A 576,716-nucleotide genomic window follows, 5' to 3' on the forward strand; every position below is an offset into this window, starting at 1 on the left:
CCCAAAAACAAGGTTTGGCCACCTATCTTTAGTGCCTCTGTATAACTAAGCTTTAAGTAAGTCTGCACTTTGTAGGCGAGAGTGTGCAGAAGTCAGCAAGTGGCACTTAAAAAGCTCAGCATCAGTTGGCAGTACTCAGCAAATAGCCATGGTTTCTGTGGTGGTTATAAGGAATTCACCTTTGAATCTGCATTAAATAGCCAAATTTTCTACATCCTCTTTGATGCATTTTGAAAACATCTGTTTTGATTAACTGGAAATCGGCGCAGTACGTTAACATCTCAGAGGAAATCAGGCTCGTTTAATATGGATTTTAAGGCTGTGTTTCCCTTGCTCTAGTGGCATCGGAAAAGGCTTTATATTTAGAATTTGTCCTTCTGCAGTGCCCAGCGACGGTGGAAAATGGGTTCTCCGAGCACAGGGTAAGATACATTGAGACAAGATATGCCTTGATTTACTTCCATGGGTGGTGGGTAACAATTCAAGGGAGAAATTGGCCAGATGAGAGTTAAATTCTGTGAAATCCAGATTCTAAATGGGATCCTAAGTCACGTAGTTCCACCTTTCCTGGGTTCCCTTACAAAGACAGAAAACAGGAACCTCCACAAGCTGATCTTGGTTTCAGAGACTCAAGGAAAGCGGGGGAAACAGAAAATTCTGAGAAGAAAAGGGAACAAATTGAAGCTGCCACCCCTTGGGAGAATCACTCCCAGACTAAAACAGCTCTCCAAATGTGTCTGTTGGGGTGCAGCAAGCTGAACAATGAGCTTTTCTTCTGGAGATGACAAAAATAAAAGCCAGCCGTAAACCCATTTGAAAATGCCCCTCCAGTACTACAGGTGCAGTAAAGAACAGCAGGAGCAGCTGTGGAATCTTCAAGTGTGGTTCACTGTGGACATTGGGTTAGGCAAGAACCCACACGGGCATTGAAACAGGCTTTTGGGGTACTTAAGCAGGTTAGTACAACCAAAATAATACAGAAGTACCAGTGTTAACATCTACGGAAAACCTTCAGAAGGCTGTGACTAAAATAGAATTTCTGACTCCTGCAGCTGAGATTTTCAAAAGATTGTGAATGAGTTTCAAGAAAGTTTGGGTGACAAAGCTCCCCGAGGCTGACTTGAGAAGGTCTCTTGTGCCTATTCAGCCTTCTGAGATGAGGACTAATCGATCCTGTATTTCTTCAGACAGGGTCCCTTTCAGCTTCAACTGGGAGGTTGTATGTGTTGCTGTAGAAATGACGATTAGTCGAGGGCCTCTGAAGAAGCTTAGCAGTCGGTGAAGTTTTCAGGTTTTAAGCTTCTTACTATGGTAATCATAGTAAGGAAATTTTGCAGACCTTAGTTTCGTATTTCCCCTCTCTTTTCAAAAACCCATCTAGTTTTCAACACAGCTCTAATGATAAGTTCACAAAACTCTGTGGTTTTGCTTTGTAGATCATTGAAGTATTTTGTCTCAAGTCGCTCCACAGCTCTAGTGTGTCAGCTCCAAATGAATCAAAGAAATCGCAGAGCAAAAGATGTTTGAAACTGGCAATATTCTTCTGGGTTCTCAGTGGAACCACCAATTTTGCCTGATGAGGTTCACTTGAAAGACTTCATTGACTTAAGCAAATCTTTCAACATACATGGCAGGAGTTTAAAGTTTCTAATGAACCATGAAACCAGGCAAGTTTCATAGGAGCTTTTTGAGAATGCTTTTCTTAAATCCAGCTCTACATCACCTAACAATTTTGCCACCAATCTCATGATGCACAAGACCCATGGGGAGAGTTGTACAAGCTGTTGAGGAAAGCTATGACAAGTGTATTAGAATATACAGCCGGCCCGCGGAGACCAGAAGTTATTCACCATCTTGTAGGCCAGAGCTCCAAGAGAGCAACTTAAGTATTGTTCAAAGCAACATTGATTTCCTATAACAACTAAGAACTAGATTTTTAAAAATTTTTTAAATGGGGTTTTGTTGTAAAATGCCAATTCATCAATATTAACAATGACGCACGTGGATCCAGGATACGCTTTCTGGATGGCAAGAGTGACTCCGAATTGCAATGTGTTCTCTGGCGCACTCCTGAAGCGGCTTTTAAGATCACAGCATTTTTTAGAAAGATTTAAAGCCACTGAAAACAATTCAGCCGCTGAAATCCAGGATCAGTCTTTTGCTCTGACAGTTTTCCTACACAAGTTAGTTTCTCTGTGCTTTAGCTCCTCACTTTCCAAGCAACTGAGACATCCTACCTCATGGAAGTCATGTAAAAAAAGCAGCTTTAAATACTTTTAGCTGTAATAGGATCAGGAACATTAATACTTCATGTGCCTTACCAAGAAGGTATAATTTTTTAATTATAGAAGGAATAATATATATATATGTAAAGAACGAATAATTTTTATATATATATATGTATATATAAAAATGAGGAATAATTTTATAAATCACAATTAGTCTCACCAATGCCATCAAAACATACTATGGGCCGCTGGTCAACACAGGCGTTTTGAGTGAAGTTGGAGGCTTGACCAATTTGAAGCCAGGTTTTAGTTTAGGCCTGTGCTCCAGCCTAGAAGGATGCTCAGCATAAGCAGAGTGATCATAGTTTCATGTTCATTTTGAAATCCAGAATGTGCACCAGCATATGGCAGTTACCTCTGAGCAATGAAAGAACAATCATTTTGATTTCCAACTGAACTGGAGAATTCACATTCTTCCATGGCAGAGCTCGGAGAGGTCTGTGGAACAGCAAACCTGCAAAAGATCTGCTCAGTTCCAACTGCCCAGTGTTCACGTACAAATTTGCTTTTCTAATCCCTTTTACTTCAGTTTAAACATTGTAATCTGTATTTTCTTGTTTCTCAAAATTCTGTATCTTCATAAGAAAAGATACAGGAGAGAGAGAAGCCTTGCGTTCTTTTAAATATACTCACTTAAAGAACAAAGATTAGAAAGCTCTTGGTCACACAGACTGGAGTCAATTAAGACAAAATATTCCGTGTGCATACTCTCCTCAAGGCAATATCTGCAGCTAGTGTGTAATGCAAACCATGTTAAGCAGCGACGTCCAGCCCGATTTCTGTCCAGCTACCAAGGTTTCTGACTGAATTTCACCAGACAGAAATGTGCAATTTTTTTGTCAGTAGAGAGCACCCAGGGAAGCAGCACAACAAAATGCTTCCTGCTGCTGTTGAATGCAGGAAGCTGCGATTTCGGCTCAGTCATCTGCTCTCGCATTGAGTAATCCACAAATATTTGAGCTTTCTGGCAGCATAAACCCCCCCACAGTAGTGGAGTCTCTCTAAATGGTCCGAGACATTTCCATGTTTGCCTTCTCAGGCTATTGATAGTAAACTGCTTAATAGGAGAGGGCATCTGTGATGCTTTTCCTGATTATCCATAACATCTAGAAGGCTTAAACATGGCCCTTCCTGCTTCAGTTTTTAAGGGAGGCTAACTGAGATCAGATACTTAAAGCTGAACTTAATAGCAACACAGTAAGTGCATAGTTCAGATTATGGAAAAAATAATTAAAAAATATTTGGAATAGTTAAATATATCCAGATTGGCCACATATGGCAACTTCAGAGCACTTAGGAAGGACTTTAAGCCACTGCTGGTTATCCGCGGCCTACTCACTGAAAATACTTATGGAACACCAAGAGACCAGAAAGCAGAATTTTACTGATTTTAAGAGATATGGAAGAGTTTGGGAACATTTAGCCCAGTCTATATAACCGATTATAACCCCTACCACACAAAGAAAACAGGAAGAAATACCTTGCAGAACAAATGACAATTTCTCCCTCTACATAAGACCTGGCCTATAGCACATAAAACTTGATACCAAGGCTTGGAGTGGAGCTCTCAACACAGCTCCTCACAGAAAACAAGGAAAAACATGTTCTTTGTGAAATGATTGCTAAACAAGTGGTTGAGAAGTTGTGTTTAATGAGTCCTTAACCATTCCCTGGGAGATAGAGAATGTATTCACTAGAATCTTCATCTTACGCACACCCATCACGATGCAATTGTATTATTCAGAAGTCTTTAAGTGCTTTTGAGAGATACTTTTTCAAAAACCCTGGAAGATACCGAGCCAGGAGAGAGCACAAATAATTTGGAGGGCAGAATGAGAATGTAAGTTACATTGGTCAGCTGAAAAAGCCAGCAGAAAGAAAGAAAAAAAAAAATCAGAGACTTGTTAGACACCTCTGGAACAGTAAATAACAGGAGTAACAGCAAATTTTAGCAAATCAGAAGATTTAAAGAGTAGGGAGAAGGAAAAGAAGGGGTGGGAGGCACCTTATAGGACACCAAATTGGGTTGGGGAGTCAATGATTTGTTCTCTTCCTCCCCTATAGACAGGACAAGAGTGAAGGGCTAAAGTTGAAAAACAAAAGATATCCAGCTGAGAGGTCAAAAGATTTTGTAAAGTTAAGTAACAGTTACTTGGAGACATTGTGAAATCACCTGTCAGATTTCTAGGCCATTTGTCAGGGTGGTTTAAGCTCATTTTTTACTTTATTACGGGTACACCTTCCAGCCCCCAGCACCTCCTCTTGCCCCCCTTTCTCCCCGAGACCCCATTTCTTTTCTCTTTGCCTCACGATCTCTTCCTTGAACCACTTCTTCCCCTCTCCCCCCAGCGACAGCAAGAAGGAAATCAAACTGTAAAGAATTCTGCCTCAAATGACTAACAAATTAAATTAGAATTAGTGTTACTAATAAGAACATTTTCCAGCATTTGTTAGACCAGTGGCTACAGTAACCTCTCATGCTCAGGGTTACACAGTTGCTACCATCCCAGCATCCCCATTTTCAAGACTCATAAATAACTCAAAACCACGCATATTTTGGCTGAAATTTTCTAGTTATGAGGTAGAATTCATAGGGATATCAATGACTCCTGCACTGTGCAGCTTCCAAGTTTTTTTCTTATGTCGCTGGAGAAATAACCTGTGATCCTATAGTTAAATATATATTATAACGATGTATGTGCACGAGGCAAAAAATTACAACTATATGCCTGACTGCGGCATTTCTTACCTCTGAGAGCTTAACTGTACAATTCTAATGCTGTATTACCATCAGCTCTTTCTATGGGATCTATTTTACAATGAACTTACAAATGGCATGTGTAACAGATGATATCTATTGCATTTTATTATTCATCTTTTTCCACATATTGACATTCGAGATGTAACCAGGGACTTTGCACAGAACACGTCTGGCAGAAGTGGTGTGCGCTGATTAATGTCCTTTCGGTGCTGATATGAAACACATGGGTTATATTAGCAAAGCGACGTATGAAATGATACGTTGGAAATTACTTACCTATTCCATGAACATGACTTACCAAAGTCAGGAATGTTCTAGCGATTAACTCTTACGAATGCAGGCGAATTAAACCGCTTTTTTCTGGGGAAGGGGCAGCATTATCTACCAATACACTGTAACGGGTCAACCCTAAAATCTTCTCAAGTAAATGACTTTGACAGTACAGTAGCTCAATTATATATTCAGACAACTTGTAAGTTAAAAACAAAGGGGTATTATTATTCCTGTTCGCTTTGACAATTTGAAGTCGTTTCTTCTTCAAGTTTAGGCCACAATTGAAAAAATAATTCCTATAAAAGTCCTCAGGCATGTGCTTAGCTCCTATTAAAATCAACATCCCACCGACATCGTTAAAGTTAAGCGTGTGCTTAAATGTTTTCCTGAATCTAGTCAGCAGGTACCTCCTTGCCAAAGTTTTATTTTCTTTATTGATATAATATTAACTCAAAAATGATGTGGACACATAAATATTAGCCAAAATTATTAACTTTTGCTGGATCTCCTGGCCTTTTAAAAACTCTGGTCTGGCTAGAAGACTTGCCTTATCATTAAACCAACATATTAAATTTCTCTGACAGTAAAGTCTATCTATAGACATACAGTAACAACAAATTAACCTCAATCTGACATGAATGAAAACAGCTTCTAAGTGGTTATAGTTCCTCAAACAGAATCTATATGCAATAAATATAATTATTTCACCGAAATTGTTAGCACATGTTTTTCTTCGGCAACAGACATGTTCACCGTACCATCTTTGTTGTATTGATATGTTCTTTAGTAGCCCATTCTGGGCCTTCATCCTTGATTTAAATTTATCATGACACATTCTTAAACAATAGCAGGAAACCTCACTTATGACTTTAATTATAAAATGGTGTTATAAAATTATATCCACATTTTACTTTTGGCAGTTGGCAATCCTCATTTAACATAAATAACCCTTCTTGGCCTCAGCAGTTCTCTTCGGTTGATTTCAATGCTTACTGTATGTAATTGATATAAAAACACAAGGTTTAGGAAGCAGTTATTGGAACTTGTTAAAAGAAGCAGTCAAGTTCATAAACGCAGTCATTTTGCTACGTTACATGCCAAGAGAATTAATAATGTACGTTGGGGAATAAGGGAGAAATTCTGGCTTTTTAAAGCAAGACTGATGTAACTACAGTATTCCACTCCTATGTTAATTGTTTGGCTCACAAACCCATGGCTTTGTTTCTCTTCCACCCACAGCTGCTTCCAATAATCTTCTAAAAACTGACACATACACAACACACACATATCCACGTTATATGCAAACATCCATTTTTAACTACACTCATACACTAATACCAAAATAATTCTGTTGTTCTACATTAAAGAACAAGAGAAAATATGTTAACCTTGCTGTATAAATAAAAGACAATCGCATGAGAACAGGCTGTTGTCAGAAGACTGAAGTTTAACAATATTAGAGATGAAGCTACTGCAAGTCCTTCCCAAAGCAAATTCCTAAGTGAAGGGGCTGATTTTCAACTGAAGACCCCCAAATTTGCACAAAATCATCGTTGTCTGGATTACTTTTCCACAGATGGCGCTGGTACAGGAATGTGCAAGAGTTACTTATCTGCATCAGCAATTGAGTAACTCCAAAACTGAATCCTCTGATGCACAGTGGTCACACAGGCATATAAACTCACCTTGTACATAGTGCAGATAGACAGTCATTCGAAAAACTGAAGCTTAATATTAAAATGAAATTAAAATTAAAAAAATATATATTTTTAAAAAAAAAACCTTCTTGTGTTTGACTATCCACAGGATTAAAGATAAGCATGTGCTTAAAAGACGGATGAATTGGAGACAAAACCCAGCCAAATTCTCAACAGCACTGAGCCCTCCACAACCTGCACAGAGCTGATGGGAGCTACTAATCATCCTTCGCTTTTGAAACAAATCACCCAGGTTAGACCCCACTTAAAGTCTTTCCATCTGCCATTCTAAGGCCCCAACTTGCTAATTTATGAGAAACAACTCAAAAATACTGAGAATGTTCTTTTTAATCTTCCATTTGGCCGATTTATGTCATAGCTTAAATAAAAAATCAGTTTAAAATGCAAGATGGGAACTTTGTGCTTTTTGCCCCAGGATCCACCAGCTCAGATGATGAGAGGGACATGTCCTACAAGCCAAGTCACACAACAGGACACGGCCATGGCACGAGACTGGGATGCCATCAATCATCACTAACAAATGCCAGATGTGGGTGGGTGGCAGCAGAAGCAGCCGGGGAATTCAGAAAAGAGCTGAGATGCTTGAAATGTACGTGCTGGCAGGAGTAGGATGGGAGAGCAGGACAGAGGGGCCAGATGTGCAAATCTTGCTTGCAAAGAGACTGGACAGACCTGCAAGACAAAGCTAAATGAAGTGATTAAGTAAATGAACGTTTTATTTATGGGTCATTACCATGGGATAAAGACTCAGCTTTAGGAATATGGACAAATACTTCTCCTTCCTCTTCTGACACATCGACACTGTTGGTTGGTTTTACACATCCAAAGTGTACTGTAGAAGGTATTTGCTTAGTCAAGGGCATAAGTACCTATTCTGTCATAAATAAACCGGTTTCTTAAGCTTGATCAGGTACCAAAGCGCCTCCTATTCCTTTCCTGTGAAGAGAGAGAACACACCAATACCATCAATCCTTACAAGAAAAGTCTCTCATCTGTAACTTGCCACCGCTGGAAGAAAGAGCCACAGCCAGTGCCTTTGGCCTCGCATTAAACCACATGAGGACGCCGGCATTTCGAAAACTTCTTGCGTCCTCCCTTCTTAACCATGGACACAACCCAGCCTCCACGACATGATAAAGTTCGCTAAGCAAATCAGCCTTACGAGTTTTAATTCCTCTCCATCACTGAACTATAGCATCCATTCCAGCCTCTCAAGACTCACCCCTGGTCAGCTGGGACCTACTAACTTAAACCAGGGATCAGCCCCGCTCCGTGTAGAACACAAGAGGTCCCAAAGCCGGTGACTTTGTCTAAGTGTTACAAGCAAACCTGAAAAAACAGCGTTAGGGAACACGTCACTTTTTCCCCAACTACCAGGCCACACATACGAGTGTGTCTTTCTCCCACAGATGTTATGATGTTTCTGAATAAATATGAAGCTGACTACCTAGCAGGGCAAGAAATTACTTCAGAGGATGCCGAGACTCGTGGGACTTTCATATTTCACAATATAAACTTTGATTTTGCTATTTTTACTGCAAATGGGGTGTTCAGCAAAGGGGGCGGTGCTTCCTCCTCACACTTCCTATTGCTATACGTTGTATTAATACTTTAACCTTCTAATTAGGGATGGTCATATTTTGTGGAACCTGAGGTTTCACAGACCTCTTGAACTTCTTGGGGGGGGGAGTAGGAAAGGAAAGTTACAAGGCATGAAGCTCACCACATCTTTCCTTAGAAGCCTACGATTTTCCCTTCCCCTGTGAAAGGAAAGTCAGGTTTTTTCTTTTTAGCCATCGTACTTTTCTGCTTCAAGACCAATCTGCAGTGCTTGGTCTGGATATACTTTTGAGGTCATTCCCTAAATTACAGCAAACTGTCAGTGTTCCTGATATTGGTCTATACCAGCAATCAGCCCCAGTGTGCCCATCAGGGTAAGGGGAAGATCAGTCTCCACCAAGGAATTCACCCATTATTCTGCAGATATCAACCACTATTGCTTAAAAAATAATCTTTTTAAAAAAATTGGCTTTGGCAGCATTCAGGAGGCATCTGGCCACAAAATCCCAAAAGACAGCTAATCCATCGGAAGGGCGACATTCAGTCAATTATACTACTCATTTAAAAGTAGATTCCATAAAAAATAAAAAGGCATCCTAGCTGAGGAATTTAAGTTTCCTGACTTAACCAGCAACTGAAATCAAAACCCAAAGCCACATCCTCAGTTAATATAAACACAGTGCAAGTGAAGTTGATAGAGCAAAGCCTGTCAAACACATCCCCATCCTGCTGTAATCCTTTTTAACAGCGCCGAGGCAAAATAACTTTCTTAACAAACGAGAGAAGAGAACATAGCCTGTTTGCACACTTAGGAGGCCAGAGTTTGGGGCTTGGAGTGGTATCGGGGTGTCTTCATTCAAGTACTCATTAAAAATAAAGCAACAGTGAGCACTGGAAGTGCTGAAGGAGAAAGAGGACGAAGAGTCTGTTCATTGACTCACTATCACAGTGTTGAATCCTCCTGTGGGCCCAGTCTCAGAAGTCAAAAAACATTTCACCTCAAGTTGGCTTTTATTACTTTTATTTAGCAAGTAATTCAAAGAAATTGAGGTGAATTCTCAACAACAACAAAAAATTTGCTAAATCTCTATTTTCACCCTCAGACAGGGGTGGGATTTTTTGGGTTGGCCCTTCAAGAGTCATCTAAATTATGGAGTCCCTCTCCTACAGAAGACACTTGAGGGGACGTAGGCTCTCAGCTAATTACACATAGCCCGGGATTGCTTTCCAGGTCCATCAACACCTCTGAGCACCTACATGACTCAAGGCTGCTCTGCGTCTGCAGGGACTCCCAGTTCTCTTGTTAGCCCAATAAAGATTCCTTTATATAAACAGGATGATTTTATTTAACTGTCCCCCAGCTCCCAGTTCCACACTGGCCATCAGGGAATGGCTGAATAAACACAATTTTTTTTCCTCTGACCTTTCTGTGGCAGCATCAACCCCCTTCTGCTATCGAGATGTGCCCTTGCACAAGGCACATACAAATTCACTTTTCTCAAAGCCATCAGTTTTAAATCCCTCCTTAATTTCAACTTCTGCCATGAAACCCGCTCATCCCTCGTGCGGGTGAAAGTTTTGCTAAAAATAGGTGCATAAAGTCTCCCTAGATTTCAATTCCTTTTTTGTAAGTGTAACAACTTGTTCAAGTATATCAGAACTCTATAAAACATCAGGCTAAGGATCCACAGCTAATACCAAAAGGCATAATCTTGGGGAAATTTATTGAACAACAATGTCCTCTGCTGGCAAGAATGAGACTCAACTTGTAAGGCTGAACTGAGATTCTGGGGATGTCATCCTGAGTACGTCATCAAATGGTCTGAACAAAAAGCCAAGAATAGGACAAAATCAACACTATGATAAAGTGCTTTTTGGATAGTCTTGTCTGGTTTAGCCCAGATGAGGACAGAGGTCAAGGTGTATTCGATGCATAAACCTCTGATGACAGGAAATAAATCTGAATATGATTCAAGATTAGCGCATGTGACTTCAAGCCCAGAGCAGCAACATGGAAATGGAATCCAGATTCTCCTCCCAGCCTTACTGTTTGTCTTCCACGTGTCTTCAGGTAAATCAGGTCTCTTCCATCCATTTAGATTTTGAAAGCCATCAGAACACTATTTATCCAAGTAGACCTTACCACAAAAAAGAGCTGAGGCACGTTCAAGAGCACACGAATGACATGGGATCCTGGGATTTATTTACAAGTCTAAAGACTAGATTTGCAGGGCATCCATGTTACAAACAAGGCGTACAGGCCCTTACCTGACCGGGGTGCTCCCAGGAACTCCGGTTCCCATTAATCCTCTTTAAACGCAGCGGAGTTGACAGCTGCTTTGGTGGGTTCCTCCGTGTCTCTAAGTGTTGATTCTGAAGAGCTTATGTTTGGGTAACACTTCCCTAAATACCTGCTCCAGTTCTCAAAATAAAAACCAGGGTAACTGAAACCCAAGTTTAGCCCTACCGCACCAGATTGCATCTGGAAACGGAGAAAAAAAGCAGCTAAAGGGAGATTCTCCATGTGGACTCTTGGCAGGCAGCTGTCTGGTGTTCCTCAGAGCCCTCCCATGTCTCAGGGGGGCATTTGCACAATCATACATGAAACAAAGCTCATGACTTCCAATTATAATAAAAAAGCATTGATATAGTTCTAGTTAGTTCTAGTATCTAACCATAATCTTAAAAACAGATAGAGACACACTTTTCCCATCCACTGAGCTTGACAACTCTGTTGAAATTCAGGAAGGTAAACAAGAATTTATCCATCATATTTAGAAAGACAAAAACTTTTCAGCTCAGATCCTTCAAGGTTGTGAGCTTGTTTGCTCTTTCCAGCTACACAAGCCGACCTACGAAAAGCCTTCACCTCTCCCAATAAACTTTGTTTCCCTGATATTCTTAGAGTCCTGCAGCTACACCACCACTACAACAAGAATTTCTCTTTCTTTAGCTGCCAAGAGAAGGAGACAGTGGAAGAAACCTCCAACACCTCCAAAATGACTACAGTGCTGCTTAAGGAAGCAGAAGCTGGACTTGGGATAAGAGGATTGTGAATCAGCACAATGGCTCAGAATTGGCAGATTTTAAGTGCCACAATGACGGTATTTTGGCGAGGAACAGTGAAAATGTAAGGTTGTATGAGACAAGATGATCAAAATTACGTGTGCAAATTTAATCACAGAAAAAAACAGTGGAACTACTTCTAATGATCCTTTAGCTTAGTCACCCATTCTATTTATATGTTTTAAGGGACCATAAATATTTTTATCTGCGCTCAGGGCACAAAGAGATTTCTCCAGTTTCTATACAAAGAAGTCATTTTGGACAGATCAAACCAATAAAGGCGCGGGACTCCTGCATGACAGATGCCAGGATGTTTGTAACCATCAATGGTTTTCAAATACGGCCCCACCACCATCCCCCACAGTAGCCCTTTCAAGTGGGAATTACAAATTGCTTACTCGGAGAGGAAATTTCAAACAGGCCACTTATCAAAAAGTGCCAAATAAACCTGTCATTGGGATAGAAGTTACAAACCATTCCTAAACTCTGCAGACATTTCCTGAGCCTGTGAACTCTGATCTTGGCTTCTAATAAACATGACATCAGCTCCCCGGCCCTGCAGACACAAGACACATGACCCACCACCACGTTAGCGCTTCCCCTCCAGTTTCTCCGTGGAGCTGTTCAAAAGCACAACATCAATGGAAGACTTTCCGCTTACTGCAAAATTGGGTCTGGATCATGTCCTTACGGGGCGGTCAGAACAAGTAGAGCGTGGTATTGGTGTGCGAGCGACAAATATTATTGCGAGTACCCACTTAAAAGCAATCCCAAATCTGAGAGCTTTGAGGGGTTTTCCAGGTATTGAATTAGTCATTGGGTTAAGACGAGACTTCTGTTGCTGTCAAAGACTCAGTAACTGCCAACCTCTCATCCTAGAAATGTAACTGAGACTTTAAAAACTCTGATTAAATGTATATATACCAAGTGACTACTGAACAACCTCTCAAAACATGTTAAGAATTATTACAATACACTAGAAGACTTCAAACACTGGAATGACAGTCACCTTCACTTCCAGAGAAATTCTAGGGAAGGATTAAGAGCTAAAGCTCTATGCTTTACTTGTTCCTTGTAAATACTTCCTTTGAAGCTAAGTTTTTTGTTTTGAAACTAAAGTTGGAAAAGCATATTTAAAAGAGAAGTTCCCACTTGTCTCTTTATAAATATATAAAGGATGAGTGTCACGAGGATGGAGCCAGGCTCTTCTTGGTGACAACTAATGGTAATGGGTTCAAACTGGAACACAAGAGGTTCCACTTAAATTTGAGAAGAAACTTCTTCTCAGTGAGGGTGATGGAGCCTGGCCCAGGCTGCCCAGGGAGGTTGTGGAGTCTCCTTCTCTGCAGACATTCCAACCCGCCTGGACACCTTCCTGTGTAACCTCATCTGGGTGTTCCTGCTCCGGTGGGGGGATTGGACTGGATGAGCTTCCGAGGTCCCTTCCAATCCCTGACATTCTGTGATTCTGTGAAACTGGGGTTAGTCAGAACAGCCGGGCAGAGCTGTGCCTTCACTAAGGGAGCCAAGCAATCCTTAACGAGCAGGAAGAACTCTGTGCTTTGGGTTTAATGACTCATGGAGTGGCGCAGTCCCCTCCTACCAACGTGCTGTGGCATCCGTCCCCAGAAGGAAGTGTGTCAGCTCCTGAGTCACGCAGCCCCACGGATCAGCCGCCGCCAGTTTAAACACAAACCCAGCCCTGCTTGGTCCTGACATTACCGTAGCCCAAGGTTAAGCTCATCTCCCGAGAGCTTCTTAAAATAAAAACCTTTCTGGTATACAAACAAAACAGCAATTTCCCCGCACACACGTTTAACATCAAAACGCCTGCAATACAACCTGCCTGGGGGGACAGGAAGCAAAACTGACAGGTCACTTAGGACCAAACTTTAATACAGGAGTGGGACTTGTGTTTTTACACTACTGACCTACATTTGCCAATCCCTAGAGGTAATTTTGTCCCGCCTATAAAAAGGAAGAGCTCTAAAGGCAGCTATATTAAGTTGTTATGCAATAGGAAGCACAGCCGTGGTGAACAAAAACAGCCTACGACAAGAGGAGCAAACAAAAGCCATGAAGTTCTGCATAGGAAAAACTAATACTTTTCAGCTAACAAAAGAAGAGACTTTTAATTAACTTGTTCTCATTGAGTGCAGAGATAATTAAATTACAGAAACAACCACATCAGTGTAATCAGTTTAGAAGAACACACACACAAAGGGTTTTTTCAAGATCCATCCATAAAAGAAAAGAAGCTCCATTCAAACTGCTTTCACTCTTCCTTTGTTACATGCATTCATGTGCTTTCTTTTAGAGGAAAAAAGATTCTGACTCTAGTTTAATCAAATCCTTGAAAGACTATCACAACTTGTGCTACAATTCTTCAGATATTCTGCATTTTTAAAATTATTTCCTTTCTTCTAATAGTGCAATCTCACCTTTCACTTCATCAAGGTACATCTCCCTTCCAGCTGCCAAGTAAAGACAACATGACAACATGACTTGCATGCATTACAGGGGCTCAAAATGACAAATAAAACCCAAAGTGACAAATAAAATACTGAAACTGGACAGAGCTAGTTTAATAAAGCCAAAATATTGGGGTGGGCTTTAATTTTCATGAAGATACAGCTCATTACTTGAGACCTTCAAGGCTTAATTGCTTCAAAAGGGGGTGTATTTGTTAGGATGAGTGTATCTGTATCAAATCATGAGGTATCTGCACTGCTTGAACTGCAGTATTCTTGAGCCAAATTGATATCTCACCATTTCCCTTGTCCACCACTATAAAAGTCACTCATGGTTTGGCCCATGAAGGTCCAGGCCGAAGTACAGAGGATCATCTTCAACAGGAGCATTCGCGGCCTCAAGTGAAGCATCTGTTGAAGTGCTTTGCAGAACTGATCCAGAATATATAATCTTACCCTCAGGAAAAAGAGCTCAGGTTTGGAAAAGAGAATCCAGTGATGCTGTGCTCAAGGCCTACCCAAACATGCTAAAAATAAAATAATAAAATAAAACAAAATAGCCCCAAAGAGGTGGCTCACACTATTTCACAAACATGCAGCAGTCGGTGTTTATCAAATAGTGAACGTGAAGCCAAGAATTAATCGCGCGGACATATATATAAAGGTGTTCTACCCCGAGCCTTTCCTGTGCACCTCCAGCATCAGGTGCTGTGGCACTTGCTGCCATCAGCCCACACAGTGACAAGGCCATCAGGTGTCCCCTGCCCAGCCTGCAGTCGTAGTTAATTAAACCCACATTGCAGCGGCCGCTGTTAATAAGGCTGCAGTGGCATCTGCTGGTCAGAGCCCAGGGAGGCAGGCTGGATTTTTGTCAGCTTCGAGAGTTTCTTGCATCACAGAAGAGCTTTTCAGGCTTCTTGCACATTTTTTTTTTCTCCACTGCTATTCCTTATTGCTGTCACTTATTGTTGCTGCTAAGTTGCTTTGGAGATGTTTAAGCAAGGGGTATTACAGCTGATCGTCACCAATGAAGAGAGAGGTAAAAACCTCAAGATATTAATTTATCACTCCAAGCAGCTCCCAGTTAGTTTGTGTCCTACCACTAGTACAACAATAGTCAGTGTCATTTTATGCCTGGACTAACTCGGCTTCTGAGCAGGTCTACAAGGCCAATTATTTCCAGGGACTGAGCTGGGACATTTGGACCTCCCTTGGTATTTGTTTACCACACACAGCAATATTCATATCTCCTTAGGTACTCAGAAGGATCTGCATGGGTGAGAGGGAAAAAAGCTGAACTCAGCTGGCACAAAAGATTAAACGAGGCTTGTATACCTGTGTGTTAGTGAAGAGGGCGGTTTGCCATTAGGGAGTTTCTCTTTTATCAGTGCTCAGTTTTAACTGCAAAGCAAAACTAAAGGAGGGCCAACTTTGGAGCGGGCAGTTCAACACCATAGTATAGCTCTCAGCTTGTGGACATTCAAGTATCCAACAAACTATCTCACAAGGAAATGAGAGTTTTCTTCTGTCACTGGGAATACAATATTATTAAGAACTTGTCCAACCTCAAGTGCAAGCACAGGCAAGAAGCCCAACGTTGGGTGACAATGCTGGTTTAGTCATCTATCGTGACAAATGCTGGTTTAGTTATCTTCAAATATGACTCCTTTCTAAATAAATCTTTACAGCACTCCAAGGCTTGAAAACTTTGCCAGTTTTTAGAGAGCCATGACCTGATGAGATTTTTTTTTTGTCTTAAATAAGTTTTTCAATAAGCAATACAATATTTGCTCTTTGGTTTGGAGCACACTTAAATCATCTTTTCAATTTTTCATGACTGTTCTCAACACCTCACCTTGCTCTCTGAGGTGGAGCTCTCAGAAACATGAATTAACGTGACCGTAACAAGAAAATCATAAAAGTTGGTAAACACAGTACTGTTAGGCACAGAAATCCATGGCATGATTTTTCAGAGCGTTAACTGCGCTACAGATTTCAATGATCAGTCGCAATCCTCAAAGGGAACTCCAAGTGCTGCTCAGCCCTTTGTAAAGTGCTGACACCAACCTCGGTGCCAGAATAGAAGCAGAAAAGTCATATTTAAAGCCTCTGTTTTTAAAATGCTGTGTCTAGCATTAAAAAGAAAAAAAAAATAATTGCATGTTTGGGCGGCAGAACCAAGTTCCGATGAGAGCAATGCAAATGCTATGTTGCTGAACTCATTCAGGAGAGTTGCACAACCCACTTTTAAAGAAACGTCATTTCAAAGAAGTTTGATGCTGCACAGCTTCACAGACAGACGCAGCCTTCGATTTTAAACTGAAAAAGTCAAACAAAGGTGAGTCTATTTATCTTAAAAGTATCCAAATAGCCCCGATCCACCTTCAGATAATATCTCAGACCATCACTCCAACTGAGAAATAGTATCCTAAGGAAAACAGCTACAATAACAGCACATAATCAAACAATTATTTTGAACCCAGTCTTTCGCATTCTAATTTTGGAAGGAATAGTACCAAATCCTGAATTTGCCTTCGGGACTTCTTCACCTGTTCCGACAGCTAAGAGTACGACTGCAAGACACCCCCATCAGCCACCATCCAGTACCTTAATAATAGACACAGTCCAACACAGGATAATACTGGATAGTTTTCCTCACCCCAAGATCTCAGAATAAATTACTGAAAGGCTATTACAAGCAACAGACGCTCAAGCATTAGTTTCACATACAAGAAGTACGATGTGCGTGGCCTTCAAGCTAAAGCTGCAGACTTGACATCTGGATTTTAGCCTTAGTTCCATCCTCTGAAACCTGCAGCTGCTCCAGTTCTCAAGTTTCCTACTTGGAGAATGAGAACTGCTAATTCTTCTCTCACACTGGCAACAAAGCTGTCATGAACATGTTAAAATTTGACTTGGGATCTACAAGAAACACAACCGGAGTGCAGACTAAATCCACTGACCAATATTTTATATGATGCTATATCTTGCAGCCTGTAACTTTTATGTACACAGTCAGGCACAATAACTTTTAACCCATAGCTTTTACAACTCCACAGCAGTTGTTTCTATGCTAAGGGTGGAGAAGGAAGAGGTACTTGTTTTAATTAACCACAGAGATACCTACTTAAGTGCAGAATTTTCAAAACTGGCCAACATTCACTTGGTACCACCTCCTTGTAGCCCTGACTTGACAGGAGCACTGAAAAGGTAACATCAAGAATTTCTGGAAGTCTTACACCATCTAACACATTTGATGACCAAGTCACTAATTCTTTTTTTTTAAAGCCTGAAAGACAGTCCAAGGCACCATTTTTTGCTCAGTGTTGCAATTGCTGGACTGAAGGAAGGTCAAAGGCTGGATGGTAGGATGAGTTCACCCTCAGTCATGAAACAGCAGTTCTACTTGCAACTAAAGCTTTGCAGAGCTTCATTGCTTCAGCTGAAAGTGGTGTGACAGAGGCCCACGTCATTAAACCAGCTGTCTGGGGAAAACACACGTTGTTATGGTCTGGTTCAGGCATTATTCTCCTTGGCTTCTTCTGTGTAGCAAGACCCATCCCACTCATCCTTCTCCGTTCCTCATATCGAAGGGGTTTCCAATAACGCTGTTAAATGACTCAGACTTTGTGCCAGACGTGTCGGCGTTTCACCATGAGCTGTTTTTCAAGCATGTGACAGGCAGAGACAGACGGTCAACTTTCAAAATCCTTCAGAAGCACCTGCAGCCGGAGGGCAGAGAGGCTCTGGTGCCTTGACTCATGATGGATCATCGCCATCTGCTCCACACCCACGGAAACCCCGTCACGCCAACCTCGGGGCCACGTTCGGGTCTGCAGCAGAAGCTCAAAACTCTTTTAAACCAAGAGTAAGAAACAAACATTTATTTATTGTTCCTCTTAATCTGAGTACTGCTTACGGGATTTATCTTCGGACCTGAATTTTTCCAGAGTTTCGGATATTCAGACCATGGCTCCTGGTTTCATCAACTGGCAGTATGGGAAACTGATACCAAAAGTTAAAGTACTACCACTTCTCATCCTGGCCATTTATCACAGAGCGATTTTAAACATGGAGGCCTACAGATCCACTGTGGTAAAGGTCAGCTTTTCCCAACAGTTTGGTCACTATTGCTGGCACTAATTCCAGGGTCTACACGGATTTCTTTTTTTTTGGTCAGTAACAGTGAGGGTTAGACAAGATACATACGTTACTTCTCCACCTAGAGCACATTAAAAATATTTTTATTTAATTCAACAAAATTCATCTGCCTGCCTAGTGTGTCTTAAAGGCAGATATCAGAAATTAAATAAGAAAACAACACAAATACTCTACGGGGAGAGAGTGCACCACACTTTTACATCTCTGTGGTTTTTATACTGTTACATGAAGAACAGGTCTCCAATGACCAGGGGGACATGACAGTGACATTCTCTCCTCGTTTTTTTCAGTCTTCACCTGGAATCTGAGCCAAGATACTCAGCAACAAGAGCTTCTTACCTTCAAGGCTTTAGTAAATTCAGAGGTGCCAGATACTTAAAAGAGCACCTGTAAGTTTAATACCAAGCAAATCTTACCAGTGGTTAAGGTAAGATCATGGTTAATATCCAGAAGCCCCAAAGAAAAGACACTTATTCCACACCTTGTGTTTGTCAATAAGAGCATAAACACAGGAAACAATACAGTCAGTCCTACACGCCCACTTGCTGATCACTTAAAGCAGCAGCCTAAAAAACATACCGAGGAGCTATAAAAAGTGTACGGCAAGAAGAAATACACCCTTTACGAAAATTTGAATATTTTTTACGTTATATTCCCATGGTTGCAAAATATACATTTGTCTATTAAGAGACACTTAGCTATAGGCATTTAGTAGACCCTATATGAGAAGGAATCAAATTAAACAGATAATGTTGAGTCTTAGCTGACTAACTCCAAGCACAAAGCCTGTGATTCTGTGACTTGGACCAACCTGCAGATGAAAGTCAATGTTTATTAGTACTTCTGGCCTGGTGACCACCTTTGCTTATATCTGTTATCTCCACAGCATCTTTTTTGTCCAATTTAATCAATGGCCTACAGTTTTGCCTATAGGAGGATCCTTTATTTGTTTAAATAACAAAACACAAGGATTTGTTTCTGAGCAGAGCAGCAGCAGACTTGGCTGTTTACAAGCTTCCCTGGACACGTGCATCACATCGCCGCTTAAGCTGAATAGAAAACCAGGAAAAGCTTCTTAGTTTTGTGTCCCAGCCACGTACAAAACAAGCTCACATAGCCAGAAGGAGCACACCGGAATATTCTTGTCCAAGAACAAATGTTTTAAAGATTTTCTAATTGCTTTTCCAACTATTGAAAGTAACTCAGACCTGAATTTCACATTACCCTGTGGCCTTCTCCATAAAATTTATTTGCTCATCTGCATATGTAACTGTATTTAAAAACAAAAATAACAGATAGCTTACCAAAGTGTCCTATGAAGATCTAAAAGCTGCTGAGTCAAGATGCTGCCAAGAATCAGCAAAAGCAGAGTTGCTGCACATAGAAGGACGAACGAGAACCAAAGGGTGAGAGCCTTTTTGTGCTCTCATCAACCAGGGCACACAAAACATCACCCTGAGCTTAACTAGAGCATTTGGAACTGGTCCCAGGTGAGTCTGGTTGGGGCAACTAAAGGCCAATCCATGCACTGGGGTGACTGAGAGCCCTGAAAGGAATGAGCTCTCAAGTTCCTTCTTCAAAGGATGTCTGATGCCTCCACAACCTTGATGTATGCACAATCTGAAGAGTATGACCAGAGCAGCTCAGTGACTGAGTGCAGGACAGCAATAAGGGGCCAAATATCCTGTGAATTTATCTGCAGTTCAGCAGTTTCACATCTGCTTTGTGCTACTGAAAGTAACAGCCCATGGAATGTTAAAGATGCATCCTTTATAGCTCTACAGCCCCTGGAGGCTCTTTTTCCAGGATGAGTTTACCGAAAGAACATTTTCCCTCATTTCTCAAGTTTTTCCTTTTCTGTTTTATTGTTCTTCCCCCCCCCCCCCCGCTGTGTTTTATCTAGTCACTATACCACCAAGCCAAATTGAAAGTTTAATTAAAGAAAGGCTTTCTGTAGGAATCCACCTCTTGCAGAAGCACTCTCCCAGTTCCAATCAACTCACCCTTTTGTCCCACCCATTGTAACACACCCTACATCACAAATACACCTTTTTTTGCCATTGCACCCTCAGAACTTAACAGATTTCTCCCACCAGCCTCCAATCTCTCAACAACTGCAGCCTAAATGCAACAACCCCTTGTACACCTGATGTGGCTCAATGGCCTTGGAGTTTTGGTGTTGCAGTGAAACATACATGAAGTGAGGTCCCCCAACAAGCTCCTTGCTCCAGCATGTCTGAGTTGGGCTCTAGGAGGCTTTTCACTGTCACTTCTGTCAGTTTCACACCCAAAATCCAATGCCAGACAGGAAAGCCTTCAGGACAGGAAGAAATCTTTCAGCCATGGTCACTACAGAGTGACTTACAGCTACCTAGCTGCATTTAACACTTATCAGTCTTAAAGTAGCCTCACAAACATTTCCCTAAAGTTAATATTTAGCTTGTTTTATTTCTGGGAACTTCGCACCAGTTCTCACTTCCTGAAAGGGAGATATGGGAGTATTTCAGATATGCCTTTGCCACTCTTTGTTCCTGAGGGCAGCTATCAACTTCTCTCAGCAGCCTTCACCAGAAGGAGCTTTTCACCGGCTGCCCCAGCCCTGCGATGGCTTAATAGCGAGTCAGCACTACCCGGCTTTGTCCCACCTGCTGCACAGCAGCCCTGGGGAACCACATGGTAGAGGCTGCGCAAAGGCCGGGTTCCCCCGGGTGGAGGGAGGGGAAGGGAAGGAAGGGAAAAGAAGGGCCGCCTCCCCGAGGTGCCGCTCCTCCCCACCGCGTCCGGCAGACGCCAGGTGCAGGCGGAGGCAGCGGGACCGAGGGACGGCGCGGGCAGTGGAGACCGGCAGTGAGTGCGGGACGGCGGGCGGGGAAGGGCCGTTCGGAACCCGGGGCGGTGCGGGAACCCGTGTTCCCCTGGCGCTGCTCCCCGCGGAGGGGCCGGGTGAAGAGGGCGGTACAACCACGTTATTTTATTTAGTTTTAATTTTCGAGCGCTGCGGTTTGATCCGATCCGGGCATCTCCTCCCGGGGTCACTGCGGTACTTCCTCAAGAGCTGCGCTGGGGGGAGCACGGAGCGGTGCCCATGAACCCCCCGCCTCCAGCAGCCACCTTCCCAAAGACGCCAGGGCACTACCCGCCTTAGAAATACACAAGGAAACATCATACTCTGTTTTCTCCTCCGCCCTTTACCTTAAAGTCCATCTTTTTCTGCTCTAGTACAACTAACACCCTCCTGGGTTTGCACACAGAGTTTGAAGTTGAGAGCCGCAATTTGCTGGATTTGTAGAGTCATTGCTGCTTTTATACGGCAGCGTTGGCTAAAACGCTTGTGCAGAAGCACTGACTGGAGTCAGCAATGGCCTCAAGAGATGTTTCTGGCCACTTTGCTCTCCTACAACTGCACCCCAGTGGGGTGGAACTGGGGTGTGTTCCCCCAGCACACCCAGTCGTACCCCGGAGGCTTTAAGATGTGGAGCACGCACAGCCTGGCTTGCTTTGGGTTTTATTACACAGCACTTAGTCATCCTTGTTGCTCAGTTTGCCTCTTTCTTCCAGACTAGGCTTTGTGCTGTGTACTATGATGGATTTACTGGTGTTTGTGTTTTATTATCATCAAACTAAACCCTTCTGGTTTGATGAGGGAGCGGGGAAGAAAGCACCTTGAGGGGATAACGAGGAGTGCCAGGATTAGCTGCGCTGAGGCCATGCTTTTCCATGAAAGAAAGAGTTTCACCCACCCCTTGGGCTGCTCATTTTAACCCGTGTCAGCACAAGCATTTGTATGCAGAATTAGACTGGGAAGCGAAACCAAATTTAAAAAAGTCCAGATTGGCATCTCAGGAGCTGTGTCTGGACACTGGACCCTCTCCTCGTGTACCCCCCAGTCCAACACATACCTGAGCCAGTATATCCATCTGGCACACAGCAGTGCAAATCAAAAATCCCAGTTCTATCCTAAAGGCAGGAGAGAGGGAGTGTTTTCCAGTGTCCAACCCAATGTCTTCATTTACCAAGGAAAAACAAACTTCTTGGATAGGTATCAACCTTTGTTGGTTTAGTGACTTTCTGGTGAAAAGGTGTAGGCTGGCACATCCAGGAACCTAATTAACAATAGCATTTGTTCCGTGGTGTAAATTAGCCTCTTGGAGTCTGATTCTAAAGTTGCGTTTTTCTGGTTTAGGGCTGTCTATAAGTCATTGTGATTTTAGAATTTTAGGGCAAAATCACCTTGCCAAGGAGTTTCACTACAGCAACTCCTTGGCAAGGTGATTTTCCCCCCAAAAGATGGGTTTGTGCTGGACAGATTGTTTTGTTTATATTGTTATTCATTTAGAAGGACATCAATCTAATATTTAACAGATACACTTTTGGAATCACTTTTCTGTATTAGTAGAATTTGTCGTTACCACCACATTTCTATTATTCCTTTGATAGCGAATTTTCTATGAGTAGGTGTGACTCCAAGCATGGCCTAGGCCCAAAGGAGTTTAAGAAATCAAAGTCATCTGTTTCAGTGAACTTACCTTAAAACCTGTTCTCAGAATGCTAATGTTGTAAACTTGGTTCATGTTGTACTCCATCATACAAAGACTGCATGATATGTCATTTACCAAAATATCTAAAGTCTTCCTGTTGAAATTCTTAAATCGTAACAGGTTAAGAAACATGAAGAACACCAGGAGGTCTGGGAGGGAACCTCAGGGTGAACACTGAACTGGGCTCTGCCCTGGTGTAGTATCTTTGGGCACTAAAAACCTCTTTTATTATCTAATCCCTAGCATAAAGCTTTGTTATTATACATTGGGTAAATAGGTGAACTTAAATTTTCATCCTGCTTCTAGTCATGCTATATTTAATCTTTAGATTAATTTTACGAGCGTAACCTAAGCTAGTCTGATCTTGTCCTGCAGTCAGTCGTGGAAAAAGTCATTCCTTCTCTCACTCCTCACCTGTGACAACTGTCCTTAATTTTTCTGATTCTGACCCAACTTTTAGGCTAAAGTTTTAAACGACTAAATACTTATTTTTAAAGTATCTACAAAAGTCTGTTACCATTGTTATATCCCCTCTAACCTTTTTCATAAACAACTCCTGGTTATTTTTTGTCTTTGAAGCTGTCTGTGTATGGCACCTTTGACAGAGTCTCCATGATTTGTGTTCTCAGAATTGCTGATAGTCTGCAATAAATGGAAATAATCCACTTTACTGCCTAAACTTCAGCTGCAAGGGCTTGTTTCTTAGTTAGACAGGATGCTGAGGACTAATCTGGTATCTTCTCTCACTGGTTACTTATTACAAATACTTCCTGCAGCATCAGTCCCCTACACCTACAAGCTCTTTCTTCAATAATTAGCAGAACTCTGCTGATGATAACCAAAGCTTCCACATCGAGCATCTTTCTCTGGTTTGGCTTGGCATGGTTATTACTGTTTACCTGTCCTGGCAGGAGCCTGCTGAGATCTCAGAGGATTCACCTACATCTCTGCAAGCAGAAAATCAGCAGAAACTACATTTCCATGCACATTGCCAAAAGAGATCCCACACACACAACTGCTTTACAGTGTCACATTAGCATTGGATAGTGGTGAAACCCAGGTCAAACTGGTCTCTCTGTACCCAGCTGGAGACACTTGAGTAGGGACAGGGGAATCAGAATAAAAGCAAAAAATCCCACAAGTCTATCTTGCCAGAATAATCATAAGAGCAGAGTCTAGTTCAGAGGTAACAAGATAAGGCGTCTGAAGTTCCAGCCAAGGCCGCTGTGAAGTCTTGGCAGCTTGGAGGTATTTAGAGACTGCAGAGAGACGCGTTTGTTTCGGAGAGAGGTGGAAAAAATATCCCTTTTGCTTGTTTGTTTTGTTTTTTGCAGAGCTTACATTACATAGACTTTTCCAAAATGATTTCCTCAAATGAATATGGGTCTCACTCCTGGGAGCTCTTGGTGACAGTTGATCATCAGCATGAAGAGGTACAAAAGGAATTTTTACTACGGGTCACAGGGGACCTTCATATTGGAGGAGTGATGCTGAAATTAGTAGAACAAATCAGTGAGTAAAGACCTGTTTAATTTACGTAGTGTTATTAAAATAATATGTACAGCTTTCCCTTTACAAAAAGAAGCTCCTGTGCATTTTGACATGGCATTGCCTTACTTCTTTGTACCAGTACGAAGATTTTGTAGGATATAAATTCTCCTGTTTGCAGAGCGCTGTTTCCAAACTATTCTTTTATATATTAGCTCTATAGTTTATTAATAACCATTTTGTATTTTCCTAGAAATACCACAAGATTGGTCAGACTATGCTCTTTGGTGGGAGCAAAAAAAATGTTGGCTTCTGAAAACGCACTGGACGCTGGATAAATGCGGGGTGCAGGCAGATGCTAAGCTGTTCTTCACTACTCAGCACAAAATGCTGCGGCTCCGCTTGCCAAACATGAAGACCGTGAGACTGAAAGTCAGCTTCTCTTCTATGGTGTTCAGAGCTGTCAGCGACATCTGCAAAATTATCAGTGAGTAAAGCTAAATCCCCTCTGGCAACTAAGCTGGAGCATTTTATTAGGTGGTTGTTTTGATGTGAAGTCCTTACTCGAGAAACTGTTTTGCTCAAGGAGGAATTTGATTGAGTTGACCCAAGATCAAAAGACAGATCTTTTGGTTTTTAGTATGCAGTGCATGTCAGTTTGTGATAACTGATGCAGACGGTGTCAGAAACGTGTCCCATGAGTTGCAGGAGTACTGGATAATCCAAGTCCTGTTCGTGGTTTTGTAAGGATCCTTGTCCTCCTTGAGCGGGACTCAGTCCTGCTTATTCTAAGCCATTGACTAAGAGTTTGGGCTTATCCATCTCCTACACCAGCCTTCACCGCCGGTGATTTTACTGGTGTCAACTGATTTATCACCTATTTTCAGTACCATGCATGATATTCAACTCAGCCTATTGATTACATGTGTTCATTTCAGAAGCAGCATGTTTTAAATGTTCAAAACTTTTATTCTTCCAAACTTCTTCAAGTCAGGACATACCTAACTGCTGCATGTGAGTGCCCACGTCTCTACTCCTTCCAGAAACAGAGACACCTCCAAGTAGAGATGAGGTTTTGGAGCTTGCCAGACCTATGTGCCCACGATCAATAGCAATAAGTCTGCCAACAGTCTTTGTAATCCCTTAGTTTTCGGGTAAAGTGGGGATTAAAATCCTCCTTTTAATTCAGAACTTCAAAGCTTAGCCTGTTAACACCTTCATCTTCAGTAGGAATTTAGCGCCTCATATTGACTACAGTGCAGCTTTCAATTTCACCTTCTAGCAGTGGATTGTCACAGGTATAATATGTCTTTATTATACCTAACAGCTCTGAGAAAGTGATGCCAAAATAGTTCAACTGACATAGGGGTGAATTAAATATTTCTACCCACGTTTTTCTTCCAGGCTGAGTCAGTACAGGAACCCTGTAACTTTTCTCATGAGTAAATATTGTCCAAAAATGTGTTTTTCAGAAACAAAGTGCCAGGTTTGCAACTGACAATACACATCTAAATCAGGAGTATATTAGGGAATAGTGTATAGCCAAGACAGAATGTTGTACATGAAATATAGTGAATAATAAAAGGTGTGAACTTCAAATATAGCGGTTCCTTTTCTCTTCTTGCTTATTCATAAGTCAGACATTTCACTGAGGTTATTATGCTCAAAGGTGACTGCAGAACACAACGTAACAGTTACAATTGCTACAAAAGCAGGCTTAAATCCTGTCAAAATTCATTCTCACAGCCCAAAATCTCTGGCCTTGTTACTGAATTACTGGATTTTCCACAGCCACTGCTTTCAACCTGCTAAAAATAAGAATCAGATTGCAACATGGAGCTTCCCCAAATGCTGTTACCAACCATGGGGTTTTTTGGGATGTAATCTGCTAAGCTTCAAATGTTTCGTCTTGCTTCACTTCCCAAATTGCCATTGTAGATATTAGACGGTCGGAAGAACTCTCTTTGTTGAAGCAATCGGAAGACACGCTCAAAAAGAAAAAGAAAAAAGACAAGAATAGCAAAGAACCAGTTACAGAAGATATTTTAAACCTGTGTGACTCTCCAGTGAGTTCTGGATTATCAGGTAATGAAAAGCCAATATGATTTTATTCTTCTGACTGAAAGCCAAAAAGAGGAAGAAATTCTTTGTTACACAATTAAAACCAGGGAGACCAGTTTAATGTAGGATGGTAGTCAGAGAGACACAGTTGGGCTTGAAATTAGGGGCTTTGGGAAGTTACTGAAACCTCAAATATATCAGTATTTTTCTGTTGTATTGTTAAATGTTTTCCTTTCCATTGCTATGAGAAAACAGGTGATCACTTGTGGCACCTGTGCTGCTGCTCTTTGAAAACCTGAGACCACTCTTAAAACATTCAACAATTTTGGCAGCCTGCAAGGAGAACGAGAAATAAAGTGCGTGTTTCCTATCTCCAACACAAGCAAGATACTGCCTTGGGAAAAAAGGGTCCGTCTTTTACTATGGAAAGTGGTTGACTACCTAAATCTGGAGCTGGTTTTCCTTGGAATAATAAATCACTCTTAACCTGCAGGAAGTCCAGGTTTATATAGTAAAACCATGACGCCCGTTTATGATCCCATCAGTGGGACGCCGGCTTCTTCTACCATTACGTGGTTCAGCGACAGTCCCTTGACGGAGCAGAACTGCAGCGTCCTCGCCTCCAGTCACCCTGGCTGCTCTCCAGAGACACTCGCAGAGATGTACCAGCCTCGCTCTCTGGCTGACAAAGCCAAACTCAATGCAGGGTAAGATGCTTCTCTTTGAGATCTTCAGATAGCGAACCCTAAAGGCTTTAAATGGATGATAATAAATAGGTGACTTGCTGGATGATGCACAAGCAAATGTTGCTTGTTGAAGAGAACACAGAGCACTGGGGGGGTTTAGTGGTGCAAGAGTTAGAGGAGCATCATCTCTAGCATTGAAATATGGGTTTGCATGTTTGGATCTGTGGAACGTTTTTGTTATTTTCCTTAGATTTCACTGGAGAACAGAAGTAGCTAGAATTACAAAACAGCAAACACTGCAGTGGAAAGTGGGAGTTGTAAATATACAGGTACACTTTTGCCCTGCGTTAAATGAACCTCCCATTTCGAGAGATCAAGAAGAAATAATCTTATTGGCATAGGTTACCCCATAACTTACTGAATGGTTTCTGGCATCCACCCCTGATGTTTTGAATAGTGTCAGAGTAAAAATAGGAAGATTTTGGGTATCACGTTTATACAATGACAGCTGGAAATCCATATGAACGTTCCACCTTCTCAAGTGCTGTGAATTTTCCCCAGACTTGCAGGAATTAGAGCTGTGTGTTCCCCGTTTTGTTTCACAAGTACATTGGAGCTCTGCAGGTGTGATAGTTTTTCCAGTTCAGATGAATCTGTGGGTTGTTTTCTTCCGCAGCTGGCTAGATTCATCACGATCACTTATGGAACAAGGCATTCTGGAGGACGATCAACTTCTTTTACGCTTTAAATATTACACTTTCTTTGATTTGAATCCAAAAGTAAGAGCTTTGTTTTTCTTGTTATTCATTGTTTGCCTGCTTTCATGTCAAAGAGCTATAGCACAAGGATACCAAATTTTAGCTACAATTTGTTCAGAGATCAAATTCAACTTCTTCCCCTCAGCTACATCTGCACTTTTCCCCTCTGGACACTGAATCACTGTTCCTCACCTGAGATAAGATCTTAAGGATAAAGATGAGATCTGAAGAGCACCAGAAACAGAATCCAGATTTCCAGAGGGGCTGGTTTGCTTCCTGCCTCTCTTTTAACAAGATAAATTAAGGGGAAAACTAAACCAATAGTATCCTGAATCATGTAAAGGTATAAGCCCTATTTTTTAGAATGGATTGAAAAATAACATTTATGTCAAGACTTAGAAAAACATTCAAGTGATTTTGAAAGCTAAAGTTGCCTCTTGTTTGCCTTTATTTCCACTAAAAGTCAGTCACAGTGGTTGTGTTAAGCCCATGTTTTTACAGCTTGGGTGATACATTTAGTGAAATTAAAGCACGATCATTGATCAGTGTGAATAAATAAGCATTCAAATGTGAATTTTTGAGGATTTGGCCTTCGCGTTGGTATTTTCTGTAAATTCCGTAGAACTCTCTCATTTTAGGCACCTCACATAAACAGAAGGCCACTTTCTAGTTCAGGTGGCATGTTTTGGGGTGAAATGCCATCCCCACTAAAACTCAAGCACATGCCTTAACATCAGCAGCCCAAACATTTCCCTTTTTTTGGCCCAGCCAGTCATGGAGCCATAGGATGAAATAACCCAAAACAGCTTGAGGCTACTAACAGCTTGCAATTACTGGGAGAGGTCACTCCCCATGGCTTACCCTCCCATCACGTGCTTTTCATCAGCTCTAGGGCTTGAATATTTATTTGAGTCACTTCAGATAATTAACCAATTAGATAATAAGAAACAATCACCATCTGAAAAATGGATGGTGAATTAAAGCATTCACAGCAGGGTCTAACACATACTGAACCAGAACTGAAAAAGCCAAGAGCAGAAGAGGGGAAGTAAGGAATAAGAGTTTGTGTTTTAGCAGTAGCAAACTCTTGAACATCACGTTCCTATCAGCCCTGTCACGTTATTTTCACTCTCATGGTGTGGTTTCACGTTTCCGTTGAGCCAGCCCAAGGCCTCCTACCACAAAGGGGGTGTCTTCACCTCCCCTTCTGCTTCAGCCAGGGACTCCTGGCTCATTTTGTGCTAGGTCAGCAAGCCACCGTCACCTTACGCACAACCACATGAGCTATAATAGCATGAGAGAAGGATGGGAACGTAGAGCTGGAGGGAGGATGGGAACAAATGGCTTCAGCACAATGTTAGATCAGCTGCAGTCAATCGTTCATCTATATCTTGCTGGTCACTAATGACCCCCCCGTTGTTCTTTTTTGCTCCAGTATGATGCAGTGCGAATAAACCAAATATACGAACAAGCCCGCTGGGCCATCCTGTTAGAAGAAATTGACTGCACGGAGGAAGAAATGCTGATCTTTGCCGCGCTACAGGCACGTACTTGATCCAAGCTGCAAAACCTGTTTCCTCCAGAGGCGGGCACAGGCTAGGACAAGACTAAAATAGAGTCCAGGCCGACAGCTCTGCTTGGATTGGGGGTCTGCTGTTTGAGCGAGCAACAATCATCAATTAAACCAACTAAATTCAGTAGCAGCACATCATTTTTCAAACTGACACATGCAATTATGGAAGCGCTGACTAACATTATCTAAAGCAAACCATACCCAGGGTGTAACGTTGATATTAGTCTGTTCTGAAGGGGATTACCACGACACATTGCTTACTGTACCAGCTACCGCCTTTTCACATATTCTTCCTGAAAATTTCTCTAATACATAAACAAATACATTCACAACAGACCAAAAAAAAAAAAAACTACAGCACAATGTGAAGAGAGGGACGCTACGGTGTACATAGAAATTTAACATGATGCAGCGTGGCTTAGTCCCTGACTGTAGGTAGTAAGGCACAAATGTTTACCAATAATAAATTGTTTCCTCATAACCTTGCAGAACAGGGACTGTTGTACAGTGAAGGAATACAAACAGTGGCAATTAAACCAGGAAACTGTAATCAGTAATTGCACTGGAAATCAGAGTGGACATACTTGTTTCCTTGTGGAAAAAAAAGTCTTGTACTGTAGAACTTCAGGCAGTTGTCCAAATTGCAGAAGACCAAATGGCCTATTCTCATATTGATATTCTCTAATTGATATATTGACTATTTGATGTTTTCCTTTAGTATCATGTAAGCAAGTTATCATTATCGTCAGAGGCACAAGATTTCACCTGTGAATCAGAGGTAGATGAAGTAGAAGCTGCACTTTCTAACCTGGAAGTGACACTGGAAGGTGGCAACACAAATAACATTTTGGTATGTCCTTTTGGATCCCAGAATTGCTTTCACTGTCTCAAGTGCGTTGACTCTGAGCCTACCTGGTTCCTGATCTTTTAACAGTTACCAGATGATTATAAAGTGCATTGTACTAAAATTATTCCTAATTATTCCTGATAGGAGGACATCACAGACATCCCGAAACTTGCTGATAATCTCAGGCTAGTTAGGTGAGTCGTTAAAACTAATAATAAAACATACGAAACAAAAAGCTTAACCATACAAGAGAACTCTTGAGTTTTCCTTTCTAATGTAATGGTAGATTCTGATAGGTCTGAGTGGCCTAATATCATCCTCTTTAAATCTTTGCTCCTGAGCCAGATGCTCAGCAAATCTTTCCAGCTCTTGGGCTATACTTATACAAGAGTTTACAGTTTTGTTTTCAATCCCATTTTACTGTTTTGTGCCAATGAAAAACTAGAAAAAAAAACATTTCAGCTCTCCCTGAGAATAATTTCTGAAAGCAACACTGGGGAATTTTTTTTAACAAGAAAACCAAATTACCCCTTTTTTCTTTGAATATCAAAATGATTTTCTGTGATCCCACTGAAATATCTTGATTTATGGCCTATTTAAATGTCTGCCGTGACCCCAAGTCTGTAATGCCGTTTATCAAACAACAGTCTTCGTGTTCTAGAAAGATAACAATTCCTACTGCACAAATATTCATCAGATTCATTCTGTTGACAAATCACATTGTAGTCGGTGAACTGAAAACTGCACTTGAAAATGTTTAACTGTTGTTAACAGTTAAGAATTGTTAATTATTAATGTCCAATTGGGAATTTATTTGACGTTCAAACTACTAAGGTGGCTTAAGATGAAAGGGAATTGAAGCCTTTTAAGTCCTGTCAGCCGCCTGTAACAATGGATTATTTTTCCCCAGCAGCAGAGCAGTTTGCTTTTAAAAGCATTCAGCAGTTATTTTTCATTGTGAAAATTTCCTATATACAAGACAAATCGCTTACTAAACCACTGTAGGAACTGGGTAAGGGGTTAAACATTTATTATAGGAACAACAACATTTTGTTGCTATAATTACTTGCTTAATTATTAACCTGAAATGCAAAGCTCTGCATGTCATAGTGCTGACTCTATTTATATAGTGAACTTTTATTCACATTTATTCACAGTATGCACCACATGAGCACACTAGTAAATCCTGCTTTCGGGCGGGTGACAATATTGTGGAGAATAAGTTTGTTAGTCTAAAAAAATTATAGTCACTTATTTTTGAAGAATGTCGCTATATTGGAAAATTAAATATTTGGCAGTTTTGAAAATACAAGTTAGTTCTTAATTTAAACATAAAACCCCACTCTTTTCTAGAATGGATTCTGAACTAGGATTTCTAACAAGGCTCTGGAGAAGGCAGGAATGGGTATAATAAATCACTGTTTTCCAACTCGCTGTATACTCTTTGTACCATCATCTTAGATTTAAAGGTAGTACTAAATACACAGTAGAAATGTGGGTTATTTTTTCTTCTTTCTAACTTCATCGTTGACCTTCGTAGCTTGTTCTTAAGTATTTCTCTGCTAAAATAGTCCTAATACCTCTGGTTTTCTCTCCTGAAATGTATTGAACCTGGGCTAACAAACCTCATGGCTTTGTTAGTGTATTTTTAGTAAAATTAATTATGCTTTTCATGTCTTACTGAAGAGAGATGAGGCTGGCACAATGTTTATGTTTGACCATTAGTATCCATCAGTTCATTCTCAGTTCCAACGCAGATATTTTAAAATTTATTCTATGATTAAAAATCAGTTTCCATTAGCAAAATATTGAAGTAAAATAATTAAAATGAGGATTACACACATCTATCTACATGTGTGACGAGCTGGAATAACCCTGCCCTAGTGGAACAAGATGGTTTGAACTATCACCTTGTCTGGGAGTGCTACAGAACCTACTTAGGGAAGGAATAGAATGTTGTTGCGTTAGATACTATTCAGATAAAGCCAAAAATGTGGTCTCTACTCCTGTATAGTTTAATGATAAGTTAGTTTTATGAATGCAAATCTAGATAAGGAGCTATGAAAAACTGAAGTGAATCCTAGTGCGTGTGAACACACTAGTGGGTTACACGAGTATTGCTGAGTTCATGTGAAAAAAGAACAACAAACCAAAATTAGTCTTTGTTAGGGGATGGCTTTGATGAGACATGGAAGAAAAAGAGAAAACCCACATGTGTGAGCCCAAAGCAGCTTGAGTTCCACAGCGGTTTTGTGAGTGACTTAGCAATCTGTCCCTTTCAATAGAAACAACGGTGATTTCTTTTTTCCTTTCAGGCCCAGGAAGCTGTCACTCAAAACTATCAAGCCATATTGGTTCGTCTTTAAAGACACTTCAGTATCTTATTTTAAAAACAAAGAATCCGCACAGGGAGAACCTATTGAGAAACTAAACCTAAAAGGTACGAATTTTCCTTTCATTCCTTTTTTCTAATTTCTTAAAGAAAAATGACCTTTAAGTACTGCTCTTTAGAATTAATCGGTACTTAGTGACGTAGTAATGAAATAAATCCATTTCTACCTGATTTTCTGTGATCCAGGCTGTGAAGTTGTACCAGATGTAAATGTTGCAGCGAAGAAGTTTGGAATCAAATTGCTAATTCCTGTTGCTGATGGCATGAATGAAGTATATTTAAGATGCGAAAATGTGAGTAACAAGACAAGGGAAAGTTTGTATTTGAGATTTATTGGCAGATTGTCTAGAAGATGATTGTCTTGTTCTAGAATTGGTATAGGAAAATAAGGATGTTGCAGAGAGTTTATTATCTACATGTTTACTAAAATTTAGGAATGATGTGTTGGTCTGACAAACACTTTATGGTTGAGGGGACCAAAGGACAGTAATTCTCTGTTTATCATCAGTTTCCAAGTAAAGCTGCTGGAAATGAAGGAAAAAATAAGAACACACTATCAAAAAAGTAAAGAGAAATTACAATATTTTGCTGCTACAGTGTTTTCAGTGGGCTGGGAATTGAGTTTTGTTCTATTTTTTTCTTAATTAGAACTCCCCCTATTCAGAAGAGAGTAATGGGATCATGCTCTTACATTTGTTTTAAATTTCAATCCATTCTTTTCTATTGAAATCTATGAATCCAGACTGCGTCAAAATGTTCATTAGGTGGAAAATAGTCATGCAATAAAACTTGCGAGACGATCTATTCCAAAGTACATGATTCCTTTGAAAATTTAAAACCTAACTATTCTGCAAAGTCAGTTCTGTTGGTGGAACAAGCCCAACCAGGGAAGAACAACAGAATTATAGTAACTATAGAGCCACACAATGAAGTCCAGTAACACCAGAGGGGCTTTCATCACACAGTGGAAGATTTTCATAACCAGTTTCTCCAGAAATCTCAAACAATTGTCTTTGCAGGAGAATCAATACGCCCGGTGGATGGCTGCTTGTGTTTTGGCCTCCAAAGGCAAAACAATGGCCGACAGCTCTTACCACCCTGAGGTCCACAAGATCCTCTCGTTTCTAAAGATGAAGAACTGGACCATGTCTCCCCAGGCTGTCTCTGATCCAGAAAGCATAGATATGAAACCAGAATGCTTCGTCTCCCCACGCTATACCAAAAAATACAAGTCCAAGCAGGTATCCTGCGCATGGCTTGATGGTTGGGGATGGTGGTTGCAATGGTTGCTGAGGGTGGATCGAAGCAACGTTTGGAAACCATACAATAGAATCGTCTTGCAATGGGGACCAATCAGTGTCTAAACATGGCACTGAAGCTAACAATGTTTGATTTGGTGAAATCGAGGGTATTTTTGTTCTCCAGTCAACAGCAACCTTTCTCTCCTCCTGTGTTTCCCAGCTGGCCACTCGTATTCTGGAAGCCCACCAAAACGTCTCCCAGATGACGCTGGTGGAGGCCAAGCTGCGCTTTATCCAAGCATGGCAGTCCCTCCCCGAGTTTGGCTTATCCTACTACATCGTAAGGTAATTGCGCTCTTACAGCAAAGCCAAGATGCTCTAACAGGTTCACAGGCAGCGATTTGCAGGGAGTTCTTTGACACCCTGTTCTAGAAACGTTATTTTTCCCCCCCCACTTCCATACCGCTGTTTTTCCTATAGCAGTAGCACTTGGTAGATCCATTCCTGGAGTGAGACTCCCCATTCCATCTGCCTTCACTGACACCTGGCGGGTTTTGCACAGGATTAAACTCTCATTGACATGAACTCACTAAAACGTAAAAAAATGCATTACTCTGTGTTCTCAGGTTTGCGGTGTATTTGTTTGCTCCAACTCTCACTCACTGGAATATGATAAAATGCTAATTTCTTTGGCATTTCATTAAGAAAACAGCAAATCTTCGCTTTTTTAGGTTAATACGGAAGGGCAATCAGCACCAGAAAGGTCCTGTTGCATTCACAGCAGTTTCCTGCACACTTAACCTCGAACAGTGTTCTGACCTGCATTCGTTTCTCTTCACAAACCACCAAAAAACTGAAAAGCACCGACAAAACCGCACTTGGAAGCACCTTCTTTAATTGTGCCTAACAGCTCTTCCAGGGCTACATATGGGGTGTAACCCTACCTGCGTTTTGTAGCATTAAGCAAAACATCTGGTGGTGAATTTCTACAAACTGATAATCAGAAGAAATCCGAGATGTTACAGTGGCTCTGTATTTTTGTAGTGTAATTTATATTCAAAAACATGCATATATTGCTAACAGAGTTGTTTCAATAAATTAATGGCGATATATAAAATATCAAATATATTTTGATACACTTCTGTGATTTAGGTGAATATAGAACTAGAAGAATGTATTTCAACATCAGTGAAATGAAGCAACGAAAATTATTGTTGACACTTGTCCAGTAAAAATATTATCAGATTCACACCTTTTGGCAGAAGGGTCTTTTTTAGCAGAAAACAATGAATTGGAAAGATTTCAGCCAGATCTACCTGCCTGATTATTTTCTGTCTTATACCATGGTTCACCAGCCTCCATTTTTGCTTTATACCAAATACTATTCCAAAGAAGGGTCCTAGTTCTCCTCAATCCCAGGCTGTTGTGACTTTTCCCTCATTTTTTGCATTTTCAGAGGAGCGCAGGTGAAGTGTTTCTCTGGACATAAGTCATTGCAAACCAGAGCTGCTCAAAGGTTTGGGTTTTTTCTTTATTTTTCAGGTTTAAAGGAAGCAAGAAGGATGATGTACTTGGGGTGTCCTATAACAGGCTGATCCGAATAGACATGGCCACAGGAGATCCCATCACAACGTGGAGGTTTTCCAACATGAAGCAGTGGAATGTGAACTGGGAAATCCGCCAGGTAAAACTTCAGAAAAATCTTTGTAAACTTCAGAGCGAAAAGACTTTGAACATGCTGTGACACGTTTTTAAAGAATCTGTCTACATTTTTTTCTTAATAGAGTCTCTAGTCAGAATTCCGAAACTAAAAGATCTCCAGTTTAAAAGGTTCTTACCGAGCTTATTCTTTATAAACTGCCCTTGATTTTGGTGGGGTGACATACAGAGACTCAGAAGTAAATTCCAACCCTTTATGTTTACTGCTCTGTCACAGTAAAAATCTCATTTTAGCTCTCTGTATAGTCTAGCTCATGTGTCATCCTCTAAATTGTGGTGATTCAGTCTCTGTTACGGACTGAGGATACAGGATCTCAGATTTTTGGGGTGGAACTAGTGTGACTTGATGTAAATTCAAGCAGCCTGGAAACTGTTCCTGCTTATAGAGTTTTCCACATCCATCTGCAGGAGGGATCAGACATGATCCCTAATACTCTCCTGTACCACTGGGTGAAGCTACTGGGTTTGCTTTAAATCCCTCTCAAAAAAAGGCAGAATCCACAGTTAGTGACTAACCTCAGTTTGCTGGGTTTTAGAACTGACAGCAGCTGGAAATCAAAACCTGGCCCCCAAAAGCTAATCTAAAATCAGCACATAACAATGGACAGTATTAAACATTATTGGTTCAAGTATACTGAGTGCCATTCCCGCTCTTCTCAGCATTCGCTTAATATGCCATTAGGAAAATATCTAATTAAAAACATGGTTTTGTTGCCTGCCTGAACAAGCAACAAGATTTTTGACCACCAGAGGGACCTGCCGTAGCAGAAAATTAAGAAACAAGCAGGCAAACAGCCTCAACATCCAGCAGACACAGAAATCTTGGTTAGGAGAGACAGGTCCTGCTTTATCACAGTATTTGTGGTCCGGCTGCTCTCACACTTGCTCTTTTTTCCCAGATGCTGCTTATTTCTGTTCCTGATTTTACCGTACATATTCTCCTTAGGTTGCAATTGAGTTTGATCAGAATGTCTTTATCGCTTTCACGTGTCTGAGCGCAGACTGCAAAATCATCCATGAGTATATTGGGGGCTACATCTTCTTGTCAACGCGTTCCAAAGACCAGAATGAAACACTGGACGAAGATCTGTTTCATAAATTAACGGGAGGTCAGGAATGAGATGAAGGAAACTCTCTTCCCTCTCCCCACAGCTAAGAAGACCAAAGATCAAATGAAAAATCAACTGCTGGCTAATAAATATTGTACATGGTTAATTCATCTTGTAATATGACTGGACTCTTTACAGTTTTTGTTAAATATTGAAGCCAAAGTCACTGGATGCAGTATGGCAAGTCCATCAACATTCTGAAAATTAAATCAGCTTTGTTTGCCTTTTGTACAGCTGGAAGTTTTTAAATAAACAGTGTCTAGCCATTGAGCATTTTTTAATCTAGTATTTTTAATTGCAACAATCTCTTTAAGCATCCAGAACAGGTATCCTGAGGATATTGTACAGCAAATTTTCTTCTGTTACAGCCATGCAACCCCCACCGTTAAACTAGCCATTGCTAGAAGGCCAGCATTTAACAGAACTAGAGCTGAATAAATACATATTTTAAAGCTACATGACTTGTGCAACACTTGAATAGGGAACAGAAAACACTCCATCGGTGTTCCAAATTCCTGCAGACTGAGCTACCACGATCCAAGTAGTGATTACACAATTGTTCAGAAATGTAGCACCCCTGTCTACCTTCCTCCACTTAAAAATGTTTTAGGTACTATTTTAAATTATTTGCTTGTTAAGAAGGCCTCTGATACAGGCCTATTTTCTGTCCCTATTACTGTTTCACTGTGGCATCTGACCCTAAACTTGTTCCTAAGTTGAGTAAGGAGCTGAAATGCCTATAGAAATGAACTTACGTATGTAATGCAGAATGCAAAGAGATCACTCAGTGATCCTGTGCTGGAAGAACCAGATGTGCAGCAGCCACCAAATTTGGTTCCACCCTGCAACGCACAGCAATCAGGAAAGCAGGGAAAGAATGAAGCTAGGAGGATTTGTGAAGCTGCTGGACAAACCAAAACTGGTTTCAGATATCTAAAGCAATGAAACAGAGAGGTGTTGTCATATCCCCAAGAGATGTTGCAGAAATCACTGCAGAATTCCTAACGGTCACAGGGACTGGGCAGTCCTGATTTTTCTGTCATGTTCTCTGCTTTTCTCTGAGGCAACAGTGGAATCGCTCCCAATTTGTGCCAGTTTAAACAAACTATAGCTTTACACTTTGCAAAAGAAAGAGCCGATAACAGCCTGCATCCCAGCCCTCTGTGCTTCCCTCTCCTCAGCGCTTTATACATGGGGGCTGAGGAACCCTCCGGTTTTCCTTCAGCAGAGGATTTACTCATTTCTCGCTTGCTTGACACAGGCCAAGGATTTTCCTCAGAGTGTGAGAACCACCTATAGTCCAAGTCCAAACACTTGCGGTATTTAAGCCCTACCCAAGGGTATTTAAACCCTGCTCTCCCAGCTGTGGGAGAGCTGAATGCACATCTTGGGGCCAGCACTTCTCCCATGGGTAGCCCCCTCCCAAACTGCACCTCCGCTATGGCTACAGAGTTGCTGTCAGGATTGTGACTGTGCCTGTATTTGGGTCCTTCATTTGGCAAGGACAGATTCCCATAAATTGTTCACTGGGAAGCACAACCCCGTGCTTGCCGCCCTCGGAGCAGAATCTGTCACATAATTCTTGTGTGTAAGCTCTATAGCTGCCACCTGTTGTCTGCACGATCCAAACACACAAATGCAGAGATACGGGACTATCAAATGCAGTGCTTGTTAGCACAGCTCATTTTACCGCCCAGACGCCTACTTGCAGTCCAAGCTGTCCGTGCTGGGATTTCAGAGAAACTACGAAATATTTCCGTTTTCTTTCCTGCCTCTCCCTCAGCCTTGCTCTGTGTCACCGCCTTGCTGCTCCACGAGCAGAAGCTCTGCCAGCAAACCCTGAGAGCTGCACACCCCACCCGTGGTGTTTTAGCTCCCAGGGAACAAGCCCTTTCTGCTGTCCCCCCTCCATGTTTCTCTAGATCTATCTTCCTCCTTGCTCCCCTCACCCTGCAAAGGTTTTCCACAACAGGTACGGAACACTTAGGAAAGGGATCTGTTTTTACAAGGCAGTGATTGTAGCTCTGCTTCCTGGAGAGGTGGGAGTGGGAAGGCCGGACCCAGGGCGCTCCTGCACCTCCAAATTCCAAGCTGGATACGGTCCGCAGCTCCTGAGATAGGTTCTGCACCAGCCCAGTTTGGGGGAAGCCACAGCACCCAGTCATCCTCCATCCCTCCCCACAACACCCAGTGCATCCCAGACAGACTCCAGACCTTCCCCTAAATGCGCAGGGGGTACCGCACCCTCCCTTACTCATGCAACAGCCTGATTAAACTCGGCTTTCGCTTCTGACTTACACATAGGGTAAGAGACCAGAGAGTCAGTGGGCTGTAGTAATGAAGTTATTAATTGCACGGTGCGAGATGCGTGAGATGTTTTACAGAGAGAGTGAAAGCAGGACAAGGGCGTCTGCCCTGAAATTTTGCAACACAGAGGCAAAATCCTGGACAGGAATTTTGTTTAGATGAAAACAAAAACCTTCAGGAAACTAATACCTGGGCTACATTGCAAGCCTGTTCTGTCCATCGTGCTTAATTAAACTGAAGTCAGGTCAGGGTAAAACACTACCAATGTCAGATAGCTGCTGGCTGTTCTTGTAACAAATTCTGCGGGAGATTTCACTGCTGCCCTGAGCCACATGTTACTGCAGCAACAACACACACACCCCGTGGTTTTCTGAAACCTCAGGCTAAATAATCCTGTTCTTGCATTCTCTCCCTGTTCTCTGTAGGAAAACGTCTTGCTTGTGCTTGCTCTGTGAACCGATCTGCAAAATTCTTCTTTAGTCGGCCTCAAAAGCCATTCTCCAGATCTTTCTTTTTCAGGATAGTTTCTTTCTTAACCATCACTTGGATCGTGGCCAGTGAGAAACATTCATCTCTCAAACTTTACAGCCTGGTACCATCCTCGCCTACTGCTCTGCCCGTGTTTCTGCTTATCTGGGTGTCACTCAGGAATGCAAGACTCACCCCCAGCATTCCTGCAGGCAGGAGGGTTTTGTGCAGCTCTGAATCAGCCCCGGTGAGGGGGCGTCTGGTTCAGCTCTTTGTGCATCACCCATGTGAAAAGGCTGACAAAAATGCCTGCCTTTACCAAACATTCCCCCAGGTTGCCACTGAATCTCTTAGAAAAGTAGAAAAAAAAGGAACAATAACTTGAAAAAAATACAGTGACGTGTGAACAGATGGAAGAGACTCTCAAAGGGGAAATCTCTGCCTGCTGCTACCTGATGTTTTCAAATAAACTGGTGAGAGATGGGTTGCTGTCTGCCCTGGGAAACCTTCACTAATACACGGGCAGCTGTTTGAGATGTAGAACTAAGGCAGCAATATTCCAGATGATTAGTTTGCAGCTAGGAAAAGAGCTGGAAAAATAACAATACCTGCCTCAAAAAAATGGGCATCCAAAAAGCAGAAAGGAAGGTGGAAAATAATGAAAACGAAAGCTCATTTTCCAAGGGTGCTTGTGCTTCTTGCAAGAGGTTCTTTCTGCCTATCGCTCTAAAATCAAGCGCCTCTGGGCAAAGACTCCACCTGCCAGTGAAATGAGTCTCCCACTCGCTTTTCCAGTCTTACAAGGCTGCTCGTCTCAAGCCCCCAAAATGAAGTCAGGTTGAACACAGGCAGAAGTTGGCTCTCCAGGTTTCCCAGAGTAGTATTTTTGAGAGATTAAAAGCAATAAAATAACCAATGAAAAGTCACTGTCTGCAAATAGTGAGCAAACAGCAGCAAACACAACACAGGTACTTAATATCCCAAGGTAAAGCAAGGCCACCCCTCTGCTCCCCGGCTTCTCAAAGAGAAGCTTTGCAGCCAGCAGGTCTGCAAAGCCAGAGAGGGAAAACAGGGTTTCCACTGGCCTGGCTGGAGCTGAACTCTCCTCCTGTTATACCAAATTCTTCAGATGTTTTTAACCTGCTCCAATCTGCCCCTTGAACCTACCAGAGTGCAGCTCTCCCAAGGTACCTGTGGGTGCGGACGTGCTTGGCCCACACGTTGCCCTAAGCTCAGGCCTGGGAGCTGCTCCATCAGGGCTCATCTGGGGGATTAGCCCCTCATTTAGGAAACTATTTGTCTTGCCTTAGAGCCATTCCACAGGGGAACAACACGTTCCATCCAAGGGAACCGCAATGGCTCCAGGGAGTCCTGCTAAAACCACGTATCTTGTTCTGTGGATGTTCTGGTGTTTTTCAAGGCTCTCTCCCCACACAGATAATGAATGACACGGTCAATAGATAAGGTCTCCTCAATAGATAAGGTCTGCGTACATGCAGACTCAAGGTTTTTGGGAAAGCGAGACCTTAATCTGCACTTTAGCACCAAAGCATCCAGGTCTGTGTTGCCTTTGTGTCATGGATGTGTTTTGTTGTCCTGACAAATGAAAAGCACTTGACTACTGTTCTCCCTGGAAATGTTAATCATTAATTGTCTTACAGTAGCAACTGAAAAAAACACACTTTTTTACTTTGGAACAAACTTCACCAATTTATCCCTTTCCAGTTCCTGGCTTTATTCTTAGCCCTTGAGCAGCCTAATAATTATTTCAATTGTGGGAATGCTGAGAAACCCAGCTCAGGGCAGGTCCCTTGGCAGGAGATGTTTTACATTAGTCTTATTTATCCAGCAAAGGATGCGAGGAGCTGAATGGGAACTCTCCCAACAGCAGATGCAGAACAGAGAACACAACCCACGCACAGCGGGACTGGAGAGGCTTCCCAAACACATCACGTGTGGCGCGAGGTGCCCCCTCCATCGGCTGAAAGAATTCATCTCTGAAGGGCGGCAGGTGAGAGCTTCGCTTTCCACATTTCCCAAGGGCCTCCTTAGAAAAGTCATTTGTCCCGCGTGAATATTTCTAGGACTTATTCCCAAGTGCAAGGGTGTTACAGAGAAATAAAAACACTTGAAGCGTTTTACTGGCACCTACAGAGCAACACAAGCCCATGTCAGGCAGAGAGAGCCTTGACTTCACATCATCCTGACCTGTCAGCAAAGAAACACAATAATTCCTCTCCCTTCCCCCCTGTCAGCGCAAGATGTGAGAGCTGGGACTCCAGAAGCCAGTCTTTTCCCTTTAGCCCCCTTCCGCTTAAACAAAGACAGAGCAGCCCTGTATGAGTGTTGGGAAACCAGAGCCCTCCCACCCACCTCCTGCAAGGGCCAAGGGAGCCGGGAAAGCTGCCGGGAGCCACCCCCTCGCCGGGCAGGGAAAGCTGGATGCGGGGGAGCGAGCCTGGAACAAACCTCTCGCCTGCGCTGGTGGGCAGAGCCGGCAGCAGGGAAAGCTGGGAACAGAGAAGAGGCATTTCACGCTCTGGGCTGAGTCACCCAAGTGTATAAAATCAAGGCCAGGCAAGCGGAGCCACGCAGAGCAGAGGCACGAGGCATCGGGGCTCCTGGACAGGTATGTGCAAGCGGGTGCAGTTTAGAGCCAGGGACTAAGATTAAATCTAAGATGGGGATCCAGCGGTCCAATTCCTCCCACCTTCTCCATGCCATGTGCTGGGAATCCAGCAGCTCCGGAGACCAGGAAGCCCTGAGGCTGCTTGGCTTTTGCCCACCTCCAGATGACAAAAAGGACATGGGCAACCAAATTATACCATTTTGCTGGTTTATATTTAAAACCTGGGATGACAGCAAGAGCTGATGGTCTGGGCAAGACCTGGCACCATTCGGGGAACAGCGAGTGGCCCTAAGGTTTGGAATAAGTCTGAGATATTTCATATTAGCTGGGGCTTCAGTCACCTCACTACACTGTAATATATTTTTGGAGGAGGAATGATCATCATGATGTCTGGTAGCCCAAAAGACAGCTCAGTAAGAAAAGCACTAGTTTGGGGCTGTGCTTAAATGCTTCCTCTCACACCAAAAACCTGCACAGCCTCAAACAAGTCATTTAGGACATATTTTTTTTGTTTTAATGACAAAGACAAAACTGAGGTGGGACAGGGAAGAAGCGCAGAGGGAGCTGTAACACTGAATAACAGGCCTTGAGACACTGATCCAGGAGCACGCTCTGAGTTTCTGACCGCTTTCACTCTCTCCATTTCTGACTGTTTTCACTGAAATGTGGTTCAGGAGCTGCATTTTCAGCACATCCTTCCCCCAAGAGTGCATACCGTGCTTGTGGCACTCACCTGTGGCAGGTCCCCAGCCTGGCAGACAGGCTCCAGGGCATTGCCAGTCAGTGAGGAGCGGAGGAAGAGGTGAATCTCAAAAGCGCAGCTCACCAGCTTGTCCTGTGCGGGAGGAACTGGTATTTTTATACTGGAGTAGCACTGGCACTCCCTCGTACCCCTGTACTGCACAGAGGCAGCCAAGCAGGGAACCCACCTTTGCTGCTGGTCTTTGGGGTGCCAGACTGGTGCCACTGGTACTGGTGCGGGAACCAGACACACGATAAAAATTCTGATACAAATTGTTTGCTTTCTGCACGAAAAATTGTAGGTATGCTCAGACTAAGATCGCATGATACTCCTGTCCCCAAGGGCTAATGTTTACTTAGGCTTAATTACAGAAGAGACATTAATTATCACTTCCGCTGTCTGGATGCAATAGGAAAGGACTTACTAATGTTTCGCTTTTCAATAGCTTGTAGGTACCTGGAAGGATTTTAATTTAGTTCTTAATGCTGGTGTTTTGCTTTCCCCTCCCTGAAACAAAAACAGATCTTGCAAGTTAATTGCAAGCTACTCAGGAGAAGGATGTTTTCACGCTTGGTCATCCTCTCTCTGCTGATGGGGAACACGGCTTCGCAGCCAGTGAGCAGAGCAGAGCCTGCAGCATCCAGGGACGTCACCACCTTTTTCCAGCTGGCTCAGGAAGACTCTTGGGAGAACGTTAATCTCACCAGCATGTCCTGCGAGGATCGGAAGAACAGGACCTGGGTGACCCTGCAGCTGACCAACAGCAGCCTGACGGCGTTCCCCACCTGCCTTCCCGAGGCCTTGGAGACCTTGGATCTCAGCAACAACCTCTTACAAGAGGTGAACGGCACGGAGATAGCAAATCTCCCACGGCTGCGCGTCCTCTCACTGCGGCAGAACCATCTCTGGTCAGTTAGATGGCGATCTGAAGCCCTCGGCAGTCTCCACTCTCTGGACTTAAGCTTTAACAAGCTGTCGTCTGTGCCATCATGCCACAGCTCTGCCCTGCCTAACTTGAGGTGGTTGTCCCTGGCTGGAAATCCACTGATGGAAATCCAGCCACTGGCTTTTTCCTGTTACCCTCAGCTACAGTTCCTGAACCTCTCGGCAACGCTGCTGGGGCAGGACAACAGCAGAGGAATCAGGGAGTCTGCTTTTGCCATCAGTGCATCTCCCAGCGAGGCCACAAACACGCCTGGAAACACTATCAGCATGCTTGATCTGAGCGGGACCTTTCTTGAGAAAAGTAAGTTTCTGGATTTCCCGCTGTAAACACAGGGCTTGGTCGGGCTGGGGGAGCAGAAGCCTGGCTGGGACCTGGCTGGGTGGAGGGGGAACACCCCACACCCAAAGCTGCAAACAGCTGGTCATGGGGAAAACCCTCAGACAGACCAGCCTCCCGAAGGAAGAGCAGAGAAAGGACACCACCAAATATGTCCCACTGCAGTCCCCCAGCTCCACCGTAATTCCACTGTCTGCTACCGACAGTCATCCCGCTGTCAGCCCTGGGATTAGCTCTGGGACACGCAGGAGGAAACTCATTTCACTTTGCAGACATGCTGCTGAAATCTTTCTTTGTTTACCCCCCCAGTCACCCTCAGCTTTACACTGCTGTATTGAAGCAGCACAGAGAGAGGCTTTTTGTGTCGACCACAACTGGCCAAACACTTCCGCACAGCGAGACAGCCCATGCCCTGAGCAATTTTCAGCATGATTTTTTCTTTTGTCTGCCTTTCCTGCCAGCCTTAGCATACAACTGAGGTGCCGAGGCAGAGAGATGTTGGCCGCCTTGCCCAGCCACGACCTGTCCCTGTCCCGTCCCCACAGGCTCTCAGCCATGCCACAACTCTTCCTGCCCCATCTATGTCACCTTATGTGTATTTTTGCCTCATTTCGTACCAGTTCTATTCATACAACGGGGTTGCTGTGAGGTTTCAGTTGTTAACACCGACACAAGAACCACAGTGGGGTCAGGGCGGAGATTCCCCTGGGACAGTGTCCTCCTCCCTTAAGCACTCAACATGGCACTTCTCACCAAGAGAAGAAAGGAAGAAAGAGAAGCACAGAGGGATTTTTTTTCCCATGTGTACGTGCCCCAGCTCCAGTAACCACCAGCTCAGTGACTCCCTCAGCTTGATGTTTCACTTCAACTCCGATTCAACAGATGCACCAGCAAATTCCCCCCATGAATTTGCCTCATCCCTCTTGTGGTGATGAGTTATACAATTCAGTCATGGGATAGAAAGGCGCTTTTGTATAATACCTATTCTTTCAGTTTCATGCCTCTCCTCTCTTTTTCCTGTGCCAGGAGAAAAAAAAAACAAGTGATTTGCCTTTCTCACACCATTCGGGACTTTGTAGACCTCTCTAATCCCCCCAGCAGTTCCCTGAGCAGAGAAATCCTCATTCATTTAATCTCACCTAACAGTAAAGCTGTTCCTTATCTCTGATCAGCTTTGCTATCTTCTTTTCCTCTGCCCTGCAACAGCATGACCAGGCCTGCAGGTGATATTAAAAAAATGTGATTGTATGGGTGTTTATACACCGGTATATTGATTTTTGTTCAAATCTTTTCCCAAAGAGAACAGCTGCACAAGACCAGAGATACTTTACATCTCTATGAATTAAAAACTTTGTTCTAGGTAGCAATCCACAGGAATGCTCTGTTTAGGCAACAAGCATCAATCTTTTTTTTCTGCTTCAGTCCAACCAGAGTGGATCAGAGATTTGCCCAACCTCAGATCGCTTCACCTGACAAGGATGCCACAATTAAGAAGCCTCAATGCTGACTTCTTCAAGTCCACGCCTGATCTCCGAGAGCTGAACTGTCGAGACTCCCGCTCGCTGGGTTTTGTGGGGACCGAGATGTTTGTCAGTGCTCCTCACCTGAGCCATCTCTCCTTTGAGAAGTCAGTGGGTTTTATTTCTTCTTCCACACATAATGTTGCCTTTGCCACACAGCTGCCTGGGAGCTAATTTTTAAATGCAAAGTAGGAGCTTATTTTTATGCAAAGTTTGCTTGTTATCAAATGTTTAGGAAGGAAACATGGGCATGCATGCTGTCTTACACTCAGATATGCCACCTAAAGCCTGTGGTGTAGATCTAATACAGCAGAAAAACTGATATAGCTCAAAAAGGTGTCAGTCAAAAATCCTCTCCCACTTTGGGTGTGAGAAATTAACATAGGTCATTATTCAGCATTAGTAAAAGCCCTTATTCTAGAGGTGACACCTCAGTGTGATTCAGTTAGTATGTCACACACCTGTTGAAATACTAAGGGAAACAAAACAAAAGTCTGAAAGTGATTTACCTAAATAAGAGTAGGTCAACTGCACACAGAAGAATTAGCATAAAGAAAAATATTTGGATAACACCTTAAACTATTTCTATAATATAGGCCCAGATTACAAACATATCAAAAAACAAATACTAGAGTACCGGCTGTGCTCTAGGAACCAGTTTCAGGGAAATAAAACCATTTAAGCAATACAATAAAAAGTATTCCACCCCTTATTAGATTGCCTCACTGAGTTTACACAGCATTTTACAATACCTGCAGGGATAACAGTTCAAAGTGCTAAAAACCATGAACCAAACTGAAAAGACAAAGCTGTAGCGGTTAAAGCCATAGAAAAAAAGAGCATTTTCTGAGCACTCCAGCCCCATTTTCAGGCTCTTTCTGCAGCTAGGACAGGTTAATAAAGGCAAGGAAGGTCTTCCTATATGAGTCATTTGACTTGAGCAGGTGAGAAAATATGTCATGAGAGGGGCAATTAACATGAGGAGGATGACTGGCATAGAGAAAGTCATGCCATGACAAGCACACGGAGAAAGAAGCTAGAAAAAGGGTGCAGTATAAAAGAGAAGTGTAGCTGAATGCATGAAGGCACAGATGAGATCACTTTTCACAGAAGAAAAGTGTATTAATGTTAGTCTGGACTTTGACGTTCAGAATATTGATAACTGGCTGCTTCCAAGGGAACTGGGAATACTGCTTTGTGTCTTACACGGGCTGGGATACTAAGCACGTTCCAGCCCTCAGAAAGTAGCTTAGCATTTACTAATTATTGCATTTGTTTTCTTGTAGCTGTAACCTGAGCTCCTTTAATCCTTGGAATATCAATTCATCGGACAGCATCACCATCAACTTGTACGGAAATCGTCTGCTATGCAACTGCCAGCTCTCCTGGCTGCTCTCCAAGCCCAAGAAAGTTGTGCTGCAAAAGTAAGTGAGTTTAAGGAGATAAAGTAACGCTCTTCAGGCACGACTTAAATGTTTAAGTTATTTAGGGACCATTCTTTCACTGTAATCGAAGTTATTCACATTCCTTGCATGCTCTTCCCTTCCATAAGAGGTAGAAATGCAAAACAGAGTCCACTTCAGGGATAAAGTGTGGCTGAATTATACTTGAATGCGGACAAATGTGATTGGCATGTGCAGAACAGTATAAAGTGTGGATAGCTTATTTTTTTCAATTTCGATTCATATCTATCAGCTGCAGATAAAAAAAATGAGCTGGCTTGGTGGTCTTAACAGGCCACCACTGACAGCAGGAACTGGAAGACTTTGCTGGATACTTAGCAAATTATTTCCTCTTTGTCCTTGCATTCCCAAAGCCCAGATCAGCACAGGCAGTCAAACCCCTTGCAAATAGCCCTGTTTGTCACCTATTGTTGCCATGCTCTCCTGCAGTTTTACAGATGAATTACAATGAGCGGTAGTTAAAAGAAGTGCTTTGCATATTTATGATCTCTCCTCCTTTTGAAAGGCCACTAAGATTGGTCATTCTTAGAGAGAGCAGGGAAGTAGATTGTTAAAATTAGGTTGTTTCTCATCAGGATGGACTTAGTTGCATTGTTTACAAAAACATCCAATGTCTGAGTAAAGAAGCTGGAGCTTAGTCATTTACAAGTACATCCTGTGTCATCACAGCTCCAGCTGCTACACCAGCTGGCTTAAAGATCCTGGACCCTGTTACATCTCCCTGCATGAGATCCTCTCCTAGTGTGACATTACAGTCTGACCCTTTATGACAGCCTTGAACCCCGATATTTGCTGAGGTTTACAGTCCTTACACCAGAGGATGTATTCCTGAACCTCATAAAATGAAAAAGCCGGTCAGTTCCAAGGTCTAGATTTCGTGTCTTCTTTATATTAAAGATGCTTTGTGGACAGCAGGTTGCCAATTCCAATGCAAGCAACCTTACAGGAAATTGTAATGTTCTTGTGGATTTTGCCTATTCTAACTTGTCCCCTCTGCAGGGCTTCAGAGACTTTTTGCCACACATCCCGGGAGGATTCGGACAGACCTTCAATGCCTGTTTCACTGCAAGAGCTCTATGACAAATGCCAGTCTGAGAGAAACATCACGCTGCCAGATTCAACCACAGCCTCTCCTGAACGTGATGCTTTTAGCCTCAGCAGTTACGATGCCACTGCTGTATTAACAACAGACTCTGCTCCACTAACCAACGACACTTACAGCAGCTCCCTAATTCAGGTGGATGTAATGAGCACAACAGGAGCCAACCCAACTGAGATGATGCTCACAAAGGCCCACAGTTCCTCCCACGAGGAGGTGGTTTCCGAATTCACGAGCCATCCTCCTTCGTTCATGTCCGTAACCACCTCCCCAGGTTTGCTCGGAGAGCTCTACAGTCACTCCTCAGATTATTTTCTCCAAGAGCTCTATAGTCGCCCCTCAGATTACGGCTCCACGAGTCAAACTGAAACAGATCAGGTAAAGGGAGAGCTCAGAACAACCGATGAGCCGCTTCCCCAGGAAGGCCCATTCACCCAGCCCACTAGCCATTATCCTACAAGAGCAACAGAAAAGCCTGATGCCACTGACCATTATATCCGCGCCTTTGCCACCCGTGCTGGGGAAGGTACGACACAAACGAGCCAAACGAGCCCCCCCCAGCTGAACTCCACAAGAAGCAGTGCACACACCAGGTCACTGATACACTACATAGATGACTACGATTATGATGAACACTCGACACAAACCCCAGTACAACTGGTGTACACCTCCTGCGACTACAACCCCTGCAGACACCTCCAGAAGCCATGCAGTGAACTTCAGAGCATATCCCGATGTCTGTGTCCTGGCCTGTCGAGGGAAGATGAGATTCCAGACCCACCGAGGCTCAGGGAGGTGGCTGAAGTTACAGACAGCTCTGCACAGATACGCTGGTGCGCCCCAAATTCCGTTGTTCACACCTACAAGCTGATGCTTTATGCCCAAGACAAGGAGGACAGACAGTTTGTCCTGGACAATATATATTCCACAGCAAGGCAGCACACTCTGTATAATCTATTACCATACACCACTTACCACATTTGTGTGACTGCTTCGAACAAGGCAGGGTCCAGCCAGACCGCAAGTCAGGGAATTCCAGGTTCTTCGTGCACCAGATTTAAAACAAAACCCAGCTACAAGTTTGTCTTTGCTGCTCTGTCTGCAGCAAGCGGACTCTTTCTCATTTCCACGATCATTTTGTCTGTATGTCTGTGTAAGGCACGTAAAAAGCCCCAGAGTGAGCAATATGGTACACACTTAGTCTCTTATAAGAACCCGGCGTTCGATTATCCGTTAAAACTACAAACTACTAATTAGCTCTAAGGGATTGTTCTACACATTCCAAGCTCACTGTCTTTGTCAAATTGGGGTGTTTTCCTGAGACTCTCAGAATGTCCATCAGCAAAACAAAGAAACATCAGACTTCATAGCCCTTACGTTTGTAAGGGGGGAAAATAATAATAATAATAATGAAAGTAGCCAAACAGAAAAACAAAGCCTTTGGACTCTTCTTCATGTGCTAAGCAGCAGCAAACCTGGACACTAACCTTGAGAAGTTGTTTTTATAATTACAAATATACCTCTCATGGATATGGCCGCCGAGAGCCACTACCCACGATGCATCCAGCTAAACAAGACAGACTCTGCTTTAATTCACATCAGTGAAGCTGGGTTTTCAATTTCTTCTTATGTCTTTATATATAAAGGTAATATCCAAAAAGGGCATATTAACAGCAAGAGTGAGAGAAAGGTCTCCTTGGACTCAATGGTGAGGTGCTGTGCTCATCTAACTCCAGTAAATAGCTCCGGTGATTGCAACTGCTCAGCACAACTTCAGATCAGGAAAAAGAAACATGAAGATTAATTGTAAAAAAAGGACAGCGCAGGATCCTTAGGGCGGGGATCGTTGTTTTGTTCTGACTTTGTGTAATATTTTCCACGACTGAGGCTCCCAAATGTTACCACACCACCAATTACAGGCAGTGAGGAATTTGCAGTTCACAGGAACCCACACCAGCATTTGCTTTGCGTTTCGTTTTAAGCAGAGATGACTGCTCAGTCCCATCTCCAGATTTAGCAGGCTGCTGATTTACCTCATACAGAGGCAAAGAGCCAAGTAATGAAACCATTTAATGCGTATGTTGCTGAGACTTGAAAAACTGAAACCCCATCCACCAGCAGCAGTCATGCAGACCTTTTTTCAGATGCACTTTGGGGTGCTAATTCATGCTATAAAATAATAAGAGATGCTGAGAATCTCAGTCCTTCAGCAGCTTTGAGCTTGCCATTAAAATTCAATTAGATGTTTTTGTAAGGGGTGGTGTTTGTCCCAAATATTTCCTATTCACAGACCCATAGGTTTATGTTCCATTAGCTGGGGTGTTTCTGCTGCTGTATCCTGCTGTACAGATACAACATATGAAATCTCAGATCTCAGAGAATGAGAGATACTGCACAGTGTAAAAGAGTCTCTGTTCTGTCCAATTTTTTGATGCTTCCAGTGTTAATGGAAATAAATCCTACAGATTTTAATTCTGGTTCTTTTTTAACAACCTAGATCTTTGTGTTGTCTTTACCATCTACAACATTTAGCCCAATAAATTAACGCAAACATTTTGTTGTTTTGGAACAAACTTTCTGCATATAGTAATGTTTTTATGATGGTAAATTTATGTTGTCTGATGTCACAAGAGATTTCACTTTGTATACGCACAAGGTGGTCTGTGCGATCCTCAGCACTACAGGTTTGCAGCTTTTTCCTGGAAGTTTGTCCTTTCCCTACACCAGTGCTGGGAACGTCATCGGAGAGATGCTCATCGCAAATTCCTGCCAGAGCCTGACTGAGCCTCATGACTCAGAACTCACAATAGAGGCGAACTGCAAATGAAAAAGCTGGGATGGCATCACCTTTCACTTTGAAAATCTCTTTTCTTTTCACATCCTGGTAGTTCAGACCTTTCTTTGTTTGGACTTTGTTTTTCATATTTATTTCTGGCCTTTTTTCCTGCATTTTCTGGAAGGCTTAGTGAACAGGCACAGATGATAATTTACCTTCATTTGAAGTGAGCAGGAACCTTCAGCCTTTGACTCACATTATTCCAAACTGGGGCAGGGATCATATACTCCCTTGTGTTTGTTCAACATAGCTCTAGGAGACCTTGACTGGGGTCCTTTGGTATTACCAGAAACAGAAACAACGTGGAGCAAAGTAAGAGATTTGAGAATAGCCATTTACATAGTCTTGAAGATTAGCTCTAGAGGCAGAGGACAAAAAAGAGATAATGCAATAGAAAATAAAGATTATTCCAGCTTAACTATGAGCGAGTCCAAACCAACAAGACACCATTTAAAACTGAGATTTTGAGAGGATATGTCTAAGTGCGTGCCCTTTACAACATTCCAACTCATCGTCACTGCAACACCTAAGTAGAAAGCCACAAAGCTCAGGAGATCTGCCAGTAACAGAACTTGGCTTCCCTGAGGGTCAATGTCAGAACCCGACACCACCAGAAGCACAACCGCAGATCAGCCTCAATCTCCCAACTCCCCACTGAGAGACTTCCCATTGACTTCTTCAGGCAATTCTCACTCCAGCCTCTCCTGACTTCTCACAGGTCTTCACTGCCCTCCAGCCAAGGCAATGCCCAGAGCCTCCCATTCTTTAAAAGTGTCCTTCCTGGGAGCCAAACAAATACACAAGTCCCACTTGCTCCAACTTAAAATAACCCTCAACAGCCCAGTTTCATCTGGGCTGATGAACCACCCCAGCAGTGCCACTTTTGACCCATCACACTCTTACCATTTCACAAACCGGATACAAGAGATTTAGCAGCAGGGTTCAAAACGCAGGATTTTTATTTAGCAACACCTATGGTAAATATCAGTGCTTCAGGTGCAGAAGTTCTTCCCCTCCCTCCACCCCCCCCCCAACTATTTTCACCGGAGTTTATTTTAGTAACGACCAACTTTACTCTATTGTCTTTTTTTCTCTATTTGAATGAATGCTTCTCTTACTTTACCTTTTCCTGTTAGTTAATTGTGCTAAACTACAACCACTCTTGCTCAAATACATTCTACAGACACACTCAAATACTTTCCACGTTATAAAAACTAATGGTTTTATTCTGCCGTGCTACAAAAATCCCATCTTAGATTAAAAACTCCTCCCACCCAGAATTTGTATGTCTTGTAAACAGCTGCTACAGCCCAAGAACAGGTAAAATTACAACTATACACAAGGGCAACTTCCATTTGAGTAACTCACAATATTTTCAAAGTGTTCAGGTATAAAACCATGGTGCTCCTTGGGACTGGCATGGTGAGGAGAGCAACAGGGAGCTAACGGGGAACTTCCCGACCCACATGTAAAGCCACCTTAGAAACCTACTCAGCTCTGCTCGGTCTGGTTGCTCCTCCCCATCATCCTGCTTGCACCCAAGAGCAAATCCTGTTTCTACCTCCAGCTCCAAAGACATAAACCATTGGCAGCGTGACTGGGATACCCACACACCTCAGAAACAATTTTAAAAGCTAACAAAAGCCAACTCATTAAAAAAATAATATAACTAGTAATCCACTTACGGTTCAACTGCTCATCTTGTCCTGTTTCTCTGCGAGGGGAAGATGACTCGGGGATGTGCAGACAGCATTTAAGCATGCTTTTTAAAGAGCATGTGCAACATCTTTCTTGTCTTCCTGAGAAGAAATTATCAGCATTTCCAAGAACCTTCTCCATTCACCTCTCAATGCTTTTCTTCTTTCTACAGGACCAAGTTCAAGCAAAGGAAGCACAAAATAGCCAGTGGTGCACGTGGGTGCATTCCCCGGGTGTCATGGCAGAGATGCCTGCTTCTCTGCATTTGAAAATCAGTCACTGAGTCACATGGAGTCTCTCAGGATGCAGAAACACTCTGGGAAAAGGTGATACTTGAAAAGGCCTCCAAACAGGACAAAAAGCACTTCTCCAAGGGCCAAAGTGCACACAGGCAAAAGTGTTGCTGGCTGTGAGGGAACAGAGAGGGATCGCCTTGTCTTTGGTACAACAAATGTTATGTAGAAAAGCAGCCACCAAGAGCCCCATCCTGGGTGGCAGAATGGAGCTGTCCCTGGCCACAGGCTTGAGATGAATTGAACAGGCCGGCTGGGAGACGATGCAGCCCAAGGCATGGAGCTTACGTTGTATCAGAGGCTTTATCAGCCTTGTCTGGGAAGACACAAAAATCAAAGCACCGTGCTCATCCATCTGCACTGGCTGCACTGGCACAGACGGGCTCTTCTGCAGACACCTCCGGAAAAACACCTTCATGTGGTGTTCGGAACAAGGATGCCTCTGAGGGTTCAGGATCTTGCTTGTCTGGAAGAATCCAATTCGCACTTTACCTGTGAAATACAGAAATATTTATTACAGGTGCGAACATGTTTCATGTTTGCAAGAACATATTCATAAAAGAACATGTTCAAACTCCTGGTGCTTTTTCTTTTTATCAGCTGTCCAAAGAATGCAGAGTTTGTTCTGAAGCAGGGCAATATATTACAACAGCAATTCCAGCCTCTTTAAGAAGTAACCAAGCAGGATAACGAATAACTACACTATTTTTAAATCCATTCAGGCTACAATCCCTTACAGCGAGGCTGGTGTTCTGCTGTCATCTAGAGGGAGAGGCTGGAATCATCTCCCCAGGTATTCTCATTTCCTCATGGAAATATTAAGTTTTTTCATCAAAGAACTTCAGCCTGCACCCCACGGACAAAGCTCACTAATTCACACTGCCCATGTGCATCTGTGTACCTTTACCTATTAACATTAGAAGAAAAAGAAAGCAGAAGCACTAAGAATTAACAGTAGCAACAGTCCTAGTCCCACAGACTGACATTCAGAAGCTTATCTGTCCCTGTCTCTAATTCGATTTGTAGCATTATGATCAGAAATTTCTCTGCCAACTTGACACTGATAAGGAAGAGCAAGGAGGGGGTTACCACATGGGAAAAATAAAACCGGTAAATCAGTCTTACAAGTCCAGTAAGGTTTTTTAAATATTGTAGATTTTGGAAACAGATCAGATCACATTGGTTGCACTTACAGGAAAAAACAAACAAACAAAAACCAAAGGCAAGAATTGGTTGTTTTTTTGATTCAGCACAGATGAAGATCAATAACTGTTAGGTATGTCTATGTTATCTGACATTTTGAATTTCAATTTTCATGTAATATTACTGTAAAATATTACAATAAATGGATGGGGATCTTCTAAGCAACCCTGACCTGCTCCAAAACACACTGATGATGCACCAATCTCAAAAAAAAAAGTCTGAATCCATAGGAATCCCTTACAGTAAATTCCTCACAGGACTAGCAATGTTTGCTTTAGTGTCTTAGAATAAAATCACCATGAACAGGGTATTTTTCTTCTCTTCCAGACCACAGCGCAGCATTGTGCTTTGTGCTGCCACCTAATCCTTGATGACATTACCCATGAGTCCATGTAGGATGATAATACGTGCATTTTGTGTATTTCCTGATGTACTACCGCAGCAAATATCCTCATTTTTACAACAGGTGAGCAGCCTTCTAACTGCTTATATATATATATATTAAAAGGAACATAAGGGAGAAAGAAATACTAACAAGAAATGGAGGGAGTGTGAGAAAAGAGACAAAAGATCTTCAAAATACATAGTCCATTGGATAGACCCAGAGCAGGAAAGATAAAAAAAGAGGGAAAACAAAATAATAATCACACTCAGCACTAGGCAGAGACTTTTTTCTTTGAAAAACAAAAATCTACTTGCTGCGCAAAATATTTTGTTCTGGGAAGGCATGGGCATTGCATTTATTAAATGTTTAGGAGCTATTTGCTCTTATCAGAGCATGATTAAGTAATGGTACTTAATAACTTATCTAAGGCCATGAGGTGAAATGATGTCAGCCTCTCTTGGGCAATCGTTGGTTATGCTGTCATCACTTGAGATGCCTTGAGAACACTCAGCAAATTATCTTCATGACACTAATGTTTGTATCCTACCTGACGTAAGTGCAGTAAGTAGTAAGATACACATCCCAGGTATTTCTCGCCTTCTAAAAAGGACAGAGATGCAAACATTCCCAGAAGCTGCATTTTGTCCTAATCACTGATGGTATTTATGTTGTGAAGGTTGTTTGCGCTGCTCATCTTGGAGCAGGACAAGCAGGGCCCACTTGGTATTAGGATCTAGCCAGAAAACACAAGAGTTTCTAGCACATTTAGTCCAAATTGGCTATAAATCCAAGTCCTATTTGAAGGACAGAGTACTAGCACACAAATCGCATTTTTTCAATAAATGAAGCTAAAAAGTATTACCCCCCAGGATCACATGTGTGGGTGTTTTCTGTATAATTTGTTATCGTCTCACTGCTCCTTGAAAATGCTGGAAAAGGTCAGAACAGCCAGAAATGATGATAAGAGGATAAGAAAAACATTATAATAAACAGGCAACTCTGAGTCTAAGCTCAGGTCTAAAACAAGCCTGGAAGTTTTCTGCGAGTGCTGGCTCTAAACTTAACCTAACAACACATTTGGTCCTTTGGGTGTGAAACCTCAACCTTCACCCTGACGTGACGCTGAACTTCAACAGCAAGTCTGACTGACTTTCACCCATCTCAGATACACCTCCCACAAGCAGCATGAAACTATAAATACGCAAGAAATGTCTCCCCACAGGCCTCTGCCTGGATCAACATTAACCACTGACACACAGGTCAATGGGACATTGCAAGGGAAGCCTCACCGTAAGGCTGCCCCTAAGTACGCACTAGTAAAAGGAACAAAATCATCTCTGTTTCATGTAGAATGAAGCATAAAACTTCAACACAAGATCAAACCAAGCTCTGCCCAAGGGGTTTGTTTGACACAGAAAGAGGTGGCAGGGGATGACAAGCTTTAAATAAGTCAGACAACTTCTTTTACATCCAGCGCAAACCTGATCACACAAACTCACGTTTACAAAACCCTTAATCCTAAGCCTGCCCTGAAGGCCCAGCTCTAGAGAATCAACCCTGCCAGACCAAAATTATTCAAAAGAAAGTAGCTGCTAACCACAGCAGGCCCAACCTTAGCTCAGCAGCTTGTTGTTACACACCAAGTTAAAAACAAATCTCCACCCAGCAATGGAACAAACTCCAACCCCAAATGATTCTTAACACTAGCAGGGCTGTTTTTGCCAGACAAGGAGCGATGTGTAACCACGTGGCTGCGACAGCATCAGTTCTGACCTTCATTTCCTTCAAAAATCCTGACAAAACCTCAGTGATGGTCACAGCACACGATCTGTGTTTTCCTGCAGGAAAACTAGGTCCTTGGTGCCACTCTCTGGCATAACCAAAGCCCAGTTCAGCACCAGAGAACATTTGCCACTGCTGAAATGGACACAAAAATGGAGCTATACCACTTATATACATCCAGGAGAAACCAAGGAACCTCCCGTGATACCACAACAAACTCTAATAAACATAAATGTACTTCAACAGCTCTTTTAAAAGCTCAGCTCTATACTGAGTCTAGCTGTAACGTTGCGTTAAATGTCGAGGATTTAGTACTTTTGCCATCGCTGCTCGATGTACTTTAAGATCAGGGTCAGAGACCCCAAGGAACTCTGATATTTAGGATGTGTTTCTGATGATTTTGAAGGTGATATAAACGCAGGTCGAGACTCTGGCTAGTCGACCTTTCCCCTATGACCCGGTTGTATCTCCAACTTCATCCTGAAAACTCGTTTCTTTTCTGCTTGCTAAAAATTGAATACAAAAAGGCAAAGACCATTCACTTCCAAAACCTTCTCTCTACGACAGTTTCCAGCAGACAAAGAGCAGCTATCAGCGCTTCAATAGTGCATAAATCCAGCAAAAATAATTCAAAAGCAACTGTTAGAAATGGTTGAGAGATGACGAAAACATGTAACTATTGCATCTTTTTTCCTATTTTTCTCTGACAACCAAATGCTTGGTTTTTACATAGCGCCACACAAAGCTGCTGCTGGCACTAATTGCTCACCGTGAGGACACGTTTCACTTGCAACGAGAGATAAATGCACATACTTGGAAACAAGCTCAAGAGCTCACATCCTCTGCCTGTTTCTTACAATGTGTGTTACACCAGCAGCACCTGACTAGTGCAGGGACACATTTCTTGTACAACTGTACGCAGGAGCACTTTACTGGTGCTGCCGTATTATAAATCCTGACTTCTCACACCCACTCAGGAAATAAATCTGGTTTAGATACAACTTGGTTGTTCTTCTCTTAGTCAGAGCTCCTTCGAGCTGCTGCGCCCTCCTTTGCGTCTTACTTTGAACACAGTACAGGATTAATTCACTCTGTGAATTCAACTCTGTGCTTTCAACTTAAACCATATTACATGTGCATTCTGCTCAAGGTAAATAAAATAAATTAAATATTTGGAAATCCCAAAAACCAAAAGCATACAGAAGCTGCTTATATTGATACAGTAACCAACGCAAGATCATCCCAAGAGGTATGAGCTGCCTTTCAATTCCGGCATTATTTTTATTGATGATAAAGCATAGCTTTTTACAATGGCCATCCCAGCTGAGACGAGTCTCTCAGGTGTGGAGATTGGGGTGTTGGAAGAAAACACACATCGCTTCTATTATTTTATTGTAATTCAAGTCTAACTCCACTGGCAATAAAACAACTCAAAACCCTTTTTGATAACAGGTTCTGCAAAAGACTAGAAAACAGGTGCTAAAAACCTACTGGGATGGCACAGCAGGTCTTGGCCTTAGCAGGAAAAAGCTGCAAGACAGCATAATAAATAAAGGCATAATAAAGTCTCGGATGGCCTAATCCTGGGTACAGCTGCATTCCCACCCCCCACAAGCCGCTTATGTGTCGCTAATACTCTAAAAATCACCTGAACTCGTTTCTGAGGTGGCAGTGGCGCCGGGTTTCACACAGGAACGGGTGAGAACGGCCGCGGATCTCCCGGCTGTGCCACAGGCGGGTTCACCCGCCTCACACTCCCTGAGGAAACACCGTCCCTCAGAGAGCTCGGCCGGCTAGCGGGACCCATCCCCAGCCGCTGAGTGGGTGAACAACCCCACATACCCCCCAGGGCTCCGCACCCAGCGGGGCCGAGACCGTGAGGGGACCCGCTGCCATTTGAACGCCCCGCCCGCCCCGCCCCTGCGCCCCTCAGCGGCGGCGCGTGCCCAGCCCCGCTATTGGCGCAGCGCCTCCCTCGGCGGGAAACCGCCCGAGGCCCCCGCGCGGCTCATTCTAGAAGCGGCTCGCGCTCCTTTTAGGTGTCCGCGCTATTCGCCGGCAAGCGGGGGGGTGGTGCCTCTTTTCAGCTACCAGAACGCAGGCGCGCAAAGGGGCAGCTTCTACGTGACATCACGCGCGGCGCCGGCCAGAAGGACCCTGGCGCGTCCCGCTGGTGGCGGCGGCGGCTTCTGGAAGGATCCGGGCGCGGCGGTCGGTACCGCGGGCCCATCCGCGTCCATCGGGGCCCGTCCGCGTCCATCGGGGCCCGTCCGCGTCCATCGGGGCCCGTCCGCGCCCAGCGGGGCCCATCCGCGTCCAGCGGGGCCCATCCGCGTCCAGCGGGGCCCGTCCGCGTCCAGCGCCGCCATGCCGGAGAGCACCGGGGCCAAGGCCCACGGCGGGGCCGGGAACCGCGCTAAGAGCACCTACCAGGACCGGGACAAGCCCTCGCAGATCCGCTTTAGCAACATCTCGGCCGGCAAAGGTGAGGTGAGGCCTGGGCGGGGGGGGGATGTGTGATTTCTAATGCTGTATTTGGCATTTGACACAAGCCTTGGTCGGATTACTTGGTATCTAACACCTCTGTATTGTTACACGAGTAATCAAGCGATCGGATGTTAATTGTTTAAATAAAGAGCTGCGGAGATCTGTCCTGATGTTGCAGCCGTTCATGATAACGGTGAGCTGTGTAATGCTGGGGGATGCTTTGTCTCCAGGGGAAACGTTCGGGATGACGGAGCGAGAGCTGGTAGTTCTTTAGATCCACTTGCAAATGTATTTTTTCTTCTTTTTCTAGCTGTTGCCGATGCAATTAGAACAAGCCTTGGGCCAAAGGGAATGGATAAAATGGTAAATCTTACACTTATATCGATTTAAATCATCAAAGCTTACTGGGAATACTGTGAAGCCAACATATTTTATCTTTTGCCTTGAAATGCTTTTCCAAGTTTCATTCATTTAAGGGGAAGTGTGAACTAAATGCCACTTTGAGAAGTAATATTGTCAGGAAAAAACATTTTGCGTTCAGCATGACATAAAGATCTGTAGTTAGTGATGAGCCCTGCGTTCTCCTTCCCTTCTCAGATCCAGGATGCTAAAGGAGATGTGACAATCACAAACGATGGTGCTACTATTCTGAAACAAATGCAGGTTCTGCACCCTGCAGCCAAAATGGTAGGTGGGTTTTATTTATTGCTTAGATGACATTATGTGTCCGAGCTTAATTTCTGTGACCAAGAAAAAGAGATAAATGTAGCGACAGGGCAAGAAATTTTGTGATCAGTTTTAAGCTTGCAGGTGTGTGTTAAGTAGCACTAAAGATAAACTGTCACAATTTGTCATTTAGTTGGTAGAGCTCTCCAAAGCACAAGACATTGAAGCTGGGGATGGCACTACGTCTGTTGTCGTCATTGCTGGAGCTCTTCTGGATGCCTGTTCCAGACTTCTTCAGAAAGGTAAATAATATATATTACTTCATATAAAACAAGACATAGTTAAGTCCTCTGTCTGCTTGCATATGTGTAACAAAGCTTAAATTAGCTGTTTCCAGTTGAAAAGTGAAAGGCAACCCAAGTCTTCACATTCACGTTTCGCTTTTGATTAAAAATCTGTTTAGCTTTTTATTTTTAATGGAATGCATTACTATTGATAGAGGAAACAGGCTAGATGATGTGATGAATGTTGCCGTGTAAAAACTCCCCTCAATTATACTGGTACTTCTCATATGGACAAAGAGCATAAGAAGGTATAAGTTAAGTTTGGGACCAGTGATTCTACAGGGGCTTTTTATATTTGGCAAATTCATCACCTCTTATCACTTACAATTTAGGGACCTTGAGAAATTTGGTCAGGAAAAGACGCAATTCCAGAGGGTAGGAGCGTTTTTACCTGTCCAGCCAGATAACAAGTGACTTTCTTTGTGCCATGGAAGAACAGTGAGAGTGATTGGACCCACAGCGTTATTTTTTGACTCGAATTTGGACTTTATAGCAATTTCCTTACACCAGCCTTATGTCAATACACACCGGTTTGCTTGTTGTTCTCTTTCTGGCCCATGACAACAGTCTGTCTGTGTTCCCCTTCTCTCCCAGTACTGGTGGTGCTGCTGGAAAGAGAGGGTGAGGAAGAAAACACCTTTTTATGCTCTCCGCAGGAATTCACCCCACCATCATTTCTGAGTCATTCCAGAAAGCTTTGGATAAAGGTATTGAAGTGTTGACCAACATGGCGCAGCCGGTGGAGCTGAGTGACAGAGAGACCTTGCTGAACAGCGCGACCACTTCCCTGAACTCCAAGGTACCACTGATATTTGAACCTGGTACCTCTGAGTTTTGCCCAGTTCGTGCTGCTGTTCGCTTCCTAAGAACCCCCTGCCCATCGCACATCTGGTTGGTTTTGGCTACCTGACTTTTCTCTGAAAAAGCCACAGCTGATTGAGAATTTCCCTGAATTTCGGTCTGAAATACTTTGTCATCTTAGATGTAGAATGTAAATGTAAGAATGAGCCTTCACCCGAAACAGACCAGAAAACTCAGGTGGGATCTGAGCGCTTTTGCCAACAGTCCGGGTAAGCAGTTGTTCATGCGGCACAGACTCCTAAGCCAGCATCAGAATCCAGAGAACCGTGCTGGTCTCCCTTCGGCAGAACAATCTGGGAAGCTCTAAAGTCCTGTCTTAAGAGTCTAAGAAAGATAAATCACATTTTCTTCCCCAAGTCCTTAAGTGTGGGTTTTCCCACCAGCTGCGCTTTGCTTTCAATGGAGCAGCCATTAAGAAGACACATTAAGATATCAGGTTAATGGTCAGGGAGGGAAAATGAGCATTGTTTCAAAATTTAGAAGTCAAGACACTGAAATATGATGACATCATTTTGAAATTACTGTTTAAGAGTGTTAAATCTCTCATTCTTTTTTTTTTTTCACTATTAAATGCCCTAGGTTGTGTGTCAGTATTCTAGTTTACTTTCTCCAATGAGCGTGGATGCTGTGATGAAGGTGATTGACCCAAGTACAGCTAATAGTGTGGACCTCAGAGATATTAAAATTGTTAAGAAGTTGGGGTAAGAAACGTTTTTTAACCAGACTAACTTTGTCTCTCTGAAATCAGCTTCCCAAAGAGCTAAAGACACTTTTTGTTTCCAGAGGCACAATTGACGATTGCGAACTGGTTGAAGGACTCGTCCTGACTCAGAAGGTGGCAAATACTGGTGTAACCAGAGTGGAAAAAGCCAAAATTGGCCTCATTCAGTTCTGCTTGTCGGCTCCAAAGACAGATGTAAGTTAAGCTGGGACTGGAGCGAAACCTTTTGCTGTCGTACCTGGTAGACACAAATGTAACAATAGCGCATCTTTTTCAAGATGTTGTAATGTCAACTCTATGCCGCAACTGTAATGAAAGTCTGCAGGGTATTGCGTACATACTTAAGAACTTGGAGTTGGTATAAGAAGGAAAATACCACAGAAATTCAGTACTTATAATAATTTAAACAGTCTCTAAAAGACATTTTATTGTCATGCTTGTTTGTGTTGAATCACACGCTATAATGTTAAAGAATGTGGAACATCCTGACAGTTGCTTTTAAAGTTCATAACGCTCGTTTTTCTCTTTTTTTCTTTCTAATAGATGGACAACCAAATAGTTGTTTCGGATTATGCTCAAATGGACAGAGTGTTGCGTGAAGAGAGAGCCTATATTCTGAATTTAGTGAAGCAAATTAAGAAGGCTGGATGCAACGTGTTGCTGATTCAGAAGTCTATTCTGCGGTATGTGAATACCAATTTACTGGCTTTTTGGGTGTGTTTGGGGCAACAATTGTTTGGAATACCCGGAAAATGGAAGCCAAATCTTAACAGTCTTGGTAGAGTGTGAGACTGGCTGTAACAGTGACCACACTTTTAGAAAGCACAAGTGGTGGTTGTATTTTGAGTTGATTGACATCCCTCCTCTGTAGGCTGAAGAATTTCAGCACTGCTAGTAAGAATGTTGCAGTTTATGACCTGGTTACTAAAAACAACCCTGTGGAGTCACTGCTTCCCTCTTGTTTTTAGGGATGCTCTGAGTGACCTCGCCCTCCATTTCCTGAACAAAATGAAGATCATGGTGGTTAAAGACATTGAAAGAGATGACATTGAGTTTATCTGCAAGGTAATGCGAGCTATAGAAATGGTGGTTTAAGCAGCAGCGGTGTTTAAAGTCTGCCCTGTAACTAAGTACCCCACCAATGCCAGGAGGTTCCTTATTTTTTACCCGTTCTTTTTTCAGACCATTGGGACTAAGCCTGTTGCTCACATTGACCAGTTTACCCCGGATATGCTGGGCTCTGCGGAGCTGGCAGAGGAGGTCAACCTGAACGGTTCTGGGAAACTAATCAAGGTGAGTGACAAAAGATTAACACCCACTTAACATCTACCAATTATTTTAATAACTAATGATTTTTACTAGTGAAGTTATTACATTTAAGTACCTCCTTCTAATCCAAGCACCCACTGACCTGAGAAGTGCAACAGTTTTGCTTCACCAGATGTCAGTACTGCTATAGAACTCGCAAATACAACTGAAGTCTTTGTCCAAACTGTGTTCTTCAGTCTTATTATTTGGTTTTGTGTTTCAGATTACGGGCTGTACAAACCCTGGAAAAACCGTAACCATTGTGGTACGTGGATCCAACAAACTTGTTCTAGAAGAAGCTGAGCGTTCAATTCACGATGCCCTGTGTGTCATAAGGTGCTTAGTTAAGAAAAGGTAATGTCTCACGTATTACGTTAATAATCCAGAAAGCCAATCATTTATGCGCTTATGTAAAACGAGTTTTTAATTTCTGTCCTCAGAGCTTTAATTGCAGGAGGCGGAGCACCGGAGATCGAGTTGGCGCTGCGCTTGAACGAGTACGCTCGCACTCTGAAGGGCATGGACTCGTACTGCGTCCGCGCGTACGGGGACGCGCTGGAAGTCATACCGTCCACGCTGGCTGAAAACGCGGGGCTCAACCCCATTTCAACCGTCACGGAGCTGAGAAACAGGCACGCTCAAGGAGAGAAGACAGCCGGCATTAATGTCAGAAAGGTAACGAGGAAGCGCGGGAGCATAGCTTAAAAAAATACTTGGGTGTTAAAATGCTGAGCGTTAGGGCTGTGGGTAATATAATATTCCTGTTGGGGACGGAACAGTTCAAGCACTTTGTCAAATTCAGAGCTGACTGTCCTGAGGATTCTGCTTAAAACTTGCTAAATCTGGTTGGCACAAAGTAAAAGCTGCTTGTTCTCCCAGGGTGGCATTTCCAACATCCTGGAGGAGCTGGTTGTGCAGCCGCTGCTCGTGTCTCTGAGCGCCTTGACTCTCGCAACAGAAACCGTGCGCAGCATTCTGAAGATTGATGATGTGGTGAGTAGTGTTTGCATCCCATTTTATTTAGATATTGTCTTCTAATTTGTGTGGTGTTCCTGTGCTACTTTGACCAAGTGGTTTTCTTATAACTGCAATTAAACCAAAATAAAATGCATCATAATTGCTGCACCTTGAGTTCAAGGGACTGAAATAGCAGGATCTTTAAGCGGAGAAATAGCAAGTGTTACGTGTCCTGTGGATTTCTTATCCCTGATCCTCTGAACTCTCTTTGCAGGTGAACACTCGGTAAGCTGAACAAAGAGAATGGGGACTGTGCCCTAGAGCTCCTGCCCTGGACTCTGCAAGATGGTTTCGTCACCAAAAACGCCTGCGGGAATTGTCTTAAAGTCCACAAAGGCTTCTGTACTTTTATCACGTTAATTTAAAAAAAAAGTCTGGTTTGAAAAAGGAAATGCTGTTTATCAATAAACATGCAGTAGTCTACTTGAGTGTTTGCTTTATCATTTTGCTAGAAATAAGGTAAAGTTTTTGTTACGTCTGGTTTTCTGTGCTACATGCCCCTACTTAGCTCTGGAAAGGTTAACAGCAAATAATTAGCTCTTATATTCTAAAAATAACAGGGTAGTGGGTGCATCTCACTGAAACAGTTGAAACTTTCATTGGGCTCATGTTCAACTCCCCGTTCCTTTCAGGAAAACCCCAGGAGTGAAACTTTTGGATGGTTTAAGTTATCCACACACACCCCATCCCCCCCAATCAGGTGGTTTTCCTAGAACTGCCTGAGAAGCTTTATAATAATGTAAATCACACTTTTCTAAAACATATCATACATGAAATGTACATGAAAATCTAATAGCTGAAGGCAATGGGTGCCCCTTGTGTTGCTGCATCTCAGTGCGTTAGTTGCAGTTCATTTGTTACAACATTACCTTCAATACTTCAGAATAAACATTTTTCAACTTTTAATTCTTAGCCTGAAGTTTTGAATTGACTCTTTTTATCCTTTTTATTGCTGTACCGCAAGGACCTGATTCCTCTTTAGGAAGAAGAAAAGTATTTGTGTTTCTATTTACAAACAGAGCTGTAGCTTTTGCATAAACATCCACCACTTTGTTGACCAGTTATTGTTGAAATACTTTCCTATCACGTTAATTTTATTACATTAATTTTTAAAAAAATCTGGTTTGAAAAAGGAAATGCTGTTTATCAATAAACACGCAGTAGTTGAGTGTTTGTTTTATTTTGCTAGAAAAAAGGTAAAATTCTTGTTTCATTTGGTTGTCTGTGCTACATGCCCCCACTTAGAGCAGTCAGAATAACTGAATTATTAAAGAAATAATTGATACAGGCATTCAAGCTCTCCACACATTATTTATTGGCTGTTCAAAATTACAAACGATTCCTTACCCCACAGGGTGACATCCAGCAATGGTCTTTCTTAGTTTAGGCGTTAACCTCCATTAAAGCTTCACGAACTTCTTGAGGCGACTTAGAGCTGTCGTGTGTGATTTCACCCGTTTCTTTACATAGAATATTTGTGATTTCATTGCAATAAGCGGCTCCACAATTATTTCTGCGGACCCCGCTTTACCTTTACTCCGCAACAGCTTTTCCCGAGCGCACACTGTAGAGATTGACTAACCCGAGGGGTTGGTCCAAGAGCGGGTTCCCGCCCCTTCCGGAGGCTCCGCTCCGCCCCCCCGGCCATGGCCGCGCTCGGAGCCGCTTCCCGCCCGCGGCCCCGCGCTCCCGCCGCGCAGGTACCGCGGGTGTCGGGGGCGGGACGCGCTGGGGAAGAACCGGGGGACGCGGGAGGCCCGGGGCCGGGTGACCAAACCCACCTTTGTGCTGCGCGGCGACGCGTGGGGACAAAGAGCTGTAGGAAAACCTGGCAGCTGGTCCTGCCGCCCCGATCCCTTAATGAGCTTGTTGAGCCGCGGAGGTCCAGGAGCCGATCTAAGAACTGGATGGTTCTGCGGAGCCAGCACTGAAAGGGGCGGCTGGTGCACAAAGGCAGAGCAGCAGGTGGATGGATGGTGCCTTTTGCCGGGCGTTCTGCGGCGGCTTCTTTGAATTCGCTTCTCTGATCGTGTGATTCATTTTGTCTCGGGTGACTACGCTTCAGAAAAAATCAGATTTTTGCAGTGAAAACCCAACAAGGCTTTTTGTTGGAACGTTAAACCTTATTAAAACACCTCTGCGTGGGAAAGAATTATTCTATTTTTTGGATAAAGACACTAATCCTGTTATTTTTTTTAAGCACAGTGCTTAAAATAACATAAAGGAAGCCTTTGTAACGCTGACTAACCTGGTTTTAATAACTTCTTTAAGCTCAAAGTGTTTAGAGAACGTGTGTACCTGCACACAGCTGCAAACTGCCCAACAGTATTGGGAATATAAGCAGTGCAGAATCCCTGTCATTTCACAGTAAGGTATGGAAATGGGAATAAACATTTGTACACAAAGTAATATTTTTAATATCTTATTTTTAGAATGCTTATGGAAAGGGAAGGCAGGTAAGGCTTTGTTTATATTTTTACATAAAGGCTTTTTTAGAGCTGTGTAATAATCAAGGAAAAATCACACCTTTGGTATCATTTAAACTGTTTTCCTTTCGATAAATCCTTTAGATCATCTTTCCTGGTATAAGTATATTGATTGCAGGGACAGACTGAGGAATTTTACGTGCTTCTATTAGACCCTTAGGATCTAAATTATTATGCAGTATGATTATTCCGTGTAACCCCACATTAACATTTTTATACACTATCTCTGTTTGCTGTTACTGTACCATTTATTACACTAAGTATTAGGAACCTTGTTCCCCTTTCTTCTACCAGTCAGAACATTTTAAACATCTCTTCTAGGATGGTTTTGCTTTGGATTCAGATACCGGCAGAGAAGAGACCGTCTCTCAGAACGCAGACTCTGACAAGGGGATAGACTTTTCCAAGATGTGTGATTCAAATCAAGAATATTACTTGAAGCTGGAAGAGCTGAAGAATGCCCACCTGGAGACCATGGCAAAATTAGAGAGTATGTATCGGAATAAACTGTATTTAAAAGGAGTACAACCCTCGAAGAAGAAAAATGCCGCTTCTCCTACGAGTTGTAGGTAAGTTTGGTGGTATCTTGATCTGAAGACAGTGGTGATACAGGGGGTGTTTTTCTTTCTGCCTGTTTCCTGTAAGCAGATAACCACGGAAAAGTTAGTTTTAATCATAAAAATGCTTATTCAGCTTGCTAGCGGATTGTGGGAGTTGCTGGTTTTGCATCAGTGTTGGACTGGGCTCAAACCAACTCTTTTTTCCCTTTTTTAAAGGCCAACTTGGAAGAAGAGCTCATATGAGCCTCTAAATCTGCACAAATCCTTTTCAGACTCTGACTTAAGCGATGCCTTAGGCTCAAGTATATCTGATGGATCTGACAGGGAATTAGCGTTTGAAGAAAACGGGAGTGAAACTGGATCATCTGCATTTGCTAAGGAACGGATTGAGAAAATGTGGGACGGCTTCTCAGTGGAAGATTACATCTCCCGCGCCGAACACCGCGTACCCAGCTCTCCGGCCTTCAGAACGATACGGAGGAAACAGAAAGCGTGGTCGCCAAAAGTTACTGTGCCCAAGCCTTTCCAGATGACTATCAGAGAAGCCAGAAAAAGAGAACAGAACATCAAATCCAAGTCGCAGGTTGAAATGGAAAATCACTTATTGAAGAAGCAGCTAGAGGAGGAAGCGGAGTGTCAGAAGCAATTCCGAGCCAATCCAGTGCCTGCCGCTGTTTTCCTTCCGCTCTACCACGAAATCGTGCAGCGAAACGAGGAACGCAGGAGGTCTGTGAAAGAGAGGAGCAAAGTCAAGCTCTTGGCTTCTCAGAAGCCGTTTAAATTCATCGAACGGGAGAAGCAAAGGAATGAAATGAGGAAAATGCAATTAAGAGACCTTTCCGCACCGGAAAAGAAAACCAAACTGTTCAAAGCAAAACCAGTTCCGAGATGTGTTTATAGTCCGGCTGTTAACGACAAGCTCAAGGAGGAAGAGCTCTACAGAGAAATCAGGATCAGAATGAGGGCTGAAGAGCTGCTGCGCAATTCATCCCTCCCCAACAGCAGACTGGCTCTAGCAAATACCAAGAGAAAGAAGAAACACAAGTGCATCGAACCAAAGGAAACAGAAAATAAACCCAAAATCAAATCAAGTGTTCCAGATTTTCAACAGCTACACAAGAAGTTTCAGAAACGGCTCCTGCAGCAGAAACAAGTGAAACACCTCACGGTCTGCGAACCTTTCCATCTTCGTACTCCGTCTATTCCCTCGAACAAGGGGAAGATTTTGCAGGACATTCAAGAGGATGAAGAGAAGCGGAAGGAAACACGCTGGCCGTACGCCTCTCCGAGACGGGAACCTCGAATGAGAAATTCAAGTGCAAATTCACATCTCTCAGGACTTGGAGAAACCAAATCGCCAAAAATCACAGAATCTACAAGACAGCGGCTACAAGTCATCAGGTGACTCCTTTAGCGGTGCTCTACATTTCATATATACTTTAAGAGCAGACTTCTTTTGTATTTCTACACAGTTATTCAATTCTTACTTGCAGTGAATACAGGACTTAATGATATAAGGGCTTAACTATAATATAAAATGGAAAACATGTAAATATATGACTTAATTAGCATTTGATTGTTAAGAAACATAGTGCATTTTTCTCAGGACATCCATAGGAAAGGCACAAATGCCAGTGGTTTCACAGGGTGTACCTGAATCCCTGGGAATGGCCCACACCTTCTGTCCTCTTATGCCAACCCTATTTTCACCCTGCTTTTCTCTCTTGAATCTCCTTTGCGGAAGCTTCCTTTGAAGTGTTGCTCTTGATTTCAAATTAATTCAGCCTTTTCCACCCAGGAATTCACTTGAGGAAAAGAGAAAGCTGGAAGAACAACAAAAAAGGAACAGGACAAAGCAGAAACAAAGAATGAAAAAGCTCCAGAAAATTGTAACAGCTCGGGCTGAGGCCAATGACCCACATCAGAGCCTAGCTCAGGTGTCTAAATCCAAATTAAAAACATTCAGGTATTTTGTTGCGTTCCCCTGAATCCTGAACCTCTCCTTTTACGTTGTATGTTAAACATACAACGTAAAAAATAGTCTAGTCTAAGTTTACATAATTACACATTTGATAAGTTATATACTATGCAAGCAGCTAGTAAAGTGGATAAATTTAGGATTTCAACTGGGAAATTGTTGCCTGTTGTGACGATTTTTGATCTGTATGTTCTACCTTATAGCATTATACAGGATGCTTCAAAAAGACCCAATTTCAAAGCAGTAGTGATTTCAAATTGGGTCCGTCTTTGTGAAACACCCTGTAGAACAGCTAACAGGAGACTCCTGTGTTTTCTCAACTCTTTATCAACTAAAGAGGAAATATTTCTTAAAAATCCAAAGGAGCAGTGTAGTTACAGAATATCCTTGCGCTGCTGGATTCACGGCTTTTGGTACAACTCTTGTGCTAATTGTCTCCTCAAGTAGCAAACTTCTCACTTCTTTATCCCAACAGGTCCCCACTTAAGAGGGAAAATTACAGCAGGGATATTTTTAACTTAGCATGTGTATCAGCAGCTAAACAGGAAGCTGCTGGTGCTTATGAGGAATGGGATCTAAAGTTACCTTATATACATTCAAAGACTCTTTTTGCATGACTGAGGGAAGTGCACAGGGCAAACCATCAGGGCCTTCTCAGGTGGTTCCAGCTCTGCTGCTGATCTCACTCTCAAGCTGCTGCTTGACCTTGTGTTTCTGGCTGATTTAACCATTTCTGCGTCTTGTTCTTTTCCATCCTAGGGAAAAAAACACAAAACAAACTATCATCAATGTGCTTGATGACAAAATTCATAGCTTGGACTAACAACTTTTAAGTTACCGTAGTAAACTTGGAGCAAGGTGTTCAGAATATGGTTCAGGAGAGAAATCTTTCTATTTGAAGGTGGGGCTGGGAGTTAAAAGATAACAAATAAGGTTTCGTCCTTCTTTTTTGCTTTACATGGGTCTCTTTCTTTATAATTTAAGTGTCCTCAGGCAGATGATCTGCTGACTCTAGGACAAAAGCAGAAAACAATTTGAGTTCCAGTAGCAGGGTGGAGAATTAAGAGAGACAGTGGGTGTCTTCACAGATTTGATTTGAGTTCATTCAGCGGCGAATTTCACATTACAGTATTTAGCTTAATCAGATTTCAGGAGTATTGTAAAACACTCACGCTTAATTCTTGTCTGCACATAAAGTTATGCTGTTATAAAGCAAGATTACTTCTCCCTGGTGCTGATGCATTAAGGCTGGTACAAGCGCTTAACTTGATAATGCTTATTTCAGCATAGGCTGGGTAATAAGGTACATTAATGTAAGTGCTCTTCTAACAGATAATTAGGTTTGTAGGAAGCTGCCAGAGAGCAAAGCGAGTAGGAACAATGAAGTTCACTCATTGGAAATAGTGAATAACTTGCATTAACACACAGCACTATTACAGAAATTCGGAGGATTGGAAGGGAAAGAGGCAGGAGGGTGCAGAAGTGGAAAATGCCACCCTGAAGTGTCTAAGTGACACCAGAGCCAGCCCAGCATAGAGGCAACATCCCAAAGAAGTGTCTTTGTCACACACCAAGGGTTACAGCCCATGCTGCCTGTGTTATCTAGTGCTTGCTGTCACCTAAGATATCATTTCAGTCTGTGAATCAACAGTGTCATCATCCCGCTATATTGATGGGGCCCTTGACAAACCAACTGGGAAAATAAACAGTGTACTGTGGTCCAGAATGTGGCCACCCATCTTGTGACATAGACTGGGAAAGCAGCAAGATTCTTATCAAACTTGTCCTTAAAGTACTGACTTTTATGATATTTGTTTCCTGTGGTGTACTCTGATTTTTACCAGTCCTTTCAAACTGTTTAATTTCGCATCGAACAACTGGAATATCGGTATGAAACCAGCATTTAAAAAAACCCTAAGTATCTAAACTTTAAAAAGACCCCAAAACCTAAGAATTCAGCCAAATTTTATCCAAAGTGATGACTTCAAATGTGGGTTTGTTCCGTATTTCCACAGGCAAGCAATTGCTGTGAAAATGAGACAACATATCTCAGACCCTGAGACACCACCACAAAATAATTTACCATTTATGTGTCTTTAAGTAGGACAATATTTAGCTTGTTAGGAGTAATTTAGCTGCTGTAGAAAATTACTTCTTGTATTCTGAATTAATCATAACTTCTCTTTCCCTCAGGAATGATGAGAAGCAGAGAATGCGAGAATATTTGCAAGAGTTGCAAGAAATGGAAGAACGAGTAAAACAAATGCCATTGCTTTTGGAAAGAGTCACTCAGGTTGTCTTGCTTCTGTATTATTTCTTACTCTTTAAATACCGCGTCAGACATTTGCAGTCAAACATTTTTAGAAGATACCTGAAAAATACTTTTGAGACGGGTATTCGTCCATTTTAATCTCCGTTGCCATATAAATAGTACTAATTTTTGTGATGCTTGCACAGGGAACAGTGACGGCTGTTGTAAACGTGTTGTCCAATTTAGCTACAACATGAGTAACTATAAACGCAACAAAAAAAATCACAGCAAAAAATATGAGAGCGTAAAGCGTTCAAGTATTGTTTTGCTGGTCTTACCTGCAGTGAATAACTGTTCAACTTGTCAGATGCAATTAAAGAAACAGCATTAATATAAATAAATAAAAGTATCAAGAGACAGGTGTTGAATGCATTTAGGTAACACAAAACCACTGTGGTTTTCCTACAGAAAAACGCCAGGATAGCTGCAGAAAAGCATTATTCAAGCAGACTGCGAGCGCTGGGGATATGCCCAGAGTTTGTTTCAAAGAAAGGACAAACAACTAAATTACTACAACGCTCCAGTGCTGAAGCCTTTAATAGCTCCATTGATGCCAGAGAAAGGTAGAGATTACTGAAGGCTTCTTTTTTTACCCCACTACATGCCTAGTCATTAGAAAGTATTTTTTGATGTGTAGGTTTGGGAGGGATTTAAAATCACTTGTAATATTTCCCAGGTAAATATTTGACTATGTAGTTAGCTTTACTAATGTACGCATTAGTATGTATTTTTAATTGTTCTTCCTGAACTAAGTATTATTTCATAAACCAGAGAAAAGTACTGGATATGTTATATAATGTACTTCAAAGATGTAACATACTTATTTGATCCTTGTCTGGCAGGTTGCTAAAAGTCACTTCATACTGCGCTACTTTTATTGAATGTTTAGAAACCTTATAAAAATACAATATCCATTAGGTGTTATGATTTAGAAGGAAGCAGAAACAAAAGAAATTGAAATATATAAGCAATACTGTTGAGTTACTTTCTAGCATAAAAGGAGTGTGTCCCCCTCCTTTTCCTTCCCCCATTCCACCCCAGTTCCAAGCCTACCAGGACTTGTTCTAGATGACTTTAAGGTAGTTTAAACCCTGCAAAGGATCTTACCTGAAAATCAAATCCCACATGCAAATTGTCTTTTCAGAGTCATGAGGGATAAGGTGAAAGAAAGGGAATCCTTTGAGGAAGCAGCTGATGGTGCCCGGTCTGAGCCGTCCTGGGACGAGGAGGAAGGAGAGAAGAGAAAAGGCATCAGAACCTCCCCCCAGGATGGTCAGTCCAGTGAGGAGGAGGAGGAGGAGGAAGAAGCCATTGCAGGGGAGGTTGGGTCCAGCCCCAGCTCTGACCAGCACAGTGATGAAGAGGAGGATGAGGAGGAAGCAAAGGCAGGCCTGTCACTTGGCCATTCCCAGGAGGAGGAAGATGGGGACCATCAGTCCAGACCCAGCTCTCGGTCTGACCAGTCCCCTGAGTGCGAAGAGGAAGGTCAGTCTGATACCGAAGCTGAGGGTGCCGTCAGATACGAGGATGAGGAACATGAAGATGAAGATGATGAGTCAGAAGAGAAGCCCAGCGATGATGAAGCTGGCTGAGTGGAAGGCACAATGGCCTGGGGCTCAGGAGCTTGTTTCATTGCTGGCAGTGAGGCAAACACCAAAGAAAAACTTGGCACTTTGCTACTGATACAGAATTCTGTGAATTTAAACCTCTTTGCTTCATAGCCTTTCTAGCACAGAAATTTTATCTATTTTCCAGTAAGATGAAGTTACTAATTTGTCCAGAATACACTGAGAGGAGCCACTGAAACTTTCACAGAGATTTTGAACACTTACAGACAAGTAAGGCAGAAGAGTAAGCAGAATAACACGTTGTGCTGCTCATCTCGTGTTACTGTCTAACCGAGGCCCAGAACTACTTACAACTCTCTTTTGTCTTGAAGAACTCTTGCCATGATCACGCAGAATCATTCTTCATAGCGTAATAACAAACGGTGACATTAATCTTCATATTCATTGAGACAGTAAACATACACTGTAAAGACAGAATCTTATACATCAGATAAAAATGTAGCTCAGCAACTCTAGTTGCATTGAAAGTGTGGAAGGAAGCACTTTAGTACCTTTTTTTTTATTTACACACTTGCTACTCAGGATTCAGCAACTACACAACAAAGATTAGAAATGGAAGGTTTAGAGTTATTTTTTGGGGTGGTTTGGGGTTTTTTTTTGTTTGGTTGGTTTGGTTATTTGGTTTTGTTTTTCCTCCTTTCTCTTCCTATCAGCAGCTTTCTTGCTAACCTGCTGTCAAGGGTTTTAATTGTGGGGTGACAATAAAACCCTGGCAGATGTATTGTTGACCTCCTCTCCCTCCCCTTTCCCTTGTTGCCCCTCCCTCTCCCCCTTCCCGCTAAGGACAGAGAGAAGAGAGCTGGAAAAACTAAAAATGTTTTACTAATGCTACTAATAAGAAAATAATACAAAATATACAAAACCAATCTTGAAAGTCCCAGCAACTGCAGAGCCGGCACCCGAAGTCCTGGACTGGATCCTCCAGACAACCGGAGCTGGATTCAGTCTCTCGCTAGGCCTCGGTTCGCGGGGACGACTAGCAAGGTCCTCTCCTAATGTTGGCCATAAGGAAAAGGGAAAAATGGATGAGATCCTCATGATCTCCCACTTTTATATGAAGTATTCACGTGAATGGAATGTTATACAGAGTTGGTCAGTTTCTTGGTCACCTGTTTCTCGTTGCCCCCCGCAGGAGATGTGAATCTGTGCTTATCAATGATTTCACATTCCATTGCTATGTTTACCAAAACATGTATCTGGTTCTCCAGGAGAATGCAGCTCATATGAAGGTTTTAGCTGCCAGGCAAATTCACCAAAAGAGAAACTTGTTTTTTAACAAAACCAGGACAGCTGCCCTGTGCAGTATAAGCAAAGAACATCCACGCAATGACAGACCACGAACACGAACATCAAACAGGCTTTTGTCAGGACAGAGGATAACGTGACATTGCACAGGTGCTCAAAACACCTTCATTGAATAGTAAATGCATTTATTAAAACTACCAGGTTTGCAAAAACATGACTAACAATACAGATTTTTATTTTGTTACCATTTCCTTCCATGCCGCATGCAAGAGCAATTAATAAATCTCTTATTATTTCTTCTGACTGAGAAACTGTGCAACAATGTTTAGAAGATTTTTCTCATGATTACTTCTATTTATTTTTCAAGTGTGAGCATAACTTATATGAATTTGAACCTTATTTTTTTTTAGTTCAATAAACAATCCATTGTATATGTGTCATACATGAAAATATTAATCATTTCTTCACAAGGGAGATCAGTTTACAATCTCTAGTTCCACCTGACAGCCCCACAATACAAACTTGAGTCGGGTTTGCTTGTGCTTGTCAGTATTTTGTAATTCTGAAGAGCTGTACAACGTGTTATTGAGTTTTTAGTCACGTATTACTCATTTGTCTCTTTAGTAAACCAGGGGTTTTGAAAGAAGACAGAGGAGCTCTAAAAGAACAATAATATCTAATTGTTGAACTGTTAAGACACAGTAAAAATATTACGAAAACTACTTTAAACTAAAAGGTCTCAAAACCAACGCTTTTGTTTTAGGTTTTAGAAGGAGTTGACCACCTGTGTAAAACTTCGATTGAGCTTTTGCTATATTAACCTTAATAAGAACAGAATTAATGAACACACAAATAAATGGGATATAACAAGGAAGAGTTAGTACAGCTTTTGGCCTTTTTTAGCGTTTCTGAAAAAGTCAAGCAGAATCCCGTGGATTAAGGGGATCCAGTTAATAAGGTTCACATAGAGTTTCAGGAAGCATTTGACAATTTGCTATCAAAGGATCTCAAATCAAATCTTACCGTAGGAGAATAAAGGTCTTAATGAATTAGTAACCAATTAAACGTTGAGGGAAGAAAAGGTCAATTCTCACAGTATAAATGTAGTTTTTGGCAGATGTTCAATGAGATTCAGATTCCAGAGTTTGCCGAGGCCACAGTTATTCAGTGCTGTGAAAAAACCATGAAATTTGACTGCAAAGAACATGCTGATCTTACGACACTGAATAATAGAACCAGTTTCAGTATTAATAAGTGCAAATAAATGCATGTGAGGGGAAAAAATACTCCTAAATTATACAATACTGTGCACTGGAAAAAAAGGAATTCCATCTTGAATACTATATGCAGTCCTGGTCCTCCCATCTGAAAAGGGATTTATTATGTAATGGGAAGAAGGCAATAAGAATGATCAAAGATAAAGAATGGTTTTCATATTACGAGAAGGTAGTTTGGTTTTCATATAACAATATATACTGAGATTCTTTAATTTGGAAAAGATATGAGAGATCGAACTTTGAGATATTAAAGGAACCATTTTATGGAAATTGCATTGAGCAGCACAGATTTTCGAAGCGGAAGAAGAGTGAAGTTTAAATCAAAACTATGTTCAGAGATTGCATTGCAAACAAGAGGGGGATTAGCGTTCCAATAAGGAATTAAAAAGGAAAGAAATAGCAAAGAAAAAAATCACAGATGATGGAAAAATTAGCAAGAGATGGGTCAGGATGAATTAAACCTCATGAAGCAAAGTGCAGCAGTGAAAAGTTCTTCAAAGAAAGAATGAGAGGCACAAACACCATGAGATGAACAATAGGCTGGCCTAAAAACCATGGCATGATTTGACTTCTTTTGTTTGTTTTGCTCAGGAGGATGACTAAAAATGTAGACAAAACAGGAAGAAACTAATAGGATGATGGCAAAGCAATGAAAATACTGTATATAAAGAAAAAAAGCCAATAGCCTCAACATGAAAATCCAAATCCAGGTGAAAGGTTTTGGTAAATTACCAAGATGCAGATTAGTACCACAGGAAAGGAGAATATCTAGTACTGTGAACTCAAGACATTTTGATTTGATTAACATACAGGGGAAAAAATGTACTTTGATTCACAAAAGATGATATCATAGAAGCATTTTAAGGTCAGAAGCTCATAAAAGGAGAAGTGATCATCAGTTGTGCCTTCAGGGAAACTGTCCTCACAGGAGGGAGAGGAATTGGAAAGTTTCTCACAGATCATTGAGTATTCTATCTTTAATATTTTAATTAACAGCCAAAACACTAAAGTAGAAACGTGTGAAAATTTGCAAAGAAAATAAGAAAGGTGTATCCAAGAAAAGGATTAAAAATAGCACATGGGAAGAAGAGAATAACTGTGTATATAGACTGTAGCATTAAATAAAAAGTGCAAGGATAATGTTTCTTTAATGGGAATTCATCCCATGAAGCTGTAAGGAGAAAGACCCAGATGACTTGTTGAGCGACAGATATTGTACAACAAAATGTGGTCATAAAAAAGGTGATGGATTCGAACAATATTTCCAGCGGGATGGGAAGAACGATACTTCTAAGTCTACAAACATCACAGATCCCATTTTTAGGTTTATAAGCAACTCTCATGGTACTGAATGTGAGCAGTAGCCTTAGTTAGAAATTTCATATTAAACATCAGAAATTTTACATTTTTAGCAGTAGCAAACTGCAGAGGAAAAATGAATATCATGGCCAAGTAGAGCAAATAGGGGTTCGCTGCTCTGCCCCCTTGCCAGCCATGCTTGTGCCATCACAAGGGAGAAAGGAGAATGAAGGCAAGGAGGAAAAAACCCACCTCTTTGAGCAGGGATACCGGCCTGGTGTGGTGGGAACGTGCAGTCATGGGGTCTGTGTGGGTCCAGGAGAGCAGAACTGAGCAAAACAGGAAACCTGGCAACCAATCAACACCAAAAAGCAAAAAATATTACCAGTGGCAAACTTTCTTTTATGTCTTTTAGCAATCAAAAATCATTACCCTCGATTCCGGAGCAAATCTGATTTTCCAAAAAGTATCCCTTTAAAAAAAATAATCAGTATAGATACAAAAGCTACATTCCAAAGGATATAATAGTTTTCCACATGGGAACTATGACAGTCTTCTAGGCTTTTTGTATTTTTGTTTTGTTTGGGTTTTGGGTTTTTTTGGGTTGCGTGGGAGGGGATTGTGTGGGGTTTTGTCAGAACTTCCTGCAGCACAAGCTCTTTGGACTCTGCATCTCAGTCAACTTATGTCCCAAACACACAAAGAACAATCATAACAAGAAGTATTGTACTCTGTACTATAAACACTGAAATAGAAAGATTAAGGAAAAAATAATTAAAAATAGAACTACTTTCTTTCCAAAGGAAATAACATGATTTTTACCCCAGTGTCTTTTGTCTTTGTTACAACAATGGTTCATTTCAGGCCATATCTCACTGCACTTAGAATCAGGAAACCCTGGTACAAATGTACTAAGGCAAATTGTGGTTTGTTTGCAAAATCTGCAGGAAAATCTGTGGCACCGCAGATTTCAAGGGACTTGCTGGAAGTTAACATAGCTAGTTTGGGGGAGTTGTTTTCTTGGAGCACAACTCTGACAATACGGGAGAGCTCTGCAGGTTATGAATGTGACTTGTTGGAACATCTCAGCGCTCTAAATGAAGTCACACATCATATAATGGGGCAGGTTCAGCCACCAACTGCTGATCCAGCCCAGATCCCAGCTCGATAAGAGAGGGATACATGGCAGAGAAGCACTCCGCAGCACGTTTCCACACGCTATTATTCCCAGCAAGACCCCTACTTTTGACTTTAAAAGAACTGCAAGAATTCAGTTCTCAGGATTTGACTTGTTAGAGGAGAAATTTTATCCCGCTTCCCTTGGGAGCAGCGTTTCGACCTGCAAACTCAGAGCTCTGGAGAGCATAGAATTGTTACCATGTCTGAAATGCTTCCCCCAGTGTTTTGCCAGGATGATACATCTTCACTACCAACAACAACGTAGCGTTTCTCTTTCTGCTGTAGCAACTACAACATTCCCATTGCGGGGTTTGCTTCTCATAAGAGGAACACCAAAAGATCACATTATTTTTCACTGACAAAGCTGAAAAGCTGTTCTCTATTCAATACCAATGAACACTAAGGGAAACCTCCCAACCCCCATAAGTTCAATGGTACAAAACCTGCCTCCTCTTCTTTTTTCATCTCAATACAGTAAACAAGCAGCAACCTTTCTTCTATATATTTCAAAAGTTTAAACACTTCAGAGTAAGCATAAGAACTGGAAAGCAAACTGCTGTACACTGCCTTACAGACATCAATACATCAACATTTTTTCTGATAAGCACCTTTCTCATTTCCAGAATCAAGATTTTTTCCTTTTCATTTGTCCTTTTAAGCTTGGAGTTTAACTGTTCCTTTAAAAAGCAAAAACATTTTGCTGTGCTTCATGTTGGTCCCCTGGGTTTGCTCTGCCCCTCCATGCTGAGTTCCTTCCAGACAGGTTCGAGTCCTCCGTTTTAATTAACAAGCTGCCCTGGGTAGGGAGAAAAGACACCACATCCTCCACGTTAATTCTGAACAACAGATTTGAAATTATCTTCAAACCTCTGAATTTCTTTAAAATAAAAAGTCGTCAGCTTTTTTAAAAAAGTCAAGACTGACTTTAGACTTGCTCAAACCACTCCCTTAAGGAGCAACATAAAGAGTTCACCTGCACCTGAATTTCTCCCAGCTGCTTAATTTCTCCCAGCTGGCAAATGGTTCCTAGACAAGGGGAGCCTGGAGTTCAATCTGCTGCGTGGGTCACCACAAAGACATAGAGCTCATCAGCTTTCGAACAAATTAAATTGGTGGTCAGAGACAAAAATAACATTGGTGAGTATCCAAGGCAGACTTCATCCTCATATTTGGCCCATGGCAAAAAACAGAATATGGAGTGGTGTGCTATTTAAGCAAAGAGGTATCAGGGAACTTTTAGGATGTGGAAAACAACGGGTTGTAAGCAGCAATGTGCAGTGTCTGTTCACTGACAGCACTGTGAACAAAACAGTTTTCTTCATCCCATCTATCAAAGATGTAAAGTCATATGTCAGTCACCTTAGGAGGTGCAGGACAGTAGATGCATTAGCAGAGGAAGGAATCAATTCAGTCAATAAAGGAATTGATACCTGTCTATAGTTAGAAAACGCCTTTTACAGAACAAGTCGTTCTTCTGGATCATTAAGAAATAAGAATTTTATTGAGTTTCTAAACACACAGATGCATGTATAATTAATATTGTCGAAGTGCCAGACATTAAGAGTGTTTTAGGATTTTAAACATTCTCTTCTTTTTTCTTTCCTTCTCAAGAGTGCATCTAACAGCTATGGGGAAAAGAACAGACATTTAAAAGTTATGAATTCTCTGTATAATAAGCAGGGGGCTGGTACATAATGCTTAAAGTAGCCAACACAGAGACTGCTCACAGCATCTACTGAACAGGAAAACAGGATTCAGCCTTCTCTTTCTGACCCCCTGAAGGGTGGCAAGACAGTGACTTTCTGGCTTGAAACACAGGCAGGACAAACATCAGGTTGTTGTACTGGGAGTTCCCCACACCCACTAATGGAAATGAAGGTAGAGCCTCCCAGTACAGATGGGGACGCTGGGGAGGGCACCCAGCAGGTGGCAATCTGCTGATGGCAGTGACAGCAGAGAGCAAGCAGGAGGTCCTGCGTCTCCAGAGGGCTCCAGGACAAGAATGGGGAAAGAGAAAGACTTAGTGTTATGGATAAAATATTTTCTTAATGGTGTAAAAGCAAACAATCATTCCACAAAGGAATATCTAACTGTCGCTTCACCTATTCCTTGGAAAAATGTTTTATTAAGATGGTGTTTACAGCATGTGACAAACTTAGTGGTATTATTCCAAGGAATCAGTTTTGTCAGCAGACCAAACAAATAACCAGTCATGAGTCTTGTGTTACCACTGATGTCATCAAGAACTGTTGACAAACACCCATGTTTCATTCTTTGAAATACCCATTAAAAAGCAAACTAAAATACCCAGCAGACATAATCCATCCTATCAATACTACAGGTTCTTACCCCTGCACTTGCCTCAGAAATAATTAGAAAAGATGTGGTTGTTATAGACAGGAGGTAGATGTGACTCCATATAGAAGGGACACATTTCTGTGTAAAATTCCCTCTGTCACAAAAAACACTCTAATGTACACAGACAACAAGCACAGCAAATGAAAAAGAAAAGTCACAATCCTCTAAAGCTGAAGGGAAGAAGACTTACCTTAGGAAAGTAGACCTCTTCATCCTCTTGGTCTGGAGGTGGCTCGTGGTTGCACCTTTTCAGTTCAGCTTCCAGCTCCACAATCCTTTTCTGCAAGGCCTCTTTGTCTCTTTTGGACTGCAAAACACATTTCTCATACTTGTTCCAGACCCTTCTATCCCTCTGAACAATCTGAACCTTCAAGTGTTTCAGCTGTGGATCTTTCTGAGGGGATCTCTGAAGTGAGCAACTAACTTGGATTTGTTTTCCAGTTTACTCTCTCTAGTATTATCAAAAGTAAAACTTCTAAACACTGAATTTTACCAATATTCACCTAGGCAGTAAACCTGTTTCTCTAAGAAGCATTGACAGAGTAACAAAGAGAAAAAAACAATCTTTTTTTCCCTTCTATATATAGGGAAACAGACTTGGAAAGCTGCATGGCTTCTGTGGTCTATAGATTCACAACCTGTATGTCAAATCCATAGCTTAAGCAGGAATAAAAGTCACGGGCAGAGTTTTTAAAGCACTTAGAAGGCTTGTAGTCTGCAATCACCTATATGCTTTTGAAAACGCCTCTCCATTCAGCCTTCCTAACCTTGCACTAACAACTGTTCACCCAGGAGTTGATTTGTGTGCTACTTTCCTCATTACAGCACAGCCCCAACATGAGCCCCGCACCATCGCACTATGAGGAGTATCCCTTCTCAGTTCTTGGAATATAAAATGCAATAATCTAATGGTCCACTTGGCAGGGAGTAAATTCTCTCCTCCAGGCAACTCAAGTGTTCAAAATGCCTCCCTTATGACTGGACGTTACTTACAGCCACATATGTGCAAATGCCTATTTATTGCAAAAAGCGTTGGAGAATACGGCCAGAGGTCTCCTGAAACTAATCCACACATAAAACAGAGTTCAAGGTACAGGCTTCTCTCTTTACTTCTCCACCTGGTAGTCTCTCTATCGACTGTTCTCATCTCCAGAGAAATCAGCATCTTCTACATCACCAGATAAAAGCAAAAAAAGGAAAACTAACTCTTATTTTTGAAGCTGATGGAAACACTAGGATTTTTGTAACAGATTAAGATAGCCTACAGGAGGAAAACAAAACAAAATTAAACACCACCAACTGAATCAAGCTAATTTTTGTATACAGTCTTGTTGCTCATGACTAACAAACAGCCTCAATTTTACCTTGCTCTTATGGAGCTTTTATACATTTCAGTTTGTACTGAAAAGTCAGAAGTAGCAGTCTGAAATGAACAGAATTACACTCTCCAAACGCAGCACAAACAGCATGCCCGTGCACGTCCCTGCTTGCTGTTTCTTAGAAGAACACAAAGCCAACCGCAGTTCGATTACAATTAGTCTAATGGCTCAAATGTTGGCTTTACCTTTCTTACATCTGGATTTTCAAATAACCCTTTTACTTTTTTTCCCCCCCTTGGATTCTTGTAAACAGAAAGTGCACAGTTTGTCTTCAATTAAAACAGAAATAGCAGAAGATCAATAAAGATTTTAATCATCATCATCATAAAATCCAATATGTCTCATGGAACCATAATTTATACTTTCCACAGAGGTGATTTGCTACTGGTCAAGCCAGTAAAACACTTTCTTCATAAATAACTTCCAGTTGCAACGTCAGATACAGCTTCATGAAAGCATCTCTCTGTAGAATTAGCCACATAATAAAGACTGAGTGACACTAGAGAAGTATCACCCATTAGACAGCAAGAGTTTTTGTCAAAGCTTCACATCTGCTACTGAACTACAATGAATTTAACCTATAAAAAAGGTAGCCTACTATTATTTTCATACATGCTGTCATATGATTATCAGAATCAAGGAGTCTCCAGAGTAAAACCACAGCATTGCAGCCATGTTTTGACTTCTAAATCCCCATTTAAGGGCTTTAACTGATATTTAATGTTCAGTCTCCAACCCACGGTGAGAAATACTCAACGTTACTTCCATTTTCTGTCTTCAATCTAGTCACACGTCTTGCAACATCCAGGGGCAGGACAGCATGTTATATCCAGTTCAGTATTATGCAATTACAATAAACTTTCATCTCCAAACCCATAAATGGTAAACTATTACTTACCAGCTATGGGCCAACTGAGAGATGAGATTGGGAAAAAGCATTGTCTTCAAATAACACTTCGGTGAGAAACCAAACTCCACACAGCTGTAGAGAAAAGGAAGGATGCCAGAGTCCTTCTAACACACCAATTTTTGCCTTCCTGGTAGTTCTATCCATTTTTTAACTCAATGGTAAGTTAAAACAAACTCCTCTAGAATGGATGATTTCCCATGGAACAGTGTAAGAAGGCTCTGATTTTATCTGACCTATATTTTACCTGATAAGCACTGCCTTGCATTGGAGACGTCTTCACAGTTTGATATTTGATCCATCTCACTTCACAGACACAGCTTCATACTCAAAAGCAGCGAGGAAAAGCAGTTTCCAGGGGAGCTGAAAAAAATAAAAGATGTAAGTTTTGATACTAGCAAAGGCTGTTCAATCGTTTTAGGAAGAAGCAGCAAGGTGTCGAGGCACTTGCAGTCTTTTCACAGCCCTTCCAAGGGTTTGTCTTATAAATTTACCCATATTAAAAAAGCAGCAGCAGCAGTAATGCTCATGACAGAAATGGTGGGATTAACACACCAGGGAAAGCATTTTGGAGTTAAGAATGCTGAAGTGGAGAAATACATATTGTATTATTATTTCTAAAGCGCTTACTTGGAAATTACTAGCTAGCATGAGGAAAGGAGTGCTTCTGAAGAGAAGAAAACAAGTGTTGTCTTCAGGGGATCATCACCCAAGGACCATGTTCTGCTTTCTTCAATAAAATAGCCCAAAACATTTTGTATTTCTGCTCCTGACAGTACCCAGAGTTGGACTGGGCTCCTGTTCACTTCTGTCCGGAAAAGATCCCAAATGAAATGATGTTTCTGGAATCTTAACCCAAATTTTCATTACTGGATGGCAAAGGTTGGCATACGACAAAATAGTCAGGATTAACTGCATCTACATAGTAGAAGTACTTCATGACCACTGAGTCCAGAGCTGTGCTAGGAACTACATCATGTAAAAATAGTTCCCAAGCATTTACAATCTAATGAAGGCAGAAAATGCTATGCTCTTATTACAAATAAGCCTTACAGGCACAGTATAATGTATTTTAATAAGGACTTATCTGTGATTCCAAACTGATTTTATCAGTGCTTTTACCTTTTAATCCAAAAAAACACACTGCAGTGTGACTAATTCCTCCCAGGGAAGAAGAAAAGGAATTAAGAACAGTGCCTCTTAATATGAACAGTCCTTCTTAATCAATGCTTTACTATTTTATTAAAATTCCTGCTATTAGGCAAATGCCCAAGTCCAGATTCAAAACATACCTGCAGGTCTCCTTACTGCAATATGATTTTCAATACACAAATACGCATTTTCAAGGCTTCTTTTAATACATTAAAATATATACACCTTTTACGCCGGCAGTATCCTATATCAAACGCTGAAGGGGACACTTCTGTGCTTGTAAAACTGCATCAGTAATATTCTGTCCAGCTGTCTTCAAAGACCTATGTGCAATTTTGGCCTTCAATGCGAAATTAAGGACTGTGAATAGATAAAATGAAGGATACATTCCATAAAGTTCTGCAATCCAGGAGGAAATCGATGCACCTGATGTTTATAATATAAGGTAAAGAATTTCTACAGTCAGAAGTGAAAAGCTTGGAATTTCCTTGAATGAAGATTCGTATCTCAAGCTTATATCTTCAACAAGAAGAGAATAAAAATGTAGCAACATGTTAAGACCAATGGGGATAAATAACCACAGTGAAAATACTAAATATTAGTATTCAGAAGGCACGAAAACATACTGACCATAAACTGATCAGTTTAGGTTAGCTTTTAAAATGATAAGGAAGTACAATAATAAAAGACCTCCAAGTAGTAAAGATGCATTAGATCTTGCAAAGCACATTAAAAAGGACAGAAATAAGTTCTTCATGCTTTTAACAGGCCAACACAAGGAAAGTAGAATTGAAACTGGGGTTTAGGGGGAAATAAAGCCAGGGAGAGATCAAAGATAAGCAATGAAAACAAACAGGTTTCAAAATTAAGGTAAAACCTTGAAATCCCACATGACCATCTGTATGGATAATGGTGGTATGCAGGACAAAGGCCAGAGCGGGAACATATACAGAGATTACTGCTTCCAGATAGAGGCAAAACCTAAAGATCTTAACGCTTTTAAAAAGAAGTGCTAGGCAACCTCCGTCCCAGGCTTCTAGAACTGCCATAGCAAGTTACAGATCCAGGAGTACACAGTGAAAATAATTTGGGGGTAGTATCACATGATGAGAGTTGCAAATATTGCATCTATATTAAATAAGTGAAGGGAAACGTGAGAGTCAGCCATGGATCTGTCAGCCCAGCCCTGATGGCATGCCAAGTTTAAAGACTAGATACTCGTGTAAAAACAAAGATATAAGTTTAGTATGAAAAATGAGATATAACGCAACATAAATTTGTAAAAGACCAGTTCTCCACTAAGCCAGGCGTTTGTCTTATATTAGACCTACTTCACTACCTGTATTTAGAAGAATCACTTTTCTTGTCAGTCTGGACTTGAGAAAAGCTCTTCAGATACACAGAGTATAACCTTTCACAGAGCAGCTATGGGGCCAACACTCCCATTTACTCTGTGAAAGCAGACATTTAAATAGCCACAAATATGCCTTACAGGTCACTAGTTATTAGGAGGTAGGAGTATTTCCTCTCTTTTTCATGTACTGAATCTAAACACATGGGAGCTTGAAAGCCAGCATTCCTGGACACTACCATGAAATAACTAAATAAGTAAAATAAGTCAAAATCCTGCCCCTAGAAATAAAATAGAAATCAGGTTTCTGAAGTCCTATCCAGATTCCACTCTATAGGCAGAGCTGAATTACATAACCAAAGAGTTCTGTTCAACAGCTGATATTCCTGATTTAAACAGCACCACAGATAAAATAAGATTTCAGTATTAATAGCAATTTCTGCTTTTTTTGGACTGATAAAGTGTTAAGACACACACACACAAACTAAACTAACATCGTGAAGTGCCTTGAGAAGAGATGACATCATTACTACAGACCATCTGCTAGGAAGAACATGGAGCAACAGATGATGAGCCAAAAATCACTTCTGGCACAAAAGGGGAGAGTTCCACTGACTTCAGGAAATTCATCCCAATGTTTCTGTGTGTTACACGTGAATAAGATGGCACACATTGCAGAGGTGAAACAAGGTTAAAACCACAAAGATTGATGCAGCGTACTCATTTAGAGTAATTTTTTCTTTTCACCACAAATATATTTATAGATGCTAAAAAAATCAAGATTGTGACAGCTACTCACATAAGTCAATACGCTAAAAAATAGGATATTTCTCCAGAGATAAGAAGGAACATATGGTCCTTATTGCCAGCTAAGGGTCCCTTTTAAAACAATTTTCCTCAATCTGATTTGCTTTACAATTGTACTAAATCCTGCCATGATTGCTCTCATAGAGCACTTGCAGAATTTGGCTTCCCTTGAAGATGTATTTTTTCCTTCCCCTAGTTACCACCTTTATTATTGATTTTTAGATAATCCCTGCAGTTACTAGAGAAAGGTCTTGGCAAGTTTGCCTAGAGGCCTGTGGATGCCTATTACCCTTATCAACAGAGCATCCTTTCAGCCCCTTTGCTGCCATCCTCCATCACTCGCTGCTTGACTATGCACGGATTCTGTTCAGGGACCAGCAGGGAGAACATTTAATATCCTCTCGCTACCAAACAAGAAAGGCAACAGCTGCCGGGCTCAGCAGATGCTCTGCTCAGGGAACCTGGCCCAGAGAGGCGCCTGGCTGGACCCCGCTGCAGAGAACTAAGCAATTCCCCCCACCACACCATGGCAAAATGTGCTATGAGAAATTTGGCCCATTTTGCCCTCTCCTTATTGGAAGGAGATTACACTATTTGAAAAACCCGTTTAAGCAAAGCAGAAGAACTGTAATCAGGAAAGGGCTTTAATTAACATCTCTGACACACAGAGGTCATATCAAAGACTGGGAAGGGGGGTGGTTCTTTTGTCAGAGAAATAACAGACTAAATATTCTGTTAACAAATAGAAATCACACCCCCGAAGACAGGGCTGCTAGAAGGTAAACCGCTTTCTGAGAACTAATTAATTGGCTAAACTGAAAAGAAAAGCTCGAATAAACTTTTTTTAGCTATTAGTGTAAAATTCAGAATTAATACCAGCCTGTGTTATACAGGACTCGAACACGGCTGCTGCTCCAGCAACAGGATTAACCGCAGAGGCTGCTTACTACAGGGGGTTGCTACGTGACTGTCACTGCCAGCTTTGTTAGGTGAACCACTAAGGTTAAATTACTTTTGTTTGCTTTTAAATTGAGAAAACCATCAACTATGGATTTTTTCTTCCCTTTTTTTTAAGAAGAATTGGATTATAGTCCCAAAATTTATCTCCAAGTAAATGCCAAAACTCAAAAATCACAAAGCAAATACAAGGATGCCAAGGCCATAATTAAAACATTTTTCTTGATTTGGGATTGGCAATCCTGTTCAGAAGATGGGGCATTTACACTTCCAAATGGAGACAGGGAGAGAAGAAAGGAGATGTGCTTTATCTCCAAAAACAGGTAACAGGCTCCTTTAAAAGAAGCTGTACTCTCCTCCAATTGCTCCAACTCCCACTCCAGAACTGGAACAGAAATGCTCAGGGTTAAAAGCTTTTCCCCCTCCCTCTCTCCCTCCATGGCAGGAGATGAGATGACAAACTCAAACCCTGGCCCCAAGCCAGTGCCGTAAAAGGCAGCCAGAAGTGTTGAAGGAGGAAGATGGCTGGTGCCGGGACCTGGCTGCTGCCCAGCTTGTTCTGACAGCAGCGCTGTGATCCCAGGGCTGCAGAAACCGCTCAGCACCGCGGGGAAAAGGGAGTGTCGGCCGCTCTCATCTGGGGCGGATTTAACATCTTTATCAGTAATTTTGCTGGCTCTGTTCTTGCCCCGGCTTGCTCAGCTTCAGCAAGGCTGGTACAGAGCTGGATTGCGAGTTGAGCAAACACCCTTGCAATTCAGAGCTCCTGCTTTTGTTCTGAGATGAGGAAAACCGCGAGTTTTCCCCTAGCATGAGTACAGCCAAGTGCGGGCTGCAATCTGACAATGAGTGATTAAAGTTTAGTGTCATGGAAAGTAGAGGCCTTTTGTTTTGGGGCTTGATTTAGGTCCATTAAATAGGTGCTACGACTTCTAGGTGCCAGTCACAAGCCCAGATTTTGCTCCTTTACTGCCACAGTAGCCCAGTGTACAACAAATATTCACATTACTTGTTACCACAACAGCATGGAGTTACCTGGCAATGGTACGTGCAAGTGGCCAAGAACCTGAACTCGCTGGTCACTGAAAAGCTGTTACTGGGGACTGAGCCAGCTGACAAGATCAGTGGAATTCCTACTGCTGCTTCTCTGTGGATTCACATGAAAAAGGAAAAACAGACCAAACAACTCAAACTGAAGCCACAAAAAGAAAACCAAACAGTCCAGGAGATCAAACAGGCATTTTTTTCCTCCCCACAGTAAAAGTCTTTGTTAAATTATAAAAAAGAATTTAAGCATTTGACAAGACAAAACAATCACTGGTGCATGGAGATGTTTTTGACTAAATCGAGTGGAGTTTTGTTTTCTACCCAATATATAAACCTCTGTCACTCTGGGGAATAGAAACAGAAAGGCTGACAGATTTAACTCTTGCAGCACAAGGGCTTTCACTATAACATGATACCAAGACAATAAGACTGAAACCTGATCCCAGTGTGACCTTCCTCCATTAGAATGTGAATCCTGTCACACTCTAAACACCAATAGTTAAAGTGACAATTCATTTCTACAGTATATCTGTTATAATAAAAAAGACTAATCTGAGAAGAGACTCTGGGTTTATTTATAGGCAAAACAGCTGTTTTCTGCATTCCATGACCCAGGCTGAGGTCTGCTCCAAGTCCTGCATGTACCAGACAGCCTGAGCGCAGAGTTACCTTGTGTGGAAGCGAAACGCAGAGTCCCTCACCAAGGCATTGAATGGTGCCTTGTCCACTGTGTGCTGATGCCTCCTGTGGAACACAGATTTACTGGTGATTTTCTTTAATCACAAGAAAAAGGCTGCTACTTTGGTGATGGAGGCAGACTAACCCGTGTTAACTTGTGTTGGTTCATTTTGGAAAACAGAAAGTAAACAGAGACTTTCCACAGTTGCCTTCCTCTCGATTTCCTTCCTGACACACACATTAAATGTAAAACAAGAGCAATTAATAGCCTCCAGCCAAATTAGTCCATTCATCCAGATAAGATGAAGATATGTTGTTCATCTTAACACCAATATCTATGTAAAATGATTCTGCTTATAGCACCCCTGTACCCAGATGCAGTAATTTTATACTACTGCTCACTGTCATCTATCCTACTACATCGCTACATGCAGCGCATCCCACTGTGCATCTGCCACTTTGAACCTGAAGTATAAAATATTAGGTATTTTTGTTAGTTAATATTGGGTACATTAATGTGCATTAGTACAAACAGGCAAAAACCACATTGTTGCATATACAAGTGTCTCCTGTGTAAAGATCCACAAGTGATGAGTGCTGGCTTAAATACTTTTTCCATATTATCTTTATTTGTTCTTAAGCAATTATATTCAGTACAGCTGGAAGTTCCTTGCTCTGTCCAAACATTTATTCTTAAAAGGATTTGCACTCTTAAATCTTAGCATTGAGCTAGTCTACACTTCTCCTCTTTTATATTTTTAAATTAATAACCTTTTAGAGGAGTTTTGCACCGTTTATTTAGATTCATTATTGCTTTTCTCTCTTGAAATCCACTTCCAGTCTAGTATCTTCGCCTGGATTTCAAAGGCCAAATGTAAATCAAGAAAGACTCAAAGATCAAGACAGAGAGTAAGTCTTACTACTACTTACAGTTTCAAACCGAACCTCTACACCATCACGAATAAACCCAAATGAACTGCCAACACAATACATCTTCTCAAAACAGAATATTTGAACACATATTAAGTAAAAGAACATGGAAGATTGGTTGCTGGCTGTCATACTTTGGACTCTTCAAATCAATCTGGCAATATTCATCCATCCAGTTACATCTGCTCAGTAGTTTACAGGGCCACACAAAACTCATACAAAGCAGCACAAAATGATACATGTGCACACTGAGGTATTAACACTGATTTAAATTATCAGTTTAAATAAACCAGGGAAGTTTAAGCACAGACAAGCCCTGCAGTGTATTTTTACTGAACACGTATTAAAAATACATTGCGGGGGGAAACCTCTAAGTTTTAACTCTTTCCCCCGCCCCGCCCCTTCATTGCCCAACCATACTCATCCTGTGGCTCAGATAGCGTGCACACTTTGAGCTGAGCCATTCAGATACCGCAAAGTAGCTACTGGATGAGTTTTCTGTAAGCATTTTCCTACGAGGTGTAGCATCTTCCTACAGGTAGCCAGCACAGCCTTCACTACTGCCCACTGCCTTCTTGCTTTGACAGCCAGCAGGTGCTTTAGGTACTGCCTGGGCTAAGCCTGGACTAAAGTGAACAGCAGATTGAAGCGGTTCCCAGCTGGCTGCAGGATGGGTACAGCAGGAAAGACTGACAGGCAACTTTTCCCAGCCCTCCCCTCATGTTCTGAGCGTCACTTTGCTCAGCACAAGCCGTGCAAAGTGTAGGATGTGGCCCCAAGGTTTGTAAACCTCATTCCAATCATAGAGACGATATCCAAACAGGAGCTCTGTCTGGCTTTTTCTTCTCTTTGTTTTCTCTGCTTTCTCAAAAGCTGAAACCAACTCCTTGGCTCTTTTTTCGTGCAAGGCTGCCAGCTTCTATAAACGGATCCAAAACCTGGCAATCAGCACGCGGAATTCTGGTTGCAGTATCCCTGCTTTGCTGTCTATTTTTGTAGCCACTTATTTCAAATGCTTGCAAGCCAAGGGTATTTTCTTTAGGTTACTCCATCCTAAACAGCAGATAAGATAAACTCCTTCCAAAAAGATTCCAACTATCCCTCAGGTGATTTGTGCTACACGAAAGAGACTTAAAAAGAGAGTTTTTCCTCTCTGTCATTGCCAGATCTGCACACAAAACCCATGCTAATTTATTGAGTTCCCTTATCTTCCTCCTTTCTCTCTCTCTCAGCCAATCCAAGGCATGCCAAGTTCACAGTGCTTCCCCAATGCTGCCCTGCTGTTCACTTAACTCTTCCAAAGGGAACATTCTCTGCATCTATTTAACAAGATGGCTTTTAAAAATAGGAACGCAAAATCCAGTGCTGCGTTCGAGATAAGCATGGGAGATACAGCAGGTGCAAGTATTCTCTTACATGGCATTTTCTGATGATATGACAAAGAAAAGCTTTGCAAGTAAAGGGCTTAGAGGGACTTTAGCCCTTTCATACCAGCCTTTGTGCTGCTCACCTGATATCCCTCCAGGGAGCCAGTTCAGGAAGCCAAATGATCAGAAACAAATCCCACAACAACTTTTCTGCCAGTGAACTTGCTAAACTGTCCTATCCGTCGTCCAGAGCTGGTGCGAGCCAGGGGATGAGCCGCCTCAGGGGCAGTTTGCCATCCACATACCCATCTAGAGCTGCAATGCAAAATTTCCTCTCCTAATGTGCAAGCATTCATACCTTGGAGCACCCTTCAAAAGGCAATACACCAGCAAAAGTCACCTTTGGAATTCTCTCACCTGCGTCTTACTTTTGTCCTGACTTGGTGGGCACCACAGAGAACACCAGCACTGAAAATATTTGCGTGTGCTTCAGATGTGCTATTGAATTCGTTACGCTGTTCAAAAGGCTCACAGAGAGCAATAAGCAGCAAAAGGTTCCTGGTTGAAAAAAGAAATGCGGGAAAGGGAAAAATAATTGCCTGCTGAAGTATAAAAGATTTTTACTATAAAATAATAAAGGTATCATTTTCAAATAACATAATAGCACCTCAGAATATAATATAAATGCTATAAAAGACTACTTGAAAAAGATACAAGTTTTCCCAAGCGTCAGCAGTGAATAGAAGTCATTCACACAGTTTTTCCTTATAACCTCTCCCTTACGGTTTTGTTTTCAAAGACCTCAGAAACCTCCTTGCTTCAACATTTTGGGAACAGGCTTCTCATCTCTCACAGCACAATAAAACACCAAATCTAAATGAAGCTCAGCTCCATTTATTTTACTATTGGGGAAGACAATGCTGCAAGCTAACAATTTAGAAGCGAGTTTTGGAAACAAGACAATGTCTATTTGTAAACAATTATTAAATATAGACTGATTATGTAATTGTTTCCAGTTTTCTAGAATGCAATTTGTCTTCCTAGATTCCCCCCCACAAACTGTATCAAGTACCAGGAAGTTCTTAGTGTCATCTTTCAAGCTTAACAAAATGTACCAAAATGGGCTGAAACTACAGATTTATCTTTCTTAATAACAGAATGATGTAGGCACATCAGTGATTTTCTAATTCCTTGTGCCTAAAACATTGTTGAACTACCCAGAATTCAAAAAGTTTCAGAGATGCTGTATTTACTAATGCTGACACAAAGGCAAAAAGCCAAAGCTGCCTCCTCTAGTCTTCTGAAGGTCAAACAAGAATAAATGCAGTCAAAAATTAGCCCAGAAATTTGGAACTAGAAGATGTGCATTCACATTTTAGTCTCATTATAGTCGTAACAACAAAACTCCCATTGAATGTCTTCAGCAGGTACCGGGGGTTCATCTTTCCTCCAAAACCATCCTGCTTCAGGCACTAAACACTCACATTTCTAGTGCTGTGAAGCACTGGATCTCAGATCCAGCAAAGCAAATTACTGAATACTTTTGCAGGACTGCTCTGCTTAGTGTTGGCAGCAGCATGCCTGGAGTATCAGACATTTCTCACTCTCCTTCCTTTCCTTATTTGACTTTGCTGACCCCATTTGTGACACGGGGAATCACATCCTGTCCTCGGGCACTCCAGTTCTACCCAGTCCTTACTCCCGCAAACATCCCCACTGAGCCTGGGGGATTTATTTAGAGGCACAAGGCTTCAAAGAGGTTTTGCACCTTTCTAATCAAAAGAGATTCACTGTAACCTGCATGTCGTCTCTGATCAGTGAGACAATTCTCTTAAAGTTCCTCCTGGTCGGCTTCAGAGACTCCTCATGCTGTGAACTTAATTGATCATTTTGTTGGCAACCTGAAAAGTTTATTTAACTAGCAGTTCTGCTCAGCTATTAAGACAGAACTGACCTGTAGAACACCTGAGTCCAGTTTCAACAGAGCTCACAATTGTTACTGCCGGTCCATCAACAAATAAAGAATATGAATTTAACATGCATGTTATTGAAATAACCTGTTAGGCATTAGGATACAGGCAGTAAGCAGTGGCTTGAGTGATATTTTCTCCTTCTAACACATCTAGTGGAAGCCTGAAATTATTTTGCTAGTGAGACAGAGGCCTCTTCTGTATGTAAAAAGAGCTGTACAAGAAAAATACTTTGATTCCTCAACACTAAGTGCTTATGGTTGTTTATAAATAATTGATAAAGCCTAGCAATCCAGTACAATACCTTTTATTTCCAAGCAGGTAATGCCAACACTTGCAGAAGCAGCTTATATTTTAGTACATTTTTTTCATCCAGCTTTTAGAATCCATTGTTGTTACTTGTTCTAGACGTTTAAACAGCAGTGACCTGTATGCAAGAAAGATTAGCTGGGTAAGTTTAGGTGTTCAAAGTGAGGGGATCGCTCTGAAGTTTTGGATGCAAAGTACCAGCACTTTAAAACAACTTATTATTCTGCTCCTCTATTCTACAGTGCTGACTACCACATAAACACTCAAAATAACTGACAGTATAAAGTATTTCCCAAAACAGGTGTTATTTCAACTGTTCAGAATTCCTTTAAAGGCTTTAAAGTGCAACTCTCCACTTTAAAACAAACAAAAAATTGTTTTTCAGAAGTGCTCAAGTTGACAACAGGACAGTGACGTCCCTCCAAAGGGGATTCGGCCTTTCAGCAGATGGTGTTTAGTTAAAACACAGCAGGAAGGACAATACATGTAATCATCTTCACTTTGTTGCACTTTTCTTCTTACAAAATACTGGTCCTATCTAAAAGGGAACAGTCAGATTTGCACAAAAGGCTTAATAGCTCACATTAAACTAGGATCAATTATAGTGCCTGCAAGCAGGCACAGACAAAAGAAGTTTGTGCAACGGATATCACCAAACGAAACCAAAAGGGTGTGCGGTGGAATTGCTGCCCCTGTTTGGGAAGGGAGAGCAGTTGGGGGGCAGTTTCCCCAAACTTTCAGCAGGGGCCCAGTGCAAAACACGCCAAGGCCACGGGAAAGGATCCTGAGGCTTTGGGGGCTCAGATCAACCCTGTGAGACTCAACCATGCAGGAGCTGTTGGACCATGGCTTGGGTTAAACACCAGGGATGGGTAAGTGCTCCCAGGCCGTTGTGGCGACTCCTCACCTGCAAAAAGCTCTGCCAGCACAGCCACACCACATTCGAGGGGGAATCCCTGTGCCTGCAGAGATGTCCTTGTAGCCTGTCCCAGCGCTCAGTTAAACAGCAAACACACCTTATTTATTATATTATTCAGAAACAAAATTACAACATTCACGCAGCCTAAACCAGAGCAACATCTGTAATTCGTGGCATTTGACCACACTGTACCTGTAGCCAGGTTCAAAGGCAGGGAGCAGAAGTGGAGCATCCCTGTCATTCCGAGTACAGAACCATGGGGAAAGAAATCCATGCAGGGCATCCATGTCTGTCTATGCCAGAGGTACTGGGAGAGAGAGAGGGAAGAATTTTCCTTCCCAGGGTGGTTCAGGGGAAAAAAAAAGGGTAACTCAAAAGCAGAGAGAGATTAAACAACTTGTTTGTGACCTGACAACTCAGAGCAGCCAGACCAACACCATACCCACTACCCTACTGCGCCGCAACATCTGCTTGTGACAAGAAGATATATATTGCGTGATATGACGTTTGCATTATCCTTGCCAAATTAAAAAAAAAAGGGACAGACCAAAGCAAGTTATCCCTGATAAGAAAAATAAATCTCCTAAAGATGGACATTTCAAGGCCCGCATTGTCAGATCATGACCCAGGTGTCTGGAATAAATATCATGATGTAGCAAAACAGCATTTCCTTGAGTTGCTGCACCAGCAGTCGCCAGCACATCCAGCATGTGAATCGTGGGACTCTGAGAAAGGGGAGGTACAGCAGGCAGAAGACAGTGCACACAATTTTGTGTAGGACACTAATAAACAATAGCTGCTCACATCTTTGTTATGAAGCAGACAGGATCCTGAATTGCACGTGTCCTCAGAGTATATTTGCTCTTGAGCTCCAACAAAGAAAGCACCAATATATATGATTGTCAGCAGCTCTAAGTTAACATGACTTGAGAATGTTATGAACAACTAAATCAGATGATACAGAATTACAACAAATATATGAAAATATGGACACTCTACCAGTGATTTAAATCTCCACATGGAGATCTTGCTTTACCAGAGTAAAGCCTAATGGCTAGTAATGAACCAAAAATATTTCAAGGTTTCCTCCTCCCAACTGTTGCTTTAACAGTGGTAGGCAAACATTCACTTAAGTTATACTGCTGGCAAATACATTTTCTCCAGATGCTTTTATTTTTTGAATAACCTCTTAAAAACAAAGAGAAAGGACTACATTTTAAGGATGAAAAAATAAGCTATTGTTATTATTATGATACAGTGTTCTTATATCCCACTGATGTGAGTAAAAGTCAAATTTCCATGAAGGAGGAAGGGAACTAATAACACACTTTCCAGCACTTCCCATAAACATAATTTTTATAGTAGTGATGGAGAAAAGCAGCAGATTGCAGAGTGCACAACAGGAGGTGATTTTAAGAAGGGATGATGTCCACCCATAGTTGTATTCGCAAGCCCTCCCACGCTAGCATCAAGTCACCGCACTCCAAAAAGCAGATCCACTTCCCTGGATCATCTTAATGGCGTTTTCATGTACTCGCTCGCCAAAGGCTCAATCTTTCCACTGGGTGTAGAGTTGCAAGTGATAGATATTTGTCTGATCTGTCCTAGGTTCATGATGAAATTCAAGTAAGAATTTTTGGAACAATCTCTTTGCAAAGCCACACAAAAGGGATATTCTCATTTGCTTTCAGATTTAACCACGGATCTAAGTAGAGCAAAGGTAATTTTCAAAGACTATCCCTGTTGTCACAGAGGAAGAAAATGGACTGACTTTCACCCTGCAATTCAGATGCTACAAAGCCGAGCAATAGGAACAGGAGCAGTGTATCTGCAGGAAGAGCCAGAGGCCAGGTGTAACTAAAACTAGTTCTAACCCATCCATTCCTCCCACAATTTCATGGAATGTCCTGTGGAACAAGGAAGAAGACAACACAAAAAAAAGAGATGTGAAGAAAATCACGACATAGAGACATATTCTTAGTTTTGACGCAACCTAGCACACAACATACCTAAAAATGTACCTCACCCCCACTGCAGCTCTTCCTACCAAATGCAATCACAAGTCTTTTACCTTCACAAAGATTAATTGTGCAGCACAGCTGGAGTCTGAACTCACAGCAATCTCAACAGCTACAGCAACTTCTTCTTAAAAATCTGAAACTGATCCGTGATCATGCACAATTCAAAAATTAAAGCAACTCTGAACTAATTTCCAATTTTCTCAGCAGTTTCTGTTACAGTAGTATCCATGATAACTGTGAGTGTTTGGAAAATGAAAATCACACAACTTGAATAAAATTCCTACGCATGGGTACTCACAAGGGGACAATGAGAAGTACTTGGACAGCACAGGGTCTGTCTTCTAACAGACCTATTCAAATAAGGACATCAGTTGATCAAAAAATATTCATCCCTCACTGGAACAGGCATTTCTGCAAAATCAAAAGAGTGAGCGCCATAAAGCAAACAAGGAACTGAGGGGAGAGGGGAAAAACAGGAGGACGAGTGAAAATGCCGAGTCTGGGAAAGGCCAAAGCACCACAAAATGAAGCCGCAGGTCAGAGAACAGAGAAAGAACAGACACAGGAGGTCATGGTTTTGTTCAAATGTTACTGAAACTTTGGGGTTCTACAATGACCTTGATCATCGGCTGGTTTAGTTGCTTTAGAGAAACAAAAATAAAACAGGAAATTCCACAGTTGCCTGAATGAAAAAATGTACAGAAGAGAAGGGAAGTCACAAACATTTGAACGATTTTTGGCAGAAACGCAAGTGGAAAAACTGAGGCCAGTTGCCATTTTCATTTTTAGGAACAATGATTCTCTTTTAAAATTATCTTTGAGAGATTTTTGTTATTGATGCTTTATTTCAATTGTTTGTTGGGAGAACATCTTGCATTGACGTATTTGATCACAACACTGAGCTTCTTATCACTTAAAACACCTGTTAATACTGTAATAACAGTTGTGTTTCAGTATTAGGTAACTTAAAACTTAATCTCAATTAACTCCATCCACATTGAATGCATGATAGCACCTGTCAACCTGAATTAATTTAGAACAAGGCAACACTGACTTAAAGTTTATGCACAGGGCAGGGTAAACACCCAGGCAAACAGCATCGATGCTTTCATATATATTTGACTGTTCAAACACATAAACTACCAAGAACATTACAATATATATGTTTTTCTGAACTACAGTGCTATCTTTCACAACTGCTAGCATCATTTTTATGTAAATATTGTAATAATTTCCCTGTGTGATCATACTGATCACAACATGCTAGCAAATGCACTGAACAGTATCAAAGTAAAAGTAATTAACTCTTAATAACGAGGTCTCATCCCATCACCAACTGATGTTTCCTTGAGGACTGGGCAGGTGGAAGGTTAATTTGGTTACATCACCTTGGAGGCTGCATTTTTCATGCGCTAAGAGCACCAATTGACTTCAAATAGGAACAACAAGAGCTAAAACGGGGCCTAAAACATGGAGAAAACAACACACAGTCAGTCAATTTAACTACAACAATCAAGCACAACGCTTGATGACTGGCAAGAGAGAAAATACAACCATACAAGCATCCTGTATTTCTCCTTGGTGTGTAAACTCTTTGGTGCTTTAAGCACAACCCTGAAGAAAATGATGAGCTATGGATCCCTGCTCACATACGTGTCTTAACACACTCATTGTAGGGTTGGCTTCACATACAGCAAGTCAAAAAATGTTACATGGGACTTTCAAAAGACATATTTCACAAGTATTATTTCTTAAAGCTTGGGTGATTATCAGTCTCGCATACTGTGACCCCAGTACTAGGGAACTGTGGCTTTTTTATTCTTGCCAATAGGTATGCAAGAGAAAACAGAAAATGCTTCTCTGTATATAAAGTAAATAACAGCTCTAAAATATGGCAAAACATCAAAATCCTATCTGCAGCTAGAATAGGAGAGAAAGTAAACAGCAAAAAAAAACAAAAGCAGAAGAAATGTAAATCTTCATATTTGAACAAGCAATCATGTCTCTACTTTTCACCTGCCAACTCCAGCTGTGCACAGCAATTAAACATCCCAAACTCACAGGCTGGCACTATTGTCTTGAGGGATTTTTGTTTAGTCTGTGGTAGATGGCTGCATTTTCAAATCATAATAAAAGAGAAGTTTTTATTATCAGAACTCATGCCAAGCAACTATAAAGAATTTTGATGGCTCTTTGATTTCACATGGGGCTCTAATCTACAACAATTCCCTTCTTCCAGCATGTGTGTGTTGCCTTTCTGTGACTGACAGCGAATGTAAAAGCCAGGATAACTGATATTGGCTACGAGCCACTTGCATGTGACCTTTCCACTTCACTATTTAAAGCACTGGCCACTCCTGAGGTTTAATCCTCAGCTCCTCGCTTGGACAGAACGCTTATAGATCTGGGATTTTTTTCTACAAAAGATTAATTGACCCATTTATTTCTGCTCCCTTGATTTCCTAGACAATACGATCACAGCAGCAGTTGTGTCGTTCATGAGATCAATAAAAATAGTGAGAGATACAGGGTTTTTTTATATATTACTTTCCCTTCACAACCTATATCAGGTACAATGTAACATCTGGAACAGGAATTAACGTGCTCCAAATAATGCAGGATTCTTTGCAAAAGTATTCCTGCTATAAAATAAGTCGTCCCTGTTTCTGTCCACCACCAGACTCACTACTGAAGTTATTATTTTAACAAGATGCCATTGTATTTATTGTGGTGTTAGTACTTCTCAGAGGTTTAGACTCTTATTATTTAAAAATTACATAGATTAGAATAAAAGGAAAAACATTTTACTGAGACAATGCTGAGCTCACTAAATCAAAGTAAATATTCAAGAATCACTACTGTGCACCATTTTCAGTTTACAACTGATTTGTGGGGTTTGTACCTCTTATTCAAATGATCTTAGATACTCTTGGCTTCTGAGGAAGCTGGAAAGCACAGAATTATTCCAAAGATGGCAGCGATTCTTTCAAATCCAAGACTGCAAACAAAGCTCTCAGATCCAACCCTGGAAGTTCACATACCAGTACTTTGTAGCAGCTCCTGCAAACACAAATCCCAGACGATTGCAGATGTAAGCAATGCCACAGCAAAACTCCAGTTGATGGGTTTGTATATTACTAACAAAGCTCCACAATGAACTGAAAAAAAAAAAATCCTAAACAACCAAGCATTGCTCTCACTCAAAATCACCATTGGGGGAAAAAACAGGCAAAAAAAACCCAAATGAAATGTTAGAAAATAGTTTAATCTAAACACGTCTACAAGTGAACAAAAACCTTTCATTGAAGCTGAGACAGATCATCCTAGAGCAACACTCTCTTCCAGGAAACGTACAACTACATGATCCGTTCTGTTCTGCAGATCTTTTCCAGATGACTGCGCTGAAAGTAATTTTCCATGCAGTTTGAAGACTGCAATTACTGACATTGCTGCTGCAAGCAACCGAGGTGAAAGTGAAGTGTTAGTTTGTAAGATGTGCTAAGCCATTAACACAATTGCGTTTGTGTAAAGGCACAAATCTCCAGTCAGCAGCGAGGTAACTCGGTTAAGTTTTGCTCATCAACTGAAGTTACAATAACTAGGTACATCACTCTTTTTAAATATTAAAATATAAAGCAGGATATTTGAGATATTTTCTTCCTATATAAAACTTCTATAACTTAAATAGATGCCTGTCTTTACCAGAGCTATTCCTCAGCTACGACCAGCACGTAGTGTGGTAGAAAAAAGCCAGCAGGATCAGTTCAGGGTACAATTATTTAGTTCTTCAGATTTAAAAATGACTGAAACAATCATCAGCAGAATAATTGTCAAAGTTTAATTTTATCACTGTCAATTTAGTAAGTTCCACTGCAATGAGGTGAAAAGGGACTGTTAGCGGCTACCTCAGAGCTGCTGCTTGTTTGTCCCATTCTTGACTCTCGAGGAAATCCTTTCTCTGTTACGGAGACTAGAAGTTCTTTAGTGAGGCTCTCACGGCTTTTCTGAAAAGCTTAAATAGTAAAAGCATGTAAGAGAAGATTTCTGAAAGCTCAGAAGTGATTTCAGTGGAATTTGTGTTTCTGAATCACAGAGGGATCTTAAAAAACTTCCACAGGAGCTACAGGGGAATTTTTTGCTGTCTTACTGGCTCAGTGTCATTTTCGATAGGAAAACCGTTCTAATTACAAGTCAGGTTTACAGATTCCAAACACTCCTCAGTGTGACATCACCCAACTTCACAGCAGCTGTTACAACCTTAAACCTCTGGAGGCACTCAAATCTGTTTGAACTCCTACAGTCCACTGAAGGTGGCAGCTTCGCACAAAGGCTTTACCACACCATACTAATACAATTAAGCCTTAAAGCCCAAATCCTTTAAATTCTTTCAGATGGACAGGCTGTCAGTCTGCACAAACGTCTGTCACAAGGGCCCTCGACACTGCAAGGTCTTAATGACAAAAACCAGCTTATGGGATTGGAGCCAACCTTTGTATTGTAGCAAGTAAATACTTCGGATGTTTTACACATAACAAAACATTCGTGGCCTAATTGCTGAGCAATTATTTATCCAAATTTGCATCTTGGAATTGCTCAAAACTCCTGTCTTCTGATGGTTTTCTGTTGTCACTATGAGGGAAAAAGAACAACTATGCCACAAATTCTTCGTTACCTTTTTAATCAACCACTCCCTCAAATTAATGATGGTACTAAACGGGCCATTTGTAGATAGTTCTCATCTTTCAAACAGGATTCTGTGAGCTACTGCCAAATTTATTTTAGCATTGCCTTAGAAAAAGAGTTGGGAGGCTGAAAACACTTTGTGAATTATTGATAGTGCACATTTTTGTACAGATACATTATTGTTTACAAGTATTGTCAATATAAAAGGGGGAGATGTATTTCTTAACGCACCAGTTCCTATCTCCTAGGTGGTCTACAAGCCACATGAAAGGAGCAAGTTGGAGTCAATTAGCAGATAACTCAGGATGCTTTATAAAACAGAACACTTACAGAATAGCCCATTTTATCTGCTGTGTTTTTAGAAGCTGAAATAACACTTATGAGTTTGAACATACCTAATTTTGTTTGTGTTATTATAGTTATGGGCCTAGAGAGCTTTAACTTGAACTCTTAATATTGTTAGCCTAATAAAAATTAAAACCCTCATAAAACTTGGTAATACTTATCAAGACTTACCAGCTGTGGTCACACTAGAATTCATCAAAACTCTGTAATTAATAATTTTGATGGATAGGAAAATGGCAAATGTGCATCATTGTCAGACGCACTCACATACACAGTGTAAGGAAACCTGCCAGTATTTTCTTTACTTGTACAAACAATCATTTAAAGTGTTTAGCTTATTTGGCTTGCAAATGTAAGATACTGTAGTAATGTAGCAGCAAGCAAATTAATACTGTTAATCAAAGCCTTCAGTTTTTCTCATCAGCAATAAGCTGCATTGCTCATGCAATGGGAAACCTGAAATGTCATGTTCTAAAAGATCTGTCAAATATTGAAATTAAGTAAACATGATCTGTACAGTGAATCAATTTACCTCTCAATTCTAAACATAATACAGTGGAAGACCTCAAGTTCACAATTATCACAGACAAATGTCATTTTTTCTGCAACTAATTTATTTTGATGCTTAGAAAATCCAAGTGTAACTAAATAAACGCAGGGAGTATCCCTGCATGGCAGCTTAAATTAATTTGAGAGCTTCTCCGTGACCTAAATAGCAGTTTTCCTGCCAGTCTTGCTAAAAAGAGTAGGACTACGAAGTGGTACTCAAATTACAAACATTATCTACTTCCTCTCTGATCCTAGAGACATGGGGAAGAAAACTATGAATCACCGAGCTGAAATTGAGAACAACTTTCAACAGTCTCGCACACTTGAGCTAAATGTCTGCTCAAGATTGAGAAAGTCACTGGTATAAAGCACTTGAATCCATCTGCTCTTTTCTCTCAGCAGGGGTTGTTTTATGTGGCAGAGCAAAGAGACCTGGATGTGGGAAAACATCGTATTCTAAATCCTAAGCACTTCTGAAAACTGTCTGAGGTGGCTTTCTGTGCCTAAATACATCTCAAAATGTGACCACTGAATGCTGCTTTTAATTGGGCCTTTGACAAAATAAAACAGGAGAAAAAAGGATTTTTTAAAAAGGGATATGAAATCCAGAGTTACACACAATAGGTATTTAAAGATTTAAGCACAGAAAAAGACCACAGAAATGTCCTGCTACTCTCTTTGTCTGGGAGTCACTATAAGATTCCATGGTGACCATATACAACTCTAAAATAGTCCCCTAATTCTAAATTGTAGCATTACATTGTAATGTACTTTGCTGCATATTAAGTAATATACTTTTTTTTTTTTTTTTTGCAAACATGTTACATAAAATCTCTTGCTGGTATTTTTTTGCAAATGAATAATGGTTTTCCTGCAAATCCAGCAGTCACAAAGAAGGGTGAGCCTGGCTGGGAGCCACACGAGATGCTCAGTGACTTCTCAGTTGCTGGGGCGCCTATGTGAACTGGGATTCAGGCAAGAGAACTGGGGGGTTTTCCCAAATGAGAGCAGTGCTCATCGAGCCTCTGCTCCTGTAAGGTTATATCGGCTTCATGGAGAAACAAGGATGCTCAGCACCACAGTGAGGGACTCAGTACCCCACACAGAAGGCCCCAAGCTCTCGGTAATCATTCAAACAAACATCCTTACTTCAATGTGCAGCCTCTGCAATGCCAGGGGAACTTCTGGTGTGAATACATTCCTTTAACGGGTGTTTAACTAAAAGATAAGAAGAATGGGAAACACATTAAAAAAATTGAAACCCAGTTCTGGTCACAGTAAAAAGCGCTGATGTTGAAAACAGTGAGTATTTTTTCAAGAGCAATGCCCTGTATATAACGATCACAAATACGCAACACTGGGTGTGACTGCTTTACTTCTTTTGTTTCGATTTGTCCTTGACTGTCTGGGAAAAAACACTCTGGTATTCTGTGCCCTTAGTCAGCTCAGAAGTGACGTACGTGTTACTATAAGAAAACCTTAAGTCATGCAGAAACTACTACTAGTACAAAGGCCCAGAGTGAACCTATAGTTCATGTTATGAAATATGTTTATAAACTACATGTGCTTCAGCTCTCAATGTGAAAGTAAATTTCTCATTAGGTTTGCAGTCCAACTTTCAAAAACAAACCACAGAAAAGGTAAACCATTAAGCAGTTAACACAGTCATCTATACATATAATGCATACCTCCTGCCATCAGTATATTTTTTCCTCCATTGAACTTTATTCTCTTTTATCTTTTTGCCTACTGTTTGAAAAGAACTAAAATATAATAGAAGGATTTAGAGTTGACGTGCACAGAAACTCATTCTTTTACCATAGGCTTGTGCATAAATGAAGAGCTAGCAACAGACAAAAATAATGGCATTTTTCCTATGTTTATAATAATTCAATTGCCAGAAGTCTCAAAAACTGTAACTCACACCTACAACACGCAGACATTTTCAAGTGCTTGATGTGGCCTCTAGTGCAGGTGGAAATTCTGCAATTATATCCTCACCACAAGTGCAATTCTTTCCCTGTGCCATCACCGCTCCTGTGCATATCAGCAATCCTACTTGCAACACCCTATTTACAAGTTAAACCCAAAAACAACCAAAAAACAACCTGTGCTTGTTCCCCTCCCAGCAGGCAGAACAGATGACCGGTAACACGGAGCAGAATTGCCCTTATTGCCTGCAAAGGGATTTGTGAGGGGCTGAGTTCAGATTTGTACGAACTAATGTGCTAGTTGGCGACATCTGAAAATACTTGTTTCTTGCCTTGGCTGAGATGCAACCGATTGTGTCAGAACTATGCAGCAGTCAAGCAAAAGAGCAAGATAAATTAATTGCAGGATAATGTGAACAAGCAGTAACATTTAAAGCCGGGTGGCATAATCACTATAGCACTATAACCAACCACAACAGTTATTGCCCATCTATATTCTCAATGCTCCACAAGACCCCAACTTTATAAGGGAATTTAGCAAAGCAGGAAGACCCAAGCAGTTGATTGTTCTAAGTGCAACCATTCCACAAGAAATACATGGAATCACGTAATCACCTCAAAACCCACTTTTCTCAATAGGTCCTGACATAATTTTGATGTTTAAGTGTCAGACAATGCCCTGAACTACTTTGAAAGCACCTAGTGGAGTATATGTTCCAGTTCTACACGGAGTAGAAGGAAATCAGAGATCTGCTTTACCCGAGGGAATGGATGTGGTTGAAGGCAGCACAGGGCAAGAGGTGAAAATCACACAGTATGTTTGGGATTGGAAGGGACCTCAAAAGATCATCTAGTCCAATCCCCCTGCTGGAGCAGGAACGCCTAAGTGAGGTTGCAGGAACGCCTAGGTGAGGTCGCACATCTTTCATTCTCCAGGAGCATTCGTGTAACCATAGCTCCAGCTGCCTATACATACGCTGCTCACCTTCCTTGCTACTGCAGAAAAGGTGCTTTTTGGAATATTTTTGAAGCCAGGCGAAAAGGCAGAAGATCCTCAGGACTCTGGATTCTCATCTGCTTCCCACTCCTGACTCAAAGCTGGTGCTAACGGCTCCTTTCTGAGCAGTGAATGCAACATCATCACACCCATCTCTCAGCAAAAACAAATCTCCTCAGGATTTGGAGCCCTGAGGCCTAAGGGGAAGATGTTGAAAATTTTATTGTGGTTTGTTTCTTTCTGTGTTAACAGGCCTCAACCTCCCAGTCATTTTTCCCTGAAGGGTGAATCCAGCAGCACGTAATAATTTAAGGTTTAACACCAGCGATGGCTCTCAGGTCCTAGGTCAGATGTAGGCACATTTCAATTTGGTCAGCACTTTCCACAGCAAATTTGATAGAAGTTTGCCTCATGCTGAAAAACAAGAAATCTATTCTTTCCAGTAATATCCACAACACGCAAAGCAGTTTCCAACCACCCTGTTCTTGCCTTGAAAAGTTCACAATGCGTGCAACAAAAGGCCATGGGACAGGCACACCCGCACCACCGGCCTACACAATGAACACAAGCAGTTTGTCTGGATCTTGCAGAATTCTTTTCTACCACATGGAGCAGTACCACTGTTGTACCCCGCACCTCTAAGCAGAATGATTCTCATCTCGTGCAGATGCTGAAATAAGATGGAACAATCCTGTTGTGACAAACTTTAACAAGGATGATAATTATTCACGAGTTTCAGTCATCATGAGTCACATCCCTCACCATCTATAACTCCACTAAAATATTCTGCATGTTGCTCTATTGTCCAAAGAAATTAAAAGAGACAAAAAAGCTTAATCAAATAATGCAACACAATGTGAAGTATTAATAGTGAGTACTCACACCAGTCATCAACTAGAAATAGTGCTATCTTCCACTTCATCTCTTCAAGATGAAATTAATGTTGTTCTGACCGCCCCCCTACTCCAAATATGATTGATGTTTGTGTTGAACTAAATTAAAATGTCTGTCACTCATCTAAGGTACAAAAACAAATCCTTTCACTAAACCAGCTTAAATATATGACCTGAAATTTGTAACGTAAACCAACCTTTCCCAGACAAAAATAAACATAATTCCGACACAAACCCTTCCTCTCCAAAAGCACAGGTAAGCTTATGCAGTGAATTGAAACTGATCTGCAGCCTTGTAGTAATTCCTTCATCATTCATGGCAGTTCATAACGAAAGAAGATAAGAAATTTACCAAGAAAAATGGTCTTAGCACTTTGGAGATGATAGGAAATGTTATTTGTTTATCCAAATAAAACAGAACCTCTGAGCCTTTAGAAAGAGGTTTCTTGCTAGTGAAGTATTAATGCTGAAATAGAGGATCAAAAAGCTGTCCAAATAACCATATCAAGATGTATTCGCATTTACTTACACAGCACAAAAGTCTGAATCAAAGCACCTGTCATAAATCTCTCCTATGCAGGTAATAAAATATGTTCTAATGTCAGTTCTAATCACATTATCACATGAAAAGGGAAAGTTTTAAGGCAAATTACACTGTTGAATCTCTATTCCCCTTTCAGAATTCTGTTAGGATTTGATTCTAGGAGCAAAGGCGAGATCCACGACAATCCCAGACACTCAAGTTGTCTAGAAGCAGCCCCAAGAGTTTAATGGTAAAATGCTGATGGTTTCTTCATCCATTTGAATGAAAGTGGTGGATCACAATGTGACTTCATCAGAAACTGTCAGGTGACTTTAGGCCAAGAATAACAATTTGTTTTATGGAAATTATTTTCCTTAAGAGGAAAAATGCATCAAATGACAACAGCAGGGCAGAGCTAGGACTTGGCTGCCTTCTGGCAGAGACATCACAGCTGGAACTAAAGGGAAAGTCACCTTGAAGTGTAATGCAATTCCCAGACCATTCAAGGTCCAGAAGAAATCCATTTACAGCTAAGAACTATATAAATATCACATGCAAGAGAAGGCCAGGACAGTGATGAGAAGGTGAGGAAGGAAAACAGACTATTAATAGAAGGGAAATGAGGAAATACAGCTCAGGGATTCTTCAGTTCAAAGGAAAAGAAGTCATGAATGAAGCCTGATGGGGGGCACTGTGTTTTGAGATGTTCCTCAGAGGCCCAGGGAAGACACAGCAGTGTTGTCCAAAACCAAAAAGAGATCTTCTTGCTTTTGATTCTTCATGATTTCAAATGGAAGCTGGATCTAGTAGAAAATATAGTAAATGTAATCTTTAAAAAAGGACTCTGTGTGGAAGATTAGAAGAGGTGGTATAAATGAGAACACAAGTTTTTCTTCAATAACTAGACATTTATCTGGATCACCCCTGAGGATTCCTCAAATCCCAGGTAAATTCTTGCCTTGCCATAATCAGAGTACCCTGCTACTACTTTTTCCAGAAGTGGATGACAACTTAGATGTCAGCTGAGACCTGCACGTGTACAGCAACCCCCAAAACTAGACTACGCAAAAGACATCCTCCAAAGTCAAGGCAGAGCGGTGTTATCAAGAGCTGTCGTATGGCGGGGCACCTCCTAACAGAGCCCACACCACGAGCCACTTCGAAACCCGTGTGTGGGCATTTCTGACTCTGTGGTTCTCCTGTGCCAACATCTCTGGTTGCTCCAGGGCAAAAGCAATGTGAGACAGTCAAGCACCTTCATTTGCAACATATAAGAAAAATCCCTGACTACACTGACTTTACTCACTCATACTCTCTCAGAGTATTTTATGTTTCCAGTTCCCCATCTTCTTGGCACCTTCTCCTTAGTTTCTTTTCTTCATTTGAATGAAATCACACATTTGGCATCCTGTAGCCATTAGGATACCTTTCCTTTTAACCCTTGTTCTACTGTTTGCTTTGGAGCCACCACAAATACTTCTTTTTTCACCCCTACACTGGTCTTAATATATCTCTATATATTTTTATCTTAAACAAATAGGTACGTGTTAAGTTCCAGAAACAATTCTAGTACTACAGCTACAAGCATTTGTAGCTACAATTAGAAATTAGGATATACAAAAATCAGGAACTACATTCTTAATGTGCTATTTGTCATGTGATCACAAAAAGCACCAAACTGTTCCTTGTTCAACAAAAAAAAAAGAAAATAAATAGGAAAATAATAAGAAGAAATCTTATCTGCTAAAGACATTTGTCCCTTGGAACAACTGTGGACAGGTAACATTGTGCATGAACAGTATCTACCAAGGCTGACCCCAGTTTGTCTGAGTGTTCTACTGACCATCAATTGGCAAAACAAGAGATCCTCAATTTCTTATTAGCAGAAAAAAGTCAATTTTGTTTAAAGAATGCACTTCTACACAAATTATTTTAGCAAAACTATAGATAAAGTGCATGGCATCTGCATAACAGAGCATTTAATCCATTTGCTTAGTCCAGTTCTTTGTTTTGGTGGAAAGAACTAGAAATTAATCCATTCTATAAATGGAATAAATCCATAACAGCTCTTAAATCACACCAGGAGAGCCAGGAGACAGCAAGGTACACAAGAGCACCAACACTGTCCCTGAGAGGACACCTGACATGCAGATTAGTCACAACAGGCATGTTTTATTGATTATAGCCTGTCATATGACAGTCCCTCTGCTATTTATGTACAATTAGCATCAACTTTCATCTTGGGTGGCTGCCACTTGGATTTAATTTTACTCAGACCTGACTACACACAAATACATCTTCTACAGTTGTGTTCCTGGGTGTGAGAGCTGTTTTCCCTTGAAATTGATGGGATGCATTTTCAACAGGGGCAAAAAAATGTTGCAGTTCATAATTTGTACCTTGAATCCACTGCCTTCAAGCTGCACACCTGGCGAGTCGCAGGCTCAACAACATTTCAGGCAAGGACAGAGACATGAACTCAGATTCAAGTTTTCTTTCGCTTTTCACCCACAAAACGAGTTGAAGTTAATACTTGACAGTGTTAATTTGCACCTGTGTTACGGCCAGCTCAGGAGAAAGGTGGGCTTTGCTAGGAGCATGAGCAACCTCAATAGAAAATTATGTGGGTGGGTCAGGCAGCTCTCTAGAAAAAGGCAGGGAACAAGGCCCTGGACTATTAAACCACTTTCTCAAATGATGTCGCATTACTCAATGCCTCAAAACACTTGAGAACTGCAGAATGCCAGCCCTGTGCTGAAAAGAAAGGGGCAGCGAAGCCACTCACGTAGCTGTTTGGATTTCTCCAGAATTTGAAAAACAATATTTTGTGTGCTCTTTAACAAGAGAAATACAAAAATTCGCGTTACTCCTATGTGACTGTGTTTTGATTCAGCCATTTTAGACTTTGCTAAAAGTAGCATGCAATACAGCTAAACATCAAACACCATAGATACACCAAACACTACAGTGAATACAGAAGTTTAAACTGGTCCTAACAGGTAAAAAGGAGACACAAACCCAAATGAAGCCCAGCCCAGACCCAACATAGTGCCATGTAGAGTCAACCAAGCTACTTTGAGATACAATCTCTTCCATCTAGGCTTTGTGTTGGGTTTATCAATGCAGAACACGTCCGAGCTTGTTCTTTTTTCCTTCACTGCCCTGCGATCACCACAGTGCTGAGTTCAAGGGCATTTGGAACATTATGGGAAACACTGTGATACAAAAGGTCCAGGATACCACATTGCAATATAATAATACACCAGTATGCTAGCAGTATAGGGTACTAATCTTCTGTATTTCTACAGGACACACAAACAGTATGAACCAACTTTGAATTTCAGGGTCTTTTACATCACTGTGACGAAATCCCTAAGGAGCTTGACAAGTGTAGGTAGGGAAGAAGATAAACCTGAAATGTGAACACACAGGAAGAAATCTACATTGGTCTGTAAGTTTCCTGGCTTCAAAGTACACATATACTAACTGTTTGTTTGTTAAAAATATACCCTAGAGTTAAGATATTCATTCTGGACTCAAATGAAATCACAGAGTTATCAGTTCTTGATACAGTAAAAGGTAAGAAAATAGAAAAGTTTGGGTTTTCTTGGGGCGGGGGTCCAGATTAAGAGAATTAAAATCATCCATCCAACTGCATGTAGTTTTTACTTTGAGACAATCTGCTACCCTAAGCAAGATTTCTTCCCAGATGACGGGCTGACTACCAAGAGAAATTCAAACCAACTTTTACAGTCTCCGGCTGAGAACTGATAGCAGCTCCCTTCTACCTCTCCCAAGCAGGTCCTAGAGTATTTCTAATCAGCACCAGCCTGTTATTCTTTTCATCTGCAGCCACTTACTGACCAGGAATGGATTTTAAGTAAAATCCATAGCCAAAACGGTGTTGTGAACTGCAACAAGCTGTGCTACTGCTAGAGATGACCTTCTGCAATCTCAAGGAAAGCTAAACAAACAAACCAACTCCTGCAGTCACTACCCTTTGCCAGGCTCACACTAAACAACCCCACATACATACAGAGTATCCAAGTTACTCCGAGGGCAGCCTGTGCTAATATTGGCAACTGAAACTCCATTGAAACGCTGTCACGACAGAAATCACAAATCATCCCTGGCAGCACACAGAGGGTCTGTTCAGAGCTGGAAAAGTAATGCTGCTGCTTGTTTCTTGCTTTGTCTTGAAGGTATTTAGCACCGTTTAAGCTTAGAGAAAAAGAAACAGATTTTTCCTTTCAAATGTTTTCGGAGCTTGCCCAAGGTATTCTAAAATGCAACGAAAGATCATCTGCCTGTTGACCTTTCTTAATTGAGCTACGTATTCAGCTAAGCAGCATGTTTCAACACCACCTCGAAGAGTGTTCTATGCTGCAAGTCTGATTTCTCTTTCTACAGTCAGTCAGTACTACAATAAATTTTGGTTTGATGCTACCAAGTGCAGCCAGAACTGAGAACTAGCTTTGCAAATTGAACAATAATTTGTATCTAGGGCCCACAAAGAGAACAATGAAGAGGAAGGAGAGTCTTCTCTTTACATTTTAGCCATCTGGTTGCTGGACAAAAGTTATCTTTCCACACAATGTAACTATTTGGTCTGTTAGAGAATGGGATCCCCCACACAGCGAGGCAACTCCTAGAGAAGTTAAACAGCATCATTTGTGCCTGGAATTCCGGTTTTGCCCCGTGGGTTTCTCAGAAAGCACATTTCCTTGCATGTACTGAGACTTTACAAGTGTCAAATGTCATCTATACTTGAGTCTTCATGGAAAAGACTGAAGAGGTATTTACCTAAGTAAAAGGGGACAAAAATTCAGTTCAGAATATTATTTTTATCCCTGTTTCACTGACATGGGAATAGAGCTCCTGAAAAGCAGTCAGCATCCATGCCAATGGTCAGAAAAAAAGAGTAGAAGGTAGGTCTCAGCCCTTTTTCCATGTGGTCACCCATGGACCGCACCACTATGGCATTTTATGGAGTGGCTCATGGGGAAGGCCTAAGGCTGAGAATCTCATGGGTAGTGCAGATCACAAACAGCATAGAGGTTTGGAGCTCAACCGATGCCTAGGAGTTCTCTTATTCCCTTCACCACAAGGCTGGGTAGCCATTTAAATTAGCTTAAACTAGCCTGCCTAAAGCTTTCTTTCTGACTAAACAACAGATTAGAAGCATTGAATAAAAGCACTAAAGTAAAATTTGAAATGCACTTACTGCATAAGGCTGTCATTAGCGAGTTGAGTAATTCTTCCCCAGACTCAGTGTTAACACACAACCTCTCACAAGCATTGGTGTGCAAAATAGTAGCAAGTGATAAATATGACTTCTCAGTAGTTTGCAAGATATTTGTGGAATATATTCCCAAAGCTTGTCTATATGATTTAATTTTAATGTCTGCTTGTACTCACCAGTACTGTAAATCACATCTGTAGTGATAATCTAGACTATCAGTATTTTGAATTGTCTCTGCTGCATCAGAGTATCAGACTTCAGTCATCAGTTAGCGATACACTTCACAATGCTGATTAAAAGTCACTTGGTATGTCTGTTCACTAGTTCCTCATCCCCTCAAAATGAGAAAAAGGACATCATTAATTTAAACTACACACTTTCTGTGGCAAGAATAATAATGTCATAGTATGTCTGTCAAAGGCCAACGCCTGTTAGAATGAGAGTTGAGACTTAAAGCACTATTTAAATACAAGCAACAACAGTCAGTTCACAATAAGGAGAAACTCATCTTTTCCAAATAGCCAGACCCAAACCAGGCTGCACGACCCACAGCTCCAGCTACAACTGTAACACGCAGTTCACAAAGTTTTCTTTCTATACTTCCTTTTCATTTTGGATATTCCCACTAGTTAATGAAACTTCTTTGTATCTGTAGCACATTCATTCAGCAAGCATTGGGGAATTATTACCTCATGCTGGTCTAACAATTCACTTATTTGTTTACAGAAAAACTGTGCTAAATAGCTGGACTGTTGTCATGACCCTTCACCCAGATCTTTTGATAGTGGTTACTAGAATGTCATGTAAAAATAAACAGCATCGAACGAGTTCCTGCTAAAAGCATTTAGTGTAAGTGGAAAGATAAATTTCATATTATGTGTAGTAAATCAAGTTCTTTGACAAACAGCTCTTTCTTGTGGATGAATGATAGTTTTAGACTAGTATTTACCACCGATTACCATTTGGTATCCCTATGAAACGCAAATAGCTACAAGCAAATATTATTGCATAACTGCCTATGTCTGCTCTGACAATACACACGGAAGGACTGAAGAATCTGCAGCCAAATTCTTAATGAACCCCATTGCTACTTCTGTAGATTGCTTTTCTCATACTGAGTCATGCTCGCTAGCATGACTCTCTGCAGAATTATCATGCTTAAGATCACACTAGTTTTTGCTAAACAAAAACTGATAAAACACAAATATCTGCAGAAACTGATACTATAAATAACAATTTTTTTTTATTGCAAGTATGTGATAGATAACCCCACACTCTCCTCCTCTCATCAAATGAAAACAGACCTTTGCAACACCGCTTTCAAGAGCACTCTATCTTTTCTACACTGAATCTCTTCAGTGGGTATCACATTTCCAAAGGAGCGGAGCAGTTCTTGCAGGAGAAGCAATCTGCAGCCTGGCTGAGCGCTGGAACTTTCCACTGCCCAGTCTGCTCCTCACCCTGCACTGCCGGGCTGGCCTGACCTCCCAGCACCACAGCCACCTCGCTTTCGGACAGGTTTCTGGGCATTCCAGCAGCCCCAACACTCCCTGAGCAAGGTTCAAACCAGGGGGAGACAAGGAAGAAGAACGTCGGTGAGACAAAAAGTGAAAGAATTTAAAAAGGAGATGAAATCTGGAGGCGAGATGTGCGACACAGTTCCTGCTGCAATAAGAGACCGATCCAGTTTCCAGTCAAGTTTGTGTTGCAGTTACTATAAAGCAAGGAGAATCTGGCTCTTGGCCAGCTATTTTGTCACGACCACAGAACACAATGAGAACTTGCATCTTGAGTCGGCACATGCAGTCCTGCAACTGATTTTGCAAATTCAGGGCCTCAATACAGAGCCCTCTCCAGAGGGGAGCAGAAATGTTTTAAACCCACATGGTTACACATTTTGCTTTCCCACCTTGTCCTACCACCAAAGTTTCTCTTTTGGTATGTGAAAAATCCAGCTCCTGCTCCCCTCCTGTACTACGCAGAGCACTTTGCTCTCAAGTCAAGATCAAGAGAGTCACATGTCTGCTTTGAACAAATGCTCACTCCTTTGTTATCCTTTACTTTTCTTCTCTTACTTTCTAACATAACAAGCCTTCCTCAAAGGGCTGGACTCTGTGCTAAGCTCCTTTTAGCTCCCAGATCAAGGTTTTAAATTGCAGGAGCAGAGAGATGCCTGACTCGGAGTGTTCTGGGCTTGAAAAGCCAGCTGCCTGCTCCCTGTTGTCCTGGAACAGGGCAAGGGGGTGATGGTGCCATAGCAGACGTGTGGAAGAGCCGGCTGCATAAGCAGTAACAGAAGCCATATGAGGTCAAGGGCAGAGTTTGGGATCACTTTTCTGGACTGATGCTAAAAGCAGCACTGAACAGTCCGTACAGAGGGCGGCAAAACACACAAAATCAAAGTTTCACTTGGAGATAGGGAAGTTTGCCTCCTAATGTGCACAGTGTCAGGGAAGACATCAAGACAGAGGAAGGTCTGCTGCAAGATCTGGAGAGGCTGTCCCTAGCTTGTTAGGCCCAGAGACTCAGCCTCTGCAAAACTTAGTTGTAATGACAGTAGAAACTAAGACATGATACTTTATTGCCTTACCATGTCCAGTGTTCCGCCTTTGCTGTGTTTTCAGGTATAAAACATAATCCAGAGTGAGTAACTTAGTTTAATTTTAGTTACAGCAGTGAATGTTTTACTCACAGGGAACAGCATCAGACTCCTTGCAGTCCGAGGCTCTACCACCTTTTCTCTGGTCAGAGTTCCCTCAGGATGAACGACACCTGCCAAAGCCCAGAGTTATGTTCGTGGTGGAACCATTGATGCTAGAACAACTTTGCTTATTATTAATGATCCACAAAAATGAACTCTTTTTCCCAAAATAAATTATTCCCATAAAGCCTAGAACTACTCTCTCCTCTAATGAGAATATATAAAAAAAAACCCCAGACCTCCTAGCAAATTCTAGCAGTCTTTGAAAGGAAAATACATAAAGAAAAGTTAAGAGCAGCTATACACAGGAACAAGATTGTTGGAACCCGACTGACTTCAAACAAGTTACATGGACAATTATATACTTCACTTGCATGAGTCACTGCTCTGATCATAGCAGCTATAATGTCACAATAATTAACTGTTTCCCCCCCCCCCCATCAAAATTCAGGTGAACTGTGCACTTACTGCATTTCATATTCCCAGGTGTACCAATCAGTCACAAAGAAGCAAAAATGACTGGTTTGGGCTTTTACCTGCAAAAAAGAAAATAATTGAAAACCTCATTATTTTAGTACCTTTCTATATCATTGCATTTAATCCACCTTTTCATACTTAGATAAAATCCTGCCCTTCTGAAATCAATACTGTTTTTGCTTAAATTGGTATTTATGCTTTAAAGTGCTATCTAACATCAACTAATTTACTGATTTTTGTACCCATGTTTGTAGTGGGTAACACACATACATATTAATACGTACATATGTATTTAGAGAATTCCAAACTAACCAGAACTTAAAGGATTTGAATATACTGCCCCTCCAACTTTTAAAATTATATACCAGCAGATCAACTATAATATCAAAACCAGCTAAGAATTATGTTATTAGCTGTTCAGACAGCTAATTTTTAATCAACAAATGCAAAAGCCCTTTGCAGATGAGGTAAATACTAACACTTTCTTGGATTTAGCTCCTTTGTGTAGAACAACTATAACTAGGAGGGACATTGGACCATTTGTGGATCCGCTGTTTATGCCCTTGAGAGAGAAATTAGTCAAAAGCAACAATGAAAGGAAACAAAGCTCATTGCAGGATAATATTTATAACCAGAATGTACACAAAATGCATTAATCACATCAGTGACAACACCAGTGATACTGAAGCAACTAGGAATTGTACATGAAATCTGAGCTTTATAAAAAACACAGAAAATACAACAGCCTATTATCGGGCTGTAGGATACAAAGACGTTTCAGCTAAAAGGCCTTATGTAACATCGCACTGGGCTGTACTGAACTTCCCTCCATACAGCAGCTTTATTACTCCAGGCTTAACACAGAAATAAACATCAGAGAAAAACCATAGAATGTGGAGTGTTTTAATACTCTATTATAAGTAAAAGTGACAATGGGATAGATTGTAATTATGAATTATTATAGAACAGTATGACTCCTCTAACATGTCTAGACAAATCATGTTCACATTCACAGCAGAGTCGACACCATCGACTTTGACTGCTAAATTCTCTTAAAACATGACTGACCTACCTGTAAGAAATGTTTCCAGGCCCTATTAAAATTAGGATAAAGAAGCTGTAGGGCATGGTTGGGAAGGCAGGGTAGGAAAAGTGTGAATGCACTAGTTTGCACTTTGAATTAGCACATGTTTAACATTAGTTTGCAATTAATTCAGAGAAGACATAGTAAAAAAAGAAGTCCTGGTTATTTATGGTGAGCTTCCTTCTTTTCCCACACTACACACTTCAGTTAAAGTTACAATTCAGCCTCTGAACTGAAATGCAGATCCTGTCCAGACCGGTAGATGGCACAAACCATTTATTTCACTATATTTATCACAATATCTATTGCAATGTCACAGAATCCAAGAATCACCTACTATCTTCAAAATAGTGTTATTAGACACCCCTCTAACCTAAGAGCAGTCAATCCTAAAACATTGGTATCTTTAAATGAACTAAAAACTCATTCTAAAAACACTTAACATAATACATATAGCACTGAACAAAAATTCTATTATATACATGTCAAGAGCAAATAATCCTGCCATGAAGTTCCACGTTTGAAGCTTGTTGCATATATTGTAACAATTGGTAATAATATCAAATATCAAGAAAGAACTTGTTCAACACCATAAAAATGAATTTAACAAGAAAAGGCCCTGCAGTGGTAGGTGTGCAAGAGATAAATATGTTGGTGAAACTTTTAACTTGACCAGGTAAATCTCTAATGAAAAAGTGACTATAGATGACAATGACAAATGCCAGGAAACAATCACAGCAGTTGCTAAAATATGTTGTTTCTTAAAAAGAAGAAAAAAACCAAACAAAACACCTAAAACTTTAGAAGGGTAGAGGTAATACAAATCAAGTTAAACTCACAATGAGGGGGAAAAGTAACCCTTTATTTTAGAACTAGGTAAAAAGTTAAAAGAAATAGCAAATAATTGTACCTTTAAGAAACTCTAAGAAAATTTGACAAGGAAAGCGCTCTAAATATTCGCCTAAGACAAAAAAAAAACCAAACTAATAGCTTATAAGCAAGCATACAATAGCATCTATGAAATCCACATCACTCCAGTGCCAAGTCAAACAGAGTTATTATCCAGTGTACAAGAGAATCCGTAGGTTTTAAATGCAAAAAAAAAAAGCCTAAATATTTGCAGCTGAATCAGTTCATCTACAGGCATATTTCTGAGCATCCTTCTGCATAAATCATTCATGACAGTCATGGGTTATCGGGTTCTACAAAAATAGACACTAGAATATAGATAGATTTGGTTTATTATTTCAAAAAGAATCCACACTCCTGAAACCTACCAGTTGTTTGCTTTGCTGTTACAAACATGTTGGAAAACATTAGTTCTTGGAAAGAAAAGAGAACAAAAGAAGAGAATTACACTGAAATCCAGGGCTGGAGAAGTATCTCTCGTGTTCTGCAAAGCATGACGCTTGTTCTTGTACAATTCTGACAGAATTCTTGGAATGCTGCAGAAAGAAGAATCAGACTATCTGACTCCATTTTCTAAGTTGCAAAGATAACCTATAGCTACATAATTATAGGATTTAATGATACTTAATTTTATATTTTCAAAGAAATATTATGACATCATGTCACTTCACAGGGCAAACCACTTAGCTTTATAGCCGTTATTCACTGCAGAAGCACATATTAAAAGCTATGCAATCACAGGGTAAATTATGCTTATATCTGTTGGTTAAATTACAGCTTAATACCATGAGAAAAACTGTAAATAATGTGAAGATTCATGGTTTAATTATTTTAATAGCAAGTAATTTATCAAATAATTATGAAAAAGAAAGCAGCAGCCAGGCTGGAATGTACAAGCAGGAGTGTTTTTCTGCACTAAGAGCTCCTGAACTAAAACATTAATAGCAAGATCATCTTGATTTGTTCCTCTAATCCTGCACAACCGCAGGTAGCGCTTGGCCCTCTCACCTCTCATCAGATCCAGAGATCAACAGCCTGAGCCGAAAGGAAAACTTTGGTCATGACAGATTTATTCTCTGCTGAACTGATCCACTTTGTGCCACATGTTTGCCAGATCCAGTGTAAGAGGAGAACAGGGAATAAGAAGCCAGCAGTGGAAGGTGCTTTTCCACACCAAACCCCAGTTAGACCAGATTAGTTGTAAAGCCCAGCTAATGGTTCTGATTAAAAAGTGGGACAATTTAGTCTGGGACATTTTACAAGAGAATATTTTGATTGAAACACCGACAATTTTACAACTGAAACCAGAAATAACAGACAGTTGCTCACTGCTGCAAACAAATCACATTAGCACAACTAAATGGCTTAATGAACTTCAGTGCAATGTTTCCAAAGCGATATTATGACACCACCATTTTGCAGGGTAAATACTCTAGTTTCATGGCAGGGATGGACAGCTGGGCTGTTTGCCTTAATTCCTGAACAGCTCAGACATCCACAAAGCATTTCCAGGTTGGAGTGCAGTAACGTGGTCAAAAACCATCAGAGAAATTTTCCCACTTGTCACTCGCAGCCATCAGGCCAAGGTTGTAAATTCACTGATCCCGGCTTACCTGGCAGCGTGTATTTTACCCTCACGGGTACGACTACTCCTGTTGCATTAGCCTGGCCATGCGATGTGGTGTTGCTGCCTGCTGCAGGAAGACACGCTATGCCTGGTTCAGCATAGCAAATTTTTAGTAATACATTTGATCTGGCAGAGTGAACTTGAATAAAGCAGCGCTTAGCATCATGAGACTGCTCTTTGACTCAGTCCTAGGTGCACTAAAACAGATTTATTGTCCTGTAAAGCCGTGGTTCATCCAAATTCCCCTCTCACAGCAGGCTGCAGGCAAGCACACGTTGCTTGGCAGTGCCTTTGAGTGTCATACACCTTCAAACTGACTGATCAGAATATCTCATGTCATGTAATGATCCTGAGTGACAGTATTCCAGAGGATTTAATTTACTCACTGGTGTAGCTTTTGAGAACCTGCTACCCTTGCTCTTGGCTCAGCTGATTTCTGAAAACACACTATGTCCCCCCTTTATCTTCTGTATCCTTCTGGAAGCAGAGCTTGATGCTTTGTTGCTGTCAGAGCCTAGAGAATCAGTGGTGGCAACAAATAGCACAGATATATCCTTTGTACACAGAGCTTTTTACCTCCTTGTCACCTTCTCACTGCATATCATCTTTGAAAGGTGTTTAGAAGAGGTCCTTAGGGATGTGGTTTAGTGCTAGAGTTAGGTTAGGTTATGGTTGGACTCGATCCTGAGTGTCTCTTCCAACTGAAATGATTTTATGATTCTAAGTGAAAACTCAAACTGGAGGAGGCACAGACTCACCAAGATGCAACTGCTGCCCCTCCGAAGAGCTGGTATGCTGAGGAAGGCAATGATGGCAGCCTTCACAATCCTGATCACCCCACAAAGCGCTGAGAAGGGAACTGGAGACACCAGAAAGTTAACAGAAGCTGAGGCAAACGTCTGTCCCTCTGGAGGACGTGTGAATTCACTCCTGACTGCAGCTGTCCCAGCAGAAGGGGCTATTCTGTCTCTCTACTTAACCCACACAATTTTTCTGCAAAACATTTCTGCTAAAGAGAGCTGCACTGGTGTATACCTGCAACAAGAGTTGTTTATAGTAACCCACCTCATTTTGATTTAAATGGATTAGAGAATGATCATAGAAATAGCTGAGTTGGCAGTTCTGAAAAAAGTAGTCACAGGGATTAGTAATGTCTTTAACTGACATGTAACAGTACTGAGAGTCCTTTGTGGTGGAAACAGACAACAGTCACTGTACTTGCCCTCAAGATAAGATAAATTTGCTTCCAGACTGAGTAAATTGTCAGTGTTCCACTCTAAAGAAGCACAATAATTATCCAGTGTCAGGGTTTTTCTTCTAACAAGGCAATCTGTCGGGGATGATTTCCTGATTTTGACAGAAAGCAGAGCACAAACAACAACAAAAAATACAAACTAGATAACATCAGGAGTCAACTAAAAGATAAGTGGTAGCATTGGACACTTCTGCATCAAAAGAATATCCTTGTATCTCATGAAGGATGCCCATATAAGCACAGAAAGGGATTGAAGCATGGACAAACTTGTCACAGCTACTGAGAGAAATCCTGGTGCAAAAGCAGCTGGTGGAAAACAGTTTTTCAAGCTCTGGTAGTATCAGCATCACTTCCTTTGTGACAGTAGATATCATTCTTTTAGATTAAGATTTTAGACCTCACTCTCACCAGATTACTTCTCACCTAATCTTCTCTCCCTCCAGCTTCTGGGACAAGAAGATTCAGTGGATTTCTCCTTAATTTAAACCCTTAGGATATAGTAATGCTTTTGCTAAGCCTACACTGCAATTATAAACCCAAATTTACAGGACAGGCTTGCAATTTCACGGCACAGGACCCTAACGCCGGTGACAGAGTCCTGAACTGTAAAATGGCAACATATGTGACACTAGTGTACAAATACTGACCTTTTACTTCAAAGAGCAATTTGCAGTTTTGCATCAGGAGTAATCTAAGGGTAGGTCCACCTCCACAAGCCAGAAATTTGGGGGTTTTTTAACAACACAAGGAGGGAAATGGGAAGAGATTTGTTCAAAGTTGAAATCCCGCGGTCTCTAAAGAAGGAGGAAAGCGCTGGATCAGAAAGCGGCCAAGAAGACTACCTCAGCAGGAGACAGGAGGAGGATCAACAAGTGAAATTGCTCTTTGACAATGAGTATTGCTGAGATGGAAAGCACAAAGCACTGGCTGACAAAAAGAAAAATGATGATTAGAGGCACATGTGTTTTAGATACAAGATGATGGAGCAGACTGATTTATCCCAGCTGAACAGTAAAATAGCCTTGTTATTGGCTGTTTCCTTATAAACCTGGCTGAACAGCCCCCTCCAGGCTACAAAGATGCTATATATTAACGTTTGTTGGAAAGTTTCCTTCCAGCACAAGTACTGTAACTACTATCCTCCCAAAACTTCAGTAAAAATCTCTATATTAACAAAGGAAATATGAACAGCATTACAAAGATAAGCTAGTAAAAAAAGCTATTTTAGGTGACCACATCAGTGTGGGTCTCTGAGAAGACTTTAGAGGGATATTGAGTTTGCAGATTGGTCAGCAGCAAGTTCCAAGAACTTTCCAAAGTCCTCAACTTTATTTTCTAAAGGGACAAAAGACACAGCATTTATTGTTGCTGAAAGTAGCTTCCCTGAGTCAGGGACTACTATTCAAAGAGTGATTGTAAACTAGAGGGGTTTTTCTCTTGTCAAGGAAGGGAAACAATACTTAAGTGTTTTAGCAACTCCTGCCACAGAGACAAATATTGTCTCAGAACAATGAGCAGAAATACAAAACTATTTAACTCAATTGATAAATGTTAGCTATAATATCCAAAAAAGCAAAACAAAAAAATGAATAAAACCTGCTCTTTTGGAGCCTTGGCAGCTTGTCTCTGAATATTATGGTGATATGCTGATTTTCAAGCCTTCCCATCATAGTAAAAAAATACAAATAAAAATTATAGCTCATTGGTAGAAAGACTTTTTTTTCTTTTCCTCTTGTGGGTAGCTATTGCAAAACTACAATTAACCTCAATTAATAGAAAGAGTACACTTTATACAAAGATATGCTGTTCAGGTGTTCTTAATGAGAGCAGCAATCAGTACTGTTTAATGTCTAACAGGGAGCTCTTCTGAGGTGAAAATTAAAATGGCTAAAAATTAATCCAAGAGGGAGGTAGGATTTTTCCCCCTTATACAGAAAGCAACTCCTCTAATAAAAGCTACCTAGAAAAGTCTGTTTGGACCCTGAGTATATCAATAGGCATTAATTGCCTTAAACAGCCTTATTTGAGACCCCCATCCCATGTTCTGCCCATCGGCCCATTTAAGCTTAGGTTGAAGCCATTAGTCCTATTCTGAGCTGCAGGTAAGTCTGAGCTCAGCCCTGGCCCCTGCTGTGCCTGCCTGGAGCAGAGTCCCTGGATCCCTGACCTGCAGCCTGCCTTAGCACCACACGTTTGTGTCATTTCTCACACAGTCATCACATTTCTGATGATCACTGGGCTGCACCCACAATCTGTTAGTTGTCCAGCTACTGGAAAGCCAATTTTCTGCAATCGTGTAGTAATTAAGATCTTTTCCATTGCTCTCCCTTTTCCTTCCTCTTATTACAATATGAAATACTTGAAGTGCCAACTTACACTCTACCTGCAAGATTGGTGGAACTGACAAAAAAAAAAAAAAGATCAGTTTCGCTAAGGATAAAAATAGGAGAAAATTACTAAATCCTGTACAGAACTGTCCCCTTCACAGTCTCTAATGTATTAAGATTCACATTTTCAAGTAATGAAGTTTCCCCTCACATACCTTGAGATACATTTTATATTCTATACACAAGAACTATTTCCTATTGGCCTTCTTAGTGCTATCACTGTTCTAGTCACCCCTTGTGGACTACACAAACAAAACCAGCACTCCATGGCTGGTATCTGTACCAATTATATAATTATCCCATAGACCAGCAATATTAACCTATATGGTTTAATCTTTATGCCATCAATCCAGGCTCCTAATAATTTTCATTTACTGATGAATTTTTAAATGATAGTGCTGCCCAAAGTAGAATATATCAGACAATGCATTGTAGAAATAAAAAATTACTTCCCTTGAAGTCAAATGATTTGAACCTTAACTTCAATTTTTATTTTAATTGAAAACTCCTTGTGCGTTTGAAACTACTTTATTTGTATGTAACTTGGCTTTTCAGTTGCATACTTTTGAGAGGAATTACATTGTATTAAATTTGAGACATACAATTAGGTCAGTATGAAACATCACTACCTGATCAGATGGATGTCAACCTCAGAAGGTCCTCATGTAACCCCAACAGGCAGGTACGGCAGAAAATCTAAGTGTCTGGGTAAAGTAAGAGCTGGAGTAAGATAAAAAGCTTCACAACCAAGAGGATACATTTCGTTGTCTTATTTCCCCCTTAATTTTTTATAGTCTTGAGTTATGGTTTTATATATACTTGACATCAGTATAAACCTGTACTGCTACTGAAAGACAAAGTTCTGGCACCTTCCCTTCCCACTTAGTCCCAGCTACGAACCCATTCCTACTGGGAAAAAAAAGGTATTTTTCTTTACAGCCACAGTAATCCATATCCAGGTTAAAACTAATCACTTTGTCAGGTTAGATTTCAATGCTGTCTTAAAGCATATGTGAAACTGGCCTCATTAATCAGCAAATTTTACCTAATTACCAGAAGTCACAAGGGATGACCCTGCTACTGTAACATTTCACAGCTTTCGTTCCCAAACCATATGGGTTGTGTTCTCCCCTTTCATCAAGCTTGTGACCCAAATACTAGCACATACAGAAATTCTTATCACCCCTGAGACCCAGTTTGTACCTGCAGTGGTCCCTGGCTCAGAAATTACTGCTGTGCTGCACAGCGAAAAGTTCTTAATAGAAATTTCTCACCTGATTCTGCAGAGTTTGCCTTACATGCACCTTATTTCACATGAGGTCAGGAGGCAGAGGAAGATGTAGTGTCAGGCTGGGAGGATTCAAACAAATTCTCCCTCCAGGCCCCTTTTGTAAGGGTCAGCCTGGGAGATGTCTTGGTTTCCCACTTGGAAAATCTGTTCCACTCAGGATTTCAGAAAATAGACTCATTTTGTTGCAGATAAACAGGATAGCTTGGTTTGTGCTTCTGAGACAAACTATTTATCTACGTCACATAGGACAAGCACACACACTAGAGAGAAGAAAAGCTTCGCTTCTGGACTACTTATGAAATAACACAGGGCTTTTACAAGCTCTTATCACTAACCCAACAGAGTGGGGCTAACAATAGAACATTTTCCTCTAGAACAATTTACCGTATCCATTTTTTTTCCAAGAAAGCAACTGAACTATTCTGAAAAGTTATAGATTATAATACCAATTTAAAATAGATGAAATATTTTAGTCATTCCATTATCTATTTCCATGAGAAAATCTCCACGATTTCCCTTGAGTGCCCCTTTTGTGTGTAGTCTAGACTATCATAATAGATTTGACAATTATTTTTATTACATAACTTTGAAAAACAGATTCTCATAGAATTTGCTGGTTAGAAAAATTCTGCTCTGAATAAGATAGGACAATGTGTGGCTTTTTAAAAAAATATCATGAATTCCTCCATTGTTGGTTTGCTTTCAAAGTTAATTTCTCAGTCTAGAAAAGCTAAAGCCATTAAGTATCTTTTAGATTATGCCAAACCCAGCAATATCTACAAAGAAATTTCCTTTTCCTATGCTTCCCCCTGTGCATAAAGAAGTAGTGCAACCCCTCATACCAGTAAAAATAGAATTTGGCTTTAAATCACTATTCCAAATGGTAGTAAAGTGATCATCCCAAACTAACACTGAATAAAACTTGTAGTCACCAATTCACAAAGTTATCTGATTAAAAAGAGCCTCACCAAAGCTGTATGTTCTGCTAGTCACTCTCAGTTAAAAATTCTGAAGTACTTTTTATATTATTTCTCATTATGTAGTCCTACAGGAAGGATCCATTTCATAATGTCCAGGGGAATTAGGTGTGATAAATATTTACAAAGAAATTTTGCTGTATTCACGGCCCTGATACTACACTATTTACTGAGGGAGTGTTCCTTGCTGTGCTTCTGAACTAGACAGGAGAGACAGGCAGGATTACGTGACATAATATATTTTTGTATTAAAAATAAATTTGCTTTAGATGTGGTTTCTGCTAAGTACCTCTCTATTAAACTATTTTTGGTGCTATGTTGGCCTCCTCCACAATTTAACCTTCTGGACTACTTCTCTGTATCGTTTCACAGCTGGAAAGGATAAAAAAACTTGTTAGTGGTAAGTGCTACATGCAACAGAGATTCCTGCTAATGGATTATTGATCATACTTGAGTGATCTATTTAGTATCACAAGCAGATTGCTTTTGTAGCCTTCAGGTTTAAGAATCTAATATATTAAAAACATCAACATTACATGCAAATTATTTTCATGAGGGAAATGATTAAGCTGGGATGTAGATCTCTGCTGCAAGAGGAGGTGGTATCTTTATTTTCTAATCACAGATTTTAGGGATTATTTTATCAAACTCATATAACTCCTTTATAAAAAAATCAGTATAGAAGTTCTTTGTTACTCTGCCATAACCACAAGCTTGTTCATCTGAAACATTTCACATAAAATAACTTTCTAGCTCTCTGCAATCTTAAAGCAAGCAATTTGAAACAAAGAAAGAGTGAAAGACTTAGCAGATGAAAGTGTAATTTTATTTCATGTACATTGTCCTAGAAATCTTTTTTCAGTTTTGTAGGTTGTATGCTGACATGCGACTTGATACTAAGATTCAGAACCCAAAGTCCTTTCCATCTGCAATCTAGGATTTATTGGATAAATTTGAGTTTAAAACTAATTGCTGTTAGGTAAAACTTAGCTGAATCATATTGTATTTCCTTCCTATAACTGGAGTCAGAAATGGCAGTACTTTAGTTTTACTTTAGAAATAGTCACTCTACAGAAATAACTTGCAAACCAGTTGGTCAGGAAAAGTAATCTTCATATAAAATCCTGGGAGGGGAAACAAGAATCAACCTACAAACCCTATGAACACAAAAATCTTCAACAAAGTTTGTAATGAGATTAAAATGGTTTGAGGCACACCAGGTTTACATCTGTACCCCACCGTCACACTGTGTTAATCTAGGCTTTCATTCTGATCCAGACAGTTCACTGGAACATCTACAGGAGAACACATGCTTCTAATTACCACTCTTCCCTGTGCAAGCAGCTCTTAAGACATTTCCCAAAGTATTGAAATCTAATTCCCTGGTAAGAAAACACATCCAGACATCTTTCTCACAGTCCCATAAAAAAGATGAAATTATAAAAGGCCTGTCCATCAACATGGACAAGTTGCCCATCTATACTATCTATATTTTGACACAATGCTTTCTTACAGGGACGAGCGAAGCTAACAACTTTTGACACTGAGTTGTCACTGACACCCCCCTTGGAAGCGTGGCGATCTCTGTCACAAAAGGAATGCGTGGCACTTTCTGTTGTAGTATCGCTAACCACACGCAGCACAAGCTTCACACAGTGTCTCCTTCTAATTTATTCTTTGAAGGACATGAACTCTCCACAGATTACCCTAAACCAATGGCAAGCTTTTGCTTGCCAAACTTCATGTCTTTTCCTTCTTGCAGAGATGTACCTGGTCATTAGATATTACCACAGGTAATTGTTCACCGACTGGGGCACTGACACCCTACAACCTGCTGTTCATTTAGAGCAGGAAATTTCCAGCAGTCTCAGACCCACACCACTTCCACTTGCTTTGCAGTAGGATGATCTTGCTCTGTCTCTTTTTTAGTCTGGGATGACAAATTCCTCACTCTATTAAGCCTGCAAAATAAATTGCTTATTGGTACAAATAGAAACACATAGAAACACATAGAAACAGAGATTGCAGGGATACTCCTAAAAGCTGTCCAGATGATTCTCACAAGGAAAGAAGGATCAAGATTGCTTAAACATTAATCATTTACAGCAGGTATACTTAGGAAGCCACAAGCTGATCTTCAAAGAACTTGTGAAGAATGTCGGAGCTTTCACTTCAGCACAGTATTATTTGCCTAAAACTGAAAGCTGCACTTTCCTGCAATTTTTTCTTAGTATCCTGTCTCTAAGAAGAGCCTAAATAGCAATTCAGTTTCTACTTCTTTCCTCTTTCTACTCCTTTTTCAACATTAAAAAAAAAAAATCACTGTCTTGATTTCCACAATGAGCAAGCTCAAGAAACTGGTTTTGGAACTATAGTCCTGGGGAACATAATTTCACAGGCTATTCAATATAGAACGGGAAAGCATCCTGACATAAGGATAGCCAAGTTGTATGTATGACAGTATGGAAGGTAAAGATAATGCGTTAAAAACACGTGGAACTGCCTAGGGGCAGTTTAGAATTTAGGCTCAGTTACAATGCAATGACTGGACTGAGATAAATCAAAGTTAAATAGCAGTCTCACTTGGAGATATAACCTGTATTTTATCCTGATGCTGACACGTTTATGAATTTTGCAGTCACAAAATCTATGGATTATTATTAAAGCAACATTTACCACAGTTGCATTATTATTCCCACATTCATGTTTTGTGATCCACAATCCCAGTTACAGAAGAATGCAAGAGACTGACTGTTGTTCCAGAAGGGGTGTTACTGTTATCTGTGGATATAAAGTGGTTTTTTTTGAGATATCCCTTCCTCTCCATGGGGAATTTAAATCGGATTAATGACCAAAAGACATGTATGGTGAAATTGAAGAAGTAGAGATAACTGCAAAAAAGATTAGCCTAGATGTAAATCAGTACTATGCAGCCTTCAAGCATTGAAAAAAAAACAGTGTAAAGCTCTGTAGTTTCCAAGCAAAGGTTGGCAAAGTTATCATATATCCACTGAAATCATAGAGAGGACATAGAGCTTCACCGGTCTTGTAAATATTACTACCAAGAATTTATTGAAGACACAACAATCATCTTTGGTATATCTTTTCATAAATTGCAATCTGAAGTTATTTTAGTTGTTAAGAGAGAAAAGATTATTGTCTCAAAAGTTAAAAATACGATACAAGAGCAGGTGACACCCCAAACCAATATGTTATCACATTTAAGTATTAGCAGTTGCACTTTACATAGAAAGTGGACTTAAGTAACAATTTTAATATTGTGAAAAGTTTATTGAGTGGAATCAATAGTCTAAGCCAATGACATTGAGCACTGAACACTATGGACTATTTTATCCCAGATTCCTGAACCACCTTTACAGTTTGATTTTTATTTTAGAATGCAAACCCTATTAACTTTCTGTAAACCTTAAGGTGCTTTAAAAGTTGCAATAGGTTAGACCAAAAAAACAAGGTTAAGAAATAATATCAAAAGCGGATAAGCAAAAAAAACCCCGCTTTTAGAACTAGTGCATGTTTCCAAGCTTACCAGATCTGATTTAACAGAAAGGTGAAAACTTTGGGTTCACCTCCCCGCAAGAAATTATAACATGGCTTTTATTACAGTTTAGTAGTTCTTGAATAACTTAGATGATTGAGATAAAGATTTATTTAAGTTAGTATTATTATATATATTCCTTTTGCACTCTACCTCACTCTGTTCACTCATGTATTCACATACTGAGCTCCATTTGAAAGGTTTTCAGTAAAAATTTTGTAGACTCTCTTATTTGAAGGACTTGACTGTGGGAAGGGGGTAAAGTTTCTTATCATTCCCTTTGCCTTCTGACCACATTCTCACATCAGCACTATTCACACAAATATGGCAAGAAAGATTTGGCTAGCCAAAGAATTCCATTATCAGTGAAACACCGCAGAGATGTTATCTTAAAAAGACTGCAGATGGAGAATTTCTTCCTTGTGATATATATACAGCATTTTTTCTTAGCATTTTGTTTGGTTAGTTCTCAGAATCTATTTCTCATGGATTTCTACATACTGTGAAAAGTTACATTACAGTTTTAAGTTTAATTCACAGCTATTTTAATGATCTTCAAATCTTTACCAATAACATTTACAGTTCACAGCTTTAGGAAGTTTATTGATGAATATGTCCCCATCTGTTTTTTCCTCAGCCATAATATAGATATTTTATACCTTTACTCTCTCTTCCTAAGTGTTAATTACTGATCATCTGCGAAATTGTGCCCATCTGTTTACAACATACTGATAACAATATACCCAGGCTTAGGTACAATATTCTATGAGTGGTCTCAAATCACTCTAAGGCAGCCACTACCCTGCTGCTATTCAAAGTGATGCCCACAGATACTCCCTTATTACATTGTCCTTTCCTTTGGCCTGTTGCTGAGCAAAGGTATATCTAATTTACTCTCGGCTTTCTCCCTCAGCTATTACTATTTTCCAAGTTCTCCCTTGTACTGAGCTTCTATTTTTTTCCAGGGACACATCAGTTTACATTTTTCCTCTCCAGTTATATTCAATTTCCTGTTTCCAAGATTTTTAGATTATGTTGTATTTTCTTCCTACTCGGTGTTTGTAACACCTAACTCAAGACCATCTGCAAATGCTGTTAATATTCTCACTACAGCCTCTCTGAAATCATTGATCTGGGACATTCATCAAAACAGAGGAGTTCCTTTCTTCTGTACAAGAATTAAACTACATGCAAAGTTAGTTTGGCCAAACTCAGACAGTAAAGGTACAGTCAAACAAAAGTCACTGAAGAATACATATGTACATTAGAAGCTCTGCTCAATGAGAAAAGGGATGCTTGGGCAGGATTAGTTCTGCCATTTCTAGAATCACATGAAATAAGAGTGTAAGGACAGAACAAGCTCTCTACATTCCTTTCACTAGCCAAACATATTTTCTGGCCCTATCACGTCAATAATCCTAGACCTAAGCTGGACAGCTGCATGAGAAAGTGGCAACTACAAGGCATCCTTCCCTGCTTTCAGGAGGAAGCTTTTGCAACAGACACTGCACAGTAAAGTAAAAACTCTGCAGTCATTGCACACGCCCCACAAATGAATGGTTTGAGGAAAGGACCTTCACTGGAGAATGCAGCAGAGGCTGAAGCTGCTTACAATGACACTCCTGACGTTAACAGATTGGTTTAGTTGTGTGTTGCCCAGACATCCTTGGAAATTTACAGCTGGCAATTTCCTCTGAATGCTTCATTCCCTTCATTTCAGCCTCACTCAACACCTGCCTCCTCTTTGCCTTATTTCCCTTAGCTGTATTTTTCTCCCTTCCCCAGTCTTTCTGTTTACTAATCCTACTTCATCCAGTAAAGAAATTACAACAACAACTTGATGTTTTTCTCTTATTTATATGACGACTCCTGCTTTCAGAACATCAGCTTTCCTAGGTGCACACCTACACCACTGAAGGAAATGGTCCAGCTTCTGAAAAGCCGACGGAGACAAGTTAACCATGGCTAAAGAAGATATGCTAAACTGCTACAGAAAGTTGGCAGAATGGGTGCTTAAAAATCAAAAAAAAGCCTTCAATAGTGAAAAAACTTATTTGCATAAAAGATAAAAGGAAGGAAGAGCACTACACAGCTCTCTAGCTTCAGGGTGAAAGCTGCTAAACACCACTTGCCCATCCACATAATCTTTATTTTGTGACAATCTCAGACTACAGTGGCCCATCCCATGATCCATGAACAGTACATGCAGGGATTAGATAAGCATTCAAAATAGAATAACTAGCACAAGATGTAGGGCCCTTGTGAAGAACAGACGACAAACAACATTTTCTTAATTCTGCCATATACTTTACACTCATCGCTTGGGTTCACGGTTTTCATGGAAAGCTAAGATTTCCTCAGAAAAGGTAGAAAAGAGCTGCCTGAAGTCTCTAAAGAGATGGTTGTAGGATATCACGTGGGATTCTGTCCACACACTTTTCAGTTTTCCTTTTGCAACTACAGCTAAATACACTTATTAATTTCCAGCTTCATTTTATGTTATATACTTCTTCCTCTGCCTAAGGAGTAGTGTCAGTGATACTGGCATACATTCATACACACTTCAAAAAATAATCAGCTCAGAGCACCCAAATCTCAGAGACTAAAAAGTAACAAAGGTTTGACTGAATGTGAAAGATCAATATATTAGATGTGTAAATACTCCTCCAATACGGCTCCATCATATAATATGTAGTAGTGGGGTACAAGACAACTCATCCTTTCAGCCTGTATTTCATAGGCCACATAATATTCCTGACAGTACTTATTAAAATAAAAATTAGTGATGGATATCAAAAAAGAACAAGTTGATCACATTAGGAGTTAAACTGTGTTCAAAGGGACCAGAAGTAAGCAACATTTTCACATACAAAAACATTAATGAAAAAATATATACACTACTACAGAATTTCAAGTTTTTTTTCGAACCACTCAGGCCAGAAGGGACCTTAGGAAATCTCTGGTCCAATCTCCCACTCAACATAGGATCAACACCAAATTCAGATCAAGTTGCTTGTGGCACCGTTGTGCTTAATTGCATTCACAGTGAAAAATAGCCTCCTTATCTCCAGTGGGAGCCTCCCACTTCCATTTATGCCTATGGTCTCTTGTTGTCCTGCCCTGCTCCCAATAAGGCTCACTCCTGTAAACTCAATTTAGGTACTGGGGGCTGCTAGTAGGTCGCCCCTCACCCCTCTCTTTTCTCGGCTGAAAAAGCCCATCCCGGTAGCTGCCCTTGCACAGTTTTCCATCTCTTTCTTGTACTGATGGACCAAAAACTAGGCATAGTGTTCCTCATGCAGCAAATGAGCATCAAGTAGAGACAAATAATCACTTCACTTGATCTCCTGGTTACGCTCCTGTTGATATAGCCTAGTGTGCAGTTAGCTTTATCACAACCAGGGCACACTGCTGACCTGAAACCCAAGCAAATTTTCCTATTGATTTCAGCAAGGCCTAAATACCACACTGAACATCTAATAAAGGAGACAACAGAGAGAGAACAGCAGTAACAAAACAGCAAGCGTAAGCTTACAACAACTACTGATAGTATGCGTGTCAGAAGAGTTGAGATCTGGATACACTCATCCTGTTAAAACAGCTGTTTTTTACATGACTGCCCTCAGATTCTGAACCAGCCTTTACTCAACTCCTTACAGGAGACTGATGAGACAAGTATTCTGTTTTCTCACACTACAGCACGTTCAGCCACAACTTGCATAAAGATAGGAAGGTCATTTCTAAATAAGATTAAAGTATGTTAACTGAGATAAGCAGAGCTAGCGATCCTGCTTCCTACTACAGGAGAGCTAGGAACTATCCCCCTACTCAAGCACAGGACTTAGTAAAATAACTTGAAAAACTAAGCCCTGTTGTGTTTGTTACTATTGCAATTTATTAAAAGCAGATTTCATTCTGGTGCATTACTAACAGGTAATGAAAATAAGAAAAGCTGCATCTACTCTTCTGTTTTAAACAGGCATATTTAACATTCCATTTAACAAAACAGTTTCAAGGATTTTAACACTTGCCTCCTGTTCTCCCTCCCGCCCCCCAAAAAAGGCAAAACAAAAAACCAGAAATGAACCTTCAGCACAAGCTGAAGGAGTTAAAAAAGAATCTGACTTTTTGGTCTCTTACATGGTTTGTTTTGAACACCAGGGCTAGCTAGAACATCAAAACATACATAGAGAGACTGTTTATTCTAAGTGCTAGAGTTACAGCCCTGTTTTTAACCCATCAACAGCTTGCTATGTGTATCCATGCTATTTGAATCACTTTCTAATTAAATCCCATCAACTACAATGCTATTTTCAATTATAAGTCACAGTGCAAAAACTACAGATCCATTAATTCTTACAGAAGCCAACCCATCAGAGCAAGATAAACAAGACGAGTTAAACAAAGCACTTTGTTACCATCGTGACAGAGATGTTACAGGATGCAGTTATTTTTATGCATGACAAAAAAGCAAGTGTTCATATTCCAGCTCTTCAAATCCTTAAATGCTGCAAAAATTTCCCCAAGAGATTTGACCTGTGAATTAAGTACAGGAAATAAAAAAAAAGAAAGAAAAAACCAACACAAACAAGCAGCCCCCTGTTGTGACGGCTTTAAGACAACCATTGCTTGTAAGAAACAAAAAAAAGAAGTATCACAGTTCCCATTTATAAAGAGCAAAATAATTCACAATTTGTGAACTTACTAACTACAGAGACACCAGGATTAGTTCTGCCATTTTGACATGGGTCACAAAACAACTACAAACACCTTCTTGACCTAAGGTGAGCTCGGATGATACACAACTTTCCATCACACCTCCTCTTGCCCCCACCCCTCCAGCTGACCTGGGACTATCCTGGTGGCGTGGCTACATGGCCATTTCTCCAGTAACACATCACGCAGGACCTGATTTGGTACCACAGTCTTGCACCTCCTCAGCTTCTGCCTGAAACAGAAACGTGTATTTGAATATAAGCGTTATTTCCCCAGCCACCCCAGAACTGTATGTAAAGAAACCACATAAGACAAACCCACAAAATGAAGATCGAGGAACTGGAATCCCCACTGCACTTTTAGAACTCATAAGGCAGTCAAGAACTATAGTTATGAGAAGAGGGTAAGTACATGTAATTATTTATTGAAGTATGTAATGATTTGCATGCTGCTAGAAATCTTCTAGTGATCGGTACAGAAATTTAACCTTAAAATGTTACATTTCACAGAAGGAATGGATGACAAAAATCACAGGGAGAAATACAGATTTTGGGAACAATCCAGTAGTTTCAGAGCTGAACGCACACTATCTGGAAAGGTGGAAAGCTAACAAAAGACTTGAAAAATATACAATTATATTTCCTTCCTATGATTTAGTAGGAACAGCACAGTCCCTGACTGTCAAATTCCTTTCTGCTAAGATACAAGCTTCACCCCAATAGTAACTTAGCAGTGATCTTTATTTATAATTAGCTGAGACTTTCTGTGTGATCATGCCCTATGTCCTACAGTATTAATATCAGGGAAAGCAGCTCTACTGAAGCTAATTTTCCTATATAGAAGGAGCCCGACGTTTTAAACATCCATTTATTGATTTAGACAGACCTTCTCTTTGGTGACTCTATACCGGTGGGGAAGTGCCTGTTAACACAGGAACACATCACTGCTCAATATCTAGTATTTATTATCTAAAATGTCCTCCTTTTTTGGGCTGTGATCTCAAAAGCAGCCTCAGCTAAAGAAACAAATAGACTGCGGAAAAATAACCTTCTGAGAGGGTTTCATTCTTCAGATCAATTCTGAACTACTGCATGTACTTTGCAATGTCAATTTCAGGGAGTATAGTAGAGCTGGTAGCTTAGCCCATTTAACATGATGGAGCAAGCTCCCAGTGTGAATAAACCTGTTGAATGAGTTTGCTTCCACTCCAACCTACCAACACCCTAAACTCTTCTGTAGAAGCTAATTGATTTTTAAAGAAGCATGATGCTTTATTTAAAGGTAAGCTTTAAGCTATTGCCAGCAAGTACTCAAAATATTATATACATAGCTATCACCTAGAATGAAATGAAAGTTACTCCAGCTGTAGAGAATAAATTGTTCTGATAAGGTTACCAATGTTCTCTGATAAAACTTCAACACTCATGTAGAAAAACTCGAGAGAAAAAAACCTTAAAGAATAATAAGAAAGTAGAAAAATAAGGAAGATTTACGCAGCTTGAACTAATAATTCTAATGTTAATGAAAACTATATGCCAGCATTCATAGCTTCTACAATGATTCCAAATCCCTTTTCCAGATTATTTTTTTCTCCCTCCCAAATGGTGTCTCACACTGGTCATTATTATCCCAAGCATGCCATGGCACAGTATTTCTTTCTATACTCACTCCATTCAGTTCTGCTACAAATTTTTAACAAAGCCATGGAGAAGTCATCCCAGTAAGTTCAAGAAAAAGTTTCTTAGAGCCTCCAGATGAAAAACAGTAATTGAGAGGCTTATATTTCACATGCCGGGAGCTCAGACAACTACCAGGGCAGGCCACTTATAACCATAACTGATAAAGAAATTATACATGTCAATAGAGGAACACAGATCTTACTTTCCATCTCCATTTTCCAATTCATTTTTGTGACTTTCATTTTAAATAACTCAGTCAGGATTCAAAGGGATCGTTTTTGTTAAACTAGTATATTATTTTATGTGAGTGCCATTTTATTTTACAGGTTGCTGTAGTTTACAGTGTAAGTAGTTTGGCCAACAATACTGATATAAAGAAATTAACCTCTATGGATCCCACTGAATACTCTCAAGTAGTTTGCAGGACCTTTCCAGAAGACCAGTACTAGGATTTGCAGATCTTGACTGTTCTTCCACTCCGAAACCAAAAACCTCAGAACACCCAAACAACACCCTCCCCTCTTAAAAATCCCAGAAAAGTGAACATTTTGCCCAAAATAACTAAAAAATAACTCTCAAAAATAACTGGAGGCTTAGTTTTTCAGTTCAGGCAAGAGATTAGGACAATGTAAAAAGGCTTTGATTTTGTGACTGAAAGCCAGCATTTCTGAAAGGACACACTGGCTTTTGAAGTCTCAAGGTGGACACACACACAAAAGCACTTTTTTTTCCGTCTTTAACTGTGCAAAAGGGCTTAAGCATAAGCATCCCTCCCATACACACAGGTGAACACCACCTCACAGTGCTACAGAGCAAGATTCCTTTGGGTACCGCCAAGAGCACACGGTGTTCTGCAAAACAAAAGTATCCTTTCTATAACACATTTCAATGACAGTGTATCACTGCCACAAAACTATAATCAACAGGAAACTTTTACTTCACGCTAGGTAGTGAAAACTGCAAACTTTGTTGTAAAAAGATACTTAAACGCTTCATAGCATTATCATCCTCACAGAAGTTAATGATTTTTATAAGTTTTCTATGGCTGTATTTCAAAGCGGAGACAAGGTTTTGAAGAAATCCACACGCAGGTACTGAGTTACCTTCACTGCATAAGAGTTTTGCTGTATGCAAAATGGTAAGCATATCCTTCTGCTCCTCCAGTTAGAGATGAGACACACAACCATAACCTGTTGGGTTCGCGTCACCACCGACGTGCCTGTCAGATCACCCTAGGCTCATCCCCATTCACATCTGGTAGGCGAGCATTCCTCGCACAACTCAAGATTTCTCTTATCTGTGGGCAAACCAGCCTTGTCTGAAACACACCTTGGAAGGCAGCTGTGAGAGACTGAGGAACACAGCTGCTGCAGCAACCTGGATAGCCCATGGATATAGGGACCATCGAGGAGGGGGACACACATCACCCGTCCAGCCTCCACAGGCCTTGGTGGAGGGAAGCAAACCACCTGGGTAAGGGGCACCACTGCTCACCATTGCTCCTCTTACCCACTCTTTACAGCACAGCATTGAGCCTCGGGACACCAAACCAGCGCCTTATCCATGCGCTCAGCACTCACCTCACTGACCACCCCTGAGCACGCCCGTAAGGTAAGGCCGCCATTATCACACAGCCCCCTCACACACGGCCGCCTCGACTACTCCCCCACCACCTCATTGCTGCACCCCCACGGAGACAACACCTCAGGGGGCACGGGACACCGCTAGGAGAGCACCTCAAGCCCTCCCAAGCGGGCGAACCGTCCTTGGCCTCACAACCAGCTCCCGCCCGCCATTCCCCTTCAGGCACGAGCCCCCGGCTCCCAACGGCCGCTGCCGCCCGCGCGCCGCCACAGCCCCGCCCCTGCGCGCGCTCAGGCACGCGCGTCACGCCGAGTCGCCAGCCAACCAAAGCGCGGCAGCACCTACGCCCGCGGTTTGCGAACTGAGGGCGGGCCCACCTTTGAGTGACAGTTCGGCTCAGCCTATCAGACAGTAGCGGCCCGCCCCGCGCCGCACGCAAAACGCTGCGGGAGAGGAGGCGGATCCCCTCTATCTTATCCCCCCCCCCGCGGCCGCTCGGTGCCTCCGCCCCTCCGAGGCGCGGGGCTGATGGACAGTCCCCCCAGCCAATAAGCGCGGAGGCCACTTGCGCGGCGGCATGGCTCGGGACCAATGGGAGCGGCGGCTGGGCGGAGGCCCGAGGTTTCCAAACGCTCCGCGGCGCCATGGGCTGAAAACTAAACCGAGATGGAATCTCCCAGTCTGAACCGGTTTGAGCCGGTTCCGAGTCTGTGGCATTAGGAGGGGGAGACGCGCCGCGCTCAGTCCCCGCCGCCACCGCTGCCTCCGCCGCCGTGTGCGCGACCTGCTCGCAGGGGAGCCCGCGGGGGGAGCCGCCGGCGCAGCTGAGGGGGCAAAGTTTAGTGCGAGCCTCGGGGGGGGGTGGGAATGGGGATGAACTGAGCGCCCGCCAGGCCGAGGGAAGGGCGGCAGCAACGGGAGTAGCGAGAGACCCACCCGCACGGGCCCGGGCCTGGGCACTCAGCGACGCGGCAGAGACAGCCAGGGCCCCGCCGAGGCGGCGCCGGGGCAGCAGGGCCACGAGGAAGGTAGAAGTTTCCCCCCCGCGCCGCTACCGAGAGCCTGGGGAGGCCGGAGCCCCGCGCCGTTCCCCGTTCCCCCCACAGGCGAGAGGCGGGAAGCGCGGCCCGTCCCCGCGGGCTGAGGGGAAGGAAGGCGCGGAGCCGTTGCGCCGAGGGGAGCGCCCGCCCGCGGGCCGCAGGCTCCAGCCGGGTGCGGTGAGGCCGGGGCACGCTTGCCAGGGGACAGTGCGGGCAGCGGAGCAGCGGTCGCACGTACCCGACAGGGAGGGGGCTGCGCCAGACTTTTCCCCCCCTTCGGGTGTTTTCTTTTTGAGGGGGGAGGGTTATTTTTGGTGGCTTTTTTTATTATTATTTTTTTTTTTGGCGTGTGGTTAGAAACTTCGCTCACCCGCTCCTACTTTTTGAAGGAAGAAGCTGTAAGAAACACCCAGGTGAGTGTGACCTCCGGGGTTTGTCGCCATGAGGGGGGCAAAGGGGGAGCGCTCGGGAGGTGCGTGGGGGATACGGCCGAGGGCGCCGAGTCTTGGCTGTGGAAGGAGAAGCGTGATGGGCTCCGGGGAGGAACCCCCGGGGCGGGGGGGCGTGTTGCAGTCGGGTTCGGGGTGCGGGCATCCTGGGCCTGGCTGGAGCCCGCCGCGGATGCTGCGGGGAAGGGGGCCCGGGGAGCCGCCGCTGGGCCTGCCCCTCGTTGGGAGGCTGAGGGGGAAGGGGGGGTGCGGGATCGGGCACGGGCAAAAACTAGGGACATAATCTGTAAATTATTAGGAGTGGAAGTTTCCAGAAATATTTTCTGTGTGTCTGTGCAGCAGTATTGAAACGTCCGCCTGGATCACGTGGGGGGCCCCTGTATAGAGCGCAGGGCTGGAGCCCAGCGAGGGAGGGAGGAGGAGGGAGGGGCTGCGCCGCCGCGGGGCCGCCGCGCTCCGCAGGGCCCCGGCCGCCCCCCGCCCCCCGCTCTCCCTTCCCGAGCCCCGGCGGGGGAAGCAGCGGCCTTGCGGCGGGAGCGCGGGAAAGGCCTCAGCGCTGGGTGGGTGTGAGTTATTCTGGGGGAAAAGGCTCCGTGTCGGGCGCGGCCGTGCCGAAAAAGACCGCTCCGAGGGTGCCGGGCCGATGTTTGTGTTATTTAATCTTGTCCGCAGGCACACGTGTGGAAAGGAGCGAGGGGAGGGGATGGTTTCATTGCGAATTTGCGATGCGCTCCGTTTCATGTCGTGCAGCTGGAGGAATTTACAAGTGATGCAACTAATTCGCTGGCAGAGGGTAGCGGGGCGGCAATTCACTTGCGTTCGGTAGCGGAATTGCATGCTTAGGAATGGGGCAGAGCCGCCCTCCCAGGGTGGGCTTTTATTTTTCAGTCGTTGACCCCAGTGAGCTCTAACTAGCCGGGATAAAGCTGCTCTAGGGTTCACCGAATACTCAACATGTCCTACAAATAAAATTTGTTACTCCCGTGCGCTACGTGCTTAAATGAATCGAGTATATCATCCTACACTGACTGTTGTGTTAAAACTGAAAGGTCTAGGGTCATCAGGAGTTGGGATAACTATGTAAACAGTGCTGTAAATGCAGTTCTTTTGACCTTCGGTAGATGTCAGATTCTTGCTATGTTGTAGTTAAGATTTTCATTTTTAAACTTTTTCTCTTGTATTGTTTTTATTTCCCCGCTTATTGGCAGCGTTGAAGAATTAATTACCGATGGTTCTTGCAGCTGAAGTTTAAACCTGTTGTGGGGTTCAGGCGTGATGCAGGGAAAAAGTATGGGAGTATCATAAACCAAATATTGTAAGCTTCGTGTGGGTTCATTGTTAGTGGTAGGAAATCGCGTTGGTATTGACCACAAAGCCGCCATTTCTGTATTTCAGTTTGCGAGTGGGTAGGTCATTTTGAAGATAATGCTGGGAGTGGCAAAGGGCCCTATTCAAAACATTTCCTTTCTGCTTCCATGTGGTTAATAACTTCTCGTGGTCACGTGGCTCCTCGTTTGTGCTGATAGGGCTGCGTAAAAACCACCGAAAGAGGCTTATATCTGAAATGAATGGCCCTACCTGAGGAACAACTGATTTGCCCTGTATAGTGTAGTTTGAAAACCGCTTTCCCAGCTCGCAGTTGAGCCGCAGAGGCCAGATGTGAACAAAAAGGGGTGTGCCTGGGAGCATTTGCCGCTCTGTGCTGTGGAGCGTATTAATTGGTGCAATTTCCTTCTAGTAGCGCTGCCCCTCTGTGAGGTGAAATTTCAAGTGTCCTCCTGAGCCAAAATAATGAAATCAGGCATCCCTGCTGTTTTTTCCTCTTGCTTCCATACTTAACATTGCAATTTTGAAAACTTTAGGAGTTGGGGAGGGAAAGGACAGGTGTGGATAGTTGGTGCTAATTTATTTTGGTTTCTACTTGATAGTTATTTCCTTCTGTTTTTCCAGGTAGATGTTGTACAAAGGCTGATTGAATGTTGAGATGAAGCCCTCAAAATTATTACGTTAGTGTAGTAGTACTACGTGAGGTTTTAAACTTCAAAATACAATTAAAAAGGTTGAGTTTTGAAGTTAATATTTTCTGCGTAGAGGTAAAAGAAATTCTTGACGCTACTTGCAGATACGCATTTCTAAACAAAAGATTATCCTTGTCTGCATTCTGCTATAGGACTTTCACTTAGTAATTACTTGGGTTGAGGCACAGGTTTGTCTTGCTCTTTTGAGCATGACTTAAATACGTAAGGCATAAAAGAAATTCTTACTTGCACATTAAGTTATTCAGTAAGAGCAGGTCTGATTTCTAGCTAACTCTAAAGAAGAGGTTGGCTGGGCATGTGGGGGCTGTTTCTGGAAGAGTTTCAGGTTTTGTCTTTCTGAGTATGCTAGTAGCTTTAGTGTAACTTTTTGAGTGCTCTCGCAGTTGTCCACGCTTCTGGCTATTTCTCAAGTGGGCAGTTTCATGTGGAATTTGTAGCTTTACAGAAGAGTCTGAAAAGGAAGGTGAATGGCAGAGAGCTGCTGTAGAGGGGGGGGTAGGAAACGTTTGTTACTGTTGCCAGTGACAGTGAAAAGAGGGCAAAAAACTCCATGAGATGCTTCCAACATTGGGGTGGTGTGAAAAGGGTGGAGTGTGATTTACTATCCACAGTTCTGTGCCTCCTGGCTTATTTTCTTGCTTTTTGTGGTTGCCTTTGTCCTGTAGCAGTCTCTGGCTGGTAAGCATCTTACACCCACAGTCACACACACCCCACCTGACTTCCTTTGCATAATATCGAGGCTGCTGTGTCCAGGACAAACAGTTAATGCACGTGTTTCTGGGTTTATGGGACCTCAGACCTCCAGTACAATTCCATTTCAGTTTGAAGTCATCTGATGTAGTACATGAAGTTATCTCCTGACTTAACTGCCCCTTTATTTCATCCTCTCAAAGTGCCTTCAGACAGTCAACATTCTTACTTTCAGTGGTAATTTTTTACCTGTATGAACTTAACTTGTAAGTTTTTGTTTCCCAAGTATTTGAAAAAAAGCCCTCTGGCTAGTTTCTTAGCATGTACGCAGATCACATTTCACTTCCATAACCAATTGTTTAAAAGCTTTTAGACCTGTTCTTCTAAATGTTCACGTTGGCCTCAGAAACCCAAAATTCAACTGAGATTGCTAGTATGGATTGCTAGTATGGTTGTTATTGTACCAGGTCTTTCTACCAACTTTCAAGCAAACTTTAGTGGTTTACACATGTTTGGAGTCTGGTAGGGGTTGATACCTGATTTGCAATAAGTTTTAGCTTGCTGAATAATACAGCCCATTGACTAGTCAGGCTGTTATTGTGTGTTACGCCTGCTGAAGACCCTGGAAATGTATTTAATTGGGGTAGTGATGTGTGAATTTTTCGGGAAGAGTTTGTCCTGCTACTTGTTCAACAATTGAAGGACTGTTGTATGCAGTGTCATCTGGTACTGCCAACATAGCTCATCTTATTCAAGTGAGATGGTTAAGTTGGAGCACTTGCTTTGCAACTATATCTAATAGTAATTTTTTATTAATTTAATTTTTTAATTTATTTTGCAGTAATCTATGCCAGCAATTATGACAATGTTAGCAGACCATGCAGCTCGTCAGCTGCTGGATTTTAACCAGAAACTGGATATCAATCTCTTGGACAATGTGGTGAACTGCTTGTACCATGGAGAAGGAGCTCAGGTAATATGGACATATAATGTACGTTTATTGACCATGTTTAACCTTAAATCAGTTGAACAAACGTAATTCACTTGAATAAACATCAGTAATATTAGTGAATTTACTGTGCTAGTCACTGGGATGTTACTGGTAATTCACGTGCTGTGGTTTGAAGGCAGATTAATGTAATGAACATGGAAATGACATTTAGAAAACTATTAGTTTAGTGTGTGCTCATTTCTAGCATGCCTTCTGCTGGTGGAAGATGTGAGCAAGTACAGTTTGGTAAGGAGGGCACTTGTGCTTACAGCTTGCCTTCTCTGACTTAGCTCTTCAGGAAGGTCCGAGTTACCTGTTATTTGTTATCACGAGCAGGATTGTGAAGCTGTAAATTTAACGTTGGCTTCACTGAAGGACTATTTAAAAAGAAAAATCCTAATTATGTTATGACTGTATTTGTACTTACAAAGAAGCATATAGCACATACTTAAGAGAAGAGTTTGACCTTTCCTGTGTCTGGTGTTTTTTCACTGTTACTGTTGGTCTGCACAGGTTATTGGGGCTCTTTTCTATGGACTTAGTGCAAATTGTGAAGTCTGAAGTTTAAATTTGGGGAATATGTGTATTTGTGTGTTTGCCTATATTGTCTTGAAAGTGAATCTTGTATTGCTTTTATCTAGTTCTTGAGCTACTTTGGAAATAAGACATGTTGAAAGCAAGTCTTGCTAGAAGGGTGTTGGCATAGTTCCTCTTCTGGCAAATTTTAATTGTTCGTGCTTAATACATTGGGAGTTTGTGTCAGGCATCTCTTACTAAGATATTCTTGCACAACAATAAGAAATGAATTAAAATGAAACAAAGTAGCTGATGCTTTTCTGTTCCTTCCAACTGTTCTAGTATATTTTCATATACTGGTTTTCTGTATCTATCTTAAAAAAGAAAGCTTTTATAAGGCTTACTAATGTGAATTCCCACAGGTTCTGAAATAGCTTGCTGGTTTTTTGAAATATTTGCGTTTTGAGTTTCCTAAATTCTAATAGTTACTAGCTGTAGTTTTTTGCATGATTATATTACAGAAGACTGCTTGTAGCTTCTGCCTTAAAAGTATGCACTTCTGAGTGCTTGTTTTATAAGTGATATGTTTGTTTACGGTTCTGTCTTGCAAAATAGGCTGTGCTTATAGTATTGTCTGGTTTGCAGGGAGTTTAAAAAGTTGGGAAGGTTTATAGGGAGACTAGAGGATTAACATTAAGTACAGTGATCAAATTGCCATTGTTCTGGTATTGTGAGAAGTTGCTTCACTTAAGCCAGCTGCATATAGTCTCTGGTATTCAGAAAACTATTGCAATAAGAAGGTAAAATTCAAGAGGTGGTGCTTAACTGGCAAAAGTGAATTATGATATAAACCTATTATAAACGCATGGACTAATATGTGTCACTGTAATGAAAATTCGGCTTGCTGTTTTATGACGTTTCCAAAGGTGGAGATACATTTCAGTGAGTCTGCGAGCTCTTACCCCTTCTAAGGAGTTCAGAAGATCCCACGGGAAAAAAAGCTTCTCTGTGGAGTCTGACAGCTCAAATAACGATTTAAAGGGTGACAGGAATAATAGAAGCTGAGGAAACCAAATATTAAAATTTGGAGAATAACAGTGGTTTGCCTGGGAGATTAACACTGGCTTTGCCTGGTATAGATGAGGATAATGTGGAGAAAAAAAGTGTAGAATGTGGCCTGGATGGCCCATGCTGAACTTGTCTTCAGATTCACCTGTCCCTTCCTTCTGCTTAATTCTTATCTCTGTTTGCAAAACTCTTATTTGCTGATCTATATTAGGCAAGAAAGAAGCTCTCTTCTGTCCTAGACTTCTACTTTGTTGTTGTGGTGTGGTGGGTTTTGTTTGTTTTTCTGGTATACTTCTCTGAAAAGAAGGAATACCCCCAAACCCACCTCGGTCCAATGAGACTAAGGAGACTTCAGACAACTCGTAGATGTTTACTTGTACTCATCCCAGACTCTTAATTCCATTGGCATGTTAGACCTTCACATGTTCAGAAGGGTTATATGTACCTGATTTTCTTTTTGGTAGTAACAACCTAGTGAGGCTTCAATCTTGATTAAGCATTACCATTAAATTTATACTGTTTCTATGGAACGACGGGAGTTGATATTTAGAAAAGGAGGTATTGTGTATGACAGCAAGCTTTTCAGTGCTTGGGAAAGGCTATTTTGTTGGTGTTGAGATTTGATCCTGTAATGTCACCAGTATTAGAAGCACTGAGGCAGCCTGTATAAAAACATAGCTAGGTTGAACCTGGAAGTAATACAGCTTTTCTTTCCTGCTTGAACTAAACTGTATCAAAACTGCTGTTGGTGGTTGGTTTGTGGGTTTTGTTCTGTGTTTTTCTTTTGTTTGTTTGTGGGTTGGTTTTTGTTGTTGTTGTTGTTGTTTTCCCCCCCCCCGTCCCCCATCTCTGAGGTCATGAGGATATGGTTGTACTGCCTTTGGACATAAAAGGAGTATTTGTGCGGTACTGCTCCATACCAAATCTACAGAGACTTACTTGCTAGTCCCAGTCAGTATCAGACTGGGAATTGCTCCACTATGCTGAACTACATTAAGTGGAAATCTCAGTATTTTACAGATATTTTAGACATCCTTGCTTTATAGTGCTTTAGCTTTCCATTTTAGTTTAGTAAATCCCATACCCAATGTATCTGTTTCTTGCATTTTATTTATATATATAAATATATTACATGGTTTCTTATACCAGCTGATGATCAGTTCAAGTGTGTGCTTCTAGCAGACTAGAGATCTGCATGGCTGTAGTAAGTTCTAACTGTTGAAGTTAATCCAATAGTAAAACTCCAGAGGCTTTGTAATTCCATTGAATTGGTTCTACTGTGCAGTGAAAGCATTAACTGAGCTCTATTAATTGTGATATAAAATGTTCATCTTGTTGGTAAGATGGTGTCTGATGCTTGTAGGTGATATAACTTGCAGCAAGATTTGTCACTGCATTTTTAAAAATAGCTAACATCTTTTGGCTCCCTAAAAAACTGCTTATGGACATCCAGGCTTTTGAAAAGGATAGCAAAAATGAATTCAGTGTGCAATTGCTTCAGATGAGGTTTTGCAAGTTGCTGAAACCATAGTATCTAGTACAATAAGTGGTAATGCCAGTGCCAAGGAAGAACAAACCATTAGCATGACCAACTCCCTTCCTCCCCCCTCAATCAGTTTTTATTGTTGTTTTGCAAGCTGTTAGATATCTCCAGGGATTCCCCAGGAGGAGGGATTTTAGACCTCTAGTGCTCTGCTCCATGCTGCTTCAAAGTAAAATCAACAGTTCCTACCTCAAAGACTTTGCAGCATGATATATTTCTCCTTAAAGCTGGTGTTTTAGATGGATGCTTCCAGTAGAACTAGAAAGTTTGGGTGCCCTTGAATAAAATTTTATCTAGATGAGTTTCCTGGATGGGATAAAATGTCATTCCCTGCTATGTTTTTCCTATACTCTGTGCTGTTCTTGCACGTTCTCTGCTGGTCTAGATGAATCATGCAGTATGCAAGAGTGGAGGTAAGTAAATGATTGTATTGCATCAAATGCTTTTTTTGAGTTCGGGTTGTTACTGAACTTTAACTCTCACACAGAAGGAGACTTTGGGACTTGTTGCTCCTAATTGAGCTCTGGCTAATTCTTGGATAAGTGATTAAAAGACATTACATATTAATATCTTCACTGACTGTGTATGCTTTCTTAAATAATCTAATACTAATACTTTATTTTGTCAAACTTGCTTTTAGCAAAGAATGGCACAGGAAGTCTTGACCCACTTAAAAGAACATCCTGATGCGTGGACAAGAGTTGATACTATTTTGGAGTTCTCTCAGAACATGAATACCAAAGTAAGCAAATTAACTTTTACTTATTTGGTTTTCCTCTTTCTTCCATTCATAAACTTTGAGGAAGGTATCTCATTTTTAGCCATAGACTTTCTTGAATCAAACCACTTTTTTTTTTAATTGTCCTGTTCCAAAAGCTGGCTTTAAACAAGAACTGTAAATGGAGAAGATATTTAAACCTCCTTTTACATTGACAAGAGTTTCTTTATCCTTAAAAAAAAAAAAGGGAGAACTAAACTGGAAATACAGGGCTTTTTCTTCAAGATACATACAAACATAATGTCAGTTCCTGAGATTGGTGTGTGTCTGTAGACAGAATCTGAGTAATGAAAAGTCTCCTAGAGCCACATTTTGTCCTTGGGTAAGTGCTTGGCTGTTTTTGATCATAATAAGAGCCATGCGCACGTAACTGAGGAGAGAATTTGTCCCTAGGTGTATTACAGATGAAATAGAAACCTTATTAGGCCAAGATTTTGAGCAATCAATGAAAGTTAAGCACCCCAAACTCCTTATAGTATGAGATTAGTCTTTACTAATATGCAGAACTCATTTGCTTTGTACTGCTGTTTTAAAGCCATCCATCATAGTTAGAGACGAAAAGGGGCAGCATTCAGATTTTTCTACAATTTTAAATGCTTTACCTAAGACTTCTGAAGTTTGAGCCTAAAAGTTCATCGAAATGTGTATTCACTGTCTTAAGTTTGATTATTATCCCAAATAACCGACATGCATGTTTTTCTGCTTGATACACGCTGTGTTCGAACAGAAAATAATCGTGTTTGGACAGTTTCTGAAATCAGGTGGTATTCGTGAAACAGTTCTATTTTTTTTTCGCTGCTCTCTGAAGTTTAGGGGAAAATGGTTTAAAGAACTTCCTCAAAGTGCTAACCTTTAAGTAACAGTGTTTGCCTGTTTGCTTGCCTGGTAAACTTTGCTTTTTATACTGACAGACGTTACTAATGTTTAAGTTGATTTATCAACAGTATTTTTAAAAACTCAAATTTGTCTTGTGAAAAATGAGATGATTAGAGGAACAGAAAGAAAGCAACAGGTAAAGAATTCTTCAATTTACATAAATTGCAAATGATTTGGTGCTAAATTTATGCCCTATGACATTTGGCTTTTATGCAATCATATTTTTTCTTTAATTAAAGCTGTTAACACTACCTGATATTAATCATAATGTTCCATTATGTTGATTGCTTGTAATAGGAAGAAAAGGGGTGTCTTCCTGTGCAACTGACACAGCTAGGCTTTGACGGCAGGCCTCCACAAGGTCTACCCTTTTGATTCCCTTTAACTGAATTCTGTTCATCAATTGTTTTTGTTTCTTGGGAGGTGGGAGGGAAAGGGATTCGGTGCATAGAATTAAGTGATAAGGGTTCCATAGAAATTTCTACCATAGGGATCATTTCATGCTTTTTTTTTTTCCCCCCAGTCTTTGCTGTTACCTGTCCCTCATCTTCATAACTGGCCAGTGAATTAGACAATTAGAAATAAGCAAACCGAAAGCAAATGAATTTTGAAAGATTTCTATTTTAAACGCAGTTTAAATGTGTTCCGTGTACTGTTGCAATAGTTGATTGAAGTGTACACTTCTAATAGTTTAAGTGGTAAAACTCGTAACAGTGACTTTTTTGGGGGCTTGGTGTATCTTGTCAGGGAAATACCAAAACTTAGGACCATCAAATCAAATGAAGCTTATAAACAAAATAAAAACCACAAAAAGCCCCTTGCATAGTATTTAGTCAGGGTGATGAAGCCTTCAGACATGGAATGGCAAGTAGGATGTATAGGTGAAGATTGTATACAGTTATTCTATTACTGCTGCCATTTCATTTCATGTGTGAGCGTTAGGAAAGAAGTGGATATTGTTACGACTGAGGAAGAGGTGAACAAGATGATAGCAGAGGGCGGAATTGAAGTCACATAGGTATGAAAGATTGAGTATAAACCTAGGCAGCATGAACCTCTTTGCAGTTTAAGGTATGTGAATCTGAAGTAGATATTTGAGCAGATAATGAGGGATAGGTGTGGTAGATTGCTAGAGGTGACTGTCCTTTTCTTTGACTCAGAGGAAAGCCTATGTGGGGGGGGATCAGGATTTTAATTTAAGTTTTGTGTGGTCATCTAGTGCTTTTGTAAAAGGAAGCTAGGCTTGGCGTTCTGGTCTTAAAAGCTAAAGAAGTTGACTTTAGGAAAAAGTTTGGAAGGAAAACAGACACTTTTAGTTAGCTGTTATCTGAAAGGGCTATCAATACATGTGCCTGTAGAATCTAGAAATTTAACTAGAGTTTAGATCTGCATCAGCAAAGTTAGCACTGTCTGGTGTCAGTGTTCATGCCTCAAAACGTTGTTAGAAGCTTTTGTTAAGGATGTTTTGTACTGGGAGCCTGGATCAGTTGCAGACGGTGTCTCTAAATCTATAGCAGTGGCTGAAATAACTTCCTGTGAGGTGAAGCCTTTTGCTTAAGAAGGTTTTCATACATTTTCCTTCATGAATGTTCCCTTGATTTCATTTAGCTTTTATGTTAAATAATTGAGTAAAGTTACAGATTAGGATCTAGTTGATAAACTTTTGCTGCTGACCATGGAGAAAATAATACCCTGCCAACTTTTCTGTTAATGCATAATTTTTCTTGGTACCCAAGATTTTGGAAGGTGACAGAATATTTTGCAAATGCAGGATGTACATGTGAAGATGGTGGGAACTCAGATTGGATAGAGAAGCAAAAGGATGTAGGTTATGTTAAGATGAGAACAGCAAAAATCATATTTTAATACAATGTAGTTTGGGACAGTCTACATTGTGTTTTTTAATTAAACCGAAGTTTATATGATCCCTTTGGTCGAAATGCTAATGATCCTACTTTGTGTAACAACTAACCATTTTAAAGAGGAACTCTTATTCTCAGCCAAACTTTTAACTGTGAAAACTTGGGTTTACCTTTCAGGCATTGATGTGATATTTTTTTTCCTTCCTAATCCACTGCAGATAAAGTAAACACAAAACTCCTTGTCCTCTTTTCTCTGCTGTCTATTCATGCTAATGGGGTTTTACGTATTAAAGTTCTTCAGTTGTATCACCACAAACTTCTTTCCCTGTTACTGTGAGTTGACAGTAGGGACAAATGGGCAGGGGGACGGGCTTTACCGATTACTTTGCAAGTGTTACAGTTTTGCGTGAGAACATAGGAAGTAATTCCTGAAAGGTAAAAGGGTTTCCAAGAGCTTATTCACATTTTTATTATTCTTTGACTGAGCACAAAAGTTCATCTTTAAATAGTAGAAATAGCTGCCATATTGGGGTGGGTATTGAAATTAAATAAACCTGTGGGTTGTCTTGCTGTTCCTAAAGTAACACACCAGTGAAGGTTGGGAAATACTTTCCTTAGAAAGTGTCAGTGTCAGGACATGTGATGCTAAGACAATTTTTTTTCAGCTCTTAGAGGAACGATAGGAAGCTTGAGACCATCCAAGCTGCTAAATATTTTAGGAGCCTGGTTGTGTTAATACTTGAACGTATGAGCAGTCATTTATGATGCAAATTCATATCTGGCTGCTACTTTCTCTTCTCCAAATAGCCAAAATTGTCTGCCAGAGGGCTTTTCATTGTTATTTTTTCTTTTTCCCCTCCTGGTGTGAGCATGATCAAACAGCAGGACTTAGTATAGTGAAGAATAAAACAAGGAAAAAAATGCATGAAACCTCAGTAAATGGGTGAATAGACATATTTTAAAAAGTTGTTAGTTTAATAATCTTGAAGTCTTAGATGTTAAGTGTGAATGTCTGTTTGAATGAGATTCCTGCAATTTAGATAGTCCTGCAGTAACATACTCACATTTTGTTCTTCTCCAATTTCAGTATTATGGACTGCAAATCTTGGAAAATGTGATAAAAACAAGATGGAAGATTCTTCCAAGGAACCAGTGTGAAGGTAGGGAGGGATTTTTGTCTTCTCCTAACTTTGTGTATTACCTGAGGTTTAGACTGTCATTCCCCATGTAAGTAATTTTCAGCTTCGAATACAATCAGGCTAGTAACTTTCTGTCATCTGGTAAGACCATCTGGACTTTTCTGGATGATGAAACCCTGTCTTTCCCTTTTGTGATAGCCACGGTGAGCACCTGAGATTCTGTAAATGTCACGGGAAGGTCGAAGGTGTGAAACATCATCACTTAAGCATTGTACTGACTTACAGACCAAGCTTATCTGAAGAGGTCTAACCCTAGGCAGGTTCTGAAGGTACCTCCTGGCTTTGAGGTGGTTTTGATGCTCTATACTTGGCACAGGAGGCTCTTTTCAGCCTGTCTGAACTGCTTATGTAGCCCCACCAGTATGCTGTCCATTTTCTGGTAAGCTCTGGTCCATCTGTTAGCACATATAGATCTCTGTGACTTTCTTCGAAATTGTAAGCAGCGATAACTACTTCAAAGTAGAAACACTAAATAAATGCGTAGTCTTACCTATTAATGGTCATTGATTCTTTTAGGCAGTGAGATATTATAAAGTCTGCTTTTAATTTATGTAAGTGTATATGCAGCCAGATTGCTGTAACTGGAAGTGCAGTGTAGGGCAAACCGCAGTCTTTTGTCATTGCAAAGAATCTGGAAATACTTAAAGAAAAGCTGTGTTCTGGTTTTGTTTCTTTTCCCCTCCCTTACAGCTTGTGATGTGTGTTGAATTGTAGACGTTGGCTATAGTATATGGAGATACCTTTGTGGTACAGGATTAGTGCTCTCTGTCAAGCCATGATAACTTGAACTTTAAGACATTAATTACAACTACTATAAATTCTTGACAGTGGATGTTGTCACCATTCTATACTTGGCTTTTTACTAAAAGCTGGTTTTAGAACTCATTAAAGTTATTCCAGATTTCTGTGTTCTGCTGTGAGCTTTTATTAGCAGTGCTAAGATGTGCTTTAAATTTTTACTGCCAGTGCTCAGGTTCTGAAACTGTATTAATTAAAACGTAATTGTAAACGGTGATGGAAACAAATGTGTAGAGGGAGACTTCCACATTTTTGTGATAATTTTGATCACCTTTTACTCCTACTCTTTCCACTTACAGACTGACAGATAAAGCATAGCTATTCTTGAAAGTGGAAGTGAGGTTTCACGTTCATTCTGTTGGGAACAGAGTTGCAGGCTTCTAAAGGAAGAGCTTCAACTAAGGCTTAAACACAATCCTGTCATTTAAAGAAAAGGAAGCACCTTTCTGTGTGCTTTTAAGAATTAGTGTATCTCAACATAGGTCTTGTTACATTCCTTACTATGAGCAGTTAGTTGCAGCGTTGTGAAGTTGTTCTTCTAAAGTTTTTGGCTGTAGGAGCAAATCGGGAAGAAAGGAGTCAGCAGTTTTAAGTAGTTACTTGGCTTAGTACTGCCCACTGGTAAGTGAGGTGTAGCAGAATAGGTGGTGTCACAGCTGACATCATAGTTTGGAACTGAAAAGTGTAAAATACAGAATAATTCAGTAATTATAAGTCTTAAAAATACATTCTTAATACATAGAATAGATAAGGAACGGTGGTAGGATGCTAGTTGTGCTTGGGTCGTGGTATCTCATCCGTTCTTGAGATGCCAAGACAATGCTGAATACACGACTTAAATGAATTGTGGAACTGATGTATCCAAGTTGGTGTTGCAGATTTTTGTTACTTGGCTGTTTGCAGGCACCGTAGTGCTGTTTGACTGATTGCTGGGACAATAACTGCAGCTCAATACATTACAATGCAAAATAAAGTTACCGTCTGTACTTGTGCTATCAACTAAATATTCTCATTTTTACTGACACTTGTACTTCTGAAGACTCCAGAGGAAAAGAAAAAATCCTTCATCTTAACAAACACGTATCTTTAGTTCAACCTTTTGAAATATTTTCCTTTTCACAGAGCCAAACTGAAACTGTAAAATTGACTTTTATCCTCACAGTTCAGGGGAATTGAGTCAGTTGGCTTTTACGCATCAGGTTTCTCCTGTACATCAATAGAAGAGAAGCCAAATATGTTTAGGGTACCATGGTGTTTCATCCATCTTGGCCTCAGTGGTGTGCGAGAGACAATGAGTGCTTCATGTCTAATCCACTTCCATCTGCTCTGTGGTTCTGGTGGGTTTTTTGGGTTTGGTTTTGTTTTGTTTTTGGCTGATGAGACTGGCTGGTACGAAAGAACTTCTCCAGGGCTCAGTCAGGTGGTTTGATGACCTGGGAGATAAGAAGACTGGTTAAATTGAGGCTCCCTTGGTTCTGACTGCAGTCATCCCTTCAGCTGAGAGGATTTTCCTGTTTGAAGTGTAACTCCTACAATAGGGGTGCAGGAAACTGAAACTCAATACAAAGTAATGATTAGTAACAAAGCAGTTCAGGCAGGTTATAAATCAGTAATTATATCTTGAGTCTTCATAACACGTAATGTTTCTAACTTGGTAACACTTGATGTGTCTAACTTGATTTACGTAGTAAGTACAGCTGACAAAACTTTTGCTTAAGATGAAACTAAATCAGTTTGAGAAAATACTGTTTTCCTTGTGTAGCAGTGCTTAAGAGTTGAAATGAAGAGCGGACCTGAATTGATCTGTCAGTGAAATTATAGGTTTTTGAAACAATTTTCCTGAAAATTCTTGGAGAAATAAAACAGTGTCATTAATTGCAAAGCCTGAACTGCAACCCCCTTCTTTTCTTTTTTCTTCCTGCCTTTACCTCCATTTGTACATCAGAATGACTTGTTGGGCCTTGAGGTTAGCCAGGGGTTTGTTATTCCTTCTGTCTGAATGCTGGGAGGTTTTAGCTTCCACCTTAGAATTCCAAATGCAAGTAGGAAAAAGTTTCCTTCCGATGTGTTCTTTGGACTTGAAACTCCATTCTTAAGTTTGCTTTTGTTTTAAAATAGTTTTTAGTCTTGAGCTTTTCTGGCCCTGGTGCCTCTTAACTTGCAAAAAGTTTTTCTGCTCTTCAGTTGTCACTGATTTTGAAGGTTGAGAATTTAAGCACTTTTGGAGAGTTCATCTGTATCTTCCCATAACTCTAAACCAGGAATTGGGCAAAGCAATTTATGTTTCTAAAATACTTGTGTGATTGTTCTGCTTTTTCTTGTTCTTGATTTGTTAGTTTTTGGAGTTAGCAGTTTGAACCAATTGCTGACCTGGCTATCTAGACATAAGTTCAGCCTTCAGACGTGTTTAGTGTCTACACCATAGCAATGGGTTATAATGTATTTGGCTTTTAAGAGAATGCTTTGTTTGCTCATATACATACACAAGTGATGTGGCTTTCATTCAAACTTCACAGGGGCAGCTTTAGTGAAAAGCAGATGGGCGTATTCCAGAACATCCCATACAGTACTGAACGTGGCTTATTTCCAGAGGGTTGTGCTGTCATTCTCAAGTAAAAACAAAAAAATCTGAGTTTGTTGAGGTGGTGCTAAATTGCTTTCAACTCTGATACTCTGTAGAGCTGATTGTTTAATAACACGTATAAAGAATGTCATTTGAATGAAGTGTTGTGCTCTCTGTAGTATTTTCTTTTAGTGTGAAAACCTGCCTGGAAATAAAGGCTTCTTGGCCTTCCCGTTCAGTGATACGTTTCATTAATCCTGCAATGCGAAATGAAATTCTGTTCCTGTGAACAGAGTGAGCTTGTCTGGAGTGTTTTGAGTTGGAATGGATAAGCGCTTCTTCATTATGCGGCCTGAATTGCTTGGACAACTTTTCTCATTTAGAAATGGAAAGAAAAAAGTGTTCAGACAGAGATGCAGTTTAGTGGCTCACAGGAAGGTCCTGGAGTTAAGTAGAAAGCTTTGATGTATTGGAAGCTGCTGTAGAAGAGGCGTTTCTGTGCAGTGATTAGATATTTTAATGGAAGTTTCTGGCCTGCTTCATGAAGATGCGTTTTTTGATTCTCTGTGTGATAAAAGGGGAATGAGCTGCATGTGGCTTCTGTAGCGGGTGGGTGGGGAAGAAAAGCTGTTACTTACACCTTCTTCAAGAATTTTAATGATATTTTTTTCTCTTGAGAAGCAAATGGGTAATGGATTGATCAAGTTTACCACTAGTAGGGAAAGATGATTTGTAGGACAATACGGAAACACATTGTTTCTTAAGACTAGAAATAAGATGGTATTTTCACCACATTTTGGGACTACTTAAACAATATAGTATACGTGTGTATGCATACAAACATCCCTGGGTGCGACAACTCAGCTTTAGGATGATAAATTCTAATTTTGGTTGCAAAATAGTAGTAATTTGCTGAGTTACATTGCCCACCTGCTTTATTTATTCTGCTTATTCTTTAATGTCAGTGGAGACTCTTTTGATTTTAGTAAGCTAGTGTAAACTCATGTCTGCAGCACCAGGTGGAACAATTTCCAGCACTTGTTAAATGTTTGCTCTGTAATTGCATAAAAGGATGTGCTTTTATGTCTTAAGTACAAGAAGTGGTTTTGTCTGCAGGTGTGTACTCGCTGACTGTGTGTATTTGTGGTAACGTGCTGTGTTTGGTCACGATAGGAATTCCTCTGAGCTCAGGTCACACAGACTACGTGAGATGTATTTGCTTCTAAAAGCACATCCAAAGATTAAATTGTAGGATATTTCATACTTCTGAAGTCCAGACTGCAGAGTTTACTTAGGTTGGATAACGTGACGTTCCTCACTGTCCCGTTCAGCTCTGACCACCCTATAGTTGTGTTACCTGTCCAGAAAGCGTTTCAGTTTTGCATCTCTACAGGAGCAACTTTCACAAAGGGCTACAATATCTACTCTTGATCCACAAACTTCCTAAAATGCCTCAAATTAATGTCCTTGCTCTACCCTCTTTTTTTAATTACTTTGTACAGAAGTACTTTTTGTACTTTGCTTACCAGAAAATGCTAACAGTTGTACTAGTCCAAGCCTTCTGACAAAGGCAGTGTCCAGCCTTTCTGATAATTAGAACACAGCTTGATGGGTGAGCTGGGCTGATCTGCTACTGAACTGCCGTGGATAACGATATTCCTCATCTGTGCACTTTTTGATATCTTTGAGCCAGCACTGGTGCTTCTCTGCTCCTTCAGGGAGCTAAGCTGGCAGAGGAAAGCTTCAAACCAGTTTGAAAACCATTGCACTTTTTTGGTAGCTCTGTTTTTCTGCTGGATCAGCCTCTGAACAAGTTCTTGAGCAGGTGCTGGGACTGTCAGTGCTGTGTCAATGAGTTTTGGAATGGACAACAGGGTCTGCTCTCTTTTGTCGCCGGTTGTCATGAGATCAGCATAGTTGTGATGTTGGATGGTGTCCTGAATATTGCGTTGTGTGGGTTGTGGGGTTTTTTGTTTTATTGGAAGGTGTGTTTTCCAGGAATGTCTGTCTCATGACGTTTGGCTCGCTGAAGGGTCTGAACTAGGCAGTTGTGGTGTTGCCGTCTTCAAGACTTGTTCAGCAGCTTCTGTGACGGAAGGAGGTCACCTAAGCACTGGTTGTGTGGCTTTTGCTTGTTGTGTGCCCCAATTCTTAAAGTAACGCTTCCTTCTAAGTTCTCAAAACACACCAATTTTAGCAAATCCAGTGGACTACCACCCTTGGACATGTTCTGCTGAAAAACAGTAACTAGCCTATGTGTTGATTCTGTCAGAGTATAAAGTTGAATTATCCTTGTTCTGCTGGGAATTATCTTTCCTATGGAAAGAAATGAGCTATTAAATATGGAGCAGAAACCACAATACTTCAGTTTAAAGAAATCGGTGCAAAATTGGCTAGCTGCTGCTTTTAAGGGATTAAGAATATGACCTTGTTCTCTGGCTGGGAGGCCTTAGGAGCCTGGAACATGACATGTCTGAACTAGAAAACTCAGGTTGTCTTTTGAGCTGTGATCACTTTTTTTTTAATGGAGCAGAGCAGCTGTTTTCATCTGCTGATCTCAAGGCCACATTGATGGTAGCGTAGCATTGAACTTGTAACTAAACAGCATAATACTATTGATTCAGCAACATGGAAAATATGTAGCTTTGGAGTCGGAAGTCTGAGAGAAATCCTCACATTCTAATTCCTTTTTTAAAAGCAGAGTTGCAACAGTAGGTTTCCCATAGTGGTTTGGCAGGCAGTTAAAATAGTTGAGTTTCTGGCACTGCGGACCAATTTCCTTACTATTTTGGGGGCTTTCATATCTTGTTTGTGAATTACTGTAAAGCTTCAGCAAAGTGTGTGAGTTTTTAAGCTTTAAAATACTAGGACATGCCTATGGTGTCAGACTAACGCTATTGCTTGGGAATAACTCTTTCCCAGTGACTGACAGTGATACTTATTTTGTTAACGACCCATTCTTCTGCAGTAGCGCGGGTTGGTCCCAGTTGATAATGATGAATATTTTCATTTGTAATTGGAATTACCTGTAGAACAGCTCCTGCCTATTATGTATCTAATGGCTCAAAGTCTAGACCTAGTTTTTCCAGATTTCACAACAATGTAATTACCAGACTGTTTCTTCTAATCCTGTTGCTCAGGCCTGAAATGCAAAAAACTAATTCTGGTAGAGTCTTAAAAACATTTTAAAGTTTAAAATAGTGACATGGGGAAAACTAAATGTCTTCAACATAAGGCATTGTTCTTGGTAAAGTGGCAGCTTCTAAAATCTTCAATGGATGCATTTGGTCTGCATGAGTCAGTTGACTTTCTTCTTGAAGAAATGATTGAAACCAGATTTAGGGTACAGGAGGGTGAGTAGCAAAACATACACCTATTCTAAAACTTCCCTATGACAAGAAAACACTCAGGCAGTTTGAAGCATTTAATCCCTGATGTACTCAGATCGATCATTGTATCAAAGGTATGTTGAAGTAGAATTATTAGTAATGTTCATCTAGTTCACAACTCCAGATCCTCTGTTCATGCTGCTTCTTGGAGCTTGATGTTTTTGGTTTTTATATGGAATGTTTGTAGATATGTGTGTTGCGATTAAAAGTCACTTGGAAAGCCATTGTTTCCATGTCTTCAGTAACTGACAGGTTAATGGTGAAGAGGAGCTGAGGATTAGGTGGCAAAATGAACCTTTAGGCAGTGTGGCTTGCTACAGTGTGGGTTGTGTGGTGGCTGCTTGTTGTTTTTGTGGTGGAGCTGAAAACTCTGAAGTCAAGCGTTTGTGAAAGAAACACAACAAAATGAGGGATTCGTATACAGTCTGTGCCCCTAATTGACAAACTTCATGTAAGAAAAAGAAAAAAGGCAAGAGCAATTAAAAAAAAAAAAAGAAAGGCCAAAACAATAAACCAGAGTTCTGTAACCTGTAGCATCCGTGTGTGCCAGAAAAGCACAGTAGTTCAAATCCAAGTGTATTGTATTGTGTTGGCGAATAAAGTTTTAAGTTTTATTCTTGTAAGATTGTGCAGGGAGAACTTTGCTAAGCTCCAGCGTGATGTTTCACTTTTTAAATGCCGTGCGTAGGAATTGTGGTGTTTAAAGTGGATCACCAAAGTAAACTGGAGCATCTCTGAACTTTTCCATACAGTGAAGGTGATGTATCAAAGGTCTCTGTGCAACTCTAGCTAACTTGGCATTAAACCTGGAGTCGTGTTTAGAAAACTCTACTTATTCTTGCGGTTCACTTTTGATGAATAAAGCATTAGTCAAAGAATCCTTACTCTGTTTTCCTTTTGTTTGATTGAAATAGCTTAAGTGTAAAGCCATTTCGTACATCTGAAATAGCTTCTTGCGGAATCAATGCAGAGGTGGATTTTTCCCATAGAGCACAGAAGAGGGTTGCTCACTGCCACGTGCATCTATGTTCCTTGAAAGTGTTTCTTTTTAAAAATGTGTGAAGAATCTGAATTCAAAAGTATTTATTAGTACATTCATGTTACCTGGCATAGTTGAAAATAAATTCCTAACTTTTCTGCAGGTATTAAAAAATATGTTGTTGGCCTAATTATCAAGACCTCATCTGATCCAACGTGTGTAGAAGTAAGTGAATGCTTTTCAGAGGGGGAAGAAGGAGGGGAATATTTTGCATAACCTGACTTTCTCTTCTCTTTTTTCTTCAGAAAGAGAAAGTGTATATTGGGAAACTGAATATGATTCTTGTCCAGGTAAGCTAGAGTTCATAAAGTTTTAAGTCTTGTTATAAAGTGTTTGGCTTTGCGTATGTATCTAACATATGGATGCTTTGCTTTTCAGATACTAAAGCAGGAATGGCCGAAGCACTGGCCAACTTTTATAAGTGACATTGTGGGAGCAAGCAGGACGAGCGAAAGCCTTTGTCAGAACAATATGGTGATCCTGAAACTGTTGAGTGAAGAAGTGTTTGATTTTTCCAGCGGCCAGATTACTCAAGTAAAAGCCAAGCATTTGAAAGACAGGCAAGTATACATAATTAAATCTTAATAAATAGGGTAGACTTCATGCTTTCTGCTAAATAGTTGATCTCACTTGGAGTATTTGAATGAACACCTACAGCTGTCTCATTTTATTTCTGAGCCTGAGTGGGTTAGTGATTTTTCTTTAAAGCACTTAGTGTGAGGTGATACCAAACTCACTTTGTACACACAGATATTTCTGCCTTACTGCAAGTAACATCGGTTGCCTCATGACTTTTTAACAGAACTTGGGAGCATTGCTTGTGTTTCTAGGCACAGCCTTTAAGCTATTTCAGAATATGCTTTGTTACTGTAGAAACTGTTAAGAGCTGGGTGGCTTGTGAATGCTTCTATGGCCAGAGGTCTTCAGGACCTGTTCTGTGAGCATAGACATTTGGATTAAAGTAGATAGGATTGTTTATGAAACGTGGAAATGATTCCATTTTATTTGGTTTTTTTAACAGCATGTGCAATGAGTTCTCTCAGATATTTCAGCTGTGTCAGTTTGTGATGGTAAGTCTTATTTCTTTAATGATATCTTAAAAAATTCCTCTCCCCCCATCATGTCTAACAATATCATAAACACTGATTGTTTCCAGGAAAACTCCCAAAATGCTCCCTTAGTTCATGCAACTTTGGAGACTTTGCTACGCTTTCTGAACTGGATTCCTTTGGGATATATATTTGAGACCAAGTTAATCAGCACACTAATATACAAGGTACTCATGCAAAAATTGACAGCTCTTAAATTTAAGTTGCAAAAAGCTTGCAACACTCTTGTAATGTTGTTTTTTTCCTTCTCTCAACAGTTCTTAAATGTTCCCATGTTTCGAAATGTCTCTTTGAAGTGCCTCACAGAGATTGCAGGTGTCAGTGTAAGCCAGTATGAAGAACAGTTTGTAACACTTTTTACGTTGACCATGATGCAGTTGAAACAGGTAACGTTTTTGATAAATCTGTCTCTCGACTGCTTCATTTTGCAGAATCGATTTCTGTAGAACCCAGTTCAGTTTACAAATTTATATTCATTATATAAGACAAATAATATTCTTCAGTGGAATTTACGACTCGATCAGAAGATGCTGAGTGTATTTTTCTGACTCTAGATCACAGCTGTATTTCTGCTGCATTGATTTGTTTTGATTAATTTAAGAGGCGTTTTGAGCGCTTGGGCTGTCTGATGGGGAAGGTTGAGAGAGATGCAGCAAAACGTGTACTGCATGACTCGTAAGGCCTAAACTGACCTGTGCAAGTTGCTGTCTAATTTTTGAAACCAATGGAAACATTTGTTATTATAAAGCCATGCTTTAAATTGAATATAATTTGATGATTCCCCTCTGAGCAGTTCAGGTTCAGGTTTGTAGCTATTCTCGTTGTATTTGTATCTTAAGCAAACATTTTCAAGGGGGTTTTTTGTAAATTTTTTCCAGTGTTGGTCCATCATAGTTCTTTAGAACAGGCAGGCTTCTTTTAAAAACACCATTCCCCTCAGCTTCAAGTGGAGTTAGAGGCTTTTTATTGAGTTATAGTTAAATTTAGAGGCAGGTTTTGCAAACACTGAAGTTATTTTGTGTGTTAGGCAGCTGGGTGTTACTTCCTCAGTTTTCACAGATGATGCTCTTGATTCTAAATGCCAAAATATGTGGCCTAAGGTTTCCTTCAAAACATCAGTTGAATGCCAAGTTGGGTATTTGGCATGTTTTGCGACCTGCAGGTTTTTAGTATGACTGTTGCGGATGAATTTGATGCGAACTGTTGCATTTCTTGTTAATATATGGCTCTCTTAACCTTGTACGTGTCTTATAGTTGCACAGCTATCAAAACCACACAAGCTGGGAGCAACAAAAATGTTAAATTTTGTTCCCTCTGTTCTGTAGCTTAATAGCATTGACTTCAAATAATATAGTTCACTACTTGATGACGGTGTTGAAAATGCTTTATTTGTATAATGATAGAATTTTAAAGCTAACACATTTCTTCTTATTAGATGCTTCCTTTAAATACCAATATCCGACTTGCGTACTCGAATGGAAAAGATGATGAACAGAACTTCATTCAGAATCTCAGTTTGTTTCTCTGCACGTTCCTCAAGGAACATGGTCAACTTATAGAAAAAAGATTAAATCTGAGGGAGACGCTAATGGAGGTAAGTTGCTCGGTTTATCTAGTCTAGAAATGTAGCATGTCCTCGTACTCAAAGGATGTGATTCTGATAAAATCTCTAGATCGTTGCACCTATTCACAAAATTAGTAAATCACATGAATACAAAAAGCCTTTGAAAACTTGTTTCCTGATATGTTTCAATAGCACTCTATTTTCAGTGATCCCATCCTAAGAGAACATTCAAAGACCATAGGTGTCTTTCTCCCTCTTCTTGTTCCTCCCTAAAGGTGTAAAATACCGCTTTAAAATAAATAAATGTATTCTTTTTCCATGGGTCTTTACAGACTCTTATTTTCTGTAAAACTCTCGCATAGAGGTGGTGTTGCTATGACTTTGATCGGTCTGTGTGAAGCAGCTCAGTGATGTTTTTATTCAGCATCCCAAGCTGATTTCTGGGGTACAGCACATGCTGGGGTTCAGTGGTTCCATCCTGGTGCAGCTTCTTGCGTAATTTGCCGTTCCCGAAGTTGAACTGAAAGGCTTTAAATACAGTCCTCAAGGATCATGGTCTGTTTCTATATAATAAAGACAGTGTGCCAATAATGCTTAATGGCAGAGCTCTACCAAATGACCATGTATGCTTTATTTTGTAATATTACTGGTCTTGGAGGAGTTATCAGATGTCTTAGAGCAGTTGCTGAGAATCAGGTTCACAGTTGTCCTTCCTCTGTGCTTCTTCCCTTCTGTTCTTGAAGACTGTTGCGTTCTTTTCAATTTTGACAGTCAAGTGCAACTTCATTGTCAAAATTACTGGCATCTGTAGTAACGCAGATAGGAATGAAGGGTTGGAAAGGCTTAAATTCTAGGTGACTACTAAACACGTAAGGCGCTACCTCCTACTGTAGTGGAGCTAGACAAAGTTAGGGTGGTTTTAGTTGTGTTTTCGTACATTGTGAGTAAAAGTTTTGTTTGCTGGCTTCCTCACACCGCTGAGCTCCAAGGGGCTGAGACTGGCTCCATGGCACCTTGAAGCACTTTCCTGTGCCCAGAACCGAGCCCTGTGCAGGTACGGAGGCGGTAGGGTGAGGAGCTGCCCTGACCGATGAGGTATAAGAACAACATCACATCTTAAACGTGGAGGCCAGGTTCCATCGGGAGGGGGAAAGACATCTTGCAGGTGGATTAGCTGTAATCCAACGTGTCCATCCGAGTTCTAGTCCTTTTTCCAACTACTGTTGTTCTCAGTGCACTTCCGGAATTAGCCCTCTAAAAAAATGTACATTAAGAAGTTAGTTGCAAATACTAAATTATAGCTAATTTAGAAGATGGACTAAGAGGAATATCACTTTATTTTAAAAAGAACAACTATCAACAGTTCCCTAATAATTCCTGAATTAGCTTTCAAAATAAACTGTGGGGGTGCGGCTCAAGTTCCTACCTATGTTGAGGCTTTATTAGGAAGGCGTGTAAAAGGCTGAAGCTGTTGTACGTCCTGTGCAATTGTGTGTGAGTTGGAGTGCAGTTCTTAGGTATTGGCTTCTTGTCCCACATAAATAAGCTAAATTATTTGTTAAAGCCGATATTTATGAAAGTCAATCTTGAATGACTTGCAGTCTTGTGTAGGATGATGAAACCTTTAAGGAAGTTCTTAGGCTGGCCTAAAATAGTTGCACTTCTGTAAGTTGCAGTGTAACAAAACCTAGTTACACAGTTACTTCTAAAAATTCTGTGTCATTCTAACCTGTTGGTTCCTGCACTTTGGATGTGTCCGATCTTCTGAAATTGTTCTGTGGATTTATTGGAGCCGTGCAGGCAGTGAAGGGAGCTACATAAGTTATTGCAAGTGAATTTACCAAGAAAAATAGACTGAAGACTAATGTGTAGTTGTTTTGAATCCCTCTTTTGATATTGTAGATACAAGTGCTGAATCAGGTCATTACCATCTAAAATGCTTTGAGTTGCTGTAGTATCAAAGCCATGAAAAGGTCTTCACTTCAGATGTCATCGTTACGTTCTGTTTGCTCACTGGTGGGCTGTTGCTTTATCTTTCACAAAAGAAGTTTGGCTGTGTAGTTCTCGTTTCTGAGGGTTGGTATCTCAGTGTGTCAGAATTGCATCCTCGGTCTGCTGCGTCTGTTCTGTCAGTAAAGAAATGGAAAATGGTTGGGTAGGTGACTTGTGTGGAACACAAGCCAGCAGCGTGGCTTCCATGATTCCTTTTGGTTCTTTGGATCCAGAACAAAGCAGCATTAATAGTCTTGAGATGAACAGTCCTTCACACTAGCTGGTGAGGGGTTCTTGAGGTTCTAACATAACACAAAATGCCTTGCAGAAGCTCCAGAGGCTGGAGTTGGGATAATTTACAAGCAGACTGACTTAGCTATGGCCTTAAGATATCTTTAGACTGCTTTAGATTGAAGAACCGCAACACACTTTGAAAACAACAGTAATTGACAAAGCATTTTGGTTTTGAGTTGCTCTACCAGTCAGACCTCTGACTTTTAAGTAACGTCATTGCGGTGTTAATGCTCCTTGTTCCTGAGTTTAATGTTAATTTGGCATTTTATCAGTATTTGAATAGCTGAAATTGAAGCAGTGTGGTTTTATCTGCAGAAATAATTAGTAATCAGATGTTTAAACCTCACTTTTCCAGGCTCTTCATTATATGTTGTTGGTATCAGAAGTTGAAGAAACTGAAATTTTCAAGATCTGTCTCGAATATTGGAATCATTTAGCTGCTGAGCTCTACAGGGAGAGTCCGTTTTCGACATCCGCTTCTCCATTGCTTTCGGGAAGTCAACACTTCGATGTTCCTCCAAGGAGACAGCTTTATTTGCCTGTATTGTCCAAGGTAATCCATGCCTAAGTAAAGGTACTGGAAACATTTAGATACTGTTCCTGAAGAAGAGATTTTGCATAATGTAAGGAGTGATGTAAGAAAACTTGCTTTGAGTAGTTGGTAATTGATTCAACTCTAGTTAGTTAATGTGCTGTAATTGCAAAAATACTCTGACACCAATACATGGCAGGAGTATTAATACGGTGTGTCATTTTTATTATTAAGATACTTATTACAAATGTAAGACTTATGCTTTAAAAAATAAACCTGTATTAAACTGTTTCTTTAAATAGATGAGCTGTTGGAGGAAAAAAAAGAAGTGTGTGCATGGAAAAAATATCGTCTTTAAAAGATCCCTAGTATTATGTATGCATTTTGAAGCAAGGTTGGGGTTGTTTGGTTTTTTTTAACTACTCAGCTTGTTCATGGAGAGAGAGAGAAATCAGTAAGCTCTGTTCTTAATGGCTTTTTAGTAAAGATATGTATGTGGAATCTTAATGTGAACTCACCTTGTGAAGTGCTGGATATACCCTTTGTATGGGTCAGGTTGCCTGCCCGGAGTGCTCCAGAAACACCCGTGGAGGAGCCGTGTGTGTGTTTCCATGTTACACTTTCATCCCGTTTAAACTCTCCTATGTGACACGCAGGTTCGATTGCTCATGGTGAGCCGGATGGCTAAACCTGAAGAAGTCCTAGTTGTGGAAAATGATCAAGGGGAAGTAGTACGAGAATTCATGAAGGATACAGATTCCATAAACCTGTATAAAAATATGAGAGAAACGTTGGGTAAGTACCAGCTGGTATTTTTGTGCTGTAGATCTGTGCAGCTGCATCAGCAGAATGTACATTAACGGCGTCAGCTTGTAATCTGAATTATTATGTGTGTAAAATGATGATTAGTAAGGAGCAGCTCACACTTGTTGGTCTGAAGTTCTGAACACCAGAATCAGTCTTCCTATAGAGTTTAATGTAGCCAATATATTTTATTTTTAGTGTGTGTATACTAATATCCTGCTATCTTTGGAAGTCTCATGTTTAATTGTGACCATTTTATCAGTGAATTGATAGTTCCTATGTATTGTAGGGATAACTTATGGTTTTTTTGAGGCAAGAAAAAAGGTTTGAGTCCTAACTGCAACCTGAGGGCTCGGGGGGGTTAGAATTGTCACATATTTAGGACATCAAACCTTCAATTCTACTTATTTTTGTGTCAAATGCTTTAAGGGAACACTGTTTAATAACAGGTTTATGAAGTAGGAGTGGGGGGGAAAAGCTGCGTGATGCAAAGTATTTGTGGAGTGTTTTATTCTCAGCCTTGTACTTGTGATGTAGATACTGTAGGGTTAGATGAGTTGTTCTAATATCTTCTTATATGGAACATGGATTAAAAAATGGTTTGATTTGTTGTATTAAATGTTTAATTTATTGTATTAACATTATTACTGTATGTCCTGAGCCTTAGTCATATTTCCAGATACAGGGTTATTTATGTGGAAATGCAGATTTAGTTCGATTTCGGGTGTTAACTGTTGCTTATAATGTATCTTTTAAGATTCACTAAAAAAGAAGGAAGGGCAGAATGTGGTGGAAGCTGTATTCTATGACACAGTAAATACCTATTTCTAGTTCTGGCCTTAAATTGCTCTTGACTTGCTGGGGTTTAGAAGATACAGTTTTAACAAATTTGTGTTTAGAAAGCAGCATTGCACTTACCTAACAATTGAGTTGTATTTTTCTGATATTTATCTTTGCATACGGAATTGTGGTCCAGGTTGTCGCTTTAAAACGCGCCTGTTCGATGTCGATGTCTTTCAGTTTATCTTACACATCTGGATTATGCAGACACGGAACGAATTATGACTGAAAAACTTCACAACCAAGTGAATGGAACAGAATGGTCGTGGAAAAATTTGAATACTTTGTGTTGGGCGATCGGCTCAATCAGTGGCGCGATGCATGAAGAAGATGAAAAAAGATTCCTTGTTACAGTAATTAAGGTATTGTGGTGCAAAACTAACAGCTTTGGCACGCTTAGTTTGTGCTCAAAATATTAAAGTTACAAAAATACTGCTGTATGTTCTTGGTAAGCTACCTCGTACGGCAAGCAAGATGATAAGAGTAATTAATTTAATGGTTAATCTTATATCCTGAATTTAAGGCTGTTAAGTTATTTAGCCATGAGCAATGCGTTAATCCAAATGGCATTTCGCAGTGAAAATTTCAGGGATCAAATTTTAGTTGATGATAAAGTGTTTTTCTTTGGAAAGAGCTTGCTGATAAAATAAGGAGGATGGTAACGTAACCCACATGTTCAACTTGCGGGCACGCTCCTTTTTTGCTGTTTTCCAAATATTGAGTGATCAAAATGCGTTTTTGGGAAAGATGTGCATGGAAAGAGTGCAGGAACAAAAGAGTAATGGGCCTTTAACAAGTCATATAAATTCATACAGAAAACTTAGTTTAGTTCGTTTTATTTGATGTGAATCTGTTGATATCAGCTACTTGCTCGCTGTTCAGCACTGTGCGGCTTGTTGAAGAAATCTTCAGTGTTACTTAAAATGGAGATACCATAGTTGAAAACGTGGTGTTCCTGGTTTGGTTGAAACTGAAATGATTGCATCACCCCAATCTTAACCCACTTGTGCTTGGTTTGATTTTTTTATTTGGACTTTGAACTTGATTATTGTAACCATTTTATTTTAATACACGTCCTTGTAGGATTTTTATGCTTTGTCTTGTAGTGCTTTTCATTAAAAACTGGACAAACTTGGAAGGGAAACTAAAAATACATTATGTTGTAGGATCTCCTCGGACTCTGTGAACAAAAGCGAGGAAAAGACAATAAAGCCATTATTGCATCAAATATAATGTATATAGTAGGTCAATACCCGCGGTTTTTGAGAGCTCACTGGAAATTTTTGAAGACAGTCGTCAACAAGCTGTTTGAATTTATGCATGGTAATTATCCTTCTTTAATTTGCTGTTTTAATTATTAAAAAAATAAAGCTGACCATATGTGCACATGTATGGGGGGGGAAATATAAAATACAAAGCAGTAACTGACGTGATTGAATTTAGAAACCCATGATGGCGTCCAGGATATGGCGTGTGATACCTTCATAAAAATAGCACAGAAATGCCGTCGACATTTTGTTCAGGTTCAAGTGGGAGAGGTCATGCCGTTTATCGACGAGATCTTGAACAATATTAATACAATCATCTGTGACCTTCAGCCACAACAGGTATGTTTAATTCAGGGCTGTGAATAATTCTTAATCAAAAGTCACTTCATGTTGAAGTGTAGTAGGGGTTTTCAAGGCTTGAATTATATTCCTTTTCTGTTAGTGACAGTGTTATGGTATCAAAAGTGCAATCGGGTTGCATTATGGAGACCTCACTTAGAACGCTTGAAAGGAGAATTAAAGTGCATTTAGTAAGAATTTTGATTTCTGGAGTGTTTTAGCAAGTAAATAAGATGCTGAATATAATTTTGTGGTTCTAATTCAGGAGAGGGTGATATAAAAACTATACACATGCTGTTATAGTGGGATATTATGAAGGGTGGCGTCTAGGAAGGGCACAGTAATTCAGTCCGCAGTTTAAACACGTCTGGTGAGATTGAAGAGCTAAAGGGTGTACATCTGAGCAGCCTCACTTGGGGATATGATGGAAAAAAGTACTTTAAGACAGTGAGATCCTTTTTCAGCCTTCATTATGTTAGTTCAGAACAGCGTAAAATTTTCATCGCTCCTTTCGAAGCTTCCTGCTCTGATTTCTTGTTGCTCCCATCAGGTGCACACATTCTATGAAGCGGTGGGGTACATGATTGGGGCGCAGACAGACCAGACCGTGCAGGAGCATCTGATAGAAAAATACATGTTGCTACCCAATCAAGTATGGGACAGCATAATTCAGCAGGCAACAAAAGTAAGCTCATACATTTTAAGTGTATTCTGTGTTCAGGTAAAGAAAACCTGCTAAATGTTTGTCGTACCCTGGGTTTATTGTCTATGTGGTATGAAATGAAGTGTACGTAGCTGGGGTGGACTTTATTATACTAACTGATGACTAACGCAGTGATTGGCATGACAGTAAAAGTGTTGTTTTGAGAGAGTGGACTTAAATGACAAAATAAATACTGGGTTTAATGTGATTTAAAGGACTGTTTTCTGTTACAGAACACGCTTCAGTAGTTTATTTCCAAGACTTCCTTTCACCTGCTTTAGAAGTGGGTTTTCTTTCTGAATAACAGAAAAGTGAAAATGCTAAAAATACTGCTCATTGTTCCTCCTTTCTCTTCCCTCATTCTCTTAAAGTACATCCGTATTTCTTACTTACAAGAGTTCTGCACTGCACAAGACATCAATCCATTTGGAATTAATCGAATTAAGATTCTGAAACTTAAGCAAGCTTGAGTTATCTTTCTTACCCTGGTAACTCCTAGAACAAGAACATCTATTGCCTTTCCTCTGGACCACTTCTGTTTTCACCTCCTTAATCTCTTCTCCTTCGTTCGTTTCTTTCTTCAACCAGAGTGATGCTTGTACCACTGTGGTAAAAATACTTCTGCAGAAGCCTAGAATTAAATCAATTGAAGTTGTGTCCTGACACTCAAGTGCCAGGAAGTAAACAGCAGTATATATAAAGCCTGTAAATTACAGTGATAAGTTCCTTAACACAGTGTGTAAGATACATTATTTAAAGTTGCGCTTTTATAATGAAAGCTAAAGAGTGCTTTTATTCACTAAAGATAACAGACTCTGCTTTTCTTTTTCCCAACAGAATGTTGATATTCTAAAGGATCCTGAAACAGTGAAGCAGCTTGGTAGCATTCTTAAAACCAATGTGAGAGCATGTAAAGCAGTTGGCCACCCCTTTGTGATTCAGCTTGGAAGAATTTATTTAGATATGCTGAATGTCTACAAGTGCCTAAGTGAAAATATTTCTGCAGCTATTCAGGCTAATGGTAAGAAAAGAAATTCCATGTTCTTGCTGAAAATGGGGGTCGGTAGTGTACGTCACCACGTTTCAAAGTACATTCCAAGTAGGCTCATTTTACTGTGTTCATTTTATTGTTTGGGGAAGCGGAGAGTGATGGCAAGTGCTTGTTCAGATTTTGTTGGTGTTATTTTTAATATTAAAATATCTTTGAGTATATGCTAATCTATTTTTTTTTCTGCCAAAGGATGTTGGTAGGGTTTTTGGTCTGATACTGTGCTACTAAATAGCTTTATTATGGAAATGTAACTATAGTGAAGATGCCCAGAAGTCAGGATAAACCAGGCTTGCAGCCATTGAGAAGGAATTGCCAATTACCTAACCTATTTTTACTAGATAAATCAGGGCCTATGGTATCTCAGAAGAATGTGCTGCTGTAGTAGTTCATTACAAGATTAAACGAGTCAGTTTTTGGATTCTTATTATGACCAGTTTTTTGCCAGTGCATATGATGATATTTAGAAATGCAAATGTTAAATTAAATGAAACTTTGTAAGTGAGCAGCTGGTTTACCCTGAAGTGGCTGCTCAGAATTCAGAATAAAACTGGCTGGGAAATCGATACCTTTTGATTCTGCAGCTCTAATGGCCGCAGTTTGTCCTCATCAGAAACAGTGAAGTTGAGGAAGCATTTGCTGGGCCTATGGTCCTGATCTGCTACTTAATCAGCAACTGTGATCGCAGTTGCTTCAGAGGATGTTTTTACAACAGGCTCTTTCTTGCCCTAAATGGCTCAAGTGCCAACACAAGCAACCCGACCCTTCTTTTCCTGGCTGAACCCTTGAGGTTTTTGCCGTGCATGTACTGTAGTGTTAATTAGATCAGGTCCTGCTGATGAGACTACGTTGATTTGGGGGTAAGAAACTGAACTAAGGATAAGGCACCTGAAGTGTGGACTTGACACACAAAAACAAATGGATTATTTCTCTTGGATAAAATCAGGAACCTTATTGTTCTGCCCCATCACTTAATGAGAACCCAATGTAAGCTCAGTCCACGTAGTTAAGTTGCAGCGTGTATTTTGAACTCTGTAAGTAGGGTACTTTCAGTAGTAACTTTGTAACATAAATAACAGCTTGGACCTATGGAGCTAGAATGGGGAGCCAGTTGTTTTTATTTGCACAAGTTCTTAACAACCTTTATAGTTTGGACATAAAAATCAAATGTTTTCTGTTTTGTAATACCAATTTAAGCTGATCTTTTTCTTTTTTATACCCTAACCAATTAACCGAAGCTTAAAAACTTTTCAGGTGAAATGGTAACAAAGCAGCCCTTGATTAGAAGTATGAGGACTGTAAAAAGGGAAACTTTAAAACTAATTTCTGGCTGGGTGAGCAGGTCCAACGATCCTCAGATGGTAAGTTGATTCTGTTACACGAATAACTCCTAAGGCAGAATTAGGAAGAACTCCTTATTTTTTTGTTCTGTTCTTGACTGAATTGGTCGGTCATGGGAACTTAATTTAAGAAGTCTGTAAAATATAAAGTATGATCATACAGAGATAAGCCTGAACTACATTTGAGAGACATCAGTTAATTTTAGCTGAGAGAGAATCCAGGAGGTTTAAGACAACCCTGTTGGAAGCTCTGCTGGATGGTGGGGAGTTTATGGAAGGGGGAGACATATTCCACCTTCCTTAGGAAAAGCATCTCCTGTGACTAAACAACAAACTTGGGTATAAACTGTATGACTTTGTTTGTATTCCTTGGTATAACCACGGTTTCCTCTTTCAATTAGGTAGCTGAAAACTTCGTCCCTCCCTTGTTGGATGCTGTTCTCATTGACTACCAGAGGAACGTTCCGGCCGCCAGAGAACCCGAAGTTCTGAGCACTATGGCGATCATCGTCAACAAGCTGGGCGGACACATTACTGCTGAAATACCTCAGATATTTGACGCTGTTTTTGAATGCACGTTAAATATGATCAACAAGGTATTTAAACTTGGGATAAGGTATCTTCCTGGTGACTGAAGACAAAAGAAACAGGGATTTGTAAGAGTCTTGGCTGTTGGTACATCTCTAAGTGAAAGATTGCCTTTTCGTGTAGAGAAGGGAGGCAGTTTGTAGTGAATTTAGAGTTATTACACAGCTTTCATCTTATAGAAACAAAGTGAGGGTTCATGCTTTGTTTCTGTGAATACCATTGCTGTATGTGGTATCTTGTGGATGGATATCCCTGTTTTTTTGCAGTCACAAAGTGCATTTGTGGCACTTGAAGTAATTTGTGCTCAAGCAAACACACTGTTTTGAAATCTGGCTGTCTACTTGGATGTCTTCATCTCACCACCTAAAATTTCTCTGTTTAATTCTGGAGTTAGGTCATTAGTAATTTTTCTGTTCAGGGGACTTGCAAGTGTGCTTCAGTCACATGTCAGTGTAGGACTAACTGCTAAAATTCATAAATATTTAAAAGTTTTGGAATTAGAAGCACTTGATCAGTCATTTTGAGTATTGCTTCTCTAATGCAGTTCTTATGCTATAGTGTGTAATGCATATTTGCATCACACTTGTGCACTGCCAGGTGAATTAGTGCTGCTTTGCAATCGGGTGCAACCAGAAACTGTAACTCTGTTAATCTGTGCACCAAGTCGTGATTCAGGTGGTTTAGTGACAAAATCTGGCTCGGCCTGTTAGTGGTGTGTAGCTGCAAGATGGTCTTAGCAAGTTTTGGTGGGGAAAACTTCACTAAGAAATGTAACCTTTGACTTGCGTTTAAGGTTGTTTTAAACCTGGGGTCTAAATGCTGTTTCATGACAGCTACTGACTCACTCTACTTAATGGAAGACCTTATGATGGACCTTTAGGAAACTTAACTTGTTTCCCCCTCCCTTTCCTTCTAGGACTTTGAAGAATATCCTGAACATAGAACAAACTTCTTCTTGCTACTCCAGGCTGTAAATTCTCATTGCTTCCCAGCGTTCCTGGCCATTCCACCTGCACAGTTCAAACTTGTTCTGGATTCTATTATTTGGGCTTTCAAACATACAATGAGAAACGTTGCAGACACAGGTAAATGGAAGTGTTTAATATGCAGGCTTTGTTTGCACTATCAGATATTTTCTGGGCTGAAACACTTGGATGCCGTTTGACTCCCGCGGCTGTTGGAGAGCGCTGTCGCGGTTTCTGCACTGCTGCAGTTTCAGCTCACTTAGTGAAGCCACTTAGTTTTTAGCCAGTTGTCTTGTATTAGTGTTTGCAAGGCATGAGGATAAAAGATACCCTTTAGTTGCACTTCACCTACTTAAATAACTTAAGTTTTCATGTAATTCCAGAAAATTAAACACCTTCTGAAATTAGCAAGCACTTCCTTTAGTAGATTGTTGCTTTCACCTTTGTTAGTACCAAGAAAGTGATGTGATTGGTTCTTTCTGCTTCTGTCATCTAATAATTCAAATGAAATCAGTGTAGCATGTAAAGGTGGCTGTAGCCCCCTAGTGCCTACTGGAGGAAGCGCCTGAGAAAAATCTTAGAGAGGTAATGCCTTGTCTTTTTGGTGCCTAGCAGAATTTCTTGGGTAATTCATATTGTTTTGGAAAAAGCAAAAATATGCACAGAGCTTTTAATATTTTTCTGTTGATAACTTAAGTTTTTAATGCCTATTTTCCAGGACTTCAGATACTTTATACTCTACTACAGAATGTTGCACAAGAAGAGACTGCTGCCCAGAGTTTCTATCAGACGTATTTCTGTGATATCCTTCAGCACATTTTTTCAGTTGTAACAGACACCTCACACACCGCTGGTAAGAATCCACATCTGTGAGCCCATCGATGAAAAACAATCCTTTTCAACATCAAAACCTTGTTCGGAATAATAACCGCATGTGTGTAACTCTGATCTGTGCAGGTTTGACAATGCATGCGTCAATCCTCGCGTACATGTTCAACTTAGTAGAAGAGGGAAAAATAACTACTCCGTTAAATCCTGGAAGTCCAGTGAACAACCAGATGTTTATTCAGGAGTATGTTGCGAATCTTCTCAAATCTGCATTTCCTCACCTGCAAGAGTAAGTGTGCTGTGATTCTTTAATACTTTTAAGTGGCTTCTTATGTCTTGAAATACTAACTGATGTGCTTGCTGTTAGTGCCCAGGTTAAGCTGTTTGTAACAGGACTCTTCAGTTTAAATCAGGATATTCCTGCCTTCAAGGAACACTTAAGGGATTTCCTGGTCCAGATCAAGGTATGTTTGGTGTATTATTTTTCCAATAAATGAAAAACGATTATCCAGTGGGATAATATTGTTGGAAAATACTTGGACAGTGTTTAACTTATGTGTCCTAAACACACGCTGAATATTTTGCAGCTGTTCAAAATGTAATGAGAGCTTGTGTGACTCTTTATCATCTATTTCAGTGTGGTTTTAATTTTATAAATTGGGCTTACACATCATCACTTGTGCTTTGTGCTGTGCACACAATTGATGTGTCTGAGTGGCTGTAAAACTTACTCTAGTGGGAAACAAAGTTGGTTTCTAACCAGGTTTTAGTTCAGTTCTGCTTGGGATTGGGACATGGTTTGAAACTTGCTATACTTTTATTTTTCTAAAGATGGTAGAATTCAGGAAGACTGTAGGAAAGAGTTTGTTAAATGAGTTTTGAGACTGCAATCGCCAGGTATTTCAAAATTGTAATGATGCTGCTTTAATAGCAATATGTTCCAAATGCTGCCGTAGCATCCTGTTCTGTAACACAGTGAAAAGCTTGAAATATTTGACATTCCTTTCTATTAATTCTGACCTTAGGAACAGAAAGCAAACCAAGCAACTAGTCTGGTAGGGAATGTGAAGGGAAGATGTTTTCTGTATTTCCTGGATTTGGGAAGCATATTGCTCTGCCTAAAGCATTTGACAAGAAACTAATGATTTTACGTGAATTATCCAGGAATTTGCAGGTGAAGACACATCAGACTTATTCTTGGAGGAAAGAGAAACAGCCCTGCGGCAGGCTCAAGAGGAGAAGCATAAACTTCAGATGTCTGTACCTGGCATCCTTAATCCACATGAAATTCCTGAGGAGATGTGTGATTAAAAAACAATAAAATAAAGCAAGTTTTGCAGTTTTCTTTCTGTACAGCTATTTTGTTGTGATAGAAGAAAACAGCACTTGGATATTTGTTGACCAAAACGATGCCAATTTGTAAATTAAAATGTCACCTAGTGGCCCTTTTTCTTATGTGTTTTTTGTATAAGAATTTTTCTGTGAAATATCCTTCCATTGTTTAAGCTTTTGTTTGGTCATCTTTATTTAGATTTGCATGAAGTTGAAAATTAAGGCATTTTCAAAGTAATTACTTCATGCCCATTTTGTGGCTAAGGGGAAAATAGGCAAAACATAACTTGTAAAAGACTATATTGCAAAATAGTACGATTTCCTGTAAAAGTATCGATTTTTAATTCGGGATCATTTTCTTTCTAGTCTGTCCTGCAGTCTAGGAGAAAAGGTAATGAGTAAACCAGATGGAATTAATTGTTGAGCAGAGGATTCTAGCGCTGCGTTTGTTTGGATCAGTTAGCAGCTTTTTGGACTGAGTGGTAAGGCTATAGGCTACGTGTATTTGCAAATTGTACGGCAAGTTTGCAGCAAGATCATGTGCATATCATCCCATTGTAAAGCAACTTCGGAAGAGTATGGGAACACAGTACAGTTAGTTATTTTTACACAGTTCTTTTGTTTTTGTGTGTGTGCTGTCGCTTTGTCGACAACAGCTTTTTGTTTTCCTCAATGAGGAGTGTTGCTCATTTGTGAGCCTTCATTAACTCGAAGTGAAATGGTTAAAATATTTATCCTGTTAGAATAGGCTGCATCTTTTTAACAACTCATTAAATAAAAAACAACTCTGGCTTTTGAGATGACTTATACTAATTTACATTGTTTACCATGCTGTAGTGCTTAAAGAACACTACTTAAAAGCAAAATAAACTTGGTTTACATTTATTTTTCTTTCTTTGGCTTATTCTTTTATTGGATGAAAATGCTGTGATCGTTGTATCCTGAAGGCGTAGGAAGAGTTCCTTGAGGTCTAGATAACTGTTGCTTCTGGCTTGCCCTCATCTCAAGGACTTTGTGCTTGAAGTTAACGCGAACTAAGTTGGCTTCCGTTTGGAAGTACAGTAGCTATTGGGACTTACCTCCATCCATAAATATTCCATACTATGTTGCTACCAAATGCCAGGATTAAGGTATTCTTGCTCCCCTCTCTCTCTGGGCTCTTAGCAATTTATTTCAAAGAGGTATTGCACTGTATCTTGGCTAAACAATTGATACTAATACATGTTAATAACATGTGTAGATGAGATCTACAGCTATTTTTCTACCTGAAGTTTTGTAGTTAAATGATTTTCACAGATTTATGAAGTATGGATACGAAAAGCAGTATGAACACTAAGATTGTGTACAGTCTTGGCTTCCCCATTTTTGTAACGTCTTGTCTCTGTTTTCTAACGGTCCACGTGAAGCTCTCCCAAAGTTTTCCCATTTGTTTGGTCTCTAATCTTAAAATGGTTACTATGATACAAAGTACAGCCGTTCATGCAGAGCTGTACAACGAGGTTTAGACAGTTGTGGAGGTGTTTTCTGTAAGTTTGGGTACTGTAGTTAACTTTGTGCTGTAGGTTCCTTTTAAAGTAGAAGTGCATGAGTTAGCAGCGTTCACGTAGAATTTGGCTGTGGCCGCAATGTTTCCAGTCTTGAGTACTGGCCCCTTTCTGTTGGTGGATGTTTCTCCATTTGTTTAGACGTAGTTTCTCCAAACTACGTAAAGTTTGCCCTAAAAAAGCATCGCTGCCTCTGCCTGAAGGTCATTTGGCAAGGAAAATGTTGTGAGCTGGCAGTTGCCAATCTTTGGAGAGAAGGTTCGTCAAACCTGTTATGGCTGGGACTTAGAGCACAGCCTATGAAACGTAATGATTTTCATAGTTAAAAACCCACTTTGTTCTCTCCTTTAAAGCTCATGATTTAAGCTTTTCCGTGTCTTCCTCTCAATGAACAGCTTTCTGTCCCGCTCTGTGAAAGCGGGATCACCTTTAATAGGCAGTTTAAAGTAGAATATTTGAAGGACATGTCTGGAATGGCTTGTGACTGGGCTGAGTCGTGGCATTACAGAGCTATAGATTATCAAAAGCTGGCCAGAGAAGTAAGAAGATCTGAGCAAAATGGAAATGAATACCACCGATAGCGTGATGTCAGAATGCCCATGTCCCATGAGTCACAGAACTAAATGCTAAATTGGTTCTGACATGGAATGGCGTTAACAGTGCATTGAAAATAGTTTTGAACAAGAAAATGCACATATGCTTTGTGTGTTAGTTCTTTCCGTATTTAAGATTCAAGTTAGTCTGAGGCTCATGGTCTGGTTGTTTACTGAGAGTTAAATCTGACCTAAACTCTCAAACAACAAATCTGAAATGTATTTTTGAAGTTGATTCAGAGTTGTTTTGTTATTTTGGTACCTTTTAGATTATCTAGCAACGAAATCTTAGCTTTTTTTTCTTCCCTTTTAGATCTAAGAACTTAACTGTGGTCTTGTTATCTTAAACATCGGTGCCTTTCCCTGATCTCTGCGCATGCTATAAAAAATGCAGCTTATGCAGAGTTCTGGATACCATTAAAGATTTGACTTGTATGTGTGCATATTTGTAGTGCAGTTATCCTGAATGTGGACAGAATAATTACAATGTACATCTAAGGAAGTTTTAGTTCTAATGCACACTCTGTAAATTAAAATATATGGATATAAAGCATGAACCATCATATAAACATCTACGTAACTTTGTAATTATATGTAAACAAATGTTTTGTGCATATTTCTTTACAGATTTTTTTTTTTTTTTCAAAAAAACCTCAATTCTGTGACTCCAGGTACATTGATAAATACGATTCTTACAGGGTGTTTTATGTGTTTACATGAATTGAATGCCTGTTAGCTGATGAAGACACCACCAAGAACTTGTTTCAGGTTACCCTGATGTGTTTGCTACTGTAACTGAAGCAGATTATTTTCCAAAGCATTTTAGGTTAGTGTTTTCTTTTGGTATTTTTTTTTAACTAGAACAATTTGGTGTGTGTTAATCTGATTGGTTAAGTGAACTATTTTCCAATAAAGCTAATATTTATGCAAAAAAAAAGCTCATCTCTCAAGGAAGCTTTAAGAGTTACTTCTACTAGCACTGGAAAGGCAGTAAGACTTCAGCTGTGGGTTTCTTAATGGAAAAAATTAGAAGACACTGAAAATAATGCATTAAAATGTTGAGAGGCTGCCTGAAGCAAGGACCTTGTGTTGTAATGAGAGCAGGGGCCAGTCTGTCCCATAGTCCATTTATCTGTGCAGAAATGATCATTGCTGGCCCAAGATTCCTGGGGTACTGTTTGGATTTGCTGGAAGATAAGTCTGACTTTTTCTCCCCAATTACTTGGTTTGTCTCCAAAACCAAAACACCAAACTGAAGCCAAGCCCACAAACACCCACAACAAACAAAAACTGCCACACACAATCAGCCAAACAAACCAACAACAAGAAACCCAAACGAAATAAGACCCAAACAAGCAACATTTGATACCAAAAAATGAGTAAAAAGAATGAATGTTATCTCTCTGCCCTTCATGAATGCACCTCTACACTTGATTTATTGAGACTGAATTTATTTTTAGACTTTCAGATTTAGGATATTCTTGCTGGATGGTTGAAGGTTGATGATGGGCAGCTATGTTCCCTTGTGGAAAGGCTCAGCTATTCCAGTTGAGGGATCATCTGTTGGGTTCATGTACAATGCACCCTAATTACTTAAAGTACATCAGGTCACTATCATATATACATACCTGCCTTATGTAATGCTATTGGTTTCTGTACATGTTTCCCACTACCTGTGAGTGCCTGTTTGTGCTGTAGGTGGGTACCAAAAAATAGAGGACTAAGAAAAGGTGGGGTTGAGGAGGAATGGGTTTGGAAGTTAGGAGTATGGATGAGAACAACAGGAGTTAAAGATGAAAACAAGGCATTTACATTTCACTTTGATTTACCACTTGTAAGTTTGAAGTTAAACAGCGCTTTTTCCTAGGTAATGCATCCGGTAGTCTCTTCAAAGTTCCCCATCAAAATACATCAAGGGGTCTGTTTTTTTTTTTTTTTATTGTGAACATTTTAAAATCTTAACTATTGTCTCAGGTGTTAGAAAAGTCTTGAAAAGTCTGTAGTCTTTCATGCATTTTTTAATTTCAGCAAAGATTATCAGGAAGAACTGGCTAATTCAGGTTGGAGAATGAGGGGAGGAGTTAAAATTGTCTTATCTGATGTGCCTATATAACAAGGTGAAGTGTGTATGTGTGCGGCAAAGAGCTGACTGAAGCCCGCTTATTACTACTGCTGGTTATTTTAACATATGTATTGATAACCAGGTGTTAATGACCATTTTCCCTCTTGGCATCTTTTTAGCATTAGATCTAGCTTAAAAATTTTCACATTAACCTTCATAACTGGTTTTGTGAACTTCTCTAAGCTTTGCAATGAGCTTGTGAATTCTCCCCATAGCGGTTTGCTTTCAGGATTAACTTGAAACTTGCAACTGTGCAATCGTAAAAGTTCTCAACAGAAGCGTTATAAACACGTTCTTTACCAGTAAAAAGTCCAAAAGTAAAATAAATAAAAATGTGGCTGTCGCCTTGCTTTCAAACCAAAGGGATGAGATGACCAGTCATCTGACAAATACTTGTATAGGCTGAAATAATACAAAAAAAGGTTAAAACACACTGTGAGGGATATTATCCCAAAAGGACACTGAAAAGGTGGGTATAATCCTCAGGCTGGAGAAAGGAGTGGTTAGACCAGTAGCACTGAATCTTAAGCTAGTGCAGTCCACATCCCCACCAGACCTTTGTGGGTGCAGAAACAGTCAAATAAAAAATGTTCAACTGAGTTACTAAGCAAGATTACAATTTAACAAACAGGCTCTAAGATGCAGTCGGAAACCACTCCAAAGTTTGGGCTTGTCTGGTGTGATTCTTACCATACCCCAAAGCTGGGAGTTTATTAGAATGCAGACTGTTTTCACATTAAAATGCTGAGCAGCTAGTTAGACAGCTGATTTTGGAGAAAACTGTTGAACGTAGTGGTGTAGTGAGCATTATCTACAACTTGCATGACATGTTTTTGGCCTAATAGGGCTAGGACTTCTTTTGAGTGTATTCTTTAATATCCAGGGTAAGTCAAACTAATAACATTTGTCTTCAGAGGATGCTGTGATACCAAAGCTGAGTTAGACAGGAACCTCATTAAAAACTTTAAAATGCCAGTAGACCAATGGAAGTCAAGTGCTGAAACTTAAAAAGTATAAATTTAAACTGATTCTGTTACACTTCAGCCAAGTTTTACTGGTAAGTTCACATTATGCAGGCAGAGACTTATTTCCTTTAGTGAAATTAAGGATTTCCTAGACAATGGATTCCAACCATTCCAGACTAGAGGGGCAGTGACCAGTCTTAACACATCAAACGCTACTCCACCTCAGGCTTCTTGGGTTGGCTTTGGTTTGATTTTCTCGTAGTGAGCGCTTAACTCCATCTTTACCTTAAAGAAAAACAGGACTACAATATTAGTTTAGTGTTGGCACACAGTGACACATTAATTTTGAAACGTATATGTATATATGTTTCCAAACTCTTCATAAATTTGTTTTTGTTAACATTGCTAACCTTGTTAATGCTAACAAAGTGCCTGTGTACTGCAACGCAAGCACTGCAGGGCCCAGTCCTTGCTGGAGGATCCACGAGCCTGCTGGTTTTGCCTGTATTTCAAGGATTCCAGCAGTTTTCCACTGTGCTTTGATCTTTCTCGTAGCAAAGCAGGAATCTCAAGCATATTCAATAAGGTGCCTTTTGTGTTTCTCACAGGCCTGTGTTCTCTAGACACTCATCAAACACATAAGGCCAAAAAACGGTGATGTATCTTCTTTTCTATACCCCAGCTGCAGCCACTTGAGTGTATTTACACTTCTCCTCACCAGCCTTCCATTATATTCGCACACTTTGGATGAAGAATTTTAGTTTTGCTCACGTCTTGCATTTATCTAGGCTCCTGCTCTAGAAGAACCGTGCTGGCAGTTTGCCAGAGCAAATGTTTCCAGATGAGGAGCATCACAGTCGAGGGAAGGAAAAAGGGCCTCCTGGGGATCAAACAACCTTGAAGGGTGGCATGTGAAAATAAAATAACGGTCAAGAGGGAAAAAAAAGCAATGCAAAGAAGAGCAGGAGGCTGATGATCACTGTAACCAGGCCAGTTACAGCTCTTGTTGTCTTCTGCTTGGAAGCACTTAATTTTATATATATATATATATATATATATATATATGCAATTTCATCTCTATTAAAAAAAAAGCTCTTGTGCGCAGTAAAAAGAATTTGGCTGGCAATACTCCAGCCTGCACTAGAGCAGGAGTGACTCAAGGTCACCCACACTCTTCTGTTGTATTCATTGAACTTGGCATGCGATACTGCGCCTCAAAAGGCTCTTCCTTGTGCTGACTCTGGTGTTTATGTGGCACTGCAATCACATCAAAGAGCTGATTTGTCAGGAAAAACAATCTTTTGAGATCTTTCGGCAGCTAATTTTGGTTCTGTTACAAAATTTACTGCAAGGTCTGTATGTGGAAGGAAGAGGGGAAAGAAAAGCGCAAATTCAAATCAGCTCATGCAGATTGTAGAACTACACTTTCTGTCAAAAACTATGGGCTCCTTCCAGACACACACAACTCACTTGTATCCTATAGCCAGTGATTCATTCCACGCTGGCAGGAATACCTGCACAATTTGATGTTAAAGGCTGAGAAAGTGAATAAGCGTGACTTCTTGGAGATACAGGGTTTATATTCTTCTGGTATGACAAAGTTCAGGTGCTTTCTAAGCTTTGCTTTGTACAGCTCTGGCTTCCAACATCAGTAACTTCAATTTTGATAACAAAACCAGTGTGTGGCATATTGTAAAGACAAGTCATGAAAGCCATGGAAAAAAGACATGCAAAAGAAAGATAATTTAAATCATCTCAGACACATTATCAAGTGAAAAATGACACAACATAAAAGCCTCTGATTTACCTTTGACAGACCTCAAGCTTTGAGAGTGGTGCTGTAGAAGACAAAGGTGGCTTGGGCCCTTAATTCAGGCATGAGCAGAATGTGACAATTGTAACATTATCTATTATACAAGTTTTCAGGCTGTCTCAAAGAGATTACACAACCAAAAAAGGCCACATGCATATCATTTTAATAACTAAACCACCACATTGGTGTGGTGGTTTAGTTATTAAAAGTGAGTTTAATAACTAACTAGTTAGTCATGGTTAGGTATCTGTCTATCAATAGAAAATATATTCTTTAGAAAAGATTATGACTGTCGGGAATTAAAACATCTCTAAGTTACACATAACAAGAAATATCAGTAAAGTTTCAGGGAAGATTTTTGTTTATTAACTCACAGTTCTTCTCTTGTCTCGTTTATTGGTTTCCTTTGTTATTCTCAGAAATCCTGTTTGAAAGATACTTGCATTAACACATGACTTGAATTAAAGTGATAGAGAATCTGTGTCACATGTAGACTCTCAAAGACATTTTTCTGTATTAGTTCAATTTAGTAAACGGCAATTTCAGCAGGGAATATTTACAAATAGCTCCTCTTGCTGATAAGCCTAACTTGGAAAGTATTTCAAAAACACATAGTGAGAAGAAGTCTGGGTGAGATATCATTCCAGTATATTCCTGACTTCCACAGCAGTTGTAGCTGAGATCTTTTTATTACAATAACTTGTCTTTTAAACAGTAGCCAAGTTCTTTCATCTTAGCTTAACAAACTGATGCCTTGAGGTCTGTCAGGAGAACATTCTGTGTGCTTGAGTGGGCGGTTATGTATAGAACCCCCAATGCTGTTATCAGCCTGTATAAATACGCTTATGGACACAAAAAACAGAACTGCATTTCCACAGTGACACCAGCCATGTATTTTATATTTAACAACAGCTATTCCATTTCAGTCAGCCACTGAAGAACTCAATTTTTTTTTTCCTATTTTGGCAATTTTACTTTCTACTAAACTATATTGCATCTGCATTGCGGCTATTAATAGATTTGTTTCCTTAATCCTATGTACGAGTCAGTAAACTAGAAGCATTGGGAGTAATACACTAACTCCCCGCTGGGTGGTACTACAGAAATAAAAACCACTACACCACACCAGTAAAGTGCCTATTTTGGGGAGGAAAAAAACCCCAAGACAAATAATGTGGTCCATATTCCAATTACACGTACCTGGGGCAGGGAGCGTGTGAGTGTGCAAGATTAATAAATGGCAAAAAAAGGGCTTTTTTTTTGTATGGAAAACTGCTGCTTGCTTGAAAACTCATCTTCTAGGGGTCTGAATTCGTACGCACACTTTAAACAAGATTTAACTGAAGTGGTTGTTTCAATCAGCATAAATTACATAACTTTAAGAGAAGCCCTTTCGTTTATTTTTTTTAAGCGACAGACCGTGTCTCGTCACGAAAACGCGGTATTTTCAACAATCCGCAGACGCCGTACTTACCATTAGACATTTATTATGCAGAATAAATCACTGTCCAAAGTGGGGGAGGAGGGAAGGGAAGGCAAGCAGGGTCGAAAACCGTATGAGGTAAAAAACAATGTAATTATTTGCATAAAACGCTACCGTAGTATTTATTTTGGAAGCGCCTGTCCTCGAGCCCGGCCCAGCTCCCCTCAGCCGGCGCTGGGCGGGAAGGAGACGGAAAACGGCAATAACCATCGAAAGACTAAATAAATAAAAAATATGATAATAATAAAAAGAAGACATGAAAGCCCGCCTTAAGAAATAAAAAGCTTCCTCGCTACGCAGCGTGCCCGCCGGAGCTGGGCACCAAGCGCTCCCTTCAGGCCGGAGGTCCCACAGAGAAACGGCTCCATCATGGTGAGGCGGGAGCAACCGGGGGAGCCCTCAGCGGAGAGCCGGGGGAAGGCTAAACCCGCCGGCTGCTCACCTCCCGGGTAAAGGGGAGTCCTCCCTCCTCCTTTAAGCAGGAGAGGCCGCTCCTCTGTCCCTGTCACCACAGCGTTATTGGCGGAGATCAGCCGCCCGCCGCCCCCCCCCCCCCCCCGCTCCCCTCACGGGAGGCGGGAAAGGGGCAGGGAAACGCGCTTCCCGCCCAAGCCAGGCGCGCGCGGAGCCGCAACGGCCGCCGCCGCCATTTTACCCTCCCGGCCCCGGCTGCCGGCCCGCCCCCTTCCTCCTCCTCCCCGCTCGCCAGCCCGCCGCTCGGCCCGGGGTGGGGAAGGCGGAGCCGAAAGGAAAAGGGAGGAGGGACTCGGCCACCTTCGTCTTCTGCCTGGTCGGAAACTGCCGAGCTGAGCCCGAGCGCCCTGTCCCCCCCCCCCCGCTCCCTCCTCCTTCCCCCTCAGCAAAATGGCGGCGCGTGGAGTCACTGGAACCAGTGAGTGACTCGGCTTCTCCTCCCCGCCGCTACCGCCGCCGCCACAGGCTCATTTGCATTGATCAACCGCCCCATCCCCCCCCCTCCTCCTCCCCCGGATCCCAGACCGGCCCCTGCCTCTCCCCCCCCTCCTTCTCTTCCTATTCCTTCCCGCCCCCTCCTTCCCCTCCCCCCCGGACTGACCCCCGCCCCGGCCCCCATCAATCATCAATCAGCAGCACCGAGTGGATCAATCAATGGTCGGGAGGAGGCGGCGGCGGCGGCTGCTGCTGTTAATGAACAATGTGTGAGAGCTGCGCCGAGCTGCTGGAGGTGTTAAATGAGAGTAAGTGCGGCCGCCCTCCCCCCGCTACCCTCCCCCCAACACTCCGGGCCGGGACCCCACGTACCCTCCTCGACACGGGCTGGGTTATAACCCCGCTCCATCTCCTTCCGTACCCCCCCCACCCCTTCCCTTTCCCCGCCTCGGGCCTCCTGGGCGCGGGGTTACCTCTGTCTCCCTGCGGGGTGGCCATAGAGGGAGATCCTGCCCCGCTCCGCGCCTTCCTTCTCCCTTCCCCTCCTCTCCTACTCGCGGCCTGGAGGGGCCGTCCCCTGCCGGGCCTTCCGCAGAGCCCCCCCCGCCTTTCCCGCCTGCCCCTCGGGTGTCTGCGTGTGGGGCCGGGCGGGGACGTGAGCCGGGCGGTGGCGTGAGGAGCCCCCCGCTCCCAGCCCGGCATCCCCGGGAGCCGCAGCGGGGCCTGGCCGGGCTGAGGAGCTGCCGCTCCGCCGGCTGCCGAGCAGCTGGAGGCCGGGCCTGGGCTGGGTCGCTTTTAAGCAGCAGAACAAGGCGGCTCTGAGTGATCCGGCCTCCCCCTCGCCGGGTGGTGGGGGGGACAAGGGAGGTGGTTTTCGGGCACTTACATATATATATATATTTTTTTTTAATCGGAAGCGACTGTTTGGCTGTGAGGGAACCGGCGCCTGAAGGAGCCGAGTTCGGCTTTGCAAGGGCCGGGCTTGGGGGGTGGGAAGGAGCTCATGGGTGTTTCGCATCGGGGGTTGTCTCTTGTTTCCTTGCGAAGTTTCCCTCTTTACAGGTGTTCCCTAAACAGCCGGGAGGGTTAATACAGGAGGTAGTCCCCCCGGCGTTGCTGAAATCCGATTGGATTTTGGGCACGAAATTCCCTTTCCCCTTATGCAGCAGGCCTCGTGTGTCCCTTGGAACCTGCTCTCAGTTCTCCGTGGCAGGCAAGATACCTTCCCCGCTTCCCAGAACCTTGTCTCTGTGCACTGCTTCATGAACAAAGGCTAAAAAACATGATTTTCAGAGATGCTGAGGAATTCGACAAACATCAGTTGAGGTTTGTGATTAGAGGGAAGTTTAGGTATCTCAGATCTTCAAACATAAATATTTTTCCTGGTTGCACACTGCAATCTGCTTAGAGGCAAGTCCTGTTCCAATAAAGTGAAGCATGGAATACTTTCTAGAACAGGATTTGGGTAGAGTTTTCTTTTTCGTAACTCTTGTGGGGCCCAATTGTATATGATGTTTGTTCTTTCATAAGATATAGAAGTAGATACTATGGTAGTTGCATGTTGGCCTCTTTCTTGCTGGAGAAATATGATATGCAGTGATGGCCAGTGTTTTATTTGAAAAGTGAAAATGTGTGTGTAAAGCTAACTTTCGGGAGAGCCCAGAGGCTGGAATAGATCAGATTAAAAGGTTAACATCAGAGAACTGTTGGGTTGTTGAAATTGTTTGCCAAGTTTGGCTAAGCTTGTAATTCCAATATCTCGTTTTGAACAATCGTTGTGATGTTTACTTAATTTAGCATGCATATCTTATCCTTCTCAACTGGAGAGGTGGGGAATATGTTGGTATTATAGACTGCTTATTTAAACAGTAGGTTCAAAATAAGACTGAACTACCAATGGTACGCTGATGACAGCCATTTGTTGGAAGAGATAACTTCGCTTGGTTTTGATGGATTGATAAATAAGCGTTGTTTAAACTTGGCTGAGATTGCTAAGATCAAACAGAAAAATTGATATTTCAAGAAATCTCTGAAATTCCACTATGGATTTATTTTTAGAACCATTTTAAGGTAATTGGGATTTAGGCAGCTATATCTTTCCCTTAAAGCAATATCTTAAATCACTTCAACTTTTTAAATATATATAACTAGGGTGTGGATAATTTAATGGTTCTGTATAATTTAAGATATAAACCTGATACTTATGAAGGGGAAATTTTTTTTTTTTTTGAGTTAAATTTATTTGGGAAATTATGCGCCACTGTTGATATATAATTAACTTCCAAAAATGCTGGTCAAATAACATTAAGTTTGGTCTTCCATTCAAAGAAAGAAGCACACTTTAAATAAAAATACCTATTTTGTGTGTGTGTGTTTGGATGCAAAGGCTTATATGATGGTGCATTGTGTGTATCACCTGCCTTCTCTCTACATGCAAATTAGTTGTAAGGGAGGTGTACTTTCTTTTACAACTTCAAGTTGTGTTCTTTGCATTTCTTAAGTAATAATTAAAGGTAACGTGTAAAAATGATGTCAAGCCTTGTTTTTTAAAACACTGCAGCAAAAATGAAAAGTGGTAGTAAAGAATGAGGTCATGCCCAAAATGTGTGAGCCAGAGACTGCCAGCAGTTTCCTTTTCTGCCTGCTGAGCATTTGGGATCGCCTCTTCACTGAAACTACTGAAACACTGTGTTGAAAGAGGTCCAGGAAACATAATGTAGTTTGTTTTAGAAATATCTGGCTAAACTAAACATTTTTACACAGAACACATATTGCCCCTTGTTATCTTTTACCCTGATGTTTACAAAATAATTAGTTGGTATCAAATGTAGGACAGGTCACTTAGAAAGTGAATTGACTCACAGCTCCTCATGTATTGTTTTGAAAAGAAGACGTGGGAAGCTACAGTTTTCTTCAGAAGTTACCAATATATGGGTGACAGGAGGATGGAATTTAACAGTTCTGGAAACAACCAGGCATGTTTTTATTATAAGCATATTAGCTCCACTGTAAACTACTACAATATTAACCCACACCCTATAACAATGCGCAGAGCTGGGATTTCTTCTGACAGTGATCATGTGTAGGCCCAGGGTTATGTCTTGTTTAGAGCTCATTACAAGGCTCCACGTCCTTAGGCCTGATTTTGTGACAGGTAGTCCTTGGGCCCAAGGACTTGTGGAGCTAGCAAACCTATAGTTTGAAAAACTTATTTTTGATCAAAGGTCCATATGTAAGTGTATATACCTATTTAACGCAAAACCTTGTGGTTGTGTGTACACATGAGAAGCAGGCGATGTTTTATGGACAGAAGCAACGATGTTGGTGTTTTGGTTTTCCTCGTGCAGCATCTTTATTTTCAGCATTTAAACTAAGCACGAAACCGAGTAAATTCCCTGATCTTGAAGTTATTTCCTGAGAAGCAGTAGTAGTTTCAAGTTACGATTTGATCTAGGAACTCAGTAAAACAAAAGTTCCTCTGCAAAATGCCCAGTCTTTAAAGAAATTGTTGCATTGCAAGACAATCTGATGTTCGCTCAGAGTAAACGGTGTAATTTCTCATCGAGTGCTCCAGGTACATTAGCATCACTTCTTGTTTTCCCAGGCAGGGGTTTAACAGAAGTCTATTAAAAGTCTGGTCTGATATCTGAATTAATCTTCTACAACATAAACATTTTTAGTAGCCTTAAATAGAAAGAAAAAGAAGAAGGCACAGTTGTTTACTTTCTACGATAAGGGCACTCATTTACAAAAGACTTAAGAACAGATTCTCATGACATTAATTATAGAGGCTCATGTAAATGTATATACTTTCTACAGGAAAAATGCTTGGAGGACATTATACGCTTTTATGTTAACTTGCAGTATTCTGTGTCCCAAAATGAACCCTGATATCGACACACTGTACATTCCTTGGTTTCTTTGGATGCCATTTCTTGTCAGTCTAGGAGGGATTATATTGAATTTCATTTGTTCTTTAGTAATATTTACATTACTGTGCTGTCCAGAGGCCCTGATCAGGATAGTTCTGTTTTGCTAGGCACTGCACGGTTATCCAGATAGTCTTAACCCTAAAGTAAGTCAGAAAATACAAAAATGTAACAATAAACATGCATTTTTCTGTCTTGGGTCATTTACAGCACAGTTTTGCAGGTTGCTGTGTCACACATGAAGGCACAGTAATAGTTTGAGCTACCTATGGAACTGTGCTACCGTTGGACACTTACACAGGCTTCACTTGAAAGTACATGATGCTCTGTGATAAGTGTTGGTTGAGTGTACGATTGTCGCTGTGCGCCTGAGAGTGCTGCATTTTGCTTAGAGCGGAAATGTAGTTCTCAGGCTGGTCCTGACTCAGTTGTGCTGGTAGTCCTGGCTCTGGCGTGTCCCAGGGAGCCTGGCTGGGCTTGGTTGCCTTCCCTTTGGGGCTGCAGCTGGTGGTGATCTCTGTTGACTTAAAAATCCGTAGGTGGTTTCGGTTTGTTTCGGTTTGGTTTGGTTGTGTTTTTATAAAAATTAGAAAAAATAAATTACAACGTGGAAAAATAGGTTTTATTATACAGCGGCAGTCGTAGGTTTAGATACCTTTGGTAGGCTTAGGTTATTCCCACTTTGTGCTGTCTGGGAACTAAGTTTTTCTTCCCAGCATTCTGCTTCACTTTCTTCAGTGATTACTTCTTTAATCCATTTTTTTTTCCTAGCAGCTCTGAAACCTTATAAAGTCATTTCACACTGAGTAGATGCTTCTAGGTATTATTCTATTACACAAGCTTGCAAGCGGATTTTCTCACTATGTTTTCTCTTAAACCTTTAGTAACACGTTAAAAAAAAAAAGAAGAAAAAAACCCCACAAAACCAAAGCAAAACCCCACCCACACCACCCCAAAAAACCCTCAGAGTGTACTCATGCACAAGAGGTGGATGTAGCTAATATCATAGTTTTCTGTCTGTTACCACTGTCAGCTGGCCTGCAGAACTGCTCCCTATATGATCAAGTCCATAAAATGTTTGAGATGCCAGGGTGTTTTGCTGTTTGTATAGTTTTGGGATAGCCCTGAATTTGGATGCTGAACATGCTTGGCTTGACTTCTTGTCATGTAATTCTGGCATTTCGGAAGTACCAAGAGTAGACTTAGAGGTTGAGTGAGGCCATGTTTACCTTGAGGTAGGTAAGAAAGTGAAGTATTCCAAAACATTGCAGCATTCAGTTTGCTCTTTGGGATCTGGAGAGGGTGAATATTTTATGCTGTGTATTGTTTTAGATAATGTTATTACAAATATTGGATAATAAACATCACTTGGTCTACAAGACCTGCTGTCACTTTTTCAGTGGTTGCCTGTAAGCTTCAGTATTGATTATTTGACTACCCCAGTGTTTTGTGGAGATCTAGTGTTTTGTTTGACTGACAATTCCTCATGTGCAAAACTGTAAAACAGTTCTCTCTGTTGCATGACTCTTTTTTTTTTTTTTTTTTCCTTTTTTAAAGACTCATGTTTTCTTTCCGCTGACATGATATTTCCGTATTCAAAACTTCTGCAGAAACTCTGTGGAGGAGTTATTGGGGTGACTGCCCAACTTTATTACACTAACCTAAATCTATACTGTCTCCTGTTGAAGAAAAGAAGCTCAGTGGTTTATAAAACCTGAATTGAGTAATTGATTACTTTTGTCTTTGAGTCTTTTTAAGGGGATGAGCAGGAAAGGAAAACAAAAATAACTTTTCCTTTATTGCCAAGCTGCAATTATTAGGGACTGTAGTGAAATGCTACTACAAATGAATCAAGAGTAACCAGAGGAAAAAAATAGGACAGTAACTTGTATCCTTTGTAATTGTGAACTTCCTAAAGCAAAAGGGAAGGTGACACTAAGATAGTTTTAACTAGTTGGTTTTGATTGTAAAGCGGTTGAAGGAAAACCTCTGAGACTTTAATAGCTAAAAGACTTCTATTTTTAGAAAGGTATTTCAGCTTTTGTTCTGTACAATGATTTTGGTTCATGTCATTTGATGTGATCAAAAATGATTTTGTCCTGAAACTTTTCCTGTTCAGGCTGCTGAAGACTGGTTCTTTCTCATTGCTCAAGCCACTTGAGCACTGATGCTGGAGATTAGTTATGTAAATCCCATTCTGTTGAGTTTTGTAGTGAGTTATGGACTGTTGACATGTTTTTACGGAGATCTTTCTCTTTGTATATAAGGGAAATCTTATGTTGGATAAGTACTTGTTACAGTGCCCTTAAAGCTTAAGGAAACCATGGTAGCTGACATTGTTGCATTAATTACCACAGGCAATATTAAGGAAATTCATTCCTTTATTTATAGTAGAGATTCTCAAATTTCATGCTGTAGATGTCCTTCTAGTAAGGGGCCTGCGTAGACTCTGCAGTTGTATTAGTTATGTGAATAACTTCAGTGAAATTCAAGAAAGAAAGAAAAACATCACTTGCTTTATTTGATTTTTTAAAAAGATATGTGGCTAGTGTAGAACTTGAAGTAATCTCATTCCCTGTGTAGGAAAACTTCATGTTAAATTATTTTTTCATACCTTTTCTAGATGTATGGCTTTTCCTCTGTAAGGGTAGTTTTCAAGTTACGGGAGTCCCGAGCAATTCCAGAGATGTGTCCCAGAAGACGTGGTTTAGGCGATTGTAGATGTCGGTGGTGGTTCCTGGGAGAGCCCAGCTGTTGTGACTGTTGTGAGATGCTCAGGTGATGGGGGGGTGTGAGGAGCGTTGTCAGTGCGAGGGTGCTTGGGCTGCAAATGAGGAGCGGCGGGTGAAGGGGCAGGACCTTGGAGAGCAGACTCTGGCCCTGGATCCTTCCGCCTGCCTGGGAGGTGACGCCTTGGCTTTTGGGGGGCCAACCATTTTGTTTTCTGTGGGGTAACTTGCATGGCTTCAGGCGATTATGAGACTTACTCTTTCTTTTAACTTGTAGAATTCCCTTTTACTTATTTTTCTTCTATGTTCAACAGTAAAATATATCTCTTCATTGTGAACACCGGCTTTTTGCTTTGTGACTTTTAATTCCTTGCTACTTGATTTGTTAGTGTCACTGCAGTTGCTTCTGTCTTCCTGTGTTCAAGTAACATTGAGTCAGAAAAGCAGATCTTGCTTCCTGGAATAATGTTCTGGGGACAAGTGACGAGCAGACTGCAATTAGCCATTTTAGAGATTGGAGGGGAAAGCAATGTTTACTATTTGGTTCCCATTATTTCTTGCATTTCCTTGAGTATTTAGTTTCGTCTAAATACTTGGTCATATTCATACTCTATCCTGCACCTCATCTTTGTTGCAACTCTTCTGTTAACTCTCAAAGTTGTTATTTTTCTGCGCTCATGATTTTTTCCATTTTTCGGTTTCCATTCTGCTTACTTGAATTCTCTCTCTGCTCTTCCCTCTCTCCTCCACCCTGCTTAATTCTTCAGTGTTGCTGTATGTATAGTTCTGTGTATTCGTATTACTATTTCATTTAACAGGCTGACATGATACATGTCTGGTATTCTCTTGATGGCTGTTCAGGTCTAATTCAGGAGAGGTGAGAAATATCAATCAGAAGTTGCCTGTGGATCATGGCAGTGCTACCTTGGTGTCTTGGTGTTTCCAACAAGTCTTGTTCAGTCTCCCACTGTACAGAAGAGAGTTTCATACTCAGTAAAGAAAGATTCTCTGTATAGAATGGCTTTTATGATGTACTTTTTAATTCTTTTTTTTATTTTTTTAATGTAGCTTATCTCTTAGTTTCACCAAGTAAGGATTTTTGCAGGCTAAGCTATGCATTTATAGTTGTCAGGATGCTGGGACAACCTGAAGAATAATCTTACCATCTTCAGGAGCAAGTGGCGGGGAAGGTTACTGAACGCTACTTATAGGATGCTGCAATTAAGCATAGTTGTAGACATTTAATTTCTCTGTTTAAGCATACATTGTGGTAATTTATCTTTTTTCATTCTGTGTAGCAAATGGGCAGTTTTTAGAATCTAATCTGTGAAGAGGTGAGAAGCCATTCTTTTTCTGCCTTTCTCTGTATGAGAACTGGTATACAGTCTGTATGCAAAACACAGACATATAACTTTGAGGATCTCTGTGGTTTTCTTAACAGTTGGTTAAAATACCCAGCTTATGGGTAGTTTTACTTTCGGGATTTTCCACATCTGGCATGTATGGTGAAAGGTGAGCTTCGGGAGGAAATTTGGTGCAAATACATTTCAGTTATTTTCAGGTAATATTAGAAGAGGAAATAATTGCCCTGTTTATCCGTATGTACTTGTGTGCATGTGTAGAACTCCTCCGGGAGATCTAGTGCTGGAGCAACTGGTTGAAGATGGAACTCATCGGAAAAAATCCTTGTGGAAAAAAACGCCTTTGGGTGTTGACCTTTATTAAGCTAATTTGTAGAAGTTCGGTAAATAAGGCTTCAAAACCACATAACAGTTGAGGCACGATTTCTAGATCAGCATCCATGCAGAACGTGAGTTCATATCTCAGAAGCATGTGGAAAAACTCTTTTCACACTGGATTGATGAAGCCTCTTACATTCTAGGCTAATAGGCATCAGTTGATAGAAGAGTGTGAACAACTTTATTTTTCTTTCTTTTGTTTGGAACTAGTATAGGATAGCACTGGGGAAAGTGAGCTCAAAAGCTATAAAAAGGAGGTTCTTTTGCTTGGTTTAAGGATGGTTAGTGCAGTTAATTCTTTGCCTCGTTGGCCAGTTATTATTAGTTTACTTATGGTTGAACTAGTATTTTTTTTTTCTTTGAGCTACTTTTTTTTTCTTAATCTTTGAAATAAAACTTTTCCCAGAAACCATTTCAATTTTGAAGTCTTGATGCTTTATCTGCTGATGTGATATTTAAAGTAGATACAGTTTGGTCAAGTTGATCACATTTGAGATCAGTTTTAATCTCCAACTTGAAGCTCACTAAGTCTTAACAACAGTGCCGGTTTGAATCCTTCCAAAGTGAGTTGGCTTTGTACGTTGTGTTTAGCCATAGTTACAGATATGTGCACTTGCTGATATCTGACTTGCAAAATATTTGTTTATATTGAAATGGCATCTGTAAATATGTTTTCTGATTGGAGGTAATGCTTGTCATGAGACTTCACTGCAGTCTTGGAGATACTTGCATAGACCACAGACATTGCCTTCAGCAATCTCTCATTTCTTTCTGTCTACTAGCTCTCAGAAAAAAAAAAATCCAGCATTATGCACTAGCCACTAGATTACTGAATACACTGTGTGTTTAAGGGAATTATTAAATACAGATTATCTGGCAGAAGTCAGTGCAAAATTTGAGCATATGTTTGAAAGTTGAGAGAGAATGCAGCTTCGCTGCTTGCCCATCCTTTATCAATATTTTATTCTTATTGTTCAATGGGCATTGCTTGTGTCTGAGTTGATGAAAATAAATAATGCCTTGGAGTTCAAATGCTCTGCAAGCTCTTCTTGGGCTTTCAACGAACTGCCTGAAGCTCCATTTAGTGTAATGACCCATCATCCATTTATCTATCTTATCTCCTTGTTTAAGCAGGCTGAAATATACTTTGTAAGAAGTAAATTAATAATATTTGCCTCTCACAGATTTTGTCCCTAAAACCTGGAGCCACAGTCATTAGGTGCTTTTGTTTTAAGTCTGCTGGTAATCTGTTACTTCTTACTGGCTGTGGTGGCTCAGTCGTGGGCCTTTTCTTTCTGGTTGTGGGGAAAAAGCTGTTGTTTTCTGTAGCTGATTCATAGTGTGCCAAGTAGTACAGCTGAACTAATTTGCAAGCTTCTCTCTTGAAAATAGAGTGCTTCCTGGAGTACATATTTTAATTTTTGCGTTCCTTGCAACTCTTAATTAAGACCAATCGGAAACCTCCTTAGCTTTTGGAACCTTGTTCGTGCTATTAAATCTTTGTTCTACTTAAAAAATAGTATGATAAACTTCGACTTCTGTGTTTTCACCTTGAAGTAGTTTTTTTAAAAATTTCAGAGCTGAAGTATTTAAAGACAAATCTTTCAAAGCCAGAGTCATTCAAGTAGTGTTATATTATTTTTGAAGTTAATATGTTTTTAAAAGGAAAGAACGCAAGTAAGTATTCTATTTTAAACTCAAGGTAAGCAGTCCTGTATGAGAGCAGTAATTTCAGCATCAGCAGTGTCAGCCCTAGCTTTGAAATTTACCTTGGGAGTAGTTAGTGATACGCTAGGAAATTCTGATTTTATGCAGAACTTGTCCAATCCTGCTTTGATTCTTTAATGAACTTGTAGTGGCCAGGGTCAAAATATTATGATGAGCAGCCTGACTCTTTATGTCTAGTGTATGTTTTGGTGATGTCAAGCAGACTTGGTTGTGTGGGGATGCTACTTAAATTGAGATGGATTTTTTAATGAAGAACTGTACCAACTTTAATATAAAGATGAAAACAATGCTGAGACTCTTGATGTGTCTTGTTGGGCCAGCAAAGCCAGAGCAATGTGCAGGTTGGCCCATTTTGGATTCCATTCACATCCCCGTCATCCACAAGTTGATCTTAGATCAAAAAAAGCCATTCCCGCTTTACGCAGTATTGAACTGATGCAAGCTTATTCTGCTCCTTAAATTTTTGATGCAGCACTCCACGCTGGATGTGCTACTGCTGCCTCTCCCATTATTGGCATAACCCAACCTGAATGGTGTATTTCACACTCCCTTATAGTCCGGATCAAATTTCTACTGCTAAATAGTACTGCATGGATTCAGTTATTTGTGAACTTTGAACTCTGGCTAACTCTCTGGGAACAGTGCAGGTTCGCGCAACATGATAACTTAGGCTTTACTTTGTCTGAAAATTGCAGTGCTGCTTCTGAACCTGAACTGGCAGCACGCTTGTGTTTAGTTATAATTCATCTGGGCAGTTTTGAGTAAATTATCAGCTGATAATTGAATAATTGACTGCATTTCAAATAATTTGTATGGAACTCTTCTCCTTGGAAGTGGTTGCTGTGGCATGTTGTCTTTGGGAAGGTGAAAATCCTAAGGTGCTCTTAATAAGGACGATTGTTGGGTTAGTTAAATGTCTATGACCATACTAAAGGGTGCATTTTAACCCAAGGCAGTCGTGACCTAGCATGCTGAAAACTTTAGGATGGCATCACTTTTGAAAGATGACAACTTTAAATTTCAAGCAGCTTTTCAGAGTCAGCCTCTGCTCCATGCTGCCGTAGCATATTACAGTAAAAGGAAAATAGGGTTTTGCTGGAGAAGATGAGGAAGATAGGATGGAAAGGGAAATACATGTTAAGAGAATGAGATTCAAAGAGAGAGGACTTAGTGGTGTTTGCAGGGCAACAGAGAGATAATATAAAGGCAGCAATTACAAAAGATGAGCTGATTTGCCTGTTCTGGTGAAGTTACATCTCATAAGTGCTGTCTATCTGATGAACAGAGCAAGGCTTGTGCTACTGTGGTGTAGCTATGCTGTACAATGGGATACTGAATTGGAACTCTTCAGGCCTCTCTGATCTCATGGTGGCTACGAGGAATTCTGCAGGTGCTGAATAACCAGCATATAACTGATTTTGACGGTAATTGGGGGACCCGTTGTGCTTTTTCCTTACTCTTTTGAGTAGCTTTATTTCCATTCATAAGAAGACAGTATTGTTTAGACTTGCAAACCTTTGCCAGTTTTGTTGAAATTACTTTTATGTTCAAAAGTTTGTGTCTGGCAGAGGCCAGTAATTTTATCAGTTTGTTTTCCTAAGGAACTGAGTCTTTAAAAGGGTTACTAATTGCTGTCTTTAAGCTACTATATTGTATCTGTAATATTTGCTTTGTAATCTCTGTATACTTTGTAATAAAAAGTTTACAGGTAAGAAATAAATCTCTGAAGTTGGAGCGTTTATAAATATAAGAAACTTAAAGATCCGTGTAGACTTAAAATGAATTCAAGATGGAAGTGGGTATGGTTATCTGTAGTGCTGTGGTGGTTTGATGAGACTGTGCATTGACAACTCAGTATCATAAAGATATTGTAAAGGCACTTGGAAGCATCTTAACCATATGGTTATAGAATTTTATTACTGCAATATCTCGGGTGACAGGTCTGATTTTTTTTCCTGTGTTAACCTGACATTCACACAGCGTTTCTAATACTGAAGAATTAACTTGCTTTTTTTTATTTGATAGTAAATTCTGTGTTTTGGCACTTGTTGGTTATGTGTATCTAGTCAGTATTGTGGGGCACTTTTGTTTTATGGAGACTGAAGAGTGGAAAGGAGACTTTTTCCTCCTCACTGACAAGTTGTAGAAAAGCTTGGGTAGTTAAACTGTCGCCACTGAAGTTCAAGTTGGCACTGTCCTTTTAGATACCTGTCAAAGATAGCTTTGTAAAGGTCTGGAAGAACTCTGGTAAATAAATGTAAGGCAACCACGAATTCTTTGTAATAAAAATGGAGTAATTCTTATAGGTGAAAGTAGAAAGGGAATGGGAGACACTAAACTCTGTAGTTTCCAGCTCATTTAATATTGATCGTAAACAAAAAGGCTCTCCCTACAAATAACAGAAAACATGTCAGGGCATATATATATATAAATTAAAGTGCTAGTTTTCTGTGTGAACAGTGGCATTATACAGAAAATCACGTATATATTTCTTTCAAGAGTAGTGTTATAGTCCCTACTACTGTTTCATTTAGTGTATGGCTCTTTTTTCCTCCATTTAGTCTGTGTCAGGGAACAATTTCTGAGAATAATGTTCATTTTGAAAGTGATCCAGTCTTTCCCATGAGAAGCTGGTATCAGATGTGGCTTGGGGGAAGAGGGGGAGGGAGCAGAATCTCTATGCAACTGCACCTTCTTATAGTTTTCAATATGTAGAAATTACAGGTAACATACAGTAAAGAACTTTCTGTGGTTTACTTTTTAGTGTTTTGTGTTTCTGCAAGCAGATAAAGTATACTTTAAAAAAATTTTTATTTTCACTTGCCATTTGATTTTGTACTTAATGTGATAAGTGACCTTTGGATATAAGATATTCCTCGCAAGTCTAGCATGATAGCTGTCCTTGAGGTCTAATTACAGTCTGTTCCTCTAGCTCTGGAGTTCTTGCTAAAAATGCACTTACAATCTGAGCTTTGTTTTTTAAGAGTTGAAATTATATTGCCCGCTTCTTTGCAGCTGATTTATCTTTTTTTTTTTTGTCTTCTGTAGTTTTCTTGGTTTAGTAGCTTTCTTAAGAGTTTTTTTTTTTCTTAGCTTAGGAGATCATGTTGCTTCTAGTACTGTAATATACTTTTAGCAAATCACCCTTTTGTGGAAGACTTAAAGCTAGCCAAGTAAACTGGGAGACTTTATTTTTTCTGAAATGTTTAAAAGTTTTACCTTAGTGTGTTTTGGCTTCTTGTCAGCCACTTGAATAAACAATTACATTTTAAGTATGTCTGATTCTTTTTTTAAAAGAACATCTGAAAACTCACACGTGAGAAGATATTAAGATAATCAAGCAATTATTACTTTGTGTTAGTTAAGCAGCTCAGCTCTCTCTTTTATGGTATTACTGTGACAAAAAGATCTCTGTGCCATCGCGTTGTAATGGTTTGGTGAAATGAGACATTATAAGTATGCAGAAAGACCCCATTTCCTATGTTATATTTGTAGAATATATTTAGTTGGAATTTACCTGCATACTAGTCTTTCTTCTTTCTTCTGGTTAGTTTTGTCTTGCGTTGTCTGTTTAAGGCCTTCACCGTTCTGTTTTTTCCACACTCTGTTAGTAATAGTGCCTTCAGTTTCTTTGCCTACAGATGATCAGTGTTAGGGTGAAGTTACTCCAGATGAGTGGGCAGTTTTACATCTGCAGTCACTACAAAGGTGTTTACTTCTCTCAAGCTCACATTCATACTTGTCTTCCCAGCCCCCCCTGCTTACATATATGCCACCTGAGTATTCAGTGGCTTACAAAGCCAACAAAGAAGGGGGTAGTTTTTTGTTAGATAGGTAAGTTGAATTTGCTCGGTTCCCAGTCTGGCTCTCTGGATTCCTAATGATTGTTTAGGAGTAGTTGAAATGCACGGCTACGGATGCTGTTAGTAGTGTGGACTTGGACTGGGTTATGTTGATCTTGAAACTGGATCTAGCTCAGGGAAAAGATGTTCGTGTGCATGGAAAGTAAGAGGGAAAAGGGAGGACTGGAGGGTGGACAAGGTCTAGGAGGTTTTAACTGAGAAGAAAAAAATGCTGGAGCAAATCTAAGGAAGTAGAAGAAAACTGAGCCCAGAGAACTCAGGAGTAAACTAGGGAAGGCATCTCTAACAAACATTGCCAGCTTGTGAGTGCCTGGAGAAAGAAGGAGCCACTGGAAACAGGGATGAAGGAGCTGAGTCTGGGATTGGAGTGTCACTGCTGAGAGAGATCATGGAACGACTGGCTCTAAAGCTCTGGAGCACATATTGTCAATTCTTATTGATGAGAGCACGCGAGCTGCCGCTTGGACGTGCTTCAGATGCTCTCACAGCATGGAAGTGTGCCTTAGCACATCCTGTGGGAATCACTGCCTTGGGTATGAAACAAGGAAGGGCTTATCCACCACACCAATTTGCAAGAAAGGGGCTTGTCACACTAAAAGTTTTTTCAAAAGTTTGACACGGTTGTTACTGCTGCGTTCAAAGTACTGAACTTGTGGGAGGCTGGGGAGACAGCAGGCCAAGGAGGATTTGGGGCACGCAGGATGCTTGAACATGGGAGAGAATAAAAGGCTGTGCTGAATTTACAAGTGAATGAGCCTGTTTTAACTTCTGGTGCATTTAGGGTAGAAGAAAACCATTTTGGAGAGAGAGAGACATCATCAATTGGAAGAGAAGTTGAAATCATGTGCAGCAAGGAAGCCCTTACAGAGTTGACTGATATCAACAAATGTGGAGAAATGATGCATGCAGTTGTTCCTATTGCTTTTCTGTCTGTAGTTTTTTTCAATTAAAAAAAATTAGGAAAGCTTCATAACCAATTGTTGCTGTACTTCCAGCTGCATGCGTCCTTGAAGAGAGGTGCTATAAATCAAGAGTATCCACAAAGTTTACATTTGTAATAAGACAGGAAGTTGAAAGCCTAAGATTTAAATGTTGTTTCTGAGGATGTAAATTAGCTGAGCTGAAAAATATAATTTCTACCAAGAAGCAAAAGAGTTTCAGTGAAGGTCCAGTAGGAGAAGCCCTGCCAGATGTGTCACTGCTCCTTTTGGTAGTGACACAGTCTCAGATCAACTCAGTGGAAAACTGCAGCTTCAGTGTGGTTGTTCCTGTTTTGAGCTTCCCGAGTATTTTTAGGAACAAGAACAATATTATTTCTAGGTACAGAGAATGAAGGGGAGATTGTGTATGTAGCCACTACATTAATTAGCAGTGATTAGTAAATAAGACCAGTTGAAGTTGGTCTACGTGCGAGATGTAGAATGCACAAACAGGAAAATAACAGGTTTCTTTGACTAGTGTGTATCCCTATTTTTTTGACCTGGTCCATAAGCTTCAGTATTTCCATAACTTCTACGTTCTCTATGCTTTACGTGGCAATTGCATCTTTTAAGGGACAGGTTTGCTTTCAGATTTTTTTGATCTCATAGAGAGAAGTTCAGGAGTGTTTCGAAGAGGCTGCTCTGGAAATTAGGAGTTACTGTGCTACTTGTTAGAGGGTGTGTTTTTTAAGTAGGGTGATGTGGGGATGAGGGAAGTCTTATAAATGCATAAACGTTTATGTAAACCCATACAAGTTAGAATTAGGTTTGTTCCTACTAAATTGTTAACAATTTTTGCCTCAAGTTTGAACAAATTAATCTTAACAATGCTCACAAAAATGGGAAAACAAAGTTTTTGTGAATCTTTTATTCAGGGCAAGACTTTTTGTGAGACTATCTATAGTTAAGGATCTGTGTTTTGTGGTAAGCTTGACCTAAATTGTTTGTCAGAGTTGTTGGTTTCTTCAGCGCTGTGCTTTGGCCTTAGAGAGTCAAGTGTCATGGTAATTTGTGGTGTTTAAAATAAAAAGTAGTAACAAGTGATACCTGTCTTTTAGTCTGCTTGTTGATTTTGAACTTTGTCTGGTGTTACATAGTGCTCTTTGAAGCCTTCTAGGAGTGAGATGTTTAATGCTATACTATTGAGAGACTGGGTTTTTTGTGTATTGTAATAAATGTGGTAAATGTTTATCATTTTGCCAGTTAGTGATTCATTATGGCTATATGTCAGTATATACACATCTATATTTGAAAATAATAATTATCAGCTTAGCTAGTCTGAAATAACTTTATACGTACACTGCATATTGTTCTTGGTAGTTTTGTTGTGGTGGGTGTGGGTTGTTTTTTTTTTCTCTCAGTCTTTATCTGGCACAGAAAGGGAACCTAAGGTCTCATTGTCATCACAAGATGCAGACTTAAAATCTGAAGAAAAAACAAAACTGATTAATGAGTAAAATTGTTGAAGGTGGTTCATATCTGAAAGTGCGCATCAATGAGTAGTTGCCCGTGAAGTTTATGAAGAGTATTTCCTAAGAAGAGGATTAGAAGAAAGGGCTGCTATCAATCACAGATTTTTTCACAGCAGCATTCAAGAATACTGTTCAGTTTCTGTTTTCCAGTTAGTTGCATCTAAACCTTATTTCTGTTTACTGAAGCAAAAAATATGTAGATCTGGTTGAGGAGTTCAGTTTCTAGGCTGAAAAGATGATTTATTTGGATATTATGCATTTTCATGCTGAAAAACCTTTCATATAAAGTTACTGTGACTTGATTTCTGGTGTTTATTTTTACAAAATACATTGTTTATTTTTCATGCTATCAAAGGTAATTTATAATAAAAATAGATTGCTCTTTTTTTTTTTCTTTTGCTACTAATACATTTATGTTTTTGTTTTCTTTAGTATCAGTCATTGAAGGTGCTGATGGGTTGCAGCTCAGAAAAGAACATGCCCTCAAGATATTTGCTTACATCAATTCCTGGACACAAAGGTAACTGTGGAATGAATTTGAGTGTTGATGATTCTGGATCTCAAGAGTAGGTTTCCCTTCTTAAAAGATACAGTAGAGTGAATTAAAATGGGCAAGTTATTAATGTGTAGCTAAGTGATACTTCTACTACTTGTAAAAATGAACGTGTTACCCAGTGCATTTTGGGCAGCACATGATTTGAATCTGATTGGCATTCTGGATGCTGTAATAATTGTTTAACAGTAAATAGCTATATTGCAATGACAAATGTTGTATGTTGCTGCTTTAATGTGAAATTTCCTACCTCCCGTGGGGGCAGGATAGGGTAAGGAAAATTTAAGAAAAGATCATTCTGAATGGGACCATCAGGTTTAATTTTTTTTTTTGCATGTCCTAATACTGTGAGTCAAGATGATGAACGATTGCAGCCAATAGCTACTACGCTGATAAAGAAAATCCTTTGCACATGGTTGTAGTAAATCAGCTAGATTATTCCTTTAAATCTGTTGTTTAAATTACTGTGTTTTGTTTGGGTTTTTTGTTGTTGTTTTTAAGTAGTTACATCAACTAAGGATGTTTGGAATTCAGTGCTCAGCAGTGGTTACAAGACCAAACCAAATAGTAAGAAATATTGGGAAAAGCAGAGAGGATAAATTGGGAAACATTCTTCTGATATTTAGAAGGCTCAAAAAGAAAAAAAGGAGCGCCACATTTTGGCTACCTGTGAAAGTGGAATCCTCTTCTTCCTCGTTCTGCTCAAAGAAGGCATTCAAAGTAAATTCATTATCTTCTGCAATATGCTGTGAGACACAGAGAAGGAATTTTAAATCAAAATAAACAGCAGCACCAGAAACCAGAGTGCTGTCATTTCTTGACAGCTCCTAGATCACAGGTTTATCTGAGAACAATTGCAACCTAGTCATTTTCCAGGTCAGAGTCTGTTCAGAGGTTTGTTCTGTTGAACAACTATAGCATGACAAATCCAACATGAAGAAAAAATAAAGACTGGGTAATATTTAACTCTTTATTTTCTTTTGGTTTCTTTTTACCTTCTGTATGTGTGGTTTCGTACTATAAAAGAGTAAGGAAGACAGTCCTTAACCTGTTCAAAGCAGAATCTAGCAAAACAGACACAGGAAGGAGTTTTACTTTACATTTTAATTTCATGTCTCATTTCTGTTTTGCGATATGGGCTTTGGAGGGATCTGCTTACTGCTTTGTGCTTGATGCCTTCCTTAACAACTACTTTTTATATTGTTACCTGTAGTTTAAATCTCCGCTTTCCTTCAGAAGATCAGTTGGCAACTCAGCCTGAAGAACACCTGTTTCTTCATCTGCATGTAGTGTTTCCAGTTCAGTTTTCTTCTGGAAATGGTGGTGTTCAAACAAGTCATATTTGTAGTGTACTCACTTTTTCATAGGTCTTTAATTTTTGGTGGAGCTTTTCAGATACATGAAGACTTAGAAGTTTTGCACATACCTCTATCTCAAAAAATGTGCTTTTGCCCAGTAGGGAATTCTTCAATATGGGTTGGCATTCAAATACAGATATGTGAGAAGTAATCGCCAGGCTTTGTTTTCATTATTTGTGAGAATAATTTGTTACAGCCAGGTGTGGTAGTAATTTGTAAGTATAAGTGATGAAGCTATTTCACATAGTTTCCCCAGGGATAAATGCCTGAGGATGCACTTGGTTTTGCCTGCCATTTGTTGTTAACATTTGTTAATATGAAAATACATCTACAAGCAAGTCACAAAGTCAGTTTTTCAAATGGGTGAAGACATTCCACTTACACAATATTAGAAGGATTTTTCTTCCTGGATAGATGGAACAAAAGGGTTTAGATGCTTCTGTCACTGTATCTCTGCTGAAATTAGAGAAAACTGAATGTTATGTTTATGTCTAACCCAGTGAAAAAAAAAATCTGTGTTCAGAATGTGTATGTTTTAAGAGCAGTAGCTCAAGGGTGTGTTTTTATTCCCTCAAGAGACGCAGCACCCTCTACCCATCACAGTTCTGGGTTCTCTGTAATTTTTTTTTTTTCCTTAAAAATGATAATTTATTACCCCCAGTTTCTAGATTAAATGCTATGCTTTGCAGAAAGATCTTTTTTATCACTTCTTATTGATGACTTCTTGCCCTACCTTTTGCCTGCTAATTTCTTTCAGAAATGGTACGTGTCATTTTTGTATTACTCTAGTATCTGATGACTCCAGTCACAGGCTGGAGTCCGTTGTGTCCCAAAGAGCCGCAGAAAGGTCTCTCCTGCAAGGCACCTTCCAGTTTATACAACAGTTATGTCGTTTAGTAGAGTTTGAGAAAGAGCTGAGTCTTATTTCAAGGATTGTTACGAGCATGTAGCCTTTCATTTTAGTCTTCCATGAAGCATCCTTGCTTATTGCTTGCTTTCTTTTCTATGTTATCCAGCATTTAGATCCTTTTAGGGGAATATCCTCAACCTCTTGTTCAGAATGAGGAGGTTTCTTGCTTGGATGGATTCTAGAGTATCTAACTTGCGGGAGTTTATGCACCCAGGATCTCTTTGACATACATAGTTATCCTCACCCACAGCTAGAGCTGTGTTTCCTGACTTGATGATTTGATTGATTTTCTTATTATGTCAATAAAGGGATGGTGTATAGTGTTACCCCTTATTCTATCTAGCTTATAGTGTATCGGTGGGTATTCAGAGAAATGATCTCTGAGCCTACACAGTGAAGAAAGTAATAAAGATACTTGATATTGCTTAGTAGCGAGTACCAGTGTGCATGGGGTTTCTGTCCAAGTGCAGATAAAGGAAGTCAGCTTAAGTACTAAATGAAAATGAAAATTATTTTGCAAGCCTGTTGATTTAAAAATAACAATGATTAGTTCTTACCCAGATGACAAGCATATCAGGTGGTCTGTTGCAATAAATACCGATAGAGAAAAGCAGATGAAGAAACGGATTCAGGAACGTACTGAAGAACACAGCTGCTTTCTTAGTACGGTGACCTTGTCCCTAAGATTTCTTTTGTATATTTTACAGTGGCAGCTACTAAACAATAACAGGGACTTCATTTGGTGAGCATTTGGAAAAAGTGGGATGTTCACAGGGTTTAAGGAAGGTTTCGTGACTCCCACTTGCTGCTGGGTAGAGTCTGTTTCATTTGGATTTCCTCACTTTTACGGGTCTGTCAAATATTTTGGTGTCTAAAATGTTTTAATGTAAAGAGTCCTTTTGGTCAGTTACCTGTTCTGATTTCAGCTGCTTCAGGAATTTTTATTTCTGTTTTTTTTTTTTCTGTTTTCTTACAGACAATGTCTGTGCTGTTTCAAGGAATATAAACATTTGGAGATCTTTAACCAAGTAGTATGTGCGCTTATTAACTTAGTGATTGCCCAAGTTCAAGCTCTGCGGGACCAGCTCTGTAAACATTGCACTATTAATATAGATTCAACGTGGCAAGATCAGAGTAATCATGCCGACGAACCCCTGAATGTAGAAAGAGAGTCTCATGAAGAAGAAAATGGAGAACGGCAAAAATCTATAGAGAAAAAATTAGATTCTGCAAGAACTTGTATCCTGGCAGAGGAGGAGTCTGCAAAGAACACTGATGCTTTTAGTTTATGGAGCACTGATGAGAAGGAAAAGTTGTTGCTGTGTGTGGCAAAAATCTTTCAGATTCAGTTTCCTCTGTACACTGCTTATAAGCATAATACTCATCCCACAATAGAGGTATATCTTATCTTTATGTGTATATTTAATTGTTTTGTAGAAGTTTATTTGCTCTCAATAATGAGTAGACTGTGTGTGTTTGGTGATAGTTGCTTTCACACAGGATGGGCAAATTCAGCTCTCCTGTTGACTTCAGTAGAACTTTTCAGAGAAGCTTTTTAAATGGCACATACTCTTACACTTTCTTTAAAATATGCTTAATTGTTATAGGTAATATAATGATAAGTGTTGGATGGAACTGTACATTGAATTATTGTACTGTTTAAATAACAGGAAGGCAAAAAGGGGACTATAGCGAAGCCTTGCTTCCAGAAGGTAACCCGCTAAGAGTTTACTAATTTCTTTTCATTACAGTCTGTGGTTCTAGAAGCAAGACCAAACTTACTTATTAGAACACCTCTTTAATTGACTGGAGTAACTGAGCTCTACTCAGGTAGCTTTGTTCAATGGTGCTGCTTTTTTTCTGTGGTATTTGTTATGGCTACCATTCACATTTTCCACATTTTCATCTGAAAAAAGCCACCAAATGAAGGATTTTCAAAAATCCTGCAATGTTTAATTCACGATTTCTGAAATAAATATGATGTTGTTAGCATTTCCTAATTGCAACAATATACTTCATGGAAAGGTTGGGGTTTGATCCACCTTGTGGTAGTCTAATAACAAATAAGCAGTTCTTTTACAATATTGGTATGCAAAGAAGATGTATATTTTAGCTAAATGAAAAAACTTCTATCCAACAAACTTTTGAGAAAGTGAAAATGGAGAATTATATTACAGTTAACCCATTCTTAATTTTTTTATATAGAGAGTTTTGGGGGTTCTGTTGAAGCTCTGAGTGGTTAAATTTGCTTTTTAAACTTCAGTCCAAAATGAGATTATACCAAGCATATATAATTTTTGGTTATGTATGCTAGAGTGATCACGAGATATAATCAATTCTTATTGAATGAATCCTGCCATATCTGACAGTAAATACAGTCAAAACCCGCAACACAGTGCGTTTTCTGGGTGGGCTGGATTTTGGTTTCTTGTCTTATTCCAAAACATATGGCGTAAGTTAACAGAGCATGTTTCATGAATAGAAGTGTATAGAAAAATCTGGCAAAGTCAGGATTTGTAGATTTCAGGTTTCCCATCATTTGTTTTGTCCTGCCTTTTAAACTTTCACCATACATACAGAAATCTGTAGTTCAGCCTCTGCAAGTAGGAACTGTAGAGGGTAGATCTATCTTGTCAGTTAAAAAAAAATCAATGACTACTTAAGTGATTTATGTTCTGTACTCCTGTGGGACGCCTGCTGAAACTGGCTTCGTAGGAATATGCAATGAACAACTCTGGAACAGCTTCTCTATGTATAAGCACACTTGCTGCTTTTAAATGACAATTTCATGTATTTCTTTTTCTACTCTTTCAATTTTATGTCCAAATGATAAAAAGAAAATCTCAAAGTGCCTGGTGGGATTTCTTTTTCACTTTATGTGCAGCCATAAAGTGATTTGGACACAGATGTGCTGTAGATTGCTGTACTGTGACTGGCTATCTCTCTAGACATACTAATATATATCATACTAGGAAATATCATTTGAATTATTGAATACATTCATTAGCTATCCTAAAAACAGCTTATGGGGAAGCTGAGATTGCAAAACACTTTTCTGATGTATAGACAAGTGAGGGAAAGGTTTTTTACTTTTCTGCTAGACGGTTTGAGTCTAGGTCTAGGTTTAGGTTTGAGTCCAGGTATGGAGGTATGTTAACCTGCTTTCCTGCTTTCTTTTTTTTTGTGGAGATCTTTTTGTTTTCATTTAAAAGCTCCTAGCATCAATCACTTTTTCACAAACCGAGATTTTCTATATTTAGGAAGCACTTCTGAAGTAGTGCTGTTAGCTATTTTAGTGACAAAACTTTCTGCTACCATGAGTAACTCATTTATTGAGGTTTCGTAATTCTGGATTTCAGTCTAGAGCATATCTTCTTTGAATTGAGTCATTAGTTCTGGTAATGAGAGAACTTCTTGTTTTAGATCAGGCTTGGACTCAACTATCAATGGATCATAAAATGAAAGTCCCTGTTTTAAGTGTGTCATCTATACTTGTAATCTAAAGGGATTCCTGAACTGACCAGAACTGCCAAGAATGTGTTGGGAGAAGCTCTTGTGGCTCTCCCTCTAAGCATTTCTTTTGCCGTGGAAAAAGGGAAATTTTGGAATGCAAAAGAAACTCCAATCTCCACTCTCACTGACTTCAGAAATTCCTTGTTCCAGATTCTTGAGATGAATTTACACGACTTCATTGAGTCATCCCATCCTGTAAGGCTTCGCTTGGCCTAGAAGTGACCAATTAGGCCGTCATTTAAAAATTTCCAATGTGAAGCTTTCACAGGGTGTTATTACCTTCTGGTACCGATTAGCAGCCAATGTTAGTGTTAGTCTTTGCTGTGAATGCACCTCCAAGATCTTTGTTCTTCATGACAGCAGACAGAAGGCAAATCCTGAGCTCTGGTGCTCTTCCCAGGCGCTCGCCCGAGCCATATTACACTTGACCATCTAGTGGAGAAATTAGGAGTAGTTCAGGAGTTCTAACTGGATGAAAATAAACAGCAAAGCAAGATTTGTTGGTAGTCAAAAGGGTGTCGCCTTAAATTATATGGGCTAAGGATGATTATTATTTTTGTCCTTTCTGACATTTCTAAAGTGAGGGAAGGAAGCCCATGGAAGCCTGACTGGTAGCTGTGTACCCAACAGCAGAATCCACCTTGAGCAAGTGGCCTTGCAGAGGTGTCACAGAAATATGCTGCATATGAGGACAGCAAAACTACAGCACATGGAAGTAAATCAAGCATATTGACAAGTGTATAGTCTTGACCTGTGTAGAATGTGTATGAGTCTGGATAGACAGAATGTTTGCCTCAACTTTCTTAAACTGGTGAATAGCCTAATGAAAAATGGCTTTCTACTAAGTCTGGATTTCTAAAGCAGCACAATTAATTGCAGTCAGTTAGAGGTCAACTGAGTTCAGGACATGAACACTGAAAAACAAAAATCTGTAAAAATAACATCTGGAAACATAGCATTTGCTTCTGTTGAAATCTACCAGGATTTTTGGTACCCAGAGAGAGAGGCCTTTGTGTCTGTTTTTCATCCTAAACAAAATGAACTCAAAATACAGGGTGTTTCAAAAAAAGTGGACCAAAATGCCTCTCAGAGTGATTTCTAATTGGGGCCATCTTTTTGAAACACCCTGTATTTTTACAAATATAGTTATCTTTTTTTTTTTTTTTGAGAAGTGTTCATACTTCAGAATTTAGGTATGAAATATCTTTTAAGAGATCTTGCATCCAGGCCATGTGCCTTATTCTTTTTTTCATACCTGCTTTGTGCAGCAAGTGTAATATGTAGAATGGACACTTCAGAGGGAAAAAAATAGCCTAGAAACTAGAGGCTTTAAAAATCCTGTAGAGAAAGAAGCAATGATGTAAAGCAGACTCCTGAACTTTGCACTGTCTCAGAACGCACAATGAATCTGAAGGGAGCTACCCAACCATTTAGCAATTCTTGAGAGAGGAAAAGAAAAACCAGTTGTTGTGGTGTCTGCAGCTGTAGTCCCTGGTTCTTTGGGGTCTTGCTCGCTCTACTTCTACTTTTCAAGTATTAATAAATATTTTATTGGAAGATATCCCTAATTAAGTGCCTTCCACTGAGACTGGCCATGTCAGACCCCAGCTAGTACATTTTATCTGAAGTGATGGTATTTTTCATGCTGTATTAGATTCCCATGAGGAGTTATTTTATTTCCTTGTAAACTTGATCATGAGGAATTCTCTGTTCTGTTTCACATCTGCAAGAACAGAAGTCACATTTCCAGACTGAGTCTCTCAACCGCAACAGTTTTAGTAAGGTTTGCAGGACTCGTGCAACAGACCTCCACAAGATTTTGATTTCTGTATTTTAGGAGCTATAGTTCACTTGACAACAAGTCTCTATTTTATTCAAGAAAACTAATGACATTTCTCACACTGTTTCTGCAGTTTTCATGAGCAGAGCGCTGAACACCTTTTCTTGCTGCTTGAAGACATACCACCTACTGGCTTCAAAGCTGTTTTAAAAATAACTGTTAAGAGTATCACGAGTTCAGGCATGACTTAGAGTTCAGCAGAATAAAAAAAAAAGGAAAATAAATGCTTAGATATAATATGAGCATATTGAATAATTCAAAATGTTTGTATCACACTTAATCCATCCAAAATTGCTTGCCTCCAGCATCCTCTGGTAGTTTTAAGAAGCTTACTCCTACATGGCTATTTGAAATAGGAAACTTAATTTGAAAACTTAACTTTATGTTAAACTTACATTTGATTTGTGAATACGAGAACTGGGTGTTTGGCACGGAGAGATGAGAAGGGGAAACGTGCTGGAACTACCTGCAAGTATCCATGGTGATGTTGTGGTTTTACAGCCATGTTTTATGTTTTCTTTGGTGCCCTTTTGCCCCCAGCCATATGTGAGTTACACGCAATATGTGTAACAGCCCTAATAAAGAAAATTCCTGCTTTATACTGCCCAACATGTGGGTGTTGTGAGCATTCAAAAGAAAAGCTGTTTTTCAAAACCCATTTCAGTTTAGTACTTTCGGAAAAATAGATTTCTTGTTGCAGCAAATAGCTAACAGATTGATAGGGTGATACAGTTCCTTCCTCCTTTTTAGTTAGCTTAATCCTGTAAAGAGTATTAGATGCTTATTTTATATGACGCATTTTGTTATATACAAAATAATACAGTAGTTGAAGAATTTTAATATTTGGATGGGAATGAATAATTTGACAGTTTAGCCCCTTAAGTCATTAAGTGTTGGATTGTAGAACATCCCACGTTTCATCTAAATTCAGATGTTTGGATATATGCCTCATCTTTGTGCAAAAATTGCATTCAAAACTACCTTGGTTGGTTTGTTCTGTAATTTGAGGCTGGTGTGCAGCCCGTGTGCCACAATATCCGCATCGCAGTATTCCTGATGAAAAAATATTGATGATCTGAAGGGGGGTGGGACTGAAGAATAATCTGTTAATCCAACCATTGAGAGCCACCGCTGAGATGTTATCCTAAGTGTATATTTATGTATTTATAAATACGCCTTGACAAAGGTAAAACGGTGAACTGGAAAAGTATGTTTTGCAGTGTGGAAGTGGAGCAAACCTTGAGCTTCTGTCTTCCTCTAAATAAGGGTTTTATTGTGTTGAATGTGATGTCTGTTAGTGGTCAGTTGCTTTTTGTTCTATGAATGTCTTTTTATTGCTCCAGTTAATTTTATTTTTTTTTCTTTTTGAACAGGATATTTCTGCTCAAGAAAGCAATATATTAGGGGCGTTCTGTGATATGAATGTAAGTTGTCCATTTTTAAATAGGTGCCCATTTCCTAGAAATATAAAATAGCCATGTTCACTCCTCTGTTTAGATCTGTGTTATACTAATGTAGCTTTCGAATTTCCTGTATATCTGAATGGATCTAGTGTTGATTGTTCAAATTCTTGTATTTTTTTTTTCCATATTTCTAGGATGTAGAAGTACCGTTGCACTTACTTCGTTATGTTTGTCTGTTTTGTGGAAAAAATGGCCTTTCCCTCATGAAGGATTGTTTTGAATATGGAACCCCTGAGACACTGCCGTTTCTTATAGCACATGCATTTATCACAGTGGTATCTAATGTAAGTATTGTCTTTAGATTGTTTAATGTTAAACACAAAAAGTGGAAGGACTGAATTTTGGGAGAATTCTGTAGGACCAGGGAGGGAGAAAAACACTCTAAGATTTGTTAGGGATGTGAAGTTTGCTGGTCCACTGGGTGTTTCTTCATCCAAACCCTGTGTATCTCCTGGAAGCACACAAGCAGTTTTGCAAGTTTGTACCTAGATATCAAGATTGTAACAGCCCTGGAAAATACTTCTCAGAACTTTGTCAGACGTCATTTCTGTCCCTGAAATTGTGTCATGGAAGTTTTTTAGGCTTCTTCAGGCTATGTTAACTTTTTAACCTATTTCCTCTGAGGCACAAAAAACAGCCTATGGATTCCTTCTCAGCTTACTCTGATTTTATATCAGTATACACATTTGCAGCGTAGAGGTAACTGTCTTTTAGTTGCACTAGTTTTGGAATACGTATCCATCATAACTTTTCCAGTTTGAAATAATACCCATTTTTAACTAGCAGAATTATGAGTTGATTTTAGTGGAGATTTGAAGGAGATTGATGGTAGAAATAAAAGCCTATGTCTCTGAAGGACATAGGAAGACTTAGTGTAATGTGAGAATGTGAAGTCATGACCTGTCTTGTGGATGTTATATCTGGACAAAAAGGAAAACAATAGTTTATTACGCCTTGTATGAAGTGAGTTTAACGTAATTTTGACATTGTGATTTTAGGTGTTTAAAATCAGATCCTTCCACACATCTTTCCTCCTTCCTCTTTGCTGTTACTGACCAGCCAGGATGTTCTAAATAAGTATTGGAAATGTTTGCATAGAGGGAACCAGCATCTGAAATAAAGCCAGGGTTGCTGATCTGTGTCACTTGTTCCTGATCCTTTTAGGGTTATGGTTCTTGTAGATCAGAGAACAAATGAGTAAGGCCGTGATCATCTCTGTTCCTGTAAGCTTGTGCAGGAGGACTGATGCAGGACCTCTGCATGTTAAACTGTGGAGATCTGTTCTCTTCTGGCCCTTTCTGTATGATCTGATGAGTTTTCAGGTAATAATCTGAGTTCTTCATCTCTGGATGTTGTCGGTGCAGCCTGCAGTCTTCAGCAAGCCATCTGCAGAAAATGTGTGGTCTTGTAGGTTTTTCTGGTTTAGAACTAAATTGTGGTCATGGAACCAAACATTCTTGCAGGGCTAATTTTTGTTTTATTTTTGTGAGAATGGGCAAAATTGTTCTGAACAATGAGTGGCAGCTCCCTATCAGGCCAGCATTTTTATTCTTCAACAAATATTCTGACTGCAGATCCCATTTCCTAGCTACCCCATACCAGTGCATGTTTATAAACTGTATCTACCTTCCTCCTTTGTCCTTTTTTGAAGTCTTTCTTTTTCTCCACAGAAACTGTTTATTTTCTTTATTCTTAGTGATGTGCTCTAACCCAAAACACTTCTCTGCAAAGTTTCTCCTTTCAGATAATTACTTAGCAACTTTGCATTTATCTTTTGTTCTAGAGGGTATTACATTTAGCTATCTCTTGTGGCTATTTTAGATGAACGCAACAGTTAAACCTGCCAGATAAAATGAAATTCAACCCAAGCCATGACTAATACAAGTGCTGTTTCTTCAGCCTCTTTCAGCAATGTATCTTCTACCATTCAACTAGAATCTTTCTTTTGAACTCTCTCTGGCTTTGCTGGAAAATCTGTGTGAGTTATAGGAAAACTGCTTTACAGAAATTTTTATCCTTAGATTTTATCTGTTACTTCACTACAGAAAGTATAAGAAAAGGTTTTATGTGTAATGCGCTTTATTCATACACTTCCTGCATTTTCGTGTCACTCAGTGTACTTGTCAGCAGTGCTTCTGACTTTCAAATACCATATGTTTATTAATTCCAAATGAGGCAGCTAATTTTTTGGACAAAATACTTTTTACCCTGCCGACACTGAAAAGAAAAGAAAAGTTCTCAACCTCTACAGTGGTGCGTAAGCATCTAATTTTGATGCAATGTTTCTCTTTCCCTGTTTCTTTTTATATCATCTCACTATGTAATTCATATAACTTAGGTAAATATAAATAATTTAATACATGCTTCTGATGATCTATGAAATGATAGACCGAACTCCAATAAAACAATTAGAAGCATTCACAAAACTGTATTTTTTGTAAGCAAAATGTTGGTAATCTCACTAAGAGCTCTACTAGGTTGCTTTTGGTTTTCTCCCAATGCATTTCAGTTTATAGGATGTATAGATAGTGGGAGATTGATGAATGACCCTGTTGGTAGTAGCCCAGTGAACAGCTCTGCAATGTCAACTGTTAACAGGTTCACAACCTGTAAAGCCAGAACCAGAGTGTATAATAGCTGTTAAATACATGTTCACAGTTGCACTAACTCTGGAGAATGGCAGGCAAGGAGCCTTTATTCTAAAGAAATGTCCACGCTGGAATTTATTTTAAAGTCTGGGAGATGAATGAGTTGTTTAACAACTTGCTTAAATGTTTCAAAAATATTTTCAGAAAGATTGTAGTGTTAATGAGCCAATCAATTTCTCATCCAAAAGTCCAACTCAGTAGTAAGCTCCAGGAAGTAGAACAGCTGAAGCTGGAAATAATAAACCGAAATCAAAGAAATCGTTTGCTAACAACCAGTAACATTCAGCTTTTAATAGACAAGGCTGCGTGGTGGCTTGGAAAGCATTTGCACTGCTTCTTCCACAAAGGAAGGAGAATATCTCATCAAGTGCACTCTACAGGTGCGTGTAAGATAAGACCATCACCACAAATTAGCAAGGTCTGTGGGGAATTGAGCTACTTGTTTGTGATTACTGGTGTCTCCTTTATGTAGAGGACATGAAAATCACCGAGAAGATGTTTCCTTGGATTTTTTTTATCCTGCAGATCTGGTTTGAGTGAATGTCTTTGTCAGAAAAGCTTTCTGTGATAAGAAAGACAGCAAATGTTGTGTGTCATTGCAGTTTTGTGGATGTTGCGGAGGAATAACTGCCCTCTCAGTGGGCATGAATTAATTGAGATGATGCTGACGGTTTCCAAGATGTTGGCTTAATTTTACTGTATGAACCTTCAGAAATTAAGTCAGGAGTGAAAACTGTTAAAATACACTCTACTTTATAGAGATTAATTACATCTGATAAAGAGCAAACTAAAAAAAACTAACACAAAAAACCACCTTTGAATCCTGAGAATAGAACAGATGCAGCAAATACTTTATCTTAAAAGCAGGTGGAAGCAAAAAAAAAAGCATGACGAAAGCTGTGGATTTTTAATGTGATTTTGTATATGTTATTTTGTGTCACTTTATTTAAATAATTTAATATGTTTAGATTTGAGTCCATATTGAAAATGATATTTATGATATGTAAAATTATCTATTAATTCAATTCTGCGGATGCAAGTTGTATGTAATGCAAGTACACAGATGAATGAAATGGCTTCCGAAGTTTGAATTAATATAGACTGAAAATTACTTTGAACAATGAAAGCTATAAAGCCAAATTATAAAAACACGTCCTATTCTTATTCTTTGACATCCTTGCAATTCCTTGTCAAAATGTTTAATTCCTGTTTCTAGAACATGCAGCTGCTGGTTACACTCTCTGTCTTTGTGATGTTAGCATTCTTTTCTTCTGGAGACTGCCATAGCTTATTCCAAATATGATCTTTTTTTGCAATGTGAAGATTTGGCGGGTTTGTCTTGTGAAGTAGGTTAGTATTGTTACTGTGTAGTGGTAGTTGCATTGTAAAAAGTAAGTCTGAAAGTATTCTTTTTCAGAACTGACTCACAAAGTTGCTTGGCTAGTTCCAGAAATGTTTAAAATAAATACTAGTGATACAGTTTTTCTGGATGCAGAATTTTCCTGGTGAGAATTTAACCCTTAGTCAAAATTTATTGCATCAGTTGCAAAGATTAAACATTCTTTTAAGACCGAACATGGAGATGTAGATTGACATGGCAGCTTTGAGTGACTGACAGCACTGGCTATTCCCCAGATTTGTGTGCACACGTGATTAAAATGATGTGAGTAGCAGCAACGGCTGCTGATGTTTCACCTGTGCTCCATCCCTTACCTGGCACAGAGTTGTCTTTCTGTAACAGGTTTAACAGGCTCAGCATTCCTTTTTGAAATGCAGACAGAACTCCTAACTTTGCTTGTGTAAGTAGTTTGGTCGGTCCTCTTTTCCTCGCAGCACTGGTAAATAGCTGTTTCAGGGTTTTTTTTTCTCTGTACGCATTTTCTTCCTGCATACAGTGGTAAAGGCAGGATGGTAAATATAGGAATTCGAATATGGTAGTAAAAAAACTGTGCTTAATCACCGGTTATGAAACATAGTTCTATTTTATAGAATATTATAAGGCCTACGAAGCAAAGCATCAACACAACTCAAATAATTCTACTTGATTTAGCAGAGATTTGCAAGGAAAAGAAAGCATGGAATAATTTTCCTGTAGACATTAGAGGAAGAAGAAAATCCACAAGGCTGAGTAGCAGTTTTTCCTACAAGAAACTGCAGAAAATTCAGAAATGAGACATGTGGGCAATATGATACTATTTGTACAAAGTTTATGTTTTCCAGTCACTAGAAGAAAAGGTGCAACTCCTGTTCGTAAGTCACAGAAATATTCCTCAGATAACAGCTTTGAAAATTAGAAAATTAAGAAGTTGAAAGAATTGAAGTTGAATGAAAAACAACAACAAAGCCTTTTTTTTACAGTGGGGTTGCATGTGTAAATGTACCAGCAATATTTCATTTTTTTACCATTCTCATTAAATGTCATTAATGAAATTTTTATCTATTTATGTTTTTGCATTATAGATCAGAATATGGCTTCACATCCCTGCTGTCATGCAGCACATTATACCCTTTAGGACTTATGTTATCAGGTAATTTTTTTTAATTTAAGAATTTTTCTGGTGGGACTTTTTGACAGCACCTATTTCTAATGTCAGCTGATACACTTTTAATTGTTCAAGTTGTTGCTCTGACTGTATAATTTCAGCAAGGGGAGTGAAGGTAATGTTTAGAGTTAGTTTGGGCAGCTCTTTACATCTCTCTGATTTCAGTATCAACCTGATCAGTCTCGTTAATGGCATTTTTAGTGTGACATCCAGCCCCATTCTGACATGTCGTGTCAGGTTCAAGTGTAATACAGTTCCACGTACCGCAATATCTTGATAAAAGTTCATGTAAAAATTGCAACGAGACAATGTAAGAAGAAGAGCAATATGTAGTCATTGAGATTTCATATACTGAGTTTTAACACTGCTTCCCATTTCGATGTTCTGTATTTCCAGCTGGCAGGAGCCGAAGTGTGATCAAAAGTCTACTCACACTTCTATGTGTCTAAATATATCCAGCCCCAAAGATTTTCTTTATATCAAGCTGCCTATCGTGAAAAACACTTCAAAATTAAAATACTTACAAGGACATTTAATTATACAGGCAGTTTGATTTTTATTTGCTTTCTCAGGACAATAGAAAAATATCCAATGAGCTACTGATGAAATTATCTTGCATATGTGTATCTGGAGATGGAGGGTGCTCACAGTTGATTCTCCTCCCAGTGACCCAACGTTAAACTCCTGGTGCAGACAACTCAAAGGCCACTGCCCTCGCATGGCCCCACAGCTCCTCCAAGGCTCTGGATTTTCTATAAGCGTCATGTTAATGTGTTCTGGTTTTAACTGTAGAGAGTTTTGACTGCAAAAATTTCAGTAGTGGCTTGGCTATCGATCTATCTTGTTATAACATGGTTTCTACCCAGATGATATCAGCAAAGTGAAGGTATTCTGATCTTTTATTAAAACGAATCACAGCTGTGTGCACTCCTTTCATGCTGATATGTTATCTTCGAAATCTTATAAATGTAATTATCAATCATGAAGCAGTCTAGGAAGGACAGGCAGAGGCTCTCCAGGTTCTTGTCTCTGTACATATTCCATTAGTGGTTGTTCGTGTATCCGGGAATTTGGTCCATGAGTCTTGCGTATCTTCTTCCAGTGTATGGAAATTATAAAGAACATTGAAGGATCAACAGTTAGAGAGAGGCTGATAAGAAGGAACTTGAGTGAGACAAAATAATGCAGCCAGCACTTGTTTGTCATCCTGTAATTCTTAAAGCATTTTCTGGTTTTTAACTGCACGTGTAATTAGGGTCACTGGAACGAACAGAAGGTTTTTCCCTGTGTTCTCATCTCTTCTCCTTTACTTTATTAATAGAATATTTGCATCTGGTTTAAAAAGTGATTTATGCAGCAGCTTCTTGCCATAAATCATGCCCTTGATGTCTGTTCTGAGCATTCACAATACGTTCATGTGAATCTGAATGGGAATATTGATACAGGATATACCTGTGGAAAACACCTATTTAGAGAAGTAAGGGAATGTTCTCCTAGTTTCCTTTTCTCACCACCTAATCCTGATGGGAAATCTGGGATTTCTCAACATCATGAAATCCAAAGCTTGCTTTGGGAAGATGCACTTACAGAGTGGGACGTAAAGCTTGGAGGCCATCGAAGAAGAATAATCCCTAGTGCCATCCCTTTATATGGAACAGAAGTTAACACAGATGCCTTTGGTAAAAAATGACTTTCTTGATATATGCAGCTCACCTCATGTGGTTGTCAAGCTTAGAGATCTTGTCTTGGCAGTTGGGTCTCTAGGTCTCCATCTGCTTCTTACTGTACTAAAAAAAAGGCAAATATAATCTGGGGCAGAGTAGCACAGCACCTTTGAAACAAATCCTGCTTGAAACAAATAGCTTCTGCTGCTATGTCAAGTAAGAAAGTGTGCTTGGAGAGGGTGTTAGTGTAGAATGAGCTCTTGGGGCTCTAACTGACTGTTAGTTCGAGTCGCTGCTCATGTCGGCTCCTTGCAAGAATTGCTTTTTGGAGTGCTGATTAGCATAAGCAGAAAGGGATCACCTGACTGGCATCTTAGCAGCATCTTTAATCAGATGAGGTTAACCTTTATGTTCTTGTTCTGTGGTTATTTCTACTAGGAGTGGATGAAATGAATAGCAAAGTGTATATTTGTGTAGAGGAGACTGCTGGAATTTGTAGAGATCACCGACACAATATGTTGTTACTGCTGCTGCCAAGAAAAAAGACCAATAAATGTTATTTTCTGCCTGGGGAATGGAGCACTAGCAATCGTATCTTGTCTCTGAAGGGCGTATGTTTTTAGACAAGGTTCTCAGAGACGTGGTTTAATGATAGAGTTAGGTCAGGTTATGGTTGGACTCGATGATCCTGAGGGTCTCTTCCAACCAAAATGATTATATGATTCTCAGCAGTTTAGGAAAGAAATAAAGGACGTGTTCAGTAAAGAAGCAAAGTAATTTTGACCTCTTCAGCAAGAAGCTTTTACTGATCCTAATACCCTAGAATTCTGCATTTAAAATTTCAAAATTCTCATGAAATAAGAGACTTGCTGACAAAGCGAGTCAAGAATAGAAGTCATAGCTTATTGCAGTTGTAAATGAGAGTAAGTTGTTGATGATGTCTCTTCATAAAAAACATTGGTTCCAGCTGATTTCCACCTGGAGGTCAGAGATGAGGGATGCTCTCCGTGGTTGCAGATATCGAATGCCTCAAGAGAGCAGGAGCTGGAAACAGCGGTGTTTTGAGGACAGTGTTTTCTCAGTGGCAAGATGTCGATTAAAAGTGTCATGAATAGTTCTGTCCTTTTAGAAAGTGACTAGCAATGAAGTCCAGTTTTACGAGAAGAGATAAAGTCGTATGTCTGGTATTGTAAGTGCCTCTATAAACCACCAAAAAGTGCTGGATAGTGTGAAGGAAAAGACCTAAAACTCTTCTTTCTCTAACATCACAGTTGATATCACCTGCTTAATGTTCCTTTGGTAACACCTGAGCTATGTGTAGCATTAGTGCTGACCAGTATTGTATTTAACCCCTTTTCCTTGCCTCCCTTTTTCCTCTCTTCCGCTTCAAGATGGATCTTGAGAGATTTTTTATGAAGGATTTGTGTCTCTGCCCCAGTTTGGGAGAAAGAGAATGTTCCGTGCTCAGGCACATTGAGGGGAAATTGCCGGTGGCGGCTGCTGATGTGTCGACTGTGCAGTCTTGGCACAGGGCACACACACGGCACTGGGATACGCAGAGGAACTGGAAGTTCCAAACAGACTGTTGATCTGTGGTGCTTCCTGTGGAACACAGGGAGAAAGAGAATGCAGCTGGAAGAATTCAAATTATTCTGCTTAAAAAGATTTTTCTTACAAATTTGGGGTTTATGGGAGTGCCCAAGACCACTCCTTGCTACTAAATGTCATGAAACATTCTTGTAATAAGCCTTGGAGTTTTCCATTGCAAAAAATACTTCACTCCTCCAAAAAGCTGCAAATTGATGCTGTAGGTGCAAAGGATGGGCAAGTCAGGAGACAATAGCCGGACACTTAAGTGAATTCTTCATATCACTGGGGGGCTCTGACTCATTCTGCCTCATGTCCCTTTTGCAGCTGTGGTCCAAAGGAGCCATATTAAGGGAAAAAAGATTATTTCACAGCTGAGTAGCTTCAGTCTTGAGGCATAAGATGTGACTGTAAGCGTTACGTTAACATGGAACTGCACGTTTAAAGCTGAACTCTCTCTGTCCCCAAATAGAGCAAATTTAAATAGTTTCACTAGACTAAAACTGATTTATTTTAAATTAATGTGTATGTTTGCTTAAATGTATATAATATATACTTACTGATGAAGTATGCCTGGCAGGCAGGACAGATTCTATGTGTATATATATAGACTATCCCTTATGCATATGTATATTTCTTTCCAAAAGTCTTGTTTAGGCAAAAATGTCAGATTTACTAGATCGCACAGATCCTGAAGTATTGTTCATATGTTCTTCTAAGACTTAATGCTCATCAGAATCAAAATGACAAGAATTTAGGAATTAAAAGAAATAATGAAGGGTAGAATGGAAGCCATTAGTAAGCCATTATGTTGAATCAGTCACATACTCACATTTATATACTAAATACAGTTCAGATGGTTCCATCTCACAGAGATAATAACAGAACTACCTAGGTGATAGGAAGGGTGATGAAGAAGGTAGGAGGTAAAAAATGATGTTGATAGGATGAGAGATATAGTCTGGGATTCTTTTTTGACAGGGAAGTGGCTGTTATACAAGCGATACCAGGACAAGCAGGGAATGATAATGATATTTTGGGCTAAACAGACCTTTTGCCTTGCTCCAGTATCATTGTTCTTATGTAAGGCAATGCAGCAAGTGTACAGTTATTCAGTGTAAAGAAAGGTGTGTGTTAATTGCCAGAGTTAGCTAAAGGTGTCTTGTTTGTTAATAATAACAACGTTCTACTGGTAAAAGCATAAAATGAACCTAGTTTGGTGATACAGATGGGCTTAGGCTGCTGTATTCACAATAAAAATGAGGCTTGGCTTACTCGGCAAGTTTCTATAGTTTTAATCCTGGATGCAAAGCTATGATCGTATTTGATTTATGACCAGTGTAGTAGGGCCAGTAAATTTTCTGGTGTAAATGGAGTTATAAACACAAGTTTGCTGCCTTCTACATTTGTGCCTGGTTAGAATAACCCAGGTGCATTAAAAAAACCTACAATGCAGGTTAACGAGTAAAAAGGGGTCTTTTCTCTATAGCTTTCTTTAGGGCCTTGGCAGAACAGATAATCCTGTTGAAATATGTCTGTAGCTGTGAAAATGCAACTACACGGCAGTTTCAGTTATTATAAAGTGGGATTTTTTTTTTTTTAAAACGCTGTCTCTTAATGAAACTATAATACAGAAAACATTACACGAGTCTGATTCACGTTTGGACTAAATACAGTAAGCATGCTGAAAGAACCTTAAAAATGTTGTTGTGGTGTGAATTCTATGAATGAAAGTAGGTTTATACTGATACTGTTGCAATAAAATAAAAAACGTTTTGTTATGTAAACTTGATTAGTATAGTTGCTTCTCCAAACTTTCTAGTGTGAGGAAGATTCCAGGCAAAAGTCCTGTTACAGAAATTGAGTGACACCACAAAATCACCCTTCTTTCTCTATAGGTAGATCTATGTCCGTTCCCACCTGTCTGTCGCATACAAGCACTCGTTGTCTGTCATATGTAGAATGAGAAAATTCATATCATTTATTTTAACACCTTGAGACCTTTAGAAATGCGTCACAAAACAGTTGAGTATGACTTGATGTGCATTATGAACACTGAAGAGCTTTGGGAACTAGGGCTGAGTATAGTTTGCCTATGAAAATGAGGAGATAAAAACTGGTCTGAGGTTGCTGATCATTATATTGAGACTATTATGTTTTAACATGGACCACTGCATTTTTTTATCAGAGTGTAACTCCTCTCACCTGTCTGTAGGTTAAAGGTAGGTCGTTGTTCTGCTTTGCTCCTGAACATTTTCAAATGGATATTCTCTTCTTGATGCTACTTTTGTTTAGAATTCATAGCACAGACACATGACGTTCTTCCCATGATCCGATTTCTGGTGCTCCGCATGACCGCAGAAAATTCACAATGAATAACAGTGAAGGATTTGGTCCTTCTTTTGTCCTACCCTTACTTATCTGTGATTTCTATCATAGATCTACAGTCTCTGTGATTGTTTGCACTGAAGTCTCTTTTCTGTGTTTGACAATGTTAAGTGTTGTCTAAGTGTGTTTATTTTAAGGCCTCTACACAAGAGCTGTGAAAAAGGGCCTCAATCTAAATAAAAGTCAGGGCCTGTATTTTTGCTCTTAAAAAAAAAATTACTAATGTTTATATGACGTAAATGCAAAGGAATGCTGCATAAATCAAGTTAAGTGTAGTTTAATATCTCTTGTGTTTAAAAGATTCGTGCATCTATTTGGCCAGTCTCCAAGGACAGATCCAAGCTTAGGCTGTCAAACAAATGGATTTTTAATGCATTTTGGTGTAGTTAAATATGGCTTGGATGTAGTTGAAACTTCAAAATGCTGAAGTACAGCAGAAAAAAAATAATGATGCTAAACTTGTGTGTGTGTACCTTTTCCTGTGTAATCTTTAACTGCTTGATTATTTTCAAGCTTGTTTCTTAAACATTTTTCTCTTAGGTATTCAGTTTAGAAGACATTCTCAACTGTGTCTGTGTTTTATGTGTGAACTTTACAGGCATTTCAGTGCAGGTTTTCTTGGTACATCTTGATGTTGTAGTTTCTTAGGTAAGGCTGAGGTTGCGCTGGCTTCTGTCAATTAGTTCTTACAAATGATTATTTCTTCAGCCTCCCATTTGCAGAGAACATCTGTATTAAGACTTATTGTGCACAATTAGATGACCCTTTACCTAAGGTGTCTGCAGTAAGAAGAACATAGCAGTTTAAAATTCTTTAGCATTATTGGTTGCTCTAGAAGCTTCCTTGGTGATGCTTCTCCTGCGTCCTTAAGGATCAGAATTACAGTCAAGCGGAGAAAGAATTTGGGCATGTGTTCATGTACGAACCTGTTGCGAAATCAGTGGCACAGGGAGTGCTGATGTACAGCACAGATTGCATATGCCGATGGCAGAAATGTGCACGCACCACGTTTACTCCAATTGTATCAGAATGCGATTGCGCAATTCGAAGTTTTTTCTGTTCTGTGACTGAAACCACAAACAAGGATACATTAATCTTCAGGGTATTCTCACTGTCAGAGCGAACTATTTGTCATCCACTGATGCTCTTTCCAGAAGTTCAATTTGAAAGTATATTAGTATGCTAAGTGGATTGTGACACTTCAGTTTTAAATAAGTAAATGAACGTGATGCAGCTGTCCGGGGAGAGGGCGCCTTCCCGTGGAACAGATCTGAGCTTTAGGCTTCTAACCTACATTTCTGAAGAACTCCATGGTTTTCCTGTCATTTTGTGGAATTAAAGAAATTTGAAGAGGTTTAAAATAAGAAATTTATTTACATTTTAAAATACTATGCGCGATTCTGTTTTTCCTTGGTGTTTTCTTTTAAATGTTGCCCGCTTTTGATACTGGTGTTTAAAAGCTTAGTACTCTTAGAGGATTGGAAATATATGTTTGCTATAATCAAGATGGTGTTCCAAGAATGTTCCATTTTGAATGATACCTTTTTTTCTTCCATTTGTAATTTATTCTAGGTATTTATGTAAACTTTCAGACCAGGAGTTGCGACAGAGTGCAGCCCGGAACATGGCAGATTTAATGTGGAGCACAGTTAAAGAGCCATTGGATACAGCCTTGTGTTTTGATAAAGAAAGTCTTGATCTTGCGTTTAAATACTTTATGTCTCCAACTCTAACCATGAGATTGGCTGGCCTGAGTCAAATAACAGTAAGAACTTTTTTAAAATATAAATATTATTTAGAAGAAATGCTTCTTTTTGTGTTTCATGAGTTATAGACTTGTTTTCAGGGGGGCTTTTTTAATGTGGGAAAACAGCAGAATCCTTTTAGATGCAGTCTTAGGAAATTAAAGTGATGAGTGTGAATAGAGGGTTCACTGAGAGATAAGTGCAAATGACAGCTATGTTTGCAGCATATGGAACTGTAACACATTCCCCGAACAATTTACCATGCTAAACAAAACTCTTATAACCAGTTTTTGTGACAGCTGTGTTGGAAGTTAGTCCCATGACATGGCTACATTTGTTTTCAACCTGTTTGCATTTTTACCTTTACAGTGTCTTGGTTCTGCTGTAATTAGTTGATTTTCGTATTGTACACACCTCTTTTTCCTGTTTATTTAGTATAGTCTGTTGCTCGAGCGCATTTCCACATTCATTAGCAGAGGACTGGAACCATTTTAATTGCCAGGTCTGTGCAACTTTGGATGTGAAATCTGAACCAAAAGTGACAGAAACTTTACCTGCCTCTGCACTGAACTTTTCTGGCCTCTTTGTAAATAAAATGTCACGTAGTTCAGCTTCTTTAGTATATTCACACAACCTTCTGTGTTACAGATGTACCTTCATGGCTACTTCTTGAAAGTTTCTTTTCTCTACATATGTCTTTGGCTAGAATTTGTCAAAGTAAATTCATCAAAATGTTCTTTCCAACCAACACAATTTCAGGTTCCTGTTTTGTATTCAAGACTTCAGAACCACGATACCTGTAACTGCAAAATGTTTTTCTTCCCTGGACTTTCATTTGCCTAAAGTGAAGCATTTAGCCTTGAAGCAATTCTTCATTTCATTTTGCAAATACATGTGAAGATTCAAAGGAAACTTTTAGCAAGTTTATTTTCAGGTGTGAACATTTCAAAATAGACTTTATTTCAAAGAAAAGTTTCTTCTGAAAATTCACATGAAAAGTTGACTCAGATGCGGATTCTAATTTCAGCTCACAAGATGAAGATTAAAATAGAGTTTGTAGAATAATTTGTATGGCTTGCATGATTGTTCCTTTTGCAAGATAAATGTACGTTTGCTGTCATTGTGGAGACTGAAATCTTTGACCAAAAATATCAGTGAATGCAAACAGATGAATGTCTTCTAGCACAGAGGTGTTGATTTGTGTCTACCAAGAGATTTTATTATTATTATATTTTTCTCCAGTCTGACAGCTATTATGACCAGCCCTAAAATTAAACCTTTCAGTTTCATGGAGCTTCTTGAGACTCACAGACTACATGCTGTATGGCATCCAGAGATGATATTTGCTTACCACCAAATATAGACTTGTCTTCCTTGACGAGCAGCATATACATAATGTGTCAGATCAGCTGACCTAAAGTTCTTATTTACAAAACAAGGTTGAAGACAGACACATGAAAGTTAATTTTAGCAAAGTGGGAGCTTGAGTAACTGAATCTGAAGTTGGAAATAGCTACAGAAAAAAACAGCAAAATATAAACCAGATATACCTGAAGCTTTATTTTTGTTGTTACTTTGCTTCATTTTGATTTCATCTCCCATTCATCTGTTGAGGTTGTTCAGCTCCGAAATACCCTTTCCCTCTACTATTCCTTTCCTGGCCTTCCAGGTACAGATGAACTTAAATATGTGAAAATGAATGCTCAAAACCGATCTGGCCAACCTTCCTTCTTCATTTTTCAACTCCTTTTGAGTTGGTTCTGTGAATCAGTGAAAATGCAAATGCAACATTGTTAGAGTTTTCCCAAACAAAGCCAGTGTAATACTTGAACAGTGTGGATTTCTTCTTCTTGCATTGGTTTCCTACGTAGAAAGTTGAGTCACCTTGAGACAAGACAAACTATAGAGATGCCGTTTTATTTTCAGCTTTCTTTGCTGAAGACTTTAAACCTGTGCTGTGCTTCTTAACTAACACATTTGTGTTACATTAATCGAGGCCTCTTTAGCTTCTTCCAATGTTTCATATATGGTTAAAAAGAAAAGGTACTTTATTTCTTCTGTCATTTCATGGTAGCAGAACATGAAGTGAGAAAAATGTTAGGAGTTGAGTGAGAATAAGGTCATGTAACACTGTGCTGTTGTGGCCAGGAAGGCCAGTGGTACCTGGCGTGGATTAGAAGGGGGGTGCTCAGTAGGTCAGAGAGGTTCTCCTGCCCCTCTGCTCTGCCCTGGTGAGACCGCATCTGGAATATTGTGTCCAGTTGTGGCCCCTCAGTTCCAGCAGGACAGGGAACTGCTGGAGAGAGTCCAGCGCAGGGCAACTAAGATGCTGAAGTGAGTGGAGCATCTCCCGTGTGAGGAAAGGCTGAGGGAGCTGGGGCTCTTGAGCTTGGAGAAGAGGAGACTGAGGGGTGACCTCATTAATGTTTACAGACGTATAAAGGGTGAGTGTCACGAGGATGGAGCCAGGCTCTTCTCGGTGACAACCAATGGTAGGACAAGGGGTGATGGGTTTGAACTGGAACACAAGAGGTTCCACTTAAATTTGAGAAGACACTTCTTCTCAGTAAGGGTGACAGAACACTGGCCCAGGCTGCCCAGGGAGGTTGTGGAGTCTCCTTCTCTGCAGACATTCAAACCCGCCTGGACACCTTCCTGTGTAACCTCATCTGGGTGTTCCTGCTCCATGGGGGGATTGCACTGGATGAGCTTTTGAGGTCCCTTCCAACCCCTGACATTCTGTGATTCTGTATGGTGCTGTTGTGTCGGAATTCTGAGACTTTAGTTGAAATTAGTGGAATTTTCAAACAATTTTTACGACATGAAAAAGAACACCTCTGGTCAGAATTCCTTTGGATAAGGATTTTGTATGGGAAATGTGGATCAACATGTGACCATGGATTTCAAAGTGATGATTGTGACAGTTCAGTACACTTTCACTCTTTGATCCCTTTCAAAACATTTTTGGTTAGGGGGTAAGTTTTCCAAAAAGCCAGTGAACTTTCCCTTCTGTGTTTGACCCAATTCTAATTGCTCATAACAACTTCTTAGAGATGTTCTCTTCACATGTTTTTCCACTACTAAATATGTTACATTTCAAAGTATCTATTAATAACGTACCTATTAATAATTGTGTAATCAGGCTCTCGTGTCTCACTAATTTTTGTGCATATTTTCAATTTTGTTTCTTAAAAACATTTCTTCCCATGCAAGTTGTTGAGATTAGACACAAATCTTTGTGTAAAGACTGCAGGACATTGGGTGTCACCCGAATTACAGAGTGCATGGACCAAACTTGTTTCAAGAAAGAGAAACGTAATTATTTTGATGAAATTATGCGACAAGTTAAATTTGAATTTGAAAAATTCAGATTACTGTGGCTTTAATTTTTTTGAAAACAAGATGACAAATTAATTTAATTACATAATTTAAAATATTTTTAAAATATTATGAACATGTAAGGAATTGGATACAGAGCCATCTCTGTATCTGGAAATATGATGTTGATGGAAAGCGTGGAAAAGAGACGTAAACCTTTAAAAGGCTTTTTTTTGCTGGCATATCTTGAATTTATCAGTTCAGATACTTTTCAAAGCCTCGTTTCCTATAAAAAGATGTAATTTTCACTCTCCAACTTTGTCAACTTTCAACACTGATAATGTGACAAAATAAATCTTTCCTGTTATAGAAAGTGTTACAATAATGGGGAAACTCACCCTAAACCAAAGTATGTGGTTTATATCTTGTGAAAACCTGTGTGCAAATTGATGGCTACTACACTTGGGTTTGATTTCTGGAGTGGGTGGAGTTTTGTAGCATCATTTCATTGCTTTAGTGAAAGAAAGGTTGAATTAAAAAGATAATTGATCCGTCTTGACTACCAGAATGCCTGTTAAAGTTTTTGTGACAGCAATTTGTTTAAAAGCATTTGAAATAATAGAAAAAAAAAGTTTACTGTTGCTAATACTATTTTTAGATGTCAAACTACCTCACAAAATATTTAGATACATTTTTAATTTCTTTCTTCCTTTTTCTAACTATAGAACCAACTTCATACCTTCAATGATGTGTGTAATAATGAGTCGTTAGTTTCAGACACAGAAACGTAAGTAGGAACATTATTCTGAATATTTTAAGTGTGCTATATGATTGCAGTTCTTCTGTATTGTTATGGATTATACACAGTGGGGAGTACTGATAATCCAAGGCGTTTATTAGACATATTCTAATCAGGGGGTTAATAAGTGGTTTTAAAAGATGACTTTAAACATATTTCTAAATGTTTCTGGGTTTTTTTTTTTTGCTGTCTTAAGAGTCAAGGTAACCTTTAGAAAAATGTAGATGCTGAAGTAATAAATACCTATAACCAGCCATTATCTCCACTGTGATGTATAAATAAGAACCAGCTAATTCATATCCGAGTAGTATTTTTGTCGTCTTCTCATTTCTCTTGATTATTTAATTAACTAAGACTCGTTGTGCCATCACGAGTCTATGAGGTTATGCTTGTAGAACTATTGATTGTGTTTCTTCAAAGTCCTTATTTGTATAATTCAGGCGTGTTTAACAAGTTTAAAGGAGATTCCCGTAAATCTTCATGAAGGTTGATACGTGGGGTTGTATTCTAGTGAGGAAATGTATTGATTTTTGTTGGAACTCTAAACTTAATGTTAGAAGCGCCTAGGATTTAGGTGAAACTGTCTTTCGGTCGTTGAAATAACTGTGCTTTTTTTAATAATTGGCAAAGTATGCAAAATCTAGGATTCTAGTGTTTCAGAAAGATGGACCCAATTTGCAACCACAAACCGCCTACGAATTAAACTTCGGAGCAAAAAGGTTACTAACACTTTGACTCATTAAACCATTTGTAAATTCTTCTGTAATTGTAACATGTTAGGTCCATCCTTTTGAAACGCTCTGTACTCTTTACATTTATCTTGGGGTGTGATATACTCTTGCTGTTTGTCTTGGGGGTTGTATCTGTCCCACTCTCCGTTATCTTTTGTTCGTTAATGAGAAGTTTGTCACAGCAGCAGTTTGGGGTAGTTTTATTATAGATGCTTTTATTTTAACACCTACTTATTGAAAACTGGCAGCAGTCAAAACCAGAATATTGTAGATTTCAGGTATATAACAACTCAGTTATTTGAAGTGAAATTCATGTTAATAGTTTGGTATTTTAAAGGATCAGAATGTAGGGCAGTTTTGCTTCCATAACAGTATGAAAATACCTTGAGGATACAAAACAAATAACCACTTGTGATCAACTTTTTCCAGTCCTTCATCGCCAAATCAGTAGGTGAACGTGAATCCGTGCTATCCATTTATTTCAAAGTAAATTTTGATACATAGTGTCAGAAAATTAAAGAATTCTTGTCAGGTATGACAGAAATATCTTACTGTGATCTGATGAAACCTGAATGTGTAATGTCATTAAGCTCACGTACATTTTTAAAAGTTGCACATCATAATAAATGTAAACACAAATTTATTACTTAGAGTTAAAATGATATTAATATAATACACATTTATTGATTTGTTTGTTTATTTATTGCCTAGGGAGATGCTGTTTGGTTTTGGTTTTTTGTTTCCAGAGCCTCTAGTTCTGTAGCAATAGGAGTAGATACTACAGGACCATAACACGTTGAGTATATTTGTGGCTTGGTTGGTTGGGTTATTTTCAATATTGCACTGCCAATGATGGTGTATTGTTACACTGAGCCTGTCAAACTTCAGTTTTAGCCATTTCTTCTCCTTCTTCCTTCATGTTGAAAACCTTAAACTGGGCTGTTTCTTGTTCAGTTGATCTTCTTGTGAATGAAATAGTTTTTAACTAGTAGTAACTAATTAAGGAACACTAACAAGAAGTTATTCTGCCAGTTAAAGCTGATAAAAAGCTGTTTGGTTTTCTGTGTCAAATGTGAAAAAGGAAAGTCATCAGCAGGGGAAAAAGAGAAGGGGCTTGAATTTCCCTGCGGAAGAGCAGATGTGCTATGCAAGAACATCAGAGTTATTTTAAAGCTGAAGGAAGTTGTCAAATTCTCAATTGGGATATTACTTTCTTGGCAAGGGCATCTGTAAACAGCCTGTCATTGGAAAGGAATACAGCAGGAACAGGAGACCTTCTTTGCCACTTTTGTAGTATGTGATTTTTTAAAAAAATCTGAATTCCAGTCATTTTGGTGTTTTACCTGAAAAGCTGGGTACAAATCAGCATCAAGTATTGCTGCTCATCTTCAGCTCTCTTTTGAAATCATTGATTTCTTTCAGCCAAATAATCACAAGAGGCTGGTGCAGAAGGATGGGGAAAGAGTCTCACTTGGACAGTTTGCTCAGTACAAAGCTTCCCTCTCATCAGAGACCCTGTTCATGAGAAGTTTTTGGATGAGAAGGCGCTTACGGAGTTGGCAGTGATTAAATGAGCAGCGAAAGGAAAGCTTTTCATTCCTATTTTCTTTTCCTTAGTGGAGAAAGGAAGTCTAAGATTTATTTTGTACCTTTGTAGCCCCTGCAGATCTATCAAAGGAAGATGTCTGGTCATCCCCATTGTGTCTTTTGACTTTTCCAGATGCGTTTGGAACTGTCAGCTTTTGGGATTTCTCCTTCTGTGTCTTGATAAGGTGGGTTTGCGGGAGGTATCTCATTTTTTAAAAAAGAGCTGTCAGTAGGTCCTGGCTCTTCCCTTTTGTTTGGAAGTATCATCAGGAATTTTTAGCAAATATTTTGCAACAGTAGCTTCCTTCCTTTATCTGCATGGTTGCAAATTTTCCCGCGGTACGGCAAGCTAAAGCATCTTCTGTGTAGGAAAACACAGGATTTCACAACCTGTGCTTGAAAAGCTGCGACAGGGAAATCTGTTTTCTAGCTGGAGATATTTGTGTGTCTGTTTAGATTTAGTTTACTCAACTGTCTTCTCTAGGGTTGAGGGTTTGTGGTGACTGAATATGTTTATCGTCCAGATATGTGCGATGTCTCAGTGACTCAACTTCATAATATCCCTCAGAGATATACTTTCAATTTAGCTATTCTCGGGTCTTAAGATAGAATCAAAATCTTTGCAGTCTAAGGTACTGAAGAGTATGAAATCTATTAAAGCTAAAAATAACAAGACTGAACAGAAGAGTCTTCAAGTCTTTGAATAGTGATTACTAAAACTATTCTGCTGATGTCGGTTAGTGAAAATGATCATGCCTTTCAGGGAGGGAAAGATTATTTTTCGGTGCTGTTTGGCCCACAAGAGGAAAAAGTGGTAGTTTTCCCCTTAATGAGGACACTGTCCGCTTCTAGAAATAACATGTGTAAAGAGATACTTTGTTTTGCTCTTCACTCGGCAGGCAGCCAAGAATTGGAGTTGCAGGTTGATGCTGAGGGGACCTCCTGCTTCATTTAAACACTTGATTAGCCTCACTTGAAAAGCTTCCTACAGAGTAATTTCACGTGTCCAAAATTTCTTTCACCAGTGAACAGAAAGATCTGGACTATTTCTTCTCCTTTCTTTTCCCTCTCTTTATTTATTGGGATATTAAACTGCAAGTTTCGTATTGCTTTTTCCCTCACCACTGTTCTCTTAGCTTGTGTTAACTCTTGCTTTCTCAGTTTTGGTCCAAGCTCTCCAGCTGAATTTACCACAGCATCATTTAAAAGCCTCTTCCCCTCTCTCTGTTACACATTCCATGGATCTTTTCAGATTTTCTCAGCTCAGTAATGCTTCTTTCTAGTGGTGTACACCTTTCTAGTGGCATACACTGTAATTTAATGAATATTCAAGTCAGAGCCGTGGGCTTGGAGCATGTAAGAAGAAAATATGTGCTCATAAACAAAAACACGTTCTCGAATGTGTGTTGGGAAGGTGCCTGCTGTTTCTGATCCCGACTAGCTGAGATCAGTGTTTCCCATCCATTGTTAGGTTGTAGATCCTATTTGAGTGATTTTGTTAAGAAACGTTAGTCTTCATCCTTTGCAAACTGCTCGTTTTATTGCTACATTTTTTTGCTTCCGAGTTACGTTTTTCAGTCATGTTGCTGTTGTATTTCACCCAGTACTGAGCTGGTGTGTTTTTGTAGCTGCGTGAATTGTGTTGATGATTCACAGATTGGATAAATAATGTTTTCTTGGGGGGGTGGGGGGGCAGTATTTTGCTGTGGGATTTGTTCCTGGATCTGGGTCATCATGTGGCTACCAAGTATTGCACCACAGCCTTAGATTAAAATGTTTCTGGGACTTTAATCCAGTCCTCTTATAGAGAGGCATTCATTGACCTACCGGGAAAATATGTAGTTTTCCTCCAGATGGTTTTATTTACAATAGTCAACAAAATTCAAGCTCTAGTACTCGGCTTTCCTAAGTACAGTTCACAAACATCAGGTTATATCAGAAACTGTGAAGCTTCCACTCTTCCCTGCAGGTTGATGGAATGCCTGGGGAAACTAACGTCTAAAGTGCTTGAATTCCATTTATTGGAAGTAAAACAGTTATTTTCCACAGACATGAATTGACGGTGACTGACTATGAATTAAAAGTCTAGAGGTCATGTAGCCCAATATGTTGTGTAGATTTCTAGTGCGAGAAAGATTTAGAGACAATTAAACCGAGTAGCTGCTACCTTTAGTTCTTCACTCTCCTCCCACACCGACAACACACGCTCATAGAGAGTATCAAGTTCTTTAAAAGACTTTTCCTCTTGCTGTCCTGTGGCAGATGAATGATTTAGACTCCTGCTTGCCACAGAGCAGTGTTTAGATCACTTAAAGAAAAGTGCAACTTAACAGAATTTGATGGCAAGGATCACTCTGTTACTTAGTGCGTGGAGGAAATACGCCAAGCAGGATGGGCTGTGAGTTGGTTTAGAGTGATTTCTATGGGGACAGGTTGCACACAGTGGGCAAGGGCTGCGTGAAACTCATTGTACCCAACCTATCAGTGTTCAGTTGCTGTTCTGCTTCCTCAAGGGTTTCCCAAAGGAGTTCTTGGCCCGGCTGCAGCTCAGGCTTTTCCCTCCTCTGGAGCCTGGACCAAACTGCTGCTGGTTTGGTTGGGGGGTGTCGAGTGTGTCCATCACATTCCAAATGACTAAATCCATGGAAAATAGCTACTATGTGTTATCACCAAGGTGAATGTTTTTACTAAGGTCTGGCTGGCTTAGATATATAACCTGTAAGGCTGTTCTTTGTACTGCTGCCTTTGTGTTAGAGGAAAAAGCATATCTATTCTTCAATCATAATGCGTGTTTTTCACTCTCGCTATTTCCTTCAGGTTGAAGGAAGGAAATTTTTCTATAGCCTTTTGAAAAACTTCTTCTAAAAGAAAACTTGAGCATATTTTTACTGAAAATGGAGTTCTTGCTAAGTTGGCCTGAATTATAGCGGTATTGTATAGTAATAGTCATATAATAATTTGCAAATTGTTCTATGAAAAAGTGCTTTCAAATGACAAAAAATACAGACTATATGACAGAGATTTTAACATAACTAAAAACTGAAATTAAACAGCATTGAAATACGTTGAAAATTTTACTTTAAATCTTTTAATAAAAAGTTATTGTAGATTGCTGTGCTTTTTGGGGCAACCTGGAACTCATAGAGTTTTGATGAACTTGGGTGTATCTGAAATGTCTCTGGGCTATAGACCTTCTGATAATTATTAAAGTAAAAATGGGATAAGTGACAATACACAAACTGAAATCAGAGGTTAATTTCTTCATAGGCTGGCAGTTTATTATTTTTCCTATTAAGTTCTGGAATTGTGAGTGAAGATGTTCACTCTATTTGAAAGTGAGGAAGCTTATCAAGGAGCTGGAAAACTGCTGGACCAAAAACCCTTTTCCCGAAGTAGAGGTGTTCAGGGAGTAATTCGGACATCATTTACACCGAAATCAGCTTTCTTTGGTGAACCCTTGAATTGACTGTCATATTTTTTAGTGTTTCAGAGAACAAAATACTTAGTGCTGGTAATAACTTCATCATTTTGAAAGGCAGTTTATCTAGTGATTGGTATGTCCTCAGCAGAGTTTTGTAGGAGGAGCAGTTCTCTCTGGGAAACACAAGGGCTGCATTCTGCCTTTCACAAGGATCCTCTTGTTTTTGGTCATCCTCAGCAAATCCATATCAAATGAATGTTTACCTTCAGAAATCCGAGATGTCATTTTATCACGGTTGAGCTCACCAGTCGGTTGAAGAGTTTTTTACTGCTGAGAATACATCTATTAAAAAAAGGCATTCCTTCGAAAAAATAATCCATTCTTTCTCAGAAGAAAACTGTTGCAGACTAGAGATAGAGAACTGCCACAGTCATTTAACAAAATGTGAAGGAACTCTATAAGAGAGTTTTTGTTCTTTCCTTTGGAGTAGCTAAAATGCAACATATGACTCTGGATACAACGTCAAATGGACGTTGTGCCACTAGCAGAAGTATTTAAAGAGGCACACAGCAGTATGCCCTTTCTATTAACATCGCTTTGTGAATCTAGCAGTGTTGAACTGGGGTTCATTCTGAAAGCTACAGGTTTAGAAATTCAGATCCAAGAAGAAAATAAGTTGTCCTGGAACAAAATTACCCTCATTGACTTATGAGTCAGGTGTTGAGGCTGCCAGAGTACCATATGCAGTGCTGGTTTTCACATTTCATAACTAGAAGAGCATCCATTCAGGTCTCCTGCATCTGGTGGGTGTGTGTTCACTCACATGGCCAGATCTGTCTACCTTTTATGTGAGCAAATTGCAAACTATGAGGTTTCCTGCGTATATTTTGCTCACGCAGCAGCGCCGGGGGAGCAACATAAAACCATCATGAGGAGCTGGGGGCGAACACGCCATAAGTTCAAGGAACTTTTTGTCAGGTTGCATTCAGTTTTCAGAGTGTGGCTTGGGCACTTGTGATTTAAGATGAATCTGCAATACCAAGTTTACTGGCTGGCTGACAAAATGCAAAGTGATGGAGCTGTAGTCTCTTGAGCCAGATGGACAATGCAACTACGGTCACTCGTGCTTGTCAGCATGGAGACAGGTGGAGAAGAGCAGTTTTCAGAACTATGTTTGTTGGTAAAGGAGACCCCTAGCATATATCCACATGAAGAATAGGTTCCTTTAGCTGTAAAGTCTGCAGAATCACAGCTCACATCTGAAGAGGTCTTACTTCAGGTTTTATTAGATGGAAATCCAAGCCCTGAATGAGCTTGTAACGTGCGTGCTCCAGAGTTTGGTTAATATTAGGCATCTTTGGGGTGCTGGGTGTCATCATTGGGCTTTGGTTTTGGTTTTAAATGAAGCTCTAGGAAGTTCAGTAGATTTGGATTTCATGGAGCTGACCTGGCTTAGTCTTTTTTATCCCTCTTTGAGCAAACGGCTGGTTAATATGGTTAATAAACCATAAATGATACTGTTGGTAAGCTGTTGTACCTTGCAAGCTGGTTATTACTTAAATATAAGGGGACATATTTTTTTTCCAACAATATAAAAATATTTGATTCACTGTGTCCTGGAATGAGGCTGGAAGAGGACAGTATAGGAATGGTGTGTGTCAAGTAATAGGAGCTATGCTGAGTACATCCATAGGGATCAGGCAATTCAAAACAGTTGAAGAACTGGCAACATGCCCCGGAAAAGCGAATCCTGTTTGGAAAACCTACAAAGGTAGTCTCCTTCTTGTGATAAAAACTGGCAATCCTGGAAGCTTGATAGTGACCGTGAATGTGATATGCATAGCAGTGGTAAAAATAATCCTTCTCTAAGACACCCACTCCATCCCATCCTCTCGCCCTTGTGAAACAGAGCGCTTTTATTCCAGGGCCATTTAAACTACTGTGATATCTTCTAATTGCTTCTGGTGCCAAAATCTGGGTAAACAAACGTTTGCTTGAAAGGAAGGAATAAAAAGGAGCTTGTGCACTGGTTTGCAGGCAGGGCAGTCCTGTCTGCATGTTCAAATTCACTTTCCTTGTCCTGTTCTGCTTACGGATTGGCGGTGGGTAAAGTTCCCTGTTGTTAGAGATGGAATGAAATGACAAGTTTGAAGTATCTGTGTGCTACACGTGTGTAAATACAACCATGTAAAACATGGGTTTTTAAAGCTGCATGAGTTGCTATTTATGCAAGAGAATCTAATAATTATTTAAATGGTTGTCTTTAATAATCCTTTCTATCACTCCTACGTTTAGATCCATTTGTGAACTCAATAATTCTGGAATTTCACAATAAGCCTGGGTTAAATAGCAGTGTTTATAGATATGTTACCTTTGAGGTCTTTGCAAGTGGTTTGTTGAGCTTGATTAACTAATAAAATTGACAGAGTTGTTGGTTACATGTTTGTTAATGATCTAGAGCGGTGAGTGGGAAATGTTGCTATTTGCCATTAGTCTTCCAGCTGAAGAAAAAAATACAGAAATCATTTGCTTCCCACCTGGATGAATGAATGTTGAGTGTGGTTTGCATTCTAAAAAGCTTTTGTATGCCTGCTACAATTACAGGTATTAATTTGAAAGGTATGCTGTGCTAGGGAAAAGCACAGTGTATGTATTATGGGCAGAGAATTCTACATATGTTCCCACTCTTTGTCATCTCTAGGTCAATTGCAAAAGAGCTTGCGGACTGGCTTATCAGCAACAATGTCGTTGAGCACATTTTTGGACCAAATTTACATATTGAGGTTTGTATTAAATTCTTGTTGGTTTTTAGTACAGACATGGAGGAATAACTTCTTGTTCCAGTAAAGCTTTCTTCAATATGTTCTCACTTTGCAGATCATCAAACAGTGCCAAGTGATTCTGAATTTTCTTGCAGCTGAGGGGAGACTTAGTACTCAACATATAGACTGTATATGGGCCGCAGCACAGGTATATATACCGTTTTTCTAATTGCGGGAGTGATAAAAAGAAACAAACAACAAAAAACCAACCAAACACAAAAAAGCAAACAAGAACCAGAAAACGACAAGTTGATTTTGGTTTATATTAGTAAATATAGCTGAATTTATTAGTTTTTCTTGCCTGTCTTGAGTATTTCGCTGACCAAAATGTTAAGTTAGGTGACCGCTCCAATTACTGTTTTTTCATTAGATGCAAGAATTCAGCCAGGCTACTTCTACACAGGAAAACAAAATGAAGTTGCAATGCAAACCTTTTCACTACGAATGGGAATGAAGATCGTAGGGTGGATGTAATATTTTACTATCATGCTAAACTGCCTTCTTCCTGTGTATTGTAGCTTCCGTTTCTGTTACTCCTAGTTGGAACAATCAGGTGAAAATTGTGGCAGTGAAGTTTACAGCTGTGCTACAGGGCTGGTGTTAAAATCTCCATAAGGCACCGAGATTTTATTCTTTGCTTGATGAACCTAGAAACCCTGATAGGCTTTTTTCCTGCAGAAAGATATATTTGTTTGCTACTTTTAATGCTTTGCTATACTTTTAGGTTGTGATTTTTTTTTTTATTTAGGGGATTTGAATGCAGTAGGCGTTTTGATTTCCCGTTGTGGAAAATGGTTTTTTCCATCGTTTCAGTCAGAGAGAAAAACAAAAACAAAGCCACAAACAAACAAAAACAACCTGAAAAAAAAAACCTCAAAAAAAGTCAAGATTTCCGTGACAATTTTTCTGAAAAATCAAAATGAAGGTCAGAGAAATGTTGTTTGAAAGGCTGACACCTTTAGACTGAACGAATAGGAAGCTTTAGTGTATTTTTCACTTTTTAAACTAATTTCTTGACTAAGAATTATCTTGTCTGAGTTGAAGCAGGTGTCTCAAGACGCTTAAATGCATCCTTGGGTAGAACCCACGTGATTTGATTCCAGTTTGCATCCTGTACTCTACAAACTGCCGCCATGGATATTTTCTATTCCAGGAAGACAAAATAAAATAAATAAAGAAAAAAAAACCCTTTTGAGGTGCATATGTGGTAACCAACATTAAAAATGCTTTTTTTTAGAAGCTTCCCATAACCAGTATTTTATTTTTTTGAATATCTGCACCCCTACAAACATAATGAAACCCTTTGAGTGACTATGAAAAGCAGCATTTAACCTAAGAGGAAACATCTAGGAGCACTGTCACTTTAATGTGTAAATAGAACAGTGAGCTAAACACATTGTCGTATTTTTTGACATCCATTACTGGAAAGACAAAAGAGCTATAAATAATTCTCACACAGTCTCTTCTCTCGATCTCATTAGCCTGTAATGTCTTTATTTGTATTTATCACGACCTTATTAGGTAATCATCGCAAATATTGTTTCCCTCTGGATTTAGCATATACACTAATATTTTGGAAATTATATTTAAGCTAAAATTAAAAAAAACCTTCCAGTTCTTCTTTTCACCAAGTCTCTTAGAACTGGAACTAAGGAAGATATTGTTACATTTGATTTTACTAAGCTTTACATGGTTTACAGTATAAAAATGAAGTTTAGTCAAAATTGCAAGTCTGGTGTAGTTTGGAATTACTAGGGAACTTCCTGAGAATTTGTGCAAAGATGTTGTTTAATTGCTGCAATTTTATCGATCTTTGAATTATTTCGAGTTTATTTTGTTGCCTCTTTTATCTTCTCTGTTTGTACTTTGTAGCTGAAGCATTGCAGTCGTTACATACACGACTTGTTTCCTTCGTTGATCAAAAACTTGGACCCTGTCCCACTTCGCCATCTTCTCAACCTCGTCTCAACGCTTCATCCGAGTGCTCACACTGAACAGGTAACGACAAGGCAAACAAAGGCACTTTAACCACAAAAGAAATTATGGTATTATGTTAAAAAGCATTATTGATTTGTCTTTGCCTTTCCAAAGCAACGCGTGTAGAAGTAACATTTACTAATGCATAAGGAAGGAAACTATGAGTAAAGTTGTCATGTTTCTTCAAGTGGACCTTGTCTGGCTTCTGAATTATAATAGTGTGCAGGGATTTTTGAAGACAGCATGACCACTGATAAAAGATTTTAACTTCACGTCCCAAGTTAAAAAGTGCTTTGCACAATGTTATTATGCTCATTCATTCTGATGAGTTTATTTTGGTGAACTGTAGTATTGGCATCTAGAAAGGTTAACAAGTGGAGCTTTACATACAAAACCTTCTGCTTCTTAATGGCACCGTTATCTGGTTTTGTTTCTAGACCTTGTATCTGGCATCAATGCTCATAAAAGCACTGTGGAATAATGCACTAGCAGCTAAGGCTCAGCTGTCAAAACAAAGCTCTTTTGCATCTTTACTAAGCACCAATCTACCCATGGGAAACAAAAAAGGTATGTGGTTTTCCAATAAATCTGGTAGTTAAACATTTAATTTTCATAGTCTCCTTGTTGACTTTGGACAAAATGATGTCTAGAACTTTTTACTTGAAGTATTTTTTTAAGATGTCATGCTGGCTTATTTTTCAAGCAGAAGTTGAGGCTAAAGACGAAAGCATTAAAACTTTGCGAGCGCATTTGGAAAGCTTATTATTTCAGATCAGTTCTGGTTATATATGTAAAGTAGTATGTATTTTTCTATTTTGTCTTTTTTAATTCAGAGGATGGTCCATAAGTCATCAGTTAACTATTCTTGTTCTGCTAAACATCTGTAACTTACGTAGCTACATAAAATTTTACAAAAACTAATTTTTACCTGGTTTTTGATATTACATGCTATTGCTTTTCTATTTTTTTTACTTGACTGTGTATTTCCCCACAGTCATTACTAAAGGTGCTGCCAAGCCATTTTACTGTCATTTCCCTTTCTTTTCCTACTGCTGATTTTTATGAATCATGGACAACTATATGCTGGACAAAAAGATTTTTAGTCACTTATTTTTCCATCCTGCTTTTTTCCTTCAGAAGAAGAGGAGCTCAGAAGAGCAGCCCCTTCACCTTGTAAGTATAGTTTGAGAAGTACAGCACAACCTGATACATTCGATACTACGGTGTTTTTCTACAACTATGGAATTTGAATGGACGAACTAGTACAAGTTGAAATTATGTTTTTATGAGGAGTCAAATGAAAATTCTCTTTTGTATAAAATCTAGGAAATTCATATAGCTGTGCTATATACCAGCAAGAAGAGACATCGGTACAAAATTTGTAGTGAAATGCACAGCGTTCTAAAAATAATTTGTAGTGTTTAGGTACGCACATTGTTTGAGTTATGTCCTTTGTTTAACTGTTTGCAGGAAGAATGCTCTTGAGTTCAACATTTGAGACAGATCTATGTAATGTAAATATTCCAATTAATATATATCACCAAGTAACTGGGAAATGTGGTTTTGAACTAGGGTCACCAGCAGCAAGCCCTCAAAGTAGTGACAACAGTGACACCCATCAGAGTGGAGGCAGTGATATTGAAATGGAGGAGCAGCTCATTAATAGAACAAAACATGTACAGCAGCGACTTTCAGATACAGAGGTAAGAGTGTAAATCTTAATCTGTGAATTTTGTTCCTCAGTTACCTATTATTAGCCATGGAAAAAATGTTTTTTCTGTAATCGTTTCAAAATCTGAACAGATACATAACATGCGTGCTTATCTGCAGCAGGATAGCAGAGAGCTAGAATCTTATGTTCCGTGCAACTTATGTAGAACATATTGTGCCTTCCCCCATGAGCAAATGCACTTCAAAAAACCACCTCAAACGAACACATTCCTGCATTTAAATTGTAAGGGATTGCATGACATATTGTTGATGTGTCACAGTGTCACTCTGTGTGCAAAGCCTGCACATGTAGACTGCTACAAATAAAGTAATGCAAAAATTAAATTATTCAATCTGAATCTTGCTCAGAGCATCTTGTCATTGGCAACCAAACTGAGCAATTATGAATGGAGACCTGTAGATTTGACACATTTCCTTAAAAATGAAGAACGGCGTTTGAACGATGATGATGTCGATTATATATTTTCAGTGGTGTTTTATTTTTCCGCCCATCTTAAAACAAAAACTACCGCTAATTTCAGGAATCCCTGCAAGGAAGCTCTGACGAGACAGCCAACAGTGGTGAGGACGGCAGTAGCGGTCCTGGCAGCAGCAGCGGCCACAGTGATGGATCCAGTAACGAGGCCAACTCCAGTCACGCCAGCCAGTCTGCTGGGAGCCCCGGCAGCGAGGTGCAGTCTGAAGACATTGCAGATATTGAAGCTCTCAAAGAAGAAGATGATGAAGAGGAAGAAGACAGGAGTCATAATCCCCAGAAAAGCAGTCGGAGCACAGACCTACAAAACAGGAAACTGGAATCACAAACAGGCATTTGTCTGGGAGATTCGCAAGGGGCGGCGGAGAGGAGCGGTGCAAATAACGGAGCGGGAAAGGACCATGTTTTTAACACGGACTCGGTGACACCAGTGGATAATCGAATTAGGATGCTGGATGCTTGTTCTCACGCTGAGGATGCAGAGCATGATATGACGGGGGAAATGAGCAGCGCTCACATTTCACAGGGTTCTCAAGATTCTTGTATAACTCATACGGGGGACTTCCTTGGGGAAACTATTGGAAATGAATTATTTAACTGTCGCCAATTCATTGGGCCGCAGCATCACCACCACCACCACCACCATCACCATGATGGGTAGGTAGCTTGACATTTCTTCTGATTCCTTCTATAACAGAAATAAAAGCGGTAGCAAAACACTCCGTTTGGGCAGAAATTTGTATGGCCATTTTGCTATAGTTCAGGATAATTTTGTCTAACAGAGATGACAGTTATCACACGTAGTTACACAGTAATCTGTTTTGTCAACATCTGATTAAAGCGTTTTGGAAACTTTTTTATTGAATAAATAAGACAACATTTAAGAAGATGCTGAAATTGTTCTGGAAAATGCTGTATTAAGTTAACATTAAAGAAGTCAACACAACCATCATGATAGTGGGACCTTCAATTTAGCTGTAACTGGTTTTAAATTCATATGAGGGTCTGTTCAGACAGGTGATTCTTTGTGACTTTAGCTTTAGGGAGATGTCTACTCACTTGTAGTCTGCTGTAAACAACTATCTCTTAGATATCATCCATTCTAATGTTCTTCTTTTACAGGCACATGGTTGATGATATGCTGAGTGCCGATGATGTCAGTTGCAGTAGTTCCCAAGTCAGTGCAAAATCAGAGAAAAATATGGCTGATTTTGATGGGGAAGAGTCTGGCTGTGAAGAAGAGCTTGTACAGATCAATTCACACGCTGAGCTCACATCTCATCTCCAGCAGCACCTTCCCAACCTCGCCTCTATCTATCATGAACATCTTAGTCAAGGTACGAGTCATAAAATAGAAAAACATTGTACTTTTAACTCAGTTTTATATGATTTTGAATTAGTCGCTAATAATTAAAATAATCAAATTATTTTAATCATGTGTCTGTACTTGCCCAAAGAAACCACAGTGACTACTGGGATTTTAGTGCTTCTTCCGAGAGATTCATTTTTGTATCACTGCAGATGTAGCTGTATTTACCTTTTCAGAATTTTTTCCCCTCCATTTCTACTGGAGCTCTTACAGCAAGTCAAACAGAAGCACCAAAGAGCCTACCAAATATTTTGTTCCGATCAGTTCTTAAAGTAAAAAGAAAGGTGGTGCTGAAATGCGAGATTTTATTTTTCCTCTCTCTGAAACTTTATGTGATTTTTCTTCTGGTGGGTGGATCTTATTGTGATTCTCTACATGTGTCATCTTAAATGAATTACCCATAATGGGCTATGCAGAGGATCATTTTGGAAAAATGAGTTAAAATATAACTTGATATCTTGGGGAGCTTGAAGGGCGTTTTATGCTGTTTCATCTTACACTCCTAAATTTTCTAGTTTACTTCAGGGTGCAATTTAAGATGCTACTAAAACACTTCTCAAGAATTATATCATCTTTCCATATGCTATTGTGGCAGTTTTATTTTCTGTTTTATCCTCCTTTTAAATATAATGGAGGGGCTATGCTTAGTGAAGGTGCGTCATTTTTCTTCTCTATTCAGGCAGATCCAAGCTTGCTATCTTCCAACAGACAGTAAACCCAGTACTATTTATATCTATTCCAGAAGCACAATTGAATAAGAAGTCAGCATTTATTTCCCACTATTTTCCATAGATATGACACATCTTTCTGAAGATCCATATTATTGTTTAAACATGAGGCCTTCAGTGCAGCTTATTTTTGACACCTCTTGTTTTGCACGTGCAAATAATTACAGCGTTGTGCTCGCCGTCTAAGTTTTCTCCTTGACTTTGCTGTTCCATGAAAATAGTATCAGATAGTAGAGAAATGAATGGTACCAGCTGTGGCCACATAGAAGAAGGAAAATATCTATCAGTATTTATGAAAACATGATGAGTTTCTAAAATCATTCACTTTGATACTCTGTCGTATATAAAAAAAAAATGGTGTTTGTTTTGCCTGATGTTTAGTTAGATAGAGGAGATCATGCAGTATGAGAGGAATTCATTGAAATGTGCTTCTTTCTTGCTTTCCAACCATGGTAGTTATAAAGATACTTTTATTCAGACCACAGCACTGCAGAAAGACTGAAGAAATATTTTAATTATACTATGAATTAAATCTAATTAAATTAAAAAGCAATAGCACCTGCACCTGTAATTCTTACGTGTTGTTTTTATTGTACCTTCCCATTAGCCAAAAACAAAGTAAATATTGGCTTAGCTGCCCTGTTAACTTCTCGTATGGTCATAATATTTTGTCTTCTTTTAAGAACCCACATGTAAAAAAGGGCTGCAATTAGAGTGGTGTTGTATACGCTTTAAAATAGCCGTGTTAATTAAAGCATGTTGTTGTTCATGCACTTAGGCAATAATGTTCAGATTAGATAGTTCCTTCTATTTATTCAATAACGGTCTTTATATTTTGTTCAGGACCAGCAGTCCATAAACATCAATATAATAGCAATGCGGTGACGGACATTAATTTGGATAATGTTTGTAAGAAAGGAAATACCCTTTTGTGGGATCTGGTCCAGGATGAAGATGCAGTAAGTTGAATACCAGAAAAGAATATTTTTTAAAAGAAAATAAATATATGCTATTCAGTGCCCTTTCTTTCTACTTGCTGTAGATTCATCTCTCTGAAGGGTTAATAAATGAAGCAGAGAAGCTGCTCTGTTCCTTAGTATGCTGGTTCACTGACAGACAGATTCGAATGAGATTTATTGAAGGCTGCTTAGAAAATTTAGCAAACAACAGGTAACTTAAATAATAAATTCTCTGGTTTTACATGTATCTATTTTTGCAACATATAGAAAATCCGAGTTGACTGTAATGGGTATTTCATTTTACAGGAAGACAAGTTAAACCAGACAAAACCAAAAGGGTAAAAATAAGTTTTCAAGGTGGTGTGGGTGCATCTGATGTTTCTATTCCGTTGGTGTCCTGAATTTCTCATCACGTTGCGTTGGGCTGTTCTCCCTTCTGCCAGAGCTCACCGCCTTCCTACCATTTGGTAAAATCAGGCCCACGTCTTAGCAAGTTGAATGCAAGGTCGAGTGCCTTAGCATAAGCGTTTTGAACTGAATATTTAGATTTTACATGCAAGTGGCTGCGGAACAGACGAGTTCTTTTCCACCACGTCTGTTGTGGTGTCTAATTTCTGTGAAGAAGCAGCTGCAGGTAGAAGTAATACCTTGACCTCAGATAATTGGTTTAATACCAGCCAAAGCTGTGAGATTCTACAGTTTGAAGACTGGCAAAAGTGACATTTATTTAATTGATACAACCAATCAACTGCTGAACATCACCTGCAGTGTTGTGTTGTTGCCGTTTTGCTAAGAATTGTATTTGTGAGATGGTGTTAATTATTGAAAGAAATGTAAAGATGCTTATCACCAATGTACAAGTTCTGTAACATGCAGTTAATGCGCTTGAGTTTTCCTAGATAGTTGTCTTACTATACACACCTACTTGTGTCTATAATGAATTTAAGGCAGATATATTTCTCCTGTTGTCTGTTTGTAGAAAAACCATACTCATTTTGCTGAAATTTCAGAAGATATTTTATGAAACCCAAAACTAATAATTTATCTTTTGAAACTTAAGTAATTTTTAATAAGAAAAAAAATGTATACTGTTTTATTTTTATATGTGTCCGACAGCTGCATGTCCAGGGTATTAACGCGTATAGAATTTGAAGTATGTGTAGTTCAGATTGAGAAAAGTAGTTGGCTGACATGAGAGTGGATTTCACACGGGTGTTTCTGGTGTTTTCAGTTAGTCTGTAGCTCACCAAACCTGAGCTTCTCAAAGTAATTTTAAAATGGACTGTTTTAATTTTGTAACAGCCGTGTATTGTCATCATTTCTCTCTTTCTCCTTTAGATCAGTAGTAGTTTCACTTCGTCTTCTTCCAAAGCTCTTTGGTACGTTTCAACAATTTGGGAGCAGTTATGATACACATTGGATAACAATGTAAGTAGCACCTTGTCCCCAGCAGCCTAAATCACCAGGAGCAGTGAAATTTTAGGGACTGCTGCAAGGCTTTAGTGTGTCCAAATTGATAATGACCTAAGGTTATTATCTGGCTGTTGCCTGGCCTAGATGTGTGAGCTTGTCTTATCACTAGGTTTCTTCATAATACACAACTGTTGTAAATGAAATGAAGACTAATTTTTGTATGTTTTTTTTATTCCCTCCCTCCCCTTTAAGTAGCAAAGGATTTTCAGACAGTACTAGGCAAATTGTAGAAAGTTGTCATAATTCGATGCTGCGTCATTCTGTTCTGATTGTAAGTCAAATGCTTCTCAGTAGCAAAAATTTGGTCTATAAGAAAACATTTGGAATGGGAAGATAGATAGTATAGCATTCCGTACTAGAACAAACTGTGTACCTACCTGGTCTGACTGTGAAGAACAGACTGCTGGAATTTTGGGGAAAGATTATCAGCATTTTTTCTTGGCCTTTTTGCCATGACTTTTAACTATATACCCAGTTCTGAGTTTTGGCTCAGACTTTTTCTGAATTAGGGCCTTTAGAAACAGTTTTTATGGTCTCGAAGGGGAGTGTTTTGTCAGCCCTGTGCCTGAAAATAATGCCATTGTGGAGCCTGTTGGATGACATGGAAGAAGAGAGTACTGTCTAGAAAATACTCTTGAATTCCTGGTGGATGGAAAACGGAATGTTTACTTTGGCTTTATGTGTGTACAATTTTCCTAATAGTAGCTGTCTAATTTGTGTAGCTTTTCTGACCTTTTAAAGCCAAGCATAACACTTTCTGCCCTTTAAATTGACACAGGTGGGCAGAAAAGGAACTTAACATGATGAAACTTTTCTTTGATAACTTGGTACACTACATTCAGGCAGTCAGGGAAGGACGACATAAACACGCGCTGTAAGTACAAAACTGGCTTTGGGTGCCTGAGATTTGATGTTTGTAAACGTTTCTTTTCTGCTTTTCTTCTGGTGCTTCTGATGTGTTCTTATATGTAAATACTTTCTATAGGGACATCACATGTTTAGGGAAACAAAGGCCTATAACGACAATAACATTTCAAAAAGCTTCCTTTTCTGTTAAAAAAAAAATGCAACAACTCTCATGTCATTTTTGTTAGACATTAATTGAATATTTGTTTACAAATAAAACATGAAGATTTTATGTATTCAAATCAAAGCTATTTTAGATCATAAAACTATTCAGATGTTTTAGTTTTAAAATCTGTTATCATTAACCTTTGTATTTAACACATTTATCCATACTTTCCAATCTGTATAATAAAAATCAGGTGTATACACCCAAGTGATGCAATTTCTAGCTTCCCAACCCTGGAGGAATGGACTTGTCATGCTTTGATATATGTCAAAGTCAATATGTAAATATGGGCTTCCACAACTGAAAAATGTTGCTATTTATGGGTCAAGTTTTTACTTCTTCGTACTCCTTTCCATTGGATGTTGCTCTTGTGAGAAGTATTCAAAACCTGATTGAAAGTGGGACAAATTGCTTCCAATTCAGGCAAAGTGATACATTGTTCTGCTCCTTTGACCATTAAACTTCTACCTTGTAAATAGAAATAAAGTTAATATTTGTATGTGAAGTTGTGAAAATGTTTTTATAAATAATGGATATCAGCTGGAATCAGAAACTCAGGGTAGAAATACCAGCATTTTACAAGTTCAGGAGAAAATTAAGGTCAGATCCTGCAGGATGCTAATGACAAAATGATGCACTTAAACTGGACTGCATGCCAAAAAAACAACCAAAAAAGGTACCTTATCTAGTAATGATGCGTGTGTCGTTCCAGTTGTTCAGTGTGGTTCTGTTAAGTGTACGCCTGTAGTCTAGACTATATTGAAGTTCAGAAAGAAACTTATAAGAAAAAGGTATTTATGCTTTTAAGAGGCACGTGTATGAATGTGGTAAAAAAGTTGTGACAATAAACAATTAAATAAACTTTTTAAAATACAAATTTAAATTTTAGATACAGCCACAGTGCAGAAGTTCAGGTTCGTCTTCAATTCCTGACATGTGTGTTTTCAACTCTAGGATCGCCAGATCATTTCAGTAAGTATTTGAGGTTACCTTACCAGAGAAGCACCTCATCATAAGGCTCACGTAGTACTTAATAATCAATGTTAGCTTGAATAATTGATGTTTTATACATGCAATTTTAAATAATCTCTGGTAGTGTTTCGAAAGAAGGAAGGTTTTTTGATGAAAGCACAGAACCAGCATTGGAGTTTAGATTCTATTCCAGTTCTGTGAGAACAAATTTTTATGTTCTCCATGCTTCATTTTTTCTAAATATTAGGACTGTAGTAACTGCCGAAATATAATATATTCTGTATTTGTGGGTTTTGATTCATATCCATAATGTTCCCAGAGATCCTTTGGTGGAGTGCACTGTAAGTAAGTTGTTATACCAAAAAGGAACAATTCTTTATATTTTAAAACTGTCAGAAATTGGCTTACACTTCTGTGAAATTAGTATATAATATGGTATAGTATATGTTAGTCCATCTGTACAGATGCTGAAACATTTTCTTCCTAAAAGGTTAAAAATAGAAATCTTTTGACGTGGCTGATAGAATTCCAAGTCAAACATAATTTGTAGTAACCCTTGGTGGCTTTCTCTTCCATAAATTCTTTTGGCCGCTCTCTTTTTAAGCCCTTATAAACTAATCACCTTCAGTGCTTCAGCATCAGCTCTGTACAGACTTTTGGTTGAGTACATATTGAGGTCATTTATTAAAGCGATTGAAGGGAGGAGTCGTTTGGGTAGTCTCATGATAGGTGGTCAGCATTGGCACACGATGTATGGCTTGTCCTTCTGGTCATTACAGGACGGAAGAAGAGTATCTGTAGCAAAGAGAAAAAAAAATTCAGACACTGTATTTGCAATTGCTGATAGGATAGCCACAATTCTTTTTAAAGAAATTTGTTGGGATCACAAATGTTTATCTGCCAGCTAAGAAAATAAACCTACTGTTCTCCTGAAAGGAGAAGTGATGAAATAGAGATCCTAGTTCCAGCCACAGTCTCAATATTGAGCTCTAAGTTGTGGCCAATAATTACTTATAAACTGAAAAAACAACCCGCTGTTTGGTGTGAGATCTCAGGTTTCTTGTTTCCGAAAACTTCTTGTCCTGACAAAACTCTTCTGTGTGTGTTTTGCTCTATATTTGATGTTATAAAGGAGTAGTTAAAAATACTTTCCTGATTTTTAGGGTTGAGTTTAGAACAAGTGGACATACTGTGGCACTGCTTAGTAGAAGATTCTGAATGTTACGATGATGCACTACACTGGTTCTTGAATCAAGTACGAAGTAAAGATCAGCATGCTATGGGTATGGAGACTTACAAGCATCTTTTTTTGGAAAAGGTATGTCGAGAGTTAATTACAGCCTTCTAATAAAAGCGTTTCTTTCCGAATCAGCATTATTTAATGTAGTTTAAATTGTTTCTATGAAAAATATGCCTTCAGTGGTCTGGGAGGGCCCCACTCGTCATGCAATGATTTTTCTCTGCTTGGAGGGAAGAGATTAATACATTGACATAAATTCTTTTCACACTGTTGTTTACTTGATTGTGAAATAATTAATGTAGTCTGCTGCTTTTTCAAGGTTACACATTTTTTGTCTGGTTTTCTAAGCGTGTGATTTTTTTGAATGGACATGTCTTGTCTGCGGACAAATTTTTCTGCTGTTGATAAGTAGCTGATATTACCAGAATAATTTTTGTTCCCTCTGCACTGTTACAGTCCAAATCAGTGGTAAAGTGGTTTGTTTAAGCCAATCGTGGTTGATTTTTTATATTGTATATACCATTCACAAAGTGTGGTCTTTTGCAAGAATAAATTTTAATTGGTCTACTACATTTGAATATGATTGCTAATAAAAATGACGTTTTTCTGTGCTAATGAAATAAATAGCCTGTAATTGCTATCCATTCCAGCACTGAATTGTTTTTTCCATACTAAAGTGCATTCATTTTATTTAGATGCCACAACTAAAACCGGAGACTATCAGTATGACTGGCCTAAACCTCTTCCAGCATTTGTGCAATTTGGCTCGATTGGCTACCAGCGCGTATGACGGCGGCTCAAACTCAGAGGTCAGCCCAGATTCTACACTCTACACTCTTCTTTCTGCGGGAAGGGGAAATGACATATCTCCTGAGAACTTAGTGGCTTGAATGTTATTTACTGGTTTGAAATGGTAATGTCACAGTCCATAGCGGTGACACCTGTATGGATTCCTGCCTTGAGGAGAGCCCTGGAAGCACAGGACTCAAAACTTGCAAGTGTCAGACACTGAAATGGAGATAAGAGGGACCAGTGATCCTGACCTTCCCTCGTGGCTTTGAACATGTGTGGATTTTGTCTCTAGAGGCACAGACAGGAAAGCACAAAGAAAGTGATACCTGTTGCCTGTGTGTCCTTGTGGACTGCATAATATACGTGGTATAACTGAACCCTGTTCACTGTGGTGTTTAAAGAATGGGTTTGTAACGTTCTTATTTTATAAATAAGAAGATTCAGATGGCATTCAACTAGGCATATTTAATTCTGCCTAGAAATCTGTTGTGAAATGTGTCTCAGTTTACGTATGTGTTTTACAAGTTCTTCTGTAGTTTTTCATATAAAGTATCTCAGAAATAAAATTAGGTCTAGGATATTTTTCTCTGAATTGACTTGAAGCAATTTTTAATTAAAATTTCCATTCTTGCAATGAATACCGATAATAGTTGTGATTTTAAGGCTTCATTTGAAAGTATTCCTCTTTGTCAAAAATGAAAATTCATTCTTGAATTTTAACCAGTTCTCACACTTCAAACTATGAAAATATTTATGAAGTATATACTATTAATATAGTAATTGATGTGTGCAGTGGCGACAGCCTGAGCAGAGGAACAACAGAGATATTTTTAGTAGTTGCATCAAGAGGCAAATAAAATGTCTCAGGTCAGAAAAGCATCACTCCCAATTAAATAACGAGGCGATGTTTTGTTTCTGTGTTTGTTTTCTTCTTGTCAAAACAGCTGTGTGGCATGGACCAGTTCTGGGGTATTGCTTTAAGAGCACAGTCTGGTGATGTTAGTCGAGCGGCTATCCAGTATATCAACTCTTACTACATCAACGGTATGAATTTTTACTTTCGTTTTCTGTTTAAAATGTTTAAAAAAAACCTAATGTGATTCTTATTCTTGGTATTAAAATGCATAGACCTAAAGTTATGTGTATATAATTGACTTTAACTGATATTACAGGTAAAACTGGTCTGGAAAAAGAACAGGAATTTATTAGCAAGTGTATGGAGAGTCTGATGATAGCATCTAGTAACCTTGAGAGAGACTCGCATTCAAGTCTGACCATTATTGAAAGGGGACTCTTGATGCTGAAAACTCACCTGGAGGCTTTTAGGAGAAGGTAAATAGCTCCATTGATATACTTGGATGCAGAATTTATTTATATTCCTCTTATCATAATGACGAATGAGTTATTATTCTTAATGTAAGTATTAGTTTCTTTGTTTTTCTTTGTGTAAAGTAAGGACAGTAGTGGAAAATTTTGCAAGGTAATATATAAGGTTTAAACAGTTACAAGAGTTGGCCCTTGTTGCTGTGTAAATACATATGAATGTGCTTCATGTTTTCCTATCCCTCACGTTTCAAAGTTACTTTAGTTTTATTTGAAAAACAGGGAGAATATCAATAATTTCCTCTTAGCTTGGAAAAAACAGTGAATAAAGGTGCAAGTTTTGGCTTTCCTCTCATTGTTTATTGAACATTTGCGTTAAATAGGTTTTGACAAAAATACTTTTCCACTGTTTTTACCTGCTTCTTAAGGTTTGCGTATCACTTGAGGCAGTGGCAGATCGAAGGCACTGGCATCAGCAGTCACTTGAAAGCCCTGAGTGACAAACAGTCGCTACCATTAAGAATTGTCTGTCAGCCTGCGGGGCTTCCTGACAAGGTAACTTAAAAACCCTTCAGAAGGCGCATCCCACAGTGTTAAATTTCAGTAAGTCCACCGTGCGCTTTGAAAAATAAAATCTCTGGTTTGTTTCAGATGACTATAGAAATGTATCCTAGTGATCAGGTGGCTGATCTACGGGCTGAGGTCACCCATTGGTACGAAAACCTGCAGAAGGAGCAGATAAATCAACAAGCGCAACTTCAGGAGTTTGGCCAAAGCAGCCGCAAAGGAGAGTTCCCTGGTAAGCTGGGTTTGGAATAATCTAGTTTTACACACGAGTTTTACTTTTCAATTGAAACTGAGACTTGCAGTTAAAATCTGCACGTTTACTCCTCCATACTCTATTTTGGGGACTGTTTTGTATCGATTTTTTTTTAAAAAAAGGACTTTCTAATAGTATTTTTTGGTCAGAAAGATCTCTGTGAACTATGGTTCAGTGTATTGAGTGTTTACACTTTAAAACTTGGGTCATTCTGCATCACAGGAGACGTGTTGTAAGGGACATAGTGCACACCTCTGACTCAGTGACCTTTTACTATGTCCATTTTAATGCACCGGTATTAGTTAATCTACAACAGAAACCAGTTCCTGGTTAGGAACATGAAATTGATTATTTCATCAACTGAGTTAGAAATCTGAGCAGAGTTTATCAAATTCCAATCAAAATTACAGGCTCATGGTGTCAGCGTACAAGTTTTTCCTCTTACCTTTTCACGGAATCACACAATCACAGAGTGTCAGGGGTTGGAAGGGACCTCAAAGATGATCCAGTCCAATCCCCCCATGGGGCAGGAACACCCAGATGAGGTTACACAGGAAGGTGTCCAGGCGGGTTGGAATGTCTGCAGAGAAGGAGACTCCACAACCCCCCTGGGCAGCCTGGGCCAGGCTCTGTCACCCTTACTGAGAAGTTTCTTCTCAAATTTAAGTGGAACCTCTTGTGTTCCAGTTTGAACCCATTACCCCTTGTCCTCTCACTGGTTGTCACGGAGAAGAGCCTGGCTCCATCCTCCTGACACTCACCCTTTATATATTTGTAAACATTAATAAGGTTACCCCTCAGTCTCCTCTTCTCCAAGCTCAAGAGCCCCAGCTCCCTCAGCCTTTCCTCACACGGGAGATGCTCCACTCCCTTCGGTATCTTTGTTGCCCTGCGCTGGACTCTCTCCAGCAGTTCCCTGTCCTTCTGGAACTGAGGGGCCACAACTGGACACAATATTCCAGGTGTGGTCTCCCCAGGGCAGAGCAGAGGGGCAGGAGAACCTCTCTGACCTACTGACCACCCCCCTTCTAATCCACCCCAGGTACCAGTGGCCTTCCTGGCCACAAGGGCCCAGTGCTGGCTCATGGTCACCCTGCTGTCCCCAGGACCCCCAGGTCCCGTTCCGCTACACTGCTCTCTAACAGGTCATTCCCCAACTTATACTGGAACCTGGGGTTGTTCCTACCCAGATGCAAGACTCTACACTTTCTTTTGTTATATTTCATTAAATTTTTCTGCGCCCAACTCTCCAGCCTGTCCAGGTCTCGCTGGATGGCGGCACAGCCTTCTGACGTGTCAGCCACTCCTCCCAGCTTGGTGTCATCAGCAAACTTGCTCCTTATAGAGCTAAATCTCATTGCCCTTAATTGGTTTTTAGTTGTTTTCTCAGGTGGGATTTCAGTTTCATTAAATTGGTGTAAACTTTTGGCTCTTGAAATTCTAGATTTACACCTTTTTTTTGGCTATCGTAGGGTGTACTATTAAAAATAAGTCTTAGGGCTTCCATTAGAAAAGAAACTACGATTCCAGAAATCTACCGAAATATGTTTTTATTCTAGGTGGCCTCATGGGACCTGTGAGAATGATTTCATCTGGGCATGAACTGACAACTGATTATGATGAAAAAACGCTTCATGAATTGGGTTTCAAGGATATGCAGGTATTACCAGCATATAGATAGCACTCACTGAAAAAGATTTCTGTGTTGCTTTGGTCTAGCACAGCTGATACAGGTAGTTGTGGTGGAAGGTCTACATTTCTTTGGGAGCATCCTACAGTTTTCTGAAACTAGTTGTTTCAAGCTATCTGATATGTCCCCCAACTTAATGTTGTCAGGCCTTGCTCCTGTTGTCAGTCTTTAAAATAATAAATCATTTTTAAAACCTAATTCTCGTTGTGCTAGCAGATGTGAAAACTCGGAGTGAAACAAAAATATCAGGTTTTTGCATTCATCAAAGAAAACTAGAGAGCAATGACAATAAAATCAAGTTATTCACGTTTTGTCTGAATCGTTGAACTCATTTCCATAGTAGCAGTGACTCTCCCTCTCTTTTCCCGGGTTAAATCTGAAGCATTTTTAAACATTTATTTGTGATCTTCTGTTTCGATTCAGCGTTCCCCCTAGAGTGGTCTACCCATAAGTTTGCTGAAATTGCAGCATGGAAGAGCTTAATTTGATTGGTATACATATGAATGACATTGTGACTATTTGAGGGAGGTGGGACTATAACAAAACTCACTAGCACATCCTCACATACATTCTTTCTATCTAAAGGAAAACTAAACTACTCTACACCTACAGGGATCTGCTAACATCTTTTCAGAAAGATTATTAGTGGCTGATACGCTTACATGTGCCACTCCTGGCTGTAAGTAATTGTGGCAGCCAGTCTGTGTTGACTCTTGCAGTTCTGAATCAGATGATCTGTTTGAGTGCATCTTCCATCAGTTCTTTTTGCTAAATGGATTGGGTTAATTCAAAAGCAAAACCAGTTTTTAATTTTATTTTTTTCTTATTAACATAGATAATTTTACAGAATTGCACTGTGGCGCAATCAGGTGTTTGCAGAACTCGGAGCAGCAGTAACATTCAGTCTGAATGGCTGGATGTGATCAATATTTGGAGGTGACAACTAGTCAGCAGGAGCAGTTTGCCTGAGAACGTTGTTATGCCAGTATAACAGATGTCTGCTTTTCCCACCACGCTGCTATTTGTGTCACTGTGCCCTCGCTAGCATTCTTCAGTTCTTGGAGCCAATTTATCTCATTTTTCCTCTGGATTAGTTTTTGTGCCATTTCATTTATATACTGAGAAGTCAGTCCAGCATTAGAGTCTCCCCAGCCTGAAAGGCAAAATAAGGGATGAGGGACAAGAAAACAGCAGTGTATGCAGCTATGCCACGAATGCTTGAAATTAAAGTAAACCCAAGCTTTAATTACGGTAGTTGCTCAAAATACTGCTCAGTAAAGACTTGACAACAAAAATATTGATATATCTTTAAGTTCTTCATTCTGACCCTGCTGAAAACATTCCATGGCTTTAGCATATGAATTTTTTGAATCGTCTCTCTCCTCCTTGTTGATTCTCTCTGTTTCTAGATGGTGTTTGTATCCCTGGGCGCACCGAGGAGAGAACGGAAGGGTGAAGGTGTTCAGCTGCCAGCGTCCTGCCTGCCCCCTCCTCAGAAGGACAACATTCCAATGCTTTTACTCCTGCAAGAGCCTCATCTTACCACCCTTTTTGATTTGTTGGAGATGCTCGCCTCTTTTAAGCCTCCTTCTGGAGAAGTGGCTATGGAAGACTCTGAGGTAATTTAGAGTAATTTTATTAGAATAATTACATTTAAGACCTATTTCATTGGATCTATTTTTCCTTACTAGCCTATTTTTCGAGTACTCTATCCAATTGCGAGATATGTTTATTGTCTGTATATTCACATTTCAAGGATGGTGTAATCATTATCATGATTTTTCTGATTTTCTTAATAACATTGTTCAGTTGTATTTTAAATGTTTTAAATATTGTAGAAGCTATGAAAAAGTAATTCTTAGGAAAGAATATTGGTTATTTAAATAGATATTGTACCTAATAATGGGAATTGGCTTGAAGAAAGGTTTGTAAAAGTTTTATTGCAAAAGCTCAGGTTTTATGTCTTATATGCCATATTAGCTTGTGGAAAATTAAATATGCACTGGTATATTCAAGCCAGTAGTTTGTTTTTAAGTTGTATTTACACTTGAATATTTCAAAGTATGTGATAAGCTGTAAAGATAATGGAATTATTCTGTCTGGTGACAGAAGATACAGAGAAGGCAGAGTTATTGAATGCCTTCTTTGTCTCTGTCTACTCTGCCGGAGGCTGTCCTGAGGAGCCCTGTACCGCAGAGGCCCTAGAGGAAGGCAGGACAATGGAGGAGTTTCCCTCGGTTGATGAGGACTGTGTTAGGGAGCAGTTAGGCAATCTGGACATCCCTAAATCCATGGGTCCGGATGGGATGCACCCGCGGGTGCTGAGGGAGCTGGCTGAGGTCATTGCTGGACTGCTCTTCATCATCTTTGCCAAGTCTTGGGAAATGGGAGAGGTGCCTGAGGACTGGAGGAAAGCAGATGCCACTCCAGTCTTCCAAAAGGGCAAGAAGGAGGACCTGGGTAACTATAGAGCGGTAAGCCTCACCTCCATCCCTGGGAAACTGATGGAACAGCTTCTCCTTGGTGCCATCTCAAGACATATCAGGTATAAGAAGGTCATTAGGGACAGTCAACATGGCTTCACCAAGGGGAAGTCGTGCTTGACCAACCTCATTGACTTTTATGAGGACATGACAAGATGGATGGATGATGGCAGAGCGGTGGACGTGGTCTGCCTTGACTTCAGTAAAGCATTTGACACAGTCTCCCACAGCATCCTTAAATTTGAGAAGAAACTTCTTCTCAGTAAGGGTGACAGAATACTGGCCCAGGCTGCCCAGGGAGGTTGTGGAGTCTCCTTCTCTGCAGACATTCCAACCCGCCTGGACACCTTCCTGTGTAACCTCATCTGGGTGTTCCTGCTCCGGTGGGGGGATTGCACTGGATGAGCTTTCGAGGTCCCTTCCAATCCCTGACATTCTGTGATTCTGTGAATGTAGTTTCTTGCAGGTTCAGGGAAACTTCAATTATCACGTCTATTTATGGTTTTACTTTGGATAAGAGATAGCTTCTTAATTAAGAAAAAGTACATTTTTGGACTTTGAAAGCTTATTTTCTCCAAGAAGTTCACAATAAGAATGGTTGTTTTGTGGTTTCTCAGAGTTCAAGGTGTGAAGAACTCCATCTCCATGCAGAAAACTTATCCAGACGTGTCTGGGAACTCTTAATGCTTCTGCCAACGTGCCCTAATATGTTGCAGGCATTCCAGAATATTTCCGATGAACAGGTGAAAAAAGAATGCTTGTTTTACATGTTTATCTTTATTATATAGTGTTTCAGTTGAATTTTCTCCAAATAGGAATGTTAAATAGAAAGTGTCTTAAGTAGGCTGAGACACAAGTAAACCTAATAATTCTTATGAAATTAAACGAAACAGAGATGTCAGCTTAGTTGCTAAAGTTTGTTTTTATATATTCTTTTAAATCAGTTAATAAGTGATTAGTCAGTACTAATTGCCACAGTCTTTTGGTTTGAATTGAACCAGCAATTTCTTCATTTGCAGCCTTGCTTTAGCACTATGGCTGTTGTGATAGTGATCCTTTTGTACTCCCTTCTACACCTTCAAAACATGGGTACTTACCTGGTTGTTTTCTTGTCCTTTTTAGTGGAAGTTATAATTTAGAGTATATAACTTTTGGCTTCTTCTACTGAAAAATTGTATATACCTTTATCTTATAATAATGCTGGAGGTTTACAGATTTTGTTGCTGAATGTGCATTCTTCAAATGGTTAATCATGTGTAGAAATATGCTTGAAATTGTCTAATTTCAAATAACAGATTAAATTAAAGCCAAATAATTTGTTCGTGTCACTTTAAAAATCCTCTCCTTGCGTTTTTTAGATAGATCAGCATTACATATAATTGCGTTAATTGTTTTCTGTCTTTTTTGTCTTTGAAGGGTAATGATGGCTTTAGCTGGAAGGATCTTTTGCGAATAAAAAGTGCCCATAAACTTCTGTACGCCCTGGAAATTATCGAAGCTTTGGGAAAGCCCAACAGGAGAATAAGACGTGAATCTACGGTAATAGCTTTTCCTGCACAGAATGCATGTTTTTCTCTCTAAACCAAAATACATATTGCTGAGTTATTTTACACCATTTTAATTCTTTAACTGTTTTGACAATGAATTGTTCTTGTTTATCTTTAGGGTAGTTACAGCGATCTTTACCCAGACTCAGATGATTCAAGTGAGGATCAAATAGAAAACAGTAAAAACACGTGGAGCTGCAAGGTTTGATTTTCCTACAATATTCTGTGATACCTAATACAATTCTTCAAAAAAAGATATAAAATGAAAACCCATTCAAAACATGATCTATCTTGGAATTTTTTATCCCCAATTTAGTATAACATTTTGAAGTTTTTCTGTGTTATCAGGCCTGATACTTAGTGATATTTCTGTATTTATTATTATATAGATAGATAGATAATTTTATTATTTATTATTTCTGTATTTATTATTTATTCTGTTTTTTCTCACGTTGTTTCCATAATATATTTACAGTTTGTTGCTGCTGGAGGGCTCCAACAGTTACTAGAAATTTTCAATTCTGGAATCTTAGAGCCTAAAGAACAGGAATCATGGACTGTGGTAGGTGTTTATTCAGTATTTTTCTCCAGAATAACATAACTCTCATTTGTAAAGACTTTCAATTACTTTCAGCCTTTCTAATAGTTACTTTTCTGTAGCAAGTGAAATAAATGAATTCTGTAATTGAAACCACCAGTCTATGCAATAGCATATTTTTCTTGAATATTTTAGATTCCTGGAATAATTTGTTTTCTTAGGAAAAAAAACAAACAAACCACATACTTCTGCTTTTTTCTATTTTAAAACCACCCTTTGTATTTTTCTGTGTATTTTTGGTTTAAATTTTGTTCAGTCATAAAGATCCCAGTTTGTAGAAGGTAAAACTGCAGATCTTGAGAACATCTTAGAGAAACAAACCTGAGGTTCATCTTTAGGAATGATTGCAACTGCATTGATAATATTATTGCGTACCACACTTAAAATCCAAATTAGCCAAACTTTATATTTTCCTTCTTTTCTGTCTTTTTCTTGCTATTCAGAAACTTTTATTATAGCCTGTTTTAAAAGCAGTAATTGTTAATTATCTTTACATCTGAAGAGGTCAAGAAATACCGTTTCCCCTTGTTGGCATTGAGACAGAAGTTGCAGCATTGTGTCTATGGCGTTAATAAAGACACTTTTCAATAACAAACATGATCATTAGTTGTGCTTATATGTCTTTTTCATGATCATTTTGTTACTAGTTTGAGCTAAATTCTTATTATAATGAAAACTTTTAAAATTACAGTTAATTTTTGTCTTTTATTTTCAATTTGCTTAAAAAATATTGAAATATCTCAAGCTCTGAGTCATATGTGCATAAAAAGAAGTCAATGAACAAGCATACATATATATGTATAAAACTGATGACAGTTACTGAAATGCTAAAAAGAAGGCAAGTATACATTCATTAAGTCTGTTTTTGTTACATAACCTTCCCCTTTATTGCCTCTTGTGGTGAGGTTTTGCCAGTTAGGATTCTAGCTGTTTAGCCTTTACACCTTACTTAAGCTTTTCATGTCAAATTCTGTAACAAGTGTGGAATTATTTGTTAAATAAACCCCTGAAAAAGGAACACTGCCTTTTCTTCTTCACAGTGGCAGCTCGACTGTCTGGCTTGCTTGCTGAAGCTGATCTGCCAGTTTGCAGTGGATCCTTCGGATCTGGATTTAGCGTACCACGATGTCTTTGCCTGGTCTGGCGTGGCCGAGAGTCACAGGAAAAGAACGTGGCCGGGCAAATCGAGGAAAACCGCGAGCGACCACGCCAAGGGCCTTCACATACCTCGTTTAACAGAGGTAGGATATCAACCGCGTGTGCGTTTTGTGAGCTTTGGAATAATGACTCTGAAATGTGAGCTGGAGCCAAACTTCCCGTTTGTCATTGTTATATGCGGAAAAACTTCAACTCTTCTAGAAGTATTGGGTAAAACAGATCCCTAAATTGCCAAAGCTACTATGATATGAGGAAATTATCAAATGTATTAAATGTTTTAACATTGCCTATGTGTGAATGCTGCTACCAGTTTCTGTAACTGGTTTTGTATTTTTCATTGTCGATTGATGAATTTTGTTATTTGCTATCTAAATATTTTTAAGTACTTTCTTCAGACTTTGATTTGAAAATTCTATGTAGCTTGTCACGTTCTTCACAAATGGATAATTGAAGTGAATGTATCAGAGATAGGCAAAACTTACATATCCAGCCTCATCCTCAACCTTGTTCTCTTCAGGCCTGAGATTTTTAAAAGGCAGGGAGTAGTCTATGCTCTAAAAAAAATAATGTTTTTACCAAAAGGATTGCATAAATGGTTGATTTTTCTATTCAGTTAAATTGTCTTTCTTAGAGAAATAAGATGAAATTTTAGCATCTAGACTTAGTCAATGAAACACAGGCTTTTAGAGCTGCTTTAATAAAAACAACATAAGTTTTAACTATGGAGATGCTGTGATTTGTATTTTGCTCTTCCTCTGCACAGGTGGGTTTGTTTTAGATTCACACAGTGTATAATTTAAAAACAGATCAAAAAGCTTGTTGTTATATTAACTGTGTTTTTTTTTTTCTTTTGACTTCAATTTTTAAAGGTGTTTCTTGTACTTGTCCAGGGAACCAGTTTGATTCAGCGACTTATGTCAGTTGCTTATACATATGACAACTTGGCACCTAGGTACAATATCTTTTTATTTTTGTAATAAAGCTAATCGAGTGTGCACATTTTCATCGCTGCTTTAAATAAAGTAAATAGCTCTTTCACTTGTAGTCCCCATTAACACCCAGATCGGAAATTTAAGTCTATGGGCACTAGACTTGCTTTTCTTAGTCACCTCTCCCACCCTTAGAGATGAGTGAGAAAGAGGAGAGTGGCAAAAATTCTCAATGGTCAGGGTATAAAACACGGAGTAACAAAAGAGACGTGGTCTGCGCTCAGAAATTCTCATGCCAAAACTATTTCTTTGTTCTGTTTGTAGCAATTAGTCTTCTCAATTTCAAGGCCGTGTAAAGGAGAAATTAAAGTAAATTTGCTTTTGAGCTGCTTAGTCATCTGACAGTTTTGACTTGTTTTTCCCAGCCATTACCTTATTACTGCTGAAATTACCCTTATTTTAGTGTGCAGGTACCGAAGGCAAAATTTTACCTTCAGAAATGGGCTGCTAGAGATTCTTGTCCTTTTTGCCTGAGAAAAGCAATTCTATATAAGACTTTGTCCTGATGGAACGGGACTGGTGGTGGGGACGTCAGGGGGTTTGCTGCATTTCATGTTGTAAAATTCCCTGATTCCAGGTCAAGTTTTACCAAGTTCCAAGTGTGTTTTACCGTATTTTTGAAAGATTGTTAGGGTCACTCAGAGCATTTCCAGTCAAGTCTACAAGTGTGCCTAATTTTAACCTCTAGCCAAGTTGCAGGAATAATTTTCAATATATACAGTGTGGTTTTGCTTTCTTAACCTTTCCTTGTAATTTATAAAAATGTAAGTAAAGAAATGCAAACATTTAAAATGTGTCTAAAGTTGGCAAATGTTTGTTCAAAGCGCAGTTCTCTGTGAAGAATTGCAGCTTTCTGCTCTACAGGCCAGTTCTTAGTTGTGTTTCACAGCTTCTCTTTTTTGGATAAACTAAAGGGGTTGTGGGTATTTTTGCTTGACTTTTTGTCCTGTAGTCAGAAAAGCTTTAAGGGGATGCTTGAAGATTTTGGTATTTTTATTATTGTTGCTAATTTTGAATATTGCAAGAAATAACACCTTTTAAGATTAAAATGTTAGTTTTGTTAGTGGCGACTTAAGAGTAACTGTGTTGTTACTTGTGTGTATTTGTAAGTGATAATCTGTTACATTCTGTGATGAAGTTCAAGTGGCTTTATCTTCTTCCTGTTCAGGGTGTTGAAAGCTCAGTCTGATCACAGATCAAGACATGAAGGTTAGTGCTGTATGTTATGAACTAATAGTAATGAAATCATATTGAAGATACCAAACTACGTATTTGTTTGATTCCAGCATTAGAATGCGTTAAAATTGTTTTCCTTGGTAGTGCTAGGGCTGTTATAATCTAGGTGGGAATACACGGAGAGGCTTTATTCTCTGGGAATTGTTTTATATTAATTGAAATTTTGGACTGTAGCCATGTCTTCATCTCCAGAGGAGCTGGTTTTGGTAGGCAAAACAGCTTTATTCGTAACCTCCGAAGATGAGCATATATAACGCCATAATAGAGGCACCAATAGTCACCTTTATTCTGGTTTACAGAAATAATTCTGAGCCCAGAATTTTGTGGAGCTCCGCAATCTGTCCCTCTTGGTCGCAGTGACCTGTGTGAGATTAAGTCTGTATCAAATTGTCAAAAGTACAGCACAGGTGTGCACTTTGTTCTCCCCTGCAGACGTTAATGTCTGTGAACTTGAATTCTGAGTAAATACCGTGTATCACCTGGTTACTTTTAGCTGTTAAGAAGAAAGGAACAGATACACTAGTTACTCCAGGGAAATGTTCATGTGAAGACATGATGCCACCCATTAGCATAGAGATGCAGGAAAGGATTGTGCCCCAGATTGGTAATACTTAGAGTAATCTAATTTAATTGTCCTCAGTAGTGCAGTGGTCAGTATTTAGCAACATATGGATAACATTCAGAGTTTCAGGAATATCTTACATGCCAGTAAGGATTTAGTCTTGCACATAGTATGACTGAAATAAATGTCATGTGCCAGAACTATGCAACTCTTCAACCTAAAGAGCTGCTTCTGTTAGTTACAGCGCGATTGACTCTCTCCTCCTTTCCTTTCAGTCACTCACTACTCCATGTGGCTCCTGGTGAGTTGGGCTCACTGCTGTTCCCTGGCCAAATCCAGCCTGGCGGACAGTGACCATTTGCAAGACTGGCTAAAGAAACTCACCCTGCTTATTCCAGAGGTACATTAAAGGACATTATTGCATCGCTAATTACTGCATAATATGCAACAAGATTAACTTGGGTTTCAAGCTGCCATTAAATTCAAGACATGTTGTTTCCTGCTAAAAGTAGGCAGGATCTGACTCAGTTACTTACAATCCCGTTTAAGAAATAATAATTTATAGTTAAAATATGATGCAAGATGGCTCATTGGTGGTTGATTGCAAACCAGTTTATAAACTCTCGTCTTTCTTCTTTTTTGAAGGTAATTTTTTCATTGTAATTTGTTTGAACTTTCTGGGTGGTGCCCTCTAATGTGGATTAGTCTAAATATACTGTCACCCATTACATTATTTTTTCAGCTCTGCTTTTTGTCATAAGATGAGGTGAATGAGAGCGGATATAAAATTGTTCCTCATTACTGAAACTTTGTCTTTAAGTGATTTTTTCTGATGTACTGAAAATTTGAAAATTGCATAAAAATACCCATAATACAACTTTTCATACTTATTAGTGATAGTTTGTTGCTTTATTACTCAACCATAGAAAAAGCTTACATGCTGACTCCTTTTAAAACCCTGGAAAAAAAAGAGTGCAAACTGGATTAGAGAGAGTCTGTGGATATTTTTGTTAAGAAAACAATAAAAGAAAGAAGAAAATGTGTCTTCTAGTGAAATTAAAACAAATAACCCTATAGTTAGGAATGAGTAAGTGTAGGTTCCAGTATCACATAGATTTCCCTAGTTTGCCTAGACGAGATATTTTCTATTTTAGTAACTGGCTGTAATTTTTACTGTAGAAGATACGCAACTCAAGAGACAAATGGCACAGACAGATCAGCTTTTATGTCTGAACAGTGTCATTTGCATTTTTCTGTAAGTAAATGTACGTTATTTGTAGTGTGTGTTTTTAGAAAGACATATTTTATCTTGATAACCTGATAGGTATTTTCAGAGGAACTTTATTACGTACATATGAAAGAAAAGTCATCAAAAGAAAAAATCTTCTGAATCATACATGTAATAATTAATTGTTTTATTTTTCATGCAGACTGCAGTTCGCCACGAGTCTTGCAATGGTTTATACAAGTTATCTCTCTCTGGTCTGGATGGGGGAGACTCAATTAATCGATCCTTTCTGCTGCTGGCTGCATCAACGTTATTAAAATTTCTCCCTGATGCTCAAGCTCTGAAACCAATCCGGGTAAGAATGTAAGGAATTGATAGGACATATGATCATTATGTCTGAGTGAGCGCTTGGAAGGACTCGTATGGCAGTGAAGTGGGCACCTGGATTTTGGGTCGTCAGGCAGTTATTCTTGTGACCCTGAGCAGGTTTTGATTTCAGGTGAGAGCGGTACTTTCAGTCTAAGTCTGCTTTCATTTTAAACTCTGTTGATATTAAAAAGAAAAAGTTAAATTAAAAGAATCTACAGAAAAATTTGCATAATTTGACTCATTATCAGAAGAGTTTAGGGTTGTGCTAACTAGCATTGAATTCAGCCGAAGTTTCTCATGTTTCTTCTAGTGAACATTTCTTGCAATTTGCAGTGGATAGGATGGAGTCAATACTATTCTGAAGTTTTTTGATGTCACCCTGACCATATTGCAAGAAAATTAATAAGTATTTCAGAAGAAAAATAGAACCTGCACGGTTAGCATTGTAAAATACATTGGCTTATCTTAAATAGGGGCTTGAACAAAGTAATATCTTTGTAACAGTTACTGTGTTTACTACGTTTTTTTAAGACACAGTTATTTTGTCTGATGTACTTCAGAACAAAAGCAATTTCTTTTCACAGATAGAGGATTATGAAGAAGAAACAGTGCTGCGACCAGGCTGTAAGGAATATTTTTGGCTGCTGTGCAAACTGATTGATAACATACATGTCAAAGATGCAAGTCAGGTTTGTTTTGCTTTGCATTCATAGGCACGTTGGCTTTTTTTACATTTGGGTTTTCAGACCATTTTTACTTCCGGATGAGACATTTTTATTTAAGAGTTTGTGAGCTGCTGTGAACAGCTCTTGGATCTTTCCCATCTCCCAGCTTTTCCTACTCTCCGAAATGTATTTATTAGCTTCAGATACTAAACCTCTCGAGTCAAGAATAGGAAATGGGTATGATACACAAAGAAGGTGAGCTTAGATGAAGGTCACAGACATCAGGAATGCCGTAACTGAGAGATTCACTTCCAATGCGGTCTAAGGAGGATGTAATCAAGTATTTGACTAAAGCTAAAAGGGGAGAATATTTCAGTTAACAGCCACTTAGCACAGGTTAGAGAATTTATTCACAACTTTTGAAACATCTCGGAAGGGTTAAAGTTACCTTGTGGGCAAACTCTGCAACTGCTTATACTGGCTGGTGGCCCTACGGAAATCTACTTCGTTTGAACGGTACAGCATTAATTTTAAAAAACAGTTTCATCACGTTTATAAAAATGTATTAAAATATTGCTTTGAGCATGTTTGAAAGTTGGGTTTTAATTGTCCCTATTTTTCTGTGTGCAATAACAAAATTTCATCCAAAAGCATAACCAGAGTTTCAGGCTAGGCTTATAAATTGTAATTCACAAGGAACATAATCATTTTCCATTTATATTCCATTTTCTTTATTCTTAATCAGACGACACTGCTTGATTTAGATGCACTGGCAAGACATCTTGCTGACTGCATTCGGAGGTGAGGTTTGCTAATTAATTTCACTTGTTAAGTTGCACTAGATTTATTGTTAGTGGGACAGAGTTCTAACATTTCTTTTGTATATATTTGTATATATAGCAGAGAAATCCTTGACCATCAAGATGGTAATATAGAAGATGATGGACTTACAGGACTGCTTCGTCTTGCAACAAGCGTTATTAAGCACAAACCACCCTTTAAATTTTCTCGTGAAGGCCAGGTAAGAAAAGGACACTGAAAGTCCTCGAAGAGATCAAAATTGTGTCATCTCTTGTTACTCTACTTTCCTCATTTTACCTTTTTTCCACCATTTTACTGTCCAGTAGTCCTGGTGGTGTCCACATTGTGCACTACCTAACCTAAGGTTACATTGCTGACAGCATTGTAAAAGATTACTACTATAATTATGCTGGAATAAGTGTATTTTAGGTATGGAGAGCCTGCAGAATAAATTGTAGCAAGAATTTGATTCACAGAGTACAGTGTGGAGGGTGATGTAGAAATTAAAACAGAAGAGCTCTGCAAAGATCAGATTTATGTAGCTTGGCCATATGAAAAGGGTAAGAAGAAAACGACAGGGAAGCTTAAGTAGAGAGGAGTGATGCTCCACAGAATCCTGAAGTATGTTGCATATATGTAGTATATCATATATTTGATTTGAAGAATGGAGGAAAGTGAACTGAGCAGTATCCGTAACAAACTCCTCAAATTAAATTATCAGTCATGAATCAAGCATAGTTTGGCATTCTTTTTCAGTGAACATGTTTCTCTTTAGGCTTTAATATGTTGACAGTGGACTTTATGTAGTATAAAGTAAGTTGTTGAAATTGGTAATTCAGAATTTAGAGAGGTCAGAAAGTTCTGTAAATGATAGAGGTCTAGAAAGTATAGGAATTTCTGGGAGATAGTTAATAAATGACTGTTGTCTTTTAAGAATGTGCTGATTGAACTGTTTTACAGGAGTTTCTGAGAGACATCTTCAATCTCCTGTTCTTGCTGCCAAGTTTGAAAGACAGACAACAGCCAAAGTGCAAGTCCCATTCTTCAAGAGCTGCTGCTTATGACTTGTTGGTAGAAATGGTAAAGGGGTCCGTGGAAAACTACAGGCTGCTCCACAACTGGGTCATGGCACAGCATATGCAGTGTAAGAACCTTTATTCATCTATAGCTTTGGAGTATTTTGTGGAAAACGAGTCCATTGCATTTTCTGTTGAGTTTGGGTTTGTTTTGAATTTTTGTATTTATAAAGATCGGTACAGAAATCCCAGAATTTCCATTTCCTCCTGAAATACACCTGCGTTTAATGACTCTCTCAAGTGTCTGCATTTAATGACACACTAAACACAATGATCTCTTAAGAGTACATAGGTAGAAGCAGGGAAATTCAATGATGACACAGAATATTTTTAGATGCAGACGGAATAGTCCCAGTTTCCAAAGGTAGTGATGAAGTAAGATGTTGTTACTGCTAACACTGCTCTTAAATATTCAGCTTTGTAGCTCTGCTTCTTATCCACCATCACGTGTGGCAGTGTCACAGAGCAGATACAGGCATCTTATGATGAGTGGATTTAATCCGATGCGTAATTTTCAGATCATCTGTTCTTAAATACGGGTTATTTAAAGTATGCGGTCCTACTAAATGACCCTGACACATAGATAACATTGTTAGAGTGGATTTCCATGTTTTGTTGGCTTGTGCTGGATATTAATTTCTGTTTTCCTCTTCACCTGAAGAAGTGTGGTATGTTTATACATTAACCAAAGTATAGAAACCACACTGGGGTACTGTAGATGTATTGGCTATTAACAGCACTGTCATGTTTTCAGAGTCTCTAATATCTTTGTATTTGACTTCAGCCTGTACCAGGTGCCTGCATACAGCGCTAATATAATTCTGTTATGCCTCTTGGCTTTCATGCTTCCTGTGTTTTGGAAAAACAATTCCGACATATAATGTGTAAATTACCAAAATTTGAAGCTAGTTAATATTTTATCTTTGATTTGCAAATTCTCATTATGCATTTTTAGCTTGATAGATTTCCTTTCACATGCCCAGTTTAAATTCCTGTAACCTGAGGATCTGTAATTTATTGTAATACATGGAATTGATTTAGCGCCTTACAATTCAGGAAGCAGAAGAGAAATCTGATTGTAATAATGTTTTGTGCTCTGTACTCATATGCCTGGGGCCTTCTAAAAAACCTCCGAAGTCTCCTGTGTTCAGGGAGAATATTATGAAGAATACATTTTATGAGAATATGAGATATTTGTGTTTGTTCTAAGCACATCTTCTACTGCTGAGGTTGTCTGTATCTCTCCAGGTGCAATTGATCATTTTCTACAGTTAGTATTTTTCTCACTCCAAATCCCAGTAATTCCTAAATGCTGAAGTTCTCTACAACATTTACCATGGTCATTACTTTCTTCTGAATACTCTTCTCTAGATTGTTTGTTCCTTCCCCAGTTCTCCAGAGCCATCTGCTCTGTGCTCTTGCTCCATATTCAGTATATCTCAGTTTCATTAATGTTAATTTTATTACAAGTGGCAGGGTGCCATTATCTCTTCCTGATGAGCAACTGACACAGGACTTCTGATATCTCAGTTGTTTAAAGTCTTGTTATTCCATTGATATGATCCAAAGCTGCTTAAAACCGGATTTTTCCACTTTGCTCGTCTCTATAATTTTATTAGTCTTTAGAAATCTGAGTCTTAGGCCTGTCTCTCTGGTCTCCTTAAGAGAAACAGTAAGGAAAACATAATCAGTTTGCATCCTGTCTTTGGTTTTAACATTTTAGCTTTGTGGGACATTGGAGCAATTTTCGATCCTGCCCACTGGTACCGTTCTTGTCCTCTAGTCTCACTTCATTTTTTTCTCATGCTCCTGACTAATCCAAGCCAGGACACCACTAAGAAATGGCTTTAATTTAATGCAGCAAAATAAAGTAACATTTTCAAACTGAAAACATCTTATTAAAGGATAATGTGACAAAAAAAAGTGCTAATTAAAAATGATGTTACTGAAACTCTATTCTATCAGTCAGATTGAAATGTGCAACCATGTACTGTTCTTCAGACTTGTGTGAATAATGTAAAGTAGTTGTAGTAAAGTTTTAGCTGCAGCAGCATTTTTCTTTCAAGTTTCCAGAGCCGTAGCTCCCTTCACCGATGGATGGGAGAATGACTTGCGCGGGTTTTTTCTGCTTCATGGATCCAGTGGTTTTAATTGCAGACACAGGGCTGCCTTCCTGCATTTTCAGTGATTGATACCGTAGGAAATGAACCGCAGAGCAGCTGCTGTCAGCTGACTTTTCTCAACAGGGAGGGCTAAGAATTAATGCAGACTCTGATCTTACTGAAGAGGGGATTGTCCAGAAAATTTCTTGCAGTGGTTTGAAGTTTTGCTTTCTTTAAAGACCGAGACTAATGAAGATATTCGGTTCAAAGGAGGGAAACAAGACCACCTGCTTTGCTGTCCGGGAAGTTTAAGATAGCATCTGATGTTACGTTTGGAACAGAAGCATGATCAGAAGGTGGAATATAGAGAAATGCACGGTCATTTGATGAGGAGAAAATTGAGTTTTATTTTGCTTAAAATAGAATGTGAATATTGCAAGTTTGGTTACAAGTTTCCTTATCCTGAGAAAAGGCTGATTTCTGTAATGACATTGAGGAATAAGGAAGATAGACATAAATGAGGTTCGAATTTACCTTTCTAGTTCAGATCCATATGGAAGAAGGAAAGCTTTTATTATGCTAATGAGGACAGTGTCTTAAAAATCCCAGGGTGGAGAAAACAGGATCTTCCTGAGAAATTCCTTGTCAAATTTCTGAAAGCCCTTTGTCAGTTGAAGTAGGAGGAAGATACTCCCAACTCTTGTCATGAAGTATAAAGAAGTCATCTGATTTCTTTATAATTACAACTTGACGAGCTGTAAGCAGAGTGATAGATGCTGTGTCCTTACATCAGAAGGGGGTGAATGAAGATGTTGCAATTTAAGGATTTCAGTTAAGGGAGGGCATTTTCTATTATTCTGCTGTACTAATTACTCTGTTTAGAAGGTTAAATATGGAGGAGAGCTTTGTTTCGACTGGCCGATCAGCCCAGTGTAACCAGGTAACATCAGGTCACGCTACGGAGATTTGCTGAAACAGGAGAATTAAAGCTCTTTCCTTCCCTGCTTGAAGCTGCAGGGCTCAGAATTGTTTTGATGCCAATGCCAAACTGAAGATTACAACAATTATTTGTTGTGCAACCGAACATCTTGTGGGTCTGGTTTCTGAAAATGTGAGGATCTGTTCAGAGGATGCCAAATAGTTTCCTGAATTTATAGCTGGTAGTATGAATTGAGAAGAATACTTAATGAGCCTTTAATCTTTGACAAAATAATTAAGGATTTAAAATCTAAATCTTGAGACCACGTAGGTTTTCCAATCCAGACTACATTTTTGCCTTTTTTTTTCCTATATATCTGAACATATACCTCAACAGAGGTGCTGAATTATTTGTAGGACACTGCACCTTTTTGGAGAAAGGTGTCCTGGGGGATGAATAACAAAGCTCAGTGCCTTAAAGTTTTTGTGTCAAACTTTTCGCGTACCAAGGAACATAGGCCGCAGTGAATTTCCTTGGACACTGGATCAGTTCCTCTGTAATTTAGTGCTTGTGTCATCTAGTTGCCTTTGCAGCTCAACTGGTTAATTCTCCATTCCATTCTCCCGCATGGGATGCTGGAAAGAGAATCCTGTCGCTGTCTAGAATCAGTACTGATCACTTACAAATGGGTTGTTTAATCCGGTTACCATCTTCTTGACTGGCATACGAGGAGAAGTTTCCCATTCTTCCCCTTTCATGGCAGCCATACCGCGATAAGGCTTATGGAGAAGAGTCTGTCAGACTTGCTTGTCTTGTCTAGTGCCATGTTGAGTAAGAAATAGATTGCTACATCTGGTGTGAAATATAGAGGAGCACAAAACTTACAGGAAAATAAAATAGCTTTTCAATCTGATTGCCTTGGCAATTCACTTCTCCCTTACCCCTGCAGGTTTCTTTGGTGTATATGGCTTTGAAGTGCAATAAAAAACATTCTTTCTCTCCATATAAAAAATATTCCTGAGTTTATTCAAGTTTCTGTATAGCCAACTACTTTATTTCACTGCATTTTAGTGTCTTACCTCTGATAAGAATCCATCCATCTCTTGAACTGTTCCAAAGATCTTTTGCTAGCCTGGCATCCGTTATAGTAGATGCTATTCAGAAACAATTCTGAGAAGAAGGGTCTTGCTTTATGTCTGGTTATTTCTGACGCCAGATCTGTGGGGTTTATGTGAAGGGAAGGCTCCCCAACTTGAGTCTGTGTGTTTCAGTCTGACAGAGGACTGCGTAGCAATGGGTAGGAGAAATTAGGAGTCATTTTTGTGCTGGGGGAATGACAGGTGTACATTTGGGAGCTTGTAAGTGCTGTGTTTTATCAGTTGTAAGTATGTTCTCAGTGGTTTAGACAGTGCAGGTGTTGTGAGAGAACCGTGGTTGGGGCGTATTATAAAAATACCCTTTCTTATGCATTAAAAATGCATGCCAGCCCATGTTTAGAATGTATAGGTGCTCTTGATGATGAATAAATGGTTTTACCCAACTTCAGTTTAAAGGTAGAGGCTAGAAGACTGTTACTATGTATAATAGTACCGCTAGAACAAGTGCAAGAAATTATGAATGTTATGAAGTGATTTTCCTGAGGTACCTATCGTGCATTTTCTTAAAGATCAGATACAGTCTGGCTCCTACCTCTAAATGTAGAATGCATAAGCGCAATGTGTTTTATTAATGTAAGCATAAAGCTTTTAATTGTATTTCTGTCTTTGTAAATTGTACTTTGAATTCTCTCTTATTTTTTCCAGCCTCCCATGCACCTTACAAGTGGGATTATTGGCCACATGATGATGTTCGCGCTGAATGTAGATTTGTGGGTTTAACTAATCTTGGAGCAACGTGTTACTTGGCATCCACTATTCAGCAGCTGTACATGATACCGGAGGCCAGACAAGCGATCTTTACTGCAAAGGTGTGCTTGGGGTCTTCTGTTCCTTCTGTGGATTTGGGTAAAAGTGCAAATGCTGATAAATTATAGCCGTACTTTTAGGACTTACTTATTGATAATTTCTTCAGGGCTTTAGTTTGCTTTTTATTGGGCTGGATTCTTTGGCTGATGTCTGAAGTTAAGAGATTTTTAAAAACCACTTATTTGTAAGGCAGTAGGTTCTTAAGGTGGCATTGTAATAAAATGTTTTCAAACTCATCTTTCTGTTGCTATCAGCTATATTTGTTCAAGTTTGCTTTGATGTGGATTGTTTTCTTAACTCATAATTTGTCATTTTGTGACAATAAATGTCTTTCTACCTGAATTTTTATATAAAAGCATGTATCTCATGCTACTAGAAATACAGCAAGTCCTGTAAATTATTAAATATTTATTAACTTCCAGAAATATTATAATGTTGCTTCTAGCTATTTATTGTAAAAGAGGAAGCTTCATTTTGGTCCTTGACATCACCAGGGCATATATAGTGTGTGAAACACCCTAATGGGCAGTGACCTCATCATTTTTAGTTATCATTAGGTTACTGGTAGTTGTCACTTTATCTAGAAATAGCCTTTTATAAATAAAAAAGTAAAATAAAAGAGGGAAGCTACTGGTCTGCACATGAAATGCATTACAGAGAGGGTTGATCAGAGCTACTGCAACATCTATGAAGTGAAATAAATTACCCCCAAATTACTACAGTCTCTTGTAATACTTTCCCAAAATCTCCTACCTGCAGTAAATTTTTAGTAAATAGATTTACTTTTTGGCTTCGGATTAATGTTGACAAGCAAAAAAGATGAGTATGTATTGTATGCATGTTAGATAGTGTACTGTATTTTACACAATCATTTTTCTTAATTGTTGATAATAAAGTGGGTTTTTATTTAAAAATATCACTTCATCTTTTTAAGGGCTGTTTTTGGAAAGTTAATAAGCAAAAAGATAAAGTCGTCTTTTATTAATTTCTTTTAGTATTCAGAAGATATGAAACACAAGACCACTCTTCTAGAACTCCAGAAAATGTTTACGTACTTAATGGTAGGTGCAAAAGAGGCTATTTTATTAAGTATCCTATTTTTTTCTTGTAATTATTATTCCATATCTAAATTCTTGGTAGCTTAAGTCCATTGTGCCTATGTTTTTAAACTAGTGTCTTAACTGGAATAGTTTTTACCCACTTGAAAGCCATTACTCAGCCAGTCAGTTAAGCAAACACTGGCATAATAGTTCTCATGACGAGACAGCGTAAATCAGTGTAAATCCTAATCTAACACAGGGTTTCATATTGGACACCAACTCTAATGAGCAAGCACCAGCTCTTAAACTTTAGTGATTGTTCACTGAATTTGCCCCAGTTTCCCTGACAATAAAATATATTATTTTCATTGCATTTTCATTACTGTGATATTTGAAAGGTTAATCTGTTGAAATAAAGGATTAAAAAGTAATTAAAAATTCTGAAATTCCAGAACCAAACAAAATTGAGGCCTCAAAGAAATACTTTATTTTAAAAAGGTAATATTTACAGGAAGCACTGTCTTGCCAAATATCCTTGGAAGAAAACAGTGTGTATATCGTTCATAAGAACAAAGTTCCTTCTTCTGGAAATCAGTTCTGCATTCCCAGTGTGCAGGGCAGTGGAATGGGGGATGGATTCTGAAGAATTGCTTTAAACTGCAAATCCTTGTCTCTGAACACAGCTCAGAACTAGAACAGCTTTATGCCATCGAGAAGTCTGAATGGGAATTGAGTACTTGTCAAGATTTAATGTAGTAGAAATACATCAACACAGGCTGATGTTCCTTAAGTTTGTACCTGACTAGATACACAGAGACTGGATGTGTCATGTCTCCAGCCAAGTTCTTCTAATGATTAGTTTTATTAAGTATTATTTAGTAATATTTTACTAATTATATTATAATAATGAATATCATAGTAATGGTAATGTTACTTAAAAACTGCTTTACCTTTCATGAGTAGCATTTAAGCACTGCTGCCTAATAGGCATATGGAGATAGTGTATGTAACAGTATGTCCTTTGTATATATATCTTCAATATATCAGTTTAAGTTCAAAATATAAGGTTTTGTGTTGATTTCTTTTGCCTGGTATTTTTTTTTACCTAAAGGAAAGTGAATGTAAGGCATACAACCCAAGGCCTTTCTGTAAAACCTATACCATGGATAAACAGCCTCTGAACACTGGAGAGCAGAAGGATATGACTGAGTTCTTCACTGACCTAATAACAAAAATAGAAGAAATGTCTCCAGAACTGGTGAGTTATTAAGGGGCAGCAACAAAGAGCTTGAAATCTTATGGATTTACTCCAATTTTCTTGACAGAATTTATTAATTCATTCACAGAAAAATACAGTGAAAAGTTTGTTTGGAGGTGTAATCACAAACAATGTTGTTTCTTTGGTGAGTATTCTTTCCTTATCTTTATCTTTTAAAGATTTTTATATTCTTCTTAAGTTCTCAAAACCAGTTATTTCATTGCTTTTCTCTTTCGTCTCTGTGATTTAGGACTGTGAGCATGTAAGTCAGACTGCTGAAGAGTTCTATACAGTAAGATGCCAGGTGGCAGATATGAAGAATATTTATGTAAGTAATGCCAGGCTGAGATGTGCAGCATTGATCGCAGTTCTAAATGAGTGCAGTCAAGTGTTAGAGGCTGCGCCACACGCTGCTGAATGCGTTGATGCTTTCTGAGCCTGTACTCTAGCTTTGCTGTATTTCTAGGTTGATTTTACTAGATAACTTGGTTAAATTATTTGATCTTTTCAATGCTATGTGCTATCAGCTGGTGTCGTTTGGAATTGACTAAAGACTCTGTTACAGTCACTAATCACTTTTTCCCTTCTGTGTTTTAAAAGTTCTATGGCCACGTTTTATATGAGACAATCGTAAATATCAACAGATTTGATATGTACATGTACTACTGCTTTTTAAGTTAATTTAAAATCAAGATAATTCTAGTATGTAGAGTGTTTTAAACAACTATTAATCCCCACACTTGGAATTTGAATTTAAAGCACTTAAATTCTTTGGGACAGCTTGCAATATCAAGCGCCATTATTCTGAATTGGTTCCTTAATTTTGTGTTTGGGTTAGGAACCTGGTTATCCTGTCCAGTTCTTCTCTTGGTTCATTTGCATGCCCTTTTTGCAAACTTTTTGGTGACTTTTTACTTTCATAACTTATGGAAATGTTAATTAAACTTACTGTAAGATTGAAAGAGAGGGGTTTGTAAAGCAGGCCATAAGATCTAAATATCTAAGATAAATCTAAGCATTATTTTTAATTATATGTAGGAATCTCTTGATGAAGTAACTATTAAAGATACCTTGGAAGGTGACAACATGTATACGTGTTCTCATTGCGGAAAGAAAGTGCGGGCTGAAAAAAGGTACGATTAAGAAGAAATACGTATTCCTAGTGTTTCTTTTTAGTAAATTACTGAATTTACTATTGTAATAAAAGCGATCATTTAGTTGGAATAGGAATGTGGTTTCATTCAGTTCGCTACTGTGTGGGCTTACAAGGATGTGGTTGCAGTGCAAATGAGCACATAGCTAAGAAATCACATTTCCAAAACAAAGAATATAAGGTATTTTAGTGAAAGATCACCTAGACGGTAAAATGTTGGTGACCTTTTTTTAGTGTCACTATAAGAAATTTGTATAAATCTGTACGTTATGAAATCTGTTGCTTCTTCCATTTTTAAAAGATCAAATTCTTTCAGAGGTTGTTCAGTACTCGTGTTATTCATCTTGCAGGATAATTGCTCAGGCTTCTTATGTAAGCCAAATTTCTTAATGCAAATGGATAGTTTTAAAAATGTGCCATTTTTTTTAAAGTCTGCTAATAAAGAGAAAGCTTTAGATAGTCTTTATATTGCAACTGACAGATTTATTTTTTAGAAATGAAAAACCTCATGGTCATTTTTGTAGCTGTTTAAATGGCATGGGTGAAAGAGTAACCTACTTGAAAATCATGATCGTGAAGTTTGAGATTTAATATATGTTCTGCATTGAAACTTGTCAGTTACAAGACAGTAACTCCATCTAATTGAGGAGATTTTCATTGTTAAATTCCTTCAGGACTCATTTTACGATACCAGTTTAGAAAACTGCCATACGACTAAATTTGATGTTTCTTCCAAGGCACAATGATAGAGTGAATGGAATTGTTCACTAAGCTCAATGTGACCTTTCTGCTGCCGGTTAGACTGCCCTGCTCCAGGCCATGATGATAACTGAATTTTATGTTCCTGTGACTTCACAACGGATTTCCAATTTTATGTTTGAAATAAATGTGTTTAAGATCTTTGAAAATACAATTCTACCTACTAAGCTTTTAAAAATCAGTATTATTTCTAATCCTGCAGGGCATGTTTTAAGAAACTACCTCGTATCTTAAGCTTCAACACAATGAGATATACATTTAATATGGTAACCATGATGAAGGAGAAAGTCAATACGCATTTTTCATTCCCTTTGCGTTTGGATATGACACCTTACACTGAAGATTTCCTCATGGGAAAAAATGACAGAAAAGAAGGTATGTCTCATAAAATGAATGCAACAGGCTTTGTCTCTTTCGTTTGTGTTTCGCTTTTGTACACGCTACATATCCAAACAATTTGTGATTTTCTTTTTAAGAAAATAAAATCAACCGGAAGTTTTATTCAGCCTATATTCCCAAACTGACATGTTTTATTTGATATGGGAAAGCCAGCCATTTATTTCTGTTTTCATGTACTGTTCAATTGGAATTATCCTTAAATTCTTTTTTAAAGTATGAGAGAAATTACAAATAGTTACCTATAGTTTGTCACTGGCCTATTTTGACTTTTTCAGGGTACTAGTGGCTGATGAACGGCCATCACAAATATGGTTTGCTAACTCGGAATAACTTAGTTATTAGTCCTGATCCTTTCAGTAGTGATACTTTGCAAAAAAAGCCAGTAACTGTTTCCTGTCGTCATTGTGGAGCGTGGAAAAGAAACAAAAAAGTGCAACTGCAGGAAATGCGTAGTATTGAAGTTCAGGTGTTGGGAAATAACTGATTAAATCTTCTAATAAATAATTTCAGGGTTTAAGGAAGATGGTGAATATTTGAAGGAAACTGAAAGTTACGAATACGATCTGATAGGAGTGACGGTTCATACAGGAACAGCGGATGGTGGCCATTACTACAGTTTTATCAGAGATATAGTCAATCCCCATGCTTACAAAAACAACAAATGGTGAGTCACACAGAACAAAACTTTATAATTCCTTATGTTTAAGGAACTAAAATTTGTTGACTGTCAGATGCAGTTATATAGGAGATATGTGCTGTAGGTTCCATTCAAAAGCATTGAATGTTGGAATTTGGTAGGTGTAAGTATGTCATTTATTAGCATTCAGGTTTGTTGCAGCTGTAATAGTTGTGGAGCACCTTGGCCACGGGCAGCAGCAGAATGCTGTGCCAGCCCCATGTTGGTTCATCAATAACACCATTTTATCTATAGAAATGAACATGAAGATTGACTAGATTGTGCTTCATAAAAGCTGGTGGTTACCTTTGACGAGCGTACAGCTGTATTCATGATTGTGGAATTCAGTCCTTTCCATTTTGTCCATTTTCAGTGAAGCAACAAGTGGAATTTTTCTTCACTTGAAACTGGTTGCATCTTGTATGGCAGAAATGGATGTTACAATACCTAGGTTATCTTAATCTACTTTTATTGTGCTTTTTATACGTGGAATTGTATTCACATTATATTTTTATCTTGCTGGTTTTCTTTCCCTATTAGCCAGCTTCTCCTAGGTGTAATTTACAGTGACATACTGGCATATTTGACAGCATTTATTTTGCTATTCACAGAATCACACAATGTTAGGGATTGGAAAGGACCTCGAAAGCTCATCCAGTCCAATCCCCCCGCCAGAGCAGGAACACCCAGATGAGGTTACACAGGAAGGTGTCCAGGCGGGTTTGAATGTTTGCAGAGAAGGAGCCTCCACAACCCACAAGGGCCCAGTTCATGGTCATCCTACTGTCCACCAGGACCCCCAGATCCCTTTCCCCTACACGGCTCTCTAACAGGTCATTCCCCAACTTACACTAGAACCTGGGGTTGTTCCTACCCAGATGCAGGACTCTACACTTGCCCTTGTTATATTTCATTACGTTTTTCCCTGCCCAACTCTCCAGCCTGTCCAGGTCTCTGGATGGCAGCACAGCCTTCTGGCGTGTCAGCCACTCCTCCCAGCTTGGTGTCATCAGCAAACTTGCTGATAGTACATTCTATTCCCTCATCCACATCATTGATTAATATATTGAATAGTACAGGCCCCAATACTGACCCTTGAGGCACTGCACTAGAGACAGGCCTCCAACTGGATTCTGCCCCATTGACCACGACTCTCTGGCTTCTTCCCTTCAGCCAGTTCACAGTCCACCTCACTACCCGGTCATCCAGACCACACTCCCTCAGTTTAGCTGTGAGGATGCTGTGGGAGACTGTGTCAAATGCTTTACTGAAGTCAAGGCAGACCACGTCCACCGCTCTGCCATCATCCATCCATCTTGTTATGTCCTCATAAAAGTCAATGAGGTTGGTCAAGCACGGCTTCCCCTTGGTGAAGCCATGTTGACTGCCCCTAATGACCTTCTTATACCTGATATTCCTTGAGATGGCACCAAGGAGAAGCTGTTCCGTCAGTTTCCCAGGGACGGAGGTGAGGCTGACCGCTCTACAGTTACCCGGGTCCTCCTTCTTGCCCTTTTGGAAGACTGGAGTGACATTTGCTTTCCTCCAGTCCTCAGGCACCTCTCCCATTTCCCAAGACTTGGCAAAGAAGATGGAGAGCGGTCCAGCAATGACCTCAGCCAGCTCCCTCAGCACCTGCGGGTGCATCCCATCCGGACCCATGGATTTAGGGATGTCCAGATTGCCTAACTGCTCCCTAACCCAGTCAGTCCTCATTAACCCAGGCAAACTCCTCCATTGTTCTACCTTCCTCTGGGGCCTCTGTGGTTCAGGGCTCCTCAGGACAGCCTCCGGCAGAGCAGACAAAGAATTCCTTCTTTTCAAAGATGAAAAAAAAGACAGGATCTTCTTATACAAGATTTCCTCTGTTCCAGTTCTCTGCAATAGCAAGCTGGATCATTTTTGCAACAGTTCTCAGCCCCTGCTCCAAAGGGGATCCTTAGCAGTGTACCTACCATCTTCTATGCGTCCTTCCAGTTTCACTTCTACTGTTACGTGGAACGATTTTCCTCTTCTTAATTTGGATTTCCATTTCGCTGAGATTGAAAAAGAAAAGGCAAATCTTCTTGGCTGTGTTAAAACGTGATCTGTGCCAGAGTCGGGCTGGAAAAGTGAGGAAAATAATGTGTCTCTTGATACAAAGAAAAAGCAAGAACTGTTGAAACGCTGGCTGCCTGCTCCTACTGAAAGTTGCTTCTGGGATCAGTGCTTAGTTACCTGAGATTCAAAGAAGACATTAGAAATTAAGAGGAATACTTAAATCTGAAGGATCATATTAAGGGCTTGTTATGCTTAATTTGCCCTTAGAGACAAAGAGCGGTTGTTTCAAAAGCTGACTCTTTTACAGGTATCTTTTCAATGATGCTGAAGTAAAACCGTTTGATTCTGCCCAGCTTGCTTCAGAATGTTTTGGTGGAGAAATGACTGTAAGTTATGACTTTTATTTTTATCACGTTCAACCATTACCGTATTTGTTCTGAAGACTTTAATGAAGGATTCCAGAGCGTTCACCTTTGCTCTGCCACCTCTTGTGAATGCATATGAAATATATGAAATATAGTTAGAAGCGTTAGCTGGGTTTTATTAAACTTTGGACACCTTTGTTGTGCAGGTGATACTTTCTTATCTTCATGTAGTAGATGTTCTTCCACCATCAATGTCTTCAAAGGTTCTCCCCTTGCTTTTGGGGGATGAAAGACTTGGCAAAGTGAGACTGTGCAAGCTGGTCATGCAAGTTTTTATTAATAGAGTCGTTGTTCTACGCTTCATGTAAAACAGAAGTTAAGACGGCAAAGGAGAAGGGTCTTAATTTCTTCTGTGCTAACTATCGTATTATTTAATATGTGAATATGAACCCAGATATTCTTATGTGGTTTTACAAGACATGTCAGAAGTATAACGGTGGTATTACTAATGAATCAAAATGAATTAGTGAAGTCTCCCTCCAAAGGAGAAATATTGCTTCACTATATCTGCTTTTTATCAGCTTATTATTTATTTACTTATAAAAAGTGAGTATGCAGCTAATTTAGGAATCCTTCGCTTGGAAGGCTGTTTGCTTAGGCTTTTGACTGAAGGACTAATTACTTCAAGCTTTGGAAAAACTGGGTTTTTGATCTTTGTGCCTTGTGTTGGAAATGTCCAGATTCTGGTCTGTGAACCTGTGACAGTCAAATCCTTTGTCACTGGTGACAGAACTGAACTAAAAACCAGTCAGGTCTGTGTCCAACTGTGCTCTTGTTCAGCAGGAAACTTGGAGCTCTGATGTTAATAAGGGATTTTCAAGCTAATGGGTCTGCAGGCTTAAATAGTTTTGCTTGTTCCTTATATTGTAGGAAGATAAGATTCCTTACGGTGATGTTTGTTTGCTTTCAGTTTGATATCAGCCTGAACATTTTTGCACAGTATTAATACAAATAATTGTTGAACACTCCAATGTTCTCAGTTTATGCTTGAATTTATATTTTTTATAATTATAAATAATTATATCAAACACATTCTTGATAATACAGCATCTTACTAAAACAGTCCTGTGAATAAGAAAAATCCTCTTGTCTGATAAAGAGAATATGCAGGAATAAAACGAAATATTCTTTTGTTTGCCAAATGGATAAAATATCTTTGGGTGCCTAAAAAGGTGTCAATGAGATGGATGAGACAGGAAATTACGTGAGATATAGTTCACGAGATTGATTAGCAACTTGGAACAATCAGAATAGGCCATTGTAGAAGACAAAAAGAAAGACGACTCGAGCAAGAAATAAGTTGTCAACGACCTCTCTGCAAATGTCATGGAATAGTTTACTTGTGCATTTATCTTAAACTGACAATAACCTGGCCATTAGAAAGGCCTGTAATTAATGGTTTCACTTTCTTTTTGGCAGACAAAAACTTATGATTCTGTTACCGATAAATTTATGGACTTCTCCTTTGAAAAGGTATTTCTCTTCCAAACACTTGTTATATGATTCTTTTTCTACTTTCATGATGTATCTCTCAAAGCAAAAATTATACAGATGTTTTTTTCTTCAAGACGCACAGTGCTTACATGCTGTTTTATAAACGGATGGAACCAGAGGAGGAAAATGGCAAAGACTACAAATTTGATGTTTCATCAGAATTGCTGGAGGTACAAGTTGATTTGTTTTAACGCCAATTTTAAGATACTGTAGAAAATCCTAAACAAATCAGGAATCAGAATAAACGTAGGGAAGCAAATCAGTTTTAAGTCAATAAGATGACAATCCTTTCATTTAGCCGTCATCCTTAGAAGAATGTTTTTTGATGGGAAGTAAATTAAGGTTTGCACTGTATGTAAATTGCAGATGTTTTCTCATTCTGTCCTGTGTTTTTAATTCAGATATCTGAACCATTCTGCTTCATATTTGTAAAAAATGGTAGGGCACTGCTTGTGGACAGTTGCAATATTATAGGAAATATTCTCATGAACCACCATCCTTTTCATCCTTCAGTTCCTCAACAGCTTCTTGCTTTGAGGGAGGACAGAATAAGAGGATGGTTCCAGCTGTTTGTTTGCATTTTTGCTAATGGGTTGCGAAATTCTAAGTGGAAACAACATAAGATTGTGACTATTTGTGCCTATGATGGGGACCATAGGTCAGAAAAGGATCCCAATAGTCACAGAGTAACCCAGGTGTTAGTAAATGGGGTAGAGGAAACAAAAACCAGTAGCAGCTACATCTCCCTCATCTCCCCAGGGATGAGGGCTGTTCTTTGGGTACCTGACTATTTATATAAAGATACTGTTTAAGCCATGTATGGTCTGAGGAATTGGAAAAGGCAGTGCACAGGAGCGGAGTATTTCACTAGGAGATATCCCCAATATGGGATTTGGAGGACATTCTCCTTTTGATCACCTGAAAAGCCAGTTTTCCCTTCTCTGACCAAATTATCACTTTAGCGTCTGCCACATGTTAGGTTATTAGCTTAAAAAGACCCTTCATCCCTAGCCAGCAAATCAGACCATGCCTTTTATCCTTCTCTGTCTTAAAAATAATAAGAGGTTTAAACCTTTAAACTATTTTTATGTGAAAAATGCTACAAATGGACTTAGTCACAAACATCATTTTGGAGAGAGGAACAGGGACCTGGCATGAAATCCTTTCCTGGTTAATGATAAAGAGTCAAATCTCACTCTTAAAGAGTTTATCAAAAGTTTGCAGAGCACATTAGGTCAGAACTTCAAGCTTTAGACATCCCTTGCTCAGCTGCTGCCAAGTCTAACATCACAATTAGGGAAACTCCGTGTTTAGAGAGTTCTTTGTTTTTTTAAGCTACTACATTATCACACACATCAAAATATGGTCTTAAACTGTGGTTCTTTTTTGATGTGTTGGACCAGCTGTGAGTAATGAAGTTGTAAAAATGAGATCAGAGAAAGAAGATTCTGAGCTCTGTTCTGCAGTCATATGGCAGGCAAAAGTAATATTCGCTGTAGTATGAACAAGACAACTTTGAGCCAATCCTTTCAAATAAAGAAAATGTTCCCAGAAGTACTTTTTCATAAGAAAATATTTTGGTTTTGTAGCCATGGCAAGCGTTTAAATATTCTTAAAATCATGCTTATGTAGTGAAGTAAACTGCTTTCTTGTATCTGATGATAGCATTTTTTCTTCAGTGGATATGGCATGATAACATGCAGTTTCTTCAAGACAAGAACATTTTTGAACATACATATTTTGGGTAAGTTTTTCTTAAAAAATGTAATATTAATGCTTCTTTTCTTCTTGCAGATTTTCATTATTTATTTTAATTAACAAATAAAATTACTGACTCTAGGTTTATGTGGCAGTTGTGTAGTAGCATCCCAAGCACGCTACCAGATCCCAAAGCGGTTTCCCTGATGACAGCAAAGGTAAGTCCTTCAAAAGGATATCGTGCTTATTTTAAGTTTTACCTTGCTTACACTTTTAATTCAGGCATTCTCTAATTAATGGTGCATTTTTTTTTCCAGTTAAGCACATCCTTTGTACTAGAGACATTTATTCATTCAAAGGAAAAGGTATTCCATTTACTTGTAAATTCTCATTAAGTAGCTGCATGAATAGAGTGAAAAGTACATCTGTGCTTTTTCGTTTTAAAAGTGTGATTTTGAGTGTAATAAGTGCCACAGATGATAGAAATTGAGCATTCCTGGATGCTTTGGATATTAACAAGCACTTGCTAAAGTTTGGTGTAGAGGGGGTCGGTTACCACTGAGCAACAGTTGTGCTCATGAAGTTCTAAGCTGCAAATACCAATATGAACAAGAAAGTTCTATTCTACCTGAAATATCTTTATTCGCTGTCAGTTTTTACTTCTTTCTCATCTGTGGTGGCATAATGCAACTCATTCTAGATTGTCTGGCATTAGTTAGAATGTGTAATTAGGGGTAATGGAACAATTAGTCCAAATGTGTGGGTACTACTTGCATTAGTTTCAACGCATGTGCTGCTGGTTTTGTGTAGGTGCAACATATTAGTACTTGATACAGCATTTAGTGTTTGTAACTATAATCTTAAGATTCAGTGTTTTAACTGACCTTTTAGAAATGTGTAAGTTGCAATTTAGTATTTTAAATTATGGTTTTTTCTATATTTCTTTTTACAGCCTACAATGCTTCAGTGGATTGAACTGTTAACAAAACAGTTTAATAACAGTCAGGCAGCTTGTGAAGTAAGTGACTTAGGAACTCAGCAAAGTACAAACCAACTTTCTATATATTGTTTAACTTTCCTGGAGGTTCGTATCCCTGGAATATTTTGGACTATGAAGTACTGTATTTGGCATATTTGTGCACTATGAGATGAATTTCATCCTCTCTGAATACTGCAGGTTCTGGGGAATGACTTGATTTTTATTTTTAGAAGGCTGTGGTGAGACCACAGGCCAAAATCGTGTTGTCACTAGAGGAGAAGACACCTGGTGTCACAACCTCTTTATTTATTACGTAGGGATTTGTGTAATTAAGAGGTGCTTTGAATGAAATCACAGAAGGGAAAGAAGAAGAAGGGAAAAATGGAGGAATAGTTTTTTACATAAAATTTTTCAGGATGCTGCGTGAAGAGAGTCTGGGATAAAATGAGGAGGGACTGGGAAACCATAGACATAATAGTTCACTGTGGTGTTGGTGAAAACCATTTCTGAGATACTGCAAGAAACATTGTGATAGACTTTCTGTGATAGTTTGAATGTACAAGGACTGCAGCCCATACTGTACCCTGCATTAGACCTTATTCAGTACCAGTGAATTAAATTCATTGTCCTATTATAAATTTATTCTAGGATGTTAAATTCTTATGTGACATTCAGTATTTGAGTGATACAGTTTTGTTCATATGTTGCAGTCCTGAGATGCTTTAAAGGAATGAAGATGTTTAATATAGTAAAAAATACTTGGGTACAATTAAAATAAAAGAAACAACAACTTGGATTATTTAATTTAAACTCTTTTGTTGTGTCAGGATACTCAACTGTATTATTTGCCGAGTCTTAACTTTGAATTAATCATTCTCTTGTTACGCGTGTACGTTTTCTGTCTCAGGAGGTAGAAAAGCTTTTTCACATGTTAAAATGCAAACGGGGTGTAGTTCAGGAGTTGCATTCTTGTTTAAGCCTCTGCCTATTCTACAAGATTATTCAGTTTAAATTCTGTTGGCATCACTTTTCAAGATAACCATGTCCTTCCAGATAGCTGAATAATGGCATGCAGAACACGGGGATAAGAAGATACTGGATATAAATGATTGTTGATGTTTGCTGCTATTGATCTTTATTCCTTTCTTCTCATGCACAGAAGACATGTATATTTCCCTTGGATTAATACTTTCTTATTGCTTAATAATAGTAACATCAGTTTCTCTTCAGACTTAAATATCGTGCAAAAAGAAGATTGGATTAGAACAAGTTTGGAACAAAACTAACAAAGTATGTATCTTCTGCAGTGGTTTTTGGATCGTATGGCTGATGATGATTGGTGGCCAATGCAGATTCTAATAAAGTGTCCCAATCAGATTGTGAGACAGGTAAGAAAAAAATGTTCCTTTTAAAGTCAAGTGACTACTTGACCCATGAATACAAACGGACTATTACGACACATACAGTGATTCTGGAAGTTTTTATTAATACCTCTAATGATCTTATTCTTTTCCCTTCCTGCATATGATTTAGAGAAATTATTTGGCCATGGGAGCACCACTGTTGTTTGAAACAAAATCAGTGTGACTCTAGTGCCATAGTTATACAGTTATGTCACAATAGATAGAAGTTAAGGTTTCTACAGCTCCCACATGATCTCTACAAATTTGAACACTTACATTAGAAAACCATAAATTATGTACATTCAGTACTCCTGATGGAAAGCTTCATTTCTAAACTTCTGCCTTTGGATTTTATAGATAGATTTAATTTTATAACATTATGCCACAAGTTTTTTAATACCCTTTTCTGGAAATGTGTAAAATTGGAAAAAACCTTACATTAGCAGCATTTGGATATTCACAGATACGAACACTACTCGTAGTTTCACTGATATCTTCTTTGCAAGTCTTTTAGGTAAAAACATGAGCAATTGCTTTATCTCACCTGACCCCTTCAATTGGTTTAACTTTTCCAATTATTGAAGTAATATTTATATATAGAACCATATGAGTGTCTGTATGCAACCAGTTATTAAAGGAATATATTTCATGGGAGGACTCTATGCAGGCTCTCGGGCAAAGCTCTAATGCTTGATGAATGTTTTATAAAATAAAAATGACCAGAAGGAATTTCCTTAAAATTTTCACATAAATTCTTATAGCCAGATTGCCAGAAATATCTAAACACTTCTGGAAACAGAGACAGAAGAACAAATGTTTATGAGTGATAGTCGTAAGTCATGTTTCAGTAGTGTACAGTGCACACCAATATTAAAAGCTGTGTTTAGGGTCCCTCCATAAGATATTTATAAAACCCCAGTTCGACTATTTTGTTAAAATACGATGTGTCAATACCCTAATAAAGAGAAAGTGGGTGTCCCAGCCTCAGTTATTAATTGAGCCACATAGACCTGGTAGTAATACTTGGAGACAGAATATTCTTTGCTCAGAAAATACCTGTTGACATGTATATGAAAGAAGGAACACGTGGAATTCATGTGCTTGTGCGTTTGCAGATGTTCCAGCGCTTGTGTATCCACGTGATCCAGAGACTGAGGCCGGTGCACGCGCATCTCTATCTGCAGCCAGGAATGGAAGACTGGTAAAATAATAACACCTAGAACTGCTAGTTATTCCGTGCATTACAGCAACCGCTTTTGTTTAATGAATTATTCAAAATGGTCTTGTAAACCTGAACCGGTACTGCTTTAATTGTTCTTTATTATTCTACCCAAAATGGTCTCATTTATTAAAAAATATTATTGTGGTTGGAAAAGCCGGTGTCTAAAGATACATTGTTTAAAACACTTGTTCCCATACGCTAGATTTTCCACGTAGTCTTTCTTTTCATATGCTGCAAGTGTAAATCTCACTAGTTAATACCTGAGAATCCGATTGTAAATTGAATCCAGGGGCATATAGGTGCAAGTTTTAATTTGTAAGCCAGGAAGAGAGGTTGGAGATGAGAGTCTAGTCTTGTGTCATCGCTACATCACAGGTTTTGTCAGGGTAGAAAAAACAAACAAACAAACATTGGATTCTGTTTTGTTTTGCCTATTATCAAGGAGACTGTCACTTTGTCTGCAATTATGAAATATTTATTCTTTTCGATACATAATGAGGAGAAGAAGAAAGTGTTTTTTCTTTCATCTGTAGGTTAAGCTTGTGATCCTGATAGTAACTTCTTTCTAGAGCAGAGTTTGTAACGCTGCCTGGCTTTAAGCCCTGTTGTTACCTAGGCATCCTCAGCCTAAAAGTGTTAAGAGAGCTGAGTATCACAGTAGGACGGAGTAGAAAGCTGTCACAGAATCACAGAATCTACTGGGTTGGAAAAGACCTCAGAGGTCATCAAGTCCAACCCGTGGTCCAACTCCAGTCCATTGACTAGATCATGGCACTAAGTGCCATGTCCAGTCTCAGTTTAAAAACCTCCAGGGACGGTGAGTCCAGCACCTCCCTGGGCAGCCATTCCAATGCCTGACCACTCTCTCTGCAAAGAATTGCTTTCTGATATCCAGCCTAAATTTCCCCTGGCAGAGTTGAAGCCCATGCCCCCTTGTCCTATAACTTCCCTTCAGGTAGTTCTAGAGAGTGACGAGTTCACCTCTAAGCCTCCTCTTCTCCAGACTAAACAAGCCCAGCTCCCTCAGCCTCTCCCCATAGGGCTTGTGTTCAAGTCCCTTCCCCAGTGTTGTTGCTCTTCTCTGGACCCGCTCCAGCACTTCAATCTCTTTCCTGACCTGAGGGGCCCAGAACTGAACACAACACTCCAGGTGTGGCCTCACCAATGCAGAGTACGGGGAAGGATCCCTGCCCTTGTCCTGCTGACCACACTCTTTTTGATACAGGACAGGATGCCGTTGGCCTTCTTGGCCACCTGGGCACCGTTTTTTCTGAATTATTTTTTTAGACAGGTTCAAAATGATTACGTCCCACTTATTGTGCGAAATATCTAAATTGACTTTTGTTCTCAGTTCGGATGACATGGATGGTCCCGTGGAAGACATCGGCAGCCGCTCCTGCGTAACGCGCTTTGTGAAGACGCTCTTGTCCATTATGGAGCACGGCGTGAAGCCTCACAGCAAACATCTCACGGAATACTTCGCCTTTCTTTATGAATTTGCCAAAATGGGAGAAGAGGAGGTGAGTGTAGGCTTGTTGCTTTGGGAATTAGCTATGTATACGCATGTACGTATATTTAAGTAATTGAATCTCTGCGTATTTCAGAGCCAGTTCTTGCTTTCGCTGCAAGCCATATCTACAATGGTCCATTTCTACATGGGAACTAAAGGACCTGAAAACGTAAGTTCAAATCTCTTGTGTAACAAGAACTCATCTTTCCTGTTTTACATATATGATTATTAGTGCTCTGTCTCTTGAACCGTCTTTCAGCTCTTCAATTAAAAGCGCTTCACTCACACAATTTTTTTCAGTGTTTGAGTGTGGTATTTTTTAAATATGCTAAATTGGCTGTTTCTGTTTAGCTCAGCAATAGATATTAAGTAGAACCAATTAAAGTTGCTCTTATGCTATTAATGGTAACAATTGGTTGCATCGTCCTATTGGTCAACTTCAGCTTTTCAATTTACTTTCTTTTCTAGTAACTAGACCACCACATCAGGCTATGTAGTGACTTCAACCAGCCTGGCTTTTATATTTGTAAATACAATTCAAAATGAGTGCTTCAACATGAAATTCAAGTAATTAGATATTCACCTGGTTTGATTCACGCAAGTTTATGAAGTTATTTTCAATAAAAGGACAGAATATATGCAAGATCACGCACAGGCTGTTTGAAATTAAGGCTCAGAATGTCCGCACTGAAGTTCTCTTGTTTTCCTTCAGCCACAGGTTGAAGTGCTTTCTGAGGAAGAAGGGGAGGAAGAGGAAGAGGAGGAAGATATACTGTCTTTAGCAGAAGAAAAATACAGGCCTGCTGCGCTTGAAAAGATGATTGCCCTGATTGCTCTGCTAGTTGAGCAGTCCCGCTCAGAAAGGCAAGAGCTTCTGAAAAACCAAAGTCAATTCCAATCTAAGCTAGTTGAGAAAGGAATTAGAGATTTTATGGGTTTGGGGATTTTTTTGTGTGCTTTTATAACAGCATAAATGAGCTTCTATATGGGCCTATTGTATTTCTAACCATTTAAAAGATAAATGTGTTGTCACTGACCAAATAAGACTCAGGATAAATCCTTGAACACATTCAGTTGCTCACATTTGGATTTCTCTTTTTATTTGGTCTAAGTACAAAATATTTATTATTTCTGTTCACTTTTATGTCAATACCTTTATCTTGTGTATTGTGATACTGAAGAATATAAACTAACAGTCCTGTATTTCTCCTTAACCTTAATAATCTGTGAAGTAAAATGACAAAGGCTTTTTCTATTATAGGCATTTGACTTTGTCACAAAACGACATGGCAGCATTAACAGGAGGAAAGGTAATTCATTTAAATATGTCTGTGTAGGCCTCAAAACCAGTGCACATGTATGTGCACGTGTGTGATTGTAGGCAGCGTACTAATAGCTTCTCGTTTTTGCAGGGTTTTCCTTTTTTGTTTCAACATATCCGTGATGGCATCAACATCAGGCAAACTTGCAATCTCATCTTCAGTCTGTGTCGGTACAATAATCGACTCGCAGAACATGTAAGTTTCAGACATATGGCTAGTTGTTGAAAATCTTATCTAGGAAGTGTAATGGGGTGATTTTTCTTATTGTAACTGAATAGGCACAAGTCTAAGGGAGTTTTGTTTGGTTTGTTTTTCAGATTGTGTCCATGCTTTTCACATCCATAGCAAAGTTGACTCCTGAGGTACGTAAGCATATACTACCTGTATATTCAATAATTTGTATTGATAGTTTTCTGGTTTAAATTGCTTCAATAATCCTTTGCTACTCCAAAATCTTGCATGGAAGGTGATCCATGGAAGTTTTTGTGACATTGGATGAAGTCTAGCTGCACTGTACATTAAGCTAAGTCTAGCTGCACTGTACATTAAGCTAAGTCTAGCTGCACTGTACATTAAGCTTTGTAAAGCAAGAAATCTGGTATGCAGTTTAAGATGAAATTTTAATTCAAAGCCAAATAACCTATTTCTGGATCCTCCATCTATATGAATTTAAAAACATGGTAACAATGAAATGTGTATCCTAGAATTAGTGGAGATACGTAATGAGTGTCTGGTTGTTCAAGTTTTGGGGCACTATTTTGCAGTTCTGTGCATGGAAACACATTTTTCAATCAGAATAACAAAAATATGGAGAGTTCCAAATGGATTCCACATGAAAAACTTCTGCTAAACTGATCCTCTCCAGTATGATCGTCTTGCCTTGCACTAGCTGTAAAATATGGCTTAATTCTACTGTATCCACATATGGGTAAAGTAGAATTAAGGTGTGTATATATATGGATTATTTACAGATTAAATAATAATTAAAAATAAGTGTTCATGTCAAAAGTTCATAGAAATATATTTTTATGCAAATATTTGTGTCTTTTTCTAAAGTCTCTAAAAAATTAGTGGAGGAAATAAACTAGATCAAAATGGATGGTTTTGTTTTTACACGTTGCAGGCAGCCAATCCTTTTTTCAAACTGCTCACCATGCTGATGGAGTTTGCTGGTGGACCTCCAGGAATGCCGCCCTTCGCTTCTTACATCCTGCAGAGGATATGGGAGGTACGACACGGCAGAGAGAACAGAACCTACGTTGTCTTTCTCTTGTTCATCCTTTTATGTCTCTGAAAAGGTTTTACGTGTCATGGTCATCCTGGCTGCATCAATTCATGATTGGTTTGTGACCATTTCTCTTCCAAATAGCAACAGCTAATAGACATTTAAAAGTTCTGCTCTTTAATGTTATTCTAATGGCATTCTGATTAGCTGGTATTTCAGTTAAACTTTAAATCTCAGCTTAATGAGAAATTAATTGATTCATAATAAGAGTCTAGAACACTTCTTCGAGGCAAATTCCACTTATTTTTCTCAGTTCTCCTTTTGCAAGGACTATAAAAGTCCCATCCTTTGTTAGTTTGTGGGGGTTTTGTTCTTTGAATGTTGGTTTGATGCTTTTTGTAAAATACTTATTAACATTTTTAACCCATAGTGTTAAATTGAGTGATGTCTGTGGTGCGGCACCATTCTTGCTTGCTTTTCTAAAGCAAGAAGAGACCTTTCAACCACGTTGACACAGGGGTAAATTTATTGAGCTGAGAAATACATTGGGAATTGAAGCTTTCGCTCCAACTAGCTGCTCTTTGAGTTCCCAGCGCAATTTACTGTCAGTTTTTCTGTCTGAGAACAACATGTCCTGCCTGATGAGTGCCCAGGACAAGCTGTTGAATGTTCACTCCCTTTAATACTCTCTAAAAACCTTTGTAGAAGGCTTTTTCTGTGCAGAAAAACACGAGCCTTACCTTACGCACAGAGGTCTAGAGATGTAAACTCTGTTGGCGGGGGTGAGAGGCCCAGTGGTTCATGCACAGACAGGCAGATTCAGGGTGTAGAACCTACTTTTGCAGCCGCTCCTGTTTCTAGAAGCGATTGAGCAATGAAGACAGTGAACAATGATAGTCTCTTTCTTGGAGCTCCCCTCCAGCTATTACAAAGGAAACTTGACAGATCAATTTGTCATTTCTGAAAAACAGGAGGAGATTGTTCTTAACACATTTATTTTTAAATGGAGTTTAAAATTTTAGAAGGAGATTTTTGGTCCTGTCAGCTGCTCACGTTCTTCAGGTGGATTAGGGTAGTTAGGAACGGCGTCAGCAGTTCAGACACTGCCTGTGGTTCCTTACACAGAGTCCTTTTCCCTTTCTCAGCACCTGGACCTCAAGGTAAAAGGAAAACAGCTTTTAAAAACTAGCAAATGGGCAAACTACATTTATTGGCCTTATAACATGTCAACAAATTTTTAACTACATAGAACCAGAAGGGCACAGGAAGCTGCATTTTCTCCTTAGGAGCTTTTAGACTTCGATGACGGTACAACAACCTCCACAGGCTTTTTCTTACCTTGGGAAAGCACTAGCAGATGAATTTTTTTCCTTGAAAGTGAATATTCCTAAAAAACATAATAGCTACCCTCAGCATGAAGCTATAGGAAGATACTTGCATGCCCTTATGTTCTTTTGATACAACTTCTATGAAAATACTGATTCAGTGTTATTTTGTGCTAACTATTAAAAAGAAAAGTGTTTGTTTATAAAGATCGCTCGGTTTTCTAAGTCCTTAATATTTCAATGCCGAAGTATCTCAAAAAGTGCAGAAGAGATCTGTAGAGTAACCTCCTGGACTTGGGTTGAACTTTCCAAAGCTCTGAACAAGATTCAGAAGCACAAACCAGGGAATTGTTAATAAGGGTTTTCATTGTCTGCCAGAGCCACCTCAGGCTTGTAGGTGCTTTGATAGCCCTGTGTGATTTTGAAACGTTATTTTGAAAGTCTTAATAACTATTTTTAGTTGTGGGTATGTTTGTTTTTTAATACAATCAGTGCATAGAACCAAGGTTAACATATTCTCTTTGATTTTTCCGCTATTTCAGGTCATCGAGTACAACCCATCCCAGTGCCTGGACTGGCTGGCTGTGCAAACACCTCGAAACAAACTGGCTCACAGCTGGGTGCTGCAAAATATGGAGAACTGGGTTGAACGTTTTCTTCTGGCACACAACTACCCTAGAGTGAGAACTTGTAAGTTAATTTAAATGGAAGGAAGTTGTTCTTCTGCTGTAGCAAGTGACTGTGCATGGGGGTATTCCTGTCAGAAATTAAATACGTGCTCTTGTGCTTGTCTTTTCTTCCTTTTCCAGTTGGTTTAGGGTTGCCATATTTTAAAATACTAGTACAGCTGTGGTGGTGCCTCATCAAGATATGCTACCTGGTTTTGATTAAAACTGTGTTTTGATTTTGTAACTTGAATGATACATCAGTAGGTTCTTTACCTTATGTGGTTAATCTACAAGATCCAGGAAAACCCAAAGAAGAAACAGAAATAATCCAAGAGGTTCTCCATAGTTTCCATCATGTAGTTGTACTGTGAGAAGCCCGTGTTCGTCTTTCACTCATCACAGAGTCGTTGTTACTTGAGTCCTTTGGACTTGTGGATCAAGGAGAAGCCGTCTGTTTCTCCCCAGCTGTCCCAGGCCATTGCCGAGGTCACACACACTTGCACCCTATCCTTGTCTAAATTTTTATATAAATGAGGTTCCACAGTAAGAGGCCACACTGAGCCTTCATACAGTGTCTGTGGCTGAGGGAAGTGTGACAACTGGAGGTGCAGCTTTGCAGCGAACTCTGGTTGTGAACATCTCTGAAGAGATGATGACGTCTTGATCAAGCCGTATGCGATTTACTCATAGAAAACATCTGGGTTTGTTTCTCTGTCGGGATGCGTTGTGTTAGAACCAAGCAGCAGACAGGGATACAGGGTGAAGAGGCCTGAAAGCAAATCTCAACACCACTTTTTACGTATTTGTGCTGGTCTTACCCACTCTGATTTTTCTCTAGTGTGAATATAGTAAAACCAGATGCTGTAAAATGCTTTGAAATCTGTAAACGGAACACACAATGTTATTTAACTTCTGATTAAATGACTGTTAAGCCTGTGCGTCACTTTCAGCAGTGTAACAAACTTGTTTTTATTTGAAGCCGCAGCCTATCTCTTGGTGTCGCTTATTCCAAGCAATTCCTTCCGTCAGATGTTCCGATCGACCCGCTCTTTGCACATCCCCACGCGCGATCTGCCTCTCAGCCCAGACACCACAGTAGTTCTTCACCAAGTCTACAATGTCCTTCTTGGCCTTCTTTCCAGAGCTAAGCTGTATGTTGATGCTGCTGTTCACGGCACCACAAAACTTGTGCCATACTTCAGTTTCATGACGTACTGTTTGATCTCAAAAACTGAGAAACTCATGTTTTCTACTTACTTCATGGACTTGTGGAACCTTTTCCAGCCTAAACTTTCTGAGCCGGCTATCGCCACCAACCACAACAAACAGGCTTTGCTCTCTTTTTGGTACAACGTCTGCGTCGACTGTCCGGAGAACGTGCGCCTTATTGTACAGAACCCCGTGGTGACGAAGAACATTGCCTTCAATTACATCCTGGCAGACCATGACGATCAGGACGTGGTGCTCTTCAACCGCGGGATGCTGCCGGCCTACTACGGCATCCTGCGGCTCTGCTGCGAGCAGTCCCCGGCCTTCACCAGGCAGCTGGCTTCTCACCAGAACATCCAGTGGGCCTTCAAGAACCTCACGCCACACGCCAGTCAGTACCCAGGAGTAAGTAGATCGATACCAAAAAATACCGTTCCATTGTGTTTCCCCCCTACTGAATGTCTCTCTTAATGGAAAAGACCTCTAACACAAGCCCACCTCTAAGCCACGTCCCTAAGAACCTCATCTCCACATCTTTTAAAGCCCTCCAGGCATGGTGACTCCACTGCTGCCCTGGGCATCTCCCCTCGGAGGTCTCACTGTGTCTTGCTGGGGACTTGAGTTACTCCACTATCTTTAGTGTTTCCTTAAGGAAAGCCAGGACGTTTGGTCATGTGGATCAGGATTTCAGGTTCTTTTGTATTTCTGTGTATACGTGGCAAGGAGCTGTGCTGTTAGGAAGCATCAAAACATCCATTTAAGGTTCAGATATTCTCAAATATCTGTGTCCTAATCCGCCCAATAAATAGTAAAGGCTAAAAGCAAAACTGCGTTCAAGATAGTTAAGAAATATCCTCAGTTTCTATGTCAGAATTCCAGGTTTTAACAACTGTTTAGTTTTCACTATTTAAGGTTGAAGTTATAACTTCTTGTAATGATTAAAAACTTATTCCTATCTAAATTTGCTTACATGAGTTTGTTCGATGTGTTGCTTAGTAGAAGTAAGACACAGTAAGTAATACAAATAAGCTCTAAACCATAACATACTGAGACAAATCTAATCCAATTCTTCTGTGTGTTTTAGGCAGTAGAAGAGCTGTTTAACCTCATGCAACTGTTTGTAGCTCAGAGACCAGACATGAGAGAGGAGGAGATAGAAGACATAAAGCAATTTAAGAAAACAACCATAAGCTGTTACCTGCGCTGCTTGGACGGACGCTCTTGTTGGACAACGTTAATAAGGTACGTGAGTGGTGAAGTTGTAGTGGAATAATAGAATCCTGTTGGCATTTTGCCTAATGCGAAGTACCATAAAAATTAGTGTTGTTATTTTGATGCTGTTTTTGAAAAAGTTTTGGGGATCCTTTAATTCAGACGCAGACAGAAAGTTTCAATTATAACTTTTCTTGCCAAAATCCATTGTTTGTGGCCGTAATTTATTTTAGAGTGTTTCATCGGCTGAAAATTCAGAAACTAAGCAAATATTTTCCAATAAACAAGTGTAAACCAAGATGTCAATTGTTAGGGTTCAAAAAGAAAAACACTATGACAAAATTCCATCTGTAGAGCCCTTGGAAAAAACACTAAAACCAAATCAATCAATGCTCTAATTCGGCATTTAAGCTGAAATTCCATTCTCAGGCTCCCATGATTAATCTAGACGGGCAGAGCAGTAATTGCAGTTGCTGTTGTTGACATTTGTTATTTGGGGCAGAAATGTTTTCTAGAAATTGTGCCTGTGGGACAGAGTTTTATTGTATCGGATCTTCAAATAGTTTTGCATCTCTAATCTTAGTAGTACATATGAAACTGCATTTCCAGTGTAACTATAAATTGCATGTGCAGGACAGTCGGGTATCCCGATGATAGAAATGGTTTTATACATTTAAAAGTCCAAACATGCTTAACCAAACCTATTTAAGTGTATCATTTGACAACTATAAACTTCTGTCCTTTGAAGTATGTTATTTTCCTCATTTTTTAGCATTTTACAGGCGTTATTTGGGAAATATTTCTGTAAAGGCTGTTTATAAATTGTTTTTGATAACGTAAAGTTGATATAAAGGAGGTTGACACCTGAGACATTTTTAAATGAAAAAGTCAGGGGAAAAATGAGAATAATTGTGTTCTTTTGGAGTTTCTCTGTTCTTCTGTTTGTTTTCCACAATGTAGCGTGAGCGTAACAATTGGAAGCATTTGGATGAATTATGAAAAGTGAATACGTAATTTCCAGTGTTCTCAATGTTTGGATTTTTTTCCTAGTGCCTTCAGAATATTATTAGAATCTGATGAAGACAGACTCCTTGTTGTGTTTAACAGAGGATTGATTCTGATGACGGAGGTAAATACTTTGTTATTTAATTATAATAAACATCTCGCTTTCTCCTCGGTATTTCCAGACACTTGTTTGAGGCGCTTCTGAGGCAACTCTCCCCATCTGTCCTGCCTGTTGCGCTTCTGTTTGCAGAGCAGATTTCTTTCTGCTGAAACTAAACCTAAAATGGAGCACACGTAGCGTATTCCCGTTGTAACTGGATATTTGCTGTATGAGACCAGGCCAGAGTTAGTTCAAAATAGAGAGGAAATAAAGAATAAATAGCACAGTGTTGAAGTGGGTGCAGTTTGGGTGTCGAGCCCCTGCCCAGCAATGGTGACACTCTACAGATCCACAGTCACGCAGGAAAAGCATAAAAGACACTGGTGAAAAAGCTCTGAACTGTTCGTGGCTCCTTGTTTAAGATGAGACTGAAAAAGGGCACATAAAACATTTATCTTGTTTTTTCCTTTGTCCTTCTTAAGATGGGTGTAAGATTTTGGATTCTGCTCAACATTTCCATTATTGAGCTGTTGGACAAGAACATGTGTTTATTAAATATATTGGCAGTGCAAAATGGGGGAGGACACCGTGTCCTTTTGAGAACAGGGCTAAAAACCAAGATTGTCTTGGATGTGTTGGAGAAAGTGTAAAAACTATGATGTGATTCATTCTTGGCATATGTAGATCGGTGTATTCAGGGAAAGATAATAAACCGGTATAAATCGTGGTGCAAGACAAGTGGGTGGGAGGTGGTTGTAGCTGTACGGCAAATGGGATATTGGAATAACTCACTTGAGGAGGTGCCAGCCAGCACAGCTGGAAGTCGTCAGGAGGGCTCGGAGTGAACATCTGTCAAGGATTTAAAGGCATTTAGCCCGCCCTAAGGCACATGGATGGACTAAACGATGCTTTGAGGTTGATTCCAGTCCCATTTTTATATGTTTTATACAAAAAATTCTCTTTTTGATGTCACTAGTTTGTGTTTTCCAGGAAAGAGTGTGATAGACAAAGCTGGAATTACAAAATGCGTTAGAAAAATTAAAAGAAAGATGGTGCAGAGCTGTTTGAAAACTGAGTTTTCAGGAGCTTGTTAGAAATGTAAGCCTGTTGAGTAATTAACTATAGTTAATTACTCCAGAATATCTGTTCCTCTTTGTCTTAAAACGCTTCCATTCAGGAAGTGTTCATGGGCTAAATCGGAACTGAGCTATAACTCTTTATACGTGAAACTCAGAAGTAGAATAAGCTACATAAATACATGTATAAAAAGGACTTGTTTAACTCTCCAGACTGACAATGGGTAATTAAGTTTATAAAGAATGTGTGATACAAGGTGCAGTTTATCCCACGTAAAACATTGCTGGATAAAACTAATGTTGCTATACAGCCTGAAATTACAAGGCCACATATTTTCACTTATTCACTGGAAGTGCTTTGCGTGGTGGAAAATACCGCGCCAAGCAGCTGGCACAGCAGATTAAATATAGTTTCTTATATCTTGTGCTACAACTTTTGCAGTTTGGAAATGAGTTGCTTTTCCTTCCCAATATTTCTGTAAAACACAGATGCCCGGAAGGTATTTTAATTTTAAAAGGAGAAGTAATTCAGCTGATGTACAATCATAGAGCGTATGTCCTTAAGCAGCAGTTTGAAAAAATGATGAGCATCTGTATTAATACTTTTTCCCCAAATTCACATTTATGTTGGTACAGCAAGATTGGGATTAACAGGTGTCTAAAAATACCGTATCTGAAATGATGCTCTGCTTATTGGGCTTTAGATAAATATGTGAAAACACTCCTAGAAAACTTTGACCTTGAGAACAATGAAGGCTGTTGTCAAATGTCTCTCTATAGGCTGCATTGGATGTGCTCACAAAAACGCTCATTTCTTGAGCTGCTTGTAGAGGGGTTAATGTTATAATAAATCTTAGAAATTCAGTTTCCCTCTGGCATGCATGTGATAAAAATTCAATACGATTCAAGTTTTTGGATTAGGCCAGAAGAACAAAAATCAGCCTTTTGGCCAAAGGCAAGTTTGGGTTTATCTCCCCATACCAGACCACCTGGTGTCCATTATTACCAAACCCGCATGTCCAGGTTAACCAGGATGTTTGGTTGTTGTAGAAGCGACTGGGTTGGTCAGTCGTTCCTTCTCTTTCCTTCTCTCTTTCTGTCCCTTTCCCCCATTTCACTCTTTACCTTTTTTTTCTGTCTCTTTCAGTAAATACACTATTTTTTTACACAGATTTGTTCTCTTTTTAAATGTTCTTTCTTTCAGAAATGTTGTGATTACATCTAGCACCGTACATTTCTATATGTCTTGTTTGAGCACAAAATAAATGTGGAAGTGGTATCTGTAGGACAAACAAAGACATGATATGATAATAAGTGTGTTAATTTGGCAACTGAAAGTTTGGTATTTTTTCCTTCTAGTCCTTTAACACGTTGCACATGATGTACCACGAGGCCACCGCTTGCCATGTCACTGGAGACCTGGTAGAACTTCTCTCTATTTTCCTTTCGGTTCTTAAGTCAACACGTCCGTATCTTCAAAGAAAAGGTTTGATTGTAACTCTTGAAAGGATTGTGCTTGTTGTCTGTTGATTAATTTCCATCACCCAAACTCTAGGATTTTATCTTGCTCGTTATCTGCGCTTAAAAACTGCACATACAGTAGGAGATACGTTTATTAACAGTTATTAAGTTGTTCCTTATCAGATTATTTATTGACAGAATATGTAACTAGATTAAGGAAGTCGAATAGCACTAGATCAGTGAAATCTAACAGATTTCTAGATTGATTAAAATCAAGCAATTCTTCAGCAGTAAAATTCTTTGCTTTATTTAATGAGCTTCTGAGAAATGAACTGACCAGATTTCCCTGTGTTTTGCGTTTGCAGATGTGAAGCAAGCGCTCATTCAGTGGCAGGAGCGAATCGAATTTGCCCATAAGCTCTTAACGCTGCTAAATTCCTATAGTCCCCCAGAGCTTCGGAACGCTTGTATCGGTAAGTCCTGCCCGGGAAGGACCCGTCCTACGCGGTTACCCGCTCTGGAATTTAAATTCCGTTTTTGCAAGTGCGAATGCTTACTAGATACTCTGTAAATTGGGGTTGCTTATGTTGATGTTGTCAATACAGCAATATTGCCGTTGTTCCTATTCTAAACGATTTGGGTTTTGTCAGGTTAAAATTAATATTCCTCCTTCCCCGAGCACGCAGACCGTGCGCACAGAAAGTCAGTCTTTGTGTTGAGAGGTGGGTTTGCCGCCTGATAAGGGGCATGATGAAGGAGTAGCTCACGAATTTAGGTGTCAGTGAATTTAGAATGAAATCCCACATCTTATCTTAAAATTCAGATACTAAGTACCGCTCCACTCGGAAGGGTGCACGGTGACCAAGTTAGTCTGAGTAACAGCTTCTAGTGTTCATTTTTATGGTCTGTTACTGGAAGGTATAATAAAGTGAGGCTTAAATAGCTTGTAGAATGGAATGAATTTGCTTTTTGAAATTGTGGATATAGACATTATACACGAGAGTCTTTTTTGCATTAAAGACCTATTTCAAAAAGGTCTAGGCTTTTTCTAGTTTAGGCTTTTAAAATATTATTTAGTGGGTATAATCCGCATTTTTATGCATGTTTATGAAGGCCTAAAGCTGTGTCCAAATGACCTTTTTGTGTGACTGTACGCATTTTCCCCTTATTTTGAGTGCCTTTCTCATTCCCCTCCTGACTGCTGCTGGTTGACGTTTTCCAGGCACCAAACCTGATACGTTTAAGAAGAAGGAAAGAGGGTAATTTTGTTGAGCTTGTACTTCGCTCAGGCTGCCACCCCTCTCCCCGGTGGCTGAGCGACCCCTGAGCAGGTTTTGTCCCAGCACAGAGGTGGAGGGACCTTGGCTGCTTCAGGGGCGTTCACTTGACGTGTTGGTCGCGGTGCACACTGAGTGATGCAAAAGGGATGTGAGAGGGAGTTTGCAAATGCATGAGCCTTAAGTTAAACTGTTTGCCGTTAAGAAATAACAATATGTAATAGCAAAAACAACTTTTTGTTTGTAGATGTCCTCAAGGAGCTTGTACTTTTAAGTCCTCATGATTTCCTACATACTCTGGTTCCATTTCTACAGCACAATCATTGTACATACCACCACAGTAATATCCCAAGTAGGTATTTCAGTGATTGTATTTTGAAGTTCTCTTACACTATTATTACTCTATCGCGTTCCTTGCTGATGTCACATATTGACCTTTTTAATATATCCCTATTTTATCCTAACTTATACTACAGTGTCTCTTGGACCTTATTTTCCATGTCGTGAAAATTTGAAATTAATAGGGGGAAAAAGCAATATTCGTCCTCCACGTCCCGAACTTAATATGTGCCTCTTGCCTACAATGGTGGAAGCCAGCAAGGTATGTAAATGTGTTGTCTTCTAAGTTGTTCTTTCTCTATTGTTTTCCCTTTGTATCAAAGTATTACAAGAATCTAGTAGCATAATGCATCTACGTTTTCTTTGTAAACAAAGCATAGCTCTTCTTCAAGATGTGTTGTCCTCATATACTCCATTCTAGTTGTGCACTCCAGAAGCACCATTTCCCTGCCCTTGGTGATACACAGCTCCATATTCCAGACACGAGGAGGGTTTGAGCCTTGTATTCAGAAAAAAAGCGAAACACATATTCTGATAATCTTCCAATCCGTTTATGGCATTTATAAAGAAAATGCAGGAAGCGCCCAGGGATTGTCCGGATGGGTTTCAGACTCTGTTAAGGTTTATTACCAGCCAGCCAAGTAGATCCTCCAGGTTTCATTAGAGTCCATTCCACCGGGACTGAGGCATAATCGACTATTTGTTTGGGTATAATACCAGGACCTGAAATACCATATAGGGCTTTAAGTCTTTTCCTTTCCATTTCCCCTTCTGTGGGCTTCCTGATGGGATGCCAGCTTCGGTGGGGCTACTGCAGAGTCACTTGCCACGTCCCATTATCACAGTTGCAGCAACGGTGGGATTCAGCTCACATCACTTTGCCTATCTAGAAGGTCAGTGTCCAGCTCATTCTGTGGTTAATGGTGATCAATAATTACCCTCAGAAGGAGATAAACGCTTACCCTCCTTCCTGCGGAGGGAACTCAGACACATGAGTCCGAATGAGGTGACTCTTCCTGGGGAGGAGTCTCTCTGACTGCAGGAAATAGCGAAATGACTAGATTTTAGATAGCTAAAGTCAGGTAAGGTGAATCCCACCCTAACAGGAATATGTATGGACAATCATTTGAAGAAGGAAAACTGGTTACTCGCTGTCCAGTAACTGCGGTTCTTCAAGATGCTTTGTCCACACAGATTCTGTGGTCCCCTCCCGTGCTGATTCCAAGTCCTGTCGTAGGGGATTCTGCTGGGTGAAGGACCTGGGCGGTGGTTGAAGCCGCCATACCCCTTGTGCCCTCAGGTACAGTGGTCGCAAGGACACACTGGGTGCAGGCACAGCCCCAGTGGACACTGCTATTCAGAAAGAATCCAAGCTCCTGCACATGGGGCCTGTGTGCACGTAGATGGGAATCTGTGTGGGCAACACATTTCGAAGAAGCACGGTTACTGTAGGGTAAGTAACCCTTCTTTTTTAAAGCTTTCCGAATGATGCTTTGTAGATTTGTGCACCGTTAAATGTGCTCTGTAACCAAAGTTTTCTAAAAAAGGCGTAGAGCAAGAAATTATCTGTAGTGGGCTTTTTTCATCGTGTATCCAGAGGTAACTGAAGTGACAGTGAAGAATGTTAACTATTTGAACTTAAAAACTCATCGTATTATATGACGTAGTAATTTACATTTTAAAATGAATCCATATACATTAGGAACCCAAAGATTTTTAAGCCTTTAGAACCACATTCACAATTACATTTCTCTGTGTTTTTCCATGCTTATTTTTCATTGATTTGATTTTATAAGATTCCATTTGTTTGCTTGAAATCTTGAGATTTCCTTTTGGCTATCTGGTCTGCAGAAGCTGACGCCATTTTAAGCAGCATAAACATCCAAAATATATTAAAATTTAGCACACAAATCCCTTGGCGTGTATTTATCGTTTGGTTTGAGACATGCCTGAAATGCTGCTTTGAAAGCTTGTGAAGCTCAGTCTTGAGAAAGTTCTGACTTGTACAGATCGTAACTGACCCATTATGATTCAAAAAGCAGTAGTGCATATTTATTTAGGTGTCCGTATATGATTTAAAATCACTGTGTTCATCTTCAAGATGTGGTATTTGCTGCCGCTTTGCATCTCCTCAGCCTGTTGATTCGGAACCCTACAATAAAAGCTTTTACTGGTGGGGGAATTGCTTTGCCGTCCCCCTCCGATCCCAGTGCCGTGCTCACGGAGATGGCACAGCTGCAATGCCATCGTGTTGTCCTGTGGGATTTGATTCAAACATTTTAAGGGCAAGAAGTGCAGGAACTTAAGCTCAGATGCTTAGGAAACCTGGTTGCTGTGCAGTTGCTTATGTAGTTTAAATGAAGCTTTCTTAAATCTTCAGGGCAAAGATGATGTTTACGATCGCATGCTGCTAGACTACTTCTTTTCTTACCATCAGTTCATCCATCTACTATGTCGAGTTGCAATCAACTGTGAAAAGTTTACTGAAACTTTAGTTAAAATGAGTAAGTATGAAGGTTAAACAGCCTAAGGATTTTGGATGTTTTTTTTCTGTGATAACTGCGAGTGCTTCTCTGCTAAGTTCCAAATTTTTAAGAAAAAGCAGAACTTGTAAAACTTGCTGCATTAGTCATTCTGGGCATTGTTTTTATCCACAAAGCCACGTGAGGTGTATAATGTAGCACAGTCTTACCTACACGACTGTGGTGCTTCAGGCCTGTCCAGAAAGGAGCTGAGGCAACCCACGAGAACTGGGTCTCCTTCCACATTTAGTTCAATACAGGACCACCAAAGGGTTTTCTGATTTTTGGTTTGGCAGTGTAAATGGGTTTGAATCAGATCCTGAACCCCCAGCATGACCCGGCGACCTGCCAGGCCGTACCTGACCACCCGCTGCCACTGGTTCTGTTGCTACTGGCTCGGGTTTATTCTACTCCATAATTCTGGGAACCATCACAACATTTAATTAAGTTTATAACCGTTCAGTCACATAGTTGGCACCCAATACTCGTTTCAGCTCTGGCAGTAGATGCCACCAATATTTGGGTGTCTTCCTGTCACAATGTAAACCAGGTTTTTTGGTGGGAGACAGAAAATGAGACACAAAGCCAGAGTTTGCTCTGTAGTCGGTGGAAAGACGTCGATTCCTTCCAAGAGCAATTTTATCTTGTGATTCTTTAAGCAGAATGAAGCACCTTCTGAAAATCCCCACTTGTTTTCTCTGCCTGTAGAAGCTGGCTAGCGAGCTATGATTAAATACCACTTCTGGACAAATAAAGCTGAACAAAGTTAATCTTGTCGAAAGTGTGATGGTAGCAGAATGTCCTTTTGATCCCTGAATCACCCATTTGCTCCTTGTTTGTCACACGTTTCTAATTGTAACTCTGGCATTTTTAGTATTTGCTGTAGGTTGTGTTAGTTACAAAGTGCACAGGGAATGTGTAACATTTGCTGCTGTTCAGTGTATCCTTTAACTGGCCTGGGCTGGGTAGCAATGGTGCTTAATAGTGAAGATTAACCTTTAAAAATTATATGCTGTTTTTTTTAAAAAACAACCATATTTAAAAGCTTAAAGCTGGCCAGTTGAAAATGTAAGACAATAATAAAAGAAGCTGATTACAAATCCAGAAGTAAAGCCAGCTCTTTAGTTTACTTTTCACTAAAGTGCTGAGGGGAGGCACGTCCTTATTAAATGTACTGTAAGAACTTCACAGACAATAGGTCTGATTATAAAACCAGCTTAGAATGGGGTCTAATAAAATGATACGGCACCTCAGCACTACTTTTGTCAGGAAATGAGTACCTCCAACAAAATGCTCACTCAGTAACTTATTTTCTCATAAAATTGCAGGTGTCCTAGTTGCATATGAAGGTTTGCCACTTCATCTCGCTTTATTTCCCAAACTTTGGACTGAGCTCTGTCAGACTCAGGTAAGAGTCCGTGGGTTTGAGTGAATGTGAAAGAGATTAACCTGAAAGTTTTAACTAGTGGGTGTTGTTTACTTATTCAAAATACTAGTATGTATATATATTCAAATTACTAGTATTCTAATAGAAAATACCTCTGCTTATGTTGCCTGTAATCTGATAAAACTTGCTAAATTGAGATTAAATTGTATTTGATCCCAGTGCATCCTTGGTCCTGCAAAATAGGACAGCGATTCACATAGCACGTAATGCTGGCACTCCTACGGAATAAATGTCCTAACAGGGAAATGTGAAATACTAATCGACAAGAATTAAACTGTGCAATTTACTGATAACCTGATAGACCCAAAATATTTTTCTCAGTAATGAAAAGCGTCAGTGGGGCTGGGGAGATGTTGCTGTGTGTCCAGGGGTGACTTTGCATCTTGTCTCTCTCGTCACCAGTCCGCGATGTCCAAGAACTGCGTAAAGCTCCTCTGCGAAGATCCAGTTTTTGCAGAATATATAAAATGTATTCTGATGGATGAAAGGACCTTTCTTAACAACAATATCGTATACACCTTTTTGACCCATTTTCTTCTAAAGGTAGGTGGTCTTTTAGGGATTATTTCTATATATATATATATATGTTATTTCAGATTTGGGATGCTGTTTTCACAGATCTTACTTCTGTGGTTTATAAACATGTTCTTTTCACAGGTCCAAGGGCAGGTGTTTTCTGAAGCAAACTGTGCCAACTTAATCAATACTCTAATTACAAACCTAATCAATCAGTATCAAAGCCTAGAATCTGACTTCAGCAACCAGAGAGTTGAAATTTCCAAAGCAAGCTCTACTTTAAATGGGGTGAGTCTTTTCTAAGCCGTTCGGGTATCGCCATAGAAACTTTTCAGTGGCATGTGGTGGGTTCTATTTAAAGAGGTTGGCATTGTTAGCTCTGCTTAGTGCTTAAGCTGGACTCCCGGTGAGAGCACGGGAGGCTGCCTAAACCTAGAGGAGCATCTCAGATGTACAGAGCAGCAGTTTGAGCTCTCCAGAATTCTCCATTCCACATGAGCACATCTCTCAGCGTGCATCCTCGGCTCTCCCAGGCTGGTGCTGGGGACCACAGGCTGAGAGGAGGCAAAAAATAACACAAAGTGCAGTGGAGTTAATCGTAGAAATGTTCTAACCCAACAAAAGCTTTCGTCTTGCAGCGAGCGGCACAGCATTGTCACCTGCTTAGCACATTAAGGTCAGCGTATTAGTTGTAAGTGGGATGTTTTGGTAGTGTTAAGTATATTTAGAATTTCATCTTTTGGATGTTCAGAACATGGTAAAGCCTCATCCGGGTGCAGGATTAATCAAATAGGAATATGAAATAAGGTTAGTTAAGGTTTTTTTACCTCTGTATTTGTAGGACCTCCGAGCACTTGCCCTGCTGCTTTCAGTGCACACTCCCAAACAGCTCAACTCAGCCCTGATCCCGACTTTACAAGAGCTTTTAAACAAATGTAGAGCTTGTCAACAACAGAGGAACTCATTACAAGAGCAAGAAGCCAAAGAAAGAAAAACTAAAGGTTTGCCTTCTATAATGGTGTCACTTTTAACAATTTGTTTGACAAACTTTTACACAATTAACACATTGTTTTCTTACCACAATTCCCAGCACTACAGAAGAAATATTATTTTATTATGGAGCTAAAATTCTAGGCAATTACATGAATTTTCTATAAGGAAATAAGTATTTAATGTGGAAAAGGATAAAAATGTGAAAAGCCTGTTATTTGGATGCGTAGGATGCTTTCCCTAAGCGAGTTTTCCTTTTTCCACAGATGACGAAGGAGCTACTCCTGTGAAGAGAAGACGGGTGAGCAGTGACGAGGAGCACACTGTAGATAGCTGTATCAGTGATACAAAGACTGAACCCCGGGAGGCGTTGACCCCAACGAGCACTTCAGATAACGAGACACGGGACTCTTCGATCATTGATCCAGGCACGGAGCAGGATCCTCCTTCCCCCGAGAACAGTTCTGTCAAAGAGTACAGAATGGAAGTTCCATCTTCATTTTCAGAAGACGTAATGTTAGCGACGCGCTCACAGCACACGGAGGAGCAGGCAGGAAACGGTAAATTTGAAGAATGCAAAGAATTCAAAGACTTGCAGACTGCCAAGGATTCCATTGGAGCCGAGGAGGACTCGGAGTTCCCTTCCACATCCATTTCCGCGGTTTTATCTGACCTGGTGGATTTGAGGAGCTGTGACGGTCAAGCCTTAGCATCCCAGGACCCGGACACGGGTTTATCCATGAGTTGTGGCCATTCCAGAGGACTCTTCAGTCACACGCAGCAGCATGACATTTTAGACATGCTGTGTAGGACCATTGAGTCGACGATTCACGTGGTCACAAGGATATCTGGAAAAGGAAACCAAGCTGCTTCTTGACATTAGATGGAGCATGTCTGCTTTTTTAACATTTTTTTCCTTCCCCCCCAAAACGCTGTTTGTATAAGTTTTGCTTATTTCTGTTTTGTGCTTCAGTTTGTCCAGTGCTCTCTGCTTGAATGGCAAGATAGATTTATATGCTTAATTCTTGGTCAGGCAGAACTCCAGATTTTTATTGTTTTTTCCTTTTTTTCTTTCTTTTTTTTTTTTTTTTTTGCATCTACCGTACACTTTCTTAAAGGGCAATCAGATAATGGATATGCTTTATGTAATTAAGAGTTCACTGTAGTGGCTTTCATTTAATATGGGTGTCTGGGAGAACAGGGCCTCCTTGCCCTGTATAATGTAATTTAAACTTATGGCATTTTTACTGTGTATAATATGGTGTCCTCTGTGCCAGTTTTGTACCTTATAATAGAGGCAGATTGCCTCAGATCACTGTGGTTCTTATTATCAAAATTAAGTTTACTTGTATACTAAACAACCACAAGAAATTTGATTCTGTAAAGAATCCTCTTTAGCTGTGGCCTGGCAGTATATATATGGTGCTTTATTTAACAGAATACCTGTGGAGGAAATAAAGCACACTTGATGTAAAATTAATTGTTTTATTTTTATTGACATGATCAATTGCTATTCTGTGCACTTCATTAAACTGATTGTGATGACTTTTGTTTATAACATGTTGCTTCAGTCTTTGGATTTCTCATCAAAGACAACTTCAAAAATGACATGGGTGCAGAGAAATGGTGATCAAATGTATGTAATCTATGTAAATCTTGGTCCTCTTCTGGTTTACTTTGCATGAATGCTCTTGAAGGGACTGGTGGTTGCTTTTTTCCCTACTATTAGAACACGAAGTGGTGGCAGAAGCCAGTGGAACTTTTAATTTTGTTCTTTTTAACCTGTGTCAGGCATTCTCTCCTGCACCACCTGCAGACTCACCGCCTTTCTCCCTGGGCCCCTCCGCCCGGCTGCTTCCTCGCTCTGCTGACACCATCTCCCCCAGACGCTGGAGCGACTCTCACCTTGCCCCCTCGTTTCTCCTGTTACTTCTGAGCAATGGCCATTTCCTATGCGATCTTTCAGCCTGTCTGTGATACTGGTTTTAATATCTGATTAAACTCCATTTTCAGCTTCATTTTCCAGTTGCTTAGCTCATTTTTCTATTGCCTTCATAACATATCCATGTCCTTTTTCTCCCAAATTCCTTCATTCTGTCTGCCATTTAATGCAGGTTAGCATAATTTGTTTCACCACTATTATGTGATACTTTTGTGTCTCCTCTTTCTATCTTTGAATCTACTCTTTTTACCACCTGTAATTAATTACTCATATCTTTTTATACTTTTATATTAAGTTTATCCTTTATATATATAAATATATAAAGTTTATGTTCCCTTTTATTAACGTTTTTATTCCTGCATTTACAGCCACTAGATTGATGCTGGTGAGTAATTAAGTTGGTGTCATTATTCAGGCATGAAGTAATAATGTTTTCACTCTCTTTAGGAATAATTACCCTTTTGATCAGCTTTTCCATAGATTGTAACTTTGGAGGAATCAACAGCTTCTCGTCTGAACTTCTACATAGTGAGTATCAGAATTCATCTACCACATCTTCTACCGACCCAATCATGGTTGGGTCTTCAGGAAGATACTTCCCAGCGACTGAAGCACCATTGGGTGAGTAATCCCAATTAATTACTCTTATTAAAAAATGTGCATCTGATTTTTGGTAACATCTGACTTCACCTCTCAGCTATTGCACTTTGTTGGCTTTAGCACCACAACTCTGTTACTGAAGACTTGGATACTATCTTTTAGGATAGCTGTTTCTCATTATTTTGAAAGCCCTTTTTGAAGCATGTACCAAGTATGAACAGTATCTAATAATACTTCCTAAATGATACAGAAATAATACACCCTCCTTCCTCTTCCCAGATGCTTCTCTGCACAGCTGCCTGCTACTGACTAGACCCCGAAGTTGTTTTTACAATGTTTTCCCCTACAGACCCCTGGATCTGTGATTTGCAAATGCCAATTTTGCATTTTCCTGTGAATTATTTTCCCACAAACACAGAACTGCCTAATTCAAATCCCACTGCAAGTCCATTGGTTTGATAACCATTTTCCATAACGAAGTTATAATTTCGGATCGTGTTTCAGCGATGCGGTACCATGGGGTTCAGTGCTTTTCCAAGTACCTTTGCACAATGCAACAGGCAGCATACATACAGCTGTGTGAGGCCAGCAGCTGCCTCTGCAACCTCTGGGAAAAGCGACATCACATCTGACAAGACACTAAACCCCACATTGATTGGCTTTAATTGAATTACTATCCTGTAATTCTAAATTTACAGAAAACTAGCTTTTCTATTATTTTGCTTAAAAACTGTGTCATGATTACGAAAGGTATAATTTGTCTTATGCTCTTCCCTTGCATTACCTTCCAGTTTCCCCCTTGAGCATTCCTGCAATTTTTACTGGGCATTTTTTCCCAATATTCAGGTTTTTAAACAAAAGTAAGCAGTACCTGCACAAATTTGTCTCCGCTTCCATATCCTCAGTTGCACCTGTTTCTTTTCTCCTTGTGTCCCTCCCGATTTCTTCCGTTGTATTTTCCTTCTTTTACTGTAAGTCAGTTTTTTTGTTTGTATTCCTCTGCTTTCAATAATGTTTTAAAATCCCTTTCTTTGAAAACCCCCATCTTTAACTGGCTTCCTCAGTCTCTTAAAGCTTTTATTCTTACACGGCTCATCCCACCTCTCATTTAATACCACAAGCAAAACTCTTTTCCTGGTCCTGCTTTGTTGCTTCTTTCATACTGTCCTCTCTGCTCATTTGACTCCTTAAAAACACATGAATTCCAATAAATCTGAGCCTACTTCCCTCAAACTCTCTACATGTCTCTCCACCCCTGCTATTTCTCTTTTGTTATATTGGGAAAATTTTAGGATGGGGAAGCTTTTCACAGACATTTGTATTTAGAAAACAAACTATGTTTATGGTACTGTCATTTCTTTATGTGTGATACTATCATATCATTACCATACTGTTAACTAAATAATACGTAATTCCTAACTCTGCTCCATCCAGCTCAAGGGCTGGGGGATAACAAGTAGTTTAATACTTTTTGGTTTTATTAATATTATAATATTAAACTCTTGGAGACTCTGAGAAATGTTAGCACTCAGGAATAAGTTTTGCCTCTCCCAGATGATGACTGTCCCCTTGATGCTGTGGCTGGCTGGCAGTGCCAGACATTGTCCTGCAGGCTGCCTGCTACACGTAAAATGAACTTGTCTTTGATTTTTCTCAGTTCCAGAATAACTGTGCGGAAAAACTGAACTTTCAGGTCAGCAATACAGGACTAAGTCAGCCAAGTTCCAGCACATCCAGCGAGGATGGGAAGAGTGCAGGACTGCTGCTGAAGCAAAAGGAAAAATGTCCCTTTTTTGACTCTAAGGACAGTCATCAGGAGCTGTCTGCCCATTTTGTACACCAGGCTGGCCTACAAGCAGGATTAAAAGGTAGGTACTTTGTGGTTTTAGCTCAACAAAGCTTGTACAGATTGTCAAACTTACAGCTGTGCAGGCACGAAGGAAGAAGAATTGTAAAGGCAAGGTCATCTTTGCTTCACTCCCCTTTCCTTCAAGAGGAAACGAGGGCTGGCTGGGGCTGCTCCTCCTCACACAGTCCTGGACCTTCCTGCAGCAGCTGCTGCGTTTTCTGGGGGCTCTGGAAGTGAGTGGTGCAACACTGCCAACACAAGTAAGTCACTTCTTTTTTACCACTGATGACTGGCAATTGATCTAGTTGAACACGCCTGCTAGTGGAAGGAGACGTGAAAATTCAGACTAGCAAAACACAAGTCGTGGGCACTTGTGACTCTCAGATGGGTTTTTTAGTTAGGAAGGAAAACTGTGGAGCCAGTAGGATACACTGTTTGAAGAAACTTGTGATTGGATTTAACATCCTACTCCCACATGCCATATTGTCACAAAAATCCCTTGGGCAGTCTATAGACAAAACTGACCTCGGTCTAAAACCTAGATTTTCTATTTCAAGGTTGCCCTTTTGTCAACCAATGCTCTAAATCATTTTTGTATTCAAAATGTTAGGGCCTTGTCCTTGAATATTTATCAAAAAAGGTAACAATTTTTAGCATTTAGAAAAAGGAAAATGCTAAAACATAAAATTTCTGAAGAGGCTGTTTCCACCCTCTACCTGGACACCTAAAACACACACAGTGTGACCCTTAGTGACCAGTCTGTACATCTGTCCTATCACCGTGAGGTGTTTGTTCCCGTTACTACAACAAACCTCACTGAAGTTCAAAGAAAATAACTGACTGCAAACTTTTCAGGGAAAACCTCGCCTGTAGAAAAGAGGAGCACATCTTTATCTTCTGGATGATGCAAATTTATGAGTGGTAAGGTTGACATACATTGGTGTCCTGTAAAAATAAAATATATAGGACTTACTTAACTTCTATACATACTTAATTTAGCAGAATCAGTTAATAGAGAAAATAAACTATGTAAAATCACGTATTTTATTGAGCCAACTGTGTTTTCCAAAGGCAGCTTGCCCTTTTTTGGTCAATTTGTTTCAAATTGCATACTTAAGTCATACATTTTATAAAGCCTTTGAGAATTAAGCTGTCCCTGGTAACCTCAGTGCGGTTTAATTAAGAATAACAGTTATTTACTTTCAGTATTTCAAATGCCCTCCTGTCAAATTTCTCTAACAAAAAGTTGCTCACTTTAATTTGAGCTACGGAATTGCAGAGGGCCATGAATCACTTAAGTGGAAGGTTTACAGAACTGCAAAATGAAGGCTTTGTTACTGTTTCCTCCATAATAAATTTCACACCGAGGTCAGGTAAGGGAGTCCAGTGCATGCAGACTTAAGCGGTAACTACCATACCAACCCAAATTACATGACATTAATTATCTTTCCCTAAAACTGCCTACAGCATTAGAAACAAATTCAGCCTGCAGTTAAAGCAATCTTAAGAAGTATTTAAAGAGGCTGTAAACTATATCCCCCACATTTCTCCAAAGATCTAATCAGCAGTTTTATAATCCCTTTCAGCTCCCCTCTGATGGGCACCCATCTCCTAGAAGGACTTAATTTTGCCACTCGATACATTGAGTATTAAAGAACTACAAATGCTTCCTTTCGATTCACGTAGCTTACCTGCCTATGACAGCAGTGCTCTACTGCAGCTGAATCGTAATTGCTCTCTGAAGTCACGGGCAAACAGATCAGTTTCTGCAAGTGAAGTTGTTTATAATACATAGTCTGACTTACTCCCCACGTCATTCACTAGAAATCCATAAATAATGCTTAAATTATATACAGTATTATAGCAGTGGGTCTTTATTCTTCCCCCAAATAAATTACTTTGAAGTTAACCAAGTATAAAAAGTAATGCCCTAAAAACAAAAATACAGTGCTGTTCTCATTCCATGGTGTCTTGGGATTGTTGCAGTAAAATACGTATTTCTTCAAAATACTGCTGTTTCCAGCATCGTCTTGTACTTTCTTCATTCGAGACGGGAACTCCTTTGCACTCTAACTGCAGTTCCGTTTGAGCAGCCAGATCCTTGAAATTCAAGGCAACCATCGCATAATGTTCTAAAGGAAGAAAATACGACATTTCAGTAGTGTGTTTTTTAAAGGCTTACATCTGTTGTTGATAATTTCCTATCTATCTGCTTTTGCGTGTGCCTGAGCAAGGCCTGTTTTCACAGGTGACAACTGCTACAGCCACCAGGCTGTTCTCCACAGACGGAGCTCGCGGTTAGCACAGCTGTCACCTGTCATGTTTGTTCCTTCTCCCCGCCAAGTGTCACCTCTGTTAGAGGTCCTGAGCGAGACTCACCATCAGGCCAGCTTCTACACCTCCACTTCAGGACAATTCTCTGGTTTGGGACCTGTAAGGAGAGAAGGAGGTTCTCCTCAGTAGAGTTTGAGATAACTCATGTTATGACTGCTCGATGCCAATTCTCCCAAAAAACAAGGAGATGAGTATCGTCTTATGTAATAGCAGTAGACCCGTGCATGTAAACAATATGCAAAGACTGTGTTCTTAAATAAACTGTTTTCATCAAGCTCTCAGTTTGCTGCATTCCTGTGGTCTGTTCCCTCTGTGGGAAAAGGCCATGATGATTAATGACTAAACATTATACATGGGCTTAAGTTTATATTTTGACTGTTCCATTTAAATAGTTCCTTATCTAATTGTATTGACATCACTCAGCTTCCCTAATGAGATGTTACCACTGCAGCCACTCTCAGGTGTTACACTTCTGCAGTGTGAACGTTTTCAGACTGGGCCATTTCTGGAGTGAACAAACCTTTGATTACCTTGAACTGAGAATCCAGTTTCCACAGCTTTGCTTTTTCAAAAGTTGTCCAATTGTCAGTGGCACTTACTGCCCATCATCTGGATGGACATAAGATACCAAGTCTAAGGTCAGCAAATGTGAAAATGATTTTTCAGAGATTTCAAAAATGGAGCTGAGCTCTAATTATCAATTCTTCAGTTCTATTTGCAAAAGCATTCAATCAGGAAGAGTGTAACAGAGATCATTTCTCCAGTTCCATGAAGAACTGACAGGCATTTGGGAGATAACCCTGCTTTCTCACTGCTCCTAGTAAAAAAGGATAGTGCTGAGAGCTTTCTCCCTGCCGTGCAGGTCATTACGTATAGTCAGCAACTGCTCTTTTGATGGGAAAGAAAAATTACACAATAGCATTTTTTTTGGCTTTGAAATAGAGAAACTGCAAATATGCATTAGAGAAACTGACGCTATCTTTCAGCTCAGAGTCTAACACCCCCCCTCATATCACTCCCCAATTTTTAAAGGGCAAAGTAGGAGCTTTTTACCAGTTCTGCATATTCACCGCTGACAAAGCCATCGAACATCTGAAGTTTGCCTCCTTTCTCAGCTTCAACCACGGCAGGACATTTAGAAAACTTCTGTACCAACTAGGAAAAAGAATAGAGCACAAGTCAGTTAACTACAAATGTATACTATTATATAATGCACCACATTATCAGACAAACGAGGTTTGCTGAAGAAATTAAACAGTAATCTACCTAAGAGTCTAAGTACTAATCAGGCTTTTCATTTTATACAGCCCTGGGATCTGTGGTTTAGCAAGGGCCAGTGAGGGGACAGAATGACACTAAATGCTGAGAAGCCTCTGATGGTAAAGATGCAAAGACTCCAGCCACCTGCAAGGGCCATGGACAACGCACATATTATACATCTATACATGCAGACATACATAGACACGACTTGCTGAAACTAACTTTGGAAATGAGCTCAGAGCAATTATTGTTTCCCACTGGTACTGTTGGGATGCTAATATAAAGGTCTCTGATACTAGTCCAGGCACTTCTGAAGGATGCAAACATAAAATCAGTAATTTATTTTTTTTAATCCAATAATTAATCTATAATTAACGTGCATCTGTGCCATTACTGAGCACTTCAAGCTCCTGAATGGCAAGTACTTAAATAAAACCACTAAGTTTTTTCTACCTAGCAAAGTGTGAACTGCATACAAACTACATAAAGATGCAGCTTCGCTTGTTTAGTTGGCTCTTCTTACTATTAAGGTAGCAACTGGCAAAAAAAAAAAAAGGTCTAAGCCACTCTAAAAATGAATCTCTTATTAAAAAGTGGAATGATGCTACTGCCACCTTCTAGTGCTTGCTGATTGCTATTGCAAGAACTTGACAACTTGTCAACGAGGTCAGCTACCCAGACTTTGTTCCTAAACTGACACGCTGCCTCAGCAACTGTCACCTCCTTCTGCTTTTTCACCACTCAAATGCCGCAGTTGCTTAGAAGATGAAGCTTCCAACAAAAATTGAAGAGCAAATAATGACAACAGAACTACAAACACTCAGTGAAGTCACAAGAAAAGGGCAGCACATGAAACCTTCAGTTTCTGGACAATCACATCTCTTTATTTAATGTACTTAAGGAATATTATCTGTACTGGACACTAGAAATATGACACATGTATTATTTACACAACTATTCAGACACAACAGCATCCGCAGTAAGTTATATTGCTACTGAAAGTATCACTTACTTCCTTAGTTGTGAAGATGCTATAAAGTTCATCTGCTGCAGAGTTGAAGATCTCTCTCATAAGTATCTTCACTGTTGGAATTTTTACACCAACTATATCCAAAGACTGTGGTGAAACAGAATCCTGTAAAGCAAACAATATTCACATCAATGAGTGCAAGATCAAACATCTAGAAATTCCAGAATGCAGGACTGTTGGTTACCTGTGCATTCTTATACTGTGCTGTGAACATTCATTAATTATACAACCTATTGCCATATTCATTTAACAGTATTATTAATCAGTACTCACTAAATTAAGTTACATAAATCATGAGAGTGTGATTTGCTCCAAAGACACCTGAAGTTAACTTCAGACTGGGGGACAGAAATGCTGCCCTTCTCCTCCTGTGCCCAGGATCTGTGACATGTCATTTCAATATCACAGGCCCTGAGCACAGAGATCGGGGGCAGTTCCACCCCGCAGGCTTTCACTTTTGCAGATAATCACAGGAATATTCAATTGTTGCCACAGCAAAATCTGTATGGACTACATTTATGGCAACGTTAAATTCATACACTTAAAGCCAACATACCTGCACGGTGTTCCCAATCAGTTCTCGCTCAGCAGCCAGCTCCTGACCAACGGTCGCTTTTGTTGGCAGAATCATTCCCAAGGTGAACTCTGTAAAGAAACACACTTTTCGGTATGAAATTGAGCTGCACAGCCACCCTGACATTCAGATAGGTAATGAAGATTGCTGGGTAGAACTGTGGAGAACAGGAGCACAGAATGGGACGTACTCCAAGCCAGAGTTGCCCCACCTTACCCATATGTTTTTATTAGCCACAGAGTCTAACAGCAATTTCCATTAAAAACATGTTTTTTTTCAAAGTTACCTGACCCAAAATTAGTAACATGTGCTCATTAAAGAACGCACCATCTTCCAAGAACTTCTGAACAGCGTCCAACCAGTCAGTCTGCAGGTCACTGCAGTCAGTATGTGTAACACAACACAGCCTACAGAAACTTCTGGACACTGTCATGTTTGATAGCAAGTCAGATTTTGACTGGCAGGACTAACTTATCTCAGCCAGTGACAATTCAAAACACTACAAACCCAAAGACTTCTCAACATATTACCAATCTATTCAAGAAAGACAACTGCATTAAACCAAACCTAACATACTGGTTTTAATTACCTGTTTTAAGTGCTTTCAGGTAATCTCTCAGGGCCTCTCTGACTTTTGTGGTTCCTGCAGTTCTCATAAGTTCCTTCAGAACATCGCCTTCCCCTTTCTTTTTGCTAACGTTTATCTAAAAACAGAAAAATTACATTATCTAAGCAGCATGTAAACACAAGCCTTTTGCATTCTGGCAACAAAGTATTTTGGCTTTGTTTACTATATTCAGAGGACAGCTCCAATTTCAAGTTCATTATCTTCTCAGTATATCCTGCCTTTCCTAAAATAAGTCCTCTTGGGTTTTGACTTCCATTAATGTTGTATCTCACCTCCACAGTAGCTTAGTCATGCTTATCAAGTATAAACAGAGCTCCCTACTACACAACAGAGGTTGAGGAATCTGTGGAAGCGACAGTATCAACTGCTACACAACCAACAAGGAGATTCCTCAAGTTCTTATGTTTTTTGGGGAGATGAGAGGGTGATGCTTTAAAACCATAACAAGCAGAGTTCTTCTCAAATTTGTAGTTAGTATATCATCACAAACAATAATTAGCAAAGAAAATTGTGCATATTCCTAGTAGGCAAATTTGAGAACAGAGCTAAGTCATTATTCCAATTATAAAAATGAAAACATAAAATAAACTATGCAAGTGTAATTACCCCACTTAATCACAGGATAAATCAAAAATATGATGCCTATATGTTGATTAAGGCTTTATTTAAGAATTCTGAACCTATATAGCCGTATCAGTATTTCACACCTACCTCTGTATCATCTACCTCATTTTCTTCTGACAGGTTAGGAATTTCAACAGATCCCTTATGTTTCTCACCAGACTCTTTCACTGTACCTGTATTAACATAACGAATTCTTAAATGCATTATTAAAAACTATTTCCCCCATAGCAAGAATTTTATGCTTGGAAATGAGTTGTACAAAAGAGTTACTTGAAGCAAGTTGTCCAGAATCTAATTTAAAGGGACTAAATAGCATCCAAAAGTCTCAAATGTGTCAGTACTTTTCGCATTCTCAGAACTGTGTTTTCCTGTACAGAAGCATCCAGCTATGTAAAAGCACACAGGTACATCTGCTCACTCAGCGCTACCCTTCTGCTGCTCTCACCTGCAACCCTCAGCTGTCCCAATGCTCTCTGCTTCCAACGTCCGCCAACACAAAATGTGAATCTAAACAAGGGTAGGGAAAAAACAACCTCTTCTTCCCTTAAATTTGTCTGCCTTTTATGCAGAAGCTCCCTCAAATGCCAACTATTCCTTCTTGAATACCTGAAAAGCTCCCAATATACAGGCATGTTACCATAAAACGTATGTATGTGTAATAGACAGGTATACAACTGAATTTTTTTACAAATAGGAAACTTCACATGCAATTTTTTTAGCACACTTGTCGTTACTCTTAATAGCTTTGCTGCGAGCTGCCAGTCATCACTGTGCACATCAGAAAGACTTTGCAAGAACAGAAATTACGCTCCGTGTCTGCATCCTGCTGGGCAAAGGCCCACTGACGCTTACGTACACGGCTCTGTGAACGTGCTCTGGGATAGGAAACCCAGACTGTATTTCATTGCCTCAGACCTTACAGAGAAAAGGCTGAATTTAAGGTCTGACACTTTTTTTTCATTACACTGAAAAGTCTGTCCCCTTGCCTTGCAAAAACATTTAGTTAGTTTTTTAAACTCTTTCACTATCTGGAAAGCAATACCAGAAACATGCAGCTCTAACCCAAATCCAGTTATCTTCTTCATACTGTTCTATCAGCTTAGTTGTAAAAACATATGAAACACAACAGTAAGCTTTATCCATCAGCAAAACTCCAAAAAGCAAACAAACCGTGTTAAGCATGACTGCAAAACGGGAATTATCATGAAGATAGACATAATATTTCTTTGGATTCTCATACCTTCAAAGGAGTTACCTAGACTAAATATCACCCTCATTATTTTTAATTACTACCCTGAAATGACCACCACGCTATAAGGGCCATTGTACACGGATATAACCTAACATGCTTCTGGTCAAAATCACAGTGAAGTACACAAACACACACTTGGATGTTTCTTAGCAAGAAAAAAAGTGAATGATGGTTAATAACACAAAGTGGGGTACGGTGCAAAGACCCCTTGCTAGTCAGAAGCTAAATCAATGAGGCATCAAGCAGTAGGCAAAGTCTGTTAATCCAGAGGGAGACAAGCACATTCACACAGTGAAGAGCTGAACTAGAAGATCACTCTTGGGCTTCTCAAAGTCTCCCAGGAGAACCAGTCAGCTCAAGCACAAAGCCACGTGAACTAGTTAATTATACAGCTAGAACACTTCTGTGCCCAACACAAATCACATGCAGCTCCCTCAACTTCACCGCTTTCTGCCAGTTCCGGGTTTAGTACAGGCAAAACCACACAGTGTTCTCTTTGCAGATAATAAAACAAGTCTTATTTTCAGCTACTCTCCACAAAAGGAAGTGCAAGCATGCAGGAAGAAGTTTTTAGGAGCAAAACACAAACCTGGCTTCTATCCATTCAACTAATTTATTAACGATCTTCACAAGTCTTAAAGATTCCCAAATAACACAGGCCAGATGACAAATTTAAATACACAAAAGCAGTACACAATATTATTTTTCCCATTCAAAAACCTGCCTGACCAAGGGACTAAAGCAGATGCATCTGTGCCGGAGAGCAAAGTCCCATCAGTTAACAGAGCTGACTGGTCAGCCCTACACAGGCAGAATGTTGGTACAGCTTTGCATTTTAGTATCACTGCAATGTAAGCAAACCTATTATATTTTTATCAAACAACCAAATTATTTGTTTGAATCCCGTGGGACTCCAATAACAGACCTAAGAATAAATTATTTTTCTGTTTCCTGTCAATCTGCTATTTTAGAAAATGACTAGTGAAAGCACATCTCAGGAAGACCTACCTATAAACACACCATTGAAATACCTAGTTTTAAAGGGACATACATGTATTCCTAAAGCTTCCATCACAATGTAGAATAAATCTACTAAAATCCTCACCACATCTTCAAATAAATGACAGAACAACCGTTTTGCTCAATTTTAGTGCCGTTAAGTACCCTTAGTTCCTCAGTTTCTTGTTGCTCTGTAATCTAAATTGCTAAGGGCAATGTTTTTCCAACATCAGACTTTTCAAATTGGCTGCATATTTCAGAATTTATATAATCTGTTTGTTATGTACTGAGATTTTAATCACAGCATCAATTACTGGTTATCCTAGAAGACTTGCAGAGGAAATAAAAAGAGCAATTAGTGTTTTTAGCAGTTCAGTCTGAACTCTCATTTCTAAGTCAGAGCTCCCAGAAAACACACGACATCATGGCTGTCAAATTAAGAAAAAAATCAGCCTCAGCTCTTTCAGAACTTTACTGTGTAATAACAAACTCCTTTAAAACTAAGCTCTCAAAGACAGTGCTAGAGTTAGGTTATAGTTGGACTCAATGATCCTGAGGGTCTCTTCCAAATGAAATGATTCTATGCTTCTACTCACCCCTCAGCGCAACACTGAAATGAGCAAAGTATCTAATAAAAATTATAGTTAAACACTGAAAAGCATGAAGACCGAACAGAGGAAAAAGAATTTAGAAGGAATTTATACAGAAATATCTACCTACTGCTATGCCTTATACACTGAAATAAAACCAAACTAACCAATATTTAAAACGTATATGATTTTAACTTATCTTGAAAAAAATCAAAAAGCTCATTACAATTATTTAATAAACTGCATTGGCGTAAACTGCACAACACAGCATGATGTCTGCCTTCCTCTGTTAACATTTAGATCACAACTGCTAAGTGTGTTCTTAGTTTATAACACACTTGTAACATTTAAAACATAGTTATCTATCAACATGAACAAAAATAAATAAATAACAGTACTTCTTTAAGTCCCCTGTTATTGCGGGAGCAGACTTCAATACCCAATCTGTTCAAACAGAAGCACTGGTCTCTGCATCAAAATAAATGTTATAATCCCAGTTGGCCAAACCAGTAAAACCAGTCACTGAGGAACTGCACTGGAAAGGAGAAGCGCAAAACGCAGCCAGCGGCACCTGAACACCGATCCACAGCCTATAGCCCTGTTTTGGGGCACAGGAACTAAGAGGGGAACACTAACTATGGCCCTTGGTATTGCCACCGCCTGTAGTAAGTCCTAAGGCCTAAGAAATAGGTAGGCAAAGTATTTTGGAGCGGAACAACCTGTCATTTGGCAGTACATCCATGTACAACTTGCCCGTACAAACGCTTTTTATCAGCTCTTCCTACTTCTTACTCCAACGCATGAGTTTTAAGCATCTACTAAATGAAAATAATTCCTTGATGTTACCAAAAGATACATTTTCAGGTCGCTCTGCAAAGAGCGAGCTGCCATAGCACAAGCGCAGTGGAGGATGAACCTCCAAGAGCTGGTGCTGCGAGCAGATGTAGCACAACAAAAATGCACAGGCAATACCAGCATTACCCCAAATTATCCAGAATTGTTTCCTTATTCCCACTGAACGGGTTTTTCCTCGGGTAACTCATTATCCTCAGTGTAAACTACACTCAATTTTTTGAAACATCTGCACCTCCACACTTCTTAGTTTCTCCTGTTTCCTCCTATGCACACGCATTAGCACGCAGCTGCTATCTCTGCACATCAGGAGAGCAAAACAGTTCAAGCATGTTATTGGAAGTGTAAATAGAAGTATTTACTTGTTGCAAAGTAAAATGAGTAATACTGTGCTGTGAAAATAATGCTAAGAAAGGTGTATAGCATAAAAAAATTGAAGGGGGAAAAGCCACATGCTAGGGTTTCAGGATCATTTAAAAATAAGCATTTATAAGGTTTCAGGCCCACGCGTCTCCTGCAATCATCCCTACGACTGTGATTCACTACAGTGAACCGAAAGGAGGCCGTTTTCCGACCAAAGGAGACAGCTGACTTTACAAAGTGATCACCCAGAGTAAATCAGCTTTGCAAATACCAGGACAAACTGGAAGTTTGTCTCTTTCCTGCCATGAGGGCCGGGAAAAGCTTCGCAAGCCCGGAGGAGCCTCCCCCGCCTCAGGCTGAGGCTCCTCATCCCCCGCGGGGCCCGAGCCTGAGGAAGCCCCACAGACAAACGCCTCAGGGGGGCCCGGCACCGCTCCCCCCGCCACGCCGGACCCCTCAGAGCCGCCCCCTCGCCCCCCATACCTCTCCAGCTGAGGCGCAGGTTCCACTCGTAGAAGAAGATGAGTTTCCCTTTGCGGCTGCTGCAGGACGCTTCCCCTTCCACCTGCTTCAGCTCGCTGATCTCGCAGCGCCCGGCCTCCCCTTCCACCGCCAGCCCCACCAGCACCTCCCGCAGCTTGCTCTTGGACCAGCTGGTCGCGTCCCGCTCCGTCCTGCGCCGGGAAGCGGGGCCGTTAGGCGCTGTGTCCCCCCCGCTCCCCTCACAACATCCCCTCACAGACTCTCCCGCCTCACGGAGCCCAACGGCCGCGCCGCGCGCCTCACCAGTGCCAGTTGTTGACGTTGGTGGCGTCCGCGCGCTCCTCCACGATCCAGCGCGGGTCCCCCTGCCCCCACTTGGCCATGGCGCTGTCCCCCCCTACCCGCCCTCCTGCCCTCCCCTCACCGCCCGGCCCCGCCGCTGCGCCACGGCCGCCGCAGCGCCCGCCTCCGCCCCGCCGCTTCCGCCCGCCGGCCGCCCCGACAGAACCTGCCAGAAACTTCGAGGCCGCGCCGCCCTTCTCCCCGCTCCCCCCCCCGCTCCCGTCACCTCACACCCGCCGCGGAGCCCCGCTCGCTTCTCGGCGGCGTCGGGCGGCTCGTCCTCCGTACAAACCACCGCAGAGTCTCCTCAGGGGCGACCGGCTGCTCCGCGGCGCCCTGCGGGGAGGAAAAGCAGCGTGTAACCAGACAAACATCAGCCACTGTCTTAAAAAAAACGGGCAAAATGTAGGAAACAATCACTTCGCAAATATAATAGCCCCAGGCAGGAGCTCTCAGCAAAGCGTGTTTTAATAAGGATTTTGCAAGACCGGGTGTAGGCAAACATAACAGGGCAAAAAGCCCCCGCTTATATCCCCCCAAAATCTCAGCCGCCATTTCCATCCCGTTTCCCCAGTGGATGGTACCTGAGGGTTTACAGACCACGCAGACACATACAATACCCTTCCCCTTATCAATATGGATTCCTGGTACTTTGGCTACACTTCCCCCTAAAGTAACTCATAAATACAGGTATCAGTATGTATACAAGTGTCAGTATATGTTCCCGGCAGAGGCTGTTTTACATTAAGGATTCACAGTCCGATGTCTCTTATCCTTCCCCCCGGCTGGGGTCAGGCACCAGGTCCTCAGTTCTGTAAAAACAACAGCTCTTCGTTAAATATTTCTTACACAAAAGAACGGAAAATTTAGGTTCAAGGAACACTTAATCTAAAACAATGACAAGGCGTCACGTGGGGAATCGGTTTTATTGTCTTAATTTACACGTAATGAATTAAATACACTATAAGCACCACATCTAGGAAAGTAACGCATTACAACCGCTCTGCAGTCCTTATTCCTTGTCCACTTCACACCACAAACAGGAGTAGCAGGAATTAAAATCTGGATAGCGTCCCCGTATTCTTATTGCTCATTCAATTCTGTACTGTTGCGACCAGCGTCAGTGTGGTTTTCCTAAAAGTTTTCTTATTAGTGGAAAAATACATCGTTATCATCAGGGTCATTATCTTCTGAGTCTGCGTCCAAAATAATGGCCACTTCTGAAAATTTTACTCCTTTCAGTTCTTTTTCAGGGGTGGGCTTTTGGGGATCAGGTGTTACGGGAAGATCTGACTCTTGATTTGTGTCTGTCAGAAAGGAATCCTGCAAGAAAACATAACACAGGTGAGGCAGAAAGCTGAAAATCACCGAGTGCTGACAGATTCTGAGAAGTCATATAACTTTTATCTGTATATTTTCTGTCTCTGAAGCTTGCAAATTCTTTTGGTTATTTGATGAACAACAATGAAACATTACCTGTTTTGTTGTGAACTCTGCAGCGGGCAGGGATCCTACATTTGTAGGTTCGGCGGCTTTTCCAGATGCTGCATCTTCTTCCCGTTCACTGTCATAATCCCACAGCAGCGTGTCAAGGTACCTGCACTGCTCATCGGCCTCAATTACACCCTTGCCAGCATCGCCTCCTTTGGTGTCTCCCATGTTGCTAAACGCTATTATTTCCGTTTTCCTGAAAGAGAATTCATAACAACCTTGAGCTCGCCAATAGTTAAGTGACAGAAATCTTAGTGACTCTAGAACAGAGAGCAGCATGTGCACTGATCTCAAAATTACTGGGATTTTACCCCGGGAAGCGTTAAGTAGCTTCTTGTATAATGAACGTTTGGCGTGGTTGGTTGGTTTGTTTTCTGCATAAGGCTTAATTTGCTAAAGAGTAAGTAGGACTTTGCTCTTGTAATGTTTTATACAAGATTCAAAGTTGTTAGCTTCCTTCAGGTGGAGAGTTCTTAACTTAAAATTGCACGGATTCTTAAAAATCAACTGATATGTTAGTGAAAGATAAAAGGAAAACCCTATGTTAAAAGAATCAACGAGAACATCTTTTAATATGCTATTTTTTATGAATTTGTGATACCAGCATTCTACTTACACATTATTCGTGTGCTCTGGTTTCTCTAAGCTTTTCAGGCTTCCATTTTTGTCCATTGCACACGGATTATCAATACCATGAATAATGTCAGCTTGCTTCTTAACCAAATACTGTTGCTTATACTTTCTGAAAATGAGAAATACAGTAAAATAGAATTGTTAGGTGTTTTTGAAGATTGGCTTTATAGTTATTTTAAAAACAGAACATGAAGTATTTGTGTCACAGGTTTAATACACAGCATTTATTTTTCTCTGGTGTGGGGTTCTGGTGCCACTGCAGCCAGCAGCAAAACCGCCCTTGCTTTCAGCACTCGTGGGGTTAGACGAGACTTATTACACCTACTTGTGCCCCCCTTCGCACTTAAAATTCCCGCTATCCACATTTGTGTTTTCAAAAGTATTTGTTTCTACAATTGCTATGTGACAAACGCAAGAAGAAACCAACTTGCAGTTACCTGTCGTGTGTTTGATATCTACGGCGCAGTGTCAGGCATTTTGTTTTATAGCAAATCTTAGGCAATACTTGGTGCAAATATCACTAATTCATCAGGTAAGTATTTTTCAGGCTGACATTTAAAGTAAACTTATAGTTGCAAGTCTAAACTGCATTATTAAAGTTAAACTATTTGTACCTTTCCCTTTTTATAGAAAAAATTACGTAAAGCAGGAAGGCTACGAGGGTGCAGGCGAGCAGGACGCTGAGCACGATGGTCGCGATGAGTTCAGGAGTTGCGGGGTCAGCAGGAGCCTCTTCAATGGCAGCGCTAACAGGCGTTGAAAATACTTTCTCCAGTTCTATCTCTATGTTCCTCTGCTGCTCTCTAAGTTTTCTGAAGACAGAAGAGTAAAATAGCAGTGATTTATCAGGCTTTCATTTTGGCTTGAAGAATAGTGAAGAAAATAAGAGAAGATCACTCCCTGGTCCACCGAGACCTTTTCTGAAGATTCGGAATTTTCATGTCTTTCATTCAGGAAAAATTCTTTTTACTAGTAAATCAGGCCTGGTGCTTGTGAACTAAAATGCTGCACAGTTCAGAGAACTGAACCTGAGAGGTCAATGTTAATAAGAATATGCATTCATACCACTGTCATGTGGTATTTTAAATAGACCTAAAATGTAAGTTTTTAATCAATATTTTGCAGTTCCGAAATGAAGCTGATATCTATTTTAACAATATTCTTTCTGCTTCAACATTCTTTAAAACTGACCTTTAAATTTATTTTGCACCATTAAACAGTTTTTGACAAATGCTGAAAATTACCTTTCAATAAGTAACGAAAGCTTTCTGCATTCTAAAAATACTTAGGAGATAAGTCTCAGCTAAACTGTTCTTTGATCAAAACCTGTCCAGACCAAGACATTAACAATTTGCTCCGACACCCAGAAGACAGACTGTGCCATACAGACCTTTTTACGTCTTCTGCAGGTACTTCCTTGTTTGCCCCATCGAAAGCGATAATTTTTACATAGCTTACATCAGTGCTGCTTCTTGCTTTTCTTTCCACCTCATTGGAATAAACATCAATGATGTACACACTCCACTCGAGTTTATCTTCCAGGACCCTGCCATCATATTAAGAAAAAGTTTTAAGTTGTCTGCGCAACGGCGAATTATTTTACCATGGAAATTAAATGGTGGAAAAGTAGTATTTAATACAACACTTTGCAGATATTTAGAATTTTAATCTAAGCATGTGAAAATGCAGGATTATCATCAGCAAAGGAATTAAATTATTTGCCCAATATTGTTCAGCGATTGAGGGGAGCAGAGCAAAAAAAATCCAGTCCTTGTCTCTGACTGGTAAGCAGAGATACTTTTCATTAGTAGGTGCTATATAACTTGTGTACGTAGCCTGAAAATTCTTAGATAGGTGCCATTAGCATAACTGAACAATTAATTAGAGAAAGGAAGGGTTAACAAACCCTTATACTTAGATGTTATAACCAGCATTGCATAGGATATTGTATATTTAGCCATGCTTTTCAAAGTGAAAGGGGGCTCATTTAATGCTTGACATTATAGGTATCACTGCCTGTATTTATAAAAAACAGAGTATTATAAACAGCAAAGGTGGGGAGAAGGGAAATTCAGTCTCATAATCCGCATTGTTTCCTTTTTCAGAGATTTTCGCACTGGACGGGACCACTGGCCCCGTCAATCCATCATGCTGACAGCAGTCAGTGCCAGCCACTGCAGAGAAAGCAGCAGAACAGCTCTAGGGTTTCCATTGCATTTTTAACAACAAGAAAAAGGTGCCATAGTAGCGTCAATGTCACAAACTCATTTTTCCATTCTTCACATTTTATCAGGTAAAAACTAGTCACTTCCTGCTAATTCCCTCAAATTATTCTGTATCACATCATGTTTAAGGCCTAGCTTTTCACGGGCACTGGCTGTATCACCTCCCCTGCAGGCTGTCAGGCCCCTGTCTCAAAGGGACTCTAAATCTGTCATTAGATATTGCATCAGAATAAACTCCACAGTTGCAAAAATACCTTTTTACTTCAGCAATGTTTCTTTCAACAACATTGATCTTCTGATTAAGTGTCACCACCACGATGTTGTTACTGGAACTGGGATCAACGGTTATCTAATAAAGAAATCACACACGTTTTCTCAAGCATTTGTACATCTCATAGATCAACTTAAAAACAAACTCTGATATATAATAATTGCCCTCTAAGCTCAGTCTTCCCGACAACGTATTTTTTTTAATTTGCCAGTGGAAACAGCAGCCTCATAATTCTGGCTTGAAAATATGTGATAAATACTCACTGTGTGCTGTTAAGTAATTGTATTTTGTCATTACCCAACTTAGCCCTTCTTGTGCACTGAGTTTTGACACGGAAACAAATCAGGATTATAAATAGCATCTTCCTTACACTGACTGTTGTCCAGGCGGTGAGTCTTGTTGTGCCTTGGTCTGTAGCTTGGACTTCCAGATGAAATGTTCCAGCTTTTCCTGCTACAGAAACTGTAAAAATCTGCCCTGTATTTTCATCGATGTCGAACTCGTTTGTTTGACTATCCACTAAGCTGTAGAGCAGAAGTCCGTTGTCTCCTGAATCTGGATCTGTGGCCTGGGTTTAAAAGAAAGGTGATTTGTGAAACTCACCTTGTGGGTTTGGGGCTGCACGTTGCTCTTCAATCATAAAACTCTGCAGTTTCTATTTGTGAGACTGGAGTATTCTAGGATAGTGCTGACATATTTTTCTCTTTGCGCTAACAAAGTGGGGCACAAACTATCAGAATCAGAACATGGGTTATAAAAGGGGATATATATTCCCTATGAAGTCTGGAAGATTCTACAGCTGCAAGCGTAACAGGAGCAGGTTAGAACTTAAGGATAACGCCAGATTTAGAAAAAAAAAAGGAGAACTGCTCCATTTTGTAATTCATCTGACAGATAACAAAGCGGTTAATGGTGCCAAAGAGAGAACAGTGCAGTATGTAATCCATAACACAGCATCGGTCAGAACAGACCATATAGCTTTTACACCCCATCCTTCATCAGCATTATATTAAACCTGGATGATGAGCAGAATCTGTCTCAGGCTTCCAAGAGCAGATTTAGCAGCTACTTTAACTCAGTTTAACTGTGAAAAAAAACCCAGATCTTTCAAAAGATTTCTGTCCTCATGAAGAGCACAGAAAGATACTTACCTGAACTGTAATAACCGGGTACTTGTACGGCACAGAGTTCGGTATCCGAGCAGAGTAGGCGTTATTCAAAAATACTGGCGCTTCATTCACATCCTGCACCGAGATTGTCAGCATCGCCACATTTTGAGCAAACAGGCCTATTAAAATACACAAGTTAACCGCAACAAGCACCAGCAAAGCACAACTTTTAAAGGCCGGGTCAGGCTGCGGCTTTGCAGCAGTACCTCTGCTGCATGTGAGGACAGGCAGGTTCCTCCAGCTCCTGCTGAGAAGCCCGATGCCCAGCTATTATCTTATTTTCTGAGAGCACATTAGGGCTCTGTGAGGGTTTGCAGCCTTGGAGGAAGGCTGCGGGCTTTTCTCTGCACAGCCTTCACCTTCAGCTTTTCATTTTTCACATCAGGCTTTTTCAGTTAAGGAGAATCACAATTCCTATATTGGCTTGCAAATGCAGAAGGGCTCATCGGCCCTGATTTAAGTTGGTATGCCCTTCAAAGCAAAAAACTTACCTGAACGCTGGACTTTTGCGGCAGATGAGAAATTATCATTTGCTTCAATTAAAATCACATACTGAGAAACTTCCTCATAGTTCAAATTAATGGCTGTTCTCAGTTCGCCACTTTCTGGATCCAATCTAAAATGACCTGAGAGGAAAAACATGCACTTTTGTTGTTACAGCTACCACTTTGCTTCTATCCCTCCTACTTGTTGTGTCTTAGCTGCACTTTGGAAGTTTCTGTGGGTCCTCTGCCCTTCAGAACACAAAATGCAACATTTCCACTGGCTAAACAAGTGCAAAGCAAAGACAGACTAAAAGAGATTGGTAGGGAAGAAGCTGCTTGCTAACAACTACTTCTACTTGGGCTCCCTTGGCTTGGAAATTGTCCTAACTTAAAACTATAGGAACCCATTTTCTAGCAAGTGACCACCACCTCTCTACCAAAGATCATTAACAAAGTCCATGCTGAAGAGCTCTGCAAGTTCTTTGTGCACTACTTCTTTTTAAAGAAATGACATGAATTTTTATCCTTGCTCTCAAACTCCTAATTTCCATACAGCAACACCCAAAAGACAGGTTATTCTTTTATCTTAGCTATTTTAACTCGTAATGGAAATAGTACTCACCTTTTTCATTGCCAGATGCGACCGTATAATGAATCGGTTTTCCTAAAGTTTCAACCACAGTAAAAGCATAAATTAAATAATCCACTCCTGTGTTTTCCAAAACGGAAACGCTAATATAGAAAATAAAAAGACAAACCATAATGTTAAATTTCCCAGCAGCTGTTGCACTGGCAGGCTTTGAAATTTAACTCTTTAAGAGCAAGTTTCCTGTGGAAAATCCTGCCCCATCTCCTATTAATTGTTTGCTAGAGCTCGCTGACATTGAGTGCAGTGCAAGCCCTACTTTTCTAGGCAGACATTTGTTTATCCTGGAGTAAAGGCTAAGGATGAATGTTTTATTAGTCTGCAAGGGGAAAGGGACAAAGATTCTGGCTTATACAAGTTAAATGATAAAGAAGTAAAAGGTGATGCCTCACATCACATTAATAGAACCACCCTGCATAGCAGAATTTCCTGCATGTTTTGTTTAAAAACCCCTGATGTCCTTTCTTCTGCGTGGAAAAATATGAAAGTTAGCTTCAACTTTCAACTTCACTACGTCTTCCACTACCTGGAGAATTTGTGAGAGTTATATAACTTAATATGAAAGCCTCACCTGATTTCGCTCTCGTTAAACTGAGGAACAAATGGACGGTTGTCCAACACATTAATAGTAATAATAGCAGTGGCATTTAGAGCTGGAGAGCCTTTGTCCTTAGCCATGACTGTTAAATGGATCTCTCCAGATGCAGACAGGTTCCCAGTTGTAATTATGTTCCCCTCACGTGTGTCTTCTATCAGGAAGAACGGGCTGAAGTCCCGATCGGGGAGGATGGAGTACTCAATAAGGCCATTTTCCCCCTGCCATGGAAGGAACAAAACTTCATGTAACTACATTATTTCAGTGCCCAAGTCCCATAGCACAGACTCACTGGAATCTCAATATTTCCATGCTTAAATAGGGAGAGAGAACCAGGCTCAGTGCTACACAAGAGCAGCAGGGGAAAGCGCCAATAGGCAGAGTCCCCCGCCCTCCCAAATTAATTGTGATGTGCCAACATTTAAAAATAAAAATCCCATAGCAATACTAAAAACAACTACACACACTGGGAATACATTTTGAAGAGTAGGGTAAACGCTGACATGAGAGATTTGACAACACCTAAATGTCTCCAGCGAATTTATTTTGAGAATTAAAACTTGGGGTTAGCTACAGTAGTAGGATGGATGCCAAAAAAACACAAACCAGAAGAAAATTCACAAGCAGTTGGCCAGTTACACAAGAAAAATGTGAAAAAAGGTCTCTAAAGAAAGTAAGTTAAGGACAGGTGTTGGGGGGACAGTCGGAGTAGTGGAAGAGTCGGCTGAAGGTGCAATGTCAAGGAGAATAAGTCCCTTGGATGCTTTTCACACCTGGAGGAGAGGCCCAGCCTGCCCCTGCTGTGTGGATATACCCCGTTCCTGCCCATGACACGTTTTACTCCGTTCACATCACTTCACTTCCCTGAGACAACCCATTCTGACAAACCCGCAGGGTTTGTTCTACTGCACTTGGCTCTATTTTTCTGGAAAGAGTTCTATTCTGCTCTGCCATGGCTCTGCGGCTGCAGGATCAGACCCTACCGTCAACATCTGTTGTCACCGAGTCATCTGTGGATTTATAATTTTAATGTCAGGTCCAGACATTACCTGAAGAATGAGCTTCCTTAGGGGCTCAATGCAGATCTCAGAGTCCAGCAATTTCTATAAGTAATTTCACTTATGTAAAATTATTGACAAGGATGGTTAAAAAGGGTGAGCATTAAATTATTTGCAGCCATATATCACAGCTGCAGCTATTTTAACCAAAATTATACGTGGAAAAATAGGAAGGCTCCCGCTACACCTATTTTGTTGTCACTTCAAAATGTTTCCTCTTTTAAATGAGATAATTAGTGGTGGCTTTGTCATGGTGATTTGGTTGACTACTGGATATCACTGCCAAGTGCCTGGATACTACTTGGTGGGCATAATACCTATATATATATAAACTTTAAAAAATGAGGGCAGAGAGAATTAGCTGGGGTGTAATTAACTTCAGAGGTGTCTGCTAAACAAACATTTCCATGTTCAAGCCATCTACATGAAGCTGAAGTTTTACAGATTCTTCTACTTCAGAAGTTCAAATAACTTCACAGACACTAAATTGCTTAAGTCCTTGTATACTTCTGAAAGAACAGTCCAGCTCTGTATGATAAGGGGAAAAATTAAGGTAATTATAGCTGAAGAAACACGTGCAAAAACAGGGAGTAAGTCAGTGTCAAGGCAGAAACATCAAAAGTCCTAATTTCCAATTCCCAGTGCTTTTAGTCAATTAGAATTCACTTTCTGCTACATTTGGTGTTTCATGCCTAGAGAACGGAGAAAAATACATTTGGGCTGCAGCTTAAAGCAGTGTCAAAATCAAACAGGAGTAGTTACCTCATCTTGGTCGGTAGCGCTCACCGTTATGACATGAGCACCTACAGGATTAATCATGTTTATGGAGGCGGAATAGGAATTCTGAGCAAATACTGGAGCATTATCGTTCACATCAATCACTAGAACAGCCACCTGAGTAGTTGCCTAGGAAACAAAACGGTTTCAAGCATTTTAGAACATTTAGAATGTCTGGTGATATTTTTAATTATTTGCACATGCAATAAAACATATAAATTAGACATTGAAAATGCTGTAGTAAAATACTGTGTTAGGTTTCATTTTGTGAACTAAACATCAGAGATCACTACAGGATTTTAACGCAAGAGGCAGAAATTCAGCATTGCAGTAGGATTTTACTTCTTGAAAGGTGTCTGAATGAGCAAGAACAGGATGTGTTTAGGAGGCCAACATCTCCTGCAGCTGCTGATAGATGCAGTTAATGCAACCACACACGTTCTAGTTCTGTTAAACAAGCGTGTAGTATCTTTTCAAATACGAGAAGTACTGCAGAACTAGAACAATTTGCTGAAAATTACTTTTTCTCCCATGAAAAATTATCACAGCACTTATAGCAGCAGGCAAGAATTCCAGTTCCCCAGCACGTGTTATAGTCCGCAAACAACTCAGGGTCAAATTCTACTGTGTATGATTATGAGGTATTCCAACTAATTATGTAGTATAATACTACTACTCAGCATGGACAAAGGTCGCAAAAGTCCAACCCTAAACATGATTAGGTGACTAATTTATTCTGCACAATAAATGTCTAACAGATCTCCGTCCCGCTAGTTCAAAATCCACTCTGATTAGATGAGTCACTGTTCAATAATGGTCTTTTACCTCATGGAAAGGGGCAGATTTACTGTTGACTGCATTCACCGTGAGGTTGTATTCATTCGTGGTTTCATAGTCCGGAGAGTTCTTTATCTTAATGTCACCGTTTATTTCATCTATTTCAAATATATTTCCTCCACCACCTGAGATACATTTAAAGAAGCACTATCAATGCATACATCTTAAAAGCATATAATTAACCACATTCTTAAATTATATGTTTACTTGTGTCTTGAGCTCATTAAAACATTTTTAATATATCATATAAATAACGTAGAAGAAAAATAGAAAATATTTTGTGTGGATAAGCATTTGAAATGTAAGCCAAGAGAATGGGTTAGCAAGTTTTGCAGATACATCTGTCACACTTGAAATGTAATAGTGCTTGAGACAGGCAAATGGTGATGGACACTACATTGGAGTTCTGGGGTGAATCTCTAGAAGAATGTTCCTCAAAGCCTGTGCAGCTCTCGAAGGAGATTAGAGGCGTTCCCAGGAATTTTTACAGCCCTCTGATCTTCTGTATGTTCAGTCTCATGTTTGCTGGTTGCAGCAGTCCTGTAACAAGGCAGTGCTCCTGCCAAGATCTCTAAGGGGAGATGTCACCGAGTTTATTCTGTCTCTAATGAAGGTGAACTGAGCGGCACACAGATCTAAAGAGAAATCAGTGTGACTGCCAAAAGACCTGACAGTGACTTTTACTGGTTTTGGCCACCCTTGTCCAAAACCACCTCAAAGTTTGCATGCATATTGGAAATAAAAAACTCTTAAAAGATATAAACTGGATACACATCGCTCCTGATGGTTCATACAACAAAAACAACTATTTCTACTCCTGCAGGCTTTGGTCCGGAGGGGTCTAGTTCTCCATCTCTGCCAGATTTAGGGGCAGTGGCAAAAGGGGTGCTTTTCCCACCCTAAGGCCATCAGCTGCCACAGTTAAAGGTGACAGGAAGCAGGAATCAGAGCTCTCAGTTGCAGTTCACAAGCTAGCACGTTAATTTAAAATGAAATTAAAGGCAGTTTATATTAATAGACTGGGCAGAGAGCTGAGGTAGCAGGAGACAACACACATAATGCCACTTATGCGCATAACAGTATAGACAACAAAGTGAGAGATGTTCCAGTGCAGCAAGAGAATTCCTTGTTACCTGTAAGGCTGTACAGAACAAAGGCGTTGTCGCCTGTGTCTCTGTCTGTTGCTGTGACTTTTCCAACTACGAATCCCACAGGCGCATTTTCATTTACACTGAATTCAGTCACTGGGTCAAAGACAGGTGGCCAGTCATTAACATCAATGATCTTTATGACAACTGTGCAGTAACCTCTTTTCTTCTCAGGGATTCCATCATCTTCAGCGTATATCACAACCTGTAAGTTGCATAGTCATTAGTAATAAGAAATCACATCAACAGGTACTTGCATAAGCATTAAAAATCTGAGTGAACTTTGGAGTGTTCTTAGAAATCTAAAGTCAAATTTGGAATTCATCTCAAATGATTACTCAAAACTTAAGGACTATTTGGTCAGTAAAAAAAAAAAGTATTTCTACATAGAACAAACATATTCACCAATATTTTTGCTTGAAGCAAAATAAGATCATAAAAAATATCTAGCAGTGGCAGCAACAATAAAGATAATTAACCAAGAATTGTATCTGTAAGATTTCAGTCCAGAAAACACTGAATATGTGAGTTGCCATTGTGAAATTAGTTATTCATGTGCTGAAGCGTTTGAGAGTTCATAGGACTTCTGAACAATGAGCCTTGCTTGAATTTCATTATAGTCTAAAGGAAGGCAGTGTCTTGCTTTAATAATACAGTGTCTTGCTTTAATAAGACATGTTCACACGCTGAAACAATGCCTAAATGTTCGAGCAATACCAAGCAAAACAAAAGCAAAAGTGTCACCTGTTGTCCAAAGGAAAGATAAAGAGTTCTGAGTGATGAAGACTTAAGAAATCTAAAGCAAACCTGATACTCTGTAGGTTCCTCTTCATAGTCAAAGGGGGCAGTGGAATAAAGAATTCCAGTTGCTGCATCTATCCTGAATTTTCGTGCATCTGCACTAAGAATGCCGTACGTTAGGAGACCATTTCTACCTGTGTCACTATCCTGAGCTTGCAGCTGGACGATCTGAGTCGCGGGTAAATTCTGTGGATGAAGAACAGATTGAGGCTGTTAGACACTGATTAGCTGCAATTTCTTGAGTTATGTGAAAGATGGGAAGGAACGGATACTGCGTATACTTACAATAGTATAGATGGTTTAAAATCAAAATTATACAACTGGTTCAGCATAGGAAGAGAATCTCATTTTCTCTAATTGACAGAAAATAACTATTTTCCACCCCATGTCTCTCCCTACAGCAGCAATCTTCAAGAAGAAAAGTCACCATTATTTCAAGCAGGCTAAACATTAACCTCAAGCATCTCACTTGCTGTTAAGGAATTATTCATATTTAACAGCCTCTCCTCCTATGAAACTCAACTGATGTTCTCAATTTCAAAAATCTTGTTTCTTTCTGAACACTGTTTGGACAATAAGTACTCTTTTCCAAATAAATAATCTATCTCCTCCTTTTACAAAGTGTTATTTGCACTAAGATTGACACTAAATATCAGTGTTTCACTTGCACGGCCATTTGAGACCTGATCTGAAGTTATTTGATCCAGTGGAGCACCCAGCAATACCTACTGTGTAAATATTTCACATGGAAATCAATTTTTAAGGTTGAGAAATGTAATTCTAACTCTTCTCTGTGAAACTAACTGGGTACACAAATAATAGGTGTGATAATTAAACCCGTATTTAGCTCAATGTTAGAAATGGACTAGATTTTAAATTGGTTGTGGCTGTTAATGTGTGTGAATCAGCTGGGAATCTCAAAGGCTGGGTATGTGCTATATAAACTACAAACACAATCAGTGTGCTGCTGTTTAAAAACAGTAGCTAGCAGATTTAAGTGTGAAAAACATTGTTTGAAAATGGAAGGGTGAAATGTTGAGCTAGCTGCTTTTGCATAATTAAATGCTGTGGCTTCTTTTGTAGGCTATTGTAACATAACAGCCACAGACAGAAACCTGGCTTGATTTCTGCCACCAATTGCTTAGTGTCAGGATGAATCACAACAGATTGTATACGAGCAAGAGGAGAAATGTTGCTAAATTAGGGAGTTTTTGCCTGCTACTCTGTATGAAGCTCCCTTACAAAAGGCTGAATGAGAGTCTGTGAGGTGCCCAGCACACAAACTAGATTTTGAATGCACATGAATATTCTCTGTGTACAAATAAGCAAGATGGAACAGCTGTTTTTCCTTTGTGGAGCCTCTTATCAGTAAAAGATTAACTTTTCTTTCAATATGTCCACACTTCCAGACCATTCTCTATACATATTGGTATTTTCAGCTTGAAATAAACCCTAAAACATCATATGGCAGAACAGAATGGTAAGCCGGTCCAGTTGGGGGATGTTTACTTGTATACTCACCCAAAGGGGTTTTTTAATTATTATTTTGAGGGTTTATTTTTGTGATTCCACTTTCTTACCTCTTCCAAACTTTCTTCAAGTAGAGAGGATGGGAAAACCGGAGAGAAGTCATTTTCATCAGTAACTTCCACATACACAGAAGCTTCCCTAAATATGTTAGTAGCAGACAAATCCGTTGCTCGCACATTGAAAACAACTGGAAAATCTTCCGCTTTCAAATTCTGTCTTGTTTTTACAATACCAGTGGATGAATTGATAATGAAATACCCTGTTTAGGAAAAAAAAAAATAAATCAGGAATTATTCTGTTTATGATTTCATTAGTTAAAACTGATATGAACACATCCATGCAAACTATACATTATGTATATGAATATCATATGTGACAGTATTCTTTAAAGAACGAAATAAAATTCAACATGTCAGATATACCCAGGGCCATAATTAACAAAAACAAATAATTCAAAAGGTCAGATGGGAACGAAAGGGGAGACGTTCAGCCCAGCACTCTCCAGTCAGAAGGTCTTCACCTTCCTCTGAAACAGATATTATTTGTCCCTGTTTTAGTCAGATACTATTTTATTTCTTATGAAGCTCTCTTTTTACGGAAGATGAGGAATTCTGCAGATCACTTCAAGGACACCACAGCTTCATCCAAAACATTTTACAAAGAAAGAAATATAAAGTGGCTGTGTTTGATGATAATAAAATCAACTTAGTAAAAAAAAAGATGCACGACAAAGCAGTCGATCCCTTGTAAACTTACTCTACACATTCATGTTTGTTAAAAAAGTGTTAGCTTTTCCAGTCTTTATGCTGGATTGGGTATTCTTTCTCCAGTCACTGTAACTTTATGCCTGATCAGGTACAACCTGATCTTCCCATAGCAGACAAAAAAGCAAAGAGCTGGTACAGTCAGCTCTGTATCACGTGGCTCTAGCTAATCATGTGCCCCCACCTGATCCATCTCACATTTGTACATCTTGTTGATACACATCCAGTATTAATGGCTGTAGAACTGAGATAAAAAGGAGTCAAGAAACAGTCCAAAAGCTAAGTGCTTTGCAGTGCTAGTCGTTTAAGACACCCTCTTTCTTGTTATTTCATGTCAAGAGCTTACCCTGTCCATCTCCAGATGCAATACTGTATATCACAGGGCCCGTATAGAGCACACTGATCTGTACAACGAACGTGTCTGGCGGTGCCTTCTCGCTCAGCGGGGCAGGGCGATAGGCTTCTTCTGAGAACACTGGGAACGAAACGCTGATGGGAGCTATCACTACTGTCACCTGCAGAAGAAATGAAAGACCACGGGGTTGTGTTTTCAGGTTTAGCAGACTTTTCCATTCAGGTACGCAACAGCAGAAATCCAGAATTTGGTCAGTAAGGAAAAGCACGCGGAGTTTGACATGTTAGTGTCTTGAAGGCAGTGAAGGTTAGTGAAAAATGCCAGCAACCTCGTTGCTTTAGGTTCAGCTGTATGCTTTCCTAAATATAGAGAGGGACTCCGTCGCATACAGCACTTTTCAAATTATTTGTCTGGAGAGCTCTCAGAAAGAGGTACTGACCCGTGTTTGCAACAAATTCTTCCACTGAAGAATGTGTGATCAGAGCAGGAGCTTGTCAGTACACTATTTTAAAATTATTGTAACTGACTTTGTGTATGAAAAATGGTGACAGGCAGTAAATAAATAATGCCTACGGCTTCACAAAAATAAAGATAATTTATTTCTAAATTACAGCAGACAGCTGCTGTCCAATGCTCTGAAGAATGATGGCTCATAAGTCTACATTTTAAGATTCTGTTGAAGATAATTTTCTACATGTCTTTATCCATATACATTTCTCATACTTTTTAAAATCTGCTAAACTGTGATATTGAGTGGCGAAAGATCACCAGTTAGTTATAAGCACTGTCTAAAAACCAACACATTTATTTTATCATATTTACATTTCTCAGTCTTCCATTTAGAATTTTTGTTCTTGTATTATAGGAAAATAAACAGGAATGACCTTATTTGCTGCCTGCTGTTTATCACATACTTCTATTACAATCCCTCTGACTGTCCCACTCTTTGACCTTACACAGAAGTCTCCACTCCTCTAATCTTCCTCCCTCACATTCTAGACCTTCTGTTTTTCTTTTCTGAAATGGGATGAAGACAGGTGGTGTGCCAGCAATTGCTATAGCAGCATAACTGTGTACCTGCTAGCAGCTTGTATCCTGTTCCTGAAACAGAAGCGCAACTACGACATTCTGATTCCTGTTTTGCATAGTTTTGCCTCGCTAATACTAATTTCATGGTGTAGTTCCACACAGTTGGGAATAATACAGTCCATGGAATAAACTGCGCAAGGAAACAGCAAGGTAAAAACGTTAGTACCTTTACAGATGTTGAAAGAGGCGGCAGACCCGAATCCGTAGCAGCGATGTTCAAGGAGTAATAAACGGGATCGGTCTGTGCTGTTAAGTCTGTCGTTAACCTGAGTTCTCCTGTGGCACTGGAAAGACTGAAGAGGCCTTCTGAGTTCCCATCTGAAGACAGAAAAACAAGCATTGGAGTTGTTCAACGGAGTCAGTAGAGACAAGCGACTGAAACACATGCCCAGGACTGAAGAGACACAGGTTGAAATTCTAATCTGTATATGTGATTTGGAGCAAGACGCCCAGCCTCTCCTAATTCTGGGAGGGCCCTTGTGAGGCCTCTAGTCCAACCTCTTGGCTCAAAGCAGGGTCATGAATGAATTTGGAGCAGGTTCATCAAGGCTTTGATCCATCAGGTGCTGAAAACCTCCAAGGACAGCCTCTCTAGGCAATCTGTTCCAGTACTTACTTACTTTTTGCTTCCCTTATATCCACTCAGAACCTGCCATTTCAATTTATGACCGTTATCTCTCATTCTTGTGTTGTGCAGATTAGTTCAGCACCGTGTAAGTACTCCAGTAATAAATTCCTGTAAGATTTTCTTCTAACATACCTGAAATATTGTAGGAAATGCCTTCATCATAACCCTTGCCTTCATCTCTTGCATTGATATCCACTACCAGCGTGCCAGCTGTAGAATTGTCCAGAAGGAACTGCTGATATGAGGGCTTCTCAAATATGGGTCCTTCTTCATTAACATCTTCCACGGTAACTAAGAAAAGAAGATCCATGTCTGAGTGTAAACATGAGTTTCACCTAAACAGTTCTAAGATATTTCTTCAGCTAATATAAATCAGCACAGCTCCTCTGAATGGAGTTGGAGCTCTTTCAATTTAAACCAGATGGCAACCTTGTTTTTTGTACTTCAAAACTCTTGCCTTTGTGGATTAAATTGTTTCCTGCTTGAGCAATAGTTTCCCACAATGGCTGCACTTCTGGCTACGGCTCTACTATGTCACAACTATCTGTCGTGAATAATATCATCTTATTGTTTCTACTATCTGTTGTGAATAATATCATCCATTGTTTCACTGGGCTCCCTTCTCTGTTCATATTCATCTGGTATCTCTTGTCTTTGGCTTAGATCGCAAACATTGTGAGACAGGATTGCTTAGTTTTAGATTTGTACGTGACCTGGCACGATAGTAACACACAGTAACATAACACAGAACAAGAAGTAATAAATAAAGCAATACTTCCAGTTGTACTGATCACAAGTAGGGCTGGCCAAAAACGAGGATACCAACTTAATGGAAATCTTTTATGTTCTGTTGAGATTTTTTTAAAGTAAAAAAACAACAGCAATCAAGTACTGTTGTTTTAACATCACTAAAAATAAATGTTGACATTTTTTCTAACCACCCTAGAAGCAGCCTTTCTGTAAACAAGCAGAAAAAGAACTGAATTATGTTTTTGGAAACCTTTTCAATAGAAAAATTTGTGAATACATTGAAGTAAATAACGTCAGTTTGCGTGAAAAAGCTTCATTTTTGACAAGCCAAATGTTTTTTGAGAAGAGTTTCATGTGGCTATATTGAAAAAGTCACATCATCATTTCTGATAATTTACTTCAGCAAACTGCATTACTACTGTAGGCTATTTTTATGCCTCATAATTACACATGCTGAAATATTGCCTAAGGGATGGTAAACTAGAGCTACCTGTAATGTTTGCTGTGTCCTGGAGATGTGGGTCTCCAGGATTGAAAGCTTTCAGAATAAATGTATACTGGGAACGACTCTCATAGTCCAGAGGCTGAAGAGTTGTAATATTTCCAGAAAGTTCTCCAACATGAAACAAAGAAGTCTCTCCAATTATGGTGTAATGAATAATGGCGTTGTACCCTATGTCTTCATCTGTGGCTGCTGCACTCAAAATCTAAATGAGAAATAAACAAAACAAATACTAGTTTATTACTGCTTCGAAATGTACATGAAGAAAACAACTGCAGAACAGCCTGTTTATTCTTAATGTCACGTACCACATGTGGAGGCTCATTCTCTTTTACAGTCACGGAGTACGATTTCTGGGGGAACACTGGTGGGTTGTCGTTCACATCTTCTACAGTGATGCGAAGAACTAAGCTTGCAGATTGCGAGGGTCTGCCAGAATCAGCGGCCTGTGAAGAAACAACTCGGCATTAAACCCACCGCTACATTGATACAAACTTGTTTTACCAGCTCAGTTTTGTTCTAAAAGTTGTGAACAATTAATCAAAAGCTCAAGCCTGGAACCTGATCAAATGTGTCGTACGATCAAATGTGGCACTAATCAACATAAACCCACGGTATACAGATGCATGTCTGTGATGTGGCATTTAAATGAATAAGAAAATCCTTTGTATTTTGAGGGTTTGAAGTGTCTACAAAGCAAGCTGTGAAGAGTAGCTAGAATGTAGTAAATTCACAGTTTAACATTGCATGAACATCTGCCATAGAAAAGTTCTCATCTGTAGGTACATATACACAATTTTCAATTAGTCTTAAAAAGTGACCACTTCTATAAATTCTAGAATTTTCAGAAGACGCTATTCAATTTTTAGTGTATTTCCTCGCTGTCCTGAATACGTTCCACAAGTTGACCTGTTAAATTATTTGTTAGCAGTAAAATGTGTTTGTACATGGTGGTCAGTGCTGGAACGCTTCTTTGTATGCAACATAATATATCTGATTTATAGCAGTTTAAAAAAATGTCAGCTGGAATAAATAGACACTCACATGAATGCTGGAAGTGAAGACATAAACTTGGAAATCTGTATTTCAGGTATTTTTAAAACATCTAAGCACGTAGATCTCACTTTGCAGATCTCACACTCCGCTGTCGTGTGACTATGACCTTTAAGATCTGACGTGCATGGGTCATTTATTCACTAATACCAATTTAAACATCAGAAAATAAAGCTCTGGGTAACAAAACATAAACAGCCAAAATTAATTAATGAATTCTAATGGAATTCGCTAAGATTAAGTGTTTTCCTTGTGCGGATTTGCTATTTTCTCTTTTATCTTGAGAATTTTGTGAACTTACAGCAAATATGTCAACTTACTATTATTTTTAATTCATAACTGTCCACCATCTCTCTGTCCAAGGGTTTTTTTGTCATCAGCTCGCCAGTAGAACTGCTAATATGGAATATTCCAGCAAAATCGTCTTGCAGAGAGTAGCTTATAAGTGCATTATCTCCTATATCCAGATCAGTAGCAGAAAATACGCCCAGGTCTAGACTGGCTTCATTCTCAGGAACCAAGAGTTCAGTTTGAATCAACGTTGAGAAAACCGGAGCGTTGTCATTGATGTCATTTACTCTCACGGTTACCTGTATTAAAAATAAAGAATAAAATATAATAATAATTTAAAAAGACATTGACCTGTAGAAACAGTATAAAAAGGAGAATTTTGGTTTGTTTTAATCTATGGAGTCTATAGGGGAAAAAAATGCCAACATCAAAACCAAAGGGATACATATAACAACTTCAGCATTTTTCAGCATTGGAGCATTTTCACAACTTCAGCATCTCTGTATTGTTTTGGGTTTTTTTCTTCTCAACTGAGACAAGTGAGATAATGTCTGCTCTAAGTGGAAGAGATGAACAGGATTAATAATCTGGGGCTTTTGGGCTCATTTACTTCATGCATTTGAGAGAACTATGCACAGAATGAGTTTCAGTGTTAATCAGTTTCTCTGGTTATTGGTTGTCACAGAGGAACTCTCAGGAAGTGATGTAATTTGTGAAGCTGACAATATTTCAAGATTGTAACGTATCCTTGGGAAAATAAAAAGGTGGAAATTAAATAAAATGGCCTCAAAATCCTCATCCTTGCATAACAGATGACACATATCTGGACATTGCTTGATTTTTTAAATATATTTTAAAAAATATTTATATCCCTTTAAAAAACCATTTTAAAATGCAGTATACTGTACCAAAGCAACAGCTGTATTGGGTGGCACCACAGAATCAACAGCTTCTACAATGAGGCTGTATTGGTCGACTTCTTCTCGGTCTAGGCTGGCAAGAGCCACAATGTCCCCTTGGTCATTGATGGAGAACTTGTCACTATGAGATTTCAGGGAGTATGTGACTTGTACAGCGATGCTGCCTGGCAGAGCCTTCACGGAGCCCACGGCAGCCCCTGACGGTTCATTTTCTGCAATGCTGAACTCATAGCTGGAGCTGTCGAAAGCCAGGCCAAAACCAGCGTCGTTTACCAGCAAGTAGAGAGTAACAGAGGCTGATGAGAGAGAACAAATTGAAATAGTGAAGCTGTGGCTAAAATCATCATGCTCTGTTTCCCTAAATTTTTGAGGAACTAATAGAAAATGATGGAAATCGGCGTGTAGGAAAGAAGGAGAAAACAAAACAAAAACATAAATCAATAGTAATAAGGAATATATGTGTACCACATAAAACATAGTGCCTTTTTATACCTAACTAATGTCCCAAAATAACCCCATTTCACCAGAGTGTTGCTTCGGTATGACAGGACAGCAAGGGTCACCAGTCCAAAGTTAATGGGATATGCAGGTGTTTTCCACTCCTCAAAAATCTTACCCTAACTTGCTTTGTAACAAAAGAGAAAGGATATACATAAAAACGTGTAACTGCAAATTCCCTCATAGCCACACATCTTATTTTAAGGAAATAGGTTGTTTCGTCTGTTCATGATAAATCAAAGCTAAGCTCTGAAAAATACATTAAAAAGTAAAGAAAATACCATGTGTCTGAATGTTTTTTGAAAGAGCAGAAACATGTTTGAGGGTTGTTTGCCAGTTTGCAATTTGTTTAAATGTTTCTAATCTTAAGAAAATAAAGGAAAACTGAAAGATAAACACAAATTATCAATATTATTTTAATACATCTTTTTAGAGCGGCTACTACTATGAAGTCCTCTTTTTTGTACCATAAGCTCCACTGCAACAAGTGAAAAGCAAATTATTCATCATTGCTGAAATGTAACATGGGTTCTAGTCCTAATTCATTTTGACTTGACAGTGATGGAATTAATTTCAAATGTCAATGTTTGCAAAGGTTACATTTATGTGTGGGACAAAAAAAAAGGTGAGAAGACATCATTTACCACTTGATGTGAGCTGAGGAACTCCGTGATCAGCAGCAATGACTATCAGTGTAACAACTGTGTCAGCTGTGATATAGTCCAAGTTACTGCTGAGGGTGATTTCTCCAGTGCGGTTATTTATACGGAAATCATCAGAATGGTTCAGGAGGCTGCATTAAAGAGAAGTCAGTATAACAGCCATATTAATGTCACTGGAAGTACCAGCTACTTACTGTTACTTCTGGAACAAGCACTCAACAGGCAGCATTTGCCTTTTTATAGAGAATGGCTAAATGACAGGTTTTAATTGCTGTTTCATTAGCCTAAGTATATATCAGCCTTTTTATTTACAGGTGTGTCTTCCATCACAAAGATGACAGTGTTCATGCCTTCAGTTTGCATGATATCCCAAGCCCTTGGTCTTCCCACGAAGGGAAGGCAGATTCTGCACACTCAGCACATTGAACAATATCAGAAATTTGGGTGATATTTGCCGGAAGGCTGCAAACCTGCTAATTCCTCGTGTTTGGCAAACTCTCTCAGGTAACTGGATTGCCCATAAGAAGGCAAAATCCTTCTCATAGCTTAAAATATTCTCTTGCAAGACACTAGTTTTAAACACCCACAGTTTACTGACTCATTCATCTATCCTTCTCAATCGATATTTTTCGTGTCAAGGTATCCTGGTATTTTCCATAATATAGGGCTCATACAAAAAATCTTCCTTAATTTTTTTATGCATAGAACATTATTGAAGTTATTATTTCTTTATCTCCTGCTCCCAGCAAAGAGATGCGTGAAAAGGCAGTAATTCTCGGAGATTCATTTACTTCCTATTCAGAAACTGCAACATATTATTTAAAATTTCAGAAACCCAAACAAATCTTGGCATTCAGTTCTCGTTGCTAAGTTTATAACTTGATTGCATTCTCTTTCTTATGGCGTCATCATGATTTGATAAGCTCTAAAACATAGAGTAATGACTGTCCTTTTTCCCAAGTTTAAAAATAACTACTGGTTATAGGACTTGTAAAGCATCTACGAACAGGTCTTATCTTCTTATGACCAATAAAAGTGCTTTGTGAGAAAGAAAAATACTCTTCTGTCTCTTTAACAAAGTTACTTATTAACCTCATGGAAGTTTACCTGTATGAAATAACAGAGTTGTTCCCAAGGTCAAGGTCAGTAGCAGACACAGATAGCACAGACGCTCCTTCTTCTGCTGTTGCTACACGTACGTTGGCTGAGTAATGTGCTCTCGTAAACTGAGGAGGGTTATCGTTCACATCTAATACTTGAACGCTGACATATGTGAAATTCTGGCGTGTCACAGGAGAAAACCACGATTCAGAAAATGCACAGGTGCTTTACATTTATGAACCAAAGAAAGCTGCAGATAAAGAATAACGTGTTCCTCTCTATTACCTGCCTTTGAGGTACTCCGTTATCAGATGCCACCAACAGCAGCTCATAAGTCTCTTTAGCTTCCCGGTCTACAAAGCCGTTGGCCAAAATGGTTCCGTCCTAGAGAAGGTTACACAGTTCATGCACAGATCATTTTAATCAGATTCCAAGTTCAGATTCCAAGGAATGCCTGGCCAGTATGTCTTAGTTTTCAGACATCGACTTGTATTCCCAAACTACAGACCATACGTTGTTATTTATTTCACATGTGCTAGAATGGCTACTACCTACTCTTTTTACCTGATCTATCTCACCGCATCAAGTAACTTCCTAAAAATCAGTATCTAAATATTGCTTTCAGCATATCCAAACTCTTACCTGTTGGATGCTATACGGATTATCCCCATCCTCAGCTGATAAGTAGTAAGTAATTCGTGCATTCTCTCCCTCATCCAAATCAGTAGCAGTGACATGTCCAACTCTAGCAGGAGCACCCGACGTGTAATCTCCTTCCAGAATCGCAAAGCTGTATGACTGCATCTCAAACTCAGGGTTGTTATCATTGACATCCAGAACAGTGATGCGGAACAAGGCACTTGAACTAAGACCATTCGTTTCAGCATCAACTGCCCATACCTGCCACAGTAAGAAACAATTTTAACCATCTGATGAAGATACCAAAAAAAAGGGTTCAAGAGAATGAAGAAAAAATAGCCAAAGCTGCAGAGTCTGTCCCCAAGTTTACCTGTAAAGTGAATTCAGATGTAGTCTCCCTGTCCAGTTCAGTGTCATTCCTTAATGAAAGTGTTCCAGGGATATCCACAGTAAGCAAAGTACTGTTATGAATGAAGTATCCCTGAGAAAAGCCAGCCTAAAAAGAAAACATAGTTCAATTAAGATTAAAATGAGGAATATTTAAGCTAAAATAACAATCTCATTAATACCTGACATTTCTATAGGACTCCTCATTACAGAAGTACGAGTGCTTCGCAAGGTTTAATAAATGAGATCTTGCACCCTGAGCTATGGGAATAACAGTCTTATTTGGCAAACAGAAACTGGGGTAAAGTTGAAGCCCCTGTGGGCTTCACCCATTTGGGTTCAATGGAGCCTGAACTGGGAGAAACATTTATGTTTCTTTAAATCTGACACGAGCAAGAATATTATAGCAAATCAGAAATCTTTTCCTCCAAACCAGGTCCCCAGCGCCGTGGCTACATACGAAATTTCTTTATAAAACAAGGGGAGAAAGAAGCAACTTTTTGTAAGGCAGAGTGTCATTTCCTATTAAAGAAGAGGAAACTATATCAGGTTTACAAATTGCATCTCTGCCTGACTAAGTGGATACTAAGGGCAGGTTGACTGCATTACAGAAATGCACTAACAAATGTTCTCAGATAGAAACAAGTTACTGAACTGATTGTTTTGACATAATAAGCAATAACACAGATCTTAAAAAACAACCCAGCCAACCTGTTCTCTCTGGTGTGACATACATGCATTCATCTCATATGCACGTGCACAGAAACAAACAACTTTTTCTGCCCTGGATTACATATGTATAGGGATAGAAATTCTCCCTAGCTTCTCTGATATCACCACTAAACTATTTTGTTCAGGGTTTTAACTTCCTTGGTTACAGAAGTTTTATTGCTGGCTCCACAGAGTGCAAGATGAAGCTTCAGTGACACAAAATGTACTTATTGCCAACCATTTAAGAAATCTTCCATCGCCCATCTAGTACTATTATGCTTTTTTGCAGGTTAACAGAGAAAAGCATGTCATTTTGATGTGGTACCTACCTCGTCCTTATCAGTAACACTGAAGGTGTAGATGGGACTACCCTTTTGCAGGTTTTCAAACACAGATATATCATAAGCTGCCTGGTTAAATTCTGGTGGGTTATCGTTGACGTCTAGTATAGGTATGACAACAAGTGTTGTAGCGCTGAGACTTGGCTGCCCTCCATCTGACGCCTCCACTTCTACTTCAAATTGCTTGGTGGTTTCATAATCCAGCTGCTGGCTCAGGCTGAGCTGGCCCGTGGTCAAATCGACCAGAAACACTGGCGAGGAGGTTGGAGGTTGCTGGCTAACAATTCTGTACTTCACGAGAGCATTTGCCCCGGCATCCAAATCAGTAGCAGACACTGTTAGCAGTGACTTTCCGAGCACTTCGTCTTCAGGGACGCTCATTTCATATCTATTTGATGAGAAGACTGGTGGGTTGTCATTCACATCGTCAACGATGACTGTCAAATTGAGAGCTGCAGTCAGGCTCGGTTGGCCTTGGTCACTTGCAATCACTGTTAAGTTATAGAAGCCTTGTTTTTCTCTGTCCAGTTCTTTTTCCAGTGAAATTAAGCCCGAGGTATCAATATCCATTCTTCCTTCCCCACCTTTGAGAGTATAAACCACTACTCCATTAAAACCCGCATCTGCATCTGTCGCTGACACTCTGGCAACACTAGTTCCAGCTGGTGCGTTCTCCAGAACGGTAACGGTGGTGCTGATGCTACCGAACACAGGACTGTTATCATTGACATCTGTAACTCTGATAAACACTGTGGCATAGTCAGTAGCATTTCCATCTGACAAGGAAATACTTAGTATGTAATTATTCTTGGATTCATAGTCCAGTTTGGTTTTTGTTGAGATGATCCCATTGGCATCGATGTCGAATGTAGCAGATTCCGTCAGTACTTGAAATGTGACTGGTATGTGAGGATTTAAAGACTCATACTCTACCTGTGTAAGACACAGAGTATTATCCATAATGAATTCAAACCAATAAACCACTGTCTAAAAAACAATAATGATGTTAGCTATGTCTGAACTTATTTTACTAATTTTATTCATTAAAGGAAGTAAGAATCAAGCATAAAATACACACATATATGCATAAAAATACAGCTGGAGAGGACTCTCTTATTGGAACATCACTAATACAGAAATGCAAATACCTATAACGCCCAGGGCTAAGCATGCAAGTGTACTTTCTCAAGTGGTTCTGGGGCTTATTTTGTTTGGTTTGGGTTTTTTGTTTGTTTGTTTGTGATGTTAAATGGTAGCAGATGCTGTTTGAAAGTTTCCAATTGAAGAAAGAGGCCTCGTGGGTGACAGGGTCCATCTGAGGGATGTGGTCAGTGTGTAATGTATGTGAAGTCTGATATGCAGAAAAGAAAACACAACATCTAGTTATCCATAACTCAGGGGATATAGACATTTAGAGCACACATATTACAGGATTTTCTTATTGCTGTCATGTCCTATACAAGTTATAGAATTAAGTTGTTCTTACCCTCACTACTTCAACAGGACTGACCAGCTCTTCTTCCACAGACACGTTATATGTTTTCTGAATAAACTGTACTCTGGCGTTTCCAACTGCAAAGATTTCTACTGGCACTGATGAACTCCTTGGAATCGTTCCACCTGCAAGCAAATGAAAACGATCTCCCAGCAGATGCACAAAACACCTTCTGCTAATAAAAAATGAAAATTAAACAAGAAAAAAAAATCCACCGGGACTGATTTTTTCTTTCTTTTAATCCTTACTGATACTATTATGGTACTGCTGGGAGATCCTAACCAAGTTTTGTGTATTGTAGCTTGTGCCCGAATCTCTGTATCCTATGCAGTGCAACACCAGTCAATAATTAAAAGAAGGTGTGAGATGTATGTTACTTTTCCCAAAGCCATAAAGAAAATGTAGATTTGATATAACAGGATCAGGAGATAGCAGAGTGGTACCAGAGATGCAGCAATTACTTTGGATGAATAGGAAACTTTCTTCTTCTCTTCAACGGACAAGAGCAGATAAAAATATATGGTATTTTAAAAGTAAAGTCTTTTTTTTGACAGCATTTCTTCAAGTAAAAAAAAGAAAAAAGACAACAAACCAAACCAAACCCCATCACCAGGAATAGCTGTATGGACCTGTACTAAAATCTTGTCTTACCATCAATAGCCGTTATCCACAAGACAAAGTTCTTAAGCTCGTTGAGTCCTAATGGGATTACTGTTTTTAAACTGATTTGTCCTGTGGATGTATCCAATTCAAAGAACCCATCTTCATTGCCACCAGCTAAGTTAAAGCTTATCTCTCCATTTATACCGTCATCCGGATCATCAGCAGCAACCTGAAGCAAAAACATCATTTTACTCTATTTTCATGTGCTGTTATCAGGTGGCATAGAATTGCTTATTCTTGTGTAGTTTGCAGAGAAAATCATTCAGGTAGCAGATAATTAGCTACTAGTTGTTAATTTTTCCTTTCATTTATAGCAAATGGTAAGTCTGGAAAACTTTATATATATAAAAATCAGCTAAGTATAGCAACAGTAAAATGCAGTTATAGCTTTAAACAGCTGTCTACTTTTGATATGATTCCTGGGCTAAGCCTCAGTAAGAATGTTTGCTCTTTGATGTACACACACTATTTCAACAGCAAGAGTAAAATCCTGCCCCTCTGGAACTCATGTGACTGACACCAAGTTCGTACGTCAGAAAGTTTGTTTCATTGGAATTCCAAAGTCACTGGAAGTAGCTTTTCCAAGACATTACATCAGGACCCATTAAATCAGAACACCTGGCTATGAGTTTTGATAGAGACTCCCTATATATCTCAGCTACTGGAACGATTTTTATCTTTATTTCCTGGTTTATTTGGTTAACTGGTTTACTATCTTATAAAAAGTATATCACATCTAAAAATCATCCAGAATGCCTCATCTTTCAGCAGCCTTTCAAACATTTTTACGATTATTTCAATTTGTGGACTTTAGAAAAATCCAGTTTCCATTAAAAAAATCTTCTTTTCTGCCTTATGTTTGTGGAATTCAAGATGGTGCACAGCATCTCAGATCAATAATTGAAATCCTTTATCATTTGTTCACAGGGCTGGGATACAATTAGATCATCCAGGACACTGGGATTATGGAATATCAACAGGTGTAAGCTTTTAAATGAAAGCTGGATTGTTTCTGAAATCAGAGTTCAAAAAAGATCCCGTATTCAACAGGACTGCTACACAGATTCAAGCAAGGACTCAAGCATACATTCAACTCATAGAAGTGTAATTTTACTCAGTATTTCTAGTACCTGGAGAATGGACATTCCTGCAGTCATGTTGGTGAAAATATCTTGTTTATATGGTGTGTCTTTGAAGGTTGGGCTGTTGTCATTTTCATCCAGCAACACTATGTTGATTGGAGAGTGCACCTCATCGTAAGGTGGCAAATGATCTCTAGCAGTGACCTTTAAAAACGATGCACTAAAGTTATTGCTTTGTTCAAAAGCACGTTCTACAAGTAGTAAGAAGAATGAATGACAATTACAAGCTGAGTAAACTGCGGCACTAGAGGCATTTCCCTCCAGATACCTCTAACATGGAAGTTCGGATTTGATTCTTGAAATAAGCTGCTGATCCATATCAGAGAGTCAGCTTCTTCCCAGGACAGATCAGATATCACCAGTTTGCCTCAGGGTGCTTTGGAAAGTAGTAAGTTTATTTTTAATACCTGTAGATGAACAGATGGTATCCTCTCCCTATCCAACAGTGCAGAGTTCCTCACAGTTAGGATCCCAGCTTCGCTTAGCTGGAAGGGACTGTCAGCTGGAGTGAGAATGAACGTTCCCTGGAAGCCTCCCTGCAAATGGTAATGATACTTGTTATGAGATAGGGCAGTCACCGAGCCAGTCACTTAGGATGTTTGCTCCACTTGAAAATCAAGAAGAAAACAACAAGGAAGAAGTATATCATGCAGACTGATGGTGATTGGCAGCTTCGTGCCCATTTTGTACTCCTGCACTTTCAAATTTGGGACCTTATGCAAACCAGAGGAACTTCAGAGCCAAAAATTATTCTTTGGCTGCAGTACTCTACCCCTTAAAAAAGTGAAATTAAGTTTGTTTTGTTTAAGTGTATTTAGATGGTCAGGAAAAAAAAATCCAGTGCTATTCACTATACCTCTATAATGCAAATGCATTCTATATTATATTTCAGAAGTGCAGTATTTGTAGCAACCATAACAACATTGTCATTTTACCTCATCTCTGTCAGTAGCTGTTACTTGAAGAACTTCCATCCCATTAGGGAAATTTTCTGGAATTGAGACACTGTAACTTGACTGTGACAATACCGGAGGATTGTCATTCACATCTTCGATGGTAACCAGTACTGTCGCATCAGCTGTTTTGAAAACATTGTCTTGCTGAGCTGCCTAGAAAACAGAGTTTGTAGCTGTAAATTCCACATCCTGATAACATTGAGCTATTCCAGCTTAACAGGGTTAAGCTGGAATACAATAATACAATAATATACAGTGATTTTTTTTTTGTCAATAAATATAGAACCCTGAGTCAACTGCATATATTCAATGAATTAAGTTTTCCTGTATTTTACATTTGAAATGGCATGCACGATGCAGCCTTGATACTAAAATATTACAATGACAAATACTATTAACAGCAACGTGGATTCACACATTAGTTTATGAACTTAAGGCTTCAGTGTTAACACAGCAAACTGTAAAACAATCACTACCTGAATGCCCACAACAAGGGATGGACATTCCTCTCTGTCAACTGCAGTCTTGACTTCCAACACTCCAGTGTCTGCGTTTATTAAAAAGCTGTCGCTATAGGCTGCAGGTTTCACTGAAAAGCAAGAAATTGCAATAGGTGAATGAGAATGAACCAGAACAGTAAGTCTGATCTGTCCTTTTTATGTCTCAGCCATAGCAAAAATGAACAGACATTCCAGATATAAGGCTTTTTTTTGTTTCAAATGCTCTATCCTGAAAACAATTATTAGGAAATTCACTTACACTTCAAGGGTATCAAATTATGCATCTCATGAGCTTCTAGCAATTTTCTCATGGGGAGGAAAAACTCCTGATGGAATTGATCTCTCTAGGTGGTCCTGAATGGAAATCCTTCAATCAAATGGAAGCTTCTAAACTGACTCACACTTCAGGAATTGTTTATTGGAGGGAGGTTAAGAACAACTAAAGTTTTTAAAAATAGTTGGACCTTTCTATAATGACTGAAATCAAGCTGATTTAGCTCACGAGGCAGCACTGTAGTGAAGATGCATGCGGTTAGGACACCTGACTGTATATTGCATTCCCTTATTCTCTTCAGTAATACAGACATCATGAATTACTGTGTGAATGTCTACGAGAAAATAAAGGCTCTTACCTAGTTTGATGCTGTAAACGACTTTTTCATTTATACCTGTGTCTCCATCTTGAGCCAATATGTTCTCTGGGAGAACAGCCAGCGGGCCCAACTAGAAAATATATATTAACTTGATTGACTTGAAAAAAAATACATATAAACTTAAATTTCTTCATTAAGTCACAATTTTGGTTAAAGAAACAGGTATCTAATCATTGGGATACAGAAAAAATTCTGTCATACGTGCTTTACAGAGGAAAATGATGACAAAAATACATGATGGATACACCACGAGAAACAGCAGACTATGAAGAAGTGGTCACTGATGGAATTCATGTTAAGAACATTAAATATTTCAGCTACTTTCCTCTCCTGGAAAACAATACACAAGTATACACTGCAGCCCTAATGAAAACAGCAATTTGTTGAAAAGACACAAGCGTTTTAGAAGATCTGAAATTATTTCTCTTGAACAATTAAAGACAAACTTCTAACAGAAGGGACACCAAAGGTATTACGCCAAAAGATTACGTGGTTTAAAATATGTTAATATGAAGGTAAAGAAATAGGCATAATAAAGAAGGTAGTTAACTATTTTATTTTTAATGGATTACTGTTACAATAATATACAGTGATTTTTTTTTGGTCAATAAATATAGAACCCTGAGTCAAAAAAATACATCCCACCCAGAAATTTTCATCCTATATAGAAAAAAAATTACAATATAGCATAAACCACAGTTTACCATTCAGTTTCTTATTTTGTTTACCTGATTATAATGAAGTATGGAGGAATTACACTATTTAAAACTGAAACCAGGCAGCTGACTCCAGGGCTGATGGACAGTCAACTGCCCTTTCAAGTTCCCAGTAAAAGCCCTGTTACAACACCCGTTTAAGCCTTTTTTGTTTTCAAACACAAAATAATCTGTTTCTGTGGCAGAAAATTTTATGCTTTATATCATATGTAAACTGTTTAGCTGGTACCCGGATGTCCACAGCTGATAACTTTACAGTTCACCAGTTAGCACAAAAAAAACCCCAGCTCTCCATCTTAAGTTGCTCAATATGAAAAACAGTTGAAAGAAAAGCACTTTGGGCAGGATTAACCTATATGCATTTGCAGCATTTTACCTGGTTCTCACTGATTTTTCCATCGTAAACTGCTTGACTGAAATAGGGGTTCAACGTATCGTAATCTTGTACATTAATTAGCAATGATGCAGTATCACTGTTGTTTCCAAGTCGTTCCTACACCCCAAAAGAAGGAAGGAAATAGAAAACATTGTAATGAAAGAGCTGTTTCTCAGTGGAAAATACAGCAGAATATTATTATATGTGCTTTGTAGCATATAAGCATTTTTAACTGGAGAACTCTCACCCTGTCGGATTTTTCCATTTCTAGAAATCCAGTTCTAGGAATAATACTATCAAATGGTGATTGTTCTTAGCTATTAATTTTATATCAGGCAGGTGATACACAAATGCATGTAGTAACAGTACATTAGCTGCAGCTGTATTGTTTGCTAGGTACTACAATAAATGTGGTAAATTACTTTTTCTTAGTTCTAAAAGGAATTGAAGGCAAATACATTTCCAGTCTCAAAAAGTGACACATAAGACGACTGCAGGTGGCAAACTGCAGCAAAAATATGCGAGATTTGCCAGAATGAATAGGTGAATACATATTGCAGTAGTGGAGAAAAAAATATGTACAATACAAATACTTAAAGAAATATACACAGAAAGAAACTTGGGCTGGTATTTGAGGGGAAACTTGAACAATAGTTCAAATACTAAGAATGTTCTACTTTATCAGAGTGGTTCCAAATAATGTTTATTGATATAGTGATAGGTGCTTTATATATATATATATATACGTATGTATTTATATTTATATTTTTATATGTGTGTATATATATATATATTTGTCTGATGTAAATTTGTAGAAACTGGGATGTTACAACGATTGAAGTATTGTAGAACTATGGTGGTTCTCATTCCTCTTTTAATTTATGTCATACCTTTGCTTGGACTGTTAAATTGAAAACGTTGACCTTGTTGTAATCCAATGTTTTATTCACCATGATGTTTCCATCTCCTTCTCTTATGTAGAAGTAATCAGAGTTTGGACCCTATTAAATGAAGAAATCGCATATTTTTACGTTGTTAATGATGGAATACATTTTCTTTCCTCTTGCCACCTCTGTTATTGGACTGTTCTTCATAAAGAACCAAGAATGTCCCAAACACCACTGCAAAGGAAAATGCTGATCCTCTTCTACACATTCTATTGCTTCTCCCATCAGTGCCATTAGATTTTCTGTCTGATTTATCTCAAGCTATGGTCAATAATTAAAGCCTATGGGATGAATGGCATCAGCTTCCCTTTACCAGCTATAAAAGCAGCACAGGCAGCAAGCCCAGATGTAAAGATCTCCACTGCATACATCTAAAGTTAGTTGAAATTATCTTACTTTAGGTGGTTTATCTATACATCCCTGCAGGACCAGAGATCAACAGCAAATCTTTGTGATATGAACTTTAAAAACAAAGGCCACTCACCCAAAGACTGTAAGTAATGAGGCTAAAGAAAGGTGAAAAGTCATTATCCACTGCTTCCACTTTTATAACTGTGAAATTTATTGCCGATACCTAGAAAAAAATCAAGATCATCAAATGCTCAGTCACAAGTTCCTTTTGCTGTTGCTCCTAACTTGTGGCAGGAAGGCTGTGCCACCTCTTTAGCATATGCAAATTACTTCCAATTTCCATTTTAGGTCAGAGAGAAGGATGTTCCTTCTTCATCCCATGCCTGCAGCTGTACGAGCAGCCCAGCCATCTCTGCACCCATGCAAAAGTGTAGAAAAGTGCCATAAAAGTGCATGTACCAACCAAATGAGTGTGGTCACAATAAAACCTCATGTGTTTTGGCCCCCAAAAGTAATTTTAAAATGTCAGAAGAAAAAAAATATTAATGTTTGCCATAACCCACCTCTGACACTGTAGTGTTATAGTGACTTTGTAGAAATTGCGGAGAATTGTCATTTACATCTTCTAAGATTAAGTCCCGTGGATTCTCTATCTCACTTGTCTTCATAATGGAAGCAAAAGACAATTAGAAATTAAAGCAGTGAGGTAGGAGCATACTGCTAAACTTTTAATTTCATCAAATAAAATGAAATCTTAAAGAGATACCCCTTCAGTTCTAAAAACTATAACGAGAGAGCTAGACTACTGCTTCTAATAATGGAGTAGAAAGTTTTTGAAAATATTCCAAAATTAACTTTTTAAAAATTTACCTTAGGTTTTCTGTGAATAAAACATTTATTTCAATCAGCACATTTAAAATAATATACCTTCCACAAAGTGCTCTTAACTTCCTGCATCTATAAGTTAAATACTATTTCAGAAAACAGTGATTTGCATTAAACAGACAAAAAACCCACAGTTGCTAAAAACTGCCTTTTACTTACCGTTCCAACCCTTTGGCAAACAACAGCGTAAAAGAGATGATCACTCTAAAAAATAAATAATATTATCTATGAAGTCCTGATACGGTTGTTAAAGAATGTTTATGTCAAAATTATACAAAACAACTTCTAGCACTTGAATCCTCAGGAGTGCTGTACTAAGTTAACAGTGATTTGTTCCTTTGATTTAGCTACAAGAACACATTTCAGCTATTTCTGTCATTTCAATATGTTGCACCAAAACACACAGTTTATAACAATGTTATAGCAAAGCGATTATAGATTATTCATTGCAAAGTTTATTTGGCTGCCGTTCATCTGCTGCTGGTATCCACCAACCCGTCCATGTACCCAACTGTTCTCACCAATGTAAAATTGACAGAGAATGGGAGAATATGTGTAAGAAGCCTAAGAAGTGTTTTAAGTCTTTTGGAAAATATCCCAATGAGAAATGCAAATGTAAAAGTTGTAAATTCGAAATCTTGATTGTAACGGTGTCTTTTAAAAAACACGCATGGTTCAATTCTGTCAAGTAGAGCGCTATTCTGAAATAGTACTTGCATAAAAAATAACTTCCATTTAGTCTCTGGAACTTCACCATTTTCATATTCAGGGGCAAATACAGTCAGGAAAAAATATTAGTATTGCTGAATGGCCTATAAAGAAGGACCTGTCCTGTGTGTAAACCACCAGAGCCCAATAGATCTATTCATGTGTGAAGTTGAACACTTGTATAAATGTTCATATGATTAAGGATTGCCTTCTACCAAATTATATCTGATCAGTCTCACTTTGATGAAATAATTCAGGTTTCTGAGAGATGAGCTTTAAGAAAAGTGACAGCTGTCATAACTATGTATTTTATTTTCATTACAAGTGACAATTAGGAAAGAATCTGACTGTCAGATATGGCTTAAGTTTACAGTTGTAGGAAAATGAAGACATTTAACAGATATTACTCAGAGGTAGGTACTGAAGTCTATGCTGTTCTTTCACAAGGCATTTGTATCATGAGAGAACGAGCAATTATGTGTTAGTGCTACTCTTTTTACCTGTCAATAAAGCCCATTTATATCTAGGTTCTACATACAGGGGAAAAAATACCTCAATAGAATCAACATCCAGTGGCTTACGAGTCCTCACTGTCGCATTATTAGACCCAGTATCATAAACTAGCTCCACGTATTCTAAGTGTTCGGGGATCAGATAGTCTTTTAATCTCAAATTTACATTGGGTGGGATGTTTGTAATCCATTCTATATCACCTGTAAGAGAAAGCGTAATAAATTAGATTGCTTTATGGAAAAGAAATATGGAGGTTCATTTCACATGTATTTACACCTAGATTGCTGGTTACCTTTTGGTTACTTTTTACGTTATTTTGGTATTTTGATCTGTTAAAGTCTGCTTGAGTACTACGCACAAGTGTATTGATATGTTTTTAAATCACACAAACACACTTTTGCCAATATGTCCACACTGCAACAATATGTCGAGAATTAAAAAAACTGGCATAATTTACACCTAAATTTCCATCATTTTCTTGAAATGGCTTTATGCTGCAAAACTTTTATTCACATGTAATGTGAAAATGTAATCAAAGTGTAATCAAAGTCAAGGAACGGAATAACAATCAGCAAGAGGCTAGTGAGGGTTGCATGGGATGAGTTTCAGTATTTTCCAAGCACAAAGGCATTTCATATTCCTAGTTGAATCCATCAATGAGGTAGAATCTGGTGTGAATCTGGATTCAGGCTTGTGGTTGTTTAAATTTTGATTTTGACACAGAATGGCAAGTGTACGGCCCCTCCTTTAATCTGTTCCTATATGTATAGAACACTGAACTACAAACCAATGTACCCTTTGAAACAATTTGAATGTGAATTTCTATAACCCTGCATATAGGAACTATTGTCTTGAAAATATTAAAACTTATTTGTAATTATCATGATTCATATTAGACTCACTATAATTGCAGTACTGAATATATTACTTGCTTGGTTAAACACCAAATCTGTGTTTGAAAGGTGTCATTTTAAACCACCCAGTGTGGCGCCATTAGCAATTTTATTAAATAAAGTTACCTTGGTCATATTATCAAGATATTTGCGTTTATGAAATAATTCTTATCTTCTCATGGCACACACTGTCTAGATTGCAAACACAGTCCCCTTTTCCCCCTAAAATCTTTCCTGAACATCCTAAATATCTTCATGACCTTCAGCTAACTTGCTGGCTGTGTTTCCTCCTTATTCCATCATTTTTGTACTGCACCACTGGTAATTTAGGCCAGTAAACCCTTTCCTAATGGCCCCATCTCTAATCTCCAGCCACAAACTTTGTGGTCTTGGTTTCTTGAGCTCTTAAAGGAAGGGAATCTCGTCTTCTTCCAAGTGCAGGGAGTGTCTGGAATGTCGTCAGCTACCAGCCCAAAGATACTGGATTGTAATTGCATGTGAGGAGAAAGTCCAGATGCCAGTGAGCACAGAACAACTGGGGCACAGGGCTGTGCAGTGTTATTACATTATTTAGTGTGTGGTGTTGAAGCTGTTGGAAGAAAACATTCTAGGGGAAAAAAAAGAAAATCAAAAACCCCTCTCTTTGCCTGCTGATAAACTGGATAATCTTCCATCCAGAGCTGGATATATTCAGACAAGAAATATAAAGCAGCTGCATAGGGAATAGTATTGTGTCCAGTGGGGAGAACCTGACAAAAAGGAAGTGCTTGGAAAAATTGAAGCTGGTTGTCCCTCTTGCTCGTTCATTACAGACAGGTCAGAGGGTACACTCATTTATGTGACGCACACTTTGTGATAGTCACTTAAAAATTAAATGAAGAAGAATCAGGGTGAAAGGCAATTTTTTTCCTTTCTATCTCCATGCAAGAGTCAGACACAGCAGCTCTGCCCTGTTTCCTTTGCTTGCTCTGTCTATTCAGCCAGTTGGATCAGGGAATTTTGGGTTTTATATTTATTTATTCTACTAAGCAGTATGTCATACATGCAGCTGCTGCATCCAGCCATGAAGACTATTGAAAATCAATTAATAACATGGATTCATTATAAAATACACTGACTATGTGTAGCATTAAAGTTCTATGTGCATTAGGGAGCAAAACAGACAATTCTAAGATAGAATAATGATTTTTACCTGCGTATTCATCCAAAAAGCTTGACAGCGTGATTATGTCTGGTGTTGTGTCACAATTTATACTTGTGGTTTCTAAAAAGAAAGGAAAAGTCATATACAAGTGGCAGATAAGGACTATTTCCAGAAACAGCACAAGGTAGAAAAGCTTATGCTATATAAAACCCAGTGCACACACTAGTTCAAATTAAGCTGAAAGACATTTATCGCAGTGGCACCTTGACTTAATTTTCAGGGTTTAAAATAATACAACATTATATTAATACAGAGGAGGTGAACATTGGTGTCTTGCCTCAAAAAATTAAACAGTGAAGGACTCCACAACTTAAAAAGCAGCTACCGAGGTAGGATGTGAAAATGTCTAGCTACAGAATTCTTCCTTTGCACCCTGACCAGACCGAAACTTGGGCTTTATTGCCTGATGATAATGAATCATTATGTGTTAATTTCCTGCTGAAACATTTGTGGAAATCATAACCGAAACTACTTGTGTGCCCTGGCCTTGGATATGTTTTCTGCTCCCAAGAAAACTGTAAACACAGAGCTATTCACCACTGAAACATTAGCAAGAATCCAAGAGCTGAGGGTAAAGGCACATTGGCAGATTTACCTGGAATTTATTCTCCTTAAACTTTTGTAGAAGTTGGCACTATTGAAGTATAGTTTTTTTCCTGAGAAGTGGCTTTCATTAAGTGGTTTACTGTACCTCAGTGACCTCTCTCTGCATTTTCTCTGTGTGATAAAAAGTGACAGACTTTTTTTCCTTCATCTGCAAATTTTACACACAGAAATCCAGAAATCCAGCAGATTTTTTCCTCCTTCCCTGACCAGAATCACTCAGCAAAGCTGCCATAGTGCAGTCTATGCTCTCACGGATACCTGTGCAACTTTTGTGGCCTTAGGTGGGTTTGGACCAACGCTGAAGTGTCCCCGCTCTTCTCTTTGCCATCCTTATCATCTATTCCACGTGACAGTTGGGTAAAAGGAAGAGTGGGATATTTTTGCCTGGCTATGCAGATACCTTTGTACTTGCACCCCTGTGCAGGATCCCATTTATAAGTGAGCAACAGACAGATTTCCACACAAGTAACTGAACAAACTCTAGAGAATAATTCCACAGTCAGTGGCTGCTTGTTATGTGTCTGATTTGCTGCCTCTGAGTATTCAAAAGCCTATTTTGGAAAGCAGGGCTCTGGGCTACTGAAAAAGATCAAAAAACTGGAAGCTTGGGGGTGGTTGGAATGTTATATCACAGGTGAATAAATGAAATTCAATAGTTAAATTAAACCTCTTGTTGCTTTTTCCAAAACTAAAAACAAATCCCACAGCCCTTCCTGGTGATTCTCCATCAGAGATTCAGCAGTCAGAAACAAACAAATGACACTTGAGCATATTCACCATTGTGAGGATTTTTTAGGAAGGCTGAAGGACCAAAATCACATTAAACCCTTAAATTTCAGCACGCAGACACTGCTCCTACTCACAGATTCAGCTAATGGATGGCACAGTTTGCACTTTCTGGAAGGCCCCTCCACAAGACAACTTTTAATATACTCCTTAGCACTACAACAAATACCACACGTAAATATGTTTAACTCTTCCAATCTAATTTACTAGAATAACAGCAGCGAGGAATTCAACTGATCCCAAGTTCAAAACTATACATCCTCAGACTGGGCTTCAGCCCAGGTGTTTTATTTAATGGCTACTGTAAATATGAAATAACCAAACCCCAAAAAGTTGAAAGAGAACTTGTAAAAACCCACAAGGTCTTCAACTTGTGATCACTGAGCCCTTGAAAGTTCACAGACCACTGCCATGGGCACTAAGAAGATTGAAGATGGCTCATTTAGATGTTGTTCTATCAGGCAACAGATCCATGTATTTTAAACTTGCAGGATTGTGATTTATATGAATTGAATAAATTTTGTTCAGTTTCTATAAAAGCAGGAACAAACTCACAAGTGTTTATGAAAATAACACTACTTACGTTGTGCATCAAGACGGATGAAGGTAACCCAACTGATCAGCACAAAAACCAGAGATCTAGAAAGCGCCATGGGCACTGCAGAAAAAACACTCCACTGAAGGCAAAAGCGGGTGGTCGTTTCTTATGTACTGTATTTGTAAAGAATCATTTCATTTGTCATATCATCAGTTAGTTGTTATCTTGACAAACGCTTCAGTGACGATGAGGCAAAGGACTGGAATAAGCCTTTGAGAGCGATCCACAAACTATATAACATGCTTATCATTTTCAGCTGGTGAGATCAAAGTCCCCTTTGGGCAATAAACATAACACAAAAAGTGATATTTCCTTGTTGGTTTACAGCACAAATAACAAAGTCTATTTTTATTTCATTATTCAACATAGATATAAGAATAAATAAACTAGCAAGATGTCCTGACCAATATAAGAAATATCTACGTATTCCCTGGGAAAGAAAACTAAATGGGTGTCAAAAGGCAAAGGAACCTGCATAGGTCCTTTTGATCTCATAATGATGTCAGAGTATCTTCTCAGAACCCTGTTCCACAAGGAATAAATACAAAATTCCTATTGCAAAAAACAGTAGCTACAGTTTGACGTGATGAAAGCCGACACCTCTGAAGCATGCCTAGTATTTTACAGATAGTATACACAGAAAATAGGTTTAGCGGGCAGTTAAAACATTTTACTTTAATGAAATTTTCTCCAAAAAAACCCACGAAAGGACACTAAAAGCTTGTAGAGAACTTTCAAAGACTACAAATGAGACAGCTAATTGTGCAGTTTGTTTCAGTCATTTGGAGGTAAATATACCTTTAATTCAAAGGAGGAACTTATTACGCAGTACGGAAACTGCTGCCAGACCAAGGTCTTTTCATGTTTGTGCTGACATGTTTTGTCACCATGGATACTGCAGTAATTACTATAGTTTGAACGAAAATACAAAACATAATAAAACTGCACATAATAACTAGAATTATAATTGCGCTTTCCTAGTCTTAAATAATTGAAATGGAAATGTGGGAGCATTTCAAGTAGAAGTGTTTAAAAAAAAAAACATTAAAAGAAGTTCAAACATGGGTACCACCTCTTTTGAACAAAGGCCACATCCAGCCATGATTACGCACTCAGTGGCATTAGTACTAGAGCCAATCTCAGGGAGCTATTTTTCCTCCCCTGCCTGATTGTTCCCTGTGCCACGATGGCTGGGCCTTAGAAAAGTTATGTGGCAAAATGCAGTTTTCCAGATCTGTGCATAAAATATCTCCTGGGAAGAAAAAAGGAAGAGTTTCCTGATTCATCGACTGAACAACATCACATATATTTGTGCTACGTAGCCTCCAGCCTGGCTATGATAAGCTGATATTTGTACCAAAAAGTTGTTCTAGCAACCAATCTTTTTGACTACTGGAAATATTTACATGCTGGAATCTTAATCCACTAATGAAGGATATTCACTTTTGGATATTCCAAATTGCAGAGAAGGCAAAACAGCTTCAACCTTTTCTGGGACCTCTGTTAGCAAGAGGCAGCCCAGAGGGCTTGAAGGTTAATGATGAGAAGTGGCACAAGACCTGAGAGGATAAAACTCCACAAGGGTCTCCCTCATTATTGATGGTGGGGCAGCCTAGAAGCTGACCATTTGTGTACACAAATCCAGTGCAAAACCAAATCTCAGTTAAATGTCAGTGTCACGTGTAGAGTGAAAACTGCTGCTGGGATGCAGCACAACGCTGTTATCCACTCTAGAAGCTGCAACAGCTGTTTACTTTTATATGTTTTTAGCTGAGAGGGTCCTAGTCCAAGGCTGCTTTGCAGGATTCTTCCCTCCTGCTCGGTGGTTGTTCTCAGGCATCAGGAGTCCAAGTCCAAAGAGAAGCATCATGACAGTTCTCAGCCATTTCCACCTGTGTGCCATAACGGGATCAGGCCCAGAACAACATTCAGATGAAGTTAATTTGTTTTCTGCACTTAGCACACCGGAAAAGAGGAGGATGGAGACACACATTTAAGGTGAAATGCTTTGTAACATCAAACAAGCTATAGAACAGGCAAGAATACAACCTGCCAGGAGTGGGGTGGTTGAAACTAACAGCACATAAAAAAAGAGAATTGAAAGCCCTCAGGGTTTCCAAAGTAAAGAAGCTCACAGAGTCCTGCGCAACTTTGTGTCAGTTGCTGCGGCCTTAGATGGGCTGATGGTTTCATCAACCTCCACCAGCATGATGCTCACAGACGGGATGAGACAGTGACCTCAGGACACAGCCCTTCCGCACTGTCACTTGGCTCAAGACTGGAAAAGCCTTTGGCTGGTTTTATTTATAGATCTAGCCAAGAAGGGATTCAACAGTAAATCTGTTCCTGCAATAAGATAAATTTAACTTGAGTGCAGTAGTCTTTACTTCATAGTTATTAGGAAATCGAGAACAAACTCAGAACACAGTGGTGCAGTTCATGCAGATTAGATTTCACCAAGAACAGCTGCAGGAGGAATGACTGCAGTATACGTCTATGTATACTGCCCTCTTGAACGTCAATAATAACTTAAGGTTTTACAGTTGCCCAGGGTGAGAGGGAGGTGCCTAAAGGAAAGAATGGAAATTCAGGTAATGGCTCAAGCGAGCATCTGATGCACAGGAGCAGTTTCCCAAATCAATACAGTATGTCCATGCACTCAAAAAGAACAGGAAATAATGCTTTTAACAATAATAATAATTAAAAAAATCAATGCCGTTCTGGCAAAGAGAAGCATCCTCTCAGTCACATCAAATATGCCCACACTATTAATAGTTCTGTGTTTATAGACTGGGGCAACCATTTGTCCACGTTTCACCTAACATGTCGCCTTTTTCTCTCGGAGCCATTACTGTGGCTGAAGTTAAAATTCTGGCCCTTTCTCCAGGATTTCCAAAGATTGAGCAAATAGGCACAGCGAGTTTAAACACACGTGATAGCAGGATGTCCACTATAGCCCTCCCAGTATACCAACTACACATATAGAGGTTTATCCATTTAACAATTTCTAGAAAAAGAGTCATGGAAACTCATCTTATTCATAGATTTAACAAACTGTTTAAATGCTATTATCAGCACTGTGGCAGTGGAAGGCAAAGTTAAACATGTTTTTAACATAGCTTAGTTTGACACTTTGCATACTTGGGTTATTTGTAGGGCAGCTCACTCATGAACTTTTACTGCAGCTTCAAAACTCAATGCAGATAAAACCTCTTTTAAGTTCTCGTAGATTTGGAGTAGCTCTGCATTCAACCATGTGCTGTTCTTGACAGATAAAAAGCCTCTACCACGATGCTGCAATTTAATCACAAATACACAAGCGTGATTCAGACCGTCAAATAACATTTATGCACTTACTCGGTTCTTACAAGCATCTATAAAAAGAACTCACACGCTTCTTAAATCAGTAACATTTATTTCCATTAAACCAAGACAAATTTTCAAAATTAATACAAGATAAAAATTCAAGGGGGTTGGCAAAGGGAAAAAGAAAAGATAGACTGCACATCATGTATGTTATTTTTATACGGTCAAAAATATTTTCAAATAAAATAATACTGGCACGTAGAACTGGCACCTTCCCACAGAACAAAACCAGCAGCATTATCCCCTCTCTTCTAGTCAGTAGTTCTATGAAAACTAAACACACACACATGCAGCCTGCAGCTTTCATAGCAATGTTTGCCATGGGAATTTGGAACTATCCTCTATCAGAACTCACAAAATTATAGGAAAACACTTATTCAACTGCATTTTCATACCTGGTGAGTTTTATAATACTTCCTCTTTCAACAAAAAGCAATCGGTTTTCCAGTGTTTGCTATAAGTGCTTAAAACTGCATTACTGCTTGCAAACAGGCCTGAGGCATTAATAAAGCCTTATTTATTTTATATAGATTAAAGCACTCCAGCAAAGTTACCCCTCCCGCCCAAACTCAAAGCCCTTGAAATCCACAGTTTTGCCTGTTGGTTTCACTTGGCTCCAGAAATTGCTGTAGCATTGGACAAAACACACAATAAACACAATGCACTCTTAATTGTTTCAGTAAAAATCTCTCACCTTGAAAGCAGTTTTTTCAAGTATTGCTATCCTAGTCTTCTAACACCTACTGAAAATCCTCTAGAAACACGACAAACCCAAAAAAAAGCCTGAATGGAGAGGAGAGTGCATTTAAACAACGACCTCCCTCTCCTTACCCCACCCTCCCACCCAGGATCTTGCTGATTTAATTCCAAACTCACAATTTATTGTACAGCTGTGGCCTGGAATAAGCTTTCCCTGAGCGCTCTTCTCTACCTGTTTCAAAAAGTCAGAATGAGTTTACTTGAAATCAGTCATTATTATTGTCATTATTGCCATTTTCTTTGCTAGTATGCATCATATTTTCTAGGCATGTTATCACATTTTGCTAGCCCTGGATTTTACGCGTAGACAAGCTTTTATTCTATTGCTCCAAATACAGAACTTGAAAGTGCATCTGACTTCTAAACGGTATTATTGAGGCAGGTTTCAGAAAGTAACTAGACCCAAAAGATCTACATGCGCAAATCTTCATAATGAGACATCTCTATTGAAAGATGCAGAATTAACAGCGCATCTGCTCAGAAATTTAGCGGTATAGCAGCATTAAGAGATAGAACTGCTTTGCATCCTAAGGCCCGGATATCAGAAGGGAACAAAACATTGCATTGTGTGAGAGGAGTAAGATACGGAAAGGGAATTAACACTAATTTCACAGCCAAGTAAAGCAAGCGTTTCACGTGCAAGATGCAATACTGCATCATTCTGACATTTAGAAAATCTTGGGAGGTCTAGTCTCTACCTGCTACCCACCTTCACACGCATGGGAGTTGTGTGATACACAGAAGGAAGCCTCGAAACCGCATTAAAGTTGCGCTTAAACTAGTCTAAAGTCACAGGTATTGTCAGATTTTAAATGCAAATCCCCAGAGAGGTGACTTGAAATGTACCATCAAATACCACACGATACAAATACGCTCGGCAACTTGTGTTAATGCTGCCGATCGTATTCAGAATTCAGTAGTCTTGCTTTTTCTTTTTCAGTATTTCTAGCATACTAAAAGGCATATTAATGTCTTTCCCCATAAATAAAGTTAGTCTGATAATTTAACTATGTAGACTTATAAAATATTTTCTATGCAACTTAACACAATAGCCTAAAAAAAAGCAATTAAATTTAAATTTAAGAAACAGTATATTTACAATTAAAATAAGTACAGACCTTATTGGATTTGCATTTGTTTATCGCACAAAATAATTTACAAGGCTTAAAGTAATAAATAAGTCACTGGAAAGCTTTCAGAGATGTGCATTCTCTGTATGCCAGAGTGCAGTACAGTTTCAGGAAGCAGTAATGTATGGATTCTGGCTAAAGTCTTTTCGTGAGTCCTTATGTTGGACGGCCTTGACCAAAACGGGACTTTGACCTGGATTGAGAACACATAAGAAACATATGTACCTTATTTTGAAATTGCTAATTCTACAGAAAGTCACGTGCATTTTTGGACAGAAATAAGACCTGTGAGAAATTCCTTTGATGACATATTTGAAGCTTTCAGCCCATCTTTTTAAAGTTTGCCAGTAATTCCAAATTACAACCAGTTCAAGGCTCTACAACCGCACACAGCAGGCAGTTTCTTTTTTTCATTTTATCCACTTCAGGTGTAGAACAGCAATATACACAGTAATGAAGATTTTTGGTGTGTGTTTTTCTGTTTGTTTTGGTTTTGGAAGGAGGCCAAAGAACAAGCTAAAGAATTGTGGATAACACTCTTCCAGTTATCCATAATTTCACAGAAAATTACATTGGAGCAGCAACCAACCTTCCAACATGAAAGCTATAAAGTTGCTTTTCCAACATGGGAACAAGAGTTGCATTCTCTTAGCTCTAGTTTAATTTGACAAAGGAAGCTTTCACATCATGCAAGGTAAACCTGTGAGAAGGGATGTTGACGCAAAAAAAGTGCATGAATCACAGAATGGACTGGGTTGGAAAAGACCTCAGAGATCATCAAGTCCAACCTGTGGTCCAACTCCAGTCCATTGACTAGATCATGGCACTAAGTGCCATGTCCAATCTCAGTTTAAAAACCTTCAGGGCCGGTGAGTCCAGCACCTCCCTGGGCAGCCATTCCAATGCCTGATCACTCTCTCTGCAAAGAATTGCTTTCTAACCTCCAGCCTAAATTTCCCCTGGTAGAGTTGAAGCCCATGCCCCCTTGTCCTATTGCTGACTGCCTGGGAGAAGAGACCAATCCCCACCTGGCTATAACTTCCCTTCAGGTAGTTCTAGAGAGTGATGAGTTCACCTCTAAGCCTCCTCTTCTCCAGACTAAACAACCCCAGGTTGAAACACGGTGCGTTGTCCTTTAAACACAACCCACCCATCCCCAAACTCCACATCCTGCTTTTTCCTTTTAATATCTTACCTGGCATTCTTCTCAGTGTTGTTTTGTCGTGCGCTGACCTGCGCTGAGGCCCTTATCTGAGCTTCAAGTCTAGAATAAATGCCTCCTGCATACTGGAATCCAGAAAAAAAAAATCTTAAAAAAAAATCAAGTTTTGACATTATTCCAATTTAATCAGTAACTTTTCAGAAAAATCACTAATATTCAGCAGAACCTATAGAATACTTTGTTTCGTTATCACAACCCAGTATTGAAACCTTTTAAAGCCATCCTATTTTCCATGTCCAGTTTTTAAAGGCAGTGAACTTCAAATATTATTTTAAATTATTTTCCTAAAAAAATAAACAAAAAAATCATGCTTGGAACAAAACGAAGATGGACAAAATGCAGTTCTTTAAAGTATTGAATACATGGTATTTTCATTTGTGTTATGTATTTTTGTTACCAAGGCGCACTTCCATTCTGTAAATACTACATTGTGATAGACAACTCTTACTTCTTTGCTGTCTTTCGACTTGATTCGATCAAGGTCTCCCAGTCTCATTTTTATTAAGTGCCCTGTAATCTCAGACATTCTTCTCTGATCTGTCAGAAATAAGAAAGAATATTTAGAACGAACGTTTTCTTTGCTACTGAATACAAAGAAGAATTAGATGCACATTTTAGTGATGCTCTGTTTGTAAAATTAGATTCCAGCTCATAGAAAAAGTCTTCAACCAAGATTCTAGATCCTAGTGCATAATGCAGCTTCAGCAGCGTTCTTGGCAGATACCAGGATCAGCCTGAGGCATCACACAAAGATCAAAACCTATGGGAACGGTTTTGAGAAAGAGGTTTTCAAAGCAGCAAAAATGCACAAGAATCTCAGGAGAGATTAAAAAAGATGCAACAAACTGATACAGTTCTGAATATTTTTATTCATTTGTTATCCCAGAAAGACTGGGAAAGAGATAGAAGTGAATATTTATCTCTGTTTATCTGCACAACCAATGTGGCACAGGGGATGCAAGAAAAATTATTCACATACTCACACAGTCATCAGATGACACAACTATAATCTCTGTAGGTTATGTACTGACATTGCAAATAAAGAATGTAAACCACACTAACATACAGTTATAATGCTTTCTTTCTCTGTTTCTCCTGCAAACTTTGAACTCCTTTCCAATATTTTCCAAGACAGCAGGCCCAATGCTGCCCATTTCTTTTTCAATCTGCATGCAAGACTACAATGTATTGGTTTATATGGTGGATTTTCTTTCCATTTTCCTACCACAAACCTTTTTTCTTGTGTAGAATAGAAGAGATTGCTAATAAATGCCAATCAAATCCTAAAGTAACATTTTCAGAAGGTGTTTTCCTGGCTGTATTACTATTTTTGTACAGGTTAGAAGAGTCTGAGATTGCTGTGTGGTTTGGATACAGCTGATTACTAACAATTAGCCCAGCTGAAATCTGTTCTCTTCCAAACGAGGAGCAGCTATTAAAAAAAACCAAACTATAACCAACCGAAAAACAAAACACACACCACAGCTACAGCTGAAATTAAACTAAACCTAAAAGCTTCTAAGTAGCTATATCTTAGGAAATTAGCCACTTAAATGAAAGAATGATTTTATTTGCAAAATATTGACTTTTAAAGTTAAACTCGTGCAAGAACAGACCGTCTTCTCTTTGAGCATCTTGGTTGAATCTCAGTGACCGGGAGGCATCCCATTTGTTCTGCTGCATACTCACACTGGGTGGAAAAGAAAGATGCACACAGCGTCACTGGTAACAGGTTACAACAAGGGATATACCACAATACGTTCTCAAGGACTTTGAAAATGACTCACGTGAACGGAGATGCATCTCGGGAACTTGACTATCAAAGAAAGAAAACCACATTAAGTATGTTTTAAGATCTAGTCCAAAACTTAGGAGAATTCCACATTATTCAATGCAACCAAAAATGTTGGCTTCACAGCTCTGATTTTACCTTCTCAGATGGCTTCTCCTTTTTCTGAATACTGGGTGAAGAAATCACTTTCTTTGGGTGCTTGTAGGATTTCTTTAATTTCTCCTTTCTCCCTGCTAATGGAAGAAACATCTACTAAACGCCATCACAGGTATTTGGAATTTCTACACAGCTACAAAAGAACTTTTTCCCTTTATTCTTTTACAAAGGGAGTAAACAAACAGGCTTTTTTCCCTTTGTTAGTGTTGAAGACATGCAGATTACTCAAATGCTTTTCTATTACACGCATACAGGAACTCAAGTATGTATTTAAAATCCAGAGTGGTTACATGTAACAGCACAAGTTTTCTGTTGTAAAATTAAAAGCAAGCTCTCATAAAATCTAAATCTTCAACCACACGAATTCAATCAACAAGTTCTGAATGATAACACAACAAGTTTAAAATGTCAAAGTACAAAAATTTTCATTCAGTTTTTCCTTTAAATGTAGTGGTGCACTCCAGTCCCTTTGAGTCAAGGCAAAAAGAACAAAGACTTGGCTCTGTGCAAATGGCTCATTACTAGGGTGGAAAGGAGAAGCTGCTTTTTGCCTTTCCATGTTCCTAAATCCCTTATCGTATTAAAAAAAAATCCTTTTAGATCATATAGAGCTTATCTCTATGCAGACACAATTCTGAACAGGTTTACTAGTCATTCTACTATGTAAGCAGAAAAATATTCTGAAAAAAAAAAAAAACAACTTGCAAAAATATAGAGTGCAGGTTTGGCTGGGACAGAGTTCGTTTTCATCATAGTAACCAGGGTGGGGCTTTGTTTGGGATTTGTGCTGAAAACAATGAGAGGATGCTCGGAGTGATGGTGTTTTTCTCCCCAAGTTAACCCTGCTGTCCCGGAGATGGCTGAACACCTCCCCACCTATGGGAAGTGGTGAATCATTTTGCCTTTCTTGTGCACGTGGGTTTTGCTTTACCTGTTAAACCATCTTTATCTCACCCCATGATTTTTTTCGCTTTTGCCCTCCTGCTTCTCTCCCCATCCCACAGAGGCAGGGGAGCGAGCAGAAGGCTGTGTTGTGTTCAGTTGCTGGCTGAGGTTACATCGCAACATATGGTCGTGTAGCTACTGCCTTTTATTCCAATATTTATCTACAAGAAACTTCATAAAAGTAATTTGATAGTCTTCCCTGCAAAATACACCCTTGATCAACTTTGAGGATGTCTCAGGCGTGACTAGGTGCAGCTTTCCTCATTTGCCAGTGATTTTTGATGGCACTGAACAGCAGGGTGATTTGCATCTAAACACAGGAAAACTAGAAGTAAAATTCAAGTAACATTAATTTTCATTTTCAAAATTCCTGCTGTTTAAAGTTTGCTTACAGAAGAATTCTGCTGCCTTGAATCCCTATCTCTAAATTCCAGGGAGGATGACTGTAGAGACTTGTACCTGGTTTCCTGCATACTTCTTCTTCATCTCCCACTTCATCCTCAGTGACCTCTGAGCCAGTGGTATATTCCTCCTCTTCAGATAACAACGACTGCTGTTTCTAATCAAGAGGAGAATGCCACAGATTGTGAGGCTTAATTGCTATTAAATGATACATAAAATCTCACTCCGTATCTTAGTGGCCTAACTGTGCACACAGGTCTGAAAACATGATTCTCAAATGCTGAGAAAGCAATTTCAAATCTTTGCTTAGAATCTTTTGATAAAGGTTGTCATTTCTGTTTTTTCCAAGCGGTCTAACATTGTGAAAGGCTGGATATGATCCTGAGCAAAGTGATATAGCTTTGAAGTTGAATCTAACTTTGAAGTTAATCCTGCTTTGAGAGCATGAGGAAATATATAAAACGGCCAGAGATCACTTCCACCATATATCATTGTATGATTCAGCGTTCAGTATCCAATGTACTGCTGGCTATATTATTTTTGTAATTAATAGAAGAATTTATGCTACGGTAGCAAATGTCTAAGCTAGCTACGTAATGACAGAATACAGGAATCTACAAGTTCATTTACAGCTCTGTTGAGGCTTGCTGCATCTTGCAAACTGCCTGAAATTGCTGAGATACTCGCTAATTAAATACCACAAAGCAGACATATTCCAGACATATTCTACAAATACATGTAGATTGGCTAACTGCATTAATAACTTATTGCAAGTTGGCCTGGAATATCTGTTTGGCGCTTTTTTTTTTTGTAAATTCACCATAATACTTCATTTCCACCCCCCCCCGCCCCATCACTTATACATCATAAATAAACCACCGGCTCCAGTATCACAATAGATGGCATCACAGTGAATCATTCCTAACTAAACAGCACGGGATAATGAAAATATTAGGGAAAGCGATGCTTACATTGTTTGAATTTACATGTATCTCTTTTGAAGTGTGTGATAATGGATGCCTTATAATCCCTGAGAAATGCTGAAGCCCAAAGTGGACCACAAGTTCAAAGAGTTTGCAAAAGGAACAGTCTTACTATAGGACACTAAGGAACATCAGACTCCAAGACAAATCATCAAGAGTGACGGAAGTAAAGTGCTGCTCTCTAGCATTTTCATTTAAAAAAATAGCAAATCATGGGACATCCTTTGCTTTGGAAGAACAGCTCCCCATCCTCTGCATTTGACTGGGTCCTAAACCCTGAGAAAAGCTTTCTGCAATGAAGCAGCAGCATAAAGATGACATGAAGCATCTCAGAGAAGCCGTGAAAGAGACAGACACTCAAAAACACTGACTTTGATGATTTACATTACTGTCAGCCTAACGAACTATTAAGAACTGATGTGTGCATTGCTGGCCTATTGTTTGTCATTTATAAAAACATTATAAAAGGAATTTTTAATGTTTATTCAAGCCAAAGTAGTACTTCACACATACTTTATAGTGTAAAAAAACTGTTGCTGTACTGCAAGCTCCAGAGCAAAGCAAAAGAAAATGCATTTTCCTCCAAATTAGTTAGAATATAAGACAAAAATCAAAGATGTATCTGCCAGCGCAGAAGAGCAAATATTTAAAATTATGAACAAAATATTTTACTAACCAGTTGTAAAGCCCAGTTCTTCAGAGAAAGAAACTGCAGTCAAACAAAGAGAAAGACATAAGTTAAAGAACTCATAATAATTAGAAGAAAAAAACCCAAACATCTGAATGGAATTTTAGAAAAGGAGTGGTAAGTTATAGTACATCAGGCTACACTAGTAACTCTTCAAAGGCCTGCTCTCATCTTTAGCTAGAAATTTTGATGGAACGATTAAGTGTGCAAACAGGTTGGGAACTACCAATCAATTCAACGCAGTGAATTCATAACCATGTTTTAACTTGACTAACGTTGGCATTATGAATATTTACAGCTTATTTTAATCACAAAAGCAGTCAGGATGGGGCAGCTATGTACCAGACGGTTATGGAGTTGAAGTTTAATAGCCTCCCACATTTGTTGTGAAAGAGCTTCTGACAGTGTTTGAAATTCTCACAGAATCAGCAGCATCACGTTATTATCATCAGGATTGTTGAGTTGCCAGAAGCTCCGCGATGGGTGCAGAATTCAAAAATGCACCTTTGCGTGAAAGTTCTTTTTAAACTAGGAGGTAGTATTATAAACAGTCTATAAACTTGGCTTAGAAAGTATCTCTGTTGACCTGACATATTAACACACATAGTAACGTACATGCCTCACAGTTCAGGAAAGTAACATCCTCCACGTCTTGGGGAAAAATTAAAAGAAAGAAAAAACAAACCAAAACAAACCTAAACCTCCACAAAAAACACCCCACAACCAATCAACACACACGCACACAAAAACCCCAAACAACCCACGTTACTGTTCTTCATTTATGGGCTTGCAAAAGTCACATGGACATACCCAGACACATCAGCAGACAAAATGAAAGCAGGAATTATTTACATATTTGCCACATGATGTATTTTAAACTGTGACTGGATCCTTAAATAGCATCAGTTTAAGAATGGAGCGGAAAGCACAGACGTATGAGGAATTGCCTCATATACAGAAATATTTTTGGCAGACACGGTATAAGTTTTGCCCCTGTGCTACCCTGCAATGATCAGCAGTAACTTCTTCCTCCTAAAAGGTGGTGGGGGCATGTTGTTTTTATTAAAAGTTGACTAATGAATTCTTCAAAGTACCCTAGTAAGAAACTTCATCAGAAAGAAGGGGGAGAAAAACATTAGCAGTCACTCACAGCATTGATTTCTCCAGTTTTGGGACCCCAAGGCGTGTTTGGTTCTACAAGCACATCACATTCAATGCCTTTTTCATCACAGAGCCCAATGCCAGAATCACTGAAAGAGATCGATGTGAAGGGAAAATAAATTTTACTATTTCATAACTTCAGAATCAGTCTCTATTCATCACGTACCAAGAGATGACAGACCTCCGAGTCAGCCACATAGTGCTTTGATAACAACACATTTAAAATATAAAAATAGGAGTGAATGCTTATGGGGGCGAATGACCAAATGTCTGCTTGAAATAGAAAAGGAAAAAGTACTTGTTCTTCCCAATTTCCAACTAAACAATAAAAAATAAGTTACCTTTAAAAAGGCCTGTGTCACCTGTTTTAAGAGGAGAGAGAAATCAAACAGAATGTGTACATGTATTAAGCGTCGAAGGTTAAGTTATTTCAGTAACGCAATATGATGTTCTTACCTATTCTCATCCTTAGTGAAAGGAACCACAATAACATCTCTATGATGGAGCAGATCATTCAATATTTTAGCAGTCTGAGATGGCAAAGCATCCCCATCTTCATTTCCTGAAGGTAAATCAACCGTGTGATCCCTCACTTTGCAGCCCTACGATACATACACACAACAGATCAAATACTTGAGTTAATGGGAAGAACAGATTTCAGTAAGTACAATAACACAAGTTCAGTTTTGTGACCCTGGGTGCCCTGGCACACCGCAAAAATTTACAATCCTTATTTCATAACACTGTCATCTCTCCCACCATGTATTATGCTCTTTTAAAAGAAGTGAGCTAGTCTTGAAGTACCTTTGGGAGGGTCGTAGGATCAAATCGAAGCACTTTTTGGTTACAGCAGGGATACACTCCTGTCGCAGTTGAGCCCAGAGCACTTGCTACACCTGGATAAAGAACTGACTGCGAATGGTACTGGCAGTGGGAGAATTCAGTACACAGGAAAGACTGCATTAATATAAAAAGAGAGATAACGAGAGGTGAGATTACCTATAGACATCAAAATTTTGCACTATGAAGAACATATATCCAGCTCTATCGCCATATGTTTTCCAAACTGCTTTCATCCCTGCCTCACCCCCCAAAAGTCACCCACAGACAAACTAGTGAAAGGGAAAAATCTACTAACTTGGTTACATCTTGAGCAGGTCAACCAATTGACGGTCCCCCAAAGACGCCAATAAACATCCCGCCAAGATTTCAGTTCCTCGTGAAGGCCGATTAAGTACTCGTGGACTTCCCAGGCTTTGTCTCTGAAAAAGCAAAAGGTCCAGTTGCAGACAGAGTTGTAACTCAGTTTTGATCCTGCCACCAGAAAGGTGAGGTGGAGAAGGAGCAGAACAACACATGCTCCACTGCTAAAAAGCCTCCAGGAGAGTTTAGAACAGGAAAGACACAACGTGGGACAATCGTTACTGAATTTAGAGCATGACAGAAGAGCCTATAATCTTTCACAACATCCTAATAACAAAGAATTACAGCTTGATTGATCTCAAGCGCCATATACTGCAAATTTGAAAGCTAAGGTAAATATCAAGCCTTTTGGAAAGCAGGAAAACCACAAAGCAGAGGAAAACCCAATACACAGACCAGAAGAAATCAAAATACGCACATGCAAACAAGTTCAGTCATATTGCAGTTTTCTGTCTTTAAAGTAATAGGTTGTGCAACAGAAGTGAAGTGCTGTCATCCTATTTTATTTATTTTAAAAGCCAACATAACATGTTTCTTAGGTATTTGCAATGCACCAGCAATTAATGAGTTAAGAATTAAATTTTGAAAACATCAGACCCCAGTTTTTTGATGTGTATATGTATCTGAGACTTATAGTCTAAAAAATATAGATTTGTTGCTTCCTAGTGCTAAAATGACACATGCCTCTTCTGAATTTGAAAGAGAATACACAACTTACACTAATGCATGTTATTTTCAGAAAAAAAGTAGATATGGTTTTCCCACAATTCTAAGCCCTGGCATGAACCGTTTTTTATTCTATACATGTCTAATCGTTTTTTATTCTATACATGTCTAATCGTTTTTTATTCTATACACGTCTAACCTAGACTAAGCAAGGAGTACTTCCAACTGGAATTTACTTCTAGGCACCACCGGAGGACCAATAAATATAAACCTATTTTTAAATCATTAAAGATAGGCTCGTATTAGCTCCTAAGCCTGAATTCATTAGTGGCCAGTGTCACTTCACCTAAGGAACAGTAAACGGATTCTGTGTAGAAAAGCAGCCACAAGTACCACCAGGCAAATAATTAGAACCTAAATAATCCTCTGAGAAACTTTAAAACCGTGTGTATTTATATGTTAGGAATTGCACAGCAGCTACATACAGCCAGCTTAAGCCAAGTAATACAATTAATGAATTTTACGTGGCTAATCACCTAATCCTAATAGGTCAGGACAGGGTCGCAAGGTTTGGTTCTATTTAGGCTGTAAGGCAGAAGCTGATCCATGCCTTGGAATTACTCATGGCAGGTAACACTACACAAGTGTTACCTTTGGAGTTGACGATGAACCATATTTTGGTTGTTCTAAACTTATTAGATCTGATAAGAGAGGTCTCCTGTCACTAATTTGCCACCACCTTCGTTAAAGGGGGCACGTGGCGAGGGAGGGAACTGCAGCTGATCCCGCACCGACCTCCATGAAGAAGAGAATCCAGCTGTTCAAACACAGATCACACAGACAGACTTGAATTAAACATTTGTGCCAAAAGAATAAGGCCTACATACAGAAAAGGTCCCAGAGGCTCCTCTGACAAATACTTGAGAACAGAAAAACAACTGGCAAAGTCTATTTATAGCAGTCCTTATGCAGCCTGAGTATTTGATTTGTCAGTATAAAATCAGTCTGGAAAATTATCTTTAGCGTTTCTCTGCTGGCAGAGGCAAATCTCTCGCTCCCTAACAAACCCTGTAGAAATGCGACCTTTAAATTAATTTGTCATCGACTACACATATCTTAAAACCATTTGATGAAAGAATTAGCTGAGTAGTTTCTATTTAAGGCAGCACAACCCAGAATAGCCCTCCCAGTAACTGTGGCTGTAGTATTCCCACTTCCATTCAGCAGCAGCACTGCTGAATCCACTTCAGAAGCACATAATCATAATCACACACTGCTCTTCACCTATGGCTTTGTCTTGTAATGTAAGTACCTGATAATTCCTAAAAATGTATTCTGTAAAATCACCCAAAATCATATAGTTCAAGGAATATTTTTAAATATATAAATTAACTACCTTATATGAACGTAGACAATATTTCCATGTTGATCTATGTTGATTTTTCCCGGTACACAAGGAATTCTTCTTTCAGTTTCTTTAGTTAGCAGCTTTTTACATAAACAACACCTAAATATATTTTAAAATGGGAGAAAAAGAGAAAAAAAACACAGAAAAAAATTAAAAAGAAAAAAAAGAAAGTACTGGAGTCAGAGCAGGACTTTGACCCACAGGAACCGTCCTTGTAACTGAAGTGGTAGTATAAAAGGACCTTACCTGTACAATGTTGCTGCATTTCCTCGAGAATCTGGATTTAGGTGCTCTGGATCAAACAGTCTCTCAATCTTCTTGCAGAAAAGTTTACTATTAATGACAGCAACACAGCTTACCCATTAGAAAAAACTGAAATGTTTTTAATGTATAGTGAGACTAACAATGATATTTTGATTATACCCATAGTCACCATATTTCTTTCAGAATCCAGCTTTTAAATGTGATTTTCCTTATCTGTTTGGATAACTGATTCCTGACTTGGTCATCTCTTATTTTTACAAAGATTTAAGGAAAAAGATCTCTCTATTTTTCTTCTCTTTATGTTTTTTGTTTGTCAATATAAACTGCCAGCTTCTACTTTGACTAAAAGATCTTTTATTAATCAATACTTTAACTTTCATTCTAAAAATTGCATGTCTTAATCCCTACTGATTAAAATACCTTCTTAGTCCACCAGTCTTCTCTCCAATAACTGGCCCTTATCTTGATACAGACTAAACTGGAGTCTTTTTGCATGAAATGTTATTCCGTCACAACTATTCAGCCTTCCAGCCATCCCAAATTCTATGTCTAAACAGAGTTCACAGGATGCTGAAGCTGAACTATTCTCTACGGATTAGGAGCATGTCATCCCATAAAAGATTCCTTACCCTAACGCTTGCTCCCATGTGAGAATTCATGAATAATCTGTCCATGTTAGACTCCTACTGTGGCCTTTCCTTTTGCCCATCTCCTATAAAAAGCTCTTTCCTTTTGCTCATAATTTTAATATAAAATTCTGAAGTCACTTCACGATAACATTATTTGAGAATGTAAATTGCGTGTGTGTATCTATCTCTCTCACTTCAAACCACTAGTACCTTAGCTGTTCTGAGAAATAATCCAAAAGCCCTACAGCACTTCAGTGATTTATTATAGGGCAGAAAGTTACCTCTTAAATTTGTCTCTTTTGTCCTTTAGCTCTTCCACTTCATTGTGTGTGAAGAGATCGGCAATGTGCGTGACCAGATTAGCATTGATGCAATTCATGTTACATGGCGTGGCTACGATAGCATTCATATTTTTGTGGCAATAATGAATGCATTTTTCAACCTAGGAAAAACAGAAATGTTAAAATAACTTAAGGAATTCTAGGCAAAGACATCTCAAAAGATGTACTAAATGCTTCAAGATCTTTATTTATTTCTTTTATTTTAAGTGTGGTGCTTTGGAAAACTATTTCAGATCAACTTAAGAACAAAACACAACAAGTCTCAGATTTCTCTAAAGCAGACTCTGAATTAACGTGACTCTGAGTTAGTTTGTGTTCTCCTCCAAAAGGTTTCTACAGACTAGAAAACAGCTCCACAAATGTTACATCTTCAACCTTCCAATTGCTTGTAAAAAGAGAACCACAGTACACATTACTCATAATGCCTGGATCTCAACTTAAACAGCTACGTTTACTGTGTATTTAATTGCGGGTCAGCCCAACAGCAGAACTTTCGACAAACCTTTTATCAAACGAGTCAGTAGATATTACTTACACAGAGGTGGAGAACCAAATCCTAAATTGCGGAAGTATGTAAAAAGGATATAAACCAAGGGTATGCATTGATTTAATAATCCTTTCCGATAGAGCCCACCAGAAGTCAGATACTCATTACTCTAGATCAGTCACGAGAAGGCAAATCCAAGATCCCACTATCACATTTAGAAATAACTTAGAGTAAGTTTTCTTGCACTGAGTTTCTGCAAATATTAGATTACTGCATTGAATAAAAAAGGTGCTAAAAATCTCAAAATGTTCTCACTGTATCATCTGTTTGTGTAACAAACAAGCTGTTAGAAAATCTCTGCCATAAGGGCGTAGTTAATTACCAGGTGTCTTTCTTAATACTTACTAATGAATCCATCTTCAAAAACTCAGAAGAAATAAGAATTGATATGACGTTTGATGGTTCTAAAAGGCAACCAAAAAAAGGCTTGTTTTTACATTAAGTCTTTTGATATTTTCATTTCACATCCCTCTCTCTGCATATTTAGTATGTTTTAGTCACTACTTTGCCAATCAACCTGTCATTCCATCTTCCAATATGCAGAGCAATTTCCAACTTAATAAATAAATTTCTGTTTTATCATTTAGGTGACCGGAGAACAACTATAACAAACTGGAATTTATAAAAGCTGGAAAAGGTGGCTTCATAGGGATACAATGACTAAACAATTACACAAGATTAACTTCCATCTGTAGGCATCACACCCAGCTGAGATTTTGCTTGACATAGCTCTATTCTCTTGGTTTGTTTATATTTTTTAAAACGGTAGCAAAGGCTCATAAAAAGATTAGAAACTTGCCTCGAATTCACAAAGGCAAAAGTTGTTCTACCGTTATATCAGAGTACATTGAAATTTTACAAAACACTGCACATGTACCGCTGGGGAGCAGAGGGGAAGCAAAACAAAATCCAACAATCATCAGTATTTTAAAATGACCACTCTGCTCTTGTTCAGAAGAAGCCTGAAGAATCTTAGTTAAAAACACCAGATCCCAAAATATATTAGACCTTTTTCACTGCTTCACCTCTCAGGATGTTTCCTCAAAACTGTCAGCACTGACAAATCAGAGACATCTTCTATAATGACCAGAGGCAACATTTTTTCTAACAAATGACAAAAGACTGGAGCTGAACTGTATCAAAAGCATTTGCCTTCCATCAGTACAGAACAGAAAGAATATACAATAAATATTCTACACACTTTCTTTTACCTAAAGTAGGCATTTCATTAGCTTCAGAATCTTTAGCGTTCCTTTTAACGTATCTTATCAGCCAGTCAAAGATGTGAACGTCACAGTGCACTGAAATGTCCACCTCTTCCCAGCGCTGGGCATCCACTGACAGATATTCCGCAAAGTATTTCATTTCTGAAATCAAAAGGTCTCGCGGACACACAAAATCTTCTTTGAGGTTTTTGGCTTCGTCGCACACGTGGATCACCATATTTGGCCTCAAAAAGAAAACAAGCCACAAACCAAACTAGGACCATAAGCCAATTAGAACATCGAAACCAATCAACAAAGATCTCCTCTCCAAGTCTGGATCACACACTGCAACACAATGTCAACAACAGGTTTTATTAACAGAAAGAAAACAAATTGAACTTATTAGCTAATAACACAAACTATTAATATAAGCTATTGCCTGGTGAAGAACAGAAATGCATACTCTCTGACACATAATCAGCCTGAATTGCTAAGTTAAGGGACTGAAGAAAGAAAATTTCCAGCTTAAGTCACCAATTTTGTCTCCAGTTTGTTCTGGGATTCTACCTGAATTACAGAGAGAACTTATTTGTTCTCTCTTTATAATTTTATTGAAAAAATAGGCAGAGATATATGCCTAAGTCACTGAGGCGCCAAGGACAATAGCACACAACAGCAATTTTCATCTGTGGAAATTAAAATTGTTTTATTGCATATTAAAACGTCTATTTCTGAAGAAAAGGTGAAAGCTAGAATCAGTAAATGCTGGCTCTACAAAAAGATGGTTACCATTAGGTTTCAAACGCACACATTCTTCTACGTGCACTTGTCTACTATGGAAAACAGGGATGTGATAGCATGAAAAACAGTGACACACATAGCTATTTGAACTCAGTAAAATTTTTAATTGCCCTTTTCATTTAAGGCTTTCTTTTCCCATTTTTACATAGGATAAATCTATGTCCACAGAATGTTTGGGGTTTGGTGATTATTTTTTTTTAATTAAAGTGTTATTGAGCATCAATCTTGTTTCATTCCTTTTAAAAAGAGGTTACGTTTCCCGTTCTCACCACAACAGTGATCAGTCACTCAGAGGAACACTATGGACAGATTCATAAATAAGTTATCCCTATTGCACAGAAGAAATTCTCAAACCAACCCCTTGTATTTCTATAGCAATGTAAGGTTTTAAAACTTTTTTATTCAGATATTCTCAGCTGTTTTATTTCTGATAGTAAAAAGCTATGAGCAATTTAGACATCTTTCTGCTGGTTCTATAATCCCCTAGATGACAAACACACAAAGATCTTCTTACCCCTGGCTTTCATCAGTGCCTTCTCCACCTTTATGTGCAGGACCTTCAGATTCTGAAGAACTCCTTGTGGAGGTTGTGCTGGGCCTTCCTTAAATGTAAAAAAAAAAATCCGCATTAGAGCAAAAACGCCTGACCTTTTGCTCTTCAGCATCTTGGAAACGCAGCTGAAGTATAGATGGAACAACATTACACTTCTAGGAACAAATCTGTGCTACCATTAGGGCTACTATATATACTAATATATTAGTATACATATATACTAATGGCAACTCCTGCTCTGAATGCCATGCACTGGAAACTCAGCCCAGCAGCATTGCTGGGTTGCTCAGACACTTGGCTGCAGACCTAGAGTAGTCTTGTCTCAATATTAATATAAAGCAGTAAGATTAATGCATTATCGAGTCCTCAGCAATCCCATTCCTCTGGCTCTCCTGGTCTGCGCTGTGGGATGTGGGTCTTACGACTCTGTCCCATCAAAACTCCTGTTTTCAGGAAGCTTTGCTGCCAGGATATAACACCTTGAGATTGAAGCCACTTCTCATCCATAACTTGTTTGCCCTGGAAATAAGGTGCTTCCAAACAGAAGTCTCTTTAAACTGTGTTTTTGCCAAATTTCTCAAACTCACGGCTTAAAGGAACAGACTGATGGTCTGCTTTCTTTAAGCACTGTTTCACACAGATCGCCTAGTCCTAGAACATATAGCTTATTCCAGGAATAAAGGACAGGTGCACTTTAACTCAAATAGGTTTTCTTCACCAATGTACTACAAGCAGTAAAACCTGGACACAAAACCCAGTGAAGCCCAGGAGGTCTTGTCATCAAATCCAATTTTGGGTCAAGGGTTAAGACAACCCCAGCACTGAGACATCGAATAACTTTTTCAGCTGTGATGAATAGATCACTACAATCTGAAATTTCAATAATCTTGTTTATAAGTCAGAAAGATGATTTTTTTTTTTAATAATGGAAGGGCACATGTCTGTCTTCCACTGATGAAAACTCATAAGGTGATTTTCCATAACTGCTCCCTACTCTCAGGAAAAAATAGTTGCAGAAGCATCTTCTCCCTCTTGTGTAATATAAGAGGCTGTACTCTTCTAACAAAGACTAAAGATAGACCTTTTCATCTTGTGGCTAAATAACCATAGCAGACTCACACCAAAAATGATCTGGAAGCTCCGTGCAGTTCAGAACACAGCAGTTAATGTCCTTCAGGAAAATAAACAAAACTTTCGCCAAAGATAAAGCCTAAGGCCTTGCACAGTTAAGCCCTAGTAAGGCCATACTAGGAAGCACATAGTTAATGAAAGGGGAATATTTACCAGACAGACCTGAGTAAAACCAAAGAAAGGGCTGGGTCAGCCACAGCCTCAGGGTTTTTTCTTCCTGTTACTCATGTCTACAAACAAACCAAAACAATCCTAACAATAAGCAGATGTGAATAAATCCACTAGAAAGTAATTTAAAAAAATCCAAACATTTACAAATAGGCTTTTCTCAAATTCCCAATCCTGAAATATACAAGCACCTCACTAATATTAAGGTGAGCATGCTACAAGTCTGTGAGAGAAACATTAATTATCCTCATTTCATATCAACAAATTATATATAAACAGGGAAAATTATTTATCCGAAGTCACAAAGGTTAAGAGATAAAAATCTTGGGCTGTGATCTTGTACTAGGAAAATTAGAGTACTTAACTGCATTAATACTTATTACATGTATTACATCGTTAAAAAGAAAACATGCACTAATTGTCTAAAGAGTTTTACAAGCAGAGTTAGCTTGTTAACTGCCTACTGGGAAGCTACTAATCTTGTAAGTAGCCACCTGTGGGTGCAAGAAGCATTTATTCCACATCATGCATGCATGCAACAAGTACATAATTGAAAGCTGACTAGAAGCATTTTCAGCCTAGATACTCCATATACAGTTTTCAAATATTATACCTTGTTTAGAGTTATTAAAAGCATTGTATTTGTTCTCCAGCAAAGGTCAAACAGCTATTTGTCTTTTGCAAAGAGAACAGTGGCCTGAAAGCTGCAGCACTGTGAAGAACATTGTAACAGAGATCATTTTGTTTAAACACTTCACTGTCTTAATTTTTAACACAGAAACTGTTTACTCTTTACTGTAGCAAATTTCTCATGCCACACATCTACCAAGTCCTATGAGGTGCTGAAATCATCTCAGTCTACAATGAAAACTACAGAATCACTATCACACAGTTAATTACAACTTCTTACATGAGAAATACTTAAAGAGAGGTTGACAATATTTAATTGAGCTGTGATTGAAATACAACTATTAAGACCATTTTTCTTCTGCCAAATTAATACTGGGACACAGAACTGTCTAAGACACATTACATGTCATTGCAAGACTGTCTTGCACTAAAAAGTCACTAGATGATGCTCCAAGTCAAATGTAGCCATCCTGCCACTGAGCAGCACAACAATCACAGGGCTTTTTTGCTGAGAGAGAAAGGTCTGACCTCAAGGGATCACCTTCTCAGCTTCCTGCAGCTTTTCTACACAAAAATTTCTGGTTATTTTAATAATGCAACTTAAGGTGATTGCAAATAGCTGTAGGTTTAACAGTTCAACGCTAGGGATACAGAACAGGAGAGTAATTCCTCTCCCCACCAAAAATCCTAAACAGAAGATTTAGCGTAGGGATTTATGTGCCTTTTGGAAGGACAAGCTATTAAGAATACCCAAACAAACATCAATTCTTAATCTAAACTTATTGAAGGTGACTTCATGTATGTGTTATATTTATGCTTAAATTTATTTTTCAAAGATGAACAAGTCCTGTTCCTGGATGGACTTACCACTCAGGACAGAAAAGCATGCACATGCTGATTATAAGCAAAGCCAATATATTTCAGAATGACTAAAAACATACCAGTTATAGTAATGGAATCCTGCCCAATAGCAGGCTCCTGAAACTCTGTCTGTGTATCGAGCAAGGAGGATTTGATGTACGTAGCTAAAGTTTCCACAGGACTCCCACCAGCGGCCATCAGGGGATTATACTGGTTGTCAACAGGTGAACTTCCACTGCTTTTTAGTTCATCAAACCTTTTTGCACACTGTCACAAGATTAAACGATAGGACAATGAAGCAGGAGCTTTCGGTACATTTTTAATAGCTATAATTTGAGATGGATATTGTATTTCATTATATCTTCTGCATGTGAACAGTTACTTATAGTAAACTTATAATGCTTCCTATTTAGTTAGCGGTATCAGGAAAATACATAAATATACAGTAAAATAATAACATCTACCATAATTAAACACTAACAGAAAGAGAAAAATAAGATGGAACCTGTTTCAACCTTTCTTTCCTTAAACCCCGTGATTTTAAGCCTGATCTTCAAAAGGGAAAGTTATGGAGTTTAAATTTTCTTTCCGTAACTACCTCTTTCACCATAAACATTGTGAAATATTATTAGACATAGCTGTAGTTATTGGTGCATAATTATTATTCTTTTACTTTATGGCTGCCATTCTGACTTGGACAGAAGCGACCGGTGAATTCCACTGCAGTTCTATTAACTCCCCATTCTATGTTTTGATGAACTAGAAAGTGTTTCCATTTGGTAAACTTGTACTAATACAGTGACAATTACAGGATTGGTTCAGTAGAATCCTACACACAGGCAATTTACACATACAAAATAAATCTACTTAATTCTATAGGTGATCCTCCCATGGCACAGCTCATCAGGCTCTGTTCGAGCAGCTGTTTTTATTTATTGATGTTGGATTGAGTTAACCGAAAACTGCTGATTGCCACCTGCCCGCTGGGAGAGGTGCACACAGCTACATCCTTCTGATAGCAATGTAGTGTCTCAAATCTGTAAGGATGCCAGGCTAATATATACAACAGATACATAAAAGCACAGGTATGCATTTACTTAATTGCCTTATACAAGGACTCCACCTATTTAAGGCACTTCGTTCTTTTAAAACAGAGTAACCAGGCATGTATCAGTTAATCATATCTTAATTAATGAGGAGAGAGCTCACCAATATTTAATAATTATTTTATTTGCTTAATGTGCACAGTACTGTCTGCAACTTGAAAGGTAAACAAGTTGGGACCCCCCCAAGTGCTTTGCCAAGCACTTGAAAGGCAGTAAAGTTCCACAGAAGCTTCTACTCCCAATCATTCACTATTATGTTCTAAATACAAGGTTACAGGGATGCCCAATAGCAACACTATAAATGTGAGCTGACACATATGATTAAGTTTCCAAGAAAATAAAGACAGGTGGGCTTTTTCCCAGCTTTGCTGAATCATAAGGGCAAAAGACATTTTCTTTCTTTCAGTTTATTTCCCCTCAGAACTGGAAAATTCAAAATTATTATTAGAAAAACGCATTTCAACAGGATATCCAGCAATCCAGAGATATTAAGTATATGGAGGTACTAAGTTCTTCCAACTCTATTCCAATCAAAGACAGAAAACCCCACATCTGTAGGATGAAGGCAATTAATTACCTTCTCTGTTAATTAGCTAATGGCAATGTGTAACTCATAATGCCTTAGAATTGTAATGACAAGCATAGAAAGTCATTAGGTTTGCTAGTAAGTACCTACAACCTACACAAGGCTAGTGGGTACTGCCATCCTTTCCATTAAAATCTTAGTTGTGTAATTTGAAATATATTAGCACAACACTTCCTTTTTTTATTCAATTTTTAAATTTTTTCTTTCCAGTAACTTTTGTTCTTATTCTATGTGAGCTCTCATTTAACATTTTTGATTCTTCAGGTATAAATTACTTCAGGAAAAAAAAAAAAAAAAAAAAAATCAATTCACTTAAATTCCACCCACCCCCAGACGTTTTCTTCTTCATAAAATACTGCTTAAAGTATACAAATTCTTTTATTAGTGAATTCACCTCTTTGGATGTATATCCTGGAACCAGCCTTGCCACACTGTCCCAGTTGATAGGCTGAGGCACACCGATCAGGGAACACAGGATCATATCCAAAACCATTTGATTGTTATCATAAGGAAAGTTATTGTTTTCTGAAAATCCACGACTCATCTTCAGCTATGTTAAGCCTAGAAGAGAAAAGGTTATTAGCAAGCCTCACTACACGGTTTGCTAAAGCCTGATCTATGTTAACTCTATCTCTTCACAAGTTATCACGGTGTTACAGTCAAGTACTAATGCTTTATTTGACAAAGTTTACGTATTCATATCTGCAACCTCTAAACCTCGGAGGGAGAAGCAGATGTGCAAAACCCACCAAAACCAACCCAAAAGCAGCCAGCACGATCCACCATCCCTTTGAGATGTCCATTTCCAGGAAGGATTCACACCACTGATCCCTCCAACAGAAAAAAAGCCTCCTACAAACTCAGAATAAACAGCCTAAGCAACAGAAAGACATTTTAATTTAAATTTACTTACATTGAAAAACACTTGCCTGTTCCCCCAAACTTTCTAGTGCTTAACCTCAGTCTCCTCTTGTTCTGCACACCTGAGCTTCATTATATAGGAGCCAACCCAGGGCAGCAGGCTGAGGGCAATCAATAAGAATTCAGAGCCAGGAAATACAACACCTGGATGTCTTTCAGCTCTCATTCTGAAAACCTGACTTTTGAGTTGTCCTAAGGCATTCCTAACTCCTGACGAGCTAGGATTATCAGGGCCAAGGAACCTCGTTCCTTCACCTTCAAGCTGAATAGAACAAAGCATATAAGGACAGCAGTAAACACTTTAAAAAGGCAGCTCTAATTAGGAAAAAAAAGTGTATATTTAGGGTATATTTTTCCAAATTAATTTTATGTATAGCACCAGAGAACACAGTAAAAGTTCAAAGCACTGTTTTAGCAAATGCTAGGAGAAATCTGCAGGCGTTAATCAAGACTTTCATATTCAAGTAAAGCACAGCCAAAGAGCTTAGTAAGGACTCATATTTGGAAAGCACTTTGGACCTTTTCCAAAGTACCTTAAACACGTCACATAAATAACAGAATTTATGAGTCAGAATTCTGTATGTGACTGTTAAAGCAAGGATTACAGAGATTATCAGAGAGGCAGTAGATTTAACTGATCACTTGTTACTAAAAGTACACTACACATAGATGTTTCTTTTGCATCACCCTCTTTCCATGCAGCTAAAAGAAAAGATGCTTAAAATACACAAAATAGCACTGATTTTCTTTCTGACTCTAGAAGCTATTCCAGCACTTTTTGTTTGTTTTGTTGGTAGAAACCAAAAACACAATAGAAGGTAACTATCAGCTTTCCTCCCCTCAAAAAAGCAGCTGAACAAAATCATCAGAAAGAAAAAAAAAGCCAGAACCTACCAAGATAATTCTTAGGTTTCATGTATTAATGAGACTTAAATTGGACAAAAAAAGCGCCAGAAACGCAACACAAAACATAAATCCAATAGGAAGAGTCATAGCAGTTTAAGAATTCTATCTAAATGGAATCTATTGCCAAATAACTAGTTTTAAAGGACAAAGGTCCTTCACAGGTTAAATGAGCCCAAACTTTCCAACTAAGATGCCCTGAAAGGTAAAGATAGATATGTCCCTTCAGTCACTGAGTCCTTATCCCTCATCCTGCTAGTACTACCAACTGGTGTCAACTGTGGTAATTCTACAGTGGAGACTTCTCGCTGTCAGTGCACAGACAGATGTCAGTATCAATTATATTTAAGCCAGTGAGCATGTACCATATCTGCTATTATAAAAGAAATAACTGGGCCAGAACAGGTCAGCGCCAGTGGCAAACCTGGCCGGTTATAAAATAGAAAGCTGACTTCTTGTGCTACCTTGTACACATGTAGCAGTTGGTTTAAAATTATATTTGAATAAGGTAATGATGGAGTATCAGGATCCCTTAGTCTTGAGCTATAAAACGTGCTTAATGAAAGTAAAATTACTAGCAGCATCAATATTCCATAAATCACCGTTTTAAGGACTAGTTCTATGGTATGATTACACTGGGTAATCAAACAAAGGAAAGCAGTTATTTTGAAATAGTTGGAGTCTATAATTGAAAGTAAAAGAGTTTTGAGTATTGCTGGTCACAAGTTAACATTCACATCAGCACTGCACTGTGGAACATGAAGCAACCCGACCATGAAGGGATGACAGGTACTCTGAAATGTAATGACACGTTCAGAGGGGATGAAGCCTTTTCCCCTCAAATATTTTTTATTCATTTATTCTGTACACTGAAATCACAGTTTTGTATACGCTCATTACTGCAAAGATCAATGAAAGAGCATCCGTAATTACAAGCATACGGAAGTTAAGTCTTTCCTGGAAAGAGCACGGGACTCCTCTCTGTGGCTTAATACATGATATTTAACATTTGACTTTTTGCCCTCTAGGAAATCCTGTCAGTAGTTAAAGACATGTCTAAGATTCCACCTCATGCAAGAATGGTGCATTCTCTACAAAAAGCAACATAAAGCCTGTAACAAATAATATTTTAAGAGAGAGAAGGCGACTCTCTCCAGGTTGTTACTGCAAGTAAAGCTCAAGTTAACCCTCCCCTCAACTGTGGAAACTGGAAAAAAAGTTTCACAATTATTTAATTCTGACCGACTCATTTGATGTGCAAAATATAGAAAGACACGCGACAATAGAAATTTTTAATAAAACTTAGAATTTTAAATTAAATGGTGCAAAGGATTCCAGACATTTCATATTTCATAAAACGGATATGATTTGAAAAATTAATTACACAGGAAGTTGGTTTACATTATGGAAATGTACACCCTCACTTAAGCCTGATTTTTTTCTTTAATTTAAAGCAAAGAATCAATCTAAAAATGAATAATTACCACCCCCTTACACGTGCATGACCCTCAGGAAGGTGAAGATGGTGGGATGGGCGTGAGGTCTCACACAGAACCTTAAATGCCACCAAGTGATGGTGCAGAATGAGACGGGTGACAGAAATAACCACAACTCTCCTTGCCGTTCGCCCACATTTCAGTCAAAATAAGATACCGAATTACCTGGCGGGCTCCCAGGCGAGCGGTCGGCGGGACGGGGCGGGCAGTGACTCCTCCTGAGGGGACGAGCGGAGCCGAGGAGCTCAGTAAAGCCACCCCAGGGCTTCCCAGCGCGGCGGGACCCGCGGGTTGTCCCCGTCGCCACCTGCCGTGCCCAAAGCGCGGGAGCCCGGCGCCCTCACACACCGGCGCCCTCACACACACAGCGGCACCGCCCGGCCACACCCTCTCGAGGCGGGGGAGCCCCGTGAGGGGAGTGGCAGCCCGCCAATCAGCGCCGGGCGTGGGGTGAGACCCCGCCCCCTCCCGCCGGCGCTAGCCAATAGGATAGCCGAACGGGGAAAAGTGCGCCGTGTTGCGGCGGTCCCGCCCGCCCCGCCGGCCCCGCCTTGTCGCAGTGCAGCGGCGGCGGCAGCGCCCCCTCCCGCCGCGCCACCGGCGTCCGGTCGCCAAGCAACACGCCGCCGGGGGGGGCGGGGGCGGCTCCCCCCCCTCCGAGGGACGTAGCCGTGACGTCAGACTGCGCCTCCACGTCGTCATCGTGTAACCCACGATGACGTTCCCATGTACAAAAATGAGAATGGGAAGGAAAAGCGCAGGCAGCCCTGGCACATGGAGTTCTTAGCACCTGACAAAATAACGCACCGGATATAGCAATTAACCAGAGAGCAAGCAAATTAATTAAGCCGGAATTTGCGTTAAAGCACTCTATTAAAGACTGCATGGTACCCACAAAAAGGCTGACCAAAGATAAACACCAAAATTTGAACCTTACCCAGGTTTTGAGCTGAATAAATATTTGATACACTTGAAACTCTAATTAAAAAACCACGTAATTTAGAGCTAATTACATAGCCCAATCACTTGGTGCCATTCCAGGCTCCTCTCAGGCCAGTTATTCTGCAAATCCGGCTATTTCATCCATTGTTGCTTTGTTTCCTACTGCGTGTCTGCTACTACATCAAAATTAAATAAAATTAAATAGCACAGAAATAAAAAGCACAGAAAAATTCAGGTAAAGGATTGTAGTGATCTAGGAAAGTATATGAAATCTGAATTCTTTAAGTCAGTATGAAGCTTCCTTTGGGTTTTGGCTAAAGTGGAAAACACTCATTTCACATGGTCGCCCAGCAATCCATAGAATGAGCTAATGCTGCTATATTGCCATATTATTATGACATTACCTTATGACATTATAAATGCAGGCTTGATGGTATGTCAGAGAACGGGCAACGCAGTTTTTGAATTAACATGTGCTGTTAGGCAGAACTCCAGTCCCTCCTTTATGTTTTTGATAGGGAAAAAACACCAATAGCAGTATTTGAGAAAAAAAACCCTCAATATCACAAATTTTACTCATTTGATAGTCTAGAGACTATGCATGTTCAGTACCAATAATACAAAGACAGTGGAACTAGCTGTTTTCACTTCTAAAATACACAAAAACCTGCAAAGATCCCCTTTTACAGTATAAATAAACCATGTCATTTGCTCAAGGCTTAGAGTTTTGTAGCAACTGTGAAATTTAGGGAACACTAGGATCACAAACTAGCATTAAAAATTGTAGATAAGAAAAATCCAGGGGTGCCTCGCAATGACATCATTCCTGTGTTACCAGTTAAACCGGTTACACCAGTAGATTTTTTTCAAGGAGAGATTATCCAGCTGCTTAAAAGGCTTTTCCACATGCCCACAGAACCCAAGAAACAGATTTATCGTCCCAAACCTGCCTCAAATCAGGCTGCAGAAGAACTAGTCCAAGGACGCAAGGGTGGAAATAAATAAGTGTATTACCAGTGGACACACACAATTACTACCTGTCATTACAGGTCAAAAACGTTGCCCAATTCCAACATACGACCACACCTGCACAGATAAAAAACTAGGACGGACTACTTAAAGACATCTGTGTTTCGTAAAATAAGCGCAGTTGCACTCCTGTTGCGGACCAGATTGTTTCTACAATGGCTGTGGTGCACCAAGAAAATCACTGTTAGTTTCTCACTTTGTACTTCTGGAAAATTTTCATTGCGAACAGATCATATTTATAAAAAAATGCATTTTCTTTGCATTTGCCTGACTGGCAAATTTCACCAAGATCACAGCAAATAAGTGAGAACAATCTTACTAGTTCAGTTGCAGTCTAGCTCCACAGAAAGAAAAGGTTTTGAACCTGTGCAAAAGAAGCAGAGAATTTGATTAAGTACTACTAGGCAAAAAGAGGATTTTAACTTTATTATTCAGAAACCTGAATGCGGGCGTGTTCATGTACTGCTAGCACCCAGAGAACCAGGCAAATCTGGCATCTGTCATTACTTTGGAGATTATTCAAGCATAAAACAGCTGGTGTACTGAACAGTATCAAAAAGATTAAAGTAAGATCAATCTAAAGTCTCATATAAACAAATGTCATGGGTCTGTTACAGACTTCTAGGTCTGCTACAGGTGTACAAGCAGCTTCAGAGAACAACATAAAAGTAACCCAGTTTGTACAGATATTGAAATAAGAGTTAATTGCCTATATGAGGAAGTTTAGCAGTATTTCGGCAGCATCTTTTCTGACCTCCTCTTCTACACACTCCAGTTGCAGCCACACCTGCTCCTTTCGGTCTCGTCACCTTTCCAAAGTTAGGCAAGTCTCAAGCAGCCTGTCAACCAGCCTCCCTTTATCAATCAGATGATGTTTTTCCTGACAGAAACACAGACAACGAAATTGCAGGACTCACATTTTTTTCCTGATGCTAGTTCGTGCATTAAAAGAAAAAAAAAAATCAAAATCTTAAAGCACAGTATAATTTTTCTTCATTAAATTTTAATACCCTTCTGCAATCAGTACAATTAATTGTGAGTTACGTAACTTCATTTCCTCAGAGCCTTCTTTTCCCATTAATGTAATCACAAGATTGAAAGGATCAAAATTCTTGTCAAGATTCAGCAGACACAGTTATGACAGTTAGCAACTGGTAGACTAAGTCAAACTACCATAAAGACAAGCCTGTTATTAATAACCTATCTTCCTACAAAAAGAATTATTTTCAAAATAGTATGACCTGAAAGTAAAATTTAACTCGTATTTCTAAAAATTAGGAGGATTTAAAGATTCTAACAAACATCATGGTACTGTCTTCCCAACTTGTGCTGAGCAGGAAAATAGAAATCTACTTGAATGGATACTCTACAAAAAGTTTGGGGTTTACTTACTCACTAACTTAAGAGACTATTCCTCTGATTGAAATCTTTCACTGACAGAAGAGAAGCTGAAAGTCCATTAATTAGATCTCACATAGTAAATTAATTCCCTCTATGAACACACACTGTAAGTAGAACTGTACACTTGATACCTCCTCTCCTTTTTTTCCTCTCTATATTTTATATTTCAGGATTGTTTGCTATTTTGATTTCAACAACAGACGTCATTTCCAAACACAGATAATTTTCTTCAATGCCCTGGTACACAGGGAAACGTCTCAAGAACCTGTTCTGCTTTAAACCTAGCAAGCCTTGTTTCAAGTTTCTCATTTGCCCTTTAAGTACTCCCTCCTTTTCCTCTGCACTTTAAGATCTAACAACCCATCAAAATTATTCTTTGCACCATGTCCCAATACCTGAGCACCACCACTCAAATTCTTGCTCTAATTATCTACCACGGGCATTCAGAGATTACTTTAAAATCCAAGGTTCCAGAATGATATCCATCTTTTCAGCCACTCTACCTCAAAAAAACTGTGCTCACTTCATTTTTTCTTTTCAGAGTTTTGATGTGGCGAGCAGAATTCTAAGAGCTCAAGGTCAGCAAATGCAATTAAAGTAAAAATACTGAAAGCTTTGCTAACACATAATGGGTGTTGAAGATCTCTGTAGAAACAGTCAAACTGAAACTACTGCATCAATTAAGCAAAGGCACATGCTCTACTTTTCCTAATACTTTTCAATACCTTTAAAATAAAAAAGAAAAGCTATTTTAATCATTAAGACAAGCTTTAGTTATTTTACCCATTGCTCTAACCTTCAGCAGCTCAACATGTTTTACATACATACTACAAGGAAGAAAGTTTTAATTATCTTTGCTTCATTAAAAAAAACAAACCGAAACAAAAACCCAAATAGTACTTCAATACAGAACTCTCTAACACCAATATGAAGAAAATACTAAATACTCTGAACAGTCTTAATGTTTTTATGGCTTTTGATAAACCAGAGCCCTCCAATTTTATGGACAGATGCAAAATTTACCACCTGAAAGGCAGTATAAAGAGGTAACTCCAAGACCTCTGCTGAGACAATTAAGCAAGAAATGTTACTTTTTGGTGCCACTCAAATGAGGTTAAACTGCCCCCAGGCCATCGCTTTCCTACTGCACTAAAAGGCAGGATAGATATTTTGACATTCATATAGTAACAATAAGGAACAGAAGTACGTTGAGATGCAGATGGGAGTTGGTAAACTATTGATAGGCAGTTAACGAGCTGCAATAACAAAATAGCTAGGAGTGATGCAAAATTACGTGACCACGGAAGAAAATAACAATTGATAAGTGTGCTGGAAAAGTGCCTGACTGCAGGATACCCTTTATTCGAATGCTGTTTTAATAAACAAAAGAGAATTGGTTAGAACTACTGCTGAAGCCTCACTGCTCTTCCTTTGTAAACTGTATTTCTTTCCTCTTTCTTGCAAGTCCTATTTTTGTAAGAGCTAAGGTCTTTTTGACAGAAGCCCTACTTCTCACAAAAAGCAAGCAACAGTTTATCTCCGTAACAAACACAGGTTGGCAGCCCCTATCGCTTTTGTTTGCTTTGTTATAAATGCCTCAATTCTCCTCATTTTGGGATCTTCGAGCTGCTGCCAGGTGGTTGGGTAGAGTCACTAATGTACAGCCTCAGGTAGGTCAAAAATAAATACTACAAATTTGAGCAATCATTTCTTCATCCCTTCACCAGTCAGGAGCAGCAAGAACTGGTACAGACCCATCAGTGTTCCACTACAACACAGATTTTCGACAAACCCTAAGTTTTATCAACAAAGCAGAGTTCAGTCGCTTCCTTGATCAAAGTGCATTAGAGTTCCTGTTTCTCTCCACTAACCACGGTGGAGTCAGACGCAACAGGAACTTTACTACTTGCAGCAAAAACAGAATCAAAAGCAGCTTCCTGCTCCTCTAACGTCGCAGCAGCGGTGGATCCTCTAGCAGACGTGCTGGTAAACGCTGGCGGTTGCTCTGTAATCCTTTCCAGATCCACTGTTTTCCTACCTCTTCTTTTGCCCAGGATTTTGATGTAATTAGCTGGCACGAGTCCTGTTGTCTGGCCATCATAACTGGCCAAAAGCCAACCGCGGATTTTGGGTTGTTGTTCTGAAGAAGAAAAGGCAAATACGTTAAGTTACAAAACAATTCAAAACACATTGCAGTTGAGGCACAGATACACCAGTAGGCAGATAAAGAACAGCTCATCATGCAGAGAAAATAACCCTGTAATAAAAGGCAAAAACAAATTACTCCACAAGAGAAATGACTCAGCTCACATGAGGAAAAGGTAACCACAAAGCACTCCCTGAGTAACTTTAGGATGGTCATATCTCAGGGAAATTGAACAAACCTACTCAATAAGTTTTATTACAACACAAGTAATAACTTATGGAAAAAAAAAAATCAGTGTGGATGAGGAGTTTGGTCAAATAAGGTATAGCATTCTTTTTGTTTTCATTTTCAGACTCTAACAATACAACTACACATGTGATTAGAAAATAAATACAAAATTAAAAGTTTACCTTTGGGTGCTAATTTTAGCATGTCACCAGCACGGAAAGAAATTTCTTCTTCGGAGAGAGCATTGAAATCATATTCTGCTCTTCCAACTACGTGATCGTCTTCTCCACTCGCCCAGTTACTAGATACTGTTTCCAAAAAGAAATTAAAAGTTTAACTGCTTTGAATTATAAAGTTGCTTGTTTTTTTCAAAAGGAAAATGAAGAAAACACTTTGTCGTCCTTGCTAAAACTTTTCCAATAGCGCACTCACAAGAGTAACAAACAAAGCGTGATTTGTTGAGTCATTCCAACCCATACTTTATCCCCCATCCCAACTGCCACAGCTACTAGAAAGGAGAAATAGAAAGCAACCATGATTTTGGAATCACACAAAGCTTACCATGAAACTACAACCTAATTCAACAGGATACTTAAACAGGCTGACACTTTTATCACATGCCTAAAATTTAGTATTCTACCTCAGTATCTATTAACTTCTATTACTGTAGTATAACATTAATCGTTACACATTGATAGCAAAAGGAACAACATATGCTGCACTTCTCTTGTGCTGCAGATCATCTTTACCTGTTTCTTCATCGCTGTACGTAGAAAGCAGTTTCCAAATCAGATAGGGACCTCCCATTATAACAGCAAAGAACAAGAAAATGGGCCAAGACTTTGCAGAGTTGGCCGCCTTGTCTTCAATGCCAACACGAGCTACTGTCCCCCCACTTTCAGCCCACAAATCCTCATTCTCAGAGCTCTTCCGCAGACCTAGTAATTGCTGCAGGCGCTGGTAGAGAAACCTTATAGTTCTCACTAAAGCAAAAGCTGAAAACACCTTTGTGAAGTGTACTTTGAGGCGGGAGAAGTGATTCGCTACATCCAACACAGCTCTGAAACTGTTGTACACCGCTGAAAAGGTGGCATCCATCATCATGCTGACCGAGGCAAACGCGTGCACGATACTCTCAATGGACTGAAATGCTCCTCTGCTGCTCTCTTCAGCCTGCTGAACAAACCTGCTGGGAGGAATATCATCTGTACGAAAGCGGTTATAACCCAAACCGCCGTATCCGTAACTGTAAGGACTATAGCTTCCATAAAAAGAGGTTCCATATGAACCATAGCCTGGAGAAAACGAACTACTATACGCTGGCCTGAAAGTGCTCAGGCTACTGCTTCCCGTTTGGTGGGACGGTCTTGGCAAAATAGGCGGAGGTATTCGTGCAACTGTGGGTTGTCCAGGCCTGGTCAGTAGGTTGTCACCCAAGTCAGGAGACCTAAACAAGTTCAGACAAACAAGATCAGTACTCAAAAGGAATAGATCTTTGCATTTTCCCAGAGTTCTTGGCTAACTATATAAATATGACAGTGCGTTTCAGTAGGGAACCTGGTAGCTAATCACTCAGTACCTTGCACAATGTTTGTGAAAAGTAAAAACTCTAGTCAGGAAATACAGGTCTTTTGAGGAAAAAAAAACAAACACCATAATGGGATACTCAGTGTAAATGTGGAACCACAGCATATCCGAAACATACACATGGAAAAATGTTCAGTTTATTTATTGTATTGACCAAGAAAGCACGAAACACTACATCCATGCTGGATCCATCAAACCTGATGCTGCAATACCTAGGTTATTCTTCTGCACACAAGAGACTCTCATGTGCACTACCAAGAATATCTACGAACTTTGCAATCTGAAATATTTATTTCCAATATTTGTTCTCAGCTCTTCCATATAACGAGCCAATGCTACAGCGGGACAGAAGCCTGAGAGCTCCTTTGAAACTACCCTTAGAGAAAAGGGTGAGCGACCTATTTGAGAATCCAAGGAATTACACAGCAACATATGCAAGGGCTTTGGGTCCCCTAATTTCCCCTCTCCGCAAAGTATCTAATCACATCTAGGGATAGAATCTATTACCATTAATAGCTGGAAGAAAGAGGCTTTATGAGTCAACTATTCATTTTCAATTTAGTGAACTTTTATTCCTTCATATGCCTGAAGGTTTGAGTCATTTTACCTACGCTCGTCGTAATAACACCCTTCAAGTACTGATATTTTAATTATGACAAGTAGCTGTCCAATGTTTGCTGTTTCATTAATAATCTAATCACATATTATCATCCTAAAAGCCAAACATTTTGGTCATTTCCCATGCTTACTGCCTCATCCCATGACTTCCCACTCTGTAGTCCATTAAATTCACAGGAAAAAAAACCCAAACCAGAAGAAGTCCGGTTTGAATTGCTACAAAGCTGCTTTTTTCTGCTTTGCTTTCAATGTGAAGCATCCCTGCTATACTAGTTCTGTATAAGGGAGGGAACAAATTCCTCTTAGCAAAACTGACAGGTTTCCACAGCAAAGAACAATATTTACATCTTTACACTGTTCATTTTTTCCATCATAGCCTTTAACTCTTAACAGTTAAAAACAGAAGCAAAAAAAAATTGTTATCACAGAAAATAGAGGTATCAAAACGACACCTCCCTCCCCAACAGACAACTTAGGACACCTCACTTTAAAGCTTCTTGAAGCAATTTTAAATGAGCCAGATAACCCCACCAAGAAGAATTAACATCAGACTTCTTGCTCTGCCAGCTTCATCAAGTTTTCGATGAACGCTGAGTCTCGGGCCAACCTTTTGCCCAGTTCCAGCTCAGTCCAATTGCAATCGCAAGCACCAAGCGAAAAACAAGAGTGATCTTCAACCGCCACGCTTTCCTCTTTCTCTGGTTAAAAAGAAGGAGCTCACAAACGCTTTCTGTACCACATCAGGTTGGATTTTCTGGAAAAAGTGACACGCACATGTAGCTTTTCCAGTTCCTGGGGCGGTCACACAGCTTCTCCCCCACTCACACACCTTCATCACCCCCAGGAACGGGCATTTCACCGCATTAAACACGCGGCTTTCCACAGACACACGCAGGTGGGTTTTCAGAAGCCTCTCACTCCCTCTCCTCACTGAGAAGGGGAATTCACCACAAATCCCCCAACAAGGCAATTCAGACAATTAAATTAGACAGTATTGCCTAAAAATAAAACAGTTTCAAAACACCTATGAGGCCTTGGTAGCTATTTTTAAAATGTTCTTTAAGCTCCAACGATTGTTTGCTGCTACTTTAACTACAGTCATGCTGAACAAAGCTATAGCTAAATGGAAAGTTAAATGTATTCACGAGGTGTCAATGTCTACATCTTGTTATTTGCAGTCTCTCAGAGAAAGCCAAAGTAACTACACATAGCGCGATGCCAGAAACTGGCCACAAACCACCCCAGGAATAACCCACCCCCCCGGGCCACCCAAACCAACACCCCCCCGGCTCCGCTCGGCCACCGGCGCTGCCCGGCCGGGCCCGACCTTTGAGCTCGCCTCAGGGGAGCAGGCCCAGGCGGGAGGCCCGGCCGCCCTGAGCGGGGCGAACACCCAACCCCGCCACAGAGACTCACTGGAAGGCCGGCGTCACGGTGCCCGCCAGCCGCCGGTTCTCCCAGGGCTTGGGAGGCGGCGGCTGCGACGCCATGTCCGCCTGGCTGCGGGCCCCGCTGTACCCGGCCCGGCCCGGCCCGACCCGGCCCGGCCCGGCCCGCCGCGCTCCTCCGCCCGCCCGCCCACCGGCAGGCGCGACACGGGAGCGCCGAGCTATCCAATCACGCGGCGCTGGGGCACGGCTGCGCGCCGCGCCCCCTCATCGATGCGCTCCGCCTCGCCGTTGAGCGCGTCTGTGCCGGCTCCGCACGCCGCCCGGGACGGGGGGCGAGGCCCCGAGTGCGGCGCCGTGAGGTGATTGCGGCTCCCGGGGAGCGGGGCGGGGGGGGGCGGCATCCCGGGGCCCATCCGCGGCGCCTCCGCTCTCCGGCGGGAGGGCAGCGCTGTGCTTGAGCGATCCCCGTTCCCCCCTCCCGATCTCCCCGGTTCATCCCGCGCGCGGCGCCTCAGTGAGGGGCTGTAACGGTTCTAACGGTCGCGGCGCAAGTTTGTGTGTGTGTGTGTGTGTGAGAGAGAGGGGGGGTTATGGGCTTCCCTCCCCGACACCTGAGGTGGCCGGGCCGGGCAGCGCTGCCCCGTGGCTGTCGCGACATGCCTGTTGTCGCGGCATGACACGCCTGTTGTCGCGGGGGTGGCGGGAATCGCGTCACCTTCCGGGGAAGCGGCTCCGTGGGCACCGGTGCCGTCCCGGCCGGGCTGCGGGTGTTCAGCGCCCCGGAACCGGCCTTAAAGCCGTTTTCTTAGGAGTTTTTTTAATTATGCTTTTTTTTCCTTAAATCTCTTGGCTCAGACCATGGTACCGTGAAACATCTTGGCAATATTTAAGTCTCCTGCAGCCGAATCGAGCTAACGGTGACTTAAAATTACATTTATCTGTTTGCAGGAGCTAAGCCTCAAACAATATCAAGTGGTTCATCCGTCAGTAGGTGTTTTGGAATTGTGTGTGGAGTTCCTTACCGAAGGATGTAGAGGCAAAAGAATTTTCAAAGAGACACTGGAGAAGGATTGGAGGAAAGATCTGTCAAGTTTTACCCGACACACAAACCACACCTGGTCAAAGAAATCCCCCAAACCAGAAATAACTGGAGGCAGAGAGGTATATGTCCCGCACACACGTATTTTCCCGTGTATCCCCGCTTTGGGTGACAGTAGAATAGTGGAACCTTTGTTATGAGGAGCTGTGGTTATTCCTATGTGCCTCCTAAATTTTGCCAGAGCACCTCTCTCTTTTTCCGTATTTTTTAAAAATTCAGGTACTTAAGTTTGTTGAGAGTTCATTATTAAATTTCGGCCAAATAAATTAGTCTCCTCGAAAGTTCTGGGCAGGGAGAGCAACAGGAAACCAAATGAGCCATAATCTTTTGTGAAAACAAACAAACCAACCAACACCACCCACATTATGAGATCTCTCAGTCCTATATTTGAGATGGGAAGTAAGAAATCTCAAAAAAATGAAGGGACCAAGGGATAGAAGAGAATTAGTTTGTCTATAGGGCTTCGTATGACAAAAGAAGACGGCATCTGGGTTTTTGGTTTGGTTTGTTTTTTTTCCTGTGATTTTAACAGATTGATTTATTTAGTTGCTGCAATATTAGAAGGAATTTCCATTTTATGTTGAGATTGCTACATTTTAGCTCCACCCGCATTCTCCATTCAGCAAAAAATAACATGGCGTGTAATGCACTTTATCTAAGATAAAATTCTGGGTAAAAGCTGAGCATACCTTTGCAGAACTCTTGACCTCAGCTTTTTCTGAGAAGTACAGAAGTCCGTGGTCTTTTTAGGTTGGTCTCCCAATTCTGTTGTGCTTTTCATCTATTACAAACACATATCCTAAACTTTCTTTAGAGGACAAATCTAAATCCAGTGATTCTAAATACGGCACAGTTGAGTGAGTTCTTTTATTGTGGAATTGCTGAGTTCTGTCTATTCTAAGCAATTTTTTCTTTTAATTTTAGAGTTATCCAGGATGTCTTCACTAACAGAAAAGGACAGACCCATTGTTCAGCTGTTACTGAACACTGGCACTTGCCCACGATGTATTTTGAGGTTCTGCTGCGTGGGATCACAGACACTGTATAGACGTCCATACAAGGTTTGTTCTTTGTATTCCTGATTAGAATGTGTGAACATATGGATGCAGTGTTCTTTGTGCTACCTTGGAGGAGAAGGTTGTTGCATTCTTGTGCTCTTTGCTTGAGAGGAAAATGCTTTGCAAAATGAGTTATGAAAAATGCCGCTACACTGTGCAATGTTGAGAAGCTGCAAGGATTATACAATATAGCAATTGTGGGTTAAATGTTAAGTTTGGCTGTAAAAGTTGCTGTATATTCCCTGAAAACACCAGAATGCGTCAGCTTTCTGCACATGCCTCTATCACTTTTGAAGCAGAGCAGCTATGATTATTTCTTCCGTTCTTTTTCCTTTAATGTAATAAGTAGTAAAGGGGTGCAGGCAGTGCAGCTCTTGCAAAGGAGGAACCATCTATGCTACAACATTTTGCCTTATCCTTCTTTCAGTAGGGTTGGCAGGGGAACATAACTGAAGATTACGGAGCACATGTTGAGGATAAATCTTCCTTTTTCAATCAGTCAAACACAGTGCTATTAAGCATCCTTCTTAGCTGACTTTAGTGCTGAAATTCAGTGTTCTTCAAACTTTTCCTAGCTGCGCACAATCATTCTTGCCTTTGTTCTTGTATTTGATACTCCTCTCATTGTGTAGGCTAAACAAACATCCCCATTTACCTGGTCTAACCCCTTCTCTTTATTCTTGCGTCTTCTGGTGTCTGTCTCAATTGTTTCAGCTTCGTTCCAGTTTAGACTCTCCCAAATTAATTCTTAATATCTTTGTTCTTGATCCTTTTCCATTTGCTATCAATCATTTGAGAAGTGTTCGTTCTGCATGCCATTTTTTATTCTTTTGCATCTCTACCTAATTTTCCTCTGAGTTGCAACAACACAGCAACTGCTGTCTTTGTGACCAAAGACCTTTTAATAAATCTTTCTTTCTGAACGATGTCTAGCTTCTGTCTCTCATCCGTCCTAAAATTCAGAGATGTGCAATTAATTCTTCTCTCTCCTCACCAGCACATCCTTTAATTTTTGTAGGCTTCTCTCTTTATATGAAGTTCTTCCTCTATGTATTTAATTTCACTGTCAATTGTATCTGCTCTCATTTTCTTCTCATAGTCCACTAGCCAACTTTCTTCCTAGTTGTCTGGGATAACAGAGTTGGAGGAATTAAATTCTAACAATCTAAATGACAAAAAGACAATAAACATGTATTTTCATTGAATAGTAATGGGGTCAAAGATAAATGCATTTCTGCAAATCAGGTCTGGAAAATGTTTTCACTATTCTGGAATGTTAAAGCAAAATTCAATTTCTCTGGATAGTATTTTGAGAGAAATACAGCTTGGAGCTTTTTAATTGTGTAGATGTCTTTTGGCAGAAACTCCAGGTTATTAATTACATAAACTAAGGCTAAACTGGAATGGTTAGTACTGCCTTTTAGAATGGTGTTCGTAAGTGCTTGTTACAGCATTAGAGAAAGAGGCAGTAACAGTATGATTGCTGTGTTTGTGTTAGGATTTGATGAAGGATTTAAAAGAATTTCTGAAAAATAATCAAGAAAAAGAAGATACAGTTTGTTTTGACGCAGTTGACCCGCCTTGTAAGAGAATCAGACTTGAACACACGGAGGAAGGGCCTGACGATCTGAACCACAATGGAGCACTCCGGCAGATTCCTTCGGGTAACGGTGAAAATAATGCAACGGAGAACTCGGCTGTGAAGGTGTGCAATGTGTGTTTGGGAGTTCTTCAGGAGTTCTGTGAGGCTGACTTTGTTAAAAAGGTAACTAACCAGTATTTAAGCTTTATGTGTACTTTTGTTGGAGCTCGTGTAGGTTGGGGCCTCAGATTAAAAAACACTATGCAGTTAAACAATTGAAAGAGACTGGAAAACAAAAGGAAAAAAATACCTATTTTGAATATTTGAAATGTAGATGGCGCCACTCAACTACACACTGCTCCTTCACAATGTGCAGCTGGAAAAAGCATTTGTCAGTGTCACCATATTCTCCCCAGGCCTTGTCGTAATGTAACGTTTTAAAAAATAGCAGTACAGGTGCAATGGAATGACTGCTAGGAGCACATTTTCCTAAGGAAAGGACTAATTGATACGTAGTTACGTGAATTTAGGAGATAACCTGAGGTTCAGCTGCTTAGATTACCAGGAAAACCTCACTGTAAGTGGTGACTTTTTTTAGATGAAGGGAAAAGAAGGAGGCATCAAATGCTGTGCTCCTCAGCTTAACTACACGTTCCTAATATAGCATGAGTCTTTACCGTGTGCTACTTAGAAAGCCACAGGGGAAGAAAATGTTTTTGATACAACAGACTGTAAATAATGGAGAAAATACAACTTAGGAGAGAATATAGGCATAATGAGTGTTGCAAATACAATCTCTGAGCAATAAAATTGCTTATGTGACAAGCTGAAATATCAGCTGGAAAAGTCACGCTTGTGTTTGAGATGTTTAACAGAATTGGCTTAATAGCGTGAATATATTTTAAAATGGGACTAAACAGAAAGCATAGTATATAGTTTCTGCATTGTGGTACATGATGTTTCTTTTTTGTTTCTGTTGGCAGAGTATATAAATCTTTGCAGGATCCACTTGTAAGACATGTTTCAGAGTTACATTCTTGAGTGGCAATGGAAAATCTGACAGCGTTTGTTAAGGCACCACAAAAAAGTGCTTATTTTATAAAGAAATTTCATTATCTGAGATGCTGATTTCACCTCGAAAGCTCAGAGTCAGTCTTTGTTAACATTCACATGGATTTGCAGTGATAACACTAGAATAAAGAATATCCTAAAAGGTTATCGACTCAGTTCCATTGCTTTGTTTTAATATTTAATATTTAATATTAATTTCTCTTGCAGGTGTGCCGAAAGGTTACATCTGCTGACTACCAGTTCACTAGTTTTGTATTTTCTGTGTCACTACCCCCACAGCTGTCTGTCAGGGAGGTAAGCATTTACAGATATTTCTTCATACCTTCAATGCTTATTATAGAAAATAACTGTGGAATTTACAAGCTGGGGGTGGTTTGATTTTTAATTACTATTGTTTAAAAAAGCCAAAACCACGTGCCAGAAGCAAAATCTCCTTTTTGGTGAGTATTATTTTAATTAATAAAGTGTCTGAGTCACTTCAGTTTTCAGTTAGCCCAGGAGTTACTTTACATCTGAAATTCTAAAAGGAGTTTCTTTAAACCCTCGGTGTATTGTTCCCTTTGGTACAGATGCCAGCTCTGCTTTGTGGATCTTCTCGGAGAGGAAACTGCACAGCTGGTGCCTTTCCTGAAATAAATGATAATTGGTAGCGCAGAATACAAATGAAGGAATTTGAAGATGAACTCTTTAACTGTTCAGCATTTTAAATGATGTGAAAATATACATTTTAATAGTCACCTGTCTTGGGCATTGTTGAAAGTCTAGAACTGTAAAACTAGAGTTCATAGCAGTTGTAAAACTAGTGATTTTGACAGCAATTTTAATCAAACTTAAATTGTTTACATTTCAGTCGTTTAATTACAGAGGATAATGATTATATGGAGGAGTGTATAACCCTGTTTTTTTTAATGGAGGGAGAATACTAAGCATAGTGTAAATTGATCAATGACATGACAATTTTTGCTTAGTTGTGAGATGTTTTACAATGTTCCCCTGCTTTCTGATATAAAGTAATGCAAAAATACTATTTTCAAGTGCAATGTGTAAGTCTTTACGATAGATGCCTCCTATGGTAAGATGTAGTGGAAGCTTCACTGAACATGGCAGAAACAAGTGTAGGTCTTCTTGGATTTATATATAGACCTATGATGTGGTCTGTTCTCATCTCACGTGGTTTGGTTGTTAAATAAGCTACTACACTTTTAGTGTTGATTTTTACTGTTAGTTCTGGCATCTGGAGCAAATGCATTACGCTAACTTATATTCTTCTTCTAAGTCTACTCCGACGTAAGATTCTCTACTTCCCATCTGAAATTAAGCATAGTTAGTGTATTTGCTTCAGCTGCCACTACGTCTGGTATAATAATACCAGAACAAATTTTTTGTTGTCATCCAAAAAATGGTATATTTCAAAAAACACGCTTTCAGGCTAGATGAAGTATATGGATGCATGCATGTGTGCCAATAATGTTCTGTAAAACTCCAAATGTAGGTCAGACTTACTCCAACTTTATGCCTGGTATAAGCTTAGATGCTTTAAAAAAAAGAGGATTCACCTTATTTTTAGGGTACTATTGATCAGTTCTTCTCTTTTTCCAGTCTACCTTTGCTCATCATTACTGAGACCTCCCCTACTCCATTCATTAGAGCCTCGATGAGCAAAACCAGAGTCATGCACGGAATCTTTTGGCTCGAGTCCCAGCTGCAATTCCCATCTTATCAGGCTCTTAATACATTTCCATTATGCATCTTTAGCGTGACAGCTATAGTTTATCTTGCTTAAAAATATCTTTTTTTTGCCATAGGACAGCTATATAACGGTGGAGGTGAGGAAAGAAAAATTGGATGCTACTGTTCTTTCTTACTCTCCTTGTGGGTCTTTGCCAGAAAGCCTCGGTAGAGGGTGTTATTGCATTGCAGTTCTAACTCAGCTACGTTCTCACACTAATCTGAGCAAGCAGGACAAGTGGTGCTGTCTGCTTTTGAGGCAGCCTTGGCTATAAATGGAAGCAAAAATAATAGTTTGCTTCAGAGAGTTCCTCTTGCTGATTGAAATATTGATGGTACACTGGGACTGTGTGGCCTGGGAAAACTGACTTGGCAAATGCAGTTGGTAGAAACCCAGATTTATTACTTTATAATAATGTTGTCTTCTGAGTGCAATAAATTATTAGTTTAGTAAGAGGGATGAGATGTAGCTTTTAACCTGTCCTTCTGCTTCATTCAAACTATCTTATCCTTATGTTAAAGCAAACAAACAATATTACACTGCTTGGTACAAGCAAGCGAACAAAAGTTGTGGTGTGGGTCCAGAAACAAATAGGTGGAATGAGGTGAATGAGCAGGAAGCTCCAAAACCAAATCTGTTCTCTTTGGAAAGAGTTTTAGTTCGTCTGGGGAGCAGGTCTGCATTAGGAAATTCCTGCTGTCCCTTCTATTCCATCCCTTCAGTCTTGCCAAATGCTAAACCAGCTGTTTTGAAGAGGTGAAAAGGGGTCATGGTGGAGAAAGCAGCTCTTATAATTCATGGGGGTTTATTTGCCACCTACCCGTTGATCACTTCAGAAAATAATTGGTAAAAAGAGGTCCTGTTTTACAGTTACAGAAAGGCAGCAAGTAATATAGTATGTCAAAACATCTCCGATATCCCAAAACGTTTTGTGTTGAAAAGATGTCTTGTTAAATTCCGCTTTTAATTCTTTGAACTGCACTGTACAAGACAATATGTAATTTTTTCATAAAAGGACACCCCAAAGACAGCCTCCCTTCCATTGACCTTTTGTAGGACACACAGATTTTCTCCGCCTTCTTTTTAACAAAAAAATCGGAAACTGCCTCTTAATATTTCCTTCAACTAATTTAATTATGACAGTTGTCATCCTGCCAAGTCTAAAATGTACGATCGGAGCTGAAGAAGAGTGGGATATAAAATTTACATTTGCCTAGTATTTGTATCTGTGATGCAAAGAAGCTATCGCCTCTTTCCACAAGTAGGATATTTGATTAAAATAAATCATAAATACAGGAGTCCCAAGTTTATGTCAGACAGCTATATTAGAATATGAAGTGAGTCGTGCCCTTCAAAAGGGTGAGTGTTAGCTCTGTCTCTAGTCTCAGTTGTGATCCATCATCCTGGTACTTGCTACAAGGACATTGATGCAAATAGCATCTGTAGTCATTACTCCCTGTAGGACTGTGTACACCTCATCATGGAATTCCCCATCTCGAAGCTCTTTTCTAATACACTGAAAAAATGCTGTGGCTGGGATTGCACATGGTGCTTCAACTGTTGCCACTGTGAGATCCCTCAGATAGCATTAGAATAATATCCTGCAGCTTGTAATCAATATAGTGCCTGAGCTAGTGTATTTCAGAAATATATTTGCTGTTAAGCATTGCCCTGCAGGCTTGAGCTCTGTAATGAGCGTTTTTCATTTTCAAACCACTTCACAAACATAATTACGAAGTAGAGGGATCTGCTCCCCTGCTTCACATACAGCTGGGAGAGAGCAGAGCAGGGGAATGGAGGCCTAGGAGTAGAGGGGTTTGGCTGGCTTGGTGGTTGAATGTGATTTGGAATTTGGGATCTTTTGGCTTCTGTGCTCACAGTACCCTAATCTATTGTTTCCTCTTAATTGAAGGGGGAAAGTAATTTCTTTAGTTCTCTTTCAATTTTGAGGTCAAGAGAGAGGAGACAAAATTTGACCTGTGGTCTCATTTTAGCATAGTTACTTGCATGCAGAAGTTTTTCTGGATTCTGTAATTGTACCCCCACAGATCAGGGGAAAGGAGTGAGGTTAGCCAGCCACCCGAGTACCCAACCTACATGTGCTTTAAATCAAGGCATATGAGATTTTTTGAATTGGCATTTGTCAAATGCAGATTTCGAGACCTGGTTCCATGGTTGTCATATTCTCTAGTTCAGAATTATGTTCAAGGAATTTCAATTGGAAACTATTTTTATTTATGATTTTATCTGGGTTATTATGCAAACAAGATTACAATATCTTTCATGGTGTTTTGTGAAGCAGTCTTACTCATACTGTCGACATATGCAGTATAATGAATCACAGTGAATTTGAGTAAACAGTATTCTGTCAATACAACTGTATTTATTTTGTTCAGTACTGTGCTGTATCGTGTATCTAACAAAGTTTGTGTTCTCTCTCCGCCATCCCTCTTTCCCATTAGTACATTTGGCACTTTTTTTTAGGTCTCCCTCATTCTTTTAGATTTGCCTAAGAAAGGATAATAGACTTTTTTGATGGAGTTCCTCTGTCAGTATGTAAAAGAGATCTATGATGTGGTTCCTCCTGATATCAATGAAAAGGCGACGTGATACTGGCTCTGCTCCTTTAAGTTTGATACATGTTTTCAAACCTCTTCATTAGAATTATTTCCTTGAGAAGAGATAGTTGTTCTTTCAACAGGGTTTGGGGGGAGGTTATTCTTAAAGCATCATATATGAACAATTACAGACATGTAAGGGGTCTAAAATTCTGAAGAATTTAAATCAGTAGTGTTCACTGCTTTTGAGACACCAGCTCTTCTGGACATTGCATGTGTGTATATGGTTGTATGACAAGCGTGTGGAGTCACTTTAATAGTCCGAAGTCCACAGATTAAAAACTACTATTTTGATTTTTTTCATTGTAGTTGTTTTGAGGGGCTTTTCTTATTAATTGCTTCTGCACTGATAGGCATTCTGTTGAAATGGAAATTGTACAGGTCTTCTGAATGCCTGTATTCCAACATCACTTTTTTTTCCCCTCTTAATTAAAGACCTAATAGAAAGGCTATTTGAGGTCAATGTTAAAATTCCGGTTAACTGTAATGCGCTTTAGTTTAGTAAGGTGTGTTTTCATTGTGGTGCAGGGAATGGCAGTCACACGGAGGCAAAATTTAAAGCCTAAAGCACTGAACAATTACCACACTGAAATAATGGATCATCTTGAAGAATCTGTCTGTCAGTACAAAGAGAAGTGAGACTGCAGAGAGATGCACCTCTAAAATGTTTGGCTGCTCAAAGCGGAGTGTGGGAAAGATGCTTTTGGAAGCTTTTGACATAGCAATGTTGTTTGGAAGTCTACAGTTTCTCAGTCCCTTTAAATTTTGTTCAAGTCTGTTAGTGTTGTGCTGGTTTGATGGCCGTTGCTCCTTTGTGCTTACTTTTGTATTTTCCTATTGTCCATTCATACCACTGGTAATTTTAATTCTGCTTTTGATCTTTGTTATAACCGTTGTTAATTCTACTGCTGCGTTCCATCTTTTTTTTTTTAAGGCCAGATAGAATTTGAGGTGAATTGCAAAATGATGTCTCACAAATAAAACCAAACACTGATTCTATCTTTCCCCTTCTAGAGCAACAGCTAAATTAAAATCCTAACGCTTCCTTTTTGTCCCGAGTTTTGAAATGGTCTCTCAAATTGTTAGAGTTCTGAGCCTTAATTTCACTTGCTTTTTTTCTTTCTCTTCTTCCTGGGCATGGCTGGTGACCTATAGTGTGCTGCTTGGCTGCTGGTAAAGCAGGAAATGGGGTGAGTAATTTATTTTGGCAACCATCATACCGCTGCTACTAGAGATTCCTCCAGATTTAGAGAAAGGCAGGACACTCTTACTATAACTTTCTTCCAGCATAGTAGAAATGAGAAACCACATAATGCAGTGGACCTGCTGAGACAGGCACGTTAGGAGAAAATTTTAATCAGGCAATTAATGCTGTATTTGCAAGGTCAAGGCAGTCGCTTTCATATAATGTTATTTATGCTAACAGTTGTGGAATATGTAGACGCACTTCCTAGTCTTTGACCAAGATTTTAAATTACTTTATACCTTCAAAATTAATCGTAAGGAAATTCAGAACTGAGATGTGCTGTCATTTTTGTTTGTTTTGTTTGGTTGGCTGGTTGTTTTTTTTTATTATTATTATTTTTTATTGTCCATAGCATTTACTATCTGCCTGACAAGAACTCTTTTATATAGACACCATTAGTCTATATAAAAGTTGAGCAGGCAAGAAGATAATTTCATAGTCTTGTCCAGTTTACTTGATGCTTATGAAGGATAAGATGGCAGCTGGTTTTACTATTTGTGGGGTTTTTTGTTTGTTTTTACCTGGTTTAGGGGTTTATTATTGGGGTTTATTATCTCTTTTGCCTCATAGTGTGATTATAGCTAGGACATGGCATTGCAACCTGGAGTGCAGGCTGGCTGTCCAACTGTACAGCTCTCAGTTAGCGTAATGGTCCTGAGAGGTGCCACGATGCCATCTGTGAGCCAGAATCTTCTTGTACATGGAAGACAAAATGAAATACAGACATTTTCATTTTGCCTGCAGATCAGGTTTAGTTTACATGAATAATAACTGAAAATTGTTACTCAGATAATGGTGAAAAGTTAGTAGTATAGTGAGAAAGATATTAGAGCAGTGGGTGCAAGTTAGATTTGACTCCTCTTTTTTATACCTCAGTGTTTTGAAATCAATTTAAACATTTGATTCTTTGTGTGCTCCAGGACACTACATCTCCAGCCCAAAAAAAAAAGAAGCATCTATTTTTAAATGTTAGTGAAAAAGAACACTAGAGAATAGAAACAGGGTGGAACAAGATGTTCCTTAGGGTGGACAGGAGGCTCCTTAGCAAGTACCAGAGATGCCGCCCTGCAGGATCCAGATACTCTGTTAATTTACTATCAGAAGGATCTTGCCCCTATTTGCATGTACCTCCTGTCTTTCTTGTCTTAACGTAAGTGCTTATGTGACCACCCGCAGAGCCGATCATCTCACTGATCTGGCTGAAAAACAAAGCTTTTTTTGGTGGATTAGGGTTTGCTTTAAATGGGATCAATGGGCTGGTGTTACTCAGCATGCAAGTGCTGGCAAGAAAGCGTGGCCAGAGGCAGGGAGGAGGCAACAGAGTCCTAAATTGGTTGGAGCTGACTGTAGCTCGAGTAGTTACACCTTTAGCTACTCCCTACCAAACCCTTACGTGTTTATTGAGAAGCATCTTATCTAAAATCCTGGTCTGGCTTTCATGTTTCCTCAGCACTTTGTTAATTCAATACAAAGATTCAGTGCAATTACAGGAAGACTTGGAACAGCCTTCCATTCTTTCATGCCGTGATCTGTATGCTTAATACTCTTGTCCTTTTTCATTTGTGCGTTGTCTGTTTACCTGGGACTAGTTACTGAAGTTTGTCTTGAAATACTATCTGTCATGTATCTGTCTTTGACAGACTCCTGTGCAAGTTATTATTTCTTTGTGTATGTGATTCAGAAAACTGGGCCTTTCCTTGGCAAAGGATGACATTGTTCAGCTGAAAGAAGCTTATAAGTGGATTATTCATCCCCAGTTGTCGGAAGAATTGGGTGTTCCTGCTGATGGAAAGGTGTTGTATAAATATGAAAACACTTCTTTTCTCTGTGTGTTTTTTTTATATATATATATATATATATAGTTTGTGTGTGTATATATATAGTTATACGCTTCTGTGTATTGGGGGAAAAGATATATACTATTTTTCCCCTATTAAGACATAAACAAATTGTACTGCTCATGTATTCATTATAGAGAAGAGCAAGGGGAAGTTTTAACCAGAAATCTCCAAGTCTCAATACTGACAGGTCCAGTCTTCATTTTTGTACACATAGATCATTGCATCTTCTGAAACCATCGTAGTTTTTTGCTGAATCTCTTGTGCTTGGGTTGCCATCCCTTTATCAATGAGACTTTTTCAGTTTTCTCCTTTTCCAGGATCTCTCTTTTCCAAAGCCTGAGGAATGCTCACACATTCCTCTTTTGCTCTCCTGTTACTGCCAACACAGTTACTGCTCTGTGAGATAAATTGTTCAGGTTGTTAGCATGTTAAATTCTATGGATAAAACACATTTCTGACATGTACTGAAAGAGGAAAGACTGGTCCTTGTTCACTTCAGTGAATGCTAAAGATAGGCATGCTGGAACCTGTAATACCTGTAAGTAGGCGACAGAATTGTTTTTTCAAACCCCGTTTTCAACTTTCAGATTCTGACTAACATTCTTAAAATGTTTCTGAAATGCATTGACTGAACATGACATTCAGGTGTTGCCAGACAGATTCAGAAACACCATCACCTTGAATGGAAAATCTCTGCAAACATGGCTATAGTTTGTGCTGAGGACAAAGCAATCTGCAGTTTTGACTCAGAAACAGCGACAGGACTGACCCCAGGACTAGACTCACTTAGTCTGTACTTTGGTTTCTCAGCTTCCGTGATAATTACAGCTTGTCTTTTCCCAGGGGAGCTAATTGAAAACATCCCCTTTGTCTTCATGAAGAAAGAAATGCTCAGTTACCCTGAAGATGATCCAAGAAGAAACAAACTTCTTACATACCAAGTTAGCAAAAGCTCTACAAGCACTGAGCCACTCCAGACATCATTGTACCATAAAGTTCCTTGTCTAGTGCTCTTTATCTACAAGGCACTCGAAAATTAGCCAATCTTTTCAATAGCCCTCTTGAGGTATCCTGGTTTCTGAATAACAGAAGTAATGACTGTTGTTTGCCCAAGGCCAAAGAGGGAATTGGGGGTAGAACTGAGATTACACTAGAGTTTCTGGTCTAGCTGTCAATCCGCTAGGAAGTGTTGCCTTTCTTTGCCCCAAGGCCATCCAGTCATTGCAGACAAAGCCCCTGACAAAATTTTACAGTGGTGACTACTACAGGGTTTTTATCTTTATTCCACGCTACGCTCGGCTCTCCCAGAAGGTTTGTGAAGTTTAGTGACCGTAATAGGCTTTGAGCATACGCTGCCTCTGAGTCAGTTCCCTCTGCGCAAAATGGGGCCGGTGTCTGTGATGTGTAGGTCACTCGTGTTTCTGAGTGCCCGCGGATCATCTTTGGTTACTTCAGAAATGCAAATGCTATTGTGACACAGGTTTTAATGTCTTTAGATGATGTTGTTGAATAGAAGTGTTACTTTCTCTTTTGCCTACCTCTAATACTACAATATTACCTAATATTACGATAAGGATGCTTGAAAGTATCTTTCCTGTTTGTTTAAAAAACTATTACCTTCCTTTTTTTCTTTTAATTTAGAGTTTGTTTGAAGTTAGTGTCATCTTTGCTCACCCAGAAACAGAGGAGGAGTGCCATTTCCTGTAAGTTTTTATATAAATAACAAAAGATCCTTATCTAAATATTGTGCAACCTTGTTGGATTGGATTCGCTACAGATGAGAATATGCAATGTTTATAAACCAGAATGGGGCCTGCATCTGAGCTTCCTCATATTCAGACAGAGTTGCAGAGCTTGAAGTTGTGCCATCTCTGGTTAATTCTGTGCTTTAAAGCCAATAAACAAAATCATCCAGAATTTTGGTTTGAACTGGAAAGAGAACATTCAGATAAGTTGTTCAGTTGCAGCCTTTTCAAAGTCCATGTAGCCATATCATTTTACAACATAAATTCTGACCACGTAGTTGCAGGTGGAGGAATCTTTTGAGGTCGTGCCTGGGTTTTCCTGCTCTTACAGGAGACATGGATGGGAGGGAAGGCTTTGAAACGGGTTAATCCCACTGAGCTGGTTGATTAAAACGAACAGAAGTTCCCATAGCTTTTGGTCTGGCCCAGTAGAGCATCTGCTCTACACAAAGAAGCAAAATATTTCTATGACTTTAGCTAGCGTTTAATCTGATTTCTCAAAATCTAGCAGTAGTATAGTCTGGATAATTAGGTTCACTCTTCCTGTTTGCTGATTTAAAGTTTGCTTAGTTTTATCACTTGTGTTCCTACTGCAAATTAAATATTAGTGTAAAAAGAGGCTCAGCATAGAATTTCTAACTTCCCTGTTGTGTAGTGACTTCATCACTTGAGACCAGAGATTTCCTTTGCAGCCTTTATATATTTCCCTAATTTTGCCCCTTCTGGCAATTTGTGATCTTTGTTTGAATGCCCAGGCTGCCACCTTCTTGGTTTTCAACAACTGCATCCTTATTTGTCTTTGGGGTGAGGGAATGCGTGCTTGGTGACAAGCAATTGATTACCAGTATCTGCTGGGCTTCTTTCCTTTCAAGCTTCTTCAAGACTTGGCAAAAGGTGGAATAAGAAGCAGGGCCACACTGCTGTTCTTAATAACATTACCTGCAATCTTGTAAAAGTTCAGAAGTTTCTGGATCCTGCACCCTTTTGTTCTTATTAATTTAATCTCACTTGATCCGTTCCTGTTTTCTGTACCGTGCTTCCTTCCTCTGAAGACTCTCAGCTCTTATTTTCAGCCCGTCCTTCCATCATTTTTGTGGTGTTGAGTATGTTATGGAGCCAATGTTAGCGCTCCAAGCAGAGTAGCTGTAGAGGTGAGAGCTCTAAAGTAGGAGGAGTCCTCCAGGTCTGCTTTTGGGTGGCATTTCCAAGCATGCAATCTGCAGTTTCTCACCTCCCAAGCTGTTCTTACACAACTATGTGTAGGTAGGTGTGCTAAAATGACCCTTGGTTTGACATGGAAGACTGAATTGGCTTCTGTTAGTTTATATTTGGAGATTTATGTTTAAAAGTAAGGTGATATTTACATTCTGGAAGAGGGAAGTTGTGATGCTTTGTATCACAAACTGGCCAGGCAAGTTGCTTGGATAGAAGCTGCAAGAGGTCAGACCTGCTTCCGTGTAGCTTGAAGTAGTTACAGAGGTGTTGAAAAGCACCAGCAAGAAATGATAAATTGTGTTGTCATCTGGAAATCATCTCTAACTGCATACATAGAAATCCACTCATAAGAACAGCAACTTCCTCTACAGTACTCAGAAAAAATGTTTCACTGGCTTGGCTTTCACTTTCATGAAACAACCAATAGTTTCCTTTTGAAGAGGCAAAGCACAAATGGTATCGAACACCTGGGCTTACTTTTTCTGTGCTAAATTGAGTTTTCCTATCCAGAAGCAGCAATTTGAATCGCTGGTGTGTAGTGTGCATTGTCTAAGAACAGCAAGATGTTAGCAAAGCTCACAGAGAACTTATACGTTAATTGTGACCTGTATTGAGAAGGATTGGGAAGGACTGAAAACCAAGCTTTTTGGGCGCTTTTCCATCCCTCTCTAGACCTTTAGATCAAGCAGTGCACACCTTCCACCGTTTGTGGTTTAGGATAAAGTTAATTTTCAAATCTGCTCTGTGCTAAGCTGTGGAAGTGAGATACTGATACATTGGTACAAAGACCATGTACATGCTGTGCTGATAAGTGTGTCTGTTTATTTCTTTTTCTGTAAGAGTAGCAGCTAATTTTAATTTCTGTATTTAGAGCTACAGCCTGTCCAGACTGCTTCAAACCAGCAAAGAACAAACAGGTAGGATCTCTCATTGTTGCATTTCTTTTCTGGCATTCAGAATTCCCCAGCAGTAGCTACAACGAAGAACTTATCTGGGTATTCAGTCAGTGTTTAATGTCTGCTTTTCTTTCATCAGAAATCTCTCTGGTTTTCAGTTGTCTGAAAATAAAATTCTCTCCTTTATTCACTAAACACTTCTCCGCTCAGGAAAGCTGAGCGCTTAGTGCTTTTCTTTGGGTCATTCATTTTCCCGACTGTCTAAAGGCCATAATTTTAGGAACGTTCTCTGTAAATACCTCCCTTAAGATCCAGGAATTTGATTGTCATGCATAAAAGATGATCCTCAAGCTCTCTGTGGGTAAAACAGTTCAGGTAAGTCACATCGTGAAGATGAGACTCCGCAGCCAAAAGAGCAATGATCACACCGCACTTTTCATGTCCTCTGATCCAAATGAAAGACACAATGCACGCAGGATGGTTTTATCCCGTCTGCCTCTGGACGAGGGGGAGGAAACAAAAGGGACCTTGCCACTTGTTGCAGGCCCTGAGCGCACACACAATCATTGATGGAAAAGAGGACATGGAAGAATAAAAACAGTTGGAGAGAAACCGATATAAGTAGGACAGTGGGTGTGATCAGAAGGAGAACAAGTAACTTCTATCAGGAGCCTATGCAAGGCCTTTTATTCTTTCTGGTGAAGAGTCTACCGACATTTGGCAGAGGCAGTCTGACCTGGGAATTCTGCCTACTCTACTCCACCTGACCAATAAATGCAAGTCTTTTTTTAGCAGGATTGTATTGTTATAACTCACCGCTTGCTGCATGGCTTTTCTTTAAAAGGGGGGAAATCCCCTATGAGGAGTTAAACCAGCAGGGCCCGGCTGTTAGAACCACACGGGCAACAAGATGTAGGGGAATCTAAAGGAAAAAATGCCGACTTTGAAGAGCCGTCGGAGGTTCAGCCTTACAAAGAAGCTGTGCTTGAAGCTCAGCTTCAAGGGCTGCGTTAATCAGAGAACTAGTGTAAAAACTGGCTTCTGAGTGAAAATTTCTGTGTCATCTGCTGTAGATACGTATTTAAACCTGCTGCTAGTTTAAGGGGTTTCCAGCTCATCTGTTCTGTGAGGAAGGGAAGTGCTATTATCTCCAGTTAATGCCTAGAAAGAGCAGCTTTCCTGAAGGCATCCGGGCACTCTGCGTTAGAGCGAATTGTCCCAGCTGTTCCCAGCTGAGGTAGGATTCCACCCCACGTGGTACCACATTTGTTTCTCCTGTTCTAGAAACCTAAATTCTCTGTTTTCTGCCTCATTTGATTTCCAGAGATGTGCTTAGCCTTGTCTCAGCTAACCGAAAGGCAGGATATTCTAAGGAGCTGGAGTAGGTTTATTGGGAAGTGTGACAGTAACTTTAGACCTGCTGAAAGCCAGTGGCACTTGGTATTTTTACCTGTGTGAAAACAGAGTGAGGAGACGTGCTGTTGTTGGTACATGTCTGCTAGAAACAAGCTACTTGATAAATCTTAATTCAACAACTAAATAACGGTTACATACCAATCTGTGCAGCTAATTGTGCTGCTTTCATGTTGTGCGTAAAGTTACTTGATTAAATTTGGGCAAAATTACCTGCTGCTCTTTGTTGCCCTTTTCAAGTTAGGGCTGAGATCACGGTGAATTTTTGCTGATACAGAGTTGCTTTTAGGTGTAAGAAAACACAAAACACAAGTGAAAAAAACTGTATAGTGAGAAGTGTAGTGTATGTATGTTTTAGGGTTTTTTTCTTGCTTAGGCATATCCTTTCTTAGCTTCTCTTCTTGACTCATTTTTTTATTTCACTGTGCAGTCTGTTTTCACTAGAATGGCAGTTATAAAAGCTCTAGAGAAGATAAAAGAAGAGGATTTTCTCAAGTAAGTATATACTGAAACTAGTTCTTAGTATTGTGCTTTTGTATAGAATTAGGCTGGAGGGGAAAATATTAGGTGGGTAAAGGAGTGGTTGTTTAAATTCTGCTAGTTTACTGGTTATAAACGTGTTGCATTTTCTATTCTTCTGGTCCTAAAATGTCTTTCCAGATCTTTTATTTAAGGAGTCATCTTAAAAAGCTTGAATTGAGCCACAGAGGATAGAAAACTGGACATGACACACATGATGGTCTTTTTCCCATGAGTAAAAGTGCTTCGATTCTCTCGGGAGCAGCCCAGGGGAGAAGTTGTGGGGCAGAGCTGCAGTTCTGCTCTCTGCTTTCGGCTTTACGTCACTGCAGATCTCGGGGCTGGCATGGGATTTAGGATGGTTAGAAGTGAAAACACTTTGCTGTAGCGTCGCCCATCATTTACATTCAAAAATCTTTATGTACATCCCCAAAACCACAGCAGAGATTTAGAAATTGTGGAACTTCCTGCTGTGTTTTGAAGCTTAGAGTTTGTAAAGCAAACTTCTCATTACAAGAAAGACTTTTTCCCCTATTTCCAACATGTTAGGAGCTGAGTTTTAAGAAAACACCAAGTGCTGTAACACGGTAAAAATGACAAGCAGTGGAAGACATCTAGAGACATTTTCTCTGTTGTTCATTGCTCTGTTTTCTTCGATTTCCAGCAAATATTTACTAATAGATCCTGATGATAGTTTTCAGGAAGTATTTAGTTTCATTATTGCTACATCTATAGTGTGGTACATCTTATTAATCACACTTTGGAGTGTTAGCCTCTGATAATGTTTGATGACAGGTTGACAAAAGTATTTGCAATGCAGTATTCTTGATTTGCTTAAAGTTTTATCCATTTCTTGGTGTTCCAGCTTGCAATGGGAATACTGAGTTTACACTGGCGCTGCGTTTTGTGTAACTGAATCATCATCTTTCACGCCATTATTGCTATGGTGATGCTCCATCATGTTCTGATATTACTAATATTTTTAAATCTCTTTTTATACAGGCATTTTCCATGTCCCCCAAGTTCACCAAAGAACCTCTGCGTCGCTCTGGAAATTCAGTGCAATAATGGTGCAGTTTTTGTGGCTGGTAAATTGATTCATTTATTTGCTGCTGTGTTGTCTTGAAAGTAACTTTAAAATACTGTCACAATATCCACTGTTTCATTTTAGGTTGCTGTGCTGGATGGTTTTATCAGAATTGATCTGTACGGAGAAAGAGACAGAGGGGTAGCTTTCTGCGTGTGATTTAATACTGGTTTTGTGATTTATAGTTTATAGCTCGTTCCAACCAAAAACCAACCAAACAAATGAAAAAAAACAACCAAACAACCACAATCCCCCAGGCAGAATATTGTCTTTAAAAATTAAAGAATTAAATCTGGAGTAGAATAATTTATTGCATGCAGTGCGGTTATTTTGCTATTACAGTAGCTGAAATGAGACAAGATCTTAATTTGTAAGCACTTTGAGTTGGTATTGTCCTCTTGACCTTATCTGCGGTGTTCACTGATCGCATGTGTAGAGTCTTGCATCTGGGTAGGAACAACCCCAGGTTCCAGTGTAAGTTGGGGAATGACCTGTTAGAGAGCCGTGTAGGGGAAAGGGACCTGGGGGTGCTGGGGACAGCAGGATGACCATGAGCCAGCACTGGGCGCTTGTGGCCAGGAAGCCAATGGTACCTGGGGTGGATTAGAAGGGGGTGGTCAGTAGGTCAGAGAGGTTCTCCTGCCCCTCTGCTCTGCCCTGGGGAGACCACACCTGGAATATTGTGTCCAGTTCTGGGCCCTCAGTTCCAGCAGGACAGGGAACTGCTGGAGAGAGTCCAGTGCAGGGCAACAAAGATACCGAAGGGAGTGGAGCATCTCCCGTGTGAGGAAAGGCTGAGGAGCTGGGGTGCTGGAGCTTGGAGAAGAGGAGACTGAGGGGTGACCTCGTTAATGTATATAAATATCTAAACGGTGAGTGTCAGGAGGCTGGAGCCAGGCTCTTCTCGGTGACAGCCAATGGTAGGACAAGGGGTAATGGGTTCAAACTGGAACACAGGAGGTTCCACTTAAATTTGAGAAGAAACTTGTTCCCAGTGAGGGTGGCAGAGCCTGGCCCAGGCTGCCCAGGGAGGTTGTGGAGTCTCCTTCTGTGCAGACATTCCAACCCGCCTGGACACCTTCCTGTGTAACCTCATCTGGGTGTTCCTGCTCCATGGGGGGATTGCACTGGGTGAGCTTTGAGGTCCCTTCCAACCCCTGACACTCTGTGATTCTGTGATTCCCCCCAGCTTTTTTAAAAGTTTCAGGAGAAGCTGTTAAACCAAGAAAACACCTGGTTTGGTGTTTTTTTGGTTTTTTAACCCACTCTTGTTCACATTGAAAGCTCAAATTATTAGAACAGGGAGTTGAGAGAAAAAAAAAAATATCATTTTCCTTTTTCCATTTTATGGAAAGAGAATTTAGCAGTGTGAAGCTGACTTCTGAATGATTAGTCATAGTACTTGCATTATATGCCCCAGTGAAACAGTATTAGTCAGTTCCCCCATTTGTTTGTGTGGGTTTTTCTGCCGATCAAAATGCAAGAAGGAAACATTATTAGAAATAGGAAAATATGATACTGAAAACCAAAAAAAAAGAGACGACAGAGGCGCTGTATTATACGCGTGGCTACTTCGAACTGATTTTATTTCTATATGCAAAGTTTCAGATTGAAACTTGTTTGTGCAGGGGGGTTACTTGTTATTTATGAATGAGTTCCTTGATTTGTGCATATTTTCACTTCTTATAAAAACCTGTCAATAAGAATGCTCATCTTGGTCATCCGGGTCAGACTTGTTCTTGGCTTATCGCAGTCATGTCACGGGAGATGAGACGCTCGTGTGACACGACACGAGACCGTGACCGGAGTCTCTTTGCACAGCAGGTTTTCAAGGTTCTTAAAATTCCTATTGGTTTATTTCTGAGATGTTTTGCTCGCCTGGTTTTCCTTGTAACACACCAAAGCACTTTAGTTCAGGTTTCTTTGTTGAACGTTCAGGCAATGGCAGAATTTGGATTGGAACCTGAACTACTCAATACAGGGAGGTGTGGGAACTTCTTCGCTTGGGACACGTATACATTGGCGGACAGGTGTATGTATAACACCGGTTCGGTGTACGCGAAGCTGGTTAAAGACCATGCCCTGATTCAAAATCATCATTTTTCCATTCAGAATTAAGGAGACTCAGAATAAGCACTTGAACCTCTGGGTTTTCATTCCCAGTTGAGTCCAACCACTTCCAGTTCTGTTGCTAAGGCTGTACCTGGAGGTCTCACTGCAGGAACAGGCTCTCCAGGGCCACCTTTCATCTCGATACCAAAACTCTGGTCGGTGCAGCAGCATCAGTTTCATCCCATTGCTCTAAAGCTCTGGTCTTAAAACAAGTTTATGCCTGGAACTTTATTTTCGCTCCCATGAAAGTTAAATGCATCGCGCTGTGCAATACTGGAGGTTTTGTACATTGCTTTAGGTTGATTACAGGTAACACAGTTGTTTTTTACAGGAAGATATAATAAATATTCGAGGAACTTACCTCAGACTCCCTGGATTATTGACGGGGAGCGGAAGCTGGAATCTTCCGTCGAAGAACTGATTTCAGAGCATCTAATAGCAGAATTCAAAGCAGATAGTGAGTATCTAGGAGATCTTTTACCGTATGTACTTCTCATCATTACTAGAGTATTTTTTCTTTGTAGCTACTCACTTAATACAAGAATATAAGGGGAAAAAACTATGTTTTTTTTATCTCGCTCTTATCCTTCCAAGTCAAAGCTTGTAAACTTTTCCTATTTATGATCTGTGAGTAATTAGATGACTGCTTTATTTTATACAGTGTCTTTTATCCTTCTAAAATATCTCCTCGGTTGATCTGATGATGCAAATATAATGGTTTTATGTAGTAGTATTTCTGCCTAGCTGTACTTCTTAACGGCCGGCAATTCATAAAGTGACTTATAATGATGGTTTTGCCATCAGTGTTGCATAATATCTTTCCAGCATTCGACCACTTCATGTTCCTTCCCTTCATTCATTTATTTTCTTCAGCGCATAGAGTTCCACAGTTAAATGCTTACCCAGGAATTACCCAGATGAAATAATCGCTGCCCGTACTTTGTTGTGTCCTAGACGTATGATCATAGAAGGTGATTAGGTTGTTGCCCTAATATGACCAGAGAAATGAGAGAGAATAAAAACTGAGGAAAACTTTACACTCTGTATGTTCCCTATGGAGGAAGAAATGGAAATCTTGGAAAGCATCGTGTGTATTTGGGATAAAAAGTTGTGTTTTGGAGGAAGACAGCTCAGTTTGATTTTTATTCGTAGACTTGAATTAGCTGGGTAAGAAATGAACACAATTAATTAGTAAGTAGAATTCCTTTAGGATGGTACTGGGGTACCTTTTTGGACCTTTTCAGGGTTATAACATTCAAGCCAAAGAAGTGGGAATGTTCTTAAAGAAACTTGTGAACCTGATGCAATGGACAATAACTATCCCAGATTTGGTTAAATACCATGTAGGCTTCATTGTTTAATGATGTCTCTTTGAAGTAGGTTTGCAAACAAGTTTAGAAAGAAAGTATTTCACCTTTTAAGCTGTAGGGAGTATTAATGTAAAATAAAACCTTACCTCCTTTGTTCAAATCTGTTACAGGCTTTAATTTTTCTTCCTCTGGAAGAGAAGATGTGGATGTAAGAACCCTGGGCAACGGTAAGGCTTGGAACATCCCTTCTGAAACACAGAAACAAACACAACGGTCAACCAAAGCTCCCCTAAAAGATCTTGCCGAGTGCACAAGCGTGTGACTGACAGGGCACGCTTTGGCATTTTATCATGGAAACATTTTAGTGATACTTAATCTATTCATTCCCAAAGACGTTCCATAAAAAGAGGAGCCCTTTTTCAGTGTCCTTGGCTGCACGGACACCTGCAACCACATAGCTTGTTAAGAGTGGTTATTTTATTCGCTTCCTATTTTTAAGCCATATATGTCAGACTAATTCCTCTCTTGTTTTCTGCTGGGTCCTACTTTGTCTCACTGTCACTGAGGAGCGGGGAAGCCTTCTTTTCTTTTTGAACCTTTATGAAGGTCAGTTGCTTTCCAATACGCTGAAGCTACAATAGCCAAAGGAGGAGGGGAAAGAAAATGTACAAATTAACAATGATGCGTTCCAGTTGCTGCCTGATTTATAGTGTATTTTTTGTCATCGCTTATACTGGGGATCATCCCTGGCCCCGAGGACAGAAATGCGGCGATTGCAACAGATGTTTAGCTGAGGGAGCGGGATTTAACATCATCTTGCACCTGGGCATTGCTGTAGGTGACAGAAAATAAGCTAATTAACTTTTTTTCTGATTTTATTTTTTAATTAGCACAGACTTGTACAAGATGTCTTCTGGGAAGTTGTAATTTGCACTTATTGCTGATACCGGGGTTTAGTAGCCAAAAAAAGTCCCACGTTTCTTTCCTTCCATCTGATGCTACATCCCTAAACCCGCAAGTCCTCTCCCTGTTCTCCTCACAGTCTTCACACCTTCCAACCTTTCCGCATCAATCCAAACGTTCATTTAGAACAACATGTTTTTTGTGTTTTATGACTGCGCATGTTGCCAGGAAGGCCCTTTGCAATCGAGCTTGTGAATCCTCGCAGAATACACTTTACTGCGGAGGAAATGAAGGGGCTTCAGCAGGTAAATCATTTGCACCTCACGGAACTCATAAAGCATGTGTTTCATCCCTAACTGAGCAGCTCTGCTAACTGATTCTGTTTTAAATATCGCAGACAATTAATAACTCTTCAGACAAAATACAAGTTCGAGATTTACAGCTTGTCACCAGGTCAGTATTTATCAGCGCTGGCAAGGGATTTCCAAGCGATGCTCTGGGAGTTCTGCGAGCGTTCTTGCTCACAGCGTCGTATAATTATGCTTATATTATGTGAGTAATTAATTTCTTTTGTTTAGAGAGGCAATTGGTCGCATGAAGGAAGGTGAAGAGGAAAAGACAAAGACCTACAGTGCCTTAATATGGACGGACAAAGCAATACAGAAAGAAGATATCGCATTTCTAGATGATATCAAGGTATCTGCAGCTCTTTGTGCTGGTTTATGTATCACCTGTCCTCGTGCCCTAGGGGAGGGTTTATATAGGTGAAGCCATGGATGCCTCTCTGTGTTATTTTGGTTGATTTTTAGGTTTTGGGGTTTTTTAATGAGGGTTCTTTTTGCTATAGGGACTTTTGTACCTCCTGATCCCCTTCTCACGCTTCCTTACTTGCCCACTGCCAACACCACAAATTATTGGATAATGTTGGCCTTCCAGTAGACCACACAACATTATAAAAAGCAGTGAATGGGAGAGGAGGAAATCTGGCACCCGCGCCCCTTTCTATCCCTTAGATCACGTTCTGTGTAAGGAGCAGAGAACATCTTTTATTCCGCAAGCTCTGAAGCCCTTCCACAGCCACAGCCATTTGGAGCTTGGAATGTTTATGGAAAATAAGGCAAAGAGGCCGTACAAAGTGCTCGCTGGAACAAGCGCGCTGCGCTCATGAGACCTTTCTCCAAATGATGGAGAAGCGTGGTCAGTTTTTGCTGTGCCGCGCTATTTCCTGAGGGCCTTGCTCATGAAATCGTTCTCAGAGCTGTTACAGTTCATGGAGACAACAGTTGTAAATGTTATTTTTTAGCGTGCCCACTCACTGCCTGGAGAGTTGCCATTCAAACTGCTGCATCTCATTTGGGAAAGGGGGTGGGAAACGAACTTTCTAAAAGGCTGTTACAAGATCTAATCTCATTTCTTTTCCCCGACTTTTATTTCTAGGTTGTAGTTTAGACAAAGCGTTTCGTGGGTGGGATTGGGTTTTCTTGATTGCCCCGAGGCTCTCGGTGAGCTTCCAAATCCTGGAGTCATTCCAGCAAAGGACTATGGAGATTTCAAGGTTATTCCTCTGTATTTGTGATGCCATTAGCTTGTGTTCATATGAGGCCTCCTCATTTAGCCTCTGAGATGGTTTTCTTTTTTCCCTTTGATAAACATGGCAAAAATGAGTCTTGCCTCAAGATTACTCAGCTACCATAACACAACATAAAAAAGATGTGACTGCTTCACAATACGTACGACTCTCACAATCTGTGCGGCATGTTGCACATTTCCTTCCCCATTTATTTTGTTACCTTCTTGCGACAGGAATTAAAACTGGACCAGAAGACGCCTCTCCGGGTTCTTCACAGGAGGCCCCTCGCTGTGAGGTGTCGCATCATTCACACCATGAAATCCCAGTACATAGACGAGCATCATTTTCGCCTCCACCTGAAGACTCAAGCGGGAACGTATCCTTAGATACCGTTACACAACACGTTTATGAAACAGGGCACTGATTAGAGTCATTCGGGTAACGAGAAGTTCCCTGCTTTTATCACTGCAGTGTTTCTAAATCCCTGCTCTTCAGCAGCCACGTGTTGCTGCATAATATTTGCTTTTATGTCAGAATTTCACATTCGGGCTTTCCTTTAAAATTGCCACCAGGGTGTGTGTCTTTTTGTGATGACCACTGTAATAAAATGTACTGGTTAAAGATACACTTAAGCTTTGTCTAATTTAACTGATAACTTTTCCCCTTAGAAAATCAGCTTTTCCGCATTATTTAATGCGCTGCAATACGTACTGTAGCTTGCTGCTGCTCACAAGATAGGAGTCTTGTCACAGAATCACCACTCATTTTGGAATAAAATAGAAAATACAGGTCAATAGCGCAGTTTTTTGGCATTTGAGTTAGAAGCCAAGAGTTAGGAAACCTTTTAAAGACATGTATCGGCTTTACAGGACATTCACTGCAAATTGGCTATTTTTTGCTCAAGGCTATTCTTTGCTTTGAGTGTTTTCCACCATAATCTTTTGTTTTACCGTTGGATTTCTTTGTGTTAAAATCCCCCTTTCCTTAGCCTGTGTTTCCAGCTACATTAAAGAATTTGTGCACGGAGACTTCGGAAGAACAAAGCCCAATATTGGCTCCCTACTGAACAGAACCGCCGACATTCTGGAGCTGGATGTAGAAGTAAGTTGTTTGCTGTTTCTCTTTCCTGGAAATCAGTAACGTGGTTGCGTTTGTGAGATGGTTTCAGTGGAATTTCTCTAACCAAATCAACATTCCTTCCCACAGTTAATAGAAAAATGGATGTTAATGCAAAACTTGTGGTTTGTACCACATGTGACAGGCGTCCTCTGCTGAATTTGTGTCGCGGAGGGATGGGAAGACGTAAAATTAATTGATGACAATTATTATTAGCACCCACTGAGCGATGTGACATGTACCACATCGTTTCTTTTCAAAACCGAGTCAGATAAAAATAGGAGGAGCTCAAACTTCCTCTTTCAGTGCTGGTTCAAACCCAGCAAGAAATTACATCTATTTGCTTGCTGGAGCCAGATGAAAAAAACCCTACATTTATTGTGGTTAAAAGAAGGTACGTAGAGATACGGATTTAATATTTAACGTAGCGGTTTGGCGAGGTTTATTTAAAAATGGCTTTTCATTTCAAGCAGCCAATGATCAGCGTGCTTGTCGTCATGTATTTCTGGAAAACTGCCCACGTGTTACATTTGGCAGAGCAACCACGGAGGGGTTTTTGTGTATTTTTAGTAGGATAATGCAGAAAAAGAAGTTGCAGAGGGCACTAAAGTGACAGCTGGAAACAGGGCTGATAAGCATCGCTCTGGTATGGTTTGGCGTCGCTGCCATCGGCCATAACCGTCAAAGATGTCTAGGGACTTGAAAATAATTAGTCACCTTGCTAATAATGCGTTTTAGCTCAGCCTAAGAGCCTAATCCTTCGCTGAAGCTGGAGATTAGGCAAGGAGTAGCTGTGATTAACGCAGGCAGTGCTGAACCAAGGCGGTAACGTGCGGCGGCGCGATGGCAAAGGGCGATACGCTGGTAGCGCAGGGTGTGCTGGGTTTGGAAGAGCATGAGCAACAAGGTCATGGCCAAAGGGAACCGGAGATGTGGCCTCAGGGAGGAAAGACGTAATCCAAGTTGTAATGATTACGACATTTCCTTCTATTAAGGTGTCAGGTGTGTTCTGTCCCTTTTGATTAACAGTTAACGACGTTGCCTGGATAACTCTTGCACATAATACTTGACAGCTTATTCTTTAGGTCTAGTCTTGCTCAGGAGGCAGATTTAGGGACAGGTGATGGTTTTCTACTCAAGCCTTGCCTGCACTGCCCAATACCCCAATAATTCTGTGGCATTAATTAAGTCAGTTGTTTCACATTGTAAAGGCCCGTCTGCAGGATGGATAGAAGATGATTCACTTTTTTATATATATGTAAAATAGCAACTCTGCTGATTTTTGCCTATTTTTTTTCCCCTGCTCTTCTAGTCCGTTGACGTTGATTGGCCTCCAACCCTGGATAATTAACTTCTCCAGCTGGGACGAGGAAGAAGCGGCTTCTCTGGTTCCTGAGCACTTTACAGCTCTACCGGTTGGGTGCAAAGTGTTTCTCTTGAACATTTGGATCATGTTGATCTGCCAGGTTGATTCGTACTTGGAATCAACTTTAAACACTCTGGGAGAGGTAGGGGTCGTTCAGTCTCTAGCCTTATTTTTAGTGCTTCTGTGCATCAAAACCATTTTGGTAAGCTGGCGTATTGATAATTTTTTAAAGTGATTAAGAAAAAGTTAAATGGCGTAACGTGCAAATAGTGTACGGAGCAAGTACATCAAATATGCTTTCTGCAGTAGTTTAAAATGTTTTAATTAAAAATAACCCTCCCTCAAGCCAGGTTTTCTTAAACTCTTTTTATATGGGATGCTGCAGCTTGCTTGTCTTGAGATGGGACAAAATGTCTCCCAGCCAAAGAACTTTTCAAAAGGGAAAAATAAAACAGTTTTCAGAGGAAAACTTTGCATGTAAACCCAAGTTTTTCTCATTTAAAAACATGAGCGATGCTTCCTGGAAACAGCAGTTGAGGTTCTTGAGGCCTGAGCAGCCCTTGGCCCTGCTGGGAGTCCTGTGCAGGCGCAGGGTTTCCCCACTGAGTCACCACATGTGAAAAGATTGGGAACTCCTTGCTCTGAAGAAAAATAGGAATACCAAGAACCTCACGGTACAGGCAAATACAAAATGTACCGAAGAACTGAGAGAGCAAGACAGATAATAAGCTTTAGTTTGTAGCATAATAGGTTTTTTCTAGTCAACCACCACCTGGGAACTTGCCTTGAATAGGGACAACCTGAGTTTTCCTCTTTGCTTGTGTGGTTTTCAATGTTTCCTGCAAAGCAACACCTACATCTCTAAGGAAAAGCCACTCGGATGCCTGTACCACATTAATCCGTTAGGAAGCTGCTTCTGCTGACCTGAAGTACAGAAGAGACTTCAACTATTGACAAGAAATTAAGGTTTGGAATTTAAGGGCTCTTTGTTAATTCACATTTCAGAAATAAAGAGGTAATATTTGCCAAGACAAAGCACTGTTTGGGGACAGGAGGATGACTGAGATGTCTTACCTTCCATTCACTGCTGCCAGGAGCTCACAGAAAACAGCTGCATGAAAGCTGAAGGCTCAAAAAAGGCATTAATGAAACGTTTTCAAGGAGCTGCTAAAAACTGATCTTGAAAAATGAGTCTAAATATTACACACTCTGCCTGGGACGGGCTGTCAAAACTTGACTCTCATCATTTGTTTCCCTGGTCCACTCAAATGTAGTTCAGAAGCTCCTGGTTTTCTGACATAAAAATAATAGGGACATGATTCAGACAGCAATAGTTTGTTGTTTTTAATCTTAAAGCTGTTATGAGCAACAGATTCCAGGAGCAGTTGTCTCAGATAATAATCTGTACCCAGAAAGGAAGTGTCGTGAATGATGGAAAACTTAAGAAACTGAATGCAGAAAACAAACAAAAGAGAATTTCAGTCTCGTCTCCGAGTTCTTGAAACTCCAAGCGAGCTAAAATATGATTTATAAATTCCAATATAAGGGCAACGAGGCCGAAGCAGCAAGCAGAGCAGCTCTTGTGCATGGTACGTTATCGTGGTGACAGTGGCGATCACGTTAAGAGGCAAAGCGCAGCTAGTCAAGGCTATAAATATCGCACTAAATGTGCTGAGCCCGATCCCTTGTCCACACAACACAGAACAGTCCATCAGAAACTCCCAGATTTCTTATTTTTACGATAAATGTGAAGCATCCAAATGAGGGGGGAAAAGCTGATGATGCAAATATCTCTTTAGTTATTGTCTGGTGATCATGTGAAAAAATGAAGAGATGTGATCTGTTCTCCTTGAACTTTGCTTGAAGTCTGCGGATTGTCATACAGGGTAAACACCTTGACCGATCGGTCTGTAACGGATATTGCAGCAATAATGTTGTACTTCGGCCTTCACCTTCTTTTTTAAAAGTGAAACACCTTTGTGAGTCCTCAAAGAGGATGTTTTGGGAGAATAAGATTTAACTTTGTCCAGGATAAGGAACCCGTAACCCACCTTGTGGCAGCGCTCCGGCTTTGCTGCGTCTCCGATCTCAGGCTGCACAAGCTGAGTACTTGGCATAACCAGTTTTTTAATTACCAAACCGACTCGTTTACAAAGGAAAACAGAACTTTGAAAATATTTAATTATACAGTAAAAACAAATTGTGCTATTGAGAGCTTACTATGAAGTGAGTAAAATGTTTACATTTACTATGCTTACAATTGAGAACTTCAAAAATAAAACTGAATAAACAACACATTTCAAGCTTCCTTTGTATTTCTTTGGCCTTTCGATTACTCAAGACAGCAGAGGAGCTCCAGAAAAGGGGACGTGTGATGCAGGAATGAGGAGAAACCGCTTTAAGACACAGAGATTTAATTCTTTGCCTTGTGCGCTGGGACCTCAGGGAAGCACTTTGCCAAAATTCCCATGGTCTAAGGAGCACGTTCCGTCCAACCTGGGGAATCGGTGTCACCACCTTATTGCTTCGAACGCGACGAATTCCTGCGGTTAGAGAGTCGCTGCTTTCCTAGAAACCAGCGTTTTTTTGGAGCTCCTTTCTGCTTTGCGGAGAACTGTACGTCTCAAGCGGCTTTTTTGATGTGGGGTCGTGTTTTTTATACCCAACTGTGCTTTTTTTATTGCTTCATTGCATGGGGCAGCTTTATGTTGGCAAACAGTAACGATTAGATTCTTCGGCCTTGTCTGCGATATAAAACATCCGTACAACTTAAGAAATACACTCTCATATTGCTCGCTGTGTTGCTTCTTAAAATAATATTAATAATAATAATAATACTAGAATGGCCAAGCCCTATAATGCAGAGTGTCTTACCCAGCCAGTTATGTCCAGGCGAGTCGCGACCAAACATCTCGCAACTCAGGCTAAGGATGAAAACTGGAAATGGAAGGAAGTTCCGGCTTCTGACACAGCGAGGAGTGTTTTTAGTTAGTGCTGACGCCCTAAAATTGTTAATAAATGTTACCTGGGGGTCGCCCCCGGAGCTTTTTTGCAAGGAGGCAGAGCATGAGCCTTTCTTTCTATTTTTAAGCAGTCACTTGCATAGCAGGAAACTGCCGGGTACCTGAGGAAACAGGGAGATGCTTCGCCTCAACGTATTTCTGCAGTTCAGAATATTATACATCCACACAAAAACAACGTGCAGAGAAATAAGAGCGTGTGCTCCCTTCCTAAAGCAACAGGGGTTTATCGTCTCAAACAGTGCACTCGGCCTGGCGTGCAGAGAAGTCCGTCCTTTCTGTTCGTTCTCTTGTGCAGTGATTCATTTACAACAGACTATTTAAAACAAAAACAAACAAACCTCAAACCTTCCGGTCTTTTAAAATATATCTAACAATGACATAGTCATTAAAAAAATTTTAAGAGTAAATTTGCCGTCAAAGCAAATGGAGTCTGGTGAAAACGTGAAAAAAAAAAACCATCAATGGATAATCTTCTTTTACTAGAAGAATATTGTATATGGAAGAGCGTAAGAAACCTAAACCTTTTAAGGAAGTTGAGCAAAACTGAGTCGTTAGGTGAGTCTGAGCGACAGTGCCCACGTGCAGGGTTTTTTCCTAATTCCTGTCCTAGCAAAATTCCATTTCCCTAACAATTTTAACCCTGTGAAGATGTGAAATTTAACCCTTCTGAAGAAGCTTTTACAGTCCCCAAAGGCGAGCAAGATTGAAGTGTTAACAGTTCCCTTTCCCGACAGCGTAAAAAACCCACATACAACATACTTTTAAGGTACAGAACCCCAAAGCTTACTCCCAACCTCTCGTCTTTACGCGCACCAGTCTTTAAGCTGCAATATGTAACCTCAAGTTGTATCATAAAACTTGCATAGTAGCATTTAGAAGGAGAAAGCAGGGACTCCAGAAGAGTAAGTTCCTCCTCTTCACACAGGTGAAAAGCTCTACGTACCCAGTTCCTCAGGGGTTGTAACTCTGTAAGATGCTTTCGAGTTGGTAGGACTGATAGAGCTCGTCGGTGTGGACACCCTCGGTGTCGTAGAACTGGTTGTCTGCAATGCTGTTCTGGTGGGTTTGGAACGGGTTGGTGGAGAGTCTCGAGTCGCTTAAAACTTGGTCTATAAAACCGTAAACTCCTGGATCGGCTACGTTAGGCTGAGGATTAACAGCTGTGCTGCCCGGGGCTGCTCCAGGCACCTGGTGCAGCTGCTGCCTGGGGTTGCTGGTGTTTAACACCGGATTGTACTTGTCAAAGTTGATGCTGGTGCAGTTCATGTCATCGGTCTCCATGCTGGTCGCGGAGACGCTGCCGGGCCCGACGCCGTTACCAGAAACGCTCTGCATGTCCGCGCTCGCCACCGCCGCCGCTCCCAGCCCGTTCGCGCCGCCGAAATTCTGGTAGAAACCCGGATCCTTCTCATCAGGCCAGCTGAGAGGGTTGTCGTGGAAAGTGGTGAGCGAGCCACTGGCCGTGGCCGCGGGCTGAGCCAGCTCGAAGCTGCTCTGGGGGTGCGTGCCCAGCAGGCCGGCCGGAGCCGGGGTGCTGCACCAGTGCTGCCAGCACGAGGGGAGCGGCTCCTGCTTCCCCGCGCCCGCGGGCTGGTTGGGCAGTGGGTTGTAGAGCTGGCTGGTGTTGGACAGGGTTCCCAGCCCCGGCAGCAGCAGCGCGGGTGAAAAGAGGTTTGGTTCTATGGAAAGATAGGACTGCGTTTTAATGCCATTTCAAAAAATGTTTTTAAAATTACAAAGGGTGAAAAAGCAAAGCAAAACCGGTGCGATATTAGTAAGAGATGATATCACAGAATGTCAGGGGTTGGAAGGGACCTCGAAAGCTCGTCCAGTGCAATCCCCCCATGGAGCAGGAACACCCAGATGAGGTTACACAGGAAGGTGTCCAGGCGGGTTGGAATGTCTGCAGAGAAGGAGACTCCACAACCCCCCTGGGCAGCCTGGGCCAGGCTCTGCCACCCTCACCGGGAAGAAGTTTATTCTCAAATTTACATGGAACCTCTTGTGTTCCAGTTTGAACCCATCACCCCTTGTCCTGCCATTGGTTGTCACTGAGAAGAGCCTGGCTCCATCCTCCTGACACTCACCCTTTCTATATTTATAAACATTAATGAGGTCACCCCTCAGTCTCCTCTTCTCCAAGCTAACAAGACCCAGCTCCGTCAGCCTTTCAAATGTTCATTTGCACTTTTGTACTTGCTCAGCTGGGTGGACTCCAGATTTCTGGGCAGCAGCAGGACAGCTATTCCACCCACCCACCCCCTCTGCGGGCGACAGCTCCACTGAACTAAAGAACTGATGGGTTTAGCGTGCAGACTCAAAAGTAGCAGCGTCTTACAGGAAGAAACCCTCAAAGAATATTAGAATTTCAAGCAAAGAGGCGGGAAGGCTGACAACTGAGGGTACATCTGAACGTACCCTCTGAACACAGAGAAAAATCAGCCATTATTTAAATTAAGGCTGCAAGCCAGCAAAGCTAACGATGAAGAAGGTGTAGCCCGCTCCTGTGCCAAGGGGAAGGTGCCACGGCTGAGGCTTTGAGAAGAATCTGGAGGAAGAGGAGTGGGGAAGTAAGAGAGCGGAATTCCTGCTGCCTCGGGAGCCTCCGTGCCCCCAAAAAACGCCCTTCCCGCAGCAATCGGGCAGGATTTGTGACAAACCGCTGTCAATCGGGACACGCAAAAACCCACCTTTCTTAATCAGCTTCCCTTCAGGAGCCACAGTGGGGAATGGAGCTACTTTGGGCCTCTCTGTCGCGTTTGATCCTGCGATGGAAGAAAGCACGAATGTTTGCTTTTGTATTAAATAACTCCATCTAAATCTGAGTTCGCTCGAACAAAAGAAAGACAAATAGTTTCCTTACCACAGTCCTGTATGAGCTTTTGCCAAGCCAACGTTGATCTTTGCCTTTTGGCTTTGTTGCCATACGGGTCTACAGAGAAAAAGAGCAGAAGGAAGAAGTGTCAAGTTTCTCTTTGATATAATTAGTAAAGAAACTTCCTAAAACTTACACTAGTGGCCTCTAGTTGTAGTAAAATACATTTAAAGAAAAATATTTCAGACATGACAGCACTAACCAAGCCAATGTTATTAACAGTGATTCTTGATATGCACATTGAAAGAGGGAGCAAATTGACTAGCGTTATTTTTAAAAACAAAAATCTGCTTTGTAGCAGTAGTGTGGTAGAATTCTTACTAATTAAGCTACTGTTTGTTATCAACACGAGTTCTGCCCCGCTACAGGCTTTTCAGAAAACTGGAACATACCCTTTTCATCTGGCAGGTATCTGAAATCCATCGGTTCGCTGACTTCCTGGTCCGAAGGTCTTCGCAGCTGCATCTTCACCGTGACGGGCTCGGTGATGTCCCTGAGAAACGGCGGCGTCCTGAACACTATCGCAACTTGACGGTGAACGTCGGCTTGGGAGAAGGAACCTTTGGCCTCCCAGTTGTCCAAGACAAACCTGACTTCTATGTCATCTGCTCCATGAGAAACACAAGATGCTTGTTAAGCTGAAGGACTGAAAACTTGCAGCAGAAAAAAAGGGGAAAGGGGAATAAAAATAGGAATCTGACTCAGGATTCAGATGAAAAGTGACTTTAAAGGCACTGAGTATCTTTTGGAGGTGCTGAGAGCCCTCAGAGCTCTTCTGCCCAGCAATAAAACCAAACCACTTACACAGGAGTGTGGTGAAGGGCTTCAGTTCTCCGGCCAGAAAGTGGCAGCGTCAGCCATTTGGGACAAAGGGAACGAAATAAAGAGTCAAGATTACCTTTCTGAACCTTGTCACACAGCAGAAATATTTCATCTCCTCCTTTTACACTCCCACAGTTCTTGTTCACGCGACAAATTCTCAATTCTGCGGTGTTGGGAGCTCCTGGAGAGGAACAGATAATAAAGAGAGGGAAGGGGAAGGGGAAGGGGAAGGGGAAGGGGAAGGGGAAGGGGAAGGGGAAGGGGAAGGGGAAGGGGAAGGGGAAGGGGAAGGGGAAGGGGAAGGGGAAGGGGAAGGGGAAGGGGAAGGGGAAGGGGAAGGGGAAGGGGAAGGGGAAGGGGAAGGGGAAGGGGAAGGGGAAGGGGAAGGGGACACAACCCCAAATCCACCCCACATCAGTTGCTCCGTGCAGGAAATTCAGAAATTCCTAAGTTCTGTGGTCCTACAGCTCTTGGCACCTCCAGACTCAAGATAGCAGTGCAGCTGTGCCACTTACTCGCTAAATATTCTAGAGTAGTCTTAAAATACGCCTGAATGAAGTTATTGTGCTCAATGCTGCTGCCCTTTGAGCTGTAGAATTCAAAGCAGTTCTCTGAGGGACAAATTACCTGCTACCAGTGCTAGCGAGTCAAGAAAATTCTCTTATTTGAGCATCAGACATGTTTGGTCATCAACCCTCTCCTCTGTTGCCCTCTCTAGGTGTTTGAGAACAGGTCTACAGAGTTTAACTGTCACTCCTTTACTCAGAAGAGCAGATTTCATCCCCAAATGCTCAAATTTCAAGTCCAAACTGGCTGTATGTGGATGTTTTGGATGCAGAGCTGCCCTGGGGTAGCATCGTATGTCACAATAAATGAAGCACCAGCCAAATGTGCACAGTGTGCCCCAGCAACCCGACGGCCACAGGGAATCGTGTGGGATGGACAAAAGCTGTCAGCACGAACAGCCCCCTCGGAGCTTTGTGGGCTGCGTGACCATTTATTTAAAAGGGCACTAATGGCACAAGATAGTGATTCAGAAGTGACAAAGAACAACAAAAAAACCACAAAACAAACAGAATGGAAAAAAACGTCTAGAATTTCAAGTTCACCCCCTGTGCCTATAGGTTGTCTCAATAGTTTTAAGTACGTGAGCGCAGACCAATTTTAAGCCCCTGTCTTCATTTAACATCCGAAGTAACTGATGCTCATCTTTCTGCTGCTGTCTGTGCCCATATTCACTGCACCTTCTTCCACTCCTCAAAGTCCAACAGAACAAAACTACCCCGTGCCATGATGTTCTCTCATCTCCTTTTATCAAGACGTGCTCCAGATGTGTTTAAAACATCTGGGAGGATCCGGCTGGCGCCTAAAAACAGATCCTCACGCTGCCACAGAGACGTGAGGCCGCACCACCACGTGCTCCCCGTTCTGGGCATGGAGATGAAATACAAAACCAAAGCTCACGGTGTCACCCTTCAAAAAAACCCAACAAATTAAGCTACTTTATACTCTTCTATACTCTCAGTTTGAGTCAATTCCTGCCCGGTTGCTCAGGGTACAGTACAGGTACACTGCAGAACAACACACGCTACGCTTGAACCAGAGCTCCCGGTAACCTCAGCCCAAAATGACGTAGTTACTATCTGCAGCCATTACTATCACTACTATTAGGAGAAGCAGCTGGTACAGCCTCATCTACTACATGACATACGCCACTTCATTTGCTGAATGAATCAGAAACTTCGAAGGGAGGGGAAACAAAACAAACCCAGAAACAGCGCAGCATCATATGACTGGCAGCGTCATTGTGTGTCTTTCACAGGAAGGGTAAATTAGGAATTGCAAGAAATGGCCTAATTTTACCTTTGTTTCACTTCTGTATGCTCAAACAGCACTTGATGTCTTTTTAACAAGTTTTTGAGAAGGTCTCCTAGGCCGGAGTTTGTTCTTTTATCTTTAGACAAGGAATTGGGAAGGGACAATGAATAAAGTCTGTGTCGGGGCAGGAACGCTGCGACCGGCACCACGCTCCCCGTGGCCTCTTCTTCCCCCATCACCTCGACTCCTGCCCAATTCCCGCTCCTTGTTCCCCAAAAGCACATCCCTGGTAACAAATTCCTAGAAAAACGAGCTTCTCACCAAAAATCCCGTCACTTTCCACAAGGGCAGAACAATGTTGTCCCGAACCGCGTTTCTCAGAAACGGCAAAGCCGCTTTATCTGACTCTTCCCAAGAGTTTTCAGCGTGGTAAGTTAATGCAACTTGGGAAATTTCTCTTCAAAACCAGTCAACATCAGACACAACTGAAAACAGAAGCTGCCTGTAATACTGAATTTTATAAACCTGCAGGCTCTGCCTTGGTATTACATTCACATTATTCTTATGTATCTCTACTACAGCAGGTACAAAGTTCTAGAAAGTTAAGAAAATACTGGATTTAAAACATGCAAGCTCTGAATAACTTGTTGTGCCTGATCTGAACAGATTTGTGAAAGCCTGATATCCAATTTGCAAGCCTGTTGTACTGCACAGTTTTATCTTTTATCTACAGTTCCAACCTGACCTTACCCAGCCCCGTGTGACAGCGCAGGTTTAAAAGGCCAACATTTTAAAGAGAAGTTCAGATCCAGGCAAGAGCCGCGTAACTTTTATGATTTGTGGTGGCAGCTAAGCGCTGTTTTATTTACACCACTGCTATGTTACGTGGAGGATTTTAGAAACCTATAGTATATCAGCAGCTGCCCACACACTCCCCCGCTGAAAAACCAAAAGCTTCCCCCACCACGCAGCGATCTGTCATCTCAGCAGCTTAGCAAAGGCTGACGTCAAGCAACGCAGACGAGTAATCATGATTTGGCACATTTCTAAATGGCAGCTGAGGCGTAGCTGCAAATCTCCTACATCGATTTGATCTCAACCCTCATTACTCCGGTACTACAAGGGTTCTCACTAACACAATGCACACAGGTACGAGTTCTGGGTAATTCTAGAAGAGACTCTAAAAATACCAAGAAGGCCCTGAGTTCATGTTCAACGTTTTCATAGCGATGCAATTCTAACATTGACTTTATCAACTGGAGAACTCCTTTTATTCAGTAGCTTCTGCTAAAGTAATGACCTTAAGTATTTAACGTGGACATAATTTCACTGCAGAAATAAAAACAACTGCCAGAAAGTTTCCAATTATTAAAATAGTTCTGCTGTTCTGCTCCAGGAGGAAAGTCTGAGGGACAAATCCTCAACTGCAGTGACCTGCTAAAGCCGTTCAGACACCCAGTTTTGTGGAAAATGGTGCCAAGAAGGAGCGTTTTGCTCCTGCACTCTACAGAACACGATCAAACATTCCCTACTTACCTGAAATACACTGAAAATAGCAATGACCAGGATGCAAAAGGGACATATAAAAGTGCTAAAACCGTTTCCCAATGGGATAAATCTTGAGAAAGAGTCACAGAAGTGACCCAGAAACCCCAGAAACTGAAATTTTTCATCCCAAGCAAAAAGAGAAAAACAAAAGGGAGGAAAGAAATAAATACCACGCGTTTGACTGAGTTGGTACTTACTGTTGTCATAGATGGGGTTGGAAATCAAAGGAGGAAGAGCTATGGTGTAGTTGCCGTGTTCGTCGGGGAGGAAGGCCTGGAAGCAGAGGCGGACGACGTTGAGATCGTACTCGTCGATGTTGTGCAGCTGTTCTTCGGGCACTGAACGGTAGAAGGAAAGACAAGACAAGTCACCAAAACCAGCAGTAATTCCTCGACAAACTGGGGGTGAATCTCCACCGGTAAAAGGTGGCTTCACAGGGGCTGCATGAATACATTTCTGGTACGCAGTAAATGATGCAGGAACCTTTTAACGCTTTCCCATCATCAAACAAGGCAAAACTGTCCCAGATGTCCAGCTGTTTCTGGTGTCTCGTTTCCTCACCTTGCCTTCCAGAGCAGTTTCAAGCATCTACGGTTTAGAAGTCATGCCTTGGACACGCTTCTCTCTCACTTGTGCACGATCAAATTTACAAAATGAATGCTGCTGCCAAACAGAGATCTTTCAATACAAATAATCCTAAGATACAGCTCAAGATTTTCAGCAACAGTGAGAGATTTCTGCTACATGAAATCATCATTTTCCTCTAGAAACTGAGATGGAAAAACAATCAGAAGGCAGTTTTTGGGAGCAAGAACGAAGACGAAACAAAACAAACTATCTCCTCCTGTCCCATCAGCATCTCAGTAGCGTTCAGAATACTGATTAATGGCGTCATTATGATATAATCTCATAATACAACAAGCAAACCCTTGCTGGAAAGGATCCATTTCCTTAGTGTAAAACATTAATAGCATAACCCAAGCTCAGCATTTCAGTTTTGTTCATTTCTTCACTTACTTTAGTTTCAAGACACAGGACCTCAGATATAACCACTGAACATTTCACATACTCGTAGCTTAACAAGTGACTCTGGGATCAGCAGCCCTCTCCGAATTCAAAGTTTCCTTTAAGGTCTGACATTAACTATTATATTGACATTCAATGAAAAACCCAGTTAATTTCATTTATGTAGAAGTACCGATAATTAAAATAATTTAAAGCGGCTCTCTTTTCCAATTCCCTACGGTGACCAAGTCCATGGGCCACAACCTCTCGGTTTCACTCCTTCCCCTGCCCTTTCAAAGGCCTCTTACAAGAATAAAAGACGAAAGGTGCCAGCGATAAGAAGCCGGGGGATCACCCGGTGCCGATTAGATTGCAACGCTCCCACCTTTAAGGTTTATCAGCGGGTCGGTCTCCACCCCGCCACCAGTGGGGTTCCACAGGGCCTACTTGAATGGTTTATTCCTTTCACCGTCTGATGGTGTGAAATAATAAATGCACCCAGCTCAGAATATCTTCCACGGGCGTTTTTAGTCTTTCTTGTGGCCTGGATAACTCAGTTTCTCCTGGTCTCTATTGTAAAGATAAAATAAACCACCTTTCCCTTTTCAAAGTCCATGATCTGATGTATTTCAAGGCAAACACACCAGCGAGTACCAAACTAAGCAGCAATTACAGATGTAACTTCAGAAACGATGCTGCCCAGGGGAGTTCTGCCACTGTATCACCAGATATGCAAAGTTCTATAATTTAAGGTGTTTCATTAATAATAACTTAATAAAAACAGGATCTTTAGGAAACAGGTTGGGCCCATACAGCCGTTCAGCCTCACACGGCTTTGGCAAGAAACAAATTGCTGCGTCCAGCTCATCGTGTTACAGCAATAAAACCCAACTGCTTCTAATTTGACTCTTCTTATAAATGATTTAATACAATTAAAAAAACCAATCTGGAGTTTGAAAGAGGAAGCGCTCAGTCAAGACTGATTCCTCTCGGGTTATTTTTAACCAGATGAGAAGAACATAACAGAGCAAAGAAAAAGGAGAACAAGACAGCTGCAACTCCATCTTGTGACGACACAATTGAAAATATAGAGGCTACATTCCGCCTTCCTGTAAATTTCAAACCATATTGCATTCCCGCCTAAAAGACAATCATGCAAACAAAATAAAATGTTGTTATGCGAGCTGACACCTTCAGAATATTAAAAATAAACAAAAATGAGGCGGACAAACAGTGTGAGTAATGCCTGGAGCGTGGCCGTACGGAGGATGCTCGCGTTATTTCACCGACTTCTGCGGGGAAGGACAACAGATGGGGTTAAACCTGACAAACCTGAATTTATTCTAGTTGGGAAAAGACCGGAGGAGAAAAGCAGCCGCTCCATCAACCCCTGCGAGCTCGGCGGTGAAACCGGTGACGTGACACACGTGGAGTTAAAAAAGCGTCGCAGGATGCGGTGTGTCGAGGGCAGATACGGTAAAAAGAGGCTCCGAGGCGACACACGAATAAAAGGAAGGAGAGCTCTGTTTTTGGCGAGGGTTCAACTTCCTCCTCTGAGTGCAGCACCACACCTTTTGTGTCTTCATATGAACCCAACCGAAAGAGCTGGAATCCAACCAACAAGCTGCGTTTGCTTCTGTGATGGCCCAATCTAATAAGAAACTGGCCTTAACCCGGCAGAAATTCATTTTCCGTAGTTGTCTATGCAAACAGGAGCACACGAAGGAACGTTTGTACGCGCAAGTGGTGCTTTCGAAAGTAACGCTTAGCAACTCAAACACAGGGAAATAAACATATTATTCCAAAATAATTAAACATTTTAAAATAATTAAAATTCTAACTATTATGGATGCAAAAAAATATATCCATAAAAACACCACCAGTGCAATGGAAAAAGGAAACTAACTCCGCTCACCAAGATTCTTGCAATAGGATTTAAAAAATGGTATCTAGATTTATAATCAAACCTGGGGAGTATTTATGAACTGTTCAACCTGAAAGGGGCTACAATAACCAGTAAATTCCTTTTCTTTATAAATCTGTTTACAACTCTTCTGAAATAAACACTGATTCCCCAATTTAAAAAATAATTACCTTTGAAATAATTCTCTAAACCAATACCCACTATCATGGAAAGAGACTGATACAGTCCCGGTGTGGGCACAAAACACGTTAAACCATTGATCTTTCCAACCTGAGGCGGCTGATCTGAGCAGCCCCCGCGACACAGGCCTGAGGTTTGGGTTGTCCCCACCTCAGAGATTTGTGTCACTAAAGCCCAGAGATGCCCCCACTGCGTTTCTACCAAACGAGATAAATCCTATAAAAAACAATCGGAGACTTTCTGCGTCCGACCCACCAAAACGCAATTCCAACTTTGGGCACAAAGTTGAAGACGCCGATAATATCAGGCATCCTGTTAACAGTCTTCAGCATCCAGAAAGGATAATAAAATACCACTGATCTGATGAAATTCAGGGGGGATTAAGGGCTCTGGTGTTTACTCATAAGGTGATGCTACAGGGAAAGTGAAAGGTGTGTTTTTTTCTGAGCGCTGAAATGATGAAGTGTTTGGTTTTTTTGACTGATAACACGATACCTGATTAAACAGCACCCTCCTCACACCCAGCTTCGAGACCAGTGAGGTCAGAAACTTCTGAAGTGGGTAGAGCTGGAGGCACTTGAGCATCTAATCTTAACCTGCGTGGAAACTTCCAGGGCAGATGATGTGTTGTGACACACTCGGCGAGGGCTGGGTGACAATACACCCAATTCACCCCGCAAAGGGACGTCTTGTGACCTTCCCTTCCCACCGCAGGGCCAGCAGAGCCCCAGCAGATCTCACACCAAGAGAACGACCTCCTGCAAAACAAAAACCAACAAACCACGGCACCAAGACGACCGCTCGGGAACGCACATCGTTAATAATCACCGATGAGCTGCCTTTTACGCAGATGATGGTTTTTAATTTAGGGATATAGGCTGGGAGCTGGGTTTCATTTAAGTGATGACACAGAAGGTGGTTTGCCTCAAGCGTTTTGCTCCTGGAGCACAAAGATACCCCCTTTTTAGCCCTGATACACCAGTTTAACCCAGCCTACGCCAGAGGTTTTGCTGGAAAAGGCCGGTTCTTGCTGGGAGGTAGAAGCTGGGAACAAGGGGAGGAAAAGACCGTGGCAGCGCTACGTTTCTTCTGATGCACCCATGTTTATACCTCTGTAATGCATGAAAAGGGAAGTTACAATCAATTCTGTAGAAAAAAAAAAGACACTTTTCCATGTACCTATAAACAGAACATGCATCAGCAACGCTCACTTTTTAAAAAGCAAAAACATGATTAGTGCAAATGACTGGAAAATTCAGATGCTAATCTACAGTCAATAAATAAAAGCTACTATGGTTACATGCCCCTCATGCATCTTCAACACATGGAAGTGGCATCACCCCTGTTTTACAGAAGGAAGCACAGGGAAGGCGAATGACCTGGCCCGATACAAAAGCCAAGGGAAGAACTGAGAATGCAAATTAAAACTTTGGAAACTCAGTCCTTGTTTTGTCCAGACATTTCCCTGAATCTGACTTCAAGTCCAATCTAAAATATCAAAGGTAAAAACGGACCAGATTTAAGCCAACACATCCAGCAGCACCTGTATGTTTCTAAGGCCTTTTTTAGCGGTTTCTGTTTATAGCACAAAAATAAAAAGTCAGCAGTTTTTGTGCCTCTACTTGGTAATTTTCCTTTTCATTTTTAAACAACTTGCAAAGGGGTCGTCCTTTCGGTTAACATACAAACTTCAGCATGAACAGCAAAGCAGCATTCGCACGAGGAACAAAAGGCTTTCCAAAGGTAAAACCTAAAGCCGTGTAATGATCAGGACACTCAGCTTTCTCCAAGTAGATTTGCTCCACACCTCACTCAACAACATTTTCAGCTTGAGAATTTATTGGGAGGGGGTTTAAATATTTAAGGGCAGAGGTTTAAGTTTCTTTCAACACCTAAGGGATTTATTAGAGAGGACTCTGATGCTTTCTGCTTTCAAACCAACTTGCTAAGAGCCTTCTTTTGATTCATAATACTTTGATTAGTGGCTCGATTAATCAGCACCCCCCCATAAAGCAGCACGTGGGGTGGAGAGGGGGGATCTGGGTGAACTTGGGTGAGTGGTGTCAGAAGAAAGGGGGGTCCTGGGGGCGGCAGGGGAAGCTGTGGGGACGGTGACGGCGCGCGGGGGCGGGAAGCGAGTGTCAGCGGCGTGGGGACCAGCCCCGGCGCGGGGCGGAGGCGTGTGGGGTGTCGTGGAGACTGTGACGAGCGCGAAGCCGCCGCGGGGTCAGCCGCTGGCGGGCGGAAAGGGGAAACGGCGAAAGGAAAGAACCGCGGAGGCAAACGGAGCAGAGTTGGTTGTGGGCTACGGGGGAGAGCCGAAAAATTAATTTAATGGCTCTTAGCAAGAGCGATTGCAAAGGGAGAGGAACCTTAAGCATACGTCAAGCGCCAGGGAAAGCTTATTTATACACTCTTGATAAATGACCTGAAATTTGGCAATTCTCTGGGTTTCTCACTTAGGGTTTTCCTGCTGTCATCCATTTGGCTAGAAGAAAGTTAGTCCCCTGCAACACTTTGCCAAGCACAGTTTTTCCCTTAATGTAAAGAACACTTTTAGGGCTTTTCCTCGTTGATAATTAACTCGAGCTGTTATTAACTCAATTGTTGTCTCTCTGTCAAGTCACACCCACCCACAAAAGCTCTTAACTGAAGACTGGTTCTTCTTTTAATTTGAGTTGGCTGTACATCAGACAGTCCACGGGAAGACAAGGACATGGCACAACTCAACAGCTACGAAAAGAAAACAAACACCCTCGAAAGCAGACGTGGACCAGCTCCACTGGAGGAGTAACTCTGCTCCTCGGATGTTGTGCTACTTACATCATCATCACGCAGAGGAGTCCTAGTTACCTGCGCACCATTGCCCTGGTGTGCTCCGGAGTAAGAGACAAGTGATTTCTAGAGTTGTTTAGCTTGTTAAAGGAGAAAAATAAATGGGATGCACCTTGTGAACGCAGCGGATCATGAACACGTCCAGCGAGGGTGTGGGAACAGCGACTCTCTCAGTAACACAAGAGGAACAACCCGAGCGCAAATCATCCCACTCGCATCCGAGTGAGCGCAGGCGATTTGTACAGGACGCACTGAACTCAAGGACTGATCAGTGCTGCCAGCTGATGGTGGAGAATTCACCGTGAAACAGCCTCAGAGGCAACGCTTGCGGGGCACACAGGTGCAGACGGCACACGGCATGATCTTCCCACCATCCAGGAGTTTGGAGTTAGGCATCAGTTGCTTTAACAGCACAGGTGAGAGTGTTGGAGAAAATTATCTTAAAAATAACATAAATCTTGACCAAGCAGTTTCCTACTGCTGCTGATTACAACCCTTATTCAGTATGTGACCATATTATGTGCCAGAAGGAGGGATGACTCCACCAAAGAGTTTGTCTTTGGGCTCACCCTATCTTCACCATCCCAGTTGCCTGTGGCACTTGGGCTTCCCTGGAAGACAATGTCCCCTTTACACAAAGACGTTTGGAACGCAATGTCGTGGACCCACGCCTTGCTATTGCTTCATCCCTTACTGCCGAGACAAGTAATACGTACGCTGACAGGCTGGAGGCATTTCGCATCTGTTAACAGGGTCAATACTGATCCTCTGCCCTGAAAGGAGACTGGGGACAGGGACTGCTTGTTCCAGAAGAAGGTAGGAAAGAAAAAGAACCAAAAAACAACTCACAAACACCCTGAAGGCTAGTTTTCAGCTCCATGAAGTTTCTTTTATGACGTCCATACAATAAGTGAGTAACACTAACTTGCGACTTGCTTAAAGCATGTACCTAACTCCAAAACTTCTCTGAACAGAAAACTCAGATGCCTTTCTGAAGACAAATAACTAAAGCACAATGCAGAATGGATCCAATACAGCCTGTGCAGCCCTGGAGAACGCAGTGATACTCCGCTGACCTTAAAAACCAAACTAAATCCTTACACAAAACTTTCAGTCTTATCGAGCAGCAAACATTGCGGTGACTGCTAATGAAACCGTGCTTTGATCAGTACACATATCAAAGTATTTCTGTTGCTACCCCTGTTTTATTAGACCTTGGTCCTTTGCCTTTCTGGGCTCTGCTTAGCACTGGACTAAGCTGGAGCCCAGTCTCAAGGCAGCTCTGCTTTGTGCTGGCACATTAACAAGTGCTGAAAAGCGATTCTGCTGCCAAGCACAACTTGCTGCAATCACCCCAAAATCATTAGGAGATTTGGAGTTATGTGCCAACTCTCGTCAAAATCTGCTGTCAGATGATTTTAAAGATGTCTTCATCACAGCAGCACTAGGAACAGAGCTAAACATGCAGTTGCTAAAGTTTCTTTGGTGATATAAAGGTACAAAAAGGGATTTTATCAGGTTCTTTTACTGCATGACATCAAGAGAAAACAACAAGAGGGCTGAACACAAGATTTCCCCTCTTTTGTTCAAAATCAAGGGAGAACTGGCTAAGCCAACGTAACATAATTAAAACACTGTTTAAATTGTGCTGATGGACTAAACCCAAGTGAAAACAGATGCTGTTGTGTACACAAATCACCAGAACGAGGATAATTGTTTCGATGGACCATTAGGACCAGTCAGAAACGTAACTCTCACCTCTCTAAGGGTCTTACCTGAATTTAGCCAGACTTCTGTGGATATTTAACAATGAAAAGATTTTGAGAAATCTCCAAGCTGTTGCCACACTTAAGCGAATACATAACTGTACTAATAATAACGCTTAGAAAATAGATTGTGGGGTTTATGTTTTTTATCTAATCCCCCCCAGTTGTGGCCACACGCTGAAAGCGTCGGTCCCACTCCAGTTGGCCTTAGATTTGCTGCTCTGTGCATTGAACTCAGCTGTGAGATTAATGGGTTTAGCAAGTTGATCTGAGGGGAAACCACTCTTTTCGGTTTATTTCTTGCAAGTTGGTTTTCCATTGGAGCAACTTGCCGAGTCAGCTCACCGCGTAGCCACGGCGCCTCTGTACCTGGTGTGAGTAAAGCGGTAGGAGTGTGTGAGTAGGGATGGAGGGAAGGGCAGGACGACTCTTGGTGAGAGCGGCTGTCAGATAAAGTTTCCAGATAAACTGTCAGATAAAGTTTCGAGGGAAGTTTCTATTAAAAAATAAAGAGGATTTGGGAAAAAATAAAGCTCACCGCAAAAGCAAAGGCAGGAAAAACAAAAGCCCGCCCCTCTGCAAAGTGAACCAGCCAGCTGAGTTCTACTCACCATTGAAAGGGTTAATCTTCTTCGAGATCCGTAAAGCAATCGATTCCTTCAGGTCTTTCTTCTTCACACACTGAATGCCCAGATTCTGAAAACTGAAGCATACGTGGCAGGATTTCAGCAATTAATGAAATCTTCAGTGTAGAATATTAAATAAACTGGTTTATGTTGACTAGTGTGATAACATACAGTATAAGAAATGGGGAAAGAAAAGCTGATTTGGCGGATGTAAAAGATCCGAAAAGGCAGGGATGACAGGTTTTTTAAAATAAGTAACAGAAGTGAAAAATACCAAAATAAATTTCTACAGAATTTCTTTATTAAGAATATATATTTCTATCTTAAGAACTTACTCTGCAGGAAGCCTAAAGTGATTTAGAAGTTAAATACTCAATATAAAGTGACAACGTTATCAATAAGCACTAATTAAGGTTTTGCCTTCCTGTTTTTCTCAGGGAATGTAACTTTCAACCACTATTTTAGAGGGTGTTTTTTTTGTCTTTTAAACCAGCACAAACAGGTTTTTAAATCTCCTGTAGTTATGGAAAAGTTCTGAAGAGCTGCAGCTCCTGATTTGCATACGAGCGCAGGTCACCCCAACGCAGGAGGTGGGGGGAGTCCCGACCGAGCTGACTCTTTCCCACATGGAAAAACCATGACATCATCAAAGCTGAGTGGATGTAAAGCAGGAAGTAAAAAAAAAAAACAGAAATAAATTACTAAAAGAAAAAAATAAGCCATGTTTCACGCTGTTACAATACGCTCATGCCAACAATCATCCTTCTCCAGAAGGACCAGCAATTTCCCTTCCTTTGAAACTCCCAACCAAAGTTCTGTGCTTTAGTTGTGTCTAAAAAACCAACACCTTAATGCACCTAAAGTTCCCGGCAGCACCTTCAGGAGCAATCCTGCATTTCCCTGCCCTCAACAACACTCCTGGCACGATGTTCAGGTTAATTTTCTGTGCCAGATCCGTTCTGTTCCGAGGTTCCCAAACCCTCTGTGATCAGGTTCCGCTCCCAGAACCTTTACCCACCGGAGGAACGCACGAGTTTCCTTTTGAATCTGAACTTGAGACGGTGACACAGAGGAAAATAAAACCCAGAAGCATCTCCTCATTCACTAAAACACTCTGCCTTCATATTCTGCCTGCCGACATTCAAGATTTGTAATCTTTGCAATCCTATTTTTATCTTTTCTTGTGGCTAGTGCTTTATTTAGGGCTTGATCACAGCCAATATTACTTTTTTCCCCCCAGAATACCCTCTGTATCCCACAGATTGAGTCTGAAGCACACTTGAAGCTCAGCAACAGGTCTTGTTCTGTATTATTCCCACCTAGGCTCTCCAACCATCCCCTATAAATTATCAAAGCCCATATGCAGCACTGGTCTTGAAGAAAAGCTCTACCCAGCTAAGCAAGGACATCACTGCCCCTTTCGATCACTGCAAATAAATCTTCTAATGGAAAACAAAAACAGGCTTTTAAGCACCCTGTAATTCTCAGATTATAAACATATAGTTAAAGGCGCTGTCCCAGTGAAAGTGTCTGTTTTTGCTCAACAAAGGGCCGGACCGGAGGAGAAACTGTTGAGAGGGCCGTGGGGTTTCACATCGAGGCGAGCTGACAGGAAGCCAGCGAGATAACGAGAAGAGAGAGGGAGAAGTAGGAAGAGAGACAAAAAAATGAAAGGCGCGGAGAAATAAAAACTATGATATCATCCATGTAGAGAGACAGCGAACTAGGAAGTAAAGATCTGAATATACAGGCAAGTCGCACATGCTCCAGCGTTCGTGTTTTTGCCTTGATGTCTTGGCCAGGGAGGGCTCCCACCGAGTTTAGGCAGCGGTACAAACATCATCAAACCACAAGCGGAACAAAACGTTTTGTTCAACCGGAACTACAGGGGGAACTTTAAACAGGCAGAAGGCGGAGTAATTACTCAGAGCAGCCCCAAATCTGGGATTAATAATTCCACTCCTAAAAATTAAAAAAAAATAACACATTTTTGCTCCATTTAGGATGATCAGCAAGAGCAAACAGCCAGAACTATCACCAAGAGAGGATGTCTCCTGCTCACTAGTATTGTACGAGGCTTTTCTCCAATGTGGCCTCAAAGAGAAGAATGGGGAGACTGAGTCACCAGCCACAAAAAGGAAAATGACTTTAAACATCCAGATCCAATTACGGATCGTACTGTTCTTTCATCTTAAAGCAACCAATGATTTGTTAAAAAAAAAAATTAAAAATTAGTGTACCGATGCTGGAAACATTTCAAAGAGAATGTTTTGAGCCTCCTCACATCAGGATCTCCAATGTCAAGCTCAACTGGAGCTCAGAGATTTGCATTATCAGTAAAACAAAAGTAGCCCACTTGCTATTTTGTATTAAATTGAGAGGCTTATAACCTAACAGTACGGAGAAAAATGGATGGATATAGCAAACAATCATGAGTACCTCAAATGGGAGACACGGCACGATGTTCAAGAACACGATTTGACGCACACATTCATGGAGACAAAACCAAAATTCGCATATAATTTGCAGAGCATCCCAGTGCTTTTTGGCATTACACCCCACAACGGCCTCTCTGCGGACTTGCCTTGCGCTTACACACTTAACTCTTGTGCAACAAAATGCCAAGAGGAAAAACAATCATCAGTGTCTCCCTGTATCCGGTGAATGTCACATATAACCAGAAAAGGTGTGAAGCAACTGGGTTTCTTCTTTTTGTTTTTTAATTGCTTTGGATCAGCACGCACAGAGCTGAGAGCAGGAAGTGGGACGGGCTGGAGGGACAGACACCCTTCGATTTCACGTGAAGAGCCTTGATTTGAGAAGACCAAGTGGAAGCTGCTGAACGGATGGTCAGAGGAAGGTGCAAGGTCCCAGAACAGTGTGAGATACTCACAACTGCCTTTTAGACAAGGTTACTTGCAGGGAAGGCAACAGGACTGAGGTTACGACAATCAAGATGGGAGGTAATCACCTGAAGGGACAGCCCTACCTTTCTAAAGAAGTGTCACAATGGGGAAAAAATCAGAGGAATTACATTTACTAATCCTTTCCTACCATTTGCCAATTAGGACGGCATTGTGAACAGAGCTAAAAACCATAAACTAATAAAACCGTTAGCATCCGTACCAGCAAGACAGTACATTCAACACGCCACGTGCCAGCTGAATCCATCTGCAGCACGTTCACGATCACTGGAGCCTGGGCTGGATGTTGAAGCAGCTTCTCCACTGTTACAACACTTTATTTCACCATCGGACAACCGTCATCTTCAAACAGACTGTGTGTCTTCGGTTCTCTCCTTTAATAGCGTTCTACTGTCTAAATCCAGGTAAGTGTGGAGTAATATCACTAACATCAACAGAACCCCATCAGCCTGAGAGCAGTGTGTAACAGCTAGTTATACGCTGAAATACTGACCTTATTTTCTTCCCAGTTCAGTTATGTTTACCCCAAAGCCTACTTGCAAATTTACTACATCGCAAACTGTGAACCGCAGGCAGCTTATCAACTGTAAATTCCCCTCTCTAGCAATAATCACTCAGCTTTTGTTGGCAGTTTACTCTGCTTTTGCTTCATTACATAAGACTTGGTAAACTCAGAGGAAACACAATCAAATACGACGGTATTGTAGATATTCTTAATATTCCGCTGAATAGCACTGAGAACTGCATCTCGTACAGAGCCTGAATTATTCCTTAGCATCCACGAGTAAATCCTTCCCTGGTATCCTTGCTCCACAAAATTGGGCTTGAGCAGAATCTGGATTTTGACTCAAAAAAACCCCCAACCTAAACAAATAGCAACACCAGTGACAACTACCAACACGTTTTGAGATGTGTCACAGCCATTAACTTCTTGACAACGTGACGCTCAGCCACTTTCTCCACCACTTTCCAGAAAGTCCAAATAGAATTCCCAGGGAAGATGTGAACTTCCCTAAATCTCTCATCACCGTGACGTACTAATTCTAAGGTTGTTGTTACCCGTTCTATTACTCATCAGTTTCACATGTAGGAGAGAGTCATGCTCAAGAGTAAGAGGGTTACTGAACAAGGCTAAAAAAAGGAAACAAGTGGGAGAAAGGAAAAGGAGGGACACTGGGAGAATGAAAAAATAAGGAAAGGAGAGAAAAGGGTGATCGGAAAAGGACCAAAGATGAGTGTGTTGAGTATTGAAAAAGAAGAAAATACTTCAAAGAGAAGTTGGCCTCTCTCTGAGACGGATTAGCAAACCTCAAAGGCAGCATACTAATTGCCCTTTTAGTCACTATTCAGAGTTTTAAAACATAAGATTAGCAAATCACTTGCATAATTAATCAAACTCCCAAGCAACGCCCATTACTCACGACAGGACTCGGCGTTCTGGCCCAAACTCGGCTTCGTAGTAGCCATCCCTGCAGTCTTTGCCAACCAGATCGTGAGGGTGCGGCTTGTAGGGCTCGTTCTTCGTCACCAATGTCGTTCTGATTTTGACTTTTCCAAAATAGTTCAGAATCTACAAAAAATGGGGGATATTTTCTAGGTTTTAGATAGCGGGGCTAGTAAACTACCCACACGTAACTGAAAATGCATTTTATCCTAAAATGTTCTACGGAAGAAATACCACAGCTAAGAAAATACCATTATTGTTTCATAAAAGTTTTGTTCATTTTATTTCAGTTCTGTTCGTTTCACACTAAAAATACAAACAAACAAAACAACCCAAAAAACCAACTCTTTGGCAAAATAGTTGAAAAGTGAATTTTTTTTTCCGTAAGTGTATCTCATCTATTTCAGAAAAATCAAACAACACACTTCACCTGCTAGTTTTGCCAAAGCAGCTGGTTATTTGTGACAATAAAACTTTGTTAGTGCCAGTATTTCACATTCAATCCGTTCAGTTCTCTTAAATTACCCTCCTGCCGGAACGGGAAGGAAGTCTGAGTGGCTCTAAAGCATCTTTTTTGTTTGTTTTTGTTTTGAGGTTGGAGATCTATTGCTTCACCATCTTACCAGTTGAATTCATCCCCGTGCAAAAGGGCAGGGGGGTAATACAGAAGCTTAGACCTAAAACAGCTCCTAATGTTGTGAGACAAAATGTTAACAGGACATATTTCATTACAATGGAAGATGCAAAACTCTGCGTAGGTGACCGCATACAAATGCACATTGAAGGACAGGTCTAGCTCCAAAGATCTTGGGATAAAAACTCCTAAAGCCTCAGGGATAAGGATGTTAACCTGTGCATGGAACACTAAGTAGGGAAAGAGGATCTTAACAGATACAGCATGTCATAATCTTCTAGGAAGTCTTTCTTTAACTAATTCTCAGATGTATATTGAATCTTATACTCAAGAGGGGTGCTAACCCTTCACAGAAATCACCGGCTTCACTCAGTGAAGGTTTCTCAGGTGCATGAAAGTCTTTCCTCATGCTGACGGCTACCAGTGAAGTCACCAAGGGTTGCGTGGGCGAGTGAAAAAAAAAACAGTTTGGCCTAAATTGTTTGAAGTGTAACAACTTGAAAGCAAATACTGGCGCAGGCACACAATTGTGCAGAGGCGAGCTCTCCTCCTCCGCTTCCCCTGCCCTGGAACCAAATGTTCCTCTCCTACTTCAGCCCTTTCTCTCTTTCCTCCTGAGACTCCAAGGACCTTCTTCAGCTGAGACCTCAAGCCTTTGACTTGACCCATGCTCTTCTAGCTTCCATCATCTGCTAGCTTCTTCAGCCTCCAATTTGCTTCCTTTCTCAGCCTTCATACAAGCCACCGCTAGTTTTTACCCTTAAAATAAAACCTTCACTGCTCCTTCACCTTCTCCAACTATTACATCATTTCTCCGTCATTTCAAGCCCCATCCCTTGAACCCGAAGCCTGAGCTAGCCACTTCTGATTCTCCAGTTCCTCCTTGATGTTCTTCAGCACAACCACACCACAAAATTTAATCTCTTCCTGGCCCCTCTGTTCTCATCCTCATTGATGTTTCCACCTCTAGAGGGGACTCCCCTAGTAGCTCATCAGCACTAAATCCTCCTACGGGCTTCAGGGAGGCAGGAATTCACCTAGAAATCACCTGCTATCGTTAACAATCAGCTCTGTCATCAACAGTCACCTTTAAAATAAGAACAGACTACGGCCAGGATGGGTCACCTACTGTGTCCCGTCTTCCCTTTGGGTTCTGGCTGCGCCTTCACATGCAGCACAGCCCAGAATAGAAGGAATCAAAGCCTTACACTGTCTGTTCAACTTCTGCCCTGACACAGCCTTAGGCTGAGAGTTTGAAAGGATTTACTCTTGCCAGTAGCCTACGTAGTTCCTTGTTCAACTGCTAAGAGTGCTGCGAAAAGAAAAAAAAGTCTGGCAAGATCTCTATTTCCTGCATTCCTTAACTAAATCTGGCACGGTCATAGTCAAGGGGAGGACCTTGTTTGCCTCTTCCCTCAGTAATTCTGGCTTGAGGGCTAGACCAGCTTCCAAAGGTGCTTTATGCAGCAGAGGCTTGCTCTGCCGCGCAACACGACTGCCAACGTTACCTTTCTCAGACTCTCCCTCTTCTTATACATCTTTTATTCCTCAGCCTAAAACATCGCATATTTTTCAGATTTCAGGTCCTCTGCATCTGTTCTTTTTCTGCTGTGATTCCAGAGACTCTGTCTTTGGCTCTGCTTATTTTTTTAATACTTGCACGCACTGCAAAGGCAGATATACATCTTCTGCTCCCGGGCACTGTGGTGCACTGCAAGATGGCAAGTACTTCTAACTGCCCATTTAGATTTGAGCTTTCTCTTCTAATCTCACCTCCGAAAGATTTTCTCCAAATTGAAAGGGATTAAGGAAACCCTAGCAACTTAAACTTCAAATAGGAGACATTGCTTTGTGCCACAAATGAAAACTACCACCAAAGCACTTCCATCCCAGCTCCACCATTTGTATCTTTGTCCCTGCTTTGATCAGAGCTGCTACGGCTGCCCCGAATCCCTTCATTCTGGGATTCCCAACCTATCCATTAAGCGACCACCCAACCTGGCTTCATTGCAGGTGCTCTGACCACATAATCCCCCTTTCTCAGCTCATTTTTAAGTTCTGTATCCCTTTCTGACTTCACGTACTCCATGGCAGTTTCTTTTGCAGAGCCTAATCGCCAATCACTGGCTGCAAATCACTTTCTTACTTTGCTCACTTGTACGAAGTTGTGCCCAGCAGCTTTTCAAATTTTGTACACAAACTCCTTCAGAGCTCTTCCAAAATTCATACTGCAGCCCAAACAGTAAAAACAAAGCCAAGTCACATAACTAAGAAAGCAGAACAAATGTGCATACAGAAAAAGCTAATAATGAATGGTTCCCAGACAATGAGTAACTTCGCTGAGTTCTCTCTCTACCAGCACTTAACTACCTCTACACCTTCTCCTCTTCTTGTAAATTTGAACAAAATCTTTAATGACTAGGAGCAATGAACTCTTTTTTCCACTCTGTTGCAACTGCATTTGCATGTCAAGGAAAGAATAACAGAACATGAAATTAAAAAAGTATTTTATTTACTGCACCAAGTCCAACGCATGGCTCCACCACACTGTTAATGCGGGCAATGGTAATTCATGGATAAAAGCAATATTTACCTGGATGGAAGGGAACGTCTTATTGTTTTCAGTGCTGTGTTCTCCCGGAATGCTGCCTGCCGATCTTCCCTCGCATTTGTATCTGAAACGCATCCCCCTCTGCCTGGGTTGTTCAAATATTTCAATGTAGGGCTCAGGGCCACCTTAAAAACAAAACATATTCAGTATCAGCATGCAGTAGATGTAAGGATTAGACAATCTAGACTCTTTGATTGGTATTACCATCTTTCCACTCGGTCTGCCTTCTCAGGCAATCAACTCCTTATGTACATACGCACATTGAAGGTGGGGGGCAAGGGGAGGGAACAGATTTTAAATGAAGCCTCAGGAATCAGTGCCATCCAACTAATTAGCAAAGGGTGCTCTCCCCCACCATCTCACCTACAACTTAACTTCTTTTAGCTATTAGAGAGCATGTGTCTGATGAAAGAGGATTTTATACAACAGGAAACAAATCATTATTTTGCGGGAAAGGTTGATATTTTAATGATAAGACACTTTTAGGAATGGTTGTCTTCTCAAAATACAGGTACTGTCAATACGATGATCTCTTAAATGTCCTCTGAAAGTGAAGATGTTTCATCAGAATTGATTGATTTAGTTCCTCTTATAGTGAAGCAGCAACTATGCAAATTATGAAAAAAAACCCAGCCCTACTGGGTTAAATATTTATCACTGTGGGCTCAGAAAATACCCAATTGTTGGTATTGAATTCTCCATCTTGAGCTGCCCACCTCCCACAGGACCAGCTTCTAGTTACAGTACCTCCCCAGACAACGAAACCTCAGTAGAAACTATTAGGCAGTTGCCCAAAAAAAGAGGTTTTCAGGAAACATGAGTGATAGACAAGAATAAGAGACAGCAGAACTCTTAAATGGAGAGGGTTAGAAAGACACTAACTTTGCAAGAGTGTAAGTACTGCTCAAGTTACGTTTTATTACCAGACACTAACAAGCTATTTAATATATCTCACTGAGAACATCAAACAGGATAGTCAATCAGTGACAACAGTGGGATGGCATGTGAAAAGCAAATAATAGAGGGTAAGTAAATATTGTAGATGTTGAATCATCATGGTGTTGCACGATCAGAAGAACATAGCTTATGGAAATGTCTACTGAGCTCTCTGTCATCTTCATATAATAGCATCCTCCTCGAGCGAGGCTGAGCATCACAAACAAGCATGACAGGCAGCATGCTGTGGCACAGCACTGAAAAAAGTGTTTGGATTTCAACATAATAAACAAAATAGTTATTAAATATATTGAAAGCGCTAAAGGGGTAAAAGATCCCCTACTTCCTTTTGGCCAAGCTCTAGACAGCCTCAGGTCCACAGCATATAATTTTGGCAAAGAGGTGGATTCCAATTTGAACTCCAGAATAGAAGTTTCTCTTCTGTTGGCCCTGCAATGACTTGGGCACAACCTGCCAACACAAGGCTTTAACTTTATGCCTGGGATTTGTTGAAGGTAAAACATTTCCAGTGCTGCAGCAGTTCATCCTCAAAGTAGGAGAAGATTATAACCTAAATGATGAAGTAATTAAGAGAAGGGATGGAAAGAACTGCATCTCTGAGAGGTCTGTTGGAATTGCCTTCAACAACATGTGCCTTTTCAAAACCTCAATGTCATTTAAAAAGGCACAATGCATTTCAACTCCAGGCTATATTTGCTGCCAAACATTTGAGAACTATGGTTTAGGACTCTCTATATTCCTTTCTAACAATTTATCAAAATGCAGTATCTAAACCAATCACCTCCCATCAAGTAGATTTTAAATAATTTTCTGAAAATAGTCCATGAGCTATCATGTTAAATAAACATGAGCCACTACTCTAGGTCCAGTTACTTACAAGGATGGTCCCCTTTCCAGATACTTGCCATATCTCACCCAACCCTCCTTTAGGTAAGCTTTGCATATTTTCTATTTCTGGAAAATAAACAAGTCCATTAAAAGGGAGGGGAGACAGATATCGATAACAAAAAAGCCTAGAAATGACGTAAAGCTGGTTTCAAAGAGAACACAGAAGTGTGAGCTGCTCACGAGGCCAAGCCCAAACACCAGCATACGGCTACTTAACTTTCACATTTAAATTCACTTACATGACTGTGTTTACCAGCCCAGTGGACCAGACAACAGATGACTTCTGCCAGCAGTGATGAGCAGCTGCTGCAGATCGGTCAGCCTCCCATTGCCATCATGCAATTGAGTAGAGAACCTCACCTTTCCCTTCCTACGTAACGCAGTAGGCCACAAACACCGGCACGTACCTATATACTAAATTAAAACTCTATTTTAGAAGGTATAATGACAAAATTGCAGCAAAGTGCCTACTAATCATCTCACTTTGGAGGTGCACACGCTTACATAGGTGCTAACCAGACGCACAGGACACCCACGTATATTACGTATGTCAAAACCAGCCAGAGCCCTGCTGTTCGAAACTACTATAGAACACAATCACTTCAAGCCTTGAACTCTCTCTGCTTTAACCAATAATTTCCCTTCACGCTCTATTAACACTTGCTTAGGAGGATTTTTTTCTCACCTATTAAGAGCACTTTATTATAAAACTCTGCGCTCCGTGATCTTTACAGGGCTGTGGCCGAAACAAGTGTCATTGAAGGCAAAGCCGCTGCTTAACAGCAGGTGTGTTTGTGGGAAAGTAAAGCTCAATGACGCGGCTGCCTCCAGAGATTAAACATTAAACTTCATTTTATCTCACTTCTCTCTCTCTCTATTTAACAATCATGTTATCATCTCTACCCCGATTATCAATGCCATCATGTTTTGTGTAGAGAGGAAACACATCAAAGTGTTTTGTGCGAACTAAAGGTATTATCAGCGCTCTGCAGCAAAGAAGGGGGCTGTTGAGTGTTCCCCATTTCTGTAAACCGGCAACGCACTTCTGAAGCGACCGGGCTTAACTATTTCCCAATCTGCTCTCACACAGAGGTCTGGTGGCTCCCACGCTGTCGCTAACGACCTGTCCTCATCAGGTCGCGCCGTGTTTGTCAAACAAACATGAGCTACGGCAAAACACAAACTCTCTTTCGCTAATTCTGGCAGAGAAACGCACAGCTACTCCTGTTACCTACCTGCCCACAACTACTCGGAGAAGCATCTGAAATGGAAGAAAGGCAAAAAAAATGTAGCTAATCCTTCATCTAAGTGCTTAAGAGTCTAATTTGCATTTGTAATTGGTTATAATTGCCTATACACTGCTAGCAATAGAAACATTACAGTACAGATTACAACCTGCCTCTTGTTCTTTTTGTTATAAAATTGTTTATTCCCGCCATGCCCTGAATAATGCACTAACTAATTTAAAAGATAATCCAGTAGATTGAGTGTCCCAATTACAAACGCTAAAAAAAGCAGTAACAGTCCAAGAGTTCAGGTACCTTATACTCATTCAAGAACTGAAGGTTGGTTTATTTTAAGCCATTCTGGGCAATACAAAAAGGAACAAAAGGACAACCCCAAACAACACTTCCATCAGACCTCTCCGTGATGAGAAATCTGGGCTGGTTCAAAGACACGGCCTGTGCCATTAGGGGAGGAAGTGCGACATGCGCTGTCACCGAGCAAAGCGACAATGGGATCAAGGGTTTGGGATCAAGGGTTTGACAGTGGGACCAAGGGTTTGTACATTTTGTTGTGTCCCTTTGCCCAAAGAAAAGGGGCTCTGGAGGGACTACACAAGTTGTAACTTTCTTGCTCAACTGGAAGCACCCTGTGAACAGACTCGCCAGCAACGTCTGCATGTGAAAGCGAAGCAGCTGTGGGGCTTTGTGGAAGATGTGAAAGTACCACTGAAACCCTCCGGCCCCAGACACAGATGGGAGAAGCGCTGCCCTTGCACTTGGACTCGCTGCTGACCCTACGTCGTCCGCAGCAACCGCCGCTTCTGAAAAGCCAGAGCAAACATCTACACTCTTATAACCCCCTGCAACACCTCAGGCAAGACAGACTATGGTGGAAGATTTGTTACATAGCATGTTCTACCTCAGTCTATAATAATTAAAGCATAAATTCTTAATTTAGAAAGAGTAATCTACCTAGGACTCCGTAAACCGTACAGATTCTAACAGGGAGACAAAACTGCTCATGAACTTCCTCTTTACTATCGTATTACATTACAGAACAGTAACCAGAAGAGGGAAAAAAAAAAAGCAACTACAAAAGCTAGCTAGTACCAGGAAGTTATGAACTTCCCCTACTGAAAAATTCCTTATCTGGTTCCTAATTACACTGAAAATACATTAAGACATGAAAAAGAAAATAAATAATAAGGTGCTATCTCCTGCTTCAGTTTTGCCACTCTAAAACACGTAACATTTAAACGACACCTTTGTACAAATCCGGTTGTTTTCTCTCTCTGTTGATAGCACACACGTATTTAACGGGAGTAAAGTTCGTACTTTGCTAAGTGGTAACAGAACACACACACCTAAGTTTTGAGGCTGGAAAGCATCTTTCCCCAGAAATGCTGTTCTAATTAATGCTGCCAAGGCTGAAGTTTTGGAATTATCTTTTTTTAAACCCTAAGAAAGATACCAGAGAGACACCTTCTGAAAGGATGACAAATTCAATTTAATTTAGCCTAATGAAACTTAATTGTGCTTTTTTTTTTTTCTGTAATGACTCAATGCATGACCCTTTATCTATATTACTTTGCATTTATGCCACCTCTGTTTCTTATTAATTTGCGTTCTCATTGGCAAGTTCCTGTGCGAGGAGGATCCTGCTGAGCATCAGTCTTTGGCCTGTTGATATCTCCTGCCCAGATACAAGACCCATATGCTTGTTTAACACCCAGACGTTTTAATAACACAACTCTAAGGCTTAAAAGATCCAGGTGTTTAAAAGACGAAGCCTAAAAGATCCAGGTGTTTAAAAGAAATGTAGATGAGGTTCTTAGGGACAAAGTTTAGAGGTGGACTTAACAGTGTTAGATTAACGCTGGAACTCAATCTTAAAGGTCTTTTCCAACCAAAAGGATTCTATGATGTTATAACAGCCTTGTTGCAACCAACCTGAACAACCCCATGATGTTCCTTCATTAACTTTTTTCATAAGCCTACTTGACAAGCTACACAGACACAGATTTAATATCGCAAGCAGATGCGGGGATGACGGGCTGGGGCACTGTCACCCTTTTTCGCGCTGTTACTCACCTCCCCCTGCCTATGGGCTGAAACCAACAGGGAGACAGAATCCTAAAGTCATTTTGCTCAGAACAGACCCCAGGATCACCGAGTCCATTAACCTAACCAGGAGATGGTGGCAGATGGCGAAATGGTGGCAGAGGCGCCGCAAACCCTCCCTCCCAGCGCAAAAACACAAAACTTGGCGTTTCCCCTAAACCAGCAGCCGCTTTTTCGGCACCGCGGTTGGAGTAACACAAGGAGCAGGAAGGGCGGAGGGGTCTCCGGCTTCCCGCGGGGCACCGGGAGAAACGGGGCCGCTCCCCGGCCTCCCAAATCCACTCCCTGTCCCGTCCGCCCACCCCGTCCCGTCTCCCCGCTCACCGGCCATGCTGACAGCTCCGCGCCGCCGCTCCGGCCCTCCCCGCCCGGGCCCCGCACACCTCGGACGGACGAACGGACCGACAGACAGACGAATACTGGCTCGGAGGGACGGCCGGGCCCGACTCCCTCCCCTCCCGGTTGCGCTGCCGCGCCCCAGGGCCGCCCTTTTCAGGGGGAATTTCCCGGCGGGCGGACGTGCGCGGTGCCGCCCCCCGCCCCGTCCCGCCGCCCGCCCCCGGGCCCGCCCGCACCGGAGCGTCGGCACAAATATCGACCCCCCGCCCCGCTTTTTCGCCGCGTACACGCAGCCGGTATTAACAGAAAACTCCATTTAGTGGTGTGTTAATAACAGCGGAGGAAAACTCATCAGCAACAAGGGGGTTAAAGCGCAGCGCGTCACTTAAAACTCTCGCAGAGTTTTCATAGCATCTCAGACCCGAATGTGAAATGCAGCGGGGAGCTTGGAGCCGACACAGAAACATCGGGGAAAGGGGGTGGACACTTTGGGAACAGCCCCACAGCCCCAAATTCGGATGGGGTGGAGGAGTCAGTCAAGAACAAGCAAACCTAAAGGATAAAAAACACCTGTAAAGAGGGGAAGGCAAAGGAACAGCAAACCCGCACGCAGCTGTGGTACAGGCTGCATTGAGCTAGCAATGATTTTAAATCTTTTAAAAAAAATGTCAATTTTTGTCTTAAATCTTTACCACCACATGTAAAAATGCAGTTAAATGAGTGGGTATTCTTGAAAATGATGCATTAATAAAATAACAAGAAAAGCCTCAAAGAGCACTCAAAATACATAACTGCTTGGGGTTTTTTAACTTTTCTTTTTCTCACTCTCCTTTCTTAAAGCAGAGATTATTGGGATGTATAGAAATGAACCACAGCAGAAAACGCTGTTCTTTAATCCGCAAATCCATACACTAACCCAGGTCGTTAAGCAGAAGAAACTGCCCAATGTTTCTTATTCTTCCTGCTCTGTGGCCCGTCTCAGCAGGACTTTGCTTTATAACCTTAATTTTGTCTGGCTGTCATCACGGATAGTTATATAACATTTCCTATAAACAGAAATTATCTTTCTCCATTCTGCAAGTAAAACTTTTCTTATTTAAGATTCACAGTTCAGCATCTAAATAGAAATATTATAAGGATGGGTTTTAGAAAGTGAAGCCGTGAAGCTTGACTGATGTACAGAGCCAGATGCTTAAGAGGACCCTGGGAAGAACAATACATGATGTATATTCCTGGCACTGTTAAAACAATAGGATTGTTACACCCCTATCAAATCTATAAGCAAAATCAGAATCTGAAGAATCCTACAGGGCACACCGAATAATCAAACTGTCCATGACATTAGCTCTAGAAGATTAAAGGGAAGAACAGCTACATGATTATATTTAGAGAGTATGCTGAAATAATTGTACAGTTGTGGGTTAGTTTCTCACCAGAAGAATATGATTTTCTCATTGTATTTCCCACAAAAAGAAAAAAACAAAGGTACAAACCAGCAGTGCCATAGAACTAGGAGAAGATAGGGCTAGATCTTTATGTCTTCAGGGATTTCTTGGATTCCCTGTGACTGATGGTGTAAAATGAAGCAGGAAAGCAGTTCCATTATTATAACTCAAACTTAGATTGTACCTACACATGCACACACAACCAGAAAGCATGCATCAACAAGGAGACCTCAAACAAAACGTTCTTCAAGGTGGCAGCTGGGGACTGAGGTGGGGATAGATGCTTTTTATTCTCTTGCATTTTAAGCAATGGGGTTGGGAGATGCCAACGGGATGGCACGTTAACATTGCGGGTGCTCAGAGCTCAGCGCCTCATTGCTTGTGCTGCTCCACAGTAAAAGACGCAAAGCAGCAAATAGAGAGAAATCCAAGGTGTGTTTTCTCCTAAGTGCCAGCATCCAAACACATTTAGCTCATAAACATCTAATATTAGAAGCTATTTCTGGTTTTTAATTGATCACCTGGCTGTGGCACAACAGCTTTGGACAGCCTTGGTTCACAAGGTTGAATAGCTGGAGAAATGCTCCCAATTTAAGGGCATCCCTGCAGGTCACAGGAGCGATCTGGACAGGAGTTTAAGAGGGAAAGGGAGCTACTCCTCTCCAAAAAGCCCAGAAAAACTATTACCCAGGAGCTGGAGTGTAGATGTGAGTTTTGGATGTAAAGCAAGCTGTGGGTACAGGCATATGAAGTGACTAAACACTTTTTCCTTATCTTCAGGCTCGTTTGCAAAGTCTCAGACAGTAAAGGGTGGCCTTTGAACAAGAATGAATTTAGGTGCTTCCCTAAATACCGTTTGTATCCCTGGTTCCCACCTACTTCTCTAGACCATGACACTACTGAACAGACACAGAGCAAGTCACCTGGGAAACTCTATGGCTCAAAACAGAAGTGCCTACTCATTTCTTCAGAAGGAAAATCTTATTGTAGGGTATTCATTCTAAACCGATGTGAAATTAAGGGCAATATTCCAGGCAATACGAATACCATGTTATGACTAAAACACCAATAAACATTCCCTATTTTTCCCCAGCTCTTTTGAACTCTAACTCTTAGGGCTTGCAGGAACAGGCTACTCAAAGACAATCCTTAAGACTACACGTTAGAAATGGAGAAATCTCACAGACAAGTGGCTATGGTACAAACTGCTTCTTGATACAATTTTTAAGGAGAAGATGAGTGTGTTGCAAAAATTTCAACTCTATCCCTACGCCTTCCCTAAAATGAAAATGACCTGTAATAAAATTAGAGGTAAACCAACCAAATGTAGTGTTTCACTGTATAAGATCTATATGCTCACATCACCGGGATGCACAGAGACAAGATTTGGCTCACAAAGTCCTTGAACAATGTTACTCAAGGAAGGACAGTGTTGGTGGAGACATTTTCTTGACAGATTTTCAAAATGATCCTTTAGTCTAAGCCCAGCGTGGCTGTTTTATAATACATTCATGTTCCTAAACTAGGGGCAAGTTCTGGTAAGCCGATAAGCCTTCCCAAGTAAAAGGCAAAAATCTCAAAAAATTAAAGAGGTCTTACTTAAAATCATGCAAGCCTATAGATAGATAGATAGATAGATAGATCTCTCTATTCCTGCAACTACCCTGTGTGCAATTTTGTTCTGCTGTGATGTGAATCTACGGCACAGGGATCATCCTGTGAGAGTGATCTGAGCTGGAGAATCGCAGCACTGGTAATTACAGAAACCTGGTCGGTGACTGACACGAAGCAAAAGAACGTGTCATAACTTTGGGCATATGCAGATCTTTGCAAAAAGCAGGACGGAATTCCCCTCCTGGAGCATTGCATAACAAAAGCCAGGTGCATCACTATTATTTTTGTCAGCTGACTTTGGCTATAGCCAGGGGGGAGATACCAGAATTCTTAGACCAGTTTGATCCAGTGCTTCACTTCCTGTCTTCCAGTTAAAGCCAGGGTTTTAAGATCCCATTTTTCTCCACTTATCAAGTCCAAAGACAAGTGCTCCCGCCTACTTTTCACTGGCTGCTGCACTACCGCAGTTAACACCGAGGTTGCTGTAAGGAATGAAGCTTCCTGCTGTGGCAGGGAATGTCACGGGACAAGCAAGATGAGAAAAGGGTAGAAAGGGGAAAAAAATACATACATAAAAACCAAACAGGAAACACAAACAACACACCAACAAAACCTGCAACAGTAAAGGATTGAGTGTTTGACATGGTATTTGTCAAGCCTCGGATGATAGCTCTTTAGTGGTGCTTAGCACGGGCATTGCTCAATAAAGTCTGCTGTGATATAAGAAAAACAGGCAAACGGTTAAGTCTTTATTTCCTGTTCCCAGCTATCTGCCTTAGATCAAAGATAAGCCACTTGTCACTGGCCTGGTTAAGCAGCCAAGCAGGCACTAAGGTACTTCTAGAATATGGCTCTCCTAATAAGGTACATCATAACAGGAATAAAAATAATAGTAAAATCATTCCCTTATTTCCATATGGAATAAAGCTAAGTCCTCTTCCCTTGTTCACTGTATCTCAAACCTTACAGACTCCCCAATTAGTAATTTCCAATCCTCTATGCCTTAAGAAACCTTCTGTTGTTTGAAGCATGTTTTTTAATCTCTCCAAGGCCTCTTATTTAAACACTCTCAGATCTTTCAAGTTTTTGTGGTTATTGGTCTTGAGGAAGGTTCTAATGCAGAAGCCATTCCAAGAAAAGTCATGGCTTCCAGGTTAATGATAAACTCAAAGGTTGTTCAAGCCCTTCTGCTGGAAGCTGGAGTTTGTTTGACATAGAACAATGCTGCTGTGCCTCCTCTCAAAACAGGGTGGAGAGAAAGGAAATGTTAATAGAGAAAGGTTGGTCTTGTGGATAAGGCGCAAGGCTGTGATTCAGGAGACTGGAATTTGGCTCTTGGCAAGTCAGCCCTTCTGCTCTTAGGCAAGTTGTTTAATTCTCGGAGCCTTAATTTCCCCAAGAGAAATCAGAGAAGATACTTCCTTGCTCCCACACTTCTACCTTATTCACTGATGATGCAACTTCTTCGGGGGATGAGCCACTCAGATGAAAGTGCCGAGGACAATAAAATGATAGATAGTTCCGTGGACGCTTTAGGCTGCAGTAGAGTCAGAAAAAGGCAGCCTCTTCCCCCTTTCTCTCCTTAACCTCCGGGCAACTCAGCTCTTATGCCGCTGCAAGCACTTCTTGGGCGATACGGGAGCTTGCTTGAAAGTAACCTGGGGGAAACAAAAAGATTGTTTTTTCTGCTGGTTCAGGTTTTTACTGAGCCAATTCCATGTGCAATCACAGAAATTACTCAGCAAGGAACGTGGTGGCACCGAGGCCAGAAGAAGTGACTGGAAGGCAGATTTGGGCAGAGGTGCCAGTTCCTGACAGGGTGTTTAGCTTCATGAAACTCTAGCATTAACACCATTTTTAGCTTGAAAAATTGACAAATCTCTCTGAAGTTTGTAATTTGCAATCCTTCCTTCTCAGAGAGAGGTTTCAGTGCAGAAGTTCTCAGGCAGCTTCTCCCCCAGCCCTCTCAAGTGATTCCTATTCCTTGCTCCTCATCCCACTGCTGCAAACACACACCACAGTTTGGGAGCTGCTGCATTATTTTGACAGAGAAAAGTCTTTCACATTTGTTGGCAGGCAAAGAAAAAGACTTGAGGAGTGTTTTCTTTTTCCACTGCACTACATAAAAGCCTCACAAAACAGTGAAGCTGATCTGGTGACCTCCGAAATGGGCAAACTGCAAACTTCTTCCTTATTCCCCAACCAAGATTAATCTGATGCAGTAGTGCTGTGGTGAGAGGACTTCAGGAAGAGACGAGCTCAGGCTGATCATAAGGAGCTAAATCAGTAGAAAACAACCTTTTTCTGCCCGGAATGTTTTTATTCAAATAGATTAGATCTACAAGCCAGACCACTATTGCTAATACAAAGGGAAGCAATAGAATTACTCCGGCTGCAGCTGTAAAAAAGAATTAGAGAAGCAGAAGGAAGGATGGGAACCGTCCCTTTAGCAACAGCAAGCTATTGAAATACCTCAGTTGTAATGTGAAAACTACATACTGAAAAAGAATAGGCAATGTATGCTCATATTAATTCTCCTGTTCCCCAAAACCCCAGCACATACCAGCCATTATGCTGTGGATCCACCTACAGAGGTTAGCAATTGCTCATCCAGATTTTTATTACAAGACTTCCCTTTTTCCTCAGGGCTTGCAAGGAGTTTAAGCTACTTAGCATCACCTTGAGTTTCAGAAGTCTCAGAAGACCGCATCTGCAGCCAATAAAGAGATAAAAAGGCACGTTGTTTCAGTGCAGCCCCACCAGATATATCTCCTTTTAATTTGAAGTCTTACACCTTATTTTAAAATCTCTAGCCCAATGACTCACGTAGTTCTGACTTGGACAGTTAAAGGATTACACAGGAATCACAGAAAGTGACACCTCTCTTGAGGCTGAACATAAACACAGAACACCTTCTGGGGCCACTTTATGCATAAGTCCTCCTACATATGCAAAGTATATCTAGGATTTGTTAACTGGCCAGCTACTCATCTTATCTGCATCTGCATGAGCCCTTTTTACAGCCTGCCTGGGGCTGTGTGTCACAGGGCCACCTCAACATGCAAAGTCTTACCGGCAATAGTAAGTCATGATCAACACCACTGCTTCACCACACTCGAATAATTCATCTCCAGGGGGTCTATTTACGCTTTGTGCACACACATACATCTGATTTACTCATACGCTGCAATAAAATAATTCAGATTTACTAAAGAGGTCGACATTCTAGTAATGCTATGATTATTAGTCTGAGCTTTCTTAATTACAAGGTTGAAACTCCTTGCTTTCTCACACCGAACAGTGATGGATTTTGCTGTTTCAGAGTCTTGTTCATTTGGCAGTCGCTGCATGACTTAATGGTTTTGATTTTAGGACGTTTGGGGAAAGTTCAACATCCTTTTTGTAATCGATGTGGTGGTTAACCTCTCACGTAACAATACATTCGATAAATACTCATTCATCCGCACAGCAATGCCATTTATGAACCTTAATATTACTGAAAACAGATAAAATCCAAACAACATCCTCCAGGTTTTCAGTATGAAATATTGTGCCTTAGCTATAGTAAACGTGTCATCTGCCACGAGACTCAGAACATTTTCAGGTGCCTGGAAAAAGTACTTTCCTCTACACGAGTAAAGAATATACATATCAATCATATTTTGTTTTTGATTAAAAGGAGCCAGGAAAACAAGTAATTCTTCAAGGCACCTGTTGCACAATACACAGAGAAAAAGGAACTGAATGGATTCTTTGCCCTGTGCAGCAGAAGAAACAGATCTGGACACAGAACCTGTTGAATGGAAACTAAAGGGACGTGAAGGAAGAACTGCCACCACAAGCTTCTTCTGGCAAGCGAATGCAGGAACTCTCATCGATTCAAAGACTTCAGGTTGGAAAGGACCTTTAAAGGTCATCTAGTCCAACCCCCCTGCAATGAGAGGGACAGAGCTAGAGGAAGAAGGCCTAATCTAGGAAAGTTACGACAGAAACGAGCTGATGGCAAGAAGGATTAATTAGAACAAGGCCTAGAGCTGGCTAAAAGGGCAATGTCATGTATAAAGTTGAATATTAAAAAAAACCCAAAAACCAAAAATAACTGCTTAATGGAAAGGTTCCTTAACATGCAGATATAGAAAAGATTAATTATATATAGGTAAAGCCACCCATATCCTAGCTCCACTTCTGATTAGACTCCAGTGAGAAAATCAGCCTGTTGAATTATCTACCTCAAAGGCTAAAACACATAAATGCCACCTAAAATCTTCCATTGCACTCACCTCTTCCATTGCACTACTGAGATTAGCGTTACACGTTCCAATATCAAATGAGTAGGAACAGAGAGGTGGTTGGATTTGGAATAAAATGCCCGATTACTGTCCTACTGGCCTTACTCCTGGCTGTCACAACAATTTATCCTTTAAGGGACTTAATACCACCCCCCACAGTGATTATGAGTAACACAGTTGGGTTTGTGGTGTCTTGATAAAATGCCCTCTCGTGGTCACGGCAATGATTTCCTGAAAGGGCACGCAAACAAATGCCTTCCCAGTACATCTCACGACATCTGCTTCTGAGTGCTCGTCACACTTGTGTGGTTTCATGCTTACAAGAAGGTAAAGATCTACGTGCATGAAGCCGAGAGTTTTAGTCTCGGTGGTATCTCGAGATCTCATCTCCAAGAAAGGGAGCCAAAAGTAGCTGACTCTGCCTTTTCCAGGAGCTTCCATTAAAGGAAACCTGCATAAATAATGATCTGCATAAGAGAAAATAAACTGAGACCAAAGTTCTCACTTGAATTTGTGAAGTATTTCTGTGAATCCACATAGTTATTTGCTCTAAAAAAAAAAAAAAAAGGCTGAAAAAAGACATATCTATAGGCCTACTTTAAAAAGTTTACTTTTTAAAAATTAGCACAGCTGTTTCAGTTTGTTACCACCTTCTCTTACCCTGTTAAAAACAAGAAAACAATGAGTAAACCAACTCAGATTTAATACCACTTCAAAGCTTTTGTGAGACTAGAGACTCATGGTTCGATCTGTTCCCAATGGCACAGATGCTGCAGTAAGAAATAATTCTGTAGTTGGTTGATTCCAGGAGACTCATAGAAATGGCAGAGAGACTTGCCTAAAGTACAATTAACTACTACATTTAATTAATATTCATTATGGTGCACTCTCACCTATGAACAATCTGAAGAGACTGTTGCAGTTCAGAAATTGGTACTGAGACCTGATTCACTTCTGGATACTTTTACTACTGAAAGTCTTTCAAACTTATCAGCCAACCAAGTAGACTACAGGTCCCACGAGGAAGGTCTTGCTGAAAAATAAAACAACAAAAAAAGCACTTTAATTCCAGCTTTCTGTACGGATGGTGATGAGCTTGCAGACAGATACTGTCTTTTAAGTTGCTCATACTACCCTGTTTCACCACCTTCACCTGTTCTCTTCATCTGTTTTTAGGCTCTGAGGGTTTGGGGGCAATTTGGTGGGATTTATCATCCTGCTCGGACAGCACAACAGGGTGGTCGAAGACTACAGCTCCTTGGCTACATGGCAGCACCATGGTCAATCTAATCTCTTACATGTTTAGACAACTCCATGGGATACTATCTACATATTGCTATACAGCCTCTCTACTTCATGAGTATATATTGTGTTTACTCTGTCTCATACTTAGCAACCAGGTCTACAGGCCAGGAACTATTTTGTTTCACAGTGATTCATCCACTGGTCCACTTGATTTCTTTTTGGGCTTGTGCTACTATTAATAATTATCTTTCTCCAACAGTGGGCAGCTCTTGGGGTGCAAAGAGCCCATTAAGAAGTAGTGAACCTGAAATAATGACAGCGTTTCTTCAAAAATCCATGCTATTTAGTAGCTAGATTATTTAAAACTAGAATCTATATTCCTTTTACATATCCTAGTTACACATAGTGTTGTTTCTGCTTCCTGTACATGCATCTTCAAGCTTCAATGCCAACATAAATACTGGCACAGACGTGCAATTAAAGCACTTTTGCTTCTGCAAGTATTCCCATGACCTGCATCACAAAAAACAAAACAAAACAAAAAAACCACCTCTGTGGCAGGTGACCCAGTTACTACAGACTTGGGCTGTTCAGGACTTCACACTTGCAACACAGTTAAAACCTTATTTGCAAAATAGCACTGCGGGTCAAGTGGAAACCATGTGATCTGACATGTTTTTAATTGTAGCGTAGACAGAATTTTTCACTTCCATAGCCAAGGACTAACATATAGTTCTGTTCCAATGCCAGAGGACACCAGAAATGTGGGAAGTGAAAAAAGGAAAGAAGGCTGCTTGGATAATTTACTCAGACAATTATTGTCTCATCATTACTATCCCTGCTTGGAAGAATGTGTGCTAGCACCCCTAGAATAAGAACGGGAAAATAAAATTAAATATATAGTTGAATGGAACCACAGAATAAATTACATTTAGCATAGCAATTACAGTTTCTCCCAGACTATATGTATTATGAACAACCTATATTTGTGTGGTCAGCAACCCTGCCTCATAAACATCCCTGTAATTAATTTGAAATAATAAAAACCAGGGGTAAATAAATGTAGTGTTATTTTTGCTCCTTTTAACAGAGCGTTTGGCTCCTTAGCTATAAACAGAGAGTTGATTCACCACAACCGATGAAGCAGAAGTCTCCAACTAGGAAAGAAGGACTCGAGTGTGCCGGGAACGAAGGTGACGGCAAGAACCTCCTAAAGTGATAAAAACAAACTGATTATGGCTTATGAAGACAAACAGTAAAGCAGCTACTGCTTAACAGACTCAAGTGACTTGCCCCTCGCCCCCTTAATAGAAATCATAGCTATGTTATTCTCTAGCAATCCTGTCCAGTTCTGTTTTCTTTTGCAATATCTTCCCCTTCATAAGCCTCTACCCCACAATTCTTTCAAGTCTTGTGAAAGACCCTGGCTGTCTTCCAACACAGAGCTTTCTAACGCAGCGTGCAGAGCAGCGATTTACCAACAGAAGTTTGGTATCTTCATGAATTCCTGTTCTGGCTCAGGAAGATGGGAGGGGAGCCAGAATTCTCTGTGGTTCCCTTTACAAGAGCGTCTCCATCTTTGCTCGTAACACGCTCAAGCAGCAGAGACTGATCAACAGCTTAATTCAGGAAATCTGGGAAGATACGCACTCCTAAAGCTGGAGAAAAGGGCTATGTCAACTCTCATCAATTTGAGTGTTTCTTCTACCTTCATTTGAGGGGCTTTAAGCAACAGCACATTCTTAGGCCCTGGAAACGTTCTCATTGTGCTTGTTGACTACACTGAACAAGCACTGATTATGGAAATAAATTACTAAATTTTGGGGCCACGCAATAACACATTCATAGCCACACAGGACAGTTTGGAGTCAAGAACCCGCTCACGCACCTCTCCTACGGGCAAAGCTTCCACCTGGCTTGACTGGGATGTTGTCTGGCTGAGGAAAACATGCAGCCCTGCAAACAGCATTCATTTAAGTATTGTAAGGGAGATGGCTACCAGCAACTTGCTGCAAACTCATTCATTCATTAACACATAACAATATACCAGTTCACATACATGACATTGATAATTCAGCCTACTCAACTCAGTAGCTACAACTCTTTCCTAAATAAAAGCATTCGTCTTCTACTGAAGCAAAGAGGAATTTTTAACAATGAATCTAAAGGGAGGCAGCCTTGGGCCTAAAATGCACAATAATAGAGTCTGATATCATAGCTGTGAGTTGAAGGCAAACCCATGGCGATACCAAGGTCCTACACTGCCTAGGTTTGCAGTACTTAACACACAACTTAGGAGCAACAGAGCCCCTCCAATTCATACAGTTCTTCAATAATTATTTTGCGATACATAAGGCCTTTGTGGCATTGCCACACAACCGTAAGCAAGGAGCCTCCTATGTTGAAATGGTATCGCGGGATATCCAGTTTTTCATAACAGTTGACATGACACTTCTGCAAAGATTTACTCAATCATTTCAGAGCTACATTGGTCGTCCTCACAGAAACTGTGGTTAGATGCTGCGGCCAGTGTTCAGCAGCAGAAAAAGGCACCTCTCAGTGTCTAATCAAGAATCTTGATGAAAACTATGTAAAAGGCCACCTGCTATTTGGACAGTTAGAACTCTAGTATTTTTGCCTTTTTTTTTTAAAGGATATACACTTCACATCCATTCATTTTCAGTAGAAACTAGTAATAACTCCTTAGAAAATGTCACACTTTGTTGTTTTTTTTTTAAAATAAATCTATTCTCAGGAATTACAGGATTCCTCCTTACCATCCTCACCCATCCCCATAACAGCAAGATATAAGAACTTTTCCATCAGCACTTGCTAAGGTGTTAACTTGGATCCAACAGTCCTATGGCACTGCACGTTGTGCTAAAATTCTTAGTTAGACTTTTTGTAGAGAGCCAAAAATAAGCAAGAAACAAATTTGTGATTATTTTTGTCTTCTTCTTGAGAAGGTAATCAAGGTCTGAAAGGAAAGCTGTTTAATTTGCAAGCTTTTAGAAAAGCAAATAAGAAGGAATAGTGGGCTATCACATATGTAGTGGCTTAAAAATCCACAGCTGGTTTCAGTTATAGTCCAGAGATAGTTACAACAGCCTTTAGCCAGATACAGTAACTTATGTACTGGGAATCCCCACTGCAAGCGTGGACAACACGACTCTAGAGAAAAAGGGTCAGGCAACACAAATCTCACACATTCAGGGAATTTGGCTTCAGTTTGTGGTATCGCCACAAAATTTCTGTCTGGTCCATCATAAATTGTTCATCTCTAACGCCTTAGGTTCCTCATCTGTTGAAGCAGGGATTTTAAAAAACTCAGAAATATTGTAAAGAATTATTAAGTGCTGGAAAATAATTTGACATTGTGTCAGGGAAAGCCTTGGAAAAAAGTACACAGTAGCGCCAAAACTTAATACAAATAAGGAACTTTTGGTAGACACCCTGGTTAATCCTCTGTGCAATTATTTCAGATAAGAAGTTATTTTAAACATTAGTGTCAGTGGCATCCACTACTTAACAAATACAAGATCATCCCATGTTTTTCAACAAAAACTTTCCTAAGTAAGTAGTTGAAAACAAAAACAACATAAGTAAAAGGAACAATGACAGAGACCCAAGTTCACACACAAGCAGGAGCTAATGAAATAATGGAGTCCTGCTGAAGAATCACTATGAGCCTGTGGTTAGTTTCTGTAGTGAAGCCTTAAACTTTTCTAAGTAGTTACTTTGCTTTTATTTGACTTTTTTAGACCTTCACACAAGGACAAACAAAAGAGCAGCAGGGTTTCCCCAGTGACATCACAGCCCCTGAAATCAGGGATGACCTTTAAGGCTGAACACACACACACACACACACACACACGAAGATCTGAGTCTGAACATACAAACCTCTCTTTGAGCTCCACGCTTGGGTTTCTGGACAATCCACCTCAGCTTACTTGTTACTGAAAGGTGAACTGAAAACAACTTGAAATAAGCACAGTCTGAAGAATATTGAGATATTACCTTTACTGAGGTTTCCCCACTTGAAATCACAACATGTAAGAATGGGAAAGAAAATTAACACACTGTTGATCGCTCATTTCTGTAGGAGAAATATAATTTAGTAAGCAGATTTATAATTTTACAGGCATATGCTAAAAATTAGATCTGAATTACAGAAAAGTAAACATCTCTGTACTTCTGCAACTTACCATTTGGTGTAACCCAGTGATTTGTTTAGTGGGCGGATCAGGGGAACAGAAACAGGGGATTCCCTTGCTTTCTCATCGCTAGTACTTAGCTGTTTGCAACATAACCGTTTTCCTCAAAATGTGACTCCCAGAGGGATATTTTTGTCCTATTTGATTTTCTTAACTAAAGTATTGCAAACAATCACTATACAGAAGCTGCATCCGTGATCTTCCTATTCACAAGTTGACAGACTGTGGTGTGTTGGGGTTTTCTTTTGGTTGGGATAGGGAGGTTTTGCTTAGTTTTTTGTTATATTTGTACAAAACCTACACTGAGTTGCTTTACAGATTCTACCACCAGCTGTTCCCCTACATAGCAGAAAAGGTACAGGATTGGTAAAGACCTGTAAAACCACTCAAAATGTATGAGGAAAATTCACATATGCTATCTAGACAAAACCAGAAGTGAATGTAATGACCAGCTACGAGTCTTGCAAGAAGTACTTCAAGACTTCTGGTTTCATATATGTAATTCAGAAGCAGGACCAGCTTTCAGTTTCCCAACAGCCTAACGCTTGCTTCATTTGGGACAATAGAAAATGTGTAACTTAAAATAGCTATTACTTCTTTAGCTTAATTATTAGAAATCTGTTGGATTGCTCACAATGACAGGTTTATACCTTTCTGCTCAAGCAGTACAAAAGGCTGTACGTAATAACACGCAGATTTGGTACCAAATAAATGGAAGTAAAAACAATCAGACAAAAAAAACCACAACAAACACACTAAAGCGATGTTGAAATCACTAAGTGATTAAAAAACCCCTCAGCCCTTCTTTGTGTACATGCACTTCGATATAGTGTTTACATCTCTGTTCTTGCCACAAGAACACAGGAAAAAGAGAGCAGAATTAAAACCGCATGGACTAAAGAAATTCCAACATTTTCTAACTTTAGTTAATGCTGTAGCAAGTAGGTACTACGGTTTATTTTTGTCACATTACCACCAATGGACTTTGTTGTTTACAGCTAGTCAACGTTTCCTGTTTTAAGGCCGCATTCTCAGTTACTCCAAGTTTGCCAGAAACTTTTATTTGGAATATGATTACATTTACTGCGCCTCCAGCTGATTTTCAGGAAAAACAGACCAAAAATGACTCAGTAATTTCTAAGAATGAGTCATGGGGAACAGATGCTGCCTTAACTATATTCAAAGAATTCTTAAAACTTTTATTAAGAAACTCTTCTCCACATTTCAGAAAGAGGGACATGAAATTTAGCACAGAAGCTGTGCTGGTGTCACTATTGGACTTTTTACTCTTCCTTTGAAAAACCACAGATCTGGGCATGTGTTGAACCTATGGGAAGGCTGAACTTATACATGCATGCCAGACTTGCTCAGTAGCCAAAATATTCATCTTTGTTGCAGATACTGCAGCGAGTGAGCTGGACAGCCCTGCAGTATGTAGCTGATTGTCAGGCTAAAACAAGGTAGATTACTTCTCTTCCAGTTACAGGACTCCTGGGACTTTTTTAGTCCATCAGCACAGAATAAAAGGGCCACCCAGCTCAAATGCAGAAGAAGAAAAGATGGATTTGGGTGAAAAATGAAGATGTGAGTTATCAGAGAGAAAGGAAGGCAGGCAAAAGTCTGAGATCAGATGAAACAAAAAAAAGAGATGAGGTGTGAAGAAGAACCAAGGTTGGGTAAAGAGAGCAGGATGATTCAGACAGGGTCTTCCCAGCAAAGAGGAACTGCCCAAGGATAAGCAGTCCCAGTTTGATTTTCTTGATTTCTATCAATTTCTTGAAGGTCAGACAGCTCAACGGGCTATATCTTCTGGAACAAGAGAAAAATTAACCCTTTAGACTACCGCTTTGCTAAGATCCCACCCAAAACAATACACAAGGTCCAGCAGCCTGGAGCCCTCAGCCCTTGAGCAGTGCTCAGAGCTTGGCGCCCCAGGGGTAGGTGAGAGCTGAAAAAACCCTCAGCCATGGGGAACGGGAGCCCACACTGACCAGCACACCAAGGCTCAACAGCCCAGCGGTCCCTTCCTTCAGAAAAAACCATCAGAGGCTGGAACAGCTCTGCTTTGAGGACAAGCTGAGAGAGTTGGGGTTGTCCAGCCTGGAGAAGGCTCTGGGGAGACCTTGCTGCAGCCTTTCAGTACTAAAGAGTGACCCTTTAAGAAAGATAGTTACTGACTTTTTATAGCAAGGCCTGTTGCAATAGGACAAGGAACGATGGTTTTAAACTGAAGGAGGGGAGATTCAGGCTAGACACAAGGAAGAAATTTTTACACTGAAGGTAGCGAGACCCTGGCCCAGGTTGCCCAGAGAGGTGGTGGATGCCCCATCCCTGGAGACATCCCAGGCCAGGCTGGATGGGACTCCGAGCAACCTGAGCTGGTGAAGATGTCCCTGCTCATGGCAGGGGCTTGGACTGGATGGGCTTTGAAGGTCCATTCCCACCCAAAACTATTCTGTGGTTCTACAATTCTCAGCTCCAGGCTGGAAAACACCCCACTGCACTCTGCTTAGCCCTGCATGATTTGAGGAAAGACTGAGCTGATCAGAAAGTTGGGGCTGTGCCATGCCCCCCCAGGCCCTGCCAGCAGGGGGCCAGGGGTGTCTCCCAGCCCTGCAGCTCTGTCACACATCAGCAGCACCGTCACAGCACACGCAGGTCTTGGTCCCCAACCCGCCCCCAGCCTTAGGGCAGTAAACCCACCCCAGCGTGGGCTGCTGGGGCCACAGGTCCCCTCTTCCTCTCCCCACTGGGGAAAGGGCACACAGCACCCACAACAGCCCCCACAGCCACAGCAAGTGGAGTGACAAGGCTGCCACGCACTGCGGGGGTGCTGCGGGAGAGGAAGGTGCCTGTGTTCACAGGAGCAGGTCACTGTGTCCCCTGCAGCAATCTGATTTGCTCTGGGGACAGGACACGACGCGACTGCAGCCCAGGGTGGCCGGTAGCCCCGGGTGCAACCACAGCTTTTCGGTTACTGGAACGGTGCAGAGGACCAGACTCTTTATAAGAAGTTTGATGAGGTAATCGCAAAAACACAGCTAGGAGTTTTTGCTTGTGTTTTCAGGCTAAACAGCTTATGTCACCAGGTATTACATAAAGGTTAATGTATTAATAAGCTGCTTCCTTTCTAAAGTCAAGATGAACAATGTCAAGATACCTTTTTTCCCTTTGCTGTATCCAAGCCGAAGCCAGGACATATTCATTGAGGCAAAAGTAAGTATTCTACTACTTTCAGTTTCCACAGGGACACCCATTGCAACAGCAGAAGCAGAGGTAACTTCACAGTAACTCTTCCTTTGCTTATACCTAAGTAGTAAACCGACAGGAAATGTTAATTCCTGCAATGGAATTTCGTGCTCAAAAACTACTAACCATACACAATTTCAATAGAGAGCTGCTCCTGTTTGAGGAGCTTGATTGCGCATCCCTCACCCCTTTCACCTGGACCTCCAAGCCACACATGCAGCAACCAGCTAAGAAATCAGAAAACAGGAAATTTTGCAGGAAGTCTGATATCAAAGAGCCTCCCTCACTGAGTCTTCACACATGAGTAACTTTCCTTTCAATCACTTGAACAGAGGACTTGCTCTCTAAACAAAGGGAAACATTTAAGTTGAATTACTACAGTCTGAACTTTATTTAAAACAGCTGAAATCTAATCTGCATAGTCCTGGGGCAGTATCCAACTTCTGCGACATCCAGGGAAACTCCAGAACAGTGATGGCACTCTGCACTGGGCCAAGCGTTGAGTCAGGTTATAATAAAATAAAGTGTTCAATCTCACCTATGCTGGATCAAGTCCGAAAAACTAGTAACCTAAAAATCTTCCTAAACATTCTTCTTAAAACCCTAAGAGTGAGGGGGGAAAAAAAAGGCAATTAGAAGATAACCACAAAGCAAGAGAAAAAAAAGATCTGTGTAACCTTTACATATACTTCAATAACCATTAGCTAAGTTAGTTTGAGACTAGTTGCATAAATGCATGTGCTCACATAGAGGTTAAAGGTAAAACAGCCCCTAACAGTCTCAGAATACTCAAATAGAACAATTTATTTAAAAGCATGGTAATATTACAGGGTTCTAGACTATTACAACACACTTAATTTTCATATTTGCTTTGCTGTTTATCTTATCACCTACTACGGCTTTAGTTCCTGCAAATTCATGATGGATTTTTATTTACACAGGTGCTGAAGTTGTATACATACTGCAACTAGTACACTGACTTGACAATATTTAAATACTGTGGTTTTAATGCAAGTCACAAAACTGAGGTAACCATTTTTTAAACTCAAGGTGTAGTTCTGCTAAAAGCCACTTAAACAATATGGATTCTGCTGCCTAATCTTAACTTGTGACTAAACCTAAGCCTTGAAGTCTAAGTTTTAGTTTTTCTTGAGGGGAGATGAAAGAATAAGGCCTCTCAAACCCACTAAGGCTAATTTTGTATGAGATAAATTGCACTTGAAGCAAGTTGGAATCCAGAGGTATTAAAGAAAAAACTATGTATAATGGGATAAATACAGTCATGCTTTCTCCACAAGTTTGGAATGCGAGCATTGGGGGAATGCTAGAGAATTAAGACCTTGCAAGATGTGTGCCTCCTCTTATTCCTTTATGGTCCTTTGGCCTTGTCACCAGGGTTTTAGGTGGACACTTAAGATAAACAGCAATTCTGAGCTCTGATCAAGCCAAACAACTCGTTTAGAAAGAATTCAGAGGTATCTGTCATCCACACAGCAAACTGGGACTCCAGCTGTCAATGCAGTTTGCAACCTGTGTTAATTGAAAACCTGGAAATACTAGGAGCAGGAAAGCAGTGTTCCTAGCCCCCTCAAGTTTACTCTAGCATAACATTATAATTGTGTAAAATATGCTATTTGGGGCACTGCCCCCCCCCACCTTATATTTGGTTTAGTAGTTTGGGGTTTTTTTAAGCAGATCCCATCTGCATTAAAAAAAAAGGAGGCTGAAGATTTGAAGTTTCTCTTTGGAAGTTAGTATTTTTCAGTACGTACAAAAATACTCTGGGAAAATGTACAAGGCCATTTACAAAAACACCAAGTTATAAAGAAATTACAATAGCGATAACATTACACTTGTTTCATATAATCAGAATTTCTCCCCACCCCTCAAAAAACCCTATTGCACATAACCGGGTAAGCAGTGTTATCAGTTTACAGAACCAGACTTAAGACTACTACAAGTTTTCATGTAACCATTTGGAACAACTTTCAGGGTTTATCTGAAAACACTTTCTGCATACCAGTTGCTGTTCTGAGTTCAGCTTTACTACCCAGTGACAACACCAACAAACTTCAAATCTCACGCTGAAGCAGTCTTAAGGTAAAAATCAGACATGTCCCATGCCATGTTATCTATGATCTCCATACCTTAGTAGCATCCTCTGTTGCATTTTCTTCAGTATTAACATTATTTACAGGCCTCCATGGGAGGTAATGCTTGTGCAGTGCATGGCTGTGCTAGACAGTGGAAAGCTACTATTTGAGGAAGCTGAGCACTGTTGTGACATGCACAGGAGTGTAAGTGCCAAACGGGAAAATAATTTAAGATAAGAACAATATACATACATGAACTAGGAAAGCACAAATGCATACAAGCACATTCATACACACTTGAAACCAGAATGTGGTTGCAGTGACTAGTTAACCCTGTTTACGTACATTCTGAATCCAAGTCACAGGACAAGGGGTTTTTTTTTGTGGCTTTTTTCAAGAGCTGTTTCAGCTAGTGACAGCTAAGACTTTTTAAAAGACTAATACAGATAACTTACAAGAACATGCAAAGAGTAGTTCAAAAGGAAGCAAGCATCTAACAATACTGTAAAATTAGACCATGATTTTTAACTGGCCAATCACAGTACGGCAACAGGAACCTTCCATACTTTGTTAGTAACTGCAACACATGTTGATAATATGACTTATCTTTACCTGATGAGGTACCGGTTACTCGTTAAGGGTAAGTTTGATGGATCTTTTAATAATGCAAATACTGTTTGTTGGAACAGGAGATGAAGAATCTGGTAGTTCTATACTGGAAAGCCTCTACAACACACAAACAGATGCCACAGGGAAAAAAAAAAAGAAGTTTTAAATTCATTAATGAAGAAGTAGCAGCAGATAAACCCATCCCTAGCTGAATATAACATTATGCACCAAAACAGTATTGCCCAAACCCAAATTATTTACAGAGAATGATTTTTTCACCACACCACTTGTTTAGTTACCACCAGTTAACACAGAAAGAGCATTTTCTCCTCTGCACATTTGTTTCCTGTCATCAACTAAGATAATTATATTTCTGAGGAGGGGAATAAGTTAGAAGCTGCTCAACAGCATAATATAGGAAGCTCCCGTTGTTCTCAGATCCATGGACCAGGAAAACAGTGTCTCTACTCTCCAGATTACTTCCAGTCTTATCACCCTCAACTTCATAACATTGTACATGACACAGGAGAGTTAGAGCCACTTACACACTTCAAAGCTTTCAAGTCTTGTCACAGAAATCCACATACAAGTAAATAAGATAATAAGAACTCAGATCTTTTTGCTTAAGAAAAAAGAAAATCGGGAAACTATGTCAGTGTTTGAGTGCATGGAAATGTGGTTTTTGAAGTTCAATAGACTTGGAAGCTTTGGCTTCACTGCCGTGAGTAAACCTGGAAGGTCGTTGTTCAGCTATTGAATTTGGCGGAAGCACAATAGGCAAAGGTTTACCAGCTACTTAGAACCACCACATCTAAAACAAAAATTCTAGTTTTGCTTTACTTATGAACACAAAAACACAATAAATAATACCTGTGATCTTGATGTACTGATAATTGGAATCAGCATGGCCTTTCCTGCAAAGACACCCTAAAAAAACCAGAAGGGATTTATTAAGCAGTATTGTCAAATTGATGACTTAGAGAGCAAGGTCTGACAGCTGGGATACTTAAAAACTAAATATATGCATTGACAATCTCCACTTTTTTTTAGGCCATATAGGCAGACATACAGCATTCCAGGTATTAATATTTCAACCTCCACTCTATCAACAAGAACACATCTTGATCTGAGGGTGTGCCCTCAAGAGCTTATGCTTCAGTAGCAAGCTACCCTAAATACAAAGCTCTTTATCCTCCCTATGAGAGGGCAGTTGTTTATTCTTTATGGTAGTTTTAGTTTACATCAGTGAATGAAGTGGTTTAAAAAAAAAAAAAGAAGCTTATTTCAATCATGGCAAGAAGCCAGATACTAAGATCACCTAGTAGTAATATTTAAAATTCAGGTCATACAGGTGTAATATTTGGGAAATTAGGACTGAAATGAGTAAAACTAAAAAGCATATTTTTGTTTACATTAATATACGTGTAGAGTATTTATGTGAGGTAGTCTATGCAAGAAAACAGTCTGTTCAGCTTTTCAATTAGACCACTGAATAAAATCACTGTAAAATTACATTTTCTGTAGATCTTCTCCTGATATCTTCTGGATTGCCACCATCTTTAAATGCTGAATCCTGGCCAGTTAACTAGAAGAACAGAATACACAGACTCAAAGTAATTGCTATACTAAAATTACTTCCATATTTTGGCACAGCTTCCAGTCAACACATCAAAGTGGCCACTCTTAAAGCAACATTTATTCAAGACTACCATTACCACACAGGAATCTCAAGCCTCTCAAGGTCTTACTACCCAAACCTTGAAATATTCAATTCTAGGTAACAGTTCTGCAAGTTGATTCTTTACAAGTGTCAAAATTAAGTTTATTCCTAGTTGTTCCTTGCACCTGCCTCAAATCAGAGGTCAAGCCACAGGAGCAGCTACTTTAAGAGATTTATATACAGCAATAAAACAAATCGAGCATTAATCTAAAGCTTCCACAAAGCCCAGATTTAACGAGCAACTCCACACTGTCATTTCAGCAGTGGATGACCTCTTGAGTAGGCTGCTGATTTCTAAAGCAGCAAACCTCTCAATAGGCATTCAAAAATCATCTCTGGCAGAACAAATTTAGCTCATACTTTTATAAGATTCATATCCTCTTCGTTTTGACAGATTTTTTCCGAATTGTTTTAAGAACTGCTTCCAAATAAGCCAGTTCATTCAGCAGTTGGTCAGTGCAGTAGTATATAAGTACAGCAGTATTTAGAGACCCTGCCCACAAGACCAGAAGCAGTCACTAGTGCCAGATCTTCGAAAAAAAATGGTTTAATAGTTATACATTATATTAAAAACAATTTCTCATATCTACATCCTAATAAAACTATCATTACGCTTAAATTTAGATTTCTAAATCATTTAGGAACGTATATATGCATTTCTTCTCAGTTATTTAATTCATTCTACATAAATAATTAATACTACTTCAATCTCCTTCCTTACCTTTTCTCTACCCATTGTTTTTTTGGGGCATTCTCCCAATGTAGGTGAATGAGGTCCTTTAGTTGTCAGTGAATAAGGTCGTTTAGGTGCAGCATTCTTAGGATCTATAGTTGGAGTCCCGTTCAATTCTTGCTGTCCTTGGACAAAATGTGCTCTGAGTTGAGCAATCGTGTTATATCCTGGAATGGTACAACCAATTGGAGGTCCCAGTGTTCTTAGTGAAACCGCAGCCTCCATTTCTGTAGGAAATACCCAGCTTTTAGAGTTCAGCCATGAAATTAAAGACCGTATTCCACCCACCACTTCTGACAGATACCTGAATCAATAACAGGAATGGAGCATCCCTTAGACACTGATGGCACAGCCACACGAAGTATCTTCTCTCTATTTTTAGCACTATTAGATCTCTGATACACAACACTTCTGTAAAAGGCAGACAGTGGAGTTATAAAGTGCTAGACTGTAAAAATACTATGCATTTCCTTTCCAGAAGAAACATGCAAGACAAACATCTACCTTCTTACCTCATTGTCACAGCTCTACTAAACACCACAAACTCACAGGCAGTCTAGCACAATACCTTCATTTTGCTGAACTTCAGACCACAAATTTAAACTTACACATTTTGTTTAGGGAGTCTCTATGCACTGCTACTGTTTTCCAGCTTGGTATATCCAGCACTCTGTGCTGCTTTTAATGAATGTATCTATTCTACCTGTATGCGCACCCTATTTTTTTTTTTTTATGCTTCTCCTACAGTAACAAACAGCCTGAACACAGCAGCATTATGTATTTGGTAGTACTGGGCTATAACTCTCAAGATTACATATTCCTCCTGTGCTGAAGTAGCTTATGGACAGACTTGCCAGGAAGTGACAGACACTTTCAGTGCCAGAGTTCTCAAACTGCTCCACTAAGTCACTAGTAGCTCTAGAGTTTCTGTGAACAAGTTCAGCACTTTCTTAGAACTTCATACTACTTGGTATTAACCATACTTTTTGTTAGAAAGAACAGTTACATACACGTAAAATACTCTGGCTTCAAGTTAAACACTAACCTAAGTAGATTTATATTCAAGACCAAATAATTTGTCTAGTATCAAGTTGTTCTTCATTCCTATGTGTTCTTGTACATTAATTTTTTCAGGGATTTCTTTAACATGTCTCCCACCATATGCCTAAAAGAAATGCCAGCTTTGTTCCTGAAGCCATTAGAACCCTCCACATACTTTTGATCTACATCAATTCAAACAAGAAATCCTAGACATTCACATTATGAGCCAGTTAAAAGCAGCTTCTTCACAGTTCTAAGGTTACTGTGCTAACCTTTCTGTCTCTGCCGGAGAGGTTTCCAATTTAGATATCTTATTTAATGAAGAGGAGTTATAGAGTGTTCTGGAGTCCATGTCTCTGGTAATGTCCAAACAGTTTCCATCTGAAGAAGTCCTCTTGCACTGAAGCCCACTAGCATTTTGACTAATATCTGGCATGCTTTGCTGAAACAACAGTTAAAAAAGAAAATGAAGTCTTCAAGTAACTACTAAAGCAAAAATATACTGCCAACAAGAGCCAAATTATTGTTATACCTTCTTTCTTTTCTGTAAGGTTTCCGGAGGCAAAAAATAGTGGAGATGTTTTCTCTTCACATGAGCTGCCTCAATCTTCATCCCTTCCTTTAGCATGTTGAGGTTGCTAGCCTGTCTGTAAACTAACATGAAATTAAGTGTTGTAGCTCAGTGGGGATGTTTGCATTAGGTATTTGTCAAAGTTACATATGGTTTCTTTAGAAAAAGGAAGCATTTCAGTCTGTCCAGCCCAAACAAAGAGCAATAAGTTTCCAGCCTAACTGCGCACAAAATGCTACCCAAGGACTCCACTGAGTCTCAGGAAGCTGAATGTGACCCCAGATGCCCATTTCACATCCAGTACTGACCAGATACATAACAGCTATTTAAGTGCAAATATGTGTTTGTGTGCTGTGTTACAGCTGTTTGCTAATCATGCAGCTCACATCTGAGTTGGTTTTAACCTGAAGGAGATAATAGACCTTAACCAGTAGTTTTCTGGTTGAGAAAACCCCTTTATTCTATTATTATCTAACAACACTATTACTACTTTTGATAGATATAGAAATAAAGTAACAGAAGATGAACATGAAGGTCTACATGCAAAACTACATGTAATTACTAAGTGACAACTCACTGGCTTTCAAATTTCTAGGATCATATAATACAAATTTACTTTGGAAAAACACTGTCGCGATGTATCTTAGAGCCCGATACAGTTAATTCCCACTTGCAAAGTCCAGCAACTGACAACTCTTTTTTTTAAAGCTAGTCTTCTGTATGTTGCTCTCTATAGAAATATCTAATAGCTAACGCCAGAAGGAAACACAATTCACTTGGTGAAGCAACCTCCATTAGATTAAAAAGATTAAACTCTACAAGACTAGAGCCAAATATAGGCTTACCTGTATCTGTGAATGACTGTATGACATACGTTAAATCAACGTTAACACTTTCGGCATTTTCCATTTTCTTAAATACAAGTCCAAGAAACCACATTGACACATATCCATTCCTAAAAAGACAGATTCACAAAGCCATCATTTATGCAGTTATTTGGATGTAAGCATCTAGTCTTCAGAAGGGATCAAGCAAAACAGTTCAGTTGGATGCAGCAGTTCGAGGTTAGAGTCAGCCCATACTTAAGTTCCCAGAGTACTTCTCTCTGAAGTTCTCCCTTCTTTAAAAAGACCTTACGTGCTCAGAACCTCACCCCTACAGAACTGAAATCTCTCAGGTGAGCTGAGGTACATGAATACAAACAAGTTACAATACATTGGCCAAATTGTATGTCAAAAAAAATAATGAAACTCACTGTTTACAGAGTTCTTTGTTGCCAGGGAAAGACTGTGGTTTCACATGTGCAATATTTATAAATTCATTCCTCTCCAAGTTTCCAACCAGCACACGAATTTTAGATTCGACAAGGCCAACCCTAATAATAAGAAGAGATATTTACTAATTTTTAAACTGTATCCAGCACAGTAGTTATATGCCTTTTTATAATACAATCTGCTAATACAAAAATGCTAACCAATCAAGTAATAAGTTTCATTCAGCTGAGCAGATACTAGATTTTTACTTCACACACACTAATTTGAAATGTTGCCTTTTTATGGTATCGCCTTGTGCTGTATTCCATGCCTAGTTGGCACAGTTTAATACTTCACTTGTCAATACAGCTATCAAAAATAAAGTGTAACATTTAATTGAGTTTCAATTATGTATTGAACCCACATTTAAGATAAGCCTTACCACTCTAAGTGATGCTCTTCAGAAGAGGCACTAGCAGTCAGCACAATGTAATGTCTAGAGGGAAAATAAATATATTAGCTCAGGACTTTATATTTCTTCAAGTGAAACCGAAACAGCCTTAAATGTATAGAATATGACTTCCAGACAAGACAGATCGTATGCTGCACAGTATTAACTGAAGAAAAACTGATTATATCCTTTAGAATTGCATTCTGCTATATTCTAAATATCATACTTGATTTTTTTTTTCTAAGAAAAACTGTGTCAGTGACATAACATACAGTTTTTCTATCTTCCCTATGCTTATCCTTAGCAAAATTCATATGACTACTTCCAGGTTCTCCATAAATATTAATGGCTTCTTCTATTTAGACTGCTAGTTAAAACTCACTGTGCTAACCACTAAGTAAGTTATTTCAAGTTCAGACAACAGATTCCATACTTACTTGTACTTCTGAAAGAAGTTCAGTGGTTCAAAGAGCTTTGACCAGTCTGATTTGCCTTGAAGAATCTCATTTGTCACTTCAAGACCTGCAATTAAAATGGAAAACCTTATTACCATTTTGTTTTTAAAAAGAGAAGAGCAAGACCTAAACTTGACAAGATTAAGGTTTTGAACAGTAACTGACAGATCAAAAAGCAGGAATTCTCTTGACATGATGCAGGTCTGCTACAAATGATCATTCTAAAACTGGTCCCTTATTGCCTGCAACAGGTGCACTTCCCAGAGACCTGTTCCACCTAGAAGGGCAGAACACCTCACAGAACACAACCAATTCAGACAATGTGGTTTCATACCACAAGAATTATCCTTTTTAACCAGTTAATAAGCATGGAAAGAACTTTACCGTGTTTGAATTCCTCTACCATTACCGCTCGTGTTGATGTAGAGACGTTGTATGTTGAGTTCTGCTGTGGATAGGCTGGGGTGATGATGGGCATTAAGTGATGTCGGTCTGATGGGTTCACCTATGATATTAAAATAAATTCACTTAGTACCAGTTTTGGTTAAAATAAAGTTTAAAGGGTTCTGAATTTGAGGTCTACATACCCTAGGGTCCCATACTGGTAAATTAAGATCGTTCTCCTCAGGTTGTTTCAGCAATACAGGATTTGGCCATTCCCTGTGTAAGAAAAGCCAATAACTAACTGTCCATTTAAAACTCTGCCACGTAATTCAGGGCAGGACTGAATGTTGTCAATGTAGATCTTATAGAAAGGACTGTCTCTAGAAGTATTACTTATTTATATAAATTAAAATAAGCAATAGGTCTTACCATTTTGAAAAAACCAAGAAGAACTTGTTAACAAGAGTAGAAGCCAAAGCATTCGGATAGAGTTGACATGTTCTTGCTACTAGCATTGCCCAGGAAACCCCACCAAGAAATCCCATCATGTTGGAGTAAATGCCACGTCCTGGAATGGATACGCAGTAGTTAGCCTGTCATTCTTCAATATCTAAGTATATTCCTTCAAATTTACAGCACCAACTTCACAATCTATAGAACACTTAAGTACACTTCAGCCTCAAAGTCTGCTATTTTTACAGCGCAATGAGGCCAAAACTGTTGGTCCTTACAGTGATGAGAAGAATCATCACCACACCATTTCCCAGAATCCTGCTGCTTTGAAATTTGCCTACACTGCTAAAGCTATTCAATTTCCCTTAAGAAAAAAGCTCTGCCATTCTTCTACCACTTACTCTAGCCACACGCACAAACAGTATTTTCTTATTCCCTGTGTATCAAGCTTTTATACTTAACTAGATATTTTTATCATTTGTAGTCAGGTTCCTGACAAGAAACACAGCATCTTGTGTTGCAGGCACTCCCTCCTCTCCCCCCAATCTACCACATGGACAGACCATGGATCTAAACTAAACCTGCAGTTTAGTTTAAAAACTGTCATTTAAACAGCTATCTGAAGATGAAGTACTTCTAATGGTCTTATTTATTCAGCATGAAGCACCTCTGAAAAGTTTGAAGATCACAAACAATCACATTACTCACGTTTTGCCCACAGTTTAATTGCACGGAGTGTGAGCCGGAAGTTCTCTTTGTTTGGCACTAGATCAAGTATTTCATCAGTAACTCTGCAGCCTGCAAGAAAAAATTCCAAGTACAGAAGTTCCTAGTAGCAGATACAAGTCAGTTTTATGTGACATTGGATCAACAGATTACAGTTTAACCTTCAGGTCTGCAAAACCAAATTTGGATTACTTGCTCTGTATTACCTCAAAAATTATAGATGACACATAATATTCAGTACCACTTAAGGTAACCGGTGAGCAAGTTAGCCTTCAGGTTTGTTGTGTGTGGTTTTGGGTTTTTTTGTTTTGTTTTTTGGTGTTTTGTTTTAATGAACTACAACTCATTCTTCTCTATCAGGTGCTCTACCTATTCATCTGAAGCAATTTCTGTGGCAAACTGGAACAATGCACACACATTGATCAAAGAAACATGAAGTACAGATCTATCTAAACACACAACTCCTTGAAAAAAAAAAAAGGCCCACTTGCCACATCCTCAGATATCAAGTATACAAGAGATCAGTTTCTGCAACTTGTACAGAAACTTGAGTTGTGCGATGATTATTCTATGCCAGTTTTAGTAACACTTGCTTTTAAGTGTAATTATGCTTACCATTTAAGCTCCGTATACATCTTATGTCCAGGCTTCTCAGGCGTGAATCATCTCCGAGGTCAAGATTATCAGAAACAGTTTGCACAGACAGTCTTGCAAACACAAGATCAATCTTAAGAGGAAAAGTGCCAACTGTGAGTTTGGATGCCGCACTGTTTGCAAACAGCCCACTAATTGGGGACAGTCTAATCTAAAAGAGCGGTTAACGTTGTTATCTATAGTCACATAAATCTAAATACATCTCCCAAGATATTTATTTGCCAGAAAACTCAAGAAAATTGCTAGAAGTTCCATATTTTACTTATAAAACCTTCATTGTATCCCCCTTTCTTTTTAAGCTAGGGAAAGGAAGAGGGGTTATTTTAAGTAGAAAAGATACTCTAAACTCAGAATTTCTGTTAAAAGGGAACTTAAAATTATTCATAGAATTAAGACGTAAGTTCAATCACCTCAACTATACTTCAGCAAAGGAGAGACCATTTTCTTTATGCAGTAAGTACTTTTGAAGTATCTGGTTTTTAGTACAGTCTGAGGCAAGAAAATTATTCTGTGAATGTCTCCAGCAGATAAAGGCCACAAAGAGGTAATTGAATAAGTGTCTTCATCGTAGTGATACCAAGCAGTAACTACAGCACACAGGCCTTTATTCATTGTGTAAGATGTATTCAAGATCCAAGAATTCCTGCAGCTGACAAACCTTGGCAAGAGTCAATTGAGTACTCCTCATTTTCCAGATTGTTTGTCTCACAACCGCTTCATCTTTGATTTGCAGCAAAACGTTTAGCCTGCTCACATAATTCATATGGTGAACTACAGTACACACATCCCTCTGTAGAAAGCCACCTTGTCAGAGCCAGAAAGAGTAAGCAAGGACACTGTCTCTAACTCTGCACAGTCCTTGTGAGATAAACACTGTTCAAAAGCAGGCTACCCTGATCTACAGCACAGGTTTAGAAAAATATGTCCCTGATGTTCCCGTTCTTGCCAGATTTCCTAGGGGCTTATTTTCTTGTGAGCTCCAATTCTACTGCAATATCTTCTGGGATAGGTTACAGCCAAAAATAGCACAGTCACAGGTCCCTGGAAAAGTTGTCCTATTCCTAAGCAAGAAACAAATTTACTCAAAGAAAAAAAAATTAAGTGCTTACCTCAATGCCCTCAAATGCAAACTTGACAACTGGCACATATGCATCTTCAACAGCCTGTAGAGGAGAGGATAGCTGTGTAAGAAAACACTTTTTGCTATTTTAATGTTTTTCCTAAAATACAGAATTTACATGCTAAACTACTCAGTATAAAGACTATGTTGCTTCCAAACTAAAAAAACTGTTAAGAAGCTGAAAGCAGTACAGCGCTAATACTGCACTAATATTAGCTTTAAAAAGTTATTTAGCCAAGAGATGCAGAGGCTCATCATGTATCGTGATAAACAAACAACGCACAATTAGCCATCAGTATAAGTGGTTGTAAGGTACTTACCTCGGTAGCAAAGAGGAGATTTCTGTAGCTATCTTACTACTGGTTAACATCCAGAGAAATCTAAAAAACTCTGTCAACATTTGACAATGGACACTAGTCTTATGTATTTTTTTTTCCTGTGCCTGAGATGCTATCAGCTACCTTATGGGACAGTTTTTGGTTTTGTAGACCGCTTGTTAGAACCACACTGCAGCCCACTGTGAGCCTGTTTTCAGGTGACAGTGATCTAAATGAAGGCTCATTAGCTGTACATATGATGTCTTTAAAAAATACCTGCACAAGGAAGACTACACTAAGAGCAACTTCTCAGGAGTTGTTTTACATGCAAGGTACACAACATACACACCTGAGGGTGATTTTACAAAGCAGTTTTGTACTTTCACAGCACAGCTGCTATTGGCATTATGTAAAACTGACAGTGTGCATCCCTTCTGCAAAGTCTCAGGCTGCACAGCCAGAGAAGAACCTGCCCAGAGAATAAACTAGAGATCCTAAAGTAGATCCAGAGGAACACCATGGCAAAAGCACTGATAGAAGCCTTCCCACATCACATTCAGCTTCCTTAGTTTTCAGGCTGACTCCTCCTGCATGTAATTACCTTATTTCCAAGTCCCATACTACATCTAAGATTAAAGTAAGGCTCCTAAGGACAGCATTGTTTTTTGACACACCAGACTTGTTCCCAAACCATGGGCAGGGGACAAGTGTACCACAGAGATTTTTATGTGATGTGCAGTCTTTGGGGAAAGGAACTCAAAGCCTGACTTCAACATTTTCATGCTGCATAAAATAGTATTTTAGAAGGTGCTCAGAAACCATTTTTTAAAATTTTGGTTTGTAAGACATTCACTACCATTATGAGTCTTTAACATGTATATTCTTATTGTAGAAGTTGTATAATCTATCAAGGAAAGAGCTTACTCACTCTTAGATTTTTTATTTCTTCCTGATGCTTAAGTTTCGCAAGGAATGATTGAAAAAAATCTGATCTTTCTACATGGCTAGGCGCAACACAAACCGCATCGATGTCAGCACCTGCAAAGACATTTCATTTCTTGTGTTATTGTTGGAAGTCACTTTCAAACATTAGAACTATGACCAGAAAATGGAAATTCTACCTTTTGTGTGTACACCAAGCCTATAGGAACCAAAAGTAAGTACTTTGCCACCAAGAGCTGCTGCCGTTGAAGTGGGAAGATTCTGTGGGTAGAAGAGAAGGAGTTTACTTTAGAATATAAGATACACGTTGACATACATGCAAGTTTAGCTAGCATACAAGTTCTGTAGAAAGACTACAACAGCCTCCATAGACAATATTTTCTCCTTTACTAAGTTATAAGTCCAATAGACTGATATTCTTTTTCTAAAGGGAGTGCTTGCAACTCACAAAAAAAGAATTAGTAATGTAGCAGTCCTTTCATTAATATCCACAAATTAAGACCTATTATTAGTCTTCCCTGCAGCAGGCACACATAAATTAACACAATCAAAGAGCTATACAAAAGGCAAGTCTAGGGTAATGATTTCAAAGTAGATTGAGTGCTGTAGGCTGTTTGGGGCAAGATTAGTGCCCATTTACCATCTATCTCAGCCCACAGTACATTGTTTCAGCTTTGTTAACTGCTACGAGTCAACTGATAGAGACACTTCACAAATTTATTCAGTGCCTCAGACTTCAGGTTCTTATTCTGCAGTATGTTTTATACATTATTTCAATGGCAGTTACTACAGCTCTGTTGAACTTTAGCATGAATCCTAGTAGGATGGCCTTTAAAAGGAACAAAAAGGCTTCAGCTGTTTTCATAAGAACATATAAAAAGTCCTTACCTTGCTCTCTCCAAGTTCCAAGATCCACTCCTTCACCAAGTTATTAAGCTTTCCCAGAACAACCTGCCTATAAAGAAAATTCATGTTAAGTTTGTCCTAAAAAAACCCACAAAAGATCAACAAATTTTACAGTTTTGTTATACCTGTGATTCAGTTCTTTTTCGTCTTCAAACACCCCAAACGGTTTCATTGCTTCAATTAACTTCTGCGTTTGAACGCGATCAATGTCTTCAGGTGGCGCCAAGCTAACTGGAGACGTAACTCCGTAGTTTCTTTGCTGGTTCTGGCGCCTGGAAGTACTGTGGGAGAAATAAAACATTGAAGACTTTAAAAATGTAATCATGAAAACAAAACCAAACCACAACTAACTGGAAAACACCCTTCAGCTTACAGGTTTTCAAATAAAGTTCTGCTCTTTTACCCAGAATTAACATAAATGAGGAAAAAAAAAAATCCTGCTTATGAGTTTTAGACAACTTCACCAACTTAGAATTCACAACTACTTTTTAAAAAAAACATTTGTGGACATAAGAAAATATCCAAGTTGCTACCATCATAATACAACTTATATCCAGACAGTTAGAACTGATCACCAAAAAATTAAAAGTTTGGAATTCCACTAAGGCTGATGCCACATACAGCAGATGTTCGGCACACCTTGCAGTTTCCTATCCATTTTGATTTAAGGATATTCCCATCAGCTTCCCACTAACATGAAACAAGACAATTTAACACTGGCTTCTTTTAGTTAAATGTGCTTCTACTGATTCTGGAAGGGCATTATAGTTAATTGTAGAGGGAGGACTTATAACAAAGCGGTCTGTTAAACAGAGTTGGCATAGTAAATTATTACCTTGCTTTTGTTTATGGAAAATATTAATGAAAACATCAAACTATTTGCAGCTAATGTTGCCTCATGCTCTTAACACAGTTCTGTTTTTACAGTTCAAATGCTTAGCTGTACATCGAATGGGAGAATCATTTTGGTTGGAAAAGACCCTCAAGATTATTGAGTCCAACTGTTAACCCAAGTCTGGCACTAAGCCATGTTCCCAGGAACCTCATCTATGTGTCTATTCAACCCCTCCAGGGATTGTGACTCCACCACTGCCCTGGGCATCCTGCTCCGATGCCTGATATCCTTCCCAGGAAGGGCAGGATAGGTTGGATATTTCCTAATATCCAAATTCATCGTCCCCTGGTGCAACTTGAGACCATTTCCCCTCATCCTATCGCTTGTTATTTGGGAGAAGAGACCAACACCCTACACACTACAACATCATTTTGGGTAGTTGTAGAGAGCAAGAAGGTCTCCCTTCAGCCTCCAGGCTGAACAACCCTAGTTCCCTCAGCCACTCCTCATCAGACATCCCCCGTTTTACTTAAATCCAAGTGATGTATGTTAGCAAATAAAGCAGCACAAGTTAAGGGAAGTAAGAACTGTACTTAATATACCAAGAGGCTCTACAGAAACACTAGTAGCAAAAGTGGGAGAAACATTAAAAGGTCCATATGACTCATCATGCTTATCAAGGAGTCCATATCCAGACCCCAAGGCTAAAGGGATTAATTATGCCATTATTCAAACTGGATATTTTTCTACTTCGCATATTGACAACTTCAAATATTAGCTGGGTTAGCCAAGAGATATAACTATTGAAGGTATCTGACCCATTTCAGCTGGAATGGGATTATGAAGCGCTCACAGGACAGCTTCAACACTTGGGTTTTTTTAAGAAAAAAAAACCCAGCTTACTATGGCTCCTTATTTCTAATTGCTACCTTTACTCCTCTATTGAAGGAAGATGGATTTCTCTCAGAGCTTATCCAACTACAGACATAGATTTTTAGTAATCTAGGTTTTTGGTGGTGTTCTAGTTTGTTTTCTTCCTATTAACTCATTTTTCAAACTTTCTCCTACATGTTTTCCAAAAAGCTGGGGGGGTATTACAACTGTAGTCCTATCAGTCAGTCTCCCCAGTCACAACAGTGGTTTACTTAGAAGTGTAACTAGGCCTTGACCCAATTGCCTTGTTCATAGGCATTGTAAGCTTCCACTTCATAAATAAAAAAATTAATGACATTTGTTTTTTATATATATATATCAATTATATCATTTTCATAATAAATACAGAAGAATGTTTAATTGCTCTGCATTACACCTAAATTAAAACACCTACAGCAGCAACTTCCTACGTGTTGTATTTGTATTGTACAACTTGCACTTCAGAAAGTTTGGACAAAACAAGAATGAGGTTTAGACTTTGCTGGCATTCAGAGTCTTTCCAGAGCACAGAAGGCCACCATCTGCCTTTCATTGCCCCATTCTGCCTACAGAGACTATAATTACAAGTTTACTTAGAGAAAAATATCAATTAGATATATCGGATATTATTATAATAAAGTTCTTTTAGTCAATAGTTGATATTTTTCAGTTGCTTGCACGTATTACTGGAAGTTTGATCTCACAACTTAAAAGCTGCGGAAAATGGCACTTGGAAAGTTTTATTGAAAAAGTAACTTACGCCCAATAGAATATGCTCCCCTTTTACAATTAAAAACGTATATATATATATATTTTTAAACCCCACAAAACTTCTGTCAAGTGCAGCAGACTGCTACATATATACAAAGAGAGGATGTTAAGGCATAAAGTAGTATACATGGCATACTACTTACTCATCAATCCTTTAAATGAGAAATATGTTACAGTTTAATATTTTACCAACTCTTGCCCACCACAGTGAACAACTCCAACATGTTTATGTTCTGATAGATCCCAATTCTATGCAAAGAAGTTCACTTAAATTGATTTTTTTTCCCCAGGTTTTACCACTTATTTACAGTTTTACAAAGCCAGCAGCATTTCTTCCACATATTCTGAGAGAAAATGCATAAATTTACACTACTGCAGTTCAGGGAGTTGCCTTCAGCCATCAATGCTTACACTTATGTATGAGAAGTCATTATAAATGCTTTTTTTTAAACTTATGTAGCCAGCCCGCTACAAGATGAGTAGAAATGCCACTCGGGCCCTTCCACCCTCACTGCTTGGGAGGAGAAATAACTGGAAACCAGCTCCCAAATCACCAAAACTGAGCACACAGATGAAAAACTTAAAATAATAATTAAAAAAAAACCACAAACACAAAACAAGGGAAAAAACCCCAAACACCACACATACAAAAAAAAAAAAAAGGCACAAAACCACCACCAACAAAAAAAAAAGTCCACAAAATCCCACACACACCAAACGACCCCCAACCCTGTGAGCTTTGCTCAAGTAACACCTGCTACCAAGCAAAAGCACCTTTTCTGTGATGCCGGCATTCTGACAAAACCACGGGTCTTTTTTTTTCCCTCAAGTTTAAGCTGGACAGGCAGCCTAGGAGCAGTGCTCGGCCTAAGACCAGCACTCAGCCCAGGACCAGAGCCCAGCTTAAAACTAGAGCTCCGTTCAAGTCCAGCGCTCAGCTAGAACTGAGCACAATCGGCCAAGCCGTTACCAGGCGACAGCGACAACACAAAGCAAAGAACCTCCCATAGAACCACACCGCGACCAGGCGCTCCCACACGCGGGGCTCACCCCGCAGAGCCCCCACACCCCTCGCCCTCACACATTAAAGCTTTATAATTTATTTGAAAAACGACTTTTCTCTCAGGTTCCCGCTCTAACCCCCTCCCCACAGCCTCCCGCCGAGCCAGGCCAGGCTGCCTCACGGCGCTGCGGCAAGGAAAGCCCCTGAGGGCGAAGCTGGGGCCGGAGGAGCCGCCTCACCCGCACTTCTCCTTCATGGCGCCCGCAGCGCTCCCCGCACAGCCCAACTGCCGCCCAACGGCGCGCGCTACTCCCCGCACTGCGCCCACCGCCTATCCCGACGGCCGCGGGAGGGGCTCGGCCAATCAGAAGAGCGAGAGCGCCCGGCGGGGGCGGGGCTTGGCGGGGAAGGCACGCCCACGCCGGCCCGGCTGGCTTGGCGCCCTCTGGCGGCGCGAGGCTGAGGCGACATGTTGTCGTTGCTCCGCGCTCTCCTCATGGGCACCGAGGGGGACGAAACGGGCTGAGACGCACCGGGGCGGACATGCCCCCATGGCCCAACCTGGGGACGTGGAGGGGACACCCCCGCTGAGGGGAGGCCGCGCCAAAACACGGCGAGGACGCGCCTCGACGTTTTCAACCGTCGAGGGAAACTCTCCTCAGAGCCCCCGCCGAGGGGCCGGCCGGGCTGCGGGGGGACCCGGCGGTGAGTGGCCGGCGCTCCGCGGGGGGGTGGGCCCGGGGACACGCGTGTCCCTCCTAACCTCGGGGACACGCACCTTCCCCACACCCCGTTCAGAGAGAGGAGCGATCGCTTGTGTGATATCGATTTATTCCCATCCAGCGAGTGTGGGAGAGCGAGCTCAGTGTCGCTCGGCTTAAGCTGGTATGGGGAGGATCATACAGAATCGCAGGGTGGTTTGGGTTGAAAGGACCTTCAAAACCCATCCAGTGCCACCCCTGCCATGAGCAGGGACATCTTCACCAGAGCAGGTTGCTCAGAGCCTGGCCTAGGATGTCTCCAGGGATACAGATTTGACACACATGGTCAATGACAGCAGGTAGTTTTGAGTACTCACCACAACTTATTGCCATTTATCATTTTGGGCCAACGTGGTCTGTTGCATTGTCTATTACAACCTGCGTATTAAAGCAGCCAGAAGCCCCTGGGAATATTCTCCTTTAGATGGCATTCAAGCATGCAAAAAGTTAAACATAAAAACCAGAATGCTTTTGTAAAGTTGAATAAATCTTTGGAAAAAAGTTTGCTTCCTAACTGCCTTGACATCTTGCTATATAAGACGCTTTCTGTTAGAATAACACATGCATCATTTCTGTGCTTTTCTGGGGTGTCTGTAGTGCCTTTGTTGAACTGAAATACATTTTACCATGCAAGATATTTTGAGTAAACACAAACCTTCATCCTGAAGTTTCAACAAACTAGCAACACAAATGTCTGGTGTTCAGATGCAATGGTACTTGTAGCAGGATAGCCTTACCTACCCTTCTCAAATAACTTAATGCTGTGGAGAGTTAAAAATGACTTTATTTAGTGAATATTTGCACGGCAGTACTTGCACTTACATTTCTGGAAGAAGTTGTACTGGTAAAGGCAATTTAAACAAAGGTTTTCAAGCAAATTTCTTTAGAGATTTGTTTTTTAAAAAACCCTAGTTATGCCCATTATTTTATCAGAATTTTGTCATGGTTTTCTTTAACATTTTACGCTCATCACAACACTACTGTGGTTCTAGAATCAGGAAAACTATTGCTTCTGTGCTGCCTCCTGTTGTTTTCTCCCAGTTTGCTACCATCTATTTTGGGCGAGAAAAAGCACCTGCTTTTATATTTTCTGAGTTTAGATGGGTGATTAGTCTCTGTTCTTTTTATTTGTTACTGCTGCATCCTTCAGTGGCGACAGTAGCTGGATTTGCCCACAGGTCTAAGAGTTTGAATGTTTTTAGTGGAGAGGTGACACCTTTCTTTAAATCACCTGCAACACTTAGGAAAAAATTAACAGATCTTCGAGCAAAACAGTTTTTCCTCAGGTGCAATTCTGATGTTAAATGGAAATTAAGACTAATCAAGCTTAACTTGATTGCCTCAATCACGTAAAGCATTAAAGAGAAAAGGCAGCGGGTGCCTGGGAATTAAAGGGCAGTAACGAGGGGTGAAGGGAGGTGGTCAGGTTGTAAGTTTTTATAGTGGCTAGAGCTTGAATTAAGAAATAATTTACTTTTAATGGAAATAGGGTAGTTATTAAGTGCTCTGAGAGCAACAGTTCAACAGCGTTCCTGTTCTTTTGCTCGAGTTTATGAATTTTAGTTTCTAGTATTATCTTCTGAAGCTCGTTGAGAGTTTTTCTCAAAGGACAAAACTGATGAGACTGGGTTGGCTACCCTGTGAGTAATAGTTCTTTTTGTAGAAATCGAATTTATCTTGTTTTGGAGCTATTCGCATGAAAATATTTGCAACATGTAACTGTTGCATTCTGCTAATAATAGTTTCCTTCTAATGTGTGACTGTTGCATTTTACCTCTATAGTTTTCATAGTATCATGTGTAACAGTGGGTAAAACATGTTATGGCTTAAAAGGTGTAGAACTTGAGGAGAATTTAAGGTAGTATTTTCCTCTACTCTATGTGTTATAGTAACTTTAAAATACTTTTCTATGTTTTATTATGGATATATTTGGCAACCAGTTAAATGTTGTTAGTTTGGACTTTTATGTGTGTGTTTACGTGTTATCCAGATAACACACTGAAAAAGTGAAATCTGTTTTCTTAGAGTGATACAGGGGGCAATTTGAATTTGCTTTTTAAATAGTTGGTATGTTCTAAAGGAGTATACATGCTCTGTAGTATAAATGGGGTGATACCTGAGTACTTTTAGTCTGTCAGCGATTTTATGAAGATGTGCTTTATAAATAGAAAGATATCATGTGTGTGTTTCCATGTTATAGTCTGTATGTCTTGTATTTTAATTTTGTCTGTAAAATTAATGGTGGTGTGATGTGTTTTAGAAAGCACTTCTATGACACCATGTGTTTGTTAGATTTATAAAGTTTAAAAGCCTAAATACTTATTATCAGTTAAAAGAAGCTGTGTATGTTCTACCTAGGTTTTTGCTTAATGTACAGTTCTGGTAAGTTATTTAGGCTTATCTTTTAAGTTTAAGTCTTATACTGTGCTAGTTTTTTGGCTAGGTTTGAGAGTCTGATTGTGTAGCTATGTGGTCAGAAACATTTACACGAGGGAAGGAGAAATAAGATATTGAGAAGAGGATGAAGTGGTTTCGTTCAATATCCCTAAGTTAAAATCCTGTACGCCATACAGACAAGATACTTCTTGCTTAATTAAGCTGTACTTTCATAGAGTAGTTCCATGGTATTTGAAACTGGTCTAATTGTGAGAAGTTATGTACTAGCTACTACACCTGAACCTTTCTGCTTCGACGAAAATTTGGCTGAAAGGTGAAGCTGCTATAGAGGAAATATTGGCATGATAATAAAATATTATCCCCGTAACAGAGAAAAATTTGTCAGGGAAGGTTTTATTCAAACTTTGGATTTTTATTACAAATGTGGAGGATCTTATCTGTGTAATGTACCATATTTCACTAGAGAAAGATTTTGTCAGCCATAGTTTGTATATGTACATTTAGGCACTGATGGATATCAGCTAAAAATAACACGAAATTCAATTCTGGAAAGCTGCATTTTGTAATAAATGTTCTCAAGGCTTACTAATCTATCACTTTATGTGGGAAGATATATGGTGAGAGATAACAGTGAACAGTAGAAGGTGAGGTTGCTGAAGACATTTCAGATAGATGAATTTAAATAAGTGGATGAAGGCTTTTTAGTTGTGGCTTTGGGGGTTTTTCCCCTTTATCTTTGCATTTCCTCAATTTATTTAAGGGGCATAATTCTATGAAATGTTTGGATTGATAACCTAACAAGCTTCTCAGAAATGTAAATGCATAAAATATTTCAAGTCAGTCCTAACTGCTGCTGCTGAAACACTAAGCTTGCCTTGAAGGGCAGGATTTTGGGGCTGTGTTATGACACTGTGTTTCTTTCTAGGCTGGCTTGTAGCTTCTGATACTGACAGATATAGTGGATTCCTGGTTTAATTGCCACCACTTTGTAGGATTTTAACTTGCCACTGTGCATCCAGCCAGCAAAACAACACCTCTGCTTTCCCAGGGGAGCCTTGAAAGCTTGTGCCCCTTAGTGTGGAATTAGTCACAGCTCTTCACCTGGTCAACAACAACAAAAGACTATGAGTAAACTTACACAGGCTTGTAGGGCAGGTGCAATGTCACTGGGAGATGGATGGGTCACTCCCTCCTTTCACTTCAAATTGAAGCAAAGATTAATTATGGTGTTACCAGCTTCTAAAACAGGTTAGTTAATGGGAACTAACTGTGAGCTCGCTGAAGCAGCACTAATCTTGCTGCTCTCAATGAAGTGTCTGTCTTTGATCAGCTCATTCTCTCTCAGCAGGCCAAAAAATAGCCACAGGACACGAGTGCTTAGTTTACAATCATGTTAATTTTGCTCTAGGTTTGTCTTTAGCTGTTGGAGATTAATGAATCAGAATGGTGTTTAAATTTACAACTGGTTCTCTTCTAATCACTTGGCAGTGTTATTTCTAGCCGTTTTCTGCTTTCGATTGCCTGAGCCAAACGTTTAAAGGACTCAGCTCTTCTGCCATGTGACAGTGGGGTACAGCCTGAATATATAGTGACTAGCAAGATGATAGTAGAGGGTGTTGAGGATTTTTTCTTTGCTAGCTGTTTCCCATGCTGTTTATTTGTTGCAACCAAACTCAAATCTGCTATTTTCCTTTCCTCCTCACTCATTTTTGCCCACAAAATAATTTTCTCTGAGGGGAAGGCTAAGGTGGTGAATTTTAGTGTTCTTCTCATATAGACAACCTAAACGTTTTGGTTCTGTTGAGATTTTATTTGGCCAGCATTATTTAAGATTTGATTTAAACCTCTGAAGGTAAATTTTTTGCCATTACATTTACCTTTAAGGTGGTTCCTTTTGTGGTGGAAAGTTGAGAGGGAATAAGTGCACTTTCTCTAGAGAAACCATCTTAAATTACAAGGAAAGAAACTTATGTGGCAGGGGTTGGTTCAGGAAGTCTCTTTGGTTGCTAAGATGGTATTGCCCAAACTTAATGGGATATGCCTGTATTTCTTGCATTCTTTTTTTTTTTCTTTACCATTCTGCCTTCATTTTACAGGCAATATTTATTTTATTGAAGTGTTGCATAAGATTGACTTGTTAATGTTTAAGAAGTGCATTCTCTGACCTGAATGGAATTTTCTATGGGCAAATGTGCTGTATCTTTGTGTATGAATAACTTTATATGGTGAGCAGAAACATTTATCTTGATGGAGGAAGAGAATGAACTTGTTTAATCGTTTCATTGTTATTTCTTTTTATTTTGGGTGGGGGTGGGAACCCAAGTCCTTGGACAGCTGATGTTGTGTAGCACTGGTATTTGTTCTAGTCCATTATAGTTGGAACGTGGCTGTGAGCCTGGTTTGGGGCATTAAAGCCTGATGCTAATACCCTGATGCACTAACTCCTATCACATTGAGGAGTCTTCTTTGTCATGAATTCATTAGTTTCATGCAGAGATCGTATATAATTCTGATTGCTGCTTGCAGGGAAACTTTAAAGAGAAGGGATGGATACCGATAATTACTGAAACACCTTAATTCTGTGTGAGAATTGGGAGAAATTTTCATATCTATTAACTCTGTAGTAAGGCCTCGCTGAAGTGTGGTGTTTTTTTCCTCACATTTTAATGTGATAGCATTATGTTCAGCTTCATGCAGCAAGTTAGCATCTGTCAAAAAATAGTCAAATTGGTTGTAAACTTGAGCCCATAGCAGGGAACTCTCAGTTGGCAGCTTCATCTACCCGGTTTCCCATGTTTGAGGAGGCAGAGGCTTATTTCTTTAGCTGGTTGTGTAGGACTTCTTGTTTTTAACTAGTTCCTGATATGACCCATTGTTTGAAGGGAAACAAAACAATGTAAAGCAAATAATAAATCCGCTGCAGTTTAAACACAAGTAAGTTATATTGGTCCTTTTAATAATTGCCCCCTAGACAGCAATATGGATGGGCAGTGTATTTGAATATGTATAATCTTTGTCTGGGTGGAGTTCTGTTGCCTCATGGAGTTCACCAAGGAAAATCTTGTTTGTTCACGATGTTTATTTTCGCATACTGTCTGTGTGTTCCTGTATTTCTTATACTGAAATAGGGAGGGAGAAAATAATAGGTAAATACACTCTTGTGATGTCCGTATGTTTCCTTCCATTCTGGGCTTTCCATTTGAATAGTTGTGGTGTTTTTGCAGGGTAATTATGAAGGGGCAACTCACAGAGGTTACATGAACCATACTACAGAATGGAGTGAGTGCTTTTAAAAATGTGTGTGGCATAAACATTGGTCTGGCTTTTCCTCTGTATTTACACCTCCAAATTTAGAGGAAAAATACTTCAAAGCCTACTGTCATATTCTTCTGAAGTAAAAATATAATTTGGAGAGGAGCTGGAAAAAGAGTATGGACATAGCTAGAGTTCATCTTCTTTTAGATGGTTTAGTGGTTTTTGGTACCTGTACTGAGCCTGGTGCATTTTTCACAGGATTTCTACATTGTAGTTGATAAAGTAAACCATAAATAATTTTTCTTTTTTGTTTAAACATTTGTTTAATCAGGGAATTAGTTTGTGCAAGGTGAGCATGGAAGTAATGGTGATTTTCACATAAACAAGTCTTTTTAAAAATAAGACCAAACTGAAAAGAGGAGAGGATGAAGCAAGAAAGAGTGACAAATAATGGGCTGAAAAACTTGGAAAAGAGAAGCATGACAGAACAAAGTAATTACAATGATGTAGTTCATGTGTGAGTATCCTTCAGGACTTCTTGCTATATTTGTGTATGTGGATATGCCTATCCAATAACTCGCAAACAAACATATGGGACGGAATCAACATCACATACAAATACAAAAGTACTTCTAGTTATGCTAGAATTTTTCTAACACATCTATTAGGTATTCTCTCAGCTACAGGCAAAAATTGAGTGAGAATAGAAAGTGAGAACAAGAGGAACAAAAATGAACAGTGGAAAATGAGTGTAATGTTAATGGCAATTGCTTGGAAATAAGGCAGTTCAAGGGCTGCCTGTAGGAATATAGTGCTTGGGATGGGTGTTCAAGTGTTGAAGTGTTTTTGGCCCCCGAATACATGGTTCATTCTCAGGTGCATCAAGTCTGTTAAAATACAGGGGATTTCCAGTTGGTATAAATTAAACTTACTCCTGTTTTAAGAAGAAAATGGCAATTGTGCAAGTAAGCCCCCAGTCTACAGTATCACATTTTTTTTTACTTTATATCTAGCAGTCACATTTATGTCTGTATTATACTCTCATCCACCTGGTTCCTCTTAAATAATGTATATTTGGTCTTTTTCTATTAAATTTCATTTTAGTCTGAAAGATTTTCCTTCTCTTCCTTGCTTTTTGCAGCAATGTAATAAAAGGGAGGTGTTCGCAGAGAAGGTTCTTGTGAAGATTTTGGATTTACTGTTATTGTTTTCTGAGATTATTGAAAACTGATGCAGTAGGAATTTGTTGACACATAAGTGTTTCCATCTTCAAAGCGCTCTGCTTGCCCTGAGGTGCTCTCATTTAATTGATAACTAGATCTGGTAGCCCCTTTTTGCGATGGCTCAGTTCACTCTTCGAAATCTCTAGGTGCTCTTTGCTATTTTGTATAGGAATATTCAATTATTTCAGTTATTTAGGAAACAACACCAAATTGTCCAAGGTTGTTTTTAATTATGCTCTCATCTGCCAGATTACAGGAATATTTAGCCTTAGGTGAAACCAGGGACTAATTTAAGCTCAAAAAGTCATACTTTAATGCTTAGCTTTACATGATTTGCTGTATCACCTGTGCAAGCAACAAACACTGAGATTAAAGTTACACAGCAAAAAATCATATGCATCTTGATAGATAGTTCTGGCCACATCAGCATGACCATCCTTTTCATTTAACTACTTGTTCCTTCCCTTCATAGATGACCAGCAGGTTCTTCATATGAACAATAACACTGAATATATTCTACAGTAAAGAGTTGGTGCGATGATCCTAGAAAGTGATGGGTGCTGTTAAGCTGAGCTTGTTCATGAATCTGCGTGAGTGCAACACTGTCCCTGAGTTGTCTGGTTTAGCTCCAGGATTTCTTTCAATGCTCACAATTTCCTGAGGCAAAAAAACAGGAAGTAAAATGATTTTTTTGAGGCATAACGTGATTAGACATTTAGATGTTTATGTGGTATGTGTTCTCCACCCCTAGTTAGTCATGGCTGTGGAAAGAACCTACTTGATTCATAATTATGCTGTGCAAATCTTGTTATCATGTAATAGTATGAGGCAGAATGTAACTTCTGACTGAAGGTCTCTCTGAAAGGCTGGGTCTAAAGTGATAACATAGGCATGGAACTATTACCCTGTAACCAGGTGTTTATTTTTAGTCTTACAGAAATAGTCTATATTTTTCACTAAGCAAGAGACTAACACATTGACATACCTCTTTACTTGGACAGTAACTGCATAGATTGATTATTTCTTTTGAAACTGCATACATATTTCTCCTTTTGTGCACCCCATCAATGACGCATGTATGAAGATAAAAATATTAATTGCCTTCAACTACTCAGACTACAAATAAGTAGGTTTTCATAGTGCTAGTTTCATATTGTACGGTAATTAAGAGCATTCAGGAGCGCCCGCCGATGGGAAGTATGGAACTTAAAGATTAGGAAAGAAACCTCAGTGTTGTTCAGCCTTTACCTTCAGCCCAGTAGCTCTCCAAAAAACACAGATTTTCAGAGTGTTTCTTGGCTGGCAACAGATAAGACTTCAGTTTCCTGAGGGAGGAAAGAGCATAGAAAAAGCAGCTTGTGTAGTCACTAGTGGAATCCCTTCAATGCTGGCTAGATGATCTTGAGAATTTTTAAAATAATGATAAAGAGAATCTAATTTCAGTGGAGCAGAGATCATTCTTGATAAAGGGATTTCTAGAAACCAGCTCATTGTAACTATAGAAACACCTGAATTTTCTCATCTTTGAATGAGAACAGAATTTTCTGAGTTCTTGGTAAATCCCAGAGCTGATAGTGAATGTCGAACACATTGAGTGTAGTAGGAAAGAGGCTCTTTGGAACTTACTTCCAGTAAAACATTCTCTAAATCAGAGTAATATCCTCACTAAGCTGCTTAATAATGAAAACGGTGGTCAAGGAGTGTAGTAGTGAGTGTCCTTGGAGGTGGGAACAAAAGGCTGAAGCAATATAAATTAGTTTTCTGCACCTTTTATAAAGTGATTGTTATCTCTGATAACAGCCCTATTTTAGGAAACCAAGTGTACTGATTTTGCATTTACAAAAGAAGAAAACAAAACTTTTGGCAACGCTAAACAGGAGTAGAAACATAACAGACTGCTATGTAAGCAATTAAAGATCTGGATAATACGAGGAAGATGAAAGGCTGCTGTATAGGTGGTTAGACACGCAGTGACTCAAGATATTTTGACTTTAATAGGGGAAAATATGGTAACTGGATTACAACAAGCCAGAATGGCCCTAATAAACACTTTAAACCCAATAACTTGGTGCTGTTAGAGGAAACTTGTCTGGTCCAAACCCTGAAATTGGAAATTAGTCCAGTTATTTTTTACTCTTTTATGCAGAAAGAATCTGTTTTTCATGAGGGAAAAGGCTCCTCTTTTCCAGGAGTATACAGCAGGATCTTTTTGATGTTCTTTCTTTGAGAGTTGTAAGGTACTTTGGTTTTGGTGTGTGTTGTGGCGTGGTTATTTTTTTTTTCAACTTATTTGGTCAGGTTAATTTTCTCTCATGGTTGACCTGAAATTTCTCCCCAAACTGTAATTTCAACTGTCATTCCATGCTGCTTGCTTAACATTTGTGCTTTTTCAGCTGAATAAGATATTTTGCAGTTGCCATAATACTATTCTATATCATTAATTAAATACCATAAGTACCTTTGCCTCTCTTGAAGGAGGCTACAATTCCCGATAACACTCAGTTACTATGTAGAGTGGCTTCTTCATGAGTATAAAGACAAGTATATTAATTTCTGTTTGCTAGGATCCGCATGGGTCCAAGGACTTGAGCTAGAGAATCCAGGCATATGGACTAGGATTCAAAACCCAGTGCCTTTAAAATGGTGCTAATTCTCAGCTGGAGTATAAGAGATTGAGGCTGGTGATGGCGAGATTGCAGGTGCCTCACCTCATGGTGATCTCTTTTAATCTTGTCAGTCCTCAGGAGCCCCTGAGGTCAGAGACCGATCCCCCGGTGCCAGCCTGTGCGGATGTTCTGCTCCTAGTTCCTCAATAACCATCAACTGGTATCTGACTAGTGCCTTGTACCATGTTCTTTATCTCTCTTGGAAATACCTTGCTCGATACACCCTATGATTTAATTTGTGGTCTTTTTCCCTTTTGTTTTTCAGGTTGAGATCATCACCCTTTGGAAGAGCTGGAAAATACACAAGTAAGTTTTCAGTCTTTCGGGTTTTTTTAATTCCTCCTCTGAGTCACCTTCTGGAAGATCATGTCATCCAGCAGTATCTGCATAGAGAGCTCACGAAGACCAGCTTCCTAACACAGGAATTAGAATTGCTTAAGGTCAGATGGTGAATTTGTCAGAATTCCTGAATAACTTCAAGGCATGTTTTCAGGTTCCACTGCAGATGAACCTGAAGAAAAAGTGCGTGCAGTCTTTTTTTTCATAAGCAGCAGTACAAAAGCCTCAAAATTTAGGTGAAAATCTAACAAAATACATGTTTTGGCTTTTTTAAAAGTAGAATTTGTATAACTAGAGACAGAAGAGTAGCAGGGTCTATTTTTATTTGACCTTAATATCATGTTTTGGCCAGCATTTGCAGAGTTACATGATTGCAGATGATCTGGATTTATGCTGTACCTTCAGCAGGGCAAGTGGGCACAGAGGTTGCACAGATTATCCTGAGTAGGCACCTGAGTAAGGTCTATTTATCTTTTACAGATTGTGAAGCTCTTGTTTGAAGCTTCCTGGAGAGAGGAAAAACAAAACAAACCTCTCTGATCTTTTAAAAAGAATAATGAACAGAGCATACAATCTTTGTCTGCTGTGGAACTGAATATAGTACTTTGCCATACAGAGTGTTGATTTTTCTGGAGAAAGATACAACCTACTACTCCCTCTCCTGGCTTCACAGGGGAAATATATGGAATTGTCAAAAGGGGGCATTCTTGCTTTTCCAGACAAATGAAAAATAAGTCATAAAATGAGTGTTAGACCTGTCATTTAGAGCAGAAATTGCTCAAGTTGACAAAGTCTTTAGCCAAAGCAAATTTAACAGATGGAACATTAAATATCAGAAGCGTTTTGTGAGTAACTTAATCTCTTGTTTTGTGAACTGAGGTTTTACCTGTCTCAACTAAGATTTACCCGAAGCTTTTATTAATTGATGAAATGCACACCTTTCACGTGTGTAAAAAATATATACCCCCAGTTGTCAGTTAAATCTCATACAGAACAATTCTCAATATATCCATGGAAATACATGTGTGACAAAGTTCTGCCAGTCTGATACAAGGATTTACTACAACTGATTTTGTGCTTTGATCTAGTGTTTGTAGAGTTGACAAGTAATAGTTGGGCAAATAATGCATTCTGATAAAAATCTCTTGAAAGTACAAATCCTTCTGTGTAATCAATCGAGATGTACCCCTGGAAACTGAGAAATGACTGATGCCCTGGGTAGTTCTTTCTCACTGAAACAAGAGCAAATCCAGGACTGACTGAGCAAATAGAGAAGGATGTTGGTGTTGAGAGATGTCAACAAAGATGTTCACATCTGAGCTTGCTTGAGCAAACCTATTAACAGGTTTAAACCTGTTAACAAACAGGTTCAAACTGGTGCTGATAATTCCTGTTTATAAGCAAATTTTATTCTGCTTCTCACAGGTATTTGTGATATTTTTATTTGCTCTAGTGAAGAAAGTACTTGTTATGGTCTTTGCAATTAGGCAAAGTCTTCCTATACACATGATAATTAATATGCTTTACCATTAATATTCTGGATTGACTAGGGGAAAGCAAATGTATGAACTGCATTGGAAAAAATAATATCTGAAGTTATATAGTGCTTCTCTTGCCTAAAGAATGATTTATTTTTCTTTGGAATTGTTTATCTAGTGAATGTGAATAAAAAAAGGGAAGACTTCTATCTGCCCTAAGCTTGTCAAATATTTTAGTTACTGCATTTTAAAAAGATGCTGTTTTTTTCAGCCAAGATTCTGGTTTTACACCTCAACATTTAAACTAAGTGTAGTGCAGTGTTAGGGTTGGGATAAAGATGTTTCTCATGCTAGAAGGTATAATAGGAAGATACCAGCACAACAAACAGGTTAAGGAATCAGATCTCCTGAAGTACGTAGCTTTAGAGCAGCTGTAGAAATGGCCATAAAACAGTTTTAAAACAAAAAACTTCAACGATTTTTCTGCACTATCAGGTGCTGCCTGTGTCATTTATATTTGAGGAAAGGGGGTGCAAGGCACTACCAGATAGTACTTACTCAACAAATTTATAAGTAATCACTAAGCTGCGGAGAAATAGGCAGTGTTTACACTGACAATTTTTCTCATAGTAATGGAAGGAAAGCTTCAGCCTGAAGCACTTGCTTCTGAGCTCCTCACATCTCTACTTAGCCAGGGTGGGAGGTTAATTTGGAGTTAAATATTTGTGTCAAATACTCAGGCTCATTACGCTTAAAATTGCTAGTGTAGATACACTCTTCATAGAGGCTTGGGCCTGGGTATTTGAAAAAGATGAAGTGAAAAGAAGGAACAGAACAAAGGATTATAGAAAAGCAGCTGTAAGTATAAGGAAGAAATCTAAGTATAATCTGTAATATCAACAACACAAATTAAATGTGAGCAGATAAAAGTATCTACTAAGTGAAACAATGGTGAAAAGGCTAAAAGGTGGGCAGAAAACAGGAAGGTGGTCAGTCTGCTCCTTTAGTGAAGTGAGTGTACAGTTGTTGGGATTCCTTGCAATCACATTCTTCCCTAGTGTGACTGTTTTTAGGATTGCTGACTGTTGCGGGGGGTCTTTAACTTCATGGCTATTTTCCTCTTTTGCACTGGCTGGTACTCCTTAGCGTTCACTGCAGCAGGATTTAAATGCGAAGACTAATTTTGTTTTGAGTCAGATGATACCCAGGTGTGTGCTTTGCCCATGGTTTTACTTTGCTACAAATCAATAGGTCTACTAAGATAAGTGATAATTTATTACTGTGGCTTATTAGGAATATATTATTAGTGGTGTTTTAGAAAATGCTGTAGTAGAAATGTGGTTGCCTTTAGAACATACTTAGGGGTATGAGGGAATGTGTGATATTTAGCTGTAAAAAAAGGCAAACTATAGATGATCTTCACACAATATGAAATATGAATCAGGTAATGGATTACTTATAGACTACCACAAACCTGTGCTTGTATGAGAACAAATGGAAGTCTCCTCTAACAAGAGACTTGCCTCTTCACAGCAGCTGTTTGTTCCTGGTCCTTTTCCCCAAGATGGTAACTTGCCCATCGCACCTGTTATTGAGGCTTGACTAGTTTAGGGTTTGATTCTGCAGGGTGCTCTTGGCCTTGATCCTGTTGTGCACTTGAGGCTGGGTTCCAGTGGAATGGCTGGTGTACTTGATATCAAGTGTGTAATGTGGTCAACCTTGGGCAAGTCAGGCTCTTAGTATGCTTTTTCCAAAGGTCTGTCCCATCTCCTTGTGCTCTGGCTTTAATAGTGTTTTCTGTGTCACTAGAAACCAGTGAAGCTTTTGGCTGCTCTTTGAACAGTTGCCCTACTGCTGAAGATTCTGCTCTGAAAGTGACAGTGAGTTTGAAACAGTACAGCTGCTTCTGTAATTGTTTTGAGCTGTACCTCGTCATCTCTGACATGGGTTTGACTGCTTGAATTTGTGCTTGGCTTTACAGTTCCTGGGGATATGTAGCTTATGTGTAGACATGTTGTGGTCCAGAGAACTGAGCAGCTTGGTTATTTCAGCTTCAGGTATGGAAATAATAGGAAGCTTGCACACAGTGTTTTTGTAGATTGTTCTGGTGCTTGCTGCTGCCCTATAGTCAGACCTGGTTCCAAAATTCAGAAGAGGAGGGAAGGAACTTGCTGTGACTGTAGGGAGGTATCAATCAGACCATATGCTAGGAAAGTAAATTGGCCACACAAACAGCCAGGTCCCCAAAGCAGCTTTAGTTACCTCATTCATAGTTATCCTAATCAATGCCTTTTTGGACAATACAAGGGTTATTATTTCTCAGCAGTGTAACATGTTCTAGTTTAATTAAGAATCAGCATGAGAGGTTTCAATACTAAATTTGAACATGATTCTGTCTAGAGTTCAAATTTAGTATCAAAACTATCAAGTTTTGCATGTCAATTTGACTGTGAATTTCCACGAGGGCTGTTTGACAGGTTTTGCTTGAAAACATACTCCTGTAGCCCTTGATTTCATTTAAAGAGGAGGAAAAAACCCAAAATCATTGATAGGGAAAAAAAACAGTCCTTGAGCTTGTACCTGCAATGAATATAGAGAGAAAATTTCTTAGGACAAAACTTTGTTAGAAGAATCAAGAGAAATTATACTGATCTGTTCTTCAAATTCTCCCACAGAAACTACTCATCTGATATCTCACAGAAGATGAACACAAGCCAGAATCTCCTGCTCAAGCACCTGCTTATCTCACAGGTAAGAGCAAAAACTCCAAATGATTCTTGGTGTTCAGAAAAATGCAGACTCAGTTCTAGAACTCCTGGATGTGACTTCAAGTATTAGTGCACATATTAAGAAAAAGAATGAAGCAGGGAAGTGCTTTTGGTGTTAGAGTGGGTGACAAGAAAAGGTAAGCCAGAGCAGAATGATAAATGATGTGTTAGTCTCTGAAAGGAGAGGTGTTGTCTTATTCCTGACACTTAGACTGTCAAGACATTTTACTGATTTGACTTTGTGTTGAAGAACACACAACACTTACTTAGTAAGTGGTTTTATAGGGAATCTCACCTGTGTTACAATAAACTGAGCTCAAACATAACATATCTTTTACGCTTTTTGGATGATAACTGTGAAGAATTATCTAGTGAAGGTTAGCAAGCGGTACCTGTGGCCATTTTCTCATGACCCCTGCGTGATAAAGTTTACTATCTTGGATCATGATGTGTTGTCAAATGACAGGTTTGCCTGTCTGGCCAACAAAAAGTAATTGAGGAGTGTTATAGTTTTACAATCCATGTTTCACTGAATTTGTAGCTTTTTGAGCTGTTAGACTGAACAAAATAGGTCACCATTGACAAAATAAGGTTGGCTCTCATTTTTCTTCACTTTTTGACTACTTCTATGTGTGCACCTAGTGCCTAAAAGCATTGTGTAGGAAGCACATATTTTCCCAGAGCTATTGCTATTATAATTCCACTTATAGCCTGAGTTAGTATTTTTTGTGGTTGCTGTTCTAAAATCTCTATCTTGAATCCCAGATCTGCATGAATATAAACAAATAATGTGATAGACTCCTGTAAGTGGGGAATTAGGAAATCCCTACCAGCTGGAACTGCTTAGTTGTGGAAGCTTTGCTGACCTTGGGTTAGCTGTCCACAAGCCATTTATTTTTGTAGGTTTGTGGCCAAGATATAGAGCAGCAAAGTCTTCTTTCTTGCTCTGTTTCTTACCCCCTTCCCTTCAGTAGTGGTTTCATCTGCTGCAGCCACATTGTATCCTGAAATAATAAGTAACTGGAAAAAAACCCAAAACCAACACAACAACCAAACAAAATCTGTGGGTTTTTTAATTTAAGTACTGTTTGGGGCTTTGGGACAGCAGCATCTGTGTAAACAGGTCCTCACAACTGAATTTCCCTGAAGCTGTTCAATACCTGCCGACTGACTCACTTGCTGACTTTTAGATACCTTCATCTGCTTGAAACTTCATATCTATCATACTTCTCCAGGCAAGATATGTATAGAAAGAGGAGACCTTAAAGAAAAAAGGCTGCTTTGGCTACAGAAGATAACTTATTTAAACCCTGTAAGAAAAAAGACTTACAGTGGCACTATACAGTATAGTGTACAAAATGCTCCTTTTTGAATGATGCTCTTGACCTTGTGTTTTGGGGCTTGACAGAGAATTGCAGGTGAGGAGGGAGAGGTGACATTTTCTTACTTATGGAACTGCCACTTCCCTGTGCTTTGGGATATTTTCATGGGTCTCAGAAGTATGTTCTTCAGGAAGTCTACTTTGGTGTCTTTTCTTCCACTGTTTCAAGTCCTGATTCCCTGTTATGGGGCACAGAAGTCATTATTAGGAGGCAGTCAGACTGTTTTTAGTCAAATGCTTTGATGCCAGGGTGTTGGCACTCTTTCAGGCAAATAATTTGATACATAGACTTCACTGTAACCCCAGAACAACACAAGCACTGAAAATCCTACATGTCCACGTGCTGGAGAAAACAGCTGTATTTGTGCTATGACAGTAAGATATTTTGTTATCAAATGCAAAGCTGGGGGGGGAAAGCTTTAATTTGATGTATTGGATGAACTGAGAGCCCCAAAGATGAAAATGTGTTTTTCCAGTTAAATGTATTAACTGTGGTAGCACAGCTGAGATGAGATTGTTGTTCAATATGCATAAAACAATAGAAAAGGTGCTAAATGAGCTGGAAAAATTAGGAATGATGGAACTGGTGTGGGAACCAAATGCTTCTCCTTTGCATGAAGTGCCTGAACTCCTTGGTATGGACTCTGTGTAAATATGTTAAGGGCAAAGGAAGCAATTATAATATCAGAGGAATTATGAACCAAGATCTCAAAGTAAATGAAGTGCTTAAATATATGCAAGAAGTGAAAATATTATTACATTAGCACTGATCTTCAGCAAGGCATATACAAGACTGAAGCAGCTTTGTAAAGGAAAACATTTGTGGGAGAAAACTGTGATGGACAAAGTTTAAGCTTATACCTTGTGCTTGAATGTTTTGGTGGGAATTAAGATTTTTTTTCAAAAATGTTTTATTGTGTTAGGAAAGGACTATTTTCCTGCTTATGCTTTGATATTAGGAAAAGGTTTGTACAGGATACTAAGGTATGCTTTTTTTCCAAACTGCAGTTATTATGGATTTTCTTAAATTAAAACCACAACCAAGCAACAAAACACAACCTGAAGCAACTCTGAGGGCTTTACTAGCATATTACTATATTACTTTGTCCTGAGGCAGGATCAATTTTACTCATTATTCAAGACAGAAGTTTGTTTGGCTTCTCTTTAAAACCTTTATGATAAAAACTAAGTATTCCTTGTTTCATTTCTACATGTTTGACTATCTTTACCTGATATGTAGGAATCAAAGTCCAATATTTGCCTTCTATGTGTTAACTGATAGGTGAGTTTTTCAGCAGCCTTTTACATAGTGGAAGACTTAGTGTCCTCTCAAATGGGCTCTATTTTGTTAAGCAGCTTTGCTATAGTTAGCATAAATAGAAAAATGTCCTTTAGGGAAGATGAAGCTGATACTTGGAGCCAAACCCAAATGCTGCTGTAGAAACACTCGCCCTGTTTGCTTATCAAATCTTCTTGATGCAAGAGTGTTTCATTCTAAATATCCTCTTAAAGGACAGGAATAATTGTGTGGCTTTGCAGCACTGCTCCTATGGTTAAAGGGCGCAGCTTCCTCCCCAATGTGTGCATATGGCTTTTCCAAGTTTGTGGCAAGTGGCTTTTTGCCATGGTCTGTATTGGCCAGGATACAATCCTACGTGCTTTTCATTTCCACATTAGAGGGGAGGGACTGTATGAGTTGTTTCATGAACTACTCTGTCAAATAGCCTGAGAGACACCTAGCCTCCCCAAAGACTTTGCACATTTGAATCTCATCTATCAAAGGAAAGTCTGATATTTTCTAGGATGCCACAATCTGTGGAAATGAATGAGCTTAATTAAGCTCATGGGAAGCTCTTGCAAATGGCTAGAGATAAATATCAAATGGGGTCAATACACTGTCATGAGACTTTTGGCTTGTTACTGGATGTTCCCATCCCTTTGGGATGGCCTAGAGGGCAAGGACTTCTGAGAAGATTGGGGTCGGCCATGATTAAAGCTATATTTAGAAACTTTTTTAATTGCATAGACTTCAGGCACATTAGAGCTGGCTTTTTTCTTTTAATGGAACGGTATTCTGTTAGAAAATGCAGTTTAGTGGAAATCAGAATGTTTCATGGGACTATGTCAATCTGATTGTAGCTTTTGACAGGAAGAGAGAAAATTAACTCAATTTTTCTGTGTTTTAGTAATATGAGAATGTGTCATTTGGACAATGTATGCCTTTTTGAACTGTTCGACATGTTTCATGTTGAAACTCAAAGCAGAATGAAAGTAATCATACTGTTCTGAGATATGAGTTCAGGTGTATGATAAGAATTTTATGTACTAAACATTAATTTGTTGATGGTAATTCATATTAAAATGGAACATGTGCGTAGCCACACAATTTTCCCCCAAATGTCACTTCCATAGGAAGTTGTTTCTTTTATCCTAGGTTGGAACAAGATAAAATTAAAAATGCTGGAATTTATTGGAAATGTGAAGTTCTGTTCAGCTTGAGGGTCACTTGGCAGATGAAAATAAATCCTGATCGTTAGGGAAACCAGATAAAATAGCTTGGAGACTCAACCTCAGGGAGAACCTGGCCTGCTGTTCCTGATGGGTGGCTGGAAATCAGGAGCAGACACTGAGACATGAGGAAATAACCACTGGGAAACGCAATGTAATGGTCCTGGATATACCCTGACTTTTTTTTATGTAGATAAATTCTACCAAGAAATTCCTCTTGGGTGAATTTAATTCCTGTATTTGCAACTCATCTGAGTGTGTTCCTTGCCAATGGGTGCTGAGAGATGTTCTTTGGGATGATGGGATCAGCTCCCCAATTTACTACTGTAACTTACCAGCAGGTTGGTTGGCAACACGTATTTATTTACACTTCACTGGGGAGAGAAGCGTCCTTGCTACCTGTCAATTGTGAGTTCACTTTGAGTGGTAGGTGAACTGCTTAAGACTAAAAACCAAATGACTAGTTCATTGTAGCACTAGAAACAGAAAAGGAAGGAGTAAAAACAAAACACGAGGTATGAGAGTATCTTGCATTAGTCTTGTGTTTTAGCTCATACTTGATTTCCCCAAGGTATTTGTCACAAACAGCTAAGGTTCCACCTGTTAGTGCTGTTTCTTAAGAATTCCACATCTAGGTTTGATTCCTGGTTGGATTGCAGAGTGGGTGACTGCTTTTGAATTTATGTAGCACTTTTGGACATTTGTGGTCTTGCTTCTAGCTGTCTGGTGTGAGGGAGGGTGCTAATGTGATGTACCCAGGCTGGATTAGAACTCGATCATGCTGTGTCCACACTTGCTAAGCACAAGACGATCCTGTGGAGTGGATGTCTCTACCTTTGTTCTTCTAGAAAATCAAGTGTGTTGCAATTACAAACCTAGTTTGATATGTTGTAAGCTACCTGTCAGCAGAGGTATATTTAGCATTATGGGTTATTTTTGTTTCTCAGCAGCATGATTGTGTTGCATTCACAGCTTGTGTTGCATTCACAGCTTGAGTATGTTCAAGTGACTTGCCTACAGTAACTGATGTCATCAAGTGTAGTGTCTCTAGAATTCCAACCTAGTTTTCCAGTCTCTAGGTCACATTGTAGAGCAATGGCCACAGAATTAATAGCATAGAAATAAAATATACTTGTATAAGAAGCTTAGTTTGCTTATTCACCACTTTAATGGATTTTTCTGCAAATGGTAACATGTTCTGGTAGCTTTTCCTCTCTGAAATGTGCTGGAAATGCAAACTAAATCCATTCTTGGAGCATGCTCTTTGATAACCAGTATCCATCACTCATGTGTAGCTGTGTCAGCAGTAGCAGATTGCAAACTCCAGTATTTCCATTCATACATCTACCTTTCAAGCCATGTTCCCCCTTACCAGAGCAGTTCCATGTTGGTAACTCTGCTTCTGCTTCTCCATCAGAGAACATCAGAGCTTCAGTCAACAGCTCCTGCTTCTGCCTTGGTAATTATTGGTTCTTCATGCATCTGACTGCGAAGCAGAACTATATTCTGGACCCACAAGTTAAAGTTCTTAAGCGGTGCTGTTGATGGAGAAATAATTGCTTTTTGGATTACGTGGGTGTGCAGGAAGCTTTTCTTGTTACATTTTTCACATAGGAAAATTTATATGATACAACTTAATACATGCTACTGCGTCCCATCTTGGGGGATGAATATGTCATTCCATATGCTGTAGCTAAACATAAATGAACTGTTATTAATGATTGCTGTAATGTTTTCTAGCAGTTAGCTGGCTGTGATTCTAGGAATTTTTTCTCCACTGTGTTTTGAAGGGTTAGGTTATTTAAACTTACTATCAAATAGAATCAGATCAAAGTGAGCTAATTTTTCTTAAACACTAATCATTTTAAGGCTATTGAACTAAATATAGAGGCAGTTCATTAAATCATTAAAACAGCCTGCAATAATGCTCACAAAGTCATTATAGTGCTATTCCCCAGCCAGAGAGGTGGTGTTGCCTTAAGCACAGTTTAATCAAATTAGATGGTGGGCTATGTCCTGGGGTTTCTCCTATTGATATTCATTAAAAATACATGATTTATCACTAATCTCTGTAAGGTATATCCTACTCCTCCAAATGAATTTTGTAAATGTCAGGGGGAAGAAAACAGAATAGTTTATTGTTATAAGAATTTAAGTGTGGTGTGATCACATTTACATTTATATACTATGTAATTTAGTGATAGATGATAATTTTAATGCGCCTTTAAAATTTTTGCCCTTAGTTAAAAAGCTAACAAAAATGGAAAACCCTCAGGAGTAGCCACTTTATATTTTAGTACTGTATAGGCATGTGAATTAAGTTTAGAATTAATTATTTTATAGATCATCACACAGTTTGCTCTGATGGTTTGTCCATGAAAGTTCACTAATTTAATCTACTCCTTTTGGTACAATTTTCCATGTTTTCATTTTTTTAGAACACCTTAGTGCTCTTTTGATTTTCTTTTAAGTATTGTTTTAAATTGGCAGGAAACATTAATGAGAAGACCACACATAAACATTCCCCTCTGTACTGTCACAACTACTTTTGTGATTTCTTCATTTACATAATGCTTTTTAGTTCTCTAAAAATGGGGTAGATTATGCCACCTAACACCTAAATATGCAGCTGATGAATGATGCAGGCTGAGACTCCACTGTACTTCAGACCAGGAAGAAACACATTTCTGATTACAATAGTAATTTGGAAACAGTACAGTCTAATTACTCAATCCAGAATTTGCCTGAATTATCTTGATTCTTGATGAGTGCCCTGTAAATTTACATCATTTTGGTGCTGTTGTTGCTAAGGAATCTTTGATAGTGCTTGGAATCTCAGCTGAACATCCCCAGTGATTCTTCTGCTGTTCTGAGAATTTCTTTGTGTTGAGTCACTTCTTTTGCAGGAAAGTGCCACCTACTGAAGTTGGTTGTGGCTGCTGCAGCGCTTATCCAGGATCAGAGTTCACTGGAGTCAGTTTAGAGGGGCAAAAAAAGCTTATGAGGCTTCTAGGAGATGTGGGTCAAGTTCTCTGTGTCCTGAAAATCTTCTGTCAAAGCTCAGAGATTGCCCAGTGTCACTTAATTTAGGGGCTTTGCTATACAGGCATAGATTAGTGAATTATTTAACTGATTGTTGGGTATTAATCATGTTACCACAGAATTGCCACTTGACTGAGACTGAATATAAAACATAATAGTTTTGTTGCAATTACTGAGGTGGAGTTGTATGTAATTACAGAGATGTTCATGTAACTATCTTTGCACTAGGAGCTTCAGATGTGGCTTCAAACCACCATCCCACTCGCATTTGTCAGATGTACCAAGAGCTGTTCTCAGTTACACCAAGGTAAATGTGAACAGATTGGTGTCACTGGCTCTGCTGTGGATTTACACTGGCATGTTTGGAAAAAAAGAGCTTATTTATGTACATTTTAGAGACTGAAAACATTCTTCAAGGCAAATAATTACTCTGCTGGACACTTGAATAGTGGTGGCTTTGGTTTTGTTGGGCTGTAGCTGAATAAAACTGATTCCAGAGCAGCTGAAGCCTCTCTAAGTTGGTGCTGTTAAAGCTCTTGTGCCACCCTAACAGTGGCATAAGAGTTTTTCTGCTAATAGAAGTAGGTTCAAGAACCTAAACCTGCAGAAAAGCTTTCAGGTGGGCAGCTGAACTCAAGCTGTCCTGCTGTGGGATTTGATAAATGCAGGTTCTAGGTGCAAGGTGGAGAATGGGGATGTACAACAATGTGGTGAGCAGAAAGGCCAGGGCTGCACTAAGAAGGGCTGGAAAGGCCACAGAGCTGTAGTCTGGCTTAAGGTACAGTAGTGCTCATCTTATTTCCAACTGTATGTGGTGGTGTTGTTGGGGCTTGCTTGTTTGTTTTGTGGTGTGGGGTTTGTGTCATGTTGTGTGTTGGTTTGTTTGTGGTTTTAATTTTTCCTTCCTCATGCTGAAACACCAGTTCTTGGAACACTGAGGCTCCTGAGAATCAGAGCTTTTTGTCCCAAACTTTCTAGCCCTGCTGGTGTTGTGAAGGAAAGCTTGATACTGTACCATGAACACAATGTAGCTCCACTAAGACTTCACAAGAGTTCAAAAGGTGCAGTTCAATTAGAAGAGATCCTCTCTTTGCTTTTTAAACCAATCCCCTGACATTTTCTGGAATTTTTTTCCTAAATGTGGTGGGCTGACTAAAGTGGAGTAGGGGAAGCAAACACAGACATATCTGAACAGCACAGATTTGTATCTCTGTAGTAGGTGCTGTTCCTGCAGTGAGTGGCTCTGGCTGTACACAACCCTGGTGGAGCTTTAGTGTAGGTCTGGCAATCAGCCCACAAGCCTTAATCCTGCAAACATACATCACACGCTTCACTTTATACTCGTGAGAAGCCTAAACTAAATGAAATCCTATTAAACTGTGGGTCTGGAGCTAATTAAACTTCTGTCTTTCAGTGTTTTCTTTAAACTATTATTTTAGTGAGCTTACATATAGTGTATAGGTAAGTACACATTGTAGGATGGGTTCTAGCAAATTTTTAAAAGACAATAGATGAAACTTGTTGTGTTTTCCTATAATAAATCAGTGTAATAAAGTGTTGATGGAAGACACCATCTAATTTACCTAGTTTTACTTCAGTTTCAAAACTTTTCAAAGCAAAGTGTGAGGTACAGTAGGGCAGCTGTCTATTATCCATAGGCTCTTCCATAGGCTCCGAAGCCTTTAAGGTGAAAATGTGAACAAAACTCTGCCTTAATTATTGGCAACAACTGGCTTTGCTTTTCAAAGTAATAAATGGGGGGTCCTTACAAAGTCTCTTCTTAAGTAGCTAAATGCATAATCCACCTGGGATATTGTTTTAAAATTCATTTCATCTTCAGTAATTTGATCAGAGAAAGAGTTGTATTGGTCATTTCTCTTGTGTAAGAACTGTGTTGCACCTAGGGGCAAGGAACATTTATTTTCATGATTAATACCTGTGAGTTTCATGGCCTAATGAGAAAGCCCTAGATGTATATGAAATGAAATTGCTGGTTGGTTTTCCCCACCATTCAATTCATGTAAACACTTTGACTGTTATCTTTCTCTGTTTGGGTGTAAAGATCCTGTATTAACCACTGACACACTGATAATATTTGTAGATGTGGTTGCAATATTAAGGTATACAAGTTCTAAAGCAAGTATAGTAATTTTAGGTGGACATGTGCATGCAGTTGCGTAACTTATTATGTTTCCCTAAGATGACTAGCCCCAGAATGGTGAAAATGGAAGTTAATGAAGTATTTTGCTCTGTTTTCCCTGGCACCCTTCTGACCTGACCAAGAAATCTAGTGCTAGGTTTTGCATTGCTGTAGTAAGTCTATCAGTTTTTATCACTATGATTTACAACATATAGCATGTTTATTGTGGATGTTTATCAGCAGATCTTAGCAAAACTATGCCACTACAAAAGCAATGCTGGTGGGACAATGCCCCTTCTTTCCATTTGAGATGCTGCTGTTACAATTCATTAGAAGGCTTAATTTTTCTCTGTGAAGAGGAGGAAGCACTTCAAAGACTGTGGTTGTCTATACTACTGTGTCCCAAAAGGATAGAGCAGCAGAGAAGCAGAAGCTTTATTTGACCAGCAAGAGGAAGCAGTGATGGTAAAAGGGTATCTGAGGACTTTTGCCATGAGGTCAAGACCTGAGACTGGAAGTTTAGGGTGACATGGAGTTCCCCTCTTGTTTCAGCATACGAAACCTGCTGCTTGTGATCTATCACGTAAGCGTGATCTGCTGTTGGCTTTCCCCGCCCCGCCAAAAAAAAGCTTCTGCAAATAGATTAAAATATTATTTCCTGATAGTTCAAAAAAAAAATATAAGTATTTAACAAACTTATACTGTAGTTAACAACTTCTGTGGTAGGTTTACCATCCACCCCCAAAATAAAGACTGGTGTTTCCACTAATTACATGATGATTACTTACCAGCAGGATAAATTAGCCCCTGCTGAGCTCCAGGCTGCTGCAGCTCCTCTGTTACCTATGCCTGAATTCAATGCTTTAAAGCTTACTTCAATATTTCTTTCACAAGTAGTATCTGTCTGAAGGCTCCTAGATATAACATGTATAATTTCAGTAGAATGCTGCCTTCTGGGCAAGTATGAATCTCTTCCTTCCCTTGATATTTACTGGAGAATAAACAGTAAACATGCTTATAAAACTTCCTTATTGTGTGTCCAGAAGAGTTGTAATATCAAGTGTGTGCACACATATCTGAATGCACAAACATATAAAATGAGCTCAACTTTTAAAGCACCTGTGTATTTGGTTGGTAAATCAGATATTTCCCTGTGAGTTTGATATTGTCCTGATTATTTTCTCCAGGGGATTTTGAAAGCACATCCAAATATTCATGAGCTTATTTGCTTATAGATTTTTTGTTGTTGTTCCACTAATTCAGCTGGAGCAAGTAGTTATCACTTGTTCCTCTGATATGCACAGTGCGTGTGAACATATTTGGTGAGAAAGAATCAACCATAGCCATGCTATGTGAATGATAATTTACCTGTTCAAAGCACTAAAGAGTGCATGACTTGACAGAGGAAATACTTTTGTTTTAATGAGTGGTATCTGATTTTTAGCTCTGGTTGTTAGCTTTTCAGACTAGGTATGTTTTGACTGTTGCACATTTTTGTTCCTTTCTTTCATCCGTTGTTCTTTGTCCCACTAGTTGCTGGGAGAGCTGCTCTGGGACTGATGTGCATCTAGAGCAGCAATTTGTGCAGAGCTGCTCTCAATCCAGACTGGGGAACACGTGGCAAGGGAATGACTTACCTGTCATTGCTGTTCTTATCTGACCAGTTTGGTTTGACCTTTTGATGTGTGTGGGGTAGAGTGATGCTGTGGTGGAGCTGAATTATCTTTTCTTGGTAACTGAAAGTTTATATTCTGAATCTGTTGTTTGGGACACCCTATGTACAGCTTTTTTTATGGTGTGGTGGTAGCAAAAGGCTACCTGTCTAGTTCTCAGAAATCAGAGCAGTGATCTACAATAATTATATCTAAACACAATAGGGTCAGTAGTTCCATTCCTTTTTCACGTCACTGTGTCCTAGGAACCTTGTCCATTTTCATAGTTATATTTTTGTTGCTTTTCTTGCACTTCCTCATGTCTTGTCTTTACTCACCATGGCGTTGATATCATTTGACATGCTTGGCCAGCATCTGTACTTCCACTTTACTTTCTACACTTGGGCTTCTGCTCCAGAACAGTAGAAAGAGGAGGATTCCTTCTTTCTAGTGGCCTATGGCTCATGATTTCCCTGTCTTATATATGACTTCATACCTGCTCAATTCACACTGTATTTACAGTGGTTCTGGGAAGCACCTTCTGAGTTAGTCTTTTTGAGTAGCCATTCTGAGAGAAAGATGGATATGAACACTTAAAACCAAACACAAGCAAAAACCACAAAACACTGCACACCAACCAACCAAACAAAACCCCTGCATTTGGTCCTCTTGAGTTTGTTCTCATTCTTTTATCCCTGCCTTGAGAGTAGCACACAGAGCATCCTGAGCCTACTACTGTCTCACTTCTATTTTCTATATTTGTTTGAAAATGCTGTTTATGTATTACATCTTCAGGCTGCCACGCTGCTGCCAGAAGCTAAGTATGATCCTCTTATTAATTTTATTGCCTGTATTTGGAAACTATAGCGTAGTAATTTTTATATGGTATAGTACAAGTATTTTGGGTACCTATTTCTGTTTAATTGTACATGATAGGGATGGAACAAGATCAAGCTGGGGTTGAGTTGAACTGACCTGCCACAACTGTGTGTGAGCCCTGGCTGAGCCCAGGTTTTAAGTTTCTAAAAGTGCTTTGTGACTTCTTACTCCTTCTTCCACTCCTGGACTACAAGTAGCCAAACTTTCCCATTCAAGCAGTGCTGCAGCAGTTGCCCATTCAGTTTGGGTGGATGCGTTTTCTGACTGAAGTCCTGTCCAGCTCTTGGGATGGAAAGTCTACATTTAGCTTCACTGAATGTCACTTTTCCATGTGGCAGCATCCCGAGGCTGGTGTCCTTTTTCCCTGTCTCCTTAGGAAGGCTGTGCTGCATGGAATTAACAATGTCTGTATTGCAGTTTTATCTGCTCTTCACACCAGTAGTTTGTATTTGATGGGCTCAAAAGAAGTGATGTCAACAAATCCTAATAACATCTGACCTCAGCTGTATTTTAAGCTGTTGTATCTTCTGAGTTGCTTTTCAGGTTCAGCTTGTATCTCCTGCAACAAAAGCAAGGATGGGCTGTGGATAGTTTTGCAGCTGTCTCCCGTTTCAACTTGTTTAACTCTACCATGTTAGTGCTGTTCAGCAGACACCTGAAGATACAACTGTGTCCTGCTGCCTTTTCTGCCATGCTGTTGCCTGTGCTCCTGCAGCAGGGTATCATCAATTTTGCTTCTGAATCTCTGAAGTCCTTTGGCTGCTTTTGCTGATGACATTAATGTTCCTTTTTGTCAGGCTGGGTCCCACACAGCATTCTTTGCCACCTGTGTTAACCATGCAGTGAGGTAACTGTTATTTTTCCACAATAACTCATGCCTGTATCTGTCTTTGGCAATGAGCACAGTAACTAAGTTTGCCAAGTCAGGTAGTATTTCTTGATAAGTACTTCTCAATGGCTTTGCAGAACTTGTGTCTGTGCAAAAGCACAATTTCTCTGTGTTTTTAATAACCTCCATGCTGCTTATCCAGTTTGTAGGCTCTGACTTTAGCAATGATGTTGCCTTTAACCATTCATTCTATTGCTACCATTATTTCCCTCTAATGCAATGTGTACTTTGTGAAGCAGGTGTTGTATTGGTGAGACTGTTCCTGTTGTTTTCAGGTGTAACATGCCTGGAAGACACCCAAATATTTCAGAAACATCTTGGTAATATCAGAGGGATATCAGTCCTTCCTGAGCTTGGGGCTTTTTTGAGTGTGTGTATGGCTGGTGATGTCTTCAAAGATGCTTTTTTAACCAGGTGTTCTTCCTCCTTAGTCTACTTGCAGATTGAATGGTATGGTCATTGTACTGCTGTGTTGTTTTGCTTTTGTGGTTGCGGTATTGCGTTTGGATTTTTTGCATAATACTGAAGAATTTCTTGTAGCTTAGTACTTTATCTGACCTGTGAGCAATTTGGTGTTGCTTTCTTTTTGTGCACGGTTGCTTTGTCCTTGACTGCTGTGCAATTTCAGACTCCACGAATCACTTAACCTTGCTGGTTTGCATCACACTGATATTGCATGTGCCCAAAAGTTAAAAGCAATTGTTTTAAGAGTACTAGGAAAGCTGTAAGGCTTCCAAAAGTAGAAAAAGGCAGAGTCAAAACTGCTTGGAGAACTTTAATTCAGGCCTTTTGTCAATAACAAGTATAATGCATGTTTGAATTAAATAGTTATGTGTTTGGGTCCTCCTTGTCATTGTACCCACCTGTTTCCTTCCTAAAGCAAGGTAAAATATATGCAATGATAATTTTGTAAAAATATCAATACTTTAATTTTGCTGTACTGTTACTACAGGTTGCCTAATATAGCAGAGTAATTTTGTGGTGAATTCAGGATATCAGCCTGCTTTTAAGAACCCAAATCTTTGAAACCATGTTTTGCTTCCATGGTTTGTGGATGAGAGAAATCTGATGGTGGTGATACAACAGTATGTGGCCATGTAATTAAAGACTGTTTCAGAATGGCCCAAGGGCCGAACTCAAGGAATTACTGGTGATCTTCATCTTTAGAAGACTGATCAGTATGTGTTAGCAACCCCTTCCAGAACTGGGAAGGCTTCTGGTCAAGTGTTTGCCTACCAGATTTCTGGTGAGAGTATCATTCTCCAGTGAGAACACTGAGAAGAGCAGCTCTTCATAGATTTTGATCTGCAGTTGGGATCTCTCAAACCAGCAGCTAAAAAATGAAGACAACTGGTTTCCAACTTAACTAAATTATGCTGCTTTTATCTAGATACAGCAGATTCAGTATGACAAAAAGGGGAAGTGAATTATCATGGGCCCTAGGACTATTGTTGGGGAAGGAAAAGATTTGTAGATGCTAGTTAACATACTTTGACAACTGTTTGCCAAAGCCATTCATTACATCTGCCTCTGCATTAGAAAGGGCACAATATTTCATTTTCCATTTCCTTTCACAAATAGAAAATTAATTGCATAGACTTGCAGAAAGTGCAGATATAACTCGTTATGCATTGTTAAGGCTGTCTGTGATAAATTTATCAAGCTGAGACAAAAAGTACTCTGAAATCACCATGGATCTGTCTTAATTAATGTTTTTTAAGTGACAGGTACACCTGTTTGGAAATGGGAGGTAAAAGCAGACAATTTTCTAGAAGTGCAGTAATAGTGGTCTCTGGTAATAGAGGAAGTTGGAAAACAAACTGTGCTTGGTTTTGAGCTCTGTTACTACCTTTCAGAAATCAAATTCAAAGTCCTGCCTTGCAAATGAATTATTCCATTGTACCTGTGGAAAAAATATATATATATACACACACACTGGACTGTTATGTCCACAAGATAATGGTTATTGCGCTGACTAGTGATGTAATCAAGCAGTCAACAGATTCACCTTTGCCCTATAGAAAGTCCATCTCTATAACACAGTTATGACATATTCTGTTTATAGAACTCTCCAGCCATAAAACTATCTTATAATCGTTATCCATCCCTAGCAATATTTGCTGATACAGCTTATCTCTGCTGGTGCCATGCTGTGCCCTGGAGTGGTGCTCTGGAGACTGTCCTCAATGACAGTAGAAAGCTGAGGGTGAAGAGAAAAGGTGACACAATGTGCAAAAAGAAACAGCAAACAGGAGAAGGTCAGGGGTGTGTGGACGTGTTACTGTGATGTGCTGAGTTGCTTTGGCAAGATATACTGTAAGACAGAGAAATGAGGAAGAAAATGTGAAGTACTGCTCTTGTGGCTGAAGGCAACTGGACTTGCTGATGGGTACCTGAGCACTGAGAAGAGTTTTCAACAAGGTTATTTCACTCTGGTTTTCTCTGGATTCAAGTTGCACCCTGGCCATAGATTCCATAGGGGAAGAGAGTAAATCAACCTGCAGCTGGGGCTTCTCTTACCAGGGATTACACAGCTGCTTCCCCAGGGCTGAATGAAGTTTGGGTGAAGGAGAGTGTGCTGAGCATGGGAGTGTCTGTCCCTGTCAACCTATGGTAAAACATTCCCTACTGAAAGACAGGCTTGATGTGGATGTAACCACCTACAGCTGTTAAATTGTGGTTTAGTTGTTATATTATCATCTGCGGTCTCATCTGCTACTTGTGCACTAGAAAAGGTTTCAGGGACTGTCTGCTTTTAGAGCTACTTGTTCCAGGGCTCACTTTCAGCTGTTAGCTTATAAACAGCTTTAAACTTCTGCTTCTCCGTGTGCTTTTCAGATACCATCCTCTGACCTACTTTTCACCTCTGCCTGCACTCCTTTCTCCCACTTCTCTGAATTTTCAGAGTGCTGAGATCAGCCCTTTATTTTTGCCAGTGCTCTTAAGGTTCAAACTCTTAACAGAAAATGGAGCTTGGTTTAATGCAGTTTTTTCTTGATGTGTTTGCCAAGAAACTAAAACTTTCAAAGAAAAGCAACCTGCAAAAGTTGGTATCGGCCTATTTCCTTAGCTCAAATAGTTCCAGAGTTTCATGAGCTTTTCTGCTAAGCAATGCAGATTAAAACATTCCTCCCGCGGCCTGAGCATGTACAGACCTCTCAGTGCTGGAGCATGATGGAATTTGTGTGATGCGTGGTAACCCATTCCAGTTGAGGTGTCATTAACAGCAAAGACATGTTAAAGTTTTCCCCAGACAAGCCTCAGAGTTTAAACTTCAAAATGTAGATGTTTTGTTTATCCTGAAATGTGTGAGTGTAAAACTGTTCCTCCTTCAAACTGCAATGGCACTGTCGGTGGAAGGAGCTTGCAAAGACTAATTGTCTTAGTGCACTGATTCTTTTGGTGAAAATCCTATTTATTCTCTTAGACCTCATCCCAGCCCTGTTCTGTAGGAAAATCTACCCTCTTTTAGGACCACTATGTATTTACCTCCTTTCTTCTGTTTTTTTCTTTCCCTCCAGCAGCTCTAAATCCTACTCTTTGCTATTCACCACTTTCCCATTTTATCTGTTATAATGCTCTCAGCAGAACAGCTGATGCTGACCTCCTATGTGCCGTTGTTATACTTTGGTACTAACATCCCAAGATAGGTGAGGGAGTTTTCATTTCTTGGTTGTTAGTTGAGATTCTAACTCAGGTAGGTTTCACTTGCTTTAGTTAAAACTCTGGGCATGAACTGAAGCTTCTCTTTCACAGTCAAACACCAGAAAAAAGTAAGTTCAGAATCAGGATGTGCTGTTCAGGCTCAAAAAAAATGTACACCAAGTAGGAAGAATGAAGCTCCTGGCTCTGAATTGAGCACATCAGTGGTGTGTGGGCTTGGATTTATGAGGCACCAGCCTTATTGTTCTCCTGCACTTTTCAGTAGTGGTCATGTTACTGGTCTTTTGAGTTTTATTGATAGAAAAGCTTGAGGTTTAGCCACATGTGATGTTGACCTCTGCTAATGTCATTCCTAGATTAGATTAGAGATTAGGCTTGTCATCTTTTTTGTTCCATATTTCTCCTCCTGGCTCCATATATTTGAGTCTCCTGACTGCCAGTCTCTTTAAGATCAGTTTAAAATCTACTGCATTCAGCAAGGAACAAATCTGTGGCTGATTCTGTGTCATCTGAGCAGTTATTCCTTTTCAGTCAATGATTACCCAGAATTTCCTGGGATGTGCATACCTGTCTATTCTAAAATGCTCAACCCTTCCCCTTTCAGCCACTTAGAAGATGGTAGAAATCGAATGGTGAAAAAGAAATGAGGATCCATGAGGAGCTGAATATTTTTGTTGGATATTACAGAGCTCCTTTCCCATAGTGGGCTTCTAAATCAGTTTTCCAAGTATTTGGCTTAAACCTTCACCTCCACCCAAGAAACAAGGTTGCAAAGTCATGCTATGCTAAATCTGAATATGTTTCTGGTGCCTAGCTTTAAAACTTGGCTTCTTCAGAAGAATATTTAGAAAACAGAAGAATGACCTGCTTGAGGAGTACGTATGGCTTTTGTTGCTTGCATTTGTAGATGAAAAAGATGGGGTTTGGATCACAGGTACTGGGTACAAAGATATGAGTTCATTAAGAGGATTGGTATGTATCATACAACCAAGGGAGCTCACGTAAGCTGTGATTCAGCATAGTGCACAAAACATCTAGATAACCTTAAGCAATGGACTGATTTCAGTTAGATCCTTATCAGTGTTACAGTAGTCAATTTAAGGAACAGAAAAAGCAGTATGTAACTCCTGGGACAAAGATTTTATGGAATGAGTAATTAGTAATTAATATTTTAGAATTTTAAGCAGCATAGCTTACAGATACTGTGGTCCCTTCTCTTCGTGAAATACTCAATACTTAGAGTGAACCTTTAATGACTGGCCCATATCCTACAAAAGTTTAAGTGAAACTGGAGAAGATTCAAAGAAACAGAATCCTAATTAATTACCAAGGGTATAAAATAGGTTGCTTAAGTAAGGTTTTGTTTCCTATTAGCTAACTCATCTCAAAGATGTTATCTTAGGCTGGTGTGTGTATATAAATATGAGATGGTATAAAAGTGTAACCTTTGATTTGTCTTTTAAATCTGAGTAATTTAACAGATATAAATCTTTATGTGCAAATACAACTGTTGGTGCAATAGTGCCCTGTTTGCACATTGTCCATCCTTTTTCCTTCATAGGAGTAACTGAAAGGGATTAATGTCCCTTACTGTAACACAAAGGCAGGGGGTGAGGTGCCCTTTCCTGGTTCCCTCCATGGTGGCCGAATGTAATATTGTCCCCAGCTGCTCAGCAGTCTCATCCACTTCAAGCAAAAGTAGCTGGTTTTGCTTAACCAGCTCCAACAGCTGGCTTAAACTCACCTGGCTGTTTTTTAACTGTTCTTCTTGTCTAACATGCATTAGAAAGTGAACATCTGATCTCTTCTTCTGCTGGCAGAAGAGTGGATGGGGAGGAGGAGTTCCCAGCAGCACTGTCCTCAGGTGGATTGTGAAGAATTTCTCTGTGAAGGCCTCACTAAAACAACCTGTTGTGTGTGAACATGGGGGAATGGACCTATATTAGTCACAGCCACATCTGTAGGGAGAAAGATATTTCTGCACTGTATACCTGTACTGTCCAGTAAGAGCTCACTTTGTGTAAAGTTAACCAAGCCCCTGCAACTGTCTGGTTCAAGCTGGTTTTCAGTACGTCTTCTGAAGAGTCCCTACATTAATCTCTTTTTTTTTTTCTCTGATTATGTCTCAGTTTTACAAACAACACTGAAAAACAATCTCTCACACAAGGAGAGGGACTGAGGGAGTTTTCTTGTGTTCTGGTATGTTCCAAGTTGGCTTGACACAAGATAGAGAACAGAGGTGGCTGCCAGGCTATGTATGTTTGCAGTGAGGGAGGAGATGAGATTTCTCAAAACCTATTCCCCTTTGCAGACAGCAGGAGTGTGCAAGAAGCTTCTAGTTTTGGAGATGACCAGCTCACCATGATCTGCTTCCCTCTAGAGGTGAGCGGAATGAAGGGGACAGAGCAAGCTCCCTTTGGTTCAGTAACCATCGTGATTCACCCAGCCATGTTTCTTGCTTCTCTTGCATAGAACAGATGTATTTTCACACCAGACTGTATTCTGAACTGAGTTCAAAAGAACTGTAGCTGATGGAGGTGATTATTTGTAAAATATTTTTTAATTTGATAACTGAAAGCTCTGAATGTCATAAAGTTACTATCTTTTTATTTTGGAAAGGCTACCTCTTTTTTCCAGCAGGAAACAAAAGCTTATGATACAGAACATATTTCTTGGAACCTCAAGTCTATAAATAGCTCTCCTGTAGAGCACCTAAAGCACATCAAACTATGGAGGAAGTTTATGCAGAGCTACTTATTATTTTGATGTTTGTGTCGATGCTCAGTGTGCTTCAATCCATGATTTATCAATGGACAAAGTTGCACAGTCGTGTGATGTGGCTGCATGGTCTTAACATTATTGTGTGCAGCAGGACTGGGGTTGTTTATCCAAACCTGGGTTCAGAGCAGAGTTTTAACCTCTCTAGGTCTGTACTGCCACTGAAATTGTAGCAAAAGGTGAAATAAGACACTGTATTATTATACTGGAGTGACAAATGTACTGCAGCCAGCAGGGTAAAGGAAGTTGTGTTCCAGTGGTACAGGCAGCAGCATCCTGTTGTGGACAGAAGTTGTGACCACAATTCTCTGCCTTTTTTGGGCTGGCTGCCTTCAGGTATTCTCTATCAGGATCTGCCTTCAAAATACTTATTGTCTTCAAAATACTACTTGTCTTCCAGCCTCCTCTGAAGTCTCCTTTGTCTTCAGGTTAGTTATTTTTCACAAAGTTCTCCAGATTTCAGGAAAAACCCAGGGGATAATTGACAATCCACTGGACCTGAAGAAAGCTGAAATAATGATTTCACAATATTTTTGATAAACTAATTTTAAGGATCTATTCATTCTTACTGTGTGTGTCTTGAACTCAGTGCAGTAGGCATAAATGACATAGAAGCAATGGTTGTGCTCTGAAGGTATTAATCTTTTTCTGTTTATGTAGTATGTTTTTTCCTCTTTAAAAAACAGTTGCTGTAATGGATTTTCATAATCACATTGTAGGGGTCATCTCATCACCTCAGATCTGTAGTGGCCAGAAGTATATTTCTGTAAAGTTTAATTTTTCAGAAGATGGATACTTAGCACTGCTTAGTTAAGAAAAATGAGGCTTTCTAAATGACTTTGCTGTTTATAAACTCTGTAAATATGGCCTGATTGTACCTAACTAGTCAATAACAGCTTCATTATTGGCTTTGTTATCAGTTTCTTGTGCATGTCACAAAAGCAACAAGTCCTGCCTTATGTTGCAGAGGAAGAACAAGGCCTTACAGATGGGTTTAGGGGAGGGGGTGAAGGTGTGAAAAGACCTTCTGGGCATGTGGCTCTTTGTGTGTGATGCTGATGGTGGCTTAGTATCAGAACTGGGGCTGTGTAGTAGGAAATAAGGGTAATTAGGGAGAGGGAGCTGGAACGAGGTATTTGAAGATGTGATGAAATTGTGGGACATTGGGGGAATTCAAAGTAAAATGACTGGGGCAAAAGGCAAGAATGTCACCTTCATAATCTGCATGGGGTGGGGAGGATCAAGTAGAGCCCGAAGGGAAAAGGTGGGCAGCAAGAAGGGTTATTGTGACATACTGCCTGGAAATAGGTGATGAACGTTTTATTCTCTGGAACTGATTAGCTTAGAAGAACCTAAAAGGATGGGGAGTCAGCTGATTAAATGTGGACACCTGCCTTGTAGGTATTAATACCTTATCTTATTATTGAAGTTCCCTGTATAGTAAATGGAGGGGAAAATACTTTTAGAGCATGCTGTGTTTTCCTTTCAATTAGGCTGAGTTACATTTCCAATAGGGTTTTTTCCCTTGAACTCTAAAGTAGACAGTCTCAGAGGTAGGTGAGCTACTTATATATATAAAAATATGCCCACAAATGTGTGTGTATTATATAGACTATATGGAGATCTGGAGTGTGGTGGGGTGAAGCTCTCAGTCCTGCCTGTGAAAAGAAGGTGGTGTGAGTCCTGTGTAATTGTTTGCTCTGGCACCCCTTTGTACCATGGCTGCAACTCAGTGTCAACATATGGGCAGAGAGAACTTATGCCCTGTCCATAGCACTGGGTGGTGTAAAAAACACACAGAGTGATGTGCAGAGTGATGGTTTTTGGGCCTACCAACCACTGTCACAAATGGCTTTTGTTTCTGAAGGCAAAACCTTTAAGAAACTCTGTGATAGTTCAGCAAGTCCCCACACAAAATGTCCTGTAAATTGCTGGTCAACTTATAGTACCAGGTTGTTTTGTTTGGTAGTACTTAAATGTAAGCGGAGTTCTTCTGAAAACAGGATAACAAAACAAAGGTTACCTAGCACTTTTTAAATAGGTGGCTACTCAAACCCAAATTTCACTAGAAGCATGTGGTGTACCTGAAAATTAGAAAGCAAGTGTCTCCAGTTGATCAAACCGAAACTGGAGGAACACAACACTGTGGTGATTGCCATCATATCACTGCATTGTGTAATAACTGTAATACTGATAGTATCTGGAAGTGTAACCTTTAATTACCTGTTTCTACAAACTCTTTAGGAAGGAAAAATAACACCTATTTTGCACATGGTGTGGAAATTAAATTTCCCAAATGACAAGAGCATAGGAATGTCTCTGCAATGTCAAACCAAACTCCCTTCTAACCCAATATTGTCTCCAAGGGTGACCAATAGCAATCGCTTAAGGGAGAAAAGATAATGTGGCAAGCAGTGTGTCAGGATTATAGTTTCTTACTTCCAATAGTCTGCAGATTGATAATTTGCTGGGGCTGCATTCAAAGCATCTTTAGTTTAAGTTTTGTAGGAGATTCTTGCTGGAGGATTGGATGGGTGGGTGGGATCCCTGATGTTCCCCTTTTTACACTGACTTGTCTCCTGGTACTTTCTAAAAGTAGCACTAAAATCAGTCCAGGTCCCTCAACTTCTCCCGAGGGGGGATGTGGAGAGAGGTGAAAGTGTTTACCACAAATACATCATTTTCTTTTCGCTTCATTGTTCTTCCTCCATCTGACTTGGCAGGTGTGCTGAGCAGGAATGGTCTGTGAATCGATCCCGAGGCAATCAATGCCACGGCAGCTGGCCGGAGCTGAACACCGATGCGTTGATCGCCTCCAAATCAATTCACACACTGCTCTTGCTCAGGTTGCCTGCCATTTCAGAAGGGGAGGGATGGGGAAGTGAGAAGAAAATTGCGCAAAAAAAAAAGTATTCTGGGACCTTTCTAAATAGGCCACTTACTTGTAACCCTTCCTCTCTTGTACGTGTGTGTATACGAGATGTAAGTATGTGATAAGGTTACAATGTGATGCTTTGTTTGCTGACTTAGATATTGCTCAAAGGGAGCAGAGCGGAGCCCTGGATACTGACTGGCAAATTGTGTGGAAGACACCAAACCCTCCTGCATCTTCACTGCTTTCCACCTTGCCTGTTAGGTATTTAAACTAGTCAAGCGTTGCTGTCTGGATGTGTGCGAGCTTAAATAATCATGCAGGGCACTGTGGCACGGGGAGCTGCAGCTCCTAATTTCTGAACACTCCTCAAGGTGAACAGTTTTTTGTTTTGCTTTAATAAGCCAGAAATTGTGCATGTCGAAAGTGCCTTTTGTACAAAGATCTCAATTTACTTGGCAAACTTCCATGCATTAAGCCTCCCTGCTTTGCTGTCAAGGAGTGAGGTATTGTTATCTCCATTAAGAGCAAGTGAGCCAGGAATAAATGCCTGGTCTCCTTGTATTGCTACTTGCTTCCTTTTTTCTTTTCCCCCCTTCTTTTCTTCAGATGGATAGTAGCCCTTAATTTATAGATTATTGGGCCAGAGATGGTTCTGGCCCCAACAGAACAGGGAAAAGCACCTCATCCCCATGCCAAAATGAGAACCTCTGTTTTTCTTCAAGTGGCTGGCTGTGACCCAGTTCAGTGCTGTCCTCGGGGATTCTCTTGTCTGTGCCACAGTTGCCATGGTCCCTAGGGGAGCAGTCAGTAAGTAATTTAGGGGCAGGACCACCCAGCAGTCTCTTCTCCCTTTCTGTCACTGATCATGTTGTGCCTTTTGCCAGGGTGTCTTGTGTGGGAGCACAAGTACATATACACAGAGGATAATCCAGCAGGGAACATTATCCTGTGGAATGGTTGCAAAGAATTGGGTCCTTTGACTTCATATGTGGTACATGTCAGTTTGGGGGGGGTGGAATAAATGCAGTTGGCTGAGTGACTCACTCAAAAAATGCTGAAAAACAATAGCAGATCTGTGACAAGACTTGAATATCATAATGTTACAGCTTATCTTGCTTCTTGCAATAACACTAGTGCTGGATGATTAAACATATGCAAAAGTTGTCACTGTTCAGGGGCTCTCTGTGTGTCCCCTTACAGTTCAGGGTGTGATGGGGCCTTATGCAGCATGGGACCCACATTTCTGTTGGAATGGAGATAGTAACACCATGCTCAGAACATGTATGACCATGTCAATAAGGAAGAACTAGCATTAATTTGTTTACTACCTATTAATTTAAGGAGTGCTGATGTGCTTGTCTATTTTCAGCAGTCCAATTGCAGCTAATAACAGCAAGTAAATGTTGTCTGCTGCATTAGGAACACATTGGATCACAAGCGGAAGTTGTCTTTTTTGCTCAGCACCTGATACTGAGGCCTTATTCCTAACTGGGGAACAAGAGCTCAAAGGTTGCCTCTCATGTCCTCTCCTGCTCCATGATGAAGCTGGCAGGGCTAGATAGGGAGCTGCTGCTCATTGCAAAGTATTCCCTGAATGCAGCAGGAGAGGTCCAGGAAGAATTAAGTATCTGAAACAGCAGAAGCACAACACTACTTGCTGTTCTAGAGAGTCATGTATTCTATTGCTTTATGGAAATTCTAAGAGGACACCAGATTATCTACTGTTTGTAATCCAGAGTTATAGTGATTTTTTTTCTGTGGTGTGGTGTTTTTTTTTAAATTACATTTCCTCTTTTTCTATATACCCTTTAAGTTTTAGCATGTATCTAAGGCAGGTATTGCTTCGAACCAATGGGCTTCACTAGAAACAGGCCATCTTCACAAACACTGCAGGGATAGCTTCAAAGCTTGTGACTAGCAAAGATTTGCAAGAATCCAAATACTGTAGTTACAGAATGTGAAGGAATGGTGCCTCGATAGTGGCATTGAATTTAAGGAGATGGAGCAAACTGCTGGAAGGGTTCACTTATCTGGTACTTGTGATGATGATGCTTTTTATCTGTAACAGACACCTCTGAATCCCAGAAGGATGGATGCCACTTATTCTAGCTGGATGTGTAAAGGAGTAGTGATGAGCTGTTAAACTTTCAGAGATATCTAGAACTACTTTTTGTGTTGGATTTCGTGAGAAATACCTACCTGTTGTGGTTACATCTCAGCATAGGGTGGGCTGGCAACATCTGCAGAGGGCTACCATGGTGGCGCTTTGAGTAATGTGCCAAACTTAGTGTTTGCTATAGGTATGGAAAGTATATGATAGTCATATATATATGGCCCTTGGAACACTCACATAGTACCCCCTCTGGAGCTGAAGGTGCTAAGAGGTTGGAAAGGGACAATTGCCTTAGTAGGTTGAGAGTCTGGAGATGCTGATGACCATGGAAAATCAGGGTGGGTGGTACAACAAAAGTTGTCACAATTACCTAGTTAACGGTACTCTTGTTTAAAGTGCCGGTGTGCTTCACACGTTGCTTTATTTGTGTGACAGGGAAACAAAGCTGGACACCTTTAGCATCTTGAGAATGGTTCTTGAAGACTTCTTTTATGAGGCTTGCCCACATCTAATTCAATCTAGTTAATTCAAGCTCTAGGGCATGTGTCCCTGCTCAAGTGCAACCTGGGCTGTTATCACCCTGAGCTGCCCAGCTCTGGGGCTTTACTGAGCAAGCCTAGTGTTGTCTGGAGTGGGGCCAGGGTCAGAACAAGTAGTGATCTTGCCTTCTGGCCCCTTCTGACTCTTACAGTCTTAGCCTATATTGACGTTGTGAGACATAACTTTTTAGAATAGCCTTCTAAGATAGATGGACTATTTCTTGGACTTAGAGCCCTTCAGTTATGGCTTTTGTTGGACTCAAGTGGACTGTTTGTTTCTCATCTTTAGGATGTGGAGATGGAACACAATAAGATAAGACCTACAGATTGCTGGTTACACCCTTAATCATTCCTGTGTTTGGCTATTGCTTGGAAGTAAAACCCTAGATCAGGACTCTTTTTGTCCTAGGGAACAGGATCTACTTCTTCCCTCTTGAATGTGGTTCCTCTGCTGTCCCATGAACATACTTGGCTCTAACCCCAAAAGGTGACTGTACTTTTTTGTACTTCTCTATAGCCTTGGAGATTCTCCTCCTGTAAGCCTTTTGTGAACAACTGGGGGAGGCAGGCAGGGAAGAAATAAAAGAAAAAAAGCTTGTTTAACTTATGTTCAAGTTCTGCCTTTGGCCTCTTGCTTCTCCAGCTGGGAGCTGGTCCTTCAACCCTCATAAGGGACCTCTGTAGCTCCTGGATTATCTCATTATTTCTTCCCTCAGGGCCTCTCAGTTTAAATTGCCATATTTCATTCTTCTCTCTCAATCTGGGAGCTGACACAGAATGGCAATGCAATGCCACCTGACCCGGGTGACCGATAATGGCTGGGAAAATTGTACATTCATGCCCATAATCAGACTTAAGAGATGCAAGGAAATCAAACTTAACCTGCCACAATCCCAATTATTTTTATTTCTCAGACTAGTAATCCCACAACCTGGCATGGAAGGGTACACTGATAACTTTACCAGTCTTGCACAACACATGTGGTGTCTCTTGCATGCTGAAATGTGAGGACTTTCAGGATAAGTGTGGGTGGCTTAGAAAGTGTGGTGCATGGACATGCAGTCCCCCTTGGTGTGTGTTTCCGAGGACATCTCCCTTGTAGGCAGGTTGTCTATGTGTCCAAGTGTGCTGCGCTGGGGATGGAGGGCTGGCTCTGTGTGCTGCTTCCCTGAGCTCTGAACCACAGCAAGGTTACAGCTCCAGGTGTGAGGGACCTGTTTGATCTACCAGTGTTTGCTTTGAGGAGGTGTTTGAACCTGAACCCAGGGTGGGAAATGTCCCAAGGCTCCCTGAGACCAGGGTTGCACCATGAGATACACCCTGATTTTGCACAAGTGCCTCTGGGGGAGGATGGGGTACACTGAAGGGGGAAGAAACACCATTTAACTGAGCAGTGTCAATACAGCCTCCAGCTCTTACAAGAGCAAAAAAGCTGTTGGCTGAAGAACTTTGCAGCAGTATTCAGCTTTGGAGAACTTGAGGGTGTCCCTCTGTGTGCTGCTCTCAGATCAGCATCACCTCCTGGAGAGGAAGAAAATTCCTTAGTGGTAAGAGCAATAGTTAAGTGTCCAGTGCTCACGCTGATGCAGTTGCAGGTCAGCGCCCCAACTTTATTCAGCCCTGGACTCCTGACAATGAGTGCTGGGGCGACCATGTGCCAAGGAGCTTACACAGCCACAGCCGACCTGCTGTACGGCTGCGAAGTGCTGAGGCGCCGCTTTAGCTGTTCCTAGCACCCAGAAACCCCTGGGGGTGCCCCGACCCCCGCCGAAAGCGCGAGGTGCCCCAATCCGCCGTTCCCCTCGTGGCGGGGCCGGCAGTGCCGCGCTCCGGCCGCACGGGGGCGCTGCCCGCCCGCGGAGCCCGTGGCCGCATCGGGACAAAAGGGGACGCGGGGTCCTGGGGGGGCTGCAGTGACTCACGGGCAGCTCCGCAGCTCGCTGGGTAATGCTATGGAACCTGCACGCCGGAGGAGAAACCCCGAAAGGGACGGATTTTAATTTATTTTTTTTTTTTTAAGAGTAAATGAGCGTGATGCTCTTTGGCAGGATCCCAGCGGCGGCTTTGCCAGGCCGGACTGGGCTGGGGAGGGAAATCGCTTGTACTTTCATTCCCCTCTTTGATCCCAGTTCGGTATGTAAAAGAATCGCAATTAGACTTAGGCAGCACCTTTTACCCCACAGCATCCAAATTCAAATACAAACCAGAAGATCAACTTTTTTCCCCCCCCTTCTTTTCCTTTTTTTTTTTTTTTTTTCTGCATGAAGTTGAGTGGGTGCTCTGGCTCTTCCCCACTTTTCCCTTTGCGATCTCCCTTTTGTTGGTTGTAAGGGCTGAAGTCCCCTGGGTGGCAGCCCGAGCTACTCATTCATCATCATAACAACCGTTTAGTGTAAAATTAACAACAACTTAACTATTACAGCAATAAACATGGTCCTGCATTACCACAGATTGATGAGGATTACTTAGTTACAATCAGCTGGGGCACAGACGGGGGAGGAGAAAAGCTGCCATATCAATAGATTTCCCCAAGTTGAGAACTTAACCTCCTCCTTTTAGTGTTGCTGGTGCTCGGGGGCTCGTTGTGGCTGGGCTGGGAGGAGGAAAAGGAAGAGAGAGAAATATTCTCCCCCACCCCCGGAAAGTTGGTACTTAATATTTGCCTTCTGGGAAGAAGAGGACAAAGTCTATTTCTTAGAACGTGTATCTGTTCACACACCTGATTTCTTCAGCTTGTTTCTTGAAAAAGGCCCGATTGGCTGATTATCTAAATATATTTTTGCCTTTAATTCTTTCACTGTTAAAATTCACAGCTTAACTTTCTAAGACGCTTCCGCGAAACCTTATACGAGCTGAGAATCGATCCCAAAACAGCGATGCATGAGAAAGAGAGGGGCTCTCAGGCAAATCGGTCCGAACTCCACTAATACAATGCGTTTGGTATCTGGCTCTCATTTCCCATGTAAACGCAGAAACGCTCATCACAAAAAACAAAGGACAAGGGGAAAACAGTTAAGTACACCTAGATCTGCATCCAAACAAAAGAAGAAAAAGCCTAAACAAACCCAAGGTTTTCTATTTCTCCCTGAGCCAAGTAATCCCTTTGATTACATCTAATACCTGCCAAAACCCTGATGGTATGCCCACCCATCTCACCGTGTGATAATGCCACATTGTGAAATCTATCCATTAATATTAATTGTCAGCTAGAGAATCTGTCTGAACTACTAAAGCTCGAGGTTGCCTTGAGAAAGCAGGGCATGATTTAACAGGGATTTTAAGATAATTCTTATTCTTTCGTTCTCTATCTCACATCCGTAGAATGTTAAACAACAGCCCTAGAAGGCAATTCCAGTTTCTGCCTCACAAATCTAGTCTTAAACCACTGTGTACTTGGGGTCTCCACCTGCTGACCAAAATATTACCTTAAATTGCTCCAGATAGGTACACTGTACTGCACTGAATCCTGACTCCCTGCTCAAGACAGATGTGTCATACCATGGAAAAGTGACTTTTCTTTCCATCACTTTCCAAATATCCTCTCAATAATGGACTTGATAATCATTGGGAATTACTAGAGAAGTCTTTTGGAAACTTTTTTTTTTTTTTCCTGATGTGTTATACACATTGCAAACTCAGTTGTTGAAGATGGAAAGGGGAAAAAGTGCGGAAAAGAACTTAAAGTGTAGCAATGTAGCTGCCCTCCTCAAATTTTGAGGAACTACAGCTGGGATTAAGAGAAAAAGATCCCCGTATCCTCTGAAAAGAGAGAGAGGTGTCAGTGAGAGGACATAGAATGAATACGTATCACCATACATCATGTTATCTCGCTGGCTCATTTCAAGTCCTGTTTTTGGAATAACAGTTATCTGTTGTAATGCCTGGCTCTTGCCATTCGTCTATAGGCCTCAAAAAACCTTTTACACTGATTTTTGGCTCTGTTGAGTGACTCCAGGATCCTGCTGTGGCCCAGATGCAGCCCTACAGAGGCAAGTTCTGGTCTTGGACAGCCTGAACCCTCCAGGAAAGCACTGATAAATTTTGATGTGTGCTGTTCTCAAAATGATAACAGCTCGTAGCTCGTCACTAGATATCGCTGATTTTCCATAGACGAGGGATAAGCCTTAAATGTTGGTCTTGAAGACATAAACATTTGTGTTTCAAGCCCTGGTTGAGCTGCTTTATTTGTCTCTAGCATAGGTGCTCTGTGTACTAGTGGCCTGATGTAAGTTAGTACTTCTAGGATAGAGTAAAAAACCTATGCAAACGAGATGGTGGCAAAGCTACCGGGGCCTGGAAATTCAGGTTCCAAAGTCTGCTATTCCATCCTTCCCTCATTCCTTTGCATCTGGCTATTCTGTAGCAATTTAGGTAATGAGGCTCTTTGAAATGAGAACAGTCAGATATATAAATACATGAATATGTAAATCAGATTTGCACTATCAGAGGTTCATATCAGTATAGGTGAGCGTGAGGATGTGTTTCTTTGTCATTTTTTCTTCCCACCAAAAGCCCTTTGTGGCTCATTTGCCTCCTTGGAGTGGGACCTGGGTCTCTCAAGACCCTACCAGAAGAGACTTTTGGTCATTTTTTGACAGTTACAGCTCCTTGGAAAAGGTACAAACCAGCACCACCTAGAAAACCCTTTGGCACCAGCTTTATAGAATGCCTGAAAATCTGCATTGCTTTCCCAAGAAGCTGCCACCCCTCTGCCACTGGCTCTTATGTCACCAACAGCCAGCCTGGTCCTGCTCTGTGCTACTTTCGCATCCTCTCCCTGCTATCAGCTGAGCGACACCAGCAAGAAAGAGATGCAAAATAAAAACTGGAACAAAGGACCCCTTTCCTGCCAGGGCTGAAGCCGACGGCAAGAGTCCTGCTGACTTCAGCAACACCAATGTTGTTAAGAATAGATCTACGCTAAGTTCACTGTTGCGTCTGCAGCTTGTGCAGACTTACTGCACATGCTTGGTGAGGGGAAACATACAGTTTTTGGCAATTGAAAGTTTAATCAAAAGGCCACTTTTCCTGTCTGTTATTTTTGGGCCCAGCCTCCCGAGGGTCAGCTCGATGACATTTCATGCTGCTTCTAATCAATTTTCTACTGGGAAGCAGTGTGAGAGCTGGCTAACGGAGGGGCACGGGGCTCGGCAATGGGAACAGAGCTGGAAAAATATGTTGGGGATTTTGGGGCATAACCAAATGTTTCCTAATCTGGACTGCAACTCCGTCAGGCATGTACTGACAAGCAAGTGTCGATTGGAGCTGAAAACCAGCAGGTTCTACTACAGTGTAACCTGTAAATCCACATCTTGACAGGCATGTTGTGGTACGCAGAGTTGTAGTCTCTGGGAAATAAGGTAACGCAGGAATCAGATCATGGAATCAAATAGTGTGATTATCATTGGGTTTTTTTCTTTGTGTAGACAAAGGAAGTACATGGTAGTTTGTACTTATTTCCTATATGACTGTTTATATCAGACTTGATTGTTTTGGAGCTTGCTGCTCTGGAGGATTGAATTATTTTGAAGACATAGGCACTTTTTCCCTGGCCTGTTTTTCCCCCCATAATCTTTCCATCCTGTGTTTGTTTCTTCAATGGCTGGGCAAACACAGACAGGTACATACTCACTCCTGGGTGCTCTGTTCCTCGCTCCACACACCTTGTAGAGAACCACAGGGGATCCGCATGTAAGAAGAGGAAGAACTAAGAGTGGTGGGGTCAGAGCTGGAGCAAGGCTTCTCAGCAGGGCTGGCGAGACTGAGTTTTGCTGCCTCAACTGTCACATCTTGGGACCGAGCTTGGTGACCCTGGAGCTGTCAGAGGTTGGAAGGTGGGGGGAAGCTGCTGCTGTCAGAAGGGAGATGCTGCTTTTCCAACCTGGGCTGCAGCAGCCACCCCAAGGACTCACCCCATGGCAGCAGCAGCAACCCTGGCTTCAGGGGACTTGACAGACGCTTGTCTCTTGAAATACAGGAATCTGTATTTATCTGGAAGGCTCCTAAAACACAAGGAAGAATCTGCAGGAAATAGTTGAGCTTGTTACTCATGCTTTTGGCTAGGGGAAACTTACATTTCTAGGGATTTCTAACCCATTTGCAGGCAGAAAATGCAAACAGTGCAGCTCCATGGGCTGCACCGATCTCTGCTGTTCAAGTAGCTTATCCCTATATGGTTCTCAGGAGAACCTATAGGCTTGTAAGCTAAAGAAGCCCCATCAAAATAACAATGGAGCTTCCATCACAAGCAGTTATGATTTCTCCCATGTCCAGGGCTGATGCTTTTGCCCAACAGTTGTTATTTGAGAGGTCAGGTTTCCCTCAGCACAAGCACAACTATGAGGGATGCTTATTGCCTGTATTGGCAGCAAGGGATCTGAAAGACATGGGGTGGCTGACTTGATCCCAAAGCTTGTTTCTGGGGTAAGGAATGAGCTTCTCAAGGAGTTAATAGTGGGCAGGTTGGGATGGAGCTCCCCATGTTGTCCCTGTTTTTAAAATAATCTGTTTTAATCTGACAGGGAAGAGGTAAAATATTGTTTTATAGTAGGGTATATATGCTACTCTCGACAGTATAATATCTGAGGAGTGTTGTAGCCCATCCGGGAGAGCAGCTCTTCAGTGACACAAATAGCAGAGTTCTGATGATTTGGCCTTTTCTGAGTTGAAGAAATTACTGATCTGTCTGCTCCTCTTGCAGAGCAGAGCTGGGAGAAAACATCGTGTTCCAGCATTTCAGCTGCTTCAGCGCCAAGTATTAGACCAAACTTAACCTTCATCAGCAGTTTAATCTAATGGTGTGGTTCTGTCACTGATTTAAATCAGCACTGCCCTGGTTTGTTCTCTTCTCCGCCCTGCAGCTGTGTGCTCTGTGTGCCGCTTCTGGTGCTCACCTCTCCCTTCCCTTGCTCGATACGCTTTGCCAAACCAGCAGAAAACCATCTCGGCAAAAGGTAGCAAATGTTTTTTTGCTGTTGGCTTGGAGAGCTGAACAAGGTCAGCAAGGCAACTATGCTAAACCTGCGGCAGAAGCACCTGTGGTGTGGGCAGGGGTGATTCCAGCAGATGGGTGAGCCACCGAACAGCTCACCGCTGCTGGGAAAAGTGTTCCCAGAACTGGTGTGATGCCACCCCGGGGACTTGGCCAGCCTGTGGAGTTGCGGCTTTTCCATACAGAGATTCCCAGAGTGTTCCTTGTCATGGGCCTCAGTGACTTGCCCGAGATCACCGAAACGGGGAGCAGCAGACCCCAAATCCCAAACTAAATGCACAGAAACAAGCTCTTTTATTTTGTAGTTTAAATCAGAGTTTTATTTTGATTAACAGGAGTAAAAAATTAACTTGATGCACCTTAGAATAAAGGTACTTGGACAGCAACATCTTGGACTAAACCCTCTTTTTCTGGGCACCTTTTGTTTGAGTTCAGGTACAGCAGAAAACCACAAAATGCGGCCTTTTTGGTGATGGGAAGGGGTGCAGTTCCCCTGAATTTCCACTGGGCTCCTCTGCTGTTACAGTCAGCACAAGTGCAATGAAATGCTTCCCAGTCCGAAGGGAGCTGGTTTCCAGTTGAGATCCCAGCCTGCAGACTGGGTATTGTTTCTCTCCAGAGGTCTGTGTTACCAAAACTGACAGGTGTCACCGGGGTTACTCTGTTCCTAGTGCTATTTTGAATTTAAAAAGTAAAAATCCTGAAATATTAAAAAATACCTGAGAAGAAAAGGTGTTTTTAAGATATTAGAAATCCTGTTAGGTGGCACCGTTCTGTTTTCCAGGCCATCCAGATGAGAGGTTATGGACGATGCTGAAGCCCAGAATCATACAATGACTATTGTGTCAGACTTACACAATGACCACCGTGCCCTCTGCTCGAAGCAGGTTTTTTTCCCTATTCACGTTTATTTTACGCCTAAGTGAAACAAGACCTTAGTTTTGTATATTCTCTCTCTATAAATATTTCTCTCTGTTTTCAAGTGTCCATGAAAAATGTGACAAGATGTCCACCAAGGTCACAAATGTAAGCATAAATAGGTGCAATTTCACATCAGTAGTTAGCAAACAAGATACCCTCGAGGTAAGGAGGCTGATAAAAAGAGGGCAGTGATGTATTAAAGATGCATTATTTGGGGGTCTATGGATATAATTTAGGCTTCACAACAAGGTCAGACTGATTTAATTCTCTCTGCAAAGGTCAGTCTGAGGCCTGGCTGTACTAACCCCTGTGCTCTCCATCTGTCTGCACTCCAAGCCAGACACTTTCAATAGGTGATTGTGTTGCTCGTGGCTGGGTACAAACACATTGAAATTACCTCCAGGTCTAGGCCTCCAAATGCCTTCGCTTGGAGCCACCGCCGCCCCTGGAGCAGCTGCTACCTATGGAACTTTACATTTGATATTGGTGATTTTTGTGGCGTTGCGAATGGCGATGAGTATTTGGCTTCGTAAATGCGTCGCTGTAGCGTCATAAATTCTTTATGCTGGTTTATTCTATGACCCTTGAAACGTGATTTTGTTTTCAGCACTCGCAAAAGTTAAGTAAAGAAAAAAACAACAGCAACCACTCACATAGCAAAAAAACAAGCCCCAAACAACGACAAACCCCCCAAACAACGACAAACCCCAAACAAGGACAAACCCCAAACAAGAACAAACCCCTTACTCTATTTGCTTTCTCCAAAATGAGGAAAAATGAAGAAACCAGTGTTTGTGGACATCTTAATTTGATAGTTCAGGTCTTTCAAAAATCTTCCTCTGCAAGCAGGGAATTCTTTAAAAATAATTGACAGGACAAAATAAATATGCAACGTGCTGATATCTGTTAGTCATTTTCTTGCTGCTTTTTTTCATTTCGTGCTAAACATTTGTGAATTTGCTTTTCATTTTAAGTAGGAAATGGATTTATTAACCTGAATGAAACAACTAAAGAAAATGAGGCTAGTGAATGCTTTGGGCTTTCAGTAAACATTTAACTCACTGAAATAGCCACACACAGTAAACGGCACTTGGAAAAAAAGACCTGTAAGTTTAGTGGAAGACACGCTTCATTTTAAAAAGAGTAAGAGTCCTAGCTTTTACCTGTATGATTTGGACTAGAAGGAGGTGATGAATTGATATTGCTTCCATTTTAGGTGGGGGTATAAAGGTAAAACTATATAAAAAGATATGAAATAATTGAATGTACTACGCTAAAAAACAAAGCAAAAAAGGCTCCACAGCGTGCTCTTTCTCTTTGGAGGGTGCTGTAAGCCTTCCTTATGTATAACACTTATATACACCTGGTTTCAGTAATTATCTTACATTCATACAGTAAACAGTTTCAAAAGTAAGTGGAACCTGGTTTTGAGCCAACAAAATCCAAACAAAGAATTTAGAGCTTAGGATGCAGCTTTCCGTGGAGTATCTTGTCCCATGTTGTCTCGAGCCTGCCTACTGTAACAGAGAAAACTGCAAGAACACATGATAACAAAGTAATTTTAAGTCAGATTTCCAGATTCCCGTGTCTGTTCCTCAGTTTAAATACCACCTTGGTAAACAAATTCTGATCTTAAACGATAAAGACTTTTTTTTTTCCAGGTATCTTACGAAATCAGCTGCTGTTCTTGTGCCCGATGTGCGCCGATGAATCAGAGATAGTATTTGGCTCTTGAGGCTGTTTCAGCAGCCCTGCTTTTTTAAAGTAGATGGAGGCAGGGAGAGAATCTGTGCAGAGATCACAAAAATATTTAGGGAAGTGATACAGTGTAGAACCCTATTTTATTTTATTTTTAAAGTATATTTGACGCCTGACCTCACGCCCCCATGCACATCCTTCCATTTACTTTTAAAGACACCCCAGTGGTGGCCACCTCATCTTCTCCCTGGGTCCAAGGGTTGCTGGAACACCTTTTGGAAAGCGGACTTGTGTGCTGGGAATCACTGGGCGGGGGTGACAGCAGAAGTCACCCCCCTGCAAGATGAACACGCAGCCTCTGCGGGCTGGCAGGTGACCTTGGGTTCTTTTCACCGAGTGGGTATGTTTAGAGTAATGACTATTTGTGGTATTGTTGTCTAGCTATAGGGGTATTAAGGTATTCATTACACCAACTGTTTGCTTTAAACCACTTTGCGGGTGAGCTTTTATTGCTCAGGAGTGGTGGCAAATGGACAGTCCGGAGGAGCAAAGTCCTCGTACTATCTGCAGAACAGGTAGGGCACAAGCAGCACGTTTCATTTTCCTCCTCTGCTCCCAGCCTGCTCTCAGGAGGAGGAGGAGGGCACTGCAAAGTCTGTGCCTCCTCAAAGGAACCACCAGCAGGGCCACCTGCTGAGGTGGTGGGTTTGGAGATGTGTCTGACGCACCTTCACGGGGCTTTTCCCAGAGACTTCTTGCAAATCTGGCTCTTGGCCGCTTCTTAAAGCATCTGCTTTCCTGGAAGTGGAAGCAATTTTTTGAGCAGTTGCTCTCTATTGCATGAATCCACACCAAACAGGCTCTACAGCTGTTTGACTCCAGCACCTACAGCTATAATACACCTTTTTTGAATCAGTTCTATCCCTTTAACAGAAATTGATGACCGGTGAGGAGCAGGTCATGTCCATCCTTGTGTCAATACTGCAGAACAGAATACTTATTGTGTGCAGTACCTTAATGACAGTCCTTGTGCTAAAAAGCCATCAGCTGTGTCAGCTCTTCAGAGTTACACTAATCTAACTGGCTTTTATTCCTCAGGTAGGGTCTAAGCCTTAGGCTTAAGTCTAGAACTGGAAACACTGGCAAGCCCTTAATATGACACTATGGGCAACTTCCATTGTAGGGTGGTGTTCTGCTGTTGTAACTTCTTAACTGGAGAAGGGCCATTTGAAGTACTGCAGTTTGCTTGTGTTTTGCATGCTCAAAAAAGGGAAAAAAACCACCCAAAATCTGGGAGTTTCATGACTTTTCTCAGCGTAGCAGGGAGTTCTGCTGTAAGAATTGGCCTTGTGCTACACTCTGAGAGGCCTATAGGAGACAGATGGAAACAGAAAGATGCCATAAAAACAGACAGCTACTTTTTTGATCGTGCACTTGTAGCATTTTTTTTCCACCTGTGAGACATGACATGCTCTGTCGAGCCACTGTATTCGAACTTCCCCTGATGTATTTCATTTTTATTAGCGATGGAGGACAGGTGATTTGAATCTTAATACTATGGGGTGATCTGTATGAGAGGGGTAGAACACCTGGGCGTGTGCTGTGACACAGCCACTGAATGAGCTTCGCATTTAAATCTCAGGCGGTTTGTTGTGCCCAAACCTACTAGGGGTGTTTGTGAAAATTAAAATGTGAGGGGTACAGGCCACTTTTATGGCATTGTATTTCCCTTTCCCTCTGAGTTTTCGATTCCCTTCTTCCTTTAAATCATATTTATCCTCCTGCCAAGTTCCATGGGAGCAGAAAAGCTGCTCGTTGTGTTATTATTTTGAAGCAGTGCTTTTGAAAAGTCAGTCCTTTAGGGAGGAGAAAGCATTAGGCAGATGAAGACAATTTCTGTGTTGCAGAATTGCCGTCTAACACGCGCTTGTATTGTGGGACAGAGCTGTAATAATTCTCAACTCCTCCCGTCCGTGCGCTTCTTGTGAACTCCTTGCAAATTGCGATCTTGTGCTTCACGTTTTCCACGTGTCTGAACCTGGACCCTTGGTTTGAATGACTCCCTGCGCTCCAGAAACCTTCTCCCCTTTGATCCATCGCTGGCAGGAGCAGAGCGTTTGAGGCAGTTAGGTAAGAAATGGAATAAACAGGTGTATAAAGCTGAAGGACAGCAAAGAAGTAAGTTAAGTAGGGAAAAAAATTCTCTTGTGATGGACACTAGTGGTGCAAAGTGCTACGTAAAAGCTGGGTAACATAAACCTTCCCTCTTCCCCTCCCACACAGAGAACCAGAACAAGTTGTATATGCTGCTTCACCCCTATTTTGACATCTCAAAGCACGCACAGATGTGCTTAGCTCTTTATCAGGGACAAGGTGTGGGAAGCAGGATCAAACTTCTAATTCCTGAAATGAAATCTTGTTTAATCAGGGAAAAAGAAAATACTTCAGGATATTTGCAGACAATGCAAAGAAACAGCGTTTTAGCGTGTGGACAAAGTCCTGACCTGAGGCATGAGGAACTGTACAAACAAACGCCATTCGTACAGCTAGAAGTTTATAGTGTTCTGGAGTGATGTTTATGTTACTATAAAAAAAGTGAGAAAATATATTCAGTTACTTTCTGTTTCCCTCCATTGAGCAGATGGCAATTCATAGCTCAAATTGTTTTTTAAGCCATCTCACATTTTTACTAATAAGTACAATATGCTTTTCAACAACAAACCACGCTTAGGTGCTTCTGCAGAGGTTACATGATTGCTCAGGTAGCTCGGAAAGCCAAGAGTTTATGAATCTTGTTGTGTTATAAGGGCGAATGTTTTCCGGTGACTTCGCACGTGGTGGAAAACATGAGCTCAAAACTCTCCTTGTTTCGAATTATTTCTAATTTTTGAGGCCACAAATAACACAGCGGACTTACTTTAACTGCCTACATCTGAGATTGTTTCCACCAGTTAATACTCCTGGTGGAACAAACTACACTTTTTAATGAGATGGATATTCTTTATATTTTAAATGTATAATATGTGTAGATGGCCACTGAGAAAAGCGAAGAAATATTCAGCAGTTGTATTTGGGGAAGTTTTGGTGCTTTAGAATGAAAACTGTTGGTACTGCACGCGTTGGAAAATTCTCACTGTTGCGTTTGTGGTTTTATCAAAACCTGTTAAATTACTTGAGTGCAGAACTAAGGAAGAGTGGGTTTCATTATTAATTGACACTCATTTTTAGCAGGCGTGTAGTGGCAGGTCCTCCAACCAAACCTGTGACGCAGATTAGAGCCGAAAGTTTGGGAAATGTTCTAAATCTTTGTAGCATTGCAGAAAGGAAGTGTAATATTAAACTGACAAATTGAATGTATCTTTTTTCTTTTCAATGTAATTCACAGTTTTTTCCTATTATTTTTTACTACCCGTGGAGATAAAGCAAAACAAATTCCTCAAAATGGAGAGAAATCTATTTCCAGATACATTTTTCTCTTAAATAATATATCTCTTATATATATGTACTGTCAAATACCTATCCGTTTCTTTTCTACTCCGTATCTACAGACAGAAGAAGTGTTGGCTATGCAAATATTGCAGAACCGACTTAACATACGTGCTGTGTGCCTCGCTATAGATATGCAGGAAACTCTATATAATAATTGAGTCTGCATATATTATCTTGTAATTATAATTTTACATAATCTGTTATATAATCTCGAGGCTGGTATGCGACCAAAAAAATGTGGTCATATCAGAATTCCTAGGAAGAAGAATAAAATGATCGCATGTAAATGTAAGGAAATGGTCGTGGCCAGGGAGTAGTGTGCAGGACGGAGTTACATCTCAATGCTAAAAGCCGTGCTGGTCGTTATTAGAAATTTAATTCCCCCCTTTAGGAGGAATTATTAGGAATAGTTTGGCACCACCAGTTCTCCTGGGGGGGTGGGGGTGGGTCGTGCTTGGTTTTGGGGAGGGGAACCCCGGGGTGCTGCCCCTTAGAGCCACCGTGGGAAAGGGGAGAAGAAACCAGAGCAGAACTGGGCAGATGACAATGTGGTGAGTGCTGCTTTATCCCAGGAGCTTCTGCTCGTTTCCGGCTCTTGAAAAGGGGCTGAGTGGTCCCAACAACCACCCCGGTGCAGGGAGGAATGAGCGGTGGCCAGAGACGATGCTGGGGGGGAACCCGGTGCACTGGGAACTGAGCCTACCCTGGCTAAACCGGAACAGCCCCTCCCGGGGCTGGTGCCACCCTGGAATGGAGCGGGGGAACGGGATGGCGGACCCACCATAAAATAAATAAATACACACACACACACATATATATATCTCCCAAGCATGTGGGGAAAACAGCCGAGTTGCAAATAAATAAACAAAATGCAAAATAAATCAGATGAAATCACCAGGCGTCTGTTCCCAGTAAACAGCAAGCTTTATAATTTCCAGGTGTTGGGGAAAGCCGTTGTCTTATAGTTTATAAATCCCTGCTTGGGTGGGGGGGATGAAAGGGAAGGGGGAGAACCTTTGGAGGTGAATGAAATACCAAATCACGAGGCTCTATGTAGATTTATGATTGCATAAGAGGCTCGATCATTTCCATATATTGAAATATGCTGTCCTTTCTGCGACTGCCCAGCCCTTGGAGGGAGAGAGACGCTCGATTCGCCTTGATCAATGCTGGCTGTGAAGCAAGGAGGAGGAGAAGGGGGGGACCAGGCTGGCACCAGATGGAGCAGGGTCTAGGGAAAGGTCAAGGTTAGCTCAGGCTGCTATTGAATCGGTTGCAGCCTCACAGATAGATCTCTGCCTCGGAGGCACCCACTGGGGCTTCTCAGAATCAAATCTAATAGAAAAGGCAGTCACAGAATGAAATCGCTTCATCTGAATGCTAAAATTGTTATTAGGCTACATTAGAGAGATACCGGGCACGTGATTACCAAAAAAAGAAGCATGCCTAGCAGTTTGCGACTGAAATAAAAGCTGTGAATATGTTGATACCATCAGCAACGTGCGAGGATAATAGATAACAGGAGAGAGGGGCAGGGAGAGACGTGCATGAGCGTAACAAACAGATTAACGTATTGTTGCGTGTGTACGTATCTGTATAAAATTATTTGTATATATGTCTGCGTGGGGGTACATTCGTACGTATGCAGATAGCAGCACTTGACTTCTTGCATGTCCTGCAGCGGCCGCGGTCCTCAGTGCTCTGAGGACGTTTGTAAATTGATTTAGACAGCAGCGACAGAGCAAGGAGCAGGAGCTGACTTGGAAGAGGCTTGGTGGTGGGTCCTGGGTGGCCTCTGCTTGCAGCCACCCTCGCCATGTGGTGCTCTCACTTGGATTTCTGATTTTAAGCCCTGGGGGAGGCAGGGAGATGAGGTCTTGTTTGAGGCCACTCTTATTCTTTCTCATCTCGGGCAAAACTCCTTCTGTGGGAAATGCAACGAGGCGCGTCCACGTGTGCACACACCCCATAGTACGGACACAAGAGCATGATGCAAACACTCATATATACTTTTGGAGCAGCGATGCTGTCAGCTGGCTCTCAGAGAGCAAAGTGAGCTCTTTCCAGTTACCATCTCCTCCAAGATCCTGATTCTTTAACCTCCAGCTCAGCCATATCTTAAAGAAGGATTTAGTCTTGTAAAAGAGACGCTGGCTACACTAAATTAAACATGATGACTGCACTCTAAGGGTTAATAAATTTAGAATTAACAGATCATCCCAGCTTGATACAGCTACTATAGATGATTTAATATGCAGCCTAAGCAGGTTGACAGTCAGCTCACAGATGCAGATAAGATCAAACAGTCTCTTGATTCAATAGATTGAATGGTTGTACGGAGTGTCTGGAAGGTGAGTGACAGTACGTATATGGCAGGGGTTCTAGTAGAGAAGGGCTGCGATTCCCCACTGCTGTGCACTGCACTGGGTTTCCTTTTCTAGCAGTCAACCTTTTCTAGCAATCGAACCTGGAGTTAACATGAAAAAAAAAGTCTCAAATATAGTTCAGGAGAGTTATTTGAAGTTTTCAGTAATGAAGAGCGCTGTGCTTTAATAGTAATCGGTATTACTAGTCTGCACTTCAGATTCCTCCTCCGCGGACAAGGCCATCACCACCCACCCTGTCCTGCAGGGAGGCTCATCTCCCCACAGGCTCCATCTGTCTGTCCACACTAGTCCCCTTCCCTGGCAGACTTAAATCCACAACAAAAAAGGTATTTTGGAGGCAGAACCACGACACCTCACCACGGTCACCCTCAGGCTTGGTGGGTACAACCGTGTCCTGACATCCAGAGGTTTGGCTGTAGGAAACCTCGATGGGTACAGAGTGAAAGAGGCAATTCCCCAATTCCCCCGCTCGCTTTCCAGCTCTCTCGCTTTTCTGGCTTAAAAGTTAATGCCTGTAGTAACTCTTCCGTGGTTTATGTTTTCCTTCTTGCTCTCCCGTCCTATTTAAGCGGGAACGTAAAACGGTTCTCGCGGAGGCTGGCGAGCAATGAGATGACAGAGTGGTCTCTAACAATTTTTATTATTTGATCAAGAGTAAAAGCTCCGCCTGAACCATTAGATTTTACCGTATGAATACGTTTCTAGGCAATTTTAAAAATGCATATTATGTATTCAATAGACCGTCTCAGGTCTGAATTGTATCTTATTGTGTTATATGGGGCCACCACTATACTGATAGGAATATTTGCATTAAAGGTACTGCACTCATAAATTAGTTGGATTGTTTACTTTGGTGTTGTTTTTTTTTTTAAATATCCAAATGCTCAGTCCATGCTTTTGACAAATGCCACACAAAATATTGATTTAATAAGTAATGTTGCTTTGAATTGACTAGCAGAGCAAACACAGAATCCACATAAGATCACTGTGATTTTTCAAAAAAAAATGGTCTCATGGACTTTTGTAAATGTTTACCTATGAATTACACTTTAATTTTCATTTGGAAACTAGTGGTTTTAATCCTTTGAATGCTGAGTTAGAAAAGAGAGGGCCTTAGCGTGTATTTCAGGTTGCACATCCGTACATGAGCATCCCCAGATATTCCTGAGCAGGTCTGTGATGCCACGAAGGTACGAGCACCTCTCCAGTGAGCTGATGGAGACACGAAAACCTTGACCTTGTAATTAGAAAGAGGTGGTAATAAACCCCCAGTGCTCCTCAGGGTGAACGAGGAGAACTCCAATACCCCTTGTGCAAGAAATTAAGAAGTAGAAAAGCCCTCAAACACCCCCCAAAAATGAGGTAAAGGCAGGAAGGAGTCGGAGAATTGGTGAGAAGCTCAGGAACGCTTTGCTGGCTGCGGTGCCGCTTCCCAAGGCGGAACCAGTGAAACCAGTTATCTGGCAGTGATTTGCATATTTATGGTGCCTCCTGCTGCTCTTCGTGATTGCTTTACAGGCAGGAAAGGTAACAGAAAAATATAGAAACCCCTCTAAAAAAAGGCAAAAAGGCACCTACGCGCACCGGGGCTCAAGCCTTGTAAAGCCTGCGGTAGGGAATTTATTTATCAAACAGTTTTTTGTCTTAGGGTTTGAAGGTAGTTGCTGTTTCTTTAAGTTCCAAGACTGAAGACGTGATGTCTGTGCTTCTGTACAAACTACTAGAGACAAGCGCTGATCATTTCAGGGAAAAATAATTAGCCTGGTCGTATTCGCTGAATGTATACATCTAAGGAGGAGGCAATCCTTGGAGAACGGGAAAAGCTTTCAATAGACACTTTAAAAGTATAATGTCATGGTACATATATTTTTTTTAGCCCCGCTCCTAAGCAGTGTACAAATACGCAGCACAGCTTTGAATATAAAAGCTAATTAGGTCTCAAAAGAGAATAGTTTCATTTTTATTGGCTTAGAGTACGTCTGTCTAAGATACACCTCAGCTGCGAGACGCTCTTGGCCTTCCTTGCAGGAGCTGCCGCGGCTGCATCCCCATACATCCCTATACATTCAGATACCTTCGGTTCTGGGCAGCACGACCTGGGGTGCCAGGAGGTCTGGAGCAAAACCCCCGTGTGAGGATCCTTCAAGAGCTTTGCAGAGCGGGGATTACAATGGAACACATCGTTCCAGCCACATCTATGCAAAACTTCTTGCTGCTGTGGGTGGGGAATAGCACTTAAGACTGGTGCTATGGTATGGCTTGTGTTTACGCTGCGTTTATCTATAGGGCCTATCATCGTAATATCTAAGGGGGGTGTATGGCAGCATGCACAGTCCGTGGATCTCTCTCTATACATTTCCATCTATTTTTTTCTCTCTAGGCACTCAGATGCTGTGTAACATAACACGACAGGAAAAATTAAAGTCTAAATTGTGAATACGTTAATTTCAGTATGGTAATATCAAACATTGTACGTGTTTCTGATTTCTATATTGAATTTCCCTTGCCTTTTTTTTAAATGCTGGGGAATATTTGCTCTCTGAACAATAGCATTACTACAATAACTCCCCCCAGCCCCAGCACTCATACTTAATGCACATCACCTTTCTATGTAATTCTATACAATACACTTGCATGTTCTTTTAATTGAGTGAAATCGTATTCATACTGGTGGTAGAAGGCATTCTTTTCACTGCAGACAGAATTCACACCGTACTGTAAAAATTGTATGTGCTGATAATAACAAATGGTGGCAAAACTACCCAAACTGCTCAAAGAAGTGGGGTCCTATCACGGGTTATCCACCACCCCTCCCGCTACCTCTCAGCATTGCATCTTTCTGTGCCGCTTTGGGCTATATAATAATATAGCCTGACTACAGGGAGTTGCATTAAAACATTGTTGTAAGCATTCTGACAATTAAGCTGCTATTTTGCAGGGAATAAATATGGCAAAGAAGAAAATCCACGGTAAAGCTGTCCTTATTTTCAAATGCAGAAACAGATCTCTGCTATCTCAACAATTAATTCTTTTTCATCTGGATGCTCACACGAGCTATGTCATGTTCTGCAAAGCATGTGCATTTCTGCTTTGCTAAAGCTAAAAGCTACACCTAAATGTCACCTGAAATAGTAATATAAGATGAACACAGAGAATGATGATTGTGTATGTTAAATTTCAGTTCAATGCACTCTAAGTGACTGAAAGCTGAAGCTTTAAAAAGCAATGTAATAGAAGTTATTTACAAAGATGTTAAGGCGCCAATCTAACAGGGTGCTTGAGTGCACGCTTACTTCAAACATGTAAGTACAGCTGATGTGCCCAAAGATAAATATGTGCTTAAGAATTTTGCAGTACCCAAGGCCAAGTAGATTCCTCTGGTAAGGGATATATTGATCAGAGCTAGAAGAGGAAAATCTGACTTTATTGCACTGTCCTTCTCTATTGTCCCTCACACCAAATGTGTGAGGAAGAAGAAGGGACCGTGTTCAGCAGCATGCAAGAAAACAACTAAATCTTTCCTCATCCTATGTAGCAAAACTAATTCCTCAATGGAAATAACTTCTTTTTGATTGCTGGTTCTCAGATTAGTGAATTATTTTTGTTATTATTTTTTTTGAAGTGATTTGAGGTACAGTTGGATTTATTCTTCAAGACAAAGTGTTTGCAGTTCCTCCTCATCCTGCCTGCCACATCCAGAGTGGGGCTTCCCAGATTTCCTTATAGGGAGAGTTTGAGCCCCTTGGATCTAATCTTGTACAGAAGTGCAAAAAGCTTCTCCTTATGATACTGAAAAGATCTTGTTCATAAACAACTGCTGTGCTAAAACATCAGGAGTCACCCCACATGTTTGATTTGGTCAGGATCAGACCAAGTCTGTCCAGCTCTCCTTCAGTGATGCACTTTGGAGGTGAAGTGTGACTGTGCCATAGTTGGACGTGCTGCTATTTTAAACATTGTGTTAAACACGACCTGTCTTCCTACTGCTCATAGGCCTGAGGATAGCGATCTGCTCAGGTAGATGATTCTGGATCTCAGCAGTGACTCAAGAGGACCAACTTTTCCATGCTTAAACCATCATCTGTTTCTGTGAGGGCAGAGTTGCCCTGAAGGATGGGGGATCTGGATGGGTGGAACATCTTGCTGAGGGGAGTTTGGCTTCTCACAGCACTTTGTTTCAGAATGACGTGCACACAAGAACCCTGCAGTGAGAGAGCCCGATGCTGCAGCCTGGCTCGGTTAAAGCTCTTCCTGCAACCGCTGGAGATGCTGCTCATGAGTTCGGATGTGCAGTAGGTGTCCCTGCTCTGCAACCCTTTGCTGAGGTGGGCATGGAAACTTTGTGGGGTCTGGCTCCACGAGATCAATCTGTTCATGGCCCTTGGCTCATCTTTCTAGCTCTGGGCTTGTCATTTTGTGTTAGGGTCAAGGAAAATCCTGATCCCATACCTTAACCAACCCTGTATGCTCTGGCTTACTATGATTTGAGGTGATTAAAACCGTCTCTGATAAACAGAAATTTAAAACTAGTAAAAAGTGTTATGGATTCTCAGTAAAATTCTTTGTAACGCAAAGTGATGCTTAAGTTTATGCTCGGTGTTCAAAGTTGAACAGCTCACCCTTTTCATGTGACTGTTCGGATGCCAACGCACGTGTGGGACTCACTTCCACACAGTTTTGGAAGAAAATAAAGCCCAAGAAGATGAAAAGATTCCAAGAAGCTGTTAGCAAAGATAACTGAATGACCAACGCTCTGCCAGGTGTTTTCTCGTTCCTAGCTATGCTTGCTGCGTCTATAGGTAACCGAATGGACCTATACGCTGTACCGTAACGTGCCGGAGCTGTATTTTGGGTTGTGGGTTCAGGGAGCACCTTCCCTTCCCAGCATGATGGTTTTGGTACAAAGGGGCTCAAGAGATGTGTGAATGGCAGCGTATTGTGATGCAGCTGATATACAAATCAGACATTTCACGAGCTTTAGCTCCCTCCTGTTGCAGGCATTTATGTTCTTTTCATCTTACACATTTAGGACTCTCTTTTGAGATAGATTTAACAGCCATTTCTTGCTCATTGTCTCTTATCAGTGTATGTGTACACATAGCTTTAACTTGTGTACTTATATTTACACTGTTCAGTATGGAGCTTCAGAAGAGCTAGAAGTACCAAATTCATACCCTAGATGTCAGTAAAAGAAAAAAACATTAAATCCCATTAAAAATGGTTTTTTAAAGGTCTGCGAATCAAGCAATGGGTTAGGCAATTATTCATAAGATAATTCCCTATATGGACTGACAGTCTGAGTCCCAAGTTTCAGCTCAATCAAATTTACACAGCCCAAGTTATAACCTCTTCAAGATGGGGATTGTAACAGGAGCGCTGACAGACCTTAACTACTGTGCCTCTTCAGTAACGAAAGCTCAACTATTTCACTCATGAGGTGGCTGCTGGTGCTGCTATAATTAAGACTGTATGGATTTGCATTATAGGTCAAGTTCTGGGGAGTTATAAACGCACATAGTTTAAATCACGTTGGCTTGAAACTGAGGCTAGAAACTGTTAGGGGTATGTTACGTGTTTACTTATTAAAAGCTACGTAAATATTAAACATACGAGATGATAAATAGCTAAGTAAGTACTAGAGCAGTACAAACTAAAAGCAGTTGGGCTGAAATCAAACATTTGATTAAAAATGAGATTTTTATGGGCATTTGCTAGTGCTTTCCACTGCCTGCCCACGCACAAGCAAAACTGTTTGTATGCTTCAAAGGAGGGTTTTTGTCATTTGAAAGTCTGTTTCCCGAGCACTTTGTGTTATTTCTTTTACAGTCATGCCCAGCAAGTCCAGTCAAGGTCCAGGGCTCCATCATGCTGGGTGCTGTGCAGGCTGAAATCCCGCACCTTGCTGAAACGCATGCTAAAAGTCTCTCCAAGTTCAGGGTTTTATTCCGGGTCCTGCCTCGGGCAAGCTGATAAAGAAACCTTTCTGTCACCTGGCGCTCTGGTGTTTGCGATCCTGCACGGACTCGCTGCTGTGCTGGCTAGTAAGCGCTTGCAGAAGCATGGTTTGTTTTGAGGCTTTATTAAAAGGGGAAGAAAACCAAACCAAAACAGAGAAAAGGAAAAGCAGCGTGCCCAAGTTTCTCATGTGGCAACGCTACTGCACATACTATTTCTAGAACGTGCAGGTCCTCTGCTCGTTCACGGGGAGTCACCCTGGTATGATAAGCGTTCCACCCACGTTGCCTCCGCCTGATTGAGACTATCAAGCCGGTGTCAGAAAGAACCCCGTGCGATCTGCCGCTATATAATGCAGCCCAGCTCCAGAGAACTGGCAGAATTTTGGAATTTGTATTTGGTCCTAACGTTCTGTACTGAGTTGGCAAGTGAGATTCCTGCTCCGAATGAATGACAGTTGGAGCTTTGAAGCAGGAACATTTGCCCACCAAAGTTGCTGAACTCGCCCACTGCCAAGTCTGTCACTGACTTAGCAGATAGGCAGGGACAGCAGCGTGCGTTGGGAACTGTGTCACGCTCCTTTGTGCCTCTGGTCCCCATCCTGTGCAGGACTGTGTGCCTGATTGCGAGATGGGGCAAGGCCACACTTGTCAATTTTAGGCAGCTTTATGTCCCTTCTTGCAGCAGTCTCTAAGCACCTCACATGATTGAATAGAGGGAGGATCATACTATTTCTCCGACAGAAAACTGCGGTATGAGGAAAGGGACGGGTACATTTTGGCAGACTTAAAAGTCATTTTTACAGTGCAAATGTTGTCACCTGGGTGCTCTGCCCTGTTGCTGCAAGTTTCTGCCCCTGCCCTGGGACATGTGTCCTCAGCTATTCCAGGGCATGAGCTGCTGCCTCAGGGACAGGTTGAGGTGGGACAGCTGTTCAGCTAACACCGCAGACCCTCCTCCGAGGTTGCCTTCCCCTTGTAGGCAGCCCGAAAACCACCGCGGCCCTGGTTTCAGCGTGTACCTCAGAGTATGCCTGCACGCAACAAAGATGTGGGGCCACGTTTCCTTCAGCTGACTTTGCTCTGGGTCTGGGGCTCTGCAGCTGATAAGACAGCTGGGGGTGACAGCAGCTCAAACCGCTGCAGCAGGATTGCGGGGCACCTTGGGCTAAGGAAGGTTGCGGAGGAGCAGAAGGTGACACGCAAGTTTGCGTGAATCCTCAGAGCCTGATCACTGGGCTGGCTGAGGTTTGTTTTCACCTGCATTTCTAGGTGTTAGCAGTCAGTATTTAAGCATTTCTAGCTGTTTTTTACCTGCTGCATTCACTAGGTTCATTAGTACAAGTGAGCAGAGTGATGCCACCGTGTCATGGGCACAGACAAGTCAAAAGATGCTCCGTTTGTGGGTGGCGGTGGCACTAGAAGCGGGGAGCAGAGGGGGCAATGCAGGAGGAGCAAGGCATGGGGGAGCATGGGACAAGGCGGGGGAAGGCGGGACATTGTCCTTCCTCCCATGGGTCTCCGGACCAGGGTGAGCTCAGAGGCCGCTCATCCCCTCCGGACAAGCCGGGGACGGTCCCCGTGGGGCTGACCCTGCCATCGGCAGCTTCCCCGGGGGGGTCCGGCAGAGCCGAGCACCGGCGGTTTGCGGGGCTGGGGGGGACGCGGCGGGGCGCGCAGCTCCCCCCGCCACAGAGCGGGAGCCTTGGGGTGGCATTTCTGGGGTTAACGTGTCTCTGTGGGGGGGGTTATCCCGGTCCTGCAGCCGGAGGTGGCCCCGTAACCCTCCCCATCGCGAAGGTAGCGCCCCGGAGCTGAGGCTGTAGCAAAGTCCCTCGCAAAAGCTGTTTGTTGACCACATTCACGTTCAGAGCCCTGAAGCTAAAAGCACTTTACACCATAAAATAAAAGCACTGTCTTTTTTTCTAAAAGGTTACGTCTGGAGGCCACGCTGCTCATACTTCATACAGAAAACTACTGAAAGGGCTATGAAATCCTCTATGATTTACACTCCCTCTCAGTGCATTAGGATATAGATCTACTCGACTCTAAAAATACTGTGGAGTTTCTAACCGACGTGAATATATGTGCATTATTTCAGAAAGTCTGTTAGAAAACTTGTCAACACATTATAAAGCATAAAGCAGGACTTGGCCATTAAATACAGAGATCAGAGACAGAATATATACTGCAGGAAGTACTGAGAAAAGTCCCTCCATTCAAAAAAGGTCTATTAGCTAAAAGTTTACACACAATATACACCAAAGGGTTTAGAGAGAGCCCGTGGACTGTAATTACAAGGCATAAATGGAATCAGTAAGGGCTTTACGGTCCCCAACGCAGTTAACTGGGCTGGCAGAAAATAATTTTAATATTGTCGTAATTTATTACCCACCGAAAGCCACATCAACGATTGTAAATATAGTTACTTTCTGTCCACGACTGCTCGTTAAACAGCCTCGTTCCCTTCCCCTAAAAATACAATAAAATACAAACCCACCTGCATTATTAATCTGCGGTTATGCCGTGTTAAAAATGTCTTCTGACTCCTTTTCTTTCTTGAGGTTTGTTATCTCCCTCCAATCACATGACAATGCGAAGCGCTGGGGCGGGGGGGGAACACGATGACGATGGGGGGAGCACAGCACTATTGCGATCAAATGCTAATATTAATAATTACCTAGCCAGGATGAAATATTGTTTTTTAAGACAGCGAGTTTCCATTTAATTCGAGGCATTTTACGGCGCTGGAATTAAGGGCATGCTAATGGTAGGAAGATCCTCGCTGCCATTCATGAAAGCATCTGTAAAATTAGCTCTTGACTGTAGGTTTTAAGATGCGGTCTGGGAAGTCACCTCTGGAATCTCAAACACGGTACGCTAATAAAACAGATTTAGTTGTAACTAAGTGCTTAATTTGCTATGATTTTTTTAAAGAAAATCAATGAAATGTTGGCTGTTATTTATTGGGAATAACCGCAGGTAGGTGTTCTGATGCCGGGTGGCTTCAGGGAGCGCACAACTGCCTAATGAATTGTAATTCAGAGGACTGTTACTTGTGAACCGCAGAACCTTTCAGGGGTAATAAACTCATTACTTTTTACATTGCAGCCACCTTGAAAAGCTTTACACGTGGCATTATACATAAATCAAATCCCATCTATATATCTATATCTCCGGTACACACACATGCCTGTTTATATACGTTGATACAACGTATGGACGCCTGGGTACGGCAGCCAGCCCTGGAAGCTGGGAGCAGTTCTGTTGTCACCTGCGTCTGGGTCTCCCCCGGAAAGTCACGCAGGGCGGGGATTTGCTTTATTCCCCCCGTGCCCCAGCAGCCACGGGGTGACACGCACGGCCGCGCTCACCCGTGTCCGCGTCTGCAGGAGGGGAGCGGCCCGGGGCTGGGCTGGGAAGCTGAAACCGTCCCACGCCAGAACGATTGTCCCCGTCCCCTCGCCAACAGGTCCCCGCCGAACCCCTCTCCCCCTGGGTTCTCCGGGCGGTGTAAGCTCTGCTCTGCGCGTTCAAGCCGTTCTTACAGTGGCTTCTTGTCCCCTCTCCTCCCGCGGGGCCGCCCGGTGCTCGGTCTCTCCGCCTCCGTCCTGGACACGCTTTCTCCCCCTCGCACACTTCTTTCGCAGCCGCACTTTGCTCCAAACGCCCGTTCGCCTGCGGAGCTTATTTCTACTGCAACCTGATCCCTCCCCGCGCCGGCAGCCTCTGCGTCTCTCCCTGTGTTTTCGGCGAAGTTGCAGCCGCCGCTGCCGCATCCTCCCAACTCCAGCCACTTCTCGGTGCCTCCCGCCGCCGCCGCTCTCCCCCCCTTCCCCGCCCTCCCCCGGTGCCAGCCCCGCCGCCGGCAGCCCCGCGTTTCGCTTTCGTTAAGAGACTTGTCGCTGCGGGCAGGACTCGGAGCGCTGCCGGGGGAGGGGAGCTCCGGGACGGCGGGCGAGAGAAGCCCGCGGGGAAATCTGCGAGGTCCCGCAGCCCTCCTTCCTTCCCCCCAGCTCCTGCGGCTTCTCCTCCCGCTCTCGCCGCTTCCTCGCTGGCGAAACTCCGCTCGCTTCTCCCCCGGCCCGCCCCGGGGCAAGGAGCTCGGCTCGGCAGCGGGGCAAAGCCCGCCGCTCCCCGCCGAAGTTTGCCGCGGCCCGAGCCGAGCCCCCGCCGCCCCCCAGCTCCCCGCGGGGCCGCCGCCGTCCCCCGGGGACGGGCCGCAGCTCCCGGGAGGAGGGGACTCGGCGGCTTCGAAGCGGGGGGGCGAGTGGGGAAGCCAGGAGCCTGATGGCCCCCTCCAGCTTTTTGGGTGGTCTCCGCTCCTACCTGGCTTCCCCCAGCTCTCCCACCCCCTCGGCACATCCCGCGGCCAGCCTGCCCCGCAGCCCTCTCTGCCCGTCTTTGGCTTTATTGATGTCTTTGCTTTTCCAGCGGGGGGGTGCGTGCGTGTGCTGCCGCTGCCTGCCTGCTGGCTTTCTCCCTCTCTTTTTCCTCCCTTCTTTCTCCGCGTGTGCGTGTTTAATTTCTCCCCCTCGCCCCTCTCTCGGCTCCCCTCCTGCGCCCGCTCCTCCGCGGCCACTCGCGAGTCCGGCCGCCGCCGCCCCCTCCGCCCCCGGCCCCCCGACTCCGTTCGGCAGCGTGCGCCGGGCGGCCGGGGCACCCCCTCCCGCCGCGCCCCCTCCCCTCTCCCCCCTGCGATCACTGTCCATTGGCTTGTCCTGCTCTCTTTTTCATGTCCAGCCCCTGATGAGTGTCCATTGGTGTTGCCTTCGCCTTCCCTCCTCCCCTCTCCCCGGCTTGCCCTGCCCATGTTTTGTATGTCTCTGTCCATCCAGGCTCCTGACGTTCAAGTTCGCAGGGACGTCACGTCCGCACTTGAACTTGCAGCTCAGGGGGGCTTTTGCCATTTTTTTCATCTCTCTCTCTCTCTCCTTCTCTCTCTCCCTCTCTCTCCCTCTCTCTCTCTTTTTTTTCCCCTTGCACAAAAAAAAAAAAAAGCCATGACTGCTATCCCACAATTCATCTTCCCTGCGCCATCTTTGTATTATTTCTAATTTATTTTGGATGTCAAAAGACATTGATGAAGATATTTTCTCTGGAGTCTCCTTCCTCTCTAACCCGTCTCTCCCGATGTGAACCGAGCGACTCACAAGCCACCGAAGCCACCAACCCACCATGTCGCGCCGCAAGCAAGGCAAACCCCAGCACTTAAGCAAACGGGAATTTTCACGTAAGTAACCCGGAGAGCAATTTATTTAATTTCCCCTTCACGGATTTAATTTTTAATTTGAGCGAGAGCAGGGAGGGAAAAAAAAAAAAAAGTGAGAGCGAGTGAGCGAGTCGGGGGAAAAAATGAACTTAACGCCGGCTCGGGATGATCAGCGTTCCGTAATTTCTCCCTCTTTAATTTAATCACCTTGATGATCACTTTTCTCCTCTTTCTCCCTTTACCCCCCGCCCGCCGGCGCGCACTCGCTCTGCCCCCGCTCCGCTCCTTTCTCTCCTCCCGCTTTCCCCGCTCTTTGGCGGCAAGAGCGGCGGCTCTCGCTCCGGCACCCGGAGCGGCGGGCTAGGTGCGGAGCTGCCGGGGGCAGAACCGCCCCAAAGTGTCAAAGAAATTCCTGCGAGAGCGGCGGGCTGGACGCCGGACACCTTGGCCGGCCGGGCGGGAGCTGCGGGCGAGCGGAGCGGGGAAGAAAGTCCGGTGGCCGGAGCCCCCTCCGCCACCGGCGGGCTCGCCCCTTCGCCTCGCCCGCCCCGCGGCACCCTCTCGGGGTGGGGGGGGAGAGGCGAGCCGAGCCGGGCCGCCTCCCTTTTGTTTCCGCCGCGGGGTGCGAGGTGGCCGGTCCCGCCGCCCCCCGCCGCCCCGGGCCGGCGCCGTGCGGGGCTCCGCCGCCCCGACCTCGCCCCGCTCCGCTCCGGCTGGGGCTGGGGCGGGGGGCGGCACCGGGCGGCGAGGGAAGCCGAAGCGAGCCGAGCCGCGCCGGGGAAGGGATTCCCTCCTCGCCCTCGCTTCGCGTTCTCCCGCTCGCTTACTATTTTTTGGAAGATTTTCAAAAAAAAAAAAAAAAAAAAAAAGAGTGGAAGTGGATTTTGATTGGGAAAAATCTCGTGTCTGAATGTTTACAAGCACCGCGTGTGCGGGGAGCCTCCTGCCAACAAACACAGGCGAGAGCGAGCCCGGGCTGAGCACACACACACACACACACACATACACACACACACGCTCGCACACACTCGCATCCTCACACCCGCGAACGACCCTTTTCTCGCCGCCGCATTTCAACCCCAAACCAAATCCTCTCTCCCCGGGAGAGAAAACCCAAACCCCGAGCCCCACCGCACTGTTCGCAACAAAAACTCTCCGGCTCCCTCCCTCCTGCCGCCACCACACACACCAGGGCTAGATGCGAGATAAGCGGGAGCGCTCTTTGCACAACAAAAGGCAACTCGAGCTGGAAAGGTTTGGGGCGAGGGGGGTGGGAAGGAAGGGAGAAAAAAATAAATCCCGTTTTCCTCGGGGTGAGCTGGGGGGGAAGGGGAAATGCTGCATGCTTTTTTTTCGCTCCTTTTTTCCCTCCTTCTTTTATTTTTCTTTCTTTCTTATCTTCTCCTTCCCCCATTACTCCCGCCGGGTTTTGTTCCCTCCCAGGGATGGCAGAAAACCCAGGGCGATTCCTTTCTGCCAACGATCCTTGGCTCCCTCTTTGCAGAAAAAAAAAAACCACCCAAACAACCCCAAAACTTTACGCTGCGATTTCTCTCCCCCACGGCCGCACAAACATTTCCAACCACGTTCGCACATGGAGCCCCTGAGCAAAACGTTGGCGCTTTGCAGGGAACCGCTCCGGCCGGGGAGCTCTGCCCTGCCCAAACTTTTCCCTAAAACCGGGGGCGTGGGTGATTGGGGGCTCAACCCTTCGCTCCACTCCGGTTGTTTTCTCCCTCTTCCCCCGCCACTTCACGCGGCTTTTTTCTTTTTAATGCTCGGCGCTGAGTTGGGGTCGGGGTTGCAACATCAGTGGCTTCTGGGGGTGCCACCCCCACTCCCGAAATGGGGTACGGGGGGAATCCTTTTCCCGCGCTGGCATGCTCGGGTGGCCCCGTGTTTGGGGAAAGCGGATCACACCGGGGGGTGTGGGTGGGTAGGGGGGCTCCGACTCGCCCCCGGGGACAGCGGAGACGGGCGTGATCCCCGCGGCTCCTTTTCGCTGAGACACCCGCGGAGTTTCCGCACGCGTGGGGCGGGAGCGGCGGCTGGGACGGACTCCAGAGGGGGGGGGCTGCGCTCCCTCCGCCCCGGGGATGTGGAGGGGGGGGTGGGATGGTGAAGAGAGGCCGGGCTGGGGGAGCGGGGAGCCGGGGGGCTGCGGTGGCGGAGCCGGGGCGGCGGGCGGGCTGCCTGCCCGTTTCGGTCGCTAGGAGGCACAGCGAGATCAAACAACCGGGCAGCCCCGCGAACTTGAACCTGGCCGGCTTCTCCGCTGCCTCCCGGCCGGCGGGAGGGGGGGAGGGCGCCCAGCTCCCTCCCCTCCATCTCCCCCCCGACTCCCTCCCCCCTCACCCCCTCTCCGCCTTCTTCTTCTTTGTTCTTAATTTTGCGCGGAGTTTGCTTGCTCCGGGAAGCAGCGGGTGATGCTCGCCTTCCCCCTCCCCGGGTTCCCCCCACAACCCCATAACGTGTTGGCGGTTCCCATTGTATCCCCAAGTCCCCCCCCCGCCCCCCCTTGCTCCAGGACACAAACTTGGGATTAAACAGCACCTCTCCATCCTTCCCACGGTGCGGTGCGGAGAAATGCGCTGCCGGGGCATTTCCCCGCACCGTGCCCTGGTATCTCCCCCTTCCCCACCCCCTCACCCCCCCGCCCCGGTACCTCCTTTCTCCCGACACTCCAAAATCCATCCCGCTTTTCCCGGTGAGACGGTGCGGTTGTTTTGGTGACTGGGAACGGGAAAGAAGGGGGGAGTAGGAGGGCGAAGGGGCGAAGCTGAAAAGACGTGTTGGTGGAAGGGCAATTTGCATGAAAAATAGGGACGGATGATTAGGGACCCAGGCAGGGAATTTTCATTGCCCCAGAATTAAAAGAAGCATCTTGCAAATCAGTGGCTTAGACCAGGTGAATTGTGTTTTGGCGTTTTCTTTGTAAACTCGGTATTTTATATTTTATTTTAAAAGTAGCAGTAATAATAAAAACATATTTTTGCTGGCTCTGCCTCCATCAGGAGCCAAATGTTTTGCAGTGAACACGGTGCCAGCCGTATTTCATACATTAGTATATAATTCTTGTTAATTAGCAATAATTTACGTTAAGAGCATAGAAAATGTTGAGGTTACAGGTTTTATATCTGTACATTTGATCATCTTGTTATTTTCAAGAACTTTGCCTCCTATAAAATTAATTAGGTGAAATGTGGAGGTGTAATCAGCAACCTCTGAATTACCACTTCATTTCCTGGTTTTGATTGTAAATCAGCCCAGTCAGTACAGACTTCAGCAAAGTCTATTTTTGTTTAGCACTACTTTTAACTGTCTGGTGTCGAAGCAGCGGGTTACCTTCCCCTGCTAAATAATACTGACAGCGTCAGAAAGAAATCAGGCCGCGGGAAAACATTATAATTGTGTCATGATTATGCACAGCTCCTCGCTAAGCCGCTCGCAAGGGGAATACGGGTTATTTTGTGTCTTTTGCTGCGGAGAGTTGGTGAGCTGGAAGTTAGGTTTGTGAAATACCTTTGTCTGTGGCGGTGCAGCCCAGCTACTGATGGAATTAGTCCTGCAAGGGTTTATTCCCTCGGTCCAAACGCAGGGAAAGGCTGGGGAGAAAAACCGGCATTCCCGCAGAAACACCCATTGCTCGTCTCCCGGCTTCCCGAGGAGCGTGGAGACGCCGCTTCCCTTGTCGGTCTGCAAGTTTAGAAGAAAACCCCTGCGATTAAGACGTTGTTTTTTATTAATGCGAACGTAACCTTCATATTCCTGTGGTTGACCTTACGTTAAATTAGAAGTAGTACTAGAGGCAAGAAATGATGGGCTGGATCCCCGTGTCCTAGTTGGAGCTGAGGTACGGCGAGGTAGTGTGCTCTTTCAATATTATTTTATGCAGCACAACTGGGAGCTACTCCAGATCTTCCTCCTCAATAATCAGCCTAGCTAGGGTTGAAATAAATTTAACTCGAGTTCACTGGATTTTTTGCACTTTATCAAAATCAGCTCCAATATCGTGCAGTCAAATTAAAATCTATTTTTTGATTCTCTGTGGCTTTAAGTTCATTAAATGTGAAATTGGCAGCCAGCTAAAGAAGGTCAGGCTGATTAACTGTTTAGGAGTTGTGTTCTGTCTCCCTGGCGTTACCTGGCAGGGATTTGAGGTGGGTTGTATTTGTAGTGCCCTCTCCTCCTGCTCGCTGCCGTTACCGTGCGTGTTGTGGTGGGCAGGTGGAGGAATACCAACACACTGCTGGGATTTTTTTGTTCCCCCTCGTTAAAGACAATAGTGATGGAGACTGCACCCAGATTGCCAAGGTATTTCTCTGCAAACTTAACCCCCCAAAAAAAAAAGGCAAAGAGAAAAGAGAGCCGGTCTGCCTCGTTAGAGCATCCACTGACGGTTCTGTGAGCAGAAATAACCTCATAATGAAGCTTTTTGGAGCTCATTCAGAAAATTTGTCAACTTCGACAACATTAGACGAGGTATTTTGAGTTTAAAGAAGGCACTTCTCACTGTCACGAGGAAATGTGGCAGTCGCTTGGCCATGCTGATTTTTAGATGCTGAGGGCCACCAGTGCTAACACGTTCAAGATAATTTAGGCATTCCTTTATTTCAAGATGAAAAAGGAGAAATGACTAATTGCCTGATTTCCTTAAGTACTAAAAAAATATCCCATCTAGCTAATACCTCTGGGCAGAATCGGTTCTGATTTCGGTATTTATTTGAATCCTGAGGAGTAGCTGAAAAGTGAGAGGTGCCTCCCCCAGCCCCGCAGGCATTTCTGCCGCACTTGCTTTTTATCATTTCTGTTTCTGCCATTTATTTATTTATTTGCTTATTTATTTGCCTCATCCCCCTCCCTCCCCCACCAATAACTCCCGGCTTTTGAATTTTTAAATGGGAAGCTGCAAGCGGGCTGACAAGGGGTAGCGACACAAATGCATACGTATACGTATGCACGTGCGTTCTAAGGGCTGTATGTGCCCTGCGTGCGTGCGGCCGCGTGGTTTGGCTCATACACACTCGTGTGTTACCTGCACGGCCTGTATAGGGAATATGCGATATCTATACATTGAAATGTCTGCACATGCACCAGCATAGTTCAGGCTTCCGGATTTTGCAAAGTGGGTCTGGCTGGTGGAAAATACACCCCCATGTGTTATGTGAGAGAGTGAGTGTGGTGCTTTTAGCCTTGAATTCATACACATAAATAATACATCCGGCAACAAAAACACTGTATTCGCTTCTCTAGGTGGTACCACCAGAGTTTTGCAGTGTATTCTTTCGGCCTATTCGTTTAATTTTAGCCCCGAATCGTTCGGCTGAGCCAGAAATTTGTCCTCGTGTGGGAGCACAGAGCCAGTCGCGGTGCTCGCTCCCCGAGTTCCGCACGCTGCAGTCGCTTCTGCAAAACCTTCTCCCTGTCACCGCTGAATTTGTCACCTGGCTGCCGCGGCACAGGGGTTTAGTTGGGGGGGAACAGGCGGAGGGCGCAAACAGGGTGTAATATTCACAAAAAGGGGACTCGTCGCGTTCCTCACCACTGCGCCTGGAGCTCTAATGATTCTCCCTTTTGTTTCTCAACCTGCAGCCGAACCTCTTGAAGCCATTCTCACTGATGACGAACCTGAACATGGCACATTGGGAGCTCCGGAAGGGGACCATGACCTCCTCACTTGTGGCCAGTGTCAGATGAACTTCCCGTTGGGGGACATTCTTATTTTTATTGAGCACAAACGGAAACAATGCAATGGCAGTCTCTGCTTAGAGAAGGCTGTGGATAAGCCACCTTCACCCTCACCAAGTGAGCTGAAAAAAGCATCCAATCCCGTGGAGGTTGGCATCCAGGTTACGCCAGAGGATGACGATTGTTTATCAACGTCATCTAGAGGAATTTGCCCTAAACAGGAACATATAGCAGGTAAATTAAAGCAAAGGAGGAGCGTTTGCGAGTTCATTTCTGTTTCCAGTCGCGACGTGGCATGTTCGCTGTGCAAACTGCCGCGTCTGTCTCTCTGTTGTGCTCGCCGTGACGGCCGACGCGGTAAATACCCTGCCTTGGGGTGGTGGTGAGCGTGCCACCGGTATTTCCCAGGGCAGGATCAACAGGCACGTGCCGTGCCAGCCGGTGTTCCTCACGGTGTCATTGTCTGAGGCCGCTCTCGTGATTTGCTGGGTATTGTAGTCACCGTCTCCCGGTGTCTCGCCTGCCGTAGCGCTGCGGGAGGAGATTTCCGAGCCTGCTGAGCGAGAAAGCGAGGAGCTTTGCGTGTCTTTGGCAAAGTCAGGGCTGAAAGAGTTAAACCGAGCATCAGCCAGCCTTGGTTCCATATTGGCTGTCAGCGTATGGACTGTAATTAAACACAGCCCCATGGCAAAGTGACACCACCGACCTTGACTTTAAGATGCCATTTTCGACTGGCCAGGCCAGAGTAGAGAGGGCAGTTGCTGAAGCGCACAGACATGCTTATTCGAAAAGTTTAAGGGCATGTTGGAAATTTCAAAAGGTTGGTTTGACAGGAAAGGCCGCTCTCTGCAGCCTGCCTCCTCAGCCAAATGATAAATGCTTCGCTGTGCTCTCTCTTGTCTCTGATGTGGTTTTGACAGATGTATCTTGATTTTGTTTGCGGTTTACACAACCACATGTCAGCCGTACAAATGTCCGAGGCAGAGTTCTGTTTTGCGCAACAAATAATATGAAATGTATATTTTTTTTTAAAAAAAAGGGTAAACAATTCCATTTCTTAGCTTATTTTTTTTTCTTAAACTAGAAAGCCATTCGCCGCACAAATGAGGTTAGAAAAATAAGAGCGTACTACGTGAAGGAAAACCCCAGAGCCCTGGGAGTGTAACAAGGCACGCTCTGCTTTTAAAATCCTGCTAGTAAACAAGAGCGCTACCCATTTGCAGCGAGCGTTGCAAATCGCTTCAAACCGTGCCAATACTACCGGTCAAAAAAAGGCGAGACCGCAGCGTGTCGGCACCAACAAATGCCTGAACTGGTTTCCAAGCCCTTTCCCAGGGATGTTTGGGATGCGGTACTGCTGGTTGGCCTCTTTTGGAGCCCACGGGACTGCTCGGGGTTGTCAGCGGCGCAGAACATCCCCACGTGATGCGCCGGAGCTTGTCTTGGGGCTTTGCTTTGGCCACAAAGTTAAACCATAATAGGGCAGTAGGCGCTGGGAGGTTCAGGGCGATGCTCCCGCAGGCTCCAAACTGGCCGGGAAATTGCGCTGGAGAGCTGGAGTTTTGGAGGTTTTGTGGTGGCAGCAAGTGTGTGTCAGTGCACACAGGTCCATCTGGGCACATATATATATGTGCAAAGGCATATGCGTACACATGCGTATGTAATGTGAATGAAGACATGCTATTTATGCAGGGTGGTAGGTATTTAAATACATATATATGTGTATGATTAAGAGGAAGCAGAGGCTCAGCTACCGCTCAACTACATTTTGAAAGAGACTTAATACCAATAATTCGGCATATTGTGCTTCCCAGCCGCGAATGTTAAAGGTGTTTGTTTCTATTTTGTTTTTAGATTATTTTCCCAGAGTTGTAGAGGGCAGTGCCCATTTCCATGTGCTGCCCGCGATCAGCCGGAAAACCAGCAGAAGCGTAGGGCCGTGATTAATGAAGCGGGAGCCTGGCGGAAGGGATTTGTAGTCTTCCGAGCTCTGGAGCCATACTAAATCACCAAATATGGAGGAGCGGCGCTGTGATGTAACGTTGTATTTACATACGGCGCCGCTCTGCCCAAAAGACAAAACACAGTTATCTGTCAAGCAAGAATGAAACCCGCTCTCTGCTTTGCCATGGTCCCCGAGAGGTCCCTCGGTTAGAGGAGGGACGGCCATGCTGGGGGGTTCTGCACCTGGGGAAACTCCTTGGAGAGACAAATCATGGCATGGGTGACATGAAGCGAGCAGGATTTGGTCACGGGGCCGTTAATGCAGAAAAGGTTGTGGTTTTAACTGACTTTAAATGGGCGATGGGTAAGGAGAGGTGCACCCTGGCAAGAGCACAAGGAGATTTGGGGTCTTGCGCTGTACCCCCCTCTTCGTGTTTCCATCCCGATTTTCACTTGGTTGAGTTTAGCTCCCCCGTATCGCAAAGAGGTGCAGTGGTAGCTGGAGTGACCCGTGGCCGGGAGTTTGGCAGGTTGTGGGGTCCGGTAGTAAAATTACCAGTGAGGGTGTTGGAGTGAACTGTGGAGTTCTGGAAGGTCCCCGCAGTGAACTTTGGGCTGTTCTGATATCTTATAGCTGATTTGTGTGCAAATGCAAAAATACATGTGTATGTAACTAAAAAAAAGACAGGGACTGCCTTTAGAAAAATATACAGGAGTTGAGGGAACTGATTCTTGCTGGTAAGAGACCAGAAAATATGTATTTAGTAGCAATGTAAAAGTGTCCCCAGTTGTTAGGCTGCAAGGGGTATTACAGGTTAGCTCTGGATGCAGAGGTGCTATAGGTTAGCTCTGGAGACAGATGTTCTATAGTCTAGCTCTGGATACAGATGTTCTATAGGCTAGCTCTGGATGCAGGGGTGCTATAGATTAGCTCTGGATGCAGGACGTGCCCAGCTCTACAGTTCTGTAGTCAGTCGGTGTGTTACAGTAAAAGATCATCTGGAGATAAGTAATGGTTAAGGCTCAGCTCAGCTAACGACGAGGAAGGCAGCGAGTCATTGAAACGCAGGGAGAAATGATGTCTATTTTAACCATCGATAAGCTGCTCTTTATCCTCACCGTTTTCCAGCGACGGGGGCAATTACAAGAGGTTGTATGCGTGTGTGTAACCTGTGCGGTAGCCGTGAGATCCATATAGGTGCGGGCATGCGTACCTGTCTCTTCGTGTGGGTGTCTCTGCCTTGCGTGGAGCTCTGACTCGCTATAAAATTTTGAGCGATGCTGATCCAGCAGTGTGGCTGAAATGTCATAAATTGAACTGGAAATTAATAGGAGATGTTGTGTGGGTCCAATGAGGCAGCTTTCATCAATATGTATGTCAAAGCCTCACCACCAGATACCGGCAGCCCGTGATTTGCAGCGAGTGCTCCGGCAGGGCTTTAGTTATCCGCTCTCATATTTTACAATAGAGGGAAATATTAACTGAAGTATCTAGAGATCAGTGAATGTAAAATTGCTGTTCACTTATTGAAAAGGCTGAAGAAATATTTATCGTCCGCCGGTGTCAGGTTTTAGCCGTTTGTTTGTTGAATGTATAAATCCGAGAGAATTAATGAAAGGTTGTTTTTTGGGTGAGGAAGGATCTTAAACGTTACTTGGATGCAGTTGGAGGAACACTTTGGAGTGCTGCTGCATATTCCCCTTAATAATGCCGAGTGTGTATCTGCGGATGCCGTATTTACTGTACAAAGAGGGGAGGAGGAGGAGGAGACGTCATTTTTACTGCTCGAATCCTTTATTCTCAAGCTGCTTGTGGCATTCCAATAAAATATGTGGGAAAATAACGTCAGAAAAGCCCCTGTCTGCAGTAATTGGGGGAAGGTGGATGTAATTTGATAGTAAATTTTGGACCAAGCACATTTGATTATCGCAGTTCTCATAGGGTAATGTCTTTGAGTAGTCATCGCACCGCAGAAATTTTCTTGCGCTGTTAGTAGTAGTTGCCATTGTAATTCTGTAGGTTGTAAATCGTGATTCCTTATTATTTTGTTTTGTTCCAGGGACAAAACAAATTATTGGTGCCTGCACTGAATAGTTAGCATTGCATTTGGATGATAAGATGAAAGCTTAAAATAAGAGGGGGGGAAAAAGGAAATATGGAAATATTTTGGAATAAAATTCTATCTGCTTTCCCCATACAAAGAAACAGCGCAGGCTGAGTAAAACAGTCGCAAGCAAGAAAAATAGTGAGGGTGCTACCCAAAGGCTCCCTGCGTACAAGCTGTATTTGTAAATAAGACACAGAAAGGTTGTGAACCGGCAGCTTGGCTGTTTTGTCAAAGTACAATGTCAGAGAAACTCTTTCTAAGACAAATTGTAAATAGAAGTGTCACGATGATTGCATGATTGAGCTCCAGAAGTGTCTTGCAATTGTTGGCATTGTCACAAGACTTTTGAAAGCTTAATTAAAGGCGGTGGCCTGTGCGGCTGTGAAATTTACTTCTCTGGGGGGGAAACATGTAGAAAATGTGGGGGATCAAAAAGTTGCTTTAACGCTACTCGTGCGGGGATACAGGGAAGAGTCAATAGTTTCTCAGCTTTCCCCATTGCCTTTTATAAATAACATTTTTTGAAGAAGCCAACACGTGACACCAATATCATCCTTTGTACGAGGCAAAGATTGTGTTGGTTTTCCTATTCTCCACTGTTACAGTTAATGTGAAAATGGCTCTTTATTGGAAACACAAATACGAGCTCACTTGAAGCACAGAAGAGCGCAGAAAGTTTCCTCTGTCTCGGTGTGATCCTTCCAGGGTTGAGTGTTGCACTGCCCTGAATCTTTCTGGGTTGTTTTTTGTTTCCTGCAATTCAGATATTCTGGTTTAGAAGATGAGAAATGCGCTTTGCATTCTTTCTCCTGTTGTATGGGACATTCAAGTGTGGAGCATCGCTTCATCCAAAATGCTTGTGGTTGAAGAGGCAGCCTGGCACGTGTTAAACTTCGTATAGATCTGAAAAGGTGCACGTTAGCGTCACATGCCGAAAGCTTTGAAAATAATGCAGGTAATAAACGTAGAGCTCTGCGTCCCATCAGCGAATGCCGGGTGATGGAAACTGAGGCAGGGAGTGAATTAAACACCTTCTAATTAGCCCGGTGGGAGAAATAAAGTCTTCCCTAAACATTCCCATCATTTGGTAATGCTTCTAAAAGAGGAGGAGGCCTATTAGCATCACCCTGTTTTGTATAAGCAACCCTCAGCCCATGAGCCCTTTCTTATTTCATTCAAATAATAAAGACGATGAAAGAGGCTTGCGAGGTGGTGTCAGGGAACGGGAGTTCAGCCTCCAGTCGTTTGCCTGCACGCATCCTCATTACGGAATTTTTTGGGACAAAATTTCCTTCAAGCTTGGGTCTGGTTTTATATCCGATAGCGCCAGCTTTGTGCAATAAAAGGTGTTTAGCATCAAGCTGACCATGGCCTGGCACATTGCCACTTGGTTGTTGTTGTTGTTGTGGTAGTTTATGTTTTAAGCTAATCACTGAGGATCTCTTTCTACCTTTCTGCCTGTTGTGATTTTTTTCGGGTCGTGGTGCCGCCGGTGATGTTGTGAGCCCAAGGAGGTCGTTTTCTCAGCCTGGCAGGTGTCTGAACGCGGCTTCCATCCGGGAGGACTCTGCTTTATATGTCACCTTCTGGGGTATCATACAAGTTCATAAAATACACCAAGCTCGTATATTTTAATACATGAGGGCCTATATTCATCCTGGTAGCGTGGCCCTAAAATTTACTTTCTTGTAATCCCCCCCTGGCCTAATGAACATGTTTTATCTCACTTTGTACAAAGACGGTAGCGCCAGCCTGCCTCCCAGTAACGCTGGGCATAGCAGGTTTGGGCGCACAGTGGTTGATATCAGCACACGGATTGCTGTGATTTAGTACAGACTTTTAAAAATAACAGGCACATCAATGGCCCCACAAACCGCTGGAGCGGTTGAGGTGATCTCTTTTGTATTTTGTGATGAATTTCCATGGCACGCAGTTTGTTCTTTGGGGATCTCACCTTGGGTGCGCTGGACATGGACCAAACATCACCGCACACCCTCATGGACGGACCCCCAAGCGCTCACATTATTCAAACCTTCCTGTGTTAACGCCAAACCCATTTTGAAGCCCATAAACATCCTCTCCATCCTCCTAATAGCATTTAATATGCAACGCATCCCACGAGTTTGTTCCCCAACCTTTCCTGACCAGCCGCATCTTTAAAATATTTCGGCGAATCTCTTTTCGTTTCTTCTTCTTCTGCCGGCGCTGGCGACTTGGTGGCTGCTCCCCGCTTCATTCTCCATTCGGCGGTGGCTCTGCCTGGGTTTGGGTTTGCCGTGCGGGGTGTGGGGAGGTCAGCCCCGATCCCAGCGGGGAATTTGTGTTCTTCATTTGCCTTTACAATGGGAGCGCAGCTACTGCACCTTGGAGCAGCTCTCAGGTGCGAGCTCAGATGGGCGCATGTAAATGCCCTGTCAGATGCAACGCAGGAATATTAATGTTGCCTCACAACCACCGCACTGTAATAAAGCCGTACACAACCAGCTTAATATGCAGCCAGGCTGGGGAATTGGATAAAACTTCGATAGCCTGGTGTGAATGGCAGCGGTGGAAAGAAAAGATTCAATATGCCGCCGTTTGCGTCCTTGTTTTGCTTTGATCTAAAGCAAATTGAAAACATCTACTTCTTTTCCCTCCTTGTTTCGTATAGGTGTTGTTCTTCCTCTGCAAAATTGGCTAGTAAGCAAGGAAAGAAAATAAAGTGTGGGGCACGGCGCAGAATTATTTGAAGCACATGAATGCCGGCCTGCTGGGGATGTAATTTTTCCAAGGGTTAGCAAGCATTCATATTTTTATACTTGGGATCGTTTGCTTTGCTTTTCATTCTTTTTTTAGTATCTGGGTCTGGTTGAAACAAAGAAAATAGAGTCACCACAAACAGGGGCCTGAGCCCCCTCTGCCCAGACTGCACGTTCTCTTCAGAGATGGATCATTTGCCTCTTCTTCTGGGTTCAAACCTTCATCCAAAGGTGTCTGTTTTTCAGCGCCGGGATGGTAGAGGATTTTTAATAATGTGCTCATTTAACTGAATCAACAGCTGTCAGGAGCGGTTGTAGTAAATCCACAAAATGCACAAAGAAAAATACATACGTTTCCTGAAACGAAACACTTGAAACGAATTGGCTGCCAAAAAAAGCTGCTGAATTCTGGGTTTGCAGACAGTGCACCAAAGTGCTTCTTCTCTCTGCTCTCCCCAGAGACCGTTCCCCGCTTGCCTGCTGCAGTTCTGCTGCAACTTTTTACCTGAACAGGTTGCTGTTAAATAAAAAATACAACAAAAAACCCAAACCCCACACCGCTTTCCCCTATTTGATGGGTACAGAGCTCAGCCTGAGCTTCCGTTTTTCTGTTTTGCACTAAATAGCTAAAACACCCAAGACAGGAGCAAGGAAGAAACCCCGAATAACTGTGTTACCATCAAGGAAATGAGGCTTAATATTGCAGTGAAATAGCTGTGGAGGAGATGCCGTGTTTGGCCTCTGCCCCCCCGGTTGGTGTTTCTGGGGTGCTGCTGAGCTGGGGAGCAGCTTTTTGGGGGTGCTGAGGAGGGAGATCTTCAAACCCCAGGACTTTGTGCTGCCATCCTCCCCCTGCTTTGCATAAGCACACAACAATTACACCTCCAATTTGATCTTCGCTTCAGATAGAAAAACCTCTGCCTAAATAAACAACGGCATTACAGCCGAACAGCAGAAGCTTGCAGAGGAGCCCTGCCTTCAGTGCTCTTGTTATTGTGGTTATTATTATTGTTATTATTATTATCATTATTACTACAACTAATACCTTTTAAAAATAAACACACGTTACATTTCCTCACTCCTTAGGAAGTCGGGAGTTTAATTTTGCATTCATTGCTTGCTTCATTGATTTAGCAGGCAGCAAAATATAAAAATGCAAAAAACCCACAAATAAATGTCCTCCCACCCCTCCCAAATTCACGGCAATTAATTTGTGACCCGGTGTTACTTTGCTACAGCATCACAGCTGTTTTTTTTTTCTTTTGGACATTGCATGAATCATCTGGGTTTTGTTGCATTTTAGCTACTGAGTTTATTCTTTCTGGAGTGAGAGAACACATCAGCAAAACTGTCGTGATCCAGCCAGGGCATCGCAAGTGCACGGAGCATTTGCTGCGGGAGGGCGGCCAGGGGCTTTTCCCTCTGTCTTCTCCATTATCGACGCCGATTTTCATATTTAGACAATAGTTGTGCAAAGAGAAACAGTAGTTGCGGAGCCTCGTTCCCTTTGAGGAGGCGAAACGCAGTGGGGATGCGTTTGGCAAAAGAGAGCATCGCCTCCCAAAAGATTATTTAGAGGCTGTATTATTTTGTAATAAACTATAAACTGTCCTGTGTTAAATTTGTGTTACGTTAGGAAAAAAAAAAATCAATAAGGAAAAATTAAATTCTGATAAAGATACTCTTGGATCTTTGAAAACAACTGCTGTCCTTTTAACTAAAACATTTGAGGAGCTTCAAAGAGTATGTGTTTCTTCTGATCTTAGAGCTGTGCGACTGGTAGCAGGGAGAAAAAAATCTTATTCTACATACAAGTGGATTGCTTAACAAGTCAGCACAGACACATACTTGTTTGTACAATAGAGATAAAAATTCCTGTATAAAAATAATTCAGTTGCTGACAGCAGGCATTGTGCTGGGGCTGCCTCTTTTGTGTTGGCCGGGGGTCAGGGACCACGGCTCCCACTTTCTGCCGGGGGGAGGCTGTCACGATCGCTTGATGGAGCCTGGAAATAAGTTAATTGCTTTATTTTAAGGAATACTCAGAGCCCCGTGGTGTGGGTTTTACAGCCGTGTGCGGAAGCAGCAAAAAAAACCAGGGGGGGAACAATCTCCGAAGGGGTGAGATGACTTGGAGACGCTTTGGGAGACATGGCCTTCTGCAGCTCCGTGACCCGGCCGTAGTTTCTAAACTTTTGGTTTTAATCTAATTCTAATTTATGCCGTCACATCCCGTATTGGCCCTCCCTGAACTCTCCTTATGTGAAGTCATGTTGGTGTTCGGGGGGGAATCGGCTAAAACCGGGGACTTGTGACCGATACAGATGTTTTGCTGGTGCGGCTTTTGCGCTGGGTTGTCTAATAAATGCTAAAAAAGGCAGAATGTTAGCACAGCCCTGGGCATCCTCTTTTTTTTGCTCTGCATGGGTGCGAGTAAGATAAGCACGAGGTTGGGGAAAGGCTGGGGAGATGCGAATAGAAATTATTTGAAGGTTCATCCACCTTTCAAAGTGGGGGTGCCGGGGCGGCACAACCTTCATTCCCAGACCTCCCCTTGTGCCGAGGGGGGGACCTGCCAAAACCGGGGCTCCCTTTGGGGTGTTACCGGCAGGATCAGACCCCGCCGGGGCCGACCGAGAGTGGAGCCAAGTTTGGAGCGGCCCCCGTCCCCCCGCAAAGTCCTCTTGCTCCCTGCGTGTCGGTGTCGGCGCCGGCGCCGTGGCTCCCCGGGAGCCAAGCGACTGTTGTCGGTGGCACGCTCCGGCGCGGGGATCTTTTCACCGTCCCTCCCTCGTTAAATGTAGCGAGCCGCTAAAAATTAATGCCGCCGCACTTTGATGAAAATAATGTTTTTATAATACGTTGGCTGTTTACACGGAAGATGTGACTTGAGGGGAGAAAGGCTTTTTTGGAGGGTGGCGGAAATCTTGTTAATCTGCTCTCGGAGAGCGGCACACAATACTGCCTATGAGCAAGTCTGTGCTGCTTTTGATAAATTACCATGTTTAGAGATAGGTTTGGCTCTTAAGGGCTTAGTTTTCTGAACAAAGTCCATAACAATGTTTTCTGCCTCTGTTTGTCTCCAGCCCCTTTGGCTTGACTCGGAGCTCTGTGTTTAGTTGAAGCTCGGTCTGGAAGATATAACAATTTTGCATTAAAAAAATAAGGAAATCACAGGAAGAAAAACCCTTTTGCTTTTTGGATGAATCTTACTGATAATTTGCTAAAGCTCATTTGAATTTTAAGCACTTCTTTAATCTTCAAAGGCTAAATTGCTTTATGAATATGCATGGTGTGGGCAGACTTTAGTTCATTACCTAGTTGTAAATTCTAATGACCATTAGGTCCTTGCAGTAATTGCGAATTGTTTTGCATTTTTGATTGGCCTATTAACATGTGCATTCGGCACACATCAGGCCAGCCTGTCAGGCTGCTGAAGGAGAAAAAAAAGGTGAAAATTGTTTTATAGCACCAAGATTCTTAGATTTTCAATCTTGGAAAATTGATGATGTAAAAAAATTAAAGCGGTGTTTTTTCTTCTCAAGATTGAAAGTTCACCAAGAGATTTGACATATTTAATTTACATGATGACTTTGCACTCCTTCATTAATGCAATTTGCATATGAAGCTGTTGTTAATCACTTTTGATCATGTTTTGTGTATTAGCTGCCTCAGTGGCTCTTCTCCCTCAGATGCTCCAGTAGAAAGCAGCAAAATGATGCATCTTCTTGCCAAGTTTCCTTTAGTGGATTGAGGAATTAGGAGTCTAACCTTGAGTAATTAAATATGTTCTATCAGTTCTCTTTTAATGTTAAGTACACTTGGTTGGAAGTGTAGAAGGAAATTGTTCCCATTTGGGGGAGACATTCCTTTAACAAAAAAATTCTATACGTATAGATAGAAAAGAATGATTTGCCGCGATCTGGAGTTGCCTGGCTGGAAGGGAGAGGTGGTGGAAGGGTGGGATACGGCAGGGACCGGGCTCTTCTTTGCGTGACCGGCCTTGAAGACACGATCCCTGTGCCCGATCCTGCGCCGTGCGAAGCCGCTGTTGCCGTTGGGGTGATGGGTTTGTGTTTGGGGGATGCACCCCGTTCGTAGGAGCAAGTCGCGTTGTTGGCGCTGCTCCTCTTCCAGTCAAGTCTTCCCGTTGCCTCATTGCAAAGAAGGGTCTTTTTCTCCTGCCTGCCCGGGCAAGGCGTTAAATTGTCCAACCCTCATTGCAAACTGGGAACTGGAGCTTTGCCCCCGGCCCCCGTCCGGCTGCACCACAGCTCTTAGTCTCGGCTTCATCCCTTTGGTTTGTCCGTCTTTGGTAATTGATGCTCAACTTTGGTTTGAGAGTTTATCAGCGGCTAAGAAGATGAATCGGAAGGGCGAAACGGATACCCTGATTAAAGGAACTGCTTAATGAAAGAAAATAAACGGAGGGGGGAAATGACCATTCTGGAAGGAACAGAAGTATAATTTTAACCTCGGAGGAGACCTACGGCTGCCCTTCCATGACTTCCACCCGTACCACGCTAAAAGCATGGTTCAGTTCAAAGTTGTTAATATTCAGCTAGGAAACAGTATCCAGAACACAAATAAATTATTAAGTGCATGAACTTTTTCGGCAGTAAGATGAACTGATGGGGTCCATCTGTGAGATCCAGGGGCTTTTTATTTGTGTGTGTCGAACGATTCTGCCCTCTCCGACTTCATAGCCTTTGGTCCCCGGCCAAGCGCATGCATAATTGATTCCACACGCGCTATCATTTTCTTGATGTAATTGCTTTAGTAAGATATGATGAAATCTAATGGATAATTTACTATATGAAAATGACAAAAAAGTAAACGTTCGTGCTTTGTGCTGGGCAGGAGAGCGCCCAGGTTGCCCGTGTGGTCAAGGAAAACCCGCTTGTACCATCTCCCATGGGCAAAGATGCGGCTTGGTCGCTGTAGTTCAGAGCAAACTCTGTGTAATTAAGCGAGTTTTACAACACAGGTGAAAGCAAAACGCTGGCGTTGTTTGGAAACCTTGTGTATTTTTTCTTGAGCGATGCCATATTTGCTTTTCCAATTGCCAGAATGTGGACTCAGGGAAAAGAAAAGTTCTGTGCATGAGGCAAGAGGAAGTATTTTTAGAAATAAATGTGTCCTGGACTCGCTGCCCTGTGCTACAGATAGTACTCACACTGGTGCCTTGCTTGGCAAAAAGACCTCCTATTCTAGCTGCTTAAATAATGCACCAGATTCAATTCAATGCCTCACTTTGGCTGGATGTATTTTCAGATAGTTCAGAAGGAATAAATATCACATCCACATGTCATTCCCTACACATCCAAAGGAAAAGATTCCACTTCAAAATTTGATGTTACATTGATCTTTAAGAAATTCTTTATTAATCTCATTTCTTTCCCCCCTGTTTCCCAGTCTTGGAATACTGGGTATTCCTTTCTGTAATTTTTTAAAATAGCTATTGAGGTAACGTATAGACACAAAAACATTTTCTCAGTTGCTCCCCCCCCCCCGCCTTGCTGTTTTCAATGTACTAAAAGAGGAAAAAGTATCCAAGGCAAACCCACATAACTGTAGCAAACTGTTTCTGAGCAAGTCATAATAATGAACAACACATGATCTGAAATGTGATCAGCAAACATATACTTATGCCAAGGAATTTTTGCCATTCACATACCAAGGTTCTGTAAATCAGTAAACCGCGGCGGAGGAGCCCCCGGCACGGCACGGCGAGGGGAGGAGGAGCGGGAGCAGGAGCAGGAGCAGGACCGGCCACCCCAGCAGAACCGTCTCCTTCATGGAACGGGAACACGTTTCCTCTTTCCCACTTTCCTCCTCTCCCTGTCGGTCCGTGCGCCGAAACGTAAAACCAGCAAACCCTTTAACACGAGGGAAAGTGCAGCCTGAGATATCTGCAAATGCAAAAGCTAGCAAATAAGTAGCAAAAGAATGAAATATCACTGCAACATGTTTTATGGGATTTATTTTTTCTCCCCCCCACCCCCAACATCTTTTGCAGAACCAAAATGTAAATTACTTTCTGGTCCTAATTGGATTTAATTATTTCTTTAGGAGAGGATGGGTGGGAGGGGGTGGGAATGGCACACAGCTGTCTTAACAAAACAAAGGAGCCAGAAAAACCTCACTTTCCCCCATGTTGGCTAATGAACGGTGTGGAGGATCCTGGTGCTGGCGAGTAAATGGAGCTGTGGAGACCTGGGGAAGGGTAAGATCTGTCTGCAGCCGGGAGCAGGAGGAAAAGGCCACGCTAGCTGTTCTGAAGGGCACCTTAAATGGCAATTTCTGCCTTCCTATTAATTTCTGTAACCACCCTGAGTTTTAGAGCACCCAGCCTGGCCGTTCCCTTGACCTAAACCACGGTGCCTGGATGGTTTGGCCCCACAGTGAGCCCCAACCTCAATATTGGGCTGTGAATCCCACCATCACCCCTTGCCTGGGAAGCACCAGCATCCCCAGGGCACTAATGGGAGGGACAGGGAGTGGATTTGGGTGTCCCCTGTGTCATTGGGGTGTCCCCTGGCCAGGGTCTGGGACACTCGGGTGACAACAGCGAGCTAGTGCTGCTGCGTAGGTTGGTGGCACGTTTGCACCCGTGGATCTCAAAGCGCTTTACAAGCTTTTAATGAATGTGACCACTAACGTGATTTATGGCGCGATTCATTATTGGTATTGGAGGGACTGTATTCTTATTTTGTCATTTGCTGTTAAAATTAATACACTCCATGCCGGCTATAAAAGTGTATTTGCATTTAATTGCAAGTCAGAATGAATTAGTGGATATGATTTAAACCTGAACTCCCTCCTTAAAAAGAAGTCTTCAGTGGATAAGGAGAAATCAAGCTCCGTGCTGGATTTCTTTGGTGGACGTAGGGATGGGGAGAGGAGGGGGCAAGTGGGGGCTCGGCTCCTTTTTCTTTATTTTTAATTCTTGAGGTTGCTTTCAGCGACAAATGCCTTTGCCAGGAGGGGCTTAGGCAAAGTGGTCAAGCACATCTGCTCCTGGGAAGGTAGGGAAGAAAAGAGGTTACCAGTAATAGGGCAGCAGCACAAAGGGAAAATTGTACACTGGAAGCATTAGTCTCCGCGGCGGTGGTGTGGCCAGACTGGTTTAGCAGACAGGATGATAGATTGCTTTGTCAAGGGTCCCAGGGTGTGCCCTGAACTTGAAGCACTTTGTTTATCTTGAATAGAAAGGGAAAAGCACAGACATAATCGATGTCTCGTTTTTGAGGAGGGAGGAAGAGGTAGAGGAGGGAGCGGGGGGTTGGCGGTGGGGGAGGCCCTGGCTGTGGCTCCATTAACAGATGAACTTGGCTCAAGTCCAGAGTTAGATGAGAGAGTGTCACAGCCCCGGAGCCGGCCAGCCTTTTCAATAATTTGCCTTTTCTTTTTTATACCTGCTGACTGTACATCAAATGCTCTCGGGTCTTTTGGCTAAAGGCAAGAAGGGAGGGGGGGAAGGACACATCTCCATTTTTTTCTCCCTCTGAACCAGTTGAGACCAGTCCCTTGGCCACGCACGCAGGTTCTATCATCTTTCCTGGCTCGCTGTTGGGAAAAAAGGCTTGTCACCGTGCCAGTAACCTGAAGGCCCAGGACACAAAAAAAATAGGGGGCTTGGTGTTCTGAGAGGCAAATTAAACCCTGCGAGTGTATGAGAGCACGAAGGGTGTGCGTGCGTCTGGGAGATTTCAGAAACAGCAGGAGTTAAATTCAGGGGTGAAAAGCACCTGTAGGGCAATCCCTGCCTGGCTGGGGGACAGACTGAGCACACAGGTGAACGATGGCACCTTTACATGGTGGCTCCCACCCGTTGAAATAACTTTACGAGCCCCCCCTAGTGCAGACCTGCACTGGGTGTGAAGGTGGCTGCAATTCCAGCTTTTACACGGCTGTCACAAAATTGTGCCAGACCATCAAGGTGTCTCCTTGTAACTCTGGGGTGGTGAGGATAAAGACAAATCAGAGATCTTTACTGGGTTACCGGTGCTTTTTCTTGAAGTTACTTGCTTTGCAAGAGGTGGGTTTGGTGGGGATGTAGTAAATGGGGCTGTGGTGGATGGTACCTGGGAGCTTCCCAAGGGCACCTGGCTGGGGACAGTGGTGGCACCTGGCTGGGGACAGGTGGCCCCAGAGCGCCTGCGACTCGGCAACGCAGTCTGAATTCAGCGTTGTTTTGTTTTTGGTGTGTTTTTTTTTGTTTCCAATTATGCTGTCTGTTTCTGACAGTTGTTCAGCTACTCGGCAGTCTTGGCAGGAGGCTGAGCCTGTAACATCCTGACATTTTTTGCTTTTTAGCAGGCCAGTCTCATCGTGCTGGAACAAACAGCAGCTTAACTGCATTTCACTGTAGCTGATTTGAATAACGTGTACTCTGGTCAAACAAGAAACTCCTCAAAGGAAGATTCTCAGTGCCTTGTTTTCCGTCCCGCTGACACCGGGTGGATTTCAAAATGCGTAGAAAGAGCATAGCCGGGAAAACAGACTCCCCCTCCTGCAGAGGGTCGATAGGAGTGGGTCACCTGCCTGTCCTGTGTCCCTTTGGGCTCCCAGCATCACGCCTGGCTGGGAATTAGGTTTGCTTGATGCTTGGGGCTCTGTGTTTCATGTGGCCATCCCTGTTGGAAAGGGGGTGAGCAGAGAGATGCCCTTCGCTGGTGAAACTTTCCCCTGGCCACCTCGCTACGCGTGGAGCATCCTGCGAGTCCTTGTTTTTGAGGAGGTTTGAAAATCCCAGCCTTGTTTCCCCTCCGTCCCCTTATTTTCACCTCACAGCTGCTGATGTGCGGCACATTGGAAAGCGCCAAGGCTGGGAAGCGGCTCCGGGATACAGCTCCATGGGGTTGGGTGCCAGGGCGCTGGGTCTGGAAATCTCCCTCCTGAAACTGGTTCTTCCCTCACTCCCTACGTTGCGTGTCAAACCCTGACTGGTTTGATTGTGAACTTCCCAGCAACTTGGCACCCCTGTAGCTTTTTTTTCCCAGGCGTTTGCCTACGCACGTGTGCGGCTCCCCTGTGTAATGCCTGCGCAGGACTCTCTCTTATCTGCTGATCGCTGTGTTTACCTCTACGGCATCCATTACGTGAGGACCTGAGATGTTAATGAATACACCCTCGCCGTACCGGGGCGAGATAGGCAACTGCTGTTCTATAGCACAGCTTGGGTGTCCCGCCCCAGCTCAGGCTGCGGCACAGCGGGACCAGAGCCCGGTGCTGTCCCCACCGTGCTGAGAAGTAAAGAAAAGACACAGTTGCATCTTCAAACCAATGCGCTCTTTGCCAAAACCATTCTCTCTGCGACGGGTCCACCCGCTACTTTGGCGGCTTCATCTCTGGCCCTGTGCTCAAGATCTGCGGAGATGCAGGTGGTCTGGTGGCACATGTTTGGCTGCGGCCGTTGGGCCTTGTCCCGCGGGGAAATTCGCCCTGTACCTCTTCACAGAATCACAGAGTGTCAGGGATTGGAAGGGACCTCAAAGCTCATCCAGTCCAGTCCCCCCACTGGAGCAGGAACACCCAGATGAGGTTACACAGGAAGGTGTCCAGGCGGGTTTGGGTGTCTGCAGAGAAGGAGACTCCACAGCCCCCCTGGGCAGCCTGGGCCAGGCTCTGCCACCCTCACTGAGAAGAAATTTCTTCTCAAATTTAAGTGGAACCTCTTGTGTTCCAGTTTGAACCCATTACCCCTTGTCCTACAGTTGGTTGTCACCGAGAAGAGCCTGGCTCCATCCTCGTGACACTCACCTTTTATATATTTATATACATTAATGGTGTCACCCCTCAGTCTCCTCCAAGCTCCAGAGCCCCAGCTCCCTCCCTCAGCCTTTCCTCATTAGGGAGATGCTCCACTCCCTTCAGCGTCTTTGTTGCCCTGCGCTGGACTCTCCAGCAGTTCCCTGTCCTTCTGGGACTGAGGGGAGGGTCACAGGCTTTGCGGGGGAATCCCCACATTTGGGTAAACGGTGTGAGTGGCGAAGGTAGGTTGTGCATCCAAGAGACAAGGCGGCGACCTTTGGGTCAAGTACCTGTGTCTGAAGAGCTCGCGATAAATATTGTACAGCGGGAACAATGGGGCTGTAACGGAGCTGCCACCGAAAAGGCGACGGCCGAGCAGCTGGCTGGCTAAGAGGCTGCCGGGAGAGCGGTGTAGTGTTTCTACTTCAAACTGATTGAAACGTCGACTAAAGAAAAATCAATGCTGTTGACTAGCGATAATTTACAGTTTTTCTCGGCGCTAAGTAGCCGCGCGCCCAAGGATGCGCTCGCCACGCCGGGGTGAGCGCCGAGCGGTCCGGGTGCGGGCGCTGAATCAGATGCGTTATAGGTCAGCCCTTTATTTGTTTCATCACGAGTTTTACACAGTTGTCATGTAATTTATGGCCGCTTTCACGTTGTCAAACATTTTCATTGCGGCTTCTTCTTAACACACTCCTGACACAAACACGGCTGCTTTAAAGGCACTGTATTGTTTCCTAATCTGAGAGGAGGACTATAAAACATCAAATTACACTATCTTCAGGCTAATCTAAATGCACTACAGATTGAAATCAGAGCTCATTTGTCCCTGATGCAAATTATTAAGTTCTAATTATAAATATCCATTTAATTACCCCATACATTTTTATTCTGCAGACCCTTCTCAGCAATTCTGTCTGAGATACAGTAGATGTATAGGAGAAAATCTGCAGTAATTAATGTGCATTTCCTAAATAATAAAGAACAAACACGAGCCACTTTGTTCATGGATGACATATCCGCGCAGACATTTTTAGCTATCCGTGTCGTGGCGTCAGACACTGAATGCTAATTTAAAAATAAATGGAAAAGACAAAAATAAAAAGTTTGGGGGTTCATTTCCCTCCTCCTTCTCATTGTAGAAAGAGCTCTGGGTCCTTCAGTGCCTTGTAGCCTCCCTGTGTAAGGGACAAAGGTGGGTTGGGGGACTGCGGTGTTGTGTCCCCGGCCCCCATCTCGTGGAGATGCTGGTCCTCGTACTGGAAGCCTCACTAACCCAGATGTGTCTTGTAGTGAAACAAACCCAGGAGCCGCTCTCTGCCATGTCAAACTCTTCAACTTCTCAGTTCCGTGCCCAACAGGAGCTGAGCAGGTTACAAAAGCCTCTGTCAAGCAGCGGTGGAGGATGCTCGTGGTCTCCTCCTGGCTTGTGCAAAACCCACTGGCAGGGGGGACGTGGAAAAGCATCTGCTGGGGCAGATCCTGCTCTGAGTTACCCTGTGTGTAAATCCCGAGTAGCTCCCCTGCAGCCAGGAGAGTCACTGAGTAGGCACAGTGGTGTAAGGGAGCTGGAGACCAACCTGTTATGGTTATTTATGTTCAGTTAAGAGAGAACCTCATCTACCAGCCACTGGAGCCTGGGGAAGAACTTGGGAGAACGCAGCAGGCGTCGACTGGAGCCCTGATGCGTGTGTGTGTGCATCCAGAGACATATACGGGGTAAAAATCTGAGTGCACGGGAGCTAATGTGAGCATCACCGCAGGCTTCATCGCACTCTGTATTTATACCCATATTTGCCTCTGCTTTCTGGGTGATAGAGTAGACTTCCTGGAAAGGATGCTTTTCCCAGTAATTATAAACAAAAATGAGCTTTGAGCTTTCTCAGACATATATTTCAGCAAAGCTCCATTCATTTCATCAGTTAAGAAGATGAGGAGCTGCAGCAGTGTCCTCAATTCCCAAGTAACTTTGTCCTTACTTATTGTAATAATTTTATCTCAAAGTTTGCCCTGGAGTCACAAAGCACTAGGAGGTAAATCATAAAAGTGTAAAAACTACTGGTAGGAATGTAAGGACCTTCATATAAAGAAACCAAACCGAACCCAAGCCTGATTTTTTTAAATGAGAGAATAACTATCTTGGCTTTTCTGAAGCAACAGGGTTTTTTGAAAGATCAGCTTGTCGTCTTTTTTTCCCTTTTTTTTTCGATTTGCATCACCGTTACTGTACTGTTTGACATCCTGAGATTTTGCATCTTGTCGTGTCTATTATGCAGAAACTTAAACTAAAGAGCCTCGTTGAGCAGTGAGCAAGCCATGATCACAATGCAGGTGCTGCCAGCGCTATAATTCCTCCACAATCTGCTGTTACCTGAGCAGCTGAGTCGTCTCTTTGCTCATGTAATTATTGTCCTGAGTAGAAAGTAAGATGCGTATCCCATCACCCATAGCTCAATAGTCTTTACCCAATAGTAATAATTAGTATTATACCCGACAAATGCGTTGGTCATGGTGTTGCTGATGTGCGGTAGGTGGTCTGGCTGGGACAGGCTCTGCTCGCTGATGGGGCCACTGGTGTCGGGGTGTGATGTATGGATCATATTTACCGTGACACGGTTTGTTTGTGAGTGAGGCTGTGGGAATGGGGCACATGATGAATGAAGATGCTCCTCAGTTTCACACTCGTCCCTGTGGTCTCAGGTCTGATACCATAAAGAGCTTCTTTTTTTACAGGTATTTGTGTACCTGTAGAAGACGTAAAGCTTTAGGTCTGTGGCTGAAGTTGAAGCTGTGATACTCACCACTTTGGTGGGTTTGGTTTAATCTGTTACGTGACCCAGATAAACACTTGGAATTTTTTGTGACAACCTTGGAAGTGTGTGAACCATCCAGTTAAATAATTTGTCGGGCTGAAATATTGGTTTATTCTCCATATTTGGTCTTCCATGTGTCAGCTGGGTGATGTTCATCACCAAAACACAAACAGCCGAACAGGTGTGCGCGCCTGTTCTCCCGGGGACCCCAGTGATGAATGCCTTAAGGGGCCTTCCCTACCCTCCAAGATGCAAGTAAAATGTTAATTCTCTTAAAAATCAGGGTTGCCCTAGTGCCCTCGCTCCTCGATTGGGCAAGTGTTCCGCAGAGGTGGGAGTCACGGGCACAGCAAGGGTGGCCTTTGCCCGCTGGGCGGCTGGCTTGTTGCTGCCGTGGCAGAAATAAGCTTGGAGGTTCTTGCTGGTCTCTCCAGTGGATCCCACTTCCTTTCCCTGCCCTCGGCGTTTGCTTAAATGGACAACTGTGGTCTGTACACAAGTTCTACACTTAGTTCCCGAAAGAGACAGAGTCCAACAAGCTTTTTACCCACCGAGTCTATAGAGAAAACGGCCAGGCAATTGTTGTTTCAATCTAGGCGTCTCCCTGGAGTGC

The 576,716-nt window shown here is 40.6% G+C and overlaps 14 protein-coding genes and 2 long non-coding RNA genes across 97 annotated transcripts in view; 8 read left to right on the forward strand and 8 right to left on the reverse strand.

Annotated features, from left to right (window-relative positions):
• The first annotated feature begins 20,997 nt into the window (after nucleotides 1-20,997).
• Nucleotides 20,998-36,991, forward strand: FERMT1 (FERM domain containing kindlin 1). Of its 3 annotated transcripts, none has more exons than XM_065059882.1 (15): nucleotides 20,998-21,145; nucleotides 24,171-24,348; nucleotides 24,578-24,811; nucleotides 26,263-26,409; nucleotides 26,879-27,092; nucleotides 27,748-27,850; nucleotides 29,265-29,372; nucleotides 30,121-30,252; nucleotides 30,394-30,443; nucleotides 32,565-32,689; nucleotides 32,828-32,934; nucleotides 33,661-33,882; nucleotides 34,103-34,227; nucleotides 35,425-35,566; nucleotides 36,501-36,991. In XM_065059882.1, exons 2-15 carry the CDS (start codon nucleotides 24,198-24,200, stop codon nucleotides 36,594-36,596), a joined length of 1,956 nt encoding a protein of 651 aa, XP_064915954.1. In that variant the 5' UTR covers nucleotides 20,998-21,145; nucleotides 24,171-24,197; the 3' UTR covers nucleotides 36,597-36,991. The 3 variants fall into 3 exon arrangements, with proteins under 3 accessions (XP_064915954.1, XP_005507384.2, XP_021149986.2); XM_005507327.3 differs by having other exon boundaries at nucleotides 20,999-21,145; nucleotides 36,548-36,991; XM_021294311.2 differs by having other exon boundaries at nucleotides 21,062-21,145; nucleotides 24,171-24,269; nucleotides 36,548-36,991.
• A 4,752-nt stretch (nucleotides 36,992-41,743) lies between these two features.
• Nucleotides 41,744-50,793, forward strand: LRRN4 (leucine rich repeat neuronal 4). The gene is made up of 5 exons (XM_065059881.1): nucleotides 41,744-42,114; nucleotides 43,379-44,102; nucleotides 45,561-45,765; nucleotides 46,945-47,082; nucleotides 48,121-50,793. The coding sequence occupies exons 2-5, from the start codon at nucleotides 43,415-43,417 to the stop codon at nucleotides 49,475-49,477; spliced, it is 2,388 nt and encodes a 795-aa protein (XP_064915953.1). The 5' UTR covers nucleotides 41,744-42,114; nucleotides 43,379-43,414; the 3' UTR covers nucleotides 49,478-50,793.
• Nucleotides 50,794-58,419: 7,626 nt separating this feature from the next.
• On the forward strand, nucleotides 58,420-64,244 carry CCT4 (chaperonin containing TCP1 subunit 4). Its single transcript, XM_005507338.3, has 14 exons — nucleotides 58,420-58,902; nucleotides 59,215-59,267; nucleotides 59,502-59,591; nucleotides 59,764-59,872; nucleotides 60,571-60,713; nucleotides 61,355-61,476; nucleotides 61,559-61,691; nucleotides 62,040-62,179; nucleotides 62,465-62,561; nucleotides 62,679-62,789; nucleotides 63,028-63,158; nucleotides 63,245-63,479; nucleotides 63,684-63,797; nucleotides 64,036-64,244. The coding sequence occupies exons 1-14, from the start codon at nucleotides 58,785-58,787 to the stop codon at nucleotides 64,048-64,050; spliced, it is 1,611 nt and encodes a 536-aa protein (XP_005507395.2). The 5' UTR covers nucleotides 58,420-58,784; the 3' UTR covers nucleotides 64,051-64,244.
• Nucleotides 64,245-65,112: 868 nt separating this feature from the next.
• LOC110362511 (uncharacterized) lies at nucleotides 65,113-135,632 on the reverse strand. Of its 36 annotated transcripts, none has more exons than XR_010471810.1 (23): nucleotides 134,862-135,632; nucleotides 132,211-132,311; nucleotides 122,169-131,899; nucleotides 114,269-114,336; nucleotides 113,792-113,871; nucleotides 102,663-102,731; nucleotides 92,992-93,114; nucleotides 91,135-91,275; nucleotides 88,412-88,486; nucleotides 87,731-87,842; nucleotides 83,806-83,940; nucleotides 82,676-82,791; nucleotides 82,420-82,503; nucleotides 80,333-80,449; nucleotides 78,393-78,580; nucleotides 76,858-76,952; nucleotides 75,053-75,199; nucleotides 73,076-73,776; nucleotides 72,264-72,372; nucleotides 69,684-71,357; nucleotides 69,431-69,600; nucleotides 68,521-68,690; nucleotides 65,113-68,165 (listed from the first exon to the last, which is right to left on the reverse strand). It is a non-coding gene; the product is annotated as an uncharacterized LOC110362511 (long non-coding RNA). The 36 variants fall into 36 exon arrangements; XR_010471811.1 differs by having other exon boundaries at nucleotides 69,684-69,856; nucleotides 134,862-135,631; XR_010471809.1 differs by having other exon boundaries at nucleotides 69,684-72,049; nucleotides 134,862-135,631.
• FAM161A (FAM161 centrosomal protein A) lies at nucleotides 65,448-74,479 on the forward strand. Of its 5 annotated transcripts, XM_065059342.1 has the most exons (8): nucleotides 65,453-65,521; nucleotides 66,254-66,277; nucleotides 66,629-66,876; nucleotides 67,084-68,268; nucleotides 68,666-68,833; nucleotides 71,039-71,138; nucleotides 71,565-71,719; nucleotides 72,301-74,479. In XM_065059342.1, exons 1-8 carry the CDS (start codon nucleotides 65,468-65,470, stop codon nucleotides 72,746-72,748), a joined length of 2,382 nt encoding a protein of 793 aa, XP_064915414.1. In that variant the 5' UTR covers nucleotides 65,453-65,467; the 3' UTR covers nucleotides 72,749-74,479. The 5 variants fall into 5 exon arrangements, with proteins under 5 accessions (XP_064915415.1, XP_064915417.1, XP_064915414.1 ...); XM_065059343.1 differs by lacking the exon at nucleotides 66,254-66,277 and having other exon boundaries at nucleotides 65,448-65,521; XM_065059341.1 differs by lacking the exons at nucleotides 65,453-65,521; nucleotides 66,254-66,277 and adding an exon at nucleotides 65,602-65,786.
• Nucleotides 135,633-135,961: 329 nt separating the features above from the next.
• XPO1 (exportin 1) lies at nucleotides 135,962-172,613 on the forward strand. 5 transcript variants are annotated; one of them, XM_065059338.1, is made up of 26 exons: nucleotides 135,962-136,370; nucleotides 136,772-136,795; nucleotides 140,402-140,533; nucleotides 144,319-144,420; nucleotides 148,282-148,354; nucleotides 156,286-156,347; nucleotides 156,428-156,472; nucleotides 156,561-156,742; nucleotides 157,204-157,252; nucleotides 157,339-157,458; nucleotides 157,549-157,677; nucleotides 158,727-158,885; nucleotides 161,497-161,694; nucleotides 162,330-162,468; nucleotides 163,498-163,679; nucleotides 164,484-164,640; nucleotides 164,761-164,924; nucleotides 165,475-165,609; nucleotides 166,465-166,648; nucleotides 167,930-168,036; nucleotides 168,417-168,611; nucleotides 169,520-169,688; nucleotides 170,287-170,421; nucleotides 170,526-170,685; nucleotides 170,764-170,860; nucleotides 171,561-172,613. In XM_065059338.1, exons 3-26 carry the CDS (start codon nucleotides 140,408-140,410, stop codon nucleotides 171,705-171,707), a joined length of 3,216 nt encoding a protein of 1,071 aa, XP_064915410.1. In that variant the 5' UTR covers nucleotides 135,962-136,370; nucleotides 136,772-136,795; nucleotides 140,402-140,407; the 3' UTR covers nucleotides 171,708-172,613. The 5 variants fall into 5 exon arrangements, with proteins under 5 accessions (XP_064915410.1, XP_064915409.1, XP_064915408.1 ...); XM_065059337.1 differs by having other exon boundaries at nucleotides 135,963-136,370; nucleotides 136,740-136,795; XM_065059336.1 differs by having other exon boundaries at nucleotides 135,963-136,795.
• Nucleotides 158,660-162,408, reverse strand: LOC110362510 (uncharacterized). The gene is made up of 2 exons (XR_010471812.1): nucleotides 162,192-162,408; nucleotides 158,660-160,109 (listed from the first exon to the last, which is right to left on the reverse strand). It is a non-coding gene; the product is annotated as an uncharacterized LOC110362510 (long non-coding RNA).
• Nucleotides 172,614-180,977: 8,364 nt separating the features above from the next.
• On the forward strand, nucleotides 180,978-302,031 carry USP34 (ubiquitin specific peptidase 34). 15 transcript variants are annotated; one of them, XM_065059321.1, is made up of 81 exons: nucleotides 180,978-181,465; nucleotides 198,030-198,117; nucleotides 201,395-201,815; nucleotides 207,145-207,195; nucleotides 207,369-207,518; nucleotides 212,343-212,410; nucleotides 219,637-219,829; nucleotides 223,853-223,914; nucleotides 232,367-232,448; nucleotides 232,543-232,635; nucleotides 234,360-234,485; nucleotides 234,902-235,031; nucleotides 235,602-235,637; nucleotides 236,037-236,167; nucleotides 236,717-237,327; nucleotides 237,793-238,007; nucleotides 239,611-239,726; nucleotides 239,810-239,937; nucleotides 241,065-241,154; nucleotides 241,978-242,073; nucleotides 243,161-243,243; nucleotides 244,407-244,561; nucleotides 245,179-245,292; nucleotides 246,220-246,319; nucleotides 246,448-246,607; nucleotides 247,027-247,153; nucleotides 247,250-247,397; nucleotides 248,978-249,078; nucleotides 250,518-250,727; nucleotides 252,209-252,334; nucleotides 253,008-253,130; nucleotides 253,257-253,340; nucleotides 253,614-253,700; nucleotides 254,777-254,977; nucleotides 255,764-255,846; nucleotides 257,052-257,092; nucleotides 257,957-258,081; nucleotides 259,112-259,264; nucleotides 259,863-259,967; nucleotides 260,689-260,744; nucleotides 260,844-260,964; nucleotides 261,705-261,888; nucleotides 266,644-266,807; nucleotides 267,801-267,866; nucleotides 268,957-269,103; nucleotides 269,192-269,248; nucleotides 269,354-269,431; nucleotides 270,142-270,236; nucleotides 271,218-271,390; nucleotides 271,925-272,078; nucleotides 274,438-274,516; nucleotides 275,975-276,028; nucleotides 276,124-276,219; nucleotides 277,729-277,793; nucleotides 277,890-277,965; nucleotides 278,065-278,112; nucleotides 278,700-278,831; nucleotides 280,034-280,114; nucleotides 281,245-281,330; nucleotides 282,703-282,871; nucleotides 282,956-283,030; nucleotides 283,574-283,725; nucleotides 284,123-284,171; nucleotides 284,274-284,378; nucleotides 284,501-284,545; nucleotides 285,307-285,411; nucleotides 287,276-287,423; nucleotides 288,381-289,015; nucleotides 289,695-289,852; nucleotides 290,873-290,951; nucleotides 293,363-293,489; nucleotides 293,830-293,937; nucleotides 294,989-295,093; nucleotides 295,218-295,342; nucleotides 296,381-296,533; nucleotides 297,461-297,584; nucleotides 298,931-299,010; nucleotides 299,452-299,592; nucleotides 299,707-299,853; nucleotides 300,407-300,566; nucleotides 300,822-302,031. In XM_065059321.1, the coding sequence occupies exons 1-81, from the start codon at nucleotides 181,423-181,425 to the stop codon at nucleotides 301,430-301,432; spliced, it is 10,869 nt and encodes a 3,622-aa protein (XP_064915393.1). In that variant the 5' UTR covers nucleotides 180,978-181,422; the 3' UTR covers nucleotides 301,433-302,031. The 15 variants fall into 15 exon arrangements, with proteins under 15 accessions (XP_064915393.1, XP_064915397.1, XP_064915398.1 ...); XM_065059325.1 differs by having other exon boundaries at nucleotides 295,266-295,342; XM_065059326.1 differs by having other exon boundaries at nucleotides 278,700-278,765.
• On the reverse strand, nucleotides 300,659-316,394 carry AHSA2 (Putative activator of 90 kDa heat shock protein ATPase homolog 2). 5 transcript variants are annotated; one of them, XM_065059368.1, is made up of 12 exons: nucleotides 316,239-316,394; nucleotides 315,936-316,126; nucleotides 311,484-311,569; nucleotides 310,734-310,848; nucleotides 310,127-310,215; nucleotides 309,553-309,675; nucleotides 308,334-308,435; nucleotides 307,326-307,377; nucleotides 306,638-307,078; nucleotides 305,759-305,891; nucleotides 305,020-305,194; nucleotides 300,659-301,403 (listed from the first exon to the last, which is right to left on the reverse strand). In XM_065059368.1, exons 1-9 carry the CDS (start codon nucleotides 316,316-316,318, stop codon nucleotides 306,903-306,905), a joined length of 1,014 nt encoding a protein of 337 aa, XP_064915440.1. In that variant the 5' UTR covers nucleotides 316,319-316,394; the 3' UTR covers nucleotides 300,659-301,403; nucleotides 305,020-305,194; nucleotides 305,759-305,891; nucleotides 306,638-306,902. The 5 variants fall into 5 exon arrangements, with proteins under 5 accessions (XP_064915440.1, XP_064915438.1, XP_064915437.1 ...); XM_065059366.1 differs by adding an exon at nucleotides 303,969-304,066 and having other exon boundaries at nucleotides 305,020-305,891; XM_065059365.1 differs by having other exon boundaries at nucleotides 305,020-305,891.
• A 648-nt stretch (nucleotides 316,395-317,042) lies between these two features.
• On the reverse strand, nucleotides 317,043-357,873 carry LOC102098064 (protocadherin Fat 4). Its single transcript, XM_021294306.2, has 44 exons — nucleotides 354,612-357,873; nucleotides 352,625-352,696; nucleotides 350,579-350,739; nucleotides 349,478-349,522; nucleotides 348,997-349,095; nucleotides 348,567-348,656; nucleotides 348,026-348,136; nucleotides 347,136-347,252; nucleotides 346,023-346,113; nucleotides 345,367-345,479; nucleotides 344,870-345,043; nucleotides 344,342-344,470; nucleotides 343,923-344,078; nucleotides 342,781-342,961; nucleotides 342,121-342,254; nucleotides 340,623-341,567; nucleotides 339,566-339,691; nucleotides 339,199-339,456; nucleotides 338,842-338,940; nucleotides 338,563-338,735; nucleotides 337,438-337,586; nucleotides 336,284-336,591; nucleotides 335,405-335,674; nucleotides 334,340-334,477; nucleotides 334,020-334,236; nucleotides 332,912-333,070; nucleotides 332,318-332,469; nucleotides 331,054-331,222; nucleotides 329,994-330,202; nucleotides 328,420-328,599; nucleotides 327,598-327,817; nucleotides 326,453-326,589; nucleotides 325,613-325,756; nucleotides 323,769-324,013; nucleotides 323,174-323,283; nucleotides 322,558-322,692; nucleotides 322,049-322,185; nucleotides 321,268-321,465; nucleotides 320,881-320,975; nucleotides 319,792-319,947; nucleotides 319,016-319,213; nucleotides 318,385-318,510; nucleotides 317,754-317,964; nucleotides 317,043-317,600 (listed from the first exon to the last, which is right to left on the reverse strand). Exons 1-44 carry the CDS (start codon nucleotides 354,679-354,681, stop codon nucleotides 317,427-317,429), a joined length of 7,581 nt encoding a protein of 2,526 aa, XP_021149981.1. The 5' UTR covers nucleotides 354,682-357,873; the 3' UTR covers nucleotides 317,043-317,426.
• Nucleotides 357,874-358,021: 148 nt separating this feature from the next.
• Nucleotides 358,022-384,138, reverse strand: SANBR (SANT and BTB domain regulator of CSR). Of its 4 annotated transcripts, none has more exons than XM_065059355.1 (21): nucleotides 382,815-384,138; nucleotides 379,724-379,890; nucleotides 377,718-377,904; nucleotides 374,809-374,896; nucleotides 373,500-373,738; nucleotides 372,634-372,692; nucleotides 371,682-371,842; nucleotides 370,754-370,840; nucleotides 370,496-370,606; nucleotides 368,369-368,492; nucleotides 368,035-368,187; nucleotides 367,687-367,832; nucleotides 367,220-367,319; nucleotides 366,058-366,090; nucleotides 364,456-364,555; nucleotides 363,034-363,125; nucleotides 362,891-362,919; nucleotides 362,720-362,793; nucleotides 361,552-361,640; nucleotides 361,077-361,168; nucleotides 358,022-360,074 (listed from the first exon to the last, which is right to left on the reverse strand). In XM_065059355.1, exons 2-21 carry the CDS (start codon nucleotides 379,871-379,873, stop codon nucleotides 360,038-360,040), a joined length of 2,151 nt encoding a protein of 716 aa, XP_064915427.1. In that variant the 5' UTR covers nucleotides 379,874-379,890; nucleotides 382,815-384,138; the 3' UTR covers nucleotides 358,022-360,037. The 4 variants fall into 4 exon arrangements, with proteins under 4 accessions (XP_064915427.1, XP_021150027.2, XP_021150026.2 ...); XM_021294352.2 differs by having other exon boundaries at nucleotides 363,034-363,128; XM_021294351.2 differs by having other exon boundaries at nucleotides 363,034-363,128; nucleotides 380,243-384,138.
• Nucleotides 384,139-385,027: 889 nt separating this feature from the next.
• PEX13 (peroxisomal biogenesis factor 13) lies at nucleotides 385,028-392,180 on the reverse strand. The gene is made up of 4 exons (XM_065059363.1): nucleotides 392,017-392,180; nucleotides 389,145-389,842; nucleotides 388,578-388,703; nucleotides 385,028-388,161 (listed from the first exon to the last, which is right to left on the reverse strand). The coding sequence occupies exons 1-4, from the start codon at nucleotides 392,088-392,090 to the stop codon at nucleotides 387,866-387,868; spliced, it is 1,194 nt and encodes a 397-aa protein (XP_064915435.1). The 5' UTR covers nucleotides 392,091-392,180; the 3' UTR covers nucleotides 385,028-387,865.
• A 51-nt stretch (nucleotides 392,181-392,231) lies between these two features.
• PUS10 (pseudouridine synthase 10) lies at nucleotides 392,232-421,784 on the forward strand. 4 transcript variants are annotated; one of them, XM_065059358.1, is made up of 19 exons: nucleotides 392,266-392,350; nucleotides 392,940-393,152; nucleotides 394,015-394,151; nucleotides 395,647-395,913; nucleotides 397,009-397,095; nucleotides 402,304-402,338; nucleotides 404,076-404,187; nucleotides 405,877-405,938; nucleotides 408,067-408,112; nucleotides 409,935-409,999; nucleotides 411,026-411,111; nucleotides 413,554-413,679; nucleotides 414,703-414,759; nucleotides 415,664-415,740; nucleotides 415,833-415,888; nucleotides 416,014-416,131; nucleotides 417,239-417,381; nucleotides 418,007-418,106; nucleotides 419,434-421,784. In XM_065059358.1, exons 3-19 carry the CDS (start codon nucleotides 394,026-394,028, stop codon nucleotides 419,470-419,472), a joined length of 1,602 nt encoding a protein of 533 aa, XP_064915430.1. In that variant the 5' UTR covers nucleotides 392,266-392,350; nucleotides 392,940-393,152; nucleotides 394,015-394,025; the 3' UTR covers nucleotides 419,473-421,784. The 4 variants fall into 4 exon arrangements, with proteins under 4 accessions (XP_064915433.1, XP_064915430.1, XP_064915432.1 ...); XM_065059360.1 differs by lacking the exon at nucleotides 392,266-392,350 and adding an exon at nucleotides 392,486-392,505; XM_065059361.1 differs by lacking the exon at nucleotides 392,940-393,152 and having other exon boundaries at nucleotides 392,232-392,350.
• On the reverse strand, nucleotides 421,635-451,237 carry REL (REL proto-oncogene, NF-kB subunit). The gene is made up of 10 exons (XM_065059357.1): nucleotides 451,039-451,237; nucleotides 445,505-445,647; nucleotides 442,255-442,403; nucleotides 437,895-437,986; nucleotides 429,771-429,911; nucleotides 426,284-426,388; nucleotides 425,778-425,990; nucleotides 425,374-425,442; nucleotides 425,201-425,275; nucleotides 421,635-424,189 (listed from the first exon to the last, which is right to left on the reverse strand). Exons 1-10 carry the CDS (start codon nucleotides 451,043-451,045, stop codon nucleotides 423,462-423,464), a joined length of 1,722 nt encoding a protein of 573 aa, XP_064915429.1. The 5' UTR covers nucleotides 451,046-451,237; the 3' UTR covers nucleotides 421,635-423,461.
• A 4,315-nt stretch (nucleotides 451,238-455,552) lies between these two features.
• PAPOLG (poly(A) polymerase gamma) lies at nucleotides 455,553-485,418 on the reverse strand. Of its 5 annotated transcripts, XR_010471774.1 has the most exons (27): nucleotides 484,830-485,047; nucleotides 481,663-481,818; nucleotides 481,520-481,586; nucleotides 480,811-480,892; nucleotides 480,618-480,727; nucleotides 479,362-479,415; nucleotides 478,214-478,325; nucleotides 477,581-477,670; nucleotides 476,849-476,987; nucleotides 476,623-476,695; nucleotides 476,420-476,540; nucleotides 476,018-476,102; nucleotides 475,572-475,625; nucleotides 475,132-475,251; nucleotides 474,722-474,831; nucleotides 473,838-473,959; nucleotides 473,578-473,747; nucleotides 472,569-472,675; nucleotides 472,253-472,491; nucleotides 471,325-471,396; nucleotides 470,682-470,738; nucleotides 469,815-469,928; nucleotides 463,547-463,614; nucleotides 459,295-461,602; nucleotides 457,186-457,296; nucleotides 456,676-456,822; nucleotides 455,553-455,770 (listed from the first exon to the last, which is right to left on the reverse strand). XR_010471774.1 is itself a non-coding variant. In XM_065059354.1 (23 exons), exons 1-22 carry the CDS (start codon nucleotides 484,847-484,849, stop codon nucleotides 469,830-469,832), a joined length of 2,259 nt encoding a protein of 752 aa, XP_064915426.1. In that variant the 5' UTR covers nucleotides 484,850-485,047; the 3' UTR covers nucleotides 462,370-463,614; nucleotides 469,815-469,829. The 5 variants fall into 5 exon arrangements, 4 of the variants coding, with proteins under 4 accessions (XP_064915426.1, XP_064915425.1, XP_021150030.2 ...); XM_065059354.1 differs by lacking the exons at nucleotides 455,553-455,770; nucleotides 456,676-456,822; nucleotides 457,186-457,296; nucleotides 459,295-461,602 and having other exon boundaries at nucleotides 462,370-463,614; XM_065059353.1 differs by lacking the exons at nucleotides 455,553-455,770; nucleotides 456,676-456,822; nucleotides 457,186-457,296; nucleotides 459,295-461,602 and having other exon boundaries at nucleotides 462,370-463,742.
• Nucleotides 485,419-485,524: 106 nt separating this feature from the next.
• BCL11A (BCL11 transcription factor A) overlaps nucleotides 485,525-576,716 on the forward strand; it is a 137,641-nt gene continuing 46,449 nt past the window's right edge. For 5 of the 9 annotated variants that reach the window (XM_065059346.1, XM_065059352.1, XM_021294301.2 and 2 more), the window contains exons 1-2: nucleotides 550,781-551,077; nucleotides 556,649-556,978. In XM_065059346.1, the coding sequence (XP_064915418.1) occupies nucleotides 551,023-551,077; nucleotides 556,649-556,978 (385 nt within the window). In that variant the 5' untranslated portion in view covers nucleotides 550,781-551,022. Of the gene's footprint in view, nucleotides 485,764-487,236; nucleotides 487,460-495,625; nucleotides 495,667-499,852; nucleotides 499,929-550,780; nucleotides 551,078-552,043; nucleotides 552,311-556,648; nucleotides 556,979-576,716 lie in introns of those variants that run through there. The other 4 variants (XM_065059350.1, XM_065059347.1, XM_065059348.1 and 1 more) reach the window with 3 other exon arrangements.

Source organism: Columba livia, chromosome 3, assembly GCF_036013475.1.
Source record: "Columba livia isolate bColLiv1 breed racing homer chromosome 3, bColLiv1.pat.W.v2, whole genome shotgun sequence".
Classification (NCBI taxonomy): domain Eukaryota; kingdom Metazoa; phylum Chordata; class Aves; order Columbiformes; family Columbidae; genus Columba; species Columba livia.

Coding starts and splice junctions, on each gene's coding strand:
- FERMT1 (XM_005507327.3), top strand. CDS start 24,198: ATGATTTCCTCAAATGAATATGGGTCTCACTCCTGGGAGCTCTTGGTG. Junction 32,690..32,827: donor TGAGAAACTAAACCTAAAAG/GTACGAATTTTC, acceptor TCTGTGATCCAG/GCTGTGAAGTTGTACCAGAT. Junction 32,935..33,660: donor TATATTTAAGATGCGAAAAT/GTGAGTAACAAG, acceptor TTGTCTTTGCAG/GAGAATCAATACGCCCGGTG.
- LRRN4 (XM_065059881.1), top strand. CDS start 43,415: ATGTTTTCACGCTTGGTCATCCTCTCTCTGCTGATGGGGAACACGGCT. Junction 44,103..45,560: donor CGGGACCTTTCTTGAGAAAA/GTAAGTTTCTGG, acceptor TTTCTGCTTCAG/TCCAACCAGAGTGGATCAGA. Junction 47,083..48,120: donor AAGAAAGTTGTGCTGCAAAA/GTAAGTGAGTTT, acceptor TCCCCTCTGCAG/GGCTTCAGAGACTTTTTGCC.
- CCT4 (XM_005507338.3), top strand. CDS start 58,785: ATGCCGGAGAGCACCGGGGCCAAGGCCCACGGCGGGGCCGGGAACCGC. Junction 60,714..61,354: donor CCACTTCCCTGAACTCCAAG/GTACCACTGATA, acceptor TAAATGCCCTAG/GTTGTGTGTCAGTATTCTAG. Junction 62,562..62,678: donor ACATTGAGTTTATCTGCAAG/GTAATGCGAGCT, acceptor TTCTTTTTTCAG/ACCATTGGGACTAAGCCTGT.
- FAM161A (XM_065059341.1), top strand. CDS start 65,682: ATGAGCTTGTTGAGCCGCGGAGGTCCAGGAGCCGATCTAAGAACTGGA. Junction 68,269..68,665: donor CAGCGGCTACAAGTCATCAG/GTGACTCCTTTA, acceptor TTTTCCACCCAG/GAATTCACTTGAGGAAAAGA. Junction 68,834..71,038: donor TCCAAATTAAAAACATTCAG/GTATTTTGTTGC, acceptor TCTTTCCCTCAG/GAATGATGAGAAGCAGAGAA.
- XPO1 (XM_065059338.1), top strand. CDS start 140,408: ATGCCAGCAATTATGACAATGTTAGCAGACCATGCAGCTCGTCAGCTG. Junction 162,469..163,497: donor AAATATGAGAGAAACGTTGG/GTAAGTACCAGC, acceptor GATGTCTTTCAG/TTTATCTTACACATCTGGAT. Junction 170,861..171,560: donor ATTTCCTGGTCCAGATCAAG/GTATGTTTGGTG, acceptor TGAATTATCCAG/GAATTTGCAGGTGAAGACAC.
- USP34 (XM_065059321.1), top strand. CDS start 181,423: ATGTGTGAGAGCTGCGCCGAGCTGCTGGAGGTGTTAAATGAGA. Junction 246,320..246,447: donor CAACTCTTACTACATCAACG/GTATGAATTTTT, acceptor CTGATATTACAG/GTAAAACTGGTCTGGAAAAA. Junction 260,965..261,704: donor AATTTTCTCGTGAAGGCCAG/GTAAGAAAAGGA, acceptor ACTGTTTTACAG/GAGTTTCTGAGAGACATCTT.
- AHSA2 (XM_065059368.1), bottom strand. CDS start 316,318: ATGGCCAAGTGGGGGCAGGGGGACCCGCGCTGGATCGTGGAGGAGCGC. Junction 316,127..316,238: donor AACGTCAACAACTGGCACTG/GTGAGGCGCGCG, acceptor TTCCCGGCGCAG/GACGGAGCGGGACGCGACCA. Junction 309,676..310,126: donor TGATTGGGAACACCGTGCAG/GTATGTTGGCTT, acceptor TTTGCTTTACAG/GATTCTGTTTCACCACAGTC.
- LOC102098064 (XM_021294306.2), bottom strand. CDS start 354,681: ATGGCGCTTTCTAGATCTCTGGTTTTTGTGCTGATCAGTTGGGTTACC. Junction 334,478..335,404: donor GTTATGAATTAAAAATAATA/GTAAGTTGACAT, acceptor GTTTCTTCACAG/GCCGCTGATTCTGGCAGACC. Junction 318,511..319,015: donor TTTTCTATAAAAAGGGAAAG/GTACAAATAGTT, acceptor TCTCATTTTCAG/AAAGTATAAGCAACAGTATT.
- SANBR (XM_021294352.2), bottom strand. CDS start 379,873: ATGAGTCGTGGATTTTCAGAAAACAATAACTTTCCTTATGATAACAAT. Junction 374,897..377,717: donor GGATTCCATTACTATAACTG/GTATGTTTTTAG, acceptor TTTACATTTAAG/GAAGGCCCAGCACAACCTCC. Junction 367,833..368,034: donor ATCCTACGACCCTCCCAAAG/GTACTTCAAGAC, acceptor TATGTATCGTAG/GGCTGCAAAGTGAGGGATCA.
- PEX13 (XM_065059363.1), bottom strand. CDS start 392,090: ATGGCGTCGCAGCCGCCGCCTCCCAAGCCCTGGGAGAACCGGCGGCTG. Junction 388,704..389,144: donor GTACAGCGATGAAGAAACAG/GTAAAGATGATC, acceptor TTTTGGAAACAG/TATCTAGTAACTGGGCGAGT. Junction 388,162..388,577: donor GCTAAAATTAGCACCCAAAG/GTAAACTTTTAA, acceptor TTTCTTCTTCAG/AACAACAACCCAAAATCCGC.
- PUS10 (XM_065059361.1), top strand. CDS start 394,026: ATGTCTTCACTAACAGAAAAGGACAGACCCATTGTTCAGCTGTTACTG. Junction 415,741..415,832: donor AAATGAAGGGGCTTCAGCAG/GTAAATCATTTG, acceptor TAAATATCGCAG/ACAATTAATAACTCTTCAGA. Junction 418,107..419,433: donor TTCTGGAGCTGGATGTAGAA/GTAAGTTGTTTG, acceptor CTGCTCTTCTAG/TCCGTTGACGTTGATTGGCC.
- REL (XM_065059357.1), bottom strand. Junction 425,276..425,373: donor AAAGCTCATACAGGACTGTG/GTAAGGAAACTA, acceptor CTTCCATCGCAG/GATCAAACGCGACAGAGAGG. Junction 424,190..425,200: donor AGGGAAGCTGATTAAGAAAG/GTGGGTTTTTGC, acceptor ATCTTTCCATAG/AACCAAACCTCTTTTCACCC.
- PAPOLG (XM_065059354.1), bottom strand. CDS start 484,849: ATGCCGGCATCACAGAAAAG. Junction 476,988..477,580: donor AATTAAACTGTGGGCAAAAC/GTGAGTAATGTG, acceptor TATCCATTCCAG/GACGTGGCATTTACTCCAAC. Junction 470,739..471,324: donor GGAGAAGATCTACAGAAAAT/GTAATTTTACAG, acceptor TGGTTTTTTTAG/GGTGTCTTTGCAGGAAAGGC.